Source organism: Eublepharis macularius, chromosome 8 (genome assembly GCF_028583425.1).
Source record: "Eublepharis macularius isolate TG4126 chromosome 8, MPM_Emac_v1.0, whole genome shotgun sequence".
Taxonomy (NCBI): domain Eukaryota; kingdom Metazoa; phylum Chordata; class Lepidosauria; order Squamata; family Eublepharidae; genus Eublepharis; species Eublepharis macularius.
In genome coordinates, this window is record NC_072797.1 from 34,288,216 (window position 1) to 34,864,931 (window position 576,716).

General features: G+C 42.6%; 7 protein-coding genes and 1 long non-coding RNA gene across 12 annotated transcripts; 5 read left to right on the forward strand and 3 right to left on the reverse strand.

The window, feature by feature from the left end:
* The first annotated feature begins 115,317 nt into the window (after positions 1-115,317).
* On the forward strand, positions 115,318-117,650 carry LOC129334765 (uncharacterized). Its single transcript, XM_054987074.1, has 4 exons — positions 115,318-115,992; positions 116,549-116,632; positions 116,879-116,944; positions 117,023-117,650. Exons 1-4 carry the CDS (start codon positions 115,488-115,490, stop codon positions 117,523-117,525), a joined length of 1,158 nt encoding a protein of 385 aa, XP_054843049.1. The 5' UTR covers positions 115,318-115,487; the 3' UTR covers positions 117,526-117,650.
* A 4,156-nt stretch (positions 117,651-121,806) lies between these two features.
* On the reverse strand, positions 121,807-123,510 carry LOC129334536 (putative nuclease HARBI1). Its single transcript, XM_054986695.1, has 2 exons — positions 122,926-123,510; positions 121,807-122,514 (listed from the first exon to the last, which is right to left on the reverse strand). The coding sequence occupies exons 1-2, from the start codon at positions 123,508-123,510 to the stop codon at positions 121,807-121,809; spliced, it is 1,293 nt and encodes a 430-aa protein (XP_054842670.1).
* Positions 123,511-124,203: 693 nt separating this feature from the next.
* LOC129334884 (uncharacterized) lies at positions 124,204-125,918 on the forward strand. Its single transcript, XM_054987252.1, has 3 exons — positions 124,204-124,812; positions 125,213-125,389; positions 125,657-125,918. Exons 1-3 carry the CDS (start codon positions 124,470-124,472, stop codon positions 125,899-125,901), a joined length of 765 nt encoding a protein of 254 aa, XP_054843227.1. The 5' UTR covers positions 124,204-124,469; the 3' UTR covers positions 125,902-125,918.
* Positions 125,919-182,290: 56,372 nt separating this feature from the next.
* On the forward strand, positions 182,291-450,316 carry IPO11 (importin 11). 2 transcript variants are annotated; one of them, XM_054986571.1, is made up of 30 exons: positions 326,673-326,781; positions 339,219-339,362; positions 344,147-344,247; positions 349,353-349,425; positions 350,291-350,494; positions 354,540-354,672; positions 359,606-359,664; positions 360,363-360,411; positions 361,851-361,921; positions 363,065-363,257; positions 363,361-363,513; positions 363,764-363,807; positions 365,068-365,158; positions 366,755-366,802; positions 367,754-367,859; positions 369,081-369,207; positions 371,152-371,185; positions 371,316-371,356; positions 372,397-372,513; positions 374,408-374,521; positions 382,541-382,656; positions 383,924-384,000; positions 398,741-398,820; positions 399,426-399,506; positions 404,695-404,790; positions 409,787-409,900; positions 417,393-417,514; positions 426,610-426,705; positions 429,932-430,016; positions 448,954-450,316. In XM_054986571.1, exons 2-30 carry the CDS (start codon positions 339,225-339,227, stop codon positions 449,116-449,118), a joined length of 2,928 nt encoding a protein of 975 aa, XP_054842546.1. In that variant the 5' UTR covers positions 326,673-326,781; positions 339,219-339,224; the 3' UTR covers positions 449,119-450,316. The 2 variants fall into 2 exon arrangements, with proteins under 2 accessions (XP_054842547.1, XP_054842546.1); XM_054986572.1 differs by lacking the exons at positions 326,673-326,781; positions 339,219-339,362; positions 344,147-344,247; positions 349,353-349,425; positions 350,291-350,494 and adding an exon at positions 182,291-182,296.
* LOC129334450 (uncharacterized) lies at positions 227,312-234,696 on the reverse strand. The gene is made up of 3 exons (XR_008597518.1): positions 234,331-234,696; positions 233,459-233,551; positions 227,312-227,739 (listed from the first exon to the last, which is right to left on the reverse strand). It is a non-coding gene; the product is annotated as an uncharacterized LOC129334450 (long non-coding RNA).
* KIF2A (kinesin family member 2A) lies at positions 234,781-292,925 on the forward strand. Of its 4 annotated transcripts, none has more exons than XM_054986576.1 (21): positions 234,781-234,973; positions 250,351-250,445; positions 251,280-251,396; positions 256,037-256,091; positions 260,941-261,063; positions 261,530-261,630; positions 265,953-266,048; positions 268,411-268,465; positions 271,543-271,705; positions 273,915-274,005; positions 274,320-274,383; positions 274,710-274,801; positions 274,968-275,110; positions 276,070-276,274; positions 281,429-281,539; positions 282,937-283,004; positions 284,463-284,576; positions 285,062-285,212; positions 288,554-288,655; positions 290,269-290,404; positions 290,847-292,925. In XM_054986576.1, exons 1-21 carry the CDS (start codon positions 234,910-234,912, stop codon positions 290,930-290,932), a joined length of 2,232 nt encoding a protein of 743 aa, XP_054842551.1. In that variant the 5' UTR covers positions 234,781-234,909; the 3' UTR covers positions 290,933-292,925. The 4 variants fall into 4 exon arrangements, with proteins under 4 accessions (XP_054842551.1, XP_054842548.1, XP_054842549.1 ...); XM_054986575.1 differs by lacking the exon at positions 284,463-284,576 and adding an exon at positions 242,231-242,289 and having other exon boundaries at positions 234,896-234,973; XM_054986573.1 differs by lacking the exon at positions 284,463-284,576 and having other exon boundaries at positions 234,782-234,973.
* DIMT1 (DIM1 rRNA methyltransferase and ribosome maturation factor) lies at positions 307,823-324,741 on the reverse strand. The gene is made up of 12 exons (XM_054986578.1): positions 324,618-324,741; positions 321,503-321,576; positions 320,912-320,998; positions 319,178-319,239; positions 318,992-319,085; positions 318,843-318,892; positions 317,031-317,154; positions 316,825-316,917; positions 315,538-315,602; positions 309,998-310,061; positions 309,761-309,867; positions 307,823-308,409 (listed from the first exon to the last, which is right to left on the reverse strand). The coding sequence occupies exons 1-12, from the start codon at positions 324,700-324,702 to the stop codon at positions 308,367-308,369; spliced, it is 948 nt and encodes a 315-aa protein (XP_054842553.1). The 5' UTR covers positions 324,703-324,741; the 3' UTR covers positions 307,823-308,366.
* LRRC70 (leucine rich repeat containing 70) lies at positions 418,638-421,185 on the forward strand. Its single transcript, XM_054986577.1, has 2 exons — positions 418,638-418,747; positions 419,169-421,185. The coding sequence occupies exon 2, from the start codon at positions 419,180-419,182 to the stop codon at positions 421,091-421,093; it is 1,914 nt and encodes a 637-aa protein (XP_054842552.1). The 5' UTR covers positions 418,638-418,747; positions 419,169-419,179; the 3' UTR covers positions 421,094-421,185.
* Positions 450,317-576,716: the final 126,400 nt, after the last annotated feature.

Genomic DNA, 576,716 nt, shown 5'->3' on the forward strand with positions numbered 1-576,716 from the left:
GAACTAATAATAACATAATAATAATATTTGATTTATATACTGCCCTTCAGGATGACTTAACACCCACTCAGAGCAGTTTACAAAGTGTGTTGTTATTATCCTCACGACAATCATCCTGTGAGGTGGGTGGGGCTGAGAGGGCTCCTAGAAGCTGTGGCTGATCAAGGTCACCCAGCTGACTTCAAGTGGAGGAGTGAGGAATCAAACTCGGTTCTCCAGATTAGAGTCCTCTGCTCTTAACCACTATACCACACTGGCTCTTCAATTGCCTTCCTTTAGTATCTTCCACTGACATTTTACAATATGAAGATTTACTTACATGCAATCAATCCATTTAATTTGTGTTTCATTAACAACAATTAATTGACTCATTGGTTAGAATCTAGAAAGGCAAAAGTGTGGTCCAGTCCAGGTAGAAGTTGGCAGGGGAAGGTGGATGGTTGTATAAGAGAGGCAGCAGGATGTAATGGTTAAAGAGTTGGCCAAGTCTGAGGAGACTTCCGTTCATAATCGTCACTCTGTCATGAAACTTAGTTAGTGCTCCTGGGAGAATGGAAGATGGGAGAGTCATGAATGCTTTCCTGAACCTCTTGATTGGATGGATGGATAGACGGACAGATAGATGGACAGACAGAAAGATAAGAGGAACAATTGGTCTCCAGTCTGAGTAATGGCCTAGCCAACATTCTACAATCCACGTATACACCCATGTACGTGGATGGTTGGAAAAACAGTCCATTTATTTATTTATTTATATAAATATTTATATCAGTCCGGTGAGGGGGCGTGCATTACTGAAAACCTTCTTTGCAGCATGCACTTTCTACCATGTTGTCTGGGTGAACCTAGAACCTCGTGCAACTCTTCCGCTGTGCCTAATGCTTCCCTGAGAAGAAACCTACAGTTGATCATTCCATCCCCTTTGGCTTTCCCTCACAACAATCTATGACAGGTCCCTCTCTGCTGACCCATGCTTCATTGCTAGATCTAGGTGCCTAGGATTTCTTCAAAGGACAGATTAAAGAAAATATTGTGTCTCAAAAATCTACCCTGGTGTATCAGGTGTATCATCAGTTGGAATAGTGGGCCAAATTCTGTAGTTACTTTGATTACAACTTCTTACAATATGATTTGTATTTACAGACTCTTAAGTATAAAACATGCCTCTCATGTCACATAAATAATGAGCAGTGCACACATGCACTTCCTATAAATGTGTTTGAGTCCACATGTCAAAAAAGACCTATTTATTTATTTAACATTATTTATAGTTCATCTTTCTCACTGAGGTTCAAGGCAGATTACACAGTCTCATTTAATACCTAGTGAGTAAGGTGTTCTAATGGTTCCTCCTCTGCATCAGGTTATGACAAAATGTGCTAGGTCAAAAAGTTTTGTCAATTGTGGCTCAAACTTTCTGGAATTCCTATCCAAAGGATTGGTAGGCCAAGTTTATTTAGAAGTTTTTTAATGAATAATTACTAAAACTCACCCTCACCCAAAGCTTATGTTTCCATTAAGACATTTTCCATGCATAAAAGCATCATGAATACACAGGATTATGCCCGTAGAAAAGAGCAAGAGTCCAGTAGCACCTATAGGGTATGAGCTTTTGTGAGTTGCAGCTCACTTCTTCAGGATTATGCCAGTGCACCTGGAGCAGACCCATAGAGTCAGAACTTCCTTGAGAATTTTCTTCTCATTTACTTTTTTGCTTAAGCTATGCTATATGCACAGATTGCATTTATTTTTAATAATTAAACACTATTAATTTGGAAACACATAATTATCAATGATCTAGTATGTTTGAACTCGTTAAAAATGTCCTCTTTTAATACCTGATCAAGGGACATTCTTTATGCATGTGTTTGGTTCTGAGGGATAACTGTGATGATTCATATTAATGTTTCCTTGTCTTCTGGCACCTGCTTCCAATCTATAACTTGTATATAGCACTATTTAACTTTTATGAATACTGGCTGCATGTGTACTGGTAGAAACGAAGGAGGGAGAGAAAATATAGTGTACAGAATAATATTTCACTGATGTAAAAATGTTAATAAAATGTTTTTTAAAAACGAAAAAACATAAAACATTTTCGCTGGGATCCAGAAGGCTGCTCACAATCTTCCATACATATATGGGGGAAGGTTTGGGGTTTCCCCTCACAGTGACAGCATCCCCATGCCCCAAAGAGCTTCTCCCCCAAAATCAAGGAAGCAATTGGAGCAGCATTCCAGTAGGTCAGAAGGGATGTTGGGAAAATCGGTACCTATCCTTCCCACCCACACCTGCATGCACCACTATTTTCAGTCTCCTGAGGAAATTCTGAATGCCCATTGTTTTTAGCCTTTTTGCACCTCTTTCTGGGAACATTCAACATTCAGCAAACCCCATCAAAGGTAAGGAGTGGAAGGGAAAATACCTGAGTCAGTAAGTCTGTATTGTGTTTCTTTCCCTTGATTCAAATGTACATGATGTTGGTGCCAGCGTCTTGCAGCCAACCAGTCGTGTTCCACATCTCACTAGGGTCTGAGTGTCCTTCAATATGTGAATTGCTGTGAAAGTGAAAACCTTTTGTGCAAGTTGCCAATGAATTTGGCAAAGAAGGGTGGGATTATGGGATAAGGGAGGCAGAGCAAAAAAAAAGAGGCAAGACAAAAGAAAATAGATTAATGGGTATAAAGGGACTTCTAGGGCAAGGAAAGAAAACAGGAGGAAGTAAGAGAGAAGAGTGGGTCAGGAAGAAAAAGGGAAATAACTTGGAGTGAACTGTAGCAAAAGAAAAATAAGAGACTCAGAGCCAAGCTACAAGTGACGCCTTACACAGGTTGGACACTTGTCAGCTTACCTCAAGTTTTGATGGGAAATGTAGGCGTCCTGGTTTTACAGCTTGGCTCTCCATTACAGCTGCAAGACCAGGATGCCTACATTTCCCATCAAAACTTGAGGGAAGCTGACAAGTGTCCAACCTGTGTAAGGCGTCACTTGTAGCTTGGCTCTGAGCTGTACAGAGACTTGTGGGTGGGGAAGGGAAGAAAAAGGCAGGGATCAGAGAGGTAATTGCTAAGAAACCTGAGGTGATGCAGAAGGAGAAGAATGTATTGTAAGATTTCCAGAAGAAGAGAGGAAGATAACAAAGATAACAGGACTGCAGATTGACCTGTGAGTGTGGAAAGAGAAAAAAGAGGAAGAGTTGGCAGAAGAGAGTATCAGGATGGGAGGAAGAGAGAAAAAGGAGGGGTGATTCACAAAGACCTGAGTTGCAAAGCAGAGAAATTCTGGAACACAAAGAAAAAAAAGGATGTTAACAGAGAATTGGTTGAAGAAGAAAATGCTGAGCTGGAATTTTAACTAATTTCCTTTCCCCTGGTTAGTAAAAATGTGTGATGGGCCCTCAGACTGATTGGAGTGGTGCCTTTTAACTATACAGTGTTTCTCTTTGGAGACCCAGGAGAGAAAATAAATAGCAGAAATGTGTAGTCCTTAAGCTGTGAGTAAATCAAAACTAAAGGTTAAAAAAAACCTGTATTGTTTTTTAAAAAGGCACGTCTATTTTACAATCTTCTTTCCAGAGGCAAAGATGAAGGAAATTTCCTCTCCCTCCTTGGCATGTGGTCTTCTGCGGGAAGGTGTTTATATCCTATATTTGTGTAATAGGTAGAGATTGTTTTCTCTTGTGCCCAAGAATTCTAAAAACAAGAGACTGCCATTTCCCCTCTCTTTTAAGAATGTCTAGTTGCTGAGGGATATTTCTTCCTCTTTTTCTGCATGTACATCTATGTTTGTGCGTGCACGTGCAGGAATTCCAGAGTCCTGGTTGTTTCTTTGGAAGCGCTGGAATATACTCTGCTATGGTGGATCTCAGCCATATTGAATTCAATAACCTTGGAAGGCTGAAATGCACACTGCTGACTTCCACACAGCTTGCTTTGCACTTTCTACGGCAGTTTATAATCGCAAAGCATGGTATTCCCCCACCCCCCCATTTCCTCTTACCAAAAGAAGTGAATTAATAACTAGAAAACAAGACAAAAATGAGATCTAGAAGGGGCCTCAGCTTTTGAATGTCACTGTAAGCAAACAGCATTGGAGAGTAAAGGTTCCTTTCCATCTTTATGTTTACTGCTGTCTGTGCATTGACTTGTTTCCTGACACATGAGCCATGACTTGAAAGGAATTCAGGCTCCAGCAAATTTTGCATTGCGCTTCAATGTGGCCTCTGGGATTGAATAAGGGCAAATCTATTATACTGTTGCCATGGAGACCCTGGCACAACTGCTGATAAAGACTGTCTGATGTTTGGTAGGCCCCTGTACATACCATTTAAGAGTGGTGGGGGGGGGGGAGAGATTCACGTATACAATATGTGGGCATGTGTGTAGGAGGGGGGCTTAATTTGGGATACTATGAAGGAATGTGAAACCTTCTCATTGTGAATTGTAAATAACTTCCTACCTCTACAGAATAAAAAAGGTAATCAAAAGAGTTCACATCAGACAGGCTGGGTTGGGGTGGCGGGGGGAATATGAGGTCTCTTCTCAGAGTCTAGGAAAATTGGTTTTTAATTTATTTTGAAGAGAATTAAGCTAAGTGAAAATACTTCGTTTGATAAGACCTCCTCTCTCCATCATCTTACTGTTTAGAGATCAATAGTAAATCTATAAGCATGGTATGCTTTTACTAAGGAGGGTTATCACAGAGAGGTATTTTAGTCAGTAAAATGGTTTTATAACAAAGAAACAAAAGATGCCTGTCTTCATTTTCTTTCTCATGAATAGCCCCCTTTTAAAGATATTGATTTTTACCTACTCTGACAGTTTATTTCCTCTTGTGTATTTTAATATTTAATTTTTGAAATTTTATTTGAGCTTCTCATTGTGTAAATTTGCCTTCTTGAAAGTTTGCATTTTGCCATGGCTGTGCAACGATAATGCTCTGGTTCTTTGTTGACTTCATCATGCTGTAACTAAGTTTAACAGTATGGGAAGCTTCAAAAGCCTCCTCAGACAGTTGATAGTATTAATATTATTTCAGAGTACATGAAAAAAACTGTTTTGTGTTCTCCCCCCCCCCCCACCTTTCCTGCTTTGCAGACCTCAGAAGGCCTCACACTCTGAGATTTCTGCATAGTTAATTTGTCAGTTTATAAATTACCACATTATGTTAACGCCGAATGCTTCAAAACACAAATATATGCACAGAGGGCTTGAATATTTGAAGTGTTTTAGTACTATAGGGAAATAATTTTGTTGTCAAGCTGTGGCAGATATAGAAGTGTTAGGGGATACATGACCATTTCATCAGTACTGTGTCGATGATGGCCTATGAACATCCAAGGGGGAAAAATCATCTTTTATCACTATTGTGTACCGTGCAGGTCCAGATGGAGGATAAAACATGCATGAGTTGCCCGCAGCTCTGAAAATAATTATACTCATTTGCCAGAAATGTAGAAAGTGCATCCAACCAAGTTACCACCCATCATACTGACACTCCGTTTGCATACTGATGAAGCTTAAAGCCCGAGACAATGGTTTTGGTATCAGTAGTGGAGGGGGGCTGGGTATATCACCAGTGCTATAGGATTAATAGTACCATCATTTTATATTATGCAGCAATTCACTTCTGCTGTGTATCAAAAAGCTCCTCCTCCGACACTCACCTAGCTGTTTATAAGACTGAAGCAGGGTCTTAAGGCACAAAGGTTCTTTCTTCTTTTTTTAAAGAAGTATGCAGGAATGTGGTTATTGCCTACCTTAAATTAACGATTCCTATGTTTTTTTGTGTGGTGTAGTATGCATGTATAAACAGATAGGTTTGTGCATCTGTACACAAAACCCACACTTGCATTCCACCTCTCAACACCCTCCCCCACCCCCCACCCTGCTTTTCCATCTCTCTCCAGAAGACTGCATTGGAATATGAGAAGATAATATGCACATGCTAAGCTCCAGTGCCACTGCAGAGTAATTGATGAATGGGTTTTTAAAGTGTAGAATGAGAATGAATACAAGTAGGACCCTAGAGAATAATTCTTTATATTGCAATCAGCACTGCTTATGTGTCGCTGGTTTAATATCAGAAAATCAGCAATAAAGAATTTAGACTTGGATATTTAATCCTTACCAACGGCAAAGAGAAAGCAATCTTCAAAGTGTTTCCTCCTCTAATTAGATATATTGTTTTAAACAGCCTCTTATTTAAAGCCGTGGCTCAGTTTTAAAGGGCCATAATTTAAAATAAACAATCAATATAGTCATAAACTTAAGACCCAATAGATCCTTTTAAATATTTAATTCTGGTTATGTACATGTACATACATTATATTACAAATACCCTCATATTTAACTGAGAGCATGTGACAGGCACACAGTGGCTGCAATCCAGTGCACAGCTATGCCATTTTGTCTCATTAGTTTGTGGCCTATTGTGTACAATTCACGCATTCTCTTTTGTTTTCTTTCAGACTTCACTCTGGTTACTCTTTGGGATGCTTCTTATATTTGTGATAAAGCTGATATCTGATTATACTATTGGGTCTGTGCTCGTTATTCCCTTCTTAATTAAAGTATGTCTTCAAAAATGTTAACAAAATTAAAAAGCAACATAATTATTTTATTCACTGACTTATGCAGAGAGTCTATTGCATTGGTTACTAAGCACTTACTGTAATATAATTTGCAGTAAAATAATCATAAAAACAGACGACATTAGAGGCTAATGCATCATCATATAGTAAGTAGAAGAAACGAGATATATATTATGGCGATTCATCTTCAAGGGGGTTTGTTGTTGTTATTTCCCTTTTCGTATAAAACTGTAAATTGTGTACAAAAGCACCTCTATTAAAAGAAGACAGATGGTTATGTTCTCATAATACAGGGCTGTGGCATTTCTGCGCTTTAGATTGTTTAGCCAGAACTAAATTAATTTAAGTTTAGATGCTGCTAAAGTGTAATAATGCCATTTTGCATAGTTTGACTGACCTTTTACTAGTATTTGATAAAATCCCAGCAGGTCAGAAGCTTTCTCTCCTCCTTCCCATGTCACTGCAGGAAGATTTGGAATGAACAAAGCTTGCTTGCAGGTTACTGTAGGTGATTAACATGATGATAGTAAGGTCACGCTCTAAAATGCTCTTATGGTCCCTCTCTCTGTTTCTCTTTCTCTCTCTCCTACACTTTATATACTATGATGTGATTTATATTATACTTTATATACGTAAGGATTCTGTTCCACTATGTAGTTGTGTAGCTTGATGCCAGCAAGAAGACAACACAAAGCAGGATTTGTAACACAAGGTTTTATTCTTCTGCTTTTCTTACAGCTCCACCTCTACTTTCTCCTCCATCTTTCTTTTCATTTCCTATTCTGCTTTTCTCTTCTGGCGCAAAGAGATCTAGTCTGCCTAGCAACAAACTATGGTTTCCCCAATGGAATGAATTTCTGTACATCAACAATGAACAAACTATGACTATTAAATTGCAGCACACTGGCTGTTCCCACATGTCTTACCTGCCACCAGAACATTGCGCAAAACACCCGGAAGACTGTCTTCTTGTGCAACATCGTGCCAGGAAGACACGATTTCATGCAGAACTCCCGGATGACAGTGTCTTCCTGGCACGATTTCAAGCGAGAAGACACTGTCTTCTGGGTGTTTTGCGTGATGGCCCGGCGGCAGGTAAGATGTGTGGAAATGGCCACTCTTTCCCATCAAGTTGGGACATTCTCTCCCCATTGGGCACTGAGTAACTAACTAAGTCTCTCTACACAAGACTTCTGATACATGTTCTTTACGTGTTGGGAGATGCAATGTTAGCCTGGAAGCGTAGTTTTAAATGCCAGAGCTGTGGAAGTCGGTCCAGAGGAGATGGAGTCTCTCACAGCCAGACTATCTCCCCTTCCAGAGCCTTTGCCCTGCCGAAGTTCGTTTAATTCAAAGTTTTACCTGGCTGAACACTGACGGGAAGCTCCCACTGGTGGCAAGCCAACTAAGCATCTGATGAAGAGAACTGTGATTCTCGAAAGCTTATGCTACAATAAAATTGGTTAGTCTTAAAGGTGCTACTGGACTCTTTTTGATTTTGCTACTACAGACTAACATGGCTAACTCCTCTGGATCTATGACTGGAGGCAAGGAATCTGCCACCACCAACTGGGGTTTGGTAAACCCTGGCCGTCGTCACACGGGCTTTTATTTAGCGCTAAAATGGCGCTATTTCCCGGCAAACACCCACCTTATTCCAACACTGTAGCGATTTTCTCTTTTCTGCTTTGTGCTTGATAGTCGCGCTATTTTGTGCCTCAGTGTGAATGCCTCACATCGATGTATTTCGCCTCACAACGTCCTATGCCCTCCCTTCAATCCCAGAATCCATTTCTTCCTGCGACTCCCCTTTTTTTATTTTATTATGTCCTTATAACGCCATAACGACATAACACAATGCAAACTTTCTGCTGAAGTAAAAATGACTCAATCACCATGGCAGAGTCTTCAGCGATGGGGATCACCTCAGACAGGGAGTTTTCTGCCGGCAAAGGGCTATTTATATAATTTCAAAGTTGGTAAAACAAAAGGATCGTGATGTTTTGCTCTAACGGAATGTTTATATGCTGTTATTCTGTTATAGCGGAATTAAACGCCAGAAAAATAAAAAAAGGGGGGGGAGGAGCTACTTCTGCGCGGTTAGAGAGAACAGAACAGAGTGCTTCGGTGTGGACAGCTGGTGGCGCGAAGAGCCGTTAGGTGACCCAAAGAAACGTTACTGTGCCGATAGCAGGTAGGACGCTATATGCTGTAAATTTAATGGAAGAGATGTCCGTGTGACGACGGCCCCTATGGGGTATAATGCCATACATTCCACTCTCCAAAGCAGCCATTTTCTCCAGTGAACTAATCCTTGTAGTCTGGAGATCCATTGTAATTCCAGGAGATCTCCAGCCTTCCCCAGGATATTGGCAACCCTTGGCCTAACCTACTCTACTAGTTATGTATTCAAAAGGGATCTTCCTCTTAAACACAGCTATTGACTTCAAACGTAAATGAACCAGCTAGTTCTATGAACCGGCTTGTTCTGAAAATGAACAACAACCTCCTCGTTTTTGATCTGTGATGATTTTATAATTTCAAGGAAATATTGATTGGTTCATTGACTGAGAGTTGACTGTCAGTGGAGGGCTTACTTACCTCTCCTGTATTATTACAAAACAAAAGTTACATGATTCATTTTCTTGGAATGTTTTAACTTGGAAAGGATAATCCAGTTCTAATCCACAAAATCACCTGCTATTTACCATTGTTTGAATGCCAGAGAGTAGAAGTGTTCCTCATTTCTAGTGATTTAATGTTTTGTTTTTAAATAAGGCTACCAGTTTTCCAGCTATACAAAATCTACTAAAAGAATGCACGTTTCAGCACAAATAGTAGCTTTACTGACATTTAATGCTCCCTGCATCAGTCTGTTAATTATAGATGAGTTTAGTCTACATTTTGCTTACTCATTTGATTGGTAATTAAGGCTGCGATCTTAAGCAGGCTTACTAGGGAAAAATCCCCATTGAACTCAGTGGGATTTATTACAGAGTACACATACTTAGTATTGCCCTGTAACAAAAGCATTATTATTATGATTACTATTTCTATTATATTACAAGTGGCATCCAGATCAAGAGCGTATTCAAGCTATTTTATAAGCAAAAAACTTTACAGCTAATTGTTCTTGAACCAGCTGAAGGGTCCAAAGATGTTGAGATACCTTAAACAGTTAGGATGGATGTGAATTAGACTAGTCAAATGTGGGGTCTGAGGCTGCATAGTGCACAAAAACATAGTGTTGGATACAGATTTGCCCTTGCTTGAGTGTAAGGCATTTTGGGGCATGAGGACTCGTGGGACCTGCAATATCTGCCAATTTCACATTAAAGCAGCAGCTTTCTCACACTTGGTTTCCTCAATGCTCAGCTGCAGTTTTGGGGGAGTGCAAGGCCTGCAGTAGGCAAAGGGTATTGGGATGGTCTGTGAGTAAAGCTCCACTCACAGTTCTTGGGATCCAGTGTATAATAAGTAAGGCACTTAGTAATACTATGCCATCATTACCCTGTGAAATTCCATGACAGAAAGTGTCCATTTGCCTATCAGATTATTGGTGTGTCAGGTCTATGTGGAGTATTTCTTTCTTCCTCCCTGCACGTCACAAGTGACTAATGCACTCTGATCTGGAAGCACCAATCATTTGGTGGTGAATTGTTCTGTTAGGGTCACTAGCCCTGTGTCAGAGTGTCAGTATTCTTGTCAGAGCTCTAGCCAGAGTCACGCCATTTTAACCAGCTATAATCTGTAGTTGTTTAGCTTTCCTCCCTCTAGGCCCAGGTGGTGCCCAGGCTGCATATATCCATGGGAGAGAAGAATCCTTATCAGCCCGTTCCGGCCAGCGACCTTGCTGTCTTCAGATTCTCATGCCTTCACAGACAGAACTAAGGGGGGAGGCTGGGAATGGGTTTTTGAAGTGTTGTCACTTTCATTTTATGTGTCATTCTCAACAAAGCTTCTGTTCAGCCAAGAGCCTCCAGCCCTTGGATTGTGGACACCTGTATCCTGAGCATAATCTTCCAATAAACCTTTGAAACCAAGAAACCTTGTGCTTCTTGCAGAGGGGGGAGACAAACTCTAGATAACTGGGATTCCATAGTCTGACATTTTGTTGAGAATCCCCTTACTCCCCCAATCCCTCACCCGGGAAGGATGGATACCGGATCTACTCCGACAGACCCGTCTGATCCTGGTACGGAGGGTGTGGGGCCACCTACATTGCCTGCCGGTGGGACTGGACAGGCGCGAGTGAGCGCTGAAGGTGCTCGGCTGAAAGTCAGTGTGGGACGAGGCATCCAAGTGCTGTCGTCGGTGCCAACACCCCGGCAGTGGGGTTCGAGACCCCGGGATACCCGGGAGCGGCATGCCGGCACCATGTTTTCCCGCTCCTTGATCGAGTCGAACCTAGCCCCGGTGTCGGAGGACCTGGGGCCACCAAGAGGCCATGCTTGGGAAACTGGCCGACTGTCCATGCTCTCAGCGGGGCCTACCAGAGCCAGCACTCAGCCCTGGTACCGCTGGGATGAGGAGGCAGGTTGCCTTGTGGAATGGAATCTGCCGGAGGAGACCGGCAGTCTCCCGGACTGGAATGCGCCGCGCACAGAGTTAATGAGCTGGGACGATGTGGACGTTGGTTCAGCCGGAACCTGGGAGAGTGAGGCTGGGATCCCAGCGGGAGATGGTAGTTGGAGTAATTTACAAGACCAAGACCAAGTGTTGCAGTATGGAATACTGGCTGTAACTGGGATGGTCAAGGGCTGGGTCGCCAGTTCCTCAGAGATGACGGGCCCGGCCATCTCAGGGACAGCAGCTGCCATGGAATCACACACATGTGGAGCCGGATTCTTGGAGGAGGCGGTGGAGAGGGCCGATCGTCACCAGCAAGCCTGGGAGGAGAGCCTGCTCCAACAGCCCCAAGAGAAAGAGGGAGAGATGGAACCCCAAGAGGAAGAGGGGGAGTTGGAACCTGATGACCAGGCGGAGGATCGCTACCAAGCTCTGGAGATGCAGATGGGGGCGATGAGAGAGGATTTAGCGCAGGACACCTATCTCATTGGTCTGTTGGTTTGAGGAGAATCGGGCGCAGCGCTAGGAGACGGTACGGGACCACTGGCCCTGCCAGCACCGGGCCCCGCAGTCGGGCCTGTCCAACCCGGAGGCCCGGCCTAACCAGGACTTCGGCAGCTCCTAGCATTATCTGCTCCCAGAGTTGGTATGCAATCGCCCGCCCCGCTGGCCCCGGGGTCGCCAATTCCTTTACCACCACCGCCGGCACCCGTCGGCCCTGTTGCACCGGGGGGGGGGGGCGCACCGGCCGGACCAGTACCAGGGGGTCCAGTGATACCTCCAGCCGGCCCTGTGGTGCCAATTAGAGTGGCCGCTCCAGCAGGACCAGGACCTGCCGCCCCAAGAGGGGCTGCACCTCAGCCACGAGGCCCGGTGCCACCGCCGCCTCAGGCAAGTCCGCAGCCACTTCCTGGAGGAGCAGAGCCCCCAGGTCGACCTCAAGTCCCGTTCTGCCCACAACCACATCCCGGACAAGGGGTGCCGTTCAGACCACAACAAGGGGTGCAATTCCAACCGCAGCACCCAGCTCGGCCTAGAGGTCCCGCACCAGCCCAACCTGCAGGAGTGATGGCAGCTGGTGGAGCCGAACTACCAATGGGGTGGATTAAACTGGAAGTGACTTTTGATGGGGACCCAGGGAAATTGGGGTTCTTTGTCTTTCAAGCTTTACAATTCTTCAATCAGTGGGGCTATCTTTTCCCAAATGAAGGAAGTCAAGTTATGCATCTAGCGGCCCGCTTGGAGAGCATCGCAGCAGAGTGGTATGTAACTCTTTATTACTTGGGGCCCCCCGAGTTGGGAAGTTTGCAAGCCTTCATTGCTGCACTAAGAGCCCAGTACGAAGATCCTTTGGAAGGGGAGAGGGCCTGCACCGAATTACAGACCCTGCGGCAAGGATCCCAATCTGTGAGGGACTACACAGCCAAATGCTGCCAGTTGGCTGCGAAATGCCCGTATTACGAAGAGGGAATGAAAGTGGTGCTGTTCCGTAATGGAATGAATCCCAAGCTGCTCGATAGAGCCCTAATGCAAGATGATCCCCCAACTCTCATGGGGTTGATACAACTAGCATGTGAAGTGGAAAACCGCACCCAAGTTGTCCGACTAGTAGAACAACAGCAAGCCACGGGAACCAGGCAAGCCCCTCTGGCTTCAAGAGGGGGACGGGGTACTCCGGTGGCCAGGGGGGCTAGAGAGACACGCTGGAGACAAGGACTATGCCTCCAATGTGGGAGTAGCGGCCATTTCGCAGTGCCCCCTCTGGGAACAAGCTCAGCTACTGCCACCAACATGTCCCGTCCTGGCCCCACAAAGCAGCAGAGGTCGAGGAACAACTAAAAAGGGGCGCCCGGAGACGGGATTAGAAGCTGAAGAAGTGTTAATGGAGTTTGACACCCAGCTGCAAAACACTGACAACCCCAGCCCACTGTCGGGAAACGAGATGGATCTGTCGTGAAGAGGCCCCAATGACAGATCAAAGAGAAGACCACCCCGGAGGAGGTGAGAGAAAGAGGGGCCATATTATTTATTCCAGTTACTTTAGTGAACCCAAAGAGGGGAACCCATATCCGAGTGCAAGCTCTAATTGACTCAGGGTGCTCCTGAGACATCATTGCACCGGCATTAGTAAATGGTCTGGGGTTGGAAAACCATGAACTGAAAATTCCAGTTATTTTTGAGCAAATGGACGGTTCTAACATGAATCCAGCCGTTTTAGAGACAGAAGGGGTGCCCACGGGAATGGGCAAACACTGGGAAAATCGCTCTTACGTGGTGAGCCAAGAAGCCAAGTATCCCCTCATCTTGGGCAGTAGATGGCTTTGGGACCACAGCCCTTATATCAATTGGGCCAAAGGGATGATTGTCTTTGATCAAGAATATTGCCAAAATCATCATTGGAAGTCAGAGTGGGGTGGGGAAGCCCCATCATATTTGGAAGTTGCCCTTTTATCTACAGAGGAGCTAACTCTAATCCCTCTGGAATACCAGGACATGGCTCAAGCCTTTAGTGAGGAGGAGGCGGATAGTCTGCCGCGTCATCAGAACACAGACTGTGCCATTGAATTAATCCTGGGAGAGACTCCCCAAAGGGAAACTGTATTCCATGAGCCCAGCAGAAAAGCAAGAACTTCGAAAGTTCATAGATAAAAACCTGGAGAGAGGTTTTATTCGACCATCCAGCTCCCCGCATGCCGCCCCAGTGTTGTTTGTAAAGAAAAAAGACGGGGGGCTCAGACTTTGCACAGATTTCCGAGGCATCAACACTGTATCCATGTCCAACGCCTATCCCATTCCGTTGATTCAAGACCTACTCAGTGTGGTGGCACAGGGTAAGATCTTTTCAAAATTAGATCTCAAAGACGCTTACTTTCATGTTAGAATAAGGGAGGGGATGAATGGAAAATGGCGTTCAATACCCCCTTAGGCCAATTCGAGTACCTCGTAATGCCTTTCGGCTTAAAAGGGGCCCCCTCGGTTTACATGACCATGATCAATGAAGTGTTGTGTGAATTTCTCTAGAAGGGGGTTGTTGTTTACCTTGATGACGTGTTAATTTATTTGGAAAGCAAAGAGGAGCATGTAAAATTGGTCTGGAAGGTATTGGCAGCCCTGATGCACCACAACCTGCCAATCAAACTATCCAAGTGTGAGTTCCATAAAAAGGAATTGGACTATCTAGGATATCGTATCTCGAGGCAGGGGATAAAAATGGATCCCGCAAAAAGTTAAAGCAGTACGGGACTGGCAGGTGCCCTCCACCCGAAAGCAGTTGCAATCTTTCCTGGGCTTTGCAAATTTCTATAGACCGTTCATTGAAGGTTTTGCCCAAATTGCCCTTCCTCTAACTGACCTGCTGAAAACTAAAGGGCATGGAGAGCAAGCCACCAAACCGATGGCCAAACTAAAGTGGGGGTCGGATTGTCAGTTAGCATTTGAGAAACTGAAGGATCAATTCACTACAGAGCCAGTCCTTCAGCACCCTGATGAAAATTGAGCTTTCATAGTACAAGTGGATGCCAGTGACTCAGCGATTGGGGGGGTCCTCATGCAGAAGGGAGATGACAACAAGGTGCGCCCGTGCACATATTTGTCCAGGAAGTTTACTGAAGCAGAGCGAAATTGGAGTGTGTGGGAGAAGGAAGCGTTTGCAGTAAAAGTTGCTCTCACCTCCTGGCGCCACTGGTTAGAAGGAGCTCGTCACCCATTCCAGGTGTGGACAGATCACAAAAACCTGGAAGCACTTCGCACTCCCTGGCGCCTTAATGCCAAGCAACTTTGCTGGGCTGAATTCTTTTCAAAATTTGATTTCATTTTAAACTTTCTCCCGGGCAAATCTAACTTTCTGGCAGATGCCCTTTCATGCATGCCCCAACATCAGAGCAGGAGGGAGGAGACCGTTGACACTGTATTCTCTCCTAGCCAACTGGGAGGTGTGGCAACTACACGTAGCCAAGCAACCAAAGAGCAAATGAGAAAACAAGTTGGCCTTGAGGGGTGGAGAGCAAAAGTGAAAAGCAAGGTGGAAAAGGAGGGGGAGCAAGCGTCCACAGGAAAAATGACACAAACGGTGGCCAGAGAGTAGGTTAAAGGAGATAAACTATACATCCTGGCTAGCCTAAGGAAAGAGGTTTTACAACAATGCCACGATGCCAAAACCGCCGGCCATTTTGGATACTTAAAAACCTTGCATTTAGTGCAAAGACAGTTTTGGTGGCCCAGCATCAGAAAGGACGTGTCCCAATATGTAGCCTCTTGTCCTACTTGTGTAATGGCAAAGCCTAGGAAGGGAAAAACCCCAGGACTCTTACAACCACTGGAAACCCCCTCCCGGCCTTGGGACGTCATTTCCATGGATTTCATCACAGATTTACCCCCCTCCAAGGGCTGTACCTGCATCTTAGTAGTGGTAGACCTGTTTTCTAAACAAGCTCACTTTGTGCCTTGGTCAACTATACTGTCCGCAAAGAAACTAGCCAGTTTATTCATGAAGCACATTGTAAGGCTACATTCTTTTCCTTCCAAGGTGATTTCGGATCGCAGAGTACAATTCGTTGCCAACTTCTGGCGGGAGCTTTTACAGGTGGCAGGCATTGAACAAAGATTAAGCTCTGTCTACCATCCCGAGAGTGACAGGCAGTTGTAAAGAACTAATCAAGTGCTAGAACAGTTCCTCAGGTGTTATATTAATTTCCAACAGGACAATTGGACCCAACTCCTTCATTTGGCCGAGTACGCCTATAACAACTCAATTCACAGCTCAACAGGAGAAACCCCATTTAAAATTGTGCATGGATACGAGGGGCTAGCTTTCCCCTTCCTCACCCCGTCAGAATCCAAGCGCTCCGGGGACTTGGGGGAATGGTGGACCTCCCTCACCGAGCAATGGAGTGTAATTCAAAAAACTTTAACCAAAGCGAAAGCAGACTACAAAAAATATGCTGATCGCCATCGTGTGGCGCAGTGGGAATTACACCCCGGAGACAAAGTATATGTTTCCACCAAGAATTTCAAAACAGAGCAATCCAGTAAAAAACTAGGATTAAAGTATTTGGGAACCTTCCCCATCAAAAGGGTGATCACTAATGTGACAGCAGAACTGGAATTGCCAAAGAATTTGCGCCAAGTGCACCCTACTTTTCACATTAGCCTACTCAAAAAAGCACCTCCCCCAGATGAGTGGCATCCTGATAAACCGGTGCCCCACCCAACGGTGATAGACGGACAAGCACATTACGAAATAGAAGAAATTTTAGATTCCAAACGCAGACACAACAGGATTTTCTACCTGGTCAGGTGGAAGGACTTTGAGGAGGGGTTTCGTGAGTGGGGGGAGGCTTCCCATGTAAATGCCCCTCGGCTACTTGCTAAATTTCATAAGAAATATCCGGAAAAAGCCGGGGCTGGAGAGTGAAGGGGGTGTTTTAAGGGGGGCAGAATGTCAGAGTGTCAGTATTCTTGTCAGAGCTCTAGCCAGAGTCACACCATTTTAACCAGCTATAATCTGTAGTTGTTTAGCTTTCCTCCCTCTAGGCCCAGGTGGTGCCCAGGCTGCATATATCCATGGGAGAGAAGAATCCTTATCAGCCCGTTCCGGCCAACGACCTTGCTGTCTTCAGATTCTCATGCCTTCGCAGACCGAACTAAGGGGGGAGGCTGGGAATGGGTGTTTGAAGTGTTGTTACTTTCATTTTATGTGTCATTCTCAACAAAGCTTCTGTTCAGCCAAGAGCCTCCAGCCCTTGGATTGTGGACACCTGTATCCTGAGCATAATCTTCCAATAAACCTTTGAAACCAAGAAACCTTGTGCTTCTTGCAGAGGGGGGAGACGAACTCTAGATAACTGGGATTCCATAGTCTGACACCCTGTACAGTTTCAGGTGGGTAGCCATGTTGGTCTGCAGTAGAAGGGCAAGATTCAAGTCCAGATAACTGACAAAGGGAGCTTGACTCTTGAAAACATATACCATGGAAAATATCATTGGTCTTTAAGATGCTACTGGGCTCAAATCTAGCCCTGTACAGGCAATCAAGTCTGTGTGTAGAATGACTATAAGATCACTGAGTAGTCTGTATTATGTGAACGTGCAGGGGAAGTGTCCATACGATTAGCAATGTTAGAAAAGCAGCATTGCTGATCACACTCAGTGATTGCGCTGAGGGGAGGTAGGTGCGCCAGCATGCTCATGCTTGCTCTCCCTGCCCCCAGAGTCAGTCAACTGTGGTCTGTACAGGGCTACTCTGCTCTCCCTGTGAAGTGCAAGCAATGTATTGCCCCATGCTCTGAGAAACAGGTGTAACATGAAACCAGTGCCATTTGTGTTGGCTCTGCATCCAACACAGATGCAAGCTTGAACAGGACTTAGCATATGCTGAGGCTAGAGATGGGCACGAACAGCAATATGAACAAAAAAAGCTACGAACAGCCCAATCTGCTGTTCTTGAACAAGCTGTTCGTGAGGCCCTATTCTAAACGAACAAGTGGTTGTTGCAAGCCTCGTTCATTGTATTTGTCCGCCGCTCGTCAGGCCAGACAGTCTGGCATCAGCAATCAATTCCCTTGGCAATGTAGGCAGGGATTGTCTGAACTCTGTCTGAACTCCTGCTGTTGTCCTGGAAACCCCAATCTAAGCCCAATTTAGCTTGATAGGCAGGTCTTCCTTCCAAGTGTGGAACTCCAAATTTGTTACAAGGGAGCAAAGAGCAGGGGGAGGGGGGTCTTCTGTAGCCATGGGAACCCCAATCTCATCCCTCCAAACCCTGTTAGGCAGTTCTGACTGCCAACCACAGACCTCCTGTTTTGCTCTATGGGACTTCTGGTTATAAAAGGCACCGTGCTCCCAGCTCTGGCTTTCAGTTTCAGCAGACAGTGGAGTGGGAGACAGCTGCTGTGGGCATTTTGAGAGAGAGACAGGGAGAGTGCATTGAAGCTTGTGTTGTTTTTGTGTGTGGTGGGGTAGGGATCTACCCCTTCAGGTTCCAGGGTTGCTGCCAGGCTCTGGGGCCAAGCTATTATTTATTATTGGTACCTTTCCTGCTGCCTGCTCAGGTAGGGTTTCTGGGAGTGGTGTGGTAGGGACCTTGACCAAACTTGGATGATGGCTGGAGAGCCTGCTGGCCCCCATGAACATCCAACCACAAATATGTTCGTGAACAGGTCATGTTCATAAATGTTCATGAGTCCCCGTTCGTGGATGGCAACGAACATCATGTTCAGGTTTTTTTTTCTGTTCATGCCCGTCTCTAGCGGAGGCATTTCCCCTCAACTCCCTTTTTATACCCTTTAATTTTTTTGTAACATCCAGCTTGGAGATTTCTAGAGAACTTGAATGCTTGCACACTGTCATGTATCACTTGGTTGATCCCAAGAAATGGTATTATGTGGATTGTGTTTGGATGTTGGATTTCTCTCCATATTAACCTTTTGTACATGCAGTAGAGGAGAAAACCACAAGTGGAAATGTTTTTTCTGTGCGATTTGTCTCATTGCATTTTCTCCCCTACAGGATTGTATATACACATGTTCCACATTTTATCTTATGGTATTTGCTTTTTTAAATGCTCCTAAGACTTGAACATACATGATTTCTCCATCTATTTAGAATATTTTCTTTCTGGCCATGGACATTCTACACAAAACTGAAGTGAATTTGAACTTATCATAGTGGACTCCCCACATGAACAGAATTGATTCATTTCCTGGATTCTGAAAAACAAAACTGCATGAAACTGTGTTGGTCCATTAGGGGAAAAACCCCAGAAAAAACCCAGTAGAGTCATATTTTTATTGGGATCAAATAAAGCATCACAATGCAGTGAGCTGACTTTCAAGTTCTCCAATCTATTTCTTGATGCTGGATGCTGAGCCAAACAAACAAGGGATGGGGGAGAATATTTTGCTGGATATTTTTGCTGGAGAGCCAGTTTGGTGTAGTGGTTAAGTGGGACTCTAATCTGGAGAACTGGGTTTGAGTCCTCACTCCTCCACTTGAAGCCAGCTGGGTGACCTTGGGTCAGTCACAGCTTGTAGGTGCTCTCTCAGAGCCAAGCTCAGTCTCATCCACCTCACAGGGTGTTTTGTTGTGGGGATAATAATGACATACTTTGTAAACCACTCTGAGTGAACGTTAAGTTGTCCTGAAGGGTGGTATATAAATTGAATGTTGTTGTTGTTGCTGTTATATGATGGAAAAGCCCTAGTCTACAGTTTATAATAGACATACTATGCAATTGAGAAGGTGTTACACAGAATTAATTAGCTTAGGCTAAAGAAACAGTTACTTTGAAAATATACAGACCAGCAGTTATTAAAATGAATATGAAAAATATGACATCTTCATATTTGTATGGTCATGTGCTTTCTAGTCTCATGAATTCTAAGCCAATTCAATGTGATGGCCATTTAATTTTTTAATATTGGAGTAGGCCACATGAATTTTGTTTGTTACAGCTGGCTTAAAGATTCAAGCGATGATAGGAGCAGTTTGCCTACTTAAAACCACGAGTGTCCTAACTGAAATAGGCTTTTCTTTTTCTGATAACTGATATATCACTTGGATCCTGTTTAGAATTTCCATGAGTGCAAAGAAGGGGTAATTTTCACCAGTTCCTCCCATTGCAGCTCAAAACACCACCTGAAATGCTGCTCCTGGGGAACAGGGGCCCTGAGAAATAGCTGAGGGGTATCAGAGGTTTCCTGTAAGAAGGGGGAATGCAAAAAATGCTCCTTGCATTTACCAAAATTCTAGGTAGGATGCAAGCCTATTTTTGGAAGAAGAAAAAATTTAAACTGCTATGTAATCCTATGCACACCTAACAGGGATTATGTCCCAGTAGAATCAAGTAGACTTGCAAGGAAACATGCACACCATTGTGCTGTAATGGATGAGCTTCTCTGAAACATTCCAAGGATGGAGATTTTCTGTCTGCACAGAGTACATCACAGAAGCAATGCAACATTGAACATTGTGTTCTCTGAATTCATGCAGATCTTATGCAAATTATGTTAAGTACATATAAAATAAATTCCACAGAGCTCTACAGTTGCTCCTCAGCCCCTGAGTCCTAACCCTAGAACAGCCTGCATATCTGATGCATAATAATGCTTTTTCTTACATACATTTAAAAAGATGTCTTTGAAATGTAACTAATTGCAGAGGTATAGTACTGCTCTCCCACTAAAGCGATAAAATTAATGGGCCTTCATTTTACACCACCCTGCAAATGATTACCATGCCATCGACTCACTGCGTGCTGCTTTTCTCACATGCTGAAAATAACCTTCTGGTGAAAGGCACAAGCCTTTGGTGCTGTCTTCTAAGGCTTCAGCACAGTAACACATTTCTAGCAAGGCAAATGGCAAAGATTTACCCTGAAAATCTGTTAGACAAGTGATAGCTAAGGGTTGCAGAGCAAGAGGTGTGGACAAAAAGCATCACTGGCAGCTCATAAATGTCAATTTATTTTTTGCACAAGATTTGTGTAGACATTACAATAAACACTTGCAAGCAGTGAGGGAGAGGGGCAGGGTAGGGAAGAGAGGGGCGGCTTGCTCAATAAGCCATGTGGTTAAGCCATGTGCCCTCAAACATCAAATGAATATAAGTTCTTTCCTCTCCTACTGCAGCAGCCCGTCCCCCACCCAGCTGCTAGAAGGTTAGAGGATCTTCAAGAGCAGTATATGATTCAATGCAAGGGGCCGCCATTATGGCAGTTTGGGGGCAATCAGGGCTTTTTTTCTGGGGAAAACAGGTAGTGGGACTCAGGGGCAACTCCCCGCAGGAGGTGGCTACCTGTGCAATGACATCACTTCCGGGACTTCCCCACCAGGCAGGAGGAGTGAGCCAGCATGATTTAAATGCCCCTTTCTGTGCTGCTGTGCAGAGGCACGGAAAGGAGTATTTAAACCCCAGCTTCAGCTGCTTGGTGAGGACTTCCCAGCCAGGCAGTCCAAGCGAGCTGGTGTGGTTTAAATGCCCCTTTCCATGCCACTGCTCAGCAGCATGGAAGGGGGCATTTAAACCCCAGCTTTAGCTGCTTGGTGGGGACTTCCCCACCAGGCAGTGGAGGCAAACTGGTGTGGTTTAAATGCCCCTTTCCATGCTGCTGCACAGCATTTAAACTCTGGCTTCAGCTGCTTGGCAGGGACTTCCCTGCCAGGCAGCCCAAGCAAGCTGGTGAGGTTTAAGCGCTCCTTTCTGTGCCACTTCAAAGTGGCACGGAAAGGGGCATTTAAACCCGGCTTTTTTTCCACTTTGGGTTTCCCGAAGCACGTGATCATTTTGGAGAGGTGTTGGAACGCCGTTCCACCACATTCTGGCTGGAAAAAGCCCTGATAATGACTATTCAGAACACGTAGAAATAATGACTCAAACCATGAATCCACTAATCTGAACAAATGAAATCTCAAGAAAATGAATCAATTTTCTACCGGAAAGGCAGGCAGGCAGGCACAGGTCTTGGTCTTTTTAAATGTATTATTTCTTGTTGAAACCAACTTTGCATTGATATTTTTTTCCTGTTCTGCGTGGATCTGATTCCACAGTGCTTTGTGAAGTTCTGAGCCTTCCCAATCTATGGGGGCATCCATATGGGGGGGAGGCACATCCTACTATTGCAGTTGCAGCAAGGAGTGGGTGGAAATGGTGTCTGCATGCTCCACCCCTGAACAGCTTCGCTCCATCCCCCTCCACGTTATTAGAAATAGTTATATTCCATTTGGTAGCACCCAGTCAGAAGTGTTTCCCCAACATGCAGTAATTAATCCTCAGGAAATTAAATTTTAGAAAAGATAGCACTTACATTCATTGAGGTAGATTCCATTCACAGCTTTTTCTTGTAGAAGAAAGGAAGGATCCTGGTCTAAAAGTAAACTTTCCCTATTTGGTATGGCTAACTAATTCAGCATCACACTTGCAGGCAAGTATGTGGATCAGATCTTTGTGGCAGGAGCCCTGAGAAGGGGCATCCTCCTCCTTGGAAAGCCATGAGACAAGATAGAGAATCACTTGCCATGGAGACAGGAAGAGAAGAAGAATTCGAAGGTGTTCCTGCCTTAGACAAGTAACACATACACACAGAGATACATGCAGCATCCCCCAATGTCCAAGGCATGCTGAGTTACCTATTGCAACACCCATATTGGTTGTGGGTAGAGTGTCCACATGGATCTGCTGCCAAAAGCCACTCCACAATTGTTTCTTGGATCCAGACCAAAGGACATTGGTTCCTCAGTGGAACAGGCTTCCTCGGGAGATGGTGGGCTGTCCTTCTCTGGAAGTTTTTAAGCAGAGGCTAGATGGCCATCTGACAGCTATGATGATTCTGTGAACCTAGGCAGATCATGAGAGGGAGGGCAGGAAGGGTTACATCAGTGCTTAGTTTTTGTGGCCCCGTCTTCCATGCCCAGGGTAATGCTGATAGCAATTTTGGGGTCAGGAATCAATTTCTCCCAGGCCAATTTGGGTAGGGATTCTGGAGATGTTTTGCCATCTTCTGGGCATGGAGCAGGGGTTACTGAGGTGTGTGGGGGGGGGAAGGGTTGGACTAGATGACCTTGGAGGTAGCTTCCAACTCTATGATTCTATAGGGGAAAGCCCCACAAAGCATAACATGTGGAATGGCCCTTTAAATTTGTGTGTGTGTGTGTGTGTGTGTGTGTGTGTGTGTCTGTCTGTCTGTCTGTCTGTCTGTCTGTCTGTCTGTCTCTGAGTCTTACCCTGGTGCTGCCTTGTTCCGTTCCCTTGTATCAGGCAAGATGCAAATCTTCCTATGCGAACAAAACTTAAATCCGAATCATAGCTCAACCCTTAAGCAAAGTAGAGTGGAATGTTTCATATTTTTTTCACTTAACCTTAAATTTGAGAATCTAATAATGTATAAAAAAATTGTTAAAATATCCTGGTTTTCCTGTGTTCGCTTTAATTATGAAAGGAACCATAGGGGCAATGAGATTAGATCTGAAAACAGTTTATGATAGACATGTACTCTGCTGATGGCTGTCTTGCTTTCTCATGCAGCAGGTGCTAGGATGGGAGAGTGAATGGGATGAAAGGCACCAGAGCTGTCATCAACAAGGAAATGCTGAGGAATGATAGGCAAATCAGCACAGGGGCTGAGAAATGGTAGCTGAGGCTAAGAGGAAAGAAAGCAACTTACTTATTTATTTTATTTATTTCAAATTTGTATTCCACCCTCCCCGCGAGGGGGCTCAGGGCGGATAACAAGATATTAAAAATACAATTAAAAATTCATGTTCATTAAAAACAACACATTTAAAACAGGAATTTTGGACAGCCACCATCTTCAAATAAGAACACAAGAACAGCCTTGCTAAATCAGACCAGTGGTCCATCACATGCATACAAAATGCAGTGGCTTTCTTCTGAAATATACAAAAGTCTGCTTGTCTAATTTTTTACAAACCAAATCCTTCCTTGTATAACTTCTGCAGACAAAGGATCCACTTGACTCTTTCATAAAATTGCTATGATTTTTAAAAAAATCACAGGCATGTCAAAGTCTGTTTAAAAGAACTTAGTATAATTGGACAACGGACAATTCCAAAGGGAATTACACTCAATTTGAGGCCTTGAAATTAAAAAGTCATGTGATTTAACTGTCATTATATGTAATAATGCATTAGAGTTCTTTCACCTTTTGGGATTTCCACCATATAATTGTTATGATACCCAGGGAAGTTTATAATATGGGGAGAAGGCTGACTTGGTTATCAGTTTAGAGGACATCAGTTCACTGCCTTATCTTTTTCCATACACATTTAGGTGAAAAGGTCTCAACTGGATGTTGAGGCTCCTTTAAAAATGTAAAAAAAAAAAAAATACAACCAGCTGCTCCATTATCGGAGAAGGAGCACAAACTCTGATGCGCATTGCGACTCAACCGTATGCAGGTTTCTCAAGAAGTCAGTCCCATTGAGTTCAAGGAAACAAGAGTAGGACCACAGCCATAGAACCTTCAAATGCTTCCGGACAGAAAAGGCAGATTCAGCATGGCCGGCAGCCAATCTTTGTGCCAGCCCAAAAGGCAGCCTGGAAGTCAGGTCAACACAATCCAAAATACAGACGGTATTTTGATCATTAAAGATTAAACTGTCAAATGGTCCTAGTTGAGGATAACAAGTTTAATCAGTATTCAATAAAAATAGCAAATAGCAATTAGGCATCAAAGAGCAGCAAAACACCACAGAGTTATCGATTTACCTTGATGGGGTTCTTTTTGCCTCTATTACTAATCTTTGTCTTCCCCACTAAGGAAGGGCTGGGGTTCAGTAGTAAAGAATCTTCTGGGAATGCTGATGGTTCTGCATTCAATCCTCAGTATCTCCACTTAAAAGGATCAGTATGGCTTATACAATGTATTCTCGTTTAGAAATACTCATTTTACTTTGAAAATGTATATGCTCCCTCTCCTGCTCAAGGTAGTTTACAAGTAAAATTGTAAAATGAAATAACAGAAGTGACATGGCAATGTGGCTGCCCTCATGCACCCCCCCATCACCCCTCCCCCAGCCTTCTCGCCAGTTGCAAAGGCTGCAGCACCCTCCAGAGTTCCATTCCCCTGGGAGAGACAACAGATCATGCTTGAGAGAAGAGGTTCCGTCATTCATTCCCATTTATCTTTGCTGGGCCTTCATAGCTGTCAGAGACATCCAGCCACCCTCCTCCTCGGCTGCTTGAGCTCCCTTTTAAGAGTTCCATCCTATAAAGACGTCGGCTCGCAGCTGAACCTCGAGTCATTGCAGCAAGCACCATCACTTGGGCAACTTCCTGGAGGAAAAGCCCCCCTCTTGCTAATGAGGAAATCCTCACCCTCTTCCATGGCAATGAGACCCAGCTAGCCTCCTCAGAGGTGATTCCGCATCCCTTTTCCCTCCCCTACCAGCTGGGTGGGAGACTCTTGTCCCGTAAGCCGCCGCTCTCTTCAGGAGCTGCTAATGTGGAGTGGACCCTCATCCCTCTGCTGTCTGGGATGAGTTGTGACCCAACTCTTCTTGGGTAAGTCCAGGAGAACAAGGGCAGACTTCAGATACTGCCTCTGTATGGAGATTCCCTTTAGTCACCATAGCTAATAGCCATTGATGGACGTATCCTCCATGAATCTGCTTAACTTGTTTTGAAAGCCATCTGTGCTCGTGACAATCACCACTGGCAGTGAATTTCACAATTTAATTACTCATTGAGTAAAGACGTATTTCCATTTGTCTGCCCTCAACCTAGTGCCCATTGACTACAATGGGTGCTCATGAGTTCTAGTGTTAGAACTCTCTCCACCCTATGCATAATGTCATGTTGTTCCCTCTTGGTTGCCTTTTTTGTAGACTGAAAAGTCCAAGACTCTTCAATTTTTTGTCATAAGAAAGGTACTCCAACACTTTGATCATCTTAGTCACCTTCTTCTATACTTTTTCCAGCTCTGCAATGTCCTTTTTGAAATATGGCTACCAGAACTGAGGCCGCTACAGAGATCTAAACGCCCTCCTTTTCATTTGTTGTAATATTCATTTATAGTTTTGCCATGAGTTTCTGTTCTCAACTGTTTGCTGTTGGGTTTGTTGCTTTGTTTGTATTGCATATTTATGTTGTATGTTTTATATCCAATTTATACAATATTTATAGATATCACGTACATCATTTATACATACCTGTATTATAGATGGGTAGGAGTCAAACCGCAATGAGCAAGGGTTGAGAAATGGAACTCCCCGCCTCCCTCTTCCTGCTGCAGCCCACCTTCTGCTCATGCAGGTCAGGACAGGAGACCATCACAAACAGTGTCAAGGTGAAGGGGGGGGGGACAATAGCAGGATAACCGAATCTGCAAATATCCCTCTCCTGGCTAACAAAATTCCATTTCACTATTGACAGTGTCATGCAGGAAGAACAGCACTTGGGGGTCCAGCCTTCATACATATGTTCATACATATACATATAACGTATATATTTTAGGAGGTAAATTCAGTTCAAGGAAACAGAAAATGATGTGAAAATAAAGAATTGTGAGTTTGATTAACACAAGTGAGGGGAAAAAATTAAAATGGGGGTTGGGTGACAAAAGGGGTGAAAAATATGTCATAATCTCTGACAGTGGCCGAACTAGGCTTGCCAACTCTGAACTGGGAAATTCCTGGAGATTTGGGGGGTGGAGCCTGGGGAGGGCAGAGCTTGGGGAGGGCAGGGATCTCAGTGGGGATGTGATGGTAAGAGTCCACCCTGCAAAACTGCTGTTTTGTCCAGGAGATCTGATCTGTGTAGTCTGGCAATCAGATGTAATCCTGGGAGACCTTGAGGTCCCAGCTGGAGATCGGCAACATTCAACCAGACAGGTGACATGAAGAAGTCAATAGTGCTTAACATCTGGTATGAAGAAAGACGGTGGTGGTGGAGAGTGCCGTCAAGTCATAGCTGACTTGTGGCAACTCCTGGTGGGGGTTTCAAGGCAAGAAACTAACAGTGGTGGTTTGCCACTGCCTGCCTCTACAACTCTGGTCTACCTTGAAGATCTCCCATCCAATTAGTAACCAAGCTAAGCCTGCTTAGTTTCCAAGATCTGATAAGATCAGACTTGCCTCGACTATCTAGGTGAGGACAAATTCTGCCTCTGAATATAAAGGTTTCCTTGCTATTGCAAGTATGGAGCCTCCAAGGAATCTTTTAGGGAAAGGATTTTTTATCCCCCAATGGCACAAAAATGATGAGCTCTATGAATAACTTTCTGCTTTTACCTAGTTCTGACTCTCTGTAGTCTGGCACCCAAATGATTGCTACAGTGCAAGTGAGAGCTATTTTTCCTCCCCTCCCTATGCAGGGATATGTGCATCACACCTCACTAGATAGTCTAAACCAGGGTCCTCCTGATCTCTTTTGATGTTACCGCAAGATATCTATCAAGGGAAGCAAACCTAACTTGGCTGCCATAGAATACAAGGGCAATCACAAAATGTTGGAAGGTTGCAAACCAAAGGGTGTGTGTGACTTTTTAAGAGTCAAATCTTTTACAGGGTGAATATCTGACCTAATCTCTTTCAAGTTTAAAAAAATCCCAGGCCTGGAGACATTACTTCATGTTATGGTCATTTCATATGTTAATTATGCACAACCAGAGCTTGGAAAGAGCAAATGGTCCAAAATGCAGCTGCCAAGGCATCGGCAAAGGTGAGCCGTTTAGAGCATATAATTCCAATTTTATACCATCTGTACTATTGCCAGGTTCATTTCCAGGCTCAATTAAAAGTGCCGTTTTTGACCTGTAAAGTCCTCAACAGTCTTGGACCAGCATACTTAAGAATTGCCAGCTCTTCAGATGAACCCCCCTGAATGCTAAAACAGTCTTTTGAAGCCCTTCTTCATATTTCCCTAACATCGGAGTCATTGTGAGTGGATGTATGCTACGGCAGAGTCTTTTCTAGATCAGGTGGTGGGATTCCTTGCAAAAGGTGGTCTACCTTGCATTTCTTTCTTTGGATCCTTTCCTGCATTGCATCACTGTTTACTAGAATCCCCAAGCCTTCTGCGATACTCTCTCCCTGGATCCTGCGTATGTTTATAGGACGGTGCTAGAGACTTGTAATAGTTACATTGCAAAAATAAATAATTGTTAGCTGAAAACAAAGTGAGTGGAAGTTTTCACCACTTTGAAACAAACAAACAACTCATTGCTGCTTTGATAAACCCTCAATAAGGACACGATCCTCTTCTTATTGCTCTCAGCGGGAGATAGCCAACTGTTTCAATAACAGCCAAACCCATTCCTTCGGCTAGAGCTGCTCACCAGGTTGCATTTTGGTTATTGTGTTGACATAATCATCAGTGTCATGGTGACTGTGGGTGGCTTGAAAAAAGACTGTGCTGTGAACCGTTTATGAAGGGGCTAAGGAGAGGGGAAATGACAAATACAGGGAAAGAAGTCAGGCAGATGCTTTTATGTGCATCTTTTTCTAGGACAGTTGTTTTCTTTAGCTTTCCATATGGACATCCACTGGGGAATCTCAAAGTCTCTGCTGGTGAATCCAGTTTTCCAATAATGTTTTCTAGACACAGTATATTAGCCTGCAAACTTAGTTCCTCGTTGTCACGTACCCCACTTCAACTGAATGCATTACTGAAACACATCCTACATTCACCTGCCACTGCCATTGGGAGAGAACATCAGTAGCAGTATGAAAAATGTCCTTCAAGGAAGTTTGTCTGTAATTACTGATCTCCAGCTTCAGAATAATAAGCTTCTGAGGAATTTCAGGGTTGTTGAGAATACAGTTGGAAACACACTGCTGTAGATTACCACAGGTAATCTATTAACTAAAGGACCCACTAAATAAGGCTGTTGTGTGGAAGGGTAGGATCAGAGAGGCAGGCAGGCAGGCAGATATTTATTTATTTGGCTTATATCCTGCCCTTCCCGCAAGTGGGCTCAGGGCGGCTTCCAACAAAATATACAGTTAAAAGATACAATAAAACATTATAATCTTGACCCAAATAACATGAGAAAAGTCCAGGCTCCGCTAAACAAATCAGGCTACTGCAAACCACAGGTACTGCCAGAATGTAAATCCAGCGCGGCTGCAAAAAGAGGGCGTGCCCGTCAGAGTGGGGACAAAATGCTGCCCCCTAGTCAAAGGCCTGGCAGAACATCTCCATCTTGCAGGCCCTGCGGAACTGTAAAATGTTCCACCAGGCCACAGCCAGGACAGAAAAGGCCCTGGCCCTAGTTGAAGCCAGCTGGATGTCCCTCGGTCCAGAGACCACCAGAAATTGCATATCCGCAGACTGCAAGGCCCTGCAGGGGACATAATGGGATAGGCAGATAGGTAGAAAACAGAATTAAATCTGCTCAGATTCAAATTTGGAAACATACATAGACTGTGATTTGAACCATTCCTTCAGAAGAAATTAAGAGCTGCTGATATCGACTGGAACTAATTTTTTTTCCCTTCAAGGGGAAAGTATTGCTCTATCCAAGGGCGGACTCGCCATTACTGCCACCAAGCCTTTTTTCTGGTGAGCTGATGGCCTCCCCTACTCCCAGGCTGGGCCAGCCCAGTGGTGAAAACGCTGGCACCCAGCTCAGCCAAGCTGCAGCAAAAGCCAAGTCAAAGTGCAGTGGGTTGGCTGGGCAGGCAAGGAGGGTGCCATGGCACCTCCTTTCTTCTAGTGGACTCTTTCTCACTCCCTCCTTTTGGAGGGGCTTTGGTGGGGCAGGCCTTTTGGTTTTCCTCCCAGTCTGCCCTTCGCTGCACCATGGCTGTCTTCACTCTCATTCCAAGTGCACATTCCAATTCGGCACATTTTGGCACCTTTGCTACCTTATAGGACACTCATAGGCCTTACTGAATTTCCTGCCATCTGTCCAAACTATTGCTATTAAATATGAATATAGAGAGAGCATGTGTATACAGTATTTTTTGAATTTCAAAGTAAACAGAAAGGGGTAGATCCAGAGGAGTTAGCAGTGTTAGTCTGTAGTAGCAAAATAGAAAAGAGTCCAGTAGCACCTTTAAGACTTTACTGTAGCATAAGCTTTCAAGAATCACAGTTCTCTTCGTCAGGCTGCATCTGACGAAGAGAACTGTGATTCTTGAAAGCTTATGCTACAGTAAAGTTGGTTAGTCTCAGGGCTTTTTTTCTGGGGAAAGAAGTGGTGGAACTCAATGGGTTGCCCTTGGAGAAAATGTTCACATGGGCTGGTGGCCCCGCCCCCTGATCTCCAGACAGAGGGGAGTTCAGATTGCCCTCCACGCCATGCGGCGCGGAGGGCAATCTGAACTCCCCTCTGTCTGGAGATCAGGGGGTGGGGCCATCAGCCCATGTGACCATTTTCAAGAGGTTCCGGAACTCCGTTCCACCGCATTCCAGCTGGGAAAAAGCCCTGGTTAGTCTTAAAGGTGCTACTGGATTGTTTTCTAGAAAGGGGTAGGAAATGCGATGGGGAAATGGTGCTGGGGAGGGAGAATTTTTCTGATTAAAAATGGTAGCTTATGTCTTTCCCCATGTGGCAAACAGCTGCTTTATGTTTCTGTATATGAGTTGTTTATAGTGCAATCCTGTGCAGAGTGACTCCAGTCTAAGTCCATTGGAATTAATGGTGTCGCTCTGAATAAAATTGCACTGTAAGGGTGGGTGATTTAGATCAGGAAAATGACATGGGAGAAAGGATTGAATACTGTTATACAGGTTAACCCAGTTCACCACGACTTCCCCAACTATCCCTCCCATAGCTGACTTGGAATTTAAAAAAACTTATTCCAGAGACCCTTATCTTAGATCTCCCATTTCATCTTAGCTAGTTTGATCCAGGCTTTGTCGGAGTTTTGAGTCTTACGGCAAACACCCACCAATCTATATCTGGTTCTTCACTGCATTTCCCAGGTCTGCAAACCTCAGGGCTGCAGTCTATGGTAATCATCAGCTTTGTTTCCATTTTGGTTGTGCTGTTTTTTTAAACGTCATTTATGCCCTGCCTTTCTCCCCAATGGCAAAGCAGCTTACATCATTCTCCTTTCCTCCATTTCTTACGCACAGCAACCCTGTGAGGGAGGTTGGGCTGAGAGAATGTGACTGTCCCAAGGTCACCCCGCAAGCTTCCATAGCAGAGTGAGGAATCGAACCTGGGTCACCCAGATCCTACTACATCATTGTGGTCACTACACCACACTGGCACCCAGTCTAGCTCCTAACAACCGTCATAAATGTCTTGATTCCTTGCAGCTTGATTTCTACTTTGTAGTAAAATTTGTGGGATGGTTACAGAACTCCTCACTTTTCTTTTTCCAAAGCCAGCTGCCACTCAAGTAATTGTGGAAGGAAGGCTCTGCCTGGTAGCTTGAACCCCTGGCCCTTCCCTGCTAATGCTTCTTCTGTACAGTAGGTTACGACTGTCAGGTAAGCCCCATTTAAAATCAGGTAGGAGGTGATCCTAGAAAGGTGGAAGTGACTGGAAATTTTTCAGTGAAACAGTTTCATATATATTATAGAGGCAGTTATATCTTCAAAAATACTGAGACCATGTTACATAATTCTTGGGAAGATCCTAAAGGGCCTGGCAGTGATCCATTGTTTTGGGTAACAGCAAGAAACACAAAATTTCTATCCAAAAACAATTGACATTGCGTTGTCCTCAGAACATACAGCCAAGAAAATACCAAAGCATGTTGCTGTAGATAAAATTGAAGAAAAATGTGTTAAAGCACTGATTCTCCCCCAATGGTAGCTAGGGAGGTCTGTGGAGAACTCAAAATTGGGAAAGTGCAGAATATTTCCGAACGTGACTTCTAGCCTGGCACTCCTTGACTGAAAACCTACAAAAATGCACCATTTTAGCTATTAAAGGTTTTCAAAATTTGAGTGAAGCCAATGTGGTATAATGACTTGGCTGGGCTGCAAGGGATATAGGTTCAGATTCCTGCTTAATAATAATTAAAAAAAACTCAATAGATTTTGTGCAAATCATGATGTATCAGCTTCTCTTACTCCTTAGGGAGGATGAAATGAGTTTAACCTTTGTGAAGGAAAGGTAGGGGAATATTTGGCAACTAAAAAGTTGTGTAGGTTTAGACAGAGCCTTTGAGAGGGCCATGATAAAGGACTTTGGAATAGGAGTTCCCTGGGTCTTCTCTTCATAGGCATGGGCCATTTAACCTTTAACATCAGCTGTAAAGAGTGCTTAGAAGGGTACTTTACTCAGTGTGAAAGAGCAACTGCTGTTAGACTTGATAATCTATTCATGCATGAAAAATTAAGTCTAGTGCCACCTTAAAGACTAACCGTGTTTTATTCCAGTATAAGCAATCATGGACTGAAATCCACTTCTTCTTTTGGAATATAGAGGATCCTCTTCATTTATATAGATTGACATGGGGCTTTTCAGAAGGTTGATTACCATGGGTTAGTTGCTAAAGAACCACAATGGAGTGTGCTTGTGTAAGGGATTTTGAGTTCTTCCCCGTTCAATGACACCCCCACCCAGACCCTGCAAGGCTGCACCTGAGTGTTGGGGTGAGGAGAAACTGTACCATAGCAGTAATCTGGTATGATGGGCTGCAGCCGGAAGGGGGAATCAGCCGGAATCTCTCTCCTCCACCCCCCACTCTGTTTTGTGACTTGTGCAAAAGGCAGAAAGTGATTTCTGCCGATTCTTCTGTTATTCTGCAATTTCATGTCCACATCCTCAGGAGCAGCTTTGGATAGGGGAGAAAAGGGACTATACTGAGAAAATGGAGATGGGGAAAAAACCCTTTCCACGAGCTCCCTCCACTTGTGGTTCTCCAGGATCCAACCCATCTGCTCTATTCTAGATCAAATATAATATTATTAAATTTTTGGGGTGACTCAAAATGCAACAACAACAGATGGGAACATTCTAATTATTGTGCTGAGTGATCCATGTGGCCAAACATTTCTCACAAGCCAATACTCAGCTGGGCAGCATGCACATTTCCCTGCTGGCTGTCATCTTCAGAAAGGCTATAATGATGATGATGATAGTAGTAATAGTAACAACAACAATAACAATATGCATATATACTGTCCTTTTGGACAGATTAGTGCCACACTTAGAGTGGTGAACAAAGTCTGTGTTATTATTATCCCCGCAACACAGCCAGGAAGCTGGGGCTGAGAGGAGCCACCTGCAGAGCTCATGGCAGTAGCAGGAGTCAAACTAGCAAAGGGCTGATTTGCAACTCAGCCACATGGCACCACTTTCCTGTGCTTTCCTTGTTGCATTAGCGATACAGTGGCAATGGAGCTTCCACATGGTGGGCAATGGAGCTTCCACATGGTGGGCTTCCCCCCTGCCTTAGTCCCCATAGAAGCACCCCTCCCACAGTGTCATTGGAGGCCCTATTGAGTTGTTTTAATCATTTCATCAGTAATGAATTTTTTAAAAACTCATAAAGCCACCCAATGATGCAGAGAAAGGGTAAAATAGCTACTGCAGGGATGGGAACATAAAAAATGGCAGCAAGAAAAACTTGGTCTCACACAGCTGCCATCTTGGCTTTACTGCAGTCTTTTCCAAAACAGTGCAGCAAAGCAGGTTTGGGGGAAAAAATCCCCCCTCTCAAATGGGGGAAACCCAAGAGGTACACAAAAGCACCAGAATGCTGTGGAGAAGTAGGAAAAATACCCTGCCTTTCCAGAGCATCAGTGTCAGGGGTAACACCTGTGTCTTTTTGAGAGATACTTTCTTTCACATCCTTACACTGCTCTCATACAATCCTCTTGACAGGCTAAGGTACAGCTTGAGGTTTATCATCTATCAATTTGAAAAAATATAATGGCCGTTTACCCTATGCTTCCACTTTCCACTTCTGTTACTCTTGAAGAACCTTCTGGTGGCTATAATTGGTATTCCTAATAAACCTTTGTCCTTGCTACAGTCACTTACCATAATAATTATCTCATTCTTTGCTAAGCACAATACAGCTCAAGCATTTAACGAGGTCTTAGCCTTCAAGCAGATCTTCACAAAGCAAGCCAGCCAGCTCAGGGTCAATCGCAAGTCAAACCAGTTTACTCCATGTGGTATTTTCATACTGATCCAGACCAACTTTTTCCTCTAAAGAACAGCTGAAAGTGATCCAAAGAGCTGTGCTTCTGTACATCCATTGGGACTTCTCAGACTTTTCCTAGCAACGTACTCAACCTATGCTTTCAGACATGCTCCCTGTTTGTTTATTTATTTATTTGATTCATTTATACCCCACCCTTCTCCCTAATGGAGACTCAAAGCCAGTTCATTCTCCTTTCCTCCATTTTCTTCTCACAACAACCCTGTGAGGTAGGCTAGGCTGAGACAGTGGAACTGGCCCAAGGTTACACAAGGAGCTTCCATGGGACGGTGGGGATTCAAACCTTGGTCTCCCAGATCCTAGTCTGGGAGACAACACCACACTGTCTCTGTCTGCCAACAAATACACATGTAGGGTCCCCTGCAGATCTAGCATCTTGGACAAATCCATCCATTAACTAAGGTGACTCCATGAAATCCTCTGGTTATTCAAGTAAATGCAAAGAACAAATCCCAGTTTGTGCATAAGCTGCATCATGTCTGCTTCTTGTTTTGTTTCCACTTCCCACTAGAGAGGACAGCCTCCCTATATAACCAGGCTGTATAACCAGGAAGTTCTGATGAGAAGGCGGCATGAGGCAGCTTGATCTCGTCAGATCTTAGAAGCTAAGCAGGGTTGGTACTTGAATGGGGTGTTCTGATAGGTGACTCAGTATGCCTTGAACACTGAAGGGCATTGCGTGTCTCTCTGTGTGTATGTGTTACTCTCTTGATAAGTAAGCTGCTTCTTTTTTTTGTTTAAAGTGGGAATGCCTCCTGACTTCTCCGTTCTCTCTGTTTCCTTTCAGATATTCTCTCTCTTGCCTCGTGGTTTCCAAACTGAGGGCGCATCTACCTCTCTTTCCCCTGCAATTGGAATTTCAGTCTCATATTCCTGCAGCCTCGATGTTGAACTAGGCAGCTGTGGTATACTCTTCCTTCTACAAGATATTTCTATGAATGGAATCTACCTCAATAAACTATAAGATCGATCTTTTCTACAGTGTATTTGCCTGAGGATTAATTATTGTATTTTGGGGGGAAATGTTTCTGACTGGGTGGTGGTGATGGAGAGTGCCATCAAGTCATAGGTGTTTTCATGGTAAGAGACTAATGGAGGTGGTTTGCCATTGCCTGGCTCTGTAATCCTGGTGTTAGTTAGGAACCCTGGTGTTCCTAACCAAGGCCAACCCTGCTTAGCTTCCGAGATCTGACAAGATCAGACTTGCCTGGGCTATCCAGGTCAGAGTTCTGTCTGGGTAACTTTGCTTATAAACAAAATATAACTGTTTCTTATATGGGGGAACACCAAAGAAGACTGCAGAGGAATAGAAAATTCCTCTGCAGAGTCTTCTTTGGTGTTCCCCATATAAGAAACAGTTATATTAGTTAGAATTTTACTATTCCTCTGCAGAGGAATAGTAAAATTCAGATTCAGCAATGGAGGGGAGGGGTTGCACCCAGCCTGGATTGTGCACTCCACCTCTTTCATGACTTTTGCAACTGATTTGCATCTACATGGCTCTCACTCCCTGCACCCTCTCTGCTCTTCCCTCACCACCTATATATCTCTGGCCAGTTTCTTCATACCCTCCATGCAAAGAGAAATAACCCTGTGATGACTCTATCATCTAGACTTAGCCACTGTGGAATTTAAGGTCCCACCAGGAGTGTTGTGTGCAATTCTGGAGGACTCACTTCAAAAATGATCTGGACAAATTGGAACGAGTGCAGAGGAAAGCAACCAGGATGATCAGGAGCCTGGAGACCAAGCCCTACGAGGAAAGTCTGAGGGACTTGGGAATGTTCAGTTTGGAGAAGAGGAGGTTTAAGGGAGACATGATTGCTCTCTTTAAGTATTTAAAAGGCTGTCACTTACAGGAGGGAAGCCATGTAATCTTCCTTGAGTCTCAGGGAGAAGGAGTAGACTATAAATGAAATAAGCAAATAAATAAATCCCAAAGTGAAAGAAAAGTCTAAATGTATTTAACTCTATTTGCTTGCGCTCAACCCTCATCGCCCTTACTTTTCCCTTTCTGTTTTTCCTCTGTTGTTGGTTTTTTGATTCTCTTGGCCCTCTAAATTTAAACTGCGATATGGATTTCAGGTACCTCTACCCTCCTGGTGGGAACGGGGGACCAGTGCTTACTTTTCCAGCATTCCCTAGTGCTCCTTGTGTGCACGTACTCCCACACCTACATGATAATGTCACTCCCAGGAAGTGAGGTCATTGTGCAGGCATAGGAGTGTGTGTGTGCTTCTCAGTGGGCCAATTTGGGCTCCAAACCAGCCCAATTTGGACTGTTTGGGGCCAAAATCAGCCTGCTAAGAAGTGCAGGAATGTTCTCAAGGGCTGCAGAATGACGTCAGTCCCAGAGGTGATGTCATCACACCACCCTGGGAGCATGCCAGAGAGGCCTGTTCCCCCACCTTTTCTCCCCACTGACCAGGTGAGTAGAGGTGGCGGTGGGGAATCCCCCGCCTGTAGTGGGGGAATGGCATCCCTGGACTGCAGGCTCCTCAGAGCAGGGACTTTGAGCAAGTCCTTGTGTAATCTGTCATGCACAGAGGTGACGTTATATAAATAATGGAGTAGATTGAGAAGCTGCTTGCACCAATGCTTATACAAGAGTTTGCTTCAAACTTGGCACTGTGCAATAATAGGTCAACTCAATCACTACTGCAGGGAGGGTTTATGCAAGTGAAAAGAACATTGTTAGGTTCAGTTTTACTTTTCCTGTTGCAGAACTTTTGCAGAAGGCGCAAACATTCTATTGGCATAAGACACTTTTGGCTCCAACACAAGAAAACAATAATGCGAATGATTATAATCGTTTGAAATGTTGCCATGTTATGTTGTAGGTGTCATTCTAGTGGGAGCTTCTATAGGGGGGAAAAAAACCAAAGTTATTTTTCTTTTTTCTGGTTTCTGACGCTGAGACTTTAGGTACCAATTGTGACTGATTTACAGTGGTAATGATCTCTCGGCATACTAATGCCCAGAATCAGTCTATAAAATAGTCAATGGAAAACCGTTTAAGGGGGAACTGGATGATTCTCACACTATCTTTTATCTAGAAAAATAACCAAATGAAAGTATTGACTTGCCTTGCAAACATTTTCTGCCTTATGGAGAAATAATAGCACCTGGGATACATTTGATGTAGATACGTGTCTCCCCTTAGATATAATACTTACGTTTTGGAAATTGTTTACTTATTGAATATTACTCTCCCCCCCCTACTCATAGTTTAGCTATGCATTCCATGTAATTTACAAGTAAAAACAGCAACAAATCCTCATGACACAAACCAATAAAAGTTCACAAATAATCCAGAGCATGAAAACAGAGGGAGGGAGAAAGACAGAGACACAGAGAAAGAATGTTCAGACAGCTTCTGGAAAGACTGATTACTGGAACAGAAAGATCTTTCAAATTTTGCTGAATCAATGTGTTACTGGTGAGTACCAAACATAAGTGAGTACCTGGAAATCTAGTTGGTCTCTAAGATGCTACTGGATCTGGATGTTGTTCTTCACCTACAGACCAACAGGGATACCCACCTGAAACTCTGCTTCTTGACAAAGCATATCTTTCTCAAGAAAAGAGCCAATCGTAGCTTTTCTCTACCTCGTTGCACTTCACCTGCTTCAGAAGAACCGGGGAGGTTTCACCTCTGTGTCCACAGGAAACACCCATTCAGAAACAGCTACCTCCATTGTAGGAGGGTGCTGCCTCCCAACATTTTATGACCGGCCCTGTAATGCATGAGGAACGATTTTGTGATTCGCCTAACTGGGGCTGCCATTTGGTGATAGTGTCCACTTCCCATCCTCAAAATTCCAGAAGTGCCCAAAGACTCAATAGGATTGAGAAAAGCTATGGATAGATTCAGCAGCTATTTCTTTTATTAAAGCTACTGTGATATCCCTGGGTTGGGCACCCTTTACCTTTTCTGTTACCCTTCTAACATATTACTATTACTATTACTATTACTATTGCTATTGCTATTGCTATTGCTATTGCTATTGCTATTGCTATTGCTATTACTATTACTATTACTATTACTATTACTATTTCGATTTATAAACCACCCATCCTCAGGGGCTCTGGGCTGTGAACAACAGTTAAAATCAATAAAACAAGAAAACAAGAATTCAAAAATCAACATACAATAAACAATAATAAAATAAATTAACCAAATGCATTAAGGTGCAATGGTGGGGAGAACCCCCACCCCACCCTAAAGGTGGGAGGCTGACATGGCACTGCCCCCTTCAACCACCGAATGCCTGGCGGAACCTCTCTGTCTTACAGGCCCAGTGGAATGATAATATGTCCCGCTGGGCCCGGGTCTCCATTGACAGAGCGTTCCACCAGGCTGGGGCCAGGACTGAAAAGGCCCTGGCCCTGGTTGAAGCGAGGCGGGCTTCCTTAGGGCCAGGGACCACCAGTAAACATTTATCCGCTGATCAAAGTGGTCTCCGAGGAACATACAGGGAGAGGCAGTCCCAAAGATATGCCGGTCCCAACCCGCTCAGGGCTTTAAAGGTAAGAACCAACACCTTGAACCTGATTCGGAATTCAACCGGAAGGCAGTGCAGCTGGCACAGGACAGGTGTGATATGTGACTGGTAGGATATACCGGTCAGGATCTGCGCCACTGCATTCTGGACCAGTTGTAGTTTCCGGATCAGGCCCAGGGGTAGCCCAGCGTAGAGTGAGTTACAGTAATCTAGCCTGGAGGTGACCGCTGCATGGGTCACTGTATCCAGGTCCTGGGGTGTCAGGTAAGGGGCAAGTTGCCTGATCTGACGGAGATGGAAAAATGCAGACTTGGCAACCACCGTGACCTGGGCCTCCATCGATAGGGAGGCATCCAGGAGCACGCCCACTCTTCACCACTGGCAAAATTGCCAGTGGTGTCCCATCCAGGGCAGGGAGCTGGATCCCAACATCTGGCAGTTCCCGTCCCAGCTGCAGGACCTCTGTCTTCACTGGGTTATGTTTCAGCCTGCTCTGTTTCAACCATGCCATCACAGCCTCCAGAGCTCTGGCCAGATTGTCCAGGGCTGTGTCTGGCCGGCCGTCCATCAACAGAAAAAGCTGGGTGTCATCCGTGTATTGATGACAGCCCAGCCCAAACCTCTGCACCAACTGGGCGAGGGGGCGCATGTAGATGTTAAATAACATTGGGGAGAGTATCGCCCCTTGCGGAACCCCGAACACCAAAGGGTGACGGGGCGATAGATCTCCCCCGAACGCCACCCTCTGTCCCCGACCCTGGAGAAAGGAGACCAGCCACTGTAAGGCTGTCCCCCTAATCCTCACATCGGCAAGGCGGCTGGCCAACAAGTCATAGTCGATTGTGTCAAACGCTGCTGTGAGATTGAGTAACACAAGCAGCGCCAACCTGCCTTGATCCAGATGCCTGCGAAGGTCATCTGTGAGGGCAACCAAGGCAGTCTCCGTCCCATGGCCAGGATGGAAGCCGGACTGGAATGGGTCCAGGACTACAGCATCATTCTGGAATTCCTGCAGTTGTACCACCACTGCCCGCTCAATCACCTTGCCCAGGAATGGGAGGTTTGACACTGGGTGGTAACTGGATGGGTCGGTGGGGTCCAAAGATGTTTTTTTCAGGAGGGGCTGCACCACCACCTCCTTTAACACTCTGGGAAAAACCCCAGAGCTCAGGGAGATGTTAACAATGGCTTCCAAATGGTCCTGTAGCCCCTCCGAGCTGGCCTTCACCAGCCAGGATGGGCAGGGGTCCAGAGGACAGGTGGTTGGCCTCATCCCCTGCAGGATCCTGTCAACTTTGTCCCGGGAGAGCAGCCTGAAATGATCTAATACAGACCCAGAAGACGACCAAGGGGTCTCTAGTTCCCTTACTGTATCAACAGTAAGTATGATAGCTAGACAGACATGAAGTCTGGTTTCTGGGTTAGAGTGTTGGAACAGGACTGAGAAGATCTGGGTTCAAGCTCATGGGAATCTTACCTAGACTGCCGTCACATAAATTGAATAATGCACTTTCAGTACAAACAATCACTAAAGTGCATTGAAAGTGCACTTATTCAGTACTAGCCACACTCTCACCTACCTCTCAACGTTGTTGTGAGGAGAAAACCAATTTATGTACTCTAAGCTCGTGGAAGAAAGGTCGCAAATGCAATTGATAGGAATGGGTGACTATGGGCCAAGCTAGAAGTGACGAATTACTCTTGAATGGCAAGTGAACAGACTCACTTGTATTCCTCCCTGTTCACTTGCGCTCCACTTGCACTCCACTCGATCACTATGTGAACAGGGAGGAATACATGTGAGTCTGTTCACTTTCCATTCAAGTGTAATTCATCACTTCTAGCTTGGCCCTATGCTTTTTAAAGACACTTCTACTGACAGCTCCCCTCCACCTAAGTTAGCACTACAGCACCCTATGCCCCAGCATTTCTCTGCCAGTCCTCTGTCATGTTTTTGGCATGGAGTGAAACAACATAGCCCTGTCAAGTCAAAACAGATCAAGGGCCAAAATGCAAAGGATTGTATTGTAGGGGAAAATTCTGCTTAGGCCAGAGCCCCTTAAAGCCAGCGGCTGTGTCCAGCCCCAGTCAAACAGTTGTCTAAAATCTGGATGAAAATTAGGATTTCTTTCACCCAAGCTTAACTGAGTTGATTATATTTTTTATTGCTAAACAATATCAACTTATCTGCACACCAGAGCAGATAGTTTAAAACTTTAGAGGAAAAAATGCAAGTAATGAAATATTGGCTGGCTGGCACTTCAGAAGTTCAAATGGGCAATATGTTTAAACAATGCAGAATTGTATATATTATTTCCCAAAGAAGGAAAAGCTTCTGGATCTCAGCCCTTGCTAGCAATATTTATCTTTGAATCCAAGGATTTTCAAGCTAGTAGATGCATATAACACCCACTTAGTATAATGAGTTGTAAAAGAGGCACAGGGCCAGGGTAGTAAGATTCCACTGCTACTCAATAAATAAAATAAAAATAAAAAACCCATACTTGAAAAGAAACATTTGTCTTTAAAATTCCCACTTAATCAATAGCAATGAATATTGTTACTACCTCAGGAACTGCACCCAAGTACATTAATTTTAATGCTTGTCAGCTAAATCTGAAACAAAAGCAGCAACAAGATTCATCAAAGATGTGGTGCTACACCAGCCAATAATTGGATAACTGGAAGGCCAGAAGAAATGCTTCCATTTCAAAAGCTGATGTGTGGGAGAGGCCATGACTAGAGATGGGCACGATCAGCAATACGAACAAAAACAAACAAACAGCCCAATCTGCTGTTTGAGAACAAGCTGTTTGTGAGGCCCCATTCTAAATGAACAAGTGGTCGTTGCAAGCCTTGTTCGTTGCTGTTTGTCAAGCCAGACAGCCTGGCACCTGCAATCAATTCCCTTGGCAACTTAGGCAGGGATTGTCTGAACTCTGAACTCCTGCTGTTGTCCTGGAAACCCCAATCTAAGCCCAATTTAGCTTGATAGGCAGGTCTTCCTTTCAAGTGTGGAGCTCCAAATTTGTTACAAGGGAGCAAAGACCAGGGGGGCTCCCAGCTCTGACTTTGCAGACAGTGGAAAGGGAGAGGAGTTAGCCATGTTAGTCTGTAGTAGCAAAATAGAAAAGAGAGGGAGAGGGAGAGAGACAGCTGCTGTTGGCATTTTGATAGAGAGAGTGCATTGGAGCTTGAATTTTCTTTGAGTGTGGTGGGATAGGGATCTACCCCAGGGTTGCTGCCAGGCTCTGGGCCAAGCTATTATTTATTATTGGTACCTTTCCTGCTGCCTGCTCAGGTAAGGTTTCTGGGAGTGGTGCGGTAGGAATCTTGACCAAACTTGGATGATGGCTGGAGGAGAGCCTGCTGGCCCCCACGAACATCCAACCACAAACATGTTCGTGAACAGGTCATGCTCGTAAGTGTTTGTGAGTCCCTGTTCGTGGATGGCAATGAACAACGAACATCATGTTCGGGTTTTTTTGTTCATGCCCATCTCTAGCCATGACTCAGTGTTATAGCAGCTGCTTTGCATACACAAAGTTTCTGGTTCAGTCCTCATTGTCTCCAGTTATAGTAGGTGATGTGAAAGATCTTATCTGGAAAACTGGAAGAGCTGCAGACAATCAGAGTAGATAATACTGACTTTTATGCATCGAAGCTCTAATTTGGTACCATACAGTTTCATGTGTTCAAACCAGGAAAGCCCTGAATTTTTCCCGTTTTCTGCCATTGACTTCCTGGATTCCATTACCTCACTTCTTAGAGCCCCTTCCTTTGCCTCATATAAGTCAATGACTCCTAGGGAGAAAGCAAGCAAGAAGAAATCGGAGGGACACTATGGGTAGGAGACACACCAACCACAGGAGATACCGAAGAATGATCATTGCTCCTTTTGACTATAATTTCTAATTAGGCAGAAGAAAGTCCTGTTCCTTCATTGAATTAGATGAGTCCCTTAGTTCCAATATTATTAATTACACAAAGTTACTCTGCACCACTTAGGATAAAGCTCTGTCCTTCTTTCCTTTGAATTAACTCTTGCATTTGCTGTTCATTAGGTTAATAGAATTGCCCTCAGTTGGCAATTTCATTTGTTCAAAAGAAAATAAAGACATTATTAAATAGTAACAGTGGCATTGTCTGGGCAAAATAAATGCATGCCATAGCATCTATCAGAAGAAAAAAAATCACTGTATAAGTGAGACCCCATCTAACTCACAAGTGCTCAGTTGCATGTAATAGGTAGTAAATAAAGGGGTTAATTTTGCTCTCTAAGCTATTGTTATAAGCCTAATTATTTTGCATGTCTTCATTTCATTAATGAATTGCTGCTTTTTGCCTACATCTCTTTCCCCATTGCTTTTGCTTAAACCTCCTGGTGGGAAGGGACAGATTAATTTTGTTGTGCCGTAATGAAACTGTATGCTACATTAGATTTCACCATTTGGCATGGGCTGCCAATATCACCATTATGTGTAATGAATTATCTTTTGTGAGTCCCAAATTAACACGGGCCGTCGGTATTCCTCTCCAGATATTGTGAGGCCACAGCTGGCACACCAACCAAGTTAAACAGTTGCCTTGAACTTCCGCGGCACTCTGCAGCATTCTGCTGCACATTTGACACCTGAGTTCTGTCCCTGAGGTTAGTTTTCAAGATTAGTCTGAAAAACATTTAATAAACGGAGAGTTGGCAATCACACTTGTATAGAAGAACACAGTCAGAAAGGCTGGACGCTGCAGCAATATAACAGAAAGTTTGCTGCACTGTAAGCCAAGTGGGGATGTGTACAGAATAGCTGTGCTCCCACATTCACATGCATTCTCGACTCTTTGCTTTTTCAACCTTGATAAGCGTGGAGATCTTTGATCCTTTTCTATAGTGTAAAGCATGTAGGTTGCTGGCATTCGAATAGGTCTGAGATGAGGGTGAGGACTGGAGTAATGGCTGCAGAGGTCACAAAGCTCTAGTACCATCCTAAAGCAACAGAAGATACTGTGGTTGTTGTGGGTTTTCCGGGCTGTATTGCCGTGGTCTTGGATACTGTGTACTTCAGATGCCCAGAAGAATGGTCAATCAAATGAAAAGTTGCAGGTTCCTCAAGTTCAGTCTTAATATCTCCCTCTCCTTATCAGCTTCCTAACAATATTTCTTCCGCTCATGTTGGCTTTGGAAATATCCAACAGATAGTGAGACTATCTATGGTATGACATTATTATAAAAGATTGTCTGAATAATATAGATGAAACCCTAAATGTTTCAATACATGTGCATCAAGGACAAAATTTTAAAAAACCCACAAACCATGTGTACATCTCAGCAATGTCTATAAATATACAAGGACTGTACATATAAAATTGGTAAAGTGCATACATTCATATAGATTAATTTAAATTTTTCTCTCTCTCTCTGCACAAAGCGATCCTTACAGAATGGGACTTTCCTTCCTCCACCCCTGAAATCTTGCTCTTTGGGATCAGGGGACCGTTATGAATAGTGTGGGGGCAAAGTGGGAGGGGGAATTGGCAAAAATCACTGCTTCTTCTCTACCAATGGAAAACCATCTTTGGATCCAATCTATAGTAATGGCAATCCTAAACAGACTTGGACCCTTCTAAATCCAGAGAAGGCAATGGGTTTAGAAGAGTGCAGTCCTTAACATGTTTAAGATCGCGCTGTTAGTTGAATGAAGCTATGATGAAGCAGTATGTAATCTCACATGCACAGTCATCTTTCTTTGGCAGCTGGATTTGGTTGAACTGACGTGATGCTGATGAAAGTGTTGAACTTCCAGCTCCCATGATTGCTACCTGCAAGCAGGATGTAAGCCAAACTAGGGGGAGAGCAAACTTCCCTGGTCTAGATCATCCTCCTGTTCCAGTTATTATCCACAGAGATGCCTCTGGAAGGTTCATCCGGAAAAAAAAAATGAAAGCAACAACCCCCCCCCCCCCGGTTGCTTATTGTTGGTACTGGCCTGTTGGTTGCAAGTTGCATTTAGCTTTCAGGCTAAGGGATGTCGATATATCAGTCTTCCGTTAATGTTTCTACTCCTTTCAAAAGCTACTGTTTACATGGCAGTGAGTTCTACAGATTTAATTATGTGTTAGTTATGTGAGAAAGTACTTATTTTGTTAGTACCAAACCTGTTGACAAGCAGCTTCATTGTTGGGACCCCGAGTTCTGATGCTCTCAGAGAGGAACAAAATTCTTTCCTTCGACATCATGCAAGGTTTTAGAAATCTCTCTTTCCTCCCCTCCACATCCTGCCTTAGGAACTGTTGGCCATATTAAGCAAACATACCTAAAACTACAGAAGGAATTTTGCTACAAAGCACACAGTTGGGCTGTGGAACTCAGAGCCACTAGAAATAGCAGTGGCCAAGAGTGTTATTCTGGATGACCCTGGTCAGGCATGATTCAAATATAGGTGTGCACTTAAGAAGCCCTGAGTGTCTCATTAGCTTTCCTGTATTAAACAATTTAACTTCCAGAAAGAGGTACACCACAGATAACATTTTAGCTTCATTACTGTATATCGTACACAAGTTATACAATTAAGGAGTCTTGGCTTCTGTCCTCCTAAGCCTTTATTATTACAACATAATTATTCAGCATTCTTAATATCAACTCATTCAACATAAAATCATAGCATCCATTATAACAGCTTCATAGATCATTAAAGGAGAGCAATTACCCGAGTCCTAAAAAGGAATTTACCCAAAGATACAAAGATCACAGGCAAGAAGCCCCTTCTAGAAAAAAACTCCCAATCAATTCAAATTGTCATATTGATAGGGTTTCAGAACCATCTCCTAACAATAGATGTCTGTCCCTCTTCAAAGAGACACAGATTCTCCGCTAACTAGGTTTACCAGCCCCTCCCCGCCAGTGGGGACAGGGGATCCCTGTTCTCCACCTTCTCATACCCTCATCAGGAGACATTATGGGGCCATTTCTGTGTACAAAGGCCTCTGCTATGACTTTCTTGGTCAAATCCAGCAACTGTTCTCTGATAGTTCTAGCTATTTCCATGAGAGTGTGATGCCAGAAAAGAACTAGATTATCAGATAAAATGATCATGAGGAAGCGTTCTCTTCCTTCGGGTGCCAAATAAAAGGCAATATACAATATAGACTATTCTAGAAGTTACTTGATTGGTTGCATACTGCTGACTAGACTAAATGTGACTGAGGTATTTGTAAAGTCTCCTTAGAAACTTGCTTTTTTGATGAATAATTGGTAAATAATTTCTCTTCCATAAAGTTATAGAGGAAGTATTTTTGAGCATTTCTAAAACTGAAAAACTAAAAACCACTGAACGTAACACTTGCAGGACAAGATTCACCGAATAGTGGACGTTTGCTTTTTAATGAAACGAATGCCTGCAAATCCCATGTAGCAAAGATGTGCAAATTAGATGCAGCTCTCCAGTTTGTGATGTAATCTTCAGCACCTGTCCATGACTGAACACACTTAGCTTTGGCTCACCAGGGTTGGGCTGGATTAGATCACTGGTCTAGTTTGTTCACCTCGCCTCATGTTCTTACATTTGGAGCTATAAGAAAACCCTGCTCATTTGCAGCAAAATGCAAGGCATGCAATGAGCTTGTACATTTTTTAAAAAAAAGAAATTGATAACTGTAGACAATTGCAAACAATGTCCTAATTGGGGGATATTTTTCTCCTTTCTACGGAGATATGTGACGGTTGAGTCTTGTCTATGTCATCCATCACCTCTGAACATGTGTGTGAGAGACAGCCTTTTTAATCTCTTCCTGTAATCAGCTCCCAGGAGCCCAAACACTGAGAATCTGTACAGGGGACTGATATTATTCTCACTGAAGTAATGCAGCAATCCAGGATGTCAGAGCACAGAAATGCTGCCAATCCCCACACGTTGGAATCGGCAGTCGTAGCTGCTACAGGCCCCTGTGTGTTTAATAAACTGAGTGAGATTATCCATCAGAAGTTGACACTATGGCAAAATAAAGCTTAGCACAAGCTGATTCTCTGATCCCATTATTGATAAGCGCTTAAAGCTTGTCAATGAAAATTAGGACTGGCTAATCCCATACATCCCCCCACCCCCACCCCGCAATTTTTAATTACACAGGCACAGGAAGTAATGGGATCCATTGTGAGGCGGCGGCACGAAAATGGTGGTGCTGCATATTAAACGCAATTTGCACTGATATAGTTTTGTTTCCTCAAGTGTCCTTGGAAAATGCAAACGAGACAGCCAGGCAACGCCGCGGCAGAGCAAACATTTTCCTTAGCTGGCAAGGCTTTCTACAAAGAAATCTTTCTTTGTTTGCCAGCAGACAATATTAATGACAACGACTGGACCTGAAAGGAATTAGTGCACAAAAACTGCATTATAGGAACATTAAGGGGTGCATTTTCTCTGTTTGATTTATTTGAAAACCATGAACGCGAGGAAATGTAGCGTCCCAGATGAAATCCTAGGCTGACACTGTCCATTTGGAATGCTTAGGTACTGTTAGATTAGCATACTGAATAGACTGTAAAACTGGCCAGTCTTTCCTAGCTATGCCTTTAACATTTTGCACGAAACAAGCTCCTGACTGCTTTTAATTCACCCTGTGTAGAGGTGCAAAAATCTTGCGCATTTTTATGTTTGACCTTTGATGTCCATCCCTTATTAAGCAGACTTGCAAATAATTTGCATATTTCCAAGCATTACACACACACACAATTGTCTGCTTTACAGCAAGAGTGTAAAAAAAAAAAGGCTTGCCAGATTGAATTTCTTGTATGTATATCTGAGCTCACTTGGAATTGCACAAAATATCAACTAGTCAGTATACACGATATCTCTTTGAATGGTATGTCAAATCCAGCTGTGCTTTCCTTCAGGATTTATTCAATATCAGCCCTTTGCTCTCTGCGCCTATTGCTAACATCTTTGTCCTTGAGCTGCTCTTGTCTTCCTTTCTACCTCTTTGTCCCACTTCAGACAGTTTAGAAGGCATCTGCTAAACTCATTATTCTCTTCTGACACTTTGAGCCTGACACTCCCCTCAGTACACCCCCTTTACAGAGAACATGGTGTAGTAGTTAGAATGGCAGAGATCAAACTAGATGCGCAGGTTTTTAAAAGAGTTGGGTCCGGGTTCCCCAGACTCAACTTGGGTTCCCACAGCTACACAGCAGCCCCAAAGTCCTCAGAACACCACTGTGAGGGAAGGAATAGCATGGGGGGGAGTATTTCCCTGTTTTTACTGTGCCATGTACACAGAATACTCCATGCGGAGCAGCAAAAACAGACCCCCCCCCCCCCGCCCCGCTTGCTATTTTGGAAAATGGTTTGAGAGGCAGGAGCCCTTCCTCCCCCTGCAGTGACGTTCTGAGGCTGTTTGGGCTCTCCTTCATTTTTTAACAGCCATTTTCCACAGCTGCAGTGTGGCTGCGGGGAATCTGAGCTGCGTCTGGGGAACCTGGGCTCAACTCTTTAAAAGCCTGCATGTCTAGCTTGATCCTAGGATTTGGGTGACCCAGGTTCAAATCTCTGCACTGCTAGGAATGCTTACAGGGTGACCTTGGCAAGTCATTCTCTCTCTCTGCCTAATCTGCCTTGCATGGGTTGTTATTATGAAGATAAAAATGGAGGACCAGAGAATGATGTAAACTGCTTTGAATCCCTGTTGGGGAGAAAAGTGGGATATAAATATTGAAATAATAACCACATGCTGATAGTGGCATGTTAATTCCCAATTCTACATTTGGCTGGAACATAGAAAGCATGTTTTCATACTTACTTGCACATGTGTGTCTTTGATTGGCACAGCACATGCAGGTCCCAGTAGATTAAGGGCTGGTCAGGGTGCCTTCAAGAGTGCCTGGAGGTTCTGGTGGACTCAGAACCTGGTCACTATTGCTTTAAGGCAAAGAAGACTGTGTTAACTAGAGTCTTATGTCACGTGTGAGACTCATGTGTGTTAGGAAATGAGCCTGAGAATTCTTCATCTGCTCGCTTGCTCACTCACTCACTCACTCAGTCAGTCACATAGTTTTTCCATCACTCAGGGAAGGAGCTATTTAAGGACTTGTGTACTCTGAAGTGAAGGCAGATGAGGGATGCTCAGGCCAGAGAGTTCATGCCCTCATCTCCTGAGCAGACTACTAATAATAGTAAAAAATTCTGTTGTTTCATAGTTTTACCTTAATTTCTGTCTGTCTATTTGTGTGTGTGTGTGTGTCTGTCTGTGTATGCTTTAATATAACTCTGTTGCTTGTATAATCGGAAAGGCAGCATACAAATGCAAAAAATAAACAAACAATAAAGTAAACGTGAAGGGTTTCTATTATTACCATTATTATTTTTGAACTGGCATTCAAACCTTCTGTCCAGTATTACAATATTTTTTAGCTACAGCTTTTGAGAGAGTTGGTGAAAGAGCTTCTTGCAGAGCTGGTTGCACGGAATGGGGAATGCTAGGGTGTGTCTGGAGCTGGTTAACCTGCAGTTGGCGGTGGCAGATATTCTACATTAACACCCCCAGTCAGCAGCTTTAGTGTGGTTGGGCAAGTTCTCACCAGCCAAGATGGACACAAATCCCCCAAAGACGTAAGCTACCATTGCAAGTATTTATTGAAACTCTCAACTATAGTTATTGGCAGCAAAATCTCTCCCCACCCCACTCCCACTTCATAAGGTTTATTGGCAAACATTGTATGAATTAATGATGCTTTTCTATCTAAGCTAGAGAAACTGGTGAAAATCTACTGAAGCCCTCTGGATCTCCAAGGGATGAAACTGACTTCTATCTTCTCTTCCTCTCTATTGGGAATTCATTAGCAGGGCAACAGGATGTCAGTGATTTCATCAATTATTTTTGCTTTGCCATTGTGCAGCAAGGAGACTTTTACACACATATACACACTCTCCAAGTCACACAAACTCCACAGATGAATTCAGGTGACAAGCCTGCATTTAGAGGTCACAGCACACACAATCATTTCCCATGCACCACCAGATATGCTACCATATGATGTGCAACATAAAACTTGTGCATAACACACAACACTGAAAAATACACATGTGCATCAATTACCATGTATGATAATGTATGTGCAGAGTTCACAGCCATGTTACCTGTGTTAAGAAATCTGTCATGTGTGAAGCAGCTCTAAGCCAATGGATCTGTGGGTCAATCTACATGTGATATAGGAGATCCATTAGCAGGATCTTCTCTCTGTGTGTGTGTGTGTTTTAAGCAAACTACAGTCATGGGGGGAGGCAAATTAGATCAGAGAAGTGGTAGAAGGAGTAAATCATAGAATCATAGTGCTGGAAGGAGTCTTAGAGGGCATCTAGTCCAACCCCCTGCCCAATGCAGGAATATCCTAAAGCATCTCTGACAAGTATTCATCTGGCCACTCCTTGAAGACTGCCAGTGAGGGGAAACCCACCTCATCCCTGGGCAGCTGATTCCATTGTTGAATTACTCTTAACATGAAGAAGTTTTCCTAATGTCCAGCCTGTATCTTTCCACCTGTAGTTTAAACCTATTGTTTTGAGTTCTATTCTCTGCTGCCAACAGGAACAGCTCCTCCCCTTCCCTAAGTGACAGGCTTTTAAATACTTAAAGAGATATTCATGTCTCCCCTCAACATTGACAACTGCTTTTTGAATGCGGGTTATCCAGCTGGTTCCCTATTCATCTAACCATCCTAGAGTCCAGTCCACAGTCTTCCAGTTTACTCATCAGAACTGCATGAGGAACCTTGTCAAAAGCTTTACTGAAATCCAGATAAACTATATTGACAGCATCCCCACAATCTAGTAAGCCTGTCACTCAGTCATAGAAGGAGATGAGGTTGGTCTGGCAGGACCTGTTGGGGACAAATCCATGCTGACTTCCCCGTATCACCATCTTGTCCATCAGCTGCTTGCAGACTGATGCCTTTAATATCTGTTCCAGCATCTTCCCTGGCACAGAGGTCAGGCTGACTGGCCTATAGTTCTCAGGATCATCCTTTTTCCCTTTCTTGAATATTGGGATGACATTTGCCCTCCTCCAGTCTTCCGGCACATCACCTGTCCTCCAAGAGGCCTGGAAGATGACTGACAAAGAGTCTGCAAGCTCTTTTGAAAGTTCTTTAAGCACTCTCGAGTGTACCCCAACTGGCCCAGGGGATTTGTTAACATCCAGTGCAGCTAGGTGCTTCTCTGCCCATTTTAACCAGCAGTCCTGAAGCCATGCTTTGCCTACTACCATCTCTAGGTGGGTCTGTTTTCTTCTTCAGGGAGAAAACTGAGGTAAAGTAGGCATTGAGCCTTTCTGCCTTCTCTCTGTCCTCTGTCAGAGTTTCTTTATTTTCACCCAGCAACTGGGATATCACCGCAACTGGGATATCACTCCCTTCACCTTCCATCGGCTTCTTACATATCCGAAGAACATCTTTTTGTTGTGGTGAGCCCCCTGGCCAGTCTCAGCTCATTCTGAGCTTTGGCCTATCTGATGGCTGCCCTACAGTGCCTAACTACTCCTAGATACTCTTCTTTAGATGCATTTCCTTCCCTTAGATTCTTGAACATCTCCTTTTTCCTCTTTAGCTCATCACAGAGTTCTGTGTTCATCCAAATTGGCTTCTTAGATCCTCTACCGCATTTCTGTCTTGCTGGAGTGGTGATAGCTTGAGCCTGCAAGAGCTCTTCTTTTAGGAGAGCCCGCCCTTCACTCGCTCTTTTCTCTTCAAGCATTCTTGTCCATGGAATAATTCTCACCATGTCTCTAAGTTTATTATTTACCCTTTCCTCCAATGCTATTTCCGCCATTTAAATACCTTCAAGGGTTGCTGTTTGCCTAGGAAGGGTGGGAGCCACGTTGCAGTGAGATTGGGGAAATTACTTTGGAGGAAAGCCTTATTCTCTCTGATCTATATAGTCCTGATCTGAGTTGTGCTTCTACAATTATTATTAGCACTTTAGTGCATTAGGTTTTGGCTGAGGAGCATTGTGGTGTTTATATTGCTGCTCAGACACTTAGGGACAGAGGACAAGCACATTAGTAAAATTTAGTGGTTTTGTTTTAATTGTCCTCATCCCCCCCCCCTGTGTTGGAATCGGGTTGTAAGACAGGCAAGCCAGCCTGCCTGCCCTACCTGTGGATGTATATCTACAAGGGGGTGGGGGATGGGTAGTAGTATAGTTGCTTTCTGGCTTCACTGTGTCTTTGCTACTCTTTGTTTGGGTTGAGTGGTGTTATCAGTACAGCTGAGACTGAGCGTCTGGGAACCAACTGACCTTAAGAAACTCAGCTCTGCATCTTTTCCAGAACTTCCATGCTTTGCAGCTCTGTGCCAACTTCATCTGACTGTCATTTGAACTGGGGGAGGAGACTGAGGGTATAACTTTTTTGGGAGGACATTGCTTTGCATTCCAGGCAATTACTATGTACAGTGTACTTCTAGGGAGCAAATCTCTAATAAAGACCTTTAACTCATACAGCAGTGTCTGATGGAGTGGAGTGTCTGAGAGAATTTCCTAGCCAGGTCTGACATGGATTTAACAGTGGTTCAGTGTCAGAGCACCTGCTTTGCATGCTGGTTCAATACTTGATGTGTATGTATGTGCCGTTATGTCACAATCGACTTATGGCAACCCCAGCGAGGGGCTATCAAGGCAAGTGAGAAGCAGAGGTGGTGTGCCAGTGCCTTCCACTGCAGAGTCTTCCTTGGTGGTCTCCCATCTAAATACAGGCCCTGCTTAGCTTCCAGAATCTGATGAGATCAGGCTATACCATGCTGCCTTCCTTCCCTCAATACCGGGCATCTCCTATCAAAGGCTCTCAGGTAGCAGGTGTGGGAAAAGACCTCTCTCTCAGGGCCAAGCTACACATGACGAATGACACTTGAACAGCAAGTGTATTTCTCCCTGTTCACTTGCCCTCCACTCAATCCACTTGCCGTTCAAGTGTCATTCGTCATGTGTAGCTTGGCCCTCAGACTCTGCTGCCAATCAGAACAGGCACTACTAAAGCTTGAAGAGAGAACGGTCTGATTTGGTCTCAGCCAAATTTATATGTGCATCCTGTTATACTATAGTGGCCAAAAGAGTGAGCTATAAATCAGAAAGACCCCATTTGAATTATGCCCTGCCATGAACTCACTAGGGCTGGTTCACACTGGGGCCATTCTTCACAAACCAGTTGTTGTTCTGGGATTAGCTACATGCAGAATTCCTACAGAAGTTCCACATATGGGTAGATATTTCACCACTGAAATCCCACTAGCACAGGGGTGTGGTATCTAATCTGATCACACCTCCACCTTCTCCAGCTTTTCACTGACATTACTGGATATATGCCTCTCCAACCTGTTCTTTTGCAAAAAGTAAGCTTGTTGGTTCTATTACTTCATGGCACTACTTCCCTATTTTTACCCCACTTTTAGGCAGTAGAGCAACAAACTCTATACCCAGTTTCTAGGGGGCAACTACTTACAAACGCCTTCTTAGGTATGCACCCAGCTTTCTGCTAACTTGAGCCAGAAATTTCAAGTTGCCCCAGTCAAACTGACAAATCTCCCTTCAGAAATCACAGGTCACCTATACCACAGAAATGGCATTTCTACCCCATAGCAATAGGGAGAAAATTACAAGACAATTGGCTCTTGGGGCAAAAAAGGACATCAAGAACTTATGTTTTCATGCAGTAAGCCGTATGTGCTTTGGGAGTGACTTTTGTTTATTTACTTGCCTACTTATTTAAAAGATTTATATACCACCTTTCCAAAACTCATGGTAGCTCACATGAAAACAACAATGTAAAACTAGAAAGTCAGATATAAAATTGGAATCCAGTGCAATAAAAGCAGAAATAGAGTTTATACCTCTTCTTGCAAAACAGTCTTGGGGACATTAGAACAAAATATCTGCTTTTACAGTCAATCTTGTGACTCTATAGTGAAAAGACTCAGAGCAGAACCCAAAATACAGAAAGAAGTGGCTCCTATTGGAAGAAATCCTTTAAAAGCTTTCATAGCCAACATACCTTAGAGACCACCTCTGCCAATATTAGTCTCTGTATTCTGCCAATCAGGCTCGGCTATGAGTAGCAGCACCTTGAGTTGGATCTAGAAGCTAAGAGGCAGCCCGTACCATTGTTGCAGCACTGGATCAATATGCTCTCATTGCCTTGTATGAGTCAGTATGGTCATCATCTTTTGCAGTTTCTGAGTCATCTTCAAGGGCAACCCCAAATAAAGCACATCACCGTAGTACATACTAGGTGCTCCTCCTCTGCAGAAAGGGTTTGGACCTGTACAACAAATGTAACTGATGAAAACTGCCTTGGTATTTTGTAAAAGTTAATTATTTTGGACAAACCTGGGCTCATGAGTATAACTGAACTTATTTAGATGGAGAGAAAATGATACACTTGCCCAACCTATCGCAGGCCTCAATGGGGTCTTCAGAGCACTGAGATTCCTTTTCAGCATTATTTCGACCTTGCCTTGAATCAGTTTCAGCTTTTCATGACTTACCCTTTTGATCCCTGCCTCTAGCCATTGGCTTTGAACTGAGATGGCTGATCCTGGGGGCTTAGGTAGAGACATGTAAACTGTCATCATCATGCTGACGCCATCTAATCCAGAGCTCCAGATAATCCATTGCAGTGGTATTATGTCACTGGTAGTGATATATATATATATCACACACACACACACATATATATATATATATAGGGATATATATATATATATATATAGGGATAACATCAAGCAGTACCGTCACAGGACAATTCCCAAGCTGCTTAACTGGCATAAGCAATGACCACCCCTGTTTTCTGTCTGCAAAAGTATAAAAGAACTCCAGACTCAGGCCAGAAACCTCCGCAAAATGGTATGGTCCACATTAGCAATGCTACTAAAGGGTATTAAAGCATTAATGGGTATCAGTGTGAGCCATTTGTCTCTAAGTGCCCTTGCTATCAGCCTTTCATAAAGCAGCTGATATTAAGAGAGAAGATGTTCTAAGATGTAGTTCAAGCAATATTATAATAATTATTTATTTACAGTCTGCCTTTCTCACTGAGATCCAAGGCGGATTACACAGTGCAAAAATACAATATAATCAACAACTACAACATCTACTGAGCAAAGCACAATAATGAACAATGAAAGAGATACAATAGCAGAAAATTTGAAAAACAAGCATAAAGCCAAGCACAGAGATGAAATCTTTCTGACACAAAGCATAACTAATTGACATGGCATGTTAAACATAGCACCCTTTTTCTTAAAAATAAGATAGTTTATAGTTTTACAAATCCTTCAAAATCCTTAAAATTAATGAGGGGATTGGTTGTTCTCAGGGACATTTCAATCCTAAATCTTTCAGTTTCTAAGGGCCATGAATGCCACCCATTCAAGAGGACCCCCCCCCCACTTTCCCGCTGCAAATCTCCACCCAAGTCTTGCCTGTTGCGGCACCTACAGCGTACAACAAGGTCCACTTGGTCAGCGTCATTTGATGTAGCTAGTCTTGGCAGGCTACAGTGGTGGCAAAGAGGAGGAGGGCACCAGCCTCCCAAGAATATCTCAAAATGGGAAGTGATATGGCTTGCGATTTATAGATCATGCCTCCATTGCCAATTTGAGATCTAGAAATACAGCCTCTTGGCCTCAGCCACCAGCGGCCCCCTTCTCCACTGACCAGTACAGGAAAAGAGCAACAGAGGTCCCGCTGCTCCAGAGCAGTCATATCAATGGGAAAGACACATGTTCCAAAGTAGCAAGTGGCCAATGGTTCTCCTTTGTATACAGCTGGAGGCAGAACAGCTGCAGCTGCTGAAGGACTTCAGTCTCACCTGGTACTCTGCCCAGCAGGATTCCTACCTGCAGTCCTCCTGGTGCTTTTAGGAACATCCCAGACATCAGGCTCATTCATTTCCTACATCTTGCAAAGCACCTGTCTACATAGGGGTCAAGCTAGACCTTGTGCCAGCCCATTCAGAAACCACAGCCCAGTGAAGATAGCCACAGTAGCGCTTCAGGAGAAGACCACATTGACTATGCACACAAAAAGAAGGCCAGAGGAAATGAGCCAGCGGGGCTCACTTGGTCAGAAAGGACTCCACTGATGAACTTGCTAATGGTGTAGGTGGCAGACTGGCTGCAGATGATCAGGCCCCATAGTGTGGAAGGAACACTTGCAGACTCACCCCTTTGATTCTGCTACTTCCAATGACCAAAATGAAGACTCACAGAAACTATTTTTGTTTATTTATTTAAGACTTGGTAATGCTGCCTTTCCACCCAGCTTAGGGTCCCGAGGGCAGCAAAGTATCAAAAACTTTACAACAAGCTTTTAAAATCCATTGAATAAAAACAACTAAAAACAGCAATTAAACAGACCACATACATAGTTAAAACACATGCAGGAAGAGGCAACACCAGATGAAACAGGTAAGTTTTCAGCTGCTAGCAGAAAACAATGATAGAGGCGGGACAGATGGATCTCTCTGCAGAGGGAATTCCATAATTTTGATGCTACACCAAGAACTCTTCTCAAGTTGTCATCCATCTCTTCTCTGATGACTGAGGCACTCAAAGAAGGGCCCCTGAAGGTGACTGCAGTGATTAGGTAGATTCCCCACTTTGAAAGCTATAAAATCCATGTGATATAGGGAGATGTTTATCAGATGTTTCCTGGTGAAATCATTATTCCTGTTTTAGACTCATACTTCTTCAAGCTCTTTTTTAATGCAATGTCTCAGTCTGCTCAAATGTTTATTTATTTATTTATACCCTGCATTTCTCCCCAGTGGGGAAACAAAGTGGCTCACACAACTAGACATGGGCAGGAACAGCATTATGAACGGAAAAAACCCACAAACAGCCTGTTCGTCTGTTCGCAAACAAGCTGTTCGTGAGGCTCCATTCTAAACGAACAAGTGGTCGTTGCAAGCCTCATTCGTTGCCTTTGTCACCCGTTTGTCAAGCCAGACAGTCTGGGGCCTTTCAATCAGTTACCCTGGCAATGGCAGGGACTGAACTCTGTCTGAACTCCTGGCTTTCCTTCTGACTTTAACCCTTCAAAGTACTTCCAGCAGAGAGTCCTGTTTTTGCCACTGTGAAGAGAAAATGACAACAAAGGGAAGGACCCATGGATCATGCCTTTCCCGGGGTGCAATCTCTCTGAAACTTGGGGGGTCTTCGGAGGACAGTGAGGACTATGTCCCCTGCAAATTTGGTGGGTATTGGACATTGGGAAGGTCAGTTTGTAACCCCTCAAAGTAGTTGCCTTCCAACAGGCATTCCATTTTTTGCCACTGTGAACAGAAAATGACAGCAGGGGGGGGGGCACATGGATCATGCCTTTCCTGGGGTGCAATCTCTCTGAAACTTGGGGGGGGGGTCTTCAGAGGACAGTGAGGACTATTGTATTGTATTGCAAATTTATTGTATGTGGCCATAGGCCTTTACAATCTAAAATTATTCATTAAAAACAGAACAAAAATACAAGAATACAGATATAGTTACATATATATAAATAAAATTACTATAAAATGCATTTTGCCTAAAATGTAAACATTAAACAACATTAAAACCAAACAGTTTCTAATCTATGTCAGGTGTTTACTCTCCTGGCTACCACATTTGCCCTTATTTTCCTAGCAGCCAGGGCATAGAGGGCCATCTTATTCGAAATAAAAGCCTCTGTATCTGAAAGAATAAAATTTAATTTATCAAAGTCAGACAGAAGATGGAGACTAGATAAAATATTCACGAGAAATTTTTCCCTTGGTTCCTGGTATAAGGGACAATTTAAAACATAGTGTGGTAAGTCCTCAGTTGAGGTTCCACAGATACATAACCGCTGATCGATGGGTTTTTTTTTTGGAATCGCCCGAGTAGCATCTCAGTTGGCATAGACTGGAAGCGTAATGACATAAATGCTACCCTAAGCTTATAGACTGTGATATCAGTTATAATGTGCTCTAATGTGGTCTTTTTTGATGGTTTTATACTATGGGGCAAATTTTGTTTTACTGATTAAAAAATTGTCAATTAGAGCATCCTCTTCATATACCCATTCCCTTAAGTCAACAGTGCTTTCCAAAGGTTGGAGGACTATGTGCCCTGCAAAATTGGGAAGGTCAGTTTGGGGGGTGTTTAAAGGGCCCTGCCCCTTACACATGGCAGGAAAGGGCCCTTTAAGCTATCAGCTGGCAGGCAGCAGGGGGGAATTCCCCCCGCCACCTACCAGCTGATGGTTTAAAGGGATCTTTAAGGGGCCACGAACAATGAACATGTTTGTGAACAGGGTCATGTTCGTTACTGTTAGTTGTTCATTGTTTGTGGATGGCAACGAACAACGTTCGTTTTTTTTTCTGTTGGTGCCCATGTCTACTCACAACATCATTCTCCCCTCAACTTTTTTTAACTTTACAACAAACCTGTGAGGTAGGTCAAGCTGGAAAGAGTAACTGGCCCAAGGTCACCCAGCAAGCTTCCATAGCAGACTGAGAATTTGAATCTGGGTCTCCCAGATCCTAGTATGACATGCTAACAGCTATGCCACACTGGCTGTAAGACACACTTGTGGGATTCAACCCAGTCCTTCAATCAGCCAAAGCCTAGCACCAATAGGCTAGATGTGGAAACAGTAATCTGGGTCTGTGCAGCCCAGTAAATTCACCTGAGCTGCAAGCTCCACTCCAGTCTTAGTCATCTCAGAACATCTCAGAACATGGAACTCTCAGTTTTTATACCTCTTCAGTTTAGACAACATGTTGGTTGTGAACAAATCTAGCTCAGATTAAGTTTGAACACATGAAATTGCTTTAGGCCTATCAAGGCTGGTATTGTCTTCACTGACTGACAGCAGGGCTGGATGTAGGCTTGCCAGTGCCCGGGGCAACCCTAGTCCGACCTCGTACACACGCACAGCGCGTGCACACTTCCAGCGTGGCGTGATGATGTCATTTTGGTGACATCATCATGCAGGGCAGCAGAAGCAGCGTGCAGGGCTGGGAAGCTGCCTGCGCCATTCACCTTCCCCGCAGGTGAATGGCGCGGGCAGCCTCGCAGCCCCCCGCACTGCCTTTCGCCTGCCCCACAGGACAGGGGTCGGCCAGCTTGCCTGCAGGGCAGGCAAAAGGCAGTGCGGGGGGCTGTGAGGCCGCCCGCACCATGCGCCTGCCCCGCAGGACAGGGGGCGGTCGGCTGCCCCCTCTTCTGCGGGGCAGGCAAATGGCATGGGCGGCTGTGCTGCCTTTGCCTGCCCTGCAGGACAGGGGGTGCGCGGCAAGTTGGCCACCCCCTGTCCCGCGGGGCAGGCAAAAGGTAGCGCGGGGGGCTGCAAGGCTGCCCGCGCTCCTGCCTACGTGATCTGGCAGCTGGCAGCTGCTCCCGGTGCCTCCTCCCTGGCGGTGCCAGGGGCAGACTACCCCCCCTGCCCCCTCCTTGATCCGGCCCTGACTGACAGTGATTCTCTGTCGTCCCAAGCAGAGGTCTTTCATGTCACCTAGTACTGGAGACACCAGGGCTTGAACCTGAGATTTTGCTTGCTTTTGTTCTTTCCTCTGCCCCCTTGCACCCTCAGACTAAGTGCCAGTACCCTAGCATCTTGACATTTGCAAAAGCTTCTAAAATATAGAGATAAGCCTGCCCTTTAAATTTCAAAAGATGTCCAGTTAGATGTGACTATCCCCATTTTATTTTCATTTCTCCCATGTTAGAGATGAATCCTGTAGTTTTTTAGTTGCACACTGTTTTCGGTTGCCTTGTGTCAGTTTGTTCCCATTAAAATTATTTTTCAATGTTATTGTTATGTCAATTGCACATAAATGGCCTGAAAAATGGTGGTAACTATAAATGGCACATAAATGGTGTAAAAATGACATCAACGAAACAAAATAATCATTGACAGAAAGGAAAATAAAGAAACCATTATGACTACATTTAAGTTCAAAAAGAAATAAAAATGTCCATGTGGCCTCATTCCTGCTGAAATATATTAGATAAATGTGGGGGAGGCCTTGCTTAAATAAGAGCTTATCCCCCCACACACAATGATGAAGGCTTTTGATCTCAACACATTTTAAAGTGGGTATATAGGTCGTACAAGTCCTTTTCAGATGTTATGGTTTGCCTGTACACAAGCTCTACATACATGGAAAAATCTGCATGTTGCTCTATTAGGAAGAGCTTGCAGTATCACACACATTGGAAGCATCGCAAGTAGCACTTATTTCTTTTGGTGGGCTCCCAGGATGGCCTTTTCCATACGTCCTTAAAGGAATGGCCCACTCACTGAACACTGGCAGTTTTCCCCCTTGACTCCGGATGTCTCCATTTTCAAAATGGTTGCAGGCTGTTTGGCTTCCATTTTTTTGGCACCTATTCTGGGAGCGCACTTTCCTGCAGTGCCAGAAAAGGCGCTGAAAAACCAGAAGCCAAACAGCTTGCAACCGTTTTGAAAACGAAGATGTCTAGTGTCAAGGGGAAAAGCTGCCAGCGTCCGGTGAGTGAGCCATCCCTTTAAGGATGTGTGGAAGCATCCATAGTCTACTGAATTGCACCTTAGCCTTCACTCATATCGAAGACTTTGAAGCTAACCTTTGTGATACTACCATTACACAATGGCCTTGCAATTCACCTATTGATCTTTCACGTTCACAGTTTCATGTAGGGAGAATAATACATTTCAATAGAAGGGCTGAGTCTCATTAAAAACAATAATACAACAAACAACTCATATCGGCTGCCTACGAATAATTATGGAACAAGCTGATTTCTGTATAAAAAGTATCTTATATTTTTACAGGCTGTAAATGGAAGCAGCTGCATAGTCATTAAGTCGTATTCACTGAAGTCAGCAATTAAAGCATATGCATGCGAATTGGGGCAAAAATGCAATCAGGCAAAAGACTTGGGTGGCAGGAAAGGGCAGCATTGATTTAACAAGGTCTCCTGCCAGATAGATTGTATGACGACCTGTTCAGCCTTCACCTATCATTGACCTAGCATGCTTAGAAGTTAACAAAGTTTCTACAAAAAAGCAATTTGGCAGTCATTTCGCATAAAGACATCTTATAAAAGAAAACAATCTGCAGTGGTGTGGTTTCACTGAAACAAACCTCACCTTCTAGTCTGTAGATTAAAATGGAAGACCATGGAATAGTCTTCCATTTCAGTTTTTGAGCCCAAAATGGTGTTGGGTGAATATTTCCTGAATGTTAAGTTTCTATCCTGTTCATTGATATTATTTCCATTTTTATGACTGCTTTGGCAGAATGTAATGCTTTTTTGTTTTTCCTGGATTATCCACTTGAAGGGTTCCAGCCCCCTGGGGATCACACAGAGTCTCTCTACACAAGACATCTGACATGTGAAGAACTCTTGTTGGGAGATGCAATGTTAATTGGGAAGGGTAGTTTAAAAAGACAGAGCCAATGGCAGGGCAAAAGATTTGCTGTGTGAAGGGGCTGTGAAATGCCAGAAGGGAAAGCTCAGCCCATTATAACCTCTCCAGGTCCAAGCCTGGCTCTGGAAGGCAGCTCCAGTCCATTTCCATTCCTTGCTGCCCTCTGGTTGAAATCCCACACAGTTTTAGACTGGAGAGATGAAACTGACAGAGCCTTCAGGGAGGTGAATATGAAGTTAATACCTCTCTGAGGGGCAATCTCTGTCTTTTTAAACTATGCTTCCCGGCTAATATTGTGTCTCCCTACACTTGATGAACACGTGCTGAGGCATCTCGTGTAGAGAGCATATGTGTATAGTTTCAGGTGGGTAGTCGTGGTGAAAGAATGGGCACATGTCTATGTACCCAGAGACATTGTTTCTGTACTTCAGAACAGCAGCTATGTTAGCAATAGAATAGAATAGAATAGAATAGAATAGAATAGAATAGAATAGAATAGAATAGAATAGAATAGGAGCTTCCCTCCAGAAATCCCTGTCTAAGTAATGTGCTGTACTGAAGTTTCTCTTTTGCCAAACATATGGCTAGTATAGTCAGCTTTCCTGCAGTACCATTCACTATTAGTGAATTAGTGAAGAAGTCCCATATCCCAAAAGGTGATAAGCACTTTTGGAGCTTATAGGAGTGACTACTGATTTAGTAGTTTCTACACATACTGAAGCACAATGCTGAATAGCTGTCCATACTGGTTCAGAGCAAAGAAATTCTGTGTCACCTTAAAAACTGAAAGACATTTCACATACTATGCAGAGGCAAATCAGATTTGCCATGAAGTATAGGCTCAGCAGGGACTGCAGGCAGTCACAACTTTGGGATACATTTATCTGTATTTTAAAAAATTTATCCCACCTTTCCCCCCCAATGGATGTCTTAGATCTTAGTCCAACTCTCTAACTACCACACTACACTACATCTTAATTTGTTGCATTAAACTATCATGTGTATGCCTGCAAAAGTAATATGTGAAGTCGCCCTTGCTAAGTAACCTTTGTAGATTTTGCTGGTGCTTGCTTATGCCACAATACACTAGTTCATCTTTAAGACGCTTTTTGCCCCTTTTTATCTTTATGATTACAGTATACGTCCTAGGGCTGAATCGGATGTCTAGCATTTTTAGGAAATCCCAGGGCACAAGTCAATTCCTATTATCCAATATATCCTTCTTATAAATATGAACAGCAACAGGCAATTCTTTCATCATTGTTCCTTACACACAGACAGAAATATGGCATATACTCGATTAGTGTTAAATAGTTTCTTTAGAGAGTCTCCTGTTATCATTTACATGGATGACTGCATCGGTTCAAGCATAGCCCAAACTATGTCCTATTTGAACCATGGTTAGTTTTGGAACAAGGATTTGGCTCTCGGATGACCATTCAAATCCTGGTTTCCTGTGACAAATGATGGCTTCACTGCTTTGCTCTTCCTCCACTTTCTCCCCAGAATGCCAGTTTGTATTTGGTGAGGCCAATACCTGGAAAAAAGCCAGGATGTCCATGTGAAACCATAAATGTGGTTAATAAATCAGTTCCAAACCATGGTTTCAGATCCTGGCTGGACATACACTAAATAACCACATGTAATACCCCATGTTGAAATAAACACACTAATTGTAGTTAGTTTAATTAAGCCCTGGCTTCACATGCCATCTGAATTGAGCATATATGAAATTTTTGAGCTTTCCATTCAAAGGAAATATAGGTAAAGGATAAGGTTGAATTCTGATATAAATACACCAAAAGTGTCCTCCTACTCAGAGTTATACTCTTCTCCCATCAACTTAAAATGAAGGGTGTAACTGCTTAGAGTTACACAGCTTGCTATGCAACCCTTAGACTTCATGATGGAAGGACACATTCCTCTGCCCAGTGCCTATCATGCGGTAGAAAGAAGGAAGCCTTAGGTACATCCAGACATTCATAATTTGAACAGAGCGCTCACTGTGGAAATTTATTGTGCCATCTTCTACTGAGGATCAAGCAATGGGGAATGTCACTCATTACTCCTGATCCTGACCATAGCTAAAGCTGCCAGAGCACAGCTCATCTCTCACATTGCAAAGGTACTTCCCCTCTCTCTGAAACAGTTTTTTAACTATAATTTTTTTTAAAAAAAAACAAGGTGAAGAGAGGCAAAAATAAGGTCAGTTGACTGAAGTGTTGAATATGTTGTGCTTTTTAAAAAGTTGGATAATGTAGGGAGGGGCAGGGCGACAGTATTTGATTTACTCAGTAGTATGTCTGTCATTGGCAGTTACAGGGAGGAAAGGAGAAAACCAAGTGACCATCTGAGGGAAATATTTGCTGCAACTCTTTTTTTTTTTAAACAATTTTTTTTATTTTTTTTTAAAAAGCCAAACAAACAAACAAACAAAAACAATGTACAGAAGTAAAATAGAACAACAACAAAGTCTTAGTGAACTATATACAATTATATGCATAGATGTGAAATTTGTGAAATGCTTTAGTTTTTATACAGGAATAAGGAAATTAGATAATAAACGTCATGCCAATATAGTTAAAACAAAGACAACTAGCATTTTTTTTTCAATTATTTGATAGTCGTTGCTTCAAATCTGAGTAACAAAAAGTAAATGCTTAGGTGGAGAGTGATTTGTATTGGAAATGAATTCAATGAATGGTAACCATTTTGCAATAAAATCAGTTTCTTTCAAATAGTGTTCACTCTGGTATAATTTGTCTTGTATTTTTTCTTGTATATAGTGGTCCCATATTTTTTCTAACCATTTTTCTGCTGTGGGAACCGTCTTTGATTTCCAATGTAAAGCTAGCAAGTTCTTAGCTACAACCAAAAGGTTGCTAATTAGATCTTTTCTTATTTGTGGAATTTCGAAAGTATCCCATACATTCAAGAATATGATCTTTGGATCAAGGGGGATTTTGTAGCCCGCTATTTCTTTTATATAACATAATATATCATTCCAAAAAGGTTCTATTCGGGGGCATTCCCACCATTTGCTGCAACTCTTGGTTTTGGTGCGTCTGCATGCACCAAACAGTCAAGCAGTCCATTGTTACCAATGTGAAAAGCTGGTTGATTTTGGTAAACGGAAAACAGCTGAATATTGTGTGTTGAGTACAGCAAGTATACTCTGGAATTCTAATTCCACATGGCAACATTCTGCTTTTCAGGCACTTTGGCTTCAGAGAATCCTGCCATTGGTTAGGACAAGATTTCTCTTTGGTTGTTGCTTAAGTCTATATTATTGTCTTGTGCCAGACACACTGGATTGAAACAAATGTGACAACCATGCCATACAGTGTTAAAATGTTTAGACTGCCATCTATGGGATGCATCTATGCAGCAGAGAAGAGAACATATGCACTGCAAGTCCAATACAGTAAAGGAAAAACTCAGGGCTTTTCTCACTGGCTATTGAATGTGTACTTGAACCCATATATTTCAACATTTGCAGAATTGGCCTGCAGCTCCCGCATTCAAAATCAATAGTGCAATATGTCACAGAGGGTGCAAATAGCTTGAGTGGGAAAATGCATGCTTCTATTCTCCTCTTTAATAGAAAAATCCAGGTGAATCTCTGTGCCTGTGCTAGAGAAGGGAAGAGCACAACCTTCAAAGCATTTAATGGAATATAAATATAGAATGAAAGCGAAAAGAGTCATGCAATGGTAGAATGTTTGTGTGGCTACAGGGATTCGTTCAAGAGTCCTTTCCCCAAAAACTGGGTGATCAGAAAGTAAAGAACAGTGCACTTTTGCTTTCTATTTCTTGTCCAACATTGCTGTGGGTGGAAAAGAATTCATATTGTTGGATCACACACAGATCTGTCCTAAAGAAATAGCTAATGTTGGGGCCATCTAGGGTTGCCAACCTCCATGGGTGGTGGTGGTGTTTACAGAAATCAATTCCCTTGAAGAAAATAGCAGCTTTGGAAGGTGGGCACTTTGGCATCACATGCAAGAATATCCAAGAATTTCCCAACCCTGAGTTGGTGGCCCTCCTCCACTCCCAGAAAGGGGACGAACTCTGGAGAGATTACTGCAGTTCATTTCAAACCAAACCACTCCCACAGGAACAATACCACATTCCCTAAAGAAGGGTTTTTGTTTGCTTTTCTCCGACCACCAGCATTACAAGAACCAACTGTCCTGGTTTCACGCATAATAATAATAACAACAACAACAACAACAACAACAACATTCGATTTATATACCGCCCTTCAGGACAACTTAATGCCCACTCAGAGCGGTTTACAAAGTGTTATTATTACCCCACAACAATCACCCTGTGAGGTGGGTGGGGCTGAGAGACACAATTAAAAGCAACATCAGATTTAAAACGGATTTGCTTTAAATGGACTCCTGATGGGAATGTCAATCTTGGATAGATGGTTGATTTTCCTTCTAAGTTCTCTCCTCCACTAAAATGCTTTCAAATGTAGCATACAGTACATAACGTGTGTGAGGCTCAAATGTACTTCATATTGCATGGAAGGGAATGCCCCAAGAGCTGTTTTCTACTCTGGACAGCAGCTGTGGGAAGCCAGGTCAAGTATGAAGATATCAAGTGTTCCTAATCATTCCAAAACATCTTTGCTCATATTTGCTACATGCTCCCCAAAGTGCATCTCCCTTCCCATATTATGTGTTTGTTGTAGCAGTAAGTGCCAGTGTGGTGTAGAGGTTAGAGTGTCAAACTGGGACTTGGGAGACCCACGTTCAAATCCCCGCTCTCCCATTAAAGCTTGCTGATGACCTTGAGCCAGTCACACACTCTCAGCCTAACCTACCTGACAGAGTTGTTGTGAGAATAAAATGGAGATGGGGAGAAGGGTTGGAAGCCACTTTGAGTCCCCACTGAAGATAAAAATGGGGGTATAAATGAAATAAACATTGTTTATTTGTTTATCTGAAATATACACAGATTGCCTTTTCTTCTCAAACTCAAGGCAGTTAAGGAAGTAGCAAAAACTGCAAGGATATTAAAACATTGTAAGTATTTTAAGATTAAAACAACGCACCACTTAAAATGCACAAGTTAAAAATGCCCCGTTTAAAAAAAACCCAGCCAAATCTGCCAAAACCCTTTACCCTCCACCAAATCCCTGTAGAATAAAATCATCTTAAATACCTTCCTGAATGCAGCCAATAAATGGCTTATCTTCTGCTCCAAAATAGTTCTCTTCACAGAACATAGGCTTACTCGTAAGGCTGGAAACTTTTCACCGGCTGCTGCAGTCTAATTCACGCTCTCTTTGACTTCTTAGTTTGTTAGCCATAATAATCTCAGACTTGCAGAGGGGTGGGGTGGGGGAGAGGAGATGGATCAATCTCAGAACCTCAGTTCAGGGTGGGGTGTGCCCTCCTTACAAGAAGAGGAAGAGAAATAGTCCAGATACACGGGATGGTTAAACTTGCCATCTAGACTTCCTTTCCTTTGACTAGATTTGCAGACCTTTTAGATTAAATGATATTGCATCACAAGGAGATAGAGCCAGTTTGGTGTAGTGGTTAAGAGTGCGGGACTCTAATCTGGAGAACTGGGTTTGATTCCTCACTCCTCCACTTGAAGCCAGCTGGGTGACCTTGGGTCAGTCACAGCTTCTAGCCCTCTCAGCCACACCCACCTCACAGGATGTTTTGTTGTGGGGATAATAATGGCATAGTTTGTAAACCACTCGGAGCGGCTGTTAAGTCATCCTGAAGGGCGGTATATAAAATGAATGTTGTTGTTATTATTATATTATTATTATTATTCCTCGTTGAGACCACTGCTAATCCAATTTTGTGGTGGATGGCATTCTTTGCAAAGTTTATAACAAAACTGGACAAAAATATCCTAATCAGAAGTTATTAAGCATTTGAAAGAATTTTCACACTAGAAAGTCTAGTTCTGAGGAGCAACTGATGAAAAGAAGTAACCTGTTTTTGCAGCATTTCTGTAAACTGCTAATTACAGCAAGAGAAGGAGTAATAAAATAGCCCTTTTTAAGAAGACACTCTTATTAGAGTTAGAAGATAGAAGCTCTCATTTAGATTATAATGTATAGTACTAAATGTATCGGGGAAAGTAATACGTTTCATTCATTGTGAACTAGCTTCTTATTAGTTAAGGTAATACTTCCCAATTTGTCTTCCATTTTCAAGGCTTAATGTTATCTGTCTGTCTAGCTATTTTTCCTTGCCAATTTCCAAAATGCTCTCACTCTCTAATAGTGATTATTTTGAATTTCTCATTCTTTGATTCCACGATTCAATACCAATACCCTTTTGATTTCACTTCTCTCTTATGCAAATCTTCATTTTCATGCCACTTTCTGTTTTATCCATAAAATGTACACATTTTTCAATGTTAGTTGTGCATCAAAAAATCAATACCATACCATATATACGTAGATGACATACACTGTGTATATACATTGTGTGTAAAGATGGTACATGAGTCATATACAATACAAATAAATTTAAAAAGACACTGAAAAATGAAGAACTGAATTTGTTGATGTAAAAATACAAGAAGAACAAAATAGGGGACATTTGTTAAGCTGTATCATAGAATGACCAAGAAACTTGATCCAGTGCTACTACTAGAAAAACAAGTTAAGGCAGCAGCAAAAAATGCTTTTTACAACCTCACTCTTGCCTGGAAGATGGCTTCTTATCTCAACATGGCCGACCTGGCCACCGGGATCCATGCTATGGTAACATCAAGACTTGACAATTGTAAGGCATGATACATAGGTCTCCCATATAAGCTAACTAGGAGACTCCAATTAGTGCAAAATGCTGCAGCTTGACTGTTATCAGCAGCGAGCAGGAGCATCACTCCTATCCTACAGTCACTCCATTGGTTACCTATCAGTTACCAAACTCAGTTCAAGGTATTGGTTATTACACAGAAAGCTCTTCATGGCCTTGGTCCGGCATACCGCTGGGACCGCCTCCCTCCCTATGTCCCTCCATGGCAGCTTCGCTCATCCGAACAGGGTCTCTTGCAGGTGCCAGCCTGCACATGGGCAAAATCAACTGAAGCCTGTACACGGGCCTTCTCTGTGGTGGCCCCTACCCTATGGAACAGTCTGCCTGAGGAGGTCAGGAGCCCCCATGCTCTTGGCTTTCCTCAAACAATGCAAAACTGAATTATTCAAAAAGGCTTTTTCACTCAGATAGGAGGGCGGTATTGTAGGGAAGGGGTCTTGGAGGTTTCGCTAATAGGAGGGCGGTATTGTAGGGAAGGGGTCTCGGATGTTTTGCCAATGAGTTTGGAACCATGGGCTCCACCATTATGTTGCTTTACATATTATCTGTTGCTTTAAATATGTACTCCTATGTACTACCTGCGCTTTATGTTGCCTGATGTCAATTCTAGAAGTGATTATGTTCTGTTCCAGTATTTTCTTCTACTTTGTATTGGATTCTTGCTAACACTATGTTTTTTAAAACTTGTATCTATTTACCCTATGGCATTGTTTATGGAAATGTTCTTGACATTGTATGGAAATGTACTTGATACTGATTATACTAAGCTCCTACTGTGTAATCCGCCTTGAGTCTCAGTGAGAAAGGCGGACTATAAATGACACAAACAAACAAACAAACAAAAACAAACAAACAAAATTCAGGTCTGGACTATGCTGGCTGGATTCTTAACTCTCCCTTTAACTGATATAGTGCAAAACCAATGGTGTGTGATTTGGGCCACTGTTGCAAGGGAATTAAATCTGCTGCTATCTCTGGATATTGGAACATCACGTAGAGGGTTTAGCTCTTAGTGTAAAGAGATCCCTGAGCCCTCTCCCTGAGTGAATGTCTGTCGTTCCTATCAGAAACAGTAAAATATTGTCTTTGGTGACAAAATTGCAATCTATATATATAAAGACAAATGTCCTGACTGACTCATCAACACCCAGCCCCAAACCCTCGACCTAGAAACATGAAATTTGGGGAGAACATTCCTTTCATGATGTAAACAACCACTAAGAAGGGATTTTTAAAAATTCACTTTCTAAGGGGGTAAAAGGGGTAAAATGTGTTTTCCCAAACAGCTTCCTTGTGTGGCTAGAAGGTTGCTGCCTGCTTGCGTCCCTGCCCACTGCCAGCTCGGCCACTCTTCCCTGATTGGGCCAGCCTTTCAAGGTTATTTGCATATGCGGGCTGGTTGGGGCTTACAACATTCCACACTTCATCCCCCCTTCCCCAGAGACAGTTGGAACACAGAGGTCATTTGCATATGCAGCCTGATTGGTCCTCACTCCCCTCATTCTAAACAGTATACAGTTGCTATTGGGAGTCATTGAATGTGTCCTGAGGTAAAATGCACCTCCCAATCTTCCCCTAAAAGTTGGCTAGGGTTGCCATCTCAACACACACACACATAAACCAAAAATTGTTACATACCCGTAAGTATTATAACTGGATTTAAAGTAGTTAAATATCGTAGCGAAGCATGGGCATTAAGCTAGTAGAGAATATAAGGAATGGGAAAGGACAGCAAGAGGCAGAATGCGCAGGGTGGGGGAGCCTTTAATAGGCAGCCTTCCTCTTGGGCTTATGACATTTGTGCAAGCATAGACTTTGTATGCAACAGCAACAACATTCGATTTATATTCTGCTCTTCGGGACAACATAACGCTCACTCACAGCGGTTTATAAAGTGTGTTATTATTATCCCTACAACAATCACCCTGTGAGGTGGGTGGAACTGAGAGAGCTCTAGAAGACCCGAGGTCACCCAGCTGGCTTCAAGTGGAGGAATGGGTTCTCCAGATTAGAGTCCTGCCACTTAACCACTACACCAAACTGGTTCTCAATTGAAGACTTGCAAAAGGTCAGACCTGCAGTCATGGAACCTATAGAACCTGCATTCACATGAGCTCTTTGTACACAGAAGCAACCAATGCATGGGAATGGGCAGACAGTACATAAGGCTCAGTTTCCTGCTCTGTACATTCAGAGAATTTGAATGTCTGCAAAGATCCGTAAGCTCTGCAGGACAGTGGACATATTCTATAACTTATGAAAACAACTTAAAATAGGAATAGAACTGAACCATTAGAGAACAGGGAAAGTTCCTCACAATTGTCTGTCACTGTCAAATCAAACTAAAATTAAGCAGAGGTTTATTTATTTCCATTGAAGTTACAAAATCACTTTCATCAAACTTGCTTTTCACATTACCTCCTATATTTGTCAACATCTCACCTATAACTTTGCCTGCCAGGGTTCAGTCCAGAGGAGCTCATGTTTAGAAAATTGATGTGCAAAATCTCTCTCCCCACCCTGACCTTTTCTTTCCCCGTTGAATTCTACTCATGATTATTTGCTAGTAGGGATGTACACCTGGAACCCCCCCCCCAGCCTTCTTCATATTCAGGTGTTGGGAAGGACATAAATACTGGCATCAGCTGGGATGCAGCCCCCCCCCCCCCCAAATACTATTTTGAGATTCGGGTTTGGGTTATTCCAGGATTCTGAAATTATTTGGGTTCTGTTAATTCTTCCAGTGGACTTGGGGCGGGGGGGGGGCTAGAATGGCTGTTTTTCAAACAAATGAAACCAAAATTGCATCTGTATCTGATGAAAGGATCATTGACTCTTAAAAGCGCATGCCCTAGAATTCTTGTTGGTCTTTAGGGTGTTACTGGACTCGAATCTTGCACTGGAATTGCAGGTGACATAGTGCTCCCTGTCCACTACACAGCCCCAAGTTTCATGGGGGGGTCTATGGGTCCCTGAATAAGGTGCCCCCAGCGCTCTACTTGCATTGCTGAGGATTGGGAGGAAACAGGAAGGAGGGCAAAGGAGCCAGCCAGATTCTCAGCTATGCTAGGACCTGCACCTGGCTCGCCTGGCCCAGAAGCTGTCTTCCCCAGGCCAGGTGAGACTTGCACCAGCCAAGAGCCACCTTCCTCAGGCCAAACAAGAAATTAAGGTTGCCAGGTCTCCCCCCCCCCTCTGGCAACTGGCTGGGGGCAGGAGAGACTTACTGGGAGTGTGGGGCTAGCTGGTGATGTCATCAATTGGATTAATATCTCTCCAGAAGGGGCCTGGCAATCCAAGGTGAGATTCACATTGGCTGGGATCTGACTTCCCTTGGTTGGGCAAAACTCATGCTGGCCAGAAGCCACCTTCCCTGGGCTGAGAGAGACTTGTACTGGCCATAAGTTTCTTTCACTTCAAGATACCTCCCTCCCATTGCCCAAGAATCCTGTTAAGGCGGGGGGAGGACAGGCCTTTGATCCTTAAAATGCTAGGCCTGGATATTCCCAAATATTTCTGAAAATATTCAGTACCCAGATACTGGTATTTCTGAGAATCCCAAATACTGCTCTGGATACCTGAATGTACCCCAAAAAAACTGGTAAGGTATTTTTAGGTATATATTCAGACCGGGTGTATCCTCATGTCCCCTTTTGCTCATACTCTGCAGCAACTCCCTTCTGCAGACCAGGTGGTTTCATTGTGCAGACAGGTGAGGTCAGTGACTTACCATCTCTTAAAGTGCATGGCATTTAATGGCCAGTTTTATAGCTGGGTATAGTGTAAGCTCTGCAGATTGTTATGGTGATTTGGAAATTTGTATTTTAATGTTTTACAATAGGGTGGCTAGGGATATCAATGACCTTTTACTGTTCTGTAATTTCTCTTGAGTTCCCAAATGGGGAGAAAGATGGGAAATGCAATAAATAAATACATAAAGTGTTCTATTTATGACTTTTCCTAAAAAACAGAAATGTGTGTTTTGTTACTCCAGAGAGTGTATATGTGGGATGAGATCAGGGAGGGGGAATATTACCATTCTGCACCAGCTCAAGATAAATTATGCTTGGACCCTGACCAGTGATCAAGAAATTTTTTGTTTGACCTTATCCATGTGGTAGGATTTGGCCAGGGCAAATGGAATTTGAGTGCCATTTATTTCAACACATTCTGCAGCTGAACCAAATGCAATAGCGGTAGAACAAAGCAGTATCATGTGACTTCTTTTCCATAGGAAGAGGACTACAGGTTACCTCAATGAAGCGCAAGGATTTTCTATGGAAACTGCCCAAGTGGAGTGCTAATTGGGAACAAAGGGGAGCGGGACTTGGGATGCAGAATGGCCTCACACAAGAGTCAGCAGCACATCACACAAAAAAGGGCTAGTCCAAATGTAACCCAAGACCATTCTAAATCCACACTGTCTCCCTAGATCATGTCTGCAGTGAGGATTTTGGTAGGGTGTTCTGAGGCATGATAGGATCATTTTGGATGCAGAAAGTTAAGGCTGCCATCAGAAATAATTTCATTGGAACTCACAAATGTTCTATGTATATCTGAAGAGTCATCCTCCTAATAAAGGTATTTGTCAGACTAGCAGAGTCAGAACTGATTAAACCATGCTTGGTTTATCATCATTGTCTGAACATTTCACAGATTAAAGTGGAAACTAGTCTAATGGCACACATGAGCAAATGGATAAAAATGGATGTTCTTAACTGTTTTTGATTAACTGGGCCTGACGGTAGCTTGATAAACATGATAGTATTTTATGATTTTAATGAGGTGCTCAGCACATTCATTCCATTTTTTTAAAAAAAATGTTCTGACATTTAATCTAAATTACCTGGCAGTCCTGGACCTACTCCTCCAGGGAAGGAAAATGTACTAGAGCGATCACAGCCAGGATTTGGGTGTCATTTCAGAAAGGATCTTAGAATACAGAATAATTTCTATTAGTTTGGAGTTAGTTTTGCTGAATATTGATGTTAAAAGTTAACTACAGTAGTTACAGCAACTTAAAAGTGCCTGCACTGCATTCAGCATTCAGTCACCTATTAATATTATACCCTGCAAGGAAAATACAACAAAACAATAACATCAATACCAAATCTAATGTTAAATGCTTTAACCTTAGAAGAGTTGTCACAAGTAGTCCAGTCCTTCATCTTCTAAATGCCTTGCTAAAAATGTAAGTTTGGGCCATCAGCCTGAAGAACTAGAGTAAAGCAAGCTGGCAGGCCTCTCAAGAAGCACAGCCCTCCAAAGGTCATAGATCCAGAGGAGTTAGCCGTGTTAGTCTGTAGTAGCAAAATCGAAAAGAGTCCAGTAGCACCTTTAAGACTAACCAACTTTACTGTAGCATAAGCTTTGCGAGATGCATCTGACGAAGAGAACTGTGATTCTCGAAAGCTTATGCTACAGTAAAGTTGGTTAGCCTTAAAGGTGCTACTGGACGCTTTTTGATTTCACAGCCCTCCAAAGATGGCAGCCACACAATTTTAAAAAACTTGCTGCTTCTGATCTCAAAACGCAGTTCCTAGTAATTGGATTTTTATTAGTTTTATTCAAGGAAGTTTTACTTTGCTTCTCTGTACAAGATATGCAAAAGATTATCTAAACACTTCTTTTGTCTCTGAAAAATTAGTTCTGCATGCTTCCAGTTTGTATTGGGAAGAAAATAGTTATGGAGAGCATGTATGGGCCAATGAACATGTCATCACACCTCCCTCCTGTCACCCTAAATCTTTGGGGTAGTTTTTGCAACTGTTTTTAAGCACTTTTAATTTTTTTATAAGTTAACATACAAACTGCACATGTACTGTTAGAAATGAAAGAAGCAGGCACTAGTGGAGTGCAGAAAGGAAAAAAAATGAGCCAAAATTATACACAGAACTCATTAGTTCAGCTTGTTAAGGCAGCTTTCAGAATGCTGAACTAAAACTGGGAAACTAACCTGAAATGAGTCCTTCCCACTAAAAAGTTTGTGTGTTTAGGTTCAGTTCGTAACTCAGCAGCAGCAGGCAGGCACTGGGCAGTGGCTTGTTTTCTTGAATAGCACCGATCTGATCCCAAGGAGAGAGACACTTGTCATTATTAATTAACTCTGTTGGTGGGAAGGGAGAATGAGACCAATGTGCATGAGTGCATTTCTGCTCTTGTTGCAGAGCTCTCCAACTTAGGAATGCTGGTTTTTCCACCTCCTGACACTTGCCTTATATAGGTCTGTTGGTGGCGGCGGTGTATGTGTGTTATTGTGCTTGAGGAAGAACTCAGTGGATCTCTCATTTAGACTAGGAGGGGGACTAATGGTTGATGCTGGTTTTGTTTAAGTGTGAAAACAGCTGCTCCCAAAGTGACATCATTGTGCAGTCCTGTGTGCGTGCACACACTTTGTGCACACGCATGTGGTACCAGGGGCACTACCTCCCGCCAGGAGTTGCCCCCTGTGCTGGCAACCCACTGAGTTCCACCACCTCTTTTCCCAGAAAAAAAGCCCTGAGTCAAAGCATCCTGGAACTTTAGAAGACCCCCAATGAATGTTATGTGAATAATAGATCTAATCCCATCACTAATAACAATCAAGCTGATGCCAGCTTTGACTGAATAAAGATACAGGGAGACTGTTCTCATGGTAACCAGGTGAACGGATTGCTAAGGAAATAGCTGAGGGGGACACTGAGGGAAACTGACTAGTAGTGACAGGTAGATGCTAATTAGCAATCAAAACATAATTGAGATAAACAGCTGTTTTTTTTCTATCACAGGGACTACCACTGAGACAGGAGAAGAGGATGATCAACCAGGATATGCAATCACTTCTTTGACGGTGAGGAGGGAAAAACACACATGCACACAGAAAACACCCAGAGTATATTAATACAGTAAGCTCTAGCAGACAAACATGAAAGGGACAAACAGGCACACTGGAAGAGATTATAAAGAGAGACAAGCAGACAGGTTGGAGAAGGCTGGCTATGTAGAGAACCAATTACAGAGAGTAGAGAGGGAGGGCCGCAAATGACATGCAAGCGGAAACAGGGAATGGCACTTTTGTTTGAAATCCATTAAATACCTCCAAGAGCAGCAGTCTGAAACTGAACCTTGCTCCAAAAGGGTCTATTGGCCCACTGTGTACAATTGTTTTCTCCAAAGCCTCAGTGAACATACAAGACTGTAGTAGAGATCTATACATCCACCAGAACTTCACTATATGGTAAATGTACACATTCATAGTCATGACAGAAAACAGAGTGAGATAATGTAAGCAAATAGAAGTACCAAAAAGAAAAAGATCCTTAGAGTCAGCCAAAATGAGAATCGTTACCTATTCTCTTCTCCTATAACAACAACAAACAACAACAACATTCGATTTATATACCGCACTTCAGGACAACTTACTTCCCACTCAGAGCAGTTTACAAAGTATGTTACTTACTATTATCCCCACAACAACAAACACCCAATGAGGTGGGTGGGGCTGAGAGAGCTCCAGAGAGCCGTGACTAGTCCAAGGTCATCCAGCTGGCTTTAAGTGGAGGAGTGGGGAATCAAACCCTGCTCTCCAGATTAGAGTCCAGCACTCTTAACTACTACACCAAACTGGCTCCTGTGCATCTAATGGTAGCCTAGGACTGGCTCAAGGTATTTTGCTTCCCCCAAGCAGGTCCAAGCAGTGTGGGTTGGGAGCTACTCCTGGTTGCCTGGACTCAAGTGGCAGCAGGACATATCTAGGAAGCCATGATGGGTGCAAGTCTTAGCTGATGCCTCTTCCTGCACCATCACTGCCCTCAGATTGTGGTATCCCAAATGATTGCTTAAGTTGCTTGTGTGATGATGAACCAGCCCTGCAGCAGCCAGACGCACTGCAATTAAGCAGATGACCATTCCCCTGTCATTACATCAAGAAATGCATCATTTGCTACATTTCTGCATGTCCATCAACTGTTAAAGGCACAAGCCTAATTAAAAACACCCAGCAACCATAGCCAAAGCAAGATATATAGTTAGGACTTATGAGGGACAATTGTTTTATAGAAGTGTCAGGTGACATGACAAAGGCGGCATCACTTTTGGGGTTCATAATCATCTGCCCTTCACTGTCCCATCGAATGGGTTTTGTAGGTTTTCGAAGGCCCACAAAATCTGCAAAACCTATTTGGTGGAAATTAGAGAGCATGGCCGTTTCCACACGGCTTACCTTCTTCCGAAAACTTCCGAAAACAGCATCTTTGCGCACGGAATCGCACCAGGAAGATGCTGTTATCATGCAAAATTGCACGAGAAGACGCTGTTATCGCAGAAGTGTCTTCTCACGCGATTTCACGTGATAACAGTGTGCGAAGATGCTGTTTTTCAGAAGTTTTTGGAAGAAGGTAAGCTGTGTGGAAACGGCCCGTGTGTAAGCAACAATGCATCTTTCATATCACTTCTCTCTGAAACATCTGTCTCTAGCCTCTGATAGGCTGTTAAAGATAGACCCATCTCTCACCAGACCTGTGATTTCTAAAGGAACTTGTTTCTTGATGAACACACAGAAAGTATTCTATTGGTCTTGGACTTTTACTTTAGAAAGCTTTTTACAGGCATCATGAAACAAGGCAAAAACACTTCTGATTAATGAGAGGGCTAATTACTGATTTTGGATTAGTGTGTAATGTCTGACAGTGGTCAAGGTGAATCAACCAAGATGGAATGCATAACCAGCTGAGAAATTCAATTGGTAGGAAAGAGATTTGGGGGCAATGTGGTTGGACAAAGTAGAACAATTGGGTTGAGTTGTTAGGTTGGAGGGGGGGAGGGAAAATCAGCTTCAAAGGGATAAATGTCAGATAGATTATCCAAACCCTTCAGGATTCATCCAAACTTCTGAACATCAAGCATCCTTGTCTTCAGTTTGAATAGACAGCTTGACAGCAGAGTGACCTTAATAGGATCAGAGGATGGACCATTTAGAGTCAGCAGAGAGGATCAGAGCCAGAATGGGATATCGAAGCCTTGGAGCTGAGAAGAACAGCAGCCTGAGAGGAAGAATGGTCTAATAGTCAAGGTCTTGACATGGAATTAAGGAGATGTGAGTTTATTTTCTGGATCTCCCAAGACTTTTGGCATGAGCTGTCAGTTCCTTATCTGTAAGATTTTTGTATAAAAGTATGTTAGTTAGAATCCATCTTTCTCAGTGAGACTCAATGTGGATTGCATAGTGTAAGTCAATATGAATTATGGCCGAAACATCAGCAATATGTTACAGCAATAGCCAGTACACAGTAGTATAGTCTGCTGTCCCTATCCCTTTATCAATGCATCTTTTGGAACCATTTCCTTACAGTACAGTCCTCCTACCTGTATGGAAAAGCCCCCATTAATCATTCAGTTTTGCATAGTTTGCAGAAAGCCTTCCCAGCTTCATCAGCCAGGCAGTTCCACAAGATGGGGGCCACAAGAGAGAATGAGCGTGTGCGGATAGTTGTTGGTTTTGCCCTTCTGTATTACCTGCAGAAGGCCCTGTTCAAATGAGTGAAGCTGACATAGCAGAGCATAGGGAGACAGGCAGTCCCATATATTTGAGAGACCGGGGCCATGAAAGGGCTTAGAATGTGATAGCCAAAACCTTGAACTTACTTTGGTAACTGATGGCTGCAAATTGCAGAAAGGGAGTAATATGCATACTCCACCTAACTCCAGATAATAACTGACCTGTAGTTTTTTTTACTTCAAGGGGAGACTTATGTGCACTGCATTACAGTACTCTAGTCTTGATGTTATTGTGCCGTGGATCCAGGTGGCCAGATAGCCTGGGTTGAGGTAGGAGGCTATCTTTCAGGCTAGCTTGAGTTGAAAAAAGGCCTTTTTTGCAGCTGCATTAACTTGTTTCTCTAGCAGCAGTGCTGGATCCAATCCCCTTGGCTCTTAATTGAGCCTGCAAGGGTGAATTGATCTCCATTGAAAGTGGGAAGAACACTGTCCTTCAGGATCAACATTTTCCCAACCAGCACCACTTCTGTTTTGTCTGGCTTCCGTTTCAGTTGGTCCACTTCCATTCAGGCAGTGACTCAAAACCTCTGCCACATCACCCAGGAATCTGGATAGTGAAATATAGAGCTGGGTGTCATCTGCATTTTGATGACATCCAATTCCATAGCTGCAAGGTATTTCTTTTAAAGGCTTTACATAGAGGGTGAATAACATGGGGGATAAGATCATGCTCTGTGAAACCTACAAGATAATTCCCAAGCTGGTCTCTCACAGCAACCCTTTGAGACTATTCCATGAGGAATGATTTAAACCAGTCCAAGGCACATCCCCTGATACCCACTTTTGCCTCCAAACACCTTAATAGGATGGCATGATCTACTGCATCAAAGACTGCAGCTAGATCCAGGAGGAGCCACAAAGAAGCATGGCCTTTGTCTACATTCAGACAGAGGCCATCAACTAAAGCCACCAGAAATATCTCTATCCCATAGCCTGGCTTGAAACCAGATACCTTTCATTAACATGCAACCCTAAAAAGTTGCCTTCTATTGAGTCAGATTCCAGGATGATTATAAGTTCTAATATACACGTGAGATGTTCCATTGCAAAAGTAATTGGAAGACCATATGGACATTAGGAATGATTAAACATCCACTTATTAATAACAACAATAATAACTGTGTTTTTATACTGCTATTCTAGACAGATTAGTGTTCCACTCAGAGCAGTGAATAAAGTCAGTGTTATTATTATCCCCACAATATAGCTGGGAAGCTGGGGCTGAGAGGAGTGGCTTATCTAAGGCCACCTCCTGAGCTCATGGCAGTAGTGGGATTGGAACCAGCAGAGTGCTGATTCACAACCCAACCACTTAACTGCTATGCTATTTGTTAGCCTCATGGTATATTCACCAATTGAAAATGGGGAGCTGATATTTCATTGGTGAGTTTCTCTGTTTGCAAACAATTCAGATCTGTTCATGGGGTTACATACCATTTTTCAAACAGTAAGTACAGTATGGTGTAATCAGCAGAGCTTCATGAATATATATTCTCAACCCTCCCCCTTTACTCACACACTTGTTGTCACTATATACAGCTTGTCAGCCATTTGTATAAATAAAGAGCAAATCAATCAGTCAGCCTACAATTGTAAGAAAACACTGTGTTTTCTAAAAACAATTGTCACGCTCCATGGCCGGGTCGTCAGAGCGTGGGGGTGGGGATCTCGCTCACCAGATTGGCTGCTCTTCCTAGCTGCAGGCAGGGTAGGCCTCAGAATAGGGGAGAAGGGGGTTACAGCACCCTTGCACCCTCTCTCCCCCCTTTTGTGTGCTACTGGGTCTCCCACTCTCTCTCTCTCTCTCTGCCTCTCCACTTTAGCCAAGCACCACAAAAGACTCCTCCCTGGTCTGCCCTATTAGCCTGCTTTTATGGGGATGCCCTGTGAGGTACCCGCCCCTTTCCCAGGCTCCGTTTCATGTTTTCCCTCCTCCCTTTCCCACCCTTGTCAGCCTGCTGCCACGGCTGCTGCTGCTCCTGCTGATGTCCATCTCCCAGGAGACCTGCAGCAGCCAGGCTGCCTGGGGCCACGATGGGGTTGGGCTCCTGCCAGCTGGAGGCGAGGGGCACCGGCTGCTGAGGCGCTGCCACTGCGGCATGTCCTGGTATGGCTGGATGGTGATGGCAGGGCCCGGCCATCCTGCTGGGGTCTCTCATCGCTCCCAGGGCTTGCCCTGCCATCCTCCACCACTCTGCTGGGCCTGTCTGCTCCTGCCTCCACTGCAGCTGCTCTTGGAGGTAAGTCTGGAGGAGGGGTTCCTGCACCCCCGGACAATAGTCTTACTATTTGATGTTCATTGAAGTCCATGGTTATCAACATTATTTTGCAAGTGCACATTTTTGCAGTCTTAGGGGAGGTGGTTACTCCCCCCCCCCACGCCCGGGTCATCTAATTACCTGACCCAACTACCCATGTCTCTGGTTAGAATCATCTAACTCACTGCACAGATGCAAAAGTCACTGCAAGGCAAGGAAATGAAAGTCCACCGCCATAGCTATTGTGCAGCTACAAAGTAGTTCAATAGCTGTTCAGGGAAGATGATGGACAGGTAAAAACATTGGACATTCGGTTCACAAGTGATCACAGCTGTCTCACATGGTATGTTCACCTATTGAGCCCAGTTTGCTGTGCAGTTTGTGGACACTTCACAGGAGATTTCTAAACATTTGTGTCAATTCATGATTTTCATGAAACTATCTCCAAACCTTTTACAGTTGCTTTCAATTCTCCATAGCCGCTCTGCCTTTAAGGCTGCACTCTTATTTGGAAATCCATAGATGGGTGCAGAGACAGAAGCATCTGACAAAAACAAACCTCCTTTGAGTTACAGGTAGCTTTTCATGATAGGAATTAATGCTTATTAAATGTCATTGCAGCGCTTCAGGACACAGACTTAGTCTGGCAGCAGACCCCGAAATTCCATCCCTTTCCCACATCATCCTCTGGCTGATAGGCTGGGACTCACCTGTCCATTAGCTGAAGTGTCCCCTGAACTGATGTTAAAGCCCTGGAGGGTTTGTCCCATGGATGGACTACATGAGTATTGGGCCTGCCTCACAGACATTCTCTGGGACGGAGGAGACTGCTTGGCTGGGGCTGGCTGGCTCAGTGGGATAGCAAGTGAGAGGCTGGAGCTGCAGCACACACACACACCCCTGCCCATCACCTTGATTCTGTCACCAGTCGCCTTGTGCTTAGGGCATGAACAGGGCAAATCCATGGTGACTGACCCTTGCTGTGGCCTCTTAAGTTGCTGCTATGGCTGTGGAGGCAGCAGAGTGGGCAGCAACAGGGCAACTACGAGCCAAGCTATAAATGACGAATTACACGAGGACTGCACGTGAAGGGAGTCGCAATGTTAGCCGAGAAGCTGAGTTTTAAAAGAGATCAGAAGGCTTTGTCAATTTCCCCTCTCTATGGAGTCAGCAAAGATGGCTCCTGAGAGGGTTTGTCAATTTCATCTTTGCCTGAAGGCTCTGTCAGTTTCACCTCCCCTTCTAGGAGGGTAAGAGGAAATTAACAAACCCTCTGAGGAGCTATCTGGGCTCTGTAGAAAGGAGAAATTGACAAAGCCTTCTGATCTCTTTTAAAACTCAGCTTCCCTGCTAACATTGTGACTCCCTTCATGTGCAGTCCTCATGTCATTCGTCATTTGTAGCTTGGCTGTACATCACACCCCCCCAGAACAGGGCCCAGGGCAGCTGCCCTGGTTTCCACATGGCCCACATTGCCACTGATGCCACAATAAAGTCCTGGTTTCCAAGGTGCTGCAAGACTCTTAGTTTTGGCTACAGCAGACTGACAGGTCTTTCTCTCTGGAATCCATAAACTAACAATAGAGACTCGAATATTTTCTCTCTCTCTCTATAATTATCCCATTAGTCAACTTTTCTGGATCTGTAGCTTGAGGATCACAGCCTGATAGCTCTCTACAGAAATATGCGTGTTCATAATTATGAGTGCCTCATTTTGAATTACAGATACAATTTACAAACCATATCTATTAGACTGACAACAATTCACAAGCACAAAATAGCTATGTGAGACAAAATTAATTTGTAATGTATTATCCAGCCTTTTGGTCTATAGCCAATAACAGCAACTACAGTCAACCGGTGCTGGAAACTGTCAACAAAAGGTTTGTTATAAGTGCGGTGCCAACATAATGTTGTATTGAAATTGCCTTAACCTTGCTTCAATCTCTGAGTGATGATTAGCAGAGACAAATGAAGGGCATCAGCCTCCAGGTGCCATCTAGTTACATATCAGGCTCACACCCAGATTGCTAATGAGGAGTGCAGCCACCTCACAGAAGCCTGCTCCACTGAATGAATAAGATGTACTTACTCTGGAGCAATGCTTGACAGGCTGCACAGAAAGGCTCTGTAGTACAGTAGACGCCATGTTGGAGATGAGGAACCAAAGGCACTTTATCAATCACAAGTCTACTTGCCTGAGAAGAAGGCAGGCAGGCAGGTATTCATCCACCAGATACATATTCTGCATAGTCTGGTTACAAGGAGAAAGAGGTAACATATTTATCTATGGTAATTGTGAAGAACAGCTTAATAGTATGATGGTTGTTGTGGATTTTCCGGGCTGTATAGCCGTGGTCTGTGACACTGAGAGATCTCTGTCTTTTGGTGCTACACCTCTGAAGATGCCAGCCACAGCTGCTGGCGAAACGTCAGGAACTACAATGCCAAGACCACGGCAATACAGCCCGGAAAACCGACAACAACCATCGGTCTCCGGCCATGAAAGCCTTCGACAATATAGCTTAATAGTAATTTCTGTGCCTTAACAACCATTACACCCACAAAAAACCTTTTAGACGATTCCTTACAGACACATTAACAGAAACCACTGGTGGTGAAAAGTGTCCTTAAGTAGGAGCCACTTTACAGCAACCTTGTAGTGTTTTCAAGGCAAGATGGGAACAGTGGTGGTTCACCATTGCCTGTTTCTGCACAGCGACCCTAGACTTCCTTGGTGGTCTCTCATCCAATTACTAACCAGGGCCAACCCTGCTTAGTTTCTGAGATCTGATGAGACTGGACTAGCCTGGACCCTCGTATGTGCACTGAGGTCTCAATACAAAGAGAGCTGAAACGAGCACCAACCCAGCCTATGCACAATCACTAGCTTGTGACCATACAGTCTGTATCTAAAAAGTGTACATTTATTAGCTCTTTCCCTGTAATTGGGAATGTCTGAAAAACTGCACAGGGATGCAGCCTATGCACATACACTTTGTATATGCATAGACTCTATGCTCATGAGCCAGTGATTGTGCATAGACAGGGCATGCGGCCAGCATATTCATGCCTGCTTCCCCTCTGTGCAGGTTAATTTCAGTGTGAAGAGTGTAATTTGTAGAGGCTACAGTCTACACAAGATCCACAGGCAAAATTTACCATATCAAAGAAAAACAAACAGCTTGATGTAGGCAGCTTGATGTAGTGCCTAGCACGCTCTGGAGAACTGCAGAGGATTGCAACAAACTGGCTGAAACAGAAAGTGGTCTCTCTTTGCTGACTAAAGCAGTGCAAACTGCTGCAAAGGTGCCATAAAGCAACCGCTGAAAATGCAGTAAGATTCAATAATAGCAACACAGAAGGAAGAGTAACATTTTTGTTTGCATTGTCCTGTTGGGTTCCTTGAAATACACTGAGCTCCCTTCTGCACAGCACACAGAATGGAAAAATAAAGTAGGATTGTCTAGACTGCGATACTTCTGAGAGGCGAATATATTTTTGTATCCTTTTGTACCCTCTCTGCATGGAGTAATTTAGCACATCAAAGAGAAAGATGCAGACTAGCCGTTGTGAAGGGACGGACTTGCAAGCCCCTTTCCCTCGGGTTCCCGAAGGTCAGAAAAACCTAACAGCCATCCCAGGCTGCCACTTGGTGCTGCTTTCCCTTTCCGTTACTCCCGGGGAGCAGGAGACCAAATTCTTTCTGGTTAGTAACTGCTGTCACCAGCAAATACGAGAGTGTCTTCTGCTAGTTGCGCACATGTAGCACTCCGGACCTGCATTGCCATTTAGAGGCTCCACCTAGTTGCTGCGTCTCCTGCTTTGCTTGTCCTAGCAAGGGCTGGGTTGATATATCACACCTTCACCAACTGAGCTGTTGAATTCAAGGAACAGCAAGCTCACCCTCTGCCCCTCTCTTTTACTGAGACTGGGTGTTGAGCATTCAAAATGGAAGAAAGATTAATAAAAATAAAAAAGAATACACATGGTCGAGTCAAGCATCAGGCTGAGCAATGATTCAAAGGAAAGGTGAAAACACATAGTTCTCTACCCTAAATTCTATATTCTAGATAGCTAATAAAACTTCACGGTGCAGCTAGGAGTGTGCAATTCAGATTTCCGATTCGAGATAAATACCCAAATCGGACATAATTTGTAAAGATTTGTGATTTCCAAATCTGGCCCAGCATGCTGGCCCTGATTTGGAAATGCTGAATCAAAGCTTCCTGAAGTGATTTGGGCCACTTTGAGAAGCTTCAGGGCTTTCAAAGCCCAGCTGGCTTCAGTTAACCTGTGGAGGATCCCCGCGGGCCAGCTGGCATTTAAAGGACCCTTGCGCAGCAGGGAAAGGGCCCTTTCTGGCCTTCAGCCGGCCAGTGTGGGAGGGAGCTCTCCCCGCAGGCCAGCTGGCATTTAAAGGGCCCTTTCCCTGCCACTTGCATGGCAGACAAAGGGCCCTTTCTAGCCTTCAGCCAAACTGTGGGAGGGCGTTCTCTCCATGGGCCAGCTGGCATGTAAAGACCCTTTCCCTGCTGTGCAAGTGGCAGGGAAAGGGCTCTTTCCAGCCTTCAGCTAGCCGTGGGGGAGGGGGCTCTCCCCATGGGCCAGCTGGCATTTAAAGGGCCCTTTCCCAGTCACTCAAGCAGCAGGGAAAGGGCCCTTTCTGGCCTTCAGCCGGCCAGTGTGGGAGGGAGCTCTCCCCGTGGGTCAGATTGCATTTAAAGGTCCCTTTCTGTACAGGGAAAGGGCCCTTTAAACTTCAGCTGGTTGGCAGGGGGTATTCAATGTGAAATAAGTGGTGGGGCGGGAAGTTTCGGTGTGCTCTGAATCTTTATGGAGCGTACTGAAGCAGGGCAATAAGTGGTTTCCGAAGTGCTTGCCATTCAGAAATCGCTTATTTCCGATTCCTTTTCCCGCTTCGGAAATTCCAAAGCAGGAAACCTGAATCTTCCCGTCCCTGCACACCCCTAGTTGCAGCATTTAAAAGTCCGTCTTTATTGTCATTCTCAGAGCTGGGACTTCATCCCCTTTGTCCTTTGACGCAAGGACAATATGGAGTCCTTAGGTAAAGACTTTGTGTCTCCTGGAACAAAAGCCAAAAGATAAGAGAGAGCTTCTTCCTCATGTTCTGAGAATGTATAATGTCCCTTTTGGAAGTCCACTCCCCCTTTGGAGTTATTCTACTCTTTGTGCCTTGAGAAGAAGTAATTACTACCTAGCCTTTTGACTGTCTGAGTCTATGTCCCTTTAGGTGTGACATTCTGGCAAAGTGTGAGATCATATACCTTTTGTTCTTACTTCAATTAGAGCCGTTTGCATCTGTTAACACGAATGTACTCTATGCTTGGGGCTTGATGACTCATCCACCAGCACATTTCCTTCTTTCCAGCTATGGGGAGGAGCTGTGGCTCAGTGGCAGAGTATCTGCTTGGCATGTAGAAAGTCCCAGGTTCAGTGCCCGGCGTCTCCAGTGGAAAGGATCAGGTCACAGTTGCTGTTAAAAACCCAGGACCCAGAAGAGCCACTGCCAGTCTGAGCAGACAATGCTGACCAGTGGTCTGTTTCAGAATAAAGCAGCTTTATGTGCATTTGCAGCCAGGTTCCAACTCATAGACAGTGTGCAGTCCCAATAGTTCATTACTGGGATGAATTCTAGAGTGAATTCATTTCTTCACAGCCCCCTTCCCAATCCATTATTTTATTACATGAGAGACAGGTTGTTTTTTTTCACATACGGGAATTTGCAAACTTGAAGCCTCTAGTGTTCTACTACCTTGCTCTACTGTCTTATTTTGTGTACTGTTGTAGTATGGCTCCAATCCCCCATCCCTGTACACTGTTGTAGTCAGGGCCGGATCTAGGGTTGCTGGCGCCCAGGACAACCCAAATCCGCCCCCTCGTGCACACACTCCCAAGTGCTGCATGATGACATCACTTCCGTGACATCATCACACAGGGTGGAGTGTGCTGCCCGCGCAGGAAGCCGGGTGCCCCGGCACACTGTGGGGCAGGCAAAAGGCAGTGCGGGGGGCTGGGAAGCCTCCCACACCATTCGCCTGCCCCACAGGACAGGCAAATGGTGTGGGCGGCCTCCCAGCCCCCTGCGCTGCCTTTCGCCTGCCCCGCAGGACAGGGGGTGCATGGCAAGCCAGCCGCCCCCTGTCCTGTGGGGCAGGCGAAAGGCAGCATGGGGGGCTGGGAGGCCACCCGCGCTGCTGTCTGTGCGCTCCCGGTGGCTGGCAGCTGTGCCTGGCACCCCCTTCTTGATGCCACTGGGGGCAGACTACTCCCCCTGCCCCCCTCGATCCAGCCCTGGTTGTAGTATGGCTCCAATTCCCCATCCCTGTATGCAGGTAGATCCCTGTATCTACCTGCATATATACTGGCCTAAACCCAGAGATAATCATGCATAACTGGTCTTATGTACAGCCAAGCAATGTAGTCTCAGATTCTCATGTGCATCAATAAACTGGTGGGAACAAGCACCTTCATCTACACTATGAAGGAATTAGGTAGCAGCACATCTGGTTCCTGTAGATTTGTGCATCACCTCATGTATGTCAGTTTAGCCATGCACAGAATTATCCAGCGCAAAAACTGCACTTGCAGATCTGACCTTTTCCCTTCGATCTCTTCCTTACCTCCCCACCACCACCATGCACACATGCATACTGGATTTTTGCAGGTTTCCATATGAAGAACAGCTGTTTAATGCACATAACAACCCGACCTTATTCCTAAGCCATTTGCTGTATCAGGACAGCTGTAGATAAAATTTTATTTTATTTATGTCATTTATAGTCCGCCTTTCTCACTAAGACTCAAGGCAGATTACACAGTGTGTGATTAGTATGGTCAGTTTCAAGAACATTTCCATAAACAATGCCATAGGCTAAATAAACACAATTTTACAAGGGTACTTTGGATCGGAGACCTATGTATAGTGTATTACAATAGTCAAGTCTTGATGTTACCATAGCATGGATCCAGGTGGCCAAGTCAGCCAGGTCGAGGTAAGAAGCCATCTTCCAGGCTTGAGTGAGGTTGTAAAAGGCTATTTTTGCAGCTGCCTTAACTTGTTTTTCTAGTAGTAGCACTGGATCACTCAGTGATTTGTAAGATGCTTAAATTCAGAATGATCCATGAGGCTCTCTTCCTCTACACGAGCTCCCCCAGGAGAGGGTATAGCTCCACCTCTGTTAATAAATGCCAGTAGTAAATTTGTATTGTTTGAGAGATAGGGGGGGTGCATTTTGTATTTTATTACATGCCATATTGTTGTGTTGTGTGAGCTGGCTTGGCTCAAATCTGAGTAAAGCTGGTTAAACTTTTTCAACAACAGCATTTCTCTACTATGAAAATTGACATTGTAGAAGGATTCTAAAAAGATTTTAAGCCAAAGGAAGCTGGTCTGCATTCTGTCCTGTGCCAGGATTGCAACCATTTAATCCTGTGCTAAAAACACTTTCTTGTGACAAAATCTGTTGATTTTATTTTTATGATTTTAACTGTTATTGTATTGTCGAAGGCTTTCACGGCCGGAGAACGATGGTTGTTGTGGGTTTTCCGGGCTGTATTGCCGTGGTCTTGGCATTGTAGTTCCTGACGTTTCGCCAGCAGCTGTGGCTGGCATCTTCAGAGGTGTAGCTTTTGGTGCTACACCTCTGAAGATGCCAGCCACAGCTGCTGGCGAAACGTCAGGAACTACAATGCCAAGACCACGGCAATACAGCCCGGAAAACCCACAACAACCATTAACTGTTATTGTTTTTAAAATTGTGGTTTTTATCATGTTGTTGTGACCCTCCCTGAGCCTGCTTGGACGGGGTGGGATATAAATCCAATAAAATAAATAAATAAGGGAACGGTGTTTGTTTGCTACTTCAGTGGTGCACCAGCACTTTCATTACACAGGGCTGTAGTGATTGCATAGTAAATTTCCATACTTTGAAGCAACAGTGAAAACAGCCATCTTGAAATTGTTGTGTGTGTGTGTGTGTGTGTGGGCATATAACAAATTAATAATACATACTGTTACTACTGTTTTCAATAATGTATTATGCTAGATTTGCATAATAAATAATACATAGAAAAGTAATCTTATTGTGAAGTAATACAGAATTAGTAATAGTGAATCCAACCTCTTAACTTGCTTCAAGAGCAGATTCTTGCAGGTTCAGAAAGGCCAAATTGTTGTTGCAGTTCAGTGGCTCAGCTGACAGCGAATCCCACCAGAAACAGCACATGATAAGCATAGCATCCGCCTTCTACATTTACAAGTCATAGCCATGCGCCACTTCTAAAATATGTGCTCATTTAATAGCGAAACTCTTAGCTTGGACAGCAGACCTGGGAATGGTTAAAATGAAATAAACCAGGCTGTTGTGGAGCCTTAAAGACTAACAAAATGTTATTCTTATTCTAGCATAAGCTTTTTGCAGACTAGAGCCTACAACTTCAGATGCTGTGAGTGGGTCCTCGTTGGGCAGATATTTTATGTAGGAAGTATGAAAAGAAAAAAATAACTAGGTCTAGAGGTCATGAAGTGCAGGAATCAGGGAGCGTAATGTTAAGCATGTAAAACTCACATCTATTCAAGAAAAATTCGATCTGCATTCACGAGTTAATGCCAAGGATGCTCAAATACCTGCTGCTTTTGAGTGTGGCCTGTTCACTTGTGGTGGTTTTAAGACTGCCCTTTTGGCTGTTTCTGCATCTGCTATTTTAGTGCTTTTTATTTTATAGTTTATATTATTATGTTAACCGAGGGTTAACTGTTGTTACACACAGCATAACAACAGTTTCAATAAATAAATATTCACCCAAGCAGATTATTTCAATTCTTGCATTATATTTCTGAACACAACGGAAGACAGCTTTGTAAAGGGCTGCACTCACGTTCTTATATTGTATGGCTACCCATTAACCTGTAGTTACTCTACTGAAAAAAAAATCAAAGAATGCTGATTAGGTTTATTTTCACTACCAAAGGTCAGTTTATCAGTTATGTGTGCACTGTTTTTTAAAAAGACAAAATTACTGAATTCATTGTGGAGTTACAGACCATGGCTGTATTGTTCTCCAGCAACAGAAGCAAAATTAAGCCACATAGGGGCAGGCAACAACAAATTTGAGAAAAGAAGGACATTGTCTTGAGTGGTTTAGCAGAGCAGAAATATTTCATTCTCCAGCTATGTTTTGGCTCCATTCCCAGAATCGCTACCTGTAGAAGACGGCAGCAATAATGCTTACATCTTGGATGGCATTTTCATCTCAAAGCCCTTTACAAACACTGATTAATTCACAATACAACCTTTGTAAGACAGGTTAAGTATGATCATTTCTGTTCCTCAGAGAGAAGAGAGGGTTAGGTTTGCAAATTTAGGTTTTCATTCAAAAGAACTCCTAAATGATGTCACATCTGGGGTTATTATTAAAGCACAGCAACCATCCCAAGAAAGCCTAAGTTGGATGTGTGCTTTGGTCTACATATGCAACAGAATGAGGCAGTAGCATACTTGAGAGGAAACTGCTGATGGGTGTGGCATTTTAATGCAACTGCCAGTGGGTGTGGCATTTTAATGCATCCCTTATGTTGTCCAAATCCAGTAACTCCCAGTAAAGACCAATATGGGTACACCCCATGGGATCCTTTGGCCTATACAAAACCAAACGACTGGGAAAGCATCCTTCATCCCTGAAGAGGACCCTATGAATACTGCTCTCCGATGTCAGCTGCCAGGAACAAGATGCTTCAGCTCCAGCCATAAAGCTGATCCACTGATCAAACCCCTTTCCATGAAGAACATTCAAGCAGTACAAACAAGATGAAAAACATCACTCACCACACCTATCGTTGCAGAGCTCACTTAACGCTTTGTCCAAAATGCCTGGCTCAGCTTTGACTAGAATAATAACCAATGGGACTGAGAACTTCATTTGCATAATCTAATGATCTGAAAGACAATTTGCCCATTACTGTGTCAGGATTCAGGAATGATACCTGTGTCAGGAATGTTACCATTCGCCGTTTCTGCACCATCAACGTTTGCATCAATGAGAACCTCAATATTCATCTGTCCCATCAAAAACTGTCATGGAGTTTGCTAATCATAAATTGAACCTTAAGTTCTAGACCAATAGCTGTTTTCCCCATAAGCAGCCAGATAGATTCAAGTGTATAAGAAGGGCAACACAAGCCCTCCCACTTTGTAGATAATTCTCCCACTGTCTCCCACTTGCTAGAGAAAGCTGGACCCTTCCACTCCAAGACCGATGGAGTATGTTTCATTGTATGTTGTGCTTTACTTTCTTTTCAGACCTTAGTATTTGAATCTCTAGACCAGAAAACGGACCAAAATTTAACATGGACTGGGCTGGTTTGGCATTCGCAAACTGGCAGGTCGTGGGATGCCCATTTTCCATGGACCTCATGGACTTTTTGCCCGTCCATTGGTCCGTGGTTCATTAAAGCCTCCCCACTCCGCTGGCAAGCAGCAACAGAAACGTTTTAACATTTAAATCCCCCTTGCTCCAGCTGACTGGCAGGCCACCAGTCAGCTGGAGCAAGGGGGAGTTAAACCTCTCCTGCTGCCAGCCCAGACCGATGAACCACTTGGTTTGCAAACTGGCACTGGAGTGTGAAAAGTTTGTGGTCTGTGGTCCATGAAATGCCACAGACCACAGATCCACGGCCTGTGGGATTTTCCCAATCCATGCCCACCTCTACTCTAGACTTTTAGGGTAATAAAGTAACTTGCAGGTAGAGTACTTTATCTTTGTTGCATTTCTTTCTACACTTCTACTAGGTCAGTTCTAGGAGCTGTGTATACCTTGCCCTGGGATGGTTCAAATCGAACCCCAGTGCCTGTGCCTAGCTTTACATGTGTAAAATATTATAATATGACAGACCTGGATCTGGAACTGATTTGGGTAACACTTATATTAAATATAGGTAAAGGTAGTCCCTGTGCAAGCACCAAGTCATTACTGACCCATGGGTGGACATCACATCATTACATTTTCTTGGCAGATTTTTTACGGGGTGGTGTGCCATTGCCTTCCCCAGTCATCTACACTTTAAGAGCCCCGTGGCACAGAGTGGTAAGCTGCAGTACTGCAGTCCAAGCTCTGCTCACAACCTGAGTTCGATCCCGGCAGAAGCTGGGTTCAGGTAGCCGGCTCAAGGTTGACTCAACCTTCCATCCTTCCGATGCCGGTAAAGTGAGTACCCAGTTTCCTGGAGGTGAAGTGTAGATGACTGGGAAGGCAAACCACCCTGTAAAAAGTCTGCCAAGAAAACATCGTGATATGATGTCCCCCCCCCCCATGGGACTACCTTTACCTTTACCTATATTAAATATAATTATTGTAATAGAAAACCAGCATATCAGACAAAGAGTTGGACTGAAATCTTTTGCCGTGTTGTGCTAGTGTTTTATTTCCCATGGGATTTTATTTTTTGCATGGGGGAGTATTCAAAACAAAAAGGGGATGATGTGATCTCCCCCAAAGCATCCTTTCTTCTTTCCCCTCTATGGACAGCCTTGTGTGTAGAAGCTCCCCATTTCCATCCGCAACCCTCCCACTCATGAGTAGGGGGACTGGATTGAATATAGTCTTTATTCCTTATTATCTATGTTTTTCTTTGCACTTAGCAGCCCCAGGTACAGTGACAATAGGGCTCAAAAGAACAATGACAATCAAAATGGAAAGATTGAAATACAGAGTGATATAGAAATGCAGGTTTAGTATTACAAATATACCCACTAGCAAATGTCAGTACAAAGGAAATTTAAGATAAATTAATTAAAGAAGAAATTGGGATTTTATTTTTAAAGGCAGTGGGAAAAACTAACCATTTTCTGCTCAGCGGACCAAAGTATCATCTGAAGTGGAGCTGTTTGAAAAAAAGTTGTATGTTAATTAAATCATGTAGAAGTAGGCAGCTCATTCAAATAAGTTTTCTTTGGCCTTCTATTGGTTCTCTGCCCTGCCATGTGACACCAATAGGCCTCACCTCATGAAACCACTGGAACACACCTCACTGGCATACTGGTGACATGGAAAATCTAAGGTAAGTCTTGAACTGAGCAAGTGAGTAAATTTATATTGAAGTCAATATTAAACCCTTACTTTTCATCAGCTGCCGTTTGGGTTCAGAAATTATTTTGTATTTCATATTTTTCCAAATGTAGTGAGCACGACAGACTAGTTTAATCTTTTCAATTTGTACATAGACTTCCTTCAAAATGACTGTTCATTTGAGATAGGGGTTAAAAAATACTTTTCCACCCTGAAGACAGTTCATCAAAAGAATATATACACAGACAGATGCACGCACACACAGAGACAAATAATTTTATTTTAAGTGCTTCATGCATAAATCAGGTAACAGTAAAATCAAGCAATCAGTGAAGCTATTCACAGAAGTCTTGGTTTTTAGATTATTTCTCATTACAAATAGAAATGTAAAATTAGGACTGCCACCTCATTCCTTACTAGAATTCATTATGGATTTATTTTTTTAAAGCCTATAATGTCAAAAGCTTGCAAGAAATCCTTTTGTGTGTATCTAAATCTGATTTTCCATAACAATATGTTGTATTAAACCATTAACAAGAAATTGCAACTTGCTTGGAGTAAGAAAAACACAAGGACAGCATATGTGGGCCTCAAGAACATCTTCTCAAGTTGGCAAAATGCCCAAACCACTCAGCATTCAATGGGTCAAGCCATCCTGCATCTTTGATCTTCATAGAACTCTCTTCAACGTTCTTAAGTTGTCATTAGACTTGTGCATGGAAGTGTTTTTCTTTCATTTTTATTATTAAATCCCAAATGGGCTGTTTCATTATTAGGTTGTTTGGTATGGTTCTGTTTCATTATTGTTTTGTTTTCATAATTTATAATTCTTGAGTCTGCACATTCCTGGTTTTCTGTCTCAACTATACAAATCTCAGGGGGGGTTCAGTACTCTAATAGGATGTCTACACTGCCAAACATCAAACAGAACGAACAAAGGGGCCCCCTTTGAGAAGCAATGAAAGGTGCCCATGTTTAACATTGACACCTATGGGAGAATTGATAGAAATATGAAGCAGTAACACAAAATGCAGCTTGAGGAATTGGCACTGCAGCCACTGACCTTGAAGAACAATATCTTGAGCTTGCAGGGAGGACTTCCAGTGCCAGGCAGGCTGCTCCTACTGTTGGCTGCTAATGCTGCTTCATAACTACCCCTTCCTCTCCCTCTGCCAGATCTACCCTCACCAAGCTGCACATTCTTCCTACCAGAGTCAGGTGATTCCTTGCCAGTTGTGGCGGATTGGGCATGCATTAACTGGTGGACCCCGCTTTGCCTACCCCTCCTATGCCTATCCTTGCACCTGAAGAGGTCGTCTCACTCCACTGCAAGGTATTGCTGCCACCACTGTCCCCATCTTGGGCTCTGGTTAGGCAGGACAGCCACCTAACTTCCCTCTGGCATCAATAGGGCATCCCAGGAATCTTTTGGGCTCCCTTGGAGAGTTTGTAATTAGCCATTTTATCACTTTTTTTTCCTCCTTAAGAATTTCTGGACCCTCCTCCTAGCATTTCCAAGTGGTTTGTGGGAACTATAAGGCACACAGGGACTTCCCTCCTTCAACAATCAAAGGATTTATTTAAAACTCACAACTATACACAGGCATATCAGAAGTGAACGGAAGAAATAAAATAATGTTGACCCAAACACTTAATCTCTCTCCCTCCTCTAAACTCATGTCCTATCTGGGTTGTATGTAGGGCAAGCACATTACTTTGTTACTCGGGGTAAGCTTGACAAGCATATCCCTTCAAAATGGTTTCCCTCTCTCTCCAGCTTCAACTGTCTCCCTCACAACTGACTCCAACCAACCGACAAAACTTCTCTCTCATATCAGTTCCCCACCCAGGAACTGGCCCCTCTCTCCTGCAGCCTTCTGGGGCAGATCTCTTCATCACCTTGATGGATTTCCTGTCCTCTCTAGGGAGTTGCCCTCAGATTAGTGGTTAGGAACAGGAGGGGGGGGGTTGAGGAGGAGAGTAGGCCACGGTCTACCTAAAGTTTGATAATCTCTTCCTATCCAGCCCACAGAAAGTTAAAACACACACATAATATGGCATTTCTCCACACCAGTCAAGATGTGTTGTGTTTGTGCACAGGTGCCAGATAAGATACTGTAATGTGTTTAATAAATTTTGTACTTTTTGTACTGGACTGAGTATGATAAAATGAATGAATAAAATTAAAGTGTTGTGCTTGGGTTACACTTGGGACACATATACATACAACACAGACTGAGTTACACAAGACAGACTAATCCTAAATTAATTGTAATTCCCAAAGAACCACAGCAGCTCCAGTTTGGGAGGGAGGCACAGTTAAAAATCAAAAAAGTTTAGTAGGAGGAGGACATTGCGGCAACACACAATCACAGAAAGTCACACTCTGAAACAAAGAACTAATGAAAATAAGACTGAGAGGAGATAAAATAAAAAATTCTGTTCCAAAGAATCAGAAGTGGCAGAAGGAAGCCAGAAAGCAAACCAAATAATAAGGCAGGGAAGAAGAGGGGAACAGGTCCCAATCAATCAATCAATCAATCAATCAATCAATCAATCAATCAATCAATCAATCAATCAATCAATCAATCAATCAATCAATCAATCAATCAATCAATCAATCAATCAAAATGCTTCAGAAAGAATTAGAAAACACACACATAACCAGAAAAAACATTCAAGAAGATAGCTAAGAAAATAAGAAAGAAATAAAATAATACACTGTACTTTGGCACAGGAAAACTTGCACACAATTCCTATCCCTCTTTCCTACAAGAAGCAAGACACAGTATGTGAAACCAACTCTTACTAGCTTCAAAGTCCCACCACATATGCTTCAGGATTGGACTACCTCACACATAGGGCTTTTTTTCAGCTGGAACAAGGCGGAACGGCATTCCGGCTCCTCTCCAACATCATCACGTCACATGTCAAATGGCCCTGCCCATCTGATTCCATTTCCTCCAGAGCAGCCCAAGGCTTCCCCACTGGCCAGCTTTAACTTTTAACTTTTAAACCCCCGGCTTAAATCTTAGTGGTTACATCTGCAATCAGTCAAGAAAAGCCAGAGCCCCCCCTCCCAACACAGCTTTGTATGCCCTCATCAGGAATACCAAGCAGAGACATAAAGAAACAGAAACTCCCTTCTGCGGTAACGAAAGCTGCTGAACAAAACTAAAGACAACCATGGAGGTTTTTTTCTTATAGGCTGTTTAGGTAAGGAATTTGTTTTATTTTCTTATTAATTACTATAATTACAACCCCCCCTTTGTAATTATTCTAATTAATAACAGAAGAAAAGTACAAGCAGCACATCCACATTTAGGGTCCCCTGATATATAAAAGGAGCTAGGGGTTGAAGAAGGCATGGAAAAGGAATAGTGAAGGCAACTGGCAGAGAGGACTGTCTTCATGTTGAAAGAAAAGTAAAACATTTGAGGGGCTTTAGTTTTGAAAAATATCACAGGTGAGCTTAGTAGAGGTTTACAAAATCTTGTATGATGATAAGAAAATAAATAAGAACCCATTGTTTGATCTGCCTGACTGGGTAGGCAGTTTTCTGTGAATAGAGGGAAGCACATCTTTAACCAGGGCATGATATATTATGGGACTCACTTCAACTGCAGGATGCTGTGTGACAGTCACTAGCATAAATGCTTTAATCAAGGTCAGCATAAGTATGTTTACCTAGTGGAAAGAAATAGGACTATGGAAGGTGATGTCATTGTGAATGTGAGGTATAACCTCCATATTCAGCACTTGTCACTCAAGTCTAACAGCAGGTGGTAAATATCCCCATCATCGCCGCCTTTTGAGTGTCCCTGTACCATCTGGTTGAGTGCCATTAGTAGACAGAATGCTGACTTAGACAGATGAGTGTTCTCACCTGTATAAGCAATCTTATGCTTAGTCAAATTAGAGCTTCTCAAATATTCACACTGAGTCTCCTAACCTAAAAAAAAAGTCCACATTGTCCCAGTTTACTAGGCAGACTCATTCCATGAATGTACATCAGCTTCTAAAGTATCATCTTTGGAACAAGCTGGACAAGAAAGGATAAGACTGTAAGAGGTGTTTGACATCTGCTGTCACTCATGAGCTGAGCTGGGCATCTGTTCAGTTGTCTGCTGTCTGAGCTGAACAGCTGTTGGAAAGCTTTGTGGCTGCACAAGTAGGTGCAGTAGTAGATTTTTATTTCCTTACAGTATAAAAATGTGCATGAGTAAAAAAAAAACCTTGATAATGGTGACTTAAACACCAAAAAGTTAAAAAACAGTGTTTATTCATATGCACTAGCTGGCCGATTTGCTCACTATATATTTATATGATTTGCTACCAAGCACCATACAGTGACAACTAGGCTTGTCAGGTCCCCTTATCCTCCCACCACTCCAAAAGGGAGCTCCCCAGGAACTCAAACACCTACTAGAAAAAAGAGGAATGAACCAACCGGGGAGCTGCACAATAAAGCAACCAATCAATATAATAAATATAATAGTGCCAATTAATAAAGTGCAACAGTGCTAAAGTGCCTACCATGTACAGATCAATCAGCACAATAGATGGTATAAGTATATAGACCAATAACCATAAATATCAGTAAAAACTTAGTATCTGTTACATAAATTCCTTCCAGACCAACTGGCAATTCTGTGTCCTTATATAATATCACAATCCATGTCACTGTTCCTTTAAAGGATGCAGAAGAAGTCTACACAAAGGTAAGTGAACAGGTAAATAAGAGTACACCATCCACAAAGATTCACCAGTTCTTTTTCTTCTTCTTTCAGTTTTAACAGATGTTTAACTTCTAAAAGTGTGGACATTGAAAGAGTGGATGTATATCCAGATGAAATTCAGGATATAAATAAACCAAAAGCCCAGTGGGTTTGTCAGCATGTTTGTAATCCACACAGCATGTTTTGATTCACACTTCATCAAGGGCAGAAGAAATAACTCAATAGTTGTCCATGTTCTGCAAGCATATTCTGTCCACCGCACCAAGTTGGCAGAATAGCTGACGGAACATGGACAATTTATGGTTATTGGTCTATATACTTATACCATCTGTTGTATTTATTGATCTGTACATGGTAGGCACTTCAGTACTAGTATATTTATTATGTTAATTGGTTGCTTCATTGTGCCGCTCCCCAGTTGGTTCGTTTCCTTTATCCTCCTGGCAAGAGGGGAGGGGGGCCATAACTCACCTTTTTGGTGCTCCTTACATGTGCTCAAAGCACGCGTGGTCACAGACCTATGTGATGATGTCACTTCTGTGATGATGTCACTTCTGCAAGGCCTGGAGCACCTTTGTTTCACAGCGGGCCAATTTGGGCCCCAAATGGGCCTGCTTTGGCCTGTTTGGGTCCCAAATCAGCCTGCTGCAAAGCACGGGAACGCCCTTGGGGCAGTGCAATGATATCATTTCTGGGAGTGATGTCGTTGCGCCACCCCGGAGAGTACACCCAAGAGGCCTGTTTCTCCACCTTCCCCCCCCCTGCTGGCCAGCTGAATAGTGCAGGGGGGTGGGAGTGCGGTATCCCTCACCCCCACCAGGGGACCTGGAATCCCTAGTGACAACAGATCAAGGCCACAGAAGGGGAGTTTAGAATTGTCACTGGATTATTTGAGAATGCACATGTGTGAAATACTATCAATTGCTCTGTTCTGTACTGTCTGAATATGTGAAAGTAACCCAATGAACAGCTCAAACTGCTCATGAAAAGCTAAATAGTCAACAACAAATTGGCCCTCTGTTTCTGACTAGCAAACAACACATGAACTGAACCGAAGGATGTTCAAGCATGCTACGTCACCACCAGCCCTAGTTCTTCTTTGATAATGAATTTTGACTATCCTACAATCAACTCTATTTATCCACCAAGGCTTTCAACAATTTTTTTCTAAATGACATTCACCTCACTTTATTACACTGAGAAACTGCTCTTGATGTTCATTGGACTTTCATTGGAAGTTTGAAATTTGCAAAGAATTACTCTTCAAAGAAAGGAGAAAGATCTCATGGGGATGCAGAAACGGGGCATGACTTTCATGAGGTGAAAAGGCAGAATGCTTAAATACTAGAACAGATACAGAGAGACCCAGCCAGGCCCCGCTCTCCCAGGGCAAGATATCACCCCCCCTCCATTGAGTATCTTTTTAACCTCACCCTTCATCTAAGGATCTCAGAGCACCATATGTGGCCTTTCCCCCTCATTTTACCCTAACAACAATTATGTAAGATAGTCTACGCTGAAAGAGAGAGTGGCTGACTCATCCAAAGTTACCCAGAAAAAGTCATAGCAGAATGGGGATATGAATTCAGTCTCCAGGCTCCTAGTCTGATACTCTTAACATATATTGTTAAAGAGCTAATGCTCATATTTTGAGTCCAGCACTCTAGAAGTACTCTGCAATCTCCCATCTGTGTCCTATCGAGGGGCTTAGAGACAGTGATGTTGGAAGGGCAGGTCTTCCAAGGGCTCTGGCAGTATGCTTGGGAGAGAGGTTGATGGATTACTGGCACTGGGATTCAGGTCCAAGAGTGCCTCTTTCTCTCAACCTGTCCTTTCCAGGATGGGATTGCTGGCTCAGCCGGGCTATGTGGGCCTCTCTCAAGCTCTGAATGGAGGATAAACCCTCATCTAAGTCAGTATCTGGCTCACTAGCAGTGGAAGGAACATGACAGCCTTCCTATCTTTTTTGCATCTGTTCACATCCATTGTTCCCTTCCCATGCTACTGCCTGTTGGGGGAAAGGGGAACATACCTCTGTTGCTCTTAGGCAACTAGACCGACGTTCTCCTCCAATAAGATGTGCATCCAAATGTACATCCATTGAAAACAATTCAGATCAGATGGATGATACTTGCATTCAGGTGCACATTGAGATGTGGACATCATTCTTCTTTCAATGGGATCTGCAACTGGATTCACATCCCCATGTGAGGGAGCATCAGCCTTTCAAAGGGCAAGCATTTCTTCTTTCCTTGGCTCGGCCCCCTGGCAAAGAGATTCATATCCCTTTGCAAAGTATGTAGAAATTGCTGGAAAAGACAGCTCACTTCACCTAGAGTATTGTGTTCAGTTTTGGGCACCACAATTTAAGAAGGATATGGACAAACTGGAACGTGTCCAGAGCAGGGCAATGAAGATGGTGAGGGGTCTCTGGAGTCCAAGTCCTATGAGGAAAGGTTGAAGGAGCTTGGAATGTTTAGCCTGGAGAGGAGATGACTGAGAGGTGATATGATAACCATCTTCAAGTACTTGAAGGGCTGTCATATAGAAGATGGTGCAGAGTTGTTTTCCACTGCCCCAGAAGGTTAGACCAGAACCAAAGGCTTGAAATAAAATCAAAAGAGTTTTTGGCTAAACATTAGGAAGAACTTCCTGACAGAGCAGTCCCTCAGTGGAAAAAGCTTCCTGAGGAGGCAGTAGTCTCTCCTTCTTTGGAGTTTTTAAACCACAGGCTAGATGGCCATCTGACAGCAATGCTGATTCTGTGAACCTAGGCAGATCATGAGAGAGAGGGCAGGAAGGGTTGCATCAGTAGTTCTTGTGGCCCCTTCTTATATGTCCAGGGTAAGGCCGATCGCTACCTTGGGGTCAGGTAGCAATTTTCCCCAGGCCAGTTAGGCTAGGGATCCTGATGGTGTTTTGCTGTCTTCTTGGCATGCAGTAAGGGCCACTGTGTGTGGGGAGGGGGCGGGGGGGGGGCAGGGGAGGTATTTGAGAATTTCCTGCATTGTGCAAGGGGTTGGACTAGATGACCCTGGAGATCCCTTCCAACCCTATGGTTTTATGATTCTATGATTTCATGGAGGGCAGAAATATTTTCAGTCTCTTGCCTTATTTTGTCTCAATGCTGCTCAGAAGTCCTCAGAGGTCCCCTGTGAGTGCCATAGAGCCTGCTGACACCTTCCCTGGTGCCACCAAGTGTCTTTTTCAAGTGAGCAGGGCCAGGTGGGGCTTTTGCCTAACAGGCTTTCTGATTGGCCATTGGAGATCTGATTGGTTGTGCAGATTAAAACAACAACAATAACATTGCTTTAGTAGCTATTGCCACCACAGGGCAAGGATCTACACTGTGTGACTGAAGGTAAGCTGTGTGTAAGCAAGAAAATATTTTTAAGCAATATGTTTGTTTTAAAAGGCACCGTGTTTAGCAGAGCTTCTGCTTAAAACGTTGAAGAGTTAGGGTCAAACTACACAAGACAAAATACACTCGAATTACACTCAAATACACTTGAATTACCTGTGTAATTCGAGTGTATTTTGTCTCGTGTGGTGAGACCCTTACTTTTCTGGTTGGGTCTGCCTCCCACAGCAGCCATTTTACATCCACCAACCTGTGTCAGAATTCCAAAAAGTGCCTGCAGGTTTAAAAAGGTTGCGGGGGTTCAGCCTTTAATGCACTGCAATGAACTCTCTGGATGTGACTCTCAGTTGTGTAGTGTGTGAGGTTGCAGGAAAGTTTTTTTGTTACATGGGAAACTGCTTTATCTTCCTAGCTTCTAATCAATGATTAACTTCTATACTTCATTTTAATCTGCTTTCTGTGGCAAGCATTCTGCAGGGTGGGGGAAAACCCTCTTGGTCCATTATCATTGCCTTGCAGTTTTGTTTCCTTCTGTTAATTTTGGAGTAAGTCCGACAGTGTGGCAATATTACTAAATGTGGTTTTGCTTAGGTCTCTCATTTCTGTCGCTCCTCTTATTACCATGTGGCAGGGCACCCCATAGGCACAATAAATAAATAATACAACACTGAGAGTCGTAACAAATCACCAAATACATTATTAAAAAAATTAAGAAATAAATATCTCCCACCTCTTACCTAAACAGAGATTGATTTTATAATGTGAACTGCTGAGGAAAGCTGCAGGAAGATATATTAGGGCTTGGGGACAAGGAGAAAACACAGTAATATGCATTTTTGCTCCCTAGACTTGGGGGGGAAACCCACTATATATCCCAGGGAGAATAGATCCATTTGTCAAATCGAAGCAGACTGTTTGTTCATAGACCAGGTATGAGGCACTATTTGCTTCATCATGTTATGCCGAAAATATATCCTGCAGGATATATCTGTCTTTCCTGATTACACACTGCTATGCGATTCATAAATGTGTATACTCCAGTGTTACAAATAGGCTTGCCAACTTCAGGTTGGGAAATTCCTGGAGATTTTAGGTGTGGAGCCTGGAGAGGGCAGGATATGGAGAGAGGAGGGACCTCCGCAGGGTATAATGCCATGGAGTCCACCCTCCAAAACAGCCCTTTTCTCCAGGGGAACTGATCTCTGTGGCCTAGAGATCAGTTGTAGTTCCAGGAGACCTCCATCCGCCACCTGGAGGCTGGTAACCTTAGTTACAACACAGAGTGTGGCATGCTTAAGCTCACTGCATGGGGTCAGTTTGTGGTCCTAAGCTGCTTATTTCACCCTCTGGATTGGTTGATTCAAGAAATTCATATGCCACCTTTCCAGAGACCTGCTTGAAGCCCCTTACAACTAAAAAAATAGAACCAGTAAAATGCATCAATTAAAAAACAAAACCATTAAAAACATCCATGAAAGAACATATCAATAACATTCAAGCAACTATTTGTCCAATGTCCAATACCCACCAAGCGCACAAAGCAATAGGCACAGCCTGATTGACCCACCAAGCGCACGAAGCAATAGGCATGTCAGGCTATGGGTGACAGGATATAGCAGACAGATCTCTGTCCCATTTGCAGTAAGACACACGTACTTAGTCAAATGGATTTTATTCAGAAATCAGATCATTTCTATATTCAGGTCCATAGGTCTACTTAGGAGTAAGGCAAGCGTCTAAGCAGCTCAACTACTTGGGACAAGTAGGCTTACTAGACTCAGGACCACCCTAAGCTCCAATTCTGACATGGGGCAAGGTTAGACATGGAGGGGAGTATTTTAAAGGGAAAGAGGAGGATTTGGAAGGGGGACACAATACGCCCTGAGCCTGCGAAAGCAGGGAGGGCGGAATATAAATATAATAAATTAAATTAAATTAGAACATGAATGAAGAACATGAATTTGTAAGTATGAATAGGACAGAAATCAGGTGGAAGAATCCTGCAGAGCTGCATATTGAAGAAGGATGGACTTCGAGAGAGAGGCAACACAGCATAGTCAGACCTGGCTTATGGTAATATTTTATTATAAGTGTTATAACAGTTTAACCTGTTCTGAGTTCTGTTTGGTCTCAACTTAGCTCTGAAACGGAGAACAAAATGCACCCTCCAGACTCTAACTTGATATGAATTTGTCTTCTTGCCTTCCCACAGGGAAATCTGAAGCCATCAGAATGTGAAAGAATAGCCACTAGTTATGTATTTGATGTTGCCAAAAGAATAGATGGAAATACATTATTTTCTGAAGTGACTAACAACTAGATAAAATATCCAAAGGGGATTTATTCAGCACAAGAATTAAATTTCAAGGCTTCAGAAAGAAACATCAGTGGAAGTTTTAAAAATATATTTTCTAAATTCCTGATCTCCCCCTGCCCACCCCGCCCAATTGTTACTAAGTGAATTTCCATTCCCCATGAAAATGAAAATGGCATTTGGCATTGATGGGGATACATAATGTTATTCTGAATGTATTCTTTTTCAATGAAAAAACTTGGTTTGTTCCTGTAGAAGAATCAAGTGGTAGTATCCTGAGGTGGTAGAGAGGACTATACCACTTCAGAGTGTAGGCAGAGGACGGCATTTCTGAATACTCTTCTGTGTAAAAGCTCCCTGAAATGTATTATTTTTTAAAAGCACAATAGGGATAAAGATTCTAGCCCAAAGGACTCCCTGCTGTGCTAGTTTTCTACTTATTTTAAATATAGAGTTTTAAATATAGTTTTTCATCCACCTCACTCTGCTACATGAACAGGCCAGATCTATCTGCTCAGATGTCCATTTGAGTAGAGAGCACTTTGCATTTTCCAGAACATAATGGAATTTTATATCACATACCCAATCCAATATTTCAAAATTATGTTCAGACTTCTGAAGGGCCCATCCCATTGGTGTAGAGTCAAAATAGCTGGTTATTAAAGAATGATCTTCTCTAGCAGGTATAAAGATTTCTTCGATAGATACTATCATCGGGCTGTGACTGTATATTGAGCTACTCTGTAGGAGCTGAAATTAGACAAAGGGATATCAGAAGTATCAACGATGAGCCAAATTTGACATATAAAAATAGTCAAAATGGTAACTGGATGTTTTTGTTGTTTGACGATGGAGGCTATATTTCTGAGGGTTATGTTTTTGTGGGTGGTTACCTTCAATCAGATTTGTAGACTGATATATATAATAATTATATATATATAATTGTTTAGTTAGATTAGAATGCTCTCTCTCATCTTTCCTATCTTAAAGTGGAGCTCCTTAAACAAAGGGCCCGTCATTTTTTTAACTAAAGATAAAACCAGGCTCCATGTGACTCTTCATTCCTTAGCAGCCAGTGCACAGTTGGTCCTTCACATTTCAGGTTGCTGCAAGAGGGGGAAGGTGAGAAAAGTGTGCTCTGTGAATGTACATCTTTCTGCTCACAAAACCCCTTTGAGGATGTAAGCCATAATCTTTCATGAAATTCACCAGTAACAATAATGCCTGTTTTTTAAAATGCTATTTTAAATTGCTGTTCTATCAAGGATATGATGGTGACTGAAATGTTATATATATATTATATATAATATATATATATATACTGGTTTATATATATATATATATATTGAATTGTTTATTATACTTTTTAATTGTCTTGAGTCATTTGGGGATAGGTGGGATATGAATGTTTGAAAATAAATCAGAGAAACAGGTAAACTATCCCCGCTTCTTTCTTTTCCATCAGTGTACAGACACATGTGGGCAATATTCTTCCTTAGGAAGTAGACTGTGACAGGAGCAGAAGTTCATGATTCACATCTGAAATCACATAAATACAGACTCAGATGTTGTGTGTCTCCCTTTCTTTCTGTTTGCACCTCAAACAATTCTATTGCATTTTAATCTCTTTAAAGTATGTATACTGCATTCTCTCACCCAAGGCAGTTTTGCCCTCCTGCCTCTGAATATTAATTTTGAAGAAGAGACAATTTTTATTATTTTATATGTACATTTTTCTCAGGAGATGTACATGCCATCTCTATTTACTTAATTTCTTGCTTTACACTTCAGATTTTTTTTAAAAAAGCAAACCCCTAAGTTAACCTTCATGCCATTCCCAGCCCCAGTCTTGCACCATTCATGTATTTGTTAGCTGTTTTCATGTAATTGGTAGGTATGATCTTGCAGCAGTGGCAGGGATGGGGGGGATGGACCATATTACTTTATGCTACTTTTTAAAAAATGAAATTTTAAAAAAGACTCCAAGGCATTGCTGTGTATGCAGAAGAAATCCTGAGGATGCTACAATTTGCTACCACAGTTACGTTGGCTCATCCTTAATGATAACATAGGCTTTATCCAATATGACCTAAGCACATTTGTTGTTGTTTTTTAAAATGTCAACTTTTCCACATATTACACTGATCTTATCTCAAAGGACAGTCAAATTTGAAAAGCACAAGATATATTTGAGGGCAGGAGACATAAGGAAATGTACAAGAGACTGGGATGGTGTGCGTCCAAGAATTTGCCAGGCAAAGCACGAAGGGTTGAAGAGGTACAGGTCTCTTTGCTTTCTGTCCTAGTAAATGGTCAAATGCCAAATACTTAATAAAGTTGTAGCATTTTTCCTTTTAATAAAATTGGCATGGTTAAATTTGGTGCTGGGGGCTGTTTATTATTTTATTATTAATTTAGGGGGGATCATAACCGGTTGTTGTATACCCACTTGAAATTATATCCACATGAATTTGTATCAGTTTGTATCAAACGGCCAGGGATGTAATATTAGAACGCTTGGAGTTACATTTGCTTATCCCTTGCATCTGTCCCTCAAGTCCTGCATTTTAAGGATGGACAGAAATCTTGTTTTGTTCATCTGGTTAACCTTTTATCTGAGCTTGTGTATGTACGTGCGTGTAGGGTGAACGTACAAATTACTTTAGGCAAGGTACATACTTTGGTTTCTCTAGGGATGAGACATGAAATATTCTACAAAGCAGTTTGATGCAGCAATTAAAAACAGAGGAGTGAATTACACTAACAACAGTCAAGGAGGGAAAATTAATTCCCTCCTAACTACACTGCTACTGTACTTAGAGTACCCTGGGTGATTACAAGCTGATTGCAACTGGAGTACTTCCAAACTAGCTCGGGCAAAGGCAGGTAATGCCAAACAACGTAGTAATTATCAGCATGCAGACACAGTTTGTGTGTGTGTGCATGAAAGAGAAACAGAGAGGAGAGACTGATTTGAACTTGCCATCTTGAGTTTCCATATTTCACCTTGAAATAGTGGATTTGTTGTGGTTCATCACCTTTCATACCCACTTTTCTGCTGCTCTATTGTGCCCTAATTTTATTGCCATATACCTAATCTGATACTTCAGCATGGTACTTGACATTCTGGTAGTTCAAGGTCAGGTTTTGTTCTACCTGAGCCCTGTTTACCTTTCATGTTAATACACTACTACAAGGTAAACCCTCTTTATTTTTCAGTTAGATTTTGCCTTTAACCCTCTTCTTACACCCTCTGGGTAGATTGCTGCCACCAGGAATTATATTCCAAAATAGTTAATTTAAATTTCGCCTTTAATAATGTACCCAAGCGTCAGGCTCCTTTGTGGGACTATGTGGCCCTCAGGAAAGAAATGGGATATAGGAATAACAAAGAATGGGGAGAAAACAAAAGAAACTTTTATTTTTACAAGAAGCATATTGGTTTTGCACTATTACTTAAGCTTGATGTTTTCAAAGATAGGTCTCAGTTCTTAAAGTTTCTTTACATAAGTTTAAGTCACACAGATATACATAAACTTTTTCTCTCAGGCGCACACACAGTTTGTCTGTCTAAACCAGAATCGGTATTTCTCTTGGAAATGCATAGACACCCTCAGGCTGCACACAGCTTGCCTGTCTAAACCAGAATGCATCCTTTTCTCTCTCTCAGGCACACACAGTTTGTCTGCTTTAGACAGAATGAATGTTTTCTCTCAGAAATACTGAGACACTCTCAGGCTGCACACAGCTTGCCTATCTAAACCAGAAAGCCTCTTTTCTCTCAGTAATTAAAAAGCAGCAGTTCACTCTGCCTACATTCTCAGTCATCAACCAATCATCTCATTCACTCATCCATCCCTCTCTTTCACCCCTATTCTTCATTTGTACTACACCAAGCATTTAAAGACACACACACACTTAAAATCATTACATACAGTACTTATAAATGTGCTACTTACTTTGTGATCCCATCTCTCCTTGAGGCTCCCAGAAGGGAAGCAACATTGAGAGACAGCAGATTGTATCCAGCAAAAACATCTCCAAGTAAGCAGCGTTCTGCTAACAGCCATTGCACAAATAGTAGCACTACATATGGCACAATTCTAAATCATGACAGCTTACTATGTCCTGCTTCGAAAACACATTATTATAGTTGCATTATTAAATTATAAATTAAAATTATTGCACAAGCCTGCTTTTAGACAAATATTTTGTTAATAACACTATGCCTTGTGCAAGTGGAAACTGATCTTTGGATACGATACACTCAAGCCCAGTATTTGGAGCCTATTCACATTTACTTTATTTATACCTTGCTTTTCTCCCCAGTGGGGACACAAGGTGGCTTACATAATTCTCTCCGCCATTTTATTTTCATAAAAACCCTGTGAGGTAGCTTAGGCTGAGACTGTGACTGGCCCATGTCACCCAGGGAGCTTCCATGGCAGTGTAGACATTCGAACCTGGTTCTCTCGGATCCTAGTCCAACACTCTAACCACTACACCACTCTGACGCTCTACTACTTTTAACATAGTAAAATAACCAAGAAGTGATTTCATCATATCAATTTTTTTTAAAAAAATGGGAGAAGGGTATAAGCCAAACTGAACTAAATGACTCCTAGAAAAATATGGGGTGGGGTGCTGATTGAAAAGTGTGAGGTGACAACTAGTTGAATTGGAGTGATGTGCAGTAAAGGTAGCTTGGGCTACTTGGGTCTACCAGCAACATATTTGTCTTTGGGAGTTGTAAGTGAGAATAGAGACCAGAGCTAGGATGCCAACTCTGTTTGGGAAATTCCTGGAGATTTGGGAGTGGGGGCTGGGGAGGGTGGGGTATGGGTATACACTCAGCAGGGTATAAAACCCTCCAAAGCTGCCATTTCCTGCAAGGGAACTGATCTCTGTCATCTGGAGGTCAACTGTAATTCTAGGAGATCTCCAGGCCCCACCTGAAGGACAGCAACCCTAACTGGGACCTATGAAGAGAGAAGAAGAAGAAGGAATAAGAACCAAATAGAATCAAGAACACTTGGAGACATAAGAGGAGCACAGTTGTGGATACACAGCCCTAAGGAAATGCTATTTGCTGCAGTAGGTGCTCCACCAGTGCAATCCTAAACCCTGAGTCAGCGCCTCCATCCGCACAGCGATGTAAAAGTGACGCTGCTCTGCCAGTCCCTATGGATTTTTGCAGGAGAGCCACGCCAGCACAAGAACTTGGCAAGGCTCAGCCACCACCAAAAGCACCCGCCCACTGTTCACCTGACAACCCTGCCCACACCAGCCAAAGGCCGCCCCACTCCCCTAACAGGTGGGTGAGGGGCGCAGGCAATCAGGAGGCCACAATCCCCACTCCCTACCAACACCCCCACATCAGGGAGCAGGCATCCCTACTGGAGGGGGGGGCAGAGGTAACACTGAAGATGTGGATCGGGTACCCACCCTCTCGCCTGTCCAACCCCTATTTCTGATGAGGGCCAGGCTGGTGGCAGCAGCTCCGTGTGCCTGCAAATACCCTCGCTGCCACCACCACCACAAGAAATAGGTTCCTCCTCCCTGAAAAGTGGAACTAGAAAGGCAGTAGGATCCAGTGAGGGTCACACTTGCAGCCTGCAACACCTGGGATCAGCCTCCAGGTTTCAGAGACATCAAACAAGAGATATGAATCCTTCATGGGAAATCAGTATCAACAATCAAATATACAATTCTTTAAACAAACATTTTTTGGTTTTTAATTAAGTATTTCTTTTTTAAGGTGTAGTGAATAAATAACACTGTTTCCTAAATATATTTACAATAAATACAATAAATATCTATACAAAATATAACTCCATAAGATCTCAGATTCTCAAAGAGTACATTCATAATAATCTTTAAAATTCCAAAAAGAACCATGCTTATCTCCTTATGGTCCACCTGGGCATTCACTTAATGAAGTTCAGTCTTGTATATGAAATAGTAAAGCACATTCCTTCACAAAGTTCTTTTATCTGTGTTCCAGGATGTATCAGGAAATCCTCCAAGACATCCAACAAGAACTACCTGTCCAGGACCAATGATCATTCCTTATAGAGTAGTGACCACAATGGAGTGACAATATTCAATCATATTCCATCATGTTCAACAGTAAGAAATACCCCACTATTTCTCACTGTATATGGGAGATTGGAGCAGAAAACTTGTAATGCTGCAGTTTTGAATGTTCCATGGTGTTCTTGAAAAAAAAGAATGGTTCAAAACAGGCTAGGAGCTAGCACTTACGCCTCCACCCTGCCGCCCAGCATGCCCACCAGTGGTGACCCGTCTGCAGCAGTGTGCCTTGGTGGCTGCCGGCAAAAGGTGGTTACACCCACATAAGTGCCATTTATGCTAGTGCAAGCCTTAGTTCTCTCCCTGTGCACTTTCCACAACTCCTCTTAGGAAGCATGGATCTCCAGAACATGTCTTTTGATTCAATGAAGGGATGTTCCTGGACATTCCTGGGGAAAACATGATGTGTGTAGCTAGGATCTCAGTTAGAATGAGAATACAAGGTACACAAATGGGACAAGGAAATAAAAACCCAGAGCACTACCCATGCAGCACTCTGAAGGCATTTATGCATTCTTTCCATATCCTTACCCATAAAATATAGGCTTAGATTCTGTGAGCTTTGGGGGCATCCATACTCCTGCCCTCAGCAGCTCATTTTTCCATCATGTCCTCTTCTGTCCTGTCTGGGCCCTGTTGCTGGCGCTACGAGTTCCCACATGGGCATCCTGTGACTCCTAAGTAAGTGGGGGGGGGGAGTTATTCTGGCAATGAGGACAGACCAGCTTCCAGTTTTCTGTGAGTAGAGGGGTCTGAACAAACAGAGTGCAACTTTCTTGCCTTCTCACTTCTGCAGTAGCCTAAAGTGCCCCCTGAAATCCTGTTCCTGAAGGCCCCCTGTCCCACAGGAAAAAGATTTTGGGGAGTATTTTGTTGAAAGTAAAGGGCTTTTAGCTGGGGTTGCCAACTCTGTGTTGGGAGATTCCTGGAGATTGAGGGGGGGGCAATAGAGCCTGGGGAGGGCAGGGACCTCAACAGGGTAAAATGCCATAGAGTCCACCTCTATGGCATTTTACTATGGTATAAATGAAGTAAGTAAATAATTGGACCTGGCACTTACCTCTGTGATCTTCTCATGTATGCACAAAGTGCCATCTGGAAGTGACGTTATCGTGCCTGGCAGCAGGCATGCTCCCATCCTTCACAGGGGCCAATTTGGGCCCCTGTGAAGGGCGGGAGCACACCTTTTGCACACTGGCCAGGGAGGTTTCTTGCCTCCCGGGCCCATTCCCCAGGGCCTTCCCCCTCTGCTGGCTAGGTGAGTGGTGGTGTGAGGCAGAGGCTGGGAGCGGGGGTTCTCCTGCCCCCATCAGGGGACTGGCAGCCTTAAGTCCACCCTTCAAAGCAGCTATTTTCTCCAAGGGAACTGATGCCTATACTCCAGTGATTAGCTGTAATTCCAGGAGATCTCCAGGACCTGCTTGGAAATTGTAATCCTATTTGTGCTGTCAGACTCCAGAAAGGACTATGAGAGGACCAGAGGACCTGTCCATCCTTCCTTTCCACTTCTCTGAGGTGATCCCTTTGAAAAGCAGATTGCTACTCTGCCAGGAATCTTCCTTCCTTCCTTCCTTCCTGGTGAACATCTTCTCTTCTCTTCGTCTCCATCTTGCAACCATTAGGGCAGGACATGCTTCTGCATCTCTCTCCATCCTAGTTTAGTTAGATTAGAATGCTCTCTCTCATCTTTCCTATCTTAAAGTGGAGCTCCTTAAACAAAGGGCCCGTCATTTTTTTAACTAAAGATAAAACCAGGCTCCATGTGACTCTTCATTCCTTAGCAGCCAGTGCACAGTTGGTCCTTCACATTTCAGGTTGCTGCAAGAGGGGGAAGGTGAGAAAAGTGTGCTCTGTGAATGTACATCTCTCTGCTCACAAAACCCCTTTGAGGATGTAAGCCATAATCTTTCATGAAATTCACCAGTAACAATAATGCCTGTTTTTTAAAATGCTATTTTAAATTGCTGTTCTATCAAGGATGTGATGGTGATTGAATGTGTGCAACTGCACAAAATATTACCAAGGAAAACAAATAGCTTGGGAGAGGGTACTGAGCAAATGTCAGTTTCCAGTGTTACAAGAGGGAAATGTTAGGAAGAGACTTAAAAGAAAAACGCAGAGATAGACAAAATATAAAACACTCAGCCAGACTGCAAGTGGGTCACATATTTGAATGCTTCCCAATATTTTTAGAAAGGGCCTCTATTACCAAGTGTTTTGTCTGACATGCCATCATTCCACGTTCAAGGACTGTTTTGTTAGGGGGAAATTCAACCACACAGAGGGAGGGAAACTGGCATGGTATTGCCTGATCTTGATGGAAGCTAAATAGACTTGGTACTTGGATGGGGAACACCCAAGCAAGCCTCTGCAGAGGAAGTTAATGGCAAACCAGCTCTGCTTCTCACTTACCTTGAAAGCCCCTAGCTGCAACTTTATGGCACATAATCTCCCATTTGTAGTCTAAAAGGATACCTACTCCCCAGCCAAATTTGGACCACATCCCATAGCTTCTCTCTGCCTATGGACACAACATATTGAAAAACAGCAATGCTTTGATTTTTCTCACCAGTCAAGCATTTCTTATAATGGCATTCATGATCTGTTCACAGTTCAAAATGAACACATTTTAGGACCTTTTGCATCTGTATCATTAGCAGGATTCATTGTGGCAGCTGGTTGGGTATCTATTGATGCATCATTCCAAATCAATTGATTCTAAGTGCATGCACTGCTTTTCAGCCTGTACAGGCTCCTTTTCGGATTTCTTCATTTTGGCATTTATTGAGAACTTACTGAACCAAGCTACGCTACCAAGTCAAGGGTGTGAAAATACACAAAGTATTTGTGCTCAAATTTAGAACACTTGATGAAATTGCTGGGCTTTGGGAGCCAAACAGTGAAACAGGCCAGGCTAGAGTAGTGTGAAACCAAGCTGTCCTTGCAGGATCAAGACAACCAGGAAGCTGCCTTATACCGGAGCAGACCATTGACCCACGGAGGCCAGTATTAGCTACTCAGACTGGCGGTGGCTCTCCAGGGTCTCGCTTGGAGGTCTTGCACATCACCCACTACCTGGCCCTCAACTTTCAATGCCAGAGATTGAACCTGGGATCTTCCACATGGCAAACGGATGCTCTGCCACCCAGCCACAGCTCCAACCCATCTTTTTTTCAGGACTTCAAAGGTCACAATTTTTTGGTCAAATGGGGATTTGAACAGGGGAATGAATGATTATACGTCCCTTTTGGAAATCCAGATGAGACTGGAGGGATCTAATTTATCAAATAGGCTAATTCAGGTTCTAATTTAGTCTCTGTTACTGTTTCCTAATTCTGATATATTTGTATTTTTTTCCCTCATGCTGTCAAATGTGTATTGGTAAATCTGGCTTGACACTGGTTTGCCGCTGGGTGCACCACTAAGTTTTTACACATTCAATGGAAAAGAATACCCATTTGTTGCAATGCGGTTTGCACAGATGAGCCTCTGGTTAGGCTGTGCCCGCTGCCTCCGTCACCTGGCTCTGACACGAGTAATGACACTTTCTAACCGGCAGCTCATTGACATGAATTGAAAAATAGCATCTCTGAAACGCAGGCTTTGTTGCCTCCATTTTGTTCTAGCTGCCTGTATGAAGGCCCACAGGACAAAATGCTCCTGTCACTAGGAATGAGCTATAAAATATATTTTAGTATGCTGCTAATTACGACTGGCATTTCTGAGGCACAGCCTCATGCTAGAGGTGGCAATCATAGTGGTGACATTAACAGGTCGAGAGCCCTGCTAAGAGGTTGGATTTTCTGTAACTGTTTTTTTCCCTCTTCAAAATTTATCTGTCAAAGATATAGCCCACTTTTTTTAATTGCCAGGTTTAAAACATGGAGTTCAGATTATTCCCAAATTGGGCAGCAGATCATGCTTTGGAGTAAGTTCCTTTAGTCTTTCACAAGCCAATCTGCTATTCTGAGAAACCTATACCTTTAATGCTGAGCTCTGAAAGGTCAGGTGTGTGTGTGTGTACTCACACATGGGAGGGAGGGAGGGATGAACACACACACACGCTAGCAAGCACAAAGACTATTTCATTGTTTATTTGCCATGACAGTCCCTTCATAACTTCTGAATATTTAAAATTAGTAACATGGATACTTTCTTTTCAATATATTTGAGGTTAACTAGCAAAGGGTAATTTCCATCTGGGCATCTTGACATGTTAACTTTCTGTTTTGTAATGGAAATTAAATAATCCATCCAGCATGCTGGCATTTGAAAGAAAAACGTTTTTCTAATTTCAGATATTCAGAAGGGAAGAGGTGCTAATAATTCCTTGTAACATTTTACAGGTGTGTGTGTGGGGTTTAGAGGAAGGAAGCCCCTCCCACAGATTCTCCCCTTCTCTCTCTGACACTCCTCTCTCTGTTCTTGCTTCTTTCATTTCTCTGTATTGTGGGGTATCATGAGCAGAAATTGGATGCATAGTGGTTCAGCAGTTGGGCTGAGAACCAGCACTCTGCTGGTTCAAATCCCGCTAATGCCATGAGCTCAGCAGGAGGCCTTGGGTGAGCCACTCCCCTCAGCCCCAGGTGCTCTGTGGGGATAATAACGACACTGACTTTGTTCACCACTCCGAGTGGGGCACTAAGCATGCTGTTATTGGGATTGAAAGAATATTGATTTTTATTTTATGTAAGCATTTTTACTTAGATAAGAGGGAAGTATTGTAGGGAGGGGATCTCAGATGCTTTGCTAATGAGTTAGGGACCATAGTCTTCACCACTATGTTGCCTTGCATATTATCTGTTGCTTTGAATATGTACTCCTATATACTACCTACGCTTCATGTTATCTAATGTCAGTCCTAGAACTGATTATGTTCTGTTTCAGCAATTCTTCAACTCTGTATTGGATCCTTGCTAATGCTATGTCTTCGTAAAATCCTATGACATTGTTTATGGAAATGTCTGTGACACTGTATGGAAATGTCCTTGATACTGTATGGAAATGTCCTCGATATTGATTGTACTACTCTCACACTACATAATCCATCTTGAGTCTCAGTGAGAAAGGCAGACTATAAATAAATAAATAAATAAATAAATAAATAAATAAATAAATAAATAAATAAATAAATAAATAAATAAATAAATAAATAGGTTTCTTCACAGCCCAAAGTGGCTTACAAATTCGAAAACCATCCAGACACATCAAGAATAAAAGTCAAAACAAATATACAAAAACTAAAATCAGCATTACAATAAATATTTCAGTGCATGAAATCCCTGACCCAAACTGACTCAAGTGGGGCTAGCGACGAGTGTGCTCCCCCCTTTGCACATTCTGTATACATGCGACTGAGCAGTTGAATAAGGCTACCTTATTTCCTTATTTGCCAACAAAGAACGATGTCAGTGCTCCTTGTTCAATAAGTTGAAGAACGTGAACCTCTCTTCACATTATTCCTTTTTCTACTTTTATATAGTCTTGCTTTGGTAACTCTGCCTCTACAATTAATTCATTTTACACCATCTTCTGTCCTCATTACATTTTTATTATAAGAATTAATATATTTTTGCCATTTGCTATTCTGGTGAAATCAGGAGAGCAGCCGTGAGAATGAATACATTTTGTTCCACTTTGTCCTCATTATAATTTTAAGGTGTTCTCAAGAATGGATTAATTCAGTACCACTTCTCACTCTTTATCATAAGAACAGGAACTAAAATAGTTTTGAAACTTTGCAAGGTGTTCATCCACAACTGTTTTGTGTTCAAGATAAAACCCATGAAAGGAAAAATGGTTTTAAATACACACAGAATAAATATATATATATCAATGTACTGGTTTTAGGTGGGTAGCCGTTGGTCTGCAGTAGAACAGCAGTATTTGAGTCCAGTGGCACCATAGAGATTAACAAGATATTCAGGCTGTAAGAGAGCTCTGACTTTCGAAAGCTTATATACTGAAAATCTTGCTGGTCTCTAAGGTGCCACTGGACTCAAATTTCAATGTACTGAGTGCCTCTGAGACAAAGCTGAAGAAATAAACAAACAAAGCAGATGACCTCCTGTTTGTGACTGTCTCAAGATCATAATCTGGCATTCTCTAATCATGCAGATATGATTTCCATTAAATTATTCTTTCCCCAACAGACAATAAACAACTACTTATAGATAGATGGCTGGATGTGCCATTAACATAAAATCCCAGCATTCTACTTCACTAGAAACACTCAAAATTTCAGAAGCCTGATACATTTCCAGGAGACCAGAAACACATACAATTTTTATTTTTAAAACACGGTAGTAGCAATTAAGTTGCAATGTATACCACAAAAACAAACAAATAAAAATAAAGCTGAACTGAGAAAGGAAAAGATATACAGATATAGCATACATATCACAAGATCCTACTTTTATAATGCTTTTGTGTTAGCAGCCTGGAAAGAAACCAATTATTATGCCTAATGTCCAATATGTACAGTTATGAAATTCTTATATTCTATCTTGTATGAATTTGTCCAAGAATAAATTTTATGTTCAAAGGCTATGTGTTGGGTGCCCTCATAGAGAAATGACATCTCAGCCCAAAGGTAATTCATGTACAATTTATACTTTGGGATAAAATTTAATGTTTAAACCGCATTTGGCCAATGGTCACAGGCTAGTGATGCTCAAACACAGTTCGGCTCATGTCATAGTCCCTGGTCACAAACAGGTACTTGGTTTTTTTGATGTTCAGTTTGCCCATTCATCGACAAGGTTGTGGCGTTTTGATAGGTTGCTTCATTGAGTTATTTCACACTCACACTTAGCAGCGTATCTGTCCCTGGTTTGCATCCCATGTTTTCAGAGTTTTCACATTAGCAAGGCATCCATGGGACGCAGAGCCGCTGTCAGTCCGGGTTATCCCCGATTTTTCTCACTGCGGACATACCGCGAATTTTCCCATAATCCGCTGCCAACTCAATGCTGATCCGATAAATCCCAGTGTGAACACTTTTGTCCCTTTTTTGCTTCTCTCTCCCCCCGCTAAGTCTTGTCGTCGGAAGCTGATTGGTCTGCATCTCCAGCTCCCCAAATGCTTCGTCCGCCATTTTTTCCCCGCTACCTAAACATTTCAGCGGTACATCTCCATTGGTGCCATCTCTATTCTTCTCTCCCCGTCTTTTGCATCCTGATAAGTTCGTGTTACGCGCCTCACATTTCCAACCCCCCCCTTAAAAAAATGTTTGCCTAGCGGTGAGCGATTGTGGTCATGATGAACCAAACGTTTCAGTGACAACCCCTCTCCACTCAAAACTCTCTGCATTTTGACAATTCAATCAGGAACCACCATCGACATTTTCCAGTAATGAAAAATAAAATTGGCCATAACGTTTCTGCGTTCTGTGGATGCAAAGGTGCATTGAGACATCTCCACTTGTGTGTTCTACATATTTTGACTCTTGACTCCTTTTTTCGGGATGGGAATGGGGTTGGGGCAGTGGGTGGTGCCCTCAAACGAGGTTCAAACTCACCCCTTCTGGGATCACGTGATTTTTGTGGACCAATGGGGTGCCATTATTTGCTGGGCGGGAAATTCAACTCCTGCGATCTGTGCCACCTCCGTGCACTGCTCAACGGTTGCTCAAGGAAATGGCTGCACTAAAACCAACCAGTGGGAGAGGGGTCTCCTGGAGGGAGAAGGAGACATTGGACCTCATTGAATTTTGGGGTGAGGAGAAGGTGCAAGAGGCACTATTGCTCTGTCACAGGAACATTGATGTTTTCGAGCGCATCTCAGAGCAGATGGTGGCGAGAGGCCATGCAAGAACCGCACTCGAATGCCGGACAAAAACAAAAGCTTTGAGACAGGAGTACAAGAGGGTCGCGGCACACAATGGAAGATCGGGAAATGCCCCTGCAACATGCCCTTTCTATGCACAGCTTGCAAGAATTTTCAGAGGGGATGCAAGCATACGGCCACAAAGGGTGGCAAGAAGTCTTAACCTGCAGTCGGTGAGCAATGCCGACCCCATGGGGGAAGATCGGTCGAACCATGGCGTTCCCGCTCCATGGGAGGGATCAGAGGAACTATTCACACATCCAATGGTCACTCTACATCTTCAGGCGGTCCCCGCTTCCACTCCCAATGATTCAGGTGAGCATGCAGTTTTGACCGACATGACTGGTCCTTGGTTGGGGTGGGTTCGCTGTGCCCTCCAGTGTGCCCCGCCTGGGCAGAACTTTCCCGGAGTCTCAGGGGCATTTTTTCCTTCTGCTTAGGATTTCGGGGATATGCTCAACGGATTGATTGTGTTTGGGTTATCACTGCAGGAGAGGGATGAGGCGCAAGTGGGGGGGCATTTCCCTGATTTAACTTTTGTGCGTGGAAGGATGTGTTGTTTATTCTGCCTATGGGGACGTATAACCAATATTGTGGAAATCCGCTTCTCAAGGCAAGCTAGCGGTGGGAAACGTTGTTTTTTACTGGGGCTGGCGCAGGTTTCAGCAGAGAAGGGCTCTGTGAAAGGAGAGGGGGACTTCACCTTGATCAGCAATGTGCAAGGTATCCCAAAGGTGGTTGGGTTATCTTCCACCAAGCATTAATCCACACCTGACAATGGTCTGTAACGTCACCTCCCTTTTTCCCCCCCCTGGAGAACCATGGTACATTAACTGTTTACCAGCCTATCACTTGTTTTCAATTACTGCAGGTTCTTCCACAGAACAAGAAACATCAATCGGAGAAGCCCCCCCAATGGACATGACCGATCCAGAGGATGAAAATGCCGCAGACGGTAAGATGCAGATAGAGTGGGGTGCTTGTGGTCAACAATCAATGCTGCCCTCCCAATGAGCCCTGGTATGCTCCGCTCCATGAGAAACATGGCTATAGTCTCAAAATAATTATCTGTTTGTGGGGGTTGGGCTACCATGGAAAATATTGGTGTAAACATCGTTCTGCTGATGTCAAGAAGACTTCTGTGAGCATGAATGAAGAAGATCAACTCATTCATTTTACAACCAAATCTTTTATTTCCAAGATCCAGATTTAACTCAGATAGAGGAGTTCCCGGAGGTGACAGGACAGGGTGCAGAGGATCCGCAAGGTAGGAAAGAGCTGAAATTGTGACCTCCGGAAACTCCTTTGTAACTACTACTTGCATAACCACTGTCCTTTCCAACAGGAGATCTGAACAATCCACCAGCAGTGGAACAACCGCAGGTCCCCACGGCACAACTGTCTCCTGCTACACGCTTAGAAAAGGCGCGCACCAGAACCAGGCGCGTCTCTGTCCTCACCAACGTTGCAGAGAGAATGCTATCTCAGGCACAGAGGGAGGAACAAAACAACAGAAAGGAACGTGGAGAAATTCTGGAGGCAACCAGCCATTGGCGTGCAGCCATGGAATCAGAGACAAGATGGCACGAGGACATTATCAGGGAGGCAAGAGAGGATCGTAGGGCTTTTATTGAGGCACAGTCACAAAATATGGAGGGGCTTAATAGGGCTGTCGGTGCCCTCAGCTCCTTGACTGAACTCTTTGTCAGGGAGCAAAGAGCAGGCCCGGTTGCAGAAACTTCCCAAAATGCCAACAGCAAAACACGCGATAACGATCATGATAAGGCACCACTAAGAAAAAGGGCTCGGATCATTAAAAAGAGAGAAAGATATGATCCATCCCTCTGAGCCCCACATGTTTTTCCGGTGCAGCATTTGGGTTGGAATCTGCATATCACACGTATCATTGCTGTTGAAATTATGTTTGTCACAGCTGTAATTGTGTTTTTCGATGTTGGCGAGGGGTTGACAATGGCCATTGAAAAAAATTGTTTTTTGTCTCCCACCGCAATCCAGGTGCGGTTTGCCAGATCTATTTTTTGACCACGGTTGTTTGAAATGTTGACCCATGGGAGAAACTACACAGTTTTAAATTTGTTTTTTATTCTTTTCAAAACTTGAAAGATTACATGTGAGGCATCATATGGACACTTAACTAACATGCATGTTAAATAAATCTTTTCTACATCTCCTTAAACCTTGACAGCACATTATCAATGTCGGACCTCAATTTCTTGTTCTCCTCATTCAAATTCCTCACATTGTTTTCTAGCTTCTTCACCAAGGCCTGCAGGCTGTCCATCCTTCTGTTGGTTTTCTTTGCTGTGGAAACAAAAGGTGTAAGCGCAGAGTGGCCACTTCTGTGTTCACAAACGTAGTAAGTCATTGATGGTTACTTACCGCAGCTGAGGCATGTTCCCACTGCCTTGTGAACAGTCTCCAGTATCTCAAGGGGCTGTTCCCTTGCCAAAGATGAAGAAGGCACATTTACAGTGTGTAGTGGACACCACGCTTGAATGCATTCCTCACAGGGGTCACCTGAAAAGGGGGTTTGGAGAACTTGATTTAATTTTGTTCATTGTCATTACAGAGCACGTGTTTAACATGTGGCAGAATGACGGTGTAGTTAGTTCCATTTGTGTACCTGAATGCTCAGTCAGCTGTTCTGGAGGAATCACTGCTTGCTGAGGTGTGACTTCTTCATTGAACTCGGAGCAGTTTCCCTCTTCTTGCTTCACTGCCTCAGAACTGGGTTGCAAGGCCATTTCATCCATTGGCACGGTCACCTCTGAGCCTGTTTCCTCCGTGGGCTCCTCCTCCCCCTCATGTCTGTATGATGTTGCTGGAGAAACACATGAAGAGAATTAAAACATCAGTAAGAGCAGTATTGATGAAATGTTATGAACAAGGAATTCTGACTAATTCAAAAAATGGGGCAAGGGAATGTTGAAATGCTGATCACCCTAGGCAACCGATGCTGTATCATGTGTAGGGATTTAGGGAATGCCGTTTAGATTAGAAGGCCGGTTTGGGATCTTGGGCAGGGAGGGGGGGGAATACCCATGGAGGAATGATAAGGGCTGAGGTGTGTGGAATGCTGTTTTTACTTACCGCACAGTAGCCAAGTCATCTTTAAGAGAACACATTAAAAATATGTGCCGACATAAACCATAAACCTTTCCCAAAGAACAGAAACAAAACAACTTTTAAACATGGTGGGATAGTCTTCAAGGACAGGGCACAGTCCCAGTGCCGTTCAGTGCCACGTGTTCCTGTGTTCCATGTGCTGATCCCAACACAGCATGCCTGTTCTGGGGTTTTTCCTTGAAAACTTCCATCCAACATTCCTCTCATTCAGGAAATTGGTGCCTTGTACCAACATACATTTCCATCTTAGTGAGGGGATTGGGATGGGTGAGGGGGGGGGGGAAGACCCGGTGTTTGATGATGGTGCAAGGGGGGCCCCATCTCACTTAAAGCATGGTGAAAACATTTTTAGAGGTGTGCCTTCACAAAATAAACATCCCACAGTACTTCATTTACCTTCATGGTGGCGATCCTCCCAGCGTGGTCTCCCAGCAGCTATCCACAAACGCATCATTGAGTGATGGTGTGGGATCCGCCCGCTGCAGCTTGGGATGCCTTGGCATGCCGTAAGGGATGCCATGAACTCGCATTTCAGCCTTTTAAATTTGGTCCTGCACTGGTTGGCATTTCGGCTATAACCAGCATCAGTCAGCTTCCTAGCAATGGCATGGTACGCCCCCCTGTTGCGCTGGTGTGCGCTCGACATAAAATCGGCTGCAAAACCAAGACGCAGAACAATTTTCAGAAGCAGGGACACCTCCTCAAATTGCCAAAAGGTGCCCCTAGTTCTCCGTGGTGGCATGTCTATTTCCTGTAGTCCTGGGTTCCCCGGTCGAAGAGGCCAATCCTGATTTGTCAGAGACATCATATTCCGACCCAAATAAACGTCTCTGATTGGCTGTGTCAGGGTTAATCATTGCGAGCAATTTTTTTTCCAAAAAAAAAATTCCGCCAAAATAAAGGTTGGCCATTTCTACAGACAGCATGAGTGCAGGGGCGAATTCAAATACAAATGTTTCCCACCTTCGCCGAAATGCTTGATAAGGAAGAAAAGGTTCATGCGTACATCGGATTGCTGAACAATGCAACTCAAAACATGAGCTGGAAATATTTCGGGGATAATAGTAGGGGTGTGCAGGGGACGCCTGTCTCAGCTGTATATATTTGGTTTTAAGAATCAGGAATTCTTGTCAGTATTTGGGGAACACTGACACGGAAAGACACCACAGAACCAGCTTACTGGCTAGAATCTCGATTCCGAAACCTTCTGCCAGAGTTAGCAGAGCTTGGGGCGGGGGGTTTCCGACCAAATCCAACACAAACCGTTGGAGACCTTCCCTTCCGTCTCCACATGAATTTCATAAAGATTTTACGGACTCCAAAACAAGGTGCCCCATTCTTCAAACAATATCCATGTTTCTATATGGAGAAAAAGGAATTCATCTTCCCAGGTAGTTCAGGGTGGCCTTTTGTAATCAAAATGCTGCCAACTTTCATGGTGCCTGCTCCCACCTGTCCTAACTTCCTCTAACATGGTTCAGGCAGATGCCGGTTGGGTGGTCCTTTTAATGGACTCAAAAATATGTTGTTCTTGGCACCCTCTTTCTCCATCATCTCCCACGTTGAAAATAAGAGAGGCTGGTCGTTCTGGGGTTAGGAATAGTGCATGAAAGATGCCCAGTAACATCAGGGGAACGTTTCCTACCTGTCCTCCAACCCCCCAAGCAAGCACCAAGGCAAACCAACCTGGAGGGGGGGGCATTTGGTTCCACCTCGAAGGGCGGTTCTCGTGCCACACAACTTCGTGCCTTTAACTGTGCGGTAGACCAGACACCGTCTACATTGGTGGTGGGGGAGAACACCAAAGGGCATCTGGAGAGCTGGGTGTGATTCCCCACTCCTCCGCTTGAAGACAGCTGGGTCACCCTGGCCGAGTCACAGTTCTTTGGAGCTCTCTCAGCAACACCCACCTCACAGGGTGACTTTTTTGGGGGAATAATAACAGTTAGTAAACCGCTCTGAGTGGGCATTAGGTTGTCCGGAAGGGCGGTATATAAATCGAATGCTATTATTATTATTATAGGGGAAAATAGGGCACAAGTCACTTCACCTTACAGAACAACCCAAAACACAATTGCTATAAGAAAGGATTTTTTATGTCACTTGTTTGAATATAAAAACCGGTGGGTGCAGACCTAAGGCCGTGACAGCATTCCCTCAACCAGAGAGATAACACTACGTAATTCACACACAATAATCCCCCGATCAAAATTGCTGGCAGAATTTGTGCATGCTATTTGTGTTATTTGGTGTTGTAGGCTGCTTTCGTGTCCTGTTGTGCCCACCAAATGGGAACCTGAAAGACCTTAAAGAAATAATTTTTTTTATTTCCCGTGATAGAGTTCGGTTTAATTCTGCACAGTATGGTTAGTTGTGTTATGTACTGCCTGTGTTATGTCTCACACTGTCCTTCTCAATTTTAGTTTGAAGGAGAGAATGGTTTTTTTATAATAGAGTACTTTGGTGTGTAGTTGTCATTTTTCCTTTGTTCTGTAGGTGGTTCCCATCGCAGGGAACACTGTGGAAGTGTGACGTTGGGGGAGGGTGTTTGTGGATCTGATGCTGTTTCACACGGATAAGCTAGCATTCAACAGTGTGCTGACCATCTTGGCACCCCTGGGCTGTGCAATGATGAACCCTTTTTTTCACTTTCCCTCTTTGTGGAAACCCCTCCTGCTCACTTGATGCCCACCGAACAGAACATTTCTTACCATGATGTTATAAAAATTTATTTCAAAACAGGAATGGAACAATGAGAATTCACTCATTAGATCATCATTGAATCTCTAAACAAAGCTTTCTAACAAACCATGTTTCATAGGAATCCAGCACTTGCAACTGAATGCATGACACATCCAATCAAGGCAAAACCAACAAGAAACATTTTTTGAAACCGTGAGTCCAACCTCTGAACATGCAACAATCGTTTCTTAGTTCAACCACAGATTTTTTCACAATCAGACTGAAGAGCTTTTTATATTGTTAGATTTCTCTGTTTCGAAACATGTGGCGTGCAAGGGCATCGCGCACCAACTTCCCCTCCTCCCGGTGCCTTCTGTCTCCCACAGGGAGTTCAAGAGATTCCTCATCCACCTCCACAGGCCTCACGGGAGAATCATCCTCTGGAATGCCATGACCTTTCAATTCACAAATGTTATGTAGCACCACACACGCGGTAGCTATGCAGGTCACATTCTCCTCCGCAACCATAAGCTGTGACCTCAAACACCTCCAGCGCCCCTTCAAACGTCCGAAACATCTTTCCACTATGGTCCTAGCTCTGGTGAGGCAGCGGTCAAAGTATGCTTCTGCGGGAGTGTGGGGCCTATTGAAGGGCTTCATCAGCCACCTTCTCATGGGGTAGGCTGCATCAGATATGATGAGTGGTGGCACGGTTACACCCTCTATTGTAAGACTGGGGTTGCCTGGCACAAACACCCCCGCATCCATTGCCGTACAAATTGCAGAATTCACAAAAACAAAGGCGTCATGGTTCCGCCCACTCCAGCCAACCTCTGCATCAATGAATCTTCCAGTATGGTCCACCGTGCCCTGGATGAGAATGGAATTGAATTTCTTGCGGTTGATGTACTCCCGTCCACGGCCTTTAAATTTGCAAATGGCAACATGGGTGCCATCAACTGCACCAATGCAATGAGGAAAGCCAAGTTTCTGAAATCCAGACATAATCTGCAATGAAAGAGAAAAAAACAAGATTGCTGTTAGAGAGAATCCCCTCTTTCTCCCACCGCCTATATTCATAATCTTCTCACTACAGCGCTGAGGCAGTCTCACATCTCCAGAATCCAGAGGAGTTAGCCGTAGTCTGTACTAGTGAAATAAAAAAGAGTACAGTAGAACCCTCAGCACTTGCAAATTTTACTGTAGCTCAAGCTTTTGAGAATCACAGTTCGCTTGTTCAAACGCACAAGAAAAAAGGGAACCGCGACTCTCGAAAGCTCATGGCACGATAAAATTGGTTTAAAGGTGCAGCTCATTGCCTACATGTCAGCAACATAGTTTTTTGTGCTTCAAATTGTAATCTTTGACCAGTACAGTTTGAATGGAGACTGTTACTCTGGGAGATGAGTGCGTACTCACCCTCGCCACATCAGGTCCAAGGCACACGACTCTACTGAGTAGCTCCAATTCTATCGCCAAGCAGACCTCCAAGACGATTCCTGCCACTGTTGAAATACCCACTCCGAATTGGTTCATGCATTGACGGTAAGTCGAACAGTTGGCAAGATACCAAAGTGCTATGGCGACTCTCATCTCCACAGAGATTGGATTGCGAAGTCTGGTGCGCTGACGGGAAAGACGGTGCCCTATGGAATGAACCAATTCATTGAAAGTCTCCCTGGTCATACGAAAATTTTCAATCCACAGCTGGTCATCCCATATGGCAGTGACGAAATTGTCCCACCAGTCCCTGCTACGGGGATAAATCCAGTAGCGACGGGGGACTCTGATTCCGGCTACAGCGAGAAAACGTGCTCTGTTCATTGCTGTTCTCCTTGTTCTCCATAAAGGCGGAGGTATGCACCTCAGTGCAAGTGATTTCCTAAGCATTCTCCTTCTTCTAACCACTCGCATCCAGTAACTGTTGCAGGCATCGATCGATCGCTGAATATAGATAAAGATGATGTGAAGCAAGGCCAGTGCCAATGCTCGGACCGCAGACATAATTCAGCAGAATAAAATCGGGCTCAAAAAATCCTCCGCAATTCCAAAGTATGCCGTGAGAGAAATGTGTTCACAAGAGTGGAGAACGCACAGTTCCAAGGAAAACTCCCGCCCAAGTTGGCCAGCCTATCATCGTGGCCACATTTTTGGCGGGAGAAAAATCATGACTTCCTAGAGGGGAGGAAGGACATTTGCTAGGGATAGTTGTGCTTGTGTCTTTTAGGGCAAAGAGCATAGAGTAGACTTGCAGGAGCAGATTGACCAGTTCTTCCACTCAAATGTCGAACTAAAGCGATGACTACACATGTGATGGAGCAAAATTAAGAGGGGCGGATTACAGTGGATTGATGTGTTGACCCCCTCCCCAGTCCAGTTTTCCTGACTCTGAAACACCTATCAGAAAAAAAAAATAGCGGTATGTATGTTTTGTGAAGTAGCGCTTTGTTTTATTAAAAAAAAAGTACTCGGTCCCGTTTTTTTCAAGCACAAGGAATGCAGTCAGTCTAAAGCGTTGTGTGATTCTTTGCCCTGTCAATTTGCACACGCACCACTGTCTTGTTCGGTTCCCACAATTTCTTTCCCCTTTACTAGTCACGTGATGGAAAAGAACTCGAGTTTCACGTTCATCCATCCACGAAAGAGTAAAAAACGGTGCGGTAGGGTAGGAAATCTTGTCCTAGATTTTTTTTTAAAATGGTTTATCTGTGTTCACCACGAATTAAACAAAATTACACTTCAATGTCACAGTCACAAGTCCACACGCTTCTGAGAAATTATCATAAGCCTCTACTTGATCTGTCCACCAAAATAAATTTTTACTTGAGAACATTCCATGTTTTTGGCGGGCACTAAGACGATTGGCTAAAATCGTTGAGGGGGCGGGCGGATGAAATGGGAGACCAATCACTCTTGAGAGAACTTTTTGGAATTTGTGTGTGGCGCAGTTCACTTGGTGCAAAATGATTTCCCGGCGTCATGGAAATGTCTGGGAAGTGGAGGAGGTATCTCTTCTTCTGAGGGTTGTTCGGAGGAGTGGGCATGCATCTCGGTTAATGGCCAGCACGCAATCAAGCAACCGCGGCATCTATCGATTTCTTTCAAGAGTGCTACGCAGTCGCGGATTTCATCGAACGGCCAACCAGTGTCGAAGCAAATTCCAAAAACTGAAGTCCGATTTCATTTCATCAATGGAGGCACTGCAATGCATTCCTAGAAGCAGTCGTAGAATTAGGGTGCACAACGCGATGATGCTAATCTGGAAGGCGGCAGGGAGGCCTCGATGTCAAGAAAGACCTCATGATGGTGAGTTTTTTGAACCCCCCCCCCCGTTCCATGGCGGACCATGCAAGTCCCCCATGTTTAATGACACCTTTTTAGTGGCATGTTCTCAAAGAGACTTCATTCCTCATTAACAAATGGGTGTTTTTTGAAGTCAACCTTCTGTTTGTCACGCTCTAAGTTTAATCTTCGAATTATTTGTCACGATTGGAAAGCCATAGAGTGTTCTTAGAGAAATACCATCTCCTCAAAAGCATCTTTCATGTTAATATGCAATTCCCCCGGTCACCACTTTTATGCTATGCATCCTGTTTGATCCCCTTAACTGAATGCCTGGATCATAAAAAGCAAAGTAAGTAAAGGGAAACATTATCAGGGCGATCATTCCGTTTTTTACCATTGTTCAAATGATTTTTCATTTCAGAGATTATCTGTGAAAGAGCAGTCAAGATTGAAGAAACTTCATCTGAGGATGATGAGAATTCAGAAACTGTTGCAGTGGAATCATCAAGTGCAGCAGAATCTGATGCGCAAGCCTATGCACCTCTTGGAGTGACAACTGAAGACCCAGCAAAGATCAATACAGCAGCATTTCCTCAAGGTAAGTTTAACTTTTTATGTGATTGTTAGCTTACTAGAGTTTACCCATGGCAAACTAATTCAAAAACCATCGACAGGATTCTTAGGAAGTCATGAACTCCAAACACAGCCACCATTTTTAATTTGTTTTTTGATCCGTCATCAGATCAGAAATTGGTGCAATTTTAAAAATTTGCTTTCTTGTCCAAGTACTTTGAGAAGTGAGTGGTGTATTCCATGTACCAATAACAAGATCATTAATTGGAATTCTGCTGTATTAAATCACTAGCTTCAGAGAGAGAAAGAACAGATGACAGTGGATCTCATCGCCTAGAAACTGAAGAAACCGTAATCGTTATATCTTCCGGCAATAGTCACGAAGAAGCAACTGATGACATGACTGCTCCTGAAACCATAATGCCCGGAGATGTATCTCCACAACTGAGTACCTCAGGTAATTTTTTGTGTGGTTCACACGTGCCATCAAGAGCTGCTCTGAAAATTGTGGGATTGCATGAGATTCTGCAGGAATGAATGGCCATTATTTTGCCAATCAAAGCACTATTGCCTGGGCAAAAAACCATCAAGGTAACCAGATCCACTCTCAGCTAAAACAAAACATATTTGTTCTCCATGATGACTCCTTTGAAGGTGAGTGGAGTACAACTAACACCTTGTCAACGTTTCTTGAGTGGTACGTGAAGTGAACACGATCTCTTGATATAGCTCTCATCACTAGAAAACAATTTCAGCCTTTATTTTTCAAGGGTGTTTAGCAGTGTTCCCATTATCTTGTTTCCTTTGTTTTTTCCTGTGCCTAAGGCTGTTATCTTCTGCGCGGTTTCTCCGGCAGAAAAAATTGTCTCTGTATCAGCAGTCCAAAGTCTTCATAACCCAAAGTGGTGACTTATCTTCCATCCTTCATCATCGTGAATGTAAACAATGCCCAACATGTGGTGATGAGGAGATCAGTTCATTCCTTGAACAAAACACACTGCGGCTCTGAAGATGTCAAGCCTAGGCTCAAACTACAGCCTTGCCAACACTTGCACAACCTTCAGATGTGGGATTCCTCTGGAAATTTCTAACAAAACCTTTTCTCTTTCTAGCTTCTTTAGCAACACACAGTGGTGCCGCAGTGAGAAAGTATGCCATGAGCGCTGAGCACAAACTTCACATAATTGTGGAAACAACTTCTTCTGATGCTGAGGATGAGGACAGAAACGCCGTTGAGGAAGGCAGAACCGAGGATGCAGAGGGAACTCCAGTTCTCTCATTTTCCCCAGGCACGTTTTAGCTATGCCACATTTGAGTGGAGTTACATTTTTCGCTGATTTATTTTGCTGGGTGACACTTCAATATCTGCCTAAAATATTGACTGACTTGAATTTTGCAGGTGATACTTCAGCGGGAGGTTTGCGTGACATGATGCCAAATAAAGACCAATCCGCTGATATTGGCGAGATCTATCGTAGTATGCGGGGAATACAATCTCTATGTCTATCAAGAAGTAAGTATGACTATTCCAAGGAAAACTTGAGGCAGAGTTTGGTGTGGTGTTTCTGATCACGCGGCTCAGATCAGGCGCGACAGTACCAATCCCACATCACGTATGGAAGTCAGTAGGGAAACATTCACCGAGTCATTGATATGTGGATTCATAGATCCAGATAAGTCATCAGTTGTAGTCTGTGGTCACATAATCAAATAGTGTCCGTTCAAAACTATTGACATAACCGATGTAATTGAAGCACATTTCATGAATCACTGGACTATTTGGCAGATGCAAGTAGGCACAAAGGATACATTTTTCATAGGTTTTGAACGCGTGGTGGGTGCAGGGTGGATTCAAACAACTCCTTCCAATATGTGGATGCAAACATCTCCTCCTGGTATGCAGATCAGTCCATCCCTGTAATGGGTCATAGGAGTGGCCACGTTAGTCTGCGGTTGCAGAATAAAAGAGACTCCTCCGGCACCTCCGAGAACAACCACTTCCAATGTTGCGGATTCCTTTGATAACCAGGGCTCTCCCCACCAGATAAAGTTTGACAAAGAGAACTGTGAACACCAAAAGCCAAAATATCGGCTTTCGTGGAACACACATCTCTCCGTCAGATGCGTCCAGTGGTGAGAGCTATGTTTCTCCACAGATTTTGCTGCATTAGTTTCAGTTGGTCTGGGAGGTGAGGCCATACTCTTTTGCAATTTGCAAACATGTAGTTATAGCTTGGCTTCCATGTACCTTATCATGGGCAAAATGATCTCAATATCATAAGAATATGGTTGCATTGGCATATCAGATGGAAATGTAAGCATCTACCCCACAGTGTCCACTCCTTTTATGCACCTAACCATTATCTTTTGACCCACTATGCAACGTACAAAGAGCGCAACTCATAACGACAACTTACGCTTAAATTAAATGGGTCAGTATCAAGGGTACAACTGGACTCTGTTTGATTTTGTTCTCTGGAGCCATCTCAACACCACCAACCGTACCTGGTGATTGTTTTGTGGATATTTTCAAACCTTTAAAAATGCAAGGAATGGCCTTCAAGTTTTCCACAAGGATTAAAAAAAATTGTTTGTCACTGGTGTAGTTTTGATAACCGCAAAGTTCTCGCAATGTCGAAACCCATCTCTTTATGAAGAACTAAATTTTTTTGCTGTTTCTCAACAGTGGGAAGATACCATGAAAGAATATGCCGATTGGAGAGAAACAATAGAAGCCTTCACAAAGAACTGAGTTCTCTAAAGAAAAAGGTTTCTGCACTTGAGCGAGGTCATCGCAGCTCAGGATCAGAGCAATCAGGAGATGACAAGAAGAATTAGCCAGTGTTATGTCAGCTTGAAGAATGTTTAAGCAATCTTTTACTTTGTTTCAGAAAGAAAAAAAATGTATGTTTAAAAATAACGTAATGGAAGGAAAGATTACAATTGACAACTCTCACATGTCAATTATTTCCAGTGCTTTATGAATCATGTTGAAGTTGTTTGCAATGTGGATAATAATTTCTCATGAACAGCAAAAGCAAGATCTTATTTTCATTTTTTTCTAATCGCTGTGTGGTTCTAATGTCATGCAAAATTGGAATTTTGAATCAGTGACAAGATTTTTGTTCCTTGGTGTTGGGAAGTCTGTGTTATTTGTTTCTGATAAATAAATCTGTTTTCAATGTTAAAAAATAAGACATTGTGTGTGTTAAACGTTGTTATGGACTGAGAATTTTTCAGAGGTGTCCCCGCAGCTCACGAGCAATCTATTTATTATGCTTGACACTTAACATCTATCATGGCTCGGTTTCAATAGTTGACAAGGCCGTATGTGTCTGTGATGGGTAAACATGAGAACACCTCAAGATGTTAGTTAATTGCAGCAGTTAGGCAACCACCCCACCGGTCCCTATCTTGGGGAAAAATTGAAAAAGATGCCCCACAGAGTCATTCATAACATAGGTTTATGTTGTTTCCTGAACTATCAGTCCAGTGGAGCAAGCAAACATGGAACAGTTGTAAAGGTGAAAATCTATTGACATACTGTTACTGCATGACAGAAATCCAGGGAGAAGCCGCAGCTTGCAGCAGACTCTAGAACCATAAGTTGACAGACCCACACGTCACCTCCCCTGGCATCCTCATCTTGAATTTATCCACATGGTCAAAAGAAGCCTGTTCCCCTGATCACACTAGATGCAATAGCATCTTTCATGTTGTGGATCAAGTCACATAGCAGAAACAAAAAGAGGACCCACAAGTGACAAAAGGCACAGATGGAACCAATGGTCATATGACATGCTGCTTCGATGCAGGAAGTGGGAAAGCAATTCTTGAAGCATCTCTGCCTCAATGCTGTCAAGTGGACTTTTAAGCTGTCTGTCGTGTGGCAGAACGCACAGTCTGCTGCATTTCACATTGTAACATGAGGATCAACAACCTTGGTCCCATCTGTGCCGTTTGTCAGCTGACGTTCCATGTCCACTGGTAGTAAGAACTGACAGATGACTTGGTCATTAGCCACCCCCCCTCCCCCTTTCTGGGCAGAGTGGGCAGGAGAAGGTGGTTGAAAGTATAACTTCTAGGTGGGAGGGAACAAATATGAGACGTTCCACCACACGGGGTATAAATGCGTTATTGCTGGGACATTCTCCCCAAAAGCATCCAACAGGAGTTGAATGAATGGCCTGTTTGATGAACCCAGCTCACCAGGAGCATTACGGGGATGATCCGCAGACACACTTTTCAAGGTCCTCTGAATAAGTAACCAGGATCATATTTAAACCTTGGTCGCTGTACTGTGATGTCTGTGTTCAGCATGCACTCACACACTTTTATTGGGCGCCTGCAACTCACGTATGAATCCCACCCGTGACCCAAATTAAACGAGCAACCATGCACGGGGGACTCCTCTCAGCTAGATTCCACCTCTGTATTAAAGGTGGGGTTAATGAGCTCTCTTTGGCAAGAGGGGCACTAAGCTAAAGAACGGCGCGCCTAAGAAGACAGCGGCTATGGCTGGGAAAACAGAATAAAGCGTAGGAAGAGAAAACTCAAACCCTTCTCTAGCTTGCCTGCTGACGCCGCAGGCGCGGTATTTAAAAAAACCAAAAAGAAACCCCCAGCGAAACGTTTCCACGCATGCGTGCTTTTTTGGATAGTTTTGTTTTTTAATTGAGAGCCCGGAAATTCCGCGGCTAAGACGGGGTATCTCTGGTAATGTGAAAAAAATCTCGGGAGGCTGATTCGGGGATTAGTACAAGTGTGAAAGGACAGGGGGGAAATCCGCAGCCACCTCCATCGGCGTGACTTCTACTTGACAGCGCGGTAAACACCGAGTGTGAAATATCTCTTTGTATTCCTTCCTAACCATGCAATACAGCGCAATCAGCTTTTTGTTCCATGTGCATTCTCACATAGCCCAACTGAGTTGTACAATCCCCCCTCATCCTTACTTCTTAAATGCTTTGCTAAGCAGGAAATTGTTTGAACAGACCATTCAATCAGTCACAAATCATATAAATCAGTCATAAATAAATGCTGAGTTTTAATTGGGCATGGATCCTTTTGGAGGGGGGACAGGGCTGTGAGCCCAGTTTCCCCATACTTGGGGATCCTCTTAAGGGATCTTGGGGGTGAGGCATTGCAGGGACAAGTCCAGTTGGGGGCTGTTGGGGCATGCTCACCCCCAGGTGGTAGGGGATCCATGCAGAGGTTTGCACCCATGCAAATCCCACAGCCTGTCATTCTATGGTTTCCCCCTTTAGCAGGTGGCCTGAAGGGGTGAGGCTGGCAGGTAGGTCAGCCAATGCTTGGATCCATGCCCTATGCAGTGGCAAGATTCCGTAAGCTATGAATCAAGAAAGCTGTGGCCTTTTTTAACCCAACAAGTTGTATCTGTGCCGCCTGCACTTGCCCCCTCGCCCTTCAACGCTGTACCCGCAAAATAAAATCCTACCTTTTGGACTAAATATTCTCCATTGATCTTCGTGGCTTCTGATTGATTTGAATCTGTAACATCAATGCACATGCACAATTCTGCAAAAAGCAAACAAACAAATCTGTTCGGCAGATTTTATGACTGTTTGGTGCAGATTGGACAGTGTGGCAATCCGTTCATGTCTAATCAACACCTTTGAACATGATGAGTTCAACTGTGGAACACATGTGTGCCAAAAATTCTAGCATATCTATTGTTACCAGAACTGCTATTTTAATGGGGGAATTAGCTTGCAGTCTGGATTTAAATTAGTGCGGGACCTTGACCAGCTATACCAGTCCTTCTTTCAGAACACTCGTGCAATAAAGAGGCGAGACTAATACAGATAAAACGTGTTTTACTAATAGTGTTGCGTATGCCTAAAATAATACACACAACCAAGGTACATACAGAGAACTAAGAAATAAAGAGTTGGAAAGATAGAGCTGGTTGCATTATCAGGAGAACCCACTTGAGATCGATGGAACTGGGTATACTCACCTGGTCACGGTGTGGAAGAAAGATGTAGCAGCGAAGCATGATGGTATCTAATGCCTGCACTAGACCCGTGGAGAGAGGCAGCGGAGGTTCGGGATAGGAATGGCACGCGCACCTCATGGCCAGGGAGGCCGGCTTAAATACCCCAAAACGTACCCTGGGGCAGGTGCCAGAAAGTTAGGGCAAAAGGGGAACAAAGGCTTGATGGCTCTACAACTACCCTAGATGGGCCACTTTAGTATCTAATTGTGTGATAGTGACACCTCGGGAAAAGGGGACAAAGGAGGGGAGGGGAGTGCAGGGCGGGTTGATTGGATCAGCCAGGAAGCTGGCGTTGTCTTGATCAAAATGCCATCTTGATGGCATCAGTTCTGGAATGCGGTAGCTGCATTGAGATGCGTCCATTAGCTGTTCTGGACAGTCGGCACTTAGCTTCCATTCCGGGGTGGCTTCCGAGATATGCAGAGCAGGGTGAGGTCAGCCGCTGCGGACGTGACCAGTGGTTCCTATTTTTGCTTGCTTTCACGAAATGGCAGCCTCAAAGTAAACTGTCCAGGCTGGCTCTTTTTTTTTTTTTAATAAAATTTTTATTGGATTAGAATCATTTAATTTCACATTACAATCAATTCCCCCATTTCCCAATTTCTAACCCCCTCCCTTTCCCCCCCTTTTTGTAGATTTCCAACAGTTTTCCAACCCTTTGTCCCTTTTCCCTTACTCATTTTAAATTCATCTATCTAACAAACATATACTTTCCCTTTATTCTAAGCAATAATTCTTTAACTATTTTTAATACTCTGTACCCTATCTTTAAGGCCCTTCTTCCATATTAGACAAACAATTTGTCCCATTTTTTCATAATTTCAAATATTTCTATAAACCATAAACCTTATAAACCATACATTCATATAAGTCAACCAATTTAACTTATACTCTATATGTTACTTTTTCTGCATATCTTATCTTCATTCTGCTTTAGTTATATTTAATTATATTATTATTTTTATTCTACTTTGATTATACATCTATATAACTATCATCAAAAATTATCAATCAATTTGACCCATATATATCTTCAGGTAGACTTATTCAATTTAGTACATTATACAATTTTTACCCAAAATAGTATTAGTTAGTCAGTCAATTATAGTTAATTATTTTCTATCAATATTCTATGTATTATTCTATGTATAACAATCTAACAAGGTAGCTGCTTAGAAATTCTCATTTGCCTCTCCGCCCCCCGGTAAAATCACCCCCCTCTGCATTTTATTATATTTCAATAGTTCTCAAACTGCCACAGTTCTCCTCCCACCTCCCATTTCTTCACCAAATATTGTTTCAGCTTCTCCCAGTCTGTGTTGAACTGTCCTGGGTCAAGGTTTCTCAATTTTCTTGTCATTTTGTCCATTTCCGCCATATGCAGCAATTTGTAAATCCAATCCTCAATAGTTGGCACTTCTTGTACTTTCCATTTTTGCGCATACAAAAGTCTAGCCGCTGCTGTCATGTAAAATAACAATGTCCTGTGTTGAGCTGGAATGTCCTCCATTCCCAAGTTCAGTAGCAGGAGTTCTGGGTTCTTATTAATTTGAAATTGTAAAATCTCACTTATTACTCTTATTATTTCCCCCCAGTACTGCCTAGCTACCTCACACGTCCACCACATATGATACAGGGAACCCTCATGTTTTTTACATTTCCAGCATTTGTTAGAAGTGTTCAAATTCCCTAGCGCAATCTTCTTTGGTGTCATGTACCAACGATAAATCATTTTGTAAATGTTCTCTTTAATATTAGTACACATCGTAGTCTTCATTGTATTCTTCCACAAGTATTCCCATGCCTCCATTGTTATTTCTTTGTTGAAATTTATGGCCCACTTCACCATTTGTACTTTAACTATTTCATCTTCAGTATACCATTTCAGCAGTACTTGGTATACCTTGGAAATTTCCTTCTTGTCCTCTTTTAAAAGTGTCTGCTCTAGTTCCGAATTTTCTGTTCTTATGCCTCCCTTTGCACAGTCCGAATTGTAGAGATCTCTGATCTGTCTGTACTGAAACCAATCATAGTTTGGTGATAACTCGTCCTGTGTCTTTATTTTAAGTTTAGAAGATTCTATTCGGGTTATCTCCTTATACGTTAAACACTGTTGCTCAGTATCGACAGCTCTCGGATCTATTACCTCATATGGAACCACCCATAGGGGGGTTCCTTCTTGTAAATAATCTCTGTACTTCTTCCAAGTTGCATATAGGCTTCTCCGTATGTAATGATGTAAGAACATAGAGTTCACTTTTACTTTATCATACCATAGGTATGCATGCCATCCAAATATTTTTTTATATCCCTCTAGGGCCAATAATTTCTTATTCTTCAGCATCCACGGCAAGACAGCCCGGAAAACCCCCAACAACCATAAATGGACTTAATTCACCGAATAAGAGAAAAAGCATTTTCCACTGGCTATTAAAACAAAAATGTGATATTGTATGTTTGCAAGAGACCCATATTCGAAAACAGGACGTAAAATATTTAAAATCAAAAAAATTGGGTAATGATTGTAAACTGTTCCAAACCCAGTAGGCAGGGAGAGGCGCCCCTTGCGAGAACCTGGTTGGCAGAGAGACAATGCCATTGCCCAGCTAGTGACAGAGGAGGAAAGATGCACTCATATGCATTGTGCACATTCCTTATTCGCGCCAACAGAGTTAATTATGAACATAAGGGCGCTTTCCCACTGGGATCCAATTGGTGAATGCCATTAAGGAAAACAAGATGCTGCCACTGCTGCAAGATAAAAGAACCAAATCGGGGGTGGGGGTGGGGAAACCACACAAACTTTTTGGTGGAAGCGTGTTGTAGTATAATTTGGATAGTTTAGGTGGGTAGCCATGTTGGTCTGCGGTAGAACAGCAGGATTCGAGCCCAGCGGCACCTTAGAGACTTTCTATCTGAAGAAGGGAGCTCTGACTCTTGAAAGCTTACACTCTGAAAATCTTGTTAGTCTCTAAGATGCAGCTAGTCTCAAATCCTGTTGCCATAATTTGGTTTCCTGGATGTGGTTCACCATTCCAGAAGCTGCTTTTAGCTAAATAAAATAACATTTTCCAGTGCATTTCTGGCTCGTTGGTTTCATTTTGCATACCCTTACTGGTATCGAATTTTAAAGCCCTTAAAGCCCTTAAGGACCACCTGCTTTCATATGAACATACCTGATCACTCCAGTCGTCTTCAAAGGCCCTGCTTCAGGTGCCCCACCTGAGGCTGGACAAGTGGCGTCTTATTCATGGCACTAAAACTTTGGAACTTCCTTCCCAGAGGGATTCATCATCAGCCATCCTCCGCCATTGTCATCAGTCATCAGTCATCCTCCGCCATCCTCCACCACAAAGTGAAGACTTTTTTTTGTTTCATTTGGCATTCCTTCGCCAACTCTTTTTAGCCCTCCTCCCTGTTTGGGTTTATATGTTTTATTTAATTGTTTTAAATATTGTATATATCTTAGTATTTTAAAAGCTGTTTTAGTATTCGAAAAGTTTTAATGTGTTCCATTCTGAGTTGGTTGAAAAGGCAGCATGGGTGGAAAAGCTTTTCAAAAAATAAGTAAAATAAATATAAAAATCAACCTCAACCAAACACTTTAAACAAGTGTGGGCAGGAACCAGGAGAAGAAATTGCGGGGGAGAAATAGACCAAGAAAGATGCCACCACAAAGAAAGCCTGTCCCAGGTGGGCACACATCTCACCTCTGATGTTGGCAGAAGAGGGCTCACGGACACCTTTGTTCTCCAATGGGATGAGGAATTTACTCAACTTGCCCAGGACCTGACACCTAAACCTCAGTTAGAAGTCACCTTTCTCTCTCCACCCTGACAGAAATAAGAAACCTTTACCACCAGCAGCTTCTAGAAGAAAATGTGTCAGTGGAGCCCTTGTGGAAACTAAACCAGCTTCGTTGTACTAGTAGCAAACAACCTCATTCCAATAAAGAATGCCATACATTTCCTGGCCATGTTATTTGTTCCTTGATATTCATGGACTACGTTGGGCACTGAATGGAGGACAGAATGGCCACGCTAACTGTACATCCTTTTAAATCGATTGAAATCAGAAGGTTTAGAAGGGCGTGGCTGTGCTTGGGATTGCACTGTAACACACAGTTTCATAAAGAGGGGGGCTTGTAATTAAAGCCATTGATTCCAGAAAGGAAAAACATGTCGTGAGCAAAAATGTTTAGCAACTACAGAGCAAAGGATAAGAGGAGAGAGAAATGCAATCCTCTTTCCTTACATCTAAAACATCTCTCTATGCTGTTCGTAACAGAAGAAGACAGGATGAACTTTAGTGTTGCCGGGATTCAAAATTCATCTTTCTGTGCTTGTTCTGTCCAACTTATGTTCTTGAATCCGTACATGTGTCAAGAGAGCCAGGCTACATACCCCCTCTCTCCCCATTGCTGACCTCCCCCCCTTTATAATCTCCAAGGATGCTCTCCCTAAACTTCTGACATTCCAAGCATGTACTTAAACAAAGGAATCCCTCCTTTCCCCACATCAGATCCCATTCATTGTACCTGGTAAAAATTAATAAGAACCCAGAACTCCTGCTACTGGTCTCCTTGCTCCAGAAGATTCCATGGGCTTTGTTGTATACATGAAGGTCCTAGCGCTGCAGGAAAAATCTCTTTTGTGCTGTTCACTTCTCACTATTATCATATGACCTCCCATTTCCTAATCAGGAAGGATGGAAGCTAACAAGATAAATGCAGCCTTTGCCCAGTGGGGAGAGTTCTGCTAAATTACCCTCTGATAGTGTTGCCAAGGACCCCCTCCTCCTCCTGTTATGAGGCCTGCCATGGACTGTGTCAGTTTCCTGTGTTGCTGTTTAAAGACCTACTAAAGACTCTGTTTTAGGGCAGCATTGCCCATGCCTATTTCCTGTTCTCCTTGCTGCTCCTGGTTCCTGCCCACACTTGTTTAAAGTGTTTGGTTGAGGTTGATTTTTATATTTATTTTACTTATTTTTTGAAAAACTTTTCCACCCATGCTGCCTTTTCAACCAACTCAGAATGGAACACATTAAAACTTTTCGAATACTACGAACAGCATAGAGAGATGTTTTAGATGTAAGGAAAGAGGATTGCATTTCTCTCTCCTCTTATCCTTTGCTCTGTAGTTGCTGAACATTTTTGCTCACGACATGTTTTTCCTTTCTGGAATCAATGGCTTTAATTACAAGCCCCCCTCTTTATGAAACTGTGTGTTACAGTGCAATCCCAAGCACAGCCACGCCCTTCTAAACCTTCTGATTTCAATCGATTTAAAAGGATGTACAGTTAGCGTGGCCATTCTGTCCTCCATTCAGTGCCCAACGTAGTCCATGAATATCAAGGAACAAATAACATGGCCAGGAAATGTATGGCATTCTTTATTGGAATGAGGTTGTTTGCTACTAGTACAACGAAGCTGGTTTAGTTTCCACAAGGGCTCCACTGACACATTTTCTTCTAGAAGCTGCTGGTGGTAAAGGTTTCTTATTTCTGTCAGGGTGGAGAGAGAAAGGTGACTTCTAACTGAGGTTTAGGTGTCAGGTCCTGGGCAAGTTGAGTAAATTCCTCATCCCATTGGAGAACAAAGGTGTCCGTGAGCCCTCTTCTGCCAACATCAGAGGTGAGATGTGTGCCCACCTGGGACAGGCTTTCTTTGTGGTGGCATCTTTCTTGGTCTATTTCTCCCCCGCAATTTCTTCTCCTGGTTCCTGCCCACACTTGTTTAAAGTGTTTGGTTGAGGTTGATTTTTATATTTATTTTACTTATTTTTTGAAAAGCTTTTCCACCCATGCTGCCTTTTCAACCAACTCAGAATGGAACACATTAAAACTTTTCGAATACTAAAACAGCTTTTAAAATACTAAGATATATACAATATTTAAAACAATTAAATAAAACATATAAACCCAAACAGGGAGGAGGGCTAAAAAGAGTTGGCGAAGGAATGCCAAATGAAACAAAAAAAAGTCTTCACTTTGTGGTGGAGGATGGCGGAGGATGACTGATGACTGATGACAATGGCGGAGGATGGCTGATGATGAATCCCTCTGGGAAGGAAGTTCCAAAGTTTTAGTGCCATGAATAAGACGCCACTTGTCCAGCCTCAGGTGGGGCACCTGAAGCAGGGCCTTTGAAGACGACTGGAGTGATCAGGTATGTTCATATGAAAGCAGGTGGTCCTTAAGGGCTTTAAAATTCGATACCAGTAAGGGTATGCAAAATGAAACCAACGAGCCAGAAATGCACCTGGAAAATGTTATTTTATTTAGCTAAAAGCAGCTTCTGGAATGGTGAACCACATCCAGGAAACCAAATTATGACAACAGGATTTGAGACTAGCTGCATCTTAGAGACTAACAAGATTTTCAGAGTGTAAGCTTTCAAGAGTCAGAGCTCCCTTCTTCAGATAGAAAGTCTCTAAGGTGCCGCTGGGCTCGAATCCTGCTGTTCTACCGCAGACCAACATGGCTACCCACCTAAACTATCCAAATTATACTACAACACGCTTCCACCAAAAAGTTTGTGTGGTTTCCCCACCCCCACCCCCGATTTGGTTCTTTTATCTTGCAGCAGTGGCAGCATCTTGTTTTCCTTAATGGCATTCACCAATTGGATCCCAGTGGGAAAGCGCCCTTATGTTCATAATTAACTCTGTTGGCGCGAATAAGGAATGTGCACAATGCATATGAGTGCATCTTTCCTCCTCTGTCACTAGCTGGGCAATGGCATTGTCTCTCTGCCAACCAGGTTCTCGCAAGGGGCGCCTCTCCCTGCCTACTGGGTTTGGAACAGTTTACAAGGGAGATAGGCTGCAATTCTAAAGACACTTCCCTGGGAGTAAGCACTATTGAATAACATGGGACTTACATCTGAGTAGACCTTTTTAAGGATTGCTCCCCCCCCACATCCTGTGAGCTATTCAACTATTTTGCCCTTTCAAAATCCTGCCTGCCCACTGCAAGAGGAAAACTTATGGAAAAAACATGGGTCCTTTTAGGCGGGGGTGAGGGGAGGGATTCAGACCATCATGCTGCCTGCCTGCCTGCCTGCCTTCCTGCACTTAGTGAGGGAGACTGGCAATGATTAATGCAAGAACAGCCCCTCATCACGGGAACAAAAATGTAAAGTGCATGGAAACATGGCGCTAACAGGCAGCAGCAGGATGCAAAGATGATCATTTATTGGCACTACAGAAAAAGGAAATAATGAGCATAAAGCAGGATTGTTTTGAATGCCTCCACCACTCCACTACCCTTTTGCCAGCCAGTTTCCCACCATAGTGTGCACCCACTGACATGTGCCTTCTTCGGGGTCCATTGTTTGTGTGCATAATGAAACTGAGGGAAAAGTCAATGGCTTGATGGTTTATACGATGGGCAGTGTTCTGTGCAATTTTGCCACTGTTCATTGCAAAAACAGCTGCCTCAAAGAGCCTGGAATCCCTCATTGTAAAGGACAGGGCTGGAACTCATGATAATGAAAAATCCACCTGGATTAGATTCGCGCTGGCAATGCCCCATCCAGAAAAAAACGATAATGGTACAGTTCCTCCAGAAAGCCTGAATCCGAAACAGTAATCTCTCAGTGAGTATATGAGCTATTAAGTCACAATTGACTTATGGGGACTCCAGCAAGGAGCTATCAGGGCAAGTGAGAAGCAGAGGGGGTTTGTCAGTGCCTTCCTCTGCAGAGTCTTCCTTGGTGGTTGCACATCCAACTACTGGCCCTGCTTAGCGTCCAAGATCTTACCAGATCAGGCTATACCACGCCTCCTTCCCTCCCACACCTCTGAGTGCCAGCACCTATATGTGTCCACGTATGTTTCCCTGATGCTCAATACTGGTTTTATGGACTGGAGATAATAAAACATTGACTTTATTCACCACTCTGAAATGGGGGGGGCACTAATTTGGCTAGAAGAGCGATATATAAGCAAAGTTATTATTATTATTAGTTTATTGGCACAATGGTTGCCTTTAAGGTTTTAATGTTTTTAATGCCTTTATTGATTTTTTTAATTTACTCTTTTACATGATTTATTTAGAATCCATCTCACCCTTTAGCTGAAGATCAGACCAGAATATTTTGAAAAAATTGCTAAATAAAGTAAGTTTGATTAGGCAAACCACATCTTTCACTTTTCAGATCGGAATATAATGGGTTGCAGGAGCATATAGTGATCAGAAAGCGGAGGCATATTGGAAGAAATACAGTCAATTAAAGGTAAAATAAACATTTTTTTCTACTTGGTACACAAAAAATAAAGCCTTGTTCAAAGGAAGTTATGATACATTCAGGAGTAAACATGCTGCAGAATGGATTTTGCTACTGCCATTTATTTGTGATAGAGTTGTGATATTAAAAACATTTCTGCCCACACAGGTGTTCCCAGAAGACAGTATTCGAGATTCTTACAAACTTTTGGCTGGGATTTAAAGGCCCAGGGATCTCCATCCCTACTAGTGTCTGAAGAAGGGAGCTCTGAGTTTTGAAAGCTTACCCCTTGAAAACCTTGTTGATCTCTAAGGTGTCACTGGACTTAAATTCTACTGTTCTACTGTAGACCAACACAGCTACTCACCTAAAATTACAAACTTTTGCAAACAAACTAAACATTGACATTATTTCCGACCGCTCTAACTATTCTTTCAGGCTTGCTTGGAGGACAGTCAATAACAACTTCAACAAAGTGTTTCCAAAATTATGTAATGATTTCAGACAACAGCCGTTACTCTGAAGCAGAAGGAAATTTGGCAATGATGATTTCCCTAGGAAAGTCCAAACAAGACCTGTCTGGTTGTGACAAATAATAAGGTACTATTCCCTTCTCTGAATGTCCTCTTGCTTCCACATGGAAGTTTTGCTCCTGTTTAGTATCCAAACCTGGGCACTTTCCTGTCCTGTCCTTGTATCGCCTTGCCTGCCTTCCTTTCACACAATGACATCCCCTAATTGTCCACTTTTGAGGTTTTCCGTTGTTTTGCTCCAGTCTTTCCTATACCTAGTTTGATGCAATCGTTTTTGGAAAGATCATGGACAGGGTGGTATTTTTGAAGGACTCCCACACTCTGGCACCCTTTTTCTGGCTACAGTCTCCCACAGTGGCCATTTCCTCCGTGCAATAGAAGACTTCGGGGAACTTTAAAATCAGTAATTTCTCAATCATTATACTGCTACAACATTATAATAATCTTTTGCCACAATCTACCGGTTCATCTGAATTCCCAGCTTTCATTTTTTTTTAAATTGCCAGTCTAGCTCTTTTCATTGTGAAGATACAAGGGGAAGCTCCCTGGTGTAACTTAGAAAGTACATAGCCTACCAATAAAATGTAGCATTTATAGCATTTCATTCTCTCCCCTTCCCCAAGCAGTTGGAAGCTCCAACAGTAATCTTTTACTAGGTCATTATCATTGGAAGAGGAAAGTATTGTTTATTTGGCAATAGCCTGTGTATTTACAGATTGAGCTTGTTGGAAGAAAACACTCCCTGAGCACTGTAAAGATGATCATTTCCGCCAGTATGAAACCTCTTCAGAAATCTTTCCCAGTAACTTCCGGATTTAGACTGCTTATCTTTCTATTGTTCACAATCAAGTAGCATGCTAGACAAAAAAATTTTATGGGTTTTTGTATAACCAAGAAGCATCTGAAATAAGCCAAACAGGATAAGCCCGCCCCCCTTTCAGTTAAGAGGATTTGAGGTGCCAGGGCTGCAGTAAAGGTGTGTGCCCGAGGAGTTGTACAGCAATGGCCATTCAAAGCAGACAAAGGGCTTAAACGAACCACTGATCGATCAACATAAGGCAGCCTCATATTTTTTCAACAATGTAGGTGAAACTTTATGAAGGCTTATTGAAGCAGCTTAAGAGTTGCATACTTCTCTACATACTTCTGCTGTTGTCATTGTTACAGTTCTGGAAGGCCTGATAAAAAAGGGATTGGGATATACTTTTCTAAAATGAGAAAACGCAGCTTTCAGATATCGTCTGCTTGGCATTTCCTTGTCTCCTGCGCTATATTAAATCACACAAAACGGTCATGTGATGAGTTTACCACAAGCAGATCAACAAAGCACTGTTTACCTACAAACACATATGTTGCCCTGAGAAGTTCGGAAAGCTGCACGTTCCGGAAAGCGGCTGAATTAGAGAGGCTTCGGCATATTTCGCTTCACTTTAAGAGACTACATTGCCCTCAAAGAATGGCTGGCTGATGTCTCCTCCACTTGAATTTCGTTACAGGCTCTGTAATTAGCAACTAATAGAATCCCTCCCTCCTCCCTGTAGGCCAGCAGCAGGTGCTCCTATTTTCAGATGTATATGAAATATCTGCCAAATCATTTGGCAGATTTCAGGAAGAAATGTGCCAAATTACCTGTCATTGCAAAACTGCCTTTTTAAAGGAAAGATAAATGTTCCCAGGACTCTATTTGAACTGAGCAACAGTGCCCCCAAGTGGCTACTTATACTGACCACACATTGGAGGCTCGAGATTTCCTTTGGGGCATGCAAATTTTAATGCATTATTATTTGGAGGTTGATTGGAAGCTCATGCTATATGTGAAGCCAGAAAATGTTGATGTTTTGTCATTTTGAAGAATGAGTTAATTCAGTTCAGCATGTTCCTACAGGCTGTGATGAGCCGCTCTTTAGGAGACATTAGGTTTTCTTCCTCCGGTGCAGCCAGCTCGCTTGTGAAAACCAGTCCCTATTTTTAAGTTCTCATCTGTTGGTTCATTAAGTTAGTTAGCTATTTAAACATTTGTATGCCAACTTTCCCAATGACTTCAGTCAAGACAGCTTACAAAAGCCAACCAAATAAACAACGGGCACATTAAAGCCACAAAACAGTCAATTTATAAGAGATAATAACAACAACTACAGTTAATGCAACAAACTGATCAAAGACAGAACTATCCAGCCATCATCTTGATCCCAATATTATCATCTTATTTCCAGATCATCTTACAAGCCAGACTCCCAATGTCACAAATAAAGAGTGCCTGGAAAGAAATGGCTATGAATTCATGGATGTATCTGATTCATTACAGGAAATGGTTGTAAAATAATATTATAATAATAATAACATTCGATTTATGCACCGCCCTTCAGGACAACTTAACACCCACTCATATTGGTTTACAAGATATGTCATGATTATCCCCACAACAATCATCTTGTGAGGTGGGTGGGGCTGAGAGAGCTCCGAGAGAGTTGTGACTGACCCAAGGTCACCCAGCTACCTTCAAGTGTAGGAGTGGGGAATCAAACCCCATTCTCCCCATTAGAGTCCTGCCGCTCTTAACTACTACTACTGACCCAATTCTTTTTTTTTTAAATGCGTAGAATGTTGGCAGACAATGTGCTATATTTGGTATTGAGGAAAAATAGCGACATTTCTCAGACATATCTTAACTGGGGAACGTGTGACACTGCCTTACACTGAATCAGACCACGGGTCTCTCAGTGTCAGCACTGCCTGCTCTGACTGGCAGCAGCTCTTTTTCACATCACTTACTACCTAATCTTTTTAACTGGAGATGCCAGGGATTGAACTTGGGACTTTATGCTTGACAACCAGATGTTCCACCACTGCTCCACAGCCCCTTCCACATGGTAGTTGAGCTGTGGAGCATAACAATGAGGTAAGCACCATGGATATTTTCAGGCACAGTTGCTGGGACAATTCTATCCCTCTCTGCTCAGCCACCCTCTTTCTCAAGCGCACATTTTTAGATAGCTGGATTTTGTGCATCTCCCCCATCCAGTCTTCCTTGAGTGATCCCAATAGTCTACACAAAGTTGTGTGCATCTGAGCATCCCACTATCAAGGCACCACTGCAACCATCCACCAGCAAAAGGAAATTTTGTTGTGTTTGCATATAGCATTTCATACTAGGCACAAGTGATGCTTGGTAATTTAAAAATACTGATCAGGGTGGCAGGGAATGACGGGGGGGGGGCAGGGGGAAGCTGTATGCAAATCTAGGCCTGGGAGTTGTTTCTCAGAGAGCAATGGCTGAGGTCACAGAAGATGGAATCTGCAATGCAGTGGGCAGAAACAATTGCTCTGTTGACTGGGCAAAAATAGAAGGCTTCATTATTTTTCTTTATTTATACCCTGCTTTTCTCGTCAATGAGGACCCAAAGCAGCTTACAACAGCATTCTTCTCTCTTCCATTTTATCCTTACACAACCACATGACACAGGTTAGATTGGTCTGCAGTCACCCAGTGAGCTTCTGTTAGCGTTTTTGCCAACCTCCAGGTGGTGGCGGGAGATCCTTCCAGGATTACAATTGATCTACAGGCCACCAAGATCAGATCCCCTGGATAAAATGGCTGCTTTGGTGGGTGGATTAAATTGCATTATATCCCCCGAGGCCTCTCTCCTCCCCAAACCCCACCCTCTCTAGGCCCCAGCCCTTAAATCTCCATGAATGCCCTGATTTGGAGCTGGCAACACTAACTTCCATGGCAGTATGAGGGTTTGAACCTGGATTGCCTAGATCCTAGTCAAACCCTCTGACTATGCTACCATGCTGTCTTTTACCTGGCAGGGAAGATTCTCCCATGATCAGCAAGGCAGGGATCCCAGGGTGAGGTTCATCAATTGCACTTCAGGTGTGCTGACAGTTCTCTCCAATGTGTGACACTCAACTGCATTATTTCTGGCTGCCAATTCCAGCAGAAGCAACCAAAGTGTCCTTCTGCATGTGAAGTGAGCTCTAAGTGCCATGGGCTCATCCAATCCCATGTAGCTCACCAGGATAAGTTCCTGCTGCCCTTTTGGCCTGACGGAAATCCCATTATAGTTAAGGGAGAACATTCCTTGTCTTAACTGGATCCCGGATGAGGCTTTATGCACATATAATACAAAAGGAAAGATTGTAATTGAAGCAAAAACCCCAAATGTATTTCAAAGGAATCCTAGTCTCAGCAAAATTTCATTTCTAAGTGAAATTAACTTTTTTTTTTGTAGAAAGAAAGAGAGAAGCAGTTGGGAGGGACAGGATGTTATTAATATGGGTTGATAATGACAGATGAAATTCTTTTTCATCCACAGCCTGAGATGTCGTTCTTGGATTTTTCCTGGTAGAGTTTCTCTTTTATCACAACCACACATTTTCTCTCTTTGGAGAGTTTTAATTAACTTGCAAAGTGTTCTTTCAGTATGAATAAATGATTATGTTATTTATAGCTTCTGTTTTTGCAAAAATCTAGGAATCCTGTTAATTTCTGAAATGTTAATGATCTGATTCCCCATTACAGTGAGAAACACTTGACTTGACATTCTTGCATTACTCTCTTATCCTCTGAAGTCCTTCTTAAAGACCTACAAGGACTAAAAGGGAATCTGGAAGGGTCCCCTTCCTTCTAACCTTCGTAAAAGGCAATGTAAGGTAGAATATCAGTGCAATAGACAAAGATGGGCAGATAGATAAATCCTCCCTACAAAGCTCTCCTTTTCAAACTTATCTGAAGAAAGTTACGTCTAATACAGTTATCCTTACCTATTACAGGAAATATATATATTCTTGCTTATTGGGAATGGCAATTTAAGCACAATAAATTTATTAAGAAAAAGGCAGCCTTTAAAAACCCATTGCCACAGAGTAAAACAGTTCTGAGTAAAATCTAAGCATCTTTTCCAAAGAATCCAGATTGTTTAGTGATAGAAAGCAGTAGGGTTATTTATGTTTTCTTTTCAGACATGCGTCTAATATTTATGCATTTTCCTTAATAATTAATTTCTTGTTTCTTGTTTAATGGATACATTGTATGACCTCATGCAATTCACCCTCAGCTCTAGGACTCCATCTTTAAAATGGTTACCTACCTCACAGAGCTGTGGTGAGAAAAAAAACACCATAAAGACTATCACTTTGAAGATTGTTAAATGTTTACCATTTTGCAAGCACAAATACATTTTTATATTAGCAACAGGAAAACTCCCCCTCCCCAAATCAAGCTTGATTCAAATATGTGAATTCTATCAGAATTCTGATGCTTTTTTTGGTTCTCCCTTCTTTTCAGAGATATTTTTATGCTGCTGATTTCACTGCCATTTCACTGACGGTGATAATTTTATATTCTGCCGGTTACTCTTTCAAAGGCTTTTATTGGTGATATTTTGGTTTGTTGCGCAATGTGTTGTTTTGATTATGATTTAAATATTAATCTTACTATTTTGTTATCATCCTTGATTATTATAATGGTAGAGAGCACAGAATACAGTTTGTTAAAAAAAGAAAAAATAAATGTCTGCAGTTTGGAGTGTTTGGACTGTTAGATGGAAAAATCTCCATTTCCATATGCAATAGTTTTCTGGTAGTGGGAACTGCTTCAGTGTGAACTTTGTGTTGCCTATTCGGAGGGAGTTGGTGTACAATGTTGTGTTTTTATGGATTTCACAATCCGAGTTTGTTAGACTACAGAAGAACCAAATTTTAGTTTTCTGGCTCGTGAGGGTAAGTAAGAATGCATTCTTTATGCCCGTATGAATGAGTCCGTCAGTCAATGAGTCAGTCCTAAGTGTCTTTTTATGTCTGCTAACAATAGGCTGAAGATTGTCTCTAGACATCCAAGCAGGTGCAGGATTATAAAAACTGGGCTTGATCTAAACTACATTTTCCATCAGCTAACAGAAGTTTCCTGTCACCCCCTTACCACTGCAGCCCACCGAGTTCCATGAAACGTTGCTCCTTGGGGAAAGGGGACCTCAAGGAATGACATGCTACATGGGGAAGTGGAGATCTATAAAAATCGCCAGTTTCATCTGGATCCAATGCATGATGTGCACGAAGAACATTGAACATAGTAAGGCACAAAAGAGAATCCAAAGAATTATGCAAAGAATACATGAAGGGAGAAAGCAGAAAGATCACTCTTCCATGGGAGAGCAGGATTTGCTTTAATTTTCATTTTATGAAGAAATTAGGGGATAATATACCTGGAATATATCAAATACTTTGGAAAATGAGTTTTATGTGTCAGCCTTGGACATTTAATCATTTCATTATTTCAATCTAAATCTTAGGTCTCTTTTCTCTTCCTATTCTGGAAGCATACGTGAAAAGGGGGGACCCATAGTAGCTTCATTTCTTGCATAGAATAGGAGCAGAGAAAAAGAAAGATGTGGACCTGCATTCTTAAAATAGAAAAGTTTGCTTTACTCACAGACTGTACAAAGAAAGCGGCAAATGTCTTTAAACATTGCATGGTTCACATTTCTCTTCCTCAAACCAGTGTCCAATCATCTCCATTTCCTTCACTTTCTATGGTACTGCTACTCTTTATTACATATGACATCTATCAGTGTGACTTGCTTTCTGTCAGTAAACATATTCTTGACTTTGCTTTGTGAACAGTTTTCTCCCCTCGGCGTGTGGCTGCTCCCATAGGAATGAAACTTCTGTTCTGACAGCTGCTCATTTGGTATACATGGAGAACAAAATTAGAGGAAACAACGAGATTGTGCTCAGAGAACAATGGAAGGTGTGGCAGTGGAACAACTGCCGATGGAATACTGCAAGCACTTAGGTGGCATTAAGGAGAGGAGGAGAAGTTCCAGAGTGGAGAAGATGCACGTGAGAAAGGGTCACTGGGGCATGGGGCAGATGCAATAGCCTGATGTCATGAATGGTTATCAATGGGAAGCTGTCAAGACTTTTGAAACTTTTGAGGCCCCACTGCAAACCCTGACCCACTGCTGCACAGCAGACCCCTCTCCCACTCCAGCCAGAAAAAGGATTGGAACCCCCTGGGAATGGGCCTTCCCCTTCCTTGGCATGGTGTCTCCTCCTCATCCACCAGTTAGCTGCTTTCCTTTAGTATTCACATATAGACTCACCTAAGTCAGTGAGAGCTGCTAGGTGAAGCACAGCCACACCACACAGAAGGAGAGAACAGGTAAGAAAGAGAGGGAGTCAGTGATCATAGCACGCTCTCTCTCTCTCTCTCTCTCTCTCTGTGCCCTCCAAATGGCATCTTGAAGAAGACCTTCCAAAATGTGGGAACAGGAGTTACTGTTCTTCATAACTTGCTGCCACACAGCTGTCACTGAAAGAGATGTCAGGGTAAGATTGTGTGAGGTTTTGGTAATCCGTTTCATCAGGTAATATCAGCAGATGATGTGATGGCCGTTGGCCTAGATGGTTTCAAAAGGGGAGACATTCATTGTAGAAGGTACCCCCATAGCACTGAGGCCATTGCATGCAGGAATAGGGTCCATACCAGGAGATGGGGAGATGGAGACCAACTCAGGTCAACTGTGGAGGAAAGAACATTTCAGATATGATGGTGTATTATCACGTCTTCCAACAGGTCATCCAAGGTGAACCCTGGGCCCCCAAACCACTCACTCAGCAAGAACTCTCAAAAATAAAGGTCTGCTCATGATGACCAGAGGCCTGTTTGCACAGGTAGGAAGGTGGTGAGTGGATCAGGAAATATGTATGATTTGGAGAGTTACTTAGAAGAGGCAAAAGGTGGAAGAAACTGTGAGGAATTCCTTTTGTAAAGAGAATTGCCAACCACTTTCTCTTCTTTGGAGGCACTATTGGGAAGGGCAAGAAGGATATCACACCAAATTGTGTTATATTGTGTATAGGCAATTTCACATAGGGGCATTGTGCCAGCAGGTGTTAGCCAAAATATTGATATGGAATCTCTATGTTCTTAACTCAAGTTGCTGGGGGGGGGGGGCAGCAACAGGGGAGGAGGTCTGTCACACTTGTAACCTATTTGTGGGCTTCCTGAAAATTTGGGTCTGCCAACTGCCAGAAACAAGATGTTGGATGAAATGGGTCTTTGTCTGACCCAGTAGGGCTCTTCTAACATTTTCAAGTTTAAAAGAACAAACAAGCTTTAAAGCCTATCCGGTTTTTGCATTACTGTATTTTATAGCCTGGTGCATTCCTTTGTAATTGGGATTTTCTTCTCATTAAATATAGAATAAGACATAGTCTCCTATTGAACCCAAGGATGCGTTTCAAGCAAATAGTTTTAGTAATGCTATAACCTCAAAAAACACATAGTGTGAGAAGTTTATGAACAGCAGCAGATAGCAGAGGTAAAACTACTGCCTTGGGATTTCATAAGACTGTGTAATGTTATTGGGACAATTGTGCAGAGGAATAATTGTTTCAATCATATTCAACATGAGCAAGGCCTTTGAAATTAAATAATTTATAATGTATATTAAGTTAAATAATCTAGACAGTCAAGCCAATGCATTCCAATTGGTGGAACGCGTATATTAACCTCTAGGGAACAACTGCGTTTTCTACTTAACTGTCCAGGGTTGCTTCGAATGCATTTAATGTGTATTATTGCTGCCGTAAATTGAAAAACAAGATGAGATTACTACATTACTGCTGACCATGATGGACTTGGATTTGGAACTCTGTGAAACAGCAGAGAGTAGACAGTGCTTAATTTCTTCAAAAGAGGGGTCAGAGGAGCCCGGAGCTTCCCTCACCGTGGCCTCTGGGCTAAGAAAACTTTTCCTATCACTCCTGATATGTGAGGGTGGGAGATGGAAACATAACCCTATAAAAGTCATGGAAGAGATTCTCCTTGCCATGCTCTTCAAAAAAACGTTAAAGCTGAGATCGCACTGGAGGCATCTACACCATAGTTCTGTCCTGAACTGGTATTGCCTCACTTTCCAAGAGGCCTCTCATATCACAGGAAGGATCCACACAATGAACTCTCCCTTGGGGCTGCAGGCTTTCAGCATGGGAAAGGGTTGCCGTGCTAAAAGCAACCGTGAAGCCTTCAACATGCACTCAGATGAACTATTTCCTTTATTATGGTTGCCACGTGTCCCACAGGACTGTTGAGAACCACCATGGGCCACAGACAAAGATACCCTCTGGGCCCCCTCACATCACTCAGACCCTCACCCAACCAATGATTATGTGAAATCAAATCACATGACTTCCTCAGCTCCATGGGCCCCAGGGTGGCCAGGGTCCATGGAATATTGTCCCCCTTTACAGAATAAACAGAACACAGCAAGCTTTCTAAATAATTTGGTGGTGAGGGGATCATCCTAGTAAAGGGGCTGGGTGAATAAGTCCTTACATGGGAAGTATACATTGTTGGCTGTAAACAAAGGCATAGATGCCACACTTAAAGTGGGTTTGCCAGACAAGCCCTTGTCTGATGGGTCCACGCTGAACCATGTTGTTGAAACCCATCTTGTCTAAGGTTTTCATGAAATTGAAGTTGCTTACAATCACACATGAAGTTGTGGTCATTTACAGTTGAGGCTGTTTGCACATATCATAACTGATATTTAAGATTGCTGTTTCATACATACCAATGTGAACTGACTGGGAATACAAGCTATACAAAAAAAGGGGAAAGCATTGCTACCACCACTACTTCCTTTAACCCACACTGTCGCCTTTGAATGCAAATAGAATTCATTTTGTTGTGCTGATAAGTTTCCCCCAGTATTTTCTAAGAAAGGAAATAGGGAAGGGGCTATGGCTCACTGCTAGAGTACATGCTTTGTATGAAGAAGGTCCTGTGTTCATCACCTGGCATCTCCAGATAAAGGATTTCAGACCGTTGGTACTGGGAAAAACTTTCTCTGCTGAAGATCTTGGAAAGGCACTTCCAATCAGGGCCAGGTGGACTAATGGTCTTACTTAGGGTCACTATAAGACAGGCTTATACATAAGCAAGAGCAGAGAGTAATTCACTAGTTTTGCCTGGAGCGATTTGAGTATAAGCCTGCTTTGCTTTGTCATTTTACGTCTGCTTTACCATACATTATCCTTGAAGAGGAAGTAAGAGCTCTGAGAATGTTAGTGTGGAGTCTGCTACTTCACTGCAAAGTAAGGTGTCCAGGTCTCCTTACCCTTCTGGCAGGAAGGGAGAAACCCAGCTCTCACCTTCCTTATGCTTCCTGGATGCTCCTTATGTGTGGCCCCACACTGGCACAATGACGTCACTTCCAGGAAGTGATGCCATCACACAAGGCTAGGAAGCGTGTGTGTACGTTGCAGCAGGCTGATTTGCAAAATGTGGGAGCACTCTTGGAATGCTGCAAAATGTGGGAGCACACTTGGAATGGTGTGGTGATGTCATCACATCAGCCCCAGGAGCACACCTGGGAGGCCTGTTCCCTACCTTTCTCCCCACAGGCCAGGTAAGCAGTGGTGGGGGGTGAAAGGTGGGATCGGGGGTTCCCTCACCCTTACTGGTGGAATGGGATCCCCATTGCAAAGGATGGACATAATCTTCTGGCCCTTCTTATTAATATGTTCATTATTATGAATTAACATTTCAGTTTTTTAATTAATCCAAGCAACAATCTGAAATCAGGTTAATTTCAAATGACTTGGGCTCACCGATGACATTATCAGGGTGACAGGATCTACTGACATCCAAGGGGTCTCTAAGAATTATCATATATGTATTCCCACATTGCAGGCCTCTGAGCAGCCTACAGCCTAAGTGATACGCTCTTCTTATTCTCCGTTAGAGGAGGTCTGAATTTCTTCTGTTAAGAATCCCTAACCTTGAACCGGTGGGCCCATTTGAAAATTGAAGAGCAGGTACTCGACATCAAACAGAATGGCTGCCACTGGATGAGTGGGATTAGTCATAAAATGGCTGCCATGGGTTCTAACCAAAGCATCTTCTTATCATGGAAGCTGCTATTTCTGAATGGGCAGAGCATGCGAAGGCCTCACAGGATGGGAGGAACAATCCTAAAAAGGTCTACACAGATGTTATTCAACAGATCTTACTTCTAGGGAAGTGTCTTTAGAACTGCAGCCTAATAAAGTCTGCACATTCCCCCTTCCAAATGTTTCCAAAGCTGATAGACTGGGAGGGGCCTCCCCTGGCAAGGACCCAATTGGCAGGGAGGCAATGCCATTGCCCAGATAGTAACAAGGAAAAGATGCACGCAATGCACATTCCACCTTCCTGCCAAGAGAGTTAATTAATAACATAAGGACTGTCTCCTCTTGGGATCCGATTGGTGAATCATGTCATTAAGAAAAACTAAATGCTGCTGTGCGTGCGCACTACCTACCTGCTGCTGCAGCTGCAAGGTTAGAACCGAAAGAAACAAAGCACACAAACTTTTTGTGTTACAGTTTGGTTTCCTGGATTTGGTTCACCACTCTGGAGGCTGCTTTTACAAAATGAAACAGCAATGTCTGGGTGTATTTCCAGCTCGTTTGTTTTGTTTTGCACACCCCTAACTGGTAACCCTCTGCCCATCCACTGTAAAACAAATTGTGCTCCTGTGATCAGAAAATATAGGTGAATAGTTTAATAATCTATGGAATGTACAACCAACATAGTTGCTGGTATATAAAAGAGAACAAAATACTAAATCTGAGCTAATTCCCAACAAAAGTGGTTATTTTCCTTTCTGTCTACAACAGCTTTGAATAAAAATTAAACCACGCATTTTGCCTACTGCATTTGTAACTATATTGCAAGAAATGGGTAGCACTATGCACAGAGATTTGTGTCACAATTATTTCCCTGAAGGTTAGACATTGCTTTCTAGAGAGAAAAATTGAGATATTTGGATCTCTGCGAGGGGAAAAACGAGTTCCCTTTCCCACATAAACCAGCTGAGAAAACAGCAGGCTGAGGGGACTCGCTGCTGTGGTCCTAGCCTAGCAGTGCTGTTCTTTCCCACCATGGGCTCCCTCTGTGCTTTAAGCCCCTGGAATAAAACTGGAAGTGAAGCATGTGGTTAATGAGTGGCTTAGATTCAGTCATGCTGAGGGGATGAACATTAAAATTTCTTTTCAGTCTATTATATTTTCCCTCCAAACACAAATGGCATAAAGCCAAATTTCAGTGTAATAAAGAATTAATCAAAGTTGGTGAATACAATGGTGTTGGGAGTACGCATCAAGATCTGGGATTCTTGAGAAGTCTTCTGCTTCAGTGACCATCTTCAACATCCCCTCACCACAGATAGGTGCAGTCAGTAGGTAGAAGGGGGGGGGGGTCCAGTCTCTGTTATTCAAATATAGTGTGAACTGGAGAAAATGGCTGCTTCGGAGGGTGGCCTCTAAGGCATCATATTCCCACTGAGCAACCTTCCCTCTCCAAACTCCACCATTCCCAGGCAGCACCCCCAAAGCTCCAAGAATTTCCAAAGATGGAATTGGCATCCCCAGTAAACACAAAGGTGATGCCTTGAGGGCTCTTCTGAAGCATCTCCTGCTCCGCTGAGGTGTTGCTTTTATAAGAAGTTGCTTTGGGGGAAGAAAAGTAGGCACCAAAAAAACACATCTGGGGGCACCATTGCAAGTCAACAGCCCGGACTAAGGAAAGGATGTCTTTTTGCTCATGGAAACTGTCCTGCCCCTTCTTGTAAAGCAAATCAGTCCTTCTGTGCATTCAGAAGCCTCATGTGCACATCTGAACATATATGCAGATGGCTCTAAATTACATATACTTCATGCTTTTAAAATGTGTGCTATCTGCATTCTGAATATCATTAAGAATGTCTGTCCCTCACTTTTGGAGATTCTTATTGCATCAGTACAGAAAGCAAAACATACAGTATTTGTATATAAATATTTGAGGTTGGTTAATGTGATACACAGAGCCTTAGAGGTGAATGGAATAACGATCTGGAGCGTCCAGTTTGCTAAAGCAATGGGATAAGGCTTAGACTGGAGTAACTCTGCTCAGGAGTGCACTGTAAGTCATATACCCTGTTGCTACTATGGATTTTAAGTTGCATCTTATTCAGCAAAAAAATTATGTTTAGGGTATATTGGACACCACAGTGCCTTTTAACTAAAGGTTTAAACACAGTGTCTAACTGTTGGTGGTGTAATTCACAAGCTGCATCTCTTAAGCATATGCTTTGGACATGTTCAGTCATTCATCCCTTTTGGGAGGAAGTCAGTCATATTAATTTTGTGTTTAAAAACTCATTCAGTTTTGAGGATGTTAATATACTGTGTTAAACCATTTGGCCTGTCACTTGGAATGTAACTGATGGTCAACAGAAATGGACCCTCCGTGCCCTTACAGTTGCTAAAAGACTTATACTTTAAGACTGGAAAGACAAAACTTCCTACTTCCCATAAATCACTGGACTGAAGACCTTATAAACTTATCAACATTTGGACGTATCGCATATAGAAGACAATTGCATATGGACTTATTTTTAGATATTTGGAAATATTTTTTAGATACCTATGTATAGATTTGCTAGTAGTGTTTTTGTATCCAGCACTGTTTTCTTTTCTTTTTTTTTCCTGTTTGCTTTTTTATTTTTTTTGTTTTGCACTAATAAAATAATAAAAAATATTTATTAAAAAAAAACGTTATAAAGTAACTTTCTAATAACTTCAACTGAAAACAAAACCTTTCTAATTTTTACCTCTCTATCCTTTGCTCATCAACCATTTTTCCATTTATAAACACTGAACTAACAGTGTTTATAAGCCTTACAAAAATCCACGACTGATCACTGTCATTCCTTATAAGCCAAGTTTTGTCTTTCCTCCTCAGAGATATAGCAAGGATCTGAAATCTGTGATCGAAGCAGTTCTCTTTATTACAAACTCCCGTCCATTTTGCAAGGATGGATTGTTTTTAAATCAAAGCAATATCAGCCTCATATGGAACATAGCCAATCAAAAGCACTTGCTTGACGTTTTCCAGTTAATAATGTATCAGTCAATACAGATGAAACACAGGAAGAGTAAGCAGGATGGAAAACACATAGTTGAAATCACATTAGCTAATTAGTCTACGTGTCCAAGAATAGTTACATAGTTTTCTGTCAGAATACAAAAGGATAGGTATTGATTAATCTCAAAAATCATTTCCAAGTGTTGCAAATTTGGTAAGTAAAAACAAATCAGTTTTACTCTGGATAGGTACACTGTTGCCTACAGCAGAGGCATAATTCTGTATCTCCATCACAGGGCAAGTAGACACAAGTACTTATTCTTATATGTATGTTAGCGGCCAGCTTATGGAGAACTCAGCAATAGAGATGGGCACGAACAGAAAAAAAACGAACACGATGTTCGTTGTTTGTTGCCATCCACGAACAGGGATTCACGAACATCGATGGACAGGACATGTTCACAAACATATTCGTAGTTGGAGGTTCGTGGGAGCCAGAATGGCCCCCTTGGGACTTAGCTGAACTTGAGCCGGGGAAAGGAGAGTCCACGGGTCTCCCCCTATCATGTCATTTTCTCTTCACAGTGGCAAAAACTGGACTGTCTGCTGGAAGCTACTTTGAGGGGTTACAAACTGACCTTCCCAATGTCCAATACCCACCAAATTTGCAGTAATCATAGTCCACACTGTCCTCTGAAGACCCCCCAAGTTTCAGAGAGATTGCACCCTGAGAAAGGCATGATCCCTTTCCTGTCATTTTCTTTTCACGGTGGCAAAAACTGGACTGTCTGCTGGAAGCTACTTTGAGGGGTTACAAGTCAGAAGGAAAGCCAGAAGGAGTTCAGACAGAGTTCAGACAGTCCATGCCTATGTTGCCAGGAGAACTGATTGAAAGGCGCCAAACTGTCTGGCTTTATGAACAGCCAATGAATGACATGAAGAGGGCTTGGAACGAACACATGTTCACCAGGAATGGGGCCTCATGGACAGCTTGCTCGTGAACAGCGGATTGGGCTGTTCGTGGCTTTTTTTTGTTCATATTGCTGTTCGTGCCCATCTCTACTCAGCAAGGGGCTTTCATGGCAAGTGAGAAGCAATGTGGTTTGCCATTGTCTTCCTCACTCTTTGGTGGTCTCCCATCCAAGAACTGACCCTGTTTAGCTTCCGAGATCTGATGAGACTGGGCTATACCATAGTGCCTTCCCTCCTAATTCTCCTCTTAACAATATCAATTCCAGTATTTTATCATATTAAAAGAGGGTTTTAAAAACTTGTGAATCAGGACTTGGTTTAATGTCTCTAGACCAGCGATGGCAAACATATGGCACGTGTGCCACAGCTGGCACGCAGAGCCCTCTCTGTGGGCACACGAGCCAAGTTGCTGATCGCTAGGTCCAGGGCTCATTTGGAGGGGGAACGCCTGCAACGGCGTTCCAGTAGCTCTGAGCAGAGATCACATGGGTTTTGGTCCTGCCCACATGATTCCTTTTCCTCAAGGCTGCCTCCCTGCTGCCCGTCTCTTTAGCAGCAGGAAGCGGAGGCAGCAGCAAGGCTGCTGGGGCTGGCTTTCTAAAGAAGAGTAAGCTGCTTTGATTTAACTTGTTTTACTTTCAGTCGTGGCTCTTGAGTGAGTGAGTGAGAAAGAGAGAGAGGGCTTGCAAGCAGGGCTGCTGGTCTAAAGAAGGGCAAACTGCTTTGATTTAACTTGCTTTACTTTCAGTCATGGCTCTTGAGTGAGTGAGAGAGAGAGATAGAGTGCTTGCAAGCAGGGCTGCTGGTCTAAAGAAGGACAAACTGCTTTGATTTAACTTGCTTTACTTTCATTCGTGGCTCCTGAGTGAGAGAGAGAGAGAGAGTGTGTGTGTGTGTGTGTGAGAGAGAGAGAGAGAGAGAGAGAGATGTTAATTAGTTGGGACAACTGTATGAGTTGTTTTTTCTTAACTAAAACCTCAGTATTCAGGTTTAATTGCAGTGTTGGCACTTTAAAATAAATAAGTTGGTTTTGTGTTGCAGTTTGGGCACTCGGGCTCAAAAAGGTTCGCCATCACTGCTCTAGACAGTACTCTACACAATAATCAAGCTGTTGCTTAAGGCTACACCTAACCATATTTGGGCTGCTTAGTTCCCACTGCCTGGGTTACCACTGTTCTTGATTTACAAAATCTTCAGTGTTTTCCAAGTTTCATATAGAGGAGGAAATGCCATTTTTTGGAGCAGAAGCTATAATTCTATAATACTCCCACACCATATGAGGCCCATTTGACTGAAGGCTTTGCCGCACTAAAGCTATTCTATAAATGTAAACATAGTGATTTCTCCATAAAAATTATATGTGCACTCTAAAATAATACATGGGTCTTTATTCTATACTAGGCAGTTAGGCATTTACAGAGGTCAGCAGGATGATATATGGATGGCAGCATAGCCAAGACTTAAATGCAATTAAGATGGTTTTTATTATATAAAATACTACATCCCACTCAGAAAAAGGCTTCTATTTAATTATTTGTACAGTGTGCCACTTCCCCCCTCCCCTCCTCCTCCTGGCTGTATTACACACTGGAGGAAGTTATTCTGCTTCCGTAGGTTTTAGCTTAATTAATTGGCTAATCTGTCTCTCAACCCCTCCCCCCACTTTTTCCATATAATTTTTATGCACAATATCTTAATTAACAGATAAAAAAAAAAGCTCATGGATTGGAAACCAAGCCATTTGTTAACTCTTGCAATTACATTTGACCCATGACTTTGCCATTAGCATTTTTGAACTAAAGCCCATTTTACATTTGATTTCAGGGTCATGTACATTATGCTGCATAGGGTTACATAATCTGCATAATAATGCTATGTAGATTCATGCATGAGAGGCCCAAAGACTCCTCCTGCCGGAATGAAATGAGCAATTTGTGTTCCATTTTGCCTGCCTTCCTGTGCAAGTCGTAGTGACTTCTAAGGCTGCTCTAATGGACTTTTTTTGGCATGTGCTATTTGTTGACAAACTGACCCCAGACCTCCCACTTGATCACCTCTTTTGCGGTTCCACAGCTGGCAAAAGTTTTCATTAAAAATGCCTTCTTTCATTACGGTTTTGGTTTTTTGGTGCTCACTATGACACTAGAACATGATGCAGGTTGCAGAATAATTCAAACGTGGCACTAAGAATTCTGCAGTTTCTTAGAGAAAAGCTTCCCTGAAAAAAAACAGAGCAGTGTCCCCCATTTCTGATCTTTCTGCAGTGTGCATTTGCTGAAAAGCACTGGGCATATTCAAGGGCATGGATTCTCGACACTGCTGAGACTGTGGGCACTTTTGGAAATGTTTAAATACCACCATAAAATGGCTGCAATGGGGCCCAGGAAAGCCCGGACTGTCTTTTTGCTCTGGGAGGAATTCAATGGGCACCAGGAAAACCATTGGTAAGCAATGCTTGTCATGCTAGGGATAACTGGACTAGGTTTCTGAGGGGGCAATGGCACTGCCTCACTGGTCCAGCTCATGTGCTCAAAGGCACCCCTGAAATCTTTGTTAACAAGCAGATGAAATTTTCAGCAGACAAATAGATGTGGGAAGGGTTCCCAGGAGGTAAGTAGATGAAAACCATTGACTGAAAGAAGGGCTAATGGGATAGGATCTCTCCCACCCTTCTCTTGCCTTTATCTCTGCCTGCTTTTCTGTAGTCTCGGGTTGGATGTTGTATTATTTTCTTGTACTTAATCCCTTTATGCTTTTACTTAATCCTTTTAAATTTCTGAATTGTCCAGAACTCTTCTTTAGGCTTATGAAAGATACGGTTATCTGTAACCGAACCTGCTTTGCTTGCCTTATCATGGTAGGATTTAGACACTTCTGTGCCTGAAGGAAAATGTCAAAATGATATCAATCCTCCATTCTTTTTTTTTTAAATGACCCATAGAAATAGATGTCAGATATTGGAAAATAGTGTTTCCTATGAAAGCTGCTGCCTAGTTTGACTGTTTCATGGTAAGACCTGCCTTGAAAGTGATATTGGTGACAATCCATTATGTGCTATTTATATCTTCTGATGTTACTTTTATAGTCTATGGCTAAAAACATTTCATTAATCAAGCCATGCCATGTGCTTATCCATCCAAAGTCTGAGGGCCAAGCTACACATGACGAATGACACTTGAACAGCAAGTGTATTTCTCCCTGTTCACTTGCCCTCCACTCAATCCACTTGCCGTTCAAGTGTCATTCGGCATGTGTAGCTTGGCCCTGAGTAGCCATTCTGGTCCCAGAGAATGAGAAACACGACATAAACCAAAATATTTTCTCCTAGGCCAAGTAGTTGCTTAACGTACCACAAGTGAGTAGATCTTTTTATGGCAAAGCTATATGACTATGGCTTCAATTCTATGCACATTGACTAGGGAGTAAGTACCACTGAAGCTGAAGTAAACAGTCATCCAGATTCTAAGCATATGGCCTGTTAGAATAAAGATTTGACAGTAGTGTTTTTGCAGCCAGCGTTTTTTTCCTTTTGTCTTGCTGTGCGCTAATAAATAATTTTAAAAACAAAAAAGAGTGAAGCTGTAAGGCAGCAAGGGGAGAAAGTTATTTATTTATATGTATGGACCTACCTCATGCTGGAAGATCAGGCTAGCCACCAAACGTTAAAATTTCACCATCCTCTGTCTCACAGTGAGAAAGCTGTCGAAATAAGCTAATTAGTTAGTTAATTCATTGAATACATTATATCCTGTTTCCAAACTGCTGTCCTAACTGCTTTCCCCCCTGTATTTGCTGCAGGGAAATACACAGAAAAATACGTGTGGTCCTGTCAATACCTATGATACTCTCTCTCTGTCTCTCACTCTCTCTTACACACACACACAGAAAGAGAGGGGGGGGAACACAACCAGACACTGTTCCCCCATTCTTACCCATTTGCAGTTCATACTGAGCCACAACAGTGTCTTAAAAATGCATGCACAGAACTAACAATGAAGCAAGAAATCTACCAGCAGAGTTAAATTTTCCTCCTGGCACTGATGATTTGTTAGGTTGCAGGGGGGGGGAGAGGACCCCTGTACAGTACTTAATTGATGATCACATCCTTTGGGGGTAGGAAGTGATACCTGGCATCAGTCCAAATGCTTCCACCAAGCAAATGATCAGCAGCATCTCAGTACTGATTATCTGTTAAGCTGCTGGCAGGCTGGTCCCTTGCATTAACATAATGCACCCAGAACAAAAAGAGATGGCAATCACATTTGGCTGAAAATCTAAGGACCCATTTCCACTCTCTTCAAGTATTGCTGCATCCTTCAGGTTGGGTGATGTTTGTATTTGTTATCCGCCCTGAGCCTGCAAAAGCGGGGAGGGCGGAATATAAATATAATAAATTAAATTAAATTAAATTTAAATTAAATTAAATTGCATTCAAGAAGTTAGAAAACAAAACCTAGGCTACAAATTGGGAGAAGGAGTAAGATCTGATGAGACCTTCTTTAGTTTAACACCACAAAATATAGCAGGAGTCCAGTAGCTCTTGCTTCTTCAGATACCTGAAGAAGTGAGCTGGGACTCAAGAAATCTCATACCCTACCACAAATTTTGTTAGTTTTATAGGTGCTACTGGACCCTCGCTCTTTTCTACTGCTACAGAGAGATTAACACAGCTACCCATCTTGATCTACGACAAAAAGCGTTCAATGTAATCAATAAGATAAAAGGTTTAGCTCTCACACTGCCAGTGGTGATGGACCACAGGTCTGTAGAGGTTCAAGTAACCCCGACAGCATAGGCAAGGAGTTGCTCAGACTGAAGAGCCTCGTCAGATCAGTGTCAGCAATTATATCAGGCCTGATGGGAGCTGATTGGCTCCAGGTCCATAGCTTGCCCCTCCTCCGCTTCTCTCTTCCGACTGCTTCTGTTGATCACACCTCCATCCAAGCTAAGTGCTCAGTTTGAAGTGTCCAACTCATTAATGAATTAATGGGTCTGTGCCCACCATTTGTGTGTGAGTGAAGTAAGTCAAGTAAACTGAACTTTGTACCTCTCCCCTCTGCCATGGAAGCTCACTGGATGACTTTGGGCCACTCACTCTTTCTCAGCATAACCTACACGGGGTTGTTGTTGTGAGAGAATGATGTTGTAAGCCACTCTGGGTCCTCACTGGGGAGAATGTAAAGGTTCAAATAAATTAATCCGTACCCAACCCAGTCATGGAACCCAATTCTAGCATAGGAGAGACCTTGCATTATGGTTAAGATTCCAATTTCATGCATTTGATGGATTGAATTCAGGAGCATAAAACAAAAAAATTCTATTTAAGTAGATAAGACTGGCAGTCTGGGAGAAGAGCAAGAAGCTCCATTCTGTGTTCATGTATGATGGGGACTATTGGGAGGGGGAGACTTTAATGAGGAAGGTGGGTAGACTGCATTTGTGGAAGGGCAGATATATATATATTCACATGTGGCGGGCTGTGGTATTAGGCACAAATGACGCCAGCTAATAACTTTTCCTGATGAAATCAATTTTGATTAAATCAGAGTCAGTTTAGAAGCAAGCCAGTGCAGTAAAATCATCCATTCTGTCGCCAACAAATCCCTCTTTCGAGAGCTGTGTTGGTGATGTTCTCATATAAATCAGCATTTCATAATGGATATACATTTCTTGCAGTTGCTGACTTTTGGTGCTTCAGCAGCTGCGTGTGAGTCAATGTTCTTATGTTTGATATACGTTTTATGGCCTTGGAGACAGCGAATGACACATGCCAGGAAAAACTGTCATGGGCTAACTGGGTATGAAAAAAAATCCATGACATACAAAAAAGCTTAATTTGGTTGTATTCTTTGAAAAACTTCATTCAGAATCATGGACTGGTTTCCTAAAGGGCAGGCAAACTTCAGGTTGCCAAGTGGCCAGAAGAAAAGCAGCCTGGCTTGGGCCGTTTTCACACGTCTTACCGGCCACGCGATATCACGTAAAACTCCCAGAATGATGGTGTCTTCCTGGCGCGATTTCCCATCATGACTCCGGTTTGTGGCACGATTCACCTCACAAACCAGAGTCATGATGGGAAATCGCGCCAGGAGTTTTGTGTGATTTTGCACGGCTGGTAAGACATGTGAAAACGGCCCTGCTCGTGTCTCTTTAACGGAGGTCAGCAGGAATGTGTTCATGGCATGCAGTTTTAATAGTACTGATCGGAAGCTTTTTGAATATTAATGTGTTTAGAATTATCACCTCACCTATTTTTCATTGGACTGTGGCAGTCACCCACAATTGTACTTCATGGCCTCCTCCCCAACACAAAATGTCTGGCTTGGGTTCCCCAGGTCACCTAAATCTTTTTGTTCTGAATGGTTGGATTCAGAATAAACTGGCCATTTCCACCGATTCTTCCTTTAATTTTTAAAAAAAACTTTTTACAAAGGGGGCTGGTATTCATATATAAGGTTGCACCGATTTCCACCAGTTCTCCCTTCAGGACTTGGGAGAGCTCCCACTTACCCTGCAAAAGATGCTGGTATTTAACACCAGAGAACACCACCACAAAAAGCCCTGCCCATTCTTACTACAAACTCCGCCTCGTGCCATTCTTCAGGGTCCCCTATCACCCCAAAGCAGCATTTCATGAGGATCAGTGAGAGACAAGAACGTTGCATTTGCTTGATGAAAATTTAACTGGCGCAGTTCCCTCTTCTTATAAGTTGCCCTGGTACAGGATTAGGATGCCCAGATCATGCCACTGGAAACCCTGGTTGGAGATCTCAGCAATGACTACCCTTTAATTAAGATTGTGCCTTTTAAATATGATACGGAAACAGAGAGATATGTTGTTTTTGCTGTTAATTGAAAGGGCTTACCTCACCAGTTTTCTCCTATATATTATTGTGCTGTATTAGCACACTGTGGAGTGGTATTAATTTTCATGCTTCTATAAAAGTAACATATTTTTGAACTAATACCTCAGCTAGGCCATTTGCTCAGTTTCAGGTCAGGGCAATACTAATCTACTATGTATTAATATAATACCCGTCCAGCCAGTACTTCTGTGCTACAGCATTTCTATTGCCAGCTCCTAGCAAATGTAATAGGTTTCCTGCACTTTTCGAGGTGCACTTTTGACCTTGGTCTCTGGAGGGAATTCTCAGAGGCCAGTCATCCATGTACAGAAAGAAATTAGTATTTCTGCTCTGGGATGAGCTGCTGTAGCTGGTATACGTCTGGGGATCCGAGAAAGGATGCAACATATTCCACGAGCTAATATAGCAAGATAAGATTGATTTGCATGGCATCATTTGAAGGACTTGGAAAGGAAGAATAATTGCAGTTTGCTGTCTGAAAGAGATGGAGCATGAAGAGATGTATGATACATTTTTCATCAGATATCTTCAGAGCACCAGCAGCTCCTGAAATTGCTCAATAAGAAGATTCCCGGCCGGAATTTATTTTTGTTGGGTACCTGTTTCTTAATCACATCCCAGTTTGGTGTGAACCACAGTGTTCACACTAGAGAGAGCTGGGAAACTCCTCTCTGTCCCCACAACATTTCCTTGTTCTGCCTTTTACCAAATATGGAAAACTCTGCTTAGAAAGATTTTAGATTGATGCAGAATGTAAAACATAGCCAGTTATTACTAAATGCCTTTCGATACCTTCCAAAGAAATTTAAGGGAATGCACCCTTCACTCTTAAATGTTTTTTTCCTCCAGAATTCTATCTTTATATTCCAAAACAAACCTAGAAATTGCTTCCTCATAGGAAGAAGAGCAGAGAACCAGCACTGATACTTTCTAGGTGTTGGCAGAGTGCCTGTGCAGCAACCAGGATGCTAAGTAGCAAAAGCTTTATTAATAGAAATAACAGTGGATAGGAAAGAGAAGAAAATAAACCAGCTGCCTTGCTAGTTGAGAGCGTTCTCTAGAGTTCTGAGGAGGAGGAGATGACTCTAAGAATAGCATTCTGCAGACAGACAAGGAGAAAACTCCTTATTAGAAAAGAAAGGCCTAACTACATCTTGCTAGTCCCCTGTAGGATCTTCTTTTATTCTTTTTACACAAGAAAGTGGTATACTCCACTACTTGGAAGGTGGGGTAGCTGTGTTCTCAGATGCAGCCCTCTTTTAGGACTCTGCTCACTTACCGATCCAACATCTATCCCTTCCTGCCCCCACATGCCACAGTCTTATCCTAACACAGTTGGCCCTGACCTCACTGCTTCTACTGCCATTTTCCCTCCTGCACAGTATAGGTGAGGTCAATCTGACTGTGCTGCCCTGTCAAGCAGTAGGCAGAGGGAGGAAATAAGGAAGATCTTGCTGGTTTGATGTCAGCAATCTTACAGCAGCTGCATTTCATCTAAGCTAAATTTGTCTCCTCTCCTTGCAAGTACTTAAAGGCTGTGTGAGGCCAAAGGGCTCTTGGTTCATAACTCATATTCTGGGCCCTGTGTTAGACAGCCTTGTTGAACAGGATGACTCCAGAATCTGATTGTTTGTTTGCTTAATTGTATTGTTTGCTATGTAGCAATTTGTGGTGTAGTGGTTAAGAGCGCGGGACTCTAATCTGGAGAACCGGGTTTGATTCCCCACTCCTCCACTTGAAGCCAGCTGGGTGACCTGGGGCTAGTCACAATTCTCTGGAGCTCTCTCAGCCCCACCCACCACACAGGGTGATTGTTGTTGTGGGGATAATAATGACATACTTTGTAAATCGCTCTGAGTGGGCATTAAGTTGTCCTGAAGGGCGGTATATAAATTGAACATTGTTGTTGTTGTTATTATTATTATTACTACTACATTGGTATCCGTTGGCGATACAGTTGCCAGCACTGCCTAGGCAACGCCTTGAGATTTTGAAGGTAGTGGTTGGGAAGGGTAGTGTGGGGAGGATGTGACATCACTTCCAGGTGAAGCTCTAGGAATTTTCCCTAATCTCTGTGTTAAGAACCATAGAGACATCGGGAAATTCCTGGAGGCTATCACTAAGGAGGCTATTTTCTAGTCATTTTTCTCTCACTCCTTTTCTCAAGTGCATCAGTTGAGGGCAGCGCAAGCCTAGTATGTGACTTATTTTAGGAGAAAAGCAGCACACAAGTAAATCAATAAATGAGTAAGTAAGGAAGGGAGAGAATGATGGGAAGAAAGGAAGATTTTGTATCCTCCTGTTATGTATGCCTGCCTGCAGTACATGCCATGGCTATATTTTATACTGCCTAGTAGTCCTCTGACACTGTGAAGAGTTCTGAGTGCCTTTCAGTGTCTGTTGTTTAGAAGCTCACTGTGTTACCTTTGCTTTGAAGTAAAACACTCTCCCGGGGAAGCAAAATACTTTCACTTGCAGGCAAGCAGCCTTGAGCTCTGCTGCACCTAACACAAACGAGGCTTCTCCTGGGAACCGGGATGATTTCATGCTTACTCTGTAGATGTAGTCTAAACTGTGATAATTTTTGTCTCTGGCATTCACGCCAGAATTTCAACTACTAACCTGGGGGTGGGACTTGACTCTATAACTAACCATGCTTTTCCTATACATGTCACCTGGCAATTTCCCACTCTCTGATCATCCTGAACTGATGGATCTCTAATAAATGTTACTTCAACCAAATCACCTGTGTGTTTGCTGTGGAGAACTAAGGGATCTAACTGCCAGGCACTGCACCTCCAGCCTGCTAACCCCACTGGTGCTCTGCACTGCATAAAGTAGTCACAGCAGTTCTCTTCACGTTCCTGTCCATGATGCAGGTGTGTCAAGCTAGGGAATTATTTGGAACAGGCCAGAGGCAGGGCTAGCTAGGGTTGCCAACACTGGGTTGGTAAATTTCTGGAGATTTTGGGGCAGTGCTGGGAGAGGGTAGAATTTGTGGAGAGGACAGAGCTCAGCCGGAATATGATACCACTCTAGGATTTCTATTCCTTATAGACTCTATGGTATATCCTCCCAAACTGCCATTTTCTGCAGAGGAACTGATTTCTATAGTCTGGGAATCAGTTGCAATTTCTGGAGAACTCTGGACCTCATCAGAAGGTTGGCAGCCCCAGGGTTAGATCCAATTCTTTGAAACATTTGTGGGTTTGTTTAAACAGGGCATTGATTAATAAAAGCAAGAATGGCAGCAAACAATAAAATCATAAATAAAAGCAGCAATAAAGAGAAAATAGATTTTAAAAGAAATAAAAACAGCAGTCCTAGAGCATAATACTGTAACAAAACTAACAGGAGAACGAGCAGAAATAAAACAGGACATGTCAACTTAATTATAAGGCTGGAGAAAAATGTTTCCACCTGATGAGTAAAAGACAATAGGTTCAACACCATGTGAATTTCCATGGGGAGGGAGTTCCAAAGCTGTGGCTCCATGACTTGAAAAGCCTTGTCCCACCTTGCTTCTGAAAGCAAAAGTGCACAGGGTCTCTGCCACTCATCTCAGGGCCAAGCTACAAGTGACAAATGGGAAATGTAGGCATCCTAGTCTTGTAGCTTGGCTCTCCAACTGCTGTCCAATGGACTTTTCAACTGTCACTTGTCCAACATTCTGCCAAGCTGCCTACATTTCCCATCAAAACTTGAGAGAAGCTGACAAGTGTCCAACCTGTGTCATTTGTCACTTGTAGTTTGGCCCTTTTAGTTGTCAGGCAAGTATGATACAACTGTATGCCTTGCAAGCTTGTAGACAGTTTTACAGCCAAAACAACAGTGGAAGAGGGTGTCTTTATAGGGTTCATATGCCAGTCCCCACCATAGTGACAAAAATTTTATCTAGGTGAAATTGATGCCATTTCTTTAAGCAATGATGGGGTGTGCATCAGACAAACAGACAACAATGAATATAATTTCTTCACATAGTATCTTTACTTTTAAGCAATTCTTGGGTTGGTTCCTACAAAATATAATATAATTGAAGGTGCTCTTAAACTGAATACAGAAAGGCTAAGGAAAATCAAAAGCAAAAAAAAAAGATCATGCGTACGTGAAGGGGAAAAAGCTGGGCCAAAGAATATAAAGCAGAAACAAGAAACTTAAAGTGGGATGGGAATAGAGAAGACTCATTTTTAAATGTTACAACCAGGGCTCATTTTGAGGGGGAATGCGCAGGAACGCAGTTCCGGCAGGTCCCCAAAGAGGTCACATGTCAGGTGGCCCTGCCCACCTGACTCTCGGCCATTTGGGCCCGTTTCAGCCTGGATTGGGCTGAAACGGCCCAGATCAGGCCTCTGATGGGTGGTGGATCACTCTCCCGCTCAGCAGTGGCCTGATCCTGACCATTTTGGGCCCCTTTTTGGCCATTTTCAGCCCCTTTTTGCCATTTTGGGCCCAATTTTGGCCCTGAATGGCCAGGGTTGGGTCCAAAACAGCCAGGATAGGTGATGTCATGGGTGTGGCATATGCAAATCAGTTATGCTAATGACACACTTCTGGTGATGTCAAGGGGTGTGGCATATGCTAATGAGTTATGCTAATGAGTTCCTCCAGCTCTTTTTCTACGAAATGACCCCTGGTTACAACTACCCAATAATTAACTTTACAGCTATATCTATCCAGCAGTGGTCCTACATGGGCTGTCAAAGATTTTGCAGACCATGACATTTGTTAAAGTTTTACATTTAAATTACGGCTTTGAAAATTTTATTATATTTTGATTGTTGGTATGAAAGTCCCTCCTTTCAGCAGGGCAAAACTTTTAGAAGAATGTATTCAGCTCTGTATGAAAAACTGGTATGAAAACAGAGGGTTGCTGCTTGTTTAAAAGATTACAAATTCCAGTGGGGTAGCCAGGTTGGTCTTTTGCAGCAAAACAAACAGAAGGTTTTCCTGTGCCACTGCATTTGTTTCAATTATTGGATGTATATTAAAGGATTTACATCAGGTGTTCCAAAACTACAAAATTCACCCAAGAAATGAAGAAACAGATTCACAAGGCCAGACTGACACCTAAGGTCAGACTAGGACAGGTCAAGGGAGCACCACTTCTTGTCACTTACAGCTCCCAGCTAAAACCACATCAGTGTATCATGACCTATAGCCCACCCTGGATACTTGTATGTCTTTCTGACAGGCTTTGGGTGGTAGGCCTTTTCTTGCTTACAGGCAGCCTCCTACTCTAAAAGACAATGGACCATTCATCTAATATATTCGCCTTGGGACTAGATTCTCCTAAGTGATATATGCAGTCATCTGTCAACAGTGCCCTTCTGTTGTCTACACAGGACAAACAGGTCAGTCTTTAAGAATAAAGGGATGCAAATTTGACATTAAAAATAGCAATTGTAGAGACTAGCTGGAGAACATTTTAATCTACAGGAAACTCTGCTGCTGAGCTGAAAGTCACAATTCTTCAACAAAGTGACTTCAAAGGGAGCGTCCAGCATGAAATTGCTAGAATGTATTAATAAATTTAACTATTCGGGTATTAGCCAAGGCTGAACCACATTTTCTTAGCTGCTTAACATGGCTAGGCAGAGCGTGTGTCCAGGTCAGAGGGGTCGCCACCCCTGGACTTACTCTCTCTTCAGGGCAGCTCCGGTCCAGGCTGCAAGGGGCTGGGAGATGACCTGACCAACCGGCTGACTGATGCAGCTCTGGACACTGCAGAAGCAAGGGGGTCCTCACTGTGGTGACAGTCAGAGGAACGTGGGGCTGATGCTGGCCTCAACCAGCTTGTCCATGCCCTCATGGCAGACTCAACTGCAACAAGCAAACCGGCCGACCTGGCTGACAGGGACAGCAGGGTCCAGCAGGCCACAGGAAAGCCTCAAGCTAGGGTTGCCAGTCCCTCGCTAGGGGCGGGGGATCCCCCACTCCCACCCTCCATCCCACGCTTACCTGGCCGGTGGAGGAGACACCCTCCCGGGGGTGTGCTCCTTGGTAGTGTGACATGCTCCCGCGGGCCAGATTCAGCCCAGATCGGGCTGCTGCGGAGCGCAGTAACACTTCTGCACTCTGCAGTGGCCCGAATTGGGCCAAATTCGGCTTGATTTGGGCCCTATCCATACACCAGAAGAGCGTGGGAGCACTTCTGGGGGTAGCCACATGCTGCATGATGATGTCACTTCCTGGCAGTGATGTCATCATGCAGGCCTGGGAGTGTGCGCGCGCTTTGAACACATATGACATACAACTGCCAAGGTAGGTGTTGGATCCCCCACATCCCACCAGGGAGACAGGAAGACCTGGCAGCCCTACCTCAAGCAGTGCCAGCTTGGCCAGGTACAGGAGCATGGCAGCAAGCTGACACACAGGCCCAGCACCTTGTTTGTTTCACATGGAATGAGCCAGCCAGCCCCACCCTGCAGGGGAGCCAGGAATGGCTACAGGGCAGCAGGAGAGAGTCTCAAAGTCCCTGTGATAGGCTCTCAGGCCTGCTACTCGACCCTAGGAGGAGGGAGGAACAGCCCTGGGAGGGAACAGAGGCTGGGAGGTGAGACCACATGCAGGAAGTCTCTATAAAAAGGGAACAGGTAAGAGAGGCCGGGGAGAAATCTGGAGACAGTGCAGGAGGGCATGAGAGACAGGAAGCCTGGCTGCTCCATGAGGAGAGAGGGTGTGCGGGTGCTGTAAATCTCCCTCCTCCCTTTTTCTGAGGCCTACCCACAAGCAGTCCTGACAGGAAGGGCATCCTGGGAAGCGAACCACTCTCAGGCTCTGACCCCCAGACAGCAGAGCCAGACACTATGTTATCATCAATTACAGTCATTGTAAGTGGCTGTGTGTGTGGGTGTAGTGCTGTAGGTGTAGTGCAACTGACTCATGGCAACCCCTACTGGGGTTTTCAAGTCAAGACACTAACAGAGGTAGTTTGCCATTGCCTGCCTCTCTACATAATGACCGTGTTCTAGCTTGGAGGTCTCCCATCCAAGTACTAACCAAGGCTGACCCTGCTTAGTTTCCGAGATCTGTCAAGATTGGGCTATCCAGGTCAAGGCTCTGAATGCTTACTGTGCTTATATTGTATTCTACTGAATTCTACATAGATATGTCTCTATACATTTTGTAATTCAGGCTGTTTAGCCCCACTTTTTGCAGTCCCCTCATATGTAAATGTGCATGTACGTGCTGTCAGATTTCACTTCATCCATCTGATGAAGTGGATGTAGGCCAGGGAAACTTATGCTACAATACATCTGTTAAATAAATTATGTTAGATGCCACAAGACTTTTTCATTGCTCTTTTTTTGTTTGTTTGTTTATGCAGTACAATTCCCACACTACATTTCTCATGAGATTGCAATAACATCCTGTTTTTCATTTTCTGCTACTAACCTCATCAGCGCACAACATTTCCAAGAACCTCCCAAATGGCTTTGGGATCCCTTAGTACGGCATTCTGTGTTCCCCATGTGGAAGATTTCTGGCTGTGGAAGTTAAAGGTAGAAAAGGAGGAACCGTAGCCACTCAACAGAGAGAAACTGCTACAGTTGTTGATGCCTCTGAAATGTCATAATCGACCAGGTAGATAATGCAGATGATGTGATATGATAATGTAGAGCTGATATGATTGCATGATGGAAGCACTATAATGCAACATGCTGACGGATGACATAGCAACATAACATATTTTAGTCAAATGAACAGTAATGAAAATTTTCAAGATGGGACCGGGTTGGGGGGGGGGTAGGCAGTGAGCCAGCAGGAGGGACGGGAAAGGTGGCTTTCCTTGTTGGGAACTGTCTTAGACCAAAGTTTCCCTGGATGGCCCTGGTAACTGATCGCCACCTTTCAGGGACCTCCTGAAAATATCTAGGCTGATCTGCTGGGGAGGGACCCTTCCAGCCCAGTACTAGAATAATAAGGAAATAATTGGGGATAAACTCTGAAGAATACTTTATGGAAAACTAGGTAGTGTCTGTGCAGTCTGGCATGTCGGGAAGAGGTTCGGAGAAATATCCCAGAGAAAATATATTGTACAATGGAAGAAAAAAATTGTCTTTATAAAAAGTAGGTTTATTATAAAAGGGAAAAATAATAGGAAAAGAGTGGGTGGGTTAAAAAGGGGTAAAAAAAAGGCAATACAAAATCCAGGGGAAAGCACACAACACAGACATTCAGATTAAAGGCAATACAGTTGTTATAACTCAGCGAAAGGCTGTAGCAGATTTTTCATATTTGGCAAAAACAAACAAAATGGGTGAATTGTTTTAGTGCATAATTACATTAAGCCATGCTAAGCAAGATCTTCGGCAACCCGCTGAGATTCCTAGCTGATGAGATATACTTTAAACATGCTGCTCTTTCTCTGGAAGCAAATATGTCTTTGTATTTCTCTGTCCAGCTCCACAGTCTTTATTTTCAACTAGTATTTAAAATATCTCTGTTCCTGGTACTTACTCCACCCCCCCCCCCCTCCTTAGTTTGCCTTTCTGGCCAAATTTCACAGCTTGAAGGTTTTCCCATCTTTCCTGAAACCAGCAATATTCAAGATTCTCTGCTGACATCAGCATGTAAGTTCTAATGAATTCAGTGGGCTGTGCTTTCAGTGAATTTGGCTCAAAATCCCTAGTGAGCAAAATGTTGCATTACCTCTGCTGAGTAGGACATTTCACATAAAATATTAGCAAAAACAATTAACTTTAAGCCATTAATCCCATGGATGCTACTTTCAACCACGTAAGGATTTAAGCCAATTCCCTGTAAATGTCTTTGGCTTAATAGATTACATTATGAAAAGTAAAACTGAAAGATACTAAATTTGCTAAAATATTATTTCTACATCAATTTTAGTGGAACAAACAAGAGTCAGCAAGTAATAGAGGAAAATATGTATGTTGCATCAATGTATACACATTTGGTTATGTATTTCATTAACATAAACATTTACAAAAGATAATACATTTTGCCTGGATATAATTCAATAGAAAATGCATAAATGGCAGAAGGCAAGCAGCGAGAAACCAGAAGAGGACAACTCCTTCTCATTCCAACATGTTTAACATGAGCAATAGCATTGGGAAGCAAACCTTTCCTTGCTCACAGACAGCCCCCAACTTTAAAGAACTTCTCACTCATAATAATGTATTTCCCAAAACAGACACGGACTCTGGGATCAGAGCCTGCAATAAACCAAGATGCCAACTCGGTCCCCATATTTACTCTGACAGCATGATCACTGGACCTAACACCAGTTATACCATCCCAGGCTCATTCACTTGTTCATCTTCCAATGGTATATAAGCTGTCAAGTGTCAGCAATGCCCTTCTACTCTCTATATTGGATAAACAGGTCGTTCCGTACACAAAAAAAATAGACATAAATCTGACTTTAGAAATCACAACACTCAAGAACAAGTGGGAAAACATTTTAATCTTCCAGGACATTCTATTGCTGACCTAAAAGTGGCTGTCTTCAAAGACAGAAACTTCAAGGGGCGGTTACAACGTGAGGTTGCTGAAATGGAGTTCATTAACAAGTTCAGAACAATGGACTCCCAGGGGCTGAACAGAGACTTAGAATTCTTACCTCACTACAGATGCTGATTTTTACATTGTACCTTTACATTCTGACATTTTCCTTTACTACACCCCTCCCATCTAATCAGACTGCTTTTAACTTTTCATCCTAATGCCCTCCCTTGTAATATCCCACCAATCTTTGGGCTGGGATGTAAAGGCTCAAGGACCTCCATTCCTATTCATGTCTGGAGCTCTGACTCTTGAAAGCTTACACTCTGGAAATCTTGTTGGTCTCTAAGGTGCCACTGGACTCAAATTCTGTAGTTCTCTTGCACACCAACATGGCTACTCAGCTAAAACTATGAGCAATAGTTGTGTGCTTTCACAGATTGTGGCATGGCCATGATGCTATTATCCTTTTCAGATGTTATATGCACACCAGGAGCCTCCCAACCACACATGGATCCCCCTGATTCATGTGGACAATAGGTTGTCTAAACAGGGGCAACATGTATTTTGCATGCACATACAGTTTCAGTATGCACAAGCTGACCATTTTTTTATGGTTCTCATTTGCAGATATATACAAAATATGCACTCTACTCAAACAACATCGTGACTGCACATATTGGAAGCATCTTGGTAGAGCACGTTCCTGATATGCATGGGTGCTGTGCTACTATTATATGTGGATGTAATGCCTGAAAAGGACTCTCACACAGAGAATGGGCTTAAGCCCTAGGAAGAAATATGGGGACAGGTTTTCAAACCCAGGGGAAATAACTGGAAGATGGAGCAGAGCAGAAACTTTACTGGAAGGAAGGGGTGGGTGGACTAGGAAGTTAAAAAGCACAAACACTGTTAAAGAAGGCCAGAGAGATGGAGCTATTGGTGAGAAGACTGGAAGACCTCTCTACACAAGACATCTTACACAAAGACATTCAAGTGAAGGGAGATGCAATGTTAGCAGGGAAGCAAAGGGTCTGTCAATTTCACCTCTCTACACAAAGCCTGGAGAGATGGCTCCTCAGAGGGTTTGTTAATTTCATCTTTGCCTCTCTTAAGGGGAGGTGAAATTGACAGAGCCTTCTGGAGATAAAGAAGAAATTAACAAAGCCTCTGAGGAGCATCTCTGGCAGCTATCGTTTTAAACTGCCTTCCTGTAGAGAGGTGAAATTGACAGAGCCTTTGGCTCTGTCTTTTTAAACTACGCTTCCTGGGTAACATCGCGTCTCCCTTCACTTGAGCATCCCTGTGTAAGATGTCTCACGTAGAGAGACTCTGAGTTGATCCTTCGGTTCCTTTGGATGGTAATGTCAAGAGGTGAATGAAGGTGTATGATAATCATAACACCTTTTTAGGACAACTCTGCTTTCTTTCAAGCTGAGGGATAAATCCCTTACTTTTCAATATCCTTGCCACGATGCAGACAATTTATTCTTCCAGGGCAGGTCTAAATATGAGCTCCGTTGCATTCTCTACATTTGAAATTAACATATATAAAATTGCTTCCTTTTTTAACAATGCAGACTGCTGTTTATATATGACTCCCACCTTTCCTCCAAAAAGGTCAGGAAAGTGTACACAGGTTTTACTAATTTTATTCATGCTTCTGTACTGTTTGGTAGTTATGCTGTGAGATGGAATTTAGCCCAAGGCTATCCATTGAGTGTAGCTGAGGCATTGGCAGGGGTTGTGTGAGCCTCAGTGGTGACAGAGGATGGACTGAGGAGCAGTACCTCCCATTCTGTGTGCTCTTGTTGATCTTCTGGGTGACCCTTCAGCATTATTAACCATTACAGCACACAGTGTCAAAAGAAGAAAGCAAGATGAAACAGGAATTGGCGACGTAATTTGACAATAGAAAAGTTAGAACTGCTACACTATCTGCAGAAAGATGATTTCCCCCTTTTTTATTATTTGTCTAGTATTTTTTCTTCATTATAAACAGACTCCCCAAATCCTAATTCTTACAAATAACCCATGCCTCATTTTAGACTGTCAGAGGGGGCTGACAGGATGGACTAATTGCACATGAAAAAATATTCCTGGTTGTGAACATATGAACATATGAAGAGGAGTTAGCCGTGTTAGTCTGTAGTAGCATAATAGAGGATCTGACGAAGAGAACTGTGATTCTTGAAAGCTTATGCTACAGTAAAGTTGGTTAGTCTTAAAGGTGCTACTGGACTCTTTTCTGCCTTTTATCAACAATAACAACAACTACTGCCTTTTATCAACAATAACAACAACTACTGCAATTATATACGGCTCTTCTGGAGAGATTAGTGCCCCACAGAGCCAAAACACACGTTAAGAAAAACCTAGGTTCAGCACGTGTTCTCTTACCTCAAGGTTTGCTGGGATCTGTAGGCGTCCTGGAAGCTTAAAGTTTAGCATTTACAGAGCAGCAAAAAGGGAAAGGGAAGTACAGGCACCTGTATTTTAAGCTTTAAGCTTCCAGGACGCCTTTAAGCTTCCAGGACGCTTACAGATCCTTTAAGCTTCCAGGACTTTAAGCTTCCAGGACCCCTACAGATCTTTAAGCTTCCAGGACGCCTACTTTAAGCTTCCAGGACTCCTACAGATCCCGGCAAACCTTGAGGTAAGAGAACACGTGCTGAACCTAGGTTTTTCTTAACGTGTGTTTTGGCTCTCAGAACGGTGAACAAAGTCAGTGTTCTTATTATACCCACATATACCTGGGCAGCTGGGCTGAGAGGAGGGGCTTACCCAAGGCCACATGCTGAGCTCATGGCAGTAGTGGGATTCAAACCAGCAGATTGCCAGTTTGCAACCCCACCACTATACTACAGCAGTTTGGTGTATTTAGCTCAGTAGGGTCTACTCTGAATGTCAGTGGCTCTCCAGGGTGTTCTACTTCTTCAAGTCCTTTTTACAGGAAATACCAAGGACTGAATCTGGGGTCTCTGCATGCAACACAGGGGTTGTACCACCAAGTCACTAGCATGGCAAACACTTGTGGTTGCCCCTTGAAATAAACAGGGGGTAGCTTGTACAGACTGCTAGGTCGGTGCAATGGTTGATGTGTCAGACTAGAATCTGGGAGATCCAGGTTTGACTCACCACTCTGCAACGAAAGCTTGCTGGGTGATCCAGTCACATGTGTGTGTGTGTGTATTATGTGCCGTCAAGTTTCTGACCTATGGTGACCCTATGAATGAAAGACCTCCAAAACGTTCCATCTCTAACAGATCTACTCAGATCCTGGAAACTGGAGGATGTGGCTTCTTTTATTGAGTCAAGTGAAGCTGAGAGCAACACCACCAGGAGCACAGGCTTGGTCAAAAGTCTAAACTTCTGGAAGAGTCACTCAAGGCAGAATGGTCAAAGCTGAGATACCAGACTAAGATGTATCCACCCCCTCAAGAATCTACGGTCACATCAGCAGAAGAGAACTGAATGTTCCAATGGTGATGGGAGCAGAGGAATTCCTGAAGGGTAGCTACTGGGCAGCAGCAGTAGTAGAAGGTGACACTGACAGAGGATCTCTCACAGACAATGGCAGTGTCACTTCAACTAACCCTGGTTAGTTCTGTGAAGCGGAAGAAGGCAATGGTAAACCACTTCTGCTAATCTCTTGCCTTGAAAACCCTATGACCGGGCCAGTCACATATTCTCATCTAATCTACCTTACAGGGTTATTGTGACAGAATGATGCAAACAGCTTTGGGAGATATGAAGTTAATAGATATGAGGGCTGCAAATGTGCCATGTATTTAAGTGCATACTAGTCTCTGAAGGAGGGAGAGGCCATCAGTTTATCGTTTGCTTATAATTTTATCAGTATGTTCTGTAGTACCTGTACCTTTTGTCAGACAAATTCACATTTGGAGATGTTTGGTTCTGATACATTGCTGTTGTCCATTTATCATGCTTATCACTGATAGCTTACTAATATTCATAGATTTCTTGGAGAGTTCCAGCCAGTTAAACTCTTTTCCTCTCCCATGTGGCCAGAAACCTCGGGCAAAACAGGAACTGTCTAGTATACCTTTTATAGATTAACAAACAATCCTGGCTCTGCTGATGTCATTCTTAATTGGCCTACACTGTTAGGAACAATTAAAGCTAAATGGCCACTCGCTGAGAGCTGGCAAAGGAAAAATGCTACCACTGGAGGCATTTGCATTCTCTGTATAAAGTGCATTTACTTTGGTGCTATAGAAAGCTTTTTAATTGCTCGCTATATTAAGAAAAATGGTTTCATTCACAGCAGGGAAATTAGTTTGGGAGGGATTGTTTCTTTTTCTTTCTAAAAAAGTTTTTTCCTGAGAATTTAGTGTTCATAATAGGCCTCTTATTGGGATCCTTGGAGACGAGAATCATTTGGCCCTGAGAAGTGGTCCAACTGAGACAGAGCAAACGACACCCCAGCTGGCTATCTCAAGGACTTCCCTTACTTTCCAGTGTACTATCAGTGCAGTTCTAAACAGCCTTACACTCTTCTAACTCCATTGAATTCAGTGGGCTTAGAAAGACATAACTCAGTTTAGGAAGGCCCTGTATGGTTTGGGACCGACATACCTGAAGGACTGCCTATTCTAGGGCTACCAACCTCTTGGTGGAGGTGGGGGATCCCCTGCTGCCTGGCCCCTCTCACTTGACTGGCCAAGGGAAGACGCGGGAATGGGTCTAGGGAATTACGTCATTCCCTGCACCACACAGAAGCAATAGGGCATGTGTGGGGCTGATTTAGTAAAAATTGGCCCAAATACTAGATTGGTGAGTCCTCCCATTATGCCCTCCCCTTGACCTCCCCATTCCTTGCTTTCAAGGACCTGACAACCCTAGCCTACTTCCCTATGAACCTGCCTGACCACTGCGGTCATCGTTGGACGCCCTGCTTCAGGTGGGGCCTGAAGTTATCCCAGAATTACAACTGCTCTCCTGACTGCAGAGATCAGTTCCCCTGGCTGGAGGGAACTGCAGCTCTGGAGGCAGTCTTTATGGAATCACATCCCATAGAGCTCCCTCCTCTCCCCAAACTCTTTCCTCTCCAGGCTCCACCCCCAAATCTCCAGGAATTTCCTAAACTAGAGTTGGCAACCATATGTGAAGGGGAATGTATGGTCTGCCGTGCTGGTTTTAGAAAATCTTAATGGAAAAGAGCCAAGGAGCATTAGTTCCTCCAGCTCCCTGTCAGAGGTGAAGGTGGTGATGAGCTAAAGGAAAAGGAGAAGCATTGGGGAGAGAGGGAAGTCGTCATACAGACACACACCAAAATTTGCCACCTGAGGAGAACACCTAACCTTGCCTCATGGGTGAGCCATTCTTTGGGTTTAGTACACTGTTTGGTAGGGGTACTCCTGAACCTCCTGTATATCTTGTTGACTCACTGTGCGGGGAAAAATGCTGTAAATGTGCCATAAAGCACTCTGCTGAAGAACACAACAGTTTCATCCTGCAAAACTGAAGTAGCTGGAAGTAGACCTGAGTGTAAGCAAAAAAACAAAACAGGAACTTCCCTTGTTCCTCGTTTCTTACTGGAACTCTTATTGAGCACTGTGCTGTGATTTCCAGACTGCTGTTAAGAACTGCATCAGTCCTATCAGTTTTGGTGTCCCTTGCACAGATGACTCTTTCTGCAGTCCTGTTTTCTTTTTCTCTGTAGCTTTTCTGTGCTGATATGAAGAGTGATGTGTCTGCTGGTGGTGATGAAAAGCTACATCACTGCTGCCTTCCCTCAAGTGGAGGCCTGCCAGTGTTGATCATTGTTACCGAGACCAACTTATCTCTGCTGTCCATGAAATCTGAAATCTTCCTTGGGGTTTTATGCTGTGCTCCAGACAATCAATCCAAACGATGTTGAGCCTTAGATGTTCAAAGAAGACACGGCTATAATTTTTGACCTGGCGAGTAGTGCTGGGATATAACTGCGATCTTCAAGACTTAACTGCAGAATAAGAGAGCCCAGCTGTGAAAATCACGGGGCCAGGAATAATACCACCACTTCTGCAAAGAACAAACAAAAGTTGGGTTGGGACCAAGAGACAAGAAAGAAAATCTAAAACACCTTTGAGAGTCCTTATTGGACTATTATTGGACCAGTGCTATTGGACCCTGATCGTTGAGAGGCCTTATTTCAGAATCATTGTAAATCATTGCAATGCTGAGAATTCATCATTGACATGCACTTTATTTAGTCTTGTTGATTGTAGATTGCCTTCGTTCATGTTTCTGGAACTATATCCATATTCAGTTCACTCATATCCCCAGTTCAAAGCCTGAGTAGCTGCAACTCAACGGAAGAGCATCTCCTTTGCATGAAGGAGGTCCCGTGTTCAATCCCCAGCATTTCCAATTAGAAAGATCAGGTAGTGGGTGAGGTGAAAGACTTCAGTCTGAAGGGTTGCCAGGTTCCCCACGGACTAAACAGGTGGGCAGGGTGCGTCGGCCGGTACTTACCCTCCCCTCCACTTCTGCGGCACAATGGAAAATGTGGAAGGTACAGATTGTGCCAGGGGGACAATTTGCTAAGAAGCGCCCCAATGCGTGTCTTCCCTCCACCAGCGGTGGCAGGGGCTTGGAGTGGGAATCCCTCTTCCCCAGCAAGGGAATGGCAGCTCTATGCCAGGCTGAGTAGACAATGCGGACTATGATAAATCAAGTATAAGGCATCCTCATATGAGATTTACTCAGCTGGCTCAGGTCTCAAATTGCTGCATCACAATGCGTGATTCTCCTCTTCTAATTTATTCCAACATTCCTCAGCATATTCAAGATTGACTCTCTGCTGTCACCACCAGGTCATTAGCTAGAAGTGTTATTTGTCTGAAAACCTATTATTGCAGGATCTTAAGAGACTTTTTTCCAAATTAAAAATAATTTCTCCTACTCCATCTTCAACCTGGAAATAGGGAACCTTTGGAAATCTCACTCTTGGAAGATTATCAGATAAGTAGGTGACCTTTAGAAGCCTTAACAACATGGCCTGCAAGATGCGCCACCCCTTTTGTTTTAACATGCAGCCTGATGAAGAAGTCTGCTGAACTTGGAAATTTGCACAACGTATTGTGTTCTTTTGATTAGTCTTAATAAAAGATTATTTTAATTTTGGATCTTGCATTAGGACTGCACCTCTTTGATGCCACTCAGCCAATTAGAGTTCCTAGGGCTGTGCTATTGAATCCCAGCAACAAATCCATTCATTTTGTGGCTTGATTTTCTTCAGTGACCTGGAAGACAGGAGATTCTGTGTGTGTAGGGAGGTACTATGAACTCCCAGTCTTTGAAAGAAGGGTAAGCTGATTCCATCCTTTTCCAGTGAGGCAGTGAGGCCCTTCCTAGAAAATGGAGAGGTCTGTATCGTCATATTATCCAAATGGGCATGAGAGGAATTCATCCTCTTCCTTACAAAGGGTTTCCAGACTCGCTGAAGTTCCATGATGAACCCCCAGGAATTTCCAGACTCACTGTGAGAAAAACTAAATTACTGTACCACCAAGAAACATTCAGACACAGTTGCTGATGTTTTAATCCCTCTAAAATGGCTCAGAAAATGGTCAGTGCTTTCATCTCTTATGTACTGATCATCTGTGGAACAGGGGAGCAAGATCTGATCCCTCGACCTATGAAATGACTGCCCCAGTTCTTGCAATCAGGACTATGCCTGCAGTTCCCAGCACTCTGACAGCTGCTAGATCTGGAACCACATGTGTCGTATCCATTTGTGCACAGTTTCAAATCCAATAGGGAAAAAGTACATAGAAGACTGCCACTAGATAGATACTTCCTAGCTGAAGCTGTATTTTAAAAAGTGCAAGGGAGTCAATAAATGAGAATAAATTATGCATTTTCTCCATGGAAGACAGGGAGAGGTGTACAAAAAATACAATAAATAAAAATAGAGGGCTGGAGTAGGATTGTGGAGATGCACATACAAATCCAATGAAATTCATGGTGCATCCTTGAGCCATTTGGTCTCTTTCAGCCAAAATGACTTGACAAAGTTGTTGTGAAGATAGAGGAGAGGGGGGGGGGAACTGTGAATGCCACCCTGAGTGCCATCAAGGAAGGTTGGAATAAAATTATAAACAGATTATACAGTGTAGACATGCTTAGACATTCCTAATCTTGCATCCTTTTTCTCATTCCCATAGTTGTAAGTAGTGACTAAAATAACATTGCCAGAAAATAGTCTTGATTGGAGATGGCCACAAACCAGAAAAAAAATGAACCATGCGGTTTGTGGTTCGTCACATTTCACGAACCACGAACCATGGACTTTCATGAACCTGCCCTGGTTCATGAATTGGTTCATTTTAGATCGTGAAAATGTCACTTCCGGGCCAGCAAATCACCACTTCTGGGTCAGCAGAAAGTCACTTCTGGGTCAGCAGAAGATCACTTATGAGTCAGCAGAAGGTCTGCAGGAAGTCCATCCCCTATTGCCTGGGAAACTGATTGACGCCAGGCTGTTTGCTATGATGAACTGAAAAACAAACCAAACAAACCAGCCTAAAGTTCATGGCAGTTCGTCAGAAATGGGATCTGACGAACCACTGGTTCACGAACCGGCCTGGTTCATCACAAATTTTGGTTCGTATTGGTTCGGTTCATACCCATCTCTAGTCTTGATCCCTCAATATATACTTTTGTGTTGAGGAATTAAGGAAATTGTAATATCTGTTTGGGTTAGTGGAGTATTGCAGGTGGGAACTGCCATTGCAAAAAGCAGTCAGCTCAGCTCTGACAACTGCTAACAAAAATAGCATCTCCCCAACAGGAAGTAATTTCACTGTTGACTGCATTGCAATGCACACAACTGACGCAGCTCTAGGGTAAGTGAAGCAGTGGCAAGCAGCAGAGACCTGGATAAATTACACATGGCCCTGGCAAATTTTACTGCTGTGAAGTGCACATGCCATCATGGGGCTATTCTCCCATTCCAATATCTTGCATATTACTTTGTCATGTACTTATATCTTCTGTGAACATTCATAAGTCAACTTCCAAGATCCAACATCCTCATGTCCATATACACCTCTATCTGATTCTTCAGCCTTGGCTTTCTGAAGGCAGCCTGTATGCTTTACACCAATATGTATTTTCTATAGCAAGTCTGTCTTGTACACAAGAATTTTTTTCCTTCAAAACAGTGTGGTTAAGTTCTTTATAACCCTTACTTGTATTCAAGACTAGGGAGTTTAAGGGTTGATTGAGTCCTATAATCTCTGATCTCTGAGGGCTCCTGCCTGCCGCTGCCACATGTCTATTATCCCACATAGGCCCTTTTCCAGTTGTAATGATAGCACATACTGGGAGCATATCAACCATGCATATAGGGAGTATGCACTACTCTACTGTCTGTCCTACAGATGGTTGCCATATTGTGGGAACAGGGGCAACTGAATATTTACCATGTGTGTACAGCTCTAGTATGTACCAACTGACCAAAGGATTTTTCAGGTGTATTGTCGAAGGCTTTCACGGCCGGAGAACGATGGTTGTTGTGGGTTTTCCGGGCTGTATTGCCATGGTCTTGGCATTGTAGTTCCTGACGTTTCGCCAGCAGCTGTGGCTGGCATCTTCAGAGGTGTAGCACCAAAAGACAGAGATCTTTGTCTTTTGGTGCTACACCTCTGAAGATGCCAGCCACAGCTGCTGGTGAAACGTCAGGAACTACAATGCCAAGACCACGGCAATACAGCCCGGAAAACCCACAACAACCATCGATTTTTCAGGCATTCACTTGTATTGAGACTATATATACATGGTAAAACTCATGTTGCCCCCGTACGCACAACATGATGACCACACATAGGAGGATTGTGGGTAGGGCACGCTCCCAGTATGTGTGGTAGGTTGGCTTTTGGTATGTGTAATTGAGCTGTGGCTCACAAAAGCTCATACCCTACCACAAATTTTGTTAGTCTTATAGGTGCTACTGGACTCTTGCTCTTTTCTATTGTAACAACTAAAGAAGACCAAGAGTGACATAACTTTCAGACTGATACACTGGTTCTTGAGAAGAAAACTAATCAACATCTAATAAATTATCAATAATATAATTTGGATTCTGCAGTTGATGGAATTTCCCCTTCTGGCAATCATTCTTGGAGCTTCTTTTAAGTTCCTCTGAAATTTCTTCAAACCCAGTCTCACCAAATGTCCTTGGAGCACTCTTTTCCATTGATATCAACATCATCTCTCATCCATCTTTCATTAAATCTTTGTTGTATGACTGTGCCTTGTGGCTTGCATACTTTACTGAAATGCCCCCCCCCTACAATTTCAATGTTCTGTTCACAGGTTGGTGGGCCTCCTAGGCAATATGTTCTACTGTGAGGATATATGATAGCACTAGGATTTAACAGACAATTAGAGCACAGTTCAACTGCCCATGTAAGGCCTTTTCTAAAAACAATGGAAGTCCCAATGAGCCTTTTTCAAATCTCAACAGTTCTGGAAATGCTAAACTCTCTTATCTTTATAACTGCAACTTTTCAATGGCATTCACATTCACCCCTTATCCACAGATACCCTGGCTGAGTGATAAGAGTTGTAAGAACATGAGCACGTAGCAATTAAACTTGGACTCTATACTATTGTTTCCTAACTATGGGATAAAATGCTCAGGATACAAGGCTTTGGATTATGTTTAGGGACGTCATAAAAACACCATTTTGATTTTTAAAAATCTCCGTTTCTGACATGGGATCCTCCCTACCCCTCTTGACTATAGTAACAAAACATGATAGAATTATTATTACTGACAACTTATTTTGCCTCGGTAGTACATAAATGGTGTAATTATCTGGTGTAAAAATAACAAGATTAGGAACACAATGAGAACTGGCAAAGGTTTATGAAAACAATAAGAAATGAAAAAGAGGTATGTTCCCATCTCCTTAATTGTGGTTTTCTATGATGTGTGTAAATGTGTATAATGCTGTTCTCTCATTTGTTAGCAAGAAAGTCTTAACACTGATATTATGTGATTGTAAAATTCTTGATGACATATATAAATGACAAATATTTCTTTTACACATGTATATGAATAACAAAAGCACAGAGTAGAGGTCTATGTGATCTCCTGGTTTTAAAAGCTATGTTGTGACTGACACGTTTAACAGAAACTGCATAATGCTTCTTTGACATATCTTACTCCCTACAAGGATTAGTTTTAAAAGCCAAAGTGTAACTATGCCAAAAAGCCAGACTTATACTAGCATATCTCCTAACCTTTGAAGAGATCAGCATGACCTTAACAGATGGAAATTACGTTTGACTGCCATTAAACAGACTTCCATAAAAAGGTTTGTTTGATAAGGGCAAAGTACAAGGAAATGTTTGATTCCATAAGCACAAAAGCAACCTAAAACATGAGAGGAAATGTTAGAAAAGTCAAATATCTGAAAACCATAACACTGTACGAAGACTGGGAGAGAAAAATTATCAGGATAGCCAATCAGGCTTGTAACCAGTCAATATTTGTCTAGTCAAAATTCCCACATTTTGAGGAAGAACCTACATAATTTTAAGGGACAGGTTGTTGAGTTGCTACATATAGATGTTGGATCAATGCAGTGCAAGGAGAGAAAGGTCACTTCTTGGTCAATAGTAGTACAAAAAGAAAGACAGATTTCTGAAAATAGCTTTCTATAGTTAAAAAGCTGCAGAACTGCAGGTGTAATCCCTGAGATAGGCTGTCTGTTGTCACTGCAAAGTTATTATTATGTGTTCCATCTCTCTTCCACCCTCCCCTTCCCTTTGCATGCAGATCCACAATCTAGGTTATCTCTGTTTGATCAATACCAAATTTATTGTGCCACCCAAGTTCAGGTGCTTCAACAAACTGAGGGTATTCCTGGCTCCTGAACAAGGATTCTAAACCGCAGTTTAAACCTTGTACAGAACCCTGTTTGTGGTCAAGAAACAAATCCCAGTATGTCATCATGTCATCTGCAACTCAACACAGAATCACAGAGTTGGAAGGGGCCATACAGACCTTCTAGTCCAACCCCCTGCCCAATGCAGGATGAGCCTAAAGCATCCCTGACAAATATTCATCCAGCCTCTTCTTGAAAACTGCCAGTGAAGGGGAGCTCACCACCTCCCTAGGCAGCTGATTCCACCTATGACCTCCTGCGATTTCGATGCAATGACCCTTTTGATACAACCCAAGACTGAGATTTCCTTCTTTGCCACCACACTGACTGCTCATATTTAGTTTACAGTCCACTCTTACCCCAAGATCTCTTTCACATACACTACTACCCAGAAGTGTATCCCCCATCCAGTATTTGTTCTTCACATTTTTGTGGCCCAGATATAATACTGTGCACTTATCTATGCAGACATACCTCTAGCCAGGGCACTAGTAAAAGTTATTTTCCAAGTATCCATAGCCTATTTAAGGGTGAGTGAAGTTTTTTCTAAAAGTTTTTCCTTAAGTTTGCAATCAGTTATGCTGAACTCAACCTTGTCCCTTTCCTTAGGGTTCTAAATGAGCCATCCTCACAATGCTGGCCATTTTCCCTCTTAGCTCAGTCACAAAATCATCTGTTCCAGCAGCCTCATTATATTGTAATAGACAGAACTCTTATCTCTCAGACACAGGATTTTTCCTGCGTTCACAGTAAGATTTGAAGGCTGTTAAAACCTCTGCTAAAGTTTTATTGTCAAGGTCTGCAAACACCCTTTGCATGTTATTATAAATCTCAAGGGCTTTTCCGCCTATGCAGTGAAGCAAGACTGCAATTTTATAATCCTCAGACTCAGTCTTAATCAGCCTTTCTGACTACTAGGTACAGTTCTAATTTCTGTTCCCCATGTCTTCAGTTCTCCCCTAAATTCCCAACAAAAGAGAAGCCTGATAGAGGCTTGAAATGCTCAATTATTAAATAAAAGGTATAATTTGGAATCTTCTTATACATTGCTGAAGTAGCAAAGAAGTAACAGGACCACTTCTGACACCATGCGATGTTCTTTTTTGCTTGTAAATTAAGAATAGGGTATGCACTCAGGGTGCTGCTGTTAGGTTCACACAGCAGAGAAGGGTGCATTCAAAACAGCATTCATTTATTAACAAGAAGATACAGGGATGAGAGCAACTGGTTTCAGAACAAGGGAGCCCAAGCAGTCTACAATTCTAATTAACTGACTCTATATCGGGCCACCAGTTCCCCTGGTGGGGGTGGGGAATCCCCCGCTCCAAGCCTCTGCTCCCTGTTGCCACTCACCTGGCTGGCAGAAAAAGACCTGGTGAATTGGCCTGGGAGGCAAAAAACTTCCCAGGCCAGCGTGCAGCGGGTGAGCTCCCACTGGCCGTAACAACATCACTTTCAAATTGGCACCTATGAAGGGCAGGAGCATGCCCACTGCCTGGTGTGATGACATCACTTTTGGAAGTGACATCATTGTGCCTGCCAGGAGTGTGTGCACACAAAGCATGCAGTTGAGGAGGTTCTCCCGAGTAAGCACCAGGTCCCTCTGCTCCAACCGGGAGGATAAGGGGCCTGGCAATCCTAACTCCACACTACAAATCTAAATTAATACACACAGAGTACTCCATTGTAATGTATACAATAAATAGACCACAGTTGTAGCACTCACATTTGTACATCAAAAGAAACTCATTAATTTGAAGACATCCTAAACCAGGAAGTGTTCAATCTCACCTCCACACAGGAACACAGGAGTCAGGGAGAGGGAGTGCATGAACTGGAAGATTTGTGTGATTATTCACATCACAAAAAAGTGGTTTGTTAGTGATGCCTGAATGCAGCCTGATTGGAAGGTGTCTTTGGAATGGGCTGGGGGTAGGTTGCCAACTCTGGGTAACTGGATTATTCCTGGATAACTGGGAAGTAGTGCCTGGGAGGGCCATTTGTGAGGAAGCTCACTAGAGATGTGATGCCATACAATCTATTCTCTCTCTCTCTCTCTCTCTCTCTCTCTCTCTCTCTCTCTCTCTCTCTCTCTCTCTCTCTCTCTCTCTCTCTCTCTCTCTCTCAAAAGCAGCCATTTTTTTCCAGGGAAACAGATCCCCATTATCTGGAGATCAGCTGCTGTTCTGGGAAAATTCCAGGACTAGGCTTATCATGTGCCTCCTTATGGAGGACAATCTCCTGGGAGTTCTTTACATTGCCTGCCACTGCTCCAATTGGCAGTGCAAGAAAGAAAGAGGAAATGTTACTGGTCTCTGTGCCTGTGTGTCACTTCCAGATACAACCTGAAAGGGACAGTAGGTAGCTCTAGGAGTCACCAGAAACGTTATGGTAAAACCAGAAGTGACGTAGAGGCATTGGCAATGTTGTCAACGTCACATGCCCCCATGTTCCTGCTCCCCAGATCTCCTGATGGTTGCCAAGCTCAACCTGGCAACCCTATCCAGGAACAGTCTTGAGGTTGGTATCCAAAGCAGGGGGAAGGAATGTGGTTGAGAGAAAGGGAATGAAAAGAAGAAAGGTTTAAGAAGCATCATATTGCCCTTGCAAACTTATCAATAAAATATTTTTTCTTTGGGGATGGAATATCTTTTTTGTTTATGTTATTGACCCCATCCTTCAACCATGGCTTTCCCAAACACTGAGATATGCCCCAAACTGAGATATGAGGTTTGCCTAAACCAGGGCTTTTTTTCTGGGAAAAGAGGTGGTGGAACTCAGTGGGTTGCCCTCAGAGAAAATGGTCACATGGCTGGTGGCCCCGCCCCCTGATCTCCAGACAGAGGGAATTGCATGGAGGGCAAGATAAACTCCCCTCTGTCTGGAGATCAGGGGGTGGGGCCATCAGCCATGTGACCTTTTTCAAGAGGTTCAGGAACTCCATTCCACCGTGTTCCAGCTGGAAAAAAGCCCTGGCCTAAACTAACCCAGTAAACAAAGTTTTGAATCTGGTTGTCTTCAATTCCAAATAAGCAAAGTGGGCCTAAACCTATTTGGAAATGTTGTTTGGGGAAACTTCATTTAGATAGCATTTCTCTCCTAGTCCAAATTGGCTCTGTTGCAGCACTTTACAGCTGTGGTCTATGAAACAAATGGCAAGAGTCAATGTGCTGAAAATTCAACAAGTTCCCTGAGCAACAAAGGGACGGAAGACAAATGTTACAGTATTACTGACAATACCAGTAATGCTTGTGCAAGCATTTGCTTCATAAAATACAAAATGTAACATTAAAACAAAGGAAATCTCTGAAGCAGGCTCCTCCATTCTTCATCCCTGCTTTGCAGAGCTGTTTGTGCTTCTTTTTTCCCAGCCATATTGAAATAAAATGCCTCTATTTTGCATTGCTTTCTGTTCTTGACGTACACTAATATTCTTTCCCCCTTTAAAAGTTTCTTTTCTCTGCAATTAATTATTAGTAATATCATAGAAACTTAGCTCTTTTTGTCCCCTGGACTACTTTTTAGGACCAAGATGGATGAATGCTAAGAGATCCATGATTGTATCTTCCCAGTATTTGTAAAATGCTAATATTATAATAAAATAAAATGTGGGTCCTCAAGTCAGGTCTGGGCTTCACCAGGGTGGGGGAAGAGCAAACAGCATTTTCACTTTTGTAAACTCACTTGAGTACCTCAGTAGAAGGCTGAAGTATAAATATAAGAAGTGAAAAACTTAAAGGTTATCTATTAATTGATTTGGGGCACAGTTTGAAGGCTCCAGTATTATAGGGCTAAAAAACCCTCTGTCAAATGAAGTGTGAAGTTTACAATCCTGGGGACTGTGAGGAATTGGGAGGGATGGTAATTTGGAAATCTCACCCAATGTCCCATATAAGCCTTCAGAATTTTATAAGCTAGTGATATCCAATGTTGTGCATATGTGCTTTGTGGTGCCCCCTTTCTCCTTAAATTTTGTGTGTGGTATTGCCAGCACTGTATCAGGAGAGTCCAGGAGATTTTGAGTGCAGTACCTGGGGAGGATGGAATTTGGGAAGCCTATATCAGTTCTAGTGATTCTCTAGGAATGTCTCCTCTGGTAGAGCATCATTGTGGAGGCCTATTTCCGGCCATTTCCCTGCTCCTTTCCTGCTGTTCAATTTCTCACAATGGCAAGGGTTTACCCACCTCAGGCAGGCAAACAGGGTAGAATACAAAGGATCTTCAATGAAAGAAAAAACGGGGGATCTTCAGGTTGCTCCCTAGTAGCTGATTGACTAGTAGAGTGCTGAGCTCTTCCCAGACAGGTGTGTCATGGTCATGCACCCACAACTCAGCCATAGACATAGGCTTTCTTATGTCTCTGGGCTTGGCAACCTCTCCCTATGGCCATGTAGACAGCCACCCCCACCCCCTTTGGAAACTGAAAACAAATGAAAAAGCAAGAGTTGTTCCTGGCCCCTATGGGTGATGACCTTGCCCAATGACAGACACTTTGTGATTCCCCCCCCCCCATGGTATCTGCTTTGTAGTGGTGCCCATTAATGTTACTCAAGATCAGAGCTTTGCATGTTTGAAAATTGAGTGCCCAGTAGGGAATTTGCAACTAACATCCAAATAAATGTCATTGTGTACAACAAGTGTGATCTGCAGTCTTTATAGGCCCTGCCATACAAGAGTTTTCTGAAGTTGGGGGTTTACTTCATAGTATATTCTCCTATGTATATTAAAGTTACCAGCTGCTCCTTATTTTAACCGATTTTAAAGGGAATAGCTAGTATTGCATCCCTTTCTTGCTTCATGGAACAGAATGGATACCTTGGATCTTCAGAACTCTGATAGGTCCCTTATTTGGATGCATTACCTTTCTATGAAAAACAGAAAAGAACAAGAACCAAATAAACAGAGTGCTGGCTAATTGCATCCTCTGTGATTGTACATGGCCTGAATTTCATACAACATCTAGTAATATGCATGGAAATGTGAACACGTTACCTGCTTTTCTGGTAATTTCTCCCACCTCCAGAAAAGAAAGTTTCTTTCCTAATGGCAGCAACAATATGTCTGGAAATGTGTGAGCAATGTCTGGGAATGCCTCCAGTCTTCAAGAGGGACTGCACTGTGTAACTTCATGGCCTTTCCTTCTAGTCATCATTTTCTGTTGCCCATTTATCACCTGGTAATACAAATATATATTTTCCCTAACTAAGACTGTGCATTGAACTCTTATTTAACATATAGCATTTCAAACTCAAATGCCCACTCTTATAAAGATATTATATAAAAAGCTGTAGGAGGCTTATGTGGTTAGAGATTCTTGAATTAACCTGAGGCAAAGAAGTAAATCTTGAACAAAGAAAAGGGTTCTATATTTATGGAAAATAGAAAAGAACCAGGAATCTAGGAAAAGAAACACAAAACAACATGCTACCTAATTCCATTGTCCCAGCTTAAACATTATATGAATTATATTATGCTCATCATGGCACTGAAGATTTTTGACAATGATTGCCTAAGCTGCTATGATGGTGCAGAATATTATGACAATCCCAAACATGCAGGAAAAAACTGTCAATGTTTGCAGTCCAGTTTGCATGGGAAAATACCAGGGGCCCAAACAGCTCTGTGGGGCAACAGGCCTAGGGAGTAAGGAAGCTTGAAGGACTGGAGCCATTGAAGTAGGGTGAATTAGAGGATCCTAGGAGAAGGTCAGACTGGCACAAACTGTGCTAAAACCTCCCATATAGCTATGAGACTGGAGGGGGCTGTGTGCTTTTGCCAGGAAGCTAGTATCCAGGCAAGAGAACGTGGAAAGACTTGGGATTGGGCCCAGGGGGCTAAGATGGGATAAGGTTGCTAGGTGTACCCTGTCAAGATAATTTTAATACTGAAATATTGTGATTTGGCACTGCTAAGGGAGTGATGAGGGTCATCAAGCAACAGGGATGTGCACAGAAATGTAAGTCAGGGTAAGGTTTGGCGAGTTTTCTTTGCTAAATCTGTTGCTTGGGTTTTTTTAATATAATTGCAGCCTGTGTTACTAGTTGATCTTACATTCAGGCAATATCTGTATTGATTTCAATGGGGGAAAACATTCCCACATGCAATTTTTTTCATCTCCATCCCAAATTCTTAAAACATACCCTGCATCTTCTATTCTTAGATATATATTTATCATGCTTATCCTCCAAAAAATCCCAGGATTTCTTGAGCCTGGAACCTTTGATAGAGTTATTAGATTCTGTGCAGCTGCCAGAATTTACCGAGGCACAGTGTTGATTTAGAGAAACATATTTGTTATTTTCTTTTTTAGATTTCTTAATGTAATGGTTGTATATATATTCTTATAACTATTCTGTTATGGTATGTTTTATTCTGCTGGTCTTTAACCATAAAAATGATTGATTCAAAGATCCCAGGATGCTGTCAACATTCATCACAGGAACTGGGTATATATATGTATATATGAAAAATGCCTTATTGGTATGTTTTGGATATATTCAAGTATCCAGAGTGATAAATGGATGTTTTGGAATACTAAAAAGTGGGTTTCAAAAAATTCTGAAATATTTGGGAATATCCAGTGCCAGCCTTTGAAGACTCCCAAACTTGATCTTCTGCAGTTTAATATGTTTGTTTTACTGGGAACAGTGTCCCTTGCTTAAGTTGGTTTCGCTTGAATTCTCTGGTTTGACATTAGTTCTCTTGGGCTTGTTGGTTATGCTTGCACTTCAAGGCCTTTGGCCAGTGGTTGATCTTGTGTATTTGGCTATTGGCACAGAATTTTTTTCCCTCATAGGAAACAATGGAGACAAATATGGGGCATCTTGTTCAGGGGTCATAGAACTGGGCCCATGAGTAAGGATTCAAACCTGGCTCTACCAGATCCTAGCCCAGCACTCCAATGTAGAGATGTGCCCTTGAACATTCATAGGCTGAAAATCTACCCCCAAAATACTTTATTGATATTTTGGGGCATATGCTCGTCAGCTGAAAGGATATCGGGATTCTAGAATTCCAGATACCAATCCCTGAAAAATACTGAAAAAAATTGGGAATATTTGTGGCTTCCCTGTTAAGGCTCCTGGGCCTGTTTTTCTTTAATTTTTCAGGGTTCCACAGCAACAGGAGTGAAGGGAAGGAGGAAACTGTCTTAGGAAATAGAGGGAGCATTTGAACTGTCTGTCCAATCATTAAGAAAGTAGGATGGCTGGGGGCACCTTATTCAGGAGCTGTAGAATTGGATCTCTTGGTTCAGTTCACTTGAAATTTGGAGGTGTCCTTAGTGGACACTAGCACTGGGTCCTCTGCAACTTTGGTCTCATTTGGTTGAAAAACAGCCACTCCATCCCCTTGAAAATAGTTCCCCTGGGGAATAATGGAACCCAAATAATTCTATAATGCTGGGGGAAAAAACACAAAATGGTTTTGGGGATCTGAACACCGTACTTATGCCCTTCCTGAAACCTGAATCTGAAAAATGCCAGTTTTCCAGGTACATATCCCTAATCCAGCCTCCACACTACACTGACTGTTCCCAGATTCTTCCCCAGAATTTAGCTATCATGGCTAGATATGGGCACGAATCAAAATATAATTCAATTTTCATGACAAATTGGGCCATTTTGTGTATCGTGAAAACGCGTTTCGTGGGGCCGCGTTTTTCATGAAATCACAACTTTGGGGGCCGATTCATTCTATTCATGAATGCTTTATGATGCCAGACAGGCTGGTGCTGATCCATTGATTCCCTAGGCAACATAGGCCCAGAATGTCTCCAGACCTTTTGTTGCTGTGGAAACCCCAATCTTAGCCCACATAACCTTGATGGGCAGCTCTCCTTGCCAACTTGAGAGTTCCCATTCTGTTCTATGAGAGCAATGAGCAGGGGGACATGGGCCTTCAGTAGCCATGAGAACACCAATCTCATCCCTCCAAACTCTGTTAGGCAGATATATTGTCGAAGGCTTTCATAGCTGGAGAGCGATGGTTGTTGTGGATTTTCCGGGCTGTATTGCCGTGGTCTTGGCACTGTAGTTCCTGACGTTTCGCCAGCAGCTGTGACTGGCATCTTCAGAGGTGTAGCACCAAAAGACAGAGATCTCTCAGTCTGAGATCTGAGTTTGACACTGAGAGATCTCTGTATTTCGGTGCTACACCTCTGAAGATGCCAGTCACAGCTGCTGGAGAAACGTCAGGAACTACAATGCCAAGACCACAGCGATACAGCCCGGAAAATCCACAACAACCATCTGTTAGGCAGGTCTGTTTGCCAACCAGAGAGCTCCTGTTCTGCTCTGTGTGAGCGTTTCTTATATATGGCACAGCTCTCTGCCTCATGCTTTCAGTTCTAGTAGACAGGGGGAGGGAGGAGCTGTTGCTGGGATTTGGAGTGAGAGAGAGTGGATTTGGGAGCTTTTGGCTGGATTTGCTGCTGCTTCAAAAGAGACTGAAAAGACTCATTTTCTACTCTTGTCCTTGCTGGGAAGGTTGTTGGGTGAGGTTGCCTTTGAAGTCTCCTTGCAAGTTTGGCATCTCTGTGTATAAACAGGGCCATTGTAGAGCCCCCAGATCTGACAAATCACGAACCTAATGAATCGTTTCACAAAACAGGACAATTTTGTGAAAGTTCATGATTCGTGGAACGCGACAAACCACGAAACTTCATTTTTTCCCATTCCGTGCCCATCTCTAATCATGGCTAATATCAGTTCAGGCTCAAGAAAGCAAGCCATACCACACCAAGCCCACAAACATGCACACTTAAGGACATAAAAGTCATTGTCTTTGACCTCAGTTCCAATCATCAGCCACACCTTGAAGAAAGCAAAAACAAAGGGTTCTTCCATGAATCCTGTCCAGTGGGACTATATCTGAGTCCTTTACCATTGGACATGATATCCTGTCTCCAGTTGTGGCAATCGCTGGTGCCTCAGAAAAATGGGAGAAATCTTAATATCATATCTGAGGGAAAAGCCTTCTGTAGTCAGTCTCTGCTGAGGAAGCTGATTATACACTCCACATCTGAGCCTCTTACAGGGGCTGTAAGGCAATGTCTGTTCTTTTTAAAATATATATATAGCAGTATAAGCCCACTTAAAGCCAGTGAATTTACCCAAAGGTAAGCCAAGAGCAGACTTGTGAACTATTTGAAATGACAACTGAAAGAATTGGTAGTTACAAAGTAGCTGTGGTACTAATCCCCAAACTGTCAACACTTTATTATTTTTTTTAAAAAGTAAGACTAATTTTTTCCCATGTGAGCCATTAAATTTCATAATCAAGAGAAAGCTGTGGTGGCAGCTATACGTCCATCGAAGGTGACTGAGTACCTGCCTCTTTCCACCACTGGGAATAATTAGAATGAACTGAAACTGCAAACATCAATAGCAAAAGGGGGTGGGGGGGAAGAGGCAAGAAGTGAAGAATTCCAGTTAGAAATCCTGAGATTTGTACTTGCTTGTTACTGTGAAATATAGATTTTAATGCCCTGAAGACTTTAAAACCACAATGCTCATTCAAAAAGGGTTTGAAATACAAAAGAAACAAAAGCTGAGGTTTTTCAAACAGAAAAAAGATAAAAGCTCGCATATATATATATATATATATATATATATTCTTCTTTTAAGATACATATTTGGAAAGCAGACAGACTAGAATCTTGAGCTTAGTTAATGAGCTTGGGTGTACATTTAGGTATTGTGGAGGCTTATGGGCCTGGAGGATGGCCTCTGAGGACGGCAGAGACTGGCTTGCTCATCTTTAGTGGGTGATTTTTTGTTGTTGTTTTTTTTAGCTGAGCCAGTGTTCATTCTGCTGAAGCTGATGGCCTGGAAGGAGGTTTCAAGTCTACAGAAGTCTGAGCAAGAGTGAAAAAGTGGGATTCTGCTTTTTTCTCCAGCAGCCAAAAGGTCAATTGACAGAAAAATATTTAAAACCCAAGGAAAGCTGCCAAGTTGATTGGGGTCGGGGTGGGGAGGGAAGGGAAAGTAAACCTTCAAATTGTGGGAATATAATTTGGTAAACTTCTCCCTATTTGTTAATGGACACAGAAGTAGCTTCTATTTAAATGGGTTTAATTTATACTGTTAGAAAACTATTTGCTTGTACTCGCTGTTAGCTTTCTTCAGAACAAACACAGGCAAAAGGGCATAGAAACGTAGATTTGATCCCTGATATAGTACAGCCTCATTTACCCACACAGCCTAGGGGACATCCAGAGCATTTAGATAGTCAGAGGTTTAATAAATGGGAGTGCTTGCAACATAAGGTTAGATCAGCAAAGAGTGCTCTCGATGTGTGCTGAATTATGCTAATGAGCAGTTTTGGATGACTACTGTGGAAACAAGTTGAGTTCTATTGAATGACAAAAAAAATGTCAGCTCCACTTTCTGTGATACAACCAGCAGAAAACTGTATATGATGATCATTTTGTTTAAAAAAAAACAGCTCTGCTTGTTTAAAAAAGTTACAGACCACCATGAAACAATAAATTGACCAATGGCATACCACAGGCCTCTTCTCATGACCACTACATCACCTGTCTCCGTTTCTTCCTGTCTGAATTTCATCATGCTTACCTAAATAATTTGTCACAAATACTAAGATCCATTGGAGCAATCACAGCAAACCTTCCAAATATAAACCAAGATGAGGTGTACAAAAATAGCATTTTGTGCTAGAGACAAAGAACCTGTTTGTTATTAGTATCAACTGAGGTGGAGCCAAAAGAGTAGGTGATTTTCAAAAAATGTCCTTTCCTCAAACATTTTAGGAGTCTTCCTATGGGAGAATTTTCTAGCTGCTCTTTCATCGGGGGATGCTGTAAAGAGAGGGATACCCCACCTATCAGACTGTCCCCCATCTATCTAATCAGCTTCAAATCACCAATATTCCTCTGATTAATAGTGATTAGAGATAGGCATGAATCCAATTACGACTCAAAAAACCGCACAAACCAGGCCAATTCGTGGTTCGCAAACCACCGTTTGTGGAAGCTCCTTTCTACGAACTTCCACAAACTGGTTACTGGTTCAGATTTGTTTGGGTCGTATTGGGAAAGGGACAGTTTAAATGGCCATTTCCCCAAGGAAATGTAAGTAAGGGAAGGTAAGTGGGGAGCTGGGGGCTGTGGGGCAGTGGGTGGAGGTGGGGTGGAGGGGGCTGGGGTTTGGGCAGTTTAAAGGTCCCTGCCATGGGCAGGTCCCTTTAAACTATCATCTGGCAGGCAGCGAGGGGGTTCTCCCCTCCAAGGAAATGGCCATTTAATTTTTTCCTGCAGCTTGCAAGCAGCAGGTCCCTTTAAACTATCAGCTGGCAGGCGGCAGGGGGGGATCCCCGCCATGGAGGCCATTTGAGAGGCAAGAAGGCTGTTTTCTAACTCCTCCACTGCCCTGCAGGCCCACAGAGGGACAGAGGAGGCCAAAAATGGCCTTCCTACCCCTCGCAGGAGGAGAGGGAGGACACCGTGCACCACAGGGGAAGGTAAGTAGGGAGCTGGGGGCTGGGGGGCTGAGGGGCTGAGGGTGGAGGTGGGGTGGTGGGGGCTGGGGTTTGAGCAGTTTAAAGGTCCCTGCCATGGGCAGGTCCCTTTAAACTATCATCTGGCAGGCAGCGAGGGGGTTCCCCCCGCCACCTGCCAGATGATAGTTTAAAGGGACCTGCCACTTGCAAGGCAGGAAAGGGCCCTTTAAACCATTAATTTCCCCATTTCCCTGACGCTGCTAGGCAGCCAGAAAGGGGTATTTAAACCCCACGAACCACGAACAGGTTCGTAACTGGCCTCAGTTCCGTGCCAGTTTGTGGTTCCTGGTTCGTGAAAATCCACGAACCTCATGGTTCGGGGGTTTTTTGGTTCATGCCCATGTCTAATAGTGATTTCATCGTGTATCCTCTCATATTTGACATCACTGAGAGCCAATGAGGTTCAAGCAGAATGAAGGGAATATATAATTGCCTTCACTCTCAATTTGGTTTATTTGCCCTCACTGACGTTATGACACATCCAGATGTAACTGAGTATATGATAATGGATAATGTCACTGTTACCTGGAAAAAATGTAATTTGGAAAGAAATAATGCCAAAGGCACAGCTGATTGGGATTATAAACCCCAAACATTTGGGGAAAATCTATGCTTGGTGGAAGAAGAAAAGGTTTGGTCTTGCTTTCAGAAGTGTTTTGTGCTGAAACTGTTTTCAGAAGACAGGCTGCAGTTATACATGCTTTGCTGACTTTTAGACTTAACTACTGCAACACATGCTACTTGGGGCTGCCATTGAAAGGTGCTTGGATATGTCAATTGGCTCCATTTGACACTGTCTGTCTGATGTGGCCTATTCTCTACAACCATATGACATCAACTTTAATCCAATGTTATTGGCTTCCAGTTGTTTCTGGCCTAGTCCTCTTGAATGTATGTTTAGATTCATCCTTGTTAAATTTTTGAAGGCAGATGAAGACCACGCTGTTCCCATAGGCATTCATGCTGAAATGACTGTATAGTAGGTATTTTGTGCTTTTTGTTTCATTTTGTCCTTTTTCTTTTGTTTTTACTCTATAATGGCTGCTCAGGAATGTCTTGCCACCCAACAACAGTTTTCATTTGCTTGTAGATCAAAAGTAGATCTAGATTCAGCTGCACTGGAGCTAGCTGCATAGCATCCAATAAGCAGTCATGTTCCTTTGAACAGTTGTACTGCCTGAGGTATTATAATTGTGTTCAATATTTCTAATTCATTATGAATATAGTAAAACTTCTGGCAATGTTTTGAAAAAGAGCAATTGAAATAAAATCCCAGTGGTAATCACTATGACAATATTTTTTTCTAATAAATCAGATCACTATAAAATGAGATAGTTTTAGCTGGATCATTATTTACTGTTGAGCCCATTTGTTTACACTAATGATTGGAAATCTACTGGGAGTTACAAATTTAAAAAACAGCAACAACGCATATAAGCAATAAGAAAATAACAGGGGATGGAGGAATTTAAAAATATACTCTTCAACCATTTGAAAGACTGAGGATGGATTAACTAATGTGTTTAAATTATTTATTTTAGATATGTTTGTGGCCCTCCTCTGTCCTGAAAAATCAGGATAAGTAATGCTCCATTGTTCCATTGTTCACAGGCTACATCTGGAGGCATGTGATCGCCAACCAGGCCAGGATGGTCAGTACCAGGAATCCTATGAGTTCCATGACAGAAAGAAGTTGGATTACAGAAGCAATAAAAATTTCTCTGTCTGTCTGTCTGTCGACAGAATGCATACTCATTTGTTACATGCTTGATCTTTAGAGTAGAGCACCACAGGAAATGGGAAATTCCCTCCACAGGGTGTGTTCGGTGTTTAGAAGGAAAGTGCATGGATATTGCCTGTGATGTAATTAGCAATGAGCAACACATATACCTCAGACAACACAGCCCTAACCTGACTCATAGGCCTCTTGGCACTATTTATAAACAAAAAGCTATCCTGGAATGGTTATGAACTTTCCACAGATGACTTACTGGGATGGACTTCCTTCCATCTCCTGGTCTTGGTTGCCATCCAAAATGATGAGTCAGGTCTGGGAAGAGCAATCCTAGGTCCTTCGAGTAAGCATTCCCCTTTGGAAGAACAGACATGAACCTCCCTCCCTGAGACAGGAGGTGCCTCTGCTGATCTATAGATATTGTTCACCGCCACTCTCTGGTTTGTCTCTGACTTTAATTTTGAGTTGGAGACATGTCCTGAAACTGCCATGCCCTAAATTCACACCCCCACATGGCTTGCAGGCACAATGTGTTTTCTTAATCAATGACTCTTCGCTGCATGGTGCCTCTCATATGAGTTTTGGTGCATTTACAGTTTACATTTTTAAATGCACGAATGAGGCATCTTACACATTTGTCTAAAAGCATTAGCTTGCATCCTTTGAACATGAAGTAGGCAGCTTATAGAACCAAATCTTCCCCTCTTTTCCCTTCCCTCACCAAACCCCTGTGACCCCCCCCCAAGAACCTGTGATTCAGGGAACTGTCCTAGGCAAAATACCACATGTCATACCATATGGCATGGGGGAATCAGGCGAAATCACTGACTTTCTATCTCATGCTAGTGTGCTCATTAGCTCTGCCAACATTCCTCTGCTAGTAGAAGAGGGATTAGCTCCATTCCCTCTCCTCACTGTACCCTATTGTGTCATGAGTAGAGATGGGCATGAACTGGGAAAACACCGAACTGTGTGGTTCGTGGTTCGTCGCATTTCACGAACCACAAACCATGAACTTTCACAAACCTGCCCCCTGGTTCGTAAACTGGTTCGATTGGTTTGTGAAAACGTCACTTCCAGGTCAGCAAATCTTCACTTCCAGGTCAGCAGAAGGTCTGCAGAAAGTCCATCCCCTGTTGCCTAGGAAACTGATTGATCAGCGTCAGGCTATCTGCAGTGATGACCCAAAAAACGAACCAAACAAACCAGCCTAAAGTTCATGGCAGTTCATCAGAAATGGGCTCTGACGAACTGTTGGTTCGTAAACCATGAACCAGCCTGGTTCATCACAAACTTTGGTTCATGTTTCGATTCGTGCCCAGCTCTAGTCATGAGGCATTTTTTCATGAACACTCAGCATTAACACTCTGGGGGCCATGGAGGACTGCTAGGAGAACGTGAAGGCAGAAGCCGATCTACCACCACAAGCATCTGTCACCTTGTGCTTCTGTTTTAGGTGAGTAGCTTTGTTGTCTGTAGTAGAAGAGCAAGATTTGGGTCCTGTAGCACTTTAAAGACCAACTAGATTTCCAGAGTATGAGCTTTCAAGAGTCAAATCTCCTTTTGTCAGATAGCTTTGACTCCTGAAAGCAAAAATGGTGGAAAATTTAGTTGGTTTTTAAGATGCTACTGGACCTGAATCTTGCTCTTGTGCTTTGGTTCATCAAAACTAATTCACTGTGTACAAAGAAGCTTTTGCTCACTTATTTCCAGTAATGCCAGTTACTTTGTGTCTCTCCATTCTGGAATATTTGAAACAGTAGTTGCCCATCTATTGTTCTCTACTACCTTCACTTCCTGCAGCTCCTTTTCTGAATCTTAAATCCAGAAATAGGTTTCAAAACCCATCTTCCTTATGAAATCACCTAGTGTTACAGCTTTCCCAATCAAACCAAATGAAAGGATTGATTAAGGTGGCCTTTTTATTTTTCATGGAAGTGTTTTGCAAACTGTTGTGCACTACCAGTGGGATACTTTTGAATAATGCAGTCTTCTTCTTTCATATAATTAAAACAAAGTTCTTAAGTTAGTACCGTTTTTCCCTGGAGACACTCATAAAAATGTCAAGTGTGTCTCCTAGCAGAACGCCATCCCATAATGCAAACAAATATATTATCTAGTGTTCTTGCAAGCAGGAAATTTTTGCCTTCCTCTTTGTCACTTGCTTTTTAAATTGAGCAAACAGTGCCTGAAATAGCAGCCTATGAAATAATAAACAGTTTCTGTTCAAAGGACCTCACGTTATAAAAAATGGTTTGAAGAGGTGTGTAGCAGCACTAGTTAGAATTGCATGTTCCTTTTCTGTTCCTAATGACTCCTTTCAGAGTTTTGCTAAACCTTTAAATGCTTGCATATTGATGAACAAAAAAAATGAAATACATCAAAACATTTCATTTTCCAGGATTGTAACAATCTGTTTTTCTAAGAAAAAGAGGTTTACAGTGCCACCATCTGGATAGAGGAGGGAACCAAAATAAGCAGTTTTAATATATAACTTGGGTTTTGCAAAATGCTGGTTTATTTCCATTCCAAAATGGTTAATAAAGGGGTAAAAGATCTTTACACTAGTTAGGAGCAGAGCAATGGATGGCCTTTAGGGTACATCCCAGATTAGCACATCAGAAGGAAGTGCAGGAAGGGGAAACTAAATTATTTTGGTCCAGATGCTAACCTTCTGCCTAGTGAGCCTCCATCCACTGTAATGTTCATTTTTTGTTGTCCCTTTTTTGTGGTCCTTTTACATGCATTCAAAATATGAACTTCCCAAGTCTTAACATAGCCAATGGAATCTACACTGAGTCCCAAAGTCTTCTCCTGGGAGTCCAGTCCTCTCTTGAGTTGAGTCTGCCAACCCACCCGGCTACGGAGGTGGCCACCTGCTGTGCTTGGAACAGTAACTCTTCCAAATGTGTGTTGGTGCTCGGCTTTGTCTGGAGGAATTCGTTGGCACAATTAAACAGGACTATTTTAAAGAGCAACCACGGACCAAGACAGAAAAAGTGGAATGTTATAACATTTTATAATATTTGTTAAACCTTCAGCCTGGAGTTGTTTTACTTTTTGCAAAATCTAACTAGGGGCACTTTGTTCCCGTAAGCCATTTAACATTTCAACAGAAATTGCCTATAATCTGTGTTACTGTTGTCCAGGGCTTTTTTTCTGGGAAAAGAGCTGGTGGAACTCAGTGGGTTGCCCTCAGAGAAAATGGTCACATGGGTGGTGGCCCCACCTCCTGATCTCCAGACAGAGGGGAGTTTAGATTGGCAATCTACACTCTCCTCTGTCTGGAGATCATGGGGCGGGGCCACCACCCATGTGACCATTTTCAAGAGGTTCCAGAACTCCGTTCCATCGTGTTCCCCCTGAAAAAAAGCCCTGCTGTTGTCTTAGCCTTCATCTTGCTGCCAGCCTCCCTCAGCCCTTGTGTATTTATACCAGCCGTAGACTCATTTTAGGTCTCTGATCAAACAGGGTTTTGACCCAGTTCACATGCACTAAAATTCCCCACAGAAGAGGATTCGAGATTGGTTTGTTTATTTAGAAAATGTATGTGCTACCTCTCCAGAGAACCTGTGTGAGGTGACTTACAACGTAAAACAGCATTAAAATCATTAGACATTGCAAACTATTAACAAACTAGCCCTTAAAAACCCGACTATTAAAAAACAAGCTATAGTTCATTATAGTCATTTTATTATAATTTATTCTTTAAAAAACAAGTTTCCATTCTTCAAATTAAAGCTGCTTGGTTTGAAAATTTTAAAACTTGCTTGTTTTATTTAGGAGGTAGGAAAAAGCAGTGTATAGGGTGAACAGGGTGAAGTGATGTAGCCACGGCCCCTCCCCCATACCATCCTGGTGGATTCTGTTTAGTGCCTGAAAAGCTGTGAATCTCTGGAATAATTAGGGATTTTTAGTCTCCATTCCATGAGTTTTATGGAGCAAGAGGAGTATATTGTACAGAGATGTTCTTTGAGCGATTACCTTTCCTAACTACTGTAAGCTTTTTTAGGAAGGATAAGATAGCTTGAGATGCATCAAGGTTTATAAGGCTTGGAAAGTGAATGGGAATTCTGTGGGAGGAGCACAAGCCTTGGAGGCTGTTGCTGCTGCAGTTTGTCCTAAAGCAGGGAGGATCCGGACTTGGAAGGAGTGTTGTTGATACATGCCTGTTGATAATGGCGGTGGTTTGCAGATGTGCATGAGCCACCCACATATCCCAAACAAAACTTTCCCAGCGCCTTGCTTTCACACACTGCATTGTAATGGTATTGATTCACAGTTGGCTGTGTAACAAGAAAGCAGATTATGTGCATATGAACTTGCCCACAGTCTTCCCGTCACTTTTAGCTGTCACTGCTTTTCCACATGGCATTCCTCAGATGGATCAAGCATGGAGGGAGGGTTGAAGAAAGCCTTCTCTAACAATATTTTGACAGACACAGCAATGATCTATGCAAACTGCATCTGCCAAGGTTATGGGTGAATTGGGAAAGAGTACAACATGGTGGGAAGCCTAGGATTGCCACTTTTGGGGTACTGGCCTTTATCTCATGTTTTGAATAGCAGCCTCTCGCACACAAATTAAGCAGGTAAAGCTTTCCCACCCTTCTTCGCTTCCCTCTGCTAAATCTCTGTGTGTCAAGGTGTTATTAAAAGCGTAAAGGGAGGACTAAAAGCCGTAGCAGGAAAAAAAGACTCCCTTGAAGCTTCTTTAGTATCAAAGCAGTTCACTGGAAACAAGTAGTACTAACTGAATTAATCTTTACATTCTTTGAAATGGCATTGAAGTGTTTTAACTCAGCATCTCTGATAATGTTATTGTTTTAAACATCGTTATTGTTTTCTGATGAAAATAATTTGACAAAGCATAGTTTAAATTACTTCCTTGGGTTGTTAGGTGCATATGGAAGGGGAAGAGAGAACTGTGCACACCTGAGTGCCTTAGAAGAAATAAAATGCAGTAGATGGGTAGCTCAAAATGATAAAGCAACATGTTCCACAGAATGAGAGTAATTTATGCAACTATAGTATTTATCTATAAACTTCTACACATTCTGCTAATTGTAACAATGATTAGTTAATCCAGTTTCTAAGATACAGGGCCGGATCTAGGGTTGTCGGCACCCAGGGCAATCCAAGTCTGGCTCCTCGCATGCATGCGCTCCTGGCACTGTGTGATGACATCACTTCCGTGACGTCATCACACGGGGAGGAGCGTGCCACCTGTGCAGCTCACCAGCTGCCCCAGCGTGCCACGGAGTTGGCGGAGGCAGCGTGGGTGGCTGGGAAGCTGCCCGCACCATTCTCCTGTCCTTCAGGGCAGGCGAATGGCACGGGTGGCCTCCCAGCCACCTGTGCTGCCATTCACCTGCCCCGCAGGACAGGGGGCGTGCAGCAAGCCGGCTGCCCCCTGTCCTGCGGGGCAGGTGAATGGTGCGGGCAGCCTCCCACCCACCCGCACGCTCCCAGTGGCTGGCAGCTGCGTCCAGCACCCCCTCATTGGCAGCGCCAGGGGCAGACTACCCCCCTGCCCCCCCGGTCGATCCGGCCCTGCCAAGATACCATTTATCCACGTAGCAACATGTTTTCAGCTTTCCTGGAGGCATAACAAAAAAATCGATAAGGGAGACTACACGTATTTTTTTCTAATGAAAACTATGATCCAAAACTACCTGTGAGTGATACTCCAATCATGGATGTTTCCTGCCTTTCTGATGTTTGTGTCAGCGCAGCAGCTCTGTTTGCCTGTCCTTTTTAAATGCCATCCTTCCCACAAGGAGTTTGCAGTGTAATCCTATGCATGCTTACTCAGAAGTAAGACCTCCTATATTCAATGAAACTTACTCTCAAGTCAGCGTGCACAGGATTGCAGCCTTGTGGTGGCGGCGTGTGTTTCTCCACTCCTCGTGGTTGAGTGGGGACTAGAAACTTAGTCTGCCAAGAGCTAGTCACACGCTAACCACTGCGAAACACTGCCTTCCCATTTAACTGTGATGCTGAATTCATGAAACTTGGCACAAGTAAAGGGTGTGTTTTTTTGTACAGATCCCACATAAGTTTAAAGGGTTTTGGTGCCTTTCTGAATGGATTCAAGTTACAAATTCCACCTTCGTCTCCTAAACAGCATCACCTTTTGTAGCCAGTAGTGTGGGGAATTATTCAGTCATCACAATGTTGGCAATCCAACAACACATATGAAGAGACTGTGCTACACATGAGCTCTCAATTTACAGTTACCCTATGTATGTATGTATGTATGTATGTATGTATGTATGTATGTATGTATGTATGTATGTATGTATGTATGTATGTATGTATGTATGTATGTATGTCCCTCCTTTTCCTCCAGTAAGGACCCAAAGAGGCGTACATCATTCTCCTCTTCTTCATTTTATCCTCACAACCACCCTGTGAGGTAGGCTAGGCTGAGAGTGTGTGATTGACCCAAGGTCACCAGCAAGCTTCCATGGAAGAGTGGATGTTTGAACCTGGATCTCTCAAATCCTAATCTGACACTCCAGCCACTATACCACACTGGCTCACACCATTTTGTATGAACAGGGCAAGACATGTATTTTCCACCTTTGGAGCCCATGCAATCAGAAACCCAGATTTTTGAGGGTACACATACTGAAGCTGGAAAATATGTACTATTCAAACAAAATGGAGATAGCATGTATTGGGAGAATTGTGGTTAGCACACTTTACTGTTACAATCATAACCAGCCAGCACTGCCACAATATGATCAAACAGAGAAAGATTTCCAAAGCAGATGATAATGAGAGAATGATGGGAGGGTTCCGATAGAAGTGTTAATGGGGAAATCAACAGCAACAGTCCTTTGTGAATGCAGGGGGGGGGACAAACAAACTCTCCCCTGGAAGAATATGGGAAGAAGCTGTCAAGCCAGGGACAGGTTGTCGAGTCAGTTATGGAACTGCAGCAGTGCTGTTCTTGCAAACTTCATCCAGACTCACAAGAGTCAGGTAACAAATGCTCTTAAATCAAACAGCAGCTTACTGGAGTGAAATACAAGCCACATACTACTGTATTTCATACTTGTCTAAAAACAAACACAACTTTAAAAAACATATCTCTCTGTGAAATACATGTTAGTTATCTGGCTACTATATCAAGAATATATTCTTTAATTTGTGAGAGGCAGGAAGGGGAGTCAAGCAAACCACAGCAGGCCTCAGCAGGGGGAGGAAAGAGAACAGATGAAAACCAAGAAAGGATTACATGACCTATACTGCCATCTAGTGTTAACTCGCTTAATGTGCAGGTTTATTAAATAAATCTGAACACTGCAAAGAAAATAAATCTAAACACCATTTCTCCATTACCTACCTTTTATGCGTTTAAAATTTTTCTGTCTCTCTGTCTGTCTATCTACAAGATTTTTACTCTGTCTTTCCAGCCTCACAGGACCACACCAAGGTGCATAATAAATTAAAATGTACACATTAAAATCTCATCTTAAAACTATTAAAAACCAGCAAACATATACATCATTAAAACAATTTAAAACCAGCACTTAAAATGAATGCAAAAGATAAAAGCAACACTGCAGAGGGAGGAGGGATCATTGAGGGAATGCCAAACAAAACAATAACGTCTTCATCTTCTGGTGGAAGACAAGAACAGAAGGGGGCAGGCAAATCTCCCTGGGGAGAGAGTTCTAGAGTTCTGGTGCCATTACTGAGAAAGCTGTCTCCAGAGTTGCCGCCTTCCTAGTTTCATAAGGCAGGAACACCTGAAGGAGGGCCTCCAAAGATTACTATACTGGGTGTGTGGATCCTTTCTCTCTTTTTATAGGCTTGCCTGCCTGCCTACCCATCTGTCTTTTCAGTGGCACAGCATTTGCTTTGCATGCAGAAGGTCTCTGGTTCGGTCTCCAGCATCTGAAGTTAAGAGGAACAGGTGTTAAGTGATGTGAAAGTTTTCTGGCTGCATCTCTGGAGAACCACTACCAGTCATCACAGACAATATTGACCAAAACCTGACTCCGAATAAGGCAGCTCCATGTGTTCATCCGCAGGTGGGTCTAACACTTTTGAGAAGGAAAATGATATCGAAATCCCACCCTCACAATCTCCCTTTCTTGTATTTTCTTTAAGCTCTCGGGCAACTCCCCCTCCCTCATTTCCTTTAACTAATTCTCAGCGTCTCCCAACATTTTGGCCTCCTTCAGCAGCAGTTTCTGTCCTCATCTGGCTAATTTTTTGAGGATCTTTGTTTTGTTTCTCAGTCTGTCCCCTCAAGTTGACAAGAGATCCCTACTCTGGGTTTGGCCTAGTGCTGGTTTAATCAACTTCATGGGGACTGGCAGCTTTAATAAAGGAGTGGGAGGTACCAGGGCTTTTTTTCTAGGAAAAGAGGCAGTGGAACTCAGTGGGTTGCCAGCACATGGGGCAACTCCCGGCCTGAGGTGGTGCCCCTGGTACCACATGCAGTACATGAAGCATGTGCGTGATCATGGGACCACGTGATGACATCACTTCCAGGAAGTGATGTCATTGTGCAGGGCGCAGCCACTTCCAGGAACGCTCCCGCAAGGGGGGGATTTAAATCGCCCTTGGTGCCACTCGTAAGTACCTCTGTAGTTCAGAGGGCGGGGCCACCAGCCACATGACCATTTTGAAGAGGCGCCGGAACTCCATTCCACTGTGTTCCAGCTGAAAAAAAGCCCTGGGAGGTACTATGGCTCAACCCCTCTGTGTGAGCTAGGGTAAGGTAAGAGGTACAGTTGGGCAGTCAGAGCGTCAGGGAGGAAGATGGCTTGGCAGCCAAAGTTGTGGTGGGTGGGCAGAGGGGTAGAGGGATAGGAAAGATTCTCCCTCCCTTGCAAGTTTAGTGAGTCCCTGCAGGAGGGGGAGTTTTGCACCCTGAGTTTTGCACCCTGAGGGTGGATGGGAGCAAGGGGAAGGGAGGATGGGATCTCCTGTGAGTCTTGCAGGTCTTAGGCTGTTTAATCTAAATGTGGATTAGCAACCAAATCTGCATCCTACAAATCTGGGGCTGCGGGGTGGGATACAAGTTGCTTCCACATGAGGGTGCAAAAGCCAGATCCTGCCATGGCGATAGCAGCAAACAGGGTAGGGACAGGTGGGAAGTCCACACACCCTGAGTGTGGATTAGACATTATGAACCCTGGAACTTCTCCTAGTGGCTGATGGCCTCCCTCTGCCTGGGCTGGGCCATCTCAATGACAAGAAGGGCTCTCGTGGGGAGCCAACTCCTGGCTTGCTCACAGGTGACATCAAAAAGGAAGTGACATTCACAGAAGTTCTGCAGAGTACACATGTGTTTTACGCGTGTGCAAACAAGGAGGACCAACATACATGCACACACCCCAGACAGGCAACCCCCCCTGGTTTGAAGGTAAGGGGGGTGGCAACCATACTGCAGAAGTTCTTGTGACCGGCGGAGGGAATAATGCCCAGCCCACCTAAGTCCCGTGAAGCCCATGGAAGGACTATGGGATAGGTTTTCTTAGAGAAGGCCTTCTAGCACATGATGGGCGTCACCTCTCAAGGGCAGGGAAGAAAACATTTGGAACGAACCTGGAGAACTTCATCAGGAGAGCTTTAAACTGCAAGGGGCAGGGGACAATCGACATGGTGACTTCAATGATGAAGTGAACACAGTGGGGACCCACCTGGGTAGGAAAGGTCAAACAAAGGTACAAGGCTACAAGTGTCTATATACCAATGCCCAAAGTATGGGCAATAAGAAAGAAAAGCTTGAGCTTCTATTGCAAACAGAGGGCTATGATATAGTAGGAATTACTGAGACTTGGTGGGATGATTCCCATGACTGGAATGTGCTAGGGGATGGGTATGAGTTGTTCAAGAGAAACCGGAACTGTAGAAGAGGAGGTGGAGTGGTGTTGTATGTGAGGAGAGGGCTTGATTGTCAAGAAGTTATGGAGAATGGGGCGGACAGCCCAGTGGAAAGTATATGGGTAGAAATAAGGGGAGGAAGGACAAAGGGTATTATTGTTGGAGTCTGCTACAGACCACCTGACCAGCGAGAAGAAACGGATGCTGCCCTCTTTGAACAGATTGGCAGAGTATCCAGACATCAGAACCTTGTAATTATGCGTGACTTCAACTTCCCTGGGAGACAGGCTCAGCAAAGCGTCATGAATCACGCAATTTCCTGACCTGCCTGGCCGATAACTTCCTTTTTCAAAAGGTGGAGGAAGCTCCAAGGGGTTCGGCCATACTAGACTTGCTATTAACCAACAGGGAAGAATTGGTAGATGAGATGAAGGTGGTGGGGACCTTAGGGGGAAGTGACCATGTCCTTCTTGAATTCCAGTTGCTGTGGGGAGCCAAGGAAGTTCATAGCCAGACTCGTAGGTTAGATTTTTGTAGGGCCCACTTCGATGAACTCAGAGGCTTGATGAGAGTCATTCAGTGGGGGAGTGTGCTGGAAGGGAAAGGAGCGAGTGAAGGGTGGGCCATTCTCAAACACAAGCTTTTGCAAGCTCAAGCCCTCACTATCCCAGCAAGATGGAAACATGGTAAGGGCTCCCAGAAACCAATGTGGATGTACAGAGAGCTCCAGAATAAGCTAAGGGAGAAAAAGGAAATGTTCAGGAAATGGAGAGAAGGACAGACCTCTAAAGAGGAGTATATGAGGGTTACTAGGTACTGCAGATCAGCCATCAGAGAGGCCAAAGCTCAGTACGAGCTGGGTCTGGCCAGGAGGGCTTGCTACAATAAGAAAAACTTCTACAGATATGTGAGAAGCAAACGCAAGGTAAAAGAGGCAATTGGACCGCTGTTGGGAGTAGATGGAGAAACTCTGATGCAGGACAGAGAAAAAGCAGACAGGCTTAATGACTTTTTTGCCTCTGTTTTCTCCCTGAAGAACTCAGGCACATCTAGAGATAGTAGAAAATGTGGCAGGACACCTGAGTGGCTAATTGACATTGACAGAGAGGTAGTGGAGAGGCATCTGGCTGCACTGGATGAATACAAATCCCCTGGGCCGGATGGGGTGCACCCAAGAGTGCTGAAAGAACTTCCCAGAGAACTTGCAGAACCCCTGTCCATCATCTTCAAGGCCTCCTGGAGGACTGGGGATGTGCCACAAGATTGGAGAAGAGCGAATGTTATCCTAATCTTTAAGAAAGGGAGGAAGGATAACCCGGGAAACTACAGGCCGGTCAGTCTGACTTCTGTAGCTGGGAAGATATTAAAACAGATTTTAAAGGGATCAATCTGTAAGCATCTGAAGGACCACTCAGTGATCCGGGGAAGTCAGCATGGTTTTGTTCCTAACAGATCTTGCCAGACCAACCTGGTTTCCTTCTTTGATCGAGTGACCAGCTTACTGGATCGGGGGAACTCTGTTGACGTGATTTATCTGGATTTCAGTAAAGCTTTTGATAAGGTCCCCCATGACATTCTGATGGGCAAACTGGAAGACTGTGGAGTAGACTATAGGACAGTTCGGTGGATAGGAACTGGTTGGAGGACCGCACTCAAAGAGTGGTGGTCAACGGCGTTTCATCAGATTGGAGGGAGGTGTCCAGTGGGGTGCCGCAGGGCTCGGTTTTGGGCCCGGTACTTTTCAATATTTTTGTCAATGATCTGGATGAAGGAGTGGAAGGGCTGCTCATTAAATTTGCTGATGATACCAAATTGGGAGGAGTAGCAAACACCCAAGAAGATAGAATTAAAATTCAACAAGACCTGAATACTCTGGAGAAGTGGGCAGCTGTGAATAGGATGCAATTCAACAAAGACAAGTGCACAGTATTACATCTGGGCCACAAAAATGGGAAGCACAAATACTGGATGGGGGATACACTTCTGGGCAGTAGTATATGTGAAAGGGATCTTGGGGTAAGAGTGGACTGTAAACTGAATATGAGCAGTCAGTGTGATGCGGTAGCAAAAAAGGGTAATTCAATCTTGGGTTGTATCAAAGGGGCCATAGCATCAAAATCGCAGGAGGTCATAGCCCCTCTCTATACTGCCTTAGTCAGGCCACACCTGGAGTATTGTGTGCAGTTCTGGAGGCCTCACTTCAAAAAGGATGTGGACAAAATCAAGAGGGTGCAGAGGAGAGCGACAAGAATGATCAGGGGTCTGGAGACTGAGCCCTACGAGGAAAGGCTGAGGGCCTTGGGAATGTTTAGTTTGGAGAAGAGGAGGTTGAGGGGGGACATGATTGCTCTCTTTAAATATTTGAAAGGCTGTCATTTGGAGGAGGGCAAAGAGTTGTTCCAGTTGGCAGCAGAGGGTAGGACCCGAAGCAATGGGCTTAAATTACATGCACAAAGGTACCGGCTGGATATTAGGAAAAACTTTTTCACAGTCAGAGTAGTTCAAAAGTGGAATCAGCTGCCTAGGGAGGTGGTGAGCTCCCCTTCACTGGCAGTTTTCAAGAAGAGGCTGGATGAATACTTGTCAGAGATGCTTCAGGCTGATCCTGCACTGGGCAGGGGGTTGGACTAGATGGTCTGTATGGCCCGTTCCAACTCTATGATTCTATGATTCTATGACACACGAAGCTCATTCAGAAGAGACTCCCTGCCCACCCAAGTCCAGTGCAGGGCTTGGAAAGAGGAGGCCAGCATGGTAGGCAGACTTCCTCTCCCTTCCTCCTTTGGAGCAGGGCCTGAACAAGCCAGGAGCAAGGTCATTTTCCAGGGCTTTCCCCCCATCCCAGTTCACCCCTGCACACCTCTGTCCCTTCAGTGTTTGGTGCTGCCACCACACCCAAGCAATTTGGGTGTCCTCCTGTGTCCTGGAACTCCTCCTGTTTTCCCTCCCTTTTAAGTTCCCTGCCATGCTGCACTGTAATGCTACAGTGTAGCTTAGCTGGGAAAGGAAAGCAATCCTTGCAAAGGGTTGAAAGTGGGAGAGGAAAGGAAGAGCTTAGCGCCACCCTATAGTGGCAGTGGGTGGTGCGTACAGATGGATTCTTCACCTGCAACTACCCCCCAGTTTCCTCTTTTAGCTGGCTTACAGTAGCCTTTAATTGGTTCCAAGGGGAAAATACAGAATACAATGAATTAAGCCCAGACTGGGCAGTATATGCTCTGGATGCTCCCATAGATGGTGTGTGTATGTCTTTCTGCTGCCCATGTAGAGGAAAATCCTACATAGGAGAAAGAAGCCATAGCATTAAACCATTGCCCTTCAAGGGCCAAATTGGCGGTGTGGTAAATCTCTATTCCACTGGTTCTCATTAGCATTCCTGGGAATTAACCTAGGATTGTAGCAGAATTACAGAGACTTTTCAAAATGAGCAGATGGGTAAGACCTGAGCATGAAGCATCTCTAAAGGCTAAGATGGCCATACTTAATAGCAGAAGATTCTGCAACAGGGGTAACGTGCAGGGTTTTCAGCGAGGCCTGGAGTCCTTAAGGAGAGGGCAGACATCACTAGAAGGAGAGCAGTAGAATCTTTTGGCAGCTGCAGCAATCTCTGTGGAAAAACGGCAGATGTGTGTGGCAGACTCAGCTTTTCTTGCAGCACCACCCTTCTCCTGGTGAACAGGCTGTGTGAATCACTTCTAAAAGAAAACACTGCCAAAATGTGGTCTTCTGAGGCAACGTAAAATTGCATGCAGCAAAGTTATTCAGGTAACCCTTTGTCACAAGGAGGGGGTAAAATGCAGCTACCACCAGCTGGATACTTATGGTCAGCAACTCCAAAGCATTTATATTTTAAAACCTTCATTTTTAGCTTTCCATCCTGAAAGGAGTTGAGGGCAGCAGCCTAAGTAGTCTTCCCTCCTTCATTTTGCCCTTACAATAACCTTATGACTAGGCAGGGCTGAGAGGGTGTGACTGGTCCGCAGTCATCCAGCCAGTTTCAGGGATGAGGGGGGAATCTGATTCCAGGCCTCTCCCTGTACCTAGCCTTAAACTCTAGCCACTATACTCACTTACCCTCAATTCATGCAGAGTGGCCTGTTGTACTATTGTGCATTCTCAGAACCTCACTCTTTAGGATCAGGTCAGTTCTTCACTGGCCAGCGGTTTGGATTCCTTCTTCCAGGAGCTTTGATTTAACTTGTATGGGGAATTTATTTATTTTATTTATGTCATTTATATTCCGCCTTTCTCACTGAGATTCAAGGCAGATTTTATAGTGTGAGATTAGTACAATCAGTAGCAAGGACAAGGGCATACAGTGTCAAGAACATTTCCATAAACAATGTCATAGGGTAAATGAATACAAGGCCATTTCCACACGGCTTACCTTATTCTGCAAAATAGCGAAATCTCGCACGAAATCTCACGATAAGACACTGTTATCGCGTCTTCTTGTGCGATAACAGCATCTTCGCGCGAGATTTCGCTATTTTGCAGGATAAGGTAAGCCGTGTGGAAACGGCCCAAGTTTACAAAGACATAGCAAGGATCCAATATGGGGTTGAAGAATTGCTGAAACAGAACATAACCAATTCTGGGACTTACATTAAACAACATGAAGCATGGGTAATATATAGGAGTATGTATTTGAAGCATCAGATAATATTTAAGGCAACATAATGGTAAAGTCTATGGTTCCTAAGTCATTAGTGAAACAACTGGGACCCCTTCCCTACAATACCACCCTCCTAGCTGAGAAAAAAGCTGAGAAAAAAGAGTGAGATTGTAGTAAGCGTTTTTTGCAGCTGCCTTAACTTGTTTTTCTAGTAGTAGTGCTGGATCCAGTATTATCCCTAGACTCTTAACTGAGTCTGCAAGGGTCAAACAAACTCCATCGAAAGTGGGGAGTACAATGTCCTTCAAGATCTCTGACTTCCCAACGAGCATCACGTCAGTCTTGTCTGGGTTCAATTTTAATTTGTTATTTTTCAGTCATTTCACTACAGCTGTCAGGCAGTGATCTAAGATTCCTACTGCATCCTGTGGAGACCTGGATAGCGAGATATAGAGGTGGGTAACATCTGCATATTGATGACATCCCACTCCATAGCTGCGAATGAGTTCTCCTAAAGGTTTTACATAGAGGTTGAATAACACAGGAGATAAGACTGTGCCCTGTGAAACCCCACAAGACAGTTCCCATTCTGGAGACAGCTGATCTCCGACAGCAACCCTTTGAGTCCCTTCCATGAGAAACGATTTAAACCAGTCCAAGGCACATCCTTTGATGCCCACTCCAGTTTCTAAGCAGCTCAACAGGATGGCATGGTCTACTGTGTCAAAGGCTGTAGATAGATCCAGGAGAAGCAATAAAGAGGCATGGCCTTTGTCTATATTCAGATGGAGATCATCCACTAATGCTACTAGTGCTGTCTCTGTCCCATGCCCTGGTCTGAATCCAGACTGGAAAGGGTCTAGAGCGCTAGAGTTTTCCAAGAAGATCTGGAGTTGGTCAGCTACTGCCCTCTCAATCACTTTGCCCAGAAAGGGCAGATTAGAGACTGGGCGATAATTGGCCACATCAGTTTTGTTTAGAGATGGTTTTGCTATATATTTTCTTAACTGTGAAATCTGTTTTGTGTTTAGATATAAAAAAGAGAAACCATTTTATATTTTATTCTTGTAACTTTAAAGTTACCAATATGTATCCAGCCATAAATATTCTCCATGGGATGGCATTTCTTCTGGCAGAAGATCATCTGTTTCCTGTGCTAAACCACCTGGAGCAAGCCAACTTCAAAAGCTTGCACATGTGTGTTCTTAAGCCCTTTATACTTGTGATTCTTGTTCCGTTTCAGTGCTTCTATTGTGTAAGGGTGTAATTCTCAATGCTAAATGTTCAGCCTTCCCAAAGGTCAGGCTCCTACAGAGCATGTCAGTTTCTGTAACAAGGAGTTGTCCAGGGATTAGCTGTGGTATCTTTTTTTTTTTTTTATAAATTTTTTTATTTTTCATAACTACAAAACACTACACCAGACTATCACAAGGAAAGGGAAGAGGGAAGGGACAAAGGGGAGTGGAAAAAGAAAAAGGGGGGGGAATGAACTACAAACACTAAACACTACACTTCAATGTTTCCCTTCATACTGTCATAATACAAAAATAGCTCCATAGAATAATGATGGAGTGGTTAATCATACAGAGAATAAACATTTCAAATTCTGATTAAACTTTCCTCCCCCTTCTGGGTCCCGGACGCAATTCTCTCTGTGCAACTGCTGTTGCAATGCTCTCCTCCTCCCCCCCCCCTCCGGCTCCTCCTTTTCTTCGTTCTTGGTGCAGCAGAGTTCTGGGTTTTTATTCTCAAAATCCTTTAGTTGATCTTCTGATAATATCTTATAGGCCTGATCTTTATATCTGAACCATATTCCTTCCGGGAATAACCATTTGTACTTTATTCCATGGTCCCTCAGAAGAGCTGCAAACTTTTTATATTTAAAACGCCGTTTCCGGACTAGAAATGGAACGTCCTTCAAAATCTTGACTTTCAAACCCATAAAGTCCAAATCCGCATTGTATGAGTTATATAGGATGGTGTCCCGAATCTTTTTAGTTGAAAAGTCAATAATGATCTCACGAGGCAACTGTCGCTTTGTTGCATATTTTGAAGAAGCCCGACGGACCTCCAAAATGGCGCTTTTAACCTCTTCTTTAGTCGTCCTCGCGGGTGTCGCCAGTAATTCCGAGACCAAATCCCACAGATCCTCATTTTCCTCCTCTTTTACGTTTTGGAGACGCAAAATTGTCTGCGTTCGTTCCACTTGTAGCCCGATCAGTTGGTTCTCTACCAACTTCAGCTCCTTTTTTGTAGCCTTCACAAGTGACGCACTTTCCAGAGCAGACTTTTCTGCCCCCCCCGCTGCTGCCTTAATGGTTTTCACCTCGCTTTCAATTAAGCCCACCCTTTGATCAGTTTCGTTCAGCTTGTCAACAAAGGGTTTTATGGCTTCCACCACCGCCCTGCGCACCAATTCTTCGAGCGACTCCCCTTTCTGCAAGGTGGCCGAGATTGACTTACCGAGAGCGGGACTTTGCTTCTTTGCTGCCATTTTGGGGGGGGGGGGGGGCGCCAACAAAATTCTGGAACTCCACGAAGGGGAAGAACGAGTCTTCTTCAGATCAACCTCTCCTTCACAAACGCTTGTAAAACAGAAGGGATTCGCTTGTTTACAGGCTTCCGCCTGTTTCTTTTACTTGCCGTTTCTCGTTGCCCGGCGGCACTCGAGGCGCCGCGCACATCTGCCGGCCTCCATAGGGACAAACGGGCAATTCCCTCCCCGCATTGGTTTCGGGGAGTTCTTCCCGCCGCGTCCCGGACCCTGGCTCCCTCCCTGGGAGTCCTGGGGGCTAATCCTTGCAGATCAGCCGCCCGGTCAGGGTGCCCGGTCGTTTCCTCCCGGACCAGCCGAGAGGAGCGTCCGGCATGGCTGAGAAAACGAAACCGAATCCGGATTAGCTGTGGTATCAATCACACCCTGGCCTACAGACATCAGCTTCCCCCCTCCTTGTTTACAAGCAGATTGTTGAACAAATACTGTGTGAAATGCTTCCTGTCTGAGACTGGAACAACCAATAACTGGACTTGTGATGGGCCCACATAGCTTTAAGGGGGGGGGGTGACATCTCATTACTGAGCTGTGGTTTAAGTCAAAAGGTCAAAGCTAGAGAACAAGCCTCCAGGAATGATTGCAGCAAAGACATAAACAAGAAAGGTCAAGCAGAAAGGTTGAAACAAGGAACTTCTATTCCTCTTTTTAATAAACATTTATCTAACACTTTTAGTACAGGCCACTTTATCCTGAAGCATGTATAACATTCAGGTTCCAATTATATTTACTTGTTTATTTCAACTAGGCCTGCTGAGAACTTCACAGTCCAAATACTCACCAGGCAAACCGATCTTGTTCAAATTTGCTCAGTTATATGCCAGGTGAACTCCTCATTAGATTTCCTTGAAATTCCCTGGCAAAGTTTATCTCGAGTTGAACAGTTTTGTGGCTGCACAGTAGCCGCTTGGTTGTTGCAGCTTGCTGCTGCTTTTGCCCAGTCAAAGAAATAAATCAACTCATATACCACAGAAGGAGCAGTATCTACCGGGCTGATGATCATTCATTCAGGTCATTCAAGCAACGCACCCTCTTTTTGCACCTGAACAGTCCGATGCACCCATTCAGTAATCAACACTGAAATGGGACAGCATTGGCCGTATTTGTCATGGTGATTCACTTCCAGCAGACCAGTTCCTACCTCCCCAAGACAGACCAATTGTCAAGTGTATCCATTCCTTGCCCCTAGCTTAGGTCCCAGCCCCGCTTCACTCCCTCAGGCTGCTCTGGCACCGCAGCTCACTCCCTGTCCCAGGCCAGCAGAACTGAGAGGAAGATTAGCACAGTAGAGCCAAGCTACAAGTGACTTCTTTCACGTGGAGAACACTTGATTGTTCTCGCAAGTTTACCTGGGAAGTGAAGTCGGAGACTCCTTCCCCTCTCTGTGAGAATCGCTGGCTGAAGAGCCAGAGAAAGCCAGCAGCAGCAGCAGCAGCAGCTTTTGCAAATCGTTTCTCCCGGGGAGCTGCTCTGGAGAAAGCCGCCGCATCGGTGAAGCTCCAGCCGCAGTGACAGCAGAGGGATCTGCTGCTGCTGCTGCTCTAACGTGCCCTCACTCCAGTTTTTCTCCGGGAGCACAGGAGCAGGGGAAGGGCAGTAGTCTGCCAGCCACCTGATTTATCTCCAGGAATGGATGTGCGGAAGGCATGTGGCAGTGGCTTTCCGGCTGGAGGGAGGGAACCAGGGAAAGGCTTGAAGGAATAAGGCTGGAAGAATAGTCCTGTCGTGGCTATTTAGGCTAGGTGGTAGACTCGAGAGATAGCACAAGTGGGAAAAGATGGAACACAAGGTGTTGGATTGCTTCTGGGAATTCACTTCATATACTTAATCTGTTCTAGATACAATTAGAAATGTGGATGCAATTGAACAGGTTACATTTTCATTCAATGTATTTTTTAAAATGTCTTTTGAAGAAAGAACTGAGTCAGCCTCATTGGGGTAAGTTGGGTAGTTAGGGGTAGTTTGTCTTGTTTGTAAAAAAACTTGTGAAAAAGTCTATAAAATGTAGATAATAAAGGAAATGATGGTTTGTGATATCAGCCAACGAGGCTCAATACATTTTTAAGCAGCCTACAGATGCATTTTGTTCTTTAACAAAGAGAATTTTTCACTTCAGTACTAAAATGTAAATTTTAGTTTCTTCATGTTAAATAGCACTGCAGTATATTTTAAATGGAAACCATATTCTTTGGTAAACAGTTTCTTTTCAATGAAAACTAGGTAGTTGGAAGATATGAGTTATTAGGTTTTTGGATGGTAGGGGAGAGTTCACTAAAATGAGGAAGGAGAATCTGTACCTCGGAAGCTAAACGGTTCCTAATCCTGAACTGTATCTCTTCAGAAAGCAGTTGGGAAATGTTTGAATGCACATAACAAATGAAATATCAAGAAGAGTTCCAGTTTAGCTTTGTATTTGACATATTGGATTCCCCCCCCCCACACACACATGTAGGGATATAGCATGTTTAGTCCCTCACCTGCAGTTATATGGGGTACAATCCATGACCAAGTTTTACTTTCTGATCAGATGTTTGTATTAAAGTGGTTCTAACTTTGAAGTTCCAAGGATGTGAGAATCATCGCCTAAGTTTAAAAAAATTCATGAAGAAATAGATGTATGTTTGCTTTTTGCTATGCAGTTTCTTGGCCTCTTGTTAACGATTTGCAATCTGTGAGCCTATTCAGTGATAGTAAGAACACCTTTTAGTGTGGAATGCACTATTTATAAATGCTTTTAGTGTGCTTGTTAATGGACTGCTTGTCTGTCTGGAAAATACTCAGAGGTAATTTATTAATACTTACAAATAGGACTAGGACATCCACATTTTCTGCTGAGGCCTAACTAATAGAGCTGTAAGCGGTTGGCCCAGCCTCCACCATTTTAATAAGCAGTTCTGGACATGGCCACTTGTGATATTAAAGATGTTCAGGCCTCTGGAGTTAAAATGGCTGTGGTATTGCCACTAGAGAGCCTCTAACAGTTGCTGAGTCCAGCCAGGAGAACCTGGCATGCATGGAATGCTGCACAGGAATGCGGAGTGATTAAGAGACGATTGGATTTACTGTCCCTCCAGCCCCAAGGGTGCCCAGTGCAACAAAGTTCTCACAGAGTCATCCCCACTTAACACATTTCTTTCCCTTCTTCCGTGATAAGATCTCCTGTCCTTGATTGAGGAGCTAATCAAATGACATTCATAAGTATATACAGTTGTTCCTGGGAAAGTACAATCCCTACCTAAAAACCATCAACTCATCTCCAGTGGAATTCACCAACAAACTATCCCTTTTGTGCAGCGCTAGAACACGTTTTGCATTTGCTTTCACACGCCCCGGCAGCTACCCATCAAGGCAATCAAACCTTTCGTTAAACCCAGGAACCAACCGTTGGAGATTTTGTTCTAACAGCTAGGTGGGCTATCCCACCTCAGGGCACATTTTACCTATAAAAGTAGGTCCCTGGCCTTATTCAAATTGTGCTTGCTTCCTGAGTCCAAGCACTGCTCCCTTAGGGTCACTTCTCTAAGCCTCTCTCTCATTGTATGCGCTTCCAGATCTATAAGCGCTGTTCCCTTGAGGTTTGCCCAAGCCTCTTGCTTTCTTGGCTGAGGACACTGGCTGTTCGAAGCTACTCTCTTCTTCCATGGACTGGACCCCTCTTCAGGTTAGGTAGATGTATTTGCACCCTCTTTCTCTATTCCCAATTTCTGACTAAGCTTTCTAGGACTCGTGTGTGTGTGTGTGTGTGTGAGTATTTTTACCTCGTAATTGCGAGTGCATATGCATGTCATTTTGTTCTTAACAAACGTTATTGTTGGACCTTAAGAATGAGCCTTGATTGCTACTTTGGGAAGGGACCTGGTAGAAACTGGTGACAGATCCCACAGTTACCAGCCTCTTGCATAGCCATTCTCCTTGCCAGCTAATTCCCCCACAAATCATTTTATTGCAAGGAGACCAGTTCCGGTAACAGAGCTGCTACCTCCACTCTTATTTATTTATACCTAGATGAGCAGGGGTTTCTAAATGGCCACAAAGAGCCAGGAATTAGCTGTCATCGGCCATGGTAAATTTTGCTTGCTGCAGAACCAGAGTGATGTAGTGGATAGAATGGTGGACTAAGATCTATGTTCAAGTTCCTACTCTGTCATGGATTAGAGTTGCCAGGCCCCGGCTGAGACATTCCTGGAGATGTTGGGGGTGGAGCCAGGAGAAGGTGGGGTTTGGGGAGGGGAGGGGCCTCAGAATGGTATAATACCATACAGTCTACCCCTCCAAAGCAGCCATTTTCTCCAGGTGAACTGATCTCTGTCACCTGGAGATCACTTGTAATTCTGGGAGATCTCCAGCCACCACCTGGAGGCTGGAAACCCTATAATGGAAGCTTGTTGACTGAGTGAGCTAGGTCCAGTCACACACATACTGACAGAGGAGTTGTGAGGATAAAATGGAGGAAGAGAGAACAATGTTGTATGTCACATTGGTCCCCAAATAGGAGAAAATCAGGGGTTCCAAAACTTTTTGAACCTGTGGAAACCATTGGCATTCTAAACCGGGGTGGGGGGTGGAGGGGCAGAAACTGTAAAATGGCTAATGCAGGAAGCAGAGCTAACAATAAAATGTCAGGAAATAACATCGTGCATAATTCTAATCCATTGAATTCAATGGATTGGACTATGACAGGACTCACACATCAGAAGCAGAAACCTTAGGTGACACCATTTTCTATTTCACTTCTAGAGTGTGCTGGAAATGAAGGAACTAAGAGCAAAGCTACACATGACTTTCTCCACGTGGAGAACACTAGATTTTTCTCACAAGGTTTCCTGGGAAATGAAGTCCAAGTAGTCCTTCCCCTCTGTTAGAATTACTGCCTGAAGAGCCACAAGAGGGCTTCGTTTGAGGGCGGGCAGCTGCTACTTTCTCCCAGGACATCCTGCAGGCTGCCTGCTCCCGGGGATCTGCTCTGTAGAAAGTGGCTACGTCGGTGAAGCTTCAGCCACAGCGACAGTGGAAGGATCTGCTGCAGATTCTTCCACTGTTGCTGTGGCTGAAGCTTCACCGATGCTGCTGCTTCCAGAGCAGCTCCCTGGGAGCAGGCAGCCTGCAGGACGCCCTGGGAGAAAGTAGCAGCTGCCCGCCCCCCAAATGAAGCCCTCTTGTGGCTCTTCAGGCAGCGATTCTAACAGAGGGGAAGAACCACTTGGACTTCATTTCCCAGGAAACCTTGCGAGAAAAATCTTGTGTTCTCCATGTGGAGAAAGTCACTTGTAGTCAAACTCTAAGATGGCTTCCAGACAGAATCTGGGACTAGAACAGCACAACAGAATGCATTTAAATGCATTTAACCATCTATATTTCCCTGCTGATCAGTGATTGTTCTTTTCTCCCTGGTACCCACAAGGAGCGATTTGATTGATTGATTGATTGATTGATTGATTGATTGATTGATTGATTGATTGATTGATTGATTGATTGATTGAGATCAGGGGTCTCCAACATGGTGCCTGAAGGGCCATGGCACCTGCCAACACCTTTCTTGACCCTAGTCAAGTATTTTCAGAAAGCGGCCAGGGCCAAATAGGGCTTCTGCCCAGCAGGGCATCTGATTGGCTACTAGACATTTGGTTAGCTATTCAGATCTTTAACAACATTGTTTGACTGAAGGTAAGCTGTGTATATGCAAGAATGTTCATTTTAAAAGGTATTATGTCAAAATGAGCTTCTGCCTTAAATGCTGAAGAGTTATGATTAGAGTTATGCAATGTTTTAATTTTAATTTTTTTAATTTGAAAAAAAGGAAAATTTAAAGAGCCACATATTAATAAAAATAAAAGTATGACAATAGTGAGAAATCAACACATGAACACACATAAAAGGTTTCCAAATATCTAAAAATAAGTTTATCCACGGTTGCCATGGCCCTTCAGGCACCATGTTGGAGACCCCTGATCTCAATCAATCAATCAATCAATCAATCAATCAATCAATCAATCAATCAATCAATCAATCAATCAATCAATCAATCAAATCGCTCCTTGTGGGTACCAGGGAGAAAAGAACAATCACTGATCAGCTGGGAAATTTATTCAAGAATATAGATGGTTAAATGCATTTAAATGCATTCTGTTCTGTTGTTCTAGTCCCAGATTCTGTCTGGAAGCCATCTTAGTTCCTTCATTTCCAGCACACTCTAGAAGTGAAATAGAAAATGGTGTCACCTAAGGTTTCTGCTTCTGATGTGTGAGTCCTGTCATAGTCTTTTAAAAAATTAATTTGTCTTCTCTATTTTCTCTCTACCTATCACGAGCACCAGAGATTTCAGCAAAAAAGCTTCAAAGATGTCATCCTTCAGAAGTTAGTTCCTATCTGTCATTAACTAGGCATATTCACAGCAGATCATAAACTATCTGATTCAGAAATCTTGCACACAGCCAGCCTCCCTGTCCTGCCCTATCAATATTTCAGTAACTGCTGTATCACAGGATTGGTACTGGTAAGATGCCTGCAGGATCAGAAGGGACATTCCTCAAATTATTCTTATTCTGGATTTAGCTACCCCTATTTGTGAGAAAGGGGGTGATTAATCCTCATTAACAGAACTTATTCTCCCGTTGAAAAAGCTGTTTTTTCTGTGTTTATCTTGTCATCCTATCCGTATTTAAAGCATATATTACATGCAGTGATGGTTCAATTGTCACAAATAACATGCTATACAATTACATTTCTCTGGCTTTCAATCCTTGTTTTTCTTTCAAGTCAATCCCCCCATTCTTTTAAATTGTTCAGTTTAAAAATGTGAATGTTTATAATTTAAGATGAGATGAATTCCAAGTGTGTGTCCTGCTGATGTGTCTGTGCAGTCATTGGCATTCTTAATTTATCATCACATGAGAAGCCAGGCAGTAGCTGCTGTTGGAGCATGTTCAGTACTTACATTGATGGGTGGCAGGACGTGGTTCAGTTCAAAGCATTATTTTTTTCAAGTTTAGACGCTGATTTTGTGTCTGCACAGGTGGCAGAATTTATCGTGATCCTAGGCATCCAGTTGACAGCCAGCAGTAGTGAACTTATTGGATTGTTGGCCTATGTCTCAATGTCATGCACATGATATGCATCATTGAATTATTCTCTAAAAACATGCTTCTGAATTATCATTATCATAATCATTGTCATCATCATTATCCTCATCTCAATGGCCAGTCATGGGGCAAATATCACACAGTTGCTTGAGTAAAATAATGCCTTTCCTTACACATAAGCCACAGGGCTGTGGCACAGTTCTGCCAAGCCACAGTGTGAGAACCCAAATGTGTGTAATGTTTGTGGCCCGGTTTAGAATATTCAGTAAAACCAAGATTTTCCCTGAGTGTTTGAACAATTTGATGGTTATAATTTGAATAGATAGTAATAATTTGCCCATTGTTAATTACTAATAGGTTTACCAACTTTTTAACTTATCCTATTCCTGTTAAAAGCAGACATGGTACTTATATTCATGCTGTGAAAATTCATCTTCAGATTTCCTCTTTCGGGAACATGGAAGGCTGTGTTTCTGCTCAGTTGCCAGTCTTCCCCATTTCAATATTTCACCTTTTTAACTACAGTCTAAACATGTAGAAATCATGGTGGTGGTATTTTATTATTTTTTCATTTCATCAAGATGATAAAACTCAAAAAGAGCTGATGGTTTCCCCATCCTCTACACCTTACAACAATCCTGCAAGGTATGGTTAGGCTACCACTGACTAGCCCAACCTCATCCAGTGAGGTTCATGGCAAACAGAGGACCGGGATCCTGGTCTACACAGTCCTAATACGGCACTCAAACCTCTACACTATACAAGTTCTTAAGCGTGTACCTGTATTTTTAAGCCAAATTGAGTGCTGTGATCACCATCGTATTTGTTTAGGTCAAGTAATTTGGAAATTTGGGGAGGTAAAGAAAATGAACCATCTAAACAGTATTTCAAGGAAAGTAATGAGAGGTGACCTAAATATTTTAATGCTTTTCTTTGAAGATTTACCTAACATTTTAAAAACAAATACACTTTATTTCATGAGAAACAGAGTGCTGGAATAAAGAAAGCTTATTGTGCTGTGTACTTCAGAAAAATTGTCACAACTGTCCGATCATCAACCATAATCTCAGCTTTGTGCACAAAACATCAAAGATGTCTTGGGTAGCTTGCTTTGCAAATGGATGTCAGAAACAGACTCTTATTTTTCTTTGCAAATGTGCGTCTGGTTGCAGAACTGGTAAGAGAAGCTCTAAATATATATTCTCTATCTGATATTCTCTATCCTGTTTGTATGACTACCATAGTATTTCAATTTTCTTTGAAGGAAAATATCCTGTAGAAAAGCTACAACAGCTTGAAGCAGCATAAGGCCACGCTTCAAAGATTTAAGAGTATTAAGTTTGGTACCATTGGGGTCTTTCCTTACTAGCTCTTCAATTAGAGATAGGAAGAGGCTATATTTGCTCTATTATTTATTTATTTATTTATTTATTCAATTTATATACCGCCCATCCCAGGGGCTCTGGGCGGTGAACAGTTAAAATTGATAAAAACTTGATATTAACTAGCAAAGTCAGACCACTGTCAAAATTATAGCCCTAAAACCATGAAATATAGAACACTACAGTGTCAACAGTTATTTATGTGATTTATTCATTTATGAAATTTGATACCTCTCTAAAGAACCTGCCTGAGAGTCTCTCTACATGAGACATCTTACATGGGGATACTCAAGTGTAGGGAGACACAATGTTAGCTGGGAAGCATAGTTTAAAAAGACAGAGCCAAAGGCTCTGTCAATTTCACCTCTCTACAAGAGGATGGTTTAAAAAGGCAGCTGGGGAGATCATTTCTCAGAGGGTTTGTTAATTTCATCTTCACCTCTCAGAAGACTCTGTCAATTTCACCTCCCCTCAGGGCTTTTTTCAGATGGAATGCGGTGGAAAGGAGTTCCGGAACTTCTTGAAAACGGACATATGGCCAGTGGCCCCGCCCCCTGATCTCCAGACAGAGGGGAGTTTAGATTGCTAAACTCCCCTCTGTCTGGAGATCAGGGGGCGGGTCCACCAGCCATGTGACCATTTTTCGCCGAGGGCAATTTAAACTTTTAAAAACTCCCCCCTTGTTCCAGCTGACCCAAAGTGACGTCACTGGTCTGGGAGCGTGTGTGCATTTTACACACACACATGTGGTACCAGGGGCACCACCTCCCGCCAAGAGTTGCCCCCTGTGCTGGCAACCCACTGAGTTCCACCACCTCTTTTCCCAGAAAAAAAGCCCTGCCTCCCCTCTGTCCTTTAAAACTATGCTTCCAGGCTAACAATGTGTCTCCCTAAACTTAAGCATCCCGGTGTAAGATGTTTCATGTAGAGAGACTCTAAGGTGGCTCAGAAAGTAAAACACAAAGGAAAACCTAGGATTTCCATGAGCAGAGCTCTAAGCCTTTTTCTCTATATAAAAATCAGGCAAGGGTGAGGTGTCAGGTCAATATGGTATAGGGAAGGGTGGTTAAAGCTTTTCCTGTGTGAGCTGTTTTCTGATCTCAAATGGCCTCAAGGATTCAGTATTTGCCCCACTGGGTTTCTTCTGATACACGTATCTATATGTTTCTACAATAGGGGAAACAGAGGCTCATGAGTGCAACTTTGTAAAAATGGCCTGGAGGGAAGATGCAGCCCCTTCTCCCTTCGTTTTCCTAATTCATTTTGCATCCCCATGCACATGGCTTTTTTCAGAAGAAAATGATGGGAGCTCCATTCCTAGTATTCCCAGAATCTCATCAGTTTCCTTATGGATATCCAGAATACCAAACCTCTATTGATGTCTGTTCACATGGTTATTAGCATTTATCACCAAATGCCATATCCATGTATTCTATAGTAACAATATTCACCTTCAAAAGTATATTGAGTCAATTTATACATATTAAGCCCATCTTTTCAAATGCATGTTTTAAAATTGTGTCCCCTTGGAGGTGTTTTTTGCTCCCGCCTTCAATCTGAGATGAGCAAGGTCAGTCTCTGACAACTGTTGTTAAATGCGTATCAAATAGCCCGGACAGGTAACCCTTCTACCTGAGATGGCTGATACAATCAGAATAGACAGTACTAGATAGAGCAATAATATGGTGTACTTTACTGTCTATGGTATACTATGTGTTTAGTGTGAATGAATGTTAACCTTAGGGGATTATGATAGCAAATGCTTCCTAAATGGGGGATAATTGATAGGAAATCATTTCCTAATGGCCATGTCTATCAATCAGAGATGAGGGAAGAGACAGAGATCTATGTCTGACAAAACAGTACTTTGAATTTTGGAACAGGTAGAGAAGAGAGAAACATGCAAGTACAGGGTTTCATTCTCTGTGGGGATCTGATACAGGGTACTGGATATGGTGTCCTGAAGTTTGTCTCTTTGCTTCAACCTATACTGTACTTGTATATTTGTAATGAAATACTATCAAAATATCACAAGTCTCCAATGTTCCCTCTCCAAAGAGAACCAGTCCAAGTAAGTACAACACCTGGTACTTCTCAACTTCTTGGGAAAGCAGGGAGTGCATAATAGTACTGTTTAAGACAGCAACAGAAAAAGTAAGTTCTCATGTTTTATTTTCTGTAAGGAAAATTCAATATTATGAGACAATATAAAATAACTGCATCTTGTTTTTAATAATTTTTTTCTTGAAGTGTCATCTGGCAAGGCACATGAATTAGTTCTGTGAGAGTATTTAATTGCATAGACGACTTTTATACTAAACAGAATGACTAAGCACTTAATCTCAGATGGTATCTTTTATGCTTAGAAAAGAATCTAGGGCACAAGAATATTCAGAACAGAATTCAACTCGTAGCTAGTGATACCATTTTTATTCAGTCCTGTTCCTCTCTGGGCCACACATTCATACAAAATCACATTGAAGCTAGGCAGCACCCCTCCCCTGTCCAGTCGAGCATGGTCTGTGCCCTCCCGACATCCTCCACCTGTCGAATGTTCCCTGAAAATGCTCTGGTGAAGGCGAAAGGGTGGTGCCTTTGTGTATGTGTATAGTGCATTTTATTGTGCCACTGATTATGTGTGTGTGTGTGTGTGTGTGTGTTTACAATTTGTAATTTTAAATTGTATGAATTTGTATGCAAATTGTAATCCGCCCTGAGCCTGCTGGTGTGGGGAGGGCGGAATATAAATCTAATAAATTAAATTAAATTAAACACATTTGGCTGATATCTGATGCTCAATACTGAAGTCTAATTTTATTCATTTTAAGATACTGCCAAACATTAATAGCTTGTGCTAGTATTGTTCCATTTTGCAAGGTACAGATCTGGAGAACTACCAAATATATCTCTTTGTTTGCTGAAGGCATTCACTTCCTATCTTCTGACATATTATTAAAAGAAACAGCATATTCTGTAAAGTTTAAGATCACCTCAGTAACTGTAATTCTCAACAAACATTTTCATGGTGATGGGGGTTATGGCTGATTTATGGGAGTTCCTTCTCTTCCCCTCAGATTTAGGCCTAAGGTCACAGGCTGCTTACAAGAAGACAGAAAAAGTAAACTACATTGATCTCCACTCATTAACTGGTATCCTGAGGCAAAATACTTGTAAGGGTTCTGAGATGTTATTTACTGTTCCTGTATTGGCTGTTCGTAGTTCATGAAAAGCTGATGTATCTTGAAAATAGGATTTCACTTGATGGAAGTCAACTGAAATGTTCTGAGTAATTAACTTCTATGAAGAGCAGAGCCCTGCTGGATTAGACCAGTGGTCCATCTAATCCAGCAAACTGTTTCACACAGCAACCAACCAGTTGCCCCCCTGACATTGCCTCTCAGCACTGGTATTCAGAGGTTTTCTGCCTCTGTATATGGAGTCTCCCTTCAGTCACCATGGCTAGTAGCCATTGGTAGACCTGTGCTCCATACATCTGCCTAACCTGCTTTTAAAGCCATCTGTGTTCATAGTAATTACCACCTCCACCGGCCGTGAATTCCACAATTTAAATACTTGTTGAGTAAAGAAGCATTTCCTTTTGTCTTTTGTATCTTGTCTTGAAAACCCTATGGGGTTGCCATAAGTTGGTTGCGACTTGACAACACCTAACACTCACTCTTCCATTTCTGTTTGTAAGAGAAACAAAGCGGTGGAAGAGAGGTCACATCAAATGTGACATCCTCACAAGAGAAGATCCAATGCAGCGGTGAACTTGCTCCTCCTCCCCATTTCCTTAGCCTTCTGAATCAGCTTTAAAATATAGAACTGGGAATCAAATGATACTAGGTGCTTGTTCAAGTGACGTAATACTTGAGTTTATGTTCCTGATACAAAGTGAATGTACATGCATATGTGAGCATCCTCCTCTTTGTACCAGCCTCGTCCACAGAATTGAACTGAAAGTGAAGATACTGGAAATCAGAGGATAGGTGAGCTGCTAGAACTACAGTTTATTAAAAAGCCTTCTTATCCTATTAATTATATTTTCCTTCAGTTAGAAATGTATGGCAAGGTCTGGATTGTCTGTTTTTCTTTGACTTCCATTCTAAATAAATTCTTTTCTGCTTGGCTATATTTTTTAACTTCAAATGTGTGTGAAGTACTTGTGCAAAGCTAAGCAGAAAATGATGAGCAAAGGAATAATGGTGCCATTTCTTCAGTAGTAAAAAAAAATCTACTTATACAACTGAAAACAGCTGTAAGAAACCTGAATACAATTGTTGCCCAAATGTGCTCTAAAAATATCAATGTCAACTGTTTAAAGGTCAACACAAATTGGGATTAAAGGGTTTTTTAAAACAATGGTTTGAGCTCTGGCCTGGATCTGACACTTGTGCGCTGTGGGATCCCTCAGTATTCAATTCTATAGCCCCTGCTTATTAACACCTACATGAAGCAATGGGGAGATGTCATCCAGAGATGTGGAGCAAGGTGCTATCAATATGCAGCCTACTTATTTCAGGTCTACTTCTTTCTCATTGAAATCAGGTTGGGGTGGTGCATGTTCTGATCCCTTAACTGAGGTGGAGCAACAAGTTAGGTAAGAGCCCAAACACCCAAAGCTTAATCCAGAGATAGAGGTGCTATTGATTAGAGCCAGCCTGGTTTGGATGGAATTGCACTCTACTTGAAGGAGCAGATTCACAGCTATTTGATTAGGATCTACAGTTGGAGACTCAGATCTTCTATCTGGTGTCAAACACCTTTCACTAACTGCAGCTGGTACTCCAGCTATGGTCCTACTGTGAACAGTGTTATTTGGCCACCGTTATCCCTGCACTGATCACAACCAGATTGGATTACTAATGTCCTTTATATGCTGCTGGTCCTTGAAGAGAGTTTGGAAGCTGAAATGGATGCAGAATGAAGCAGCCAGACTGACAGGTATCTAGAGAACATATTAAGTGTATCTTGGAACAAATGCATGGACTGCCAAATTGTTTCCAGGTCCAATTCAAGGTGCTGGTTTTGACAATTAAAGTCGTAAATTACCCGGGGCCAGAATATTTGAATGACTACCAACTACTGTGTATCCCTTCCCATCAATTAAGATCTTTGCTGCAGGCCTGTTTTGTCTTCCATCTGGAATGGAAGTATGGCTGACTGCTACAAGCTTTTTCAATAACAACGTCCCAGGTGGTAGAAGGCTCCCCCCTCTCCAGTTGCTCGCCTAGTGCAAGACTTGCTGAGTTTCTCTCATCAGATAAAGATTTTCACGAATGTCCAGGATTTTGGCTAAATCATGTTTTATTTTACTGGTTTATTTGTAGTTTTACTGCTATACTGGGTTGGTTATTTATTCATGTTACCTAGTTGAATTGGTATCTGCTATTCTACTTTGGCTGTTTCGTTGATATGATTATTACATGGTTTAGGGCAGCTCTTAAGTCAGTTTCTATTGTTATGAGTTGCTTCAGATTGTTTCAGCCGTGGATTTTGGTCTACATTGTGAGTTGCCCCAAGAGCCTTCAGGCTGAGGGGAAGTTGTGGGGGAGAAGGAGGAGTGGACATCTCCCAGTCTCACTTCAGCAGTTAAAGAGTCTAGCTGGCAACACACATGGCTCCCGGAGGAGCAGCAGAGGGTGGCTGTGAAGCTGAGGGAGGGTACAGGCAGGTTCCCAGAGTAAACTCCTTCACTGCTTGCAAGCGTGCTGGTGTGACGTTCCAGAGGGATAAGCAGCTGGTGCGACACCTGAAGGGAAACAAAAGACATTACTCTAGATGCATCCATACCCATAAAACAGAACAGCATCCCAAGCACAACTGATTCCACTTTCTGTAGTGTGACTTTGGACTGCGACTAAAAGGAGGCTGTCCTGCCCCTGAAAGTTAAAACATCCTGTAGCCTGTGGGAGTGCTACCCCAACATCCAATCACATTTCAGAGGGGGGTTGGACTGCTGGAGGGAAATGCAGCAGCAGTTTACTTCAGGTCTGCCTCAGCAAAAGAGCAGACAGTATGAAGGGTGGTTGTGCCTGGTAGTGTGGCAGAGTGGTTTAGCGCTACCTCTGGGAGAAGACAGTGTGCCCCTGTCTCTGGTGAAAAGCAGACTTAGTTTGGTTCTTGGGAAGGGGGAGGCTGGTGTGGGTGGAATGCTGTGTGTTAGAGGATCCAACCTGGTGGTTAGGCAGTGACAACCTCTTTGTAACCACAAGCATTAAAAGGAATTTAAATCACAATTTGAAGGCATAACTAGCTTAAGTTTAAGTGCCTCGGCCAGGCTTCTCCTGTGTCGTTCTTTAAAAACCAACTATACATAAATAAATCTTTTTTGTTGAACCTCCTGCTTCAATTATCTCTGTACTCACCAGGCGCAATACAAAAACTACCTCACAATAGTGAACCCAAAGCCTTTGCTACCTTAAGAACATCTGGCAACTGAGGGTGAAGGTTTACATTACAAAACAAACCTAATAGTTTACCAAAATTATAGGAAGCTGTGTGGGTTCCCGCACTTGGGGGAAAAAAAGGATTGTAACAATGATGTCAACAAAAACACTCAGAGAACAAATCCACTTAAATTGAACTTTACTTTGGCCAGTAATTTACAAGCCAATACCATTATTTGTGGTCTGTTCTCCGAAGTCCTCTGGCATGCAGAGGACTGAGAAGGTCAGTCTCACTCCACACTGGAAACACTCTGCTCTTTCATTGTTTCTGAGTATCTCCAATGGCTGGTATAAAGTGAGAGACTAATCTCCCTCCCGCAAGTTCTGTGCTTAGAGAAGAAACAGACTATGCTACAGACCTCCTCCAAATCAAGCACAAAATGAGAGATCCCTCCTGACTCTGTTCTCTGTAAGGCGAGAACTTGGGAAAGGAGAGGGATCTCTCATTTCATGCTGGGCAACCAGGGGCAGGTGGCTGCCAGAAAAAGACTGTGGCTGCTGCTGGCCACTAAGCAACCGTGTTTACTGGCTACGGCTATTAATTTCATCCCTACATCTGTTAAAAGTATCTTGTATGTGGACTGCCATTCTGAATGTCCAAAGCTGATTAACTCCTGTGGTTTTACTAACTAATTTAAAACCAAACAAACCTCTGCTAGCTTTAAAAGATAAGACTGTTAGAGCTTGTTTAACGTTTTTCTCACTTGAGCAAAAAATTGCTTCTTGGACCACATCTACATGGCTTTCTCCCTCAGGTAAAAAATGGGAGCAATCAGGAGCAGCAAGGGAAGACATTTCCCACTCTACTTGTGAAAAACATCAGACATGGCATAGTGGTCACATCCAGTTTTTGTAAAGAACATTGTGCAAGTCATTGTTTAAAGTGCAATAGTCTTGTACAATGACCATGAAAGAATAAACATTATTTGATTATTTATTGGCACTTAGTCCTTTGGTATATAATGAACTTACCCTACAAGGAACATACTAGCCTGGTGTAGTGGTTAAAGTGCTATACTAGGATCTGGGTGATCTTGGGTCAGTCACATTCTCAGGCAAACCTATTTTATAGGGCTGATGGGACCATAAAATGGAGGAAAGCTCAAGGCATGCTGCCCTCAGCTCCTCAGGAGAAGGATAGAATAAAAAGGAACTAACAAAACAAGGGTGTTTTCCAGAAGGGGAGGCTTATGTAGTTTCCCTGTTGCTGCTGTAGCTGCTAATACTGCACAATGGCCCCAGGGCTTCCATACAGCAAGTTTCTCTGGTAGGTCCCCACCTCAATCAGTGATTTAATAGAGTTATATCAATATACAATTATATCAATATATGTATCAGGTTCTCTGAATTTCCAGCTATTATTTTTTTCAAAAAAGTAGCCCATTTTGTTGTGGAAATATGCTTCCCCCCATGAATCTGCACAAGGAAAAGAGCTAGATTTTTTTTTTAAATGAAAGCAGGGAATTTATCGAACCTGAAGCATATATTGGTGTAATGGTTAATGCTATTAAACTTCTAGTTAAAATGAAAGAAAAACCCTCTGAAGTAGGGAGAGTAAATGGCTGCTATGCAGACAGGCCCACGAAAATCCAAAGTTTCCCACCCCCACACAAAACAGCCATCCTTGCTTTCCTGTGATCTTTCCCCAAATTTTGGAGCAAAGCAGGTTTGGGAAAAAATCAGAGAAAAGCCAGGCAAACCCCAGGAGATGTACAAATGTACCACAATGCTATGAGGAAGCAGGGGGAAAAAACACTTCCCAATCGCTTGCAATTTGGGGCAAGCAACCCATGAGGAAACACCCAACATCAACAGGGCATGAATTGCAGGTGGCACACTGTTGTGTATTTCCTTGCTTTAGATTTTGCACATGCTTTTTGTTGCTAGTTCATGCAGCTGACTTTTATGTTGCAGACTTCTTTTTCCAGTCTTAGTATTGATTTTACTGTTTAAATGACAGAAACTTTCTCATGAGTTTTTAGCTGAAAATAGGGGATAAATTAAGACAAGGAACTAACCTGCAAACATAACATACACATTTGGAAACAAATGTTCTTTCAATACCTACAGTATTATTCTAAGTAGAATTATCACTTTTCTAAGCCCATGGAATTCAGTGGACTTAGATGTAATAGGTTTGCCAACCTCAAGGTGGGGCCTAGAGCTTACCTGGAATTACAATTGATCTCTAGACTACAGAGATTAGTTCCCTTGAAGGAAATGGCAGCTTGAGAGGATGGACTCTATGGCATCACATCCCTGCTGAGCTCCCTCCCTTTCCCAAACTCCACTCTCCACAGGCTCCATAGCCAAATCTCCAGAAATTTCCCAACCCTGAGTTGGTAATTCTAGGTTTAACTCTGCTTAGGAGGGCACTGAAAATAGAGCGGATACCAAAGTTGTAAGTGCCACCCTTGAAAGGTTACACCTTTGATGCTACTTCTCCTCAAAGATTGTACATGCTCAAATATGATTCATTTGTAGAAAATCTATTGCTTCTAAACATGTTTGTGTTTAGGAAAAGGGAACGATCAGTGCTATGGTAAAGACAGAGGGAAGAGCTGCTAAGTACCTGTCAAAAATCTTTGCTAATAGAGAGGTGTTTGTTTTGGTGGGGAGGGTGGGATCCTGTGGAAAAAGAAAATTTTGACTCCAGAGCAACAATAATAAAGTCTTATGCTTGTGTTGATGTAGCAGTGCTCCTGTCTACCCTACTCCGTGGTCTTATTTCCCTAATGCTATTATTCATGGAGTGTTATACCCAGCTGGGGGTGGCTTTAAAAAGCTGCACCATACGGTGAAAAAGATGCTTAAACAGGGGTTGAGTAGGAGGGAGGGGATTGCAAAAGAGCTCAGCAGCAATTGCTGCTTAAGTGAAACCACAATACCAGGCAACAAAGTTGTCTACTTAGAACTGACAGTTGGGAACTCCAACTGCCATGCATTTTATGTCTTTTCTACTAAATATGTTTGTCATTTTTCTAAATGTATAGTTGAATCCAGTGCCATTTGATTAATTTTTCAAGCACTACTCACAACAGTAACATTTGTTGTATAGTAACAGGTTGGAATGGGGTTAACAGTAACTTAGTCTAGTGTACTCCTTTATGATTTACTATCCCATAAGACAATTTTGCTATTCTCAGTTTAAAGATACAAGTGTCCTTAAAGTAGTATGTGAACAAGTACTAGATTGTAAAAAAAAAGAAACTAGGATAGAAAACTGGTGAATATTGAATAAAGATACTTCAATCAATGTGTGTAAATTGATGAAAGTTTAAAACATATTGTTTTAAGTAGGAACAGGCATTAATATAAACTGTTAGTTTTATTGATATGATTTTACTGCAGTATATGAAAAGGGAAAGCTTGAACACAGTATTTAGCAGGTTAACTTTCCTTATGTGTAGGAAGACATTAGCAATGTTTAGGACCCCGAAGAGCAAATTAAGAAATTAAAATGGCCCAGAAGCAAACTTGGCTGAGTGACCTGTGTGTGGCATTACAAGCCAAGATCTGCAGATGCCACTCATCTCAGACCTAGCCAGTGGTGCCTGTGATAGATGTCAGCTCACCTGCTGCCTCCTCCTGCAACACTGTTGGTTCCGTTGGCCACGAGTGACCTGAGTGACACTTGTAGCACTGGCAGAACCACTGGTGAACAAATGCAAGTTGTTAACAGCGTGGTTCATCTTTTAAAAGTCAACTAAAATGTGGGAGGTAACTGCTGCATCACAGGGTTGAATCTCACCAGGTCTACATTCACTTTACTTAGTTCTTTTCAGAACGTTCCGGTAAAACAGAGATGAGCAGAAAAAAGGAGCTGTATTCCTTCAAGTGCTACCCTTACTTTTCATGTTATGGTTCATTAAGTATAGTAATTCTCTTGTTCTCTAGAACACTTAGATCAAATATTAAAGCATTAGAGAATCAAATATGAGGAAATCATTTAGTGAAGGTGTTTCTACAGCTCTGGTCAATGAGGTGGTTCATGAAGGGGTTCATACACACAGTGGAATGAAGTAACAGAGGACTAAGGTGGTAGAACAGATAGTAGTACCATGTTAGACTGCAGGTGGAAGATCACAGAGGATTACATTTTGGAATGCTTTCCTATGTTAAAACTCCATGTAAATAGAAAATTAGCATAGCAATCAATGGGGGATGGATTTTCCTCTCTGCTGTGACTATTTTCTATTTTCATGGCCACTTAAATTTTATGGTTAATGTACTGGCTAAGTGCTGTAATAATAAAGAGATCCTATGGCATGGTTCTATTTTCATGTAGTTTTTAAGAACAAAGGTATATTCAAAGCTAGAATACACTACCTCTACTAACAAGTGGTATAGTTCATTTTACCATAGACCTCTACCACTTCACCTCATTCATCTACGTGAATTGGGTTCAAGTAATTTTGACAAGGAAGTGTGGAATGGTAGGTCACGCCCCCCCCCCCCCGGGTCTATTAAGGTTTAGTACAACAAATGTGTATCTACACTTTTCTTTTACCTCCAAGGTTGTAAGTATTGTGGCACTACCAAGGAGCCAGATTAGGTACAGGGGCTGCCAATTTTGACTGGCTACTCAACAGCAATTCTACCAACGAAGAAAACAAATACAGGGAGTCGTATTCAAGATCACTTTGGTTGGACTAACAAGGTTTGGGTGCAGTAGCACCTTAAAGACAAACTAGATTTCCAGGGTATGAGCTTTCAAGAGTCAAAGCTCCCTTCACCAGGAACAAGGAGTGGATAAGGGTAGCCTTCAAAGTTCAGGCAGAGAGTGAGAGTACTACTAAAGACCACCTGAAATTAGCTTGGACTAGTTACCCATTAATCACCATGTTCCTAAGTATTCTTATACTATATATTAAAGGCTAGTTTAACTATTCATTCAGTCTCCTTGAAATTTACAGCAGCTGTGCATTTGTAGCATGGATTTTATGTTTTCCTCACAAGGTGAAAGTGTTGTGTGTATCTAAAGAATATTACTGATTGGAAGCAAACAGTAGGTTTATATACCTTGACTTTTCTATGAAAAATGGATGCATCATGGGCTGGTCACCATAACACCTTCACTAACAACACAGCGACATTTTCTGAAGGTCTTGGAAGCTGGGATGGGTCTTCTTAAGTATTGTTTATTGTACACACAATATTTGTTTTATATACTGCCCTTCAGGACAACTTAACACTCATTCAGAACAGTTTACAAAGTGTGCTATTAATATCCTCACAACAATCACCGGGTGAGGTGGATGGGGCTGCGAGAGCTCCAAAGAGGTCACCAAGCTGGAGGAGTGGGGAATCAAACCTGGTTCTCCAGATTAGAATCCTGCCACTCTTAACTGCTACACCAAACTATTATACATATTATATTATTTTATGACATTGCTTTTATTTTTGTAATTTGCCTTGTGTCTCAGCAAGAAAGATTATAAAATACATAAATTTCTCACAAGTACTGAGAAAATTGCATTCAATGAGTAACTGTGAATAGAAAGTTATAAAAACTCCATTCAAAATCCACATTAGTACACGAGTATGAATCCAGGTAAAAGACCATTAGTCCAAAATAGTTACTGTAGATGCCTTGCAAATACAGCAGCCAGCTTTTAAACTGTTCCCTCTAAAACCAGCTGGATCTCCAGGAATTATCAGGCGATGTTACTTCACTCCATGCCACAAAAGTTTCAAGTGCCCATTGCTGCATATTTACACTTGTATGAAAGCGTCATGATTTTTGTTTTCTCTGGCCAGCTCGCAGTTCTACTTTTATAGAAAATTAAGGGTTTCATTGTGCTAATTTGTGTGCAGATGAGGAACTACAGGCCACTTGAGCATGGCTCCCTGCTTTTTAACCATAGGTCTTTTTTTTCTTCCCCAAAGGATACAAAGTGTGACTACAGCAGGATGCAGCTACAGCGAAGGATTCATCTACATGAGCTTTGGAGAGCCGTCGCAGGACAGTGAGAATTCGAGTCCAGACCTCCCGCGACGTCCCTCGGCCTTCGGCACCTCGCTCCCCTTTGAACGCCGTACTAATAATAACCTTGGGCGGACACGCTCTGAGGCGGTGGAGAGAACGAGCGTCAACAGCTGGATTAGCCGGAGAGCAGGGCAAGCCGAGGGGCCAAGAAGCGCCGCTCCATCTGTGAGGAGTGTGGGGGGGGGGAGACGGCGGCAACGGCCTCCCCCCCACCCCGGCAGCCAAACGCCTCCTTAAAGGCTCGAAGGGGAACCCGCCGGCGCTCCTCCCACCCCTTCAGCCGGTCCCGCCGTGACGCCTCCTTCATGTGCGCAGCCGCAGCAGCTCGCGGCGACTGTTGTATCCGGCCGGCGCCTTTTTCTCCTCCTCCCTTTCCCCGTAGAAACCGCCGCCGCCGCCACTGCCTACCTCCTCCCTCTTTCCCCCCTTCGCCCCGAACAGAATCTTTCCTCCCTCCCCCCCCCCTTCTCCCCTCTATGACGCGATGGCAGCGGCCAACTTCGGCAAGATCCAGATAGGGATCTATGTGGAGATCAAGCGCAGCGATGGTGAGCGGGGGTGGGGGGAGTGTGAGGTAGAGAGATGGATGGACGGTGGCGGGAGCATCCGCAGCCCCCCGCGCTCTCCTCCGCCGGGGGAAGGCCCGTTGCGAGGCCGCGGAGAACGGTGCGGGGGGGGGGGGGCGTCGCCGGGCCTGTGGCGTCGGCTGCGGTTGTTAAGGCTCTTTTTGTGTCGCCTCCTGTGGTGGCGTTACTGGGGAGGGAGGCAGGCTAGGGCCGGCGGATAAACAGAGAGAGACCGTCGCTGGGTGGGAGGTTGCGGCAGTGGCATAGGCAGTGTGAGAAGGGTGTGTGTGGCTTTTTGTGGTGGGGAAGATATTGGAAGGAGCGGGCAGATCGTGAAGGGTAGAGCTGAGGGGCAAGGGCGTGACGCCGGGGTAGGGGGTTTCTGGGAGGTGGGTGGAAAGGGGAAGGCGGGGAGAGGTCTCTAGAATAGGAATGAAGGTGGGGTAGTTAGGCGCGGCGAGGGATTGGTGTGTGTGAGGGAGGCGACTGAGGGGGGCTTCACTTCTTTGCAGAAGCGGTTGATACGCGCCCCCCTCCCGCCGCCCCCCAATTGCACGGCTGTCCGCCTCAACGCAAGGCTAATTTACGAAATACAAATTGTGATTCTCTTTAGTTGAGAGAAAGCTAAGTAAGCTTTCAGCCCCCCTCCCCCAGTTGTGCAAAAATCTTGACGTAATGGGAGTAAAACGGAAAAGAATTGAGACGAATCCCTGCTTTGGACGCCCGGATGTTTGTACTCCCCACCACCACCTCCCCCCCCCTTCCCAGAGATGAGATTCCTGGGTTGATTCAGGGCTTCCTTTTTTCGCTCTGTGTTTCCTGGCAGCAGCATGTGCGGCGCTTTCTATAGATGCAGATGAAGTTTGTAGGCGTGTAAAGGCTTTTGAGCGATGGCCCTCGAGTGCTGTGAATACACTGTCTCTATGGAGGGGTGGCAAGTGGAGTCAATCGATGGGCCGGCCTCTGTTGCTCGGTAATGGATGTTCGTAGCTGGCTTTGCTAATGGTGGGGCGGGGTCAGCTTGGGATGCTTTCTGGAAGGCTACTCTGCCGGCAGTGCTGAATGGAGGACATCAGATGTTTGTGTGTGCTAGTCCTAGGGTTTCTAAGGCTGGAGCGCTTAAAAGGAAGAAGAAGCCTATCATGTCTTTAGCTGGGCTTTTCCTTTCAGCTCAGCTAATTGCAGACTAAGGACCATGCTTTATTGTACTGGCAAGTGCTCTGAATGAAATGGGTGGGGGGAAGAGATGAGGTAACTCATTAGTCCAGTGGACAATATAAATATGGGGGTTTTTTTACTTGTTCAGTTGCAGTGATCCAAGTTGTTGAGGAAAGAGGAAATGTCTGCTTGACTCACGTGATGGATGCGAGAGAGTGGTGTTTTCTGACTGAACAGAAATTGTTTATACCTTGGAACTATTGAATTGTATTCTGGATCACCATCCTCATGCTTTTCATTTCAAGCAAAACTGGCATTGCTTGCTATAGGAGTAGTAGTGGACGTGATAGTAGTAAAACTAGGGAGCCCCTGAATGACAAATTATTTCATAGTATAATTTGGGATGTAGTCACTTATAACTCACTGTTATCTGCAGTGACAAAATTAGTTTCTGACTGAATTATAATGTGCATGGATCATTTAGGTGTTATTTGGTAAAGCTAAGGGGTACGTTGTGGAGAGGAAGAATCTCACTACAAGAAAACTTCTCATTGATTATGTCTAGGGTTCTACTAATTTCATCTGGACTTGATAGTCAACTGTTTCTAATAACCAACAAGTTTACCTCTTAGATACAGGAAGTAAATATAACAGACCAGTGAGCAGGGTTCACATGGGAGAAATAGTAGTTATGTTGGAAGGGGCTGTGGCTCAGTGGTAGAACATCATCTTTGCATGCAGAAGATCACAGGTCCAATCCCTGGCACCTCCAGTTAAAAGAATCATTTGTGCTTGATGTGGAAATCTTCTGCCTGATACTCTGGAAAGCTGCTGCTAGAATAGATAATACACTCCTTGGTAGACCAATGGTCTGATTTAGTATAAGAAAGCTTCATATCATTTTTAAGCAACCCCTTTCTTTGCTTGCCACTGATGCTGAATTCTAGCATAAGGGTCAGGCTGACTTACTAAAAAGCTTTGATGTCATGCGCTGGAGTTCCCTCACACAGTTGATCATATTTCAGTCACCAGTTCATAAAATCCTATGATTTGGCAAGTGTAGTCTTCCATAAACAAGTCTGTTGCTCCTGTGGTGGGTTAATTCCAGCAAAAAAAAAAATCACTTTTTATTTATTTAAAACAATTGTAAGCCTGCCTTTCTTTCAGATAACTGGGGATCAAGCAGGGTGTAAGAGTAAATCAGTAAAAAAACAGAATTTAAAAAACAGAAGAATTAAAACAACCGTCAGAAAATAAGCTTTAAAAATAAACTTCAACAGAGATTGGTATCTTTCAAGGCACCCCAAAAGCAATAAACTTGAACAGCCAAAGGCTATTCTAAAGAGGTATAACTGGAAGAAACACAAGGTGGAGGGGCACAGAAGGCTGAAGTGGCAAGTGGGAAAGCTGCCTGTCTGGAGTGCAATTCTGCTCACAGTGATTAAGATCCAAACCCATGGTTGTGGTTTTGGGGGTGGGTCAGGTGTTAGTAGATTAAATAATGCATGCTTTTCAAAACTGAACTTGAACTTAGTTGTATTGACATACAATTCCAAGAGTGTAATATTTCTATTATAAGCAGGGCTTTTTTCTGGGAAAAGAGGTGGTGGAACTCAGCGAGTTGCCAGCTACAGGAGGCAACTCTTGGTGGGAGGTGGTGCCCCTGGTACCACATGTGTGCGCGCAAAGTGCATGCATGCTCCCAGGGCCAGTGACGTCACTTTGGGTCAGCTGGAACAAGGGGGGAGCTTTTAAAAGTTTCACCCTCGGTGAAAATGGTCACATGGCTGGTGGCCTCGCCCCCTGATCTCCAGACAGAGGGGAGTTTAGATGGCCCTCCGTGCCAGCGGCGCAGAGGGCAATCTAAACTCCCCTCTGTCTGGAGATCAGGGGGCGGGGCCACCAGCCATGTGACCATTTTCAAGAGGTTCCGGAACTCCATTCCACCGCATTCCAGCTGAAAAAAAGCCCTGATTATAAGATAACACAGGGTAGATGGCAATATGACAGCAATACCTGTTCTGTGAACCTAGGCAGATCATGAGAGGGAGGGCAGGAAGGGTTACATCAGTGCTTAGTTCTCGTGGCCCCTTCTTACATGCCCAGGGTAAGTCTGATTGCCACTTTGGAGTCAGGTAGCAGTTTTCCCCAGGCCAGTTTGGCTAGGGCTCCTGATGGTGTTTTGCCATCTTCTGGGCATGGAGCAGGGGTCATTGGGGGGTGTGAGGAGGGGAGGTAGTTGTTAATTTCTGCATTATGCTGGAGGTTGGACTAGATGATCCTAGAGATCCCTTCCAGTCCTGTGAGTCTTATGATTCTAGGGTTGTTCATTTGTGAAAACTATTATTTGTTGGAACAGTTATTTTGATTCTTCCACTGTATATATAGTGTTTGTATTTTCAGTAGGTGTTGCTATTTAGCAGATTTATAAAAATGGCATAATTTATTTATTTAGGCAATTTCAGCCCTGTTTTCCACTTAATGTGTGAGCAGCTATTGCCATTCTCACCCAACAGAAAAATACAAATATTTAAACCCAAGTGAACAAATCTACCTGTTCTCAACAAATTAATGCACAGGAGGCAAGGGGGAGATCAGGTGGTAGGGGTTTTGCTCTTGATGGCAACAATATGTACATAGGCAGGCAGGCTTCCAGGGGCTGGAGGGGAAGGGCAGAGCAAGTGATAGCAGTTTTAACCTTGATGGAAAACAGCTCTCTTTCAACAAGTTGGCCAGGCAAGTGCTCATTCAGGCTATCTGTGTAGTTTCAATAGGTGCAAGCACATGTATGTCCTTTATACAGGAGGGTTAATTAGCTTGGCTGTTGGAATGGGAGGATGGGACATTTTAGTATTGTCCTGTTAGAACTGTAATTTGTAACTTTTCAGTCTTTAGATATCCTAATGACAATTAATATATGATATTACTAAATAGTGGTATTTATAAAAATTTGCAACAGTGTTAAACTGCTGAAAACACGTAACACCAATAGCATGTAAGCATATTTTAAAATAATTTCCAACAGTACAGGGAATAGGGTAATGCAACTGTAAAGGTTGACTACTTGAGATTATTAAAGAGCTGATTAAAGATTATTAAAGAGTTGCTGTGATAATGCGATATATAGAGTAATTGTTATAGAGGGAACTCGAAGGAGGTGTATTGAGTAAAATCTATAAGTTAGGGAAGTTAACATTTGTACAAGAGAATATGCTGTTTGTAATTAGAATTTTACCTCAGTGTTCAGTGGCAAAAAAACAGCAATTAGTAGAAGGCTAGACATGCCGGTGGTATCTTGAAAAATGCTTGCACTTACCCAGTTCCTGGCACCATATGTGTTTCTGGAATTCAGAAACAGTGTAGCCATGTGCCTTGGCTTCCTTGCAGTGGCATTATTTTCAGGAGCATCCACATGATGTCATCCACATTTTGTCTTGCTCCTGTATTTTCCCATGCTTTGCTATGATCTTTCCCAAACCTGGTTTAGTACAATCTTTTGGAAAGGTCATCATGAAAGCTTCTTTGGGTGCCCTATGGATGAGAAGATGGTAATATTTATACAGCCTGCTCTCATTAGCACCATTTTCCTTTCCTAAGTGACCTCCATTTCCCCATCAAACCAGAGAGATTTTCTGGCTTAAAAAATTTGACATATCTCTGTAGCATTTAACACCATAATAATCTATTTCAATAATGTATTAGTTCCCAGATTGCATTTTTTTAGAAAGGGATCCTTTAGACCCTTGTGGATTTAAAAGGGGTAAAGGTGCATGGGTGTACAGTTCTCTTTATAACTCCACAACAAACTTGCCATTTAAAAAGTGAATGATAGGGACTAGTAGATCGTTATCATAGATCATTGTAATTTTATAATGCTATATTGACCTAACAACTCCAGTTTTTTTATAAAGCCCTCTGGTGAGGGGTGGGGGAATTGGCTGCCAGAAGGGGCTGAGGCTAGGAAAGTGCAGGGAAAACTGCTGTACAGATGCTCTGTTGCTACTGCAATGAAAGTTAATGCAAACAATTATCTTTGTGAAGAAACAGCCATGGAAGGAAGGATTAGCCCCTCCCCCTCCTGAGTACTACAGCTCAGAACTACCTCTCCTTCCCTCCACTTCTGGAGGTCCAGTAATGGAACTCTAGTTTCGTACGTAGGGTAAGTAGTTTACGTGAAAACAGATTATAACCTTGTACCAATATCAACTAATTTTCACTTAAACTATTTATTCTAATTCATCACCTTGCTTATCTGTTCAAACCTCTAACCTCTCCATCCATTATGTGTAACTACTAGAGATGGGCATGAACCGAAATATGAACCAAAGTTCATGACGAACCGGGCCGGTTCGTGGTTCGCCAGTCAGTGACCTCCACAAACTTTAGGCTGGTTCGTTTGTTTTGTTTTTTGGTTCGTCACTGAAGACAGCCTGGCGCTGATCAATCAGTTTCTTAGGCAACAGGGGATAGACTTCCTGCAGACCTTCTGGTGGCCCGGAAGTGGCCTTCTGGTGGCCCGGAAGTGATGATTTGCTCACCTGGATGTGACATTTTCATGAACCGGTTCACGAACCAGGGCAGGTTCATGAAAGATCATGGTTCGTGCAGTGTGACAAACCATGAACCGCATGGTTTTTTTTTTTTCTGGTTCGTGCCCATCTCTAGTAACTTTGCCTTTGTTTTAAGATAGGATTCATACCTAGGCTTTCTACTCCTTTTTATCCTTACATTGAGAATTTGTGCTTCAAATATTTGTGGAGAAATTCACACCAATTCTCTCTACTTTTGTACCCCTCCCCCATTAATCTTCCCCATCCAAGGCATTCTTAGTATAATTTCCCTTCATGTATCTGAAGAAGTGAGCTGTGACTTATGAAAGCTTGTGTTAAAATAAATGTGATTAATTTTTAAAGTGTCTCTGGATTTTTGTTTATATTACTACAGGAATGGGATTTGCCACATCCTAATTCACTTGAGACTTGAAGTACCATATTCCCACCATATTCTAGGAACCACCAAATGGTAAAGTTCAGTTGAGGGAAATTTAGAACCATATTCCCACCATATTCTAGGAACCACCAAATGGTAAAGTTCAGTTGAGGGAAATTTAGAACCATATTCCCACCATATTCTAGGAACCACCAAATGGTAAAGTTCAGTTGAGGGAAATTTAGAACAATCAATTGCTGTGCTCTCCAGTCTTATAGTCTCATCTTTTAAAGATGTAGAGACTCTGGGGAAAACTACACATTCAGAGTTATAAAACAATAGCCTGGTGGCTCTTTTAGATTAGAAAATCAGCTTCTTGAGGAGCTTCTAGTTTGGCCCTGAGAGAGTATGTGAGTTCATATTCGTATACTGTAGCAAGGGTGTCGAAGTTATTTGTTATGATCTAACTAACAGAGTAATCCTAAGCAGAGTTACTCCAGTCTAAGACCATTCATTTCAATGGGCTTAGACTGGAGTAACTCTGCTTAGGATTGCACTGTAAGTGTATCTCAGTTGGGCCATGTTTGCCATAAGTCATTGAAATGTGCAAAAAAAGGTATTAATTTTGTTAATTTGAAAGTGTAACAACTGAAATATTAATAACATGTTTTTTAACTTTATGTATGATAATGTTTACTCTGGCAACTGCATTCTTTGTCTTTCTAAGGTAAAACATAGGCAAAAATGCAAACTATTTTCTCCTAAAGAAGCTTTGGAAGTCTGTTTTTAGTTCACTTATATGAACTCTCACCTAGAATTAAATTTTAATGTATTTTCCCAGTTATTTACTTGCCCTTTATATCACAGTTCAAAATTATCATTGGTCAGAAATCACTTTTACATTGTGGATACCTATAATTATGAAGGAAGTCGGCCTGGGAATAAGATCATTGGTGATTTTTAGAGTAAAGGTGGCAGTCTTATGGAGGGGGTCGGGATGAGGAAGCACAAGGGAAATCAAAAGCATTTACTTTTGAGTAAACATTCTTACCTTCAAGTAAGTAGGAGCACACTGCTGCTGAAGTTGTTCTCTCATTCTGAGCAAGTGTGCATACTCTTGCAGCATCTCCTCTTTTTTTCTTTCACACAAAGAGAAAAGGGATCTCCTGAGGATGGGCAACATGCTTAGTTGATGATGTGACATTTTAAAGGTGAGTAGCACTTGTATGGTATATCTGACACTCTTGTACTATAGGGTTCATTTGCTTTGTGTTCCTGCTTCTTGGTCAAGCCAGCTACCTGCTTCATAGTCAGCCAGACAAGTAGCAGCAGCCAGTGATTTGTAAGTATTGCAACACTCGTTCTTCCTCCTGCTGGTCAATAGCTATTGCAACAATAAACAGCAGAAGCTGAATGAGAGATCTGATGTGTATAGTGGCTAGAGTGTTGTACTGGCACCAGAGATCCAGGTTAAGGTTCCCACTCTACCATGAAGGTCACTGGGTAACTTTGTAGTAGGTATTGTCACTACCAGATAGGGCTGTTGCGACAATAAAATGGAGGAGAAGCAGATTATGTACACTTACTTGGGCTGCCTGGAGGACAGGCAGGATAAAGTGATAGAAATAAATCTAGTGTTATTAACAACTGCCTGTAAACAGAATCAATCTTTTGTTAAATCTATTTCCCTAGTGTAGCATAGTGGTTAAGTGGCTGGACTATGAATCAGTACTCTGCTGGTTTGATTCCCTATACTGTCATGAACTCAGCAAGTGGCCTCGGCTGAGCCACTCCTCTCAACCCCAGCTCCCCAACTGTATTGTGGTGATAATAACACTGACTTTGTTCACAGCTCTGAGTGTGGCGCTAATCAGTTCAGAAGGGCAGTATATAAGCACATTATTATTATTTTCCATCCAAGATATCTATTGTAACAGGCTATGTACGGCTTTGTTCTCTACTTCCTTGTCTATTCCCCTTGTTTCAAAAGCTAGGTTTCGCTTTTTTGTGTGCTTTGTAGAATTGCCCAATCCTATACAGTTACTACACATACTCTGATAGTATCTATGGGAAAAAAGGTGACATACTGTATTGCAGCAGAAGTGCTTATTCAAAAGTGAGGGAAGTACCTGGGAGGGTGATACATACCAAACTACACCCTTGGGGCTGCGTTTCAAACACCCAATTATCTGGTTGCTTGTGACCAGGGGAAGTTCACATAGTTCACAGGTGAAAATTTCCTTCCATGTAGAAAGTCCCAGGCTTAGTCTGCAGTTTTTAGTTAAATGGATCTCTGGTAAAAGGACTGAGATAGATCTTCTGCCTGAGATATGAAAAGGCCACTGGCATTCAGCGTAAACTATATTGTTTGTTTGTATATTGATTTTAGTTCTTGTTTTTATCGATTTTAACTGTTCACCGCCCAGAGCCCCTGGGGATGGGTGGTATATAAATTGAAATATAAATAAATAAAATAAATTGTGCTTATACTGACTTTGTTTAGTATAGGGAGTCTTTATATATTCATGGGCTATATAAACCTGGGCTATATAAACAGTATCCAGTTTTAAATAAATATGTTTGAATAGTCATAGAAACCAAATAGTATGCACTTTTATTTAGGAAGTATGTCAGTAATAATGGAACAGTTTGATTAAAATTTAAAGTGCTCTTTTTTGTTAGACATTTTAAATTTTGATTTAAATCACCTTGACTTAAACGAATCAATTCAGCATACAACAGCAGTCCTTTGCTAGCCTTTTTGGATCCCTGGTCAGCTACAGCGATCTGATTGACTGAATGTTACTTGGAAGGACTATTTTCTAACAGAAATTGTGTCAAAATTGCAACTGATAGGGGTGCAAATAGCAACAAACCAGGGTAAAAAGTTAACTTTTGGAATTCTTCAAGAAACATTTTTTAAGGCTTTTTTGGAAAACCTTTGCTTTTGCCTTAATAAAATTATCTGTAAAGTGTTAACAAGTATAATGGAAAATAACTGTTCAGAAAGGTGTGCAACAAGAATAACAAGCTGTGCAGGTGTGAAATGGCATAAATAAAGAACTGACCAGTCTGTAAGAAAAATCTTGTAGATAACTTGAAAGCTGTAATTTGAAACTTTTTGACGAGTTTGTTTAAAACAGACTTGCTAAATATTCAAGATTCACACCAAAACATTTCTGAGTCTTATGGGTGGGGTGGTAGAGAATTGCCCCACCCAATTTCTTTTCCCAATAAGTCTGATACTAGACTCTGTGATTCAGCATTTTTTTGTTTATTTTATGCATGACTTTGCATTTCACATATGTCCTTATGCATCCTTTTATCATTGCTATAGCAGTGATTGAATAACACTATCCTCATTGATGCAGAGGAGTTAGCCGTGCCATGCATCTGACGAAGATAACTTGATTCTCGAAAGCTTATGCTACAATAAAATTGGTTAGTCTTAAAGCTGCTACTGGACTCTTTTTGATTTTACTACCCTCATTGCAATTCCTTTGTTTTCATTTTTTGCTTTATTGTATTTTGGCAGCCTGAAAATGAGCTTGTCAGCTTTTGACAAAAACCTGAATGTCATTATTAAGAATATACAATATACATATAATTTTGCAAATTGATAATTTGCTTTTTATAGGGGTGATAATTCCTGCCCAGCTGTGACTTGATTGTGGGACACTATATAGAATACCGGTGGTTTTATTCAAGCTGCCTAAGTGAAGCCACCCTTGGTCCTCTTAATATTCCCCCTTTTTTGAATGGCTTATGTCATTGGCAGATGGAGAGAACGACTTTTTTGAAGGATTCACTTGTTTGCTCTTTTGGAACTATGTTTATGGAAAAGAGCAATGGGACTGGCAGTGGGGTTCTTTTCATTGTTTCATGCACCAGCACAAAGTTGCATTCACCTTGCTGGTCACTATATTATGGGAAAGAATTGTTCAGTTTTAGACGTCTTCCTTTTTGGCATTTAAATTTCTCTGAATATAAACAGCTTTATAAAAAAGGATGCAACAGAACATTCTTTTAACATTAAATTCACAACTTGGATGGATGACTAGGAGGCTGAGGTATCACAAGTTTATTCAGTATTTTAGCTCTACTTTTCAGTATTGAAACAGGTCTAGATAATAACTGGTTTTTTTTTTCCGGACATGTTTCTGGTTTGGTTTTGATGTGGATACTGATTTGCTTGCTGTGATAGATGACTTTTGCCAAGAAATGGGGAAGGTGCTTCCTTGTTGATTCCTCTGGTTGTCTCAGCAGCTTTTAATGCCATTGACTATGGTAGCTGCCTAAATTGCCTGTTGGGATAAATCGTGCATCAATCGTTTTGCTTTTACCAAACAGGTGGATTCCAGAAAGTAATGCTGGTGGAATTCTGCTCAGCTGTGTAGCTTTTATGTTGTGGTGTGCTGTTCCCATTGTGCTGTTTAACGTATATGGAACTGTTTGAAGCCATCGGTATACTGATGGGCATCCAACTGTCTCTCTTTAGTATGATCTTGATTAAATAGTGGATGTATTGAATGAGTAAAGTTGGTAATGGGCCAGTAAGGCCTAAAGTTGAAGCTGTCCACACAAGACTAAAGTAACCTTGGGAGGAAATATGCCAGACCAGGGAAATGGTGCCCAGTTTGGGTGGTTGCATCTCTCAGAAAGGTTTGCTGCTCAGGAATGCTTTAGAGCTAACCTTAATTTGGATGTTCAAGTAGCATCTGTGGCATAGAATGCCTTTCACTAACTCTGGGTGTTATACCAGCTACATGCCTTCTTAGAAAATAATGGCCTTGCCACCACAGCTGCGTTTTGATAACCTCTAATTAGTGTGATACATTATATGTGATTGCCTTTAAAAAATGTTCAGAAATTCTAAATAATGCAACATACTGCTTTGAATCTTTTAGTTGGGACAATGCTAAATGGATGTATATTGTCAATACAGGAACCAAACAAACTTCCACTAGACAAACCTGGGTACAGAAAACAGCACAGACTGCAAGAGCGCCCAAACTCTTTCCATCGCTTTCCAGAAGCACAAGAATGCAAACATGAAGGGTTTTTTTTATATACAAATCAAGGTTAAAAACTATTCAGACCCACCTACTAGTCTTTTCAAAAATCTTTTCAGTCAATAACCCTAAAATTTGTGGGTTTTAATAAGAACACTGTGTACCAGTGCCCACATTTCCACTGTTTCCAAGCCCTGTGAGTGTGTAGGTTAGGTGTATTGTGCAGTAGCTTTGGAACACTTTGAGTAAGTGCCTCTGGCATCTCTAGTCCTTTTAGATGTCCTACCAAAACTCTTTTCTTTGCTTGTGCCTTCTCTGACAGATTCTGTATTTTTTCTTTTGACTGCAGTTTCATTGTTTTTAATAGTAATTGCTTTATGGATAATTGTTTCACTGATTGCATGATTGTGCTGTGAACATTATAGTTTTATTGTGATCCTGCTCAGGTGATACATTTGGAAAGGTGGAATGTAACTATCAATGTTAACAATTACCTATGTGAGGATTCTGAAGGAGGTGATCTTAAACAGGGATTGAGATACCATCATTATGCTGATGACTTGCAGGTTAACTTTTCTATTGGAACAAACCTAGGAACAGAAGTTTTGGTTCTTTATTTTATTTACGTTATTTAGATTCCACTTTTCTTACTGGGACTCAAGGCAAGATTACACAGAGTACGTGTAATAGGGACATCCAATAATTAGTACAGTAGGATTTGGATTGTAGAAATATGAAAATCAAATTGAAGCCAAGCATAAATATTAACATGACACATTAAGTGATGCAAAAATTTCTGGTATAGTCCCTAGATGTATTGTTGACTGAGATGGAATAGCTGAATGTAGAGGTGTTTGCTGGTTGGAAACCAGCCCCTTTTGACGAGGGAGATTCATTTCACTGCATATTGGGTATAAAGATAAGGCCGATTAAAAATTAAAAAAGTTCAGAATCCTCCCCTACTTTTTTCTGAAGAGTTCCCCCCCCCCCCAGTTTTCTGATGGAAAAAATGGAATATTTTAGGAAGTATTGGTAAAAAATTGCTATGAAATGCTGTCTCTTTTTTGAATGAGTGAAATGAGTTTTAGGACAAAATATAAAGCATGAAAACTTGTATGTAGGACTGTCCACAGTGTTAGATAATGATAATCCCTATGTATACTACAGAGATCTATATCATGTTCCAAATAATATGTTCATTGTTTGAATGTGAATAATTTTGGCAACACAATATTCAATCATGTTTTTAATAGGTTATTATAGAATTCAGTGTTTCCAATGTCGTAAACTTTCAAAAATTGTTTTTCACATTGAAAGGTAGAAATTTTTATAAATACTCGTAACATGAAAATTGCCAGTTGTTGAATTAGCAAAATCCTTGATGTTTGTATTTTGCAATCTTCTTTCAATCCTTTTTGTATTCCAAAGTAGGTCATTATCCAGAAGGGGTGCCTTCTCACTGTTTCAGCATGGTGTACTAAATTCGGTCATTGTGTTATTGGCAGGAGATAAAGTCTTTGACAAGGATTCATCTAAGCAATTGAAAGAGCTGCATTAATTAGTTCAACATTAGTGCAGGATTAAATGGATATTTGTTCAAATTCCTACAAAATGGAGACTGAGTGCTGTAAGAAAGAAATTGGAAACTGATAAGAGGAAAGTGAAACTTACAGTACAAGCCTAGGTACACTTTCCTGGGAGTAAACCCCATTGAATAGACCCAAGCAGGATTGTGCTTAGGATGGCACTGTGAACTTCCTTCTATGAGCCCCTAGAGGTGTGGAGAATTTTTTTTCTCAATAAAAGAATACTGCTTGACTTTCTGTTTGGAGCGTTGTCTTGATGTTTTGTCTTCTAAAGAAGGTTGGGCCTGATCAGTCAGTAATTGAATTATATATGCAAGAGAAATTACTAACACTGCTCTTTTATGGGGACTGCAAAAAAGTATTGTTAGTTTTGAAACAGAAATTTCTGATAGTGGCTCACTTTTTAATAAGAGTGAGTCCTAACAAGTGGTAGCCACTGTATAATACTGCATTGTGAGCCAATTTTAATTGTAAATGAGGAAAATAATTACACTATAGTCAGAATTATTAAATGTTATCATGCTTAAAATGCTGTGGCATTTTACCTGACAGTATAGCAGAGAGGATAGGTATTTTTTTTCTTGTCTCTTTTTCCTCCTCTGAAAAAAGAATGAAGTGTGAACACATACAGTAATACTTCTTTCATGGTTTTCTCTGGTCATCTTTTAATCTTAAGCCATTGAATCAGGAACAATGATGCATTTATGCAGGCTTGTAAATGCCTTCCTGCTTGGTTACCAATTGTAGGAAGAACCACTTTCAAACAGCCAGACAAGGAAGCTTTTGTAAATGGCAGAAGAGTTGATAGATACATCTCAAATTAGCATAGGTATGTATGTGGAGGTGGGTTAGTGAGTAGTTTGAGGTTCTTTGCAATGCTGTAGTTACAGGCTATGATTCAAAGATGATGTTTATGTGAGGGCAAGGGAACTGTGTGCTCAGTCTGGGCGTTCTTTATAGTTTCAAAACTGCAGCTCTCAGGAAACCAGATGTTTTAAAACTGAACAACAACTTACCTAATCAGTTGTGGGAACTGCAGATGTGATAGATACAGGGAAATCTCCAGCTGTTTATGTGACTTGTGCATATGTACACATGTAGCTTCTTTAGTTCTCCAAAACAGATGTTAGCGTATCTGTTTATTTCCATGTTTAGAGTTTGTTTACATGGAATTGTTACCCAAATAGGTACCTGTGCAAGGCTGTAACATGCAAAATTGTCCTTTATATGTGTAAGACACAACATGCATCACCTGGACAATTAACTTTGGGGCAATTCTGAAGAGAAAAGATGGGCAAAAGTCCAGTCCAGGAGCATGTGATGAAATGTAGGTCCAGAGATGCAGTTTCAGGGTTGGAAGGAGGGGGAAGCTCCATGATTTCAGTCAAAGAGTGGCAGTCTAGAAAGTGAACCAGCTGTAAGGTTGGAGAAGCTGACTTGGATCCAGAAAATCAGCTGCAAGGGTGAGGTCCAAGGGAGGGGAGGTTCAACATAAGCACAGTAATTCAGCACAATTAAGGAAGTAGATCAACCATGAGGTTGAGATAACAAGTAGAGATGGGCACGGACCAGAAAAAAAAGAACCATGTGGTTCATAGTTTGTAATGTTTCACGAACCATGAACTTTCACTAACCTGCCCTGGTTCACAAATCGGTTCATTTTGGTTCGTGAAAATGTCACTTTTGGGCCAGCAAACCACCACTTCCAGGTCAGCAGAAGGCCACTTCCAGGACAGCAGAAGGTCTGCAGGAAGTCCATCCCCTGTTGCCTAGGAAACTGATTGATCGGCACCAGGCTGTCTGCAGTGATGAACTGAAAAACGAACCAAATGAACGAGCCTAAAGTTCATGGCGGTTTGTCAGAAATGGGATCTGATGAACCACTAGTTCACGAACTATGAACTAGCCTGGTTCGTCATGAATTTTGGTTTGTATTTGAGTTCGTGCCCATCTCTAGTAATAAGTGGGATCCAGAAACCAGCTAGAAAAGTGGAAGAACTAGAGTGCCAGTTTATATGTGCACATTGGTGTAGGTTTGGAGTTGTGGGGTCTTAGTTCAGCAGTGAACACACACATGAAGCAGTCTTATAGTGAATCAGACTGTCAGTTCATCAAGGTCCGTAGTATCTGCTCAGACGGGCAGTGGCTCTCCAGGGTCTCAGGTCTGTCATATCACCTACTGCATGATGGTTTTAACTGGAGATGCCAGGGATTGAACTAGGGACCTCCTGCTTGTAAAACAGAGATTTCTACACTGATCCACAGCTCTTCTTATTGACCAATTAGGGGAGAAAGAACTGCAAATATGGTGTAATACGTGCTGTAATATGCCATATACTGTATTCTGTGGTATGATTAAGATGGAGTGATTAGGTTACCTTTCCAGAGTGCCATATTGGGCAAATTTAACAACAACAGTCTCTGATGCAACTTTCTTTAGTAGTCTTCTTCTGGACATCCCACATATGATAGCAGTATTTTCTTTATATTGTGTTGGATAATGCTTTATATTGTTAGAAATATAATTCATCAGTATAAGAATAAAAGCGTTTGTGATGCATCTCTTTTTCTTAAAACCCAGTGAATCTGCAAATGAAATAATAAAGAGAGAAATAAAATAATTACAGGGGAGATTCTATAAGCTGTTGAAAGAATGCTTATGATTCTTTTCCAGGCCGAATACATGAAGCTATGGTAACATCTCTAAATGAGGAAAATGAAAGTGTTACAGTTGAGTGGATTGAAAATGGTGACACTAAAGGAAAAGAGGTACGTTGCCGTTTTTAATCATCAAGAAAGGAGTTCTAAAATCCTAAAATGGATCCAAAGATGCTGTTGTGTGAGACGGCATTTTTGCTTGCACTGGCTTAGCTGGGGGATCAGCATTTTTTGTGGATTTCCCACTTGACCTCCAGCTCCCTGCATTGTATCCTTATTGTTACTGAGGATTTCCTCATCCGTAGGAGCAGCTTTTAAGGTGGCAAAGTAATTGCTGAAGACACAGAGAGAGACTGGATAGATCCATTCTATGGAGTCAGCCTATATTGTTTTTCATTGGTCTGTACAGTAGTATAGTGGATAATAGACATTTATGATGAAACATTCAGTTCTTTCAGAGCACTGAATGCGTATTAGTGAAGCAAAGGCCTTTAGTTTTCTGCATTTGTGAAATAACACATTTTCTTAGGAAAATCCTTTTGGTATTGGGGGAACATGTCTTTTTTCTTGAACCTGCTAATTGATATAAAAAGTTCACATGGGAAGAAATTTCCAAAATGCACATGCGTTTTACCTTTTTTAAGTTACGAATTCAGGGTTCTTGTTTTTAAAAGTGAGTGCAGAAATTTGAGATAATATCTAAATTTCAGGAGAAATTACATAATGGGAATCAACTGCATTAAATCTAAGGGATGCGTTAAGGGTGGCTCTCACTTAGTTCAAATACATGCACACAGATGAAATAATTACAGTGCCATTATGGACTGAGTATGCAAAAACAACCTTGGCATACAGTTTTAAACCAGTTGGGTGGGTCAGTTGGTTGTTTAAAATAGAAAAAAGCTAGTATTTACTGTCACATAAGATCCATTTTTTTGTGTGCAGATTGACTTGGAAAGTATATTTTCACTTAACCCGGATCTTGCTCCTGAAGATGATGATCCCAGCCCAGAGACTCCACCACCTCCAACGCCTTCAGCTAAAGTAAACAAAATTGTGAAGGTTAGTGCTATATATGGTTGTTGGGGGTTTTCCGGGCTGTCTTGCCGTGGTCTTGGCATTGTAGTTCCTGACGTTTCGCCAGCAGCTGTGGCTGGCATCTTCAGAGGTGTAGCACCAAAAGACAGAGATCTCTCAGTGTCACAGTGTGGATTAGTGCTATATACTCCATACAATCTGACTGAATTTTCCATAGTTCAATTTGCCACTTAGTTGTGATTTTTATTCAAGAATTTAACAGTTTAGAATGATAAATATTAAAGATAGCTGTTTGGATCCTGCCAAACATTTCCACTGATGAAAGGATTTCTGTTACTAAAACATCTTCCCTCCTCTTGCTGCAACCCAGAATGCGCCCCAAAATGCTGCATCTGGGAGACAAGGAAGTGTTAGGAACAGAATGAGATCGTAGCTTGTTAATATTGCTCCCGCCCACCTACATCAGCAGTAACCCTCTGCAGAATCTAACCCAGTTTCAGGAGAATGGAAGAAGTGCCACTTCACTCTACCAAATGCTTTTTCAAACATTGAGAGAGACTAACAGTGCAATCCTAAAAAGTATTACTCCAGTCTGAGCTCATTGGAATCAGTGGGCTTCAACTGGTTTAAATCTGTTTAGGATTGCACTGTAAAATGAACATAAGAGTGAAGTGGCACTTTTTATTTGTAGCCTATTACGCATTTGATTAAAAGAAACATTTATTGCTTGTCTTTGAAATATAATCAAGACGTCAACTAAATGGTCCAAAAAAATATCTTTAGGGAAATGTTAGAATAGTGTTGTTTATTGCTAATATTGCCATGTTCTGGTCATTGATGCTAAAGGAGGATGATTCTTTTTATGCCAAAAGTTGCACAGTAAGAAATAGAAAACTTTTCCTCCTGCAGATCAACTTGGTTAAGCAGTTCAGAAGATTCAATGTGCTTTGTAATGGATTTAATACTAAAGTTTCGAAACTAAATGAATTTAAAGATTTTATTTAATTCATTTTCAGAGCTACATTAAAATATCAGTTCTTTTACTTAGATGGTTTGCTCTGTCATATTGCAGTGCTGTTCGAGAACCAGTTTGGTGTAGTGGTTAAGAGAGGCAGGACTCTAATCTGGAGAACTGGGTTTGATTCCCCACTTCTTTTACTTGAGAAAGATGTGATTTAGTGAAAGATGGGTATCTGTGTGTGCTTTTATCTGAGTTTGAGAAATTGGTAGACTTGAATTTCAAAAAAAGTTAAATTTTGATCTCTGATAAAATTATAGGTTAGGCTCATTTGGGAGATTTACTGTGCTTAAGATGGTTAGAAGGTGTTATTTCAGGTATTACCACTATTTAGCTCAAATTTAAGAATAAAGAAATAGTATTTGAGGGTTTCTGAATGTGAAGGTATCATAGATTAAAAGTATAGAAAAAGGTGGATTTTTAAATAAAAGAAATGCTGTGTCTGATTTTAAAAGTTTTGAATAAATGTAAAGGTAGAGTCCATTACCAGCTCTTTGGGAATGCTTTTGTGCAGTGATAGCTTTAAGACTGTTTCCCTACCTTTGAGAGACTTCACTTACAAAAGGTGATTTCAAGAAAGTACCTTAAGTTCAGCTCAGAATATATAGTGCATGTGGCCAAAGGCCATCTCAATCAAATGAATAAAACTAAGTAAAACACATAAGCACAACTTAAACCCCAAACAATAAAAGTATGATGTTAAAAACCTATAAAAATTACTTAAAACATATAAGCACCTTTGTTATATATTAGGGCTGTGCATGGGTGGGTAGATTCGGTAATCCCGTTTCGGAATACCTCAAAATCCGAAGCGGCAAGCCACTTCGGATTCGGGGTTCAGGAATCGCTTCGGTATGCTCCGTGAAGATTAGGAGCATACTGAAGTGAGGGGGGGAACTCCCCACCACCACCATCTACCTTCCCTGGGGCAACCACTCCACCCCCCACTCCCCTGGGGAGACCCCCCACCCCCCCGGGGAGACCCCTCCAACCCCCACCCACTTACCTGGGTTATCAGCTCGGTGGTGGCGGCGGCGGCAGCAGAAGGCTGCGTGGCCTGGAACCAGTCGGCTCCTCTGCCGCTGCGCCACCGCCCAAGCCTGCGGGGTGGTGGGGAAGGCCGGAGCCGCCGCCTCCGGCCCTTCCTGCCCCTCAAGTGGCCATGGCGTGCCAGTGCCGCAGTGGCCATTTGAGGGACATGAAGGGCTTTCTCCGCCTCCTCCGGCCCTTCCTGCCCCTCAAATGGCCGCTGCGGCACTGGCACATCGTGGCCATTTGAGGGGGAAGGGCTGGAGGAGGCAGCTTTGGCCTTCCCCACCACCCCGCAGGCTCGGGCGGCGGCGGCAGAGGAGCCATCCTGGAGCCACCGCAAGGTAGGTGGCGGGGGAGGTGGGGGGTTAATGTTTAAAGGGCCCCGCCGCTGATTGCAAGCAGCAGAGGGGCCCTTTAAACAACCCCGGAGCTTTCTGAAGCATTTCCGCTTTGCTTCGGCTTCGGGGAATACTGAAGCATTCTGAATCAGGTTGCTTCTGGTAACTTTACCCGAAGCAAAACCCGAAGCGCACAGTCCTATTATATATAAGTGACGGAGTCTCAGCCATTAAGCACCACTTGAGCTCTGATTTTCTTAGCTGCCAGGGCAAACTGTGCTGCTCTATAGGGGATGTGTAGATCCAGGTTAGAAAGAAAGAGGGTTAATTTTCTGCCACAGGAGAAGAATTAGTGTTTTTAAAACTTTCTCCAAGAAATTTATTTCTGGGCTTGATATACAAAGGCCAGAACAACAGATAATGGGGAGGGTCTTCAGGGACTGAAGCTCCACATATACAGAAACAAGCATCAATTGGTATTTGTGTGTAGCGACCATCTGGAATGGCTGACGGCATGGATTGAAACCTCAGAAGTTAAACTGTTTTAATACTAGGAAGAATTTTGGTCAAATAAGAGGCTCTGCCATGGTCCCTTTTAGGGCTGTGCACTGGTGGGGAGATTCGGCATTCCTGATCAGTAAACTGATCCGGAATACCCCCAAATCGCCGCTTTGGATTTGAGTTCTGGAAATCGCTTTGGTATGCTCCGTGAAGATTTGGAGCATACTGAAGTGAGGGGGGAACTCCCCCCCACTCTCCCTGGGGCAACCCCTCCACCCCCCACTCCCTCTGGGGAAACCCCTCCAACCCCCACCCACTTACCTGGCAGCGGGAGGGTTATCAGCTGGGTGGCGGCAGCACAAGGCTGTGCGGCCTCCGGCCTTCCCCACCACCCCGCAGGCTCAGGCAGCAGCAGCGCGGTGGCAGAGGAGCTGGCCTGGAGCCACTGCAAAGTAGTTGGGGTTTTTTTTTTGATGTTTAAAGGGCCCCACCGCTGCTTGCAAGCAGCGGCGTGGCCCTTTAAACAACCCCCGAAGCATTTCTGAATGCTTAGGAAAGCTTTGCTTCGGTATTCAGCATGCTGGCCCCGCTTCGGGAATACCGAAGCTTTCTGGATTGGGTCCACTTCTGGTATCTTTACCCGAAGCGAAACTCGAATCACACAGCCCTAGTCCCTTTTGAACAACTTGAACCAGGGAGAAAAATTGGAATTGTACTTCTGTCCAATGCAGCATCCTCAGGTTCTTATATGATGACTTGTATCCAACCATCTATGCATGGAAGATATGGGTCAGGTGACTGGAGTGGAAAAGAACAAGGCAATGAAATGACCCCCTTGCTTCTGTGGAGCATCATGTGTAGAAGAGGAAGGAGGAGTGATTTCACTTCCTCGCTCCTCCTCAGTCCAGCTTCCCCAACCTGTTCAACTCTGAAAATGATTGTCAGAAGGAGCGGAAGGAATGATGAAGAGTGCAGGAGAACATGGATGGTTGGATACAGGCCAGTAGAACAAAGCTGATCCATTCTACCTTTTCCTACCTTTTCCCAATATTTCCAGGTATCTTGTTTTGACTAGAAATATTTTGAATTTGGCTATGAGAAACAAAATTTGGGGACTTAAAGAGCTCTACTCTTTAAAATACAATATGTAGCTTTATTACTGTAAAGGACACCTGAAATAAAATGTTGCAGATGGTTCAAGTTAGCCCCTGAAGTACTCCATGTCCCCAAACCAGTAGGGCATTTCCCCAGTAGAACTGATCTTTGGAACTTTGGGATATAAAGAGCTAGTCACTGCTGCTGAAGTGGGAAAAGTGTAACCTGGTTCTTTAAACCCCTGTGCTTGGAAATATAGCCCTCTAGTGAAACAAGTTGTACAGCTGAATATGATAAAGTATATAAAATTGTAACAAGGCAATTCAAACCCCTATTCTTTGTGTGAAAGTAATTTTAATACATCTTTTCAAAAAAGATCAAGTAGTTGACATTTGTTTCTGTTGTTTGTTTCCTGCCAGTGCTTCATTGGCAAGTTGAACACCGTTAGAAAACTCAGTGTATAATTGTTTCCTTTCTTGTGGAAGAGATTAGAAGTATTCCAAGTATGAATTGTACTGATTTCCTATTCCCTCTGTTTGAGGAATGGGTCTGTTCATCTTTAAACTTGTTTGTCTATCTTAAAAGCAAATAACACAGTACAGAACAATGTTGCTCTAACAATGTTAGAGCAAATAACACAATACTGAACAACTGCAGATTATAGCTGTCTTTTCTTTTAGAACCGGAGGACTGTAGTTCCTTCTAAAATTGAAGCTCCTACTAGAGACAACAGAGGTAAGTTACTAGTTAATTCATTTGTCATTTTAGAATATAAAGTAATAAATTCTACTTTGTTAATTATGTCATGCTCTGATGAAACATTTTCTTTATTACTTCCTTCCACAGAAGGCACTGTCTATAGGTTTATTCTACTTCCCACTTCACTAGCTAACATAGCCAGCCGTTAATTTGCAGTTCTCTTTTTTTATTGATGTAACAGTAAAACTGTAAAATGTTTCTCTGCAGTTCCACAGTTGGGTGCTCCTGTACAGAGCACACTTGTAACCTTCTAGAGCTTTCTCCCACCCAGTGACCACAGGAATGACTTCTGTGTCTGCTCTGATAGATGGGACAAATGCATATGAAGTTCTTTCCCTTAGACTGTGATAGCAGCTTCATTCAGAATCTTCTCTGTGAAGTTTTCCTATTAGGTTCATTTTCTTATAGCTAGGGAATCTTGCATTATTTTGAACTGTTTGTTTTAGCTTAGTTACATTTTATTCATTTTAATACATTTTAATACATTTTATTAAATCAGATTATGTACACAACATATTTGCTTTGTCAGATAAGTACTGGACTCCCTTTTGCCACCATATCTTTGATGTGTAGAGTTCTGGAACTGCTTGTCGGAAAGGGCCTTTGGATTCAGTGTCTTCCTGGCTAACACCAGTCTTGTTATACAGGTCTCCTAGAAGACAGAACTGTACAGGTAGCACCAGTCAGTGTCATTATCAAATAAATACATGCCAGGCAGCACAGTTTGAAGGGCTCTGTGAAACCAGTTATTGTGGCTGGAGGTATTTAGATATCTGGTATCTTGAGCAGAACCAGAGCAACTTATTTGGACATTTATCTAGAACTTTTTTTGCTAACCCCACAAATACTGAGCTTTAGTCAAGGGCAAGTCAGGAACACAATTAATGAGAAATGCATTTGTGAGGGAATGGATAGGATTATTCCTGTATGCTTGTTCCCTATTACCCATTTTGCCCATAGAACATCCATATAGGCCCATGTGAGACATGGTTGATGTGGCCACGAAGCTGCTAAGTCTGTCCAAAAGTTGCATAATCTGCCGGTCACCCTTTTCACATATCCTGTCTCAAGTTCATAAGGGAATCTTGTACCTCAGTGTCAAAACAGTCAGTTTCACATTGTGGAAAAGACATCTGTATTGACTATCTCTTCCAGTGTTTCAGCAGTTCTGCGTGTTTGGTATCCATCCATCAGAACTAGGTTTCTGAACTAGATTTTGTGCTTGTACTTATGCACAAAATGTGAATCCTTAGTCGGGCTGTCTATTGGACACCTTACGTTATATTCTCCATCTATAATGAGGGGGACTTTCTTTTGTCATTTTGCTTATTACTCCCTACCTCGAATTAAAGGACACTATGTATGTTTCTTTCTGTAAGGATCTTCTTAATGAAGATGAAATTTTGAAGCATTCTACAGTCAGAACTAAGGGATTTTTTAAAAAAAAATCTGTATCTGTGTTGCCACCTCAGGCAATTATGTGCGCTGTGCACTGCTGTCTCACTTGATCTTTCATATTAAATCCAGGGGCAGGACCCTCTTATGGCCTGCTGCCGCCTCATCGTCGCTGCACCTTGCTTGCCCCATGCCTGCTTCACACAAAGACCGGCAGGCTGTGGTGGGGGTGGAGCAGGCGTGGGGCGAGTGAGCCACGGCGCAGCTCAGGAAGCTTTGGCACTGCTGCTGGTGGAGCACTCCCTATAGTCCCGGCTGTCGGCAGTTTTGCCAGCTGGCGGCGAAACGATGTAAGAGGGCTTGGAGCAGCAGCAACTGCCAGGGAGTCCCTTGGGCTGGCACAAGGTGAGCTCCCTGCACACACTGCCCCCCGCCGCCACCAGCTCAGCTCCTGGCAAAGATGACCCCTGAAGACCCCCTCAACAAACTGGGAATTCATGGAGCAGTATAGGGCACATGAATTGAGAGATTCACTGATGGGGACGCCTACGCTTCCTGTCAAACCTTTTGGGAAACTGACACGTGTCCTCCTTGTGGCAGGTGTCACTTCTAGCTTGGCTCTTAGGTGCTCATCGCACCCATCAGAGCAAGTGCAGAAAAGTGGTTCTTATGCTCTGTGGAAGGTCTCTCTGAGGATGCTCTATACAAGTTCAGAATCCAGCTGTGAGACTGCACAGAGAACATTGGTTAGAGAATATCAGTTAGAACATTCTTATTAGAATCTCACCCTTCCTACAAGGCACTTAGAATGGCAAACATATTTCCTTCCTTCACAACAGATCTGTGAGGTGGGTTAGGCTGAGAGAGACTGCTGATGGCCCATGGTCCCTCAGTGCACTTCATTGTAGAGTTGGGATTTAGTTTATTAATTTAATTTAATTTATTATATTTATATTCCGCCCTCTCCGCTTTCGCAGGCTCAGGGCGGATAACAAATACAAACATGTTTAAAAACATTTAAAAACATTAAATAATACATTTAAAAACATTTAAAAACATTAAATATAACAATTCATGCTGCATAGTGGTTCATACATGCCTCTGTGTTTGCATAGGGGTGATGGTTTAACCCCCCCTTCATGGGGGGGGTGGGCACTGCCCGGCGTTAGCCATATGCCTGGCGGAATAGCTCTGTCTTACAGGCCCGGCGAAATGCAAGCAAATCTTGCCGGGCCCTTGTCTCGCAAGACAGAGCATTCCACCAGGTCGGGGCCAGGACTGAAAAGGCCCTGGCCCTGGTCGACGCCAGGCGGGCCTCCCTAGGGCCAGGAACACTTAAAAGATGTTTTCTGCCAGAGCGGAGAGTCCTCCGGGGCTCATATGGTGAGAGACGGTCCCTCAGATACGTCGGTCCCAGTCCGCGTAGGGCTTTGTAGGTTAACACCAAAACCTTGAACCTGATTCGGTACTCCACTGGCAGCCAATGCAGCTGGCATAGCACCGGTGTAATATGCTCCCACACCGGTGCTCCAGCAATGACCCGCGCTGCTGCATTCTGTACCAGCTGTAACCGCCGGATCAGGCCCATGGGAAGCCCAGCGTAGAGCGCGTTACAGTAATCCAACCTAGAGGTGACCATTGCTTGGACCACTGTAGTCAGGTCACGGGGAGACAGATAAGGGGCAAGCTGCCTGGCCTGCCGAAGATGATAAAAGGAAGACCTGGCAACTGCAGTGATCTGGTCCTCCATCTTCAGGGAGGAATCCAGAATCACCCCCAGGCTCCTAACTCTCGGGGCCAGTGTAAGTGCTGCCCCATCAAGTGTAGGAAGCCGGGGTCCCAAAGCCATCTCCCCATGACCCACATACAGGACCTCCGTCTTCGTGGGATTCAATTTCAGCCGACTTTGTCTCAACCAACCAGCCACAGCCTCAAAAGCACGCTCCAGGGCATCAGGGGCCGATCCAGGCTGCCTGTCCAACTACAGATAAAGCTGGGTGTCATCCGCGTATTGGTGACACACAAGCCCGAAACTCCGCACCAGCCGGGCGAGGGGGCACATATAGATATTAAATAATAATGGAGAGAGTATCGCTCCCTGTGGCACACCACAAACCAGTGGCCTACGAGATGACACCCTCTCCCCGAGCGCTACCCTCTGTCCCCGATCATGGATTTGAACCAGGGCCTCTGCAGTCTGATATTTTAACCACTACACTAACCAACTGCTCGTCCTTTCATTATTTGAAATTATTTTTGCCACTTTTCTCCAGTCTTTATCCCAGTTGTCTGGGCTGGCAGACACAAGGAATTGTACAATATAGTTAGAACTTTTTAGGTTTTATGCCCAGTGTGAACAATGCATAAGAGGGATGTATTAGAGGCCTGGAATGGAGTAAACCCCTATACAGCCCATCTCCTGCCTCTGACTAGTTTGTCATTGGATTTGGTAAAATGTTCTGCACACCTCTTATCAATATATATCATATCATAACATGCCTGCTCCAGGTTCAGTAGAACTGACCCCTTTCCTACCACAGTTGCTGTGTAAGACCAACTGCCCATTGACAGACCCGGTGCAGGAAGGTAGTCAGATGAAGATGCCTTCGGACACCTTATCCTGGACCAACTGTGTGTTGCTTTTTCTAACATTCCCACTCCCTAATGTTTAGAGGAACTCGTATTCTCTACATATGGAGGGTTTTTTGTTTGTTGAGGTTGTATTTCTCAGCTTTTTATTTTGTTTTCCTTCTGAATTTAGCATATTTAAAGTTTGGGTTTTTTCCCCCAGCCTGGTTTTCTCCCATCCACCCATCTTACCACAGATCCATTCATTCTATCATTTAAATTTTTACCAGGGAATTTATCACATTTTATGAAGGACTGTCAGGTACTTTGGTATACTGGTCAAACAGCAGGATAAAAATCAAGTGAATAATATATTGGAACAGGGCATTGAAAATCTAATCTATGTGGCCATTTCATGTAATACCTGCACTGATATGCAGATGGTGGCTGAGCAGGTGCTTTTTCAAAATATGAGAAACCTCCTACCACCTTTTTTTGTGAATGCTTCTCTGCCAATTTTGTTCTGGTACAACTTGTTTTGGTAAACTGGAATATTGCAAAGGGAGATTGGATTTAGTAGTTCAGCTACCTTTGAAATGAATCCTGACTTTAATACATTGTGATATTGAGGCATCAATTTTAACATAAGGGCTGATGATTTATGTATTTTAGTTCTAGTGCTGGTTTGTCTCATGGTAAGAACTGCTTGTGTCCAGAATATGTTTTTATAGTTTCTCCTAAAAGTAAATTGTCTCGGATTTTGAAAATATTGTGATAATTTAGAATAACTTGTGCTAAAAAACAAGGACATTTCCTGCTGTCTAGTAGTAGCTATATTTTCTAATTTGTATTTAACTTTCAGTGGTTGGTTCTGCTCGTGCGCGGCCTACTCAGCTTCCTGAACAGTCTTCCTCTACACAACAGAATGGTAGTGTTTCAGATATATCTCCAGTTCAAGCTGCAAAAAAGGAATTTGGACCCCCTTGTATGTAAATCATGTATCAAGGATTCATTCATTTTAGGCATTACATGTATACTCTCTTGGACAATTATGTAATTCATTAAGTAGAGAATAGTCTGTACCAATGTTATGTCTATTTTAAAAAACCACAGTGTGATTGTTCTTCCATTCTCGTGTTGGTAACAGAATATTCATAAAACATCAGCTGTTCTAAAACTATAGACTGAGAATGAAAATTGACCTGACTCATTAGTAGGTCAAACCAAGAGAATCACATGTATAAGTCAGTGTATGTTTAAGGGTCAGTATCTTCTGGGCTGTCACTTTCCTTTGCCCGGTTCCCTTAAATATGTAGTGTTAAGTTTACAGTCTTAAGCCCAGTTTGTGCTGAATTTCTTAGGAAATTAGTTAATAAAGGCAGATAAAAATTTTACTAATAAATTTTGTACTTACATGCACAGCAAAAAAATTACTTTCCCCCTCTCTTAAGCACGTAGAAAATCTAATTGTGTGAAAGAGGTTGAAAAACTGCAAGAAAAACGTGAGAAAAGAAGATTACAACAGCAGGAACTAAGAGAGAAACGGGCTCAGGTTTGTATTGCATTTTAATTTTATTTATAATTGTGCTTACATTCTAGCTCTTTACTTCAGTTAATGTTAGTCTTTCAGCTTTCTAGAACTGTAATCTTGATGATAGCTTTCTAAAAATGAATGGATGAAAACAGAGCTATACTTTTGCTGTTAAGTTGTAATGTTTGAGAACCAGAGACTTAAAAAGTTGTTTGAATAATTCTGCAAGCATCTGAACATATTTTGGTTGAAATTGTAGCAGCCTTCTCAGTCATTCTTTAAAAAAAGTTATTTATTTCATTTCATTTCTATTCCGCTCATAGCCAAAGCTCTCTGGGTAGTTTACAACAAATATAATTAAATGAATACAATAAATAGACATTAAAATTAATATAAGATAACATAAGAACATTAAAACAGTTAAAGCAATAAAAACAATTTACAGAGGCATCAAACTAATCATAATGAGCCCCCCCCCTCCCCGCAAATACTAAGGAGATCTTTAAGGCTTCTGTAAAGAGGGCTGGCTTAGCCTGGTGCTGAAAAGATCGCAGATTAGTCACCAGGTGGACTGCAGCAGGGAGGTTGTTCCAAAGATGGGGGGGGCACCATGAAGAGGCTCTTCCCCTAGTTGCCACCCTTCGAGCCTCTTGAGGAGTTGACACTTGGAGGAAGGCCCCAGAGGCTGAGTGCAGTGTCTGGATAGATTGAGGCCAAGAGAGGTGCTCTGACAGGTATTGTGGTCCCAAGCTGTATAGGGCTTTGTAGGTTAAAACCAGCACCTTGAATTGGGACTGGAAACATACAGGCAGCCAGTGGAGGTGGGCCAGAATTGGTCTTATATGTCCGAACCTCCGGGTCCCAGTTATTAAAATGATAGCTGCATTCTGCACCACCTGAAGCTTCCGAACTGTCTTCAAGGGCAGCTCCACATAGTGTGTGTTGCAGTAATCCAATCTGGAGATTACCAAAGCATAAATTACTGAAACCAGGCTATCCATATCCAGATAGGGGCTCAACTGGGCCACCAACCGAAGCTGGTAGAAAGCAATCTGAGCCTCAAGTGACAAAGGTGGATCAAGAAGCTCCCCCAAGCAATGAACTTGCTCCTTTAGGGGAAGTGTGAACAGATCTAGAACAGGCTGAACACCCCTCATCTGGTCAAAGGAATCACCTACTAACAGCATCTCAGTCTTGTCTGGATCGAGTTTCAGTTTGTTAACCCTCATCCAGTCCATTATCATAGCCAGACACTTGTTGAACACATCCATAGCCTCACCTGCTGCTGATGAAAAGGATGATGAAATATAGCTGCGTATCATCAGCATCATATGGGTCAAGGTTTCTTAAGAAATACTCTCACCACTGCCTCCTTAAGGCAGGATGGGACCACTCCCTCTCACAGAGGCATTGATAACCTCTCTGGCCCAGCCAGTTATCCCTCCCTTGCTGGCTTTTAAAAACCAGGAGGGGAAAAGATCCAGTACTGAGATGGTTGCTTGAATCTGTCCAAACACCTTGTCCCATCCTCAAGCTGTACCAACTGAAACTCATCTAATAAAACTGGACAAGACTGTGTTCTTGATAGCTCCACCATTTCAACTGCTATAACTCTGGAGTCTGTGTCCTGATGAATGTGCCATTTTTCTCCCTGGAACTGCCTAACGAGTAGGTTACAGCAGGCCAAAGATGGTTCCAAGGTGTCCCTAGGGCCCTAGTCTAATGAGTCTTGGACAACTTTGAAAAGCTCCTCTGAGTGGCAAAAAGAGGATTGAATAGAGCCAGTGAGATGTTGTTTCTTTGCTGCCCTCACTGCCTCGAAATATACCCAATTATAGGCACATACCAGGGTTTTGTTGCATTCACTGGGACTTTTCCTCCAGCTGCACTCCAGCCATCTCCTAAGTTTTTCATCACTCTTAGCTTCGGACTATACCACGGTGGTGTACAAACTGTACAACAGAGAGGGCACTTAGGAGTGATTGTATCAACCACCCAAGTCATTTCCGAATTCCACAGAACAACCAGGGCTTTAACAGAAGCGCCAGCCATGTCAGCCAGACTCCTCCTCCCTGAGCCCTCAAACCATCTGAACCCATTAACCTCTGAGGGTGGGCCATCCTAATGGGTCCCCCACCCTTACAGAGAGGAAAAGCCCAACCTTAAGTCTAAATCTCAACGGGTGATGATCTGACCATGTCAAAGGGATTGAATCAAGGTCCCTCACACTCAGAGCACCATCTCCATATCCAGCCAAAAAGACTTAGTCTAGAGTATGCCCTGCCACATGCGTTGGGCCACTAACATGTTGGGACAGTCCCATGGTTGTCATGGTGACCATGAAATCTTGAGCCACTTTGGATGTCTTCAGCGTGTATGTTGAAGTTCCCCAGGACTAACAGCCTGGGTGAATCCAGCATTACATCCAAGAGCACCTCCATCAGCTCAGGTAGGGAGACTGATGGGTTGCATGGTGGACAGTACACCATCAGAATCCTCAGTCTGTCCTGATTGCTCAACACAAGGTGGTATGCACACTTGAGACTAGTCGTTAGATGGACAGGGTGCCTGAAGAGAGAGACGGAATTCCTGTAAACTATGGCAGTCCCCCTTTCCCAGTCCTCACGTCTACCCTGATGCTGAACCAAGTATCCAGGTGGGCACAACTGAGAGAGACTAACTCCTTCCTGTTCACCCATCCAGGTCTCCATTATACATGCTAGATCAGTTACCTCCTCCCTGATTAGATTGTGAATGAGGGAAGTTTTATTCTGCACTGATCTGGCATTTAGTAGCAGCATCCAGAGACCCAAGGGCTGGTTGACATGGCAACCATCAAACCCACATGTGGAGTGAGGACTGGAACATGGCACAGCCATTAACTGTCTGGGCCGTTTTCCCCCTTTCAAGTTACTAATCTTGTAATAAAATCCCTTAATATTAATGAATTCTGTCACAAAGCAGAAACTCTAGTACAACCAGCGTAATCCTATTGACAGGCTTGTTTGTTATGTTTTCTAGTCTAATGTGAGACTTGCAGTCTCCTACTGGTGTAATATTGGCACTCATGTAACTTGATAGGTATACTGATGGTGTTAACCTTCTAAAGTGTGCAGGGATTTTTCTTTCTCTGGTTGTCGGGGAGGATTGACAGTTCTCTTCTTGTGAAGAGTTAAACACAAGCTGTTAGTGTGTGCTCTGATGCACGTAGGGCTCATTGTAGATGGACTTGCATATGGACTTCGTGTTATGGTAACTATGCAAATGGAAGTGCCTTGACATTGAAGTCGTGGAGTTGTTCTTGCTTATACAGGAGCTCTAACATAAACACAGGTTGGAAATTTTTGGAAAAATCCAGTTTGATTTCTTTAGGGCTTCTTTCTGTGTTTTAGAATTTCAAGTGGGGGTTGGGAAGAGACCCACCCTTCCCTGAATACTGTAATAATTTTAGAGTCTCCATCAGGCCAATTTACTCATCTCCTTTACCCCTTTAACTGACTGTCAATGTACTGTGCCTCTTGTAGTATGCTCAGTCCTCATCAAATCATTTTATGGGTTTTTGGGTTTAATTTTATAAAGTTATATTTTTCTGTGTATTTGGAACTCGCCCAAGTATGTAGAAACACTTGCTTTGTATGTGGATGGTCTGATTTTGCTGCTTCTATGATCGTTGTGCACCACCATTTTACTATTAGGTAGTAATGAGATCTTATCTAAAGCACTATTAGTAATTGCATTGCTTTACTCTTTCTCTTGTGCATATTTACGATAGTTTGTATTTTAAGAATATAACAGTCTGGTATAACTCTCATTGAAGATCTTTGTTTCACAAGACCAATACTTGCAGGTTCTAAAAAAGGAAGCTGGTTAGATGTTTTAGTTTTGGCATACAGCAGAAGTCATTCTGATTTGTCAGCTAAACAAACAATACTGTACTTGGAGTGATTTTCTTTTGCATATTCAGATGGTGTGGAAAGTAAGGAAAGGGGATCAGAGTTGCTTACTGTAAAGTGTTCTGGACAGGAATAAAATGAATTATGTGAGTTGCAATATTGTGAGTTGAGTGGGGTATGGTAATGGTCAGCTGTAACAGAAAATAAAGCCCTGGCTATATGGACAAGGTCCTTTTAGGATGTAACTTGTATAACTTACATAAATATTTTAATAGAATTTAGTACCATGCAAATGTTAATGCGTGGTAGTTATTAATTCATTTAATACTGTGTAAATATTAATGCATATCCTTTTTACTTCAGGCATCTATAATTGTATCTGCAAATCTTACATAAATGTTGAGAAAACTGTATGTTGAAATGTTGTCCACTATTTTTTCTTGGTTTTAGGATGTTGATGCTACAAATCCAAATTATGAAATTATGTGTATGATTAGAGATTTCAGGGGAAGCCTGGATTATAGACCACTGACAACTGCAGATCCTGTAAGTTTTAACACTTCTACCGTATAAGTATTTTGGAAGCATAGAATAAATTATAACTGATTATATGTTACACCCAAAGGACCGGATTAAGGAAAGAGATGAGGCATACATTTTCCATGTATTGTCTATCCCGTCACTATTTTTGAGGATATTTTCGGGACATAAGAGGTGCAGCTGGAGGGGAAAGAGGAAAGCTGCATTCTGTGAGCATAACTGCAGCCAGTTATTGCCATCTAACCGATTGTCTTATGGCCAAATAGTGTGTATGCTGATGCTTATTACATGTTTTAAAATGGCTGCACTTGCACAGGTTTGTCAATTTTTAGTATGATCTGAAGTTGACTGAGAACTGTATCCTAGTTGAAAAACCTAAGACCCACTTACAGACTACCAGTTTTGGCATTCTTTTTTGCTACTGGACAGCAAGAACTGTCAAGTTAAGGAAAACATAATCAGAATTCACTGTCAGTAATAATGGAATAATGTATTTACTAAGAGCCGGTTCAGATGTTACTTTGGGCTGCTTTTATCTCTCGTGGGTATCATCTTTCCTGAGCTGGGAATCCAGAGATCTCAGTCGTGGTAACGTATGATCTCAGTCTCCTAAACATATTTTCATGACTACAGGAGAGGCTGAGAGTGTAAGATTCTCCCTGGTTATTAGATGCCGAAGCCTATTGGTAACAGCGGTCACAAATGTTAGGTGTTCAGGGTCACCTGTCATATTTAATATCCCTGAAGCTGATGCTGTTGTAGTGATTTCTGTCACTTGTACCTGGGGTGAGAAACTGAGAACGGGAAGTGGTTGTTGATTCCTGCTGTAATCTCTTGCGAGTCTGGGAGCCTGCCTGGCCGTGAGAAGTCTATGAATCCCACAGCCTGTTTTCCTGCTAGCAGAGTTTGAGGACTGTTAGGAGGAAGGGGGGAGGAATTAGGAGTAGCCATGGGGAACCTTTATCTGCGTTAGGCTTGTCTGTAGCCACCAGTCCTAGCAAGGATGACGTAAGAGCATGAAACTGCCATCTTATCAATAAAGAACTTTAACTCCTGAAGTGGTTTTTGAGAGTTGCCTGGCATCCTTACAGCAAAATAGCCCTAACAGTGTTGCAGCTACAGCTTACTCAGTGATGTCAGCTGGGTAAATTAACGTATGAACTCTTTGTGGAAAATCCACATTACTGGCAAGAATCTGAAAAGCTCTAAAGAATGTGTCCCCATTTGGAGCTCCAGGTGTTTGTCAGTGAATTCAACATATGATCTTAATAGAGATGCTAATAAAGTTTATAGTCCTTTGGCTCAGAGTACAAGCTTCAGCATCTTTGAAAACCCATTTTCAAAGTCAGATGAGCTTCCCAGCTGCTAAATTTCTCTACGATCTCCATATCAGAAGCTACTGTTTGCATCTACTCCTCCCTCCCCTCTCCACCTATATATCTGACCAGTTTCTTCTTGTCTTCCACTCATCTGACGAAGAGAATTGTGATTCTCGAAAGCTTAGGCTACAATAAAGTTGGTTAGTCTTAAAGGTGCTACTGGACTCTTTTTGATTTTGCTACTACAGACTAACATGGCTAACTCCTCTGCATCTATGGGTTAGACAGTAAATCTAAGCCAGAGAAGAATTCCCTCTTCCTCTTCTTCATTTTTTTTGCGCTATCCCAATGTATTTGTCTCAAGATGAGCAAAGCACCAGCATTGGGAAGCAACCAAGAATAGAGAGAATTCTTTCAGTATTGTCCTTTAGTCTTTCTTCAGCCTACTACTTAACTTCCTTCCCTTTCCCCATTACATTCTGAGAAGTGCAATTCGTGGAATGTGGAGCATTAACTATCAGCAATGTTGGGAATGACATTCACAGAACGCACTGGATACTCGCAATCCCAGAACACCTGATACTGCCATCCATTCAGGGCACTACAGTTCCCAGAATGCATTTGGTACAGAAAGATAGAATGAGAGAGCTGCAGAAATGTTCCCTTTTCTCCCCCTGTACACATCAGCAGCAGGATTCTAGGGATGATGTGGAAGAAAGGAGGAAGAATTCAGTGGAGCATCTAGAATTCCTTACTGCTCCTGACAATTTCATTGGGTGCACCATGGTGTTCTGAGCTCTCTAACAGAAAGAATCTCTAAGAAAACCTTATTTGGGACCATTTATCCTTAAAAACCTTTGTCTGAGCTCAGGGGGAGTTCATCGATCTTGATGTTATGTTTTCTTGTACATTTTGCCTGTACCTTGTAACTTGGGGAAATTTGGGTTGATTCCGGTCTTACCTCAGAATAATTGCTGTTACAGTTTGCCTGTTGGGTTTAAATTTGATTTATAATTTTTCATTTGATTGATTTTTCTTCTTTTTTTCAGATTGATGAGCATAGGATATGTGTTTGTGTTAGGAAGCGACCACTCAATAAAAAAGGTATGATTTGTAATATTTAGAGAACTTTTATCTGTTTGTCTGCATCTGTGGGATGGGGTAGTAATTTTTATGTTGCAGAAGCTTTCAAGTCACAATCTGAAACTATTTTCAGTGTGGAAGTGACCTTTACAGCCACTTATTAAGAGTCTACTGTCTCTATTATCTGATTGCAGTATAAAATCATCAAGATCAATGGTAATATAAGTTTGGTATACTTCATAACTGAAAAAAGGGAGAGAAACGTTACCAACGTTTCACAGAATCGTCACCTAAATAACATTTGTTTCCAGGCATCCATGGCAGAATTATTACAGTAAAAGCCAGTCTCTTGTCAACATTCTGCTTTATTCTGAATTCAGTATGATATTCTGAAATTACTGAATATTGGTAACTAGCTATGTAGAAAATTAATTTACTTGTTAACCTCAGCTAGCAGGGTTTTTTTTTAATTGAAATCTGCTCACGCTTTTCACACTTCCTTCCCTTATGAGGTGATGTGTAAACCATGTTACGAGAATCATGTGATTGATGTCTGAGCATAAAATGGTAGCATTAGGAATATAAACAGTGTGGCATTCTGTGGAATGGGGAAGTTTTCTCGTTCCCTGGAAAGATTGGCTGTAGTATTATTGCAGGCGGGCAAATAGCCCCCTTTCAGAGCCTTGCAGGAAGATTTCTTTGTTAAACTCATAGAAGTTCATTTGCTTCATCAAAAGTAAGTACTACCTCAGATAGAATACTCAGATTGTATTCACTTGGAGTCCCGATTTATGGATAGAAGAAACTCTTGCTGGTGTATCATTAATGTATTCAAATTATTTTGAATAATATCTTGATGAATTTTTGAAAGCTACTGGATTGGAGAAAAAACGTTTTACTTGGACATAGCAGTGAAATGCTATCTACAGTGGTTTGGGGCAAATCATGATATTTTTCAAGCTGGTTGTCACACCCTTTATTTTCTTAATTTAAAACATTTGCTTCTCCAAATTTCAGGATGACATGTACATAGTTTTAAAAATAGCAATACACAATCAAAACTAAAAATGAAACTATTTGCTAAAAAATGCAATATTGCAGCAAAATCAGACTGTGACAATCAAAGGCTTTTTAAAATAGAGAGGTTTTACATTCCTTCCAAATGCCAAGAGGCAGGCATTTTTGGACTGCTAGTTGAATGTTCCAAGTTCAGCTAAAATACCGAAATGGTTTAAATGATAATACCATTATTTTATTTGAATTCTGGCTCTTCATATCCTCTTTATCCAAATCCTAAATGCACAACTATGTGTAAATAACACTTCTAATGCTTGGTTATTTAGATGCTTCTGATGTCCTATGCTATTTCGTTAAATGAGGTATTAGTACAAAACAGAGAAGCACTGCAGTTCTGATAGAATTGTGGGGGGGGGCAGTAATGTTCCATTTGAGTGCCTTGTGAAGAGCAAGAGAATTGCAAAGCTACTAAAAGATATGTTGAATTGTTGCTTCACTGGTGAAATTTTAAAAATATTAGGCTTCCTTACTGACATGCCTTCATTAGATGTAGATTTGGGGGCATTTTTTTTGTTTGTTTGTATCTTGATATTATGGGTTGACGTCACACTTTAGATATTGTGCTACATAATGAATCAATAGGGTATACCTTTAACAAACTTTAAAAATTATGCAAGAATTCTGCAGAAGGCAGAAAGAGAAACGATCAGGGCCATTGTTCTATGACCTTTTGGCCCTATTAGCCTTTTGCTGTTTCCTGTAATTGTCATTTTGAGAGTTCCTTAATATGAAACACAAAATCAGTGATAAATCATAATAAAAGCTTAAAACTATTTTTCAAAGTCTAGTACTCTGTATTCAGGTTGCAAATATAATAGATATTAAATCATTCATTATGGTTCTTAAGGCAAGTTCTGTTCTCCAATACTTCCTTCCAGCACTATTCTTTTGGGATTTCCTTTCAAATATGACAAATGTTATTTTATTTTCCTAGTAGCACAATTACAAAATGGTATATGCACACCCTACTGCTAAACTTCATTTGTTTTCTTTTAACTGGGTAGTTGGCAATAGTGATTGAATTGAATTTAAAGCAAAGCTCTCTGTATGAGAGTATAAATATATACAGTTCTAGCCTAAAAAGATTCCCCTCCCCCTGAAATGGGACACACAAAAACATAATGACTGTATGTACAAAGCACCTTTGTTTGTATGTCTCTTGGAACACTGGGCTTTTTGTATGCTATTGCTGATTCAGGCATTTCATACACTTAAGAATCACTATTACCAATTAATGCACAATCTGATGAAATCAAGCTGGATAACTCTTACGTGGCTGAAGATATGCAGTGCTCTTTGTTTTGTAATAAGCTCTTTAAGACAGACATTGAAATAACTGTTTTATAAAACAATCTCCTCTTAGGGAAAAGACTAGCGAACAGGCACACTTAGAAAGTTTTTAATAAATTGAATAGCACTACTGTAATGTAGGTGATCACTTTTACTAATATAATATGTTTGGTGTGTTAAAGTATATGTACAACAGGCACTCTTTGGCTGCATTCAGACCTCTCAATAAACTCTAATTAAACAAAGATATGTTGGCATTTGGCATGATCACACCTTATCTGCTGTCCCTTACTCCTCCACCTCTCTTTTTCTAGTCCACAAAGCATGATCAAAAACTTCCCCATCTGATTAAGCTCCAGTTTGCTGTGATATGCAAATGCAAGCACTTGTGCACACTTCAGTTTGCCAAGACACTTGCATTCAGACATTATGGTAGCTTAATGAAACTGGTACGTTATTCACTCAAACTTGTGACACGTTGGAGGAGGAGGGTAGGAGCAAGGGGTGTGTGTAAACCCTGTAGAAATGCTGCAGTTATGCTGGGTGCCAACAAACTTCTGGTTAATAGTTTGTGTGATGTCTGAATGTAGCTCATGAATAATAGGCTATATTCTTTCTCTTGTAAATTATTTCAAACACTTTCAGTATCTTGATTATAAGCGTGCTTTGGATCCATTTTGGATTTAGTTCATGTATCTTTGAAAATTAATGCAAATTTATTTATTTTTTAGAAACTGTAATGAAAGACCTTGATGTAATAACAATCCCTAGCAAAGATGTTGTGATGGTACATGAACCTAAGCAAAAGGTAGATTTAACAAGGTACTTAGAAAACCAAACTTTCCGCTTTGACTATGCCTTCGATGACAGTGCTCCTAATGAAATGGTCTACAGGTATGTGTTGTACAATATCTGGCAGTATTGTGCCATTGAACTTGTGCTGCTTTCTGTAACTTCAGTATCCATGTCTGCGCGTTGCTGTGGGGTATTACGGGTTAATTTCCCATTGACTGTTGCATATCTTGTTTAACTCACTCTGTGTGCGTGCACATGTATTGTTTTTTATCCATTTATATTGGCAGCATCAACTCAGATGAATCAGCTGCCTTTCATTCAGATTGTCCCCCAAATCCTCCAACATATAACTTCTAAAAAGAAAGCCATTTCCAGAGTCTCTAGAGTCCATGTGCAAGGATTCTTTGTGTTACTTTTCTTGTCTTCTTATGGTCACCCTTGAAGAGTAGCGGTTTATTGTATGAACCCTGGTTAGTCTACCAGATATAAATAGTAGACCACAATTTGCTGCTTGGCTCCTTTATGCCCCTCAGCAGAATCTCCGGGTACCATATCAAGTTTTCTTTCATTGTCCATTACGTATGCAGACAGCTTTCTATTGGCTGACTGCAGTAAATGGATGGAGAACCGTCTGGATAAGTCAAGCCTCCTTTAAGGTCTTCTGGTTACTCTTAGCTAAGCCAATAAGCCTCATTCCTGCAATAGGTGCTTCATTTCATTTCCTAAATTATTTTTACTGTAAAAAAAAGTTTTACAGTTCTTCCCCTTGCCCTTTTCTGTTTCACAGCATTTCCTAATCTTGGAAAGATTGGGAAGAAACACATGATTATGGCTAGCTCACTCATTTGCTGTCTCTCCTAAGACATAAGAGAAAGTTTGAAGAGGGAGGGAAACATGGCAGTAGGTGGGATGTAAACTGCTTTTGACTGTTTTGTGTGGAGTAATTTCTGTTGTGTATGTCAGTCGACTGAATGAAAGCATATGAATGAGTGAGATTATTTGTCCCATTACCTTTTAAATTTCCTTTTGGGAGAGGATGGAACCATTCAGTCTTGTTGGTGAGGCATCACTAGAAGGGAAGATGGGTCCCGCAAAAAGCGTTGTAGACAACTGAATGCCTCTGGAACAGCTAAAAATTTTTGCTTCTCTGTGAACTTGATTCTCTGTCTAGATGTCAGAGAGGTGAACATACTGGGATTTCTCAGTTCAAATATAATGAGAAAGCACAGTTAGAACTAATCCCAGTTAAGCAAGATACATAATGGGGCATAGAATCCTGGTATAGCACCCACCAACAAACCGCAGTTTGTTGGGCAGCCCACAGGTGGATGCTGTGATAGCCTGGAGTTTATTCAAACCATCATTTGTAAACTGGAGTTTGTCAAGATGTCTCTTTACAGCCACTGCATTTCTGTAAGAGAGAACACAAGCTCAGGTCTGAGCCTACAGATTAGGCTCAAACGTGCTTGATGCACCAGGTGAGGTCACTAGTTCCAAGCCAGTGGGAAGAGTGTACATTTGTGTGCGTGTGTAAGACAGTTGGAAGCTGGCTCTGCAGCCAACTTTAGGAACTCAACTACAAAGAGCAAAGGTAATCTCTCTGGCATCAAGCCCCTAGGCTTTCTTGCCTTTTCTGTTTAGTTATGACATCATCCTGGCCCAAGGAGCAGTTTTTCCTTCAGTTGGCTGCAGGGCTCCCGCTTGTTTCATATTAGCAGCCTTTGTCTTTTAAGCTGTCTTGTCCCTTGGTGGCTTTTTATCCATTTGGAAAGATCCTGTATGTGAGTGCTTTCCTTTGCCAAATTCTTTTCTGCGCTTTAAGTTACTTACCAATCAAATATGAGCACTTAGTGTGATTTAATCCTGTTGGGTTCATTGGTGGGGTTGGAGTACTTTGGCTCATGTCTGACCATAATAGTTCTTACTTAGACTTCCCTTAGCTTTTGGAGTTTATTTAGCCATAGAAAATTTCTTAAATGTTGGTGGATGTTAAAAAAGCGAACCAAAGAATTGCTTGGAAAGGAGAAAATGTACTTTGACTTGTGCTATGTGCAGCGATGAACATAATTTGTGTCAAATTGCTCTCCTGTTGTCTGTTTGCCTAACTTCAGTAGACATTTTCAGAAATTCCTTTGATCCTTTTATTTGGATTTGTTACTCACTAGCGCTGACCTAGAAAACGTACTAAGGAGATCCTAGAGAAAAAATGAAAATGCTATTAAAAAGGATAAATGTCTAACTTTTTAAAAGGGAAATCTGCCATCTTACGGTAAATATTGTCATGTAATGGCTGTTTTCCTTGTTAAAGGTTTACTGCAAGGCCTTTAGTAGAGACCATATTTGAAAGAGGAATGGCGACGTGTTTTGCTTATGGACAAACAGGCAGTGGAAAAACCCATGTAAGTATTAAGTTATGCAGTCTTACTCAAGTGTACTTTTGTTGCAGCTTAACCAGTTTTGAGGAATCTTAACATATAAATAGTATAGTTTGTCTCCAGCCTTCATCATTGTTTATAATATCCATGCAGGTCTCTTTAAGAATGCTACTGTCACTTCAAAATTGCTTGTGTTCATAGAAATTTAACCAAACAAATATACCTAGTATTTTGCTGTCTGGGTGTATTTCAGAGGAAATTAGGGTAGTCTGAGAATGAGCATATGGTATTCGACTTCATGCTATACCTTTTATCTTGTTTTATTGTTTTGCCTTTAGACTATGGGTGGTGATTTTTCAGGAAAGAACCAAGACTGTTCAAAAGGAATTTATGCACTAGCAGGTAAATAATATCTCTGATCTTTGTGCAAAATATGATGCCTCACATCTGACTAGTGGAACGGTAGTTCTTTATGAATGCTACTTGATTAAGGTGAACATTGGAAATATGCTTCTCTAGTCAAAGGGCAGTATTTTTTCTCTCTACATTCTGGGCTGTACTAGCTGTGCTATCCTCTGTTAAATCTCTTTATATTTTAGTAGTTTACTCCAAAAATATGTTAAGTCATAAATGCATAAAATCTGTGAGTATATTAAACACATGAAACAAATGTGTCAGTGGATCAACAGCTGTGCATCTAAAGTTTTGTATTTTTATTCTGTCCACAGCTAGAGATGTCTTTTTAATGTTGAAGAAACCAAACTATAAGAAACTAGAACTTCAAGTATATGCAACTTTTTTTGAGATTTATAGTGGAAAGGTATGTGACATTTTTTCTTAATATGGTAGAACTCACTAGGAGTTCTGAATTTATTAGCATATTTACTGTTTGGTTGAATTGTGTTAAAGAACTAATTTGATGTGCCAAGGATTCCTAGCTAACACACACATCTGTTCTCCCCCTCCCCCCTTCTGCTTCTTATAAGGTTTTTGACTTACTGAACAGGAAGACCAAGTTAAGAGTTCTAGAAGATGGTAAACAGCAAGTCCAGGTGGTGGGATTACATGAGCGAGAGGTTAAATGTGTTGAAGATGTATTAAAGCTTATTGAAATAGGCAATAGCTGCAGGTATTGTTATTTTTTATTTTTGCACTGTCAGCTATAGTAAATAATAGCTTTTTTCAACTGTTACTTTTTGGGAAGACAAATGGTAGTAAAATGTATTGTCGAAGGCTTTCACGGCCGGAGAACGATGGTTGTTGTGGGTTTTCTGGGCTGTATTGCCGTGGTCTTGGCATTGTAGTTCCTGACGTTTCGCCAGCAGCTGTGGCTGGCATCTTCAGAGGTGTAGCACCAAAAGACTTTGTGTTCACAGATTATGTCTGTAATCAAATAATGCTGCAATACTGTGCAGTTACTCATGTCACGTTGAAAAGCCAGCCTATAAATAAAGTTTAATATTAACATTCAGACTTTCTTATCGCTTTCAGTAGACAAAATGTTCTTATTAAAGTTGTATCCAAATAGATAGAGGGTTGGATCCTATAGGCTTTTGGCAGATGATGTGATGGTAATTGATCTTTCCTGTGTTCCTCCAACCTCTCCCCCCAATAGACCCATTAAATCCTGGGAGAGTCACAGGACCCACATGGATGGGTTGGAAGGCTAGAGTGGGAAAAGTACAAAACCATCTTTCCTGTCTCTTCTGTCGGCAAAGCCAGCCTATATGATTATTAGTCTATCTTGAGCTCTTCCAGGGTTGAATGGGAAGGCCGGCGGTAGGGGAAAAGATAGTTGATCTTTGTGTTCACAGATTATGTCTGTAATCAAATAATGCTGCAATACTGTGCAGTTATACAAGCCTAAGTCTGTTGAGCTCCTTGGGATTAGATGGGAGTTAACTTTGCATAAGATTGCAGCATAAATCTCTTGCTTTTCTTACATTTTGATAGAACCTAAAATGTGCTTTAAACTGTCAACATAAATGATAGGCTTAGCACTGATGAAAAATGTTGAAGGTACTGTAGCAGTAATTGTAACTCAGTGGCATTTTGTCTCTTTCTCCTCACCAAAACTATTTATTAAAGAACATCTGGTCAGACATCTGCAAATGCACACTCATCCCGGAGCCATGCAGTGTTTCAGATCATCCTCAGGAGAAAAGGAAAACTGCATGGTAAATTTTCATTGATTGACTTGGCTGGCAATGAAAGAGGAGCTGATACTTCCAGTGCAGACAGGCAAACACGACTGGAAGGTGCTGAAATTAACAAGAGCCTTTTAGCACTCAAGGTAAATAAAATGTCTTTAATTATGCTTGAGCTAATAAAATCCCTCTAGCTCTCCATATTGCAGTAAATGTTTACAATTCTGTAAACAGTATTTTCAGCTTTGATTTAGTACATGATGATCTCATCTAAATGTCTACACATACGTAGTCAATACACAATGCAGTATTACAAATAGTATAGGGAATGTAAATATGTGTGGGATGTGTTTTTGTTACAGTTGTATCCCACCCTTTCTCCAAGGAGTTTGGAGCAGTATATTAGCTTTGCAACAATCCTGTGAGTTAATCTGTTGGGAGAAGGATTTGCTTAAGGCCACACCCTTTGAGCATCATATCTGGGCAGAGATGTACATCCAGATATCCTAGGGTAGTGTAGTGGCTTGTGTCAGACTTGGATCTGGGAGACCTAGTTTCAGATCCTCATACAGCTATGAAGTTTACTGGGTAACTTTGGGCCAGTCATTCTGTAATGCCTACCCTGCCTTAGAGGGTTGTCCTGAAGATGAAATGGAGAAGGGTGATTGCTGACCTGAACTCCTTGGAGAGGAAAAATGTCCTAAATAAAGTAATATCCAAGCTCAACAATCTAGCCACCCAACTACACTGATGGTATAACTGCTGTTTGCATCAGATTGAGATGTGGACTTCTGCCTGTTTTAATATACTAATTTTGATTTATGACACAAATAGTAAAGCAGACTGTCCTCCATGTCATAATGCTCCAAAAGTGCAGCCAATGGCCTCAGTTTTAGGAGGGAATTTAAGAGGCAGCCAGATCCTCCTCGGCTCTCTGACTGACTATTTTAGCAGCTTGGGGAGCACAGTATCTTTCAAGATCTCTACCTTCCCACCAACATCACTTCTTTCTTGTCTGGGTTTAGTTTGTTTATTTTGAGCCATTTGACCACACCTGTCAGACAATGACTCAAGATGTCACTGCATCACCAGAGGGTTTGGCTAGAGAGGCAGAGCTGGGTGTCATCTGTGTGTTGTTGACGTTCAGTTCCATAGCTATGAATGACTTCTCCTAAAAACTTTACATAAAGGTTGAATAGCATGGGAGATAAGATTATGCCTTGTGGAATCCTGCAAGATACTTCTCATACTGATGATATCTGGTATCCCCATAGGAACTCTTTGAATCCATTCCATGAGGAACTATTTAAATCAGTTCAAGACACATAATCTGATACTCATTTCTGCTTCCAAATGCCTCAGTAGGATGGCATGATCTATTCCATCAAAGGCTGCAGGTAGACGGCTCTCTGTCTTAATGTAGACATTAAAGCCTATGTCTATATTTAGATGGACAACCTGAAAACCAGCCAGAAAAGGGTCCAAAGCAATCCTTGAGGACCTGGAGTTGGTCTGCTACTGCTCTCTTAATCACTTTGCCAAAAAAAGGCAGATTAAAAGATGGGTAATAATTGGCCAAATAATTTTTGTCTAGGGATATATTTTTAAATTAGTGGATAGATGACTGTCTCTTTGAGTAGCCAAGGGCAGGTATCCTGAGTTAGTGACTGATTTATGATAGACATCAAGGGCTCATTTATGTGGTCCTTACACAATTTTAGCAGCCAAGATGGGCGAGAATCCAGTGCCAAGATCTTGTCAGTATCCATCCATCCATCAGTTGGGCCTGGGGAAGCTACTCCTGACACTGTGTGCTTGCAACAATATGGGTGATATGGGAATTCACATATAAAGCTTCTTCTGCTGGCCCCCTCAGTACTAAGTATAAACCTATGTGATCTTTTTGGTTACTATACATAGATTTTCCAGGTGCTATAGATAATTTAGAAAAGGGAATTTTCTTTCTACCTCTGGTTCTTCATTGGCTTCTTATTTAGAAGCTGTATGTGATTCTTTCTCATCTAGATACTTTCTTTTACATATCCCTCCAGGTCTGAGGGTGAGCCGCCACCACAGCATGGAAGAAGGCAGGAAGGGCAGCGATACGTTGCTCTGCTATTAGTTCCTATGGGCAGTGTGCAGTGTGCAGTGTATAAGATATTGGCTGTCTGCAAGAGAGAGAGAAAAGGGTTTGACCCTTTGTACTATGTATATTTTGTTTGGTTACAACAGATGCAGATTAGTCATTAGCAAATGCAATGTATAATAACATGGTTGCCTTCAGACATATCGACTCATCAAAGAGAAAAATAGAAACTAAACTGAACGAAGTGCTGGCAGAAATGGGTGGCAACTAATGCATGACATCATTATGAAAATTATTTTTTTAAAGATTCAGCAAATGTGGCTGCTAGTTACCACATTTGTAGTCAAAATGTAGACTTCATATGCATACCTGAGATGCATGAATATAATTGTACTGCTTTTGATAGTTCTGTCTATATTGCTATCCTTTGTTTTTCCTTTTTAAAAAGAGTTCCAAGATCTCTTTTGGGGGAAAGTGTTTCAGAACAGATCCAAGAGCAAGTATTTTAGATTTCTTTCTTAGTAATTCTCAAGCTCAAAATTCTAGTTTGTGTTACTTGCTCTTAAAATAAATCATGCTATAAGTACCCACAATTCACACATATTTTGATTTATATGTCTTGCCAGTTCAAAGTGAAAAAGGATTAATTTACAATTGAGAGTTTATTTGTACTTAACTGCAGTTAACTATTGTGCTGCTGCTGTGCTTTGTTTGTCATCATTAATTATATAGGGAGATTAAGAATAAACAAGCAGCTACAGATGCTCCCAGTTACTGTTGTTTAGAATAAATAGGGTTATTTTAACTGGACACGTTCATTTTCCTTGTATGTTTTCTGACTTCTAGTTGAGTTCATCAAATCCTCAACCTCATTTCTTAAAGTCTTGTACAGTGTATGCTTTGCAGGCCAAACATCCTAAGTTCAATCACTAGCATCTCTGGTTAAAAAGGTTCCCAGGCCGCAAGTCCTAGGAAAGACCTTTCTCTGCTTGAGTTTGTAGAGAGCTGCCATCAGTCTAAAGACAATATTGAACTGGACTAGTGATCTAATCGTATATCTCGTCTTCCTATCTTCCTTGTTCATATGAAGCTTTTTGCCCTTCTGAAATGGCATGAGATGTTACTGCTGTTAAAATATTTGAAACGTGTTACTGCATTTTTAAGTATCAAATACGTTCATCCATTGAAGAGAGAGACAGACAATCATGTATTTGTCTGCAATTTCATAAGCAGTATCCCCTTGGGGCATTTCATTTTCCTCTTAATCCTAGTCTATCTGTACTATACTGGTACTGAATTAAACATATGACTCTTATATAGCCCAATTTCTAGAAGTGGTAAAGGATTCAATTTCACAGTTCCTGGCACTGATTCCAGAGTCAAAGGCAAGGGTCCCCAACATGTATCTGCGGGAGCCATGGTGCCTGACAACACATTTCCTGATGCCCAAGTGTTTTTAGAAAGCGTGGAAGACTAGATGGGTCTTTGGTCCAGCAGGGCTTTCTGACTGGCCACTGGAGAACTGATTGGCCATGCAGATCTTTATAAATATTGCTTTGGCAACCGCCACTACTGTAAAAGGACCTTCATTGTGTGACTAGAGTATGCTAGTTTTACGGTTAGGAAGGGGTGGTGATTTTCTTTGCTGAGAACTTCCTTAGACCAAGGTTTCCCTGGAAAGCCCCCTGGTAACTTGCTGCCACAATTCAAGGACCTCCTAAAAACATCTCGGCTGACCCACTGGGAAGGTGCTCTTCTACCACAGTACTAGACCAATAAGAAAATAACCAGATGTAAACCCTAGAGAATACTTTATTGAAAACTGGTCTCTGTGTTCTAGCATGTAGGAAAGAGATTCTGGCCTAAGCCAGCCTCCATGAGACTGATGAGTGAATCCAGCCAATCTCAAATAACGCTCCACCTCTGATGTTCAGCAGCTGCTGTGACCAATCAGAGAATTCCCAACACTATCATCCCACTCCATTAATCATTCAGAATTTCCATGACAAAAAGAGGATCTGGCCCCAACTGGTTTCCTTTGTAAGAAAGAGTTTAAGTTTTGCCAGGGAGCCCAATGTGTAATGGGTGAAATAACATCATTCTTAGGTATATCCTTGTTCTGTCATTAGATTGTTTCTAGTCCCTTGCTTGTAGTTATCCACCCTAAGTTGTGTCTGTATCCAAGGGAGCTTCTTTTGGTTGGTGGTATAACTCACAGAAAGCTTGCTGAGGAATGGAAGCCCAAGAGATTAAAGGGATATAGCATTTCTATGTCAGGGAAGGAGAATCTAGACTAAGGAAAAGCTCCTATATATGCACCCTTCAGTAAAAAGTTGTAGTATTGTGTTCTTGTTCATGGGGGTTTTTTTTATTTGAAAAACACGTATAAACAAAGACATACTCAAAGCTATTTGTAATAAAATAGTCAAGGTTCTGAGTGAACTTGGGCCAGTCAAACCCTCATCATAACTACAACTGAGTTGTTGTGAAGCTAAAATGGAGAAGAATGATAAAAGCCACTCTGAGTCCTTGTTGAGGGGGAAGACAGGGTATAAATGAAGCAAATAATAATAATTCATGGTTGATTTCTGTATTACCCTTGCAGTTCTGGAGAAGGGCTGCTGACAACCTGATTTTGGGGGGTGGGGGTGGGGATTCTTTTGAGGAACAGGAGATACTAGTAAGCCTGTATTGGTTGATGTCTTTTACGCATATGCAGAAGCTCAGTATAGAGGCTGTTTCAAGTTTCTTTTTAAAAAGTTTTTCCGCTAACCTGAAGACTGTTTTCCCAGAGCTGTTAAAAGTGCCTGCAACAACAAATGATGTCACGTCAAGCATTCTCTTTCAATCTTTGGCTTGATTGGTGTAGTGCAGCAGGGAAAGGTGCTGAAAAAGTCACGAGGAACAGTAGCCATTAAAAGTATTGCCCGTTGCTCCATGTTTCCACTAGACTGTTGGAGTAAAGGCTCTGTTCAGGCTTCAGATTCCAAGCCTTTGCAACACAGAACCCCAGTAATATGATATCCTTGAAGTCTAATGTCAGATCAGTCTTTTGTTAATGCAGTATAATGAAAGCTGACTTGCATATTTTACGTTCGCTTAGAGGAGAGCAGCATGTCATGTAGTTTTTGTCCCCCCCCCCCCCCCCCGTTTGCACTTCCATTAAAATATTTTTGCACTGGATGAAAAAGCATAAACATGTTTATTCTTGCAGGAGTGCATCAGAGCCTTAGGCCGAAATAAACCTCATACTCCATTTAGAGCGAGTAAACTTACTCAGGTCCTAAGAGATTCATTCATAGGAGAAAACTCTCGCACCTGTATGGTAAGTTCGTTAAGTATGTTGCAGTGCTTTGTACTGTTGTAAATACAGTCTATTGGAGATCTTCTCTACATGGTAATAAATCAACTTAAACACACTATAGAATATGAGACGGTAACTTCTGTATTCTCAGGTGCCGCTGTATTCTTAAAACAGTGGTCTGGGGATAAATGTCTTATTTTTCTTCCCAACCAAACTGTTAGTGGATTCTCCTGGGATTATTTCCATGGCCTTCAACTATCAGCTGCAAACCTGAATTTAAAAATTGAAAGAAGAGCTTCGTCTGTCCAATATAATCTCTCTCATTCTCTTTTGGCTAATTTGAAGGTGGTTCCAGGTTTCTTGGTACATTATTATCAAATTTCAGCACGGTTATGAAAACTACTTACCAGAATTACAGCAGTGTACTGTCTTCTGTGGAAAAAGAAGTATCCTGCTTAAATGTCAGCAGATGCTTTGGGCTGGGTGCTCCTAGTGCATTCCCTTTAGTGCAACATCACTTTATTTGTATTAAATGATTTCTAGAGGACATCCTGTCTTTCCTATTTTAGTGACGCAGATATTTGTTGAAATATTTTTTAAAAATTCACCTTTGAAGTAAAAGAAGCAGAGTTCAGAAAAGATAAACTTCTTATGCCTTTGCAGCAGCAGGAAGTTGCCAAGATGATCTCAGAATTATGTGAAACTGCAATGGACAACTAAATTTATAAGTTTATCATTTTGAACATATGAAATCACTTTTACTGAGCCAAACCACTGGTCTGTCAGGTCAGTATTGTCTGTCCTGACTGGCTGCAGTTCTCCAGGGCCTCTCTGGTAGAGGTTTTTCTCATAATATACTACCTGATCTGTTTAACTGGAGGTTGAGCCTGAGGCTTTTTGCATGCCAAATGGATGCTCTGCTCCTATGCCACAGTCCTGCACTTGTGTTCAAATGCAACAAAAGGAGTTTGCTTACTATTTTAGGTAAGGCTCTGACTGCCATGTTGAGACTGCATTTTATGTAAATGGCTAACTATTTTGTATATTATACCTATTCTTGATGACATTGTTATGTACTATTGCATTGACAAACTTAAATCTGTCTTTAAAAAACTAGTATCACTGCCCAGACTTCCAATAATCTTCATATTCTGTTGTTTATGCTGAATGTTTTAGCGTGCTCTAAAATATGATTTCAGTTTAAGCTGCATATGGTATGATTAAACACCTAATAGTATTGCTTAGATACAGAGCACTTGCTGATACATAATACTTGATGATGATTGCTTTATAAATATTTTTAAATTCCTACTTTGATAGGAATAGAAATCCTACTTTGGACACTTTAAAGAAGTCTTTAACTGTTACTCTTTTTGAACAAAATAACTTAACTGGCTTCTGGTATCTTTTCCTCCCAGATCGCCACTATTTCTCCAGGGATGGCATCTTGTGAAAATACTCTAAACACACTAAGATATGCAAACAGGTATGAGATGTTTGTTTTTAGATTTCATTTTTAGGATTTGTTGCATATTGCTGATTTGCGGTTGATCATCTTAACTCTTGCCTAGGAAATTCACATTTGAAGATGGCTCCAAGCAGGTAGCCATTTAGAACAAAACTTTCAAGAACCTAAACTAACCTCATAATATCTGGATAGATTTGTCTTCTCTAGCAACATGAAGCTGAGCCTTTTGGGCTTCAGTTTTACTTGTACTTACTGAATTGCTCTGAAATTGAGCGCTATACTATCTTTTGATGGAGGTATGTTAGCCTGAAGTGTTGACAAGTGATCCTGATGCACTCTACCTGCCCTGCTCTTTGCTTCACATCATAGCCTAGCACTTTCAGTCTGTTCTTCCTGTTTGAGGTGGGGTGGGGAGACTTTAGCCTTAAGACAACCAGAGTGTGGTGAATCAGCAAATGCAGCTGCTGATTCAGTGAAAGGATGTGCTAAAATATGTAACATGATGTTCTACAAGGTGCCAGTGAACAGTTGAATTTCAGATCTTATTTTGAACAGTCACTTACCAGAGAAGCATTTTTCTGTTTGCTTGTGAATCAGATGATGTATCTTACTGAGAAATACATGTTGCTTTGTGTCACGAAGGCAGTAATGGATGGGCAGCTATCATGCTAGACATATTTGTTGTGGTCTTTTGTCAAAAATTGTTGAAGTTATGCTGAAATACAGGTTCCTTTGGCACAGCGAACAATTGTCTGGTATGCCAGTGTTCTTAGACTCTGCTTTATATAGCACAGCACTTCTACCAATTAGTGCACAGTCCTCATTTTCAGAATAGCCCCTTTTAAGGATTTATAAATATCTAATAATATATGGCAGCATATTTGTGACACTTATATTTGGTGGTGGAGAATGCCGTCAAGTCCTAGCTGACTTACGGCAACCCCATAACTAGTGGGGTTTTCATGGCAAGAATCTAACAGAGGTGGTTTGCCATTGCCTGCCTCTGCAGCCCTGGTCTTTGTTGGAGGTCTCCTGTCCAATTACTAATCAAGGCTGACCCTGCTTAGCTTCTGAAATCTGATGAGATGAGGCTTGCCTGTGTTGTCCAGGTCAGGGCAACACTTATAAGGGACACTATAACAGGGGCAATAGATGCAGTTAATTCGGAAAAATTTGTTTCCATTTCTGAAGATAACTCAAGGGAGTGCTAGATTCTGAGATGCCAGTGTTACTTATTAGTGGGAAGATTGAAACTACTGGCATTCCATTGAACCTGTTGATTTGTTGGTCCCTGTCTTGTTATAATGATCTCTCAGAGGGTTGGAAAAAGGGTTTTATTGAGAGATGGTTTGTTAAGTACTTGGGAGCACTAGCAGAAGGTCTATGCAAATGACTACCTAAAATAAAAGTATGTACTTTTTACTGTCTTTACAAGAACACTTTCTTTTAATTTGCTGCTGTACCTTGCTGCTGCAGAGTAAAGGAATTTGGAATTAGTCCATCGGACATTCCCTTCTCACAGGGTAGTGGCAGTCGCTCTGATCTCTCTCCTTCCTATGAGTATGACGACTTTTCTCCTTCGATCACCAGGTCTACTTCATTCTTTTACATGGAACCTTTATTTCAAGGGTTTTTTTTGTCTATGTAATTTTACAGACAAACCTCCCTGCCTTTATAGCCATCACCTCCTTTTTGTTTCCATTCTGTTTGACAGGTGGTGGTACTGCATGGCTGCAATCATCTTCCCAATTATTATTCATCTTTTTCTTTTTCAAACATTTCATGCCCAAGCTTGTTGTTTCCCCTCATGTATAAGAAGTGGTGATGTTACCTTTGTAGTACTGACACCTGCATCTGAATAATTGAAATTGTGTATTGGTTCTTTTTTTTAAAATGTTCATGCAGCAGTTATGATTCCAACATTTGCATGTCTTTTAAGTTTGGATTGGCTCCATAAGAGTGCCTATATGCATGAGGCTGACATCATCACTTTCATTAATGTGAATTGATGAGTTTTCTCTGTCCTAAACGAAATGTTACTAATTTTAAAATGAATGCCTATTTTACAACTTTAGAGTAAAGGAGCTGACTGTTGATCCCAGTGCTGCCGGTGATATCCGTCCAATCATGCATCACACTCCAAATCAGATTGATGACTTGGAGGCACAGTGGGGTGTCGGGAGCTCCCCTCAGAGAGATGATCTTAAACTACTTTGTGAACAAAATGTGAGTATCTCACATACCACAGCAGAAATACAGACTGTGGCCAGTTATTTATTAAAACTGTTAGAACTGTTTGCTGTTCTGACATGGTGAAAGCCTGGACTCTTTGAATGAAATCAGAGCTGAGGCTGATTGCATGTTGCATGTGTTCTTTCATTTGTGAAGCTGCCGCTGATCAATTAATTAGACTATTTTTAATTCTGTGGAAGGATTTCCACCTATAGAGCATGGGGTTCTGTTGCATTCCAGAATGCACCCCCAAATGCTGTGTCCCCCCTCCCTCCAGGAGCAGCACTTTTGGGAGGTTTTGTGACTGTTGTATTCCACTGAAGAATTCTGGTGGATCTAAGCCTCTGTTTTGACAGGAAGGATTTTTTTAAAAACAATTTATTTCACCCAACATGGATCCAAAGAGTCCTCAGAGGGTTATCGTTATTATAACATAAAACAAGAATAAAATTAGTCTGACTCAAAACTAAAACAATTCCTTGGTGCATGAGCTTTGTTCGTAATTTTGTAAATATTTCATGTCGGCCATCTTCCTTCTGAATTTAGAGCCTCTTCTCAAGCAGCTTCTTTATAAGCAAAATGATTCCAAAACTTTCATCACTTCAGTTCTGTACTTTCTTTCTGCTCTTTTTTGTGGTGTTCAGTACTAGCCAGTATTGTAGGCATACTTATTATATAATTTCTACAATAGCATTGGGTCACTTGATGTTTGCTAGGAATTATTTGGAAAAGGTTATTGTCAAGAAAGAATTTACCTTTTGGCCTAGCACTTTGAACTGACATTTCAGTGAGTTTCATATTGTGGTTCTTGTATGATTATTCTGGATGATTACAGTAGATTCAGAGAAGTTCAGCATATATGTAATGATTTTTTTGTCCCAAAGTGCATTCATTATTAAATCTCACCTGTTTTCCAGTTTAAAGTGAGCCCACTTGGTTGGGGAGGGTGGACTATAAATTTAAGTAAATAAATAAATAAATTTTTGAAGATCTTTAACCATCGTAATTCATATCATCTGCCATCTTGGCTACCTCACTATTTGCTTCTGACTGCAGATGATTTTTGAGGAAATCCAATAGCACTGATCCTACTATGTATTCTTAGGAAGTTTCACAATTAACTCTTTTCCTTTTGTGAATATTCCCATCTTACACTTTCTGTTTTTGAACTATTTAGCGATCTTTAACAGGATCTATGCTGTTACCAGTGACTGCTAAGTTCCTTTAGAAAGATATAGTGAAAGACTGAAATCTCAGTATAAATAGTCCATCAGATAACCTCATGTACCTGCTGATTAACAGCTTCAAAAGAATTCTAAAAAACTAGTAAGGTAAAATTCCCCTTGACAGAAGCCATGCTAATTCTGCCTCTATTAGACATGCTCTATATATTTGATGATAAAACTAACCTAATGAAATTTATAGATGATAAAAGCAGGAAAACAAGTGAGCTTAGGGGTCTGTCAGTAGCGTCTGTGTGTGCACTGTCCACAGTATACTATACAGATCATTTTAAAATTCCAAATTTTAACTGTTTCAGAGGGCAGACATTTGTCTTGTCTTCTGTTTCTCCAAAAACCCTTTACATCTTTAGGCTAACAAAAGGCACATTTCAGTATACCTTGAAAACATATGTGTTCCTGCGTTTAGAACTCCTTGTGCGTCTGAACAAAACTCTCTAAGAAGCAAAGTTCCAAGCCCACCTTGAATAGGTAGACCAGTTTGACCCACCATTTGGGGGCAGGGAGACCATAATCCTGGTGTGTATCACAGTGTATTTGGCCCCTAAATTGTTATCGGAGCACTTGCACATCAGCTTTGGTTTTATCCATGTTTACAAAATATCAGCCCGTACTTTTGTAGAAATTTAATTTACCTTTAGGCAACAGAATTGCTTTGTTCCCCTAGGAATGGAATGTGGTGCTTTTTCAACAGGATGTCCACTTTGGTTATTGTTACAGACCTTTTTATTTTTCAGTTAAATTTTGCCTTTAACCCTCTTTTTCTTACACCCTCTGGGTAGATTACTGCCACCAGGAATTATATTCCAAAATAGTTCATTCAAATTTCCCTTTTAATAATGTGCCCAAACCTTAGTCTCCTTCCTGGGACTATGTGGCCTGGAGGAAAGGAATGGGATATAGGAATATCATATACTCTGAGATCTAAAAAAACCCAAACTTATTTTTACAAGAAGCGTATCTGTTTCATAATATTACTTAAGCATGATAGTTTCAAAGATAGTTATCAGTTCTTAAAGTTTGTTTTCATAGACTCAGTCACACAGATACACACAAACTTTCTTAGGTGCACACATGGTTTGCCTGCTTCAGATAGATAAATCACTCACTCAAATATACATAGACTTTCTCTCAGACGCACATACAGTTTGCCTGTCTGAATCAGAATCAATATTTCTCTCAGAAATGCATAGATACCCCAAGCTGCACACAGCTTGCCTGTCTAAACCAGAAAGCTGAATGTATCTTTTTCTTCCCACTCATTAACTAAAAACTGCAGTTCACTCTGCTACACTCTGTCATCAACCAATCATCTCACTCACTCACCTCTCTCTTTCACCCCATTCTTCATCTGTACCACACCAAGCATTTAAAGACACACACACTTAAAATCATTATAGTATATATGACCCTTTTAGTCAGTAAACAGAAATTGCCAAGAAAATATATCATTTTGTTAGCATGGTTTAGGAAAGAGTACAACCAGAAGCATGTCTATAAAACAAACTATAAAAACAATACTAAATATACATTTTGAACTCGATGTAGCTTCTACTGGAAGGGATCCCTCCCCAATCTCCAACTATATAAGTATCCATCTCATAAATATGGAAGATGGGTTTTTATAGCTATGTTGCATAAGAATTGTCTTGTTGGGTTACATCAAAACTCAATCAAGCCTTAGCCTTCTGTTTCCATCTGGGGGTAGCCAGATGTGTCTTGGAAATTCACAGTAAGGCAAGATGGTCATAACCTTCTAGTAGTTTCTTCTCAAAATCTGGTAATGCTGTGCTTTATGAAAAAGGTATGTTGCCTGTGATGATCCTGGCTGTCTGTTTTGGGCTGTCATGGCTAATGACATGAGAGACATTGTTGCAGAACAGAGCTTCTACGCCTCCAAGTTGAAAGCAGCCTGTCCAGAAAGCGCTCATCTTAATAGAAAGTGCATTTACAGTAACTATGTAGCTCCTTTAATTGATGTCAATTGGTTCCTTAGTAAAGCAATAGCTTTCCTTCTACTTCTGTTTCAAAAAAGAGGTTGACATATATAATTCTAGTAAACTTCATTGGGATGTGTTTTTGCTTGTTTTAAAGGAGGAAGAAGTTTCACCACAGTTGTTCACTTTTCATGAAGCTGTGTCACAGATGGTGGAAATGGAAGAACAAGTAGTAGAAGACCACAGAGTTGTCTTCCAGGTAAATGTTACATGAAAGCCAAGCAGTTCCAGGAAAAAAATGTTGCAGCTTGTAAAGGACATGACTAAACCCCTTAGGTATCTCTCCCCCCCCCCCCTCTTAGGGAGCTGTTGTAACATAGTGTTAAGTGGTTGGGTTGTGAATCAGCACTCTGCTGTTTGAATCTGTCTAACGCCATGAGTTTAGTAGGTGGCCTTGGCTAAGCCAGTCCTGTCAGTCCCATCTCCCCAAGTGTCTCATGGGAATAACAACAACATTGACTTTGTTCTCCTCTCTGAGTGGGGCAGTAGAAGAGCAGTATATAAGTGCAGTTGTTGTTATCATCATTATTATGTATGCTTTAACAGCTTTTAACTGCCCGATTATGGCATTGATAGTTCTGAAACTACTTATGGCACTCATTCAGTTTTCTAAATGATTAGCCCACTGCATCAGTTTGGTCGCAATGCACAACGACCAATGGTTTATTTTAACAGGGGCTAATTTGTCAAAGCAGCGTTCATTTTGTAGGTGATCATTGAATCCTCGCTTGCACCTGTAAATTCTTTTTCAATGACTTCACGCATACCTCCCCTATTTGAACGCCAGCCTGCTTCACAGTGCCCAGCTGAGGTCAAAGCTTTTTCACTCCAGTGGCACATAAGGGAGGGGGAAGCTGTAATAGTGAGTCTTCAGCCACTGTAGGAATGGCAGACAGCTCCTAAGCCAAGCCCCCACCCCTCTTTCTTGGACACTACCAAAGGAAACAGCTAGGCATTCATATTCCTCATAAAATCCCAGCTACCCGTTCTTTTCCTCATAAACTCCCAAAGGAGAACCACCGCCAGCTGCTGATTTGAGGCCATTTCCCCCCCCCCCCCACATAAACACACCTTCCCAAGCATCTCATCTTATTGCCATGCCACAGAATGTGATTGCAGCAGATACTATGTAACTTCCTTTTCTCCAGAATTTTTACTTACATGCCTCATTTGGTTGGTACCTTCCTGCAAATATCTACCAACCACACAGAGTCCCAATCTCACAAAAGCCTGAAATACCTATTTCCGCTCCTCCACTAAACACATGGGTGAATTTTATTATAAAATGTTTATTAAATAAAACAAATAACAAACAGGAATGCTAACTTGGATAAGGTGGATAAAGAAGATGTAAATTTGGTTGGTCTCTGATGATCACTTGTTTTATCCCCACCCTGTTGATCCTTGGAGAAGGAAGTTCTTAAAGACTGGCCAAGAGGAGACCACAGTTAAGTTCCCAAGAGTAATTGTTGGTTAATAAATAAGTAACTTCAGATCCTGGTTTGAACTAACATTAAGTCAGTGTTATAGCCTGCATTTGGATGACCAACTAGTTATGTTTTTAACATGTCCTATTTGCAGTATGGGAGAAAGTCTCTCCCTTTATATTTTTAGTCCTCTATTAAGTAGGAATCTTATTTATTCCTGAAACTGTTTCAGTATGTATGCAATGTTTTTTCAATCCTGCTACAACTTTATGCAGACTAATAAAGATCTGATTCAGTTGAGAACAGTGACCAAAGTTCAGCTTTATGCCCTATACTTTTGTCTTCATACATCTGTCTCTCTTCCTCCCTGCTTTGATCTAAATAGGAATCTATTAGGTGGTTAGAAGATGAAAAAGCTCTTCTGGAAATGACAGAAGAAGTAGACTATGATGTGGATTCATATGCTACACAACTTGAAGCAATCCTAGAACAAAAAATTTACATTTTGACTGAACTTCGAGGTAGATATTTTTATACTTATTTGAAAAAGCTTTTGTGCATCTGAGTACTTGACAACAGTTATAGCTGACTTAATTTAGAAAAAAGATGGATAATTGGAAAAACTCTGCTGCATCCTCCCCCAATCTTTCAACACAATTGATTTTTTAAAAAGGTAGTTTTAATATAGGAAGCAGGGAGGGGGTTACCGTGTTTGGCAACTATATAATGGTATATAAATTGAGTCTGTGGAACTATGAGTACTTTTGTATACCATGTCTTGCATGATTACTCATCTTCCAGTATGTTTTTTCTGCATTTATGTGTCACATTTTCCTCGTTTACATCTCCTTATCGTACATGCAGCCTCTTTTGTATATTTATGCCTATAACAGACAGACTCAAGGCATGAATGTAGGATCCATGCTGAAACAAATAACTGATTTTTATTTTCTTTGCTTAAAGATAAAGTGAAATCCTTCCGCACAGCACTGCAAGAGGAGGAACAGGCCAGTAAACAGATCAATCCGAAGAGACCACGTGCCCTTTGAAGCACACCTCTGCTGCTAAAGGATGCCTGAGCCTTCCTTGCTGGTACCATGCAGTTGTTTGGGAATGAGGCTGCAAAAAGTCAAACTACTTGAACAATCTCAAACTTTTGAAGTGTCTGTGGAAATACCCTGTTTTTTCTTCCCCGGGCTGACATTTCAGTTGTGCAGAACACTCCCAAGATGCCTGCAGAATGCTCTCTCCCAGACAGCACAATCCAGGCAGGTTTTGGAGCTGGGATGCACTTTTTGTTTCAATCATTTAACTTCCTCAATTGTGAATCGTTTTATGTTTTGGAATTTTTTTGCCAATTTTTTTAAAATAATGAAGTAAGATGGTGGACTTGTAAAAACTTCACAGTATTGTTTCACTTTTGTCAAGTTTTGTTGCGAAGAGCAGCTGTGCAGTTTTGTATATGCATGCATGCCCATCTCATCAGTGATTGTACAGACCTCCTCCTCCTCCTAGACAGCTGTGCTCACGTCCTCCCAATCTGTGCCTTGACCAAGGCGACTTGACCCTAAACGTCCTCTCTAAAGCACAGCCTTAATAAATGACATTCCTTATTTGTCAATGTAAATTACTTTTATTGTGTGTACATTTAATGTGTGTTGGAATATTTTGTTTTCTTGTGACTAGTTCTTCATTTCACAGTTTGTGCCATATCATTGACCTGGAATTAAAGAGCTGTCTGTGGATTGACAGCAAGCCATTCCTCTCAACCCTGTACAAATCTGGAATTATGATTTATTTCAACACCATAAAGAGTCTAACAATTTCTTTGTAAAAGAAGACTATAAATTAGTGGATGTATAATAAAAGGTAATTGATTATGAAGGAGAGTTGTATCTTAGGGTAATACAGATATACAGTATGTGTGCTAGTGTGATGTCAGAATACAGGTGCAATCTGATCTCTACATATGGGTAAGAGGTGTCCAGTAAATAGGATACCCCAGTTCCCTTTTGCTTACTCCTAAAATTGGCTTCTAATGCATGAAAGTTTACATGTGCATTAACTGTAGCTTGCAGGTAGTTAGTACTATTGCTTTAAAAGAAAGTAGCTAATGCAGATTTTCCCTTTGTATGGTGCCATCAGCTGAAAAGTGGGGTGGATTTGTACCATTTGAGGATTTGCACAGTAATCTCTAAAGTTGTCTGATGATGAAGAAATTCCTCAAAGATGCCTGAAAGCTTCACAAATGGCACTGTGTATCCAGCACTTAGTAAGATGATGGCACTTCAATTATTTTTGCAAATTTATCAGAAAAAACGACCCTTTTATGTATTTTGCCAGATGAATTTTAGACCTCTCTAGGAGTTCTCCCTGTTCCCAGGATAGATTCCAGGTGCTCATATCAAACAGACATTCCTTACAACTGTTTCACATTTCGTTTCTGGAACATAAGCCCATGTGTGCTGTGGCTAAGGGAAATAAAGGGAAAACAGTGAGAAGAGAGCATGAATGAGCTTGAATTTCTCAGTATTCAACGTAACTCCCATAGGAAGGTAGGCTGTGGAAGTCCCTTGTCATATCATGGTGACAAAACGCCTGCCTGTCTGTAAACATGGAACCTGAAACGGCAATGTAGATTTTACACCATGTGTTTAATAAATTTAACTATGAAATATAAATTAGAGATGAGAATGTTACTTTGTACAACTCCATGTAAAATGTTTTGTTTTCTAGATGCATCTACCTCAACTGAAATGTCTATTAAGATATTTTAGAACTGATATATGGGTGATCTTTCCATCAAGAAATGACAATTCTATCCAGATTAGCCTTTTCCCAGAGTAATTATTTCTGACGATTGTAGCTGATTGGGGTACTTGAAAAGTAAAGATGAAAGCTAGAACGTGTGTGTGTATGTGTGTGTTTTAAAACATGTAAATGCTACTATAAGAGATTATTTAACTATCCCTTCTTGCTTAAATACAGTTCTGTACTGAGGGGGGCCCTAGCTTTGATCAGTGGATATAGCAAATGGGTGTATGGGGGGCATCTCTTCTTATGGAATGAACAATGCTTTTGGTTCCCCTGGAACAGCATTTTCATTAGTAAATGTACTTTACAAAAGGATGGTTCTGTCTTGCTTATATGATGGCTATTAATGTTAAGAATTCTTGTTACTTTGGCATTTCATCATAATTGTGCAGCACCTAGATGGAAAGTGGATTACTGGAATGGGAGTGGCTCTTTGTACTAATGATGTGCTTCCATGAAAAGCAAAGGTAGGTGACTTCTCTGAAGTATTTAATGGTCATAGTGACCTATCAACACAAGAAAGAACCAAGCCAGTGTGGTGGTTCAGAGTGTTGGACTAGGTCCTGGGACACCCAGGTTCAAATTCTCTGCCATGAAAGCATGCTGGATGATCTTGGGCCAGTTATACACACTCAGCCTAATCTACTTCACAAGGCTGTTGTGAGAATAAAATGAAGAGATCAATGTAAGCAAGCCACTTTAAGTCCCCATTGGGGAGATAAGAATACAATTAAGTATGAAACAGTAGCCGAGAGTATATCCCTGCTTGGGAGTTTATATCCACTTTTACTTAACTTTGCATCTTGAATAACTATATTATGCAGCCAAAAGAGCTTTTCTGCAGTATACCTAGTCTCAAGATATGCATATTTTGGCATTATAGGTAAGACAGTCCATCGGTGTGTGCAAAACAAAAGTTTTTATTCCATTTACCACATCAAGGATAAGCATGTTTCATGCTGGTGACTAAAAACCCCCCAGCACACACAGCAAATTATGCTATTGAAATTCTAAATAGTTAAGCAGCAACTGGTTGTATTCCAATTAATAATTGCTTTCCTACATAAGTTGCTTCTGTGGACCAACATATATGGAATTATTATTGCCCTTGCCTAAGCAGGTTTGGGAAGATGTTGACCCTTGCTAAAATCATTTCTCTTTTAGAAAGATTCACAGGCTTATTTCCTGCAGTATCATCATGGAAAGGGATGAAAACTTAATACCATGAGTGAGACTTTTAGTCTACTGCTTCTTCTAGCTCTCTCATTTTAGGAATAGTGCAGTCAATAGATTCTTCTCTCACATAACATGGGAGAGATTATAGTTGGATTGTGTATGTGATAACTTCAGAAGTAGTAACTGAAACAAAATTTTCATCTTCGTTCTTCTGTGCCTCCACACATGGGGACTGCGCAGGCGCAGGCCAGCCGCCGGAGAATTTTCTAGAGCTTCCATGGCTCCGAAGGGGCCGTTTGTCGTGCGCCTCAGCGACCGTTTTCCCGCCCAAACGGTCACGTGCTCCTCCAGCGACCAACGGCCCCTTCCCTCAGTTCTCTTCTTGCCGCCGCTTGGAGAGAACGTGAGCTTCGTGCTCTGTGCTTTTGTGCTTCGTGCCTTTCTCTAACTGATTGCTTGGCTTTTGACTTCGGACTTCGTGACCTCGACTATTCTTCGGATCTCGCTTTGGACTTTGACGTGGACTCGGTAATTTGACTCGGACTGTTTTTGACCCTTCTTTCGCTTGCCCCTGAAGATGGCCTCAACGGCTCTCTTCAAGCATTGTCTCCAATGCCACACCAAGATGGCCAAAACCGATGGCCATGAGCTGTGCCTCTTTTGTTTGGGGGAGACCCACAACGTGTCGGCCTGCAGGATCTGCCAGGGCTTCACCAACAAGGCCCGGCAGGATCGGAGGGCCCGACTGAATTCGTCACTGTGGCAGTCGGTCATGTCCGAGGGGACCCCGTTACCTAAGGCCGGCCCTAGCCCCTCTGCCGAAAGGCGCTCAAGAGCTGGCTCTGTGGCCTCCGCGAGGTCGGGGTCGAAACCGCGTCCCCCGAGTGCCTCGGCGTCGAGAGCGGCCTCCCCAGCGCAGGGTCCGGCGCGGCCGCCCCGCAGCGCGTCATCCACCAGGTCGGATCCGAGACCGACATCGGAACCGAGGATCCTGGTGCCGAGTCCCCGGTCGGAACCGACGACCGGTTCGATCCCTATAAAATCTAAGAGGTCGAAGCCGAGGTCCCCTTCGACGGCGAGGAGCGCGTCGGTTCCGAGGTCTTCTTCGGAACCGGCAAAAAAGAAGAAGAAGACCAAACATCATCGGTCGCCGCATCCCGCTCCCCAGGAAGAAGTCATCGTGCTTCCTCACACGCCTTCCCCTCATCTGGGTTCCCCTGAACCAGAGGAAATCTCCATGCCGGTGCCGGATCCGATGGCCTTCGAAACGGTGCCCGCAGAGTTTTCGTCGGGGCCGGACCCGAGCCCGCGCCGTCGGAGCCGACCATCTCCTGCCCTTCGGTCGCCGAGATTGGAACCGAGCCCGTCTCCTCGTCGGAGCCGTCCATCTCCTGCCCGTCCATCTCCACCTGCGGTCAGTCGTGAGCGACGCCGGTCCGGGGACAGCATTCGATCTGCCCGATCCACTGCATCCCGGCATCGTCAAGCCTCCTACCTTCCCTCGCCATACCGTTGCCAGTGGGAAGGGGCACCTGCTGGTTTCTCCGAGTCGGAACCGGGGCCATCGATGTCGAGGCGAACGTGGTTTCCCCCTCCAGTCCAGGGTGAGGACTCCCAGCACGGTTCCGAGGAAGGAGAAGTGGAGAGCCTGGCCGAGTACCAGTCGGAGTCCTGGTCCGAACCGTCGCCGGCTGATGATCTGGTGCCATCTACGGGCTCCCCGTACGAGGACCTCCGCATCTACGCTGACCAGATGGCGAGGATGGCCCAGGCCCTCGAGATGGACATCTCCTCGGCGACCCCACAGACCAAAGACAAGCTGCTCGAGCGGATATACGGTGACAACCCGGCGTCCATTGGCTTCCCCATGCTCGAGGGTATTGAGGAGATCGTGGAGAAGGTGTGGAAGGTGCCCTGTGACCAGCCTCCAACATCTAAGAGGATCGAGCAGCTTTATAAGATCAAGCAGGGCACCTGGCCGGCGTTGGTGAAGCACCCTCCACCTTCCTCCTTGGTCACGGAGGAATTCAACCCCCGACGGTCGGGTCACTCCTCGGTGCCTGCCGATAAAGAGGGCAGAAAGCTTGATGCCATGGGCAGGCGCCAGTACATCGTCGCTTCGCTGGGTCTGAGGATTGCCAACTACCAGACCATCATGGCAGGGTACCAGCTGTACCTCTGGGAGAAGTTGGCGTCCTATACCAGGGACCTCCCACCTGAGCAGAAGGCTGTGGTGTCCCTGCTGCAAACAGAGGCTGTCCGGCTGTCTAAACAGCAAATGAATGCTGGTTCCAGGGTGGAGAGCATGCCCTTTGAGGGGGACTCGCTGTTCTCCAAGTCCACCGACGAGACCCTGAAAAAGAAAAAGGAGGACAGACAGACGGCACGGTCCTTGGGTCTGGCTCCTTCGGACAAACCCGCCTCCAGGCCACGGTACGCTCCCCGGTCCGGCCCTTACCACTTCCAGGGCAGGTACCAGCAGCAGCGGCCGGGTTTCCACCAGTATCCTGCCTACCAGCAGCGGTCCTACCCTCCCACACAACAGCAGAGGAGGCGTAGGCCCTTCAAGCCTCGTCCGTCACAGCAACCGGCCCAGCAGAGAGATCAGCAGGGTGCCGGGAGGCAGTACTGATGGGTCGCGCCAGCCGTATCCCCGAACTTCTCGGACAGACTGAGTCCACTCCTCTCTGAGTGGGAGTCAATAACATCTGACTCATGGGTCTTAACAATTGTTGAAATGGGATACGGGCTGGAGTTCGTTGAGCTGCCTAGATGCAGTTCACCCTTGACAGCTGTCAATAACACTATGGCTGAGCTGGATGCGGAGATCGTGTCGTTCTTGGCCAAGGGTGCTGTGGAAGAATTGCCCTATGAGGACTCTGTAAAGGGTTTCTTCTCTAGGTTCTTCCTGGTCCCTAAGAAGGATGGGGGCTTACGTCCCATTTTAGATCTGAGGGGCCTTAATGCCTTCCTCAAGGTGACCAAATTCAAGATGGTTACGTTGGCGACTGTGATCGCCTTGCTCAAACACGGGGATTGGTTTGCGGTCCTTGACTTAAAGGATGCATATTTTCACGTGGGGATACGGGAGGAGCACAGGAAATACCTGAGCTTCGTTTACCGGCAAAGGGTTTTCCGGTATAAGGTGCTCCCTTTCGGCCTGTCCACTGCCCCACGAGTGTTCACGAAATGTGTGGCCCCTGTGGTTTCCTTCCTACGGGAAGAGGGCTGTACCATCTTTCCGTACCTCGATGACTGGCTCATCGTGGCTGAATCGGAGTCTAGGCTGGTGCAGGACATTGGCTTGGTACTTAGCACTTGCCAACGCCTGGGGCTCCTGGTGAACTTTGAAAAATCTAAACTGGTGCCCAGCTGCAAGGTTTCCTACATTGGTGCACTGTTGGACTCTGTGGAGGGTAAGGCTCTGCTCCCCTTGGAGAGAGCTAGGTCCCTAAGGGGTCTTGTGTCCATGTTTAAAAAGAACCGATTCCAGTCCGTGCGCTCTATCCAGTGCTTAGTAGGGCATATGGCAGCGGCCACCTCTGTGGTGCCCTTTGCTAGGCTGCGTATGCGCCCTCTCCAGAACTGGTTTGTGCGGAGGTACGATACTCTGCTGCACCCTCCGTCCCTCAAATTCTCTATCCCGAGGGTCATCCTCTCCTCCTTGGACTGGTGGCTATCTGATGACAACTTGTTTAAAGGGACCCCCTTTGGGTATCAGCACCATGACATCACGGTTACCTCTGATGCCTCTCTGTTGGGATGGGGGGCTTACTGTGGTGATGTGTCTGTGCAAGATGTCTGGTCTGAGAGGGAAAAGACCCTCCATATTAATGTGCTTGAACTAAGGGCCATTCGTTTCGCACTTGTGTCTCTTACAGCACTGCTGAGAAATCATCAGGTCTTGGTGCAGACGGACAACACGACTGCCATGTACTACGTGAATCAGCAGGGGGGCACAGTGTCCATGGCCCTGTGCCGGGAAGCCACGCTCACTTGGCAGTGGGCTATCAGGAACGGCGTGTCGATCCGTGCTATGCACGTGGCTGGGTCAGACAATGCCCGGGCAGATGCCCTCAGCAGGGTCCCTTTGCTGGACCACGAGTGGGAACTGAACGTAGAGTGCATTGGGCCGATCTTCCAAATGTGGGGTCATCCAGTGATAGACGTGTTCGCCACTGCGGCGACCACCAAGGCCCACACGTTCTGTTCCAGGGCAGGGAGCGACCCCCTCTCTATTGGGGATGCCTTCCAGTTTACGTGGACGCAGGGCTTGCACTACATGTTTCCTCCATTCCCCTTGATTCCCAGGGTCCTGTGCAAGATAGAGGACGACGGGACGGACTGCATCCTGGTGGCCCCCTTTTGGCCACGGCAGGTTTGGTTCCCGAAGCTCCTGCGGCTGTCCCAACGGACATATGTCAGTCTGCCCCCTCGGCAAGACCTTCTCCTGAACGGGAGCCTAGTCCACCACGATCCCAGGAAGCTGCACCTAACGGCTTGGCGGATCGTTCCTCCCCTGTAGGCTTTACTTTTTTTTTTTTTGAAAAATTTTTTATTGGGTTAGAATCCGTTATTTTTACATTTACATTCAATTTACCCCAGTTTTCCATTTCTAACCCCCTCCCTTCCCCCCCCCTTATTGACTTCCAACAGTTTTCCAACCCTTTGTCCCTTTTCCCTTACTTCTATTAAGTTCCTCTATCTAAAACAAATATATATTCTCCATTATTCTAAGCAGTACATCCTTAACTATTTTTAATATTATATACCCAAACTGTAAGTCTTTGTTTCCATCTTAGATAAACAATTTATCCCAATCTCCAATTTTAAATCCTTCTATATATCATGAACCATATAAATCTTACATTCATTTAAATCAAACAATTTGACTTATTCTCTATATATTGCTCATTCTATCTTTTTATAATAATTTTATATAACTATCATCACATAGTCAATCAATTTAACTCATCTATACCTTCAGACATTCAGTTTGGTGCATTGTACACATCTTATCAAAGAAAGAAAATATTATTGGTTACTCAGTCCTTATATTTAATCCTTATAGTTGATTATTTTCTATCAATATTCTGTTTATTAGCCTATATATATAGCCTATATATATCTATATATATGTTAATCTGTTAATCTAACTGCTTATAAATTCACATTTATCTCTTCTCCCCCCGGTAAAGTCACCCCCCTCTACATTTTATTATACTTCAGTAGTTCTCAAACTGCCACAGTTTTCCTCCCACCTCCCATTTCTTCTCCAGATATTTTTTCAGCTTCTCCCAGTCTGTGTTAAACTGCCCTGAGTCCAGATTTCTCAGTTTTCTTGTCATCTTGTCCATTTCGGCCATGTGCAGCAATTTATAAATCCAATCTTCGATAGTTGGCACTTCTTGTACTTTCCATTTTTGCGCATATAAAAGTCTAGCTGCTGCCGTCATGTAAAATATCAGCGTCCTATGATGGGCTGGAATTCCCTCCATTCCCAAGTTCAGTAGCAGGAGTTCTGGATTCTTATTGATTTGAAATTGTAAAATTTCACTCATTTCTCTTATTATTTCCCCCCAGTACTGCCTAGCTACCTCACACGACCACCACATATGATAGAGGGAGCCCTCGTGCTTCTTGCATTTCCAGCATTTATTAGAAGTGTTCAAATTCCCTAGCGCAATCTTCTTTGGTGTCATGTACCAACGATAGATCATTTTGTAAATGTTCTCTTTAATGCTAGTACATGTCGTTATCTTTATTGTAGTCTTCCACAAGTATTCCCATGCCTCCATTGTTATTTCTTTGTTGAAATTTATAGCCCATTTCACCATTTGTGTTTTAACCGTCTCATCCTCGGTATACCATTTCAACAGTACTTGGTATACCTTGGATATTCTTTTCTTGTCCTCTTTAAGAAGGGTCTGCTCTAGTTCCGAATTCTCTAATCGTATACCTCCCTTTACAGAGTCCGAGTTATACAAGTCTCTGATCTGTCTATACTGGAACCAATCGTAATTAGGTGATAGTTCCTCTTGCGTCTTTATTCTAAGTTTAGCTGCTTCAATTTTAGTTATTTCTTTGTAAGTTAAACATTGTCGTTCATTATCAACAGCTCTCGGGTCTATCACCTCATATGGAACCACCCACCAAGGAGTTCCTTCTTGTAGATAATTTCTGTACTTCTTCCAGATTGTGTATAGACTTCTCCGTACAAAATGGTGCAGGAACATCGAGTTGACCTTTACTTTGTCATGCCATAGGTATGCGTGCCATCCGAATATTTTTTTATATCCCTCTAGGGCTAATAATTTCTTGTTCTTTAATGTCATCCACTCTTTCAGCCAAACTAGGCAGATTGCATCGTGGTAAAGTCTCAGATTGGGCAGTTGCATTCCGCCTCTTTCCTTTGCATCTTGTAAAACTTTCATTTTCACTCGAGGCTTCTTGCCTGCCCATACAAAATCTGATATTTTCCTCTGCCATTTTTCAAATTGTTTAGAGTCTCTGATGATTGGTATTGTCTGTAGCAAAAACATCACTCTTGGTAACACATTCATTTTAACTGCTGCAATCCTACCCAACCATGACAGATTGAGCCTATTCCATTTAATCAAATCTCTCTCTATCTGAGTCCATAGTTTTTCATAATTGTTCTTGAATAAATCTATATTCTTTGCAGTCAGTTCAATTCCCAAGTATTTCACCTTACTTGTTACTTCACAGTCCGTTGTTTCCATTAGCAATTGTTGTTTCTGCTTAGTCATATTTTTACATAATATCTTTGACTTCTTTTTGTTAATATAAAAACCTGCCAAGTCTCCAAACTCCTTGATCTTGTCTATCACTTTTGGCATGTTCTCCAATGGGTCCTCTACGATTAACATTATATCGTCCGCAAATGCTCTGACCTTGTATGAATAGTCCTTTATTTTTATTCCTCGAATTTCCTCATCTTGTCGTATTTGTATCATCAGGATCTCCAATACTAAAATGAACAACAGTGGAGACAACGGGCAACCTTGTCTTGTTCCTTTACTTATAATCAGTTTCTTAGTCAGTTCATCATTCACCACAATTGCTGCAGTCTGGTCTCTGTAAATTTCCTTGATTGCTCTGATGAATCTTTCTCCTAATTGTAGCTTTTCCATAGTGGCAAACATAAAGTCCCAGTTTAAATTGTCAAATGCCTTTTCAGCGTCAACAAAGAAGAAACCAACCTCTTTATCACAACGCTTGTCATAATATTCAATAGCATCAATCACTGTCCTTAAATTGTCTCTTATTTGTCTGTCTGGCAAAAAGCCTGCTTGCTCCTCCTCTATAACTTCCGAAAGCCACCCCTTCAGTCTCTCCGCCAGTATCTTCGCAAAAATTTTATAGTCATTGTTGAGTAACGATATAGGTCTGTAATTTTTCACATTAGTCAAATCTTGGCCCTCTTTTGGGATCAATGATATGTTCGCTTCAGACCAAGTGTCTGGAATCCTTTGATCCCTTAGAACTCCATTGATCACCTCCTTTAGGAATGGTGCCAGCTCGTTGGCCATAGTCTTATAAAATTTAGCTGTAAGTCCATCTGGCCCTGGCGCCTTTCCTAGATTTGCAGATTGTATTGCCTTACTTATTTCCTCATCCGTTACCTCACTGTTCAATTTACTTCTCCAAGCAGCCGAGATTTCTGGAAATGTCATTTTCTCCAAATATGACGCTATTGAGTCTTTATTTACTTCTTTCTTGTTGTATAGTTTAGCGTAAAATTTGTAAAAGGCTCTACTAATGGTAGTCTGTTCCAAATACGTTTTGTCGTCTTCACAAATTTTATTTATTGTTTTCTTTTCCCTTCTCTTCTTCAGTTGCCATGCCAGGTACTTCCCAGGTTTATTTGCACCCTCAAACGCTTTCTGATTCAGCCTTTTGAGATTCCACTCCAATTCTTTATTACTCATTGCTGTTAGCTGTTCTTGCAATATTTTAATTTCCTGGTATAGTTTCTTTTTCCCTGGTCTCTTTTTTAACTGAATTTCCTTAGCTTTTATTTTCTCCTCAATCTCTTGTCTCTTCTCCTCTTTCTTCTTTCTTGCTCTACCATTTAAGTCCATTAGTATGCCCCTTATCACCGCCTTGTAAGCATCCCAAACTTTATCAGTTGGTGCTTCTTTATTCACGTTATATTGTATGAAAAACTTTGTCTCTCTTCTCAATATTTCCATATTCTCTTTTTCCTGTAGCAAGTCCTCATTTATTCTCCATGCTTTCCTTTTTCTCCTCTTCCCTAGTTTCCACATAATTGGGTTATGATCTGAGCCTACCATCGGCATTATTTCTACATCTTTAGTCCATAACGCCAAATCTTTTGAGGCCCAGATCATGTCAATTCTTGATAATGTGTAGTGTCTTGCAGAATAAAAAGTAAACTGTCTGCTTTTAGGATATTCTCTCCTCCATACATCTTCAAGAGTCTCTTGTTGAATCAACTCAAAAAAGAGCTTTGGTAATAGTCCTCTTTTCTTTTGTGCCATTGTAGTCTTTTTGTCCAGTTCCAAATCTGTCACTCCATTGAAGTCTCCAGCAAGAATTATCTGATCATATGAAAGATCGTCTAAATGCTTCTTCAAATCCTCAAAGAAGCTCTCTTTTGCACCATTAGGTGCGTAGATTCCGACTACCAACACTCTCTTTAGGTTCCAAGTACATTCCACTGCTACAAATCTGGCTTCCACATCTTTCATTATGAATTTTGGTTGTAGCTCCTCTTTTACATACAACACCACTCCTCTTTTTTTCTTACTTGAGGCCGCTACAAAGTCCTTGCCCAATTTTCCCAGTTTTAAATATTTTACATCTTGTTTTCGAATATGAGTCTCTTGCAAACAAACAATATCACATTTTTGTTTTAATAGCCAGTGAAAAATATTTTTCCTCTTACTCGGTGAGTTTAGTCCATTTACATTCCAAGATAATACTTTGCACTCCATATTCATAATCTTGTTGGTAAGTCTTTTTCATTGTCCCTTATAAATCGCTCCATCTCCCGCTCAGATCTGATACGCTTTTTGGCACCTCCAAATTCGAAGGACAAACCCTCTGGAAGCTCCCATCTGTACCTGATTTTCATGTCCTTCAACATCTGGATTAGCGCTTTATATTTTTTCCGATCTAGTAACACTGATCTGGGTAGTTCCTTCATTATAATGATTGTCTTGCCATCGATCTCCAATGGATCTTGAAACTGTTTAGTCACAATCTTCTCTTTCATGTTTCTTGTTGTAAATTGTACAATCACGTCTCTTGGTAGTTTCCTCTGGGTTGCAATTCTCGAATTCACACGATATGCCACATCTAGGATAGCCACAACATCCTCCTCCTCCTTCCCCAGGTATTCAGCTAACACCTCCGTCATCTGTTCTTGCGCTGTCTTTCCTTCCATTTCCGGCAGGCCGCGAAATCTCAGCTGCTTCTCCATATGTCTACTTTCCGCAACCGCCATCCTTCCCCTCATCAGCCTCATCTCTGTTTGTTGCGTATCTGCTAGGTTCTCCATCGCTCCTTCTACTGTTTTAACTCTCTGCTGCGTCCCTTGTAATTCACTTTGTATTGTTTCCATACCTTTCTTCACTTCTGACAGCTCCGATTTTACTTCTGACAGCTCCGATTTTACTGTCTGTTTAACCTCTTTGATCAACTCCAATTTCATGTCTTTAAATTCTTTAATCACCTCCAAAAGTTTTTTATCCAGGTTTTCTATTGCCGATTGCCACTCTTTCTTCGACATCGTGGGGCTTGCTTTGGCTCGCTCCCACGAGTCCGCTCTCTTCCTTAGCTCCGTGGCGTTAACTTTAGTACCTTTTTTATTTCAAATGTCCCGGTCTTCTTGCATAAATTGATTTTAAAGGGTCCAAAATGTCGGGCGTCTTTTCTCTATGGTCTCTCTATGATTTTATAAACCAATATGGCCAACTTCCTTTTCCGCTGAGGCCGCGACCCTTCCCCTCTCAAAGATGGCGATTCCCTTCTTCCTGCCCTCCAACAAGGGCCGCTTCTCTCCAGCCGCTCTATTGTTGTTACGCACTTCCTGTCTTCCCACAGCAGATCTCGCGATGGTGTCTTTTTCTCACAGCTCCAAAGCCACAGGTATTCAAAACAATAGTCCGATTTCTTTAATAACTTCTTTAAACTTAGTCTCTTTTCAAATACAACTCCTGCCGGAGCTTCCCCTCCTTTTCGCTAGTCTGTTGCAGTTTAAAAATCTACTTTTTTTCCTCTCTGTTTTTATCAATCTGTCCCGTATCGGAAGATAGTGATCTTTACCTTCCCTTCACTTTCCTCGGGTTGTAATCGCTGTTTCGATTTCAAGTTCTCCTTTCCACTACTTCCCCCAATCGAAGCTTGGGTATGTAGGTCTTATGCCAGCCGAATTGGCCCCAAAACTGCCGCAGAGATTGTAGCTGACCCGTCGCAAGGAGGGACCTCAAGGATCGGGAGGGGATCCGTTACGCAGAGCCCCCCCTCGTCCGAGATCTAACTCACCCTAGGGTCTTGAGCGTTCTTTGCCTGCTCTCCGCCTGAGAGCAGTCGGCCGCGGGCTATTTTCACCCCGCCGGCCGCTTAAAACGGCAGTCCGGTCAGCTCCGCAAATGGAGCTGCGTTAGACCTCCATGGATCCCAAACCGGAAGTCGCCCCTGTAGGCTTTACTGACGAGGTACAGAGGGTCCTCCTGAATGCTCGTCGGCCATCCACTAGGCGCGCTTATGTGGCCAAGTGGCGCAGGTTTGAACTTTGGGCACTTGCTAAAGGAGTGGTGCCTGACAGCAGTCCCTTGGGGGTTGTATTCGAGTATTTGTGCCACTTGCGTGGCCTGGGCTTGAAGGTTTCCTCCCTCAAGGTCCACCTGGCAGCGATATCAGCTGCTCACACCCGAGTTGAGGGTGCTACACTGTTTTCTCACCCACAATCCCGCCAGTTCCTTAAGGGCATGTACAATCTTTACCCACCTGTGCCGGCGCCAATGCCTCAGTGGTCACTGTCCCTGGTACTCTCCCGTCTCATGTTGCCTCCATTTGAACCTATGGCTACCTGCCCCTTGGATATGCTATCCTACAAGGTGGCATTCTTGGTGGCTGTGACATCGGCCAGAAGGGTCAGTGAGCTGTCTGCACTGCGGTCTGACCCTCCCTTTCTTGTGTTTCATCCCAACAAGGTGGTCCTGCGTCCCTGCCTCGGGTTTCTGCCCAAGGTGGTGTCCGCCTTCCACCTCTCGCAGGATATCTCACTGCCTGCATTCTTTCCTCAACCTTCCTCTAAGGGGGAAAGGGCCCTCCATTCCCTAGACTTGAAGAGGGCCCTAGCTTATTACCTGGATAGGACAAAGGGATTCCGCTCCAGTCCTCACCTGTTTGTATGTTTTGGGGCCAAGGACAAGGGTAACAGGGCTTCCTCACAAACCCTGTCTAGGTGGATTGTGGCGGCCATTAGCAGGGCCTATTCCCTGGCAGGGGTAGCTTGCCCGCTTCATGTTAGGGCCCACTCCACGCGGTCCCAAGCGTCCTCTTCGGCACTCCTCAGGGGGGTGCCCCTCGTTAACATTTGTAAAGCAGCCACATGGTCCTCTGCAGACACCTTTGTCAAGCATTACGCCATTGATGTCAATGCGGAGCAGGATGTATCTGTGGCCAAGGCTGTCCTACACTCCCTTTTTTCCTGAGGGAGTCTTGGGAAGACTTTCTTGGCGTACCTGCTAGGTACCCTTGAGTGAAAGAGTGTATATATGTATATTTGGGTGTATATATGTGTAAATATTGAGTACTGATGTATCACTACACAGTTTACATAGATGTATATATGCATATCTATTTGTTGTTGTTCTTGTTTGTTCAATAAAATTGTGTTGGACTTCACCCCACCTTCCTTATTGTGTGAAGCTTGGTACACTCCCATGTGTGGAGGCACAGAAGAACGAAGATGAAAACAGGGTTAACATACCTGTAACTTATGTTCATCGAGTTCTTCTGTGCTGACACACAACCCTCCCTCCTACCCCGCTGTGAATTCCAATGCACAAAGATGTGGTGGCTGTAACTGAATTTGATGTGTTTTAAGGTGTTACGGCTAAGTGTGTTGGTCAAGCGGTTGGTCAAGCGGCGGCACTTGGTCCCACTCAGACATGAGTCATTTGAAATAAATGTATCTGGGACTGATATGTCTTTAAATCAATTAATTGTATGGCAATTGACCTAGTGGCTTGTATTTAATGGTGGATATCCACGCCCCCCGCACCCAACTCGAGAGCTGGATCTGTAAATGTAAACCTGAATGTAAACCGGAATGCTTTTTGAGTTTGGATACGAAATACTTTGATTAACTGTAAGTATGAACTGGCAGACGGTAACACAGGGGCAGCCAATATTGGGCTGATTACTGATAGTTTGTGATATAAATTGTAGGACATTGGTGGCCTGATGAAGAACTGGGTTTGAAACGAGCCGAAAGGAATAGACCGGTATAGCTCGTCGCCACCTTGGAGCTCATAAATCTTGGACGCCACCGATTAACTTCAACTGGCACCGTTTGCAGCCTGTGATAAAGAGGTTCCGTTAACATATGGGACTTGACTCTCCCAGTCTATTGGAACGAGTTTGCAGCCACATTGAATTGAATGGAATCGAAACTGTTGTGTTTATTTTGACTGCATAATTTACTTGTGCTGCAATAATAATAATAGCTGTGTTGGCACACTTCCTTGTTTTGGTGTGTACTTAACTATTGTGGAAGTGTAATCTTCTCCCTTTGTTTTGGTTGTACCTGCTAGGTACCCTTGAGTGAAAGAGTGTATATATGTATATTTGGGTGTATATATGTGTAAATATTGAGTACTGATGTATCACTACACAGTTTACATAGATGTATATATGCATATCTATTTGTTGTTGTTCTTGTTTGTTCAATAAAATTGTGTTGGACTTCACCCCACCTTCCTTATTGTGTGAAGCTTGGTACACTCCCATGTGTGGAGGCACAGAAGAACGAAGATGAAAACAGGGTTAACATACCTGTAACTTATGTTCATCGAGTTCTTCTGTGCTGACACACAACCCTCCCTCCTACCCCGCTGTGAATTCCAATGCACAAAGATGTGGTGGCTGTAACTGAATTTGATGTGTTTTAAGGTGTTACGGCTAAGTGTGTTGGTCAAGCGGCGGCAAAGGAGAACTGAGGGAAGGGGCCGTTGGTCGCTGGAGGAGCACGTGACCGTTTGGGCGGGAAAACGGTCGCTGAGGCGCACGACAAACGGCCCCTTCGGAGCCATGGAAGCTCTAGAAAATTCTCCGGCGGCTGGCCTGCGCCTGCGCAGTCCCCATGTGTGTCAGCACAGAAGAACTCGATGAACATAAGTTACAGGTATGTTAACCCTGTTTTCTCACATAACACAACTTTAGCCTTTCCCTGATGCAGATTTAATTATTTTAAAAGTTACATTTATTTCCAACAATCTCTTTCCCATAGCACCATTTACAGAACAAGGACTTCCATACTTTTACTTGAATGATATCCAATACTGAACTTTCAAAAGACAAGATAATGCAAATTGTCAGGGGGAGTAGAATAGTCAATTAGGTCGCTGTCAGAATTCCTTAATTTCTATACATCTCTTTTTGGTAGAGCATACCAATTTTGTAAAATCCTCCTTTGAAACTGATATGTTGCTCTTAACTGTAAGTTGATCACAACTAATTGGTCCCATTGATTCCAATGGGATTTGAGAGAGTATAAATGCATACAGGATTCACAAATTAAGATTGGTGGCAAGTAATCTAGACAGTTCAACTGCCCAGCTATACTTTAGTGTTTCTGCGCAAAACAGTATCAGCCTTTGTACTTTGACTGCACCTTTACAGCACATTTGTTTGATATACCGCTTTTGCAAGTTTTAAAGCTACAGCTGAAGTTTTTAAAAGGTGGAATATTTATTGAAGATACAACTTAAAAACCTCATATAAAATAGATTTCTCATTACAGTACATAATAGGGTACACAAAATATGTGATTAAAAATTTGAACACCTCATTAAGTGAGAACATTTGTAAGGGAACTAAGCTCAAAGGCAACAGTGTTGGCACTTATGCTTTGTCCTAGAGACTAACATAACTGCATTAATAATCTGTGTATTGGGTGCAGCATACAATAGGATCACCTGCCATCTGTGGGTTTAGTGGCTCCATTCCTCAGAATAAATGTTCTTGGAGGCTAAATGAGTACCAAACTGGACACAATGATTTAGTGTGCATGCTCCAGCAACCATCTAAGCTAAGGTTCAGGATGAGACTTTTCACCACACTGCAACTGCAATTTTTTCTTTTTATCTTGTCAATGTACATAATTGAAAGCAGCTGGCTACACCTGCCCATAATAGTTTATACTCAACATGAGTGGAATTCCAGTATCATCTTCATATGTGTAATTCATTTCATCCCAGCAAAAGTAATTTTCCTTTATGAGAAGTGGATTCCTTCTGCATTGAATCCATGCAGAACTCTGAAAAAGAAAACATGCATCCTTACAAATTGTATGTTGGGGAGGGGGGGCTTGCAAGTGGGTCTGTTTCATCTCTTGGCTTTCATGGCAAGGGAAACAAAAAACAAACCGGAAAAATGTTCCAAATGGTTCCTCCTTGCTTCCAGGATTGCAAACGTATCTTTAAAACACCTATTACACAGCTTCACATGCTTCCAGAACTGCTATCAGTACGGGGTCACTGGCTAAAGCTGTCCATTTAGCTAAACTAAACTGTTGTGCAACATTTGACAATGAAAGAATTTAAGCTCCTTACAAAGTTTTAGGAAACTGGCTATGGTGGGAATGGATGGGTGGGTCCCACCTCACAGACACACAAGCCTTCCTCATGCCTTGCTGCTACCTACCCCAAACCTCCCCAGGTGAGTAAAGGCAGGGAGTTCACTGCCACATGCCACCTGTCTAGCAGGCAGAGAGCCCTGGCCCAAATCCTCACAGGGTCCCCAGAGGCACTACCAGACAGGCAGCCAGTTCCCTACCTCACCCAGCTACAGCCCTGGGCTATTGGGGAAGGTATCTATAAAATAAGATTATCAGCCAGCCATCTTTCTGCTGCCTCCTTTAGCAGCATTCTCTCCTCAGTCTCTCCAAAAGCCTCCTTTCCCCTCCAACGGACTCTGACTGGCCCAGCCTTCCACCTGCTTCCATTAGTTGGCTCTCAGGAGAGGTGGAGCTGGCTCTTATTCATGAGAAGAAGGGAAGAACAACTCAGTTGATTTTGTGTGCTTACAGTCTGGACAGAAATACTGTTCTCCCTGTGTAAGACCTGTGCAGCAATAGGTAGAAGTAAGCCTCGGGATTAGGAATTTTCCCACATTGTAGGGCTGGGAAAACTTTTCATCTGGCACCTTGGAGAGTGGATCCCAGATGCAGTAGATAGCACTGGGCTACAGAAACTGATGCATATGAAGGTGTCTTTTATAAACTCACATTTCATGTAATTCTGGGACACAAGAACATAAATGCTGATGTGATGAGATCCCATTCACACATTCCACTTACGGGAAGAATGCCAGTGGACATACTGCACAAGCAAAACCTCAAATGTGTGTGTTTGCATGTGAACATATTAAAGGTTCAACAAAACACGGGGGTTGTATGTGAACCAGCCACAACAGAATGCCCTCCAGCGTCATGCATACCCTAGGCAGAGTTTGCTACCAGACAGTATGGTCAATGCCACCAACAGTAGATGAAGCTGCAGCACGCACAGATGTTATCTATTTCTGCTCTTACTAAGTTAACTTTTGAAAGTTAAGCTTATCTTTAAATACAAAGTACTTAAGTGTGAAAGAAACGTGTTTGGTTTTACCTGATGAAGTCATCGATATCCATTACCCGGGCACGTTTTTCCGAGTAACTGGTGTCACGTAAGATTCCTTGAATTAAATTTCCAATACTGAAATTTTCAGGAATTTTCTGTCAGTGTAAAGCACAAAAAGAGAATCTTGCTTATGTGGCATATATTGTTGATAATAGTAAAACAATGATACTTTCATAAATGTTTGTTTAACCACTACCTCCTTCCCAAGATCTTTGAAATGTTTACCAAATTATTTTGCGAGCAGTGAATCCGGTAATTCTGTTCCAGCAGTCGCTTCACCGCATTTGAGCTGAAGTAAGATAAAAAACAATGTAAAGTTATATGCAATTACATAACCCACTCCCCCTTTAAACAGAAGGATGAAAGTGGCATTTCCAAAGTGGTTTGGGTGAGTTCTATTTGAAGTCTCTGGCAGAACTGTAAAGACTGGAGAACTGGAAAACCACTGGAAATGTGATAGTAATGAAAGCCAAAGCACATTGGAGAAATACAAGGAAAACTACGAAAGAGAGAAGGGAGCACTGACTCTTAATTCTGGTCCTTTCCTGCAACTTTCTAGAACTACTTTGTATTTTCAATGGAGGGAACTTATACAAGAGTCTTCAAGCATCATGTGCTGCAAGTAGTTGGCCCCAGCCTCCGCCATGTTTAATAGCTGTTTGATAGCTGCTTGTGATATAAAAATCACAAGGGCCCCGGAATAAATGCCGCCTGATCTGTAGCAGGGGAATTTCAACCAGCATTGCTGAGTCCCACCCAAGAGATTACGGCACGAAAGAGACATTCATGCAAATGCCGAGGACTGGAGGTTATTGATTTTACTGCCTCCCCAGCTGCGGGCGTGAGCTGCTGAGTCACCCCCTTAGCACATTCCGATACCCTCTTTCTATGATGAAACTCCCACCCTAAGATTGAGGAGCAATCAATCAGAACTGATAAGTTTATCATTTGTCTCTGGGAAGATGCATTTTCATATCTAAATTCATCAGCAAACTGCCTCTTTGTGAGACAGCTGGAGAGACTGCATTTCTTTTTACACACCCTGGTAGCAAGTAATCAAAGTAATCAAACCATTGTCATTCCCCAGAGTTGACCTTTACAGTCTTTGTCCCAAGGCTGAGGGCACGATTTGTCTCAGGACACGTTTTGCCCTATAAGAACCAGGGCTCTTGCCCCATTCAAACTGTGCATGCTTCCTGGATCCAAGCGCTGGTCCCTTAGGGTCATTTTCCCTAAGACCCTCTCTCTCTTTTCTGGCCAAGAACGCGGGATGTTTGAAGCTCTTCCTCCGTGGACTACTGTACTCTTTGGATAGTTAATTATCACCATGAAATCCTTCAAATCTATTCCACCTTCAACACTGCTTTTCCTAGGCATCTCGTGTGTGTGTGTGTTTTCCTCTTTAAATAAAGATACTCCTTTATTTAAAAGCATAGCCTCATTTGGTTCCTTGGGGAGGGGACCCTATAAAAATTGATGGAGTTATCCCACAGTTACCCCTCTTGTATAGCTGTCCTCCTTGCCATTAATTCCCCCTATTTTCAAGGAGACCAATCCAGGTAACAGATTAATGGTGGAGCCACATGGGCAACACCCTGTACTTCTATAACTCGGATAGTCTACTCCCAAGGTATAGATTTACAGCCATAGGGAATCGTCCCCATAGATGATCTCGAGCTGATCTGCGTGACTGTGAACCCTGTGTGCTTGTATCTTTGGTCTCCCCTGATTTGGGTTGGAATCTCTCCCTTTTCACCACTTTGGACCGTATTGACAAGATGCCTCTACATTCCACGTGTCACTAGGACCGTAAGTCTAAGTAGAAAGCAAGTGAGCAGCATGAATCTATCCTTTGGAGCTCATCCTTGTTCCATGGGTTGGGAAAAGTTAGGAAAAACTTTTTCACAGCCCTCTTCTTCGTAGAAAATAGAAAAACCCAGCTGTTAGGGATCAGGATAGATTCCCTGCCAGTTGTTTAGAGGCCAGGATGAGCCTCTTTAAAAGCTGCAAGAAAATTTAAAATTGAACTTTTAAAATTGGCTGCCATGCCGCATACCTTTAAAAACCAGCCGCCGAGCTGCAGTTTGTTTAATTAAGGTTAGCAATTATCCTGGTCATGGAGTTAGTACCCTTCCCTTCTGAAAATTAACCATATTAAATATACTTGACCAGTTGTCTAGTTTGGTTCCTAAAAGCCCTCTTTCCCCTGCACTCTGCCAAACCCCAGGCGAGCCGCAGCTGTAAGTTCCACCGAGTGTGTTTCCCCCCTTGCCACCCTATCGGATAAGTTTTTCAGGCTAGGAGAAGCCTCCCCATCCCTGGACCCACTCCATTTTCTCTAGGTTCACTACTGGGAAGAAACCAGCAGGGGTGCACAGATTGCTAACGGCTCTAGAGCTGAGTGTTCGTGTCATGAGAGCAGGGGCTCCTCTGCCAAGGAGTGTGGACCCTCTCCCGCCTAGATTTTTAGTGCAGAAAAGCCGCCAGTTTAAAAGGAAAAATGTTCAAGCAGAGCCCAAGCTTGTACAAAATTAAGCATTGGATTGTGAAATGCGGACAGAACCCCTGGGAGGTGGGATCCTTTAAAGGCCAAAATCCCATTCAAGTTTTAAGAGAAGCTTTTAAGAAACAGTGTGGAGAGAAAAAGCTTAGGCGCTCAAAGAAAGATGCTTGTGCAGTCTGGGGATTGTGGATCGCCCTGAATGACTGCGTCAGCATGACACGAGAAGCACAGGAAACAGTTAAAAATCAAGCTGCTGAGTTAGACAAATTAAGAGTTGAAAGATTTGACCTTTTAGTGGATAAAAACACCTTTGCCTCAGCTGCTCAAAAAAATGAAGAAAAATATAATGAAGCCAAAGCCCAAGTTACAGACCTGAGCTCCAGATAGCTGAGCTCCAGGAACAGCTTGCTCAGACTTGGCAAGCTGTTCAATTTTTCACTGGGCAAGCGAGACAGCAACGCACCGCTGTTAGTCGCAATGCATGCCAGCAAGAGATCCGTTCCCTCAAGCAGAAACTAGGACTCCAAACCACTCTGATAGCCTCTATACACCCTGAAACTTTCCTGGATCTCCCAAGCCCCGATTCCTACCAGCCCTTACTGAAGGACACCCTGCCTTCGGCCCCTTATAAAACCCAGCCCGGAGAAGAGCCAGTCGCTCCCCTTAACCCAGTAAAGGAGAAAACTATTGAGAATCGTGCTGCGAATGAAAAATGTGAGCTCCACGAGACCATGGAGAAAGTCCCTTGGACCTCCATAGAAGTCTAGAGCACTGCCACCCAGCTTGGCCCCCTGAATAAAGATACTGGAATTAGTTGGCTCACCACACTTACGAGCGCCCACCCACGTCCACGGGAGCCGATTTAACTCAAGACTGCCCATTTGTGTGCATCTGGAACTGATGCACACCATAGAAGCTGCTATTGCCACCAGGGGCCTCAACTTACTTGAAGCAGAACCTTGGCTACGGTAAAAAGTCCATTTAATTTGGCTGGGGAAAACCGCAGAAATTTTATTTGTTACAGACCGCCAAGCCCCAGGAGAGAACTCAGAAGCCTATGTGGCCCGGAAAAAACTCCTTGCGTTCATTGCCAAGAAAGTCAGAGTATATGGAGGAGCCTACAACTTTGACTACGACCCCTTTAAACAGGCCCTGTATGGAGGATTAAATTCCCAAACTAAAATTACCCTGAGTCCCATAGATTTAGCTAACACAACATGGCCAGACATCTCAGAAAAGATCAGAACAGTAGCCGACCTCTTGAGGGAAACTGGCACCCTCCAAGCTAAAGTTCCCTGTAGAAACCCTGAGTCCAAATGCCCTAAGCCCATTCAAGCGGTGACCTATGCGAAAAATGGCCCTCATTCGCAGCATAGGAATGAGAGAGGCTACCGCTCAAACTAGTCCTGAGGGAACTCGGTAGGGAACCGACCAGCCCCGAAACCGACCATCACAGGGATTTTCCCTGGGATCACCAAAGGGACTACCCCAGGGACTATTTCAGAGATCAGTTCCAGGACCAGAATGCCGGCGGTGGAGGAAGTCGCAACTGGGGAAACTAGCGCTATGGTTCCAATTCAAGCCCTTCTTGCTACTGCCAGCCCAACTCCGAACCTGCCCCACAATACATGCATGCTGAGCCTGACTACCCCTCCCAAGGGCAGCCCTGGTCACGCCAGGTACCCCTGCTTCTCTGCCCCATGGCAAGAACTGAGTGCCCCTCTAGACCCACACTAGTTCACTGTTTGGGCCCAGTTTAGAGAAACTGGTGCTGACATGGCCCAGTTTGATAGGCAGCCCACCTCAGTGCTTCTCTCCACTCTCCTAACAGCCTTTGGGAACAGCCCTCCCCAGCATTCATAGTCAGTAGCCTCAGTAATGGAAGAGCTGCCACTGGCTGGAAACCCTTTCCAATTGTGAGGCCCAGAGGTTCCACACTCTTCTCCCCAGTTCACTGATGGATACCCAGGAACAAGTTTTAATCCAACCTGAAACGTCCATGGAGGTGGTAAGCGTTACTTTAATTGGCCTCAACACCTCCCTCGCAATCCCAGAGTGCCCCCCCCCATTTTCGCCCTAGTGAGCAAGGTTGGGAAGAATGGGTAAGAATGTGGCAAGGCACTAACCACCCCTCGTGAGAGATGTGCGATTTAAAAGACTGGATTGCTCCAGTCGGGGCTGGTGTTTCTCTTATAGACACCACCAATATAGAAGTCCTGGCAAATAAACTCTCCTATGCAACTGCCAACATAGCCAAGCTAGGAGACCTACTCCCTCACTTCAGTCACCGATGTGCAGCACTTCACTTCCTTCCTGTTAATCTCTCGGGAGCAGCTAATAGAAAAAGATTTTTCCCTGCTGACTAAAGGAACCCAGTCCCTACAGCGCAATGTCTCCATGGCAATTGCCTGTACCCAAGCCGTTAACATGGCCACAGCCATGGCCATCATTCGCAATTCCCCGAGTGGAACCATCCCCATCGAATTGAGAGGGCTCATAAAAGCCAACCTCACTGGAAATCCAACTGGAAGACTGATAGAGTCTCGTTAACGCTTCCTATGACTCCTACCACCACCAACTGTGCCTTTTTATTATGAGTGTTGCGGCTCAAGATTCCTTCCCCATCTATCCTATCGTCCCCCTCAGCTTGCAAACAAGCACCAGAACATTTTGTACTCAAGGGACTGCAATCATTGGGCTAGAGCCTCCTCCTCCAGCTGGCAGACCATTGAGGACTGCCAACACAACAGGAGGTGATGAGGACAGCACAACAAGCCTTTTGATTTGCTTTCAGGAAAAGTACAGTGCCCTTTGTTACTGCCTTCACTCCAAAAGGAAATCAGCAACGTGGCAGCACTAACACAAGCACAACCAGGAACTAAGCACCTGCTGCTGATTTCTTGTCTACAGTTCTGTAAGAAACCCCCACAGCTTTCCAGTTTCACTTGGTGATGTCTGGCCAGAGGTTCTCTCAGCAATGATTGGAGGGTAGAATCAGATGCTCAACAGTCATCTTCACCATCTTCTCTTTCCATCCCCTTCTCCTAACTCATCACAAGAACTATTAGCACACTGGAGCCATCTCCCCCAAACCTTCGCACAGTAACTGGGTCCACCGTATGCGCATGAACATGCACACAGATCCTTAAATATCCAGGAGATAAAAACTTACCTAAGCCCATCCTCAGTAGTCAGCATAACAAACAATCCAGCTAAAGAAAAAAGGAGAAGTAAGGAAACCAAACTGTCCTGAGTAACTTACTTAAAAACTGCTGAAAGAGTTTTGTTTTTCCTGACGAAGGCTATCCTTAGTAGACCATCCCATTCCTAAAAAAAAAAAAAGATTTAAGCACCATTTCTAAAAATTTAAAAGAGCATTTACTTTATCCAGCTCCTTGCTTTCCAGCAAACACTCCTACATGCAGCTGCATATTATGGGGCTTCTACCCTCTCCCTCTTAATTCCGTTTCCCCTGTGTCTCTTTCCCCTTTTAGGCTCTTCCTAAACTGTCCCTTCCTCAAGCTGAAACTTATCCATGTATTTGTGTTCTGCTTCTCCTGGATGCCAATATGCCACTATATCCAAAACACTTTCCTGCTTATAGGAGATGCCACTCCATGGAAAGCCCTGCTCAGTTTTTACAGTTTCCTCCCAAATAATCAGAGCCATTCTTGAAACCCATCAAGGTATATTTCTGAATGCCTGTGATTTAGGGGCTGGAGTTTTACAGAGCCAATGAAAGGCACAGTTCCTGCACTTTGAACCACCTCAACTCTGATACAAACTATTAGAGTTCAAGCTTCAAACCTCTGAGCTTTTCAATAAAGCCCGCTTTTAAAAACAAAAAATAGCAGATATGATCCCTCATAGAAAGACCGTGTTATGTAGTGGTTAAAGTGTCAGACTAGGATCTGGGAGCCTAACCTCCCTCACAGCATACTTATGAAGAGAGTGATGTAAACTGCTTTGGGTCCCCACTAAAGAGTACAATAAATAAATAAATAAATAAAATTTCCATGGGCACTATGGGTTGCTGATGGTTCACCAACCCCCTTCAAAACACACCACTGAAATGCTGCTCCTGGGCAATGGGGGGACCCCCAGGAGTATCTTGGGATGGAAATCAGTGGTCTCCTGCAAGTAGTAGGAATCACAAAAAGTGCACTTCCTTGTACACTTAGGTAGAGTTCAAGCTGTTATTCTATAACTTGTTTTCTGTTTTAAAACTAAAGGCTGAAGTTTACTTTTTGAAACAGTTCGTAAACTAATTTGTTGTCTTGAGGAAGGCACAGGCATCACAAGTTTCCATCCATTCTCATTAAAAATCAGCCTTGATTCCTAATGTTACCATGATGTAAAGTGTTGGGCAGTTTCCAAAAAAAGCAAAACAAACTTAGCAACAGCCCCTGTTGCTTAACTATACCCAACAGCCATTTTATGAAGGATACACATGACAACGTCTCATACACACAGGGAATTCTGCACACTGTCTCAGCGATTTTCATCATGGATTTTATATCAATTTTATATCAATATGCACAACTCGAACCTGGAAGTTGATTGGTGGTGGTGGGTTTTTGGGTTCTATCCTTACAACACTGGATTCAACTTTGGGTGGCGGCTTAAAGTTATTTCTTCCAACCTGTTAGCACCATAGAGAAGGCAAAGAAGTTATTTGCATCCTGTTGAAAACTCATCCCAGCCATTGATCTGAATTTCCACACACCCTCTTTGGTTATCTTCTGTTTTACTTACTTTCATCAGATGATCAACACGGGCTAATAACTGAGTATTAACAGAAAGCCTGCAGTACTGCGGAGAACCTGGCCTGGCAACCAGACGAAGAGCAAACTCTTTCTGAAACATAAGTACTGCACACCTGGAGATTAAACAAAACTGAGTCACACTGCATTTACATTAGGGACTTATGTGGAAAGACAGTTATGTGATAGATGGTTATTTTTATGGTGCACAGCTTCACGTAGACCTATGGTTGAGAAGCAATTTACAGATACTGGCATGTAGTGTACCACTCTGCTTAGCAAAGCTGGAAGACTGACTCTAGCTTAAAAGTATCTTTCGCCAGAGGGAGAGTCACTATAGTTTAAGGAAGGCTTCCAACTTTGCTGAGTGAAGTGGTACGATACATATCACTGTTACCAGTAATACCAATCAAAACAAACAAGTGTAAAAAGCAACAAGTAAAACAAAACCAACAACAAAAGCAGAAGTAAAACAATACATTTTCAAATGTCTGGCAGAAGTGAGTCTGAACTCATGACTGAAAAGAGGCCAAAGATGTCAACAAATGAGCTGTCAAACCATTAAGTGAACTTGGAAGATTGAATTTCTTTTGCATATATGAATGGGGGGAGGGCTTATGTCAGCAACAAGAGTAACAGTCTCAAGCTCAACCTAGTGAAGCTGGGTAGTTTCAGGAGAGAGATTATATCCTCTCATACTATAATAGTTAACTTAGGAAATTTATTACCACAAAGTGCGATTTTTTTTTTAGTGTCTGTTTAAAAAAAAGATTAAACAAAACCATGGCAGATTTACCTAATGCTCTACAATGCTATCCTAAGCAAATACACCCTTCTAAGTCTACTGAAGTTGATGAGCTTATAAGGGTGGTACTCTGCTTAGGACCCCACTGTTACTTTCTTGCATGGCTCAACACAGTTTATAGCATTAGCTCTTTAGCCCAATGGATATTCAGCAGATGCAGAGAAACAGGTGAAGTGAAATACACAGCTATACAGCTGCATCAACACTGAAAATCACCCTGCTTAATACAGATGTGGATGGACATTGAGAAAGTAGCCAACATAAAATGCAATAAAAACTCCAAGGAATTCCAACAGAATATACTTCTATGCGGTCTTTCAACTTTACCTCTGAAATATATTCACTCACTATATTCAAGTCTGCTTGTGACAAACACACTAAAGGCATATTCAATTTACTGTACTTTTCAGGTGCTAAACATTTTGCCTGATTGTTTGAGGATGCTATTAGAATTTTACACGTGTCAGATGGCCATGAGATATTTGTATTAGTAACTAGCATGTCTACTCTTAATCGTACTGAAGTCTACTCAAAAGGGCTTACTCCCAGAAAAGTGGTCTTAGGATTGCACTGTAAGTTTCTTTTCTGAGAATCCTTTACATATTACTGGTCACAGTTTACAATTTTTCGCAAGCAGAATTATTAAAAAAGATGAAGAGAAAGCATTTAAATGCTTAGAAAACAAAGATTTGTGGATGAAGTTTCATAAAATATTCAACTGATGGTGGATGGCAGCAAAAAGTAAAGGTTTGGTGAAACTCTTTGATCTCAAAGTTTCAGTTAGTGAAATTACAAAGCTTAGTTCTTTATATTTTATGAACAGCCAGCTATCTTTAGGAGGTCCTTTATCATGCAAGACTTCCCACCCCACACACATCTAATTAATTGCAAATTTTCAGTTTAAAATACTGCCTGCTTTGTAGATCAATTGGTTGCTAATAAACCCATTTGACAATTACTTGTAACACTAAAATATACTGTACATTGCCTTCTACATACCTGAAGAAAGGACGATGTAGCAACAGCTTAAAAATAAAAGGTGAAGAAATCTAAAAAAAGAACAAGTGTGATGGTTATCCAGAATGTTTAATAGTATAAACCAGAATTTACACTGACTTTTCATTCCAGTAGGCTTGTTTTGAACTTACTTGATAAGGCAAGTTAGCCACACAAGCATCAAAGAAAGGCAGATCAGATTTCAATACATCTCCGATCTTTATTTCAAGTTTGCTAGCCAAAGGTCTGGAAAAGAAACGCCGTTATCTCACTAACTCAGTATTAAAATAGTTTATGGCCAAAAAAACCAGAGGCACTTTTTCTTCCCAAGTACTTACGTGCCCTGGACTCTCTTCTGGAGTTCTCCAACCAGCTTTATATCAAGCTCACAAGCAATGACCTAAAAGAGAATAACATAAATGAATTTGTATATGATTCATATACAATGAACCAGGGGACTGACTTAGTGCTGATTTAAAATGTTTATATCCCATCTTTTTAAAAACTCAGAAGATGGCTTACAACTATATTAGAATCAACCCTCCCCAACACACACAGCCTTTAAGTTGCTTTGTGCAAAGGCTCACTGATTACAGTAAAAAGTCATGACTAGTAGATCTGTCTAAAGTTGGTCATCAGCATCACTATGGTCTAAAGTGGCAGGGTAGAGGTGGTGGAAAGAACTGGGCTCAGAAGGAGCACATTCCTGCAGCCCAATTCTTCCCCTAAAAGGATCCTTTAAAATGCAAGAAAGAAACATCCATCACAGTGTATAGGGATTGCCAAGGTGGTAGTGTAAACGGTGTGTATGGAAAATGGCCTTGAAGTATTTTACACACACATCCATCAACAACCCTTTAAATTGTGACCCATAGCAGTTGAATTGATTTTTGGGAGGAGGGGATTGAAAAAGGAGAACACAGGGCCCTATGTGTGCATTCATTGAGCCCAACCACTGTCTGCATAGGCACAGCAAGGCTGACCCCACTGCCTTGCTTTGAGTGAAATGCATGTGCATATGTAAGCCTACGAGCAGGGTTTATTCTTTGTAATAAAGCCATTCTGCACCCAACATAGCTTTTGAGGCACTGCAGAATTATTTTATCCCCATCTTCAACAGAATGCAGAGTTAAATACATGTTCAATCCACATCTGCTGCTGTGAGCCAGAAAGTGATACAGGGCAGAAGGCGTCTACTGTGCCTGGATTTATTAATTTTTTTGCTGCGACCCAGGGTGGGAAGTAGAAAAGGAAGGCAAACCAATCAAATCCTTCCTAATTTCCTCATATGCATCAAACACCAGAACTAATCAGAGCATTTTTCTGTTCTTAGATTATATGTATCATGTCCACAAGGTAAATTTTGTTAGGGAACAAAGGGAAGAATAAAGAAAGAAGGAAAAGGAACAAGAAAGTATGAAACCAAACACCTAAATATCACATAGCAACTATCTGGAGTGTCAAGCAAGACACATCTCAGGATCAGAGATCATAAAGGGCATTTGAATTGCTGCCTCTCAAATAATGGGAGGAAAGACACAGTATTGGGTGGATGATCCAATTATTTCCACAAACAGAAAGGTTTAAAATAGACATACTATTTTCCTATGTGAAGTCATGAGAAGCAGTTTACTATATGCCATTAAAAGCTGTGGACAATTCTTGTTTTGCTAGAATTATATTCAAAGTATTCATAGAACTCCAGTTCAAATGCTTTAAAAGTATTTTGAAGAGTATGTATTTAAGTACCCTATTCCACAATAATTATCCAACATCTGTAAGCATTATGCTAAGCTGCTGAAAAAGATGTATTATTATTATTATTTATTGCATTTCTAGACCACCCTCCCCGTCAGACGGGCTCAGGGCAGTGTGACAACTTACAATTAATAACATAGTTTAAAAACAATTTAAAAATTATAAATAAACATTAAAACACTATTACATATACAATAAAAATTTCTCAATGTAGACATGAAAGAAACGTAAAAAATGTGCAGTAAGAGTCCTCAGAAAACATTGTTTTGTTGTGCTAAGAGAGGACATCCCGTTTCTTAACAGCAGATTTGTACCTTTTTCACTTTTTCTAACATTTTCACTGTCATGTTCCCAGTGCCAGGACCAACTTCTAGAACAACATCTGTAGGACGCAAAGCAGCCTAAAAATTAACAGATTGGAATTAAATACAAATTCATTAAAAATGAACCAAGAGCATCACAGAATTTGAGTTGATGTTCTACAAAGTTATGCATTGTTGTATAAGGTAAATGCATATCTTTAAACGTATGTATGGTATATATTTACCATAAGGCATTAGTAGCTATGAAAAGATGTAATTCTGCTCAGGATTTATCTAGGAACCATGCCCAAACAGGAGGAAAAGTAGAATCAATAGCTGGCATTTCATTTTCTGTTTGTGACACAGCAATGCCAAAGAGACAAATGTTTTATTTAATTTTTTTTTAAAGATGACTAAGCGGGTTTGTGTTTGTGCTATAGGCTAGGACAATATTCTCATTTCCTCTTCAGTTATACAGTTTACTTTTGCCTCTCAAAATCTTGTATTATTTCAAGTTGCCAAATGTTTCGTACATTGACAGTTCTGCACCTGTTTATTTTTAGAGACAAAATCTGATAAGTATTTTTGGTTATTCTCACCTACCTTTTCTACAATGTTATTAACAATGAGGGGATTTTTCAAAATATGCTGACCAAGTCCAGTGTTGAACCGGATGCCTACAGTAAACACAAGATCATAGCAATAAGAAGATTGCATTGCAGTATGCAGTAAAGTACCTTTAGGCTACAATCTAATAAAGGCTTCCTTGAGAATAAATCTCACTAAACTTAGTGAGATTTCCTCCCAATCCTCCCAAATAGACATGCATAGGATTAGACTAATTGTCTAATATAATGGGTGGCTTTTCAAGGAACTCTTTAAACATGGGATGAAAGCCTTGTCTAATATACCCAAACCAGGATCTGTATCCTAACGATATAAAATGAGCTCAGAATCAGCAGACTAGTAGATTTCTCTTTTGCACCATCTGGCAGAATAAGACTATTTTTCAAGATGGATAATTCTTTACTCCAAGTTACAATGCGCATAAACTGAAAGTGTAGTATCCATCTAGTACATTATCAGTTTGGTGTAGTGGTTAAGAGCACGGGACTCTAATCTGGAGAACCTGGTTTGATTCACTACTTCTCCACTTGAAACCAGCTGGGTGACCTTGGGTCAGTCACAACTCTTCCAGAGCTCTCTCAGTCCCACCCACCTCACAGGGTGATTGTTGTGGGGATAATAATAGCATACTTCATAAACTGCTCTGAGTGGGTGTTAAGTTGTCCTGAAGGGTGGTATATAAATCAAATGTTGTTATCATGCCACCCCTCCTCCTCCCAAAAGCTCAGGGAGGTGTACATGGTTCTCCTTTCCCATTTTATCCTAACAACTTTATGAGACAAACAAGGATGAGTGTGTATAAATGGCCCAAGGTCACTCAGCAAGCTTCTTAGCAGTGTTAGAATTCAAATCCAGGTCTTCCCAATCCTTGTTTTGACTCTCTAACCACTAGACGACTCTGGCTGGCCATCTTATTTCCAAAATTTGGCCACAATGATCCCAACCAGAACTAAAAGAGCATTTAGCAAATACTTGTGCTCCTTTAACACTGACCCTATAGTTGTCTTAAAATAAGCATCATGGATGGAAATATAAAACAGCAAGAATCTAAGTGATGCATATTTTCCCCAACTGCGCAATGCTACCAACTAAGAAAAAATGATCAGAGGGCATTTTTATGTCCATGAACAAACAACATTCTTTCTCCAACATATACTTAACCTTATAGGAATGTAACACCATCCCCATGAATCTTTGTAGATATTATCTCTTAAGCCAGAGCCTATAAAAACATTGAACAACTGAAACTGTAATTAAGAAGTCTTGTTCTCATTTAACTTTGTAAATATAGTCAATATCTTGTAATTCACTCACACCTGTACATATCCTAGACATATGCTCTCCCTGGATTTGGAAATTCAAAAATAACTTCTTAAACTGTGTTCTTCTTCTTTGGATATTAGAAAAGCACTGGGTGAGAGACACGTTTTTGACAGTGTGAGTCCCAAGCAAGAGCCTATTCCATTTAAGGTAAGACCAGGCAGGCTTTAATCTACTAAGGCTTACAGTACGGTAAATCAGCCAATGCTTCAAGTACCATATCCCTATAGCTCTTTTCCCTCTGTTTTGCATAGATTGGAGAACATCATGAAAGCTTTCCTTTTAATTCTTGTATCACAGGTGGGGTTGCTCATTTGCAATCCAAAGAGCATCTTTAAAAGTAGTAGTATAGCATGAGAGGTTGCTACTGTGCCTCTTGCCTCATTCTTTTATGAGTCTCCCTACTCACCCTCTTCTTCCATTTGCTATGGAGAATAATTAAATCCCTTTGAGACAGCAAACAATGAACTGATCGAAGGAATTATACATGACAGAAGATCATAACTTAGTAATGAAGTGCATACTGTGAAGTACACAGAAAGGGGCAATAAGCTGCACTTCCAGTGTAAGATTTCTGATTGCTTCCTACAGGGTTGAGAAGGGTCTCTGCTCCAGACCTTAGAAATGCATGGCCAGTCAGAGTAGGTTGGGCTGGTTGAAGCAATGGCAGAGTTACCATTGCCACATCTTCATTTCCTTCTAAATACATTGGTAAAAAGGTAGGATCTCCAGGTTGCAACCAACAGGCAAGACATTATCAGAAGCACTTTTCTCATCACTGCCCCACAACTCCGGGAAAGGTGTAATGTTTACTGCTGTGAGATTATGGGCTGTGACATAAATGAAAAACGAGAATCTAGGGAAAAGTTGAAAGGAGGCAGCTGAGGCAGAAGAAACTGGGGGGAGATTAGAAAAAGAGGAAAACAGGCCAGCAGAAATAAAACAAAGAGCTGAAACCGACTGAAAGGCACTTTCACGTTCACTGAACTAAGGCCAGTTTGTCTCTCCTTATTTATAACTACTAAAAGATTAAGTGAGAGAGTCTGTTGAGAGAGAAAGATTGTCTGAGATGTAAAAGCCTGTATTAAAAAAATAGAGGTAACTACCCCTCCCGCCACACACCAGGAAAAAACACCTGCTGTAATAAGTCTATTTCTCTTTTAGGTGCCCCAGGACTTTTTCTTAATTTATCTACAGTCCAGAACTTTGGGACAGCTGTTGAATTTCTGCTAATCAGCCCCAAGGATAGGGTTGTAAGGAGTCAGGGAGGGCTCCTATACCTTGTACACATCATCAATATCATCATCATTACTACTACTACAATTAGAGGTATTATATAAATTGTGCTTTGTTTCGGATTTTGGACCAGTATGGCTGTACACAATTTTGTACACAATTGTAAAATCTGATGCCATAAGATTACTGTAATTTCTGACAATCTGTCGCCAGCACCGTGATCAGAATGTCGCACTAGGATCTGGGAGAACCAGGTTCCACCTCCCACCCCCTGCCATGAAAACTTGCTGGGTGATTTTGCACTAGTCACACTCTTTCAGTCTAACCTACTTCACGGGACTGTTGTGCGGATAAATTGGAGAAGAATGATACAAGCCACTTTGGGTCCTCACTGGGGAGAAACGTGGAATATAAACGGCATATGTAACTAAATAAAAATAAAACTTTTGCGTGCTCTAGGGAAGAGCCAAGGACTGTCTTGCCGTTTAAGTCAGTCCTCACTCACAAATCTCCTCACCACACACTAAGGACCCACCTGGTCCCGGTCCCGGTCCCGGTCCCGATCCTTTGGCTTCCCGGCGCTGCTGCCGCGACCGCAGCTTCGTCTTCACTTTCGGCATGATAGTAACTACCGGAACAGAAACACGCTTTCCGCACACTTGTGCTCCTCCACGAAGAGGCAGGGGGTAGAAAATCTCCGGCCAGGGAAGGATGCAGGGATAAGTAGTTTCCTTGCCCATTTCATCATAAGCAGTTAAACCGTTTTACGACTACAATTCCCACAAAGCATTTCATTCCAAGCCCCTCCTCCGTCATTCCTACAAGCGCAGAAGGAAATAGTCACACAGGCGGGTTTTGTGAAATTTAGTCGTCGCATGTGCACTCCCAAACAGGAACTGGAGCTCCATAGAGATAGGAAAGGTCTAAAGTGACATGTGAACTAAAACTCCGGTAAAGAAAAAAAAATGAAAGCCTCTGTTAGACCACCTAGCTGAAAAAGGGAGCTCTAACTCTCAAAAGCTCATCCCCTGGAAATCTAGTTGATCTGTAAGGTGCCACTGGACCCGAATCTTGATCTTCTACTACAGATCAACACGGCTACCCATCTGAAGCGGTTGGACATGATAACCCACGAATACAAAGTGGCATTGCTGTGTTTTTTGGATTCTCTGTTGTGACAACACCAGACTTTGCGTTGAAACTTAGCCATTACATTTTAGATCTTAAAGAGCCTGTGATGTATGGTTTGCGACTTTCCCCCTCTGCCTCTGCAGGTGTGAAGGCGAACACGTGGTGCCTCCCAGCTAGCCAATGATCCTTGGCAGCGAATTAGCTGGAAAGAGGCTGATGCTTTCTGTGTGGCGGTTGTCTAATTTTATAAATATTAAGTCCTACTGTAACAGTTAAGTAGTATCTCTTATTACTACCAACTTAAACTGCAGAACTCGTTATCATTTTGTTAGCAAAGTTAAAGATGTGAAATGGCACAATAGGTACCTAATTGTGATAAGGCAGTGAAGTGGTTTTTGCCATACATTGCATATACTAGACTTTCCCGTTTCTTTCACGTAAAGTAGACATAAAAACCAAAGCTTAGCTGTTAGTATGTAATACAATGGTTTGGGTCCATGCAACACAGACTCTGTCCAGTACTGGTAGACTGCCTTTTCAGGTGGGTGGTGGTAAAACAAAACAGGAATATAGTGGTATTTTGGAGACTAGTAGAATCTATGCCAAGTCCAGTAAGATTTGTGTCCAGTGGTACCTCAGAGACCTCCAAGATTACCAGAGTATAAACTGTCAAAGCTCCCTTATTCTGTCTATCATACCCTGAAAATCTTAGTAGTTTCTAAGGTTCCACTGGACTCAAATCTTACTGTTCTACTGCAAACCCACTCAGCTACCTACCTCAAACTGGTTTTACTTATTTAAAACTACATTGAAATGGGAGACAAAAAATTAATCTTGCATTGAAGGATATAGCTTTGCAACCTGGTAAGTATAAGAGAGGGGCAAACTGATCACTTCTCCAAGCCAGAATTTTCAGTCTAATCCTGAGAACACAGGGATGCATGCTGCAATCCTTGCAAGGGACTATGAGAGAACAGAACCTAACTGAAAACTCCAGTGGCACTTTAAGGATTAACAACACCATTTACTTCAATATGAGCTTTCCTGAGTCCCCGAGTTCGATAGATTCAACCAGGAGTAAACCCCCTTGAACCCAGGAGACGGGTCCAGTGGCACCTTAGAGGCCAACAAGATTTCTAGGGTCTGAGCTTTCGAGAGTCAAAGCTCCTTTCTTCGGGCATCTGAAACCCCCTTGAACCCAGTGGGCCTCACAGGGATTCGTATTTCACTGACGCTTTCCTCTTGCTCTCCGGGGAGGCTGTCTCCCATCTTGTTTCCCTCAGTCTACGCTATAACGGTCAGAGCAAAAGAGAAGACCGCCTACTTCTCCCGACCCCCCCCCGCTTCCTGGTTACTATGGCGACCAGAAGCGTTCTGATATATATAGCGGTGAGGGAGGGGCTAGGATGTGAGGACGAGAAAGGCGAGTATCTATGACGTCACTGGGTTGCGCCGCATTGCCGCGCCAGGTTGTGCGAGACCCAACGAGTGGCGCGAGCTTCGGAATCCCCGCGACCCGCGTGCGCGAGGGGCGGATAACGGCGGGGAAGAGTCCCACCCCCCAAACAGTGAGTGCGAGAAAGGGAGAGAAGCGGGCTCAGTAAAGAGCGGGCGGAGGGGCTACAGCCAACAGGGCCGTTCCGAGAACGGGCGAGGAGCCCGGAATCGCTGCTGTTGTCTCTGGCTTTCCTCCTTCCCTATCCGATACCTGCTGGCGGAGGAACAATAACATTAGGGAGGCGTTACTAAAGAACACCGTCCGCCTGAAGTTCGGGTGTTTGTGGTCGAGCTGATAGGGCTTGTGAAGAGTGGGTGGGACTGAAGGGCTGGACCTGAGGGGTGGGCGCCAGTTTAATAGGATTGCCAACCTCCAGATGGTGGCTGGAGATCTTCCGGAGTTTCAACTGCTATCCAGCTCACAAAGATCAGATCCCACTGAGAAAATGGCTGCTTTGGAGGGTGGACTCTGTGGCATTACACCCTGCAGAGATTCCTCCCCAGTCCCCAAAATCTCCAGGAATTTATCATACTGGAACTGGCAACCACACCAATGAGGAGTGGAGGAGGCTGTAGCAGACAGAGCCCTGTGGTTTATCTGCCCACCAGGTCTTAAAAGATCTGCCTTCTCCATTGTTCTTTTTCCTCATCCTATAAGAAGAGCTTTTCCATTAGGATTCCCAGGTACCTGTATATTTCTACACAACTCAATGTAATTGACTTAAGCACTAAAGGTTGAAAGTAATACCACTACTGTCACTCATGCTTGATATTCTTCTCTAGCATTTCTGCATGTCATGAGGAAAAGGTGGTCAAGGAACCATATTGTGATTCCTCTCTTATATCCTCACACTGATCAACTCCCTCCCATTTGCAATTTTGTCCATCCATGCCAACATGTTCCTGAAACACACTCTATTTCTAACATATCACCTATCACTAACAACACCATCTCAAAGCATATTTTTTCTTCCCGTCTTGTGTCCTAACAAAAATTCCATGTACAGTACCACAAAGGCTTTTCTGGTTTTGAGTCCTAACTTTCCTTCAGCTACTATTCTTGATAAGGGCAAAAGCCAGAATGCTTTGCAACAGATACTGCATCCTTTTTCCCAGATAGATTGAAAGGCCTAGAGGAAGGTTTTGAGCCATTTGCTGTCACATAAAGAACACTCTTAATGCATCAAAGGAGTCAGGTATACTACATATGAATATTCCAATAAATTCTGCTTCAAGACTTCGGGGGTGTTCCAGTTTAGAGGTTTGGGCTGCATACGAGCCACATTACCCAAGGCATGTGAGATGGTGTATCTCCTTTTCCTTCATTCAGTCTAAACAAGCATGTAGGAGGAGTGGGATTGCTATTTGTTTACTGGTACCTGCAATGCTAATTATGAATTCCTCAAGTTTTAAACCAAGCATCTTCCTGTCCACGGTAGCAGTGGTTTGTATGGGTCTTGTATAGTTGAAACACTTCTAAGGTAAAGGGGGAAGGGTGTTCAGAATACTGTTCAGTAAATTGATCTTGTGCAGAGGGAAAATGTATTCAAATACAAAGCTACTTCTCTTAACAGTTATTTGGCTGATTTAAATCCACTTGCAGCCCACATTCTTCTGTTCAAGAATTACCTTGTTACAATACATTCAAGATATCATCCTGCTATGGATACTATACAAGACTATCCACTGACATACAGAATGCCTCATCCAGTTGTGTTGTTAATCAGCCTGTGTCCATTATATCTTTGAAGGCCTAATTATATATTATGCTGTTCCCAGGCATGCCCCGGGTCCTGTCAAACTGGACATGCAGTAGAAGTTCCATGATGGACTTTAACTCTCACATGTGTGAGGAGCCTGATTTATATTAGGACCATGATATGTGGGAACATAAGAACTCAGGAAGAGCCCTGCTGGATCAGACCTGTGATCCATCTAGTCCAACATCCTGTCTCACACAGTGGCTAGTAGGTTGCTATGGAGGGTCAACCAAAGGGCACAGAGGCTGAGGCCTTACCCTGAAGTTGCTTCTGGCACTGACATCCAAATGTTTACTCTCCCACCCTGCAGTTTTCTTGACCTGATCTGAAATAGCCCATGGAGCTTAGTATGTTTCCCCAATAGAGCAAATAGTGGCTTTCCTGTGGCCATTTCAGGTTGGGAAGAGGGCATGAGGATCCCCCTCCTTATGAAATTCTGTCCCAAACCAATATCAGACCCCCCATTTGCCTGAGAATTAAGTTTCAACACAGCAGTTTCCTCTACCACCTTAGAACTTTTTAAAGAATTGGCAGTTGTTTATTGTTATAATGATCTGCTTGGTTCCTTGGGCTTCCAACTGTGTTTTTTTTAACAAAAATGTCTCACCCATTTTATTGCATATAAGCATCTTTGAAAGGGTCTAGAAGCTCACAGCTTTTATTTGGGAAAAAAAGCCTGAAAAAGTCTCTGGTGGCTGCTGCTTGGGGACTGGGACAGCGGAAATGTGGGAAATCTGACATGTTGAAGCCACATGGCTGCTGCACTGTATCTGCAGCCTCAGCAGCAACAGGGAAAGTTACACAAGTCCATCTCTATGTGAAGAAAACTGCTACAACATTTCATTAGTTCTGATGATGGGTGAACTGCATGTATGGAGTTATGTTGTTGTTGGTCTCCTTGTCCAAATCCAGAAGTATCCATTGGACCACATTAAGCATATATGTGAGTGAGTCTAGTTATAGCAGGACTGACGCGTTGCTGTGGAGAACAGTAATTCTGTCACAGAGAGATTATTACTTGTTTAGTGATGGTGTTGTTAGGAATATCTTGTGGCTTAATACAGAAGATAATTTAAAATTAAACTATGCAGTTGTATTTTTTAAAGGTGTTCCTCATAATACTTGCTGTGGTAATTTTCCAGGGCAGTTTTTAATAATAAAATGCACATTGTAAAGATTAATTTACTTGTATTAGGATACAAGTCTGTTAAAGATAGGACGATTTGGAGGTCTTTCATTCATAGGTCACCGTAGGTCATAGGCGACTTGATGGCACACGCATCAGGAAACAAGTTCATGCCTTGAAAAAATTGTTATGGAATAAATGCAGGGATAGCATGAAATTCATAAGTTTGGGAAAGAAATAATTCTTACCATATTTATCAATGTAAAATTATTTAACTGCTTGATTAGCAATATGAGTCATCATCCATCTAGTCCTTGTTGCTACTGAATAGCCACATCTTTATTATATTTAAAATTATATTTATGAATATAAATGGGCAGCTACACACCATGTATGGGGTTCTGTAGAGTTTATATGTTTGCTCCTGTTGAAATATTTTTTCTTGTTGCTACATTGGCATATTTATTTAGAATAAATATGTGTCAAAAAGCAATTGGTACACTTTTACTGGGTCAGTTATGCTTTATAACAGTTTAATATGATTAAAACCTATATGGCATTATAGTTTCAGTCCACGTTGATTAAAAACACAGATTTATTGACTATAGCAGAGGCCTTTTCATTCATATTCGCAGTATGGTAGGAGTAACAGGATATTTGCACTTTCCTTTGTAGTATACACATGGTATTTTTTCCAGAGATTGCAGATAATATTGAGTCCTTGCATAAGAAGGAGTTTGAGATTAGGGGTGTGCAGAGGCAAAAAATTCAGTAAATTTTGGTTTGGGAATACCAAACTGGAAAAAAATAATTATTATTCCCCCAATACTGAATTCATTTTCCAGTTCGATTCAGTAATACAGAGCAAATTTGGTAAAATTTGGCCAGTTTCCTGTGGGAAACTCAATTCGGAAATATCCGCTGGCCGAGGGGGTGGGTCATTATTTGACCAAATTTCTCTAAAGTTGCAGGGCACCTACTCATGTCTGTTCTCTAAAAATACCCCCAAGTTTCAGGCAGATTGGATCCCAGAGGGCCGCTTTATGCCCCCTCCTCCCAAGAAGGTGCCCCCAGCCACCTCCAGTCTCCATTATTCCATATGGGGAAAACTATGGGGGCTGTCCAGGAGGCTGGGGCGGTATTTTGCAAGAAAAATCCACCAAATTTTCAGGGGACCTACTACTGACTTTCCTCTAAAGGCCCCCCAAGGTTTAGAGAGATTGGACCCTGGGGTCCAATTCTGTGGGGCCCTGAACAAGGTGCCATTTATTCCTGTTGTGGGAAAAAACTCCAACCTGACACCCACTGCAGAAACACATAGACCAAGGCTGCCATGGCCAGAGGCATACTCCTAGGTACAAGCTCCACACCAGACAGTCAAAACTATCGCCCCAAACCCCAGCGCTCCCTGACCAGGCTGACTAGCCACTCTCCATTGTTCCCAATGATGAGAACTTTTACAACTTCTTTTCCAGGGGCACATACACACAGGGCAAGGATGCTACACCCAAGGCACACTCCCAATTGCAAACTTATCCCTTGAGAAGCCCAATAGAATCAAACTGCCCCCCCCCCAACCACAGTGCCCTTTGAGCAGGCTAACTAGCCACTCTCCATTGTTCCCTATGAGGATCAACATCACACCAGAGAATCACCCAAACTAAACTGAAGCAAGGGACAATCTTGCAACTCAAAGCAAACTGAAGCAAGGGAAAGGACCTCCCCCCCCCAACCAAAGTGAAGAAAGGGGACCAACTTCACACCAGAGAATCACATCCATGTCACCCAAACTAAACTGAAGCTAGGGACACTCTAGCAACTTAGCCCAATAGAACCAGTATCATTCACAGCAGCCAGGCACTGAGTTTAGCCAGTGAGGAAACACCACAGAACAGAATCAAGCAATACCCAGCCACAAGCACAAGACAATGGCATACACCCAGCACAGTTACATAAGATGGATCCCATTCCCACCCACTGGCCTCAGGCTAAAACTGTCTGTAAGGTGCTTGGGAAACCCAAGTAATTTTCTTTCTGCAGCAGCCTTCCATCATCAACACCCTCCTACCCCTGCAATGAGGAAAGTTAACATTAGAACAACAACGTATTAGAACTACACATTATATCAGCCAAGCCATCCCTTCCACCTCTGCAATGAGGAAAGTTAAAGGGTGTCATTTTTACCCCCAATTGCATTAAAAGGGAAACTGAAATTGTCTGGTAAGTTGAAAATTTCACAGTTGTATTTTCTGATGCATCTCCGTGCTATGTTTGGTGTTTTCCTGTTTCTTTTCTGTCAAAGGAAAATACTTAATAAAGTATCAGTTTCAAAATATATATCCTTGACAGCTGTTGGCATGCTTAAAGCAACTGTCAAGAGTTTTTCTATGACTGACTTTGGGGTGCATTTGATCCTCATGCCAACATACATTTACACGTTATTTGGGCAAGTGTTTAAAGGTATGGCTGCAAAACTACCCTGTGGCCCAGTTATGTTGGTACTTTTATATTATCTAATATGGTATAAAATTCCATAAGGTTCAGTATAGCGAGTTGTTTTTAGAGTCCTTAATCATTAATACAAAATAAATTTGGATCCTTATTACTACAAGTAACCCAACAATTCAGTGTAAAGCATCTATTTCCTTAATAATCACGTTTGTCCAGACAGTGATAATTCCCAATTAACTTTTTAAAAACTTTAGCAGTTATAAATGTATATCTAAATCTGTTGTTAGCCCCTTTAAACAAAATTGGAAATGGGAGAGACTGCATTTTAAAACAAGCAAGTACAAAACTTAATCTAGTAGTGTACTTGAGTGTTTGAAACAAGGCTGTTGTCTACTGTCTTTTAGGAGGTGAGAAAAGAACATGGGGCTCTTTACCTGTGATAGAACTATACTAAATAGTTGTATATCATGTACCAGCAAAATAAACAAAGGTGGTTCTTTCCCATCACACTCAGTTTCTAATTCTGATGTAAAGGGAAAATATTAACCATAGTTTGACCATTCAGGCATCGCAGTAAATTGTGATTAGCAATAAAAAGGATTTGGAAAGGGTAGAAAGCATGACAAAAGTTCTTTACATCTGTACTAGTCCACAATCAAAACTATAATATGATATATAATATATTCACTGAATTTTCTTAAGAGCTAAGCTCTAGTGTTTGTACATAATACTCTCACATTTACATGATATTACATTATACTGATTGTAACTTGTTCTTTTAATATGATTTGATTCATTCATATAATTTTAGCATAGTAACCGTCTGTTATTTAATTAAGAAATCTCAGTGTATATATTTTAATATTACAGATTCCTCTGACAAAGTATGTTTGGCAAAACACACAGAGCATTTGGGAAGTTTTTAACTGCCTTGCTTTTATATCTCTGCGATTGGTGCAGTCCTTAATTTTCTGTCCAAATATCAAACCCCCAAAGCAAACCACAATCCATGAGATACTTTTTATTAAGACTTGCTACAGTGACATAAAACAGTGTGGAAGCTTTCAAGTTCTCCAGAACTCTTCCTCATGTTATGTAACAAAATGAGAGAGAAGGAGATGCTTCAGGCCATAAATGTAAAGGCCTGTTCTTGCAAGCAATTCTAAACTAGTGAGCAAGCAGATTTACAGTGGTGCTTTTGGTATTGGGCTGCACTCTTGTTCCTCTGAGCAAGAACCCCTCCCCACCCCCCAAACAAATGGTGCCTCTTTAGTAGAATTGCAAAGGCCACCAGTCTTCTTTGTATCGCTCTGATACGATACCAAACAAAATTCCCAGATCCCTTATAGGCTGAAAGTAAAGGAATTACTTGATAGCTGCTATATTAACAATTATGGAACTAAATCTAAAGCGATGAACAAGGTGTAAAGTCAAGTGTAGCCAAATTGGGTAGTTTTATCTTACGTTGTGGATCAGTTGCCATACGCACATCCTCTTACTTCCAGTTCTTCAAACCATAGTTCAGAATAATTTGAAGAGAGTTATTGTGTATTTTGAAATATTTTCCTATTATGCTCATTGCAAGCTTGATAGGGCAGTTTTCTTTACTGCCTGATTTTATTTTTAATTATCCAAAAATTACTTTTTCATTAATTTGACAAAGTTGTATTTCAGCAATCATATGAATGAAATGGGTTTCTATTATGTCCATTTTGTTTTTTAATCAGATAGCATGGTCATTATATTCACACTTAAAATGGGAAGACTTTTGAGAAGAAATTTGTTTGGTGTAAAATAACTAATTAGAATTCTCTGTTCTGCTGAACTACTTCTTGTGCACTGGAACAGATGCCTAAGGAATACAAATATGACTGGGAAATTCTTTTCTTCTCTGTGCCTAATGCTAAAGTTGCAACATTCAGATTATAATTTAAACATGAAAATATATATAAATATATAAATAAATCCCTTACATTCACTGTGTTGTTTGCAGTTGAGATAGCAGCTGTTTGGCTCTATGAACAGGGTTTCCTGCAGGTGCCACCCTGCACATGGGTGATACCAACAGCAGCCTGTACACAGGCATTCCCTGTGGTGGCCCATACCTTGTGAAACGGCCTGCCTAAGGAGGTCAGGAGAGCCCCTACTCTCCTAGCTTTCTGCAAATGATACAAAAACAAATTATCCAAAAAGGATAATGCTATCTGATTAAAAAAACCATGCTATCTGATTAAAAAAAGGTACCTACACAAAAACTCCAATCACCATCCCCGACAGAAAAGAGGCATAATGAAACATTAGTGGATCGTGCAAGACGGATATGTGAGCCGCACTTGCTAAATGAGGAAATTAATCATCTAAACCACGCACTTCAGGCAAATGGCTACTCCAGAAATGAAATCCGAAGAGCAATCAAACCCAGGATGAAGCAAACAACCAAAGAAAAACAGTCTCCCACAGGAAAAGTGTTTTTTGCCATATATCAAAGGAATTACTGATCAGATGGGAAAGCTTATGAAAAAGCATAACCTTCAAGCAGTATTCAGACCCACCCGAAAAATACAACAGATGCTACGATCAGCAAAAGACAGTAGAGACCCCCTCACCTCTGCAGGAGTATACCGTATACCCTGCAGCTGTGGACAAGTTTACATCGGGACCACAAAGCGTAGCATCCAGACAAGAATAAAAGAACATGAAAGACACTGCAGACTTGGACAACCTGAAAAATCAGCAGTGGCTGAACATAGCCTAACTCAAACAGGGCACAGTATCTTATTCCAGGACACCAAAATACTGGACAACACTTCCAACTACTTTGTCAGACTGCACAGGGAAGCCATTGAAATTCACAAGCATAAGCAAAACTTCAACAGGAAAGAAGAAACCTTAAGAATGAACCGAGCATGGTTGCCAGTTCTGAAAAACACCAGGCTAACAAAACATTCTATCCTTGACAATAGCCCTGCAGAGAAGATTAGCACATCAAGTACCAATCCATATGCAAAAGAACCTCCTCAGGATACAGTGAAGCCTCCCGCCATTAGCATTCCACACCCTGGGAAACTCTTACAGGATGACTCAGCTCAACCCCACCCCTCCTGAGTAGATACAAATGACCTACATCTTTTCCACACTGTGACACTGAGAGATCTCTGTCTTTTGGTGCTACACCTCTGAAGATGCCAGCCACAGCTGCTGGCGAAACGTCAGGAACTACAATGCCAAGACCACGGCAATACAGCCCGGAAAACCCACAACAACCATCGTTCTCCGGCCGTGAAAGCCTTCGACAATATATCCAAAAAGGATTTTGTATTTTAGAGAGGGGGTCTCAGATGCTCTGCTAATGAGTTAGACACCATAGACTTCACCACTATGTTGCTTCATGTACTATCTGTTGCTTTAAATATGTGCTCCTATGTCAGCCCTAGAATTGCTTATGTTCTGTTTCAGCATTTCTTCAGCTCTGTATTGTATTCTTACCAATGTTATGTCCAGGGCTTTTTTTCAGCTGGAACGCGGTGGAACGGAGTTCTGGAACCTCTGAAAAATGGTCACATGGCTGGTGGCCCCGCCCCCTGATCTCCAAACAGAAGGGAGTTGAGATTGAGTGCAATCTAAACTCCCCTCTGTCTGGAGATCAGGGAGCGGGGCCACCAGCCATGTGACCATTTTCACCGAGGGCAACCCACTGGTTGTTGTGGGTTTTCCGGGCTGTATTGCCGTGGTCTTGGCATTGTAGTTCCTGACGTTTCGCCAGCAGCTGTGGCTGGCATCTTCAGAGGTGTAGCACCAAAAGACAGAGATCTTTCAGTGTCACAATGACACAGTGTCATTGTGTTTATTTACCCTATGACATTGTTTATGTAATGGTCCTTGATACTGACTGTACTAATCTCACACTGTGTAATCCACTTTAAGTCTCAGTGAGAAAGGTGGACCATAAATGACTTAAATAAAAAAAATGTATTGGGCTTTAGAGAAGGGCTACTGGATAACACAACCCTGAGGGAGATGGTGTTTTTTAAAGGATTGGTTGTATGTAAAGAACTAGCAACTTGATGGTTTTACAGTGAAATCCTAAACAGAATTACTCCATCTAAGCCTATTGATTTGAATGGGCTTAGACTAGAGTAATTTAGCTTAAGATTTCACTGTTAATGTAGTTTTATGCTTTATATTCTTACTGTATTTAAAACTCTTGTGTGCCATAGCGCCATGCTGCTGAACCTCCCTGGAGGTTTCTTATGACATAAAGGAGATCTAAACAAACTGAACATTTAGTGAACAGGCTTGTTTTGTCTCTAAATTGTTCAAAATACTCATTAGCAGTTCCTTTTCCTAGAGATCCAAAAGTGAATGAGGGGCAAGTGATTAAAATGATAAAAGCTTTCACACATCCCATGTTCTCTACATCTCTTTAAAGTGGCCATGAAGAACCAGATAACATCCTTTTGGGAGCCAAATGTAGTCTAGAGGTCAGGGCTTCTAGTTGCTGACTGCCTAATGTAAAACCACACACTTGTGTTATCTTTGCAAAATGTTACTGATTTTTTAATTGGCGTGGTCTCTTACTCCCGTTCCTTGGGGTTCCTTCTCATGTTAGAGTAGGAGTTACGTGCTAAAGATTTAGTAGCTATCCTGAAGGACTGCCTCTCCCCGGATGAACCTGCATGGCAGCTTTGGATGTAACACCTGTGGTTTCTCTCTCTTTCCTCTTTTAATAGGGCATGGCCACATATTTTAATTGTTGTCCTCATTTTATGGAATACCCTCTCTGAACATTTGAGAGCAGCATCCTTGCTGATGACTTTCAGGAGAGGCTGTAAGCCCAAACTTTTTAGTAAGCTGTTTTAGGCCTAGTGGAGGAGCAGCAGTAGGGATTTTTAGATTGCAGACTGTTTTATGAATACTGTGGCTGACTTCTAGCTTAACTGTACTTTGTTGTTTTAATTCTATGTTCTTCTTCTTTGGGTGTCAGATTTATAAGAGAAATGTGGGTTCATGTTTATTTTATGTAAATAAATCCACTTTTGTTGCCACATATTGGGTAAGCCACTTTTCTCAGCCTCAGCTCCCCAGCTGTATTGTGGGGATAATAATAACACTAACGTTCACTGCTCTGGGTGAGGCACTAATCTGTCTAGAAGAATGGTATATAAGTACAGTTATCATCATCATCACCATCACCATCAGAATACATAAGCACCTTAGATACGTGCCTGAGAGAATATGTACCTTTTTGCAAACCCCACACCATAATAGCAAAATTGCCTTCCTCCCATTCCCCTTTTCTCCTTTGCTGAGGGAGCTCATAGCTTAAGTTTCAACATTGTCCAAAGCAAATGAATGCTAATTCTAACAAAATGGCTTCCACACTAGTAATAAGGAGAGAAGGCAGCAGTTTAGAAGGAGTACTGAGACCAAGATAAAGTGAAAATTATATTGTACTTTTATGGGAAGTAGTACAAACATCTGTGCAGAGAGATGACTAAGTCTTAAACAGTCGAATAATACCAAACAGTTTACTAAGTGATCACTACAGAGCAAGTTATTTTATGCTCCCAAACAAGCTACCCCACTCAGGTAGGGAAAGAAGAGGCCAAGATGAGAGAGAGAGATTTATAGCAACTAGTCTTGGAGGTCCAGATGCTCAAGCAGCAAGTAAATCTAGAAGGGGCAGGAGCATACCAAAAGGTACTCTATAGCTGCACAAACACAGGTTGCTTAGAGCCAGCTGAAACTACACTTTGGAGAAGAATTCTATCACCATTCTAGGGCAAGGGATAGAGACCCCAAACAAAAGATTTTATTTCATTCCATGCTTGGAAAGAGGGGAGGGACCAGCAATGGGCCTGTGTTGTTGTCCTGACTGCACAAAAGGGAGAAGAGGTTGTCTTGGGTCCTGGGAATAGTTCCAAATAAGGTAAAAGTGGAAAGAGTTCCAAACGAGCGAGGGTATATCCTGGGGCAAATTAAATCTGAGCCAAGTAAGGCAATTCAATTTCTGGACAACTTTTCTAAAGAAGAGAAATGAAACTAATTAGCCTAACCCAAATTATTTATTTTTGGTTTATGACTGTATGATGGAGTGCTGAAGGGCCTTGGGCCAAAATGCATCTTTTTTTTGGTTCTGTACATATGGAGATTAAATGTACTAATATACCTGTACTAGTGACAGAGCCCGTTTTTTAAAAAAAGGACCCTAGAAAACCCAGAAACGCTGGGCTTCCCGCTGCCGTGTTTCTCTCTGGAGGGGCGGGCAGACTTGCCTGGCTGTCCCACCGTGGCAGCTTCCTCCGGAGGGGCGGGCGGGCTTGCCTGACCATCCTGCTACCACAGCTCCCTCCAGAGAGATGGGCCGGCGGGCTCTCTTGGCCGTCCTGCCACCGCAGCTCCATCTGGAAGGAGCTGCGGCGTACCAGGTGTGTTGTTGCCAATATGGCTTGCCTTTTCTGTAGAAAGATATGGATGATTTCACTATGAATATATAGATGGTTTTGGAATTTATGTGCTGAAGTACGTTCTGGATGTTTTAAATCAAACGATGTCCTTTTTACTGAAGAATTAAATTATATACCAGTGTTTTTAATTAATTCTGTTACATTTTTAGATATATTCAATTTTTTATTTTGTCCTAATCTCTTTGGTTACCCTTCTTCTGCAGAGTTGTTGTTTTTTTCTCCCCATTCTTGTTATCCAAACTAATTTCTATAATCTGGACATCAGTTGTAATTCAGGGAGAACTTCAGGCCCCACCTTGAGGTTGGTAACCCTAACTGAAAAGTGCATTCTTGCTATAAAATAATGACTGTTTTTGTATTAATATCTCCTGTGAACTTGTCAATAACTGCCAGGAACAATATATAGAGTGGGTTGTATATTTGTATGATGTTTTTTTCTGGCAGCAGGATCCTCTAACTAGAGAATGAAGTTGGAGAATTCTTGTATAACCTTTTGTTTATCACTCTTTCTATACCATATTGATTATTGGTCAAACAGAGGCAATAATGTATGCATTGTTTATTACAATTTTTCTGTGTTCTGTAGAAGAACTGAAGTTCAGCAAATCGTTTAGTTGCCATATAACAAGTATTAGTGTTTTGTAGGCTACCTAAATTACGAATATCTTTATGCTAATACTTTTCTCTGCAAATATCTTTGTCAGATTTTCATGGATCTCAATAGTGCCAGTAGCATTGTGCTTCAGGTCTTGACTCAAGCCACCAGTCAAGATACTGCTGTGCTGAAACCAGCTGAGGAACAACTGAAGCAGTGGGAGACACAGCCGGGTTTCTATTCAGTATTGCTGGTAAGCTACTGCAGTGAAATGTGGTTGTTTTCCGCAAGTCTTTTTTATCATAATGTTTTCATATCTTCTGTCTTTCTAGAACAAACAATGATTTACTTACAGCTTGTCTCTGTGAATGTATGTTCTAATAAGAAAAAGACTCACAGATGTTAGTTTTTAAATCTGTTATGAAAATTTTCAATAATGCTCGAGCAGACATTATTGCTAAAATGTGGAAATGATAATAAATAATTTCTTGAGTAGAACATGTTTTCTGTTGCAGTGATTTAGAAATGGAAATGCAGTGTTTGCTTGCATTTTATTTTTATGACCAATAGATTTGGCAGTGTGTATTAACTGGCTGGATTAAATTTCTCATCCATGTAATAGTGCAAACTCTGTTCCAACCACAATGAAAACAATCCTCTCTAAAGGAATAAATTATATATTTTTCCAAGCTGACTTTCAATTTTAGGTTCCTGGGATCTTTAGGGATTGATAGTATGGATGTGACTTGCCTTACCTAGAACTGAGACTGAATCCTTAATTGCATATGTTTTTTTTTGAAGGATACCTTTTTTTTTTAGGACACCTGCCGATCACTAAACTATATGCATGTTGAGTCGCAACCACTGTTTTGATCTAGATACCTGTCTATAGGGTAGGAATGTGTAGGTTGTGAATGAAGTGGGAAAAGCTTCCTACATTCTTGTAAATTCTGAGAATTCTGTCGAGATGAGCAGGGTAGATTGGTGCTTCCATCTTCCTTTTCTTCTCCTTTCTGTATGGCACCATTTCCTTTCCTGGTCTTCATGGACTGGTTCTTTTCTGCTTAGAATCTTACATAAGCCTTGAGATTGTGAAGCATGGAAATGTGACCAAAAGGTTTATATATTGGGGTTTATATAGCAGCCTGAGCCTGAATTAATCTGGGCTTATTAGAGCTCAGAAGCTAAGCAGGGTTCAACCATGGTAATTAGAACATAAGAGAAGCCATGTTGGATCAGGCCAATGGCCCATCCAGTCCAACACTCTGTGTCACACAATGACCAAAAAACCAGGTGTCATCAGGAGGTCTGCCAGTGGGGAAGGGACACTAGAAGCCCTCCCACTGATTGCCCCCCCCCAAATTCCAAGAATACAGAACATCATTGCCCTAGACAGAGAGTTCCATCTATACCTTGTGGCTAATAGCCACTCATGGACCTCTGCTCCCTATGTATATCCAATCGCTTCTTGAAGCTGTCTATGCTTGAAGCTGCCACCACCTCCTGGGAGATTGCCTAGGAAGACCTGGGCTACTATGAAGAGGAAGGCAATGGCAAACCACCTTTCTTCCTCTCTTGCCTTGAAAACACCATGAGGGGTTGCCTCAAGTCAGTTGCAACTTGATGGCACAATTAAGAATTAATATTCACTCTGAAAACAGCATAACTTTATCAAAGACTTTTGAGACTCAGAACATATCTGTTTCATCATAGTGGCCAGCAGTGAGTAAACCAGCACAATACATTGGAAGAATGGGCTTTGTAACTTGTCTTCACACATTTGAAACAGGCTCTGTAGCAACTTAAAATATTTAGTATTTTGCAGAGTCTTCCCAACATGTTTAAATGTTACCTTATTTTTCAAAAGACCTGCAGATCTTTTGAAAGCTAACAGATCAGGGGGTATACTTTTCTGTTCTGTTTTACCTTTGCCGTAGTAATTTAAATATTTAAAATAGATTTTAATTGGAATTAAAGAACAAAGTTGGAGTTTGTTTGCTCTGTAGCCTAAGAATTTCAAATGTTTTTCTAGCCATTCCAATTAAGAATGGCCCCATGGGCTGTTTATGCTAATTCATTTAATTGAATTAGAATCTGACATGGATCACAATTTATCATGAAAAGGAGTTTCAGCAGATGTTTTATTGAGGTGCCTAGGCTGATGGTATGTAAAATCAATAAGCATTAAGTTATGTAAAATATAAAAATTAGAACTACACATGGCATTGTGAGGACCACATATAAGAATACTAATGCCAGAACTTCTGCTGTTCTTTACAGAATTAATGCATGTGATGGATGAAAGGAGTAGAGGTTGCCTTTCCTTGTGGGAACAACTTCCTTAGACAAAGAGTTCCCTAGGAAGGACTTGGGGTTTCTGCCACAAGGCAGGTTGTTGGAGTGGGTGACAGTAATTTCACTAGGCTTGGTTTCCAATCACTGAGCAATGTGAGCACTAAATGATATTGTGGGGTGGGGGGAGCTATCTAGAAGACATCACAAATCAGATATAATATGGATTATTATTTCTTACATATAAGCATACCTTTGATTTTTACAGTAATTGAAAGGAAAGTAATTTCTTTTGAGAGATCACCCTAGGACATTGTTGGTGGTCCCTGGCCCCAAGGAGGCCCGCCTAGCCTCGACTAGAGCCAGGGCCTTTTCGGTCCTGGCTCCCACCTGGTGGAATGCTCTGTCTGCTGAAATCAGGGCCCGGCAGGACTTACTATCTTTTCACCGGGCCTGCAAGACAGAGTTGTTCCGCCAGGCTGAGGCTGAGCCTCCACCAGCCTGGAAAAAAGGGGTGTATAAAACCCTCTCCGTGAAGGCTGTCCACCATCTTGTTTTAAATGTGTTGTTTTTAATGAATATGAATTTTAAATTGTATTTTAATTGTATTTTTAATATGTTGGTATCCGCCCTGAGCCCGCTTGCGGGGAGGGTGGAATACAAATTTGAAATAAATAAATAAATAAATAATGTTGGTTCGATATTACAAACTACTGCTGCTGTGCATTACTCTGTATTTGTTTAATAGCGCTTTCTTGTTTATTTATATAATGCCATGTTTCAAAACCTTTCATGTTCATGTCTTTTATATTTTGTCTTTTACTTAGAAGTTTCCTGATGGTTCTGACTTCTCATCATGAAATTTCTCACTTTTGTCCTGTTTCTACTATGTTTGGTAGTAATATATATGTGATTTGTGGTTAAGAGCCAGTTTGTGGTGTAGTGGTTTGTGGTTGAGAGCCAGTTTGGTGTAGTGGTTCAGAGTGGCAGGACTCTAATCTGGAGAACCGGGTATGATTCCCCACTCCTCCGCTTGAAGACAGTTGGGTGACCTTGGGTTAGTCACAGCTCTCTCAGAGCTCTCTCAGTCCCACCCACTTGACAGGGTGATTGTTGTGGAGATAATAATAACATACTGTGTAAACTGCTCTGAGTGGGTGTTATCCTGAAGGGTGGTATGTAAATGGAATGTTGTTGTTGTTATTATTATTATTATGTTGCATGCTACAGGGAGATGCACAATCAAATCTACAGGCATATTTTTAAATGTTAAAAAGTCAACCATGGGGGTATTGGATCAGGTCATGATGCCTGAGTGGGGTTAAACCTTTACCTCACTAATTTGTTTTTCCTGTAGAAACACATATTGTTTTACACACATGCATGTCCTATCACAACTTGCTGTTAACCACACTAGGGGAAAAGTAACCAAATAACCTAGCATTGGAGCAAATTTTTTTTTATATATTTCATTCTGTCTTTAGCTCACTTGCCTGCAACTGAGGATAATCCATGATCCACCTACTAGGGGTGTACAAAATGAAACTCTAAAGCCAAGGATATATACGGAAATAGCTGTTTTGAATCATTATCTTGATAACCTGGAATGATCTGAATAGCCTAACAAGCCCTTTCTTGTCAGATCTTGAAAGCTAAGCAGGGTCAGCCTTGGATAGAAATTGAATGGGAAACCTCCAAAGAAGATAAGGTTCGCTATGCACAGGCAGACAGTGGCAAACCACCTCTGTTAGTTTCTTGCCTTGAAAAGCCCAGCAGGGGTTGCCATAAGTCAGCTATGACTTGATGATATTCTCCATTAACAATACAAATTCAAGATGCTTGCATTAATGAAACTCCCTCCCTGAAAAAATCAGTTTTTTTTCAAGTTCTGATTCATACCAGCCATGCATCATGAGCATATGTATTTTTTTTTCTGTGTTGATTTTCTGGAAATGACATCTCTCCCTTATAATCAGACCCTTGCAACGGAGGAGCAAAGATCATCCTCAGCCCATCCAAGTTGCAGAGAGCTGCCAGTCTCCCCCCCCCCCTCCTTCCCTCTTCACCCCTCCTTGTGGGCTGGAGAGAATTTTTTTTCTTTGTAAAAGTAGAAAAGCCTGGGGCTTGCCCTGAGGCTCATAGAATTAAAACACTTTGCTCAGTTTGCCAATTGACTTGCATTGGCTCCATTGAAATACATTGCAGCACCAGAAAACGTGGGATGGAGAGGAAGATTCTGTAATGGAACTTTCCTGGGGGCAGCTCTTTGGGGGTGTATAACTTGGACATCTGAAATCCAATCTTCGCCAAACTTGGAGGGTGACTGGAGGGGAGCCTGTTGAAGATTCCCTGTGAGTTTGGCGTCTCTGACTGTCAAGGGGGGCATTCTATGGGTCAGTCACAGCTTCTAGGAGCTCTCTCAGCCTCACTCACCTCACAGGGTGTTTGTTGTAGGGATAATAATAATAATAATATACTCTGTAAACCACTCTGTGTGGGCATTAAGTTGTCCTAAAGGGCAGTATATAAATCGAATGTTTTTATTATAAAATAAACTATCCCATATATTGATTTTCTTGAAGCTTTATTCATTTCCATTAAATCCAACTAATGTATAGATTTTTCTCTCCCTTGTGCCATATTTTTATGTTAAACCCATGATATATAGAAGTATTGTGTGTGTGTGTGTGTGCGTGTGCGTGAGAGAGAGAGATAACTGTGTTGAACACTATGCTTTTCTTACAGAATATTTTCACAAATCACACCTTGGATGTGAATGTGCGGTGGTTAGCTGTGCTTTACTTCAAAAATGGAATTGATCGGTATTGGAGACGAGTGGCACCACAGTAAGGAAGGAATTTCCTGTCTCTTTTTTGCAGTGTTTTATAGGCTTGTGGCTATCTGCAAAATAGTAATTTCCTGACAAGTAGAAGGGAAAACGCATCTTTCAGAAAAATACATGAGGGCAGCCTGCGAGAAGTTTCTGGGAGGAGGAGTGGAAATTCTTCTGCCTTTCCCTGCTGGTCCTTGGTTCCTCCCCTCTTTTTCTCATGAGACCAGCCAGTTTCCTCATTAGTTAGCTGGCCATGCATTCAGCACTGATTCTCCCCTGCTTAGCTGTCCAGCAGTGGCTTGGGGTGGGGTGGGACTTTGAACTGAAGATGGACCAGAGACTTAGAGAGCAGAAAGCTGGTCTTCCCTGATCAGCTGCATGGTGGGAAGTGGGGAAGGAATCTGGGGACAGAAAGTGTAAAGGACTGATTTTCTGCTCCAAGCCTCCTCTCACACATACCACCACCTCCATTCAGCTAATGGGATCACACTGCTGATGCCAGATCCTTTTCTGCTTCCCTGCCTGCCTTCTCTCACCAGGAGCAATGGCCACTTTTGCCACTGCCTTAATACCCCCTCCTGGCAACTGCGACTAATGACTTATCTCCCTGTTCCTGAGCCTTGGCAGTGCATTGCTAGGCAACTCCCAACAAGTCAGCTGAAGTTTCATGTCATAGCATTGCAAGATTTTATTTTTCTTTAACTTTGGTATTTTTAAAATCCCACTTACCTTTTTCATTTTCAGTTTTTTCTACAAACCCAGGGATTCCCCCAGATCCGCAAGGGGGAAAAAAATCTCCCCTACCTGTACATGACCCTATTGGGGAGATTATTCAGTCCATTCTCAGAGTCCATGTTCAGAATTAGATTTTTTCCATCTAATATTGCTTTATTTCTGCTTTAGAGCAAGCCTATATGGGGCTGTCTTAAAGCTGCTTCATTGTAGTGGTTTATCCCATTCTCTTCTTGCTGCTGCTTGTAACATACAAACAGTTACCAAGTAGCTCCCTGCAACACGTGGAGCATACCTGGGCCACTCTTCTTGTGCAATGTCGGTCTGAGGAAAAAATGGGGAGAGAATCACAGAAAAAAGCCAAGAAACAAAGTAGCACAAGCACCGTGAAAAACACTAACTACAGAATAAATAACAATGAATATAAATGAAACAATGAACAAGAAACCATTGAAAAACAGTTATTCAAGAATCTCTCTCTCTCTCTCTCTCTCTCTCTCTCTCTCTCTCTCTCTCTCTCTCTCTCTCTCTCTCTCTCTCTCTCTCTCTCTCTCTCTCTCTCTCTCTCTGGCTGCTCAACAAAACTCAGAGGCAAAATGTCATCCAATTTGCAAGGTCACAGACTATTAAATTCATCTATTATAAATACAATAGTAAAGTGCAAAAATGCTCAAGTACAATCAATATCAGTAAACATAGACATGAAAGTGACCAGTGGTTGAAAGTATAAAGTGACAGTGCCTTGAGTTGCAAATCTCAATACAACATGAACATCTTCATAAGGAAATGTTCCATCAATTCATAAGAGGAAATGTTCCATAGTAAAGGTGTAACCGCAACGGAGGTACTAGTGTTTCCTTCCTGTTTCTGTAATCCTTCCGGCAGTTACCACGACAACAGTATACAATTCTGTCAGCTCCGGGCGGGTTCGTGGGGGTTACCAGCGGGTTGTTGGCCGTCCTGGTGTTTCTGGGCAGGTCTGATTCACTAATCCTGCCATAGGCCGCCTGTTCGGCCTCTCTGCTCGTGCCCTCTGTTCAAGTGAAGTCTCCCCTCAAGGCCTCAGAATGGGCGAGGTGGGGTAGGAGTAACAGTCACCCCTCCCTATTTGCCCCAGGAGTCTGTCTCTTACCTTCAGAGAGCCTCTCCTGTTTCTCCTCCCTGGCCTTGATCTAGAGCCCTCCTAATGTACCCTCTCTCCATCACCAACCCCGTCCTACCTCCCATGCTCCCACCCCTAGGGCAAGACCCAATACCTGTGCCAGTGTGGCCACCTTGCTAATCCCCTCCCTTGCTGCTAGAGCCTATGGGCTCCCTTCCCTGTCGTGTACAGCTGTGCGCCTTTCGTCCCATTGCCCTCTGGGTCCCATCCCCCTGCCTGCACCTTGCCGGGTGTCTTCATTGGTGGGTGGGGGCGGTGCCTCTCCAACTGGGCACCTGCCTCCTGGCTTGCCGAGCGTTTGGCTGCAGTGCTGGGCCCTGGCCGCTCGTCCCTGCCCAGCCGGGTCTCATTTGCTGCCAGCGGCGTCTTCCTTCTCAGGCAGCGGCGGCAATCCCGGCTGGTGCGGCTGTGATGCGGCGGGCTCCTGCACTGCCCAAGACTCTCCTGCCATGCCACTTCTCTGTGCGGAGCTGCCTTGGCTGGCTTTGCCTGCGCCCGGCCGTCGAGGCTTTCCCTGCCATTGCAGGCCATGCTCCCATCCCATCCCGGGCCCCTTGGGGGCACCGACCCCCAGGTGAGTTGCTGTGGGGGCTCTGGGAGCTGCTGGCGTGTTCCGGGGGAGCTCGGCCGTCCAGGGGGCTGTCATGGGTCTCCCCGGACGAATTCAAAGCATGAACATTTCCAAAGCAGCTTCTACATGGACCATGGCAGCTACTCCCCTACCTGTACCTGTAGGTAGTGCTTTTCACGGTGCTTGTGCTACTTTGTTTCATGTCTGTCTGAGGGCCAAACCAGGTGTTATCCTGGATGTTCCATGAATGGTTCTCTCCTTGTATTGTCGAAGGCTTTCACGGCTGGAGAACGATGGTTGTTGTGGGTTTTCCGGGCTGTATTTCCGTGGTCTTGGCATTGTAGTTCCTGACCTTTCGCCAGCAGCTGTGGCTGGCATCTTCAGAGGTGTAGCACCAAAAGACAGGGATCTGTGACACTGAGAGATCTCTGTCTTTCAGTGCCACACCTCTGAAGATGCCAGTCACAGCTGCTGGCGAAACGTCAGGAACTACAATGCCAAGACCACGGCGATACAGCCCGGAAAACCCACAACAACCACGGTTCTCTCCTTGCTTTTTTGTTTTGTTTTAAATAGCTGGGCATGGGGGCCTGATTTTGATCAACACTGTGGTACAAGAGGTGATGAGGTTTTAAGGCCTCGCTTGCTGGTTTCCTGATTTGAATAGGTCCTTCTGAACTACCATTGGATGGTATATTTTTCCAGCAGCACAATAAGTAGGTCTGCAGGATTGCTTCAGGTCAAGAAACACAATGTGTTTGGGTGGGAAAGACTTATTGTGACCTTGTGCATCTGCATATGAGAGGGGCTGGTGCGGGGGAAATTTCTGCCATATGTGGAATGCGGTGGGAGTGATCATTAATCATTTTTATCAACTAGATTATTCTTGTGTCTCTCGACAGTAATGGAATTTCTATTTCATGGACCACAAGTCATTTTACTTTTCCTGTTTACCTTTATTCATGAGTTTTAAATGCCACATTTCAAAAGTTTGTTACAACTTAAAAATGGCATGTTTTATAGGATGAAATCTGATATATTGGTTGTTAACTCATCTCTAAAATGTCTGTCGTCAATAGAATACAAACTACAATGAACACAAACTTTTTTGAAACCAGATGCTTGTTCAGTTATTCAAATTTTATATATTATCTGTTCTTTAGCTTAGTTGGTTCTTATGTTTATTAATAATGGTTAATGTTTACATAGCTCATTTCAGGTTGTTAACTAATTAGAGAAAGTATTCTCTTAGCATGTAGTGTTAAAGAGAAGTTGATAAAGCATAATCTGTTTTCTGAAAGTGTGATCGAGTGGGAGGAAAGGGTATGATTATTATAACCATCCAGTAGGTGTCAGTGTTGCACAACACGAACAGTTTCCAAAGGTCTTTTTCATTTCTTATATTCAAATCCTCCTTTTAAAAGTGTTTTTGAAATCCCTATACTCTGAATATACCTGCAGAATGTATTTATCTTTTTCCATTCTTCATTGCAAAATATTCCAGATGACTAACAAGAGGCCAAGTCCCTATAGTTCTTCAACAAATATACTTATTCATGTTGAAGAGTCTTTGTTAATATTAATATTTAAGATTACTTCAGCTGGTAGTTGAATTCATAAATTGCTTACAAGCTTTTGTTTGCTTTCATATTGTTAGCTGCCTTTAAAACTTCCATACAGGGATTAGTGGACACAGCTGCTGTCTGGTAAAGAAGCAAATAAGGGTCACTCTCTGGCCTCTACCCTTGAACAAATAAGCTTTTTATAAAGTGTACTGCTCTTTTTGATTATTGTAAATGTCTCAGCCAGCTTTTCTTTGCTGACATAAGTGTGTAAAGCAAATCTAAACCTCAAGCATTCTTTCTTCGGTATATAGTCTTCAAGTCGCACACCTTTTTTCAAGAGATTTGATCTACACTTAATTCCCAAAGTTTGTGCCATTAATCTTACTATTTAATCACATTTGACATTTGACCTTGTGTTGGAATTTTTCCTTGGCAGCAGAATTATTGAGTCGTCATGTAGTGGCCAAATAAAACAGGCATACTTTTTATTGGTCACATTTCTAGCCCACTGTATTTCCAGATAGAGTAGTGTACATGGTGCTTACCCCAGTTTATCATCCTGTGAATCTGTGAGGCTGGGTTGGTTGAGAGAAAGTGCTTGGATCAAAGTCACTGAATTGGGATTTGAGCTCAGGTACTGTTGGGCCAAGTTCAGATAATCTGTTATATCATTGACATGATAAATTGATGCGATGGGTTGTCTTTTTCAGTCTTTTCCTGAAATGGTTAAGTTCACAAAGTGGTGGATATATGTACAAGTTATAAAACATTTTAAGAGAATTCAGTTCTAGGACTGCCATTGTAGGCCTGCTGTTATGGCTCCAGTCCTAAGAACACTTTCCTGGGAGTAAGTCCCAATTACTAAAATGGAAGTTATTTCTGAGTAGACCTTCATAGAAGTATTCCATTGTATATCTTTTTAATGTCAGTCACCTGCATGATTCGCCCTGTAGTTGAATGTTGCCAGGAAATAATCCAGCCAAGCAAAGAAGGCTCTCAAATTTTTACATTTGAGAGCTTTGAATGACAAATTCATACTCTCGTATATTTCTAATGATGATCTTTATTATATCTCTGTGCTTAACCAGTGCTCTTTCAGAGGAGGAGAAATCTACATTGCGTGCAGGACTTATTGCAAACTTTGATGAGCCAGTAAATCAGGTTGGTAATGATATAAAAGATAAAAAATTCTCTTCCAGAGAGTGTGTACTTCTAAGTTTCCTTAAATTCTGAATTGAACAGATTTAATTTTTTTTTTAGTTATATGTTTGGAGAAATATTTCATGTTTGCTCATGTAAGCAAAACATTTATTATGATAGTTTGCTTTCACCAACAGTAATTGTTCAGCTGGAGATTCTTAAAGTAAATCACTTTTCTTTTCTAAATCTTTGTTTCTTGCAAAGAAAACCAATAGATGGTTGTTGTGGGTTTTCCAGGCTGTATTGCCGTGGTCTTGGCATTGTAGTTCCTGACGTTTCGCCAGCAGCTGTGGCTGGCATCTTCAGAGGTGTAGCACCAAAAGACAGAGAACTACAATGCCAAGACCACGGCAATACAGCCCGGAAAACCCACAACAACCATCGTTCTCCGGCCGTGAAAGCCTTCGACAATACATAAAACCAATAGAGCTTTGGCATCATGACTCATAGGCAATGGTCTACATCACCAAATTCATAATAATATCTGAGAAAGTGGTTATTGCAGGGTGCATGCATAGGAGGATAAACTGCTAGCAGTACAATTTTAAAGCCAAGTTACAACCGTCAACGTGCATTAACTTCAATGGATTTAGAATGGTGTAACTGTTTAGGATTACACTGTAAATTCTCGAGAAGTTATTTGCAATTACTGCATGATTTTTGAATATATTCATCTGCTCTATAAAACTTTATAACAGACTAGAGGCTGTTAAAACTGAAATCAGTGGGTTTAATCATCCTTAACTATGCTTTAGATGATGGGTATGGCCATAAAGTATATGCCTGCTGTCTTCAATCTGGTTGTTTCCTTTGGTTGTCTTTATAGATTGCTACACAGATTTCTGTCTTGATAGCAAAAGTAGCTCGGCTGGATTGTCCTAGACAGTGGCCAGAACTTATTCCCACCCTTGTAGAATCTGTTAAAATTCATGATGATCTTCGCCAACATAGAGCTTTGCTTACGTTCTATCATGTGACAAAGACTTTGGCATCAAAACGGCTTGCTGCTGATAGAAAACTTTTCTATGATGTAAGTATCACATCCAATAAAACACCATGTAAGCCAAATTAATTTCTTGTATCTGTCATGCACTTTTGGTATTTCTGATCTCCATAGTTTAGAGCAGGGAACAGGAAACATAGAATGCTGCTGTTTCCATGATGCTTCATTTTGAGATTATTTTTTAGCCTTTGATGTGATTGAAAACACTTAGCAAAATGTTTGGACATTAATTCCTTGCAACAGAAAATCAGTGAATGTGGCCCAGTGTATAGTTGTCATGTTTCCTGATCTCGTAACCATGAGTAAAAGACTGGGAGTGTACCATGGCCTTACATGTGCCATCCTCATCTCTTCTCAGTGTATTCCTCCATCCTCACCCCATACAGCAGTATACATGATGTAGCATGTCTGCGGTGAGAGTGATGCTATCAATGCTTAGCTTGAGCCATGGTCTGAAACCAGCTTCAAAACTTTGTTCCAGACTCTAGTTTAACAATAACTGTGGTTATAAAGTATCTTGCTGGTTGCACTGTCTTTAATTCCGAACAAGGAAAGGGGGAAAAATTGCTTGAGCCTACAGGGCACTCCTGAATTTTACTCATGGTAAGATAAATTTTGAAGAAAGATACCTATTGCTTTCAGTGTCAGGCAGATGTGCTTGAATTTTATTTATTTTGTGTACTGGAACACACATTTTTATTTGATGTCTTCTGGGTTGAGAATAGTAAACTATAGTTTGTGCTTATCCTGCATACCAGGATTCTTTATTCCCAGTCTGGAATTTTTGTTTGCAGGATAAGAGCAAAAGAGAGCTTGCATATTCAGATGCCATAAACCTGAAAAGAATTCTCTCTCCATATCTAGAGGAAAGAGGGAGTTAGTAAGTCCTCTTGCACTTGGTAAACCATAGGAGGTTTTCCCCTGTTTGGAACACAAGTGAAAGTTTATTCCCTGCCCTCTGAACCACATTGCTCTCCAAAACCAGGATGACAAAGAACAAATCATGGGGAAGAAAGGAAGAATGAGGAAGTGCACGGGCCCAGACTATGGCTTGTGACCCATAGTTTCACATCCTAGTTTGCAATCAGTTGTCAACCATGATTTAGGAATTTTGGTGTAACACTTAGCAAAAAATCATCTACATTGAGTCTTAAATAAAGAAAGTGATTTTTTCATTGACTATTTTATCTGCATTTCCATGGCCCAGTTTTTAAATTCATCCCACTAACAATGCTATTTTGGAACATCTTTTTATCTTTAATTTCTCTAAAAATCTTAAACACCAAGAATTTTCATTTTGATGAGCATCATGTAAGAATGCTCTTTCCCCACCGTAACTTTTCCAGTACAAAGAAACTGGAAAGTCTGGAACAGGATGTATAGAACAGCAGATGGATTTTTGTTCACGTGATTATGATGTTGGGGAGGCTTTTATATATAACACAGAAGCTTTTTTTGTCAAATGGATAAAATTCATTTATTTTCTGGAAAAAGTAATTGTCTGTTAAGACACAGAATGGGTTTATGTCTGAGAAATACTTGCATAATACTTGTAAATTAACAGCCATCTGCCTCCGTCCTGCCACGCTTTATCGCAATAGCTTTTGGAAAATAATTAATTAGTTTACATTTTGCTTAGCTTTGTATCTGTCATCAAAATAGTTTTTACACATGGTATTTACCAGATTTTCATACCTGGAACAGTTTTCAGGTTGTCTGAGAACACTGTGTAGATGTGTTATTTTATTAATCACTACTGTATTTTTCACATTACAACATATTGGCTGAAGTCCAAGCTATTTATTTATTTACTTGATTCATACTTCATCTTTCTCCCCAATGGGTACCGAAAGGATTGCATCATTCTCCTCTCTTCCCTTGTATCCTCACAACAGCCCTGAGAGATAGGTTCGTCTGAGCGTCTGTGACTGGCCCAAGGTCACCCAGCAAGTTTCTCTGACAGTGTTTATTCGAACTTGGGTCTCTTAGATTCTTGTTCAGCACTCCAACCACTATATCATGTGGGCTCCTACAGATTACATCTACCACCTGATTGCCTTGGGGACTTCCAGCAGGAAACCAGTTGCGTGTTCCCTGTACAAACTCAATTCAGAAGCTCTGCAGCAACCCACTTTGGATTGGGACCATGTCATGGGGTGAGGAGTCATTCTATGGGGCAGGCAGGAGCCTCTCCTCCCCAACATATTGGTTCCAGTCAGGTCTTTGCAATGCTGTTGAATTGAGGTCCCACAGGAAACTTGCAGCTGGTATCCTGCTGCATGTCTCCATGATGATTATTGGTGGCTCTAATGTGTAGTTTAGCCCTGACCATAAGCATTCAATATCACTCCTTTGCATGTTAATATGTGAGTTGTGTACTTGATAACGAACAGTGGTGCAGTCCTATGCAGACTTACTCCAAATGAAGCCTATTGATTTGAGTAGGATCTTAGCAGAGTAACTCTGTGTAAGATTACACTGTACATCCACCATTTTGCTCAGCAAAATGTTCAGCTCAATATTTATACCTGTTAATGTTTTGTATAGTTACATACTGGCTAGATGTGCTGGAATCATATTTGTTTTAGAATTCACTTTTTTGTCTGTTTTGCTTTGAGAGCCAAATAAATATTTCAAGATGCCTATGAAATGGTTCTCTGCAGTGTTCTATTGTTCCCTATTGTTTACAATCTCTGAACTGTGGCTGAAATTTTGGAAGAGAGCCCAGATGGAACCAGAATGGCAGTCTTATCATCAAACCCTGATGATGGTGAAAGCCTGGTAGTTTTAACCATGGCTAAAGCTGGTGTAAATGTAACCATTAAATGGAGGCTTTTTGTGGAAGGATGCATGAGCAGGAAAGAGTTGAGGGAAGGATCCCAAATCCAGTGACCTAATTCTTAATCATTGTTAGAGACAAGGAGCCATCTTTCTGTTGTAGGCCAGACTCACGTTAAAATCAGTTAGATGAAATGTTGTCTGTCAGCATTGATCAGTGTGTATATATAAATCAAAAAGAGTCCAGTAGCACCTTTAAGACTAACCAACTTTACTGTAGCATAAGCTTTTGAGAATCACAGTTCTCTTCGTCAGATGTGTGGTGGGTCATCTGCCACGCATCTGATGAAGAGAACTGTGATTCTCGAAAGCTTATGCTACAGTAAAGTTGGTTAGTTTTAAAGGTGCTACTGGACTATTTTCGACTTTGCTACTACAGACTAACACGGCTAACTCCTCTGGATCTATGTGTATATATAATGTCTTGGGTTTTTTTGCATGACGGTGGTCTTTTTATTTGGGAAGAAGTACCTTTTCAAAGCTGATGTTTGCACAGTACTGTGTATCTCCATTGCTGCTGTATACAGAGTGTGCTACTCCAATGTTAGGTTTTAACAGACAGATAATGACATTGAGAAGTAACTCCATATTTAGGAATTTAATTTGTTTAAATCAGGTGGAATTTGTTTGTCTTCTAAATGTGTGTTGAATGCTCTGAAAAAATATTAAATGTACTGGTGATGAATGGCAGTTTTGTCACAAAGCTGTCAATATAATTCACTCTAATCTGCAGTCTAATCTTAATGTAAACCATGAATATGAAAGTATATTCTGTCAAGAACCTTTCTAAAAAATAAAGCAAAAGACTTGGGTGACAGTGGCTGTTATTAAGTAAATTAAAACAACCTTTTCCCTATTGGAATAGCAGGTTCCCATGCCAATCTTAAACAAGATTTGAAACTCAAAAACAGCCACATGGCATAGGGTACAATTATTCATTGTCAGGTTCTGCTTGGATTTAAAAAAAAATGGATGCTCATGGTAGCCTTTGAATCCTGTCTTCTGATTCTGCGTGGGTGCCCGCCCCTTTAGTAAAATCAGGTTTTGTTGTAAAAATATGCACTTAAACTACGTTCCAAAAAACTGAAGCTTTGTGACTCAGCAGTCAAGTTTGAGGAAAAACTCCCTCTACTCAATGCCACTTAACAAACATTTAGTTTAAGAGACTTTCAGCATTTGTTTTAACTTTGCTAAGCTTTATGAGTCAATTCTTTCTTTTCTTTTTTAATTGCAGCTAGCCTCTGGAATTTATAGCTTTACCTGTTCCTTGTGGAATCACCATACAGATACCTTCTTCCAACAGCTTGGTACTGCAGATGAAACTGCTATTAGTAATTCATTAGAAAGAACTCTGTTATCATTGAAAGGTAATTGTGTATAATTGTAAATTTATTAGCAAAGTGGCATTCAGATATTTCTGCTCAGGATTAAGCAGCCTAACTCCTTAGAGAGTTCAATATACAATATTTAGAATCCACAAGAGCATCTTTAGTTTTTCATGTGTAGTTTGCTTGCTAATGCTGAACAGGGAATACAAAACTGAGGTGTGCTTCTTTTTGCAACTGGAGCTTTTTAAAATATGTAGTCTCAAAATTTACAATAATTTCATTTAATCCAATTATAGCATCGGGTAGGCTGTTTTCTTTATGTACTGATGCAGTGGATTGCATAATTCATCGGTTCATGTTTGAATTTGGAGAGATGCTACATGCAAGTTTTAGCAGGCTGACCTATTTATCTTTTTTTGGTATATCATCCTATTGGATACTTGTAAATATGTCCACGTTTTTTCCCCCCCTGAATTGTTAAATGAGGTAGTCTTTCCAATTTTTTTTAACAAGTATCCTGTGAGTTAGTGACTGTCCCAAGGATAGCCAGTGAGCCTTACAGCCAAACAGCTGTAATCTCCTTTGGCCAGTTGCGAAACTATTCACTCCACTCTATCACACTTCTCTTGTATTATTTGCCACATGATTTGGGCAGATAAAAAAATAAAAATAAATCATAGTATCTTGGATGCCTGACCTAGCAGTGAACTGCAGCTTCTTCAGCTAAATTTATTCTTCATGTTCTGTACTAGAGTTTTCTTTGTCAGGAATACACTGTACATAATGGCTGCTGGGCTAGTGCGGTTCAGGAGCCAAGTGCTGGCTCTGCAACTTATTCCTTCTGCCAGCAGACGGGAAGAAAGCTGCTCTGCCTGGAGGCAAACAGCGGGCCTTGCACAGTGGTGGCTGCCATTCCCTTCACTACTCCACAGTCCACCTCCCAGGCCACAAACTGGGGCCACAGACAAGTCTGCGGCCATGACTTCTTCATGTTATGCACTTGAACAGTCTGACAACTGATAGCTTGCTCTTTATCAGGAATATACACTATGCATAACTGAGCTAGTACGGTCTGATTATTGTAGGCATGTGTTCAAATTAAATGATGAGCAGGGGCAGTTACGTGTCTCTGTTGTAACTAAACTATTATTGTTGAAGGCAAAATTTTAAAAATGCTTTTATAACCATATATATATATCTATAGACAGAATTTCTTAGAAGATTTCTCTTTTACCTTGTCTTGGACAGGTCATACAGTATTTAAAACGTAAGGTCTTTTGAAAAGTCATTTTTAAAATATATATAGATATATACAAAAGGCCCACTAAAATCCTGATGCCATCATTTCTGCAAACATTTTGAGTGTACTTCACTCTAAATATTCTGTGCATTTTGTTTGATACCTAGGGTGGTAATATTTAAAGGGCATATTGTGTTTCTGCTTTGTGAATGTATGAAAGAGTAAGTGAAAAGACCCTGTTGTCATTTGAAAAATATTAATGGCCTTCCAAAATTATTCAGTGAAATTTTGTTTTCTTTGTTTTTTTCCCCAGTAGTTTTATTTTTACTGGCATCCTGAAACCATCCCAGTATAGTGAGGAGTCACATATTTAAAGCTTCACATATGTTCAGTGTTTTAAAAAGCGGAAGTGTGTTATTGTGTTGGATAAAGAACAATTAGTACCTTTTTAGAGAGTTATATAAGAGTTACCTTATATGAGAGTTAAATAGTCTTTTTCTTCATAGTCTCTACATCATTGTGATAGATTTTGCATATGTGAAGATCTTGAACATTTCTAAAGCTAGATTTTGTGTACCAAAACCCTCTACCCTTAGAGATACAATACCAGTAGTGCATGCCCAAGGGGGACGAGTTGTGTCTTCCCACTCAGGTCTCTTTTGTCCATCACAGCAGAATTTGAGAACGTTCTCCAGAGACAACTCCTCTCTTTTGATCTAGTCCTCTGTGGTGCCCTGGCACCTATAGTGCAAAGAGCAATTTGGTAGTATGGAGGAAAGTTGCTATCAATCTGTGGCCATGATCAATCTGTGGCCATGATCAACACACAGCAGTGACTTTATATCAACTGGTTGAAGATTACAAGGTACAACTGATCGTCTCAGGTCTGAGCTACTCTCTTGGAGAGTGCTGCCAGCCTCTGAGGCGAAGGTCAGTGAACTTTTATCAACAGCACAAAAATCCATCTGCTCTGTATGAAAGTTGCAGACATATCTATCTTTCTATGCTGAACCTAGGGTTGCCAGGTCCTGATTGGGGAATTCCTGGAGAGTATGTAGGTGGAGCCTAGAGAGGGTGGGGTTTGGGGAGGGGAGGGGCCTCAGTGGGGTATAATGCCATAGAGTTCACCCTCCAAAGTAGCCATTTTCTCCAGAGGAACTGATCTCTGTTGCCTGGAGGTCAGTTGTAGTCCCAGGAGATCTCCAGCTATCACCTGGAGGCTGACAGCCCTAGCTGAACCATCTATACCAATTCCCTCAGTACTGACCTGGCAACAGATCAAATCACTAAGCAAAAGTGTCAAGTCCAGTCTCAGTTGCAACTGAGGAACAAGAAACCCAAGAAGAAACTTCAATCTGAGATAGATAAACAGAGATATACTCTCCCCAGCTTTGGTCCCAGCCCCTGGGGTGAATGTTTTTCCATGTGCTTTGGCAGATCTGATCCCAGTACCACTGAAGCCTTTCTTGAAGAAGATTCACGAGATCATTCCAATCCCAAGCACACCATCCGCTGCTAAGAATCAATTTAACTTGTAGGATCATTCTCCAAATGTCACTTTAAAAACTCCCAGCAGAATATTCTCCAATCTCTACACTCTAACACACCACCACTGAGGCCTTCTAGGATAGTTCTTCATCTTTCTAATGATTAGTGTTGCCAGGTGTTCGGTGTTCACCCAGACAGTCCAGTATTTTTGTGGACTGTCCAGGAAAAACATTATCCAAATAGTGGACACCTGACACCGCCTCCTCCCCTCCCCCCTGCTTCCAGGCAGCTTGCCCAGTGTCCTGAGTGCTGCTGGTGGCCCAGGGAAGTGGCCAGCCAGCCCTGGCGCCTGGTCTCCTTTGCAGTGCCGGCGGGAGTGGCCAGCCAGCTCACCCTGCTTCCTGTGGCTATGTGGCTCCACCAGGGAGTGGCCAGCCAGCCCCAGCACCTGGCTTCCTTTGTGGCACTGGAAGGAATAGCCCGCCTGTTTGTCCTGGCCTCCTATGGCTGCATGAAACCACCTGGGAGTGGCCAGCCAGCCCAGATGTCCAGAAATGGTGTCAGTGCAATGACGGCACTTTTGGTAGTGACATCATCACACTGGGGCTAATAAAAAAACTGTAAGTCCAGACCCCATATGGCAGCCCTACTGATGATGCCCTGTCCTCTTTCAGGCATTCATAACCTGATTCCTGGTGTCATCATCCTGGGCATGTATGCCTCCAGGAAGCCTGTGGCCTAGAGTAAATTTCCAATAGTCCTGACTGTCAATTACCCTGGACTAAGGGAAGTTGGAGGGGAAAGGAAGGCCAATCAGAACTAAGGAGGCTGGGCCATGGGAGAACGAATAGAATGCCCTCCTGAAGGGGGAAGACATTCTTCTCCCACGAGCTGAGTGGTGAGAAGTAGCTAACAGTAGGAGAGGTTCTGTCATCCTGGGAGGGTGGGTTGGACCCAGGAAGCATCAAATATTGTAGAGACCGGTCAGTTAGCCACATGAGGAAGCTTTATTGTTTTCTTATTGGCTCATTTATGTATTAATCTTGCCCAGCTTGTTGCAAAGTATCTGTTGTCAAACTATTACAAGTGTTCCACCCTCCACTTGTTTGGTGATTGCCCATCTTGTATATTCCCCTGGCAGAGAATACTTACTCTGCCAGGATTCTCACGTCTCTCACTGACTGGTCATCTGACAGCACCCTCCCCAATAGTGAGGTGTTGCTTGGAAGTGTGTGTGTGTGGGTCCTCTGGGCCCTCTCTAGTTGAACTCCCAAACTAGAGTGGTGGCAGCCAGTATAAGGCCCTGCTCCAAGTTTGAAGGGAGCAGGAAGGAAAGAGGTGTGATTGTGGGGCTAGAAAGCTCCCAGCCGGGGATACTAAGCCCCAACGAGGACCCCTGCTCTGTGACACCTGGATTCAACATTGTCAGGCTCAGTATCATGGGTACAATCCAGATCCATGGTGTCATTTTCAGGCATTCTTTCCACATTACCGTCCATGTTACTTGACTGCCTCCTGAAGGCAACTTTCACCATATACCTCTACAAGTGTTTATGATCAGCATTTGGCTCGGTTTTCATTATGTGACAGTTAACACTGATTCTTGATCCCATCAGCTATGGGCCCTGTCTGCCCCTTCTGATATTTGTTCCTCCTTTAGAACCAACGGAATGTTCCTTGGGCCAAGTGGTGGTATGTGCTACTCTTGTGTTGTCTGTTCACTGCTCCCCTCTGTACATCAACCACCTCAAGACCTAAAAGCAGAAGCAACAGTTCACATCCTCTTGTCGGAGTAGACCAATTCCATTCCTCTGCAAATCCTCTCTTCTTGGCCTCAGTTTATTCCGCAGCATTATAAGATCTCTGATTTTACGTCCTTGCCAGCTGTCCCACACATTCATTGCCATCCGCCAGCATTGGAATCTATCACCAGCAACAGCTGGATCTTGTGTATCATCAAGGTGGGATATACAATAGACCTTGCTTCATTCCCCCCCACCATCTACTGTATTCAAATGTACTCTACCCCACCCTGCCCTCCTCTTTGATAACTTATTATTGAAAAAGGTGATATGCTGCCAAAGCTTTTTTTAATCTAAAAACTAACTCAGGAAGTTTTCAAATGGGTACTTTGTGCAGCTGCAGAACCTGTCAGTGTGAGTACGCAGATGGCCACCCGGTGAATATCAGTTACTCATATACAACCTGTTTATTTTGAGGCAATAACATTGTTTTATTTTTCAGTGCTTCGTAAATTGACTGTTCAGGGCTTTGTGGAACCGCATCGGAATATAGAGGTCATGGTAAGCAACATATGTGCTTTTTAAAAAAATACATTTTGTTATAATGTGGTTAAAATCTCTTTAGAATTAAGAACTGAGACTGACAATTCTCACTGGTAATATAAATGTCTGGAAGAGTTTTCTAATGAAAGGAAAGTTGCTGAGGTTGCCTGGTATGCAAAGATGAACAGCTAGAATCAGAGTAGGATTATTTGCTACGCATGAAGGTCTCTAAGGTACTGACAATCAACATCTAAAAGACATATGAACTGTGGGGCTTATTAAAATTTGAAACTATCTTCATATTTATTTATTAAGATTTAAATTATTACTATTAATAATGACTGTTTAATTTTTTTCTTTACTAGTGCCATATCAATAGCTGAAGAATTAATAAAGTTGGACATTTGGTTTTTATGAACATAAACTATATCACATCGTTTTGTTTTAAATTGAAGTAACAGCTTTGCCTGCTGCCATATTGAACTGCCCGCTTTTGTCCTTTTCTTCAGATAGTTCTACTTGTCCTGCTCCTTACTCTCTTTCATCTGCCTGTGCAGTGCCATTTCACTCTGTTGCCTCTTCTCTAATACCACATGCTTCCCTGGCCTCCTTTGTGTTCTGCCCCTAACAAACTGATAAAACGATTTTCACTTTCTTTAGGAAAATATGGTCGATCATGCCTGTTATCCTTTTAATGTTGTTTTCACATCTTCTAGGGATTTCTACATGCAGCATTTGAGCGGCTAAAACAGTTTTTGGAATGTAGTAAGTATTCGAAAGCTGATTTTCACCTTTTGCATTATGTTTTAATCCCTAGCAAAACATTCAGCTGAGCTCATTTTCAATAGTAAACTGTATCTTGGTTTCCGTTGCCAAATGATAAAATGTTTCTTGACAAAAGGACTAGAAGCTTAATTAATTGCAACTGATGTACGTAACTTGTTCACAAAAAGCCTATCTGCATATACTGTAAAAAAAATTACATATCACTTAGAGCATTTCTCTAAAAGATCCAAGGTGAGTTTTTAAATATTCCTGTAAAGCTCTTATTGTGTCGTGTTGACTTTCTCTACTCAACCACAACTGCATTAAGTTTTTATTTGCTGTTTAATGTTAACAAATTACAATTTCTTCATTTATGTTCCAGATTTGTTTTCTCTGCCATGAATAGTTTACTATTGTTTGATATTGTTGCTTGAATAGTTTGCTATAGTGGGGTTGTTAAAATCACCTTTTATTATTGTTTATAGTTGGAATAGAGCAGAACCCACTTTTTCCAAATATCTCCATATTTGTAATGGAATCTTTGTGATGGGTTCAGAAATCTCCAAGCATTGCCTTCTGTGCATTCTTGGAGATCTTTGGATCCAATCTGTTGTCATTTTCTGTACCTCTTTTTAAAGAATCTGAGACCTGATCTGCATGTGCAGTAGAATAAGATGGGAATGAGGTGATAGATTCCGGGTGGAAGGGAGGGACTTCACCATTTTCATTTGGAACATTTAACATTTTAAATTGTTTCCCTATGTAAAAAACTTTCTGTGGATGGGAACACAGCACACCAACAACTGTACTAGGACTTTTCTCCATGCTGGGCTAGTTTTTTAGTTAAGTGATTTTATTTTAATGGAAGCATTACAATTCTTATAACAAAACTGTATTTCTTTGTTTACTTTGTAGTCACCCTGTCTCTCCAAGATTTGAGGCAGTAAAAATAAAAATAAGCAGTTAAGACAGTACGATACACAGAAACAACAAAATGAAAGAATATATTAATACAGAGCATAGAGCTGTTATAAATGACTGGATTACAATGTAGTGAAACATTATATTACATTCACACAGAGTAATATGACATGGTAGAGCAGTATAAATAATCCCCATACTGCAGATAGGGCATGAGACCGAAAGAAAGTGGCTTGCCAAAGACAATCTAGTGAATTCATGGCAAAGGTGAGATTCAGACTGGGAATTTTCTGATTCTTAGATAAAACTCTTAGCCACTGGGCCCTAGTAAACTGTGTAGAATATTTAATTTCACATGTGTCTCCTGTGTTGTTGATTTGACATGCTGCAGCATCTGTGCATCTAAGCACGGGAACTACGAGAACAATACAGAATATTTTTAAATGACTTTACAAACTATGAATACTTTTAAGTGAAGCTTAATGCGTTTGTAATTGATGTTTCTTTTTATTTACCAGGTAGAAATATAGAAGTGGATAATGTGTGCAGAGATCGTCTAGAAAAGATCATAATTCTTTTTACTAAAGTGGTAAGTTTAAGTCTCTTTTTTCATCATTCAGTACATTGTGTGTGTAAAATGTCACCAAGTTGCACGCAACTTATGGTGACCCTAGCAAGTGGCTTGCAGGGCAAGTGAGGAGCAGAGGTGGTTTGCCAGTGCCTTTCTCTGCAGAATCTTCCTTGGTGGTTTCCCATCCAAGTACTGATCCTGCTTAGCTTCCGAGATCTGGTGAGATTGGGCTGTAGCCTGCTGCCTTCCTTCCTAGTCAGTACAATACAAAGTAGGAAAAACATGAAACAGGATCTCATTACTTCCCTTATATCAGTTATTACAGTGACTTTGTATTCATTTTCTGGAACGCTGGAAGGTAGGAGAACACTGACTTACTTTATTGAGCAGTTAGGCAGAATACTGCCTGTACATTTTCTTGAGAGGCTTTTAAAAAAAGAAATGAGAGCTAGGCACTTAAGCCAGCAAATTCACTAAATCTGCATTGAGTGGCATGCCTAGAATCCAGGAGCGGCAACTCTGCTGACAGGCTATTTATCTTGAAATGCTGTTCACCCTACTTTAATAAGTCTAATTCCAGAACAGCCTGTTAATACAAAGTAGTGCAGTCTCACTAGACAGGTGAAACTCCAAATGCCTGATGACTGTTTCAAACAATGTGATTTATAAATGAAATGAGGAGTTTATTTTTGTCTGCAGTTATAGTGCATTGTGCAGTTAGAGTAATCAGGTTATTGATCATGTCTGTTTGGAATTTATTGATTATGTTTGTTTGGAATTTTACTGTGAATGAGATTACTATAACATGGAATAAAATCTTGAATGTTGGGATAAAACTGATCACATGATTTTTTTTTAAAAAACCATGATTTTAACATGGTTGAAAAACAGAAACTAATAAAGAAATAAGCATGAAGTCAGAAACTGAATGCTCTGTTTAGAGAAAAAAGAGCTCATTATGTGTTGTTAAAATGGGGATTTTTAAAATGGTTGATAATACTGAATGAAAGAACTATGTAGAAGAACAAACAGGATCACTAGAAATGACCATTTCTATAAGATTTCATTTTACCTTATCTCTCAGTATTATTATTTAATTGAGCTTTGGAAGCGTATTTCTGTTATGATCATCCTCTTCTGTTCTTCTCACATGACTTCCAGCTTTTAGACTTTTTGGATCAACATCCGTTTTCATTCACCTCTCTGATTCAGAGATCATTGGAATTTGCTGTAAGCTATGTTTTCACAGAGGCTGGTGAAGGAGTGGTGTTTGAGCGATTTATTGTCCAGTGCATGAATTTGATTAAGATGATTGTCAAAAACTATGCTTACAAGCCATCTAAAAATGTGGAAGGTAATTTTGCCAATTTTAAGTCACTTTGAGAATGCTTTTAAAAATATTGACTGTTATATATATTAAAAGTATTTATTTGTGCTGTGTGAAATATTTGTTGCAGACAGCAGCCCTGAAACACTTGAAGCTCATAAGATAAAGGCATCTTTCTTCACATATCCAACATTAACAGAGATTTGCAAGCGGTTGGTCACTCACTATTTTCTGTTAACTGAGGAAGAACTAACAATGTGGGAAGAAGACCCAGAAGGCTTTAGTAAGAAACTATGCATTATCACTCAGTCTAAGGTTTTTAAAAAATGCTGTGTGCTCATTTTCCAGAAATGTAGAAATAATGTAAAAGTTAACAGGTATAATTATTAACAGCTACTACATACAATTTTTATTACAAGTTTTCATTTAAACTGTGAACTTGTATGCTCAAGTTTGTGAATTGCTAATCATGATAGTATTAAAATATTGGATATTTATGATGTAAAACCTGTCATCCTTTATGTATGTTGCAGCTGTGGAAGAGACAGGAGGAGATTCTTGGAAATACAGTCTGAGGGTAAGCCCATATATAATTTAAGTAAATATACTTGGTTGGTGGGCGAGAACATAAACTTTTCTGCTGTCCTTTAAGTACATTTGTTGTGCTGATATAACTCCCCTCACATTGGTAAAGGCATTCAAATCCTGATAAATTCCAAGCATACCCAGGGACCTGAATACTATGCAGCCCAAAGGATGTGCCCCTACTATCTCATCTGATTGCTTTATAGCTGGAAGGTTTTGCAGCTATTCTTAAGCAATCAAAAAGTCTAGCAGGCAGTAAGCCAATTGGCCCATAATAGTTATCGAGGCAGTAAAGTGTTCTGTCTTGCTCGTATTCTTGGAGTTTGGCATGGAAGAAGGGAATGAGAGGGCTGTTACATAGGCAGAGCAGAACTCTTTAAAAAACCTACTCCATTAAATTGATCTGGCATGATACCCATATAATATCATGATGAGAAATATCATAGCATGTTTATTATCAGAGAGAAACCCTATAGAAACTCTTTTATGGGAATTTGTTCATGCCAATAGACAAAACACAGATTTTATGGCTAGACCGAAACAAATTTGTGACTGAAGTCATGTGCTTCTGTGCATGCATGAGAGCACTCAGACTTCTTCAGTTTCCCTTTCCATTTTCTGTACTACTGTATGTTTACAACCATTTCTTTACCCTTTGCATTGTCTGCTGTTACAAACATAGCATGAAAGGGCCCTTACAGGAAGAAGGAAGCTCAGAAAAGTTCTTGGACCACAGTAGTAGAGACTACGAAGATTAGGAAGGGGCTTTGGCTCAGTGACAGACCATCTGCTCTGTGTGCAGAAGGTTCCAGGTTCAACTGCTGACATCAGTGCCAGTCAGAGTAGACAATACTGACCTTGAGAGACCAATGGTAGCTTCAAGTGACTAAGCATGTCAGTGTTTTATTTTTATTTACATTATTTATAGTCCGCCTTTCTTATTGGGATTCAAGGCAGATTACATAGTATGTGAACATCAGCAAGATGTTCATTAAATGATACAATACATAAAGAGAACAGAAATTTGAAAACAAGCAGAACTCCAATACAGAGCTGAAAAATAACATGGAAACAAAACATAAGCAGATTGATACGTTAAACAGCACGGAAGTATCCAGTAGGAGCATACTTACAGCAACAGATAGTACATAGTAGTATCATAATAGTTTAATCAAGATTTTATTTTTAAAAATAATTTGCTAAATAGGTTTCTGTCTTCTGTAGTGAACAGTTCTATCTTTTTTTCCCCTAGCCCTGCACAGAAGTGCTCTTCATTGATATATTTCATGAATACAATCAGACTCTTACTCCAGTTCTTCTGGACATGGTTCACAGTCTACAAGGTACATTTCGTTATAAGATTATATCATATGTAGAGTGTTGACTTAATCCTGCCTGTCACTTCTCATAGTCTCTAGGCTTCAGAGATGGCTGGGAGATGCCTAGGAAGAGACACTGAAAATCACTATAGCTTTTCATCACCTCTCACTACAAGTTTCTTGTACGCAGTTTCTCTTCTTCTCCTTCTTCAGAGTGAAGGAATCTGTCATGCTCCATTCTTAATTGCAATGATCAAAGGAAGCTTTACTGTTTCACTGTATCAAGATATTGCTGGAGTGCAAAACTAGTACTTTCAGTTTATGAGAGAGCAGGACTAAGAGACATACATCTTTGTTCCATCACTTATACCACCATTGGCCAAGTCCAAGGCTGCAAGTTCCGATTCAACTGGAGCAGTACTTGCCCAGGTTCATGCCTCTCCCAGTCACCTGTAACAGGTACAATGATCTGTAACAGGTCATTGCCTTGCTGCCACCAGTGTGCAATGCAAGCTGCAATAGCAGAATGAGTAAAATAAGGTTGCTAATTGTGGGATAAAAGTTGGACTTTGTATGTTCTGCTTGACTCTTGGAAGTTTGGTTGTTGTGGTTTTTGTATGGTTCAGAGGAGTAGGACAGCTTTGAAAGTAGGATTTGTCGAATTAAGGTTGTCTGTGAACCTAATCCTGTTTTCTCAGACTAACAATTAAAATAAAGTATGGCTTCACATCATATCTGAACTGAGCCAAAATCCTGTTCTGAGATCTGCTGAGCTGTCCCACACTGAGAATGGGCTTTCAGTAAAACAAACTAAAAACAAAATCAAGATTCCAATAGTCAGTCTTTCAATGAAGATAATCTTTTGGCCAAGTTGTAGATGGCATCCTATACCGGTCATCTAAAAATATCAACTAGTTCAACCTTCTCTAAAACAGTTATAAGGGTTGAATCATACAAAGTGCAAGTGCAATGGCAATTTTGCATCTCCCGCACCTTCCCTCATCAGCCCCTGCGATGCTGGAGGGTTGAGGGAGCCTCTTAAGCAAGGTATTCTGAGACAATGGGGGTGGGCTGCGGTAAAGAAGGGGAGTTTGGCAAAATTGCTTTCCTTTGCTCTTCTGCTGGTGGAGTTTTCAGTGGTGGAAGAGAGCTGTTGGAGCACGTTTGTCAGCCTACCACTCTGACTATAGGGTTCTGATAACTCCATCCATCAGCTTCTCAGTCTCATTCAGGAGGATAGCAATACTCTCTTGATATTTGATCTTATGTGCTTGATTTGTAGTCAACCATACATGCATAAGAGATACTAGAACTTGTTGTGCATAAACTTGGTGTTCTCATTATCTGTCTGGATCGATGGTGGAATACAGTGGGCTGTGCCCCCAAATGTGGAGAGAAGGCAGTCTTAGGATGAGTGAAATGGCCCCCTCCACTTCAGTTTCTTTTACTTACAGGCAACTTCACTCTGATGCCAATAATATTAGGAGCTGCAAGTGCAGATTAGAGCTCCTCTATATTCCATTTCTTAGTAACTGGTCAGTCAGTAAAAATAAACATATATATCTTTTTTGAATTATAGATTTGCATTTCAATTTGTTATTTGCTTCTCCTTTCTTTCAGGTCCCACCAATGTAGATGATACCCAAACTCTATTGATTAAAGATGCTGGTAAAATTCAGTTTCTTTTATTTTCAATTAACAAGTTCTGGTTGCTTGCCTTCTAATAATTGCCATGGTTTGTTGCTCTGCCCAAATTAATTCCTTAAAGCAGTTAAGCCACAAAAGCTAGAGAGTAGTCTTTGTGGCATTTTTCATGTTTAAGTTGTTTACCTCAAACCTGTTTCTGGGAAATACACGCGAGGTTATTCAGGAGAAACGGTTAGTTCAAATTTTCTGAATGAAGATAAAATACCTTTTTAAAATCAGTAATTAGAGAAATGGTTGCTGCTTGGTCAGGTAGATTTTAAAAGGTTTAGTCAATTTTTATAAATGGTTAGCCATGATTTTTAAATGGACCCTGCATTTTCAGAGACTGTACATATCTTGATTGCAAGATGCTGGGGAACAAATAAGATGGAACAGCCACTATTTCTCCCTTCTGAGTCAACAGAAAGATCACTATTGGAAATCTAAAGCTGGTGTAGATAGAGCATGATGTTATTCAGTGTCAATTTTTACATTATCTTTAACTTGCTGAGGATTCCTTGGTGATGGTTGTTGTGGGTTTTCCGGGCTGTATTGCCGTGGTCTCGGCATTGTATTTCCTGACGTTTCGCCAGCAGCTGTGGCTGGCATCTTCAGAGGTGTAGCACCAAAAGACAGAGATCTCTCAGTGTCACTGAGAGATCTGTCTTTTGGTGCTACACCTCTGAAGATGCCAGCCACAGCTGCTGGCGAAACGTCAGGAACTACAATGCCGAGACCACGGCAATACAGCCCGGAAAACCCACAACAACCATCGTTCTCCGGCCGTGAAAGCCTTCGACAATACATCGATTCCTTGGTGTTCAATTCATACCTAATAGAGTAAATAAAATTTCCATTGAACAGAAGCATTTAACGTAAGTTGATTATTTTTTAGAAATAAAAATCTACATCTCCCCCCCCCGCCCCCTGCAGTGTATAATGCAGTTGGACTCGCAGCATATGAGCTATTTGACAGTGTGGATTTTGATCAATGGTTTAAAACCCAGCTACTAGCAGAATTGCAAGTCACTCATAACAGGTAAATCAATTAATATCTCTTATTTCTGGACTTTTGAAATAAATTCGTTAAGGTTTGGTGATAAGATTCAGTACAGGTTCATTCTAAAAACAATAGAAAGTCCTCATTTTTTGGTTACATTTCTGAATTCAGGAAATAAGAATTTATGGTTGATGTTAATGGTGGCTTTCTTTTTTTCCATCAAAAAGATGGGAGGGAGAAATACGAAAAATATTTTAGTTGTATATCTTTTATAAAAGAGTAGGCAAGTTTGGAGTTACATAGAACTCTTCAGACTGCTTGTCCCCTTGCCCTGGATTCTGGATCTGACATTAAGTATTGCTGCAGTATCTTTCTTGGCTGCTCTTGTTTCGCTTGATTTTACTCCTGCAATATGCAGTGGACTATATGTAGCTCTGGTGGGTTTGGAGAGTTAACAGACTCTGTTCAGTATCATACAAGTCTTCCAATACTTACTATACCCTGCAGCTTTAGATGTAGCATTATTTTCCACTGCATCTTAAATTCATTTGTTGGAAATAAATGTTCATAACATAAAGGCTGAGATTAGTACATTACATAGTTGACGATAAATTGTTATAATGGGGAACAAACTTATACCTTAAAAATACTTGGCCAATTATTATAAAATTGTCTAAGGACTTAGTTTTAGAGCTTTTGAAAATATTTCTCTTTGAATCTGTCAGTATCATGAATTTATCCACCAAACCTCTCCCATGGAATATTTAAAATGGTCTACACTTAAATAAGCAGAATGTTTCTCTTTGAAATAATTATAGAGGCTTTTTATATGTTCTCACATATGTGGAATTTATGGGAACAAGGATGTGGGATATGGATAGGATTTTCAACCTCCAGGTGGAGTCTTGAGATCTCTGGAACTTACAACTGATCTCCAGATTACAGAAATCAGTTCTCTTGGAGAAAATGGCTGCTTTGGAGGGTAGATTCTATGACATTATACCTCCGCTGAGGTCCTTTCTCTCCCCAAACCCTGTCCTCCCCAGACTTCATTCCCCCAAATCACCAGGAATTTCCCAGTCTGGAGTTGGCAACCATAGATACAGAGATAAATAGCTAATATTGATGCAAAAGATGTTTGAAGTTATAGACAGAAACTGAATTCATGAAAATGTATCTGGGGTATTGGCTTTTAAACTGTTGAATTCAATACAATGTTAATGACCCTGTCACCAGACAATAATTGTTTCCCTTTTAAAGGTATAAACCAATACGTCGACGAGTAATCTGGCTAATTGGACAATGGATTTCTGTGAAATTCAAGTCTGATTTAAGGCCTATGTTGTATGAAGCAATCTGTAATTTGCTTCAAGACCAGGACTTGGTGGTATGTATATGCATCAGCCTCTTCGACAAATATTTTGTGCTTGCTTATATTCCTCTCTAATTTGCAGGCAGTGAGTACTTTCGATCAATTCTAATAGCAGGGATATATATGGGGTGATCTGTTATCTTTGATAGTCTAGAATCTAGTTAAGCTTAGATTTTAATGGAAATTTTTGCAAGACCCATGTTAGTCCTTACTTAAGTTTGTTCCTGGATACATTTAAACTCTTGGAATTTGTGGGACTAGCCACAGCTCAGTAGCATGCAAAAGGTTCTAGTTTCAAGTCCCTTACTGGAGATGCTGTTTCTCTTCCATTTGGTTCTGGAAGATTTGTCCTTCTGCTGACAATGTTGATAGGAGTCTCTGGCCCAGCATGTATTTTTCTGGCCTAGCAATGTTTTTTCTGCATCACCAGTATACAGATAGTCTGCCTATCCAAACTAGTGTTCACAAGAGAAGACAGAGTTACTAGTACATGCAACTGTGCTTGGGAGAGGGGAAGGATTTTCCCAACCCCACCTGTTGACTGTGGGCTTGATCAGTTAAGTCTCTTCTTAAGTGCTGACTGATCAGAATCCAAAGGAGATGACGTGAACTTGGTCTTTTTAAAGAAGCTTTAATTTGGGAATGATCACAGTGTTCCAGTACACTATAGTAAGATGAGGGAGTTGCCCTCCATGAACAGAGCTACAGGGTCAACAATCTACCTCTCATAGAATTAGCACATAATAAATGTCATATTCATGGTAGAAAGTGCCCTCAAGTCATAGCTGACTTATGGCGACCCCTGGTGGGGTTTTCATGGCAAGAGACTAACAGAAGTGGTTTGGTATTGCCTGCCTCTGTAACCCTGGTCTTTGTTGGAAGTCTCCCATCCAATTACAACATCATCAGTCAAAACATGAAAATAATGAAATATCCACACACAAACCTCAAGTACATTACACACAAGAATCTACAAATCAGTCAACATTAGATGGGTGCATTTTATGCATACGTTTTATCTTGTTAGATAAGGTGTATTAAGAGGGAGAGATCTTTTGGAAGAGTATGTATGCATTAAAAGGTACATAACAAGGATGGACTAATATACTTCTTTTGGGCAGTTGTTGGCTTCTGCATGGGTGACCAGAGCTCTTTATATCAGTTTCTCTATATCATATATTATCAATGCTAGGTACACCTGTTTCTCATGGTCTGTCTGAGAGCACAATAGTTATCTGTTCTCTGTTGTAATTGGGTAAACTATTACCATTTCATGATCTTGTATGAAATAACATTTATATTATAACATTTAGTGATAATGCAGTTGAAGCAGCTGAATGGCAGTTAGCTCAAATAGAAGGGGAAAAACATGAAAAGGACTAAAATTTTAATAAAGGAGATAAGACACAAACTGCAGGGCATATCAGCCTGAAGCAAAGCCACATTGCATTGAATAATTTCAACCACAGGGTTATTGCACAATATTAAATTTTTCTATATCTTCTTTCCCAGGGTATAATCAATGGCAAATAACTAGCAAATAAAAAAAAATAAACACTGTCTTTATCTTTAACTCCAAAAGTTGAATGCTTGTTTGGGATTGAAAGAAATTCTCTCTTCAATGTTATTAATTTCAGATTAATTAAAAGTATGATACATGAGTTAAATTTGTGTGCCAAGTTGAGATTAGAGTGGTGAAAGTGGTGAAAGTTGTCATCTAGGAAGATATTTAAAGAGTTACATAACAAAAAATCTAAACAAGTTCTTAACATGATAGATGATATTCATCTCTGATTACAATTTCTGCATTATTTAAACCTATTATTTTTGTATCTGTGCTAGGGAAATGTAATCCCAAATTGAAATTTAAATTTTGCTAGATTGGGAGGTGTACTAATTTTTTTTAAAAATAATAAATATAGACAACATGGCCCTTCAAGATTTATTTTTCCCTTTCAGGTCCGTATTGAGACAGCTACTACTTTGAAACTGAATATCCTTTTTTTAATTTAAAGTATTCTGATCTTGTTCATCACTGAGATTGTTTTGATTCATCTTGTTTCAAAATACTCATTATGGCATTGAGATAGCAGAGATTTCAGTTTTTCTTAACTACATGTTACCTGTGGATGACTTTGAGTTTCGAACAGACCAGTTTTTACCAGTAAGTATTTTTCCTTGTAAGGGAAGAAGAATAGTTCAGCTGAAGGAACAGTGAAGGGAAGTATTTTAACTTCAGGGATATTTTAACTTCAGAAGCTGCTGCTTAGTTTAATTAACATTTCTTTGTCTGGGTTCTTAATACTCATAATGCTGACACTACACTTAACATGGCATTTACTTAATTCACTTAACATGGGATTTACTTAAAGCACTTAATTCAGAAGCAAAGAGTGCAGTTAAAATTAAAGTAGCCCCTCCTGAAATGGTTAGGATTTACCAGTGATTTCTTGTTAAGGAGTGAAATTTGAAGTTCCTTAAATCTTTGCGTGCTGCTGATTACCATTGTCTTAAATATTAATTTAATGCATTTAGTTCAAGAGTAGGATTAGAAATTAAGTATTTGAAGTCAGTTGTAAAATCTCTAAAATGTTCTTCTCCTGCATATAATTAAACAGGCTGCAGGCCACATTATGATTGAATTACAGGACTGAAATGGTGTATTCTCAGCAGGGCTGTGGCTTGGGCTGTATAGCGATTTTCTGAAGCCTTTCTTCTCTTGCTTGCTTTCATTTGTAACATGCCATTCGACAGCAGAGAGGAATTTTTTAGTTGTATGTAACTGATAAATATGGTGAAATGAGGACCATAAAAGTTTCTTCAGTGAATCAAGTCATTTCCAGTTCTTTTGTATTTCAGATATTTTAAATGATTGGCAGTGAGTTGAAGAGGAGGAGCCCACAGAAAGGAAGGGTAGAGAAAAGGGAATTCAAGGGAAGAAAGAGGGCAGGAAGTTGAGTATAAAGAAGAAAAAAGAACTGCAGGAAAATCTCTGCTAAAAGCTTAGGAACAGAAAGAAATTGTGTGCAGTTAGTATTAGAAGAGAGGACATGTAAGGAAATGTTAGATGTTTTCGGACTCTAATCCATGGAGTCATAGAATACAGAATAAAAGAGCTACAAGGGCCTCATAAGATCTCTAGAAAGATTGTCTGTACTCCTGCTGGCTCCATTAACACAAGATACTATTGTGTTTTTCTTGCAGTATCTGGAATCCATGTTTACTCTGCTCTTTCAGCTACTTCAAGAAGTTAGAGAATGTGACACAAAGATGCATGTTCTTCATGTTCTCTCTTGTATGATTGAAAGAGTCAATATGCAGGTAATGATAACATGAAATATGAAATCTCCCGTTAGAGTTGCTAAGTCCAGGTTGGGAAATTCCTAGATATTTGAGGGTGGTGCCTAGGGAGGGTGTGGCGTGGGGAGGGGAGCATCCTCAATGGGGTATAATGCCATAGAGTCCACTCTCCAGAGCAGCCATTTTTTCCAAGGGAATTGATCTCTGTAATCTGGATAATTCTGAAATCTGTAATTCCGAGAGCTCTCCAGGCACCACCTGGAGGCTGACAACCCTATCTAGATTCACAGGCACACAGAACTTAGTATAAATTGGTGAGAAGATTTGTGTAACTGAAATAGAGATTACTTTTTTTCTTTGTTACATACTTTTAGCAGTTTTTCATTTTTCATGCTGTTCTCAATTTGGTACAACAAACCAATTACTGGATTTTTTTCCTGAAGCATTATTTGCATGATTCTTTCCTGAACATGCAAAGAAGAAAAACTGTAGCTTTCTACATGCAACATTGCATATATTGACTTCACGCATAGAGGGGAAGCATGCTCTGTTTATACATAGTCATGCTTGTAAGCATGGTGTCTAGACATATAGGAATTGTATGTATGTAAGCTCTGTCTCTGTTATCAGGAACACTGCCTTCAACATTTCTGATTATAGGGATATGGTGGAACCAGCGTACTCATGCCAAATCTCTTTGTGCACATGTTAATTTCAGTGCATATGATGTCATGTGTAAATGGTTTGTGTCTATAGTGATTCTTCTCTTACAATATATATATACATTGAGTTAGATCCAGACTGAGCTGGCAGTTTCCACCAATTCCCTCTTTCCACTGCAAGACCCATTTTTCATCATTCCTCAGAGACCACTGTCCCACGATAGCAGCATTTCATAAAGATCAGTGGGCTGCAGTAGGAGGTAGGAAAATTCCATTCTGCTGATAAAAAATGTAGTCTGGATCCAGTCTGTAGTAAGCGTACTTTCAATTTACATACTTTGTGTGTGTCAGCCCAGAAATAATTGTTTACACAGTTCATTCTGTTCACTTAACCCATCATTCATTCCAATCCCTACAATAAGTATCCTCCTTTATTATCCAATTGACAATGCACTGTATTTTCAAAGTGCTGCAAAATCTAAAACTGATTTTTTTAAAAAAGATGTTAACCAGGAAATGGCTATTTAAAATGCGAGAGCAGCTTAGGCAGAAGTCTGTTTCACTCATTGAAAAAAATGAACATACACATTTTTAAAATATGGGTAGTGTTGGATAAATGTCAAGTATTATGACTTTTAAGTGTTACTCAGCATAGAGGTGGGCAGCTAGTGGCAGGTGGGCTGGATCTATACCTTGAGATAATTTGGTCTCCAAGTGGTTGGGTATTCGCAGTTGCAGCACCATGTTGGTGGCATACTAGGGCAGCTATTTATTCCATGAGTTTAGCCGACTAACTCTTCCTCCTGTTCTTCACCTCCTCCTTGTATGTTCTTAAGTGGATTCCTTACAGATTCCCTTGGTATATAACTGTTCTCTTTTGCAAGATACAGAGATACCATGTTACAATCTCAAACCTGATTCTCTTTTCTGATAAAATTTGGATGTGTTTACCTTCTGGAAGCTTTTTCCTGAAGATCTTTTAACAGGATCCAGTTATGTGGATGGCTGTAATAGACAAAACTATTCTACCCTGAGAGTATAGTTTGAAAGGAGTCATCAGCATGCCTTCGCCAGTTGTTTTACTTACGTGTAGTAGAAATCATGAAAATATCTCTTTTGGTAAATATATAATCATGGTGCTTTTGGGATTGAAGTTAGTTCTTTGATTTTGAGTTTATCATTGTAAAAGCTGATATTTTGTTTAATTTTGGAATTGATGTTTTAAAACAGCATCACTTTGATATTACCTACAGATACGACCATATGTAGGATGTTTGGTTCAATATTTACCTCTACTTTGGAAACAAAGTGAAGAACACAATATGTTGAGATGTGCTATCCTTACTACCCTGATTCATCTTGTCCAGGTACAATATTTGTATTTTTTTCTTTTAGAAATGGCTTGTGTGCTGCTGTCAGTATGCTGGTAAAAATTTAAAGATTTTCAAATTCAGAAGAGAGGCTAGAAATCAAGTTTATTAGTTCCTTGATGGAATATGGGAATGAGGATGAAAGGCTCTGATTATTACATGTAGCTTCTATATGCATAAGCTTCCTCATTCACTTTAAACTGAGCATAAAGAAAATGAAATGAGGATGATTGTTGGCGTAGGATCTCTGGATCAAGATGCATATGGGGCTGTAGACCTCTCTTTCACATTACAGCAACACAACAGGATTGAAAGCAGCAGCAGTGGCTGAAATACCCAAAGGCGGAGGAAAGGACTGATTCATTATTAAGGCAATAATAATTAGTGGTCTGATGGATTATTGAGGCAGCTTAATATCTCCTGCCTTACATCTCTGTAGCAAGTGTTGTGATGGAACAGCCTGAGGTTGCATTAGCTCCTCCAGTCTGGGTGCAAACAAGAGAAACTAAACATCCTGGGCTGCTATTTTTTAAATGAATGTTTTTAAAATTATTTTCCTTCTCTCCTGCGCTCCTCTTTTTCACATGCCTGCCAGCATTGGGAGAACAATTCTATGTGTTTGCATAGTCAACTGTTTCCTGGTTGGGGGTGGGGGGGGAGGTAACCCCCCTTTCTTTTACTTTTAGAATTTTTCTGCAAACCTGGTTGTCCATTCGAGTCTGTAGAAGTGCATGTTATGAGTCTAGATGGCCCTGATCTGTGCATTTAACTATTTGCCTTTGGGGTCACAGTCAAGAATTAGATACATTGATATTCTAAGAGAAAAGCGAGTTCTCTGCATTGTTGTACTTTTTGTTCTTGGAGATGATATTCCATCCTTCCTTATTTGTGTCCAGCCTCATACTAGGGCTGTGCTATTCGGGTTTCGCTTCGGGTAAAGATACCTGAAGCGGACCCGATTCAGAAAGCTTCAGTATTCCTGAAGCGGGGCCAGCATGCTGGCCCCACTTCGGAATACCGAAGCAAAGCTTTCCAAAGCATTCAGAAAACTTCGGGGCTTGTTTAAAGGGCCCCGCTGCTGCTTGCAAGCAGCGGTGGGGCCCTTTAAATGTCAACCCCCCCACCTCCCCCCCACCTACCTTGCAGTGGCTCCGGGCCAGCTCCTCTGCCGCTGCCGCCCGAGCCTGCGGGGTGGTGGGGAAGGCCACAGCCACCTCCTTCAGCTCTTCCTGCCCCTCAAATGGCCGTGGTGTGCCGGCAGCTGCTGGCCATTTGAGGGGCAGGAAGGGCCAGAGGAGACGGCTCCGGCCTCCCCCCCCCCCCGCAGGCTCGGGCGGTGGCATGGAGGCGGCAGAGGAGCCCGCTGGCTCCAGGCTACTCTGCCTTGTTCCGCCACTGCCGTGGCAGCAGACCACTGCCCAGCTGATGACCTTCCCGCTGCCAGGTAAGTCGGTGGGGGTTGGAGGGGTCTCCCCAGGGTTGGGTGGTGGTGGGGAGTTCCCCCCCTCGCTTCAGTATGCTCTGAATCTTCACGGAGCATACTGAAGTGATTCCCAAACCCCAAATCCAAAGCAGCAAGCCGCTTCGGATTTGGGGGTATTCCGAATCGGTTTCCTGCTTCGGGTAAACCTGAAGCAGGAATACCGTATATCCCCACCCATGCACAGCCCTACCTCATACACTAGAAGAAATTAGGGCTGCTGCATATAGATTGATAAATTTTCATCCACTTGCTAATTCCATCCTTTGGGTTTGATAAAGAATCATAGAATGGAGTTATTGTTGCTTCCTTGCAAAGAATGAAAATCATTTAACCAGTCTTTTCTATCTCTAGACTTCAATCTAAACAGTATTAATGTATTATTACTACAATTTGTTAAAGAAGAAGCAACAAATAGTTCATCTTCGTTCTTCTGTGCCTCCACACATGGGACTGCGCAGGCGCAGGCCAGCCGCCGGAGAATTTTCTAGAGCTTCCATGGCTCCGAAGGGGCCGTTTGTCGCGCGCCTCAGCGACCGTTTTCCCGCCCAAACGGTCACGTGATCCTCCAGCGACCAACGGCCCCTTCCCTCAGTTCTCTTCTTGCCGCCGCTTGGAGAGAACGTGAGCTTCGTTGCTCTCTGCTTTTGTGCTTCGTGCTTTATTCTGACTGATTGCTTGGCTTTTGACTTCGGACTTCGTGACCTCGACTATTCTTCGGATCTCGTTTGGACTTTGTTGTGGACTCGGTAATTTGACTCGGACTGTTTGTTGACCTTCCTTTTGCGTGCCCCTGAAGATGGCCTCAAAGGCTCTCTTCAAGCATTGCCTCCAATGCCACACTAAAATGGCCAAGACCGATGGCCATGAACTGTGCCTGTTCTGTTTGGGGGAGACCCATAATGTAACGGCCTGTAAGATTTGCCAGGGCTTCACCAGCAAGGCCCGACAGGAGCGCAAGGCCCGTCTTAACTCCTCCCTGTGGCAGAAGGTCATGTCCGGAGGCGCCCCGTTGCCCTCCTCCAAGGCCGGCCCTAGCCCCTCTGCCGAACGGCATTCCGGAGCTGGCTCAGTGGCCTCCGCGAGGTCGGGGTCGAAACCGCGTCCCCCGAGTGCCTCGGCGTCGAGAACGGCCTCTCCAGCGCAGGGACCGGTGCGGCCGCCCCGTAGCGCATCTTCCACCAGGTCGGATCCGAGACCGACATCGGAGCCGAGGATCCGTCTACCGAGTCCCCGATCGGAACCGACGACCGGGTCGATTCCGGTAAAATCTAAGAGATCGAGGCCGAGGTCCCCTTCGAAGGCGAGGAGCGCGTCGGTTCCGAGGTCTTCTTCGGAACCGGCGAAGAAGAAGAAGAAGACCAAACATCACCGGTCGCCACATCCCGCTCCCCAGGAAGAGGTCATCGTGCTTCCTCACACGCCTTCCCCTCATCTGGATTCCCCGGAGCCAGAGGACATCTCCGTGCCGGTGCCGGATCCGATGGCCTTCGAGACGGTGCCTGCAGAATTCTCTTCGGGACCGGAGCCGAGCCCGCGCCGTCGGATCCGAACATCGCCTGCTCTTCGGTCGCCGAGGCTGGAACCGAGCCCGTCTCCTCGTCGGAGCCGTCCGTCGCCTGCCCGTCCGTCTCCACCAGCTGCCGGTCGTGAGCGACGTCGGTCTGGGGACAGTGTCCGATCGGTCCGGTCCACCGCGTCCCGACATCGACAGGCCTCCTACCTCCCCTCGCCATACCATTGCCAGTGGGAAGGGGCACCTGCAGGTTTCTCCGTGTCGGAACCGAGGCCTTCGACATCGAGGTCGACGTGGGCTCCCCCTCCGCACCAGGTTCCGGAATCCCAGCTCGGTTCCGATGAGGAGGATGTGGAGAGCTTTGGCTACCAGTCGGAGTCCTGGTCCGAACCATCGCCAGCTGAAGAGCTTGTACCATCTGCGGACTCGCCATTCGAGGACCTCCGCATCTACGCCGACCAGATGGCGAGGATGGCCAAGGCTCTCGAGATGGACATCTCCTCGGCGGTTCCCCAGACCAAGGACAAGCTCCTCAAGCGCATTTATGGAGACAACCCGGCATATGTTGGCTTCCCCATGCTCGAGGGTCTTGAGGAAATCGTGGAGAAGGTGTGGCAGGTGCCCTGCGATCAACCTCCAACATCCAAGAGGATTGAGCAGCTTTATAAGATCAAGCAGGGTACCTGGCCGGCGCTGGTGAAACACCCTCCACCTTCCTCCTTGGTCACAGAGGAGTTCAACCCCAGGCGATCGGGTCACTCCTCGGTACCTGCTGATAAGGAGGGCAAGAAACTGGATGCCATGGGCAGGCGCCAATACATTGTTTCTTCCCTAGGTCTGAGGATTGCCAACTATCAGACCATCATGGCAGGGTACCAGCTGTACCTCTGGGAGAAGTTGGCATCCTATACGCGAGACCTCCCTCCTGAGCAGAAGGCTGTGGTGTCCCTGCTGCAGACAGAGGCTGTGAGGCTGTCTAAGCAGCAGATGAACGCTGGAAGCCACGCTGCTGACACTGCTGCTAGAGGAATGGCTTCGGCGGTGGTCCTCAGGCGCCACTCCTGGTTGCGGTCTACGGCCCTGTCCCAAGAGGTGCGTTCCAGAGTGGAGAGCATGCCATTTGAGGGGGACTCGCTCTTTTCCAAAGCGACCGACGAGACCCTGAAGAAAAAGAAAGAGGACCGGCAGACGGCGCGGTCTTTGGGCCTGGCTCCAGCGGACAAGCCCTCCTCCAGGTCACGGTACGCTCCCCGATCTGGTCCTTACCATTACCAAGGCAGATACCATCAACAGCGGCCAGGCTACCAGCAGTATCCTGCCTACCAACAGCGGCCTTACCCTCCCGCACAACAGCAGAGGAGGCGTCGGCCCTTCAAGCCTCGTCCGGCACAACAACCGGCCCAGCAGAAGGATCAGCAGGGCACCGGGAGGCAGTACTGACGGGTCACGCCAGCCGTATCCCCGAACTTTTCGGACAGACTTAGTCCACTCCTCTCTGAGTGGGAGTCAATAACATCTGACTCATGGGTCTTAACTATTGTTGAACTGGGATACGGGCTGGAGTTCGTTGAGCTGCCTAGATGCAGTTCACCCCTGACAGCTGTCAATAACACTATGGCCGAGCTGGATGCGGAGATCGTGTCGCTCTTGGCCAAAGGTGCTGTGGAGGAATTGCCCTATGAGGACTCTGTAAAGGGATTCTTCTCTAGGTTCTTCCTGGTCCCTAAGAAGGATGGGGGCTTACGTCCCATCTTGGATCTGAGGGGCCTTAATGCCTTCCTCAAGGTGACCAAATTCAAAATGGTAACGTTGGCGGCTGTGCTCGCCTTGCTGAAACAGGGGGATTGGTTTGCGGTTCTTGACTTAGAAGACGCATACTTTCACGTGGGCATACGGAAGGAGCACAGGAAGTACCTGAGCTTTGTTTACCGGCAACGGGTTTTCCGGTATAAGGTGCTCCCCTTTGGCCTGTCCACTGCCCCACGAGTGTTCACTAAATGTGTGGCCCCTGTGGTTTCCTTCCTACGGGAAGAAGGCTGTACCATCTTTCCGTACCTCGATGACTGGCTCATCGTGGCTGAATCAGAGTCTAGGCTGGTGCAGGACATTGGCTTGGTACTTAGCACTTGCCAACGCCTGGGGCTCCTGGTGAACTTGGAGAAATCCAAGCTGGTGCCCAGCTGCAAGGTGTCCTACATTGGTGCACTTTTAGACTCTGTGGAGGGTAAGGCCCTGCTCCCCTTGGAGAGGGCTCGGTCCCTAAGGGGTGTAGTGTCCATGTTTAAAAAGAACCGGTTCCAGTCTGTGCGCACTATCCAGTGCTTACTAGGGCATATGGCAGCGGCCACCTCTGTGGTGCCTTTCGCTAGGCTGCGTATGCGCCCTCTACAGAACTGGTTTGTGCGGAGGTATGATGCTCTGTTGCACCCTCCGTCCCTCAAATTCTCTATCCCGAGGGTCATCCTCTCCTCCTTGGACTGGTGGCTGTCTGACGACAACTTGTTTAGAGGGACCCCTTTCGGGTATCAACACCATGACATCACGGTTACCACTGATGCCTCTCTGTTGGGATGGGGGGCTTACTGTGGTGATGTGTCGGTGCAAGATGTCTGGTCTGACAGGGAAAAGACCCTCCATATCAATGTGCTTGAACTAAGGGCCATTCGTTTCGCACTTGTGTCTCTTACAGCACTGCTGAGAAATCGTCATGTCTTGGTGCAGACGGACAACACGACTGCCATGTACTACGTGAATCAGCAGGGGGGCACAGTGTCCATGGCCCTGTGCCGGGAAGCCACACTCACTTGGCAGTGGGCTATCAAGAACGGCGTGTCGCTCCGTGCTATACACGTGGCTGGGTCGGACAATGCCCGGGCAGATGCCCTCAGCAGGGTCCCTTTACTGGAACACGAGTGGGAACTGAACGTAGAGTGCGTTGGGCCGATCTTCCAGATGTGGGGTCATCCAGTGATAGATGTGTTCGCCACTGCGGCGACCACCAAGGCCCACACGTTCTGTTCCAGGGCAGGGAGCGACCCCCTCTCTATTGGGGATGCCTTCCAGTTTACGTGGACGCAGGGCTTGCACTACATGTTTCCTCCGTTCCCCTTGATTCCCAGGGTCCTGTGCAAGATAGAGGAGGACGGGACGGACTGCATCCTGGTGGCCCCCTTCTGGCCACGGCAGGTTTGGTTCCCGAAGCTCCTGCGAATGTCCCAACGGACATATGTGAGTCTGCCCCCTCGGCAAGACCTTCTCCTAAACGGGAGCCTAGTCCACCACGATCCCAGGAAGCTGCACCTAACGGCGTGGCGGATCATTCCTCCCCGGTAGGCTTTACTGACGAGGTGCAGAGGGTCCTCCTGAATGCTCGTCGACCATCCACTAGGCGCGCTTATGCGGCCAAGTGGCGCAGGTTTGAGCTCTGGGCACTTGCCAGAGGGGTGGTGCCTGACAACAGTCCCTTGGGGGTTGTGTTCGAGTATTTGTGCCACTTGCGTGGCCTGGGCTTGAAGGCTTCCTCCCTCAAGGTCCACCTGGCAGCGATATCAGCTGCTCACACCCGAGTTGAGGGTGCTACGGTATTTTCTCACCCACAATCCCGCCAGTTCCTTAAGGGCATGTACAATCTTTACCCACCTGTGTCAGCGCCAGTGCCTCAGTGGTCGCTGTCCTTGGTGCTCTCACGTCTCATGTTGCCTCCATTTGAACCGATGGCTACATGCCCCTTGGATATGCTATCCTATAAGGTAGCATTCTTGGTGGCCGTCACATCGGCCAGAAGGGTCAGTGAGCTGTCTGCACTGAGGTCTGACCCTCCCTTTCTTGTGTTTCACCCCAACAAGGTGGTCCTGCGTCCCTGCCTTGGGTTCCTGCCTAAGGTGGTGTCCGCCTTCCACCTCTCGCAGGATATCTCACTGCCTGCATTCTTTCCTCAACCCTCCTCTAAGGGGGAAAAGGCCCTCCATACCCTAGACTTGAAGAGGGCCCTAGCCTATTACCTGGATAGGACGAAGGGATTCCGCACCTGTCCTCACCTGTTTGTATGTTTTGGGGCCAAGGACAAGGGTAACAGGGCTTCCTCACAGACCCTGTCTAGGTGGATTGTGACGGCCATTGGCAAGGCCTATTCCCTAGCAGGGGTGGCTTGCCCGCTTCATGTCAGAGCCCACTCCACGCGGTCCCAAGCATCCTCTTCGGCACTCCTCAGGGGGGTGCCCCTGGTTAACATTTGTAAAGCAGCCACATGGTCCTCTGCAGACACCTTTGTCAGGCATTACGCCGTTGATGTCAATGCGGAGCAGGATGTATCTGTGGCCAAGGCTGTCTTACACTCCCTTTTTTCCTGAGGGAGTTTTGGAATGACTTTCTTGGCGTACCTGTTGGGTACCCTTGAGTGAAAGTGTGTATATATGTACCTGGGGGTGTGTATATATGTAAATATTGAATATTTATGTGTCCTTACACAGTATTTTTACATAGATGTATATATGCATATCTATTTATTGTTGATCTTGTTTGCTTAATAAAATTGTGTTGGACTTCACCCCCGCCTTCCTTATTGTGTGAAGCTTGGTACACTCCCATGTGTGGAGGCACAGAAGAACGAAGATGAAAACAGGGTTAACATACCTGTAACTTATGTTCATCGAGTTCTTCTGTGCTGACACACAACCCTCCCTCCTACCCCGCTGTGAACTCCAATGCACGGTATTGTGATGGCTGTAACGGATATTGGTGTTTTTAAGGTGTTACGGCTGAAGTGTGTTGGTCAAGCGGCGGCAAGGGAGAACTGAGGGAAGGGGCCGTTGGTCGCTGGAGGATCACGTGACCGTTTGGGCGGGAAAACGGTCGCTGAGGCGCGCGACAAACGGCCCCTTCGGAGCCATGGAAGCTCTAGAAAATTCTCCGGCGGCTGGCCTGCGCCTGCGCAGTCCCATGTGTGTCAGCACAGAAGAACTCGATGAACATAAGTTACAGGTATGTTAACCCTGTTTTTTCTGTTTTGTTATTTCTGTAGGGTTTAGGAGCCGATAGCAAGAACCTTTATCCTTTCCTGCTCCCAGTTATTCAGCTAAGCACTGATGTTTCCCAGCCCCCACATGTGTATCTTCTAGAAGATGGATTAGAACTGTGGTAAGCTTGTTTCCTTTTGTGTCAGTATCTAGAGGAAAATCAGACTGTTTCTTTATTGGGGTTATAAAATGTATATGAGGGAGTTTAGTATGTCCAGTATTGAATTGACATTCACTACTTTTTCCAGTGAATGAAGTGCTAATTTTTAGAGGAGAGAACAAATTATTTTCTTGCACATTGGTTTAAAAATATTAATTTATTGCTAGCATATCTAAATAGATAAAGAGTCAGACTAAGTTTAATGTCCCTGAAAAGAAGCTTGAATGGGTGTTGTAGCTCTTGTTTTTTCTCCAGAATGATGGACCCTGTACATTTCCCACTGTCCTTAAGAGAAGATGTGGGAATTTCTGGGCTGTTCCTTGCCACCAAATGTATTGATTTGATATAATCATTCTTACAGAATTACTGGATCTTAAATGTGAATCTATTTAATGTTTTTAGAATTATGTAATTAATAATTTTAGCATTGTACCCCATCTTTCCACTAAATAAATAGTGCCAGAGCCATGATTATTTTATAGAGCAGTAACTCCTTAACTATATCTTCAAAAGAACAGTTTTGTCTTCAGTTTTCTGAGGCTAAGCATTCCTGTATCAATCCAGGAATAGCTTAAGATGAATGACAGAGACATTACTAAGGATTTCTTCAATCAGTGGTTTGTGAACCACACTTGGGAAAACTGTATCTTATCTAGTTGTCATTTGTGCAATAGCTTATACACAAACGAAAGTGATGTTTTTGAGTGAAAAGGTGGAAAATCTATCATTGCAGTTGAACATTAAGTCTCCATAATTTCTAGCTGTCATACAAAGCCAAGGGATTAATATTTTAGTTAAGAGAAACAGAATTATGGTAAAGAGAGAAAACAATGCCTTAAGAAAAGAAGAGTGAATATAAGGGAGGAAGGAAAAAAGTGCAGAAAAAATTATGGGATATTTAAGCACATTAATTATAATACGTAGAACAACATCAGGTATATTAATTGGTGATATGTTAGCAGTTCACTTTGATTATTTCTACCACTTTCTTCCTACCACTTCAGTTTTTGTTGTTTATGATTTCAAAAATATAAGCATGTGACCACTTTTAACCACTTAAATATGAGCAGCAAATTTGGAAACGACTGAAAGAGAATCAGAGTAAAATACTTTGATTTAATGGCTTCTGTTGATCTTAGGAAGCTTTGTCATTGTTGGACAAAATTACTCTTAATGTTTCGATTAAAGATAAAGGATTGTGGACTAACTCTACTATATTTTCCACTAGGCTAGTAACATTAGAGAATAGTCCCTGCCTTACTCCAGAGCTGCTGCGAATTTTTCAGAACATGTCTGCTCTTCTTGGTGAGTGTTAATATTAAAACCTGTGTATGAATTGAAAGACTATGCATTGGATTTGTGACTTACATAGGACTTCTTAATAAGAAAAGCAGCTTCCTGATCATTACCTTATTCATCTGTGCAGATCCGGAAGAACCTTGTGATAAAATCTGCCAGTACTAAAAAAAATGCTCAAGTATGTTTTCAGTAACTTGCAGAATACAAATTTACAGAACTTCTCTTTGCAGAAAGAGAAGTTCTGTATGTATGTTGCATATTCATCTTAGTGATCAAAAAAAGTTGTAATCCATGGGGAGGAGTGTAAATTTCATTCATATTAAGTGGCTTAAATGCACTGATATGTGTAGAATATTTAGCATTGATATGTGCAAAGTGCTTAGCTGAAGGTGCTATAACAATAATGTTTGGATAGCAGTGTAACTATTTATTTATTTATTTATTTATTTATTTATTTATTTATTTATTTATTTATTTATTTATTTATTTATTTTTAGCCCACCCACCCTGCAAGTGGGCTCAGGGCAAGGTACAACATTGATTAAAATACAACTTAAAATCAGTGAAAAATCTAAAGGATCCCACTATTTTGTATTTTAAAAAGAGTTACGAATCATGGCATTTTAGGATTATTTTTTCAGTTTAAAGATAGAAGTTGCCAGATAGTTGATTTTATGGACCCAATATAATCTTAATCTTATGTGACATACATATGTCTTTTGCTTTTGAAAATATAAGCCTTTACTGTATTTATTGCATTTATATCCTGTCATTATGGCACTGAAGGTGGCATATATTAAGTTCCTAGTCAGGTGCATTCCTATCTCCTATTTACTTAGCTTCAGTAAGGCTGCTATATCATGTGAACATACAAATCTGTTGGTCCTGTCTGGCGAGACCGGCCTTTTGTCCACCCCCACCACCAGCCCTGCAGCAGTAGACACCCCCTTTAGGCCCTGCAGCACAGCCTCTGGCAGTACCTCAGTTGCAGGAGCCCCTACAGGCCTCCAGGCCTCTCTCACCCTTAGGCCAGTTGCAGCCGATGCCGAGGCACAACTCTGGGGAACAACCTGCAGCCATTCAGCAGACTCACCTGTGTCCTGAAGTTGCCCAGATGGCTTCACTTCATCCAGGCTCACATGAGATTGCCATCAGCATAAGCCAGGCAGGCACAGGCCCCAAGATACCAAGGGAGCCACTGGGGAGGGTTCAGAAGCAGCAGGGGCGAGCCAGGCAGAGAGCAGACCAAATGCCCTACCCTAGGTGGGGCTTGGAGACTTCATAGTCTACCCAGCCCTCCTATCAGATAGGCTGGGAGCAGGGCCGGTCAGGGAGACTGGGTGGCGATTGGGGACAGAGCCAGGGAGGTGGGGCAAGGGGAGGCCTTTAAATTCAGGTTCCTGTGAAGGCCGAGGAGGATTTTGCAGGGAGAGACAGCTGGAGCGTGCTGCTACTCCCAGGGCAGGAGAAGGAACAAGGTGGTGCAACCCCCTTCCCTGCCCATCTGAGGCTGGAGGACACCTGCCTGGAGAGCTGGTAGGATGGCACGCCATCAGGAGAGGGCGCCAATGAGGGAGGAGCCTCACAGGTCCATCTACGATAACTGGCAGTTGTTGTCCAGGTCTCCAGCAAGGGGAGGGACTGAGACTCAGTGGTGCAGCCTTTTCTTGGCATGCAGAAAGTCTCAAGTTCAGTCCCTGGCATCTCCAGTTAAAAAGATCAGGTTGTAGTTGATATGAAATCTCTGCTTGAGACTCCAGAGAGCTGCTGCTGGACTGAATAAACAACATTGACCTTGATCGACCAATGGTCTGATTCACTATAAGGCAGCTTCATGTCCTTAAGGAAGGGTCTTTCCTCTGAATCTTAGGCTTCCTGCATGCAAAGTCTGTGCTGTCACTGAGCCACAGTTGTTCCCTGAAAATACAGAGAATGTACCTTTATACTTTGGAATCTATGACAGTATAAGCCTGCCTCACCTGTTGTGACCCATCTCTATTTCTGCAGGTGAAACTGAAAGTGCCCTCTTGCTAATGCTGTCCACATAACAAGGGGAGGGATCTTTCAATAGCTTTGGAAACCCTTTCCTCCAGAAATATGAGAAGGCCTAGGCTTGACAATAAAGATGTTTTTATTTAGCATAACATATAGTGGCTGGGAATATGCAGGGCGTTAATAACTGCCTATTTAAATCTTTTTTTATTTCTTCTATAAATGTAATTTTATGCCTTTTAAAAATGTTTTTACTCTAGATACATCAAGCAGATAAAGTAGTTTAAATAGTGTTTTTCTGGGTCTATGACTAAGGAAAATTCTGAGTAGCATTTACTGCAGGTTAATAAAAGCTGCAGTGAATTGGTCAGCCACAGTTAAGGTGGTGGGGAGATTTTCTTACCAGGAAAGCAAGAGCCTTGAGGAGGGAACATGCATCTCTGAGGCTGGCTTCCAGCTATGGCTAACAGGGTAGCAGTGTATGAACTGACATTAGAGATTTAAGAGTAAAGATTTTAAGATTGCTCTACGTGAGAAAACTCATTTTTGAAAGCAGGGACTTTTGCTGTGAGGCTATTGCAGTTGACATCTGGGAATTACTATTTGGAGGTTTGCTTGATTATTTAAGTGTCACTTCTTGTGACTGCATGGTGTGGTGATCATCTGTTGATTGGAAATGCTCTGCTAACCTATGCCTATAGTTCTCAAACTTGATTTGGCCATTTGTTAGATGGCACCTGAGTGTCTATGATGGCAGCTGCCTTTCTACTCACTATTCTGAACAATTTATCTCCATTGGGTTCTCCACAGAAACCTGACGTGGGAGAGCCCACCAGTCCTTAATATCCTGTCATCTATCAGTAATAAAAGGATGAAGAAAAGTTAGAAGCGGGGATCAAAAACTTAGGAGTCTGAGAGCTAGGGTGGCCTGGTCATGTACTTGTGGAGCACAGTGTTTGTGAGGTTTGTGGGTATGTGTGTTAGACTGAACAGATACCAGTTATAGCATATTGCCATTGCAGGATTTACAAGGAATAACACATCCGCATAGGTTTTTCAGTGAGCAACTCATTTTGTGTTAATGGTACAAAAGCTCAAGATAGTTGCTTCCATTGGGCATTGAATCCAATTAATATTCCACTGTGTTTCTCAGTGACTCAATTTAATCATTTGGGTTTCTTAGTAATAAGCTGCATACTTGTAACTTCAGGATTTGTTTTTGTTCTGTTTTGATTTATTTTAATTATGGGCGGGTGGGTGGTGGTGGAGGGGAGTTCACCCCCTCGCTTCAGTATGCTCCAAATCTTCACGGAGCATACCGAAGCAATTCCCGAACTCTGAATTTGGGGGTATTCCGAATCGGTTTCCCGAATCGGGAATACCGAATCTACCCACCTGTGCACAGCCCTACTCAATAACAATGTGATTGATCATCAGTAAGCTCAATTTTCATGTGGATATCTGAGTTACCATTTAGCTTCCTCATAAAGAAGTTCAGAATTCATAACAATTCATTGCTCATTGTCTGGTTTGGAGTTCCTTAACTAAAGGAGCAACATACTGGCTGAGACATTTTCAACACTGTGTGAACAAATGAAATGTACTGAGAAGTTTGGTGAAGAATTCTTAATAGCATTTTGGGGGATTATGTTCTCTTTTTTTAGACTAATAGCAGCTAGTTCAGTAACAGGCATCTCTGCATCCTTTATTCCTCAGTTCTCCATAGCAAAGTGGTTGAAGGAAAATCAGTACTTGACAAGCTGATAATGTCATTCCTTCAGTCTCCTGGCAAAAGTGGTGTAACAGAAAACAGATCGCTGACGCTCACTTTCTCATTTCATGAATGCTTGAAGTTTTGTGTTGATGTAAAAAAAAAACGTTTCGACAAAAGAGAACCCATTCTCCTTTTAGATCCCTTCCTTCATTGTTCCAGGAGATGGCCTGTGCTGATTTTATAACTGACAGTCCAGAACTTGTGCACAACTTTGCTTCATGTGGTGGTGTCAGCATTGTTTCTGATTTCCTTACTTGTCTGCTGAGTGTGGTGTTTTTTTTTTTTTTTGAAAAAATTTTTATTGGGTTAGAATCCATTATTTTTACATTTACATCCAATTTTCCCCAAATGTTTCATTTCTAACCCCCTCCCTTTCCCCCCCTTTTGTTGACTTCCAACAGCTTTCCCACCCTTTGTCCCTTTTCCCTTACTTCTATTAAATTCCTCTATCTAAAACAGATATACATTCTCCATTATATTAAGCAGTACATCCTTAACTACTTTTCTTGTTATATACCCAAACTGTAAGTCTTTGTTTCCATCTTGGATAAACAATTTATCCCATTTTCCAGTTTTAAATATTTCTATATATCATAAACCTATATATCATAAACCATAAAAATCTTACACTTAAATCAAACAATTTGACTTATTCTCTATATATTACTCATTCTATCTTTTTATGGTAATTCTATATAGCTCATCACATAGTCAATCAATTTGACTCTTCTGTACATTCAGTTTGGTGCATTATATAAATCTTATCAAAGAAAGAAAATATTGTTGGTTTCTCAATCCTTATATTTAAACCTTATCATTAATTATTTTCTATCAATATTCTATCTATTAACCTATATATATCTATATATATATCAATCTGTTAATCTAACTGCTTATAAATTCACATTTATCTCTTCCTCTCCCGGTAAAGTCACCCCCCCTCTATTATACTTTTATTATACTTCAGTAGTTCTCAAACTGCCACAGTTTTCCTCCCACCTCCCATTTCTTCTCCAAATATTGTTTCAGCTTCTCCCAATCTGTGTTAAACTGCCCTGAGTCCAGATTTCTCAGTTTTCTTGTCATCTTGTCCATCTCTGCCATGTACAGCAATTTGTAGATCCAATCTTCAATAGTTGGCACTTCTCGTACTTTCCATTTTTGCGCATACAAAAGTCTAGCTGCTGCTGTCATATAAAATATTAACGTCCTATGATGGGCTGGAATTCCCTCCATTCCCAAGTTTAGTAGCAGGAGTTCTGGGTTCTTATTTATTTGAAACTGTAAAATTTCACTCATTTCTCTTATTATTTCCCCCCAGTACTGCCTGGCTACCTCACATGACCACCACATATGATAGAGGGAGCCCTCATGCTTCTTACATTTCCAGCATTTATTAGAAGTGTTCAGATTCCCTAGCGCAATCTTCTTTGGTGTCATGTACCAACGATAGATCATTTTGTAAATGTTCTCTTTAATATTAGTACATGTCGTTGTCTTCATTGTAGTTTTCCACAAGTATTCCCATGCCTCCATTGTTATTTCTTTATTAAAATTTATAGCCCATTTCACCATCTGTGTTTTAACTGTCTCGTCCTCGGTATACCATTTCAACAGTACTTGGTATACCTTGGATATTCGTTTCTTGTCTTCTTTAAGAAGGGTCTGCTCTAGTTCCGAGTTCTCTGTTCGTATACCCCCCTTTACAGAGTCCGAGTTATATAAGTCTCTGATCTGTCTATACTGGAACCAGTCGTAATTAGGTGATAGTTCCTCTTGCGTCTTTATTCTAAGTTTAGATGCTTCAGTTTTAGTTATTTCTTTGTACGTTAAACATTGTTGTTCATTATCAACAGCTCTCGGATCTATCACCTCATATGGAACCACCCACAAGGGAGTTCCTTCTTGTAAGTAAATTCTGTACTTCTTCCAGATTATATATAGACTTCTCCGTACAAAATGGTGCAGGAACATCGAGTTGACCTTTACTTTGTCATGCCATAGGTATGCATGCCATCCAAAAATTTTTTTATATCCCTCTAGGGCTAATAGTTTCTTGTTCTTTAATGTCATCCACTCTTTCAACCAAACTAGGCAGATTGCATCATGGTAAAGTCTCAGATTGGGCAGTTGCATTCCGCCTCTTTCCTTTGCATCTTGTAAAACTTTTACTTTCACTCGAGGCTTCTTGCCTGCCCAAACAAAATCTGATATTTTCCTCTGCCATTTTTCAAATTGTTTAGAGTCTCTGATGATTGGTATTGTCTGTAGCAAAAACATTACTCTTGGTAACACATTCATCTTAACTGCTGCAATCCTGCCCAACCATGACAAATTCAGTCTATTCCATTTAATCAAGTCTCTCTCTATCTGAGTCCATAGTTTTTCATAGTTGTTTTTAAATAAATCTATATTCTTTGCAGTCAGTTCAACTCCCAAATATTTCACTTTGCTTGTTACTTCACAATCCGTTGTTTCCGTTAACAATTGTTGTTTCTGCTTAGTCATATTTTTACATAATATCTTTGACTTCTTTTTGTTGATATAAAAACCTGCCAAGTCCCCGAACTCCTTGATCTTATCTATCACTCTTGGCATGTTCTCCAATGGGTCCTCTACAATTAACATTATATCGTCCGCAAATGCTCTGACCTTATATGAATAGTCCTTTATTTTTATTCCACGAATTTCCTCATCTTGTCGTATTTGTATCATCAGAATCTCCAATACTAAAATAAACAACAGTGGAGACAACGGGCAACCTTGTCTTGTTCCTTTACTAATCGTCAGTTTCTTAGTCACTTCATCATTCACCACAATTGCTGCAGTCTGGTCTCTGTAAATTTCCTTGATTGCTCTGATGAATCTTTCTCCCAATTGTAGCTTTTCCATAGTGGCAAACATAAAGTCCCAGTTTAAATTGTCAAACGCCTTTTCAGCGTCAACAAAGAAGAAACCAACCTCTTTATCACAACGCTTGTCATAATATTCAATAGCATTGATCACTGTCCTTAAGTTATCTCTTATTTGTCTGTCTGGCAAAAAGCCTGCTTGTTCCTCTTCTATAACTTCCGAGAGCCATCCCTTCAGTCTCTCCGCCAATATCTTCGCAAAAATTTTATAGTCATTGTTAAGTAGCGATATAGGTCTGTAATTTTTCACGTTAGTCAAGTCTTGGCCCTCTTTTGGGATCAATGATATGTTCGCTTCACTCCAAGTGTCTGGAATCCTTTGATCCCTAAAAACTCCATTCATCACCTCTTTTAGGAATGGTGCCAGTTCATTAGCCATTGTCTTATAAAATTTAGCCGTAAGTCCATCTGGCCCTGGCGCCTTTCCTAGATTTGCGGATTGTATTGCCTTGCTTATTTCCTCGTCAGTTACTTCACTGTTCAATTTATTTCTCCAAGCTTCCGAGATTTCTGGAAGTTTGGTTTTCTCCAGATATGTCGCTATTGATTCTTTATTTACTTCTTTCTTATTGTACAGCTTAGCATAAAATTTATAAAAGGCTCTACTAATGGTAGTCTGCTCCAGATACGTTTTGTTGTCTTCACAAATTTTGTTTATTATTTTCTTTTCCCTTCTCTTCTTCAATTGCCATGCCAGGTACTTCCCAGGTTTATTGGCACCCTCAAACGCTTTTTGATTCAGTCTTTTAAGATTCCACTCCAATTCTTTATTACTCATTGCTGTTAGCTGCTCTTGGAGTATTTTAATTTCCTGGTATAATTTCTTTTTCCCTGGTCTCTTTTTTAGCTGTATTTCTTTGGCTTTTATTTTCTCCTCAATCTCTTGTCTTTTCTCCTCTTTCTTCTTTCTTACTCTACCATTTAAGTCCATTAGTATGCCCCTTATAACCGCCTTATAAGCATCCCAAAATTTATTGGTTGGTACTTCTTTATTCACATTATATTGTATGAAAAACTTTGTCTCTCTTCTCAATATTTCCATATTCTCTCTTTCCTGTAATAAGTCCTCATTTATTCTCCATGCTTTCCTCTTTCTCCTTTTTCCTAGTTTCCACATAATTGGGTTGTGATCTGAGCCTACCATCGGCATTATTTCTACCTCCTTAGTCCATAACGCTAAGTCTTTTGAGGCCCAGATCATGTCAATTCTTGATAATGTAGAATGCCTTGCAGAATAAAAAGTAAACTGTCTACTTTTAGGATATTCTCTCCTCCATACATCTTCGAGAGTCTCTTGTTGAATCAACTCAAAAAAGAGCTTTGGCAATAGTCCTCTTTTCTTTTGTGCCGTTGTAGTCTTTTTATCTAGTTCCAAGTCTGTCACTCCATTGAAGTCTCCAGCAAGAATTATCTGGTCATATGAAAGGTCATCTAAATGCTTCCTCAAATCCTCAAAGAAGCTTTCTTTTGCACCGTTAGGTGCATAAAGTCCGACTACCAACACTCTCTTTAAATTCCAAATACATTCCACTGCTACAAATCTGGCTTCCACATCTCTCATAACAAATTTTGGCTGTAGCTCCTCTTTTATGTACAACACCACTCATCTTAACTTGCAGCAGTTAAGATGAATGTGTTACCAAGAGTAATGTTTTTGCTACAGACAATACCAATCATCAGAGACTCTAAACAATTTGAAAAATGGCAGAGGAAAATATCAGATTTTGTTTGGGCAGGCAAGAAGCCTCGAGTGAAAGTAAAAGTTTTACAAGATGCAAAGGAAAGAGGCGGAATGCAACTGCCCAATCTGAGACTTTACCATGATGCAATCTGCCTAGTTTGGTTGAAAGAGTGGATGATATTAAAGAACAAGAAACTATTAGCCCTAGAGGGATATAAAAATTTTTTTGGATGGCACGCATACCTATGGCATGACAAAGTAAAGGTCAACTCGATGTTCCTGCACCATTTTGTACGGAGAAGTCTATATATAATCTGGAAGAAGTACAGAATTTATTTACAAGAAGGAACTCCCTTGTGGGTGGTTCCATATGAGGTGATAGATCCGAGAGCTGTTGATAATGAACAACAATGTTTAACGTACAAAGAAATAACTAAAACTGAAGCATTTAAACTTAGAATAAAGACGCAAGAGGAACTATCACCTAATTACGACTGGTTCCAGTATAGACAGATCAGAGACTTATATAATTCGGACTCTGTAAAGGGGGGTATACGAACAGAGAACTCGGAACTAGAGCAGACCCTTCTTAAAGAAGACAAGAAACGAATATCCAAGGTATACCAAGTACTGTTGAAATGGTATACCGAGGATGAGACAGTTAAAACACAGATGGTGAAATGGGCTATAAATTTTAATAAAGAAATAACAATGGAGGCATGGGAATACTTGTGGAAAACTACAATGAAGACAACGACATGTACTAATATTAAAGAGAACATTTACAAAATGATCTATCGTTGGTACATGACACCAAAGAAGATTGCGCTAGGGAACTTGAACACTTCTAATAAATGCTGGAAATGTAGGAAGCATGAGGGCTCCCTCTATCACATGTGGTGGTCGTGTGATGTAGCTAGGCAGTACTGGGGGGAAATAATAAGAGAAATGAGTGAAATTTTACAATTTCAAATAAATAAGAACCCAGAACTCCTGCTACTAAACTTGGGAATGGAGGGAATTCCAGCCCACCATAGGACGTTGATATTTTATATGACAGCAGCAGCCAGACTTTTGTATGTGCAAAAATGGAAAGTACAAGAAGTGCCAACTATTGAAGATTGGATCTACAAATTGCTGTACATGGCAGAAATGGACAAGATGACAAGAAAACTGAGAAATCTGGACTCAGGGCAGTTTAACACAGATTGGGAGAAGCTGAAACAATATCTGGAGAAGAAATGGGAGGTGGGAGGAAAACTGTGGCAGTTTGAGAACTACTGAAGTATAATAAAATGTAGAGGGGGGTGACTTTACCGGGGGGGGAAGAGATAAATGTGAATTTATAAGCAGTTAGATTAACAGATTGATATATATATAGATATATATAGGTTAATAGATAGAATATTGATAGAAAATAATTAATGATAAGGTTTAAATATAAGGATTGAGTAACCAACAATATTTTCTTTCTTTGATAAGATTTGTATAATGCACCAAACTGAATGTACAGAAGAGTCAAATTGATTGACTATGTGATGAGCTATATAGAATTACCATAAAAAGATACAATGAGTAATTTATAGAGAATAAGTCAAATTGTTTGATTCAAATGTAAGGTTTTTATGGTTTATGATATATAGGTTTATGATATATAGAAACATTTAAAACTGGAAAATTGGATAAATTGTTTATCCAAGATGGAAATAAGGACTTACAGTTTGGGTATATAACAAGAAAAGTAGTTAAGGATGTACTGCTTAGTATAATGGAGAATGTATATTTGTTTTAGATAGAGGAAGTTAATAGAAGTAAGGGAAAAGGGACAAAGGGTGGGAAAGCTGTTGGAAGTCAGCAAAAGGGGGGGAAAGGGAGGGGGTTAGAAATGGAAAATTTGGGGGAAATTGAATGTAATGTAAAAATAACGGATTCTAACCCAATAAAAATTTTTTCAAAAAAAAAAAAGAATAGTATAATTTACACTGCAATTGGTACAAAGCATACTCTATGCTTTAAAAGAACGCTACATTTTACATTAAAATTAGGGGAATTCTGTGGCATGAATAAACAAACACCTATAGATTCTGCTGATTATGTGTGATTTCATTGATAGTCTTTTCCCCCCTGGTGCTACTTTCTGGGATTTCATATGTCCAAGACTATCAGAAATGAACTAAAAAATTAAACACCAATTACAGAGGTTTTCAACATATTGAATTCTGTCCCCCAACATCAATATCTGCCCTTTTCATATAATTGCTGGATGCTCCCAGTCCCAGTTTTGGAATTGTACTAGCTAGTCTGTCACTTTTACAGTTCCAGTTTGCAGTAGACGTGGGCTCGAATTGGGGGGGGGGAAACAAACTGCGAGGTTCAAGGTTCGTACAGTTTCATGAACCACGAACTTTAACTAACTTAACCCAGTCCACAAATCGGTTCATGGTTCGTGGGGGCCCAGAACAGCCCCCTTCACACTCAGAGAGCCCAAACTCACAGGGAATTTTCAGCAGGCTCTCCTCCAACCACCCTCCAAGTTTGGTTAAGATTGCAATACAGATCTCCGAGTTATAGACCCCCAAACCCAGCGCTCCCAGGAAAATCCCATTCGATAGAATTGGAGCTATTGCGAATTGACTTATCACTCCATTTGAAGTGATAGACCCCCAGATGTGGGTAATCTCGGTGGCCGCCCCCTCCTCATGGGCTTGGGGAGGCGGTCGGCTACCTCCCTTCTCGGGGGTTGGCTGCCAGCCGGCAGCACCCCCTGTGCCCACCCACACACCCCAATGGACAGCCACCATCACATCTGGTATATGGGTGATGCCAGTGGCCACCCCCTCCTCGTGGGCTCAGGGAGGTGGTTGGCCGCCTCCCTTTTTGAGGGCAGGGGGTTGGCTGCCAGCTGGTGGCACCCCCCTATGCCCGCATGCATGCCCCAATCACGTCCGGCATATGAGTGATGTTGGTGGCTGCCCCCTCCTTGTGGGCTCGGGGAGGCAGTTGGCTCTTCCCTTCTCAGGGGTGGGGTGGTTTGGTCAATCTCAACAGCATAAGGCCCCTCCACCCTAGAAGACGTGGCTGCCAACCAAACAAAACCCACCCTAAACTCTGCAGCACACAATTATTATCGCAGTACTTCATATGATTCTTGCATATTCACACATTATGAAAGTATTTCATATCACATTATTGCATATGTTCATATTATCAAAGTATTTCATTTCACATTGTTGCATATTCTCACGTTATGACATATTATTACATTATCTGAGTACATGGTTTTTATTCTACGGGCAAAAGACACTGATGAGACGAGGCAGCAGTCACGGATGCCTTCCTCACCTTGGGGGGAGGGCATTCTAAGTCCCAGGGGGATAGGATGTGGTGGTCACAGGCATCACTCACCTGCTGGCTGTGGAAGCAAGGACGGAACCCCTTTCCCCCATTGGGGGGTGTCAGAGACCGTCCCACCTGGAAAGGACAGAGATATCAATCCCCCTTGCATGGGAGCCCTATCCCACCACACACAGACACCCAACATGAGCAGGCAGAACAGTTGCACAAAATAAAGAGATAGTAGCCCCTACACATCAGGCCCATTCGGGACCGTAGAGGGATGTGGCCACAGACATCACCCACCTGACAGCCATGGTGGTAAGGACAGAACCCCTTCTCCTCGGCACAGAGGAGACAGCAGGTCTCATTCAGGACCATAGAAGGATGCGGCCACAAATGTGACCCACCTGCCAGCTGTGGCGACAAGGACCAAACCCCTTCCCCCGGTGCAGAGGAGTCAACAAGGCCCATTCAGAACCATGGAAGGATGTGGTCACAAACATCACCCACCTGACGGCCGTGGCGGCAAGGACAGAACCCCTTCCCCTGATCAGGGAGGAACAGACTACGTTCCCTCCCCTGCACTGAGACTGCTGGCAGTACAGCTGAATTGTTGCCTGTCTCTGTGGACATCACCCCCCTGCCGACTATGGCAGCAACGATGGAGCCCATTCCCTGTAGGTCGGGGGTGTGCAGCTTATTGGCAGTAGGCAAACAGGGCCTCCTCTTTCAGAGCTGCCCGGGGGTGGACAACACAGAACACACACAGTAATGTTCCCCCCCCGAAGATGTGGCTGCTGACATCACCCGCCTGCCAGCCATGGCAACACCGACGGAACCCCTTCCCCCCATCGGGCAGTGAGAGACCCAGTCCCATAGATAGTGGCAAGTTGCACCCAGAAGGGACAGAGACATCATTCCCCCTTGCATGGGAGCCCTACCCCGCCACACACAGACCTGACTTGAGCAGGCAGGACAGGTGCACAACATAAAGAGAGATGGTAAGCAAATCAACAAGAAGGAGCAATGTGAGCCCTCGGCCAACGTGGCCATTTAGCTTGGGCCCAGAGCCAGATGGTGGCCCTGAGATGAGGGGGAGGGGTAGAGACCTACCCCGCCACACACACAGACCTGACCTGAGCAGGCAGGACAGGTGGACAAAATAGATAATAATTAAACCCAGAAGGAATAAGGAGAAAGAAAGACAATCCCAGAAAAAAAGGTAGGCCTCAGTCAAGCTAGGCCCCAGCCCTGAGCCAGGCAGTGGCCCTGGGACTGGGGTGGGGTGGAAGAAAGAAGGCACCTTTCCTGGCAATGCCAAGACTGAAGCTGCAGAGGCTTTTCAGTCTTTTCTACCAGCAGCAGCCAAGCTCACTTCCACTCTCCCTCTCTCTTCCTCCAATGCCAGCAAGAGTCATCACTCTCCCACTGTCTGCTGAAACTGAAAGCACGAGGCAAAGAGCTGTGCCTTAGCAGTCAGACCTGCCTAACAGGGTTTGGAGGGATGGGATTGGTGTTCCCATGGCTAGAGAAGGCCCGTCTCCCCCCTGCTCTTGGCTCCCATGTAACAGAATGGGAGCTTCACTGTTGGAAGGGAGACCTGCCTATCAAAGTTAGGTGGGCCAAGATTGGGGTTTCCACAGCAACAAAAGGTCTGCAGACATTCCGGACCTATGTTGCCCAGGAAATAATTGAGCGGCACCAGCCTGTATGGCCTCACAAACCGCTTACAAATCTGATGAACCGGGCCCCAAAAGTCATAAAGTTCATGGAAAATGTAGCCCCACGAACCACGTTTTCACGAATCATGAACCAGACCGCTTTGTGCATTTTTTTTTGGTTCGTATTGCGATTCGTGCCCACCTCTAGTTGGCAACTTTCTTTAGATTATTAATGAGGCATTTAGCAGTGGAATAGGTAAAATGGTCTTCAGTATACATACCGACCTGGTTGAAACTTCTTTTAAAGTTCTATTTGATTGTGTGCCAAATATAAGAATATTTCTAGTGTCATTGTCAGTCTCATATGGAAGAGAAGATTTATAAAAACAATTATGTGGCCCAGATTTCAACAAGCAGTCTGTGTTCTAAAGATTGAAGTTAGGGACTTTTAATTACATCTGTAAATTAACTCTGTTACCTGGATCAACTTATCTGCTCTATAATGGTATGTTAATTGAATCATTTGGATAAGTAGCTCACAACCCAGGAAAGAACTAAGCTCAGCAGCCACGTGCCGCTAGATTTGGTTATATGTTGCTGTTCTGTTAGGATTGAGAGTTTACTACTCCATGCCAGAAAATTCTCCTCCCCATAAATATGTTTCTTCTCTACTTTCCACTGGTGGCTGATGAAAGAAGTAATTTTGCAATGATGCTCTTTGTGCAAAATAGTTGTATAGTGGCACTAAAAATATTAAGAGTACATGTGAGATAAATTTAGCATGGGATATTGGGCTAGGCATTAACAGAAAACAGACTTCTTTTCAAAATGTGACATTATGGCCTTTCTGCTATAACATAATTTATACTTTGAATGAATGGAAATATTTACATGCTCTTAAATCTAGTACTTTAAAGCCTTAGTGTTAGAGTGGGAGTGTATGTGTACGCACACTGCGTGAGATTTCTGATGAATTTCGAAATATCAGTGAAGTGCAGCCAAGTCTGTAATTTTTGTGCGAACATAAATTATGCATAAATAAGGAATTCTAGAATAATTATATGGAGAAAAAGCATATGTAAAGACTTGTGTAAAATGTCTTCCATTGTTATGTCTGTTAATAGTAATTTAGATTACTATTTTTTTGCCCTTAAGACGTTATTATTCCAACAAGCGGGGCTGGCCTAAATGTGTTTTAACTGAACTGTCCTGTTTTGAGTTAAATTATTTAATATGTTTATTTTATATTCTTAGTGTTTTATATTTGTATGTTTTACTTTTGCTGTACACCGCCCTGAGTCCTTCGGGAGATGGGCGGTATAAAAATTCAATTAAAGTAAAATAAAGATTGTGGCAAAACCCTTGAAATTATCTGTATTTGTTTCCATAGAGTTAAGTTCAGAAAACCTCAGAACCTGCTTTAAGATTATCAATGGCTATATCTTTTTATCTCCATCAGAATTTCTTCAGGTATGTTTAAAGTTCATTATGATACATTCTGTGAAACTTTGTTAGCACTTCTTGCACCAGCCTACTGTTTATTAAGGCGGGATGGACACCTGAGCACTCCTTCCTGAGGCATTTTCAAAGCAAAGATGAACTGGGAATTGCAATGACTCCTAGTTATATTTAGATCACTCTTGCAGAACAACAGTATGCAAACTTTATTTTTATTACTGTTGCTGTTAAAATGGATTTTAATGCTTATATCAATTCTATAAATTTAAAATTCTGATTATTCTGTATACTTAAAGACAATGGTAGACTGGAAACAGCGCAGAAAAAAGTTTTAAAAAAATGGCTGTACTGATTCCAGCCATAATATACAAAAGAAATTAGGGATTATTCATAAAACTTTAATATCACACTGAAATTGAAAATAACTGTATACAGCTGATTGAGACAAGTATGATATGCATTTATATTGTTGTGTTTAAATATTAAGTTACATCTCAAACCTGTTAATTTTGACCATTATTAATTATGTACACTTCAGTGAGAATTTATGTGTAAATAGGGTTGATTTCAAAAATATGCATTTTGTATGTTTTGATCTGGGTTAATTTTCACTTTAGGTCAATGCAGTTGAGCTCTGCAAATCATTTTGTGAGATCTTAAAAGACATAACCACTGAGGGTCAAGTTCAAGTACTGAAGGTATTGTTTATAGATGGTTAATGCAGTTTGTATTTTGCATCCAGAAAAAAATGTCATTGTTTTGACAGTCTGGACAAATTAATTCAACTTGTAGGAGTTAGATTTTAATTGTGTTTGTTGTTGTGGGTTATAATGTTCTTATGGGGTTTTAGATTTTCTTCATTTAAGAAATTACCATCCAGCATTCCTTGCAGAAGGTCACACAGACACTTTAAACAGTAAAGACAGTACATTATTTTTTTAAACCAGCAAGGTAATGTTGGTAGGAAAAGTTCCAATAAAATGAACATTTAAAAACTCATTCACAAAGATCAAGTCACATATTTTAATAGCCCTAACATTAAAAACAGAAAGAGAAATAAATACTAAAATAATAAGCAATTTTAGATTTTTTTTTTAAAAAAAAACTCTGATAACAGTTCCTCCACATAATACCCACTCACTGGGCAGCAGGATCCAGTCACAGTCCAAAGCAGGCCAGGAGAGAAAGCAAACAGCCAGCAGCAGCAAGCAGGGAGTGTCTCTCAATCTATAGGCCAGAGCAAAATGGAGGCTGACTGAGGCAAGTCCCCTAATTTAACTCCTTGCAGCAGTTTTTAAAAGGTACTCTCCTTCTTGAGAATCCCATTGGCCAGAGAATTCCGTTGGCCAGAGAAGGAGAGCTGCTGCAAAGATTGGCCACTTACACTCCCTTCCCCCTTCCCCTTCTGCCCTTCTCCCTTTCATCTGGTAAAAAAAGGTGGGAAGCAGTGTTTCTTTGCTATTCCTTAGCAAAGGAACAGCATTGCCGGGCTTCTGAAATAAATTCAGGAAATTTAAATTCAGTAATACAGATTTAAGTTCGGTAATTCTGAATTTTACCAAATACTGAACCCAAATTGCACATCCCTATTTCTCAGCTGCCAGGCAGTTTCATATTGCGGAGTTCGTTGAAATGTATAGGTGAGGTTTTCAGTTCCTTGAATGTGAGTCAGATAGGGTATACCATGTTAGGCATACAGTTGTTTGCTGTCTTCATCTTTCTGAATGTCACACAGTAGACACTTAAGGAAGATGATATTCAGTAATGGGACTATAAACAATTCTAGCCTGGTGTGACTAGGGGCACAAACCTTTGGTTGTAAGCCCACGACTTACAGCCCTTGGCCAGATGGATTCACCTGGACATCAGCTCAGGACATCGGGGGGGGGGGAGGGTCTTGCTTGCTTTTATTGAAAAAAATTCTGTGTTGTGTTTTCTCCCTGTTGGGAGAGAAAAGTGTGATAAAAATTGTCTAAATATATAATAAAACTGCACTTGAATCATAAAAACTGGTGCTAGGGTAGAGAGGAATAGAATGGAATGGGCATGTTTGGTTATGTATCTAGCTGAGGGAAATTCATTGTGATACCAGTTTCATTTATCAAGGTACCAAATTTTTTAGGAAAAGCAGATTCCATGTATGTGTAGTAAGCAGAAGTGTTTAGTCCAGACAACTCTACGGATGCTACATAACTATAAATACAGACTTCTTTTCACAAAATATGTAAATGTACTGATTGTATCCTAGAAACAGTTGCTACTTCAGCCCTCTTGAGACAAAACAGCTATTGCTGAAAGCCGTTTTCTGTTGCTGTGTGATCTAAGCTTGCAAGCCTTGCAGAGTATGCATTCTCTACAAAATGGGACGATGTACAAATTAATGTAGATATTGGAATACAGAAAACGTTATTTGCAAAACTGATAGTTTTACTATAGTTTCTTACTATGGTCCTTATTAAGTCTACTGTGACCTGTATTATTAATAATAATAGAATATAACATATTTATTCAGATTAAAGTCTGCAAGCAACTATTTTTTTTTCCAAAAAGCAATGAACGCAGTTATATTTCTGGCATTTTTTTGTCTTTGGAAAGAGGAAGATTATAATTCTGTTTTTGCATTATTCACTGTGAAACTTGAAGAAAAGTATAATTTCTTGTTCATATTTTATTGTAACTTTTATAGGAAGTTATTGTTCATATCATTCCAATCATTCCCATTTTCTCTCATTTTGGGGCAATGAACATCTCTATTAGCTAAACTGACCTAACAGTCCTACTCAGGCATGGTTACTCAGTGGACACAGTAGCCTGTATTTTATGAAATCTGCAAGTTGAGTGGAGATTCTGGAGTGGGGCTTTCCTGCTGCAGCGCTCCCCCCCCCCCATTCCTGGGTGACAGTGATTGTTCATGAACAGTGAAGGGGCAACGTGGGAATCTGCAGTGGGAAGGAAAATCAGCAGAAAGCCCACCCACTTGTCCAACAATAGAAGGGTCCTTCCATTTTTGAAAAGAGGTGGTTATCTACAAGTCCTTCCCAGTAGTCGCTTTCCACTGTTTTAATAGTTAATGTAGATTTGCACCCTCCTAATTTCATGTGAATAATGCATTCACATTTTTCCTATCCACTGTAACTGCTATAATGATCAATTTAGAGGATTTATATGCAAAATTCTGAAACCTGTTAAACAACCATATCAAATAATCTATAAAATGAATGTAGAGGATTTATATGCAAAATTCTGAAACCTGTTAAACAACCATATCAAATAATCTATAAAATGAATGTAGCCCAGTTTAAAAGCTCCCCCTAAAAACACTTTACTAAAGACATCTTGATCCCTGCAGATTAAGCTTGCCTAATATAAAAAGTTTAGAACCGCTCTGGAGATAGTGGATTGTCTTCCTTAGTGCTTTTTGTTAGATCTCAGCAGGCATATAAGCTCATATCTTTCAAATATATATGTCCTTGGCCATGGAAAGCATTAAACTTTAATATCAGTGCCTTGAACTGAACCTGGTAGCAAATTGCATTGCAATTATTACAATTATAGAAGTTGAGTAATATTAATTTATTTTAAACATTTTTCTATGCCACCTTTCCACCCAAATAGGATCCCCAAGGTGGCAAACATCAAAATGTTAAAACCTTTCAACATTAAAACAGCATTTAAAATAATTCAATAATAACATATAACCCCAAAAACTGGGGAGGAGGGATGATAAGAGTTAATGGGGGTATGCCAAACAAAACAAGAAAGTCTTCACCCACTAACAGAAGAGGAATGGGGAGGAATTTCCAAAGATTTAACACCATGAACGAGACGGCCCTTTTTCAGGTTACCACCTATCTAGCTTTTAATGTCAGGGACACTTGAAGCAGGGCCTTCAATAATAACTGGAGTGATTCCCAGTCAGCCAAAGGCATCTCCTGCATAGAATTCATTGCAGTAGTTAAATTTTGAGCTTACTGATACATGGAACAGTATGGCAAGATAAGCTCTGTTTACAAGATGTAAGAGGCTTGGAACAAGATGGCAACAGCAACAATTATCAGTGTAGTTCTGGATATCAAATAGTCCCCAAAATCTTTCCCTATGTTGATAGACATCACAATACCATTGGTTTTAAAGAAGTCCTCTAATATTACCTAACTTCCATATCAGTATCTCCTCCAACTTGTCTCAATTGTATTTCCGTTTTTCCATCATCATCCTCTTAACACAATTTGAAGATATTTATTAAACACAAATATAGCAGCTCCTTGTTGCTTTGTTAAAAAACATATAGGGCTTGGTATCATCAGTGTATTATTAGCTATAGACTTATTCAGTGGATGTGTATAGATATTAAAATTGGAGACTAGATTAATCCCTGAGAAAAACCATATATATATATATATATATATATATATATATATATATATATATATATATATATATATTTCTTTTTAAACTTTTGTAACCTATAGTGGAGTGGTTAGCAAAAAGTCTGGGAGAATAAATAAATCTTCACCCAACAATGACAACAGATCTAGTGCGAGGTGAGCATCCAAGAGAAAGGCATTCAAAAGTTTCTAGTTCCCAATCACCTAACTTCAGAAAGGCAGAATTGGGCTTTAGATGGTGTTGTCAGTGAATTCAATAAGGATTGTTTCCAATGACCACCTTCTGCAATCTTCCACACTGGAAGAATCAAAACTGCTAGAGGGCTACCCCTGTAATATCCACCTGATATTTCATATGGTAGTATATCATTATCCACTGGGTTGAACTATAGATAGTTTTAATAAACTTAATATAGAGACATTCCCTCTAGTCATCTCCAGACTTATCAGCATGGGCTATGAAGACTGTCTGTTCCATAACCAGGACAGAAGTCAAATTGAAAATGGTCAAGGAAAGAGGTTTCATTCATGAAATCCTGGAGTTGCTCTGCTACCACCTGCCCCAGCACAGAATATTTGAAATTGGCCTAAAATTGGCCAGATCCTCCTCACTTTCCTCTGTTGACTTCTTCAGTAAAGGTTCAGACTTCAGAGCTGAAGGAAATTCATTGTCTTCTAGATAGTTATTAATTCTTTAACCAGCAGTTTCCATAATTCATGATGACTAGATTTTACAAATCACAATCCAGTTTGCACATGGTGGCCATTATAGTTTGAAGTAACCTGTCTGCCTCTGAGCCATCAATACTAAATGATACCATTAGGATATGAGTGCATCAGATGCCGCTGACATAGCTTCTGCATTTAGAATTAGACACACTTCTAACTACTGAAAATCCAGTATAGGTTATCTGTGTGTACACTGAAGTTCTTCAGCACTGCTTTTCTGGGGCAGAAGTGTTAGGTTTGTATGCAGTCCATATATAAAGCAAAGTAGCAGAAATGAATAATAATAATTTCTTCAAGGAAGCCTGTCACGTGAATCAAATAGAACTATTCTGAGAAATACAAAAGCTAGTAGATGACTAAATTTGCCGTTAGTTAGATAAACATTAAAATGTGTGTGAAAATGTATTTTAAAATGAAGAAAAAGCAGCAGGCTTGCTTGATTTATTCCTAAAATAATACTGACTTATGGAACTCTAAAGAATAAATTAGTTGTTGGTTAGATTGTGTTTTTGATTTGGCAAGCACTACGTATGCTGAAGACCACAAGTCTTCATTTCTTTGCCAGTTACAGTACAATACACACAAACATACATACACAGGTGTGTAGCTTTCTAAGCAGTCACAAGGAACCATGAACAAGTATACATGGACAAGTATGTAAGTAATGTTGGTAAATTACAATTTTCTTCCTTTTTAAAAAAAACAGGAATGGTACATAAAGCAGTTATCTTAAGTACTTTTCAAATAAATTCTGGCTCCTTATTTTCAGGTTGTAGAAAATGTTCTCAAAGTTAATCCAGTATTGGGCCCTGACATGTTTCAACCTCTCCTGCCATCTGTGTTTCGGGGAATTATAAGCGGAGAGGTAAGTGTTCCTTAGCCACATTATATTTCTTTGTCAACATATTTTTATCTGCATTCTTTTAAAAATATATTCAAATATAGAACAATAGGATATCATCAAATGTGTTTTTGGTAAACACCTATTTATCTTCTGTTATATGTAATCAATTGCCAATGTAATTTTCTCCTTTTTACTCAGCATCACAAATTGAGTTTGGGTGTTTAGGACAGGCTGTAATGTAATTTAAGAGCTTGCCTCTGAATATTGAGGTCATACTTGTAATGGGATATATATTTTTTTTAGTAGACCTTGCCAGAGTTAACTCAAATAAAAAACAGAATGCACATTAAATGTAATTAGTAATATTTTATATTTTCTGTAGTACTTATACTTACAATTCTTCTAATGTAATTCTCAGAGCAATATGATGACAGGATATGGTAAGAAATAGGTTTTTCTTAGCCTTCACCCTGAGCTTTAAGTGTTAGTTTCTAACCTAATAATTTAGCCATTGAGCTACTCTACATGGCAGTGAAATGTTACTGACACTACAAATAAATAGGTTTTATATCTAATATACTGGATACAAGTAGCATAGTCTTCATTTGGGGCTGGATCTGGGCCCGACGATCTCCATCTGATTACCCCTTCTTCAGAGTCCTTGCGGTCGGGTCAGAGAATATGAACACCTGAGCTTCCATAATTTCTGTGAGTATCCCCCCAAAAGCACTAGAAATTACTAGTAAAGATAAATATCCTGTCCATATTCCTCCTTATGTCCATTCTGTGTGCTGCTACTTGGAAAATGGTTTTAAACTGGTATGTAAAATATGCTACATACAGACAAGGCAAAATTTGTGGAAGTAGTTAAAGACCTTAATACAAATGTCTTAAGATACCAGATTTCAGCTTTGGATGAAGTTCTGTGGTTCAGGGACAAGAATATTCTGTCCACTTGAGCCCACGTTTGTAGATTCATGACTGAAGAATGCTTGCTTAGTGCAGCAGTTCCCAACTTGCAGTCTGAATTAGATACTGACAACTAAAATGGAGCACTTCTTTGAGCCTCTGACTGAAATTCCTTTTAAGAAATTTGTCTTCAAAATATTCTTTATCAGTCACATACATTGTGAGTACTGAGGTCTTAATTTGCTAATAAAGAATTATGAATTTTCCACAGGCTGCTTAGCCCCAATCCATTCTTCATGCCTAAGTTTAATTACTTGTTTCATAGGTCATTGGAAGTGATTTTGCAAACCTGCCCAAAGTCTGTCTGCCCAGCAAGAAGGTAGCACAAATTAAACACCCAAAGCACTCTCAAATTTTATATAGAAATAGAGCTGTGAGTGAAGCAAAATGATACTCGTGCCATTTAAGCAGTGGTGTGCTGGTCTAAGCTCACATTGTCCAAATGACTGCCTTCTAGTTCTTTAGGGAGCATTAGGTAAGGCCCTGCTGCAGTCAGTCACTTCAGCAGCTTTTGGGGGTCAGTTCTGTGCAGGAGAATCTGAGGATGCGGTGTTACTGTGTGCTCTTTGTACTGTTTCTACCCTTATGCAGAAAGAGCATAGAAAGCAAGGAGGTGCTATCATGTGGGTGAGCCTGAGCAATTTTTTCTGTTTCTTCAGTTCCCTGTATCTTCATTATTCATCCTAATGTCAGTTATGAAACCTCATATGCTTTCTCCTTTGAATATTTTTTGTTCTTAGGCAAGATGCCGGCAACCACTACTGAATTTCACCAAATGATCTTCATGTTGAAATTACATTTTCCTCTTGTTTTTTTTCTGAGTACTCATTGATAGAAAGTATTTTCTTTGGATTCCTACTTTAACAAAAACACTATACTGTGAATTACATAGTCTCTCTTGCTTGCTGGGAAGATGTTCTTTATCCTTAAGGAATCATATCCCCTTGGGAATTATTGCCTTGGAGTCCGCAGAGATTTTAGCTCTTCCTGGAATGCTAAGGAGAGAACTCTGTAGAGGATGACAGAGAGCTTTCTTATCTCCCTCCCCCACAGCCCACCCCCAGCTGAAGTATGAAAAATAGGATATTGCAAGTCCCATTGTGTGATGGTTTTTCAAAAGTAATTAAACCATGAGGATGTCTTTACAGAAAATTCACTGGGGCTTTTGTCTGAAAGTACATGTCAAATAAAGTAATACTTGATTCCTTTTTCCATCTAAGTTTTCAAATTGAGCAACACCATCCTTTTCTTGTTTTAGAGCCTATTAGTGCAGTCCTATGGAAAGTTAGTTCAGTCTGAGCTCATTGAAATTAATGAACTTAGACTAGAGTAACTCTCCCTAGGATTGCACTGTAAAACAGCCTTTGTTCTTGCTTCTCTAGTTATTACATAGCCTTTTTTTGGTTTGTTTTAGCTTTTCTCGCTTCAAATATGAAGTCTGCAAATAGTCAGTAGCTGATAATGGGAAGTGTTAAAATAACATAATTTAACACATTGATCCATCATTTTTTTTCACCCTGTTGTGACACTTGACTATACTGTTCCGTAAAAACTTTACACTGAAGAGTGTTACCACTGAGAATAGCAACAGTGACCTGTTTTTGCACTGGATTAATAGCCCTTTTTTTAGCAACACAAATCTGGTAAATTGGATAGAATATCTGTGCTGAAGCTTTCTTTTAGATAAACTAAATTTCCAAAAAGGAGACGTAAGAGAATAATGCATGTTAAGGCTGTAACTGTTGCTTACTCACACACATCAGTGATAGAAGTTACTTCCTTATGCAAACCCGTTTGTTCTTCTTAGCTTATATCTTCTCCCAGTCAGTGGCGCTGTTGTATAAATATGTACAGTGGGAATGAATTTAGTACTTTCTGTTGTGTGAAATTTGAAGATTTGGAATGCACTTTTCAAAATACTGTACTCTTTGTGAAACACAAACTTGTAAACTATTATGATTTGCTTTCCAATCCAATAATACGTTTCAATGAAATATCAATGAAATATGATGAAGTAGTATATTGAATAATGATAACATTTAGGGTGTTGCTGCTCACCTTCTTCAGCCATTCTTTAAAGTGTATATAGAGTCAAAGCCAATGGAAATCTCTTTTCCTGTTCATAGATCTCTATTTGAACACGTAGCAACAGTTCTAGCATAGTATGTAGGCAGTATGATTAGGAATATTAAGAACTTGTATTACACTATCCCTGAACCAATACATCCCAAAAATGAATTAGGATGACATTTTTGGATATTTTGTAAGCTTAAATCTGAATGTATTTTGTCTCTTGTGGGTAACTGTGAAACATCCATATCCTGTCATGGCACTTGTAGTGCCTCTATCACAAATTTTCAATGCTTTATGAGCTTTCATGTGCTATGGTAGGGAATGGGGTTTCCCTGCCTACAATGGCTGCCTTGCCTCACATGGTATAGTTTTTATTTATACATTTACTTGACATTTCTTTACATTGTATCTTCTATAGCTGAAAGCTGATTAGCTGAAAATTGGTTTAAAATAGGAATTAATCTGACTATAACTAGTGCTCTGTGTGTGTGTCATCAAATCGTAGCTGACTCATGGTGACCCCATAGGATTTTCAGTCGTTCAGAGGTAGTTCACCATTGCCTGTCTCTACATAGCAACCCTGGCCTTCCTTGGAGGTCTCCCATCCAAATACTGACCAAGGCCAATCCTGCTTAGCTTCCAAGATCTGACAAGGTCAGGCTACTTAGACCATCCAGATCTGGGCATGATTGATGCTAATGCTTGTGTCTGCTGTAGCACAGTGGTTAAGTGGTTCAGCTGCGAATCAGCACTCCACTGGTTCAAATCCCACTACTGCCATGAGCTTAGCAGGGGGCCTTGGGTAAGCCCCTCCTCAAAGCCCCAGCTCCCCAGCTGTATTGTGGGGATAAAAATGACACTAACTTGTTCACTACTCTGGTCTGGGTGAGACACTAATCTGTCTAGAAGAGTGGTGTATACGCACAGTTGTTACTGTTATTTACAGAGTGCTATTAAATGTCTTATTTTTCTTAAGTATATAGGATTATGCTCAATGTGTGTTTCTTTCATCATGCTTATTTTCTGCCTGATAGTGTTAAGTACACCCCGGTGCTTTGAGTGTCCCTCTAGCCAATCACAATGAGAAAGACACGCCAAGAGTCCTGTTAATGAATCAAGATAGATTGTTTAATTAAACAATGGAGGAGCAATTACACAGGAGTAGAAGGTCTCCTCGTGTCCAAAGCTCATCAAAGCTACAATAGCAGTGCAAAGCAATTAATACTTTTTGGCTAATTATATTTATGTTATTGGCTCGCAGAATACAGGGGTCCCCCATTGGCATAAAAAGGGGACCTCCTATCTTGACACAAATGTCTAGGGGTACTTTGACTGGAAGAAGCAACTTAGGTCAGCCGCATAATTGGAGAAATTGCAAGATTGCAATTTCCTATCTGTCCTTGGCATTATCTCTAGGAAGAACATCTTCCTCCTTTTTCTCACACATCTCTTCTTATGGGCCTATTTCTGCCCCTCCTTTTTGCCAATGTTACTTTTAACAGCGGTGCCCTGAAGTCGCTTCTTTGCAACCTTGGGGCTTTCAAGGAGCTGGGTTCTGTGGCTGGAAAGGAATGTGCCCCCAGTTCTGCAGTTTCTCTGTTTCCCAGCCTTGAGAGAGATGTTGCTGATTCTGACTGACCTAATTTGCAACATTTTGCATTAACAGTTCTTACAAAGAGCTTTTTGTATTAGAATCATACAGCAGGTGTGTGACAGGTGCATCTCTATCATATAGCAAGCATTGCACTGTTAATTCTCAGTTCTCACAGTGATTAACATGTTTAACATACATTCTTCTTTGGTCCTTTGTTTCAAATGTCATTTTCTTGCAAGTTGCGTTACAAATACTACAGTAGCTCCTGGGCATCGTAAAAGTGCATATAATACTGAAAGGCACAGAAATGGTATATAAAATCTCTTTCATTAAATCCATATTCCACAATAGGAAAGCTCAGCAAATTTCTTTCATTTTCAGAGGTACCCAGTTGTAATGTCATCCTACCTGGGAATCATTGGTAGAGTCCTGTTACAAAATAAAAGTTTTTTCTCATTGCTTCTGAACCAGATGGCATGTGAATTTGGACAAGAGGTAAGATTTCATATTTATTTATTTGGATTAACAGTGCCTTTAGTTTCTGTAAAATATTTATGCCTTGTACTCTTGCAAGGAGGCTCTTCCACCAAAAACCAAATGAGAAGGGGCAAAGCAAACTGCAAGTGGAAGAAAAAAGTATACAAATCAGTCAAAATACCAAAGTCAATGCTTAGGTCAGACTCTTAATTGTTTATTCATTGAAACACCATTGACATTTATTTATATCACTGACCTGGTCTACTCATCTCTGGTTGGACTTGTGTTGAGACCATTTATTTGGTGGACTTTACCTATTGGACTTCGGTGTTTTTGAGTGGCTTGTCTGCGCATGGTTGTTTGCTTAATTCACATTTGAGTGAATATTTCTTGCTTGCACTTTAATGTTTTATTGGATATATTGTAGTATTGATTTTCATTGAACATATTACAGCATTGACTTTGATATTCTGACTAAACATGGGCACGAACAGAAAAAAACCTGAACATGGTGTTCGTTGTTCGGTGCCATTCACGAACAATGAACATTGATGAACATGACCTGTTCACGAACATATTCGTTGTTTGCTGTTCGTTGTTCTTGGGGGCCAGCAGGCTCGCCTCCAACCATCAAGATCCCTACTGCACCACTCCCAGAAACCCTACCTGAGCAGGCAGCAGGAAAGGTACCAGTAATAAATAATAGCTTGGCCCAGAGCCTGGCAGCAGCCCTGGAACTTGAAGAGGTAGATCCCTACCGCACCACTCCCAGAAACCTTACCTGAGCAGGCAGCAGGAAAGGTAACAGTAATAAATAATAGCTTGGCCCAGAGCCTGGCAGCAGCCCTGGAACTTGAAGAGGTTGATCCCTATCCCACCACACACAAACAAAATTCAAGCTCCAATGCACTCTCCCTGTCTCTCTCTCAAAATGCCAACAGCAACTGTCTCTTCCTTACTGTCTGCAAAACCAGCGCTGGGAGCCCCCCTCCCCCCTCCTCTTTGCTTCCTTGTAACAAATTTGGAGCTCCACACTTGAAAGGAAGACCTGCCTATCAAGCTAAAGTGAGCTTAGATTGGGGTTTCCAGGGCAACTGCAGGAGTTCAGATAGAGTTCAAGCAGTCCCTGCCTCCGGTTGCTAGGGGAATTGATTGCAGATGCCAGATTGTCTGGCTTGACGAACAGCAACGAACAAGGCTTGCAACGACCACCTGTTCGTTTAGAATGGGGCCTCACGAACAGCTTGTTCGTGAACAGCTGATTGGGCTGTTCATGGCTTTTTTTAGTTTGTATTGCTGTTCGTGCCCATCTCTAATTTTGATTGATTTGTATGCTTTTTTCTTCCACTTGCAGTTTATTTTGCTCTTTCTCATTTTGTACTCTTGGCTGACCTGACAGTATGTAAAGAACAAAGGTTTTCTGATAATAATGGTACTGATTTTATGAGTTCTGTGTGCATGTGTGCGCGTGTGCACGTGTGTGTGCCTGCACACACTTTTTTGAGAACGATAAGTACTGGCTAAATAGCCATATTATAATTCCGATTTACAATTGAAGATAATTTGAACAGAAACTGTCTTGTTTCCTGGAATGTATCACTTCTCCCTCACCCCTCTTTGTCACAGGCTTTGTAACAGTTATGTACATGAAGGTGTTAGCTCATTATAACTTTATATACCTTCTGTCCTGGAGAAAATAAGGTGTCTTATATATGTGCTAGGAATGTAAGGTTTTGGTGCTAAATGCCTTTAGCCCATAGAAGTGAAAATATTATGCTTCTTATTGGTTCTGGTTTTAATGCTTGAGGGGCAAATAATCATACCACCTGATTCAAGAAGTGTATGGACTGGGATTCACAGAGATCTTGTGTACCTACAGAGAGCATTGTGCTCAGTTTTTCTTTCTGGGGCAGTTCCTTGCACTATGTGGAATCTTGTTTCAGAGAACCCCTAGTTCCCAAAGGGGAAGTGTTTTAAAAACATGAGCTGCTATGCAGCAAGAGGAGCTGAAAATCCTCTGCGTACATGAGGAACATCAAGCAGAATCTATCATTTGTTGCAATAGGTTACTACTTATTCAACAGTAAAAATAAAACACCTGCAGTCATTAAGATAATTTGTTTTGTTTACCTTGTCCCCTAATTGCAAAAAAGCAGACATCTGTCTTTTCATCAATATACTTTACTTTTACAGATCACAGTGCTAGCAAACTGTTGGATTCTTCCATCTCCCAGCTGACTTTAATACATTTAAAGTGAATATATTCTGCTAAACAAAGTATTTTCTATTTGGTACTGAGACAATGAATAATAGCTGGATTGTTATTTTTTCAGTGTTTCTATCCAGGGAAGCCACCTGCTTTTAGCAAGGGATGGCCTTAAAGATAAAGGTTTGGTAATGCATAGTAATTCCAATATGAATCAAAGAACAATGCTTGAGTTGGAGGTGGCATTTTTAGTGGCTTCATGTTTAATAAATACTAACACTAACAATGATAATGTGAATTTCTGAAAATACATGTATCATGAAGTCTGAGAGTTGGATCCAATAATCTTCAAAGCTCTACTTGTGAAATAGATCTCCCTTCTTGCTGTAGTCTGCAGAACCCACTGAAAAGCTACTCTTGAAAGTTTGCAGATGCTCTGAAATGGCACGTGAAGGAGGAATCCGTAGAAAAAGGGAAAGTGTCCTGCTCATAGGAGGGGAGAAAGTTTGGATTCAGACCTATGTTGGCCCATCCCTGTTTATTTTGGTTTCGGGTTTTTTTTAATCCCAGAGTATGAGCTGAAACAGACGTGGCAAGATACTAGAGTTCAACTCGTGTTTCCTTACCTCAAGGTTTGTCAGGAAGTGTAGGCGTCCTTGCAGCTTAAAGTTTAACATTTACAGAGCAGCAGGGAGGGAAGTGCAGGTGTGGGGCACCTTTCCTCCTGCTCTCCAGGTGCATCGCTGCATTTCCCCTTCCACCGCTCACGTGGCCCAGAGCTACATAGCCCGCTTGCACGGAGCATCGCTGCACCCCCCCCCCCCGCTCAGCCCTCACAGAGCGACGCCAGGCTGCTCGGCTTTGGGCGGGGGCCAGGCAACCAAGGGGAGGGAGATGCAGTGATGTTCTGGGCGCCTTTCCTCCTGCTCTCCCGGTGCAGTCTGGTGTCGCTCTGCAGGGGCCAGACTGGGCGAGGGTTGGGGAGATGAAGCGATGTTCTTGGCGCCTTTCCCACTTTCCTGGTGCAGCCTGCCATCACTCTGCGTGGGCCAGGCCAGGTGAGGGGGGGGAGATGAAGCAATGCTCCACATGAGCGGGCTATGTAGCCCTCATTGCCCTCAGAGATACTACCAGCAGTATCTGTATAAAGTTTCATCAGGAAAAGGTGGTGTTGCGCCCTAGTTTAAAATTTCTACCAAAGATGTCATCTCATTTTCACCTGAATCAGGATATAATACTTCCTGTGTTTTTGCCAAATCCTGGAGATAAAGGGGAAAGAGCATTATACCCATTAGGAGAGCATTGTCTTTTTATTTAGACAGGACAAAATCATTACAGGCAGATCCACCTCTTTTTGTTTGTTATTCTGTCCCTAATAAGGGGAGAAATGTGTCACCACAATCTTTATCTCACTAGATTGTGTTTGCCACATGGCTAGCGTATAAGGAGGCTGGTGTAGCATATCCTTCACAGTTGCAGGCACATTTCACCAGAGCCCAGGCATCTTCCACAGCTTTTCTGTGTGGAGTTCTATTTGTAAGGCTGTTATGTAGTCATCTGAGGATATCTTCATAAAGCATTATGCCATAAATATAAATGAAAGGAAGGAGGTGGCAAAAGGAAAAGCTGTGTTCCGCTCTTCATTTGACAGAAAATAAAAGAGATTAATTGTAGGTTATAGAACAGTATTGATGTTTAAATGTAATACAATTTATGTTGAGAGCTTTACCTGCCTCCATGGTGTTTAGCTTGCTAGTCTCCCAATGTGGGACTGCACAGAAGACCAAATGAAATGAAAACAGAGTGGCATTTACGTGTTGTTCATTAAGTTCTTCTGTGCAGGCACACATTCCCTCCTTCCTGCCCTGCTTTCAGCTCTCAGTTAAGGCTATTAGTTGACAGTGAGCACTGGCAGTATCAAAGGAGAACTTGGGGAAAATCATAGAATCATAGAGTAGGAAGGGGCCATACAGACCATCTAGTCCAACCCCCTGCCCAGTGCAGGATCAGCCTAAAGCATCTCTGACAAGTATTCATCCAGCCTCTTCTTGAAAACTGCCAGTGAGGGGGAGCTCACCACCTCCCTAGGCAGCTGATTCCACCTTTGAACTACTCTGACCGTGAAAAAGTTTTTCCTAATATCCAGCCGGTACCTTTGTGCATGTAATTTAAGCCCATTGCTTTGGGTCCTACCCTCTGCTGTCAACTGGAACAGCTCTTTGCCCTCCTCCAAATGACAGCCTTTCAAATATTTAAAGAGAGCAATCATGTCCCCCCTCAACCTCCTCTTCTCCAAACTAAACATTCCCAAGGCCCTCAGCCTTACCTCATAGGGCTCAGTCTCCAGACCCCTGATCATTCTCGTTGCTCTCCTCTGCACCCTCTTGATTTTGGCCATATCCTTTTTGAAGTGAGGCCTCCAGAACTGCACACAATACTCCAGGTGTGGCCTGACCAAGGCAGTATAGAGAGGGACTATGACCTCCTGCGATTTCGAGGCTATGGCCCCTTTGATACAACCCAAGATTGAATTAGCCTTTTTTGCCACCGCATCACACTGACTGCTCGTATTTAGTTTACAGTCCACTCTTACCCCAAGATCCCTTTCACATATACTACTGCCCAGAAGTGTATCCCCCATCCAGTATTTGTGCTTCCCATTTTTGTGGCCCAGATGTAATACTGTGCACTTGTCTTTGTTGAATTGCATCCTATTCACAGCTGCCCACTTCTCCAGAGTATTCAGGTCTTGTTGAATTTTAATTCTGTCTTCTTGGGTGTTTGCTACTCCTCCCAACTTGGTATCATCAGCAAATTTAATGAGCAGCCCTTCCACTCCTTCATCCAGATCATTGATAAAAATATTGAAAAGTACCGGGCCCAAAACCAAGCCCTGCAGCACCCCACTGGACACCTCCCTCCAATCTGATGAAACGCCGTTGACCACCACTCTTTGAGTGCGGTCCTCTAACCAGTTCCCTATCCACCGAACTGTCCTATAGTCCACTCCACAGTCTTCCAGTTTGCCCATCAGAATGTCATGGGGGACCTTATCAAAAGCTTTACTGAAATCCAGATAAATCATGTCAACAGAGTTCCCCCGATCCAGTAAGCTGGTCACTCGATCAAAGAAGGAAACCAGGTTGGTGTGGCAAGATCTGTTAGGAACAAAACCATGCTGACTTCCCCGGATCACTGAGCGGTCCTTCAGATGCTTACAGATTGATCCCTTTAAAATCTGTTCTAATATCTTCCCAGCCACAGAAGTCAGACTGACCAGCCTGTAGTTTCCTGAGTCATCCTTCTTCCCTTTCTTCAAGATTGGGATAACATTCACTCTTCTTCAATCTTGTGGCACATCCCCAGTCCTCCAGGAGGCCTTGAAGATGATGGACAGGGGTTCTGCAAGTTCTCTGGGAAGTTCTTTCAGCACTCTTGGGTGCACCCCATCCGGCCCAGGGGATTTGTATTCATCCAGTGCAGCCAGATGCCTCTCCACAACCTCTCTGTCAATGTCAATTAGCCGCTCAGGTGTCCTGCCACATTTTCTACTATCTCTAGATGTGCCTGAGTTCTTCAGGGAGAAAACAGAGGCAAAAAAGTCATTAAGCCTGTCTGCTTTTTCTCCGTCCTGCATCAGAGTTTCTCCATCTACTCCCAACAGTGGTCCAATTGCCTCTTTTACCTTGTGTTTGCTTCTCGCATATCTGTAGAAGTTTTTCTTATTGTAGCGAGCCCTCCTGGCCAGACCCAGCTCGTACTGAGCTTTGGCCTCTCTGATGGCTGATCTGCAGTACCTAGTAACCCTCATATACTCCTCTTTAGAGGTCTGTCCTTCTCTCCATTTCCTGAACATTTCCTTTTTCTCCCTTAGCTTATTCTGGAGCTCTCTGTACATCCACATCGGTTTCTTGGAGCCCTTACCATGTTTCCATCTTGCTGGGATAGTGAGGGCTTGAGCTTGCAAAAGCTCGTATTTGAGAAGGGCCCACCCTTCACTCGCTCCTTTCCCTTCCAGCACACTCCCCCACGGAATGACTCTCATCAAGCTGAGTTCATCGAAGTTGGCCCTACGAAAATCTAACCTACGAGTCTGGCTATGAACTTCCTTGGCTCCCCACAGCAACTGGAATTCTAGGAAGACATGGTCACTTCCCACTAAGGTCCCCACCACCTTCATCTCATCTAAAATTCTTCCCTGTTGGTTAATATCAAGTCTAGTATGGCCGAGCCCCTTGTAGCTTCCTCCATCTTTTGAAAAAGGAAGTTATCGGCCAGGCAGGTCAGGAAACTGCATGATTCATGACGCTTTGCTAAGCCTGTCTCCCAGGGAAGTTGAAGTCACGCATAATTACAAGGTTCTGATGTCTGGATACTCTGCCAATCTGTTCAAAGAGGGCAGCATCTGTTTCTTCTCGCTGGTCAGGTGGTCTGTAGCAGACTCCAACAATAATACCCTTTGTCCTTCCTCCCCTTATTTCTACCCATATGCTTTTTACCGAGCTGTCCTCCCCATTCTCCATAACTTCTTGACAATCAAGCTCTCTCCTCACATACAACGCTACTCCACCTCCTCTTCTACCCTTCCGGTTTTTCTTGAACAACACATACCCATCCACTAGCACATTCCAGTCATGGGAATCATCCCACCAAGTCTCAGTAATTCCTACTATATTGTAGCCCTCTGTTTGCAATAGAAGCTCAAGCTCTTCTTTCTTATTGCCCATACTTTGGGCATTGGTATATAGACACTTGTAGCCTTGTACCTTTGTTTGACCTTTCCTACCCAGGTGGGTCCCCACTGTGTTCACTTCGCCATTGAAATCACCATGTCGATTGTCCCCTTCCCCTTGCGGCATCAGTTTTAAGCTCTCCTGATGAAGTTCTCCAGGTTCGTTCCAAACGTTTTCTTCCCTGCCCTTGAGAGGTGAAGTTCATCATGTGCTAGAAGTCCTTCTCTAAGAAAACCTATCCCATGGTTCCAGAACCCAAAGGTGTTCTGGAAGGGAGGTGTAAGGGTGCTCCATTTGTTAATGATGTGCCCGTTAGGCAGGAAACAGTTGTCCATGTGCTAATGGAGGAAGTCCCCTAAAATTCTATAGCTAGAAATTCCTGAGTGGCAGGTCTGTATGTGCACAGTCCTAATGTTACATTAGAATCTTCTGTGGAATTTGGCATAGTAATAGGAAATTTCATCTGAGAAGTTTTACTTTTTTGCTGTCTTCTCACAAAACTGTACAATAGCCATCTAATTTGATTGCATTGCTTATAAATGAGATGTTCTGTAATGTTCTCTTTTTCCAGCCAGACATGCTTCTTGGTCATGTGATTGAAATGTGGGTTGATCGCATGGATAATATAACTCAGCCAGAAAGAAGAAAACTTTCAGCTTTGGCATTACTTTCCCTTCTACCATCAGATAACAGGTGAGTTACTGTCCAAGCAGTAGAAGTCCAAAGGTAGCATGCAGAGATAAGTTGCACAGTTCTTTGGCTCCTTGTTCTTGATTTGTAGCTGAGAACATAAATGGTTCTGCTGTGACTTTCTTGAGAATATTAACAATTTTATTCTATTGATGGTTATAGAAATAAAAAGTTTGGTTAAGTGCTGCAATATAGACTGCAGTTCACATATCATTATGGGCATCGTGGTTCTTCAGCATGAATGATAAGGCCAGAGGATCTTGAAAGTGTATTCAATACTTGGTGATATTATAGTTGGTCCTAAGAAAAGGTACTACATTATTCCTGCGAAGATCTATCAAAGTCAACAAATTTTAAGTATTTAGTCGTGCAAATAGGTTCATTATTAATAAGATTTTGACCGTGTGGCTGGGAAGTTTTAAATATTTATTTGATTGCTTACATAATCTTTGAAGCTAGAAATATATGAATAGATTTTTTTTAAAAACCCGTTAATTGCTAAAGAATTGTTCCTTGTTGTTGGCTTATATAACTGGAGTAATCCTTTCTTCAAGTTCTAAGTACTCTTTCCGTCACCCATTTTACCCATCAGTCACTCAAGTTCTTCTGACACTTGTTTATACTGCAAAGAAATAAATGTGAAAATTCTGTATTGAGACTGAAGTATTTATCTTTCTGTCATTTATCTGTTCTATATGAACCATGGTAGTAATTTAAACAACAAGTTGGATTTCTAAATGCTGAGATTTCTAAATGCTGTAACTATTTCTAAATGCTGAGATGAAGGAATACTTTTTCCTTCCTGAATGTAATTGTTTTTACTAGATATGAACCTATTATGTACAGCCTGTTATATTCTGCTTAAATATGTACATTCTTTATTATACATACATACTATATCAGTACCATGTGAAGACAAAATAAATTTAACTGAACTTTAGAGGAATGAATTGCAGCGATTTTCTTTCTAGCAGTACTTCAGAACTGTAGATAAAATGACTTCCTGTCTCTCAGTTTCCTGTATCCATGGTAACCTTATTTTAACCAGTCATTGTGGAAGAGCCAATGGGAAGAGTAGTGTTTCCTGTAGGAACAGTTGCAGAACCTGTGACAAAATGTAGGAAACTGGAATGTTGTTTAGAAAGTTCTTAAGTGTACTTAACTGCGCTAGCAATTCCAGTGAGCTGCAGTGCAGAACTACAAATTTTAACTGACAAAATGAACACTGCATTCTTGGTGAGTGCAATTTTTAATATATTCTAAACTTAGGAACAGTCAAGAGATAGTGAAAGAATGAGAAGCTACTAATTGAAGTTGCTGAATATAAACAGCAGTGTTTCCTGTTGAGTTTAAGTAGGACAAACCATTAAAAAGTAGTTAAATAGCTTCTATTACTGAAAATTGCTCATCTTATTTAAATTTTAACTCTTCAACTAATCTTCAGCCATGTTAGAAAAATACTGTAATTTTATCATTACTTATAAATTAATAAATTTTAGATATTAGATACAAAGTAATTAATGAGATAAATTAGTTTGTATGTAGCAGTGGTATTAATAGTCAATAAGTAGCAGAAATAACATTAAAAGATTGCATGCTTTTAAACAATGAAATCTGAGCCTTTTGAACAAACCATTTTAAACTTTTTTTCTGATAGCACAATCAGAGATGAGTGGAAGAATCACAATCCAGGATATGTGTCGGCTTTACCACCTTGGGTCGTTTCGGCATATTCTTAACTGTCTTCTTTTGTTGCTGATCCAGAAGGAAATAATTTGTTGTCCATCTGTTTGCAAGCACTGTACAGGCAGACAAGCTGACTGTCGTAATTCAGGTCTTTCATCTATTCCAAAGGATTTCCCCCAAAGTACTATATTCATATATCTAAGTGGGAATAATATATCTCGTATAAATCCAAATGAATTGATCGGGCTTAAGCATCTTGCAGTGCTACACTTGGATGATTCTGGAATTTTAAATGTGTACCCAAAAGCATTTTCTGAATTTAAGAAACTGTGGTACCTACATCTGAATAATAATCGGATTAAGCGTTTGGATCCAGGAACATTTGAAGGACTTTCAAATCTTCATTCTCTATACCTGCAAAATAATGAAATTGCTTTTGTTCCTAGAGGCTTGTTTAGTGGTCTCACTTCAGTCCAATACCTAATGCTTCAGAGCAATCACCTCAGCATCTTAGGTAGTGGCACTTTCTTTGGCATGGCTAGTCTTCGGATTCTTAACTTAGCCAACAATAAGATTTCACGGATATCGAATGCAGCATTTCATCACCTTGACAACCTTACATGTTTGTACCTTGAAGGTAACAATTTAACGTATGTGCCATCAAATGCTTTTGTACTACTGAGCAGTCTTGAAAAACTTTCCTTGTCACATAACCCCATTGGATCAATACCTCCCTTTGCATTTAGAGGACTTGACAAACTCAAATATCTCTCTCTAAAAAGAGCCAACATAAACGTTATTGATGTGAATGGATTTTGGGGGTTAAATCATCTTAAAAAGTTAATTTTGAGCAGTAACAATTTAGAAAATGTTAATTCCAATACCTTTGCATTGTTGAATAATTTAATGTTTCTGCAACTTGACAGAAACAAAATAATCAATATTGCAGATAATGCATTTGCAAAAATGGGATCATCTTTGAAGTTGTTAAATCTAGCATATAATAATCTTACAGATATGCAGCCTAGAGTGATTAGGCCATTGGTTTCATTAACTCACTTACAGGCAGAATACAATCCTTGGAACTGTAGCTGCAGATTACTTGGGCTAATTACTTGGCTAGCTTCGTCTTCAGTCTCTGTAAATATTCATTGCCAATATCCTTCCAGTTTGCATGGAAGGCATTTGAATTATGCTAAACTGGGTTTGTTTACAAACTGTTTCAGCAATTCCACACCACCTGAAATATTCAAGAATATCAAACCAGCAGGTATCCATCACAGCACCACTACTTTATTGATGGCATGGGATAAAACCTTCTCCAGTAGTTCAGTTTACAAACATTTAAAGAATATGGACTCAGATACAGTGACTTTATGGACAGAAGTACCTACCACATCTGGTAGTCAGCATCTTTATGAGGAGCATTCCATTGGAGAGCTCAGACTGGCAGCTACAGTGTTCTCATTTTTAACAGTGGGAATATCAGCACAGATTATACCTGTTAATTTGACCATGGAAGAAAACAGAGAATCTCCTCCAGAAGCTGCTTCTGTATCATTTAAAGCTTCTATTATCTGTACACAGCAAGTAGAGAAACTAACTCGGGCTTTTGACATTTTATTGGCCTTTTTTATTTTAGCTTGTGCTGTTATCTTCTTTCTGATCTATCAACTTACTCAGTTTAGACAGAAACTCAAAATGCGGAAGAACTCTGACAATGGAATAGAATATTATGGTTTTTATCAAGCTGGCAGATACCATGTAACTGATCCCCTTCAGCCTGTACCACAGAATCCACTGGGAAATTCAGAAATGGACAACGTTCAGCTTCCTAAAACAACAGCACTTGCAAGTCAAGCACAGGTCATCTTATTTGAACATTCTGCTTTATAATGTGTCACATAGGATTTCTGATGCTGCTTGTGTAAAAGCAAAACTGCAACTTTGTACAATATTTTATAAATAATACTTTAGCTTTTAATCAATACTTTTTTCAAATAATGTCATTATTTGCTGTCATTTTAATTCACATTTCTGTATGAATCTTAAGCTTTTGTTATGTAATCTTACTCTCTTCTACTTGCCAGTGGAATGTCCTTCATTTATAACTCTTGAATTGCATCAGTATGTGTTCAGCATTACACCTATGTCAGATGTTAAACAATCATTGCCTCCAAAGATTCCAGCATTTTCAAATATTCATTAATATTAAATAATTCATAGAAACAATATAAGACAAGTTGTAAATGAGTAAGTAAAATTGATTATAGCTAGCAGCATCATGAAATACAATTATGTCTAGAACAAACTAGTAGTTAAGGGGGAGAGACTGTGAACTAATATCAGCATTGTAATGCTCTTCTCAACAGAGTGCAAGTCTCCGCTCTAAAGGGAGTAGCATGCTGTGATGGACAGAACCAAGTTAATCCTTTTTTTCCAGTGTTTTGCCCTGGTTGTCTGGAAAGAAAGCTGAAAATGACCAATCAGGGATGTCAGAACACTTGAAGGGAGGGGGAGGAGCAGAGGGGAAAAGATGGAAGTTTGAGCCAGATAGGGTTTCAATGGTCTTTAAGCAGGCTAGGGATCTTGCTCTGTTTCTGGTCACTTAAGGTGAAAGTGGACTGTTTTGTGTGGTGGCCTGATGTGATACACATTGATCTATGGCTCTCCTATGTAGTCTTTCTAGGTGATTAAAAAGCGATTGGGGTAGGTTGAAGTTTACATTTTACAAAGACTCTACAGGTCATCTGAAAGCTTAAGAAATCTAAGGGAAACTTGGCAATTCCTGGCTAACTTTCCTGGCTAGCTCTCCAGTCTATAGATATAGAATAGATTAATACAGATAAATATGAAGGCCAGTGTAGTTTAGTGGTTAGAATGTCAGACTAGGATCTGGAAGAACCAGGTTTGAATCCCTGCTCTACTGTAGAAGCTTGCTGGATTACCTTGGGCCAGTTATACACTCTTAGTCTAACTAACTTCACAGGATTGTTGTGGGAATAAAATGGAGGAAAGGAGAATTAAGTAAACCACACTGGGTCCCCATTGGGGAAAAGGGTGGGATAGAAATATATAAATAAAAATATACACACATTTTACATTCCAGTGGTAAAAAGTTTTTCATGAATATCCCTAGTTTACTTCCCCATTTCCCCAACTGTAAATAAACCTTTGACTTGTATTCAATTTCAGTTCTCTTCCTTGAAGATAATTTTAGGTGGGTAGCCATGTTGGTCTGTAGTAAGAAGAACAGATTATAAATTGAATCAGTCAGTCAACAGGATTTGAGTCCAGTGGCAGCTTAGTGACTAACAAGATTTTCAGGGTACAATATTTTGAGAGTCAGAGCTCTCTTCTTCGTGTGTTTGAAGAAGGGACCTCTGCCTCTTGAAGCTCATACCCTGAAAATCTTTTTGGTCTCGAAGGTGCTACTGGACTCAAATCCTGCTGTACTCCTTGGTATTAAGTGTGGAGAAGCTTATAATCAGGTTTTTACTGAGGCAGGGGATAGGGTATCTCAGGAACACCATCACAATTTACAAGTGGGGAGGCTATAAGTAAATAGTATCAAGCCCTGGCAGACCAGTAAATAAACAGTGCTTTGACCTCTTTCAAAGGTGTGTTTGATATTGTGATGAGGAAGTGTGGTGTATACTCCTCAGTTAATCCCAGAATCAATACTTACTACAATTGTGAGGACAGTACCATTGGGCTATATCAGATTTTTCTGCTAAAAATATTTTAGTGCCCAGTGCTGCCACCCTAAACCATCACACATGCCTATTGTCATTTACTGTAGCAGCTCAATATTCCTGGAAAGAAATGGTCATATGTATATTTGAAAGTATGTTTCTAGTGAACAAACTGTGTATTCTTTATCACAGTCACAGAGAACTTGTTTACCGTCTACTGTAAAAACGTATGCATTTTTCACTAACATCAAACCATTTTGACAGTTCTTTTATCTGTTTGAAACAACCTTCTTGACACTGAAATTTGTGTTTATTTCATTTAAAATGGGCTTTTCCCCTAAAGGGATGCTTCATTAGTAAGATGGGAGAAGTTTACCTGCAACAGTGAAAATGGGTGTCATCTCTCACCCCGCCCCCCAAAGTAAAAGCTCAAAACTGGTTCCTGGGCAGTTGACTGGTTTATAACTATATGGTGATAAGATCCCATCCTTCTGAAACACCTGGATGTGTAGTCGGAATGAAACTTTGCAGTAAGCTTGGCAAAAACTTGTTTCAGAAAAATTAATTTCAAATCTGCTATTAGTTGGTAGTATTCACTAACTAGCCTGACATCCTCTTGAGGACTTGGGGAAAAAATAGAATGGCCCCCAAACTTTGAGGGGGTTGGTTCTGAAGCAAGCAATAACATAACTCCACACACAGTAAGACAACAGAACAATCTCACTGCATGTATGATATATGCATATCTGATTCTTATGAACTTTCCAGCCTGTCTGAGGTAGAAGAATCATGGCAATAGGGTACACTCTTATAGGACTTGATGTTCATACATCACATGTGCAGAAGTGGGTTTGAACTTCATGTGAACCAGTGTTTCTTTACAAATTGAGTTGAAGGTTCAAATAAGTCAATAGCAGAAGTTGCACAGTTATGTACAATTACTAATACTGAACCTATAGTGTCCCACTGTAATAAGCCAACAACATATAAACAGAAAGTTTGTCTTGGAATTATTTCAGAAGCGTATCATAAATGTTTCTAGGATTTCTTAAATTGTTTAAACCAGAATTAAAGGAAGAGCTTTTGCATCGCTAACTGCAACTCTTTCCTCTTTAAATAAGCAGCAGTCATTCTTACAGGATTTCAGTGTGGTCGCAAAGGCTTGATTAGTTGGTGATTACTGTGGCCAGTAACAGGCCTGACATTCCTTACAGTATTTTGAGATAGGAGAAGAAAAAAAATAATTGAAATACCATGCCTTTTGCAAAATCTGTCTCTATTTGATCACTAGCCTCATACTTACAGCTTGTGATAAAGAGGTCAGAGAGGACAAAATAATTACATTTTCTGCCTGAAAATCTCCATATTGTTCAAAAGGGTACTATCCCAATCTACCAGCTTCTTTGGTTCATAATAAGAATAATTTAAATCATAGAATTGGATAGAGGAAGCACATCAAATCTGTCTGCTATAAGACAAAGTCCTCTACATATCAATAAACCATCAGGCCAGTTAATGAGCCTGCCGAGCAGAAGGGATGAGTGACACTCATTACAATCACAGTTATAATGATCCATCAGACCTTGAATATGAGTAAAATTCATCTCCCAAACATTAACAAAAGAAATTTTACTGTTTCTAGAAGGAGCAGTCCTGAATTCTGAAGGGAAATCCTATGAAATGCAATGCAACATATTTTTATTGTATATAAAATAATTTGTATAAGACAGTATTATTGCTTCTTTATCAGACAATTTCAAATGTTTCTGCAGGGTAGTATATTTTCCTTCTTTTACAGTTGTGGAGAGCCACAACTCGCCATAACAAGTAACCATTTGGTCTAAGAGCCATTATTAGCCTCCAAATTTATGGTAAATTCAAATGATCATATAACCTGTGGGTTTGTCCCTCACATGTAGCTTTTCTTCAGTCTTGACACAGGCACTAACCCACAGTAGAGCACAAAGCCTCCATAGTGTAGGACCCTTCCTTAGATTAACATTTTTTTAAATAAACATGTATGGCGGGAGGGGTGGGTAGGTGGGTAGATCTCCCACCACACAGAAACACACACACTCAAACACACACAAGCCTTTCTCACCCCTTTGTCACCCAGGCAATTAAAGGCTGGGAGTCCACCATCACACGCCACCTGTCTAGTCTCCACTACGGCAGAGAGCCCTGATCCAAATCCACTCAGAGTCCCCTCTCTCTTCTTCCAGAGGCTCTGTCGGACAGGCAGTCGCTTCCCTATATTTGCCTCCCCTCCCCAGCTACAGCCCAGGGGGAAAGGGAACTCTGAGGTTACTTTTCCTCAGTATATGCTGCCACCATTTAGACCACGTCCATTTAACATGACCAGAGTGTTTGTGTACATGTCGGATAACAAAAACAAAACAAAATTTATTTATAAGAAAGAACATAAGAATAAACACATTTTAAACTACCAAACGTACAGAAAAAGGTTTCAAAGTAAAAGAATAGATTAACAGCCAGCTATCTTTCTGCTGCCTCTCTTAGCAGTATCTCAAACCCTTCTCCTATTTCAGTCTCTCAAAAGCCTACTTTTCCCTCCAGTGGGCTCCCAAACTCTCATTGACTCAGCATTCCACCCACTCCTATTGGCTGCCTCCCAGGAGAGGTGGAGCTAGAGCCAGTCCTGTCCACCACAGCACAAAACATGTCTACTCTACCAATAATTTTTTGGCATGATTAACAAATATTATATGCTGAAATTTTCCCAGTTAAGTGCTGTTTTTCATAAAAGAATAAGACCTGGTGTATGTGAGATTTTAATGTTTTCCAGCTGCTACCCAACAGTGTGTATACCTTCTCCTGGATTCATCTTGCAGCTGTGTAGTTCCCCATGGTTGATTTCTCATCTGATACCTTGGGAGGTGTGTTCATTCCTTTAATTGAGTGCACATGTACAATTCATCACATGTACAGTTCACCTTCTGCCAAGTCTGACAGAATGAATCTGAAAGAAGTTTAAATCTACACTGCTTTCTGTAATATGTGATTACTGGTTTCAAAGTTGACTACACCAAATATGGTTTGCAGATAGGTGCCTACAGCCTGTTACTATGATTATGTATCTGTATTGTCATCTTGTGTGGTTCTCTCATTTGTCCCTTTTGCTAGTTTTATATTTGTCTTTTTGTCAGAAAAACAACAGATGTGAGTTTGTTTTTAGAAACTATTAATCTAGGTAAGTGGACTTCAGCCCATAGGTTGGGAATTCCAGGTGGTTTTCAGAACCCCACTGCTAAGTCATTACCCCCTATAGAGCTACCAGTTTTGTTTTTGTTGTTTTGTGGCATTCTGGAAGGACCTACTGCTATGGCACGTCTGTAGAGAACAAGATTCCCACACTTCCTGACTTCCATTTTAACGGCATGCTGAGAGGAATACTAAGATGGTAAAGCAAGGTGGAAAGGATTGCTTTCTAGCACAGACACATTTGAGAACTCGGGTTCCTCATCTTCTGGTCACACCACTGTGGTGTCATGTGACTTCCTGTCATGTGCTTTTAGCTCATTGAGTCCCATGATGCTACCTGGGGTTAAGTTGAAGTTTACTGGTTGAGGTAATTCTCTGCTTTTAGGAAGACAGCCTGTCAATGTGCTCAGTTAAGTGTTAAGAACTCTCCTGAAACTGCTCAGCAAGCTTTCAGTTTAGCTAGTTGAGCAAAATTATTCTCCTGCTCTTTTTCAGTATCATTCAAGATAAATTTTGTGGTATCATAAACGTTTCGGTGGAAGGACTGCATGATGTCATGACTGAAGATACGGAAACAAAGACATTCAAAGAGTAAGTGAAAGACTAAATTGCTCTGGTTATGGCATGTGTTTTACTGCCAAAGCTATTTGGTCAGCACTACTATCTTTATAAATACCAATTCCATGGTAAAGATATAAGTGATACTTATATAAGTGATACAGTCAAATATGAATAACTTGTGGCAGTTTAAAGCCCTAGAGGAGTTTGGCTCATAGAGGGAAGTAAGGCATTATACATTCAGGTATAATGTTTGGGGTAGAGGACTGATATAAACAGTCCTCTACCCCAAACAGATGTCCTTATTTATATGAGCATGCACATATATAAAAGAAGTAAAACCATGCAATAGTTTCACTCATTGTTTGTAAAATTTCCTCAGTGTTATCATAGCTGTCATCTGGATCAAATGAAATTATTCCTGTTGAATAGACATAGGCACGAACCAAAAAAAAAAAAGAACCACATGATTCGTGGTTCGTAGCATTCCACGAACCACGAACTTCCGACCTTTTCCTGGTTCATGGTTCGTGGTCCAAGAGGCTGTCATTTCACTGACCCCTGCGCTGGAACCAGCACTGGGTCTGTGAAACTAACAGCCCCTTTTTTCTGCCGCTCTAGCAGGAGGAGAAAGAGCCTGTCATTTCACAGACCCTGCGCCGGTTCCAATGCGGGGGTTAATCCACCTTTGGAGAAAAGTGGATTAAAACATATCATAGACAAATAAATACATTAAAAGGGAAATACAGGGTGGATTTAATGTGCATACAGGTTGCCAGAGTTGGCCTAATTAGTTATTTTCCCTTAGGTGTGTTATAAATTACCATGTGAAAGGTAGAGATTTCCATTTATTTCTGATGCTACACACAAATACTATGGTTCTAAAAAGCAGCCTTAGGATTTCTTTTTCCACGACACAAGGTTATTTTCTATGTGTATATGCACACACATGCACAGAACACAGAGAAGATAACTTGTCTAGGTAAAATATGTACTTAAATATTTCAAATTGAACTTTTTCTCATCGGCCTTTCTTAGCATATTTCAACAGTAGAGATGGGCACAAAACAAACCCGGAACAAAATTTTGTACAGAATGGCTGGTTCATTTGCACCAAAACACGCGTTCTGTGAGACACGCCAGTTTCAGCCCATCAGCTGAACCCAGCGCAGGGTTTGTGAAACTGACAGCCTCTGTGCAGGAGAAAGGGGCTGTAAGTTTCGCAGACCCCACACTGGGTTCAGCCGATGGGCTGAAACTGGTGTGGGGTCTGTGAAACTGACAGCCTCTTTTCCTGCTGCCTGGGCTGTCAGTTTCACAGCCCCCATGCTCGAACAGTGCAGAGTCTGTGAAACTGACAGCCTGGGCAGCAGGAAAAGAGGCTGTCAGTTTCACAGACCCTGTGCCGGTTCCAGAGCGGGGTCTGTGAAATGACAGCCTCTTTCTCCTGCTGCCAGAAATAAATGGAATATTTTTTACAACCCTGCTTTTTGGGAGATTTCTCGTCATCACTTATACAGTGGACTCTAAAATCGAGAGATTAGGGGACTCAATGTGCAGATGAGAAAGTGGTGGTGGGAGGAAGGGTATAGATTTGTTAGGTACTGGGGGACTTTCTGGGCCAAGCCAAAAGAAACAGAGCTCACTTGAAATGAAATTGAACAGGCTGCTGGTGCTAAACATAAGAGAAGTTGCAGAGCAGCTTTTTAACTAAATCCTAGGTTTTGAAAGCCTGAACCCTAAGGGATATTGTAGTAAATGCTTGGGGTAAAGAGGGCAGTAAAAGAGAAGGCCTTGTGAGAAAAACAATGGGATGAGGAAAGTGAGGCCCATTGGCTAGGGAAATGAGGTCCAAGCGTCTATATGTTAAAGCTAGAAGCTTCTGAGCCAAGATGCAAGGAGATGGAGTGCTTGGTGTTAAATGAATTGAAAACAAAATTGTAATATTTGTAATGCCCTTGTATGGTGTAGATTCATGGAATGCTGTGTATAAATCTCAAAGATATTGCAGGGCTGGAAAAAGTACAAATGAAAGCAGTCAAGATTATTAAGTGATTGGAGCATCTTTCCTATGAGGAAAGGCCAGTCTTTAAACTCTGAGAGTTGGGTATCAAAGTTTAGAAAAAAGTTAACTGAGGGGAGGGGACATGATAGAGGTTTATGAAATTATTCATTAGGCGGGGAAAGTGGTTAGAAATAACTTTTTCTACATCTTTCATAATACTGGAATTTGAAGTCACCCAATGGTAGATGGCTAGTACATTCAGAATGAACAAAACGCAAGTACTTAACTCTATGAGCAATTAAATTGTGAAGTTCACTATTCATAGTGATACATTTTAAAGCATATACGGCTTGCATAGATGGTTCATTAATTTATCATAAGATTACAACTTGAGAGACAGAAAGTCATAACAGTGGGCAGTGAAAATTGTAGCAGCATACTCATTGACTTCTGCTATAGTCTGCTGAATTAGTTAGCTTGGAGTATGTGACGTATCAGTCATGTTACAAAGGAATTTAGGATGAAGATAAAATTAGGAATAAGAAGAGAGCAGGACAAGAAGGAATTCTTCCTCCCTTTGCCCCTCCTGCAGATTCCTACTAGATATGGGCACAAACCGAAATACAAACCAAAATTCATGATGAACCAAGCCAGTTCGTGGTTTGCAAACCAGTGGTTCGTCAGAGCCCATTTCTGACGAACCGCCATGAACTTTAGGCTGGTTTGTTTGGTTTTTGTCACTCCAGGCAGCCTGGCTCCGATCAATCCGTTTCCTAGGCAACAGGGGATGGACTTCCTGCAGACCTTCTGCTAATCCAGAAGTGGCCTTCTGCTGGCCCGGAAGTGACATTTTCACGAACCAAAACGAACCGGTTCGTGAACTGGGGCAGGTTCGTGAAATTTCGTGGTTTGTGAAATGTGACGAACCATGAACCACCCGGTTTGGGTTTTTTTTCTGGTTCATGCCCATCTCTAATTCCTACTTTACTTCGTTTACCATCAAAATTTGCTGCTCCTGTTTGAACCCCAATTGAAATTGTTGCACTATGTGAAACACTAAAAAATCAAAAAACAAACCTCACCCCAAATGCAATGTTAATATATAATTACATTTGTGATGCTGTGCTGCAAGCACAGTTCTGTTAAATTACATGTATTGACATATAACAAACATATGTTCACAATATTTTGCTTTGTTAGGCCATACTCCTAGTTAAAAACTGAAATTGAAAATATTTATATTTGTGTTCTTAGTTGCATGTTGATGTCCGTTTCTGAAGAGCCCAAAGTAACAGAAGAAGAAGAGCCCCCCACAGAACAGGATAAAAGGAAAAAGATGGTAAGTTTTGAGCCAGCTCTTAAATTTAAAGAGTTGCAATTTTACCAACAGAGGAATAACATTTTATTGCTTAGTTCAGTTAACTCATTCCTGCCACAGGCATCATTCATGAAACATTCTGCTCCAGCAATTAGGTTAGAAAACTTTATAATGGCAATGGATGAGTTTTTAGAGTCTGAAAAAACAACAACCCAAAAGAGCAATAAATACATAACCATATTAAAGAAAAAGGTACTAAAATAAATATTGGGAAATAATAGAACTTACAATTTGAAATTGACTATACGGTAGAATTTAGATGCATAGATGTATTTTGAGATGTATTTTTCCATTGATCCCTTATCTCCCCTGTCTGCTTCTGAATGAACTGTCTGTTTCAAAAGCAGTTTACCATCTCCTAATATTGTTCTTATCCATGCACTGAGTGAGACCCTGCTGGTTTGTCTGCTTGGCCTGCTCTGTGGAATAGGTAATGATCCTGAAAGCGCTTTCTGAATGCCCTGAACTTCAGCTTATATTTGCCTATGTCCTCATGGCTTAACATCTTAAAACGTTATTGCTTATAGATTTCTTCAGTGCAGTAATTGATAACAAATATGATGAACTATTTTAGGAGTCTGTATTTAAAGACTGCCACGCTTCACTGAAGTACATACAATTCTAGATTCTGTAATCACCCACTGAGTCACAGATGTCAATATTATAATTAAACAAGATATAGTGATTAAAAGTGTAAATGAAATCTAGAGAGGTTTCTGATTTGTTTTTACGGAAAAGGATGAGTCATAGGATGGAAATAAATCTTGTCCTTGATCTGTTTAGAGAGATTTAGAATGAGAAATGCTTTAATTTCAAGCCTTACAAAGAGTATAAATATTAAAGAAGTAGCTATTACTGGATTCTCAATTTGATGGAAAACAAGCAAAGTGGAAGCACTTGAGACAAAAACTCTGAGAATATAGTTGGATATGTAGGATAGAATTGATAGGATGGAATAAACAGAGGAAGAGTATGTTTCCCTTGCATCAGACCGTGATGTCAAGATTTGGAAAATACAGAGGCCTCCTAGGAAGATATTTGCTAAGCCATTCACAGATAAAACTGTTCACATGCATCACGTGCCCAAACTCCACAAAAGAAAACATTTTTAATGTATGTAATTGCTTTTAGGTATCCATTTTTCAAAAATAGTGTCATCACTCTGTGTGTTGCTGTGATACCCAGTTGTTTGGCACGATTATTTTAATAGAAGCAGTGGTGCAAACAGACTTGGAATGTTGGTTGACAATGTGTTCCAGCTGGCATAGCTATTCAAGGGAACTGTGGGACAAAATGATTTGAACACTGAAGTCTATTGCTTTTGTTAAACTTATACCATGGTATGTTAAACTTTGGTAAAGAATGCCTCCTATTGACCAAGTGGAGAATGATCACAAATCATAAGAGCAAAAATGATAAGGAGCTGCTTTTCTTTTCCTGTAAAGTTAAACACAGTCTTCTCCCCATGTATGTGGTGTTTCCAGGGCTAGTTATAGCTAGGATGTTCCTTTCCTTTTTTGAAAGTTTCCTGGGTTCCTGGGATTTTCATTAGTGATCTTCAGTTAGGATGACAAGCATACATGTGGATGAAGATACCTTCTGTTTTCTGTTACAATTCATGGACTGTTCACAGTGTATCTTCATACAGATATAATGTAATAAGTGTGCTTTCATGTTTGTTTTACAAAATTTTGATAGATACATTTTGCAATCCATGGGCACAGAAAACATTCTGTTGAATAATTGAGTGAATTTCAATGACCAGTAGCTACATTGTAGCTGCTTGGATCACTAGGTGACATATGTAATCACATGATGAGGCAGCCTCTTTACCGTTGAAATGGAGGGCTGAGTCTTATGGATCCATTCTGCTAATGGCAGGTTGTTCCTCCAGTGCAAGGAGCCCTTCCCCTTACGAAAGAGGCGCTTCCAGTACAGGAAAACGTCATCTTTAGTGAAACGAATCCAAGGAATCAAACAACTTAGGCTGAAAACTAGACTCTGGATGAATGGCATGTCTAGCATATCTTCCTCTTCTGTCTCCCAATAACTTCCACTGTTTCAAAATATATGAAGTGACTAGGGGTGTGCACAGGAAAAAAATGCATTTGATTTGATTCGGTAATATCAAATTGGGGGGAAGTCAGAATTCGGGGAATACCAAATTCATTCTCCAGTTTGGTTCGGTAATACACATTCGGTAAAATTCGACCATTTTTTCCTATGGGAGATTCAATTTGGAACTTTCCAGTGGCTGGTGGGTTTGTTTTTTGACCAAATTTGCAGGGGAACTACTCCTAACTGTCCTAACGACCTCCAAGTTTCATAAAGATTAAACCAAGGGGGGACTATTTTATGCCCTCCCCCAAAGAAGGTGCCCCCAGCTACCTCCCATCTCCATTATTCCTTGTGGGGGAAAACCTACAACTAGCCTATCTTAAAAACACTTTTTCAAAGTTCACACTTTATAACTCTCTCAGGATAATCAAAAAGTGCACACTGACACCACTAGGTGAAGCTAACAAACTGAACTAAGCACCCCAGAACAACAATTGAATACCTGACCAAACCAAAGTTCTATACCAACAGAAAACAGAACCCAGCAAAAAGCACCAATCAAACTTCTGTAAAGAAAACCTAACAAGGGAAAACAGCCCTCCTAGAAGAACAAGCAGTAAATGAACAGTAAATATAACCAACTTCAAAAAGCCATAAATCAACCCTCCCACAAAAGCCCAGCCAAAGCACAGCAAAAAAGCAGTTTTTAAAATGAAAACTTAAAAAAACCCTTTCTCTCCCCCCACCCCTACCCCCCCCCAGACACCAGGCCAACCCCCTTCCCCCAAAGAGAAAATACCCAGTGAGTCTACAGTTCCCAAACCATGCAGCAGCCAGGAATCCACTCTTATCACTGCACAGCAGGATCCAGTTGCAGTCCAAAGCAGGCCAGGAGAGAAAGCCAACAGCCAGCAGCAGCAGCAAGCAGGCAGTGTCTCTCAGTCTTCAGGCCAGAGCAAATGAAGACTGACTGAGGCAAGCCTCCTAATCTAACTCCTTGCAGCAGTTTTAAAAAGGCACTCTCCGTCTTGAGAATCCCTTTGGCCAGAGAAGGTGAACTGCTGCAAGAATTGGCCACTCTACTCCCCCTTCCCCTTTCTGCCTCGGACTCACTACCCCACCCTTCTCCCCCCTCCCATCTGATAAAAAAGGTGGGAAGCAGTGTTTCTTTGGTGTTTCTTTGCTGTTCCTCACAGGTAGCAATCAATGAAGAAGAGCAAGAGCAGGCATAGCACACAACCTGATAGTACTTTGCATATTGTATGATGGTAGGTGTTACAGGGGAGAGAATTGGAGGAGAGTCAGGGCTGCTAATTTTGGCAGGGTTCCCCATATTTATTTAACTATTTATAATCTGCAGGCTTTGTAATATTTAAGTTTGGCTTTTATTTCTTTATATCTCTATAATAATACAATCATCTGACCTCTCCCCCATCAAGCACTATCGCCAGCAGCCACCAACCAAAGTTAAAATTAGTCTTTTCCACATTTGTGTAAATATATATGGTTATTGCTGAGCCAGCAATTCTGCACTGTTGCAGAAGAGAAGAGAAAGAGAGACACTTTTCATCAGCTTGCCTGGCCACCTGCTACATCCCTCCATCAGCAGCTGGGCACTCTTCAGCAGAGGGAGGGGAGAACATCCCCTTCACCAGTAGATATTTAAAATTTCTTTGTTAGCTGTCTTGGACTTTCTTTTGTAAAAGAAAGATGAGATATAAATAGATAGGAAAATGGAAAATCTGTTTTATTAGAAACCTGCAGCACATGTTAAATATCCTATTTTATGACCTAATTTTTTGTTGCAATGTGCTTTTAAACATTTTAATAATGCCTTAACACGTAATGAATAGTTCAGTTTTTGCAGCATCTGATAACATTACTTAATGAATTGTGTTTTTTTTAAAAAATTATTCCAAAGCTACATTTTTGTATCCTTCATAGCAATCCACTGTAATTGAAAATTATGCTAATGACTTAAAAAAATTCTGTGTGAAGTAATTGATTTCAAAGTGTATAATTAGGTTACTTCTCACAGTTGACAACATCGGATTATCAAAAATGTATTTCTGTTTCATTAAGGATGAAATTCAGTATCATTAATATCTTACTTCACACACATGTTGACATTATCTATACATTCTTCAGTGAGTGTGGACCAAGTATCTGTAACTTTGGGTGTGTTCGGCATATATACAGAAGAATGTAGAGTTGTTCAAGCTCAACTACTAAAGTATTAAAACACTGCATTTCTTAGGTTAAGAGTAAAATTCTTTTCCTCTGAATTAAGTTTTTTACAATGTTTTTACTCCAGGGGGTTCTAGTATATAGAATATCTGGAGTCAGGCTCGATTTTTGGACAGAAGTGGCCCTGGTTGCCCTGACTGATGATCTTCATTGGGAGAATGATGGAGTGTGGCCCTATAGTTTTCTCTTGGACCTCTCAACAGCTTTTAGTACCATCAATCATAGCATCCTTCTGGACAGGCTGACTGCATTGGGAGAAGGCGATACCCTACTACAGTCGTTCTGCTCTTAACTGACCAACTGATACCAGAAAGTGGCACTGGGGACTGCTGTTTGGCCCTGTAGCATTTGTGCTGTGGTGCCTCTGGGAGAGCCAGTTTGGTGTAATGGTTAAGAGCAGCAGGACTGTTAATCTGGAGAACCAGGATTGATTCATCACTCCTCCGCTTGAAGCCATTTGGGTGACCTTGGGTCAGTCACAGCTTTTCCAGAGCTCTCTCAGCCCCACCCACCTCATAAGGTGATTGTTGTAGGGATAATAATAATATACTTTGTAAACCGCTCTGAGTGGGCATTCAGTTGTCCTGAAGGGCTGTATATCAAATGTTGTTACTTAACCTCTACGTGAAACTACTGGGAGAGATCAGGGGATTTGGAATGAGGTGCCACCAATATGCGGATGATACCCAGCTCTGTTTCTCCTTAACAGCTGAGTCAAGTGGGTCTATGGAATTCCTGAACAGATGCCTAGGATGGTTGAGGGCCAATAAACTGAAGCTCCGTATAGCCAAGACTAAAGTGCTGTTGGCCAGTACATAATATGCTCAAGGATTGCAGAGTCAGCCTGTCATGGATGGCATTTCTCTTCCCCTGAAGGAGCAGGATCCATAGCTTGGGAGTGCTGTTGGATCCAGGCCTGTACCTGGAGACTCAGGTCTCCTCTATGACATGTAACACCTTTTACAAGCTTCAGCTGATACACCAGCTACAGCCATTCCTCAGACAGTGTGATCTCACCACAGTGATCCATCCAGGTTATATTATGGTAATGCACTCTGTGTGGGGCTGCCTTTGAAAATGGTACAAAAGTTCCAGTGGGTCCAAAATGTGGCAGACAGAGATGAAATACGGGCATCATATCACCTCTGTGTTGGAAATCGATATCTGTTTATGGACACAATTCAGAGTGCTGGTTCTTACCTTTAAGGCCTTAAATGATTTGGGACCAGGGACCAGTACTTCATGGATTGCCTTCTCCCATACTGTTCACTCTACTAGCTAAGGTTCTCCTCACAAGCCCTGCTCTCTACATTCAGAGGTAAGGCAAGTAGCAGCTGGAGACAGGGCTTTTTCAGTGGTGGCATCTTACCTGTGGTATGCCCTTCCCCCTTCAGACTTACCTGGCACCTACTTTATTCTTGTTTAGGTGCCAGACCAAAACCTAGGCTTTTAATTTGGGGGTTGATTTTTTAAAACGTTTTATAATTCGCTTGAGAAATGTTTAAGACTGCATTTTTAATGCAGTTTTACTTAATAACTTCTATGTTTATGTTTGTATTATGTTTTACGTTGTAAGTTGACTCAGGCAGGTTCCCTGGAGAAACAGCATAGAAATTTTCCAAATAACAAATAAAATACTCTGCAGCATTTTTTCAAACCATTTGTGCTCTTTTTCTTCAGCAGTTGCCAGCAGGATACTCATGGGTTAGCAAAGAAGATGATAACTTATATGTTTCATTTCTGTATTGTTGTTTCCGATATCCAAAAATAGCATTTTCTGAAATACAGTGTATTGAAAAAATTACAAGCTGTAAGGGCAGATTTCCTGTTTGCTTCAAGGCCATCTTAGGTTTAACAAGCACATTTCTGTGCTTTAACTTGGCCTTCCATATGAGAAGATGCATGCAGTTTGAAGGTGGTGATTTACAGCTCCTCCAAATTAGAAAGAACGTAACCTAGTTATTTATTTAGAGAATTGCAAGTTGAAGGGCATCTTACCCTTGTTGACTTCAGGGCAACCCTTGGCGTAATGTGAGCACACTTGGATGCTAATGTTTGCAGGAACAACAGTTGTGATAAGGAAGAAGTTTTTGAGAGTGATGTGTTAGGCTTGCATCATTGAACGCCAGGGAGTATGTCTGCATAAAAAGTTATTTATAGATGACATGCGAGAAAGTTGCTTGATTGTGTGGGGCATATGAGAAATAGGCATTCACCTTTATGGAGTGATTGCAGGTGAAACTCTGATGGACTTTTTAAAAGAAGAGAAAATATATTCAGGTCTTGCAGGTACAACAAGTAAATGAAAGGTATTTCAGTAGATAAATAATCACTTGCTTCAGAATTGCCTGAACACATTTTTGTTATAGTTGGTGATTACTCATGTCCTACATCTCCTTCTTTTTATAATTGTACAGTTGCTGACTGAGAAGATGTGAGTAAGAAATCTCCATTAGAACCAATTGTGATGTTATCTGATGTCAACCTGTGTCTTTTCCTTAAGATTGTTGTGTAATTGAAAGTTGTTGTGTAATTGATTGTGTAACTGATAGTCTTGTCTTCATCTTTCTGCTAAATGCCTTAGCAGAAAGGCAAAATGCCTTAGCTGCTCAATTCACTGCCCTTGGGCAACTAAGTCCAGGCAGGTATCAACAGTGGGGTTTTACAGAATTTTCATTCAAAACAGCAGTGTGCATTTTACAACAATTTATTTATATACAGTGTTCCATCTTTCCATAAAGATGGTTCACATAAAAAGAGGATGAAAGGAGGATGCTGGGTGGTTAAGGAAATCTTATAAACAAGATGCCACAGGGAGTGCTGTGAAATCACCTTTCTTCCCATCAATGCTTTTTCTGCTAATTTCCTCCTCTGGAGGAATGTGTGGAATTTTTTTCTGAGTTCATCCTCCCTTCCACTGCAGCGCTTCATGTCATTTTTGTCTACAAGTGTCTCCTGACACACAATATTACACAAGTGGATGCTGGGAAAGGCATAGACCTGTCTTCATGAGCACATTGCACTCTTCTGGCCCTCTTTACACTTACAGCATCAGCCATCGCCAGCATCAGTCTGTAGAATCCAACCCCAGCATCTTAAAATGAGATCTTAAAAAAAACCAAAAACTTTACACTAAAAAATCCAACAGCAACAAAAACAACAGAGCACTATCTGCACTCAGGTCAAAATGCTTGACAGAACATTCAGGTTTTTCCCCATGTACAAAAAGAAGGAAAAGAGCATCCATGTTCTGGCCTCATGAAAAAAGGGGTTCCATAGTTAAAAAGTTCTACTAATTGATTGACAACAATTTAAAATGGGTAATTGGTTGGCTGATGCTGTAAGTGCAAAGGGGGCTGAGAAAAGGGGAGACTGTCTTATCCAGTTCCATGTATCAGATGATAGTATTGTACATCTCAACATTTAAGTAATGTCCTGTTGGAGCATAACTATGAGATACAGACAAAATAGCATGAAGTGGTAGTGTATCCCAATTATAATGAAGTAATTTTTTTTTAAAAAATCCAACAAATACATTAACTGAAAAACTATTAATTATTAATGTGGTCTACAAATTACTTTTTCTGTTACTTAAGCTCTTGAGACAGTTTGAACCCAGGAAGTAAATACTTTTGCCTTTAAGGCATTTTTAGATCAATCTAAATTTCTAAATTAGTCTCTTGGTAGTGACTTTAATTCCACAAAGCCGAATGTGTATCATTACTCAAACTATACACTAATAGCAGTTGTTGCCATTAAGCTAGTTCTTATTTTCCGAAAGATGACTCAAATGATGTCCTCAGGCATTAGTATAGTAGCAACTTCCTCCACAGAAGATCTAACAACTTAAATAATTTAATATGTAGATGGTGCTGGTTGTTTGGTTTCTCCATGCCAACCTCAGCAGTTGTTCCAGAACTGGGGTGCAGGCCTAGAAAGCCTCTATGTGGGGTTGGATCCCCCCAGCTTTTCCTCTGATGAAAAGGGAGGGGTCTATTTTGACCACCCAAAAGGCTATGCTGGAGATCGTGAAACTTGCATGGACAAAAACCATGTAGGGCAAAGACTATAGTGAGAAAAGGGATTGAGCAAGATTGAGAGGAAAACCTGGCTGAATCCAACCCATGATCAGCCACAGCCAAGTGGCAAGGTTGGCCCTTTAAAAATTGTTTGTTTGTTTTTTATTCCAGCACATCCACCTGTAAATTAAAACAAATTTAAACCAGTTCAACTTTTTACACAGAGTAGCTATCTGCAGACTGTCTCTCACACACAAACAAATTGGATAGGAAGCCACATCAACATGCCTGGGAATGTCAGATTACTAAATTCTATTACATACTAAGCGATTAGAAAATACTAATTAGTAAGTAAGTAATTACGTTCTTTATTGCCAATAGCCTTTTCTGGGCCACCTATCCCTTTTCCTTCAAGGCTTATTTTACAGGAGTAACATAGCTTACAACTAAGTTTTAGGCACAAATGTCTAGAATGCCCCGGCACAGAAGGTGTTTTTCTTAATCAAACATAAAAGACAGACTGAAAGTATAATTAAATCGTCACATAATTATCTGAACTGATGCAGCCTATCAGATTTGTGTCCTGCCCTTCCTCCAAAGTGCTCAGGATGGCAGACCAGGCCCTCTCTTCCATTTTATATTCACAGTAATGCTGTTGTGAGGCAGTCTTGGCTGAAAGGGAATGACTGGTCCAAGGTCGCCCAGTTAGCTGCATGGGGGGCCTAGTATAAACTTGTAATACAGCCTCCCTCACACACACATGCCGCCATCCCGTCCCATGGTTATGGTCTTATGAAAGAAACATTTCCATTTTTATTCTGAAATTATGTTTTCTACACTTCTGAAATTACATCTTGGTCCAGATTGAGACTTTCCTTCTGTGCCGCCACAAACATACATCCTTCCTTATTTGATATTTTTGTTTGACATCCAGTCTGAAGAAGACTCCCTCAGATTTGCTGGCTATTTTGTAATATTTTGGTTGTTCCTAAGATACTAGCCTGTCAGTGTTTTGATTTTTCTGTTCCAGTGGACCACTACAGCGGCCAACATACTATAAATAGACCAGTTCACTCTTAAGTCTTTATTTTTATATCCCTTTACATTCCAGACTCATGAATTATCTCCTCAAAGTCAATTTCTCTGTCAGGTTCACACTCAATAGACAGCATAGCTAGGTAGCTTAACTTTTACTTGCCTCTTAGCACTCCTGCAGTTTTTGATGAGCGCTAGCTTCTTTCAGCCTCTGTTGCAGTCACTGGCAGTGCACAAAAATCTGTAGAACTATGCTCCCTTCACTGAAAATTTATTTGTAGTTGGTTTTCATAACTCTCATTCATAAGATAAGTGGGGATAGTTCATGCTGTTTGACAAAAGAAGACTTGAAGTGTTTAGCTACAGAGTTTTACCTAGCAGAGTTCAGGGCAGGGCAACAAAGAGATACTTGGAGAGTATAAAATCATGGCTACACAGGATATTGAATTTTTTGTAACATCTAAGCAAATGTCTCCTGTCCAAGATGCTTACCAGCACAGTATTCGTGTGGAGCATCAAGTAGAAGCATTTTTCAGTAGGATGTGTTTAGTAGCCATAATCACTTTTAAGCCTTAATTTATTATTTTTTTTAAGGATTCTGGTATTTAATTATAGGTTTAGCCCTTTTTCAGTAATGAGCATCCATGGTATTTTCTGCATGCCTATGTATCAGAAAAAATCTCCTTTACCTAAGGCTTATGCAAATACCCCTAGGAAAACCCCTCACCATATCAGGAACAAGGAGCAAACACTGTCTTTTAACTGGAGAAATGATATAGTTGCAAGATTTTGGATGCATATCACTGTAATGCTATCCTGTCAATTTGCATCTTGAATTCGGCACGTTTGATTGCTTTTGTGAAGGTTAATGTTTAGATTGCCTTGCAATATAACATCTAGCCAAGCTGTTCTGTACAAAAGCTATTACCAACCAGAAATTCCTTTCAGTGAGACTTTTTATAATTAGACAACTGCTAAGGTTGGTTAAACTAATCTGAAAGAATATGTGTTTTTTATTGTTGCCTAGGGAAATGAGTTACTATTAATAAGTTGACAGTTACTGTACAAGCTGAAGTATGAATAGTGTTATCCCTTTATAGGCCTTTGTTCAAGCTACAATACTGTGCAAGTCACTCAACATAAATATACTAAAGTAATACATAACATTTTGCAGAACAAAATTCAGAATTTAGCAAGCTGTATTTTCTTGGTTCACATTCTTCTAGGATTATTTTTAAGCAGATCCTTTTACTTACAGCCTGCCAATGACCAACACGTGTATAAATAAAGCATCAATTCCATATCTGGTGCAAACTAGTTCCCAGGAAAAGAGGACATTGTACGTGTCTTTTAAAAGCAGCTCAATGGGATGATTTCTATCAGTGTAGGTGAGAAGGAAGGATGAGCAGCTCTGCAGCAGTGGATTTTTCATCTTTAGTTAAACAGGAAGATGTGGAAACAGGAATAGAGAAAATGACTTACACTAGAGTGTTATATTAACTGCAATGGTGCTTTCTTGTCTTATGCAAGAAATTTACATACGTTCATTTGTGTTTGGGTTATGAGTAACTAGTAGCAGTCATCTCAAAGAATGAGGAGACTGGAGGAGGAAAATTGTGTTGTCAATCAACGAGAAAAGGAAACATCCAGGAGTAAGACTATGATAGTGTTGCTCTCTTCCTTGAGAAGGGTTGCCAGCCTGTGTCTGGCAACTGGTTGGAAGGGGGGCTTGCCAACAACATTGCCATTAATGCACTGACATTACTTCTGGGCCATGCTGGAAATGACATCATTATGTTGAGGGTAATGCTCTAACATTCACCCAAAATTCTGTGATTTAAACAGAGTTTTGGACAAAGAACATCAGGCCAACACAACATCACTTCCAGGTTCTGCCAGAAGTGACAACAACACATTGTCGGTGCCATTAATTCCCCCTCCCTATACCTCCCACTAGTGCCGCAAGCAGCAGCAAGGGAAGAGGGCTACCAGTTGGATGTCACCCATCAAACCAGGAACCTGGCAGTCCCATCCTTGATAAGAGTAAAAGAATGCTAACTAGACAGATGCTTGCCTGTCTCCCACAGCGAGCAGATTTCAAGATTGTTAAATTACCTCATCCCACCTGCTGCAGAATTAAAAGTAACTACCTCCCTCCATCCCAGGCTACTTCCCAGAAACAAATAGGAGTTACTACTGTCTTCACCACAACAGAAACAATTATGTAACTCAGGTTTTAAGGTTTTAAATATTTAAGAATCTGTACCCTGAAATTTTAGTGAATAAGATTTGTAAATAATATGACTTACCCTGACTGTAGGTGGTATGCTATTATTGTGTGGTCTATGACCGTAATAAAGATATCTGATCTGACTGAGTCAAATTTACATAGGAATTCCAATTCAGCAGCTTCCCGTTGGATTTTGTGTTTGAAAGGTTTCTGTAGAACTACAGTGACCTTTAAGTCCTTGATGGAATGTCCTGGTAGATTGAAGTGTTCTCCCACTGGTTTCTGGATGTTGCCATTTTTAATATCAGATTTGTGTCCATTTATTCTTTTGCGCAGAGGTTGGCTGGTTTGTCCAGTGTACAGAGCAGATGGACATTGTTGGCACATGAGGACATATATCACATTGGAGGATGAGCAGTTGTAAGAGCCAGAGACAGTGTAGTTGACGCCATTGGGTCCTGTAATTGTATTTCCTGGGTAGATATAAGGGCAGAGCTGGCATCTGGGTCTGTTGCAGGGCCTGGTACCTGTGCTGGTGACTCTGTTAGCCGATTCATGATTGTAAGTGAGAAGTCGTTTCAGGTTGGGGGGCTGTCTGTAGGCAAGGAGAGGTCTTCCACCCAGGGCTTCTGAGAGAGAGGCATCATTTTCCAGGATGTGTTGTAGATCACTGATGATACATTGGATGGGTTTGAGCTGGGAACTATAGGTGACAACCAGTGGTGTTCTGTACATATGAATTCATATTCAGCAGCTTCCTATTGGATACATATGAATTGCAGTTCAGCTTATGCTACAATAAAATTGGTTAGTCTTAAAGGAGCTACTGGACTCTTTTTGATTTTGCTACTACAGACTAACACGGCTAACTCCTCTGCATCTATTTTTATATTGATGATGTATAAGTGGGAATCTGAAAATGTTATCAAAGTCTCATTATATAAGTAATTCCAACAAATATGTAACTATCTATTCAGATTTTGGTATTTTATACAGTCTTGTAGGTACATATTGCTATTTATGTTTGTGAAGTTTGTCTTGATCAATGAATGATAGGGATTTTAATTTCTAAAATTAGTTGCTTCAGTGTATTAAATACTGTATTTGCAATGAAAGCTAGTGCTTAAAAGCGTTGTCTGGCTATATGGCAGTATCACAATAAGAAGCTTGTGCAGTGGTTTTCTAGAAAGACTACCACTCTTATGTACTGCTGAAGTGTGTGTGTGGGGGGGTTGCCCTTTAGGGCTGCCAAGAGCCACCATGAGCTGCTAGGCAAAGATTCCACCTTGCCCCCCCCATATGACCCTGATCCAAACACAATATCATAACAAAACAAATCACTTGACTTTCTTCGACAATACACTTGACTTTCTGTTACCAAAAATATATCTGTTTGTCCATTTGTAGCAGGCACAACTCACCAGAAGATAAAGCTGGGAGCCTCAATATTGGCCACCAGCTTCAGATAATGGCGGGAGTACCAGTGCCAAAAATGAAGGAAATCAATATATCCCAGCCCATGTTATTTCCAGCACACACACAGGGTGCTATTTACAAAAGAAGCTAAGGTTCTTGGTTTGTGGCAGGAATAACTCATCACAAATAATGCTCGGTGTTTGAAAACTGGCCACCAACCTCAGGCTGATCATGGAAGCTGAAGTGCTAAAATGAATTGAATCAAAACATCCTGGACCAGGTTATTTCCATGGTAGGCAGCATGTAATATGAGAGCTGTTAAGCAACCAACTGTATGTCTCTAATACTCCAATACCCTCTCTGCCATGGAAAATTGATGGGTAACATTGGGCCAGTCACACAGTCTCAGCTAAACCTCCTACACAGGGTTGTTATGAAGATAAAATGGAGGACAGGAGAAGAATGGAAGTTGCCTTGATTCCCCCCTGGGGAGAAAGTCAAAGTATGACATTCCTTATAAATCTAATTTTGCCAACAGTTCACCAAAAGCTCAAGCCCCCGAACTCACCAAAGGGGCATTGTTTGCGAGCTGTGGGGTGCTGGGCATGGGACAGGGTGGCTACCATGGTCTCCTGGCCCAGACAATTCCTAGCATCCTCCTCAGGGGCACAGGAGCCAATGGGCTCAAACCATCTACCCTGCCAATCAGTGGCAGCCTGGCCAGGTGGTGGGAGGGCCCCTTGCCAGCGGACCTGGCCAGGGCAAACTCCACCCAGGTCTGCAGCTGGGGCTTAAATTGGGGATCCAGCCAGGCCTCATGCACAGTTGTCTGTGATCGGCATCCCTCCCAGCCACCCCCCATAGCTTCTTAGGGACTTGGTGGAGATGAAGTTTGGCCTCTCTCTCCTCTGGTCCAGGGGCTTTGTTTCATGTTGGGTTATTGGTTGCTATTTACATGGCTGTCACAACTTTGGCAAGGGTGGTTTGGCATGAGGCATGGATCCTTTTGGGAGGAAACACTGCCGGCCAGCACTGTTTCCACATAGATGAGGATCCCCTTATGGGACCTTGGGAGCAAGGCATGGGAAGGGTCAAACCTATCTTGGGGACTGCCAGGGAATGCTCATTCCCAGATGGCAGGGGAACCACACAGAGGCTTATGCCCACATGGATTCTCACTGCCTGCCTTCCCATGGTTTCCCTCTCAGCTCGCGGGCTGAGAGGACGTGGGGTCATTGGTTGGCAGGTGGATTAGCCAGTGCTTGGATGCTTGCCTCATGAGGTGCCAGTGCTCTGTAAAGCTGTAATCAATAAAGTTGTAGCCTTTTGAACTCTGCCTATTGACTCTGGCTCTTCTGTCACCTTGCCTTTCACCCCTTGATCTGGCTGCACAAACAGATGATAACTTTTGCTATTGCTTCATCAGATATTATTGATGCTGTTTTGGCAGGAGGAAGAACTGCTTGTTAAGTATTTAAACTACTGTTAAATATTGCAAGCACGGCGATTGGGGGCAGTCTCCTAGTATCTATAAAGGCCTTCATATAGCTGTGTAAAAGAAGCAGGAACAGCTTTACACACTTCTTTCCAGCCAAGCTGTTCTTGCCAAAAACGCCCCCCCCACACACACATCTGCTGAGGTTGCACAGCTTCTGCCTCTCAATATTCCTCTCTATAGTCATGTGTCTAATTTTGTGATTTTATATTCACATACACAAACATACAGTATCCAGTATAGGTTACACTTCTTACATCTAAAGTAAGTTCTAATTCACAAAAACTTTGTCACAATTAATCTTCAGTAACAAAATCAATATGAAATCTTATTTCAGTTTACCAGTGTACCTTTACTTAGCACAAAAGTAAGGGCAAAATGGGTTATGTAGTGGTGCTGGATAAGAAGTACTGGGATCGCTGAGATTAATTTTGCTGACATTTTATTAAAATTACATCATACATAAGAAGCTATAGTAGCAAAGTACCTATAGTAGCAAAGTAGCATATAGAAAGGGATATTATACATTCCAGTGTGTAATAATAATAACCCACTGCTTGAACAGTGTTTATATAACAGTCTTTAATACTAAATTATAAGAGAGGGAAAGAAGGCATTCCAACTTCTGTTCCACATTGATAACCAGTAAGGCAGATTAACATTCAATTACCATGCATGTAAAGGCTAGAGAAGGAAAAAAACTATCACTACTTGGGTAGTTCACAGGGAAATATACCCCCCTTCTGTTTATAATATTAACAAAGGTTTGCTGCCATGCTACTGTTAAGTACATTCTACATTGCCAGCCAGAATAGAGATGAGAAGGAGTGAGTTGAGGACTGGAAAATAAAAGGGGGAGGGGGCACAGAAAAAAATAGAAGATGAGTGAAGGGAAAGAAATGAAGGCAAATCATGAAAGTATGGGAGGAGAAATGCATGGGAAAGAGGAAGAGAAATTAAGAGCTGAATAGGAAAGTTTGCTTTATTTTGTTACAATATACTAACAGGGCTTCCACTTTGCAAGATGTGTGAGAGCAGACCAAACTATGGAGCTGGGTGGAATGAAAGGAAGAGAAAGCTATAGACTGCTGGAGACAACAACCCTGTTAGCAAGTTGGATCTTAGCAGTTACTGTAGCAGCCATCTGCTGTGCTGGCTGGTTTTGCCTTAATCCATTGCTGGCTTGGTGTATGGACTTTGCAGCATTTGGTGATAGGCAAGTGTTTGCCTAAGCCTCATTGTAGTAAAGTTTGCCGAAAGGCACAGCCACAGATAGTCAAAGACTAGAGCAACTGTTGTTTGCTCTGCTTTCCCTGCACCCTTAGTGGCTATAGTGCATTAAAAGTAAAATATGTTAAATATTTGAAATGCATTTGCTGAATGCAACATGACACTGGCTTCACAGGCCCTCAAGCTAACTTGGGCCTCCTGAATTTTGTGCCTCCAGTTCTTCTCTCCACAGTGGCCCTGGTGCCCATACCAAAGCACATCAGGAGGCTATGACAGGCATCAGGACTAGAGATGGGCACGATCTGCATTATGATCCAAAAAACCCCACGATAATAGCGATCGCGTGATCGCGACTCAGCGGATCGTGATCGGCCATGGCCAACGATCCAGCGATCGGGTGGGGGTTGGATCGGGGCTGGATTGTGCTCGGATTGGGAAGCCAGACACTCAGGCGCCAGTAATCTATTCCCGGGGCAACGGAGCCAGGGGAATGCCTGAGCTGTGTTTCCCCTCCTGTCACCCTGGAAACCGGAATGGAAGCCCAGCTTTCCTTAATCAGCAGGGCTTCCTTCCAACCACGGAGCAGCAAAGCAGTCACCAGTTGGTAGAAGACACCCAGGGGAGGGAGGGGGAAGGGGGTGTTCTGTAGCCATGGGCACTCCAATCTCATCCCTACAAACCCTGATAGGCAGCTCTGACGGCCAAACACAGACGGCCAAACACAAACACAGATGCCGCCAGTAGGGGTGTGCAAAGGCACACTGTTTTGGGATTCTCGTTTCGGGTATACCCGAAATGAGAATCTGTTTCGGCAACAGCTAAATCCGAAACGGCAAGCAAAGGCCAGCCCTCCCCCTTTGTTCCCTATGCTGGTAACTTCTAAACTCTCTTTCCCAGGGCAATTCCGCACAGCCCAGGGGTGCCACAATGGTGGGCAAACTTCTGAGTGCCAACTTGTCCCTGGGAAAGAGCACCTGACCTGACACACAGACAACCACCCCCTGACACCCCCACCACCTACAGGGAAGCCTGGCCAGCCTGCCGTACTGTTTCCTATGATGGGAACCAACTGCACATCAAAGAATAAAACACGAACAACACAAAATATTTTTTTTTAAAAAATTATGTTCTCACTTTCAAAGTACAAGTAGGCAAAGCATTATGACACATTACACCAGCAGTCCCCCACACAGAAAAATAACACGACTCACTTAACATCAGAGAATCACAAAAACACAATTCCTGTCAAAAACACTTTATTTCTTGAACAGCTTTAGGTTACACAGCAGGGGGGCACAACAGGGAATGAAAGCAGCGTACTACACAAAATAATACAGCCCACTTCCCCTTTTTTGACAGCAATTGTGTTTGACTGATTCTCTGATGTGAAGGGAGTTGTGTTATTTTTGTGTAGTAGACTGCTTTTACGCCCTGTTGTGCCTTCCTATGGTGTAACCTAAAGCAGTTAAAGAAATAAAGTGCTTTTGACAGCATTTTTGGGGGGTTGTTTGATTCATCCTGGGTTTGATTGCTCTTCGGATTTCATTTCTGGAGTAGCCATTTGCCTGAAGTGCGTGGTTTAGATGATTAATTTCCTCATTGAGAAAGTGCGGCTCACATATCTGTCTTGCGCGATCCACTAATGTTTTCATTATGCCTCTTTTCTGTCGGGGGTGGTGATTGGAGTTTTTGTGTAAGTACCGATCAGTGTGAGTTGGTTTCCTGTAGACCTTGTGACCTAACTGAAAGTTTGCTTTGCGGATACCAAGGTATCCAGAAATGGGAGTTTTCCCTCAATTTCTTTCTCCATTGTGGTCTTTCTACATTGTGGTCTCCATTGCAATCCATATGCAAAAGAACCTTCTTTTTGGCCTGGCGGGCGGGCACATGGGGGGTGCTGCCAGCGAGTGGCCAGACCCCCTGCCCCCTGAGGGGAGGCGGCTCATCACCGTCTCCCCATGCCCGCCGGGCCTGGTGGCCGCCGCCAACACCCACCTTCCCACATAGCTGGGAATAGCAGCGCACCCTGCTTTGGCCTCCATGATCCACGATCCATGGATCGGGAATGGGAGATGATCGGTGTGGATCATTTAGTTGGGATCGTCACCGGCGCTGATCCACGATCAGCTGGATCGGCAATTTTTTTTGGATCGTGCCCATCTCTAATCAGGACTGCTCGTAGAGCAGGATGCACGGAAATTGCTATTGAGAGGGTAGTGCTTGGCATGAACCTTGACTGTAATGTCACTCACCAATGCCAGGTGCTGCTTATCCACTCGGTAGCTGGGCCTGTAATCCCAATGCCCCTCCCCTCTTCAGCAATGAGAGCTGTAATTTTCCTGTGGGACCACTGCATGACCCAGCAACGCATACCCATGCAAATCCCAGCATGGTTTGGTATTGAGAACTTCAGATTTCCCCTTAGATATTCTCAGGAGGGATCATGCAGCAATTACAGGGTATTCTTTGATCATTATAGAGGGTTCCATAATCATTGCTGGATGGGGAGTATTCTTTTAATAATCTTTTCTATAGCCCTTCTGCTTTATAGTTGAGACCTTGAAGCTCTGCTGCCCTCCAAACCTATTACTTTTAAAAGCATCGCTAGAGAGGCCTACATGTTGTCCGTCCCTGTAGTGCTGAGGGAAAATGCGCTGCTCTTAAAAACCTCTTATAAATACATACCTTGAGTGAAAAAAGGAGACTTTGGTCAACTTAACCCAAAAGCAAAAATGGACCATGGCTTGAATGGTTGACTGTTGTAGAAGGTCTTTTGGTGTGCAAGCCTTACAGCTGCTTTGCTTAGTGTCACTGTTTTTGTTTTATGACTGTTCTTGTCCTAACATCTGTCTCAGATGGCTGATGAGAAGCTTAATTGAGGCTTTTTCCTGAATTTGAATTTTTTTTTTAAAAAAAGGTGTTTTGGCAGATTGCTGTCTGGTGATTTTGAGCACTTAATTAATTGGCATTTACTCAAAAAGTAACTTTAATTGATGAAGTAGCAGAGTTCAGAGTTGAAAGAGTTCAACTACTGGATGATCTTGAGGGGTAAGCAGTATAGAAAACAAAAGCTTTTTTTTAACAGCAGCTAATATTATAAAATAAATGAATGCATCATAGTTGCACTGCAATGCCATATTGTTTATTGTTCTTACCTATTTTTTGCAGCTTGCTCTAAAGGATCCAGTCCACTCTGTGTCACTGCAGCAGTTTGTGTATGAGAAGCTAAAGGCACAGCAGGAGTTGCTGGGAGAGCCAGGCTTTCAGGCGCTCATGGAAACCGTGGACACAGAAATAGTCACCCAACTGCAAGACTTCTTACAGGGCTTCTGAAGAAACAGGGACAAGGTTTTCTGTGCCACTTTCTTCACTTCTGCTATATAAAGGCAGCCTTCAATCTGTCTTCAAAAAAGTTTTTAAAAAAGAGAGAATTTCTGTTGAAAACTAAGAAATAGAGGCTGAGGAACTGGATTTTTCCCCCAGGAAGACAAGATTGAAAAAATAAGTGTAAATTATCTAATTAGTTTTACATTTCTGTTTCACCAGAATGTAATTTATATATGGAGTAAAGGTTTGTATAAGAGATTCTATGAAAGCAGCTGTTTAATTTACTGTTAGTAGCTTTAACTTGACAGTTATGTGCTCTTAATCATTGCAGAATGGGAGCCACAGATTTTTCTGCCAGGATGTGAACTCGCTTGGGCTGCCCAGCATTGCGATTTACTCTTAAAACTATATTAAAATTTAAGGCATTTAAAGAGCAGGAGCATTATAATGGGAAAGTATGCGAGGATGCAACTGTCCTCAATCAAGCAACTTACATAGCATAACTATAGTGATACAAGTAGCCCAAAGTATTCTTAACATTTCCTCTATGGGGAGTTGAACACCTATCTTGTGCATGAAAAAGCAACTGATAAAGTCATCCAAATTTTAAATGTCTATGTTGATCCCTGTAGGAAGAAAGATTTTAGTATGTTCTCTCTTATTTTATTCTGTTTTTTTTTAAATTTAAAATGTATGCACCTAGAAAGAGAAGTTATGAGGTGGTGCATATTTTCTGTTGTAGAATAATGACCTCTTCAGAGACTTAAGGATGAGAAACAATGTTTACTAATTTTGCATGCTTCTGAACAATAGAAATTATGGTCGCTAAATATTCAACAGCCTTCATCCAGGGAAATGCTTATCGATCAGGGAAATGAGTTGAGAAGAATTCTGGGTTCCTGTGTTATCAAAAAACAGCATTCACGTCTCTTTCAGTCCCTTACGCTACCTGGCTCTCTTGTTCCTGCACCTCCTATTTTAAGGAGAGGCTCTTTTCTTTTTGGACAAGACTTCAGTTTTTAAGAAAACAGTTGACAATGTACTAACAAAATGTTAGTATGATACTTGTGCAAAAAGCTTGCAATCGTATGTAACGTTGGGGAACAAAGATCTCCTTGTAAACTGTAGATCACAAAGTGTACTAGAAATTCTGATGCTTCCAAATAACAAAACAGTAAAATTTCAATTAAATTTTCCAAAGATACCTCACTTCATTTATTCTGTACGCTTTTCTCAGACTGCACAAAAGTCTAATCAGTCATTCTGAGGCAATACCTCTTTTAACATGCTTGTTGTAGCTTCTAGGAACAGCAGTTCAGTGAATTTTAAGTAGCGATATCACCATCCACAGAGCATTCCTTGCTGTAACTCCAGTGACCTTGGATTTCTCTGCATTCAGATATTTAGTCTCAAAAAGGGCTGAGAATGAAAGACCCACAGTATTAATATATGTTACCAGTAAATGCTTTGTAAATTAAATGCATTTAAATTGGACATATTAAGCAGGCTTAGAAAATTTTTGTGTCATGTATAGCTTGATAGCTGACTGAGTTTTGACTATTAGCTAGGACTAAAGTTTGGGACACAAGCAAGATGAGAAATATAGGTTTGTATCCTACTGTTCCATTCTGTGGAGGCTTGCTCTGCTGGAGGAAGACCTAGTCTCCATACTTAGCTGAGCAGTGTGGCAGAATACAACCCACATGAACATATGAAACTGCCTTATCTCAGAACATTGTTATATCAAGATCAGTATTGTATGCTTTGCTTGTCATTGACTCCTTGGGGTCTCTGATAGAAGTCTGTCAGATCACCTACTATCTAATCACCTACTATCTAAATATTAAACCTGGAAACTTCATTATGCCAAGCATGTGCTTTAGCACTGAGCCACAGCCCATCATAAGACCATTTGCTCATCTAGTTCAGTGCTGTTCACTTTGACTTGCAGTGGTTCTCGGGGGTCTTAAGGCAGAAGCCTTTCACATCACTGGCTAACTGATCCTTTCAACTGGACATGCTGGGAATTGAACCAGGGATCTCCTGCATGCAAAGTGAAGTTCTACCACTGAGCCACAGCCCCTTTTCTAACCCACTAATGGACGGCATGGTATAGCGGCATGGTATAGTGGTTAAGAGTTTTGGACCTGGACCTGAGATGACCAGGTTTGAATCCCTGTTCTGCCATGGAAGTCTGTCAGGTGACCTTGGGCCTGTCACAGTCTCTCGACCTAATCTATCCTCACCCTAAACTTCTTTCAAAGGTGTTCATTGTGAGGATGAAGTGGATGAGGAGGAGAATGATCTGAAAAGCCACTTTGGGTCCTGATCAGGGATACAAATAAAAAAAATAGTAATAAGTCATTATCCCTACATGAAAATAGCCTTTGATACACAGTATTTGGAAAATCTAAACTTAGTTATGTACATGGCTTGTTTCCTTAAGAGAAACTTCATCTAAGATCACATTGAAGAAAGAAACCTATATCCACGAACCCTGTTTTTTAAATTAGCAAATGTACAAGAAGATAATGTCTACCCCCAAGGAAATTAGCCAGTCTGGCAGTCTTCCCTTTTCATTGATTTACTTTTTAAAGCTAAACTCAGCAGAACTCTTTGGGGTGTGCCTGTTGAATTCTCACTCAACTGTTTCTGCTTTGTTGATAGTCTAATAAGATTAGAGGTACACTTTTCTGTGTATCCCACCATTCATCAAATGTTGATTTGTTGGTTGACCTGTACCTCTCAAAAGTTCATATAAAATATCTGTTTACCAGTCTTCTCTTTCTTAAAAGATAGGGGAGAATGATGCTGTTTGAAATATTGGAACAGTAAGTGATCCTCTACTCTTCCACATTATTTGGACATATGAACGGCAGATTTCAAGTACTGAATTACTACAGGCAGCTGAAATAGTATTCGACATCATTAAATAGAGAAATTATACAACCATACATGTTTTCTCTAGAGGATTTTTTTTTAACATGAGACCATGTTAGGATTTAAGAGGAGAAAATAGTCTGGGGAAGGCTATTTATTATGTTGTTCCTGAAGCCCCAGAGAGCAGGGTGATGGCCAAAACAGTTTCCAACCATGCCTCATTTATCTATTTACTTATCCTAATAGTCAGTTTGTGCTAGTAAAAGTGGCGTTTCAAAACAATTATTTGTGTTCAGCTCACTATGTGCCTCCCATTTGAATCAAACTGCTGTCCTTGCCAGTCTTTCCCAAATAGTTAACCCAATTTAAAGAGGCAGCAGCAGGGGCCTTTATATATTTGTAATGGAGAGATGCAAAAGCAAACAGCTCACCATATGTTTCCTGTGCAGGAGGGAATTCTCTACTGGTCTGTGTCTGAAGGCATAGAATGCAGTTCTGTGGCTTAAAGCTAAGAAGATGTGGCCCCAGAAGCATATTGGAGCTACTTCAAGAATGAGTGGAGGATAGAAACAATGAATTCATTAATTGAAAATGTAATTCCTGCCCTCTTCCTGAAAAACATTCCTCTCTTTCATTAGGCAGCATAATAGGAAAAGAGAAATGGAATGTGGGTTGGTTAGAAACTCCCTTGAAACCAGGTATTATTTAAATTCTAACCACCCAAGATTCTGGATTCAACACATTACTTGGCTGGCTGGTTTGCTATTATTTGCAGTACGTTCTTTAATCTTTCACTGAAGTCATTCTTATTAACAAGAAGACTTTCTTTACAGCACTTGTTTGGTTTCTCAATTCATATAGAGAAAATGGAGTCCTAAAATTGATATCCAAAGTTAAATCCATCTGAATTAATAAGCCACAATGCTGCAGAATAAAAATGTTATTATTCTCCCCCTCTTTTGCATTTTATTCAGAATAAAACATGTATCTTATACATAATGTTCCCTGAAGTGATACATGAGGTTCCAACCTATTACCAGCTGTCGCAGACCTTTCAGCGCTCCTAGAATGCTCCTTGTTTTCATCCATCTATATTTTTTGTATTAAAAGACAGCTTTTCTGGAAAAAAAAACCCCAATGTGTCCATTTCTTACAAATTTGGTGGGGGTTTTGTTGCTTGTATGGTTTGTCATCTGCAAAAATGGTTCGGTAATCTCTTTGGGATAAAGGGACGATGATTCAGTAACAGAGCCAATGCTTTGCATGCAGCTCTTTCATGCAGTTCTTGGCATGCCCAATCAAAGAATCTGTTGCTAAAGCTAAGCATTTTGGCCTGAGAAGCAAGAGTGGAGAAAGGCCTTCTGCCTAAGCCCCTGGGGAGCTGCTGCCAGCTATACTGAACTTAGATGGACTAGTGAGCTAACAGCATTAGGCCACTTCCTATTAGGAACATTTTCAGATTCTCTGACCATTTATTTATTTATTCACTTCATTTATACTCCCTCTGGCTTTTCTCCCCAGTGGTGACCCAAAGTGGCTTATGATATATCCCCTTCTCCATTCTTTTCTCACAAAAGTACCCTGTGAGAGTGCATGACTAGCCAAAGGTCACTCAGTGAGTGATTATTTGAACCTGGGTGTCCCAGATCCTTGTCCACCACTCTAACCTCTACATCACACGGTCGCTCATGCTGTTTTGATTTTTAAAATCCCATTTTCATATGTGGGTTCTGCCAGTTCAGGATGAAACTGGATGGTATTTACATTACTATTACTAACATTTGATAGGATGATTGTAACTAAAATCGATACATGGCTTTGCATCAGGGACATAGCCTGACATGTAATCTATAGATGGCATAAACAAATACATACGTTGGGAACAAACAAAAAATGGGCAAAATGAAAACATTTACAACAACAAGTGAAAACCAAGAAGGGTATATTTGCACAGTACTGTATGCAAGTCTTTAGAAAGCGAAAGGCTTGGAATTTGCTCAGTTGAGCAACAATGAAGAAATTGCAGTTGGAATGAAAGCTTGCATAAGTTTGCATAGGAGTTTGAAGTTTCTGCTGTATAATGCACTGGCTGCAAACCTCTGCTCCCCCCACACCCACCCCAAGAACTGGAGCTCAATTAGGAATTGGCCTCCTGGGAGCTCTAATTTCAAAAATAGAAAATCTCCTAGCATAGAAATAGAGGACACGTGTGGAGTAACCAGCAGTGCAACATTTCAAGCCAGGGCTATATTTTCTTCTAGCTGTATGTTTAGTGATGGGACTTCAGCCGGCCTTTGCTCTTTAGGTGCTCTGCTAAAGGCTGAACTAGCTGCTGCCTCAACAAGTGAATTGTCCCATTTGCTAAGACAGTGCAATACAGGAATGGGAGGCATTTAAAGGAGAGGATCTTCAAGGGCAGATCCATTTAGAGTGCATTACAATAGTCTAGTCTTGAAGTTACTAGAGTATGGATCTATGCAACCAGATCGGACAAGTCAGCATAGGGAGCTATCTTCCAGGCGAAATTAAGATGGAAGAGAGTTTTTTTTATAACCCCATGGCTCTTAACTGAGTCAGCAAGGCTCAACTAAGCCCCATCAAGTGTGGGAATCCCAACGTCCTTCAAGACCGCATCCTTCTCATTCAGAACTACCTCCATCTTGTCACAATTCGGTTTTGATTTGTTCACTCTTAGCTACTTAAATGCAGTCAGGCAATGGCTGAAGAACCTTACTGCGTCATTTAGGAATTTGGTTAGAAAAATAAAGAGCGGGGTGTCACAGCATATTGATAACATCCTGCTCCAAGACCACAAATGATTTCTTCTACGGGATTTACATATATATGCTGAGTAGCATGGGGCCTTGTGGAACCCCACATGACAAATCTCGCACTGAAGGCAACTTGTCTCCAGCAGGAACCTTCTGAGTCCAATCCATAAGGAATGATTTAGGCCAATCCAAAGCACATCCCTACTTCTGCTTGCAAATGTGTCAACAAAATGATATGATCAAAGGCTGCCAATGAATCTAGTAGGAGAAGCAAAGAGGCATGGCTCCTGTGTACGTTCAAATGGACACCATCAACTATAAAGATACCTGCACAGTTTCCATCCTTTAGCCAGCCCGAAAGGCTCCAGACCAGATGTGTCATCCATGAAGACCTGAAGTTGTTTCTCAACAGCCTTCTCAATCACCTTACCCAGAAAGGACATATTAGAGATGGGGTGATGATTGGCCACATTGTTTTTCTGGATTTATAAGTAGCAGATAATGCTTGCAAAGATAGGAAATTTAACAGAACATGTACAAGGCAAGGCAAGACTTTGTAGTCATTATTTATTAACTGTATACATCTGAAATACAATTTAGAAATCAATAGGTATAAACAATTTGCTTTGATCCACAAGCATCTTCAGTTGTCTGTGGAAATTACAGGCCCCCTTGCATTATGTGACCTGAAGCAAGCTGACAATAGGGATATGCATTTGTTTCAGAAATAATCACACACTCCAGAACAAACCATCCTGCTTCAGAGCTACTTCTGAAGGGCTCCTAAATGCAGTAAGACCCTTTTCAATCGCCCCAAAGCAAAGCCATCTGAAATACTTGGATCTAATTCAGATGACTAGTGGTGTCATTTGGCCTTTTCCCTGCTTCAATCTAACTGCCTGGAGTCTTTTCTTCCTTGAAAGAAAAGAGGTTTCCAAGTATTTAGAAGGACAAATATGGCAAGGGACAATATGATTGTTGGTTGTTGTGGGTTTTCCGGGCTGTATTGCCGTGGTCTTGGCCAAGACCACGGCAATACAGCCCGGAAAACCCACAACAACCATAGTTCTCCGGCTGTGAAAGCCTTCGACAATACATCGACAATATGATTGATAGCTCTGAGCTGTCACTGAGACGCATAGCAGATGAACAAATACGCCTACTTTCTTTGCTTCCATCCAGTGTGATTCCTGGAAAGCAAGCATAAAAGTGTGGTAATATACATATGTGGCCCCTTCCACATGTCCATTTTAATCCAGTTATTACCTGTTGCTGGCCCAACTCCATATTAAGAGATGTCCCATTGAAAAGGGGCAGTTAAATCATACATACATAAAGGTCCTACATAAGTTTGGGCTAACCAAGGATTCTAAATGGGAAGGGAGTTTACCCTTAGAAGGACCAAGACAAGTGGAGAGCATGTCCTCCTAGCATCAAAATGGGTATAGCTCTTATCTCTAGCATAACTCAGTTTGGTCACCTGTTTTCTACATTGATTTACCGAGGCAGAACAAATATCCTCTACTGTAAGATTTATAAGAGATTATCTTCTGTTCAAAAAGCTAGAGCCAGGGAGCGAGGGTTAGGCTTACTAAGCTACCCTCTGGGTTCTCAAAAATAGATAAAACCAGGCACAGGCTTTTATACAGGTAAGACCAAATTCATATCTAAGGGCCAATGATGAAATGCACCTAGGGAACTCTCCAATTACCCGAAGGAACGAGGACTGTATTCTATGTATAGAGTCATCAACAGCCGAAATCCATATAGGGGCACCGTACAAAAGTTGGGAAATCCCGACTGAGTTGAAAACTCTAATAGTCACTGGGATGTACTGTGCTCCATTAGAAAAAAAAGAAATGCAAAATTCCCTTCATGGTGACCATAGATTTCTGAGTGACCAGTTGTTTATGACAGCTCCAGGAAAAGCTAGGCTGAAATAAAACACCCAGATACCTAAAAGGAAGCCTGCAAGATCTTCTGCCCGTTAACTATCCATGTCTCTCTTTTAGTCAAAGAGCAAAATGCAAACTTAATAATTGTAGTTTTAGTAAAATTGAGTCAGGCGTCAGGCAAGCCTCAAGGGGGAGGGCATTCCAAAAGCCCTGGTTCTGGTCACCACTCTCCTTACCTCAGAAGGTGGGGAAGGAGAACAGGGCTTGAGAGGAGGATATCAATTTGTGAGCTGGACAATATGGGGGGAGATGATCCTTCAAGTACTCTGAGCCTGGGACACATAGGTAAGAATCAAAACTTTCAATTATGCTTAGAAACAGATGGGCAGCCAATGTAGATCTTTCAACACAGAGGTGAAATGGTCCCTGAATCCAGCCCCTGGCAATAACATGGCTACCACATTCCACAATTCCAGCTGGAGTTACAAACATCGTTTCTTTACCAAGGATGGACTGGTCATGACCTTCTACATATACATTATATAAAATACAATAGATTCCAGAAAGCCTTAAAAGATATGCCTTCTTGAGGGGGCCAAGCAGCAAAACTTTCCATCAGAGCCAGACTTCAAACAACTTAGGCAGCATTCTGGCTCAGTAGCTGGTACATAGGCTGCAAGCCTGGCATTTCTCTGCTGCAGCATTGCCTCCTCACAGGCCCACTGTCTCTGTTTCTCTTGCTGGGTGGCGGGAGAACTTGGGGACTGGTAATCCAGGACATGGCCATAAGGCTGCCTTGGATTCTGGCATGTTCCTAGCATTGCCTGGAGCTGAGTCTTCAAGGGTATATCCTTTGACTGAAGCCTCAGGATCCAGGGTCTCTAGGTCTAGAAGGTCCGGTGGTGCAGGGTGTTGCCTGCACTTCCTAGCCATCCCTCAGAATGGATCTGGTCCCTCCTGTTCATCACCTGAGGAATCTGCTCCAGAATCTGGCAGAGGCAGGTTCATGACAAGGCCCTTAAGGGAAAAGCCTTTGCTCAGGAAGTCCTGTGTCACCCCCTGTGGTAAATTTACAGAAGCAAGGCAAGGCCTACCTTTCCAAGCTTCCAGTAATTGTTTTATGCTCCATTACGTTTTATTAATGCTGGTTATCAATTTTAATGTAATTGAAATGTTAGTGATTTTGATGGTCAGTTGAAGGAAACCAAAGAATTTATATATCTAGTGAAGGGGGCAGTGTTTGTTTTTCTCATAAACTAGTGCTTCATACATGCTGTGACCTGGATGGCCCAGGCTAGCCTGATCTTATTAGATCTCGGAAGTGAAGCAGGGTCAGCTCTGGTTATTACTTGGATGTGAGACCACCAAAGGAAGTCCAGGGTTGCTATACAAAGGCAGGTAATGGCAAACTATTTCTGTTCATCTCTTGTCTTGAAAACCCTATGGGGATGCCATAAGTTGGCTGTAACTTGAGGGCACTTTACACACACATGCATATACTGCATAACAATCCAATTTGTGAAAGTGAAAGGGCTTTCCAAAGCAGTTTTGGTATGGCAAAGAAAAGAATTTGAAAATCCCAACAGTTGTCTCCACGTTCTCAGTCATGTCCAAAACAGCTCTTTCAATCTCAGCAAGAATTTTATTATTTTGTTGTCACATTATGCTCTGCATTTATATCTTGTAAGACACTTGGAACTTTGGTCATCAATTAATAAATCAAATCATATCCACACATCTGCCATTTGCTACAACGTGTCAATTGGCTGCTAATTAAGCGATTTGATGTGAAAGTAGGAAGGAAATTTCTGATGGCCCTAATGAAATGCCTTGAGCAAAATACTTAACAAACAACAATGGAATGCCATGTCAGTCTAGGACATGCCAATGAAAAGTCACATAAAAAATAGACATGAGTTTTCTTTGTATTGTTCCATGGGTTTGAGATATTTGCTGAATAGTGAGACCATGAAAAGCCATCCTAGCTAATTTTAAAAGTCTGTAAACTTTGGAATTGGCAAGAGAGAAAGATCTGGAGATCAGTTAGATATGGTAACTATTCAAAGTTTCTTCGCTGATTAGACAAAGACAGATTTGCTTGTAGGGAGGAAGTCTTTTTTCCCCATACTACAAAAGTAGAGATGGGCACGAACTGGGAAAATGAACCACGCAGTTTGTGGTTCATAGCCTTTCACGATCCATGAACCATCACAAACCTGTCCCGGCTCATGAACAGGCTCATTTGGTTCATGAAAACATTACCTCCAGGGCAGTAGAAGGTCAACAGAATAGGGGTGTGTGCTTCTAGTTTCCCCCTTTCAAATGGCCACTTTTCAGCTGATGGCTCCCCCATCAGCTGAAAGAAGCTTTTCCCTGAGACCTAAAGCGATGTTAGGGTCATAAGGCTGCTTCTCCATTGGCTTCCTTCCTCCTGGGTATGAAAGCACTCTCTTTGTTTTTTTTCAAAACCAGGAATGATTCCTAATGTTGCTGATTATTCCCTGCTGGCTTTAAAAACCAAGAAAGGGTTAAATGGCTGCTTTTCCCTTCCTCCTTTAGGGTATGCACACACTTCCCCCTCCCCCAAAGGCAAGAATGGGTTGTAACATTGTAACATAGTAACATTGTAACGTTACTGCACTTTCCTCCTGGCTGCTTTTCCTTCCCTTCCTGACATGTTTCTGGCTTTGTCAAAGAGGAAAAAAACCCAAGCTTTTTGCACAACCCTTTGGAAACAAAGCGGCAGGGAAGCTGCCGGGAGGGGATAGAAAAGCAGCATTTTAACCCTTTCCTGGCTTGGCTTGAAAAAAAAAAGAGAGAGAACAAGCACAAAAAGTACATGTTTTCCCCCAGAACCCGGCCATCAATTGCCTCTCCAGTGGGCAGAGGACAGCCCAATCAGCAAATGCAGGGGTGGGGAAGGATTCCAACATCGCAACATTACTACGCCTGCTAAAAGTTTTTAAAAAGTGTGACATGAATTGCACAGCCCTGAAAGCCTGGAACTGCACTGGGGCTTCACACAAGAAAAGTGTTGCTATTTTCAAATGCCGGAAGCTTTTTTTAGCTGATGGGGGATCCCCCTCCCATCAGCTGAAAAGCTGAGGGCTGCACACCTCTACTGCAGAAAGCCCATCCCCGGTTGCCTAGGAAACTGATTGCGCCAAGTGACTGCAGTGACAAATCGAAAAATGAACCAAATGAACTGGCCTAAAGTTTGTCACAGTTCATCAGAAGTGGGCTCTGACGAGAGAACCAGGAACCGACCCGGTTCATAATGAACTTTGGTTTGTATTTTGGTTTGTGCTCACCTCTAGTCACAAGGTATTTTTCCAGAGACTGTGAGAAAAGATGAGGGAAGATTATTTTGTGACGCTGGCAGACAAGTCAAAATAATTTACACTATGAATAAGGCTATGCAGAAAAGAGCAAAATAGCAGCACAGCTGGTTTGAGATTATTGGGAAGAGGCCACCAGCATGGGACTAAAGGCTTATTGTCCTGCCAGATAAAGGAAAATAATTCTGCAGAGCATGTGACACTTGCAGATCAGTTATGTTCCTCTGTAATTCTAAAGATGTTTTTGTTCCAAATTACCTGTTTTTCGCTGCTGCCGAGGGCACATCCCTATCATTGTCCTGAACAATCAGTCTCACAGTTGGGAGATCCACAGCTCTGTATGTGCTTTTCCCGTGCTGTCAAATACCTTGTTTTATTGTATGATCAGAAAAGTCCCAAAGGTAGCTCCTCATATGGCTCATTCAGGCTTCTAATGAGGTTAATACAAGATTTGTTTATGAGGACCAGCACCTTGTACACACTAGCTTGAGACATCATTCAGTCATTGTATGTTTCCACTGAATCCTGAGCTCCAGTCATATATATATACATATATATATAAACTTGTTCTCTTACCTCAAGGTTTGTTGGGAAGTGTAGGTGTCTTGGCAGCTTAAAGTTTAGCATTTACAGAGCAGCAGGAAGGGGAAGGGAAATACACGCACCTGTATTTCCCTTCCTGCTGCTCTGTAAATGCTAAACTTTAAGCTTCCAGGACGCCTACAGATCCCAGCAAACCTTGAGGTAAGAGAACACGTGCTGAACCTAGGTATTTCTTCTCGTGTGTTTTGGCTCTCTGACTTGTGAAATTTCTGGAGAGCTGAGGGTAGACCCTGGGGAGGGGAGGGGGCTCAGTTGGAATGGGACCCCACAGCATCCAGACTCTAAAGCTGCCATTTCCTCCAGGGATACTGACTGCTGTAGACTAGAGGTCATCAGTTGTAATTCTGGGAGACCTCCAGGCTTAGAATTACCAACTTCCATTTGGGGGTCTGAATTTCTTCTGGAATTGCAACTGATTGCCAGACAGCAGAGATAAGTTCCCCCGAAGGACATGACAGCTTCAGAGGGTGGCTTCTAAAACATACACACTGAGCCCCCTCTTCAACCTCTGCTCTCCTCAGATTCTACTAACCCCAAATCTCCAGGAATTTCCTGAACTGGAGTTGGCCACCCTTCCCAGGCTCCACCCTGGCAATGCTGTGTGCATGAAGATCTGTTAGAGGGAGCAAGAGGAACATTGGAAGCCTGTACATGTACTATATTTTAATTGCTGCATGTTGCTAAAGCAGAGTATGCAACTGGCAAATACTTTGTTTGTTTGTTTGTTTGTTTGTTTGTTTGTTTGTTTGTTTGTTTGATTGATTGATTGATTGATTGATTGATTGATTGATTGATTGATTGATGATTGATTGATTGATTGATTGATTGATATCCTGCCCTCCCCGCAAGCGGGCTTAGGGCAGGTCACCACATCATAAAACCACAGTTTAAAATACAATAAATAACAGTTAAAATCATAAAACAATAAAATCAACAGGTATCATTAGACAGTGGAGTGGAACAAAACAAAACAGGCAAGGGACCAGCAGGATAGTTCGCCAGTTCCTTGACCACTCTCATAAGCCTGGAGGAACATCTCCGTTTTACGGGCTCAGTGGAACAGTAATAAGTCCCACAGGGCCCGGGTCTCAACTGGCAGAGTGTTCCACCAGGCTGGAGCCAGCACCAAAAAGGCTGTGTGTCCCTGATTAAGGCTGAACTTTTGAACCCATATTGGCCAGTTTAAAGTCCAAGTCCAACAGCAGATCTGGACCAAAACTAATTCGATTTTTTTCTTGAGTCAAGTAAGTATAGAGAAAACTGCCTTTCTCCTGACCCTTTTCTCCTCAGTAACTACAACAGAGCTATAAATAGGAAATCTTGCAAGAGACAGGCTCATTTGTCAGCAGTAAACAGTTTACATGAGTTCATATTTTCTGGTTATTTAGCCTAGCCCACCCTCTAAACCTTCTGCAGTAGGACAAGATAGTACTTAAAGTTAAGAGCATAACCATATTTTATTCCTTTGAGCAATGGGCTTACTAAGATGTCATATTCAAGATGCTAGGGTTGCCAGTCCTGCACTAACAAATGCCAGGAGATTTTTGGGGCAGGGCCTGAGAAGGGCAGAATTTCAGGGGAAATGATGTTACATCCTTTGCAATGTTCTAGGAATTCCCCCGATATCTATGGTAAGGAACACAGAGACTGGAGAAATCTCTAGAGCATCATAGAGGATATGATGTCACTTCCAGGTGGAGCTTTGAACAATGTGACATCTCTTCTGGGTGATGCTTTACAAATCTCTTCAATCTGTATGATCTTTACCAAAGAACTGAGAGAAATTCTTACAGTTGCCACCATCACTATCTCTCCCCATTTTTTTCTCCTGCTCATCAGTTCACCAAGGGCAGGGGACTGAGCCTGAGGACAAGGGTTTGCCTGCCTTGGGTGGACAAATGGCAAGTCTACTCTTTAGACAGAAGTAAAGACAAAAATACAAATTTCTTTATATGTGCTGAAAATACAGCAAAATGTATTGTGAAGGATTAGTGAAATAAGTGTAGCACAAATAAGTGTCTTGCAGATTTTATAAGATAATCCTGACAATGAGATGTAAACTGAAGTTATAAAGAGCTGATAATTGCAGCCTGAATACACAGTTAACAAAGTTCATTAATGCCATCTGTATCAATGGGAAAATATTAGGAATGCTCACCAACACCACCCAGTTTGGGTCATGTCCTGCTCATGGGCAGCACTGATGGAAGCTGAACATTTGCTGCACTGTCTGTATCTGAACCTCTCATACATGTGAGGTGGGGCTGTGGCCCAGTGGTAGAGCATTAGCTTTGCATGCAAAAAGTCCCAGGTTCGATTTCCAGGCAAAAAGATCAGGAGTACGGGATGTGAAAGACCACTACCTGAGACCCTCAGTATAAGGTAGCTTCATCCAAACATGTGATGGCAAACGTGATTACATACTGCCTTGTCGCAGCTACTGCTCCTTCATTTGCTGTTCCACCCCACTGTATCTGCCATGTTGTCCAACTTAAACATGAGACTTACTACTTTGGTGTCTCTATGTACAATAGCATTTCTTGGTGTCCATCAATGAGCACTGAGCTGTCCTGATCTGGATCACTTTGTGTATGCTCCTTCTTAGATGGCCTCATGGGAACTGTAGTCTCCCCCATCAGCTAACCCCCCCACTCCATTTTTAAATATGCAACTAAAACAGATGCATCTCAGGAAGACTTGCTGCACTTGCAGTACAATATTCTTGTCCTGGCATATGACACCTGCATTGACTACTAAAAGGGAAGGCTGCTGAAATTTGTGGCAATGTCTCAAATGTTGGTTATGTAAAGGATTAATCTGACTATGTAGGCAAAATAAGTCACTTTAATGATGTGACCATTACTCTAGGGGTATGTGCCACCTTTAGTGAGCTAGAAAATCTAGTTCACTAACTGCACAAGTACAAAAGGGGCTGCAAGAGGTTATGTTAAAGTCATGTCAAGCTGGACTCTAGATATCAAACTGGCCAGGAATTCTCAAGAAGGAGAAGGCAATAAAACTGGCAGGGAAGTACACCATTTGCTCAAACTGACACCTTTCCTTGGGATGTTTGTTCTAACTGACATCATGTGAAGGGGAAATGTATGGTTTTTTGTAACCTGTTGTTCCATCTAGCTCTGCAGAGACATGCCTAGGGTAGATCCTAGCCATGGAGGACTCTAATAATAATAACTGAGCTTATATAGAAAAGTGGTATATAAGAGCAGTTATTACTATTATTAGAGTCCTCCAGGCAGATTAGTGCCCCACTCAGAGCAGTGAACAAAGTCAGTGTTATTATTATCCCCACATTACAGCTGGGAAGCTGGGGCTGAGAGGAGTGGCTTACCCAAGGCCACCTGCAGAGCTCATGGGAGTAGTAGCATTCAAACCAACAAAGGGCTGATTTGTAGTCCATCCACTTAAGCATTATACTGCAGCAGCTCCCTGGTTTTAACTCCCTAGAATGGAGGGAAATTCTCAGGGCGGGGTCGGGGTGGGGGGCCGGAACAGAAGGTTTAAAAATGCTTTGCAGCCTTTTGTGGGGGTGGTTCATCAGGGATGGAGAAAGGAGGGCTTGCCTCTATCCCCTACCTCTTCAAGAAATGTACACCCTTCCTGCAGGGATGTGCAGGTATTTGATGTAAGTCTCAAGGGGTATTTAGACATTAGATCTTTTCTCTTTTTGAATTAGCTGCTAAGCCTGGTGCACTGCATATTCCTATATATTGTATGTTCTCTGCAGTACAATAAAGATCTTTCTTTGGTTAAGTCAAGCTGTGTCAACAGTGTCCTCACCCCCAGGTCTCCTGCTCAGCCATTTGCTAGAACTTTGCACAGGCATAGAGGCTCTCCAGTTCCCAAATGACTGGTGAGGGGTTAAGCCTAAGAATGTTTGGTGGTGGAAGCCTACCAAAGGAACCAATGACTAGGAGGGAGGGAGAAGCCCTCCCCTCCTGTCATAAATACAAGTTACAACACCTAGTTTACTTACCAAACCATGACCCTAGAGCACAAACAGCCACTGTATAGATGCAAAGTTGCCTGCCAAGGTATTCAAGGTAAATGTCAAACAACAGCAAGTATTCTTGTGGGGGACAAGAAGACTTGTCTTGTGTGCAAATGAAGAGTTCAATCAAGGTTCTTGATGAAGATCTCAGCATCCCTGATGTTTATTTTCCTGATGTTTATAGGACATCTAAAGGTCAAGGTAGGTAAGTGTTTCCAATGCTAAAAGCAATAGGGGAGAGGGGCTAAGATTCAATCGGGTAGATCCTGCTATCTTCTAAGGAAACTTCTTCAAGCCTAAAAAGTCTTTCTCCAACTTAAATGGCTCTTCTTCCAACAGAAGCACCATTTGAGTTCGAGATTGCAGGACTGTTTCAAACTTTGCTCAGTGGAGTAGTAAACAGCGATAGGATCCACCCCTGGTTGTTGCGTGTTTTTCCTCATGGGTTCAATAGCAAGTATGGGTGGGGGAACGGAGATCAGGAAATTAGTGTAAGAGGAAAGGGATAACACTTCACCCCAACATCTCTCCTTGATCTGGACCTCTCTTTCTGTAAGATTTCTCTCTTTTTAAAATGTAGGAGATCCTAATCATAGATCTGCCAGGTCACATAATGCTTCAGGTAGCATCTAAAGGGCCTCTCAGCACCACAGGATGCTAGCACAGCAGCATGAATACTTTTTTTCAACATAACATTTCCGCTGTAGCTGTCATGTGGAAGCAACCGGATATGCTGCTGGGAACCTTCATACAGCAGTCAGAGCATATACAAGCTGTTCATCAGGTGGATCAGTTGCCTTCATTGTACATACAAGTATTGTAAAGTTCCTGCCCTGGGTACGTGTTCAAAAACTTTTAAGTTCTTGGCACAATTCACTCCTACAATGACTCTTCATGGCTTTGCTGCCAAGCAGAAGCATTTCTGTTGGCTTTCAAATGGCCATCATATAAAAAAAAGCTCCTGCTTATGTGCTGTATTAAGAGAAGTTAAACCCCCCTGCAAAATTGAAGGACACTTATCTCACCCTCATGGGATTAATGGAAATGTGAGACTATCACATACTCTTCATGGATGGTTTACAAGTTCACTGGCTTCAGTGATGAATGCTGCAGCCTGCTGTTTAAGTTGCAGTATATGCTGTTCAGACTTTGTTCAGTTTTGCCTCTCATTGCTGGTTTGTTTTTCACTTCCCTTAATACTATCTTCACTGGAACATCTTTGCCACCAAATGCCAGAGAAAAAAATGTTGCCTATTGCAGAATCTGTGCTAGCTTTACCCATGACATAATGCTCCCTACATGTTTTATAATTATCTTATAATGATCTTGTAGAATGGACATTTTGCTTATTGAAATAACATTCCCCGGAATGGTACAATAGGGTTTACCTGTAGCACACTTTCAAATGAATAGGTACAACATTTGCGTCGACGTTTTAACAGTAGCTATCTTGAATAAAGTTTTAACAGTAGCTATCTTGAATAAAGTTTGCAATAAAGTCCACTCAGAAATATTACATCTGACATAAAACAGCTCCTAATAGGACACCTGTATTTCATATAATGCCTCATGAAACATAAGTGAAACATGATAAGCCTGCAATGCTATCTAAGGACAGATGTTAATATAAAGAGGCAATGCTGACCTGCTCAAATCCTCTTGGGAGGCAGTTTTCATGCATCTGGATCTACCTGATTCATATAATGTCAGACAGAACTGATGTTGTAATAATGAGATAGTTAACCATGTTTTGGCTAAAGGTATAACAGCTAATGTGATTTTGAATTAGTGCCAATTTCCTACATGTGATTGTGCATTTCACATTTTTTCCCCACCATCACCACCACAGCACAGGTTCTGAAATGGTTCTGGCCTGTGTTTGGTTGTATTTGAGACCAGACTCTTTCTCTCAGCCACTGTTCTATTTATTTATTTAGTACATATTTATCCCACCTTCCTCTAAGGAGTACAGGGCAATATATGTAGTTCTGACACCTCCATTTCACCCTCTCAACAACCCAGTAAGAAATACTGACAGGTCCAAGATTACCCAGCAAGCTTCATGGCTGAGAGCCAAACTAGAGGAAATTGGTGTCCTTAAGGAAATGAGTGTCCTGCTATTTTAAAGAGAGAGATCCCTTCTGGGAACTCCTTGAAACTGCTTTGTGGGGTACCAATTCTGGTTGGCAGAGTGCCTATGCAGCAGTCAGGACACTGAACTCCTCCACTTGAAGCCAGCTGGGTGACCTTGGGTCAGTCACAGCTCTTCCAGAGCTCTCTTAGCCCAACCCACCTCACAGGATGATTGTTGTGGGGATAATAATAATATATTTTGTAAACCGCTCTGAGTGGGTGTTAAGTCATACTGAAAGGCGGTATATAAATTGAATGTTGTTGTTATTGCTGCTCCTTGCAGGAACATTTTCTTCTTTGTACACAAGACATTGCATACTTCAATAGGAACCACCACAGTGTGTGTGTGGGGGGGGGGGGAAGGGGGTCCTGCTCTACCCTACACCATTTTTCCAACCTAAAACAGTGCTGGGGGGCATTATTTGCCAATACGCCCTTGGTGTTATTTTGAGTTGGTAAATGCCAGAGCAGGGGGCAGGATCCTGTCCTCCCTCTGCAACATTGTGCTCCTGACCAGAATCAACCCTCGTGTAGGGTTACCAACTCTGTACTGGGTCATTTGTGGAGATTTGGGGTACAGCCTGGGAAGGACAGGGTTTGTGGTGGGGAGGGACCTCAGCTGGGTATAATACCATAGAGTCCACATTCCGAAGAAACCACTTTCTCTAGAGGAACTGATCTCTGTTGTCTGAAGATCAGCTGTAATTCCTGGAGATCTCCAGGCTTCACCTAGAGGTTGGCAACCCTACCCCAGCAACAAAGTTTAAAGTATTTCCTGAGTCATGGAACTAAAATGGTCTAAAATGGTAATATGTCTCCAGGGTGAACTCAGAGATGCCTGTCTTATCTAGTTTGGTCCTGAGTGGGGATGTGGCCCTGGGTTTCCCAGAGCCTGTTTCAACACTCTGTCCACTACACCGGTCCACTATGTTAGACTTCAAAGACCTAAGCTCTTCAGAGTGCAAAGGAAATAAATAAGAAGTAAAGGGAAATAAATAAGAAGTAGTGCAGAGAAGAGGATGCTTGGAAACAAATCATGTCTATCACTTGTGTGTCCTGGTCCCAAAGGCCTAGATTCCGTCAACCCAACTGCTAGCCATTTAAGCAGGACCCTTGCCAGAGTCATTGGGAAAACCCAGGGCTTTTTTTCAGGGGGAACGGAGTTCCGCAACCTCTTGAAAATGGTCACATGGCCGGTGACCCCGCCCCCTGATCTCCAGACAGAGGGGAGTTGAGATTGCCCTCTGCGGCAATCTGAACTCCCCTCTGTCTGGAGATCAGGGGGCGGGGCCACCAGCCATGTGACCATTTTCTCTGAGGGCAACCCACTGAGTTCCACCACCTCTTTTCCCAGAAAAAAAGCCCTGGGAAAACCTCCAAACATATCAGCCTCTTAGGGTGGACCATTTTAATCCACCTCCCAGTTAATAATGACTGACATGGTTTGGGTCCAAAGCAGCTAAATTATTGCTTCTATCCAGATCAAATTGCCCAAGCAATAGATGAGGTATTATTACAAGAATCTGCATTGTCTTCATTTAGGATGTAGGGACTCATTTCTTTATAATACCCCACCTTCCTCCCCAATGGGGACTCAAAGTGACTTACATCTTTCTCCTCTTTCATTTTATCCTCCCAACAACCCTGCGAGGTAAATCAGGCTGAATTTGTGTGACTGGCCCAGAGTCGCACAGTAAGCTTCCATGGCAGAACAGCGATTCGAAACTTGGTCTCCCAGATCCTAGTTCAACATGCTAACTACTGCAACAACTTGGATCTTCATGGGAAGGCCTTCTCAGTCACTGTTCCAAGGTTACAGAAGTCTATTCCCCTGGGAAGTGAGACTGGAGCTATCTCTACCGCCTTTCTGGAGCAAACAAAAAACTTTTTTTTAATTCTAGAAGGACTTTGAATTGCTTTAATATGCTTAATAAATATATACTTGAAGACCTAAATCCAATCCTTGGTAAAAAAAAAAAAAAGCACCCTTAACCATCCAAAGAGTTCTGCTGAAGAACCTGTTCATTCTTGAGGTGATTGTTTAACTATATAGATGAAGTTGTCTATTGGGCTTTTTGAGCCAGTGGATCAATGTTTTGTGTGGAAGGATTAACAGAAGAGACAGATGACATCTTTGTCTAGCAAGCAACTCAGAGGAGGATTTTAAACAAATTGCTACTGGAAATAAAAATGTAACCCGAGAATTAGTTACAAAGTGTGTTAACCTTCAAGGGACTGGTAGGTAAGAACAGAGTTTGTTCTATAACAAAGTGTGGAACGAGCCACTACGAATGAATGAACCAACCCTTCATAGAACTTGATATCACACAAATGCAAGCATTCAGCTAAGTCACACTTGTTGATAAAGCAAACCATAACAAAGCAAGTACTTTACATACATGCCTATCTCCCAAGAAATCTTTTGTATTATTATTCAACTATTTCTATTATCCAAAGAGATGGTATTGTGATGAGGATACTCTTGAATTAGAATTAGAATTGTAGCTCAGGACATGGAGAACACAGACTAAAGAACGGGGATGTTAATGGGCTTTTGAGAATAATTAATAGTGCTGCCTAAAACCATCAAGCTAGGGCTTTGACCCTGGGATTTGAGATAAGCATATTTGATTTATTTGCTCAGAACCAATCAGACATTCCTAGACCATGGTACAGATGGTCAAGGGCTGCAACTTCATTACTCTAGCCTTTCCTTAGTTATCTCCATTGATAAAGAAATGCTCTCTATGTGTTTCAATTGGATTAATTATATTTGTAATTACTTCATTGCATACTATTAAGGAAAGGGCACACCATCATAAAAAGATTTTTTCACCTCAAGGTAGATTGGAAGACATTGGCTTAATAGGCAATTAAGCAGCAGAATCTTGGTGAAGCCGCAGAAACAGTTTGGTGTAGTGGTTAAGAGAGGCAGGACTCTAACCTGGAGAACCGGGTTTGATTCCTCACTCCTCCACTTGAAGCCAGCTGGGTGACCTTGGGCTAGTCACGGCTCTCTGGAGCTCTCTCAGCCCCACCCACCTCACAGGGTGATTGTCGTGAGGAGGATAATAACATACTTTGTAAACCACTCTGAGTGGGTGTTAAGTTGTGCTGAAGGATGGTATACAAATCAAATGTTATTATTGCTGTTGTTAAACAACCAATGGCAAAGAAACATGAGGAAGGGAGGATTAAGGATTTTGGTTTTCCATCTGGTGATTTGTTTCATCTGTTAGTAAAAATATCTTGAGCTCAAAAATGGTTTGGAAATGATTCTATGCCACTTTTCATGCGAAAGAGACCTCTATGACCTCAAAAAGGCTTTTTTATTGTAGGGAGGGGGTCTCAGAAGCTTCACTAATGAGTTAGAGACTATAGGTTTCACCCCTATGTTGCCTATGTTGTTTTAAATATGTGCTCCTATGAGCTACATGTGCTTCATGTTGTCTACTGTCAGCCCTAGAATTGCTTATGTTCTGTTTCTATGTCTTTGTAAATTTGCATTTATTTACCCTGTGGTAAGAAGACCCCCGTGGTGCAGAGTGGTAAGCAGCAGTACTGCAGCCCAAGTTCTGTTCATGACCTGAGTTCGATCCTGGCAGAACCCAGGTTCAAGTAGCTAACTCAAGGTTGACTCAGCCTTCCATCCTTCTGAGGTCGGTAAAATGAGTACCCAGTTTTCCTGGGGGTAAAGTGTAGATGACTGGGGAAGGCAATGACAAACCACCCCGTAAAAAGTCTGCCAAGAAAACGTCATAATGTGATATCCCCCTATGGGTCAGTAATGACTCGGTGCATGCACAGGGGACTACCTTTTTACCTATCCTATGGTAATGTTTATGGAAATGTCCTTGAGATTGACTGTACTACTCTCACACTGTGTAATCTGCCTTGAGTCTCAGTGAGAAAGATGGACTATAAAAGACATAATAAATAAATAAATATGTTCAAGAAGTTTTAAGTAGCCTCATAGGTAAGTTTAATGACCTGACTGAGGATGATTGTGGTACATTTTTATGTCATCATGTATGTTTCCATTTTCTTTAATTTATTTAGAAAACGTGTATGTCTCCCCTCCAGCGCTTGCTCATGGTGGTTCATGATGACTAAAACAATGCCAAAAATAATGAAAACAAGTCAAGCTAATAAAAATATTAATAAAAACATGCCAGAGCATAAATGCAGAATAATACAAAAAGATTAGTCCAAAACATTATTGAGTAGACCATAAAACAGTTTACAAAGGTGGAAGCTCTTAGTTAAAAGTAGGGGTGTGCAAGCCAAAAATTTTCGGCTATAGCCGAAAGTAGAAAGCCGAAAGAAGATTCTCTATCGTTAAAGCCGAAAGCCGAAACAAGAATCTCTTTCGGCTTTCGGCTTTCGGGATTCTTTCGACATTATTTCGGCATTCTTTCGGCTTTTTTCTATGGGAAAATGCCTCCGTCTTCCAGGACGCCTGGAGGAGGCATTTTCCCACCGAATAAGCCCAAAATTGGTGGGGACCTTCCTCTAACCCTTCTCTAACAACCACCCAAGTTTCAGACAGATTGGACTTTGGGGGGCCATGTTATGGCCCCCCAAAGCAGGTCCCCCCATCCTCCCATAAGAAAGCGAAGGAGCAGCATATTGTTAGCATGCTGCTGCTCATCTTTCTTCATTATTTCCTATGGGGAAAAAATGAAGAGGCAGGCTTCCTTTGCCAGGGGTGGCATTTTGCATGCAAAATGCCCCCTCACCCTCAGGGGCCCTTCTCCCACCCCTCCTCCCACCCCCCACCAAGGCTCAGCCTGCTCCCACTTGGGGGGGCCATTTCATGGCCTCCCCAAGTAGGTGCTCTCATCTCATTCTCTACCACTAACAGCTGGGGGAGGCTTGTGTTGCCAGGGGTGGCATTTTGCATGCAAAATGCCCCCCAACCCTCTGGGGCCCTTCTCCCACCCCTCCTCCCACCCCCCACCAAGGCTCAGCCTGCTCCCACTTGGGGGGGGGCATTTCATGGCCTCCCCAAGTAGGTGCTCTGCTCTCATCTCTACCACTGACAGCTGGGGGAGGCTTGTCTTGCCAGGGGTGGCATTTTGCATGCAAAATGCCCCCCAGCCCTCTGGGGCCCTTCTCCCACCCTTCCTCCCACCCCCCACCAAGGCTCAGACTGCTCCCACTTGGGGGGGGGGCATTTCATGGCCTCCCCAAGTAGGTCCTCTCAGCCCCTAAAGTCCACCCCTTACAGCTCCACACAAACCCAATTCCCCCCCAGCTGCCACACACAGACCCAAATCCCCACATTAGCCCCTCACAGACCCAAATCCACCCCCACCTGCCCCACACCCATAACCCCAGGAACAGGCTGGCAAAGGCCAGCCCTCTCCCTTTGTTCCCTATGCTGGGAACTTCTAAACTCTCTTTCCCTGGGCAATTCTGCACAGCCCAGGGGTGCCACAATGGTGGGCACACTTCTGAGTGCCAGCTGGTCCCTGTGAAAGAGCACCTGAACCACAGACACCCTCCCTCAAATTCCCCCACCACCTACAGAGATGGCTGGCCAGCCAGCCCCATTGTTCCCTATGATGGGAACCAACTGCACAACAAAGAATAAAACAAGAACAACACAAAATAAAGTTTAAAAAAAATTATTTTCTCCCTTCCAAAGTACAAGTAGGCAAAGCATTATGACACATTACACCAGCAGTCCCCCACACAGAAAAATTAAAACAAAACTCACTTAACATCAGAGAATCACAAAACACGATTCCTGTCAAAAACACTTTATTTCTTGAACAGCTTTAGGCTACACAGCAGGGGGGGAACACCAAAGGGCATGGAAGCAGTATCTTACACAAAAATAACACAACTCACTTCACATTAAAGAATCACCCCAAAAATTGCTGTCAAAAGCACTTTATTTCTGTAACTGCTTTAGGTTACACAGCAGGAAGGCACCACAGAGCAGGAAAGCAGTGTACTACACAAAAATAACACAACTCACTTCACATCAGAGAATCACACAAACACAATTGCTGTCAAAAACGGTGAAGTGGGTTGTATTATTTTTTGTAGTACATTGCTATCATGCCCTGTTGTGCCCTCCTACTGTGTAACCTAAAGCTGTTCAAGAAATAAAGTGTTTTTGACAGGAATCATGCTTTGTGATTCTCTGATGTTAAGTGAGTTGTGTTATTTTTGTGTAAGATAGTGCTGCCATGCCCTTTGGTGTTCCCCCCTGCTGTGTAACCTAAAGCTGTTCAAGAAATAAAGTGTTTTTGACAGGAATCATGCTTTGTGATTCTCTGATGTTAAGTGAGTTGTGTTATTTTTCTGTGTGGGGGACTGCTGGTGTAATGTGTCATAATGCTTTGCCTACTTGTACTTTGGAAGGGAGAAAATAATTTTTTTTAAACTTTATTTTGTGTTGTTCTTGTTTTATTCTTTGTTGTGCAGTTGGTTCCCAACATAGGGAACAATGGGGCTGGCTGGCCAGCCATCTCTGTAGGTGGTGGGGGGATTTGAGGGAGGGTGTCTGTGGTTCAAGTGCTCTTTCACAGGGACCAGCTGGCACTCAGAAGTGTGCCCACCATTGTGACACCCCTGGGCTGTGCAGAATTGCCCAGGGAAAGAGAGTTTAGAAGTTCCCAGCATAGGGAACAAAGGGAGAGGGCTGGCCTTTGCCAGCCTGTTCCTGGGGTTATGGGTGTGGGGCAGGTGGGGGTGGATTTGGGTCTGTGAGGGGCTAATGTGGGGATTTGGGTCTGTGTGTGGCAGCTGGGGGGGAATTGGGTTTGTGTGGGGCTGTAAGGGGTGGACTTTAGGGGCTGAGAGGACCTACTTGGGGAGGCCATGAAATGCCCCCCCCAAGTGGGAGCAGTCTGAGCCTTGGTGGGGGTGGGAGGAAGGGTGGGAGAAGGGCCCCAGAGGGCTGGGGGGCATTTTGCATGCAAAATGCCACCCCTGGCAAGACAAGCCTTCCCCAGCTGTCAGTGGTAGAGAAAAGAGCACCTACTTAGGGAGGCCATGAAATGGCCCCCCCAAGTGGGAGCAGTCTGAGCCTGGGTGGGGGGAAGGGTGGGAGAAGGGCCCCTGAGGGCTTGGGGGCATTTTGCATGCAAAATGCCACCCCTGGCAACACAAGCCTCCCCCAGCTGTCAGTGGTAGAGATTAGAGCACCTACTTGGGGAGGCCATGAAATGCCCCCCCCCAAGTGGGAGCAGGCTGAGCCTTGGTGGGGGGTGGGAGGAGGGGTGGGAGAAGGGCCCCTGAGGGTGAGGGGGCATTTTGCATGCAAAATGCCACCCCTGGCAAAGGAAGCCTGCTTCTTCATTTTTTCCCCATAGGAAATAATGAAGAAGATGAGTAGCAGCATGCTAACAATATGCTGCTCCTTCGCTTTCTTATGGGAGGATGGGGGGACCTGCTTTGGGGGGCCATAGCGTGGCCCCCCAAAGTCCAATCTGTCTGAAACTTGGGTGGTTGTTAGAGAAGGGTTAGAGGAAGGTCCCCACCAATTTTGGGCTTATTCGGTGGGAAAATGCCTCCCCCAGACGTCCGGGAAGACGGAGGCATTTTCCCATTGAAAAGCCGAAAGAAAGCCGAAAGAATCCCGAAACGTTTCGGCTTTTTTCTTTCGGCTACCTGAAACGTTTCGGCATTCCCCGAAACGTTTCGGCATTCCCTGAAAGAAGCCGAAACACTTTTGTTTCGGCATTCTTTCGGCATTCTGAATGCCGAAACGCACATCCCTAGTTAAAAGCCTGGGATGGGTATATCTGCACAGTAATGCTACTTGTTAGATCTTTTTTACTCACTCGCTAACTTCCAAAGATCAATCAGTACAATTTAGACTTAGAGCAGAACCACAAGTGACAAAAGGCACAGATTGGACACTTGTCAGCTTCCCTCAAGTTTTGATGGGAAATGTAGGCAGCTTGGCGGAATGTTGGACAAGTGACAGTTGAAAAGTCCATTGGACAGCAGTCAGAGAGCGAAGCTGCGAGACCAGGACGCCTACATTTCCCATCAAAACTTGAGGGAAGCTGACAAGTGTCCAATCTGTGCCTTTTGTCACTTGTGGTTCTGCTCTTAGAGACTGAAAGCTTATGAACAGGAAAAATGTGTTAATCTGTAAAGTGCTATAAGTTTAGGATTTGCTACAACATGCTAATACAGCCTTTGATTTTTTTTTCTCAGTGGTATGTGTGGGTGCTCCAGCAAAGTCGTAGTGATCTCAGGGGCGGCAGCAGGGTTTCTGGTGCCCAAGGCTGCCCCTACGTGCACTCACAGAGTACATGCGCACACGTGCCCCAGACTGCGTAATGATGTCACTGCATGTGATGTCATCACTCAGCAAGCCGGCCCCATTGGCCGGCAGGTGGCTGGGCCGGCACGCAGAGGCTGCCCACGCTCCCAGTCGGGCATAGAGGGTGGCTGGGGAGGTGCACATGCGTCCTTCCAGCCCTCCCGCTCCATTGTTCCACATGCTGCCCCAGACGCCTGCTGCACCTGGCCCACGGCTCCTGTGCCTGGCCAGGGGCATCTGTTGGCAGCGATGGCAGTGCGGGGCGGGAGGGCTGGCAGGCTGCAGCAGCTGCGGGCCAGGCATGGAAGGCAGCCGTGGTGGCACGCAAGTGGCTTCCCATCTCTCCTGCTCAGCCGCCAGCACTGCTACCACCAGCTCTGCAGCACGCGCCTCCTCTGGTGCCCCCTTTGGCACCTCAGTGCTCGAGGCAGGGGCTGGACCTGCCTCAATGGGCGCACCGGCCCTGAGTGATCTATACAACTGACCCACTCAGCTCTACCAAGTCACCATTCTCTTCACTAAGAGTGGATTTTTCAAACTGTCATTTTAATGTTTATGTGCTCTGGAAACAACTTCCCCTTTTATGCTATGATTCTAAATGTAGCAAGCTGCATAGAAAGGATAAAAGAAGAAATGTAAAGGTTGTCATTTATTTAAAGAAAGTATTGTTATCCAAAGCAAAAACTTCTGAGCATAAAAATTAACTGTTCTAATTTAATATATCAATATATCTAATTCTTAGTGTGGCCCTATTTGTGGATACTCAAATCTTGTGTTTGGAGCCCTGGACAGACAAGAAAAATCTTTTTTAAAATTTGAGGAAAGTCTCAGGTTTGATGAAAATCCCAAAATCTAAAAAATCCTCATACACTCTGTAGAGTTACCCCTCCAAATAGTGGGAGCAGCGTCTGTAGCTATACGAAATGAATGCCCTCGGTGGCTGTTGCTAGGCCACCACAACAGTACTGCCAGCCTTCAAGCCTGTCAGTAAAAGACAGGAGGAGGAGCGAGGCCCTTTTTAGGGGGACTTATGGGATCATGCAGTAGTAATTCACCAGGCAACTTTCTACCATGTGACTTACATGATTAACCCAGACCTGGCTGCTTGCTACTGTTGAACAGCCACCATGCCACAAAAGACAGTGTTGTGTAGTGGTTAGAATTTTAAAATTAGGATCTTGGAGACCCATTCTGCTGTGAAAGCTCACTGAGTGACTTTGAGCCAGCCACACACTTTTAGTGTAACCTACCTCATCACAGGGCTGTTGTTAAGATAAAATGCGTTGTACCCCCACTGAGGAGAAAGATGGGGTATAAATGAAATAAACAAACAGTAAATGTAGCGTAAGATGGGAGGGCAGTTATAGGTAGGTTGCCTGTTAGACAGGAAAGCAAGAAGGAAGCAGGAACAAGGAAGAGGCTTTGGGGCTTTCAGGGAAGAAAAAGAGGAAATAATGGGGGAAGGGAAATGAGAAGACTTGCAGTTCCCTCACTTGTATCTTTCTAATGCTAACCATTTATATACACTAACAGTGCAATCCTAAGAATCCTTTCCTCAGGGTAAGTAAAGGTAAAGTTAGCCCCCTGTGCAAGCACCAAGTCATTACTGACCCAATTGGGGTGTGGGGACGCATTATGACGTTTTCTTGGCAGACTTTTGTTATGGGGTGGTTTGCCATTGCCTTCCCAGTCATCTATACTTCGCCCCCAGGAAACTGGGTACCCATTTTATCGACTTTGGAAGGATGGAATGCTGAGTCAACCTTGAGCCGGCTACCTGAACCCGGCTTCCACCAGGATCAAACTCAGGTCGTGAGCAGAGCTTGGGTTGCAGTACTGCTACTTACCACTCTGTGCTACGGGGCTCTTTTTTCCTGGGGGTAAGCCTCATCATATAGCCTTGAGTAGGATTTTGAGTAGACCTAACTAGGATAGCATTGCAAAAATGCATTTTTATTTGTATATTAGTCTCCTCATAAAATTACCTAATATAGTTTTCAAATAAAATCAAATAGTGCTATAAAACATCATAACATCCATAAAAGCCGAATAAAAGCAATACAAGTATATTATATTATAAAAAATGCTAAAAGCAACCAGTATAAAAGGTAGCGTGAACAAAATTAGCAGGGATTAAAAGGTCAGCTACAAAAATCCAGATAAAATGGTAGATGAGGTTAAAAGACAGGAGACCTTTAAAACATTAACAGTTTACAAATACCCAATGAAAGAAAAAAGTTTTATTGTGTCCTCTTAAGCAGATCACAATTAAGGACCTATTAATATCTATTCAGTTGGACTTGCTTCCAGGAAAGGGTTCTTAAGATTGTGCCCTTAGCCTTACAGTTGTTTGGGGATGGCAGGAGGGTTACAGAATTTTCTCTTAGGGTCATTCTAAATGTCACTTCCCCATCTAGCAAGGGAAGCTGGCAATATGGCCCTGACTGCGATAAGGATTCCTGAGACAATGTGGCTAGTCTCCTCCTGCTACCACTGAACAATGTTTGAAGTCTTCCTCAACCTAAGGTAGCTTATGTGCTGATGCATACTGCTATCTTCCCTACAGCAGGGTGCACAGGTAAATTTTTATTTATTTGGGTACTATACCTCATGTTATGTCCCCAATGGGACCGAAAGCAATTTATAGCATCATTCTCCCACCCCACATTTTATCTTTATAACAACAATCCTGTTAGGTAGACTGGTTAAGACTGCATGACTGGACCAAGGTCATGCAGTGAGCTTCCACGACACACTGGGGATTCAAGCCTGGGTTTCTCAGATCCTAGTCCAGTCCTCTAACCACTATACTGTGCTGGCTGTACAAGGATTCAAGAAAGAGAAGATATCATGAATAGGTAATCAGAGATAATATAGAAAAAACTTTACATATCCATATAGACATCTGATCAATTCCTAATTTGTTTTTTTAAAAAAACTAAAACAATGAAAACCATTACATGGAAAAATCTTTTTTCCCTTTTACCACTCAATACCACTTTGCAGTATTTGTGAGAACACTTAAATGTTCGATTGTTGCTATTAATATAATATGAACCATCTTTTGCATGCAGATATAAGTGCTCGGATTCTGAGTCCACATGCTGTTAGGTATTGCTTATGAGCGACTGGGAATGCAAACATTGAGCTGCTTGGAATGGAGCCTTGGCTCCAGCAGTGTACTTCTCGGTCCCTCTTCAGCAGTTTCTGTGCTGTGGCTCATCACTGTGATGCATCACAGGATATAAATGGTTCCCTGTGATTTTTCATCACTCTTCCTCTCTGGATTGAATTAATTGACTAATTGAGTACATTTTTTAAAAATCTACTGATGAAATGGGAATGATCGAATAGCTGCCACATGCAGCACAGAACTTAAGACTGCCAACTTTAGTTTGGAGAATTATTACTCTTTGTTGATGTTAGAGGTCAATTGCTTTCCATACGCTTAAAGAAATGGCATTAATCATCTTGCAAGTATTAATGAATTGTGCCTTCATATCAAAAAAGAGAAGGAAAGAGCATCTTATTCCTAATTATTGGTGGCCTTCTAAAGAGTGCACTGGAATATCATGCCAAAGAATTCCCCAGCCAGGTATGTGTATGTGTATATTTGTGTGTTCATTTATAATTTATATATGTCTGGCAATCCACATACTACACTGAGACATGGAGAAAGAGACTCAAGCAGCTTCCTTTTCTGTCCTCTGCATACACATATGGCAGACCTACTTTGGGGAAAGAGTACAGACACAGAGCTGTATGTATGTGCAAGCTAATAAATTACAGGTTAGGGCTTCAGATTATGAAGGGCCTCTACACTCCCCCCGCCATTACTAAATTACCATTTTTGGGGTAATGCTATGGGGCCTCTTAGACTGGATGTAGCCTCAGCATGTCTTAATTCGGACCTGCAGAAACAAGATACTTAGAGTAGGTGCCGAGAGAAGACACATACTATATTGGATTGACTGATTGGTGTGGTAGTTAAGAGCAGCAGGACTCTAACCTGAAGAAGCGGGTTTGATTCCCCACTCCTCTGCTTGAAGCTAACTGGGTGGCCCTGAGTCAGTCGTAGCTCTTTCAGAGCTCTCTCAGCCCCACCCACCTCACAGGGTGATTGTCATAATGATAATAATAACACACTTTCCAAACCGCTTTGAGTGTGGCATTAAGTTGTCCTGAAGGACGGTATATAAATTGAATGTTGTTGTTGTTGGAGTTGTTATTGGTTGCTCGAGGTACTGGCAGGGCCAGCTCAAGCACGTGGAGGGCAGTCTGGCTTTCTGGCATCACCTACAGAAAGAAAGAGATAAGACTACTTATTTTGACTTTTGTGGATACTTACCTTGGACATTCACTGTCTGGATGGTCTTTTCACATCTTCTCAGCTGCTTTGAAAGAAAAAGGATGAAGCAGATATTAGATTTTCAGTACGGCTGTACCCTTTGCAGCTGGCCATTTCTGGTTTGGCGGTTTCATATTGTTTACATAAAATGATTGTATTTATAGGCACTATCTGTATTAATAAGTATTTATAAGCACTTTCATTACTTATTTATGAATTTATTTAAGTAGAGCATTGGTTTATATATCTATATTTAAATATATATATATACAACTTATATTCATATTTATTACTTGACTGTTTTTTCTTCTCCTATTGTGGTTTCCTACCCCTTTTTTGTTTTTGTCTGGTGTAGGAGGTGCCCCTTTTAGGATATCTGGTTCAGATTGGGGCCATGTTGGGAGGGCAGTTTGATCTACCATCCAGGGTAGCTGGTTTTGCTTAGCAAAATTGTGTTGTGTCAGAAAAATTAAAGCTCTTCTCCCCTCATGTGAATCTGATCTGAATCAGGGCTCAATGTGGCTGTAATTTTACCTGTAATTAGGTCCATTTGACCCAGAGTGCCTTATCTGAGATTCCCAAAGTTCCTGGAGCTGCTGGTTAGCATTAACCACCTTTAAAGCTCTACACAGTCAGGGTCTAGTGTACTCTGGATAACATCTTGTTGCCTCTGAACTACCATATCTATTGAGAAGAGGTCCTTCTCTACCATATGGCTTTTAAAAAATTATTTCAATTATTTACCACCAGGGCTTTTTTTCCTGGGGAAAGAGGTGGTGGAACTCAGTGGGTTGCCCTCGGAGATAATGGTCACATGGCTGGTGGCCCCGCCCCCTGATCTCCAGCCAGAGGGGAGTTGAGATTGGTGCGGAAGGCAATCTCAACTCTCCTCTGGCTGGAGATCAGGGGGCGGGGCCACCAGCCATGTGACCATTTTCAAGAGGTTCCAGAACTCCGTTCCCCCACGTTCTCCCTGAAAAAAAGCCCTGTTTACCACATGCTTTTTAAAGATAAGAACATCTTATGGAGTGGGGTCCTCTCAGAGCTGCATTTATGAAACTCTTCCTGTCACTTTTCATGGCTCAGTTGTTTGTCTTTTTAAAAAATCTGGAGTAATGGCTTAATCGAATTCTGATAATCTGTGCTGACTTGGTTTGCTTATGTACTGTAAGCAACCTTGGGAAGACTGTTTGGATAAAAAGGTTTAAGAACAAAACGGATATGGATTGAGAACAAAATAATAAAGACACAAAGGAGAAACAGCTGTTTTGAACCCCGTTGCATGCACTACATGATCTATGTCAAAGGGAAATACATTTATCTAAACAGTTGCATGAGTGAGTCAGAACTTAGTAAGCCAGGCATAGCTTTCCAGGAACATGCAATGGGGGAAGGAACGTCCAGTAGGGGAAGAGACTTGTTTAAATTGTTTATTCATATTTGCCATAGCTAACTGCTCCTTCTTTCTTCCATTCTTGTAGATTGACACGAAACAATTCTACACTTGTTGGGCCTTGGAGAATGCTTCAAAAAGTTGGAAGAAGGAAGACATCGAAGCCATGAATGAATGTTCAAGGCAGACAGAATTGGTGGGCAACAGGCTCTCAATTTCTCCAAGTGATGAATCAGTTTCTAAGTGTCCATGCCCAGTCAGATAGGTCAGCCTTCCAATTTTGTGGTGAAGCAAAATGTGCCTTAGGAACACAGATATCTTTTCAACCTGCACTAAAAATGTTCACTACATATCCGCTCCTTACAGATTGCCCCAATTTGATTCAATTTCCCAGGTAAATTTGATAAATCTCCTCTTGGATTTTTCTAATGAAATCACTCTTAAGCCTGCTAAATTTTGCACTATAGCATATTCAGTAAGGAAGGAGTTGGTTAAATATTTTTAAAATAATTATATCTCTACTATTGAAATTAGTTTATACTGATGCAATGAATTATTCATTGTTCATACATAATCTTTTTATGTGTTTATGATTTGTTTGCTATGCAGTTGTTTGCTGATCTGTGATTGTAAGGAATAAAATAATAACTAAACAACTGGGAGCCCACAAGTCATGCTGAAGGAGTGGTAAGGCAGTGAGATAAAAGGAGTATTCCAATGGAAGGGACCAAGAAAGAAGAGACAGATCCAAAAGTACCCAACACTTTTAATCACTAGTTTACCCCAAGCCAATGGAAGCTTTTCCTATCTTTTCCCTGCTGTCAGCATCCTGCAAGCTATATCTGTAGCTGGATAGGGATAATTAATCAAAGTAAATGCCATTAACCTTGGTAACTTTTGCCAGAAGAGCCTGGAACGCTGACCAAGGATGTCCGCCATCTCATACTAAAAGTGATTTAACGTTCATATTTATAGCAAGTACTTCAGAATCATAGATGTGATGTTAGGCTATTGGAGTGCTGCTTGAACGGTGGCAAGGTTGTAGCTGTACTGAGATCTGAGACATCCTTATTTTGGTGTAAGCCCCACTGAACATACATGGGAAGGGGTTGTACATTGTGTTGGCTGCTCATCTGTCCTCATTTTTAAGATTTGAAAGGGAAGACTTTCACATTCATGTTATGGATGATTCGGGTTACCTTGGGTGCAATAAAACTAGAAACTATTTTAATAATAGTATTTTAATTCCACTTTTCTAATGCCCTGTTTTCTCAAAGTTGCTAACTGCAGTCAAAATACACATTCTTAAACATATCAGCAATGACAATGAAAACTACCATAAAAGCACAGCACAAAACCAGCAGCAAATAAGTTTTAATGGATCAAATGATAAACCGTCCAATGCCAGACAGCACCTGGCATCTAAAATGCCAACCATGAAGGATGTTGCAGCTGCAGCTTCAAGCTCCGTTCATCATGACTTGTGTGTTTGTGTGTGTGTGTGTAGGGGGGAAGGCTTCTACTTAAACTCAAATGCTCTATCAACAAATAAATGTGTATCTTTGCTCCTATAACTGTTCAGGCAAAATCAGCCTATTTTCTTCTTTCCTGTTGTTGTACTGAGGATGCAAATGGCAACAGAATAGTTAGAAGTAGATGTAGGATCACTCAATGTTGATATGCTTATTTTTCTGCTTAGTTGGACAGTGTGTTAACATGACAACACAGTGCCCATATTAATAAAAATATGCCAAGATATTGAATTAAAATATCACCATCTGGAGCAAGCGTTTTGTCACAGGGAACCTGATATACCAGCAGCAACCCTGTCTCTTACTACCATAGGTATTCAGTACATGGTACCACCTCCACCCAAGGATTAAATGCAGTCTAGGTCTATGGACCAAGACACTGGAACCATGGAGCTGTGGAAGAATTCAGTGCTCTGAAGGCATTGCTTGGGATGTCCCCCCACCTATGCAAGGAAAATTGCCCAGGCTTGGGAAACATGGATGTTGCTGGTCTCAGTCTCTTTCCCCCTTTCCCCTTTTATGGACACAGGATTTATACTTATTGTTCGGTGTAGTTAGTCAAATCACTTTTAAGTCACATCAATAAGACGGGTTCCCATGCAAAACTTTTAAAAGACTTGTAGATCTCCGAGTCTGATTAATATCACAGTTCCTTGCAACTTATACAGATGTTATACAGTAATTCTCTGGTCCATTTTGTGCCTCAAAGCTACAAAAATAGCACTTCCTCCCTCAAAATTCACTCTGAATTACTGTTTTAGCAGAACCTTGTTATTAGTCATCAAAGGGTTACATTAATGGAATCTGCCGTTCCTAATGCCCAAGTATCTAGATTCCTGTCTCCTTTGAACTCCTAGATTCAATCATTCATCCTTTGTTTTCCTGCTGCATACTCAACGACTACAATTTCCAATCCTAGCCAAAATTAATCTGTACTGAATGCAGAAGCATGCCAAGTGTCCAACATACTAAGACTAGAGATGGGCGCGAACAGAAAAAAAAATGTGGCTGTAGCTCAGTGCTAGGGCATCTGCTTTGCACGCACAAGTTCCCAGGTTCAATCCCTGGCACCTCCAGTTAAAAGGATCAGGTTGTATGTGATGTGAAAGACTTCCATCTATCAAGCCCTGTGACCCTGGAAGGTTGCTACCAGTCAGGGCAGAGAATACTGATAGTCCAATGGTCTGACTCAGTCTAAGGCAGCTTCACAAGAACAAACATTCTGAGCTGAATTGCTGCAGAAAAAAAAATGAACATGATGTTCGTTGTTCATTGTCATCCACGAACAGGGACTCATGAACAACCACGAACATGACCCTGTTCACAAACATGTTCGTGGTTGGCTGTTCGTGGGGGCCAGCAGGCTCTCCTCCAGCCATCATCCAAGTTTGGTCAAGATCCCTACTGCACCACTCCCAGAAACCTGACCTGAGCAGGCACCAGGAAAGGTACCAATAATAAATAATAGCTTGGCCCCAGAGCCTGGCAGCAGCCCTGGAACCTGAAGGGGTAGATCCCTACCGCACCACTCCCAGAAACCTTACCTGAGCAGGCAGCAGGAAAGGTACCAATAATAAATAACAACTTGGCCCAGAGCCTGGCAGCAGCCCTGGAACTTGAAGGGATAGATCCCTACTACACTACTCCCAGAAACCTTACCTGAGCAGGCAGCAGGAAAGGTACCAATAATAAATAACAACTTGGCCCAGAGCCTGGCAGCAGCCCTGGAACTTGAAGGGATAGATCCCTACCACACTACTCCCAGAAACCTTACCTGAGCAGGCAGCAGGAAAGGTATCAGTAATATATAATAGCTTGGCCCAGAGCTTGGCAGCAGCCCTGGAACCTGAAGGGGTAGATCCCAATCCCACCACACACAAAGAAAATTCAAGCTCCAATGCACTCTATCAAAATGCCAACAGCAGTTGTCTCTCTCCCTCTCCACTGTCTGCAAAGCCAGAGCTGGAAGCCCCCCTCCCCTTTGCTCTTTGCTCCCTTGTAACAAATTTGGAGCTTCACACTTGAAAGGAAGACCTGCCTATCAAGCTAAATTGGGTTTAGATGGGGGTTTCCAGGGCAACAGCAGGAGTTCAGACAGAGTTCAGACAATCCCTGCCTAAGTTGCCAAAGGAATTGATAGCAGCTTGTTCACGAACAGCAGATTGGGTTGTTTGTGGCTTTTTTTTGTTCATATTGCTGTTCGTGCCCATCTCTAACCAAGACATCATTTACATCTTGCTTAGGTGATCTATAGTACAAAGATAGCATCCTAACAGGTGCCGTTGGGGTCTTTGGTATCCCAACAGGTACGTTTTAGGAGGTTTGGGGCTTATTATGTTTTTAGTCTTTTCCCCTGCTAGCCAGTTTTTTGTCCTGCTAGTACCTTTTTGTGCACCCTTCTTCATGTATTTTAATACACTTCCACAGTGTCTCTAGCACCCTACATGTCTGTACATCAGGCACATTTTCCAGCTTGGGAACATACTTAATATGTGATCCCCTGCATTTACTGTTCTGGAGTTATTTTTGGAAATCTTCCATCATGGATCCATCGCTGTTCAGGACAGGTCATATATTTTATTACTACATTCACACCTACACAAACTCTAGCACATTTAGGAACATCTAAAACATCATATCAACTAGGAAATCTGCAATGTCCTGTAGGATGTGGCTGTGTGTGATTTATAACTGTTTATCATTTTTTTTAAACTATGTTTTTTGTTGTATTTTTAATAATTTTTGTCTTGTAGCTATTCTCTTATTTAGTTGTAATAAATCCCTATTACCAAAACAGGGATTGAGTGTTGAGTGTTGAGTCTTTAATTCTACAGGAAGACAGATAGCTTAGTGTTGTTCTTCACTTCCCTTTCTCAGCTCTCCTTGCCACCATGTTACAGTGAGGGTCAGCACCATCCACAGGATCCTGGCATATATAGGCATAGGCACTGATTTATACACTAACCCTTTTGGTGCCAGTCTGCACTGTGGAGGTTCTCAGAGGGACATCTCCTAGGGATAGAGGTCACACAGGGGTAGGCATTCAGGTAACAGTAATGGACAAACCCTATGGCAATGTACTTATTTAGTATCTTTTTTGTTTCTTTTCTGTCTCTTTGGTGTTGTTGTAATTTAATGTATCTTAATTATGAATCTTAATTAAAATTTTGCCTTGATATGTACGCTCTATATGTAGTAGTTCCTTTTCTATCCATTCATCTCCCCTGCCACACAGCTGGATCTACACATAAGGTGATAAAGTAAATTATACTACTTTAGATTACAGAGGGGAGATCATGGTTTTGAATCTCTTGTGTGTAAAAAAAAACCCTTGCAAATTGAAAACTGGCACATTTATTTATTTATTTATTTATTTATTTATTTATTTATTTATCCATCTCTCCCATCCTTCCCAAGGGGAACCCAAAACAGCTTACATCGTTCTCCTCGCCTCCACATCAGCCAGGAAGTTTCTTGTGCCCTCCTTTCCCCGATGTTCTAATTTTTACCTTGCAGGAAAGGGTTTTTTTTTTTTAAATCATGAGAAAACATTCCAAAATGGTGCTCACACATGCAGTCTGAAGTGGTATTTTCCACTGGACTCTATCATTCAGCTACATGAGTGGAGGTGCTAGACGGGGGCATGTCTGAAGTGCAATAGCATCATGCAGTGCTATCATTACCCTCGTATCATCAAAGAAACAGGAACCTACAAAGTCTCAGAGGGAAAATGGCAAACGCCTTATCTAATACATACACAAAGCCACCCTAACCTATGTCTTTGAAGTATAAGGGTTTTCTCCCCCCTCCCTTCTTTTCCTTTCATGAAGGCAATCGTTTTGGAGAAGACACCTTGCAATACACCTTGGTGAAAGAAAAATAGACCTGACATCTAATACAGTGATTTCCATTAACTGTTGCCCCAAAGCTATTCTGTTCAGGAACGTCTGCCATATCCTCAGTAGAGAACATCAGAGCAACAGCAGGAATTACGAATACTTTATAAAAGCGTTTGCTAAATAATTAATCTCTGTTTGCCTATTTGATGCCAACCTCCAAGCCTTCCCTCCCAGTCAGTGTAGTCTGCTTCTGTGTGAGTGCGGGGAGAGGGACAGTTGTTGCTACAGATGGTTGTGCCATATGTCCAGGGAGCCAGTTGAAGGTGGGGTCAGTTTCATTGGCACCCAAATGCCACTGCACAGCTGCCAGGTTCCAAAGGTCACCTGCAGCCAGCCCCCCTGGAGAGACGCTGTTTAGAAAGAGTACAACTCCACAGAGAACTTGAGCATAAGTGAAGGGAGGTGAGTTGCTGATGGGAAAAGGGCTCTGGCATAAAGAAAAAGATTTATTGCGGCTTCTTTGGTGACAGGCCAGAAAACATCGGGGTCTTGCTTTCCTACAGAGATGTGGTCTCTTTACAGCTGGCCAATTTGATTTGAAAGCCAGTGTGTATGTCTTCCGTTCCAGTACAGGATGGCAGATAATAAAGGCAACCAGGCAATCCTGAAGAATCGAGGGTAAAAAAAAGAGCCTTCTCCAAACCTCTGTGCCTCATGTGACAGCTTAAGATTAATGAGTTGTATCTGGTGTTCAGTCAAGTCCCAAACACTTTCATCCTTGCCTAATCTCTCAGTGGGATACAAATCCTCAGTCCTGTCAGAAATTCATGCCAAAAAAGTCCACTTCCTCTGTTTGTTCATGGTATCCTTTTATGCACCATTTCAGTCTTCTTTGTTAGATCTCAAGGCCAAACTTCACATTATGATGGCTACAGCACTTCTTTCTTGGGGCGTGTGTGAACATGTGGACTGCCCATTCCTCTGCAATTTTCTCTCCTTGCCCTTATGTTTTGGAATAGATTTCCAGAAGGCATGGGCAAGGCACCATCTCCACCAGCATTTCAAAAGACTTGCAGGTAGGGTTGCCAGCTCTGGGTTGGGAAATTTCTGGAGATTTGGAAGTAGAGCTCTACACATGAAGGCCCTGTAACAAGCAAAGACATCTTCTTTGCTGGCAAGGAACAAATACATGTATTGTGGGATATATAAAACAATATTTGGAGATCTTGAACCAGTGTAAACCAAAGTCTAGATCCAGCATAGAACTCAATAACTAGGGGGAATAAGCATTCTTAAAATGAAAAAGGGTTTTATTGAGATAACCAGGGGTCATTTTGTAGAAAAAGAGCTGGAGAAACTCATTACCATAACTCATTAGCATAACTCATTCGCATATGCCACACCTATTGACATCACCGGAAATGTGTCATTAGCATAACTGATTTGCATATGCCGCACCCCCTGACATCACCTATCCTGGCTGTTTTGGACCCAATCCTGTTTTGGACCCAAGGATCAGGCCACTGCTGAACAGGAGAGTGATCCACCACCCATCAGAGGCCCGATTCGGGCTGTTTCGGCCCTAATCCAGGACGAAATGGGCTCAAAATAGCTGAGAGCCAGGTGGGCAGGGCCACCTGACATGACCTCTTTGGGGAACTGCTGGAACTGTGTTCCAGCGCATTCCCCCTCAAAATGAGCCCTGGAGATAACATAAGCCAAATTAAACAATTGTTACAAAAAATGGGAGAGGGAGAAAGAAAGAGAGAAAGATACTTTTAAGACAAACCAAAAAACTTTCTGTAATAGCTACTGGTCTGTTAGGAGAGAACAAAAGGGGAGAATCAAGAACACACAAGGCTGGTCTTGTCAAGGAAGGGGGAAGGATTCCTTGGCAGCGGAGAAGCAGTATCAGGGCTTGAAAATTGACTGGGCAAGTAAGAAAGCACAGCAAAGTAGATCTGAGAGAGGCTAACAACGTAGTAGGGCTAACTGGCTGAGCTCCAAACTGGCTACAAAAATTGGTGGCTGAGGGGTAACTTTTTATACCTTTTCTGCTAAAAACGAGTAGGGAAAGAAATATTGATATAGAAATATAGAGCTAGAAGAGGTCCCAAGGATCTTCTGGTCCAACCTGCTGCATATCTGAATGAGAGAGTAATAAAGATTCAATTTTCTGAAGATGGGCAAGTTTGAGTGATGAAGTTATGTTAATATTGCAAAGGGGAGTTTTTCCTGGTTTGCATAGAGCAAAATGAGCAAAAAAGTATAAGCAAGGAAGATTCAAAATAAAAGTATGTTCCCTTGAGGAGGCTACAGAAGATAAAATCATGGAGTGGGGGGGGGCTGACAGGATTAGAAAAGGGCAGGAGGGAGCTGGCTAGAATCTGTCCATTGCTTACTGTTTGGGGAACTGGGTTGTTCATTAGGGCCAAATTGCTGAGGGAGATGGTTCTCCAGTTTAATCTCTCTTAGGATGGGCTTTTGAATGATTGATGGATGAGCTGCTCTACATTCCATTGCCACCTTGGCTTAACTTGCTGCCATTTTATACTGGCTTCATTGAAGAGTCCATCTTTTATTGCTAGGCCCATGCTGAAACAAGATGGGGATTAAAAATGGGGTTCCCCCTAAGGTGAGGAGGACCCTGGGGGCTACAGAACTTGGCTACAGTGGGGTTTGGGGAAGGGAGGAACCTCGGTGGGATAATGCCATAGAGTCCACCTTCCAAAGCAGGCACTTTCTCCAGGGGAGCTGATCCCTGTACTCTGAATACCAGCTGTAAATCTGGAAGATATCCAGGTCCCACCTGGAGTTTGGCATGCTTACCTGCAAATCAGGTAGGCTAGTAAAATTAATTGAATGATAGATTTAGCAAATGCTGGATTTTCATAACAAAAATAGGTCAATTCTTTAAGGAAGTTGAAGAAAATATTAACCCCCCTAAAGCAGTCTCTATATGAAGGACATTCAATATGGAGACACTTGTTTTGTTTTCTAATAAAGGTGCCTGAATGTCTTGAAAAATTATCATCTTTGGATCATTAAGCTTTATGATTTATGCCCTTAATATAACACAAATCTCTTTAAGTTTCTTCATGGTTTAGTGCTTTTAATGGAGGTCATGTGTATATTGGAGCTGGCTGTGCTAATAAAGATGATCTTTTAATGGAAAGCAAGAAAGAAAGCAGTAATTTTTATTTAAGTGTATAGTACATGTAGGCTTTATGGCAATATGAAAGATATTATTTTTAGAATATATTACTAGGGTTGAGGACATTTATTTGTATTAACAGTGCCAATATTATAGATACAAACTTCAAATTTTAAAATGTCTTTATATTTTTAAGTGTACAGAATAAACATTAGAGTGTTTACTAAATATCATATCACTAGCATTCTTTGGGGATCTAATATATGTGATAAGGTAAGATTACTGATATTTTTATGAATGTACAAACACCTGGATTTCTAGTTTTATTTGAATGCTAGCATTAGCTCAGTTAAAGCCTTTTAGAAGAACATTTATTCCTCTGATCCTGAAAATATGTTTTCAATATCACAGCTTCCTGAGCACCCTCCAAACAGACCACAGAAAGCCATCGCGGTGAAACAGAAGTTTGTGCATTGAGCCTGATCTGAGGAGTTCTTCAGCAAAGTTACTGGATTAAGCTCTTTAAGCCCAAGGCTGTTTATTTCAGAACGAGAAACCTTTAATCCTCTTTTGGGAGCTCTCTCAAATATATATGTAATATGGAGTTTTAGATTGCTCCAGAAGATAAATTGCAGTGTCTCTTTAAAGACTGTCCAGGGATAGGAACTTTGTCTAGGTAGTTTTAAAAGCAACATCAGCCAACCAAACTGAGGGATTTAATTCTACAAATCTGATCACCATCTTAAAACACATTAAAAAAACAACTGAAACCCTGATTGTTTAATCTCTCTGAAAGCTTTGCTTTTGTGCTATTCTATCAAGTGCTTTGCAAAATGAAGAATAACAAAAGGATAGCTTGGGGATACAAAGGCATGATCCAGATACACGTCACTATATATCTATTTGTAGGGTAGAGGAGCAGACATGCTTCCTTTCCATTGTTTCCATGTACTCTGTAGAGATGCTGTACAGGGGAGGGCACGTGGCTCAGTAGCATAGCATATGCTTTGCGTAAAGAAAGTCCCAGATCCACCCCTGGCATCTCAAGTTAAAAGGATCAGGTGGTAAGTGATATGAATCTATCTGAGACCCTATAGAGTTGCAGCCAGTCAGAGTAGATGGCACCATCCTTGACAGACCAATAAGGCAATAAAATACTTCAAATTCCTACACTGGTAAATCCTAATTCAACAATTACTAAAATCTAAAATCATCTGATGAAGAGAGCTGTGGTTCTCAAAAGCTAATGCTACAATGAAGTTGGTTAGTCTTAAAGGTGCTACTGGACTCTTTACTATTTTGATAATGAAGATGCCCAATTATATTTCACTCATGGCTAGTTCATGAGAGAGTTGTGCAGATGTGTGCATTACTCTGAAGAAACATGAGAGAAGGAAGGCTAAATGAGGGAAAGAGAATGAAAGACAATGTAAGGCGGAGGCTTGGCAGTATGAGACAGAGAGTTCTGAACAAATGATAGCTGACAAGTACCATAGTACCAGGAAAACTGGAGAGGGGTTTTGGGCGAGATAAAAAGAGGCTCAATGGCAGGAACCAAGAGCTGTGTCAGAGCAATGGAAAGAAAGAGTGTGGAGACCATGGGTCATAGTGAGAAAAGGAGGGATAGAGTAAGAAAAGGAGAGAAATTAGATCATAGCTACGTCTTAAGACATGCACTGTCTCCTTGGTGGCTGAGGTAGGTTAGAAGAAAAAACTCACCAGAAGTGTATGGGTGAATCCCAGACCTTACATACTTCATTTCCATTTGAGGGGTATGTGTCATAGTAGACTTAAATAAAATGGAGTTGTTCACCGGTTTCAGAATTCAAGAAACTGATTTCCTTTGCCAATATTTTTTTGGTACACAGCTAACTGTGACCTGAGATTGTGTTGATATTTGATATTAATTCAAAAACAATGACTGATTACTTGCTTACAGATGTGTTGGGTTTCAGGAGATTTTTTTTGTCCTTAATTTAGGAAGGAAAAGAGTTTGATCTCTTTGAAGAGTTAGACATCATCTTAAGAATCCCTTTAAGTCTTCTGTAACATTTGGCCACAAATACTGACCATTGTTTGTGGCTGGAATCTGAAATGATCTTAGCAAGTCAGGACTGTTTGCTTTAAAGGCAGTCTTTCCTGAAAAGGGTACCTGGAAACCAAACCTTGCATTTTAATGAATTCTGGCAATTATTTCCCTTGAGTGATCAAACAGTTTCTTCCCTTTTGCCTTTTACATCAGTGCTCTGGAAAAAAAAAAGTGAAAGGAGGCTTTATTTTTTGGGATGGCCTCAGGCCATAGGTGCTAGGGTTACAATAGGTAATAAATTCAGGGTAAACAAAAATAATTATTTTTTACTTTGTGTATGTTGGATATTGGGAATAAGTGGCTGAGATCTATGCAAGTAGAGGGGAGAATTTATTGTGTGAACCAGCATTTGAATTGTATTTATACTGTATGCATTTTGGTATATGTCCTTATGATGGACCTCCCTTCACTCTCTATGCTGTGAGGCAAATCCCTCCCCCCAGTTTCCCTGCTTGGACTGAGCAGCCCCAAATAGCACGTTAATATTTATGGTTTTGAAAGTCTGTTTGTCCCACCATGACAGGGAGATAAAATTTTGGCTTTTTAGCCCAGCCCAGGAATTTGTTGGAAATGGCAATAGAGACTGTATGGCGTTCCAAAATAAACACCAACTTTATTTAAAAGGCAGGGATTGAATAAGTGTAGTCAGGGGATGGAAGTGCAGAGGTAAAATTTTGTTGGTATTACAGAATACACTTCATGTAGCAGAAAAATAGTATCCTTGAAGCTCATTTTCATATATTCTTGGTTCTTAAGAGTTAGAGATGTTTTACTTAGTAATTTAGGTACAGCAATAATGTTTCTTCAGGAACTTTCCTATGATAGTTTGGGTTTTCTTGAGTTAGTCACTTTCTTTGTGCACCTAACTCGCTTCTTTCTTGAAACTAGAAGGTCTTTCTATCTCCTCAATAGTCTAAAACCATTTTCCCTTCACAACAGACCCAGGGTCCTCCTCAGAGTCAACCCTCCCCCTCGAAACTAGGCCGGAATTAATCTCAGAAGATACAACCCCTCTTCTATTTTAGCTTGAAGGGGAGTCTCCCACTACTAAATCACTCGCCAAAGCACACTATGCTGACACTTAGACTTTGAATTCTTAGATAGAATTCTTCCTCAGGACAGTAATACTACAGTTAAGGCAAAGGGGTCTTCTCTCTTCACTCTAAAGGTAAACCTATCTGACTTTTCTTGTTAATCTCCCTCACTCCAAATCCTGTCAGAAACCAGCTGAATGCCTTCAGACTGGTTCTAACTAATCAGAGAAGAGGAAGCAGCTGGTCACTCAAGTGCTCCATTCTAGGGAATAGTTAACCCTTTTCCTCCCAGTTCTCTGATTTTGCTACACTTTGGAAACCTGCTGTTAAGTGCAGTCCGTCACAGTCCTCCACGAGATTCAGCTCTAAGCAGAAGATTTTAAGGGATGAGAATGGAAAACTTCACCAGCAATACAATATATTATATAGGCAGAGGTTTTAAGTTGCACCACACTTGCCAAGACTGCCTTTTGAAGTCTCATTTGCACCTAATTTATCCTAAAGGCTATAATTTATATCAAATTGTGGCTCTGCAATAAAAGCCAATGTGAGATATGATGGCTATTTGAAAGAAAATTATTATAGTGCCTTTGTAACCAAAGCCGTGACTTATTTCATTTTAAAAATACATTATTTCAAGATATCAAAAAACATCATTGGAGCTAGATTGTGGTTCCTTTAACAAGACATGTTGCTTCAAGAGGTTCTGAACTAGGAGTCCTAGGTAGTCTTGCACAACTCAGCTCCTGCAACACCATCTTCTCCCTCCCCCCTTTTGCTATGCAGAAGCAATTTTAGGAGCAAACCTAATCAGCAGAGAATGTGCTATGCTGCTTTCCTTCCCACTACTTCTCCACTCCAGATTGCTCCCTGCAACCTCTTCCCAGCCCCAGGCACAACACAAGTTCCTGAAACTTCTTTTTCCCTGACAAAGGCATAATTGGGAGAGTTCACATGACCACACAAAGCTGCCTAGTAGCAAGTTAGACCATTGGCCCATCTCACTCTGTAAGTATTACTCTCTGACAGGAAGTGGGTCTCCCAGGTATCTGGACAAGAAAGGTCTTTCTGGAGCTGCCAGGTTTTGAATGCTGGGCCTTCTGCAGGCAAACCATGTGCTCAGCTGCTTTGTATGCAATCTCTGTTTCAGCTGCCAGTGTTGAATTGCCCTCATCTGTGCCATAGAGGTCAGTGTTATGAATGTTTAAATGATATTCATAGTCATTGAAGTCTGCTATTTTCTTGTATGAATAAAGGTTAAAAAGGAAAGCAAGATGCTATTTTTATGACAAGAAAAGCAATAAACAATCAATAATACATAGCTTTAAGATTGTCGGTTTACAGGAAGATGTGTACCCACCCCAAATTTCACATAAAAGAGCCAGATTTTTAACTAATTACCATTTAACAGTGGAAAACTAGATATTCTTTGGTAGGTCTAGATCTGGGAACTCAACTTACAATTGACAAGCCGCAAAAACACAGGGTAATATACTTTGCCACAATAAAATGGTAGGAGGGAGGGTAATTCCAGCCCAGTGCTTGCCCCTTGCAACACCTCCCCACAACCATTTTTCTTAACAAAGCATAAACATGCAATGGGAAACCGGCCTGGAACCTTCCCTATGTTTTTGCACTTTTTGGTAGGAACTTTGGGCCTTTCGCCAGATATCTTGTGCTGCCCATCAATCATATTTCCTTCCTCCAAGGAACTCAGGCTCTCCTCCCATTTTGTCTTCACCGCAGTCTTCTGAGGGAGGTTAGGCTGAAAAAGAGTGACTGACCCAAGGTTTCCCAGGGAGCTTCATGGGGTATGAACCCAAGTTTAGCAAAGCTAGCACTCAAATAACTGTTCTATACTGATGCTCAGTTTAGATGTAAATTTAAAATGTGCCTTTTCCTCCATGCTGAAAATCTCAGACGGAGAGACTTGCTTCCTGTTTAGAAAACAGTGAAAATGTGTTTCTGAACATTTGATCTGATTTTCAGCAAGTCTAGGAGTAGACACCAAGATGAAAGGGCAAAGTGTGTCAGAAAACAATGGCTTTTCCTATCATGAAAGGAGCGATGTTCTTTGTTTTCCGAACTACAAAGTTATAGTTTGTCTTCTAGACTGCCGCATTATCAGCAACTGAAATGAAACTAGCTTAGGTGACTGTATTTCATTATGACAGTACTTTTCTTCTGTTTCTAGAATGCTAAGTGGCAATTCTCTTTTCTCATTTTTTTTAAAAGACCAGCATATAAACTCAACAAGAAATGGTAGGAAGCAAGCAACTCACATGCATCTGGGCTTACCAAGGGTCCCATAGCACCTATAAGACCACCACCAACATAATAATAATAACAATAACATTCGATTTATATACTGCCCTTCTGGACAACTTAACACCCACTCAGAGCAGTTTACAAAGTATGCCATTATTATCCCCACAACAATCACCCTGTGAGGTGGGTGGGGCTGAGAGAGCTCCAGAGAGCTGACTGACCCAAGGTGTCCAAGCTGGCTTCAAGTGGATGAGCAGGGAATCAAACCCAGTCCTCCAGATTAGAGTCCTGTAGCTCTTAACCACTACACCAAACTGCCATGGATAACTCATCAGATTATTATAAATTCATGGTAACAGCAATTCTAGGGATTTGTTTTGATGTGATATTTGGTTTGGACCAGGGTCATATGCTGGGGGAGGGAAACAGAATCTTTGTCTGGGGGCCCATGGTGGCTCTCAGCACCTTCCTTTCTGCAACTTCTTCTTCAACATTCAAAGTAACAGCATCCTGTGAGGAAAAAGTTACCTGCAGTATAGGCACTTCTGTCACGAGACCAGGCACTTTCAAAACTCAGAGAACTCCAGTATCCCAGACCATCTATTAGATGGTGTGTTGGCAAATCTGATTAAGATGTTTAAAATGTCAAAAAAAAACCCACAAAAAAACAAGCAAATACAAGATCAAGCTGCTCCCACTCTTTGTGGCTGGTGTGGTAATTTTATCTTTTCATGACCTCTCTAGAATTTTGAGAGAGCACCTGACTAGCAAGTGTGAAAAACATGGAAATAGGAAAATAATGTACTGCTGAATCTAGCTCATATCTATGCAAATAATGTTCTGAACAGGGAATTGGAAAATAAACCATGTATTTTCATATTTAATTACTTCTGAACCTTTTTAAAATATTAACTTCCTTGAGGGTCCTTGATGAGTGGGGAAAGCAGCATGTAATTTAAATAAACTGATTTTGGTATCTGAATAGTTTTTATGATTTGCTATGAGGGCCTTTAATCTTTTTAAACTCTCTTGTGTTAGAACTCATGAAGACTGAAGGCTATCATTCTGGCTACTGAGGGCAGGAATTATACCATTTTGTATCCCCCTGCTTTTTAAATTTTTAATTATACTAACTTGTGCCTTAGTTCTGTGGGTAATATTTTTTTATGAATGTAGTCTTAGTCTGACCTGGTCTCCGGAAGCAGTTTCGAGTTATGTTTATTCAGCTATAATAAGTTTAGAAACTGCATATACTGTAGAACAGATTTGCTATGACCACTCAATTGCTCAGTGGAATGGTTCCATTCCAAGAGTGTATAGTTTATTAATGAATTTGGGAAAGGGTTCTTCACTTGAATGACATTCAGCTCTGCATTTATAGACACACTATTACATTGTTTATTGAAATGTCCTTGAAACTGACTTTATTAACTCTCACTGAATAATATGCCTTGAGTCTCAGTGAGAAAGGTGGTCTATAAATAATGTAAATAAATAAATGAGGGAATGATTAACAGTTTGATCCTATCTAGAATTAATAGTTCTGGCTTCGGAAATTATGAAGATTTGGGGTGGTGTCTGAGGAGGGCAGAGTTTAAGGAAAGGAGGAAACTCAGCAGGGATATAATGCCATAGAGTCCACCCTACAAAGCAGCCATTTCCTACATGGGCATCTATCTCTGTACTCTGCGCAACAGTTTTAATTCCAATAGAATGCCAGGCTCCACCTGGAAGTTGGCAACCCTAACCTATCAGCCAACTAAGATGGTCTCTGTTGCACTTCAGTTTGCACCACGGTCGGTGCAATCCTAAGCAGAGGTACACCTTTCAAAGTTCATTGAAAGGTGCAATAATGGTGTGACAGTGTTTAGAATTGCACTATGTGAACTACTCAATATCCAGTTCTTGACTGGAAGGCCATCAGCACATGAACAATAAAGGTGAAAAATATTAGCAGTGGTATCATAGACAGAGTTCCATGCTTCTAAGTCCATTGACTTCAAAGGGTTGAGAAGGGTGTAAATCTGCTTCAGATCACACTATAAGGCAAGAACTATGACACACTACCTACAGCATGTATACCAAGCTTGTACAACTTGTGACCCATGAAATCAAACATAGTCCATAGCCATATATTATCAACTGCCAGGAGCTTCATGCAAACATATGCACATGCTAGTATGAGGTTTTCGGGAGGCAGGTTTGTTGTAATAACACAAGTCCCATTTATACTGCTCTTCTTAGAGAGCGAACGAGATACAAATGTGATGAACCACCAAGGCTGAAGATATCAGTCCTGCACATTGTATACATCTCTTGGAGAGGCATTTTAGGGTCATTTCTCACAAACATATTTGTTTGGCTTCTGTGATATCAAGTTTTTAAAAGTCTGTTATTGGATATAGACACATGTGTAACATACAAAGTTGTTCAATGCGCAAGTAAGGCCATTAGGATTCTTTCTTGTGCAGTAAGTGAAACGAACATTTATGCAGATCTCCCACATGAATAGGCTACCCCCATTCACTTCATGGGAGAGATTGCCCTGTGGCTGCATAATCACAGAGCATCGTGTTCCTGGTGTTATGCTCAGCCATGAAGCTCTTGCTGGGTTTGTGAGGGACTTCATGCAGTCCTGGAGCATCCTGTGTCTCTCGAGCTACAGGTTTTAGAGATCATCATTTTCATTTTGTCTACCTCCCATGAAAAAGCATAGTTTCAATCTGTTTAACAAACTGCCTTCTTTTCAAAGAGACTTTTTTATTTGACAAGAAGAAAAATGTCACATACAATGTAGCTGTTAACATTTTATTTCATATTATTTACACAAGCATTTATTGAGCAATACATTTCTAAACTCTGCTTAGATTTGGCTGTGGATTTAATATTGCCTTACCTCACAAGTTTTCCCCATAGCTTCCATCATGTCAACAAAAGCTGAGAGATGTTGCTTAAACTTTTTTTTTTTTGAACTGTAGAACACTTTGTACAAAATAGCTCTTTTGGGATTGCTGTTCTTGCTGCCTATCTTGAGCCTGAAGTGTTACAAGATCTTGAATACAGAAACTCTAATATTCTTCTTGTTTCAGCACCAGTGGGTGTCGCTGTAATAGTAATTATGTCAAGAGACTAGAGTAAGCTTTGCTAAAAAGGTTGTTATTGTCATCTGGCATTGCTCTTGATTCAGCCTCCCTGAGCTGTCTTCTGCAGACTTTCTTTTACCCCAAAGAACAAGCTGGGTTAACACCTAGAAAACAACCACATGGCATGAATAGGATTGCTCTTATTCCAGAACTCCTTTCCAGAACTGTTTGGAACAAATCACACTGCAGATGCTTTTCAGTGTCACTGATAGTAGGGCTGCCAACTGACTTGGCCTAGTCTTCTGCCATTATTAGAGGCCTGAGATTCAGAAACTCACCATTGTAGCTTTTCATGGTTCGGAAATTGACATTACCGCTTATTACTTGTTATATATAAATTGCTCTTGATAGTGTTCAAAAGTTGGTAAGTGAGCCTATGCGGCATCTCTCCCAAAGGCCAAAATAGTACTGGCAGCAGAAATAGAGGAAGTGCATCCTTCATGGTTTCACACAACCTTGTTATTGCATTTCATCACTCTTTTACATGAGTTAAGAGGTAATTTATTTACAGGATCTTGATTACAAGGTCATAATTCTCTGGTGGCATATTAATCTGGGGTTAGGATCTGTTTGTCCCAAATCTAGAAAGTATTTCTAGGAATAGTGGTGGAATTTCTAGTGGCAGAACACATATTTGGAAGGCACCCAGGAGGGGACTTTTGACCCTTTCTCTTTGAACTGCACCCATCTAACCCCTTGTTTGGCCATTCTTATTTACAAGAAAAATGTCCATGAGAGAGACTTTGTACATATTGTGCCCACCTACAGGCTGCCAGTGACTGATATGTGGGCCACTGAGTGTCACAGATGGGTGGGGGGAGGTTTGGACCGATTGGTGTTATCCTGCTTGGACTTTTGTCATTGCACAACTGGAACTTTAGTTCTGAAACTGAGAAATAGCTTAGTGGAACTTTTATCCTATAAGGATGTTGCTCTTGCACAATCCATTGCAAAAACAGAAGCATTGCCCTTAAACCAACCTTAAGGACAATATATTGTTCAATGTGTATTAAAGCCTTCATAAACTATACCCCTGCTGCAAACATTTTTTCTAGTACAGCAGCGGAGTGTGAATGGAACTACGATTAATTCATGAAATGTGTATTTATTTAGAACATTTATAAACCTGCCTTCTCTTGAACATATCAGGACCCAAAGTGGGCAAAAGCAATGCAAAAACCATTTTAAAAACAAACATTAAAACAACAGATATAAAAATACACTGAAACGAATAGAAAAACACACTATGTCCTCCTACCAGCAAATATTCCCCTTTGCCCAGGCTCAGGCTGCCCCCAAAGCTCTCCAGAACAGCTGTTTTGCAGCCTCACTGGAGAGGCAGGAGGGTAGAAGCTCCCTCACCTTGACCTCTTCCAGGAAGCTGTTCTAGAAACAGGAGGCAGCCACTGAAAAGGCTCAAACTCTGATTGTTGCTGACAGTGCTTTACTCAGGGATGGTGCGGTGGTGGGGAGGGTACTAACAGTGGACCTTGCTGGGAAGAACATTTCAAGTGGGTAGCCGTGCTGGCCTGCAGTAGAAGAGCAAGATTCAGATCCAGTGGCACCTTAAAGACCAACTAGATTTTTAGGGTATACGCTTTTGAGAATCAAAACTCCCTTCTTCAGATAACATGTAGCAAGAGGTGGTCCTTCAAGCATGTGGGCTCAAAGTTATGGAGGGTTTTAAAGGTGAGCACCAGCTATTTGAATTGGACCTGGAAACTAATCGACAGCCAGGGAAGAGACCTTAGGACAACTGGCACAGCACATCCAAGCCGAAGTCTCTGATTTCCAGTGAAGAAGGTGGAGTAATCAGAAGCAATTCTGTGCAGCTCCCATCTCATTGATTTGGACCTGTCTTCTTTGATGCAGCAGTAATTGGCCTTATTTACTGTTTTATATTTTCTCTTGCTTTCAATGAGATAAATGGGCTTATAACTTTCAACTATGAGCTGTAAGAGGAAAGATACAAAGAAGGCCCTTCCTTCCTCCCCTAGAGCTGATGCAGAAGCTCAGGGATAAGTAATTTCTCTGTTGAAAAATATTGAGGCTCAGCTGGAAAAACAATCAGAATAACTAAAGCAACTTTCTATTAATGATATGGCAATTGATAAGTCAATTAGCTTCATGAGCCAATGGAGGCTATTCGTATACAAGTTCAACGGATGGAAACTAAAATTGCTAAAATTGGGAAGACCAAAATATCACTCATGAGATGGCGGTCTCAACTTCACAAAATGTTCTCTCTAACCGAATCTGTCATCTAGAGACTTATGCCTGGTGTCTACATATTTGTGTTCTTGGACTATCAGAAGAGACTGAAAAGACACAGAAGAGAATGATTGAACTCATGGAGACAGTACTTCATGAGGTTCTACAGCTTCCTGCTGATTATCAGTTACAGATGGAACAAGCCTACAGGATTCCTTGGGCACCAGGCAATGTAAACAAACCATCTCCTATCATTGTTCTGTTTCTACGAGTGGGGGTGAGAGAGCACCTTTCACATTTGGCAAGGGAAAAACAGGACTTGTATTGGGGTCCTAATACAAGCGAGTCATGCTTTACCTAGATTATACTAGTGTCAATATTACATCATCTCTCCCCCAGCTTTAAATAAACTTTATTAAAACATAGAAAAATTGTACAATAACAGCTTAAAAAACAACATACATCAGAAGTTAGAAATCAAAACATTGAAAGACACTAATATTAAAGTTCACACAAGAATTACTAAGTAAAAAACAATGGATCAACTAAATATACAGTCATGGGTAGAACTACAGCTAACGATATCTACATCATAAAAGTAGGAACTGTTGGGGGTGGGTGAAGTTAATTCTAGGTTGACATGTTTCAGCAAAATCAGAGAGAGGTTGGTTTGACTCGATCTGCTTTTGTTGATCTAGAATTTTCTCCATTACAAATATGTCCCATATTTTCTTGTACCAATCAGATAACAAAGGGAGTTTACTGCACTTCCAAGCTGTCGCAATGACTAAGTGGGCTGTGGCACATAAAAATGCTGTTAGGTTGAGTTTTAGCTGGGGTATATCTGTATTTTGAAAGAAATTCAACAACATTAGAATTAGACATGTTGTAATTGTAAATATTTGAGTTTGAATTAGACATCAGAATGATTGGACATTTTTACAAGACGCCAAGTATAATATTACGTTATCAGTTTGCAAAAGCTCTTGTAGGAGAGTAATACTACATCAAGTATCCTGCTATCCTTTGTGTCCAGTACTAAGATAAATTTAAGAAGTTTTACGACCCTAAGGCAGCAGAAGCTTTCTTCATCGGCCTAAAAGGATAAAATTTTGGGGCTGACTGTCTGAAGAAATATGAAAGCAATTATACAAAAGCAATTATACAAATACAAATGAATCTGGAAAAAATCAGCTTCCCTTCAATCTTCCCTTTGAAAAAAAAAAGACTTTTTCTCACGTTATGACTATGAGATCTAGGCATAATGCCAACTTAGAGATAATGACTTGGCTTTTTTGCTCTCTGTGTGTGTGTACAGGTCTATCTTTTTTTCTTTCCCTAAGCATCTCTAAGCTTTAGCTTTATGGTCCTTAAATAATTATCTATATAACTATAAAGAGGGGAGAGGCTGGTATGTGAAGATCTTTGGTATCTTATCCAGGAGCAAAGGTTTTTATTTTGTTCCCCCTCTATTTTTTCCCCTCAATTTTGGTATGGGGTGGGAACTTTTGTGGTGGGGAGTTGCTGGCTGATTTATAGAATTATGGTTATACTTTTAATTTAATTTAATTTAATTTATTAGATTTATATTCCGCCCTCCCCACACCAGCCGGCTCAGGGCGGATTACAATTTACATACATTTAAAATACATCTAACAATTACACAGTTTAAAATTATAAATATATAAACATCCTGACATTTAAAATACATATATATACATACATGTATACTCAGTGGAATAATAAAATGCACTATATACATACACAAGGCACCTCCCTTTCACCTTCACCAGAGCATTTACAGTGGAGCTCAACAGATGGAGGATGTCGCTAGTGGGGAGGGCACAGACCATGCTCGACTGGACGGGGGGCTTCTGCTTAGCATCAACCATACGCCTGTCAGAACAGCTCTGTCTTACAAGCTCTGTCTTGTTTAAATTAGTAATTTTTTGCCATAAGTTTCTATATGTGATATCTTGCATTTATTCAGTGATAAGGGAAGAGAGCTTTATTGGTTGGATATATTCGTTTATGGGTTCATGTTCAATGTGACATCATAGAATGTTAAGGGCATGAGAGACACTACCAAATGCAAAAAAAGTTATCTCCAAATTGAAAAATCTTTATGCTGATGTGGCTTTTTTGCAAGAAACTCATATTATGGCAAATGATAAAAACAAGTTGTGTAGAAAATGGGTTGGAGAGGTATACGTTACAGATACATCTGCTCAATCTAAACGTGTGGCTATTTTAATACATAAACACATCTCTTTTCAGGTTCAAGAAGTAATAACAAACCCAAAGGGTCACTTTATTATTTTGGTCATGAAAAGCTTTGATATTGTTATAACAACAACAACAACAACATTCAATTTATATACCGCCCTTCAGGACAACTTAATGCCCACTCAGAGCAGTTTACAAAGTATGCCATTATTATCCTCACAACAAAACACCCTGTGAGGTGGGGCTGAGAGAGACTGTGACTAGCCCAAGGTCACCCAGCTGGCTTCAAGTGGAGGAGTGGGGAATCAAATCCAGTTATGGTTATGATTAATACAATCGGTCCAAATGTGGAATCTCCAGATATGTTTCATCAATGTTTAAGTAACTTGATAGATCTTAGATATGATTTTGGGGTGTTTTTTTTGGAGGGGGGTGGAGATTTTAAAGAAATACTAAATACAGCTTTAGATCAAAGTACACCCCCACATAAGGAACATTCATTGGTGAGATCTACACTTAAAACCTATATGGTTGAACTACATTTGATGGATCCTTGGCATATGTTACACCCAAAGGACAGAGATTATACCTTTGCAACATTTAAGTCAGTCACAAAATCTTCCTTTTCATACAAATAGGCAAATTTCCAGCTGCCAAACCAGACTGTATCTGCAGACTGCAGACTAGTGTCTAAAGAAAGAAGCTCTAACTCTCAAAACTTACACTCTGAAAATCTTGTTGGCCTCTAAAGTGGCACTGAATTCAAATCCTGGGCCGTTTCCACATGGCTTACCTTATTCTGCAAAATAGCGAAATCTCGTGCGAAATCTCGCGAGAAGACGCTGTTATTGCACAATAAGGTAAGCTGTGTGGAAACGGCCCTGCTGTTTGACTGCAACCCAAGTTTGCTTACATTGAGTAAACTTGCTATCATACCACAACATAATGATTGTTCTTCATCCACATTCTACACCTGCTAATTATTCAGGGGAGGCAAGGATATGGCTAACAGGCAGCCAGGCCCTAACTGGATTTCTCATATACATGTAGGATCACAGCTTTTCAAGGTTGACCCGCACAAGGCTGTGGTTCTTCTGTAGTCTAAAGCATCTCTAAAAGCCGCCACAGTTCTGAGGGAGAACCACACCTCTAAGGACATGTGGAAACAGCCCATGCTCTGTTTATCAGTTGATCATCCATTGCCTGATGGTCAGTTTGATTGTTCGTTGACCCATTTGTGGCTATTTGTCTATTTCCCTTTGTTATTTCCAACTCCATTTAGGGAAACAGACACTTAGAGGCTCATCTATTTTTTTCATATTTAAGTAAATAAATCCAGTAGACTTGATTATATCTTCGTATGCAAGTTGCTCATTCTAAGCATAAAGGAAGGGGGCGGGGGAGAAGACTATGACATTAGGAAATCAGAATTAATGAGATTTTCCTCCCCAAAGACATACAGTTTACATGTGTTTATTGCTCTTTAACATTCACACAAAGACAAATCGGTTTCAAGGGATGCAATGCAGACACAAACAAATGTATCAGCTATCATTTTGAGGGGGGGGGAACAAGCCCACTGAAGTAGAATCCTACTGTGGTTTCCCCCCTCATATTTCTTGATGCATAGCTAGACATGCCAGAACATCTCTTTATCACTCATTGGCATGGGAAATAAAATTTCAAAGGCTAGGCAACATGGTATAAAGGCAAAGAGAAGGGATCAAGCACAGGAAAAATCAGAGAATTACAGTGAAAGATGATCTGGCAACGTAGCTTTTTTCTTTCTGTGTTTGTTATACCTCGAGGGTCGTTTTTCTTTGTGACACTGTACATTAGTTATCCAGTGTATTACAGACAGTAGTGGAGTATCAAGTGTATTCATACATAAGCGTCTGTTATGTTTGAGGAAAAGCCAAAGTGACCTCAATGATCAGGAATATTCAGTAATTGTCATTTGTAAATATTAGGATGGTGAAGAGAAATAAGACTATACAAGAAGGATCCAAATCCAATAATAGGGAGTGAAGCTTTGTACAGTCTTTTGGTAATTTGTTCTTGCTAGTGACATATAGGATATATAGGCTTTAAAATTAAGGGGCTGATCTTTTTAGTTCACTTTACTCTCTGCTCTGCCTGAGAATGGTTTCATTTTATGGTGCAGTATGTTTTAAGCCAAATTTTTAATGCTGGATTTTTAAGTTTTTCAGTTGTTACAACTTTTATGGTATTATTTTTTATTTATTATTTTCCTTAATACCCCACTTTCTCCCCTATAGGAACCCAAAGTGGCTTATAACATTCTCCCTTGCTCATTTTTTTTCTCACTGCTATTTTAGCTTATTCACAGTTCTATAATTTTGGATGGCCCTGATCGGGATAGCCCCAGCATGCCTGATCTCATCAAATCTTGGAAGCTACGCATGGTTGGCCTTGGTTAGCAATTAGATGGGAGACTTTCAACAAAGGCCAGGGTTGCAGAGGCAGACACTTAGGGTTGCCAGATCCAGGTTGGGAAATTCCTGGAGATTTGGGGGTGGAGCCTAGAGAGGGTGGGGTTTGGGGAGGGGAAAGGCCTCAGTTGACCCTTCAGAGCTGCCATTTTCTCCAGGGCAACTGGTCTCTGTTACCTGGAGATTAGTAGTAATTCTGGGAGATCTCCAGCTACCACCTGGAGGCTGTCACAACACCAACCCCTGGATCAAAATATGTTACTCAAATATATGCATACAAAAGTTCATCAAACTGCTGTTATACCAAATGATTCATTCAGAATGCATAAAGTACTATTCATAGCATACATATAGATCCTCTATTATTATATACATCTGTACAACCATCTTATACAAATAGTTGACCGTGTTGCCTCTTAGTCCATATGTCCAGCTTTCATCTTGCAGTGCATATAAATAAAGTTATTCAAACTTGAGTGTGTAGCTCGTCTTTCTTCTGAGTTGTTCCTCAATGTACTGCAATCCACGATCCTCCCAATACAGTTGAGAGAATCTTGTGGAAAATTATCATTCCAAAGCAAATTCAATTGTGTGCGGGTAACCACCTTGCAAACTCTTCTGTGGTTTATTCGTAAATATCTCTCATGAATGAGAAGAACACCTTGGAGTGAAAGCCACAAGGGTCTCTCTCTCCTTCGTCCTACAAGCGGCTGGCAAGAATCGCTCAGCTTGTTTCACAAAAGTCCGTTTCCTCAGGGGCACTTATGTAGTTCTCCACTCAATAAACCCAACAGCAAGTAACAAAATCTCTGGTGCTTTGCTCTATGCACCCAAACGCGGTCTTAGCAGGGGCTGAGCAGCCTCTGATAGCACGTCTCTAGGTATAATTTAAAGGTGTTTTTGTCCCACACTTTAAAACATATATTTTTGGCTTATAGCCCAGCCCAAATATTTGGTAGGGGAGAAGAAAGAGCCCAGGTTTTCTTTAAATGAAATGGCACTAGAGGCTGTTCCAAAGGAAACTGTTGCCAAGTAGGCCCCCTCCCCTGCTTTGAAGCCTGCTATGAACTGTGTTAAAGTTTCCTGCATCGCTGTTTTACTGCTCCACAAAGATTTGCCTTGCACGTGTGTGCTCTGATACACGTGTCAGTTTCCTGCCTGCGTGTCAATTATCTTGCTGCTGTAATAGACTGTGTAGTTTACTGACTCCATGTTTGGATAACTGCACAAAGGACTCTCTTTCTGGGCAACCCTGCCCTGACCTGTATCTGGACTTCCTAGTGTGTGTTTGGACTGTGTTACAAGTGTGCCCCGTGCCTGCATTGCCATCTGCCACGGACCACGCCTGTTCCCTGCTTTGGACTGTGTTGTAAAGTGTTGTTCCCCCTGCCTCCATGGAAGCCTGCCTCATATGGGCCCAAGCCGCTGCTAGCAGCCGGGCGCCTGCCGGGGAAACCTCCAGCGAGCCTGGCTAGGCGCTCCCTGGTCAGTTCCCGCCTGGAGCCTCCCGCGGGCCGGTCCCCGAGCTTGCCCTCGCTACCGGGCAGCCTGCAAACCAGCCCCAGCTATGCCCAGCCGGCATCCATGTTCTCAGGCAGCCAGAAGACCCTGGGAGGAAGACTGCTTTGGGAAGCCATTTCGGCGAAGCGGGCACACCACGTCCGCAGCGAGAGCCCCTCGCCCCGCTCTGCATATCTTAGGAGCCGCCCCGGAGAAGGAACTAAGTGCTGACCATCCCAAGCACTTAGAGAATGCATCTCAAAGGAACCTCCGCATTCCAGAAGCTGATGACATCAGGACAAGCCCTGTCCGCTGGAACATCCTTTCAGCCCACTTGGATTTCCCCCCTCCCTCTTTTGTCCCCTCTTCCTGAGGTGTCACTTATCACAATCTGATTACCAAAGTGGCCCATCCAAGCCATTCAGTAGCCCATTAGACCCTTTGTCTTAATCCGTGAGAACCACCAAGTACAGCACCAGCCCCAGGGTACGTTTTGGGGTATTTAAGCCGGCCTCTCAGACCGCATGGTGCGCGTGCCATCCTATCCAGACTTCCTTGCTGTCCGTCTGTGGTTCCAGTGCTGGCATTGGACCACTACCCTCGCTGCTGTGTCTCTGCTTCGCTCCAGGATAAGTGAGTATTCCCCCTATCATCGTTGGGAACCAGCTAATGCGAACGTCTCTGTATTTCCTACTCTGTATTTCCTAGATCTTGTGTGTTCCTTGTATGATTGTGCAAGTTAGGCTTACGCCACACTAAATACACGTGTTTGGAACTTATTTGTTGTCTGCCTCTTTTTCACTAGAGTGTCTGGGATCGGGACCTCCGTATACATAGGTTATGATCTGCGCTTAATATTAAGTTACAGACTGCTACAGCTAATTCCCCATTATAATAAAGAGCAGTTCTGGTAACAGTTTACTGGTGGAGAATGCGGGCATAACCCGGTTCGTGTGAATGCACGTGAGTCGACACGCGTGTCTTCGACGAACTGACTTAGAGGAAAATTTTCCAGACCTCTGTGTAAAGAGCGCAATTTAGCTCAGGGAATTAAAAGTGTGAGTGTGTGTGGCTCTAGTGAGCATTTCTATCTTGTGGGTTGGCTTTTCCCCATTTCCTCCTTCAGCCAGCTTTGGACTACTTGCCTTTTGTGGTGCACCGCGAGGCCCTCCAGCCGTTATAACCGGTGTACTGTGGGTGAGGACCTCTGAACTGGTGAAGTTCCTGGCCACCTTCCGGGCCGCCTAAACGCATCTATGTGGGTGGGATCCCAGAAGTAGGCTCTAGATATATACGCATATATATACTTCCTGAAGCAGCATATATAAAATTCTCTTCCGCCCTCCCCCGTCTCTCCTAAGTCCGTCCAAACCCCGTTCCTGCCAGCACTTAGGCTTCAATCCCCGCTCCGGAGGAAACGTGAAGGGATCGATAGTCCTTTCGTTCAGTCAGTATAGCTTTGGGAATCTAAAGCCAGGTTCCTGAAGCCCCGCGGCAGCCGGCCGCACCGTGCTTAAGAGTTTTAAGGTAGACTCTTGGGCGCCTTTCCGCTTGCAAGTTTTAAGTCAGACTCGTGGGCGCACCTCGCTTGAGAGTTAGTAGGACTCTTGGGCGCATTTTTGCTTGGGAGTTGTTTGAACTCTTGAGCGCACCTCGCTTGGGAGTACAGTAAGCTTTACTCCTGGGCACTTTTGCTTGGGGACGTGCAGAGGCAGTCCTCGAGCGCTTTAGTCTTTTGGTCGAGGCTTGGAGACAGTTTAACCGTTTGTCTCTGAGCACGAGGCCTGGGGACACTTTTGAGTTTAGTTCTTGGGCAGAGAGCTTGAGAGCATTTGTAGCTTCTGAGCAGAGGCTTGGGAGCATTTCTGGTTGCCTGAGCAGAGGCTTAGGAGACCCCTTAGTTGCAGTTTCCGGGCAGAGGCTTGGGGACACTTTCTGGTTTTCTGAGTGCATAGGCTTGGGAGACCCCTGAGCTTTGGTTTTCCAAGTATAGGCTTGGGAGACCCCTGAGCTTTAGCTTCTGAGCAGAGGCTTGGAAGCACTGAGCGTTTTTGTTCTTGGGCTTAGAGAAGCTTGAGAACACCGTCTGTGCCAGTAAACTTTTCCTGGTCCCGTGGCTTGTAGGCAAGCTTGAAACGGGAATAGGAATTTTTCCTTCTCCCCCGGTGGAGAAGAACCGAGTGTAGGACCCTTAAAATACCCTTTAACCCTAAAAGTAGGACCTTAAAACCCCCTGGTAAAAACCCTTGAGGACCTGAGGGAAGGATAAACCTCCCAAAGGGAACATAGAGAGGAAGAAGTTGTTAAAACCCTTGAGCAGCTTTAATCGCCCCACCCCTGGTTGTCGCTGATCCACTCTTTTACCTCCCCCGAGATCAGCCTTAAACGGAAGTAAAATGTACCGGGCAGCCCCCACCGTGCCCCGCCTGGAGAAGTGGCTAGTGAAGAAGGGAGATTGCCCTTGGGAAGCTGGTTCCTTCAAGGGACCCGACCCGCTCCAGATAGTCAGAAGTGCCTTCCAGGATTTCTGTGAGAAGGAGAAACCTAGGTCCAGTAAGAAAGACAGATACGGAGCTTGGGCACTTTTCACCGCCCTACAGGACAGCGTGTCCCTAATTAGTAAGCTACAGGTAGCTCAGGAAGAACAGGAACAGGAGATAGAAAAGCTAAGGAAAGAAAAGAAGGAACATGAGGAGAGAGCAGCCGAGTGGCGCTCAGAACGCGTTAATTTCATGATGGAAAAACAGGGTCTAGCCGCTGCCCTCCAAGACGCTCAGCACAAGGCTGAAGTGGCCACCGCTCGTGCCGATATGGCTGAGCACGCAGTAATTGAAGGACAGGAGAAAATTGCCAAATTAACCCATGCTGCCCAGTTCATGGCAGAGCAGAAAGTCGCAAAGATAACCGCAGCAGACCACTCCGCTTGTAAGAGGGAGCTAGAGGCCCTAAAGCAGCACCTGGGGATGCAGCAGGCCGTAATCTCCGCCGTGCATCCCGCAGCCCTCTTGGCCCTCCCCGAAGGTAGTACCGACAGCTGGTCACCCCCTTCGTCCCGGCCCGAGGAAGCTCCACAGCCCCTCCATCCGATAGCTACCAAAGAAATTGTCTCCACAGACGAGGATGGCAGGAAGACAGACCGAATAGTTAAAGAGACCCGCAATTGGAGGCCCGATGAGCTCCAAGCCATAGCGGACCGCATGGGACCCCTGAACCGAGACTCAGCTATACAGTGGTTCGCACACGTGACCATGTCCCAGCCCTCTGCCAGTGGCTCCGATGTAGCTCAGCTGGCTCGCCATTGTGCCAGCCCCGAGATAGTCACCTCTCTCAACGCATATATTTCTAACCGGAGACTAGCCACTCGCAGTCAGTATGGTGCCATGAAGGAATTGTGCGCCTTCCTCTGGCCTACCAAGAGCTTGAAGGCCTTATACATAGCAGAGTCTCAAAAACCCGGAGAGGACCCAGAGGCATATTTAGCCAGAAAGCAGCTCCTAGCCGAACTAGCAGACGAGGTAGACTTAGACTTGAGCGACATGCCTGACTTCGATGACTTAGAATTTAGAAGGGCAGTCATAGATGGGCTCAACAGCACCACTCGCCTGGCCCTAGCAGGAGTAGAACCTGGGAGCATCTCATGGGGAGACCTGGAAGCTCGCATCAGGAGCATTGCTGGCCTGTTGCGAGAAACCGGCGCCATCCGCCATGTGAAGTCCCCGGCCTCTCGTAGGAAGGAGAGCGAGCCGATAAGTGCAGTCACCTATGCCAATCATGGCCCCCACTCTCAGTACCGACCGCAGGGACGCAGCCCGTACTCGGAGGCAAGGGGAGGAATCCTGAGGGGAAGGAGCAGCAGCTTTAACCGGGGAAGAGGACCAAGGGACTACCGCCCGGGAGTCTCCTTTGCGCCCACCCCGAGTTACGGCTCCTCCTCCCAGCAGGGACCCCACGAGCCCCGATCACAGGATGCGCCCCTAGCCCCTTCTCACTCGCGAGCATCACACCCATACAACCATCAGGTCTACCCGCCTCCAGATCAGTCTAACGCTTGGGGAGCGTCGCAGGGCGACCACGAGGGCTACCGGGACCGTGGCAGCACGCCCCAGTCCAGGGACTCCCTCCGTTGGGAACTGTGGATGCGCCTCAAAAACATTGGAGCGAACATGGAGCTATTCGATGGAAAGCCCACGTCCGTTCTAATGAAGGCGATCATGGAGTGGGAAGACCAGCAGCAGCCCCCAGTACCCCCGTCGGCGCCCCCGTTACCGCCAGACCCTCCCTTCTCGAGCCCCCCGATAGCTGCGGTCCGGGAACGCCCGAGCCCCAATAACCCCTTCAGAGGGAGCTCCACGTCTACCGACCAGTGTGCAGGATCAGAATAGGGTTGCCCCGAGTCCCAGTCTCCTTCCGTGGGCATAGTTGCCAAACTAAAGCCGGACACATGGGGGAGACCGACAGTAAAGGCAGGGATCGGGACTCCCGGGGAAAAGAAGAAGCCTGCCACCCTCCTCATAGATACCGGAGCTTCACTTAATATACTCCGGCCCACCTTAGTCACAAAGGGAACTCAGACCCCCACCACCATGCAGCTCGCCGGTTTCGGAGGCGGCATGCAGGAATCCCCGGTCTGGCAGGATATCCCCCTCTCCGTTGGGAACCTGGCCACCCGGATTTCGGCATGCGCAAACCGGGGAGAAGATGATGGACTTTTGGGCATGCCATTCTTCCGAGCCGAGGGACTGACCATTGACCTAGCGAATGGACTCCTGTGGCGCATCCCAGGAGGCCCAGACTTTGTCAATGCAGTCCATCGATGTGCAGCCCTTAAGGCCCCCCTTCCTCTCGCCCCCATCACAGGAGACCCCTGGGTTCAGGACTTTCCCGAAGTGTGGGTGACAGACAAAGCCGAGTGTGGGATAGTGAAGGGCGCCTGCGTCCTGATTGAAGGAAAGGATCCCCCTCCCCAAAGACAGTACAAGTACCCAGCAGAAGCTGAGGCAGGGATAGCCAAGACTATAGAAGGACTCCTTGAGTGGGACGTCATACTCCCGATGCAGTCCATCTGCAACGCCCCATTGTGGCCAGTTCTAAAAGCAGATGGAGTGACCTGGAGAATGACGGTCAACTTCCGTGCCCTGAATGCCACCACCCCTCCAGTTGCCCCGGTTGTGGCCAAATACAACGAGATCCTGACGGCCATTGCCGCTGGGTCCCGGTTCTACTCGGTCATAGACCTGGCCAACGCTTTCCACTCCATCCGGTTGCATGAGTCTTGCTGGTACAAGTTCGCGTTCACTTTCCGCGGCCAGCAATACGCATTCAAGCGGACACCCCAGGGATTCCACTCCAGCCCCAGCATTTGTCATGCCCATGTAGTTCAGATGTGGGAACGCCTCCAACCCTCCTCGAGGCCCCATGTACTGAGCTACGTGGATGACATTTTAGTCCACGCCCCTACGGAAGAATTAGCCCGCCAGATCACTAGGGAAATCCTGGAACTCCTCCGCGAGACTGGGTTCAAGGCAAGCAGGGAAAAGGCCCAATTGGTTCAGACCAGCGTCAAGTACCTGGGTCTGACCCTGGGACCCGAGGGTCGCACCCCGGATGCCCAGCGAATGGAGGTCATTTCCAAGCTGCCTGCACCCACCGATGTCCCCTCCCTCAGAGCCCTTCTAGGAACTTTTAACTTTTCCCGAGACTTCATCGAGTCCTTTGCAGACAAAGCTCGCCCCCTTTATGCCCTCCTCAAGAAGAACACTCCCTGGGAGTGGGGACCGGATCAACAGACAGCCTTAGCCGAGCTGAAGCGCAGCCTGGCCGCAGCCCCGGCCCTAGCCCATCCAGATGTTACCCAGCCGTTCTTTATACAGTTAGCCGTGTCAGACAAGAGCATAGGAGCCACGCTCACCCAGCAGCAAGCGGGAACCGCTAGAGTGGTAGCCTATGCCTCTCGCAACCTAACCGCAGTAGAGACTAAGTTTAGCCCATGCGAAAAGACTTGCCTTGCTCTAGTTTGGAGTCTGACCCATTGGGAGTTTATCATAGGAGGTTCACGCACAATAGTTCAAACGACTCACACGCCCCTCAAATATATTCTGTCTGGCAAGATACAAGATGGCCAAGTCTCAAACGCCCGCATAGCACAGTGGACCCTGGCCCTGGTCAACCGCGGAGTAGAGTTTAAAAAGGAAACCACTGAGCCACCAGCTCCCTATGGCCTGTTAGTGACCGGGACCGAGCACGAGTGCCCCCTGGACCCGCCACCGCAGGTTGTTTGGCCAGTCACTTGGGGAGTCCCGCTAGAGGAAGCCCGACAGAACGGCTTCACATGCTGGTTCTGCGACGGCTCCTCCTTTCACGTTGGAGGCTCCCCTCGGACAGGCTATGGCGCCGTGCGAGTGAGCGACGCTCATACCCTCAAGGGTCCAGCCCGCCCCCATTCCAGCCAAGCGGCTGAGGTGCAAGCGCTTCTGGCAGTGCTTGAGTTTGAGCCCCCAGAAAGCCCACTTGCCATTTACACAGACTCGGATTGGACGGCCAAAGCCGCCACGGACTGGCTCCCGGTATGGCAGAATCAGGGGTGGAGAGCTAGTGATGGGAAACCCGTAGCCCACCTGCAGCTATGGCAGCAAGTAGCCGCGCTCCTTCAGTCCCGCACAGGCCCAACACAGGTTACCCATGTTAAAGGGCATCAAAAGACAAACTCAGAGACCGCTTATTGGAATGACCAGGCAGACCTTGCAGCCAAGGCAGCCGCCACTGAAAATGCTCCCTTACCGGAACCAGCCACCGATTGTCCCCTCCACCCTGTCACCACCCGGGCACAAGCCCGCAGCCAAGCTCAGGGAACCGCAGGAACACTAGACCTAGCACAACTACAGCTATCTGACCCAGAAGTAGCTGACCTCCTAACCGCAGGAAGAGATCAGACAGGAAGGCTAATGATCCGAGAGGAGGAAGGCGTAGTTTGGGCAATAGATACAGCCGGTGAACGCCACTGGGTAGTGCCACTGGAAGTTAGGGCCGACTTAATTCAGTTTGTCCACGAGCAGGGACACCGAGGCAAGGACCTGACTCTGGAAAGGGTAAAAGAGGTTGGATGGTGGCCTGGCATGCGCACCGAAGTAGCGCAATGGGTAGACAACTGTCTGTCCTGCGCCATGGTCAATGCAGACCCCACCGGACCTAGAGCTCCCCTCCAGCATCAGAGAATTGATGGACCCTGGGCTCGCATACAGATTGACTTCATCGGCCCCCTTCCCCCCACTCCTCGCGGCAATCGCTACTGTCTCACTGTCATAGACCCCTTTAGCAAATGGGTCGAAGCGTTTCCTTGTAAGCGCAACAATGCAGCCACCACAGCCAAACTACTGTTCAACAATGTTTTTTCGAGATGGGGCATTGTGAGAGTCATGGACTCTGATTTAGGCTCACACTTCATCGGAGAAGTCACACAGGAGCTTTGCAAGGCGCTAGGCATCCAGCAACGCTTCCACATAGCCGGCCACCCTCAAGCTTCAGGCGCCATAGAAAGAACCAACCGGACCCTCAAGGAGGCTCTCCGCAAGATGGTTCGCTCCTCCGGGAGAGACTGGGATGAAAAACTCCCCATAATCCTAATGGCCATCAGAGGCACTACCGCAGTTCATGGGCTCACACCCCATATGGTAATGACAGGGCGAAGAATGCAGCTCCCGGAGGCCTTCTGGCTAGATACGCAGCTCCCTTCTGATATGCAGCCCGTAGTGATTAATGACGCTTGGGTCCAGGACCTGCTCTCATCCATACACGCCGTCCACATGCAAGTGGCCCAGAAGTTGGGCACAGCTCAGAAAGATATGGACCGCAAACTAGGATGGGTCAGGAACCCCAGGCAGTGGGAGGAAGGACAGCTCGTTCTGTACAGGAAGTTCTCGCAAAAGGCGCATTCACTAGCAGCCAAATGGCAAGGCCCAGTCCCCATCACGAAAAGAGTCTCTCCAGCCGTCTATCAGGTAGCTATCCAGAGGAAGACGGGAGGCACTTGGCTAAAATACTTTCACGCCTCCCAATTAAAGGAATGGAAAGGGAAGCCGCTCCAAACCGCCCCTCCTGTGTATGACCCTGGGGGAGCCGCCACCAGCCCAGCCCCCCTCTGCCCAGTGATTCACCAGATATCCCTCCACCCTGGGCCAGAGATACCCTGTGTCCCCTTAGACCAGACCTTTGTAGCCTTAGTATAAAAGAAACAGTAGGATATGTAGAAATAGGTGTGAATGTCAAGAGTTTTTCCAATTCTATTCTTTAACTTCATTAGGCGGGCCCCACAGTTGGGACCCTTGGGGAAAACACGGCAACCAAAGCCAAATAGGACCACCACCGAAAGTGATTCTTAATTGGATTGTAAGCCGCATGTTCGGAAAAAAATTGCACAGGCAAAAGAGATTTGCTGTGTGTGAAAGTGGTTGGAGAGGCTTTAGCCCAGAAGTGAATGCAGTCTTCCAACGTTGAAACCACCAAAAAAGGTGATTTCTTTGTTTGAAAACATTTCACCCGCCGTGCTGGTGAAGATCCCGCATCTACGTAGATTCGGGGTCTCACCTGCCAGACCCACGCTTTCGCATGATGGTCGGCTTTGGCTTTGAGGGCCGTGCCTCCCCTGGAAAAGGACCCCCAGATAGCCCAACATCCCTCTTTTACTAATGTTCATATTCATCATGGTGAGTTGCTATACGGCGCCACCACTTAGTACGCTTTAGTGCAAAGGTAAAAGACCCGCCAGTATTTTGTAAATATGTTACCTCTGGAATATGTTATTGAGGTGCGTTCGCTACGCACAAGGGGCAGCGTACCTCATTTACATAGCCAGGATCCCCCGCGCCAAGATGACCCCCGAACAACCCAGACCCAGTGGCGCCGGCAGATCTCGGCCGCCTCCGCCGCTTTTCGATAAACGCCGCCGAGCGCCCTCGGCTCCACTTCGGCCCTTTCCGCCAGCAGCCGCCCGCCCCACGTAATCTTTTCCCTTGCCCGTACCGTATAAGGGAAAAGAAGGGGGGGGAGACATATTGAAGTTTTAATGAAGCCATGCCAGGCCTTCCAAGTAAGGGCAACCTAAAAGCACCCCACACCCGTATGCTTCTTGCTCCTTATATTTTTCTTGCTCAGTGTATTTTTCCTTTTTTGCCCGGTGTATCTTTTTTTCTTTTAACTAGAAGATGGGGCCTCCCGAGGGAGTCCCTCCAAAAATTGGTTGTCCTGCAAATATATGACGAAGGCCTATTTTTGTAAATTAAAGCGAGGGCCCCCGTCTGCAGCAACCCTTATAGTTAATGGAAACCGCTCTCTAGTTTTTTCTTTTTAAACGGCAAGGCCAGGCCGAGCCGGACCGACACCTCTCAGCCCGCAAAATAAAAGCAGCCCGCCACCAAGCAAGGGGCACCTGAAGGCCACATAGCCTAGACACCCAGGGACCCCTGGGGCGAGTTTGCATAACCCCGCCTAACATACAGCCGACCCTCTCGACGTAAAGACGCTACCCTCTGAAATATACATGCCTTAAGAAGAAGCCCCCGCACAGGAGTTCCCCAGAGCAACAAGCTGGAAGGCTCGCTTAGTGCCCCTGGGACTTCTCGTTCGAACCCCGCTTAACATACTGTGCTGGCAGAAAAACGCCCTCCCTTTTTCCCCGCTTCGCTTCATTTATTTTGCTGCAACAAACTCAGGGAACCTGTACTTATATCCGCAGGTCTCCCCAGGATATTTTCGCCACAAAAAGAAAAAGAAGGCCAGGAGATGAGGCACCTGGCTACTCTGTGTTTGCTCGTGCTGGCAGGCACCCTAATAGAGGGACGCCCGTCCAAATTAATGCCCTACCCACACTGGAGATGTATTAATACATTGGCAGGAAACGAAATGATGGTCTGCAAGGTTGTACAGCAGAGCAATATGACCACCCCCACGGACCGCACTAACTTCCGCAGTTGCGAAGAACAGTGGATCCGACCCCCAGAACTCGTTATTTTATGTGTGGGAGTCAAAACTCTGTCTCAAGACTTAGTCTGTTACTCGCCCACCGATACAGTGTCACCACTTGCTCCGATCCCATGTATGTTTCTCCCCCGCATCAGGCCAGCCCCCACCACAGTCCCGGTGGTAGACAAATATACCACCCCTGCCAACTTCGAAACCTCGCCATTTGTCACTGAGGCTTTCGGACCATACTGTGAAGTTATTTTAGTGTCGGCCGCAGTATGGAAGGCAGGAGACCCCTTTAGAATGACCATCCTACTAGGCACTACTACCACTGAATCCGCATCTGTCACTATCACGCCCCCTTCAGGCGCAGCCCTCTCCTTTGCTATAGAACGCTGGGAGAACCTGACCTGGATTGTAAAGGAGGAAGACCTAGCCAAACACGGCCCACCCGATTGGATACTGGTTCAACAGACGCCCGAATGCCAAACCAAGCCCCTAGTAGAGAAATTTCACCGGCTTGGGCTGCTCTTTGTAAATTTGACTCACGAACCAGGCAATTATTCCCTGCTGATCCGGACCCAGGAGACCCACACCATCCAAATTGACCCTTTGATTGCTAGCAATGAACAATTAAGCCAAGGCGGCACGCATATAGTGGGCTCCCATGTTTTGAAAACTGACATTCGAGAGAGAGTTCTAGTCCGCCCGCAAATGTCTTTAAAAGAGATCCGCATAGACTTAGCTGAACTAAATGTAACCCAGAGGCTGCCGCAGTGCCCTCCCTATCTGGAGGCCGGTAGCAAGGGTTGGAATGCATGGCTACAACTGTGGATCGATCCCTCTCCTTCTCTCTCGCGTGCCAGACGAAGCATTGCCGACTGGACTGCTCCTGCAGCCGGAGGCTTAGCAATCATGGATTCGGTCAACATAGAGACTCTCGCTAATAAGTTTGCCCATGTCACGACTAGCATCTCCGACTTAGGTAAACCGGTGGTGCAGTCCCTAAATTCCATTTCAAATGGGCAACACGAGATCAGCTCCATTTTAGTTAACTGGGAGAGTCAAATTGAAAGAGATTTTTCTCTGCTGCTCAAAGGAACACAGTCTGTGGAACGCAACGTGTCAATAGCCATGGCATGTATGCAAGCCCAACAATTAAACCAGGCTGTGGCCATGGGGCTAATTCGGCAAGCCACGGATGGGCATTTGCCCCTGGAAATTAAAAGATTGATTATGCCCAAATTGTCACCCATTGAACTGGAGCTTGAATCCTGGTGGTCCCTTGTAAATTCCTCATTCTCACCGGCCACCCAGGAGCTTAAATTATTTTTATTAACGGCCAGTGCGCACGAGTCATTCCATGTGTATCCAGTCGTGCCTCTGGGACTCCAAGTCAGCGACACCGAAGTCCTCTACGCCAGACACCCCGACCATTGGGCCTGCTTCACCCCGACCGGATGGCAGCTCGTCAGCCTCCAAGGGTGCCAGCATCGAGACCAGACCGGCTTCATTTGCCAAGACCAAGCCTTCGCACCGCACCACCCCTGTGTAGCCCCGCAAGTCGACGCCCTCAATGAGTGCCCTTTCGAGGTCGTCCAGGAGAACAGCTCCGCTGTGGTCTACCTTGGGAAAGGATGTGCCTGCGTGCGAACGGCCTGCGACTTTGTGATCCTGAACTCGTTCCAGCTCAAGCCCGTGATCCCGGGAGTCAACCGCTGCTTCTGCAACCTGTCTTCGGTGGCAGCCTGCGACTTCACCTACACGGTACCGGTCTGGACCCAAGAAGAGATCCTGGTGGCACCCTCCATCTATCGTTATGTGAAGCCCATCTCCCTTGGCATCGGTCTGGAACTAATCCACGAGCTCCTGGCCCACCCGCAGCTCCACCGCACCCTCCAGAGCATCCAGAGGGACGGGGACACTACTGCTTTGGTTGTGTCCCACAACGGAAAGGAGATCCTGGACCTGGTCCAACGAATCAAGACCACCGGTGAGCACTCGTGGTGGGAAACCCTCTTTGGCTGGAGCCCCACTGCCACTGGAATTTACAACTTGGCTTTGCACCCGATCGTTGTTATTTTGGCCTTTCAAGTTTTGTTATGTGCCTCACTACTTTATTTGGGCTGTTGGAGCCGCCGACAGCTCCAGCAACTCCAGCTGTCTTACCGCTTGGATCACTATAACCCCGACCTTCTTCTGCCTTAAGGGTTGTTCTTGGCGCCCCGTTTTGATCCCTTGCTTGTGTTATTATTTATAGTGTTATGAACTATGCTTATGTTTTATTATGTGTACGGATCCTGAACCAGACCCATGGACGCTTTGCTGCTGGACACCGCTCCGAGGCCCTCTTGTGGACTAGGGGGGGACATATTTCTCTGCCTCCCAGCCCACGGCCCGTCTCCAAACGACCGCCAGCGACGCCACCTCCATGAGGACTAGAACTGTGTGCCTGAAGCCCTTCTTGCCACCAGCCGACCCTGCCCTGCGGATTGATGCAGACAGCAAGGGGGGGTGGAAGTGTGTTTTGGAACACATGGACTAAGTTTGCTTGTTTCTGTAAATATGCAACCCAGTCTAGCAGCTGTACTGCGGACTGAGCCATCTGTGATCTTTGTTGCTCTATGATCTCATGAATTTCTTGCCATTGCTTTCATGAATTTCACTCCCATGAATTTAGCCCCGAACTAGCCCCTCCCTCTATTTACTGCAAGTGCGCCCATGATCCTCCCATGAACTGGGACCCTTTCTATCACCCCCTATTAACTTTATCCCTATGAATTTGATTTTAACCTTATGAATTGCCTTTTTAACCTGACTCCCTCCGCCGAGGTAATTCTAGCCTATTTATCATTTTATGAATTTGGTTTTAACCAAGACCCCTACTGAACGGTCTCTTTTAAAGGTTATTTTATTCCTGATTTTAGACTCTATGAATTTGGTTTTAATCTGGCTCCATGAGTTAGCCTTTTAATTGCGAAGTCTATTTTTCTGCCCCCATGAGCCCTTCCGTCGCTTACCCTCATGAATTATTTCCTCGCACTTGCTTTTATTATTGCTGCTTTTATTTATATACTGGTTTTAATCTCTTATGAATTGTTCTATCCTATCGATTGCTTTTAACCTCATACATACATATATATTTATTATTTTAACCACCCATGAATTACTCCAATATTGTATCGATGAATTGGTCTATGCCTTGCTTGCACATTTCACTTTTATCCTGTATGAATTGCTTTTACTCCTACATTCATGAATGTAACCATGAATTGTCTTTGCTTTTAAATCCTATGCTTATGAATTAATCCATGTATATGAATTGCCCCTGGTTTTTAGTGCTTTTAATCCACCATGAATTACGTATGAATTGCCTCCATCCATGAATTGATCAATGTACACAAACATGAATTATTGCTATTTATATGCATGAATTGCTCATTGCTGCTTATATCACTATGAATTGCTATTGCTTATGAATTATTGCCATTTATTCTGATGGTTGCACTTAGCACATCTCCTGGTGTGAACCCAGAGACCTGCAGCCCATTGGCTGATCTAAATTGCACTTATTCGGTTAGGTGGTTCTCCAAACTAAATTTTTGAGTGACGCCTCCTCCCCCTTCCCTTCCTACTCCTTCTTCGCTCGAAGCTCGACCACCGGACATTGCCGACCACCTCGCCTTTGAAGTCAAGTTCGGAGACCCGCGCGCCTGACGTCACGGGGTCTCCGAGGGGGGGAATTGTTGCCAAGTAGGCCCCCTCCCCTGCTTTGAAGCCTGCTATGAACTGTGTTAAAGTTTCCTGCATCGCTGTTTTACTGCTCCACAAAGATTTGCCTTGCACGTGTGTGCTCTGATACACGTGTCAGTTTCCTGCCTGCGTGTCAATTATCTTGCTGCTGTAATAGACTGTGTAGTTTACTGACTCCATGTTTGGATAACTGCACAAAGGACTCTCTTTCTGGGCAACCCTGCCCTGCCCTGTATCTGGACTTCCTAGTGTGTGTTTGGACTGTGTTACAAGTGTGCCCCGTGCCTGCATTGCCATCTGCCACGGACCTTGCCTGTTCCCTGCTTTGGACTGTGTTGTAAAGTGTTGTTCCCCCTGCCTCCATGGAAGCCTGCCTCATATGGGCCCAAGCCGCTGCTAGCAGCCGGGCGCCTGCCGGGGAAACCTCCAGCGAGCCTGGCTAGGCGCTCCCTGGTCAGTTCCCGCCTGGAGCCTCCCGCGGGCCGGTCCCCGAGCTTGCCCTCGCTACCGGGCAGCCTGCAAACCAGCCCCAGCTATGCCCAGCCGGCATCCATGTTCTCAGGCAGCCAGAAGACCCTGGGAGGAAGACTGCTTTGGGAAGCCATTTCGGCGAAGCGGGCACACCACGTCCGCAGCGAGAGCCCCTCGCCCCGCTCTGCATATCTTAGGAGCCGCCCCGGAGAAGGAACTAAGTGCTGACCATCCCAAGCACTTAGAGAATGCATCTCAAAGGAACCTCCGCATTCCAGAAGCTGATGACATCAGGACAAGCCCTGTCCGCTGGAACATCCTTTCAGCCCACTTGGATTTCCCCCCTCCCTCTTTTGTCCCCTCTTCCTGAGGTGTCACTTATCACAATCTGATTACCAAAGTGGCCCATCCAAGCCATTCAGTAGCCCATTAGACCCTTTGTCTTAATCCGTGAGAACCACCAAGTACAGCACCAGCCCCAGGGTACGTTTTGGGGTATTTAAGCCGGCCTCTCAGACCGCATGGTGCGCGTGCCATCCTATCCAGACTTCCTTGCTGTCCGTCTGTGGTTCCAGTGCTGGCATTGGACCACTACCCTCGCTGCTGTGTCTCTGCTTCGCTCCAGGATAAGTGAGTATTCCCCCTATCATCGTTGGGAACCAGCTAATGCGAACGTCTCTGTATTTCCTACTCTGTATTTCCTAGATCTTGTGTGTTCCTTGTATGATTGTGCAAGTTAGGCTTACGCCACACTAAATACACGTGTTTGGAACTTATTTGTTGTCTGCCTCTTTTTCACTAGAGTGTCTGGGATCGGGACCTCCGTATACATAGGTTATGATCCGCGCTTAATATTAAGTTACAGACTGCTACAGCTAATTCCCCATTATAATAAAGAGCAGTTCTGGTAACAAAACATCAGGTTTATTAAACATGCAGGGCTGATATATAGGTAGGCAAGGAAAGAAAAGCTGAGGTAAATTTTGACTGTAGAACAGAATACTTCACAAGCATCAGGCACAATAATTTTCTTAAAGCATAGTTTCAGTAGTTACAGATCTTAAAAGTGAGAGGTTGGTAGTTTCAGACTTAGGTTATACTCACAAGGTTCCTTCATAGATTTCACTTTACAGCTTAGGTGTTCTGACTTCAATACAGCACTCTTTTCCTTTTACACCAGACCTAGGGTCCTCCTCAGAGCCAACCCCCCCTTTTAGACACTGGGCAGGAATTATTCTTCTCCAAAAGACATAACACTAATCACTTGGCTGAAGGGGAGCCTCCCTTCACTACCCACTTCATCTGCCAACAAGAAACCTCCAGTTCTAAATTGTCTGTTTAAATTAGTGCTAGTTTTCACATATAAGTATTTTAACTAAAGTCTTCTTTAAATCTAAAGCTGTCCCAGTTAAGGCAAACTTTCCCTTTTTCCTCACACAGAAGATTACTAGACTGACCCTCCTTGTCAGTCTCCAAACTTCAACTCCTTCAACAGTTCTGTCAGCACCAATTGTTACCTTCTCACCGGCCAATCACAGAGAGGAGGGGAGCAGTCTGTCAATCATACTCCCTTCAGGCAGTATTTTAACCCTTTCTCTTCCACTCTCTGGGTTCTGCACTTAGTAAACCTTTCATTTAAAAGCTCATTCCGTTACATATTGTAAATAGCAGTGTTTCAGACTTCTGAAATAATTCTGCATTCCACTATCAAAGCTATTTAATAAATAAAATGATCTGCTACCATCACATACAAAATGACAATTTTTATTTTGGCAAAAAGTAAGGTATCTTTTACCCACCATTTTAATGAGCAATTAAGGATCTCCACTCCAAAATCAACTCCACAAGCCTATGATTGGTTCATAAAAGTTTAATTTAATATATGTTAGATTTATGTACAAATTAAGGATAACTTCCACTTTGATTTTCCAGCCTCCATGTTGTTCATCAGCCTCATTCTCAAGCTCTTGTTTGACCTTTTAACAACTTTGAAGCTGGGAGGGTAATTTCTCTATTGAAGAAATTTTGCCCTGCAGAGAATGTAATAGCTAAGAGCACTTTGGTTGGCAGGAGGGCTTTGAATGTTCATTAAACTTGTGTTGCAGCTTTGAAGATATTTCATTTCTCTTCATTTCAAGAACTCATTTAAGAAATAGCGGCACTATCTTTTTTTGAGTTTTCTGGCTCTGACTATTTCTGAAATTCTACACACTGCAGCTTTTACTGGTTTTAAAATACTGTTACAGAACCTTAAAATACTGTTATAGGACCTTTATTCTTATTTATCCAGTGATCTGTAATGGGGCTTTTCCTAAGCATTGGTCCTGGAGTTTAAAATGTGTGTTGGTGTGAGAAGAAGGATGATTCAGCTGTATTTTATCTGTCCCTTCACAAACAATAGTCGTCTTCAGACATTCTTCTGCCTGAACTCACCTAGAGTAGAGCGGTATCACATCTGCTGGCCCCATTGGCCAAATGTCCACTTGTTCAGCTGAATGTCTGCAACAAGCCCCTATGACAGTACAAGTCAATATAGATGGTTGGTGGTTCCATGTAATTGGAAATGCTACAAAAAGAAAGAAAGAAAGCAGTCATATAGAGAAGACTGTGTGTAGACACTTGTTTTGTACTTATGGACTTACTATATATTTAGCTGATCACCTAAATGTCAGTGTTTGAGACAGCAGGCACAATCTTGTTCCCCTCTGGGTGTTCAGGGAATGCGTAGATGAATGTTGGAAGAGGTTCGTTTGCGTATATGTATATCTCTGTATCCAAGGAATACCTGGGAGTTCAGGTATAATTCAAATTATTCCCCTGCAGGCCTATCTGTCAATTTATCCCAGACTTCTGGAGTCTCTTGTGTGGCAGAATCTGCTAAATTACTCCAGAAGTATAGTGAATCTCTGGGGAAACTAAGGGCTCTCTGGTTCTCCCTTTCTATTTTTCTGTTAAACTATAAGGGGCTTGCTTATTTTTTTATTTAGATTTTCTGGCTCCCAAGCAAAGATAGTCATTCAGGGCCCTATGGTGGAGCTACTATTTTTCTTTTGATGCAAGTGCCTGCTAAATATAAAGATGTTTGATAAGCCACGGGTTTGGCTTATATCCTGTTCACCAACCATGAATGGGAAACCAATTGTTTGCCAAGCTGCTCAGATCTCTTTGCGAGACTATAGATGTTTTTTTCAAAGCTGCTGCCCATCTTCCACCTCAAAAGGCACATAACTCAAAATAAAGATCTCTATTTCAAAGTTTTGACCTGCAATTTACTACTTAGGTTTCCCTGTGTGCCTTCAGTGTCTGCCTATGAACCTAGCCAATCTTACAGTCACTTACACTGTTGACTGTTCAGGCACAAAAAGCAGGCAATGTGTCCTCCATAGGGTTATTGAAAAGATACGTCCATCTCCTTAGGTTCAAAGTGAACTGAAAGTGATTCTGTGCATGATGACTTTAGTGATATGATGATGACTACAGCAGTTAAGGGTCAGTCCTTAGGTCAAAGTAACCCCAAGCTGCAACTTCCTTTTAACAAAAAACAACCTGGCCCTGTATCACAAGGGGTTAGTGTGCAGGCACAAGGCTGTTCAGCACAGTGCTCAAGTTAAATTATGGCAAAACCCAATCCTCGCATGAAAGCAAACGAGTTTGAGCAAAACGTAATCACACCTGGAGATTGTGTTCATGTGGAAATTGTCAGCATCCCTGAGAACAGACTTAGAAGCAGCTTATTTTCAGAAGCATAGTTCTTACCAAAGTGGGTGAATCTGGAGATATTGTAAGGTTTTGAAACCAGTCACAAAATGAAATTGAAGCTTATTTCTTATATTTCTCATTCCTCCTGCTCACAGAACTATGCATCTTTATGTTGTACAGCACAGATATTTACTAATAGAAGTTGTTATCAAGAGAGCATTTCCTTGTCTGAGGTGCAACTTGAGACTTCAAGATAATTTTATAATTGTGAGAGTGGGAGAATTATCTTAGTACTAGCTTGCCTGTTGAGAGCTTGATCCTGGGAGTTCTGAAGCAACTCACATGTCAATTGCTTTAAGCCCGTACTTGGCTTGGTCTCACTTAGATATATTTTGCAATTTTCGTTGTGTTTAGAAGCTATGGTCTAATTGGCATGGAACTGCTGTGATGGGACCCATTTGTGATCCCATATTGCTCTGTTAATGCATGTAAAGAGAAACCACATGGAGTGTATTGTATGCATCTCTTCAGTGAGGTGAACAAAGGTGCTTGGATTAGACTAAAGTCTATATGCCAGAAAGGGGGAAGAGAGGTCTGGTGTATATAAAATAAAATTTGCTTTAGGAGTAACAAGTTAAGAGTAAGGAGAATGAGCACAGGCCATAAACTACATACCCTTTTAGTTCCTCATTGCAAAGACATGGAATTTACAGGAAAGGGAAGCTGAACGAAGGTATATGGAAGAGCAGGGACTAATCAGGAAAAGGTGAAGTGGAGAAAACAGAAGAATCGCTAAAGCAACTTAGGCCAGGGCTCCCAATACTGCCTCAGCAAGTTACGGGAGATTTTTGGGTTTGTGCCTGGGAAGTGTGAAGTTACAGGAGAACATGATATTACTTGTAGAAAACACTCAAGGAATTTCCCAATCTCTATGGTCTTTACAATTTGTATGAAGTTTTTAAAGCAAAAGAACATTCAAAGCTGGAATTCATTGGGTTGCCAGCTCCAGGCTTGGAAATTCCTGGAGATTTTGGGGATGGAGTCTGGAGAGGGTAGGGCTTGGGGATAGGAGAGATCTCAACAGGATATAATGACATAAAGTCCATCCTCCAAAGCAGTAATTTTCTCCAGGGGAAATCATCTCTATGGCCTGGACATTAGTTGTAATTCCAGGAGATCTCCAGCCACTACCTGAAGGCTGAAACAAAAACATGTACTGTGAATAACTAACTATACAAGCATTTCCTAACCTGTATTATATAATGAATAAAGAACAACAATAATGAACAACAATATGTCAAAATAGATTTTTTAGTATTTTCCAGTATAAAATAAGGAATTCATGAAGTGCAATGTTGTCCAAAAGTGTGAAGTACATTTCCAGCTCCAACAGTTACAGAGGGTCCCGATATCATAATAAATTAAATCCACAGTTGATAATGATGTCACCAAAGTTAAACTAGTCCATCCGGACTTAGTCAGTAAATACTTGGATATAAAGTCCACCAAAATTAAAGTCCACAGAAATTAAGAATGGGAGACAAATATAGCTCTGGAAAAAAAGCTGTAGCTGGAATGCAGGGTGGCTCCATAGTCACTTGTGAACCTGTTTCCGTTGATACTTTTTTCAAGGAATTTGCTGACCCATCAGTATTTCTTGCCATATGCTCCCTACGTCAGTTACATTCACTGTTCCCACCAATGTGCGCTCTTGCGCAATCGTGCACAAATTTTCACAACTCAGCACACAGCTGAGAAGCCCAGTGCACAGCAGGCCTACTCAGAAGACCTGGTGTGGCTTCGGCCTTGGCATGGAGGAATTTCCTCTCTGCAATGCTCACCATGTGGCCTCTCAGTCCCGGTGTGGAAGCTGGAGGAGGTGGTGGTGAGCAGGCGCCTGCGCGGTCTAGTGCTGGGCTCTGGAGGAGGAGGAGTTGATGGGCACCCACGTGGCCTCTCACTGGCTCGCCGAGCAGCCTTTCCGGCCTCGTGTTGGAGGAGGATGAGGCAGTGGTGGGTGCTGGCGCGGCCTCTTGCCAGCCTGCCGATCAGCCTCTCTGGCCTGGTGCTGGAGGAGGAGGTGGCGGCAGGTGCCCACATGGCCTCTCGCCACCCCGCCGAGCAGCCTCTCTGGCCCAGTGCCAGGCACTTGAGGAGCCGTGGTGGGTGCCCATGCAGCCTCTTGCCAGCCTGCCAAGCAGCCTCTCCAGCCTGGCACCAGATGCTTGAAGAGGAGCCATGGCGGGTGCCCACGTGGCCTCTTGCTGGCCTGCTGAGCAGCCTCTCCACCCCAGTGCCAGGCACTTGAGGAGCCATAGTGGGTGCTCGTGCAGCCCCTCGCTGGCCTGCCAAGCAGCCTCTCTGGCCTGATGCTGGAGAAGTTGGCAGCGGCAGCAGGCACCCATGTGACCTCTTACAAGCCCACCGAGCAGTGTCTCCGGCCTGGCGGCGGGTGCTGGAGGAGGAGGAGGTGGTGGCAGCGGCTGAGCATCCTCTCTGCTGCAGCAGCTGAGCATGCTCTCTGCTGCCCTATGGAGCCAGAGATGGCTGCAGCAGTGTTTCACACTCCTAGGGTTGCCAGCTCTGGATAGGGAAATTCCCTTGTTGGGGGGGGGGGGGGCGGAAATTCATAACTAAGGAAATCTGTTTTACATGCACACAAAAAAATTGACTCCCTAGTCACAAAGACTTGCATGGCTGGGGAAATTCATGACAGAGCTAGGGTCTGAATCTGGGAATTTTACACAGGCTGGTATGACAGCCTGTCCTCTAGTTAATTACTCCATGGGGAGTGGGGAGCTGAAGTTTCAGTTTTCCCACTATTCATGTACATCAATGGCATTCTGCTTATATCTGCAGGGGAGAATAGATTATTGCAGTAAAGGTAAAGGTTAAGATAGTCCCCTGTACAAGCACCGAGTCATTACTGACCCACGGGGGGATGTCACATCACGACGTTTTCTTGGCAGACTTTTTTTGTTATGGGGTGGTTTGCTATTGCCTTCCCCAGTCATCTACACTTTACCCCCAGGAAACTGCTCATTTGTTACAATGTTGTAACATTTGGCCATTAGAGGGGGTTGTGGTTAAGATCACATTTTCTCGCACGAGATTTGTGCGACGTCTTCTGCATTTTTTGCGCGATCTTCCAGGTTGTTATGAGCAGCGGGGAGCCATGTGGAAACAGCCCCTGTTTGTGCTCCAGTTTTTTTTAAAAAAAATCTGTATGTTGATAGGCTGAGGTGTCTAGGAGGGAAAATTTAAAATATTAAGTGGGATTTGCATTTTTTAAAAACAACAGTATTGTAACATTGCAACACTGTTGTTTAAAAAATAAAAAAAAACAAGAAAAAAACCTGGACTAAAAATACGGGAAACACAACTCCTTCCTGCACAAGCTTGTGTTGGTGAGAAGACAATTTTACTGCTGAGGTTAGTGTGAACACAATGACAACTTTTTAAAAATGATGAGTGCCAAGTGTGAGAAGAAAGGGGAGAGGAAAGTATATGATTACACATTGCTGTTCAACCAATCAGGACGCAGCAGTGTAAAGGGGACAGTGAAAGGCAGAGCCTGGGTTGACACTGGAGAAAATATTCTGCATTTCAAAAAAAAAATCTGACTTTTAACTTCACTTGTAAAAAAACATTGGGGCACATGCTCAGGACGAAAAAATCATAGAAAACCCAGGGAAAAATTGATTCTGCGGCAGATGCAGCTTTACACTGTACAGAACATAAAAAAGTATGGGAAACAATTCAGAGACTGAATCAAGGTATTTTGGTCGTGCGTGCAGAACTCAAAGGATACATCAAAGCTGTATGGGGCCAGAACCAACAAAAACACCCTGTGTGGAAAAGGCCATTTTCTTCTTTCTTACTACAAAGTATTCTATACTTGACCCTTTTCAAGATTAATATTTTTCAGCAATTACATTGTGTTCCTGAATTTAGCAGAAGTCTGCACATGACATACATTCAATTAAACGTTGTTGAATTTTAGTTATTAAAGTAGTATATGCTTGTATGAGAGCTGTTTTCTCTTTCCTTCCATCAAAGAACATTAAATGATAAAGAAGTTATAATGGGATTGGATGGGATGTCAGTTTAGACCTTTATATAATGGAGGCAGAGATGCGTTTCTGCCACTTAAGATCTAAGTCACAGCTTAGTTCATTATGTTTAATTACTTTAATATATTCATAAATGTTCTCTATAGTTATTTCTCAGTGACAAACATCCCTGAGTACGTTCCCAAAGATATCCCCTTCGGATGTGTGTAATTATGTGTGGTGGACATACTAAAAATAGCATAAGTAGGTTTCATCCCCCTCCTTATCAGGACCTATTCCTGACTTCTCCACCCATCATATTTTTATCTCACCCTTCCTCCAAGGAGCTCAGGGTGGTGTCTAATGTTCTCTCAACTCTTATTTTATCTTCCCATAAACCCTGTGAGGCCCTGACCTGGATGGCCCAGGAGAACCTGATCTTGTCAGATCTCAGAAGCTAAGCAGGGTGAGCCTTGGTTAGTAATTGGATGGGAGGCTTCCAATGAAGATGAGGGTTGCAGAGGCAGGCAACAGCAAACCACCTCTGTTAGTCTCTTGCCATAAAAACCCCACCAGGGTTGGCCATAAATAAACTCTGACTTGAGGGCACTTTCTACCACCACCAAACCCTGTGAGAAAGGATATTCTAAAATAGACTGACTGCTCCAAAGTCCATCTTCATGTAGGTTGCCAACTCCAGCTTGGGAGATTACTGGTGATTTGGGGGCAGTGCTTGGGGAGGGCAGTGTTTGGGGAAGGGGGGACCTCGGTGGGGGATGGGATGCCATAGAAGGTGCCCTCAGAAGCTGCCATTTCATCCAGGGGAACTGTGGCTTGGAGATGAGTTGTAATTCCGGGAGAACTCCATGTCATTAGGCTGGCAACCTTATCTTCATGACTGAGCAGGAATTTGAACTCAGGCCTCCCATGTTCTTGTAAATCCATTATGGCATCCAGTGCATTCAAATACGGAACACTCAATTTATTATAATAGACAGAACAGTTAGGAGCGAGACTGTGAGTGAGCATTGTTAGTCATGCCATTTTGTAAATCTGTGATGCAGTCCAAATGCAGTTCAGGTTGCCCCACCCAAAAAATGTCTGAAGAAAGGATTAAAAGGTTCAGTTTCCCTGTTCAGAGAGAGAACATTTTAAAATATACATTAAAATTTAGTACTAGCCTCTCCCTCAAGATTTTACTTCTTAAAAAGAAACAAGAAACCTGTGGAAGAGAATATGACAAATAATTTTAAAATAATTTATGAATGGGCAAGAGATAATAAATACTTATCTCTGAAAAATGCTAGAATTCTGAGTTATCTGCTGTGCTTCAATGAAACTAGCTTCTAGGGAAGATGGTAGTACTGCAACTTGTATAGCTCCTAACTTACGTGCAATTCATTGCCACAGGAAGTTGAGATGACTGTTTGCAAAGATGGATACCATTTTACCATGTTTTCCTTCACATGTTATATACACATCTGGATCAAATGTTTGGTACAATTTCTTCTTCATACTTAATCTATATGGTACAGAGGACCAGGGTATCCTGAAGTGAGAAGACTCCACCAGGATTTATTTGGTCATCAATAGGGGGTCATAGATGACTTTGAACACATGACGTTGACTTACACTGAATGAGACCACTGGTCTATCAGGGTCAGTACTGTTTACTATGATTGACAGCAGTTTTTCAAGTTCTCACACAAAGGTCTTTTATGTCATCTCCTATCTGATCCCTTTCAATGGAAATGTTTGGGATTGAACCTAGGACCTTCTACATGCAAAGCAGATGTTCTGCCTCTGAACCACAGCCTCTCCCCCGATCTTTTAAGAAGAATTAGACAAATCTATATAGGTTGATTTGTCAATGGCAATTAGCCTTGTTAGGTTAGAATGGTAACTCTTGGCTCAATGGCAACATGAGGGCCAGTGAGGTTTGATGCTTAGAGCTCTGAACTAGGACCAGAGAGACCAAGGTTTTAATCTCAGCTCAGTCTGATGCTTATCTTGGACAGTCACCCTCTTAGCCTAGCAAACTATATAAGGTTGTTGCTAGGATAAAAGGGATGGAAGAACAATGCTTGTAACCATCTGGAGCTCCTTGAACAAAGAGTAGGATTAAACATTTTGTTGACAGATTACCAAGGCGAGGGGGAATGAGAAAATGTCTGTAGACATTTTGCCTCGTTTGAGAGTTTCCCAGTACATCTGGCTGGTTTAGGGACAGTATTCTGGACAAGGCGGACCTTTGTACAGTTACCAAAGGGCAATTTTTTAAGCTTAATGTTGGTGGTAATGCCTTTTAAAAACAATATATAATTAAAAAGTAATTAAAGACAAGTGTGAAGAACTATAATTGAGCCTATTGTTTATCCATCTGTTCTTGTCTACTTGTAACGCAATTAATCCTCTGCTAATTTGCTTGGCTATGTGTGAAGTTCAAAATTTAATTATATCCTAGGGACTGGAAACTTGCTTTAGCTGATGAGGAGGGGGTAATGTAATCTGAAATAGACAGATTTTTCTGATATGTAGGAGTTAAAAGGAAGGAAAAGTTGCATACAAGAGCTCTTGAGCTAAAAGGATATCCTTGACTGCTGACATTGTGTAAGACTACAAGGGTGGGGGAGAGTCTTGAAAGAAAAATTACTTTATGAAAATCAACTATTTAATGACTTAGGTCATAGTTTTTTGGAAGATCAAATCACTGGTGATTACAAAAGTTCATCTTCAATACTTAAATACTTGGATTTTGGAGTCCTATATGTTTTCTACTATTTCTTTCTGCATAGATTGGCAATGAATTATTTATCCATCTAAAAAATCCTGGTGCATATGTTTATAAAGGAAGCCATATTTTGCACTCATTTTACTGTAAAGTATATTAGTACAGTAAAGTGAGGGTAGAACTGTAGACTTCAGAAAATAGCAGTTGTAGGTCAATCTTATTTCTTACATAACAGGCAGTCCAATGTCTACCACATCCAGCTGTAATGATTAGACATGGGCATGAACAGCATTATAAATGGAAAAACCTCACGAACAGCCCGTTTGTCTGTTCACGAATGGGCCGTTCGTGAGGAGCCATTTCAGATGAACAAGTGGCCATCACAAGCCTCGTTTGTTGCGTTCGTCTGCTGTTCGTGAAACCAGACACTCAGGCACCTTCAATCAATTGCCTCGGCAACGGAGGGAGGGATTGCCTGAACTCTGTCTGCACTCCCTCTGTCGCCCTGGACACCCCAATCAAAGCCCAGCTTAGCTTGATGGGCAGGTCTCCCTTCCAAGTGTGGAGCTGCAAATTGGTTACAATTGGTAACATGGGAGCAGACACCAGGGGAGAGGGAGGGAGAAGGGGGGTGTTCTGTGGCCATGGGAACTCCAATCTTATCCATGCAAATTCTGTTAGACAGTTCTGACTGCCAACCACAGACCTCCTGCTTTTCTCAATGAGACCTCTGGTTATAAAAGGGCACTGTGCTCCCAGTTCTGGCTTTCACTTTCAGCAAGCAGTGGAGTGGGACAGAGCTGTTGCTAGCCTTTTGGGGGAGAGAGAGGGAGAGCGCATTGGAGCTGGGATTTTTGTGTGTGTGGTTAGATAGGGATCTATCTCTTCACTGGTTACAGGGCTGATGCCAGGCCCTGGGGCCAAGCTCTGTGGCCACCTCAGCTGAGGGCTCACATTGATTATTTTAGTATCAGTGCCTGATCTGGTCAGGCTTCTGGGTGTGCTGGGCTAGGGCTCTAGCCCCAGCCTCTGGTTCCAGGGCTGCTGCCAGGCTCTGGGGCCAAGCTCTGTGGGCACCTCAGCTGAGGGCTCACATAGATTATTATTATTATTATCAGTGCCTGATCTGGTCAGGCTTCTGGGTGTGCTGGGCTAGGGCTCTAGCCACAGCCTCTGGTTCCAGGGCTGCTGCCAGGTTCTGGGGCCAAGCTCTGTGGGCACTTTTGCGGAAAGAACAGAAGGGAGAGATGACGTTTGGAGGGGTCAGAGTGGTTCAAGAGTGGGCGAGGTTCAAAGAGGGATGGTGAACTTGTCAGGGAGACAGGGACAGAGGGTTGCCACTTCCTGGCCACCTTGCGGAGCAGGACTGGGAAACACCCAAAGATTTGGGAGCCTTTGTCTTCGAAACCCACTGATCTTGTCAGCGGCGAAAGGACGGTATGGACAGGACAGGAAAGGTCGTTGGGGAGGGTTGGAGTGGTTCCAGAGAGGGGCGGTTTCATAGAGGGATGGGGAGCTTGACGGGGAGAGGAGGATGAAGAGGACCCCAACATCCACTGTGTTGGATTGTGCAGACTGCTCTGGCAGAGGCTTGTCCACCCCTCCTGTGTCTCAGTGGAGGCTGTCGCTGGCATCACCCACCTTCCTGCCTTCATGGAAAGAATGGGATGGGCAAAACAGGGGAGGTTGGGAGGGGTCGGAGCAGTTACAGAGAGGAAGAGGTCAAAAGAAGGAACATCCAGGACCTTGATGGGGAGAGGAGGTCAACCGGTTGCCGCCGGCTGCATCATGGTGCAGGACTTGGAATACCCCTTTGTTGGAGAGCCATGAGCCGAGAAACCCACTGAGTTGTGGGGTGGCGGCGGCAGCTGATATCACGCACCTTCCTGCCTTCGTGGATAGGATGGGGTCGGCATGGCCTGGAGAAGTTGGGATGGGTTGGAGGGTTCCAGAGAGGGAAAGGTCGAAAGAGGGAACATCCAGGACCTTGCCGGGGAGAGGAGGACAATGGGTTGCTTGTCACAGCTGCATCGCAGAGTGGGACCAGGAAGGTCCAAAGACGGTGGCCATGGCGTGGTATTCCCCCATGCCTGAAGGCGGCAGCAGCTGACATGACCCACCTTCCTGCCTTTGTGGACAGGATGGGATGGGCAGGACAGGAGCAGTCATTGGGAAGGGTCGGAGTGGTTCCAGAGAGGGGGTGTTGAAAGAGGGAACGTGGGAGTAGACAGGGAGAAAAGGACAAAGGCTTCCTGGCTGTATTGCACAGCATGACCGGGATGGACGACCCCAACGTCCACCCTGAAGGATTGCATGGAGTGGACAGCGGGGGTGGAAGGGTTTGTCCATGGCTTCATATTGACAGACGCGGGAAACAACATTTTGGCGAAAGCAGGAAGGTGGGTGATGTTAGCTGTCGCCGCTGAGCACCTCAGTGGGTTGCTCGGATGAGGCCTTGCAACTGTCAGGATCTCCCAGTTGCCGGTCCCTCTTTCAACCTATCCCTCTCTGGAACCAGTCCGACCCTTCCCAATGACCTCTCCTGTCCTGTCCCTCCCATCCTTTCCGCAAAAGCAGGAAGGTGGGTGATGCTGGTGGGAGCCTATGCCACTTATTTGAAGTGCATGTCCTGCCTGTGCAGGAAAGGTGTCTCTGACTGGTGTGGACTTCTCTATCACCACTCAGTTCTTGGGGCTGGTGGTCCCTATTTAAACTTCTCCCTGTCTGGAACCACTCTGACCCTTCCCAACCTCTCCTGTCCTGCACATCCAGCCCTTTCTGTCAAGGCAGGAAAGTGGGTGCTGCCTGGTCTTGCTGGTTTTGGCCACGAGGGGCAGCTCTGAAGCAGTTGCTGTATGTTCTGAGCAGGGGGGAACGGGTCCCATGACTCCATCTTTTCTGCAAAGGTAGGAAGGTGGGTGATGCGGTGGGCAGCCTATAACTTCACATGTGGGCACCTACCTGTCTGCCCACAATCCCCTTTCCTAAGGGAAACGATGCCTCCTCCATGAGGGGGGGGGAGGGCATCCTCCACTGCCTTGGTGGCCAGCACGTGAGCCTCTGCTTCTACATGTTAGGGGCGGGCCCCACCTCCCACCCTTGGTTCTTTCCTTCCAACTTTCCAATGATGCGATAACGCAGATAGTAATGTGATCCACCTGTCTCCCCAATATCTCAGAACACGGTATCTGTCTCTCCTGTCAATCCAATACAGGTATTCCATGTATCCATGCATCCCCCTATCCTATACACCCATCCCATACAGCTATGCACCTGTCTATTGATAAACCTATCTATCCCATGCACCTAAACATCTAGTGCTCCGTGTCCAGCCAGTGTGTTTGTGCAGTAACAGCCTCTGCACCATGCGCAGTGTGGACAAGAGCATTGGCTCCAGTGTCATAATGTCCCCATCTGGTGGATGTACGTTGGTGTCTCTGACCCACCAGGGTGTGTGTTTGTGTGTGCAAGGCCTCTGCGCACATCATCATGTCTTGTGGGAGGGTTTTCTTTGCAGACTGATGGTGGGTCATTTGATTATGCGGTGGCTGCAGTGCTAAGAGGGCTGCTCTGGTGCTGACGAACAACGAACACCAAAAACGTTCGTTCACAGGACATGTTCATTTCCATTCGTTTGTTTGCGTTCGTCATCAGCAACGAACAGCCTGTTTGTTTGTTTTCCCTTGTTCGTGCCCATGTCTAGTAATGACATTCTATATCTCCCATTCCCTGCCAGCAACAGCCAGTGATGCTGTGGGTGCAAGGAAATGTGCAACATGGTGGCATCAGGACAGAGAGTAAGTTTTAATATCCAATATGGAGTTAGACAACTTGATGCAAGGATGCAATTTTTAGTAATGTAATGTATGCTTCCCAACATGAAGTTTTCTTATGAAATGCTTGGTTCAAATGTCACCTTGGCCAGTAATTCAGTAGTTGGCAACCTCACAAATAAGTCAGTCTTATTATCCCATATTGCAGTTGACCAACAGAGGAGAAGAGAATAGTGACTTGTCTAAAGCATCTGTAAGGATATTATGAGGATTACTGAATTAATAGATATGAAGCGCTTGGCACACTCTGGAAAACACTATGTAAATGTTATATTAGTCATATCAATTGGGGCTTTGCCATGCCAATCTTTTGGGTGATTTTTCTTGCTTTAATTCGGTTAATTAAGGGTTTGATTATTTATACCCATTAGAAATATTTTAAGAGCAAGATTCGAGTCCAGTAGCACCTAAAAGACCAACAAGATTATTCAGAGTATAAGCTTTTGAGAGTCCTTTAATCTGATATTTATTTGTATTGTATCTGATGAAGGAAGTTTGACTCTCAAAAACATATACCCTGGAAAATCGAATCTGTCTTAAAGGTTCTACTGGATTCTGATCTTGTTCTTCTACTGCAGACCCCAACATGGCAACCAGCTAGAAATATTTTAGTTTTGGATAGAATGGTAACACAAGCCTCCTGAAGGAACACTCGTATCCTTGATATGAGAATGAAATGGCCACAAGGTTAGACATAGCTTGTGACTTTATGTCTCAAATGTTTGCACAAGTCACGTATGTTTCCCACAATTGCTTGTCACTGGTGACAATTCTTCCAACTGACCAGGTTAACAAGCAGCGTTCAGGGCCTAACGTAGGGGACTGGTCACTGATCTTAGTCCCCTCCATGTGTCTCCTAATGCTGAAAACTTTAGATTTAACATATTTACCAGCATACTGTGAGATAAGCCTCAGACCAGTGTTTCTCCTCTATTGTTCACCACTTGACTTGAGCACTGATTTGGGGGTTTTTACAGTTGCAGTGGTGGTTGATAGGAGTTTTTGGGGTGGTTTTTTTTTTGCTCTGGAGCTACTTTTATACCTGTGCAGTAGGGAAAATCAGTTTCCCCTCACAAGGTCATTAAAAGAAATGATGTGTGGGGACACAAACTATGAGTCTCATGAAGCTATGTGAGAACACATATATGCAAATTACTCCACACCCAGAGAGACTGGCAGCCATTAACATAGCTATCAGACAAACAGTTCCATAAAAGTATCTATTTCTATGTCCCTTGTGAGCAGCAGGGAAAAGACTGAATGTAATGACATTATATCATTCCTTTCTTTTACCAGCCATATCTAAGGATGTGTGTGGATGGGATCTGGGCCAGTGGCAGCTACACAGCTTTCATAAAATGTAACTGGGTCCTGAGAGAAGCTGGCTTGCCCCGGGTCATCCAATGCACTAGGGCCATATTCCATTAGTTGAGAGTACATTATGGGGAAAAGAATGAGCCATAAATTCATCCTAATCGCTAGTAAGCTTGGATCACAGGAGACGGATTTAGTCCAGGAATAATAGAACAAACACTGGCAGACACACAGGCTAGGGAACAGAAATTGAGACACAATATCAGGCGGAGGGAAATGGTAGAGAGATCTGTGTACAGTTAGAAAGATAAAAGATGAAAGGCATCACTATTGAACACTCAAGTTGCACTGGGATAGAGATCACTACTTTTTCCTAATTTGTCTCTGTTAAGGAGAGTTGGTATACGGCCAGGATGAGGCCAGTGAGTGCATCATCCCACCTGGATCATCCCATGCATGGGGTGGAGGAAGTAGATCAGGGGAGCTTTTTCTCCCTCGGGGGCCCTCTATGAAGTTGTTGGGAGACAGATATAAGAGAGACAAAAGAAAAAAATCCTTTATGCAACAAGTAATTAAATTGTGGGATTTGCTGCCAGTCGATATAGTGATAGCCATGAGCATAGATGACTTTAAAAGAGGTTTAGACGGATGCATTGCAGGCAGGTCCATCAATAGCTATAGGCAAGATGAGTAAAGGGAACCTCCATATTCAAGGGCAGTAAACCTCTGATACCTAATGCTAAGAGGCAGTATCAGAAGGGCCTTGGCTTCTGTGCCCCATTTGTTGGCCCTCCAGTGTGGGATCCAGCAGGGCTCTTCTTACGTTCTTATGATTCACTCTACATAACCCTCCCCCCACCCCCGGGTTTATTCATTTATGACATGAAAAGTTCTGTTAAAATAATGTTTTTGCAATTAAAAAAAATACTGTTTAGAAAAAATTGGGGGATCTGAGCCTTGCTAAAAAAAAAAAAAAAGGCCCAATTCCTCCAATGTAACTTGCCTGCCCAAACAAGGTCCCCCTCTGCTCAGGGCTGAGCATGCTTATGGTGCTTATGTGATCTTGCAAAGAGCACTTTGATTAATGTACATATTGATACAAGGCATATTTGATCTACTCTAACCAGAGGGGGAGGTGTAGTTTATCTGTTCTACTGATCAGAGCTTGCTGATTTCCCCCTTCCTTCTGTTGTGTTTCTTGTTTGCCTCCAGATTCTTTTATCTCCGCTGCCGGGGTCCCAAAGCTAAACAACGAAGTCTATAGCCCGAGGAAAAGAATTCCAAGCAATCACAAAACCATTTAAAGTAATTTTTAAATAGTGCAAAGTGCCGAGTGCCAAGTGCAAGAACAATAAATATAATAAATATAGTAGTAAATACAATGTTATGTAATCCAACTGGTAAAGATCAAGTTCATACGGTAAGTAGTCCAACTGGTAAAGACCAAAACATTATTTTCTTTATCTTTTTATTTCGTCAGTAGAGTGAAGACCATCAAAATATCTAGAATATGCTAGCAGATTTCCAATTCCCGTTTCGTACTCATACTTCCTCACAGGCATAGTCTTCAAAGACTGTAATAAAATTATTTGTAAAAAACTTCTGTGTACATTTTATAAAACAGAAATACATTTCCGAAATATATACTGTACTCACTGGTCACCAGAACCCAGTCTTGAACATCACACAGTTGGCAAACGACGAAATCATACCATAATCATTTTAGGCTCCACGCCATTAAATACCCTCACTCCAAGGGACTAATCAATTAAAGAGATAAATACCTCCCAAGCACTTAAAGAATTACAAGTGTTCGTTATACAAGTTATAATATACATATATACAAACTTTTATAATACCACTATAAATGTGCAAACCTTAAAATATACCTATCAATTAATTAATATCGCATGTAACAATTTAAACTCTGCTGCTGGGGTCCCAAAGTTAGGCAATGCTTCTTGCAGCCCAGTTGCAGTAAACATGGCAGAATGCAACTATTTTGCTTGTATGGAACAGACCTATTTCCCCATCTCTCGTTTTTACCAACAAGTCACAGATACTGAAATAAAAACATAGAGACATTGAATCTGCACTCAGGCATCCTGGTACATAACCATTTATGGTTTAATTAAACTTTAGTTTGATATTTAACTGCAGGCAGTCCAGTGAACTATGGTATAAAACTGTGTTTTGTTGTGACATCTAAATGCAGAAATCCCCATTTATTCAGTAGCACTACCTCCCCTCTTAACCTCCTAAATATGGAGAGGGACTCCCAGACCAAATGAAAAACTTGCTGCTCCAGTAGGGTTACTAGCTTCAGGTTGGAAAATTCCTGGAGATTCGGGGGGTGGAGTGTGAGGAAGTCAGGGTTTGGGGATGGGCTGGTGCTTGGCAGGGTAAAATGCTACAAAGTCCACCCTCCGAAGCAGCCATTTTCTCCAGGGGAACTGACCTTGGACACCTGGAGATCAGTTGACTTTCTGGAAGATCTCCAGGTCCCACCTGGAGGATGGCAACTCCATGCTCCAGTTGCATTCAGCATTCAGTGGTGCCTTGAAAGCACACTCAGCTGCTCCTCTCCTTTGGTTTATTTCAGCTCTCTTTAAGTAAGAATGTGCTTCAGAGTCTTCAGTCTATCTCAAGCAGAAATTTTACAGGCAGCAAAGTGGCAAGAGAGAAAAGGGAGGGAGCTTCAAAAGATTAATTTTGTTTCAAATTACAGTTTAGTGCAGAGTGGTAAGCTGCAGTACCGCAGCTCAAGCGCTGTTCACGACCTGACTTCGATCCTGGCAGAAGCTGGGTTCAGGCAGGCAGCTCAAGGTTGACTCAGCCTTCCATCCTTCTGAGCTCGGTAAAATGAGTACCCAGTTTCCTGGGGGTAAAGTGTTAGATGATTGGGGAAGGCAATGGCAAACCACCCCATAACAAAAAAAGTCTGCCAAGAAAACGTTGTAATGCGTCCCCCCCCCCCCCCGCATGGGTCAGTAATGACTCGGTGCTTGCACAGGTGCTTGCACCGTTAACCTTTTTACAGTTTAGGGGATGCACTGAAGTGGCAGGGCATGAAGCGGGAAAGGAGGGAGATTGGTCAGTTAGAGATAAAAAATATGAAGAGGCTTTTGCTCAGGAATTCAGTGAGGCAGAGAGAGTGAGGGTGAGGGAGACTGATGCTTCTTAGGAAGAGAAGGTTTGGTTGGCCTCTCTCATTTATTGTAGCCAATCAACAACAATGCAAGGGAGCTCAGGGATTTTGTAGGATGAGTGCAGCCTTGGTGGGAGGGTTATAAAAAACCCTGATGGTTATGAGGAAATGACTGAATTTCCATTATCATTTTTGTAGCCCCAACTGGAAAAGTTGCACCCACCCCTCAGAGGAAGTCTGGATAGAGCTCTGTATGCATAGCTGGTCCAAGGCAGCCAAACTGGTGTCAGCTGCTGTATTTCAGGCACACATAGGGTTGCCATCCCCCCGCCCGGGGAGGGGGATCCCCCGATCCCACTCTTTCCCCTCCCCCATGCCCACTCACCTGGGCAGCGGGGGGTGCTCCCTAGGGTGCCCCCTCCCCTGGTGGTGTGGTGCCCCCTGCTGGGGGGCGTGCTCCCACGCCATGAGAGTGGGTGGCGGCGACAGTGGCAGAGAGAGAGCAGGTGGCAGTGGCAAGAGCAGGCCCCTCTCACCGCCAAGGCTGCTGAAACCCGCTCCCTTGCTGCGACCACCGTCGCCGCCACCCCCCCTGTGCAGCCTGTTCCAGCAGGACAAGGGGTGCGGTGGCGGCGAGCTGCAGCAGCCATGGCCCACTCTCTCGCTGTGGCCACCACTGCCCCTGTGCAGCCCGCGCTGGCAGGGATGAGGAGCTTGGTGGCAGCGGGCGATGGTGGCCACGGTCCACTCTCTCGCCACGGCTGCCGCTGCCCCTGTGCAGCCCACACTGGCAGGGACAAGTGGTGCAGAGGAGGCGAGAGAGAGAGCTGCCTGCTCTCTCTGTCCCTTCCTGCGTGCGTGACATTGTCACGCAGGGCACCCTTTGACCCTGCATGATGACGTCACTCCTGGAAGTAACGTTGCTGCACATGCTGGGAATGTGTGCACTTTGTGTGCACGTGGACAAACCCTCCGGAGCAGCCACAGGGTAAGAGCCAGCGTCCCAGTCTCCCCCCAGGAGACTTGAGGGGGCTGGCAACCCTAGGCACACATGTAGCAGGAGGGGCTGAGAAAGTGTTCTACCTCATGGTTGCAATGAAACCCTCAGACTGTATAAAAGGGAATTGAGTCTCATGACTCAGCAAGAAGGACAGACACATATGGTGAAGCTGGAGAATATTAGGAATTAGTTGTATTTCATTTTTGGTAGCAGAGTTACTTAGTCAAAAGCATTTACCCCAATGTGCATTAATTGATCCTCAGACAAATTGTAGAAAGATAAAGCTTACAGTTTATTGAAGTAGATTCCATCCATAGCAGTATCTTGGAGCAGAGAGAAAGAGTCCTAGTCTAAAGAGTCACTTGCCCTATCGGGCAGCAAGGCTGCAAGTGGATCTGTGGATGAGGCCTTCATAGCAGGAGCTCTGAGAATCACATCCATCTCCTTTAGAAGACCATGAGGCAAGAAGGTGAAAATCCCCCAAGAGACACAGAGACAGAGGAGGAGTCAGGAGGCGTTCCCACCTTAGACAAAGAAAAGCAGCTTACTATCAAGAGAGTTACACATACAAACAAGAGACATGCAGTGCCCCCTAAAGTCCAAGGCATGCTGAGTCACCTATTCTATCACAGAAGAGGCTGCAAAAGAGGCAACAGCAACAGATGTGGATGGAGGACTGGAAAGCCAGCATGTGTAGTAGTTAGAGTGTTGGACTAGGATCTGGGAGGCCCAGGTTTGAATCCCCAGTCTACCATGGAAGCTTGCTGGCAAGTTGCTGACTACTTCGCAGGGTTACTGTGAGGATAAAATGGAGAAAGGGAGAACAATGTAGTAAGGAGCTTTAGGTCCTCTGTGAGAAGAGAGCAGGATAAGATGTAAAGATAAGGACATGAATGACAGAACAAGATGCTAAAGTATATATAAATACTTAATCAGCTGGATACTTCTGAGAAAACAGCGAATCCTGAACTTTCAATATACAGCTAAAATATAGAATACAAGTTAATGCAAACCTCTCCATTTTATTCCCTTTCATATACTGCACTTTGTCAAGTCCTGACAATCCAGATGAAGCCGAGGTATTTATTAAACAAGTCACAGTGCTAATTTGTTTCTACTGTATCAAGATCACACTTAAGGCAACCGGTTCAGAAGCACTCTTTCACTGCCCTGGACCCTTCACTGGTGACTTGCATTCCATTGCCAGGGATGAGAGAGAGGAGCGATCTTATCTGGTGTAATAGCTTCTTCCTAGGCTAGCTGTGTTCTTTCATTAAAATGAACGAATGCTTCTAAATCCCATTGTCTATGCAACTACTGTGCTGCTCCCAATTCCCCTCCATTCAGCGGCACCACCCTGGAAACTGGAGGCAAGGCAATACAAGCTGATTTTCAATGGTGTCCACATACTCTATGAATAATTTTACAGAGAATTCAATATACAGTTATCCTTTGCTCAGCTCTTTGTGCATCGCAGAATGCCCTTCCTGTTTTCTGCAGCAAGCTTATTCTCAAAATTTTGTATTTGGAAAAGCAACTTGTTCCATGACTGAGATGGAGGAACGCATTCACAGAGAAGTAGCAACCAAAATGTTTAAAAATGCATATGGACACATTCTTGTTCTTTCTGCAGTGTTTGACAGATATCATCTCTCTGCTTTGTTGAAATAAATGGGACTTCAGTTACTTACAACTTACCAGCTATTAATTTCAAGGGGAATTAAGTGCAACTTGCTATTTTCAGAACTGAGGCCCTAAGAGGCCTATATTTCTTCAGCACAAGAAACATGCCTATTGCCTAACATCAATTCAGCAATGGAACTGAATGTCTATCTCTCTGGATTTTTTCTATGGAAAAGCTGCTTAGCCAGGGATCTTTTAGAGATGCTTTAGACTACAGAAGACCCACAGCCTTGTGTGGGACAACCTTGAAAACCTGATCCACCAAGTATATGAGAAACCCAGTTAGGACCTGGGCTGCCTGTTAGCCATACCCTTGCCTCCCCTGAATAACTAGCAGGTGTAGAATGTGGATGCAGAACAATCATGATGTTGTGGTATGATAGCAAGTTTACCCAATGTAAGCCAACTTGGGTTGCAGTCAAACAGCAGGATTTGAATCCAGTGGCACTTTAGAGACCAACAAGATTTTCAGAGTGTAAGTTTTGAGAGTTAGAGCTTCCTTCTTTAGACACTAGTCTGCAATCTGCAGACACAGTCTGGTTTGGCAGCTGGGAATTTGCCCATTTGTATGAAAAGGAAGATTTTGTGACTGACTTAAATGTGCATGACCTCATTTTATGACAACTGCATGTGCTCCAATTGAGTCCATGGGGATTAGTGGTCTTCCCCCTTGGCTCGTACAGTCTCCAGCCATGATGAAGCTGCTGAGGATGCTACCCAGGGATTTGCCATCCTCTCCTTGAGCTTTCTTGCCAAGGGAAGACAATGGCCATTTGTCTCCCGGGGACTAACCAAACCATAACACCAGCCTTTTATCAGAGCCAATAAAAGCCAGTATGGTATGGCAGTCAGAGTCTCAGACTAGGATGCAAGAGACACAGGTCCAGATTCCCATTCTGCCATGAAAGCTCTCTGGGTAACCTTGAACCAGTCACTCTCAGACCAACTAACCCATCTCATAGGTTAATTGTGAGATAAAATGGATGATGGAAGAATCATATATGCTGCCCTGAGCAACCTGGGGAAGGTACAGGTTAAAATGTACTAAATACATAAATTTAGTTAGTTAAACATTATAACCCATCATTTCATAAAAGGTTACAAAATTAAAAAACTCCAAAATTCAAAAACTCCAAACCACCAGAAATAACCAACAATAGCCAAACATGGAGGAATGGCAACAGGATGATAGTTTGCACAATCTTTTAGATCCAATGATGTTTTCTGAAGAAGATGTCTAATTACTACTACTTTTTAAGGGCCACAGTCACCACAGCTAGGAGCCCCACTTGCCCACCTGTGATGGGGAATTACCAGCTCTCAGCCCTAATTTCCCATCTTTGAGGAATTGAGTAGCAGGAGAAAAAATGGTCACATAGTAATACTCTAGGAATTGCCTCTAATCTCTATGGTAAAGAGACCCCTTCATCCCCTGCTGCTACTCAACAGGGTAGCAGGGGAAAACAGAGAGAAAATAAACTGTTTCTTGTGATGCCCACAATATCACTTCCTGTTATGCAGCTGGAAGGACCTAGAGCATCACCCAGAAGTGACATCACATTGTCCCCAAACTCTGCCCTTCTCAGGCACTTCTCTCTAAACCTTCTGGCATATGCCAAGATGGTGTTGGGAACACTAACTACACCCTGAGATAAAGAAGCCTTACCAGTATTCTGGATCCAGGTTACCACCTCCCCCTCACCAAGTGCAACAGAGGGGCAGTGTTCAAGTTGCAGGTCATTGGCCAAACATCTATAAGCATCTCATCCATGTCTTCAGGTTGCAGTAACCAAAACAGATCCAAGTAATTATAACAATCCAATGCCTTGGTAACAACTAGTACATTCCCTATATTAACTGGGGATGTGAGCAGTTTTTCTGCAAAGTGCCTTGCACATAGCAGCAGGTAAACGGTTCAGTGCCATTAACCCCATGTGTCTGCACCCAATAAAGACGTGCTACCATAAATGGCTCCAGTGATTACTCTGAACAGATGCAATGGCAGTTAGGAAGAATCTCTTGTTTTCCATTTCACTGCCACTGAATAGGCTTGAACCTGAGCTCTCACCGGTGATCAATCATGTTCGCTTAGGGGCTTCCTCCACCACCCTGTGAAGCCATCACCCCTGCTGTTGCAAGCTCCCATGAGGCCCAAGGAGGAGCCTGAGATCTATTCAGCAGGAGAGAACCATTAGGTCCAATTATGCCAGCTCCTTGTCCAGTGTATGATGCAGAAAAACCTTCAAGGGGACCTCAGAAACCATTCGAATCTAACCTTCTCTGAGGACAGACCATCTTAATAAGACCATTGTAATTTTGAATCATTTACATTTACTGGAATAAATCAGATACAATCAGGGCTTTTTTCCAGTGGGAACGCGGTGGAATGGAGTTCCAGCATCTCTTAAAAATACTCGGCAATAGCACGTGAAAATAATATTATTTCAAAGAATTCCGTGCGTTTCTCCCTCATTTCCCTCTTGAGAGTTCCACCACCTCTTTTCCCAGAAAAAAAACCCTGGATACAATTATGATTCTCCAAATGGTTGAGATTTTATTAATGATAATTTAATCACTTGCGCGAGTTCCTATGCAGGTTTTTTCATACAAAGAAATGAAGCCTCTTCTAATCGTTAAAATCATCACGAAGAATATGGATCAAATTTTTAATTTAATATAGCAGCTTTCTGTCTTTCATGAATTAAAATCTAAAACACTGGCATTAAAATTTAGAGAGAATGTATTATGTGTCACACGAATTGCATTAAAGTTTGTGGCAAATTCCCTCGGGATTCTGGGGTTATAAAAATCATAATTAAAAAGCACATCTATTACTTTTTTTTAATGCTTGGTACTTTGGCCACTAGATGTGAGTATGCTGTAATTGCATGAGATTCAGAGTTTGTCCACATGACTGAAGAGCATCAGAAAAATGTTTTGTGAGTTAATCAGGATTTTGTGTATCTGGACATCCAGAATTCTATCAATGGATATTTCTGCATCAGTAGCTTACAGCAGTGACCTTGTCGGAAGTAAAGAATCAAAAAGTCTATAATAAATAAGCACATAACGATTGTCCACAGTAGTGAGGATTAATTACAAACCCACTTGTCCAAGAAATTAGTGGCCTAAGCTTTCCTGAGAAAGCAGTTTAGCATTTGGTTTCAATAAGGGGAGATAAGCAGAGCTTTTTTTTCTGGGAAAAGAGGTGGTGGAACTCAGTGGTGGAACTCAGGACTGCACAATGATGTCACTTTGGGTCAACTGGAATAAGGGGGGAGTTTTTTTAAAGTTTAAAGCCCCCTCAGTGAAAATGGTCACATGGCCGGTGGCCCGGCCCTTGATCTCCAGACAGAGGGGAGTTTAGATTGCCCTAAACTCCCCTCTGTCTGGAGATCAGGGGGCGGGGCCACCAGCCATGTGACCATTTTCAAGAGGTGTAGGAACTCTGTTCCACTGCGTTCCAGCTGAAAAAAAGCCCTGGAGATAAGTCACTGATCTGAGCAAGCAAAATCAATGGTGACCTTCCACCCTTGAACTTCTAAGGTAACTATTTAATGTTTAGGCATCATAATCACACATGACATTAACAATTCCTGTGATATTTGGGTACATGTGGGTTGTGAACAGTGAGGCTATAAGGCACGTGAGAGCCATTTTTTAAAAAATCCACTGTTCATTCTAGCATGTAGCTTTTGAATTACAGATGTGGGAAACATAAATAAATCAAAAGCACATTTATTTATTTATAAAATGTCTAGACTGTCTTTTTACCAAGGGGATTTACAAATAAAATGTGACCCTCAAGGTAAGAAGCAACCCAACATTTGGCAAAGCCAACCCAATACTTCACATGCTCTGGTGATTTGAAAGATATAAGCAAAAAAGGCAATAGGAAGAAGCAAAGAAGGCTTTAGAATGAAAATCTTAATAGGAGGGCTGTTTCATCAATGTAACAAAAAGTATACTGTCTGGATCATGTGAAGTACTGGTATCAATGTACACTGCTCTGGTTAGACCTCATTTGGAGTACTGTGTTCAGTTTTGGGCACTGCAGTTTAAGAAAGATGCTGCTGACAAGCTGGAACATATCCAAGGGTGGCCTACAATAATGGTGAGAGGTATGGAGACCAAGTCCTATGAGGAACAGTTGAAGGAGTTTGATATGTTTACCCTGGAGAGGAGATGACTAACCGGTGATATGATAGCTATCTTCAAATATTTGAAGGGCTCTCACATAGAGGATGGAGTGGAATTGTTTTGTTTTGCTCCAGAGGGTTTAACTAGAATGGGTTAAAATAAAATCAAAAGTGTTCTCAGCTAAACATTAGGAAGAACTTCCTGACAGTAAGAGTGGTTCCTCAGTTCAAAGACGGTTTTCCTTCTTTGAAGGTTTTTAAGCAGAGGCTAGTTGGCTATCCTTCCGCATTGTTGATTCTATGACTCAGAGCCAAACTACAAGTGACGCCTGACACAGGTTGGACACTTGTTAGCTTCCCTCAAGTTTTGATGGGAAATGTAGGCAGCTTGGCGGAATGTTGGACAAGTGACAGTTGAAAAGTCCATTGGAGAGCCAAGCTGCAAGACCAGGATGCCTACATTTCCCATCAAAACTTAGGGAAGCTAACAAGTGTCCAACCTGTGTCAGGCGTCACTTGTAGCTTGGCTCTCAGTATAAACTTGGGCAGGTCGTGAGAGGGCAGGGAGGAAGGGATGAGCCAGCGCTCAGCAATCATAGCCCTTTCTTATGTGCCACTTTGGAGTTAGGATCCTGGAGGTTTTTTGCCTTCCTCTGGGCATTTAGTGGTCACTGGGGGAGTAGGGGGTAGCTGTGAATTCTTGCATTATGTAGGAGGTTGGAATAGATGCATTTATGAATCTCGGGGTTCCATCCAGCTTTGTGATTCTATAAGTACTCAAAGGTGCCCAGCTCATTTGGTATAACAGATGGTTGGACTAGGTTCTGAGAGTCCAAGTTTGTATATTTATTTACTTCTTTTTATACCCCACCTTACTCCCCAATGGGGACTCAAAGCAGCTTACATCATTCTTCTCCATTTATCCTCACAACAACCCTTTGAGGTAGGTTAGGCTGAGAAGGTGTGACTGTGCAAAGACTACCCAGTGTGCTTCCATGGCAGAGTGGGGATTGGAACCTGGGCCTCCCAGATCCTGGTCCAAAACTTTAACCACTACACAACATTGCTTTAAATTTCCTCTCATCCATAAGAGTGACCTGGCAAGTCATACATACCTAGATGTTGGCATAAAATGAGGAAGAGAGATCCATGCATCCCACTCGGAACTCCTTAAAGGAAGGGCTGCACTAAAAAACCAAAAACCAACTAGATATCACTGACATATCAAGAGCTTCTGACCTCCTTATGGAAGAATGTGAGTTTAGCAATGAAGGGGTGATACACAGGTGAAAAGGTAAAGATGGATCCTCCCCCCTACCAAATTAAACATTTGTAGGCTGATAATTCATAAATGCATATTTAGAGATAACTCTCATACCTAGCAATTTTAAAGATATTGTTAAGAGTCCTAGGATGTGCATCTGTGGCAGCTACTCTTGGCAAGTCAAATAGGTCTGGTTCTGGCCAGTATATGGATAGGAGACATCCTGGAAATCCTGTGCATGCTGCCTTGGATACGTAAATGTAGTAAAAAAAGTATGATAAATTGCAGTCCTACCATATAGCATTCTTTTGCAAAATCTCTTTACTCTGTGGAAAACAATGAAAGGGGAAAAGCCACTCCCAAGGGACCATAGACATACTCTATTTTAATTTGCAAAGGAATTCTCTTGCCATGGATGGATCAGAAAAACGCATTCTTGTTTCCAGAGATGGTGGCTGTGCCATGTTCAAAAAATGAATTCAGTATGAGAGCATCTTATCACCCTCACCTTTGAACTAGATGAGAGTAACATTATGGATGAGGGAAACTTTGTGCTAAGCACTCTCTAGAGTAGCAAAGTCTCAAGTGGGAACACTAGAATTTAGTAACTGGAAGGCAACTGCTCCTTCTATGAACAAGTGCTTGTGTGGACATCTATGACAAAGGAAATGACATACTAAGTTAACAAGGCTTGACTATGGAATAGGATTCAGCATAACATGCTCATCTTCTTTAACAGAACGCTGATTGGAGTAAAGGAAAACCAGCAGAGGACTTGCCAGTGCTATGCTGAGTCAGATAACGTAGGACGGCAGCCTGTCTACTGGGAGCGGCGCAGATGTGCTAAGGGAGTGTCAGAGCAAGACGTGAAGACTCTGCTTGTTTTCTCTTGAACTTGTTTGCCCTCCACATCATCTGGTAGCCACAGAAATATTCCTTCTGAACAGTTTTCATCTTATTTTGTAAGTCTTCTAAAGTACTACTGTGCACCTGTCCCTTTGTGGCACTTGACAGTCTAGCCATGCCTGAAGTTCTTTGTGTCACCTCACCACCTGTTTTACCTTGCTAGATGATCTGAAATGCGAGGGGCTGAAATTTGCTCAAGAAGGTCCTAAATGTAAATAATGGGAAATACCCTTGCTCACACAAAACATAGCACTTATGGATCCCACAGAGACTGCAGCAAATCTTCTTCCATTATTTTTAATTAAAAGAATTCCCCTGCTCCTGTGTCATCCTTCTCTCTTATTAAAACAAACAAACATTGGTTGTACTAGGCAGTATCTTGCTTCTGCAGCATCACAAGCAGGACTGATCTAAATCACTTTTCTTCCCTACCTGAAGAATATTTAATATAAAGATGCTATCTACTAATTCCATTTCCCCTTGTATTCTCAGAACTACATCCATTTCAGTAGCAATGCCAGTATTAGGCACATCTAACTAAAAATTGGGATCACGAAACCCTGTTGTCGTACAGGTCAGTTGTAGTACTCATCTTTCACTAAGTATTTCTGTCTGAATGGGAAGCGAACCCTTTTCCCTTTCTGCAGTGATTTTAAAATGGTGGGTTGTAAAGATGATAGCAGCGGACATTGAAGACAATGTACACCCAAAGGGCTTTAATGTCCAAGGCATTATTGAAAAGTAACAAATGGGACACGGACAAAAGCACAATTCCTCTTACAATATTTAGGATGAAGATGTTAAATGCAATGCAAATTTGGCAAGATTTGGAAACGTTTTTAGTCTACCAGGACACTTGCTGAACTGAAAACAGCTGTTCCACACCCAAGGGGCATCAAGGGAGACTCCCATGAGAAATGGCAGAATTAGAATTTATCAATAGGTTCAGCTATATGAACCAGGGCTTAAACAGAGGTGATACCTTTCTTAGACTCTACAGGTTTTATGTTGCATAATGTGACTGGAAGACTGTATTATAGCAACTGTGCAGTTATGGTTACAGCCGGGAACGTTCACTGTGCTTGTTTCCTTTTGAAAGTTGCATTAAATGATAGCTCTTGCATTCATGGTTTTTGAACCCACTGCTTACATTCCCCCCTCCATCTGTTTGACTGCTAACTGAGAATTCACATCATGCATCTGATGAAGTGGGCTCTATCCCGTTGCCATTTATGCAGCAACAACTCTCGTATTGGTTTACCCTTCCTATCAGTTTAGTGTGCTTTTGAATGGATGCATCCTGCTGAGCCATTATTGTTAGGGATTCATTCCTTTGAAGCAAGTGTTTTCTTTTAGCGTAATGTTTATATTTTTGTTTTGTTTTTAAAAATCTACTGCAGCAGCGTTGATGGAAGGTAATGTGGGCAGCTGAGAAAATCAGACGGAGATGCGTAGCCCGACTTTGCCCCCACTGAGAAGCGAACCTGCTCATCTAGAATCTTTTAACCTCTCCTTTTTATTTCCTCTCTTTTTCTTATCCCATCGATGAGACCGCTGCTGCAAAAGATACCATGTAAAGATTTTAATATAGATTTGGAAATGGATATGGGCTTCATTTATTGTAAAGCTGGAAAGGCTTTTCTTGTTTAATTTGGCTCTCTTTCTTAATCAGTTAGTCTGAGGACTCAGCATATATTAGCAGGGAAGCAGGGCCAGCAGTTCTTTTGGACATTATCTATTGCCTTGTCCTTGTTAACTTTAATGGCTATTGGCTGATTATCCAACATACTCAGTTTCTGAATTTGGTAAGGGACCAATGTTGGTAATTTGGTAAGGGACCAATGTGTTCATGCCCTTTCTTTGAGTTTCTAAGTCACCTCTTTGAGCTATAAGGTCTCTTGCCTTTGCCTTGGTATCTATCAAGTGTGTCTGAGGCTTAGCATCCCACCCTTTGCTTTTTAAATGTTAGTTACCTTTATCTTTTGTATTTTCCAGAGCATGAGGTTGAACGCTTTCTTCAGCTGCCCCCTTTATCGAAATGCAAGTTACTTTTTAAAACACCTCTGAGATTCAAGCTCCTTTAGAAACCCTTGTAAGTTTCAGTGTAAAGACTTCAGACAATTTGGCTAGTAGCGGGAAAGGATCTTTGCAACATGCACAGGCCAAGGCGATTATGTCACTACTAATAAAAGAGCCCGTTGTGTGAACAAATGCAACAAGCTCTAGAAAACAGATTAGGCAGGCCCCTTCCCAGCGGCAAGTGCCCTTCCAGGCAGGGCCTCTTGGCCGGGCCCTGCCCTTGCCCCCATGGGGCCTGCTGAGGGCTGTGGCGGCCTCACCCTCCCAAGGCCCCACAGCAGTGGCGGTGGCAGTGGCAGTGGCAGTGGGAAGGCCACTTCTGCCAAGTTTGGCATAGAAAGTTGCCTCCAACAGCTCCTCTGCTAGGGCAAGAGGCTCTCGGAAGTGCTCTGCTTTCCCTCTCTCTTCTCTCTGCCTCAGCCCTGCAACATCGAGTGGCTGCTCCTGGCAGGGTCAGTGGCCTGAGGATAGGCCTAATGATCTCATTTAGCTTTTCTTTTCCAGCACTATTAATGTTCAGGTAGGGCAGAATGAAGCCCCACTACATGCAAATCCTGTGCAAATTGTCTTCATTAGGAGCTTTTTATCCCAACGTAGAGCCCAGGCTGGCCCAGCTTCTTCTTGTTCTTATTTTTAATTTCCTTTCCCTGTCTCTGATCAGTTAGTTTAAAGCAGGCTGTTAAAGACCGTGATTGCATTTCGCTTCCCATTGTACATCCTGGCCAAACAAAATAGATGTACAGCGCCTTGCACGTTTTCTGACTGCATGTTCAGAGGAGGGAATGGCAAGGGTTGTGGTGGGGGGCAGAGAGACAGGGAGAGAAGTGCAAGTGCCAAGATGAGGAGTTGCAAAGATTAACACACAGAGAGATGTGTGCCTGCATGTGCACCTGCACTCACCAAAGCTTCCCTCTGCTCCCCTCCACCTCTGGCTGGCTCCCTTCCTTCTCCTCATCTCCCCTCCCTTCACCTTTGGGCACAATGGTAAGAGCCCTCTTCTTATGTAGTCCCTGATGATTGACAGGGCTGACAGTAATTGGTAGGGCACAGCCATGGCGATGCCACAACAACATCTGGCAGGCCAATAGAAAAGAGAAGCAAATGCTTCAGTGCTACACTCACTGTAGATTTAGGGGAGATATGATGAGGCTGTTGTCATTAGGACAATGGTGGCCAAGTCCCTGAATCTGCTTGGTGCAGTGGTGGTGGCGCTGCTCTGGCAGAAGGCATGCAGTGGAAGCGAGCGCACCTCTGCATGCCCTCTGCTTCCCCCCACCCCAAGAAAAAAATCTTCCCTCAAAGCAAAGAGACAACCTTTTCTTTCTTCAACCTCATTGGAGCAGGAAATGCTTCAGAAAACCCCAGAAAGGAACATGTTTTGGATCTGCTTGGAGTGCCCATTCGGAAACAGCTGCCCACATCCTAGGAGGATGCTTGGCTTCGAACCTCCCAACATATTGTAGTTGTCTCCATGGCAGCAATTTTATGACAGGTACTGCCTCCCAAAAGTGCCTGCAGGCTCAGCAGGCTTAGCAAGCTTAGAAACCCCGAATCTAGAGGCTTCTATGCAGGTACTGCTTGGTTGTGTGTGTGTGTGTATACACAAGAACTTCCATAGCATTTTATTTTATTTTTTGCTTAGAGGCCTTTATGCTATGAGGTCTTTTTTGTGGTCCTGTTGTCCATTGACAGTGATAGCCAGTGAAAGAAAAGCGATGTCTGAAGTATAGGCCGCTGCAGTACTATAGTCCTTGATAGGGACAGCCTTGCATATATGCAGAGAGAGAGAGACAGTATTGTGTAGTGGATGCTGGACTAGGATCTGGGAGACCCAGGACAGAAATTTCCACTGTGCCTTGGGTGACTTTGGGCCTGTCACTATCTCTCAGCCTAAGTTATCTTACAGGGTTGTTGTGAGGATAAAATAGAGGAAGGGAGAATGATACAAGCGGCTTTGGGTCCCCGTTGGGGAGAAAAGTGGAGTCTGTCTGTCTGTCTAAAAAACTTGATTGACACAATCACTTCAGCATGAATATATTGAATTCTCAATTCTCTAATTCTGATCTGTGGATACTTAAATCCACAGATCAGAATTAGGACCATGGACAGACAAGACAGCTGTTTCTACAACCTTGAGAAAAGACCCAGGTTTGTAGAAAAATCTGAAAACTAAAAACAAAAGAAAACAAAACCTTGGAGTTAACTCCTCCTAAAATAATACAAGCAGTGCCCATAACTTTAAAAAATGAATGCCTTCAATGGCTGTTGTCAGGCAGCCACAACAGTATTGCCAGCCTTCCAGCCTTGGTGTCTTCCAGTAAAAGGTAGAGGAGGAGCCAGGGTTACTTCCAGGGCTGTTTTAGCCTTTGAAGGAGGACCCATTGGGGAGAGGCCTGACAGCAACTGCTGGGCAACTTGATACCACCCAGCTTGCATGATTCACCCAGGCCTACTGCTTCAACAGCTGCCACCCCACAAAAGTCAGTCCTGTACAGTGGTTAGAGTTTCAGACTAGGAGCGGGGAGACCCAGGATCAAATCCCCACTCTGCTATGGAAGTTCACTGGGTGACCTTCAGCCATTTACAATTCTCAGCCTAACCTGTTTCACAGGGTTGTTGTTAGGATAAAACGGAGGAGATAACACTGCTGTAACACTGCTTTGGGTCCCCACTGGGGAGAAAGGTGAAGTATGTAAATATGTGGGGCAGATAAAAGGTTGGTGAGGAGCTCAGAAGGAGAAAAGGAAGAATGGAAAAGTGAGACTATGAAGGTTGCTAGGAGGAGGAAAAGAGGAAATAGAGTGGGGAGAAATATGCAGGGGAAAGTGAGTTGCCCCCCACAAGTCCTTGCAGATTCTCCACCACACCGCTGGGTCCAACTGCACTGCACAATTGGGCCTGGCCTGGCCGAGTAGCTGGAACTGTGCAGACTAGTTTTCTCAGGGAGTGGCTGTCAGGGGGAGGAAAGAAAGGAAAGACAGTAGGGCAGATAAAGGCAGGTTGGCGGGTGGGTGGGAAGGAGACAAAGAAGCAGGAAAGGGGGAGAAGCTATAGGGGCTTTCAAGGGAGGGAAAGAGGAAACCATGGTGGAAGGGAAAACGAGGTGCCTCCTGCAAGTCCTTGCAGGTACCCTGCTTGTAATACTTATTATGTAAGTAATGCAAGTACTTTTCACTCGGCACATGCACAGAGACTACACTTAGTATGCAAGGGGCCAAGTAGAACCTAGCACATGTGATTCAGAGTCTGGTAAATTCCCTGAGATATTTGAGTAGCTGTGGATGGAATTTGAGGTTTTGTTACTTGTACCATTAGATCTTTTCTCAGTCTGGTATACTGTGTAACAAAAGGTGTTTATGGAAAGGCTAAATCATTATCAAATTATGATAACAGTAAGAAAAAGGGTAGTCTATAAATAAAGCTTGTAGTACGTCACCTTTAGTCTGATTATGCTGGATTTAGAAAATGTTGGAGCTAATTAGCTAACTAAGTCCGAGACAACAGATGACCAGCTTATTCAACAGATGGCCATTAGTTATCTTCATCAACAATCAAGTTTCATGAAAACATGAAAAATGGTTTAGTTACTGCTCTGCATTTGTTGATGTTGTAAATTTAAAACATATAAAATAGGCACATTTTTAAACCTCCTATAATCTTTTTATGCTAAACATTTTTTTAAAATGTTCCACAATGTAAAATTACACACCATTTGGGGGATAAAGGTTTTTTAAATTTTTTTAAATAAATGTGTTCAGTAGCAAATCTTCAGCCTAAATTGTGGTAATTGTCACTACAGTATTTAGCTTTCCTATTAAGGCAAATGGAAGCTGAAGAGTGAAATTCATGTCTTCATATTTTTGGATGTGGCTTTTCAAACCTAAATATGAAATTACAATTCTTAACTTTATTTTTCAAATAAAGCTTAAAGTGCTGTCTGCATGTCTGGCACAAAAGGTTATTATATAGTTTAAAACAGTGCCTTTGATGTGTAACCTTGGCCGATTCCACACTACCTTAGCTCCCGCTTTTCTTGTGCAATGATTGCTCCATCTGTTATTGCGCATTCTTCGCTTGTTTGTCCACATCACCCTTTGAATAGTGCTTCTCCTGCGCAATCCGTTGATCACATCCCCTTTCAAAAAGACGGGTAAAGGGGCGGGAAAAACCCGAACGGCTCTGCGGTTTTTTTTTTTTAAAAAAGGACAAATTGACGCTATATCGACGAGTAAGCATCCTGGTTCAATGGTACAACGACACCATTAAGATAATATATTTTAAAAAATCACCCGAGACACTTACGATGAGCGCTCGGAACATCACAGCCTGCATGCTGGTTGAAATCATCCGGGAATGGGTGAGCAGTCACGATCACCTACAGCAGCATCCCACAGCAGAGCTTCATTTTGTCTTTGGAAAATTGAAATCTGTGCCTAACTTGTCGGCACAGTCCGTGTTGGGGCGTAACATGAGCCATGATTTCAGTATCATGTGGATGCCCCCCCCCATATAAAAACTGAATTAACATATGAAATTGTTCCTCTGATATTTGAGGTCTGCCCGCTTTTTTAAAATGAGATTAATATGATGAGATGTCGCCATATCGACACGGTACTCTTATTTTTTTAAAAAAGGGGTGGGGACAAAGGCGGAGAATTACTCCTTAATTGGGAGGCGGGTCAAGAGAGGCTCGGAATTCAACAGAGGGCAGTTATTCATCAAAAGATAACCCGCGGCGAAAGTGCAATGGGCTGTGGCGATGCCATGGCGAATTAATGACGGCTTTGGAGACGATGCATGTGAACAGATGAAGGAATGGCACTGCAGAAGTGAAAAACTGCCGCAAGAACAACGGTAGTGTGGATTCGGCCCTTGTAACACCTCAAACAGGAAAAACATGTAAACATTTGTAAAACCACCAAATGGCTAAGTGAGAGACAACTAGAGTTTATGATAGTTTAGCTGCAGAATGTCTTCTCCTGGTCCCTGAATGTTGCCATTTTTATGTTCAATCCATGTCCATTTATTCTTTTGCACAGAAAATGACTTGTGTCCTGTGCAGTCATAAAGCCCAACGGCATGCATCACATTGGAGGATGATTATGTGGACAATGACCTGCTGGTATTACTGAGGTCATTAAGGCCTATAAGCTGCAATTTTGAGGACACTTTCCTGGGAGTCTGCCCCACTGAATAACATGGGACTTACTTCTGAACAGACCTGCATAGGATTGCTCTGCACAGCAATGTTTCCTGAACAGATAAAGGAACAGCACTGCAATTTGAATGTGTTGCAGAATCTAGTCCCTGGGATTGTCTCTGAAGTGAAAAGACACTGCCCTTTTAACAAAAACAAAGTCAAAAAGAAATAACAGCACAAAACTGATGAATTAGACCTTCTCAGTAAGTTTTATTCTGTTCTTCTGGGCACCTGTCAGGGTCGGACTCAGGACACTAGTTTGCACTACTCAACAGGTATCAAGTAAGCTTAACAAAATAACAACAACTGTGCATATATACCACTCTTCTGGACAGATTAGTGCCCCACTCAGAGCAGAGAACAAGGTCTGCATTGTCATTATCTCCGCAATGCAGCTGGGGAGCTGGGGCTGAGAGAAGTGGCTTACCCAAGGCCACCTACTGAACTCATGCCAGTCGTGGGAGTCAAACTAGCAGAGTACTGATTCACAACCCAACTATTTAACTGTTATCACCAGTTACTGCTGTTGTGAGTGATCACTTTGTTTATCTTCTATAAATTATGCTTTAAATAGGAATGTCACATGTGATTCCACTAGTGACATTTTCTCTATAGATCTCTCTGTGTGCGAAATGAAGATTACATTTCATATATCCAAGGAAATGGGTACTAGTGCCTGAAAACAAAGCTAATGAAAAAAAAATCATCTTTTAGCCTCAATATTTTCTGTTTCTTGGAGGTACTTAAAGAAAAAAAGATGGACACTTAACCGAAGAAGCTTGGTTTATAATGTACATTTTGACTTGGAAAGGAGGACAAAACAGAAGATGATGAAGGAAGGGAGAGAGAAGAGGTAAATGTAAACAAATGATGTTTACAAAGGGCATATGGATATCTTTCTTGTCTCTCTTGATGTTTTGTGTTCTCATTGTGAGCCTTTCCTTTTGCTCATTTTCTTTAGCGGCTTTCCTGATTCATTTGTTTCTTCTACACCTTTATTACACTATTTTATACTGTTTATAAGTAATTTTATATGCCATCTGTGTGCAATTGCAACAAAAATGACATTACAATGGTGTGAATTTTTATGAGAACAATTTAGTATTTCACAACTGAAATGAAACGGAAATTAAAAACTTAAAAATTTGATATGCATAAGAAATAAGTGAAATCAAAATGGAGACTTTCAATTTGACAGGCCTGAGAAGTTCAGTAACATGCATAGTAGAGATTTGTGTTCATTAGAAAAACACACAATCCTTGGAGATAGTTTCAGGTAGGTAGCTGATTGTGGTAGAACAGCTATGCAGGGAGCAGAGGCGGGCATGAACTGAAATATGAACCAAAATTTGTCACAAACTGGGCCGTTTCCAGATGGCTTACCTGAAGCCGCTCCATGCCGCAATGTTGTGGATCATGCCGGGGAAAATGCGAAATATCGCGTTTTCTTGCGCGAGTTTTGCGCGATGTTGCACAAAACTCGCTTGAGAAAACGCGATATTTTGCGTTTTCCCTGGCACGATCATGGAGCGGCTTCAGGTAAGCCATCTGGAAACGGCCCAGGTCTGTTTTTTGGTTAATGAACCAGCGGCTTCATGGAGCGGTTTTCCCTGGCACGGCATGGAGCTGCTTCAGGTAAGCCATCTGGAAACGGCCCAGGTCTGGTTTTTGGTTAATGAACCAGCGGTTTGTTAGAGCCCATTTCTGATGAACCGCCACAAACTTTGGGCCAGCTCATTTGGTTCATTTTTCATTTCATCACTGCAGACACCCTGGCGCTGATCAATCAGTTTCCTAGGCAATGGGGGGGATGGGCTTTCTGCAGCTCCAGAAGTGACCTTCTGCTGCCCCGGAAGTGATGTTTTCATGAAACAAACGAACTGGTTTGTGAACTGAAGCAAGTTTGTGGTTCGTGAAATGCGACGAACCATGAACCGCATGGTTTGGTATTTTCCCGGTTCATGCCCACCTCTAGTATGGAACTTTGACTCTCAAAAGCTTACCCTGAAAGTCTTGTTGCTCTTTAAGATGTTGCTGAACTCAGATCTTACAATCCTTGGACACAACTCTTTCAAGAAGAATGCAAAGAAATGTAACTTAAATTCAAATTCAGTAAATTTTGTTGATTGATAAGTTTTGCTTTTTTATTATTACTATTATTATACATACCTTGATTCTGAATCAGTGTATCAGTCCATCAAGGGCAGTATTGTCTACTCAGACTGACAACAGGTTTCCAAGGTCTCAGGTAGAAGTCTTTCTCATCACATACTGCCTTGTCCTTTTAAATGGAGATGGATTGAACCTGAGGCCTTTCTCATGCAAAGTAGAGGTTCTTCCACTGACCTATAGCCCCTCCCTTCTGTTTTTATTTGTTTCTCTTTATGTCAATGGGGAAAACATTTCTGGTTCTAAATTTTCTGTCTTTTTACCCAATTAAGATGAAATTGTCAAGGATTGTGGTGCTCTTCCATGGAATCTTCTCTGCCAGATTTCTCTGCCAGATGTCCTAGTTAGAACTTTGGAGGCTGTGGCTGGATGGGTGAGACAGTCGACTGAAGTTGAATCCTATGAAGATGGAGGTCCTGTACTTGGGTTGTGGGCCATTGGGTTTAGGGATCTGACTCCCAACATTTGATGGGGCACCACTTATGCCTGTTCCAGCGGTCAGGAGTCAGGGTGATGTTAAATACCTCCTTATCAATGGAGGTAGTTGCCCGATCTGCTTTCTTCCATCTTCGGCAGATCAGGCAGCTTGCCCCCTACCTTTCAAACCATGACCTAATGACAGTGATCCATGCAATGGTCACCTCCAGGTTGGATTACTATAACTCACTCTGTGCTGGGCTTCCCTTGGGTCTGACCCAGAAATTACAATGGGTCCAGAAAGCTGCTGCTGTGTCTTCATTGGTACCCTGTGTAGGGCACATATTACTTCCATCTTGCAGCAGTTACACTAGCTTCACATGGAGTTCCAGATAAGATTCAAGGTTTTAGTTTTGACCTATAAAGCCCTTAGAGGAGACCGCTTCTCACCATATATACTCTGGAGAGTGCTTAGATCAGCCGACAAACATTTACTTGGGGTTCCTGGCCCCAGGGAGGCTTGACTGGCCTCGACCTGAGCCAGGGTTTTTTCGGTCCTGGCTCCAACCTGATAGAACTCCCTGTCTGCAGATACTTGGGCCCGGCAAGATCTTTTATCCTTTAGACAGAGATGTTCCGCCAGGCATATGGTTGAGATCGGTCTTGGATCCAACTATTAAGCCTCCCTACCTGTCAGTGCAGGGGTGTGTGTCTCCTGTCAGTGAGGGGGCTTTATAGACACGTCGGACCCCCACATGAATTATAATCTGATTAAGACAGCTGTTCTTTCCTCTTCCCTTCCCCCCATGCATCATTGCAAGATGGTATGGGCCACTATCTCAAGAACTGTATTCTATTGTATATGATTGTGTTAATGATGTGTTTCCATTCTGGCTTTAAATGTAATTTATATCTTGTTGTAACCTGCCCTGAGCCCACTTGCAGGGAGGGTGGGCTAGAAATTGAATGAATGAATGAATGAATGAATGAATTCCCCCCTCCAGCCCAAGCTTATTGACTTCAATGGATTTAGACTGGCAAAACTCTACATAGGATTGCACTGTAAATGTCTCACCTGAAGAGTGAGCATGAGGGAGATATTTTGCAAAACCATGAGAGGACAGAGCGGATACAGGAAGCTATTTGGTGGCTCAAGAAAGACAGGCACTCACAGTGTAATCCTAAACAGAGTTATACCTTTCTAAACCCACAGACTTCAATGGACTTAGAAGGGTGTGACTCAAGCCCTGTGAATTACACAGAACGTAACAATTGCAAAGTAACAGCAATGCAAAGCACAAAATAGAGGACCTGTTAATGCACAGTGTCTCCGTGAGAGAAGGGTACTTGGCAAGGTCAGAAAAATTCTAGTGTTCCATGATTAATAGGGGATTCAGAAAGCAGTCTCTGATACAGCAATGATTAATGGAAATGTGCATGTTGAGATAGTTCTCTTAGGCTTCATGCTGGTTGACCAATGTGCCTTAAGAACCAAGAAAAGGTTAAAGAAATCCAAATCAAAGGGCCAATTATTAAAATTATAGAACATGAATATATATTATTATTTAACAAAATACATGAGCATGAATATATATTACAGAGCATGAATATATATTAGTATACAACAAAATACATGTATATATTACAGAATAATATAAAAAATATTGCAGGCCCAAATATAGCCTGAATACATATTAAAATTATACAAAAGACTCAAGACAGAACCTTATGAGACCCTGATCAAAAATGTTTCTGCCATGTGGTCTTCTTCGGTGGTCAAGCATACTTATTACACAGTAACTCTGGACAATACAATATTGACTCAGTTTTTAATCTGCAATGAGGTTATATTCGGGCTTGCAATAGTTTTTTTTATATTATTCTGCAATAAATAGATGTATTTTGTTGTGTGTGTGTTATGTGCTGTCAAGTCACCTCTGACCTATGGTGACTCTATAAATGAAAGACCTCCAAAACATTCTGTCATTAAAAAACTTGCTCATATCCTGCAAACTGGAGGACGTGGCTTCTTTTATTGAGTCAAACCATCTTGTTTTAGATCTTCCTCTTTTCCTACTGCCTTCCGCTTTTCCTAGCATTATTGACTTTTCCAGAGAATCTTCTCATGATGTGACCAAATTACAATAGCCTTAATCTTGTCATTTTAGCTTCTAAGGAGAATTCAGGCTTGATTTGATCTAGTACCCACTTATTTATCTTTTTGGCCGTTCATGGTATCCACAAAACTTTCCTCCAGCACCGCATTTCAAATGAATCAATTTTCTTCCTGTCAGCTTTCTTCACTGTCCAACTTTGACATCCACACATGGCAATAGGGAATACCATAGTTTGGATTATCTTGATCTTGGTTCCCAAAGACATCTTTATCTTTAAGGATCTTATTTAGCTTTCTTACAGCTGCTTTTCCGAGTCTCAATCTGATTTCTTCATTGCAGTCTCCCTTTTGGTTGATGATTGAGACAAGGAATAGAAAATCTTGAACAATTTCAATTTCCTCATTGTCAACTTTAAAATTGTGTAATTACTCAGTAGTCATTACTTTTGTCTTCTTGATGTTCAGCTGTAATTATGCTTTGGTGCTTTCTACTTTAACCTTCATCAGTAGTTGTTTCAAGTCTTCACTATTTCCTGCTAGTAAAGTGGTGTCATCTGCATATCTCAAATTGTTAATGTTCCTTCCACCAATTTTCACTTCACCTTCTTCTAGATCTAATCCAGCTTTTTTAATGATATACTCTGCATAGAGATTTAACAGGTAGGAAAATAATATGTATCCTTGTCTGTCACCCATGCTAACTGGAAACCATTCTGTTTCCCCATATTCTGTCCTGACAGTAGCGCATCGAAACAATCAGATGTTGTGGTATCCTCATTTCTTTTAAGACTCTTCATAACTTTTCATGATCCACACAGTCAAAAGCTTTGCTGTAATCTATAAAACACAGGCTGATTTTCTTCTGCTTAGTATGTTCCATTAGCCACCGTAAATTTGCAATGTGACCTCTAGTGCCTCTTCTTTTTCTGAATCCAGCTTGAACATCTGACATTTCTCATTCCATATATGGTAAGAGTCTTTGCAGTATAATTTTGAGCATCACTTTGCTTGCATGGGAAATTAACGTGATTGTCTGTTAGTTGCTGCACTCTTTGGCTTCCCCCTTTTTTGGAACTGGAATGTAGACTGAGTGTTTCCAGTCTGTGGGCCATTGTTTTCTTTTCCAAATTTGTTGACAGATTCTTGTTAAGATTCTGATTGACTCGATTTCTGTTGCTTGAAATAGCTCTACTGGTATTCCATCTGTCCCAGGTGTTTTGTTTCTCTCAATTGCTTTGAGTGCAGCTTTTACTTCATTTTCTAGGATATTTTGTTATATACTGATATATATTCATGCTCCGTGTTTAGTAATTTTAATAATTGGCCCTTTGTTTTGGATTTCTTTAACCTTCTTGGTTCTTAATTTTGTTTGGGTTAAGTTTTCTCCCTCTTTTGTCCTTTTTTGGCCAATGTGCCTGACAGTCCCTTCCATGTGTGCTGATACAATCTCCAAATTTACACAGAATAATAAGAACACTGAAATTACAAAACCACAAATCTATAATACTATCCATATCCACAATCAACAAATCTGCAAAAAGCCCTCCAAAAAGACACTTTTACACCCTTTTTAAAAGAAAAGAAGGTATGTTTCTCAGTTTCACTGGCAACTCTTTCCAGGAAGCTGGATCAACCACAGAAGACAGGTCACCTTAGCTCCATATAAGGAGAGAAGGCCGTGTAGATATGTGTGCATGGTCACTGCTTGACTCAAGCAACTCAAGCTGGCAGAGAGCAGCAAATAGGAGAAGACTACAGGTATGGCTAAGGTCTGCATTTCATCCTAGATCTCATTGCTGCCACTGGGTTCAAGATGGGCTACACAGTGCTTCTTCAATGGTGGAGCCAATAGGGGAACCCCCGTCATTGTCATACACCACCCCCAAGTCCCCCCATGGGCACCTCTGCAGACTGCTTTGGAGCCAGTGTGGCAATCACGCAAGGAAGTGTGCCCCTTATCCTTGTGCTGGTGCCACTAAAGTCCATGATAAGAAGATGCTCTTTTTGGAGAAGGGAAGTGCAGCATGGATACATGGTGATGAAGTTCATTGAGCCATTCCTGTATGTGGGATTCAGGACATGAAACTGTCAAAACCAGCTCTTTAAATGAAACTGCAAAACAAATATGCAGAGGAAACAATATTCAGAGGAAGAGAAATTGGGGAGGGGGGGTTGTCCATGAGCATAAGGTGTTAAGCTCGCACTAAAAATAATGAAAGCAATAAGGCTTAACTGTACATTAAAAAGATTCCCAGAACACTTCCAATTAGATGAGGATTTGAGATCAATAACTGAGGGCCAAGCTACAAGTGACGAATGACACTTGAACGGCAAGTGGATTGAGTGGAGGGCAAGTGAACAGAGAGAAGTACACTTGCTGTTCAAGTGTCATTCGTCACTTGTAGCTTGGCCCTGAGTGTACTCAAGTACCTCAATATTAGGCTGGAAATGTATTGCTGAGCGTGATTTATTTTTCTTCTCTGGATTTAATGGGAATCATCAGTGGAAGCAGCACTATTAGGACAGCCAGACAAGAATCTACAAAAATATCTGTGCTCGTTTTGAGAGAAGGGCCAAGATAAATTCTTCAGCAATAATACATAAATTTTTATTCAAAACACCATTTTATAAAGATGCATTTAACTGTCACAGTATTTCTGTTTCTCTGGAAAGAATATGCCTGACCGAAATCTGCATCTTGTGGAGTAGACAGATTGTTGTTTTTGTTGTTGCTGCTGTTATTAATTTATTAATTTATAATCCGTCTTTCTCACTGAGATTCCAAGTATAGTACGTGGTAGAAGTAAAAATACAATATATTCAATAGCTAGGACATTCACTGAACAAAGTTCAATAATGAACAATGGTTAGGACATTCAGGGAAACAGATACAATAAGGTATGGTGGCAGGAAATTTGAAAACAAGCATAAAGCCAAAGCACAGAGATTAAATCTTTCTATACCAAGCATAACTAATTTACATGACACATGTAGCAATGTGGAAACTCCCTAGAAGGTGCATGTCTATATCAGCAGACAGTACCCAACAGAGAAGTGTATAGTTCCTGTCCCTACCAATGCATCTCTCTGAGCTACTTCTTATGACACAGTCCTATAATCTGGGTAGAGAAAGCCCTCCTACATAATTTAGTCTTGGATAGTTCCAATGGAATGACTACAGAATTGTAGCGATATGCATGCTCCATCTAGCTCCTGAGAGTAAATGAGCTGCAGCGTTCTGCATTAGTTGAAGTCTCCAAGTCATCTTTGAAGGGAGGCTTATGCAAAGTGTGTTATGGTAGTCTAGTCTCGATGTTACTGCACCATGATTCCAGGTGGCCAGATCTGCCATGTCAAGGTATGGAGCCATCTTCCAGGCTAGTTGTGGTGGTTGTGAGAAGGCCTTTTTTGCAGCTGCATTTACTTGCTTCTCTAGCAGTAGCACTGGATCTAGTATAACCCCGTAGATTCTTAACTGAGAGTGGAACTACAAGTGACAAAAGGCACAGGTTGGACACTTGTCAGCTTCCCTCAAGTTTTGATGGGGAATGTAGGCAGCTTGGTGAAATGCTGGACAAGTGACAGATGAAAAGTCCATTGGACAGCAGTCAGAGAGCCAAGCTGCAAGACTAGGATGCCTACATTTCCCATCAAAACTTGAGGGAAGCTGACAAGTGTCCAACTTGTGCCTTTTGTCACTTGTAGTTCCTCTCTGAGTCATCCAGGGTCAACTGAACCCCATCAAAGGTCAGAAGCACACTGTCGTTCAAGATCTCTGCTTTTCCAACCAGCATCACTTCTGTCTTGTCCTTTGCTTGTCATGGCTGCAGGTAGGTTCTGTTGAACCTCCTATAGAATTTGGGTTGAATTTTACCTTATAACTTTACTCTCAAACATTACCCTTTTCATAAGAACCATTATTTGATATTACACATTTGATATACATCTGATACACTCCAGATAGGATTTAAGCTTCTCTATGGACAAAACCTTCAAAGGAAGTTTGAAACTATGGATTAGAATTTCCCAGCCTTTTCTATTCAATTCTGGCTTGATCAGAACTACAGATTTCTTTCCCAGTATGAGAGTTAAGTTAGAACATACTTAAACCAGATTATATTATTACAGTGCCTGCTGTAGTGAATGAGTCACTTTTGTTCTTATTTTGTGTAAATTAGGGACCTATATAGAAATGTCACAGACCTATTGCTGCCCTAGCATTTCATGGCTTTTTAGCCCAACATTCTGCAGTTTGTTTTCTTTGTGTGTGTGTGTGTGTGTGCTGAGGATATCATTTCATGAATGGGACAAAATAGGTTCCAGTCCACTGAAGCTTATAAGAGAATAAATGAGTGACTTTAAGGTGACACAAGACTCTTTGTGGATTTTGAGGCAACGGACTAATATGGCTACTCCTTTGAAAAATAAATGATATTGAGCTCATATTAGGCTTTGCCTTAGTTGGTAGAAAATATATTACCTGAGAATTCCCAGTGCAGCTGATAATTCATGATATCTAAGAGACTAACAAATGACTTTTTATACATGATCGACCAATCATATTGCTATTTAACTTAGGTCATTGCTTAGCTTATTCATGCAGTACCTAGAAAAATGGGCCCTGAATGTATTGAGGGAATTTAGACCTCCTGAAAATGCAAATAATAAAGAATATCATGTAATCTACATGACTCTGAGAGGAGCAAGTCTTTTACAAAAATGCTAAATAACTTAAGAGACATTTTTGCTCTAGTCCAGCAAGTGGAGAGAAGCACTCAGAAGCAACTTCTTCCCTTCAGGAATCGGAATCTGTGCACACAGATAGAAAATTGGGGATCATCCAGATGAGCATCCAAAATGCAATGTCCATTTGGACCTGCGATGTTAGATTCAGCTTGCATTCACACTGCCTAATATAGGTGAGGGTATACATTTTCTGTCTCTTTTTCAGATGGGAAAGTGCATCCTTAACAGTGGTCTCAGCTTGGACACATGTTGCAGTATCTATGACAGTGCTGTGCTGAGTGCTGAGAGACCCACACGAATGCAGAAGTGGATTTCAAATAAAGGTTCCACACATCACTTAATACCCTTGAAATGTAGTTGTCCCTCCCTGCTACATCTCCTGCTACTCAAAAATAAGTTTCCTTCAACGAAAGTTCTGCTTTACTTGCATTTATTTCATTTGTTTCTTTCTTTTCGCCTAATTCAGTATTCCTTCTGGTTGGCCATTTTTCTCTCTAGCACTCATCATGAATAAACAGTTCATTATCAGCTCTAGTGAGGGGTGGGGGAAGTGAAGAACTTTAAAATCTTGTAATTCCTGGGGGCCTAGATAAAATATAGTTTATGTGTAGCTATTCACATCAGTTTTCTAAAAAAGAAGGGTGGTTCTTGGGTAGCAGTTATAATAATAAACAATAACATTTTAAAAATGGTTATCTATCCAACTATTGAATAATGATCATAGATTTTTCTTTTATAAAAAAGATCAGTGAACAGAATATGTAAGCGCCCCCCCCCATTAATCAATTAATTATTCATAGGGTTGCCAGTCTCCAGGTGGTGGCTGAAGACCTAATTATTCATGACTGCTGGGAAGAGACCCAGAAGACACAGAAAGTAATTAATGAGGCTGGGAAAGCAAAGAACATAAAGGAACATGAGCACTGGAAAGCCTTTGACTGTCCATACATGGGAAAACCTGGCACTGCAGCTGTATTTTAAGTATATCAAGAAGATTCAGTGGAAATAAGATATTTAAAACACAGATAAAAGCATCTCAGAAAACACTTGGTTGACCACAACGTCATCTAGAATGTCTATTTTTAAAAACTAATGAATTAATCATGAAAATTCCAGACTAAATGGCTTCAGTGGCTTAGCCTGTGTCTGGACTGAGGGCTTTGAGCTGAATATGCAGTGCTAGAGATTTTTTCATTAGTTGTGTCATACCTGAAAATGACTGTTTAGCCCTCATTTGCACAGGTGTAAGGCTCTTTGTGATATCATTTTTTAGATGGGAAGCTGTTTGTCTTGTCCTGTTTTAATAATGCAGGGATTTTCTGCATAGGGATTTTTCCTCGGTTCCAGCCCCATACAGCTTTGATTTATTCCCTGATTTCTGCACTCAGTGTCAAAATATCTCTATTCAGTCTTCAAATTGCTGCCATACTCTTTCATGTTCTTCACAGTGCCATACTCTTTCGTGTTCTTCATGTTCTTTACAGTTCTTCACATTCTACTGCAGAATCAATTTTTCCCTGGGTTTTCTATGGTTTTTCTCCCTGCGCCTTTACACCCATTTTTTAAAAGCAAAGTTAAAAGATGATTTTTTGAAGGACAGAATGTTTTCTTCAGTGTAATCCCCACCCTGCCTTTCATTGGCTGCTTCCACACACATTGGATAATCCACTTTCAATACTCTTTAGTGAACATTTGAAACTGATTTTCCATGTGTGGAACAAAAAATCCACTTCAAAAGGATTGCAAAAGTGCATTGAAAGTGCATTATTCAACGTGTGTGGAAATGGTCACTGTCTCCTTTATCACTCTGCATCATGATTGGTTGAACAACAATATGTAACCACATCTTTCCCCCTTTCCCCCCCCCCACCAATCTCAACCTTCATTAGTTTTTCTTTAAAAAAATTAAATATCATCGTTGTGTTATGTGTTGTGTGTGCACATTAACCCTGGCAGTATGAAGTAGATCATCTCACCAAAACAAGCTATTTAGGATGACATTTTGTACAGGATTTTCTGTGTTTCCTGTACTTTTCAGTCTAGTCACCCCCCTTTTTTTTAAAAAAAATAACAATGTTGCAGCTTTGAGAGAAAAAATGCTGCAATGGCTACCAGAAAAAGTCTGCAGGGAGCCCTAATTCCTATTTAATATTTTAAAGATTCCCTCAAGAACACCTCAGCTGGGGGCGTGGCGTCGGTGTTGGTGAAGACAGATGCCTGAAGTGCAGGCTGTCTCTCAGCGCAGCCCCCAAACCTTGCTAAATAACCCCATAGCATTTTAAAAGAGCCTAACACTATGGGCAAGCAAGACACAAATAACAAAAAGCACAATTCTAAAGCAGCAAGATGACTGAAAAATTACTTTCTGATGATGCAGCTACCAATGGTATTAGAAAATGCAACTAAGATGGCTGCCGTGAGACACATGGTAGGTACACAAGAAACTTTCTCTCCAGACTCTATATTAAAAACACTATTGGCATTATGGAAATCAGCATCTTAGACAAGATCTCTAATTTGATAAAACGAATCTCTGACCAATTTGAGGAACTAAAAATAAGTCTAAATGCAATACAAAAGACTGCGCACTTGATTTAAGTTTAACTATGCAAGAATAAATTTGTACACTGCAGTGTGAGAAAGATCATGCTCAAAGAAGAATATTACATTTGGAACTTCAAACAAGAGAACAGAACCTGAAATTTAGGGGCTTTGAGAAGAATATAATAGCAAAAATAGATCTCTCTATCTTTTTGGCCAATGGGCTGGTATCTATACTGCATCTGGAAAATGGAGCTGCTCCCATAATATTCAAGGCTTACAAAGTCGGCCCTTTAAATTAGGGAAAAAGAAATTTTCCTGGAGATATAGTTGCTGTTTTCCCAGACTGGAGAACAAGAAAAAAGATCCTTGAAATAGTCAGAAATAAAAAAATGCTCATGTACAATGAAGTGCATAACTCAGTATTTACAGACCTACTGAGAGAGATCTTAAATAAAAGAAAAGAGCTTAAGTTGGTCACTGAAGAATTGCAAAAAGCTCAGATAGAATATCGCTGGATAAATCACACCAAGTTACAAGCAAAATACAAAGATAAACTGTACTACGAGATGGATCAAAAAACAAGATGCCTCCTACTGCAAACCCCCAAGAGGACTAGTATCATAGTGTTATTGAGGGCTGTTTAGCTTATTTGTTTATCGAAGCATAATAGTAGTTATCCTGTTTTACAAATCATAGTTAGTGTTTATATTTAGTGTTATCATACAAAGGGAGGGAGGGAAATAAAAATTCCTGTTATATTTACTGTTTAAAATAGTAGTGATCAATTAGTAATTAGATATGGGAATGTAGTTGATAGGAGTTACACTGGTTGATTTATTTGATTTATTTGTATAATGATTAAAGTTAAAGAGGGGGGAAAGAAGAGCTTAAATTTACTAAAACAACAAAACAACAACAATCTTGCTTTATCACATTTTTATCACTAACAATAAGCAAAAAAAAGATCATATAGCTCATCGTCTGTTTAAAGTTAATCTATTAGTGGTAAGAGGGAAAAAGGAAAAGTTAAACACACAGATACAAGCAGCAACTCTCCTGCAATCTTAGTTCTTAATACCATCATGTCATTAAAATGGACAATAATATAGGACGATATACTATCTAATGTTACTACAATAGACCTCTTGTTTAGTTTTAGTTTTATTCGGTGTTTAGCCCTCCCTCCGTCTTAGCAGGTTCAGGACAGGGTACAGCAGTCTTAAAATACAATTCCACAACAGGATAAAATACAATACAATAGAACAGAAAAAAATCACCAATTAAAATCATATATACAGAATCATAGATTCTGTATATATACAGAATCATAGATTCTGTATACATTGTATATAGTTTAATTTATATATACAGTGTAAAGATATCATCTTGTGGTTACTTCTGTATGTTAAAATGCCTGGAAAATAAAATTAATAAATAAATTAAAAAATAATACCTCAGCCAATCAACACACAGAAATTTTGAGCTCAAATAACACCATCCAATCATTGACAGACAAGTACAGAGCGAAGTAGAGGTTATCCACAACTCCCTCTAATGTTGTAACACATGCATGAAAAAAATAAAAAAATAAAACAAGCCTCACTGACGGAACTGCTGACATCAGAAAGCCCGCAGCAGAAATAGGGCATTTTTTAAAACTGCAAAAACAGAAACAAGATTGCACTCCAGTCTGACTCCCTCAAGTGCAGAATTAAAGAAGCCCAAAGCTAGTCTGATCTTCATGGTCTGAATACTCAGAAAATCCATTTTAAATTGAGCATGTGGAGAAGCCTGCAGAGAAACCCAGGCAATGTGGAAGGAAACCATACTATTGCTTCTTTCCATGTTGTAGTCACCATTTTGGAAACTGAGGGAGTGACCACAGCACATGGTCCTCCCATGCTGTCCACATCCTCTGGCATTACTAGAGAAGTAGAGGAGGAGTATATTTTGTAGTATCTATAAAATAAAAACTGAGACCCATAGTGTATTAGGGTGATCATGTCTAAGACTCAATTACTGGTTTTTTTTTCATTGTGCTGTTTTTAATATAATACTATTATATTTTATATATTAGCTTCTTTATCATGGCTTTTGTGAACTATGTCCATAGAACTGCAGAGTATGTACTTTGTTTTAGCTGGGAATTAAAAGTAGAGATGGGCACGAACAGAAATACGAACTAAAAAAAGCCACGAACAGCCCAATCAGCTGTTTGTGAACAAGCTGTTCATGAGGCCCCATTCTAAATGAACAGGTGGTCGTTGCAAGCCTCCTTCATAACTGTTCGTTGCTGTTCATCACGCCAGACACTCTGGCACCTGCAATCAATTCTCTCGGCAACCGGAGGCAGGGACTGCCTGAAATCTGTCTGAACTCCTGCTGTTGCTCTGGAAACCCCAATCGAAGCCCAATTTAGCTTGATAGGCAGGTCTTCCTTTCAAGTGTGGAGCTCCAAATTTGTTACAAGGAAGCAAAGAGCAGGGGGGAGGGGGGCTCCTAGCTCTGGTTTTGCAGACAGTGAGGGAGACATAGTTGATGTTGGCATTTTGAGAGAGAGACAAGGAGAGTGCATTGGAGCTTGAATTTTCTTTGTGTGTGGTGGGAGGGGGCAGAATGTCATGTTCGGAATATGCTTTGCTATGTTCAGGTATACTATTACCACAGAGACTCCATTTTAATCCTTTCCGTATCATGAGTGCTTTCTTCCCAGGTGCCAGGACGTTCCCACGCAGCTATCTCCAGAAGAGGAATGTTTTGGCTACCGCTGTTCCAGCCTCGAAGGACTTTCGCTTTCCAAGCTTCAAAGGGATTGTTTTGAGAATTATGGGGGGAGGTTGGGCCTGCTGAGATCTGTTACTTTGTACCTTATGCTTTGCCTGTCATTGGTAACAATTCACATGTACCATCCTGAATATTGTATTCAGGCTCGTGGACTATAATGCTTTCTTTCTTCAGTAAACTTTTGAAAACAACGGGCTTTTGTCTGATTGCAGAAGGTAGTCTGGAGTAAGGACATTATCTAGCCACAGTTCTGACATTTTGTTACCAATCACTTTTTCCAATGCCTAAGCCGGATCAGACGGACTCCAAAGCTGTCCCGGTAAGGGACCCTTTGTTTGACCCGTATGCCTCCCCCGGCTCTCAAGGATTGGAACCTCAAGGACCTGTACCAAGAGGAAACGGCTCCTCTGTTACTATGCTCTACACCCTCGCTCCCAGCAGTGCAGAGACCCGGCCCAGAGCTACAGCCGAACCACTGTTTTCCGTACCCACCCCGACGCAGTGGGGCACGAGACCAAGGGAGACGAGGGAATGGAGGGCCAGTACGATGTTCACGCAATCACAGATGGATAGTCGGCGCAGTTTAGAGTCAATACCCGAGCACGCCAGCAGCCAACCGTGGCTCTACTGGAACTGGACAACCGAGCAAACGGAGTGGGAGATGTCCCGCCGCGGTGTCCTAAGCTGGGATTATTCCGAAGTCACCCCGTGGTCGGGGCAACCGGATGTAAGTGAGCACCAGTGGGTGCAACTTCAAAGCAGGACGATTGCAATTGACTCTGGGATTTCAGCAGTCACTGGTTTGGCGAAAGGGATCTTAGCTGCAAGATCCCAAGAAGAACAAGGCATGGAAGAAACCCTGCCTTGGCAACAGTCGAAAGCCACGAGACCACATGCAGAATATGTGCCAACCTTGCAGGCTACTGGGTACATGGAACAGGAGGGGGAAAACCCAGACAGAGTGCAAGTTTTGGAGACCAGACTAGCAAGTATGGAAAAGAGTTTAGCCCACGCCGTCCACCTACTATCTGTACTTGTGGTGGGGGACAGTGGCCGAGAACCGCCAGCTGGTCTACCAGACATCAGTCAAAGTTTGTCTACCTTACAAAGCCTTGTGCCCCGCCCCGAGGGCCCTATCCAACCGTGGCCGCAACAACCACCCAAAACTGGAGATTCTGAGTCTGATACCGGGGAAGGACCCTGTCCAGAAGACCCGTGTCCTGAGGGCCCAATCAAGCCGTGGCCACGACAACCTGGAGATCCTGAGCCTGATAACAGGGAAGGACCCTGTCCAGAAAACCCCGGCCCCGAAGATCCGATCATACCAACTGACAACGGAAGCGGCGGAGGAGGTGGGGAACCGGAACGTCCCGTGAGGCCCGCTTCCCCTGTAGCGCCTCCACCCACGACCCAAGAGAGTGAGCCACCAGTTTTACCGAGAGGGGGTACGCCGCGAATCATACCGGGGTCAAGCGCGATTGGTAGAGGTACTACTCCCTGGCCACGCCAAATGCCGGGACCGAGAGGGACCCTAACATCAAGTCAGCCAATTCCTGGAGGAACTCCGTTACCTCTGCAGCCTATTCCTCCTCACCCATCCCCGTTACAACCGGCACCCCAAGGACCGATTCCCGCTCCTCTGTTACCAGCACCCAGATTGCCGGCGCCTCGAGGCACACCGCCAGTCCAGCCAACACCTTTACGGCCAGCGCCGCTACAACCCGTACCTAGAAGGCCTCCCCAGCCGATCCCGGGAGGGCCTCCTCCACAACAACCGCAACCTTATCCTCAGCAACCTCCGCTGCCACTACCACCAACACCGCGACAGCCTCCTTTATCACTCGCCCCGCTCGACGTTTACCCGATGCCAGCACCAGCTCCCAGGCAAGAACTCCCCATGGGCTGGGTAAAATTGGAAGCTACTTTTGATGGAGACCCATCCAAGTTGGGATTTTTCCTTGTACAAGCGGTACAATTCTTTAATCGATGGGGACACCTTTTCGGAAGTGAGGCCAGTCAGATCGAACACCTGGGATCGAGACTCCAAGGCAAAGCGGCAGACTGGTATGTAGGACTTTATGATATTGGTGCCCCCGAATTAAACACTCTGCAAGGGCTTGCCGACGCACTCCGAGCCCAATATGAAGACCCTTTAGAAGAAACTAGAGCTCGGACTGAATTACAGTCTATTAGGCAAGGCAGTATGTCGGCTAGAGACTATGTTACGAAATTCTGACAACTGGCCGCCAAATGCCCAAGGTGTGAAGAATCGACCAAGATAATTCTGTTCAAACAGGGCTTAAATCCCAAGCTATTGGATAGAGCCCTTATGCAAGGTAATCCACCCACTCTACTGGGATGGATCCAATTAACATGTGAAGTTGAAAACCGCATGCTAGAAGTCCGGTTAGTGGAACAACAGCAACAGACAGGACAAAGGCGCTCCTCAGTTCTTGTCAGAGGAGGCAGAGATGCTGGATATGCTACTCGCGGAGCAAGAGATGCTAGATGGCAACAAGGGTTGTGCCTGCAGTGTGGCCAAAGTGGTCATTTTGCGGCGCAATGCCCATACCGGCCTGTGCAAAGACCTCCGCTCCAGCTACAACGTCCAGCCCCCACAGCCTACCAAGCACCACCGCGCCCAACACCAGCTCCTCGAACAGCGAGAGGCAGAGGAGCTCCTCGGAGAAACCCTCCCGAAAGAGGGTTAGAGCTGGAAGAAGTGATGGAATATGATCCAACCGCTCTAACCGGGGAGGAAAATCCAGAGATTCCCACCTCGGGAAACGAAATGGATCTGTCGTAAAAGGACCCAAACGGCAGATCAAACCTCAGTCAGTTCCTATTTCGAACAGACCCCAAGGGTCCATACTCTTCATACCGGTAACCTTAGGAAACCCAGACAGGAAAATGCACATCCGTGTGCAAGCTCTGATAGACTCGGGCTGTTCTAGAGACATTATTACACCAGCCCTAGTAAATGGATTAGTACTTCCTATCAAAGAATTGGAAACGCCTGTCATCTTTGAGCAAAGAATCTAAAAGTAACCCAAACCAGCCGCAAACTAGCTCTAAAATATTTAGGACCTTTTCCTGTTCGTAAAGTAATAAACAAAGTGACTGTTGCCCTAGATTTACCAAAAAATCTACGCTACGTTCATGATACTTTCCATATCAGCTTGCTGAAACGAGCTCCTCCAGCAAACCAATGGCACACCCGTGCCCCTCCTATTCCAACTCTAATTGATGATCAGACCCATTACGAAATGCAACAAATTTTGGACTCTAAAATAAAACGAAACCAGCTCTTTTACCTCATTCGATGGAAAGACTTTGACTCTGGGTTTGATGAGTGGGTGAGCTCTGTGCATGTACATGCTCCTAGACTAGTGAGGGCATTCCATAAACGTTATCCCTATAGACCTGGGGGGGGCATCTTAGAGGGGGCAGAATGTCATGTTCGGAATATGCTTTGCTATGTTCAGGTATACTATTACCACAGAGACTCCATTTTAATCCTTTCAGTATCATGAGTGCTTTCTTCCCAGGTGCCAGGACGTTCCCACGCAGCTATCTTCAGAAGAGGAATGTTTTGGCTACTGCTGTTCCAGCCTCGAAGGACTTTCGCTTTCCAAGCTTCAAAGGGATTGTTTTGAGAATTATGGGGGGAGGTTGGGCCTGCTGAGATCTGTTACTTTGTACCTTATGCTTTGCCTGTCATTGGTAACAATTCACATGTACCATCCTGAATATTGTATTCAGGCTCGTGGACTATAATGCTTTCTTTCTTCAGTAAACTTTTGAAAACAACGGGCTTTTGTCTGATTGCAGAAGGTAGTCTGGAGTAAGGACATTATCTAGCCACAGTTCTGACACAATTCTGAGTTCCTGTAGGTGTTTGATGATCTACTTTAGGAGAACAGAAGGGGGACTATACCCTGTTGATTCTTCTAGACCTGGAGGTACCCAACTTGGCACCATGGGCACCATGGCAGACACCTTTCCAAGTGCCCGCCAAGTATTTTTAGAAAGTGGGTGGGGCCACATGGGGATTTTGCTAAGAAGGGCTTCTGATTGACTATTGTTGATCTCAATGACTTTGCAGATTTTTAAAAAATGGCTTTGGCAGCAGCTGCAACTACAGCAAAAGATCACCACTGTGTGGCTGTATGCAAGAAAATATTTTTAAACAAAATGATCATTTTAGAAGACATCTTGTTAAACAGAGCTTCTCCCAGAAATGTTGAAGAGTTACTGTTAGAGTTATGTATGACATCACTCTCTGATATTTTGCAGTTGGCTCTGTCTCCCAAAGCAGCCATTTTGTAGTTGGCTCACCCTTCTGTGGCAGCCATTTTACAGTTAAACAGAGCTTCTCCCAGAAATGTTGAAGAGTTACTGTTAGAGTTATGTATGACATCACTCTCTGATATTTTGCAGTTGGCTCTGTCTCCCAAAGCAGCCATTTTGTAGTTGGCTCACCCTTCTGTGGCAGCCATTTTACAGTTGCTGTTAGCAGTCAGACCCCCTCTTCATGCTAAGAGGGCAGTTTATTGATGGAATATCATAAACCCCTTCTTCATATGCCATAAGTCCAAAGCACTGCCTGGCCCAAGGCAGGGTGAATGCCAACTGGCCAGGACCTTGGAAAGTTACTAGGACATGATTCAGAGGTGGGTTATTGGTTAACTACCCTCCCCACCCCCCGCAGAGACACAGAGATAACAAGGCTTCTTGAGAAAACACTCCCTGCTTAATCTTTATTTTATTTATTCATTTAATGTCATTTATAGTCCACGTTTCTCACTGAGACTCAAGGCGGATTATACAGCGCAAGATTAGTACAGTCAATATCAAGGACATTTCCATAAACAATGCCACGGGGAAAATAAATACAAGTTTACAAAGACATAGCATTAGCAGGAATTACAGAGTTGAAAAAATGCTGAAACAGAGCATAAGCAATTCTAGGAATGACATTAGGCAACATACAACTTCCCAGTAGGATCATACCTGAAGCACTGGTAGCATATAGGAGCACATACTTAAAGCAACAGATATCACATAAGGCAACATAGTGGTGAAGTATATGGTGACTCTAACTCTGCATTTGAGACCCCCTCCCTACAATACAGCTCTCCTAGCTGAGTAAAAAAGCCTTTTTGAATAATTCAGTTTTGTATCATTTGCAGAAAGCCAGGAGAGCGGAGGCTCTCTTGACCTCCTTAGGCAGGCCGTTCCACAGGATAGGGCCCCCGCCTGTGTACGAGCTTATCAATGCTTTCCTTTACTTCACCCATTTACCTTAATCAAAGCTATTTGGGAAAATGCCTGTCGAAAATCACACCAACTGGAAATTGGAGACTGTTAGAAGCAACGTTTTATCGATTGTCATGGTCAAATTGAGCCTTTGAGAAAGTATTCATCACAAAACAGGATTATAATGCTGGCACATGCCCGTCAGGCTCCACCCACTTTTTAAGAAATCAGTCTCAAGTACAGTCACAACTTCTGGTTTGTACAAAGGCTTTATTAATTTATTGCATATTCTGGAAGGGAGGCGATTGCGCCCATCTTCTAGTGGATACCCGACAACAGAAGGACTTTGCAACATCTGTAAAAGCGAAATTTAGTTCATGATACAAGAATTGGATATTAATGTGCAATAAAGACTAAATGCATACCTTGGATTATATATCTAGACCAAAGGTGTTTAACTGTTTTCCTGACCTCCTCTAAACTCATGATTGATTGTATTTATTATATTCGTAAGATATATTGAATGTATTTATTGTTTCTACTCTTGAGTAAGTTTACACTAATGAGCATGTTAGCGCTTTAAAAATTAAAAATTTGAAAAAACTACATTCATAACTGTTCTTAGTCTCTTCCTCTGATAGGCTGTGCCTTCTCTTTTAGAGGTGATTTTGGAGGAGCCCTTTATTTTTTGCTAGTGAGAATTAGACATGAATGGAAAAAGAACCCAAACACCATGTTCGTTGTTCATTGCCATCCATGAACAACGAACAACGAGCATGGACGAACATGAACTGTTCCCAGACATGTTCATTGTTGTTCATGGGGCCCAGAACCACCCTAAACAACCCCCACTTAGCCACCCTCCCCTCAAACCCACTTACCTGGCCCTTTAAAGATCCCTTTAAACTATCAGCTGGCAGGCAGCAGGGGGGGGGATTCCCCCTGCCGCCTGCCAGCTGATAGTTTAAAGGGCCCTGTCCTGGCAAAAACAGCAGTGTCTGCTGGCAGGTACTTTGAGGGGTTCCCAACTGACCATCCCAATGTCCAATACCCACCAAATTTGCAGGGGACATAGTCCTCATTGTCCTCTGAAGACCCCACAAATTTCAGAGAGATTGCACCCCAAGAAAGGCATGATCCACGAGTCTCCCCGTTGGCTGTCATTTTCTCTTCACAGTGGCAAAAACGGTACTCTCTGCTGGAAGTACTTTGAAGAGTTAAAGCCAGAAGGAAA

What these genes read in the sequence shown, in the direction of transcription:
- KIF2A (XM_054986576.1), top strand. Translation starts at nt 234,910, where the DNA reads ATGGCAGCGGCCAACTTCGGCAAGATCCAGATAGGGATCTATGTGGAG. An exon ending in AGGAATTTATGCACTAGCAG is followed by an intron (nt 274,384 to 274,709) that starts GTAAATAATATC and finishes TTCTGTCCACAG; the next exon opens with CTAGAGATGTCTTTTTAATG. An exon ending in AAAACTCTCGCACCTGTATG is followed by an intron (nt 281,540 to 282,936) that starts GTAAGTTCGTTA and finishes TTTTCCTCCCAG; the next exon opens with ATCGCCACTATTTCTCCAGG.
- IPO11 (XM_054986571.1), top strand. Translation starts at nt 339,225, where the DNA reads ATGGATCTCAATAGTGCCAGTAGCATTGTGCTTCAGGTCTTGACTCAA. An exon ending in AAAACAGTTTTTGGAATGTA is followed by an intron (nt 360,412 to 361,850) that starts GTAAGTATTCGA and finishes TTTATTTACCAG; the next exon opens with GTAGAAATATAGAAGTGGAT. An exon ending in TAATTCTTTTTACTAAAGTG is followed by an intron (nt 361,922 to 363,064) that starts GTAAGTTTAAGT and finishes CATGACTTCCAG; the next exon opens with CTTTTAGACTTTTTGGATCA.
- LOC129334765 (XM_054987074.1), top strand. Translation starts at nt 115,488, where the DNA reads ATGGCTGCACTAAAACCAACCAGTGGGAGAGGGGTCTCCTGGAGGGAG. An exon ending in GGATGAAAATGCCGCAGACG is followed by an intron (nt 116,633 to 116,878) that starts GTAAGATGCAGA and finishes TTTATTTCCAAG; the next exon opens with ATCCAGATTTAACTCAGATA. An exon ending in GGGTGCAGAGGATCCGCAAG is followed by an intron (nt 116,945 to 117,022) that starts GTAGGAAAGAGC and finishes CCTTTCCAACAG; the next exon opens with GAGATCTGAACAATCCACCA.
- LOC129334884 (XM_054987252.1), top strand. Translation starts at nt 124,470, where the DNA reads ATGATTTCCCGGCGTCATGGAAATGTCTGGGAAGTGGAGGAGGTATCT. An exon ending in TCAAGAAAGACCTCATGATG is followed by an intron (nt 124,813 to 125,212) that starts GTGAGTTTTTTG and finishes TTTTCATTTCAG; the next exon opens with AGATTATCTGTGAAAGAGCA. An exon ending in TACAGCAGCATTTCCTCAAG is followed by an intron (nt 125,390 to 125,656) that starts GTAAGTTTAACT and finishes TTAAATCACTAG; the next exon opens with CTTCAGAGAGAGAAAGAACA.
- DIMT1 (XM_054986578.1), bottom strand. Translation starts at nt 324,702, where the DNA reads ATGCCGAAAGTGAAGACGAAGCTGCGGTCGCGGCAGCAGCGCCGGGAA. An exon ending in CAGAAGAGAGTCCAGGGCAC is followed by an intron (nt 319,086 to 319,177) that starts GTAAGTACTTGG and finishes TTTCTTTTCCAG; the next exon opens with ACCTTTGGCTAGCAAACTTG. An exon ending in GATATCGATGACTTCATCAG is followed by an intron (nt 308,410 to 309,760) that starts GTAAAACCAAAC and finishes TTTCTTTTTCAG; the next exon opens with AGTTCTGCATGGATTCAATG.
- LRRC70 (XM_054986577.1), top strand. Translation starts at nt 419,180, where the DNA reads ATGAGTGGAAGAATCACAATCCAGGATATGTGTCGGCTTTACCACCTT.
- LOC129334536 (XM_054986695.1), bottom strand. Translation starts at nt 123,510, where the DNA reads ATGTCTGCGGTCCGAGCATTGGCACTGGCCTTGCTTCACATCATCTTT. An exon ending in TTGGACCTGATGTGGCGAGG is followed by an intron (nt 122,515 to 122,925) that starts GTGAGTACGCAC and finishes CTTTCATTGCAG; the next exon opens with ATTATGTCTGGATTTCAGAA.